The 576716-nt window shown below is 48.3% G+C and overlaps 2 protein-coding genes, 1 long non-coding RNA gene and 2 pseudogenes across 8 annotated transcripts; 2 read left to right on the top strand and 3 right to left on the bottom strand.

Annotated features, from left to right (window-relative positions):
* Positions 1-34771: 34771 nt before the first annotated feature.
* Positions 34772-36284, bottom strand: LOC138249034 (zinc finger protein 41-like). The gene has a single exon (XM_069203092.1). The coding sequence runs from the start codon at positions 36102-36104 to the stop codon at positions 34857-34859; it is 1248 nt and encodes a 415-aa protein (XP_069059193.1). The 5' UTR covers positions 36105-36284; the 3' UTR covers positions 34772-34856.
* Positions 36285-159000: 122716 nt separating this feature from the next.
* Positions 159001-306478, bottom strand: LOC138249697 (uncharacterized). Its single transcript, XR_011194836.1, has 3 exons — positions 306194-306478; positions 305870-306073; positions 159001-159078 (listed from the first exon to the last, which is right to left on the bottom strand). It is a non-coding gene; the product is annotated as an uncharacterized lncRNA (long non-coding RNA).
* Positions 223311-530820, top strand: LOC138249696 (ankyrin repeat domain-containing protein 50-like). 6 transcript variants are annotated; one of them, XM_069203678.1, is made up of 6 exons: positions 223311-223449; positions 309890-309977; positions 449512-450103; positions 481909-482138; positions 508480-512014; positions 529852-530820. In XM_069203678.1, the coding sequence occupies exons 3-5, from the start codon at positions 449700-449702 to the stop codon at positions 512010-512012; spliced, it is 4167 nt and encodes a 1388-aa protein (XP_069059779.1). In that variant the 5' UTR covers positions 223311-223449; positions 309890-309977; positions 449512-449699; the 3' UTR covers positions 512013-512014; positions 529852-530820. The 6 variants fall into 6 exon arrangements, with proteins under 6 accessions (XP_069059779.1, XP_069059782.1, XP_069059781.1 ...); XM_069203681.1 differs by lacking the exon at positions 223311-223449 and adding an exon at positions 233616-233635; XM_069203680.1 differs by lacking the exon at positions 223311-223449 and adding an exon at positions 307522-307673.
* Positions 298913-304237, bottom strand: LOC138248980 (enoyl-CoA hydratase, mitochondrial pseudogene; annotated as a pseudogene).
* LOC138249385 (exportin-5 pseudogene) lies at positions 331289-335206 on the top strand (annotated as a pseudogene).
* Positions 530821-576716: the final 45896 nt, after the last annotated feature.

The raw sequence follows: 576716 nt of genomic DNA, 5'->3' as shown, positions 1-576716 counted from the left end.
CTTGTCTTAAAAGACCGCAAGAAGTGAGCTACCTGACTCCTGTTTCCGATATTGTGATGGGGAGAGACAAGGCAAACAAACAACCCCCACCCTCCCAGCAAAAGATTGACCAGTTCACGACGCCGGCGGGCCAGCGAGGAGAGGGAGACACAGCCAGCGGAGGCCCCGCACCAGACGGAGTGAGTGCCATCCTTCAAGCCATTCAATCATCACAGTCTGCGGTAGAGACTAAGATCGGGGAAGTGCGAGAAGACGTGGGTCTTGTTCGACAGGACCTCAGAAACGCAGTGAACCGGATCACTGAGGTTGAAACTAGAGTCTCCCAGACTGAAAACGACCTAGCCGACCTCAGAAGTAAAGTGGCCCAGCTGCAGACCCGAACCGGCGAGCTTCACCGCCGTGCGGAAGATGCAGAAAACCGGTCAAGACGCAATAACCTGCGTTTCATCGGATTCCCAGAGGGCATAGAAGATGGTGGTGCATCTGAGTTCCTAGAGAAGTGGATTAAAACCTGGATGCCAGAGCAGTCCCTTTCGCCCTGGTTCGCGATCGAAAGAGCACACAGGGCATTGGCTCCTCGTCCCCCTCCAGGCGGCCCAAAACGTCCAATGATTGCGCGCTTCTTCAACTTCAAAGATAGAGACAATATCCTTAAAGAGGCTAGGAGGTTGGAAGATCTTCAATGGGAGAACCATAAAATCCTAATTTTCCCAGACTATACCCGTGAGGTCCAGACCCGCCGCCGGTCGTACGAATACGTTAAGCAGAAACTTAGAGCGATGCAACTTTCATACATGCTCCTCTTCCCCGCGCGGCTCAAGGTCCTCCTGGCCGGGCGAGCGCATTTTTTTGAAACACCTGAAGAGGCTTGGGACTGGCTGACGGAGGAGGGCGTCGGAGCCCGAGGGGGGCCTTCGGGACACTCGGAGAGGGCCCCTCGGGTTGGTCCCCTCGCCCCGGGAGGTCCCTGGAGGAGCCGGAGGCGCACCAGATCCCGGATAGGGAGACCGAAAGACACAAACACCTTGGAAAATAATGAGGAAATCCGAGACTTTGGCTCACAAACAGAGAGGGAACCAGCGGAACCCTCGGGGCCTCAGACCCCAAGCCAAACAATAGATGACAACAACTTGAGCCAATCCCCGGCCCTCGGTTAATATGACGCATTTGACACCCACTGATGGGAGTCCAAAAGACTTGGGATGTCAGACTTACCTATGCAGACCTTACAAGGGTCACTACAGAAGGCGCCAAGCCTCTCTAATATATGACACCCGAGACTTGGCAGGCTATCACTAATTGTAATTGATCCGACTATATGGAGGGGTCCACCACTCCACCCCAAGGACAGTCCTGCTGGCTGTCTGGTTTTGGTTGGGTATTTGGGCGACAGATGCTTCCGGGGTGGGAGTATGGGGAGGGGGGTGGTTGGGGGGTGGGGTTTTTGAAGTTAGTTTAGATAGGAATAGGAATAAGTTGGTTAGGTCTCTTATTATTTCATTGTTATGTTTGGAATGGTCGCCCCTGGGTCCACAGCCTGACACTCAGCCCTATGTAACACCTACGCAACTCATGCCTGGCACTCATTAACCCAGGTCCTTTCCTGGAACGTAAATGGCCTGTTGGACAAGATTAAGAGGTCAGCAGTATTTAACACTCTCCGCAGGTACTCCCCCTCAGTGGTCCTCTTGCAGGAAACTCACCTCCTTGGGACTAGATGCCCCATGCTCATGCGGGGAGGATATGACAGAGTATACCACGCAGGCTTCTCCAGGGGCTCTAGAGGGGTAGCCATTTTACTTCATCGCTCTCTGCCTGTGGTGATCACAGCCACGCAGGTCGACCCACAGGGCAGATTTGTTGTGGCCACGGGGACTCTTCATGGAACACCGATAAACTTTATATCTGCGTATGCCCCCCCGACGAGACTTGATGCCTTCTTGCACTCGCTCCGCCGAGTGGTTGTGGGACTGCCCCAGGGGACCACCCTGTTGGGAGGGGACTTCAACGCGGTTCTCGATCCCGATTTGGATGTATCCGGCGAGATCACGGCCAGTAGATTAGCCAGGGCTTCGGCTCTGACTGGTTGGACCGAGAGCCTTGGCCTTTGCGAGGTATGGAGAACCTGGCACCCTAGGGATCGTCGGTACACCCACACGTCGGCTGCCCACCGGACGCAATCCAGAATAGATCTGGTATTCATGTCCGCTCTGGACCTCTCAAGCGTCACAGGGACAGAGATACTTCCCCGGGGAGTTTCGGACCACGCACCAGTGCGGGTCCGCCTAGGTGGAGCAGATCCCTCCAGACACCCGGTATGGCGCCTAAACGCATGGTACTTACAAGACAAAGACTACACCCAGGAGATCAGAAATCAACTAACCCAATATTTTGATCTGAATCTGGGGTCGGTCCGGTCCCCGGGAACATTATGGGCCGCCTGTAAGGCTACCCTTAGAGGGCATGCCAAGCACCTTCACCGCTCCCGCGAGCGAGACAGGAACTCCCAGATCTCTGACCTGGAGGCTAGGGCCCTGAGACTGGAACGCCAACAAACGACCTCTTCGTCTGCCACTGCCCTGAGGCAGCTGACTATGGTTAGAGAAGAAATTAAACACATAGTGCTAGACTCGGCTAGGTACATTTGGAGAGCTTCGGTAGCCCGTATATATGGCTGGGGGGATAAAAATGGGAAGCTCCTGCACTGGCTGGCGGCTCGCCCTCTGGCCGGCAGGGTTATACCTGAGATTTTAGAACCCTCGGGCTCCCTCTCCAGGACACCTGCTGAAATTGCACAAAGCTTTGCCTCGTACTATGCCCGCCTCTATGCAATGCACCCCCGCCCTGCCATTGAGAAAGAGACCCCCCTCTTGAATGACGTCACTCTCCCCAGGATTTCCCTGGAGGCAAGAGATAGACTGGATGAAGCTATTAGCCTCGCAGAGAACACCAGTGCAATTTCCGGCCTGGCATCGGGCAAGACTCCAGGCCCTGACGGACTCCCGGCAGAGCTATATAACAAATGCAGTGATATATTGGGTCCCCACTTACTCAATATGTATGGAGAAGCCGAGAAACTAGGCCGATTCCCCACCGAGATTGACCAAGCTACGATAGTTGTGATACCAAAAACCCAACCCCCATCGCGGCATTGTTCGGCATACCGACCCATCTCACTTCTGAATATTGAGATCAAAGTGCTTTCCTTGACCCTGGCCTCTAGATTGAAAGAGATAATGCCCACACTAGTGCACCCTGATCAATGTGGCTTTATGCCCACTCGTAGCACCAGGCACTGCATTAGGCGGCTGCATCTGGCTCTGGCACATCGCAGGACTCTGTCACACACACCCTTGGCATTACTCTTACTGGACTTTGAAAAAGCCTTTGACACAGTGGATTGGTCCTACCTTGAATTGGTCCTGCAGAAAAATGGACTCGGCCCCAAATTCCGAGGCCTAGTGAGACTCCTATATTCCAAACCGACAGCTCGAGTCCGGGTGAATGGAGTGGTCTCCGACCTGTTCCCTATTGGCCGCGGAACCCGGCAGGGTTGCCCGCTATCCCCATTGCTCTTCGCATTAATGATTGAGCCTCTTGCGATACTGCTGCGAGGAGATCCCCTGATCGAAGGCTGGTCATGGCCCGCTTGCGCAGAGGACCGTGTGGCGCTATACGCAGATGATGTCCTCCTATATATCTCCAAACCGGCTAAAAGTGGCCCCTGCGTGCTAGAGATCCTGAGCCTTTTCGCAGAAGCCTCGGGGTTGATCCTGAATCCCGCCAAGTCCCTGTTGGTCCCCCTACACCGCTCCGGAGACTGTGTGGACTGGCAGCGGAATATTCCAGTACGAAGAAACAGCTTTAAATACCTGGGAATATTTATTTCACTTCTCCCTGAGTTGACATGGGAACTTAATGTTACACCGTTAACCAGGAGGATTAGAAGCGATCTCCTACACTGGAGGACACTCTCTCTTAACCTGCTTGGTAGAATAGCGCTCTACAAGATGATGATTCTCCCTAGGCTCCTCTATCTCCAGCAAAATTTTCCCCATCCCATTCCTAGGAAATGGTTTGGGGAAATGGACTCATTGGCACGCCAATTTATATGGAGCGGAGCCCGCTCACGGTTAGTACTCAAAACCTGCCAGAGAGATGTGTATGATGGAGGTTTGGGCATGTCTAATATCCATTACTACCACCTCGCGTCACAAATACTTGTAATTAATGACTGGATGGGGGGTGGGTGGACAGATCCGGCATACCGACTGGAGCTCCAAACGATGGGGTACCCACGGATTTGGGACACCCTCTATGGAGGTCCGATCTCTCGAGACATCCCGAACGTGACCAAGGTGGTTCTGCAGGGATGGAGGACGGCTCAAAAATCGACAGGGTGGTGGGGCCGTCTTACCCAACAGACCCCATTGTGGCAGGGGAGGCAATTGGTGGAGGTGGCGGGCCTGGAGGGGTTTCAGAATTGGGATAACATTGGCATCTCCACACTAGGCGATGTCTGGAATGGGTCACACATACAATCCTTCGAAGATCTCCAGAAAAACTTTTCATTAAATAAGACACAGTTCCACAGATACCTCCAGCTCCGACATGCCTTATCAGTACATATCCGAGTGGGAGAAACCATACCCGAGTGCAGCCCCATGGAGGCCAAGGCATTGATGGGGAGCTTGGGCAAGGGAGGTGTTTCCCAGATATATCGCACCCTGGTCTCCGGCACCTCGGGTTCCCTGGGGGTGCTTCGCCAGAGATGGGAGGGGTGGGTGGGCCCCATGGAAGAGGTGGAATGGGGTGAGGCGCTAATGGCCCCGCGTGCCCTGGCGATTGCTACCCGTTTTAGACTGATACAAACTTATTTTTTGCACACAGCATACCTCACACCCGACAAACTACACAGAGCGGGCCTCCGCCCCACTGCGGAGTGCCCCCGCTGCAGAAATCCCACAGCCGACTTCTTTCACATGGTATGGACCTGCCCGGCCATGGTAGCCTATTGGGGAGCTGTCTTGGGGGAGGTTTCTGAGGTGTTGCAGGAGAATATAGAAAGAGAGCCTTTGCCCCTCCTTCTTGGGATCATGGGTGACACCGAACTAAGGAGACCGGATCGAATCTTCCTCGGGGTGGCGTGCTTAGAGGGATATAGTGGCAAACTGGAAGGCCAAGAGTGCCCCATCACTGGCTAAATGGAGACGAGGAGTGGATTGGTGCGCACAGAGTGAAAAACTTGTATATGAGGCTAGAGGATGTCCGGATAAATACAATAGGATATGGGGGAAATGGGAGACCGCAATAGGCACCTGAACAACATGTCATCTCTAATATTAGTGCTGTCTGGGATCACAGGTTCGACCAATGTTGGGTGCCCGTTGGCATCGTGTTTTGATGTTTGTATCATGGTTTTCTTTCTTTTGCAAAAATCAATAAAAGTTCTTTATAAAAAATATAAAAAAAAGAATGACACAACGGAGAGAAATATTTTATTTCTCCTTGTTTTTTCCTCTTTCTATGTGTGCTGCGTTCTGCAGCACACATAGAAAGGGGAAAACACATCTTGTGATTGTTTTTGTTTAGGAAGGTGTCCCTTCCCGCACAAAAACAATCATCCCCACAATGCAGGCACCCTTGCACCATGGTGTAAGGCTGCCTGCAATGGTGCTGGGGAGCAATTTGTGCACCAGCATAAGGGAAGGGGACAGAAATGCACCATATCTTGTAGATTTGGTGCATTTCTGGCCTTTCACGGTGGCGTAGGGTGGTGCAGCAAGGCACTTGTTGTACCACCCTGCACCACGGGCTGGTAAATGACGCCCCTAGTGTTTACAATTCTTACTTCAAAGACTCAGGGCATATTTATCAAACTTCCAGGCAGTGAAGCACAGCAAGACAATTTGCTGTGCTGCGCTGCTTGAAAGAGAAAGGGCAGGAATGCGCAATATATACCATTATAGTGCGCATTCCTGTCCTTTCCGTGCACTGGTGCCCTTTTGGCTGCCTAGCGCCAATGCTGGCTCCTTTGCGCTATATTGCAAGGGTGCCTGCTTTGCGGACAGGATTGTTTTTGTGCAGGAAGATGCACCTTACTGCACAAAAACAATCCACAGAGGCATTTTCTCTTTTTATGTGTAGAGAAAGAAACCAGGAGAAATAAAGATATTACGCATTTTGACACATTGTCAGGTCTAGCAGTAATGGTAAATCTGGGAATGCGCCAAAATCCATGGCTGGATGCATAGGAACACCCATGCTCCACCCATGGAATGTCTCTCTGGGCAAAGTAGTGGAATTCAGCAATTTGCGTGGCGTTGCATTACTCTAGATCTATCAAGCCATTCAGGGCCGCACAAGGTGGCTTTGCGTGGCTTGGTAAATCTGACTTAGTAGTTGTGTCGCTGTGGCATTTCTCCCGTTCTGAGAAGACAGACACACATCTCTGAAATACTTGTGGTGAAATCTGTTTGGAAAGCAGCTCCATCAAGAGAAGTTGAAACAGAACAGTGGCTGCAAGAGCAGTGAGTCCAGCTTTAGCAGAAACAATGCCTGTGTCATCAGTAGTAGTCGATTCAGAAGAAGAACATGTCATACAGCTGTCTACGGGCGCCACACCAGGTACTCATCTCCCCGGAAGAAGATAGAAAGATTATGTGGAAATATTGTCCGAAATAAGAGAAGACAGCCCTTGTCAAGTGCCCGAGTCTGAAGCAAATGATAGGGGTAAATCAAGTAGAAAACCCAAACCCAGAAGCAAGAAGGTGCCTGGGGATGTCTGAGAGGTTTTCTTTACTTTTTGAGTAAAGTGGGCATAGACTCCAGGCATTCTTGAATAAAAGCAGGAGTGGGGAAAGGAGAAAAGAGTCTCAAGAGGTTGCAGTTCCATCATTCCCCCTCCCCTGGCCTTTCTTCACCTGCCACTGATCTGACTTCACTAGTTCAAACTAGTACTGGATTCCCACATAAATCTTTGCAGAGTCCAACAGATGAGCCCACTAGCAATAATATCAAAGTCCAGCGTTCATTTAGTTTTTGCAGTCCAACATAAAAAGTCTTGGACAATGTAGGTTAACGTGGTTTTAATCTGTCATACCATGAGGTGCTGAGAATTGTTAAGGTCCACCAAGAGATGTGGTCCTCTAAGAGAAACTTCTCACCGAGGCCAACAATATTGAAACCTCCTGAAGTCTACAGTGATGGAAAATCAGTGTATGTGTCATGGGACTCAGACTATTCACTTACAACCGCAATCTGCCTCCAAAGGAGAAGGGAAGTTTATGTAAAAAGCATTAAGTACTCATTGCACCAAGGGTGTAGTGGACCATACTGATCTTCAGAGATTGTTGTAAATTTGCCTTCCCTGAAGTCTGGTATCTAGCCACAATCTAGTTCCTCACCGTTAAAGTTCCAGCCCAGGCACCAACACTGGAATTGTAAGAAAGAAGTGCGTCTTGACAAAATCTTAACCAGGAGGACCCGTAAATTATGATAGAGGGCAAGAGGAGTATCGTCACCACGATCCCATGCAAAGCTACGAGGTCGGAGCTATAGTAAGCATTCAGAAACAAAACCTTTGTTTGACATAGACATGAAGGCGGTTCTAGTCACTGGCAAGAACATGGGCCTTGTGTATTTACAGAAACCTAGGCAGAGCGTCTATCCTGCAATATTCACTTGTAGCAGGTGGTCAGGGGTTACATGTGTCTATCAGTGGGTCCATGAGTGGGTTCATGAGTGTCTGAGTGGGTGTGTTAGTGGATGCATGAGTGTCTGAGTGAATCTGTGAGTGTGTGTGTGTGTCAGTGGTTCTGTCAGTGGGTGCATGAGTGTGAGTCTCGGTGGGTCTGTGAGTGGGTAAATGAGTGCTTGAGTGGGTGCGGTAGTGGGTCTGTAAGTGTGTGCATGAGTGTGTGAGTGGGTCTGTCAGTGGGTGCGTGGTAAAAAAAAGTAGGGGGCACACCGAAGCAGGTCCTCATGCCAGCTCCTCCTCTGATGGTTCTCCTGTCCAGCTTGCCTTCAGTCGCTACCCTCTGCTGCCTTAAGTTTTGTGCCTCCTCTGCTCTTTTTCTGCTCATTTTTCTGCCTTGTCTCTGCTCCCTCCTGCTCTCTATGTTGCCTCTTTCTGCTCATTATGCCTGGTATTTTGCCTCTTTCTGCTTGCTCCAGACCTTTATTCTTCCTCTTGCTGCTAATTTCTGACCTTTATTTTGCCTCTTTCTGTTCATTCTGCCCATTATTTTGCCTCTTTCTGCTTTCTCCAGACCTGCTTTCTGCTCGTGTCTCACCCATATCATGCCTCTTGCTGCTCATTTCTCACCTTTATTTTGCCTTTTGCTGCTCGTTTCTCAACCTTTGTTCTGCTTCTTACTACTCATTTCTTACCTCTATTTTCTCTCTTTCTGCTCGTATCTCACCTTTATTTTATCTCTTTCTGCTTGTTGATGACCTTTATTTTGCCTCTTTCTGTTTGTTTCTCACCTTTATTTTGCCTCTTGCTGCTGATTCCTGCCCTCTATTCTGCTTCTTTTTTCTTATTTCTCACCTTGATTTTGCCTCTTTCTGCTTGTTTCTGACCTTTATTCTGCCTCTTTCTGCTAGTTGCTGACCTTTATTCTGCCTCCTTCTGCTTGTTGCTGACCTTTATTCTGATTCTTTCCTCTCGTTTCTCACTGTTATCATGGCTCTTTCTGCTAGTTTCTCAACCTTATCTTGACTCTTTTTGCTTGTTTCTCACCTTTATCTGACCTCTTTCTGCTTGTTTCTGACCTTAATTCTGTTTCTTTCTGTTCCCTTTGGGACTACAGGGGGAGCCTCAAGTCCCCCTCGGTCCCAGCCGGCTACCCGCTTCTTGCTAAACATGCAGTTCCCTGCATGCAAGCGCAATAGTTTCATCTCTTTCCCTGCCCGCGTGTTTGCGGGCAGCGAAAGAGATTATACTTCCGCTTCCACTGGGCGAGAATATTTTGACAACTCCTGCCTGCTGGAACCGGAGTGTTTGCTCTGACTTGGCGGGAGCTGTCAAAGCTCCTGCTAAGTCAGAGGAAACACCTATGTCCTGGGGTGGGCCTCACTGGACATAGCAGGAACCAGCCCTAGGGGTGGTGGTGCACAGGGCCATTATTTGCTCAAGGAGGGAGACTGCGCTGCCCCCTTCCAACTTTTAAATTAGCACCAGGGAGGTGGTAGTCCCCAGGGCTAGGGGTCCACAACAGACACCCTTCATCATGTTATATCAGCCTGGGGCATGTGGCAGTCATTGGGGCTGTAGGGGGACCATACAGCCCCCCTTAATTGCAATCAGTTTCCCCAGGGAGGTGGTGGTCCCTGGGGCTGCAGGGGAGCCATGCACGCCCCCCACCCCATAAATGTCATATTCAGCCCCCGGAAAGTGGCGGCCATTGGGGCTGTGGGGGGAGGCTGTATGGGTCTCCCCCATTACAAACAAACATTTTGCCCAGGGAGGTGGTGATCCCCAGAGTATGGGGGGGGCGAGTCCCCCCACACAAAATTTCACACCATCACCATGGGAGGCTAATATAAACCATAGAAGGGGGCCCTGTGCGCCCCCTCCTTTTTTATTTCCCCTATGCCCCGGGCCTAGTTCACCCAGAGAAAGAAAAATAAAATAAAAGGGGGGGAGACCACCTTTTAAAAAAACAAATCTCTGATTTTTCTGAGACTCAAAAAAATGCTTTTTTTGCCCTGGCTGGGTCCGTGAGGGATCCCTAGACCAAGGATAGAGGCTCAGGGTGACCCTACCCTGGCTCCTTTTCTATTTTTTTTAACTTTCTCTGTGGGACTCTACTGAAGTCGAGCCCCAAGATGGCTGCAAACATTTTCCTGTTGAAGAGTTGTCAGCCAATCAGACATCATCACAGAGAGATTTAGATTTGTGGACCTGACCTCTTAGCTCTGGTGCTGGGGTCCCCCGAGGTGGCCCTCCCCTCCAGAGCAAAAAAGCATTTTGTCTTTCTTTTACGGCAGGAGACACATTGGATCTGCAGATCTGCCGAAAATTTTAAAAAAACAAGCGCAGGCTCCCACTCTTGTTTCAGTGAAGCTCCCGGGTGGGCTAGGTCCCGGAATCATTGACATTTTGAATGCAGGGGCTGCCCGGTCCTCCCCCCCCCACCAAAGCCCCTGAGACCACCACCTCCCTGGGACTAATAACAAATTAAATGTGGGGGGGGAGCGCCTGTCCCCTTGCAGCCCCAGGGACCATCACTTCCCTGGGGTTAACTGAATCATTGAAGGAGGAACCATAGATGGCCCTGGGGACTGCCATCCCGCAAAGCTGGCTCCTGCTATGTCCTGGGTTGCCCATCCCCGGGACATAGCTGTTTGCTCAGGCTTGGGAGGAGCTTTGACAGCTCCCACCAAGTCAGAGCAAACTCTTCACTTTCTGCAAGTGAGAGCTGAAAAACAGCTCTTGCTTGCAGAAAGCAGAGTTTTCATCTGTTTCCCTCATGCAAATGTGCTTGCAGGGAAAAAGTTAAATCCACTGCTTCCGTAAGCAGGGAGCTGCTATTTAAAGCAGCTCCCTTCTTGTGGGAACAATGCCAGCTCCCGCAGGACACAGGAGCTGGCTAGGACCCTGTGGTCCTGTCACTCTCTCTCTCCCATAATGGGATGGAAGAGAGAGAGAAAGAGAGACTGTCATTGCAATGGTCTCTCCATGCAATGACTTTAAGGAGCCAGAGTAGCAAGATGTTTGGTACAAATGTTGTAAGTACGTTTGAATGCAGAGCAGAACTGTCACTTCTGGCCTAATGTTCAAGGTCTTGTGCTAGTCCTAGTGAGGGAACATTTATGTCTGTTTCCCATCAAAATCTTTGGATTGAATGTCATAGAGATGTCGGGAAGCTACCCCGGGGCTTTGTTAAAAACAAGCGCGGGAGACCGCGCATGTTTTTTTTTAATTAATTTTTGCTGCAGTTCGTGAATCTGCTGTGATTTCAAAGTAAATATGTAAAAAAAAAATGTTTTGCCTGGGCAGGGTCCAGGGGGACCCCAGCACCAAGACTAAAGGATTAGGTTATTCCTACCCAGCACCCTTTTCTTTTGTTTCTCAAGGCTGTGATTGACTGCTTCATGAGGTTTTGGGAGCCTGCGGCCAACCCCTGCTGGCTGTGTGTGGTACAGGCAGGGTGCTTATAGGGATCCCGTGGCCAACACCCGGCGCCAACGGGGTTGGGTGCTTATAGGGAGATGGCTGCATGGCCAGGCCCAGCGCCCAACCCCCTATGCACAAGGCCAAAGGCTGTCCGTGGTGCGGAGTTGAGTACATGTAGGAGGTAGGACGCAGGTCCTGCGTCCAACCCCCGTCATGCACGCCCAAAGACCTTGCGTGGCAAGGCTTATAGGGGGTAAGCGGAAGGCCATGCACAGAGTTAGTTGTACTAAAGTAATATAATTTAAATTACTTTATGGTACAAAAAAGGATGAAAATTCGCTGAAAAAACAAAAGTTACAAAGGATGCTATAGTTAGGAAATAGAATTTAAAAAAACATAGAAATTCACTTAAGAAACCAAAGCTTACAGGGATGTTATAGTTAGGTTCTGAATTTACACACACAAAACCATGGAAATTCAGCAGTTGTAGTTATGGTTATCTACAGTAACTATAACTTGTGCACTAGTTACCTTATGACACGAGTTATACTTATTTAAAATAACTCTAACAGGTGAGTTTCTAAAGTTTTGTACATTTAAAATGTGAGCCTAACTGTAACCTTTGGTTTTTTAAGTGGTTTTCTGTGTTTTTTTAATTCTATTTCCTAACTAAAAGGTCCCTGTAATCTTAATTTTTTTCACTGAATTAATATTTTTTTTTACGTAAAGTAATTTAAATCAATATATGTTAATCCAGCCACCGAAGTGCACGGCCTTTGGCCGAATGCAGCGAAGGTTGGCTGCAAGCCCTGCAGTCAGCCCACAATAACCACACAACCCTGAGCCATGCATGGCTATAGACCATGCACTGCAGAGGTTGGCCGCAGGGTCTGGCCGCATGTAGATTCGTCAAACGGGGCCTAAGCCATAGCCAAGTCAAAAAACACTTCTTCAATGGAAACTAGGTCCAAACTATAACTACCTACTGGCAAACTATATATATATATAATATACATGTATATATATATATATATATATATATATATATATATATATATATATATATATATATATATATATAGGTATATAGGAACTGGAAGATGCAGGATCACAAGAAAACAACAGCCAGCCAGGGCAAAAATCTGGATCCCAAAGGATACAATGAGCCACAAGAAAATGTAATATCCAAGAAAGAAGTGACTCAAGCAGATGATCTCACTAAAGAACAAAAATATATTTCTACTACAACGTTTCAGCTTCCGTCTTCCTCAGGTAGTACAAGATTGTACAGCCTGTAGCCAACCATTTTAACCTTGTGGACCATTTACTATCAGATTTGAAGATTTTCCCTGTGGAACATGTTTTAAAGGAAGAACTACTGGACATCAGAGAAAACTTCAGGATGTACCGTTTAAAATCACTGCATCCAGATGGACTGAACATCACTGACAATGCCACTTGATTTCTGCATATCTGAAGAGTTCTCAGGACTGCATTGATTCCACATTCCAATTGGAATCTTCACTCATGATGCTTTTTGAAAATCCACCAGTGTCAGCTGTGCAGCCCCTGAGCAAACCATCTTATACTACCCGAGGAAGGCGGAAGCTGAAACCTTGTAGTAGAAATGTATTTTTGTTCTTTAGTGAGATCATCTGTTTGAGTCACTTCTTTCTTGGATATATATATATATTTATACACACACACCTATAGGGTTAAGGTAACATTAGAATTAGGTTTTGAATGATAAAAAACTAATCTTGAAAAAAAAAAAACACCACTGAAATTCACCAGTTGTATTTTACTGAGCTGACTATAACTTGCACCCCGCCTGCCATGCACTGCTTATGACTTCAGGTATTATATTAGGCATGATATGATAAATGGCATGATTGATGACATCACTGATAACATCTCAAAAGACTTTTGCTTTTTTCCAGCAACTTTCTTTTTTTTTTTTTTAACCATATTTACCCAACTCCCTCACTAAGCACAGCTGTAGGCTGTGAGTGGCGTATGGTTCATAACAGAGCCTAAGCTAGGGTGACCCAGTCACCCACAGGCAGCCAACCTCCGGCTGCGTGCATGGCATAGTGTCAGTCCTAGGACCTATTTATTGCGATACTGTGGTACTCTTATGTACCGCAGCTCAAGTGTAACCCTGCGGCACCGCAAGACTGCACAAGCTTCACTCAGAAAAGCTTGAGTACTCTTGTGGTACTAGTCTCCTGCTGGAGTCACTTGGTACCTATTAAGGGAACATGGTGGGTCACGCTCCTGTGACAACAGATTTTTTTTTTTTTACTTTTGGGCCACCTGGAGCCCCTCACGTTCCCCCATGAGTGCCAGGTTGTCCTTACCTTGCCCCACTTTTTAAAAAACATTTTCTGGACTCTGCAACACGTTTCTTCATGTTACGGCTTGCCCATCAGATTGTTCTGTCCCGCAGTAACAAAAAGACTTCCTTGGAAGCAAAGACCTCTTGGTCAATCAGATGGCATACACCAAGCCATCATCGATTCATGGTCTGCTGTAGTCAGATCCGGCCCTTGCTCAGATAACGCCCTGGGTGGAAAGCCGTTTGACACCCTCTCTGCAGCTGGTGAATAAGATAAGGTAGCAGGGGGTCCATTTTGTGTTTGCAGGTCATTCACACATCAAGGTAGTGACTTACCTCTGAGCACCAACTTCTCAGCAGTCTCCCCCTCAGTCTGCTCAGGAGAGGCCATGTGATCAAGTTTGTTCAAAAACCTCTGGATTCAGGAACTCTTACTAACTTGATTCCCAGTGATCTAGTAAAAAGGAAGGCTTTGTGGTCCAGCATTCTAGCCCTCTTGAAAAAAAGAGCAATTCCTGAAGTTCTGTCACTGGAAACGGGCAAGGGAGTTTATTCTATTCTGTTTCTGGTGCAGAAGACAAATGGAGAGTACAAGCCAGATCCAGACTTAAGAGGAGTGAACCAATGGGTAAAGACCTCCCATTTAAAAAATGCTGTCCTTGCAGCAAGTTATTCCTTTGGTGTCTAAAGATGACTTTCTGGCCACCATCAATCTTCAGGATGCCTGCCTTCACGTCCCCATTTACAGACATCACCAGAGATTTCTGTGGTTCACAGTAGGTCCATTGCACTTTCAGTTTAGGGTGATGCCCTTCAGTCTAAAATCTGCACCAAGGGTCTTTACCAAAGTCCTGGCTCCACTGGTGGGGTTACTGCATCAAGAGGGCATCATATTCCTTCCTTTTCTCGACGACTGTCTGGTGTTCTCATCCTCCCTGGTAACCACAGTGGCTCATGTCACAAGAGTGCTTTCAGTGGTGAAACATCATGGATTTTTGGTAAATCAGAAGAAGACTGATCTTGCCAATATTTAGGACCAGACTTTCATTAGCATCAGGTTTCTAACCAGCGTACGATTGGTTGGGCTGACAGAGAAAAGGATCGACAAGATTCACTTAAATTTGTCAGAGCTGATGATGCCGGACAATCCAACTGCAGCCGCCTGCATGAAGGCGCAGGGTGATCTTGTGGTGACTATTTTTCTGGTGCCTTGGGCTGGGTTCCATCAGATTAGGGTGGTAAGACCCATGCTGAATAATTATTCCCCGGTATTTCAGGATTTAATCATAAGGATTTCGTGGACAACTGTCATGAGATAGGAGCATTCTTGGTGGATGGAGTCTTCACACATCAGGAAACGGATCAGTCTAATGCCTCCGACACCGATCATCTTGACAACTAGTGCCTGCTGGGTAGGATGGGGAGTTTAGATTGGTACACGGAGGGGCCTTTGGTCAAGGGTGCAGCAGTTGAGGTCCTCCAACTGGAGGGAGCTAGAGTAAAACTATCAGGCACTGCTCACTTTTGCTCCCTTGTTGAGGGTCAAGAGCGCCCTGGTACCTACGGACCACGTCCAAGTCCTACCTCAACAAACAAGGGGTTATAATATCTCTAGCATTGTTAAAGATTACAGTGGGCACAGGACAACATAGAGCAGCAGAGAGCAATCTTCATTCAGACTTTTCACATGGTTTGTGTAGGAGGCTGGCCTGGCTTATAGTGGGTACCTGATGGTACGTACACCTTGTGCCAGGTCCAGTTATCCCTTATTAGAAGATTAGTAGCTTTCTTGCAGTTTAGGCTGATAGAGTTAAAAATAGCAGAGCAGCTTAGGCTGAACTAGGAGACATGTATATCTCCTACTATACCCCTTATATCATATAGCACTGTATCATAAGAATCACAATACTCAGAGTTAATAAAAAATAAAGGTACTTTATTTTAGTGACAATGTGCCATAAATATCTCAGAGGATATACTCCCTTAGGAGGTAAGTAAAATACAAAAAATATACACACAAACCAAAACCAGGTAAGTAAACAGTTAGAAAAGTAGTGCAAACACTGTAGAATACATTAGGATTCAATAGGCCTAGGGGCAACACAAACCATATACTCTGAAAGTGGAATGCAAACCACTTCAATGTAGGGAGATAAGGCCAGATACAGGAGTTACATCTTCTACCTCCTTTTTATATACAAATTGTCGCTCTTTGCCTGCACATAAGTTGGATATTAACTTACTACTAACTGAGTCGACCCCTGCAGCCTTGTTCCTCACGGAAACGTGGCTACATGAAGGATCGGGCCCAGACATTCATCTGGCACTACCTACTGGTTACCTAATTGCCAGGGTGGATAGACGGTCCTCTAAAGGTGGAGGAAATTATCTACAGGGACTCTCTTAACCTTACCTACCAATCTCTGCAATTACTTGAAGGTGAAGGCATGTCCTTCTCACTGGCACTCAATCCCCACGATACATTTTCAGGGATTTTACTTTACCGCCCTCCTGGCGCATCAGAGAAATTCTTGGATTCCCTCTCCGATCACACAGCCAATCTTATTTGCTCTAAACCTTATTTTACTATCTTAGGGGATTTTAATATTCATGGTGAAACTCTTGACTAGTCGGACTCAAGACGTCTGATAGGGAATATGGAGGCGTTGCGTCTGGCTGAACTTGTCAGAGGTCCCACACATGAAAAGGGACACACAATTGATTTAGTTTTTAGTAACACATCGGCCTTAACTTGCAAACCCCCCACCCCACTTGCATGATCAAACCATTTTTAATCCTGTTTGAACTAGCTCGGGATTCTGTGGTAAAGGGATCTAGGCCAACGAGGCAGGTCAGGAGACAGTGGAGTAAGCTGGATAGCAAGCAATTCATAGCTACCTTAGAACTCCACAAACTCCGGGCTATGGACAGGACTGACATTGGAGTAAAGGCTTTCATTGATTGGATCATTGATAGCCTAGACACTGTTCTTCCCCGTAGGAAACTAAATGGTCCGCGTAGGAAAACCAGTGCCCCGTGGTTCACTCCCCAGCTGCATCTCCTTAAAAAAGAGTTTAAAAAGCTAGAGAGGAGCTGGAGGAAAACATATGATGGGTCAGACAGGGACACGTATAGAAAAGCTATCAGTAAGTATCATATGGAGATTAAAAGAGCACAAAGCTCCTTTTATCAGCAGAGAATAGAAGCCGCTGCTGGTTCCTCAAAAGAAGTGTTCAAGGTCCTCAAGGAAATTCTCCAAGTACCGGTGGAAGAGAATTCTACGGAAGCCTTGATAGATCACAGTAATGTGTTAGCTAATTTCTTCCAACAGAAAATATTGGACATTTACTCTAACTTTGATAATAATAGTCCCAGAGTAGAAGAGGGGGAGAGATATATTGAAAACAGACTAGTTTCTATATCTCGTTTTTCCCCCCTCTCCCAGGCACAGGTTCTTGATTTGCTTACTTCTCTTAAGTCAGGATCTCCGTTAGATCCCGCACCCCCCCACATTCTAGTGCCAGGGGCGGAAGCTATAGTTCCAGTGCTCACAGAACTGTTGAACTCATCTATAATTGGAGGATCAGTTCACAGCCTGTGGAAACATGCGATAATTAAGCCTCTGCTTAAAAAACCCACTCTGGATCCTGGAGTTCTTAAGAACTACAGGCCTGTTTCCCTACTACCTACCCTCGCTAAGATACTAGATAAACATATTAATCTTCAACTTTCTTCATTTCTTGAAGATAATAGTCTCCTACATCCTACTCAAACATGCTTTAGACCAGGGCATAGTACCGAAACAGCACTCATTGCTGTTATGGAAGAAGCCAGGAAGTGCGTTGATCAGGGACGTACCACAGTGATCATCATGCTGGACCTAAGTGCAGCATTTGACACTGTAGATCATAGAGTTTTGATCCGGAGGATGAGAGAAATTGGTATTAGGGATCTAGCTCTTGCGTGGCTCTCATCCTTCCTGGAAGACAGGTCCTGGAGCGCTCCTATTTTTCAGACACCCTACAGTGTCAGTGTGGCGTCCCACAAGGCTCATCTCCGAGTCTGACACTTTTTAATATATACATGGCTCTCTTAGCATCTTTGGTGGAATCTTTTGGATTAACGCTGGTGTCTTATGCAGATGACACTCAATTGGTCGTCTCCTTCTCCTCTAATGTAGCCCTAGAAGGGGTCACTTTATCCTCCTGCCTACAAGCGGTTTCAGGTTGGATGGCTGACAGCAAATTACAGCTAAACGAGGAGAAAGCAGAAATAATGATCCTAGGTCCGGAACCCAGATCAGGAACCCTGGATCCCACGGGTGCTGGAGGAATTTCCCCCTCCTAAGAAGGAGATAAAGAGTTTAGGCATCTGGCTTGACCCCCTCTTGACGCTGGACACTCATGCGAAGCACATCTCATCGACGTGCTTCTGCTTACTTAGACTTCTAAGGAAGGTATTTTCTATTCTACCTGCATTAGCAAGAAGGCTCATTGTGCAGGCTATCATTCTATCCAGAATAGACTATGGTAATGGACTTTTCCTTGGCTCTCCTTCTTATGTAAAGAAGAAACTGCAAAGGGTGCAAAATGCGGCGGCACGTTTGCTGCAAGAAATCCCGAGATGGTCTTCAGTAAGGTCTGCTCTAGTTACTTTACATTGGTTACCCATTGAACAGCGGATACAATTCAAGGCCCTATGTTATATACATAGGTCCCTTTACGATAAAGGGTCCCCACTTCTTAAAAATCGCGCCACCTTTTATAAACCTAATAGAGTACTTAGATCGGCCACTACCTCTCTGGCCATCCTCCCCAATATAAAGAAGGTCAGATGGGGAGGCTCCACATTAGCTTTTCTGGGTGCTAAGTTGTGGAATTCCCTACCTCTTAGCTTATGAATGCTGAATCAAGAATACACCTTCCGTAGGGCACTGAAAACCTATAAATAGCGCTGGGAAACCCGTGGGTAGCCATGCGCTCTATAAATAGCATAACATAACATAACTTAGGGACCCCAGGTCTAGTGTAGTGTGTAGAGGGTCACTGGGAGTGTAAGAAAACACTAAGGGTGACCAAGATACCCCACCCCAAGACCCTGAAAAGTAGGAGTAAAGTGACCCTACTCCCCAGAAACACACTAAAGTCGTGATAGGAGATTCTGCAAAGACCACAACAGTCTGCAAAGCACTGAAGAGGGATTCCTGGACCTGAGGACCTGTAAAGGAAGGGGACAAAGTCCAAGAGTCACAAAAGTGTCCAGGGGGGGCAGGAGCCCACTAAACCCCGGATGAAGGTGCAAAAAGGCTGCCTCCAGGTAGAAGAAGCTGAAAGTTCTGCAACAAACGAAGGTGCCAGGAACTTCTCCTTTGCACTGAAGATGTCCCACAGTGTGCTGGAGGATGCAGAGTTGTTTCTTTGGAGAAAGACCGCAAACAAGCCTTATTAGCTGCAAAGGTCACGGTTGAAGAAAATGGGTGCTGCCCGGGCCCAGGAAGGACCAGGAGATCGCCACTTGGAAGAGGAGACAGAGGGGGCCCTCAGCAATACAGAGAGACCATGCAGAAGAAGACAGCACCCGCAGGAGTACTTGAACACGGGTTCAAGAAAACTGAGCACGGCGGTCGTCTCAACACTACAAAAGAGGGTCCTACGAAGCCGGTGGTCAACTCAGCGAGTTGAGCAATGCAGGACGGAGTGCTGGGGACCTGGGCTGTGCTGTGCACGAAGGATTCCTTGAAAAAGTGCACAGAAGCCCTAGCAGCTGCCGTTCACGCAGTACACAGGATTACTGTCTGGCGAGGGTAGGCAAGGACTTACCTCCTCCAACTATGGACAGGTGGACCACTGGACTGTCGGGGTCACTTGGATCCAGCACCTGTGTTCCAGGGACCACGCTCGTCACGATGAGAGGGGACCCAGAGGACCGGTGAAGCTGAAGTTTGGTGCCTGCGTTAGCAGGGGGAAGATTCCGTTGACCCACAGGAGATTTCTTCTTGGCTTCCAGTGCAGGGTGAAGGCAGACAGCCCCCAGAGCATGCACCACCAGGAAACAGTCGAGAAAGCCGGCAGGATTAGGCGCTACAATGTCGCTGGTAGTATTCTTGCTACTTTGCTGCAGTTTTGCAGGCGTTCTGGAGCAGTCAGCGGTCGATCCTTGGCAGAAGTCAAAGAGGGAGATGCAGAGGAACTCTGGTGCGCTCTTGCAAATCGTTATCTGAGGAAAAGCCCACAGGAGAGACTCTAAATAGCCCTCAGAGGAGGATTGGCCACCTAGCGAGGTAAGCACCTAATAGGAGGGGTCTCTGACGTCACCTGCTGGCACTGGCTACTCCGAGGCCTCCATTGTGCCCTCACATCTCTGGATTCACGATGGCAGAGGTCTGGGACACAGTGGAGGAGCTCTGGGCACCACCCCTGGGGTGGTGCTGGACAGGGGAGTGGTCACTCCGCTTTCCTTTGTCTAGTTTCGCGCCAGAGCAGGGCTGGGGGTTCCCTGAACCGGTGTAGACTGGTTTATGCAAGGAGGGCACCATCTGTGCCCTTGAAAGCATTTCCAGAGGCCTGGAGAGGCTACTCCTCTTAGGCCCTTAACACCTATTTCCAAAGGGAGAGGGTGTAACAACCTCTCTCAGAGGAAATCCTTTGTTCTGCCTTCCTGGGATTGGGCTGCCTAGACCCCAGGAGGGCAGAAGCCTGTCTGTGGGTTGGCAGCAGCGGTAGCTGCAGAGAAAACCCCAGAGAGCTGGTTTGGCAGTACCCGGGTTCCATGCTGGAGCCCTGGGGATGCATGGGATTGGCACCCCAATACCAGATTTGGCATGGGGGGACAATTCCATGATCTTAGACATGTTACATGGCCATATTCGGGGTTACCATTGTGAAGCTACATATAGGTATTGACCTATATGTAGTGCATGCGTGTAATGGTGTCCCGCACTCACAAAGTCCGGGGAAATTGCCCTGAATTATGTGGGGGCATCTTGGCTAGTGCCAGGGTGCCCTTACACTTAGTAACTTTTCACCTAACCTTCACCAAGTGAGGGTTAGACATATAGGTGGCTTATAAGTTACTTAAGTGCAGTGAAAAATGGCTGTGAAATAACGTGGACGTTATTTCACTCAGGCTGCAGTGGCAGTCCTGTGTAAGAATTGTCTGAGCTCCCTATGGGTGGCAAAAGAAATGCTGCAGCCCATAGGGATGTCCTGGAACCCCAATACCCTGGGTACCTAGGTACCATTTATACTAGGGAATTATAAGGGTGTTCCAGTGTGCCAATTAGAATTGGTGAAAATGGTCACTAGCCTATAGTGACAATTTTAAAGACAGAGAGAGCATAAGCACTGAGGTTCTGATTAGCAGAGCCTCAGTGACACAGTTAGTCACTACACAGGGACACACATGCAGGCCACAAACTATGAGCACTGGGGTCCTGGCTAGCAGGATCCCAGTGAGACAGGCAAAAACAAACTGACATATAAGTAAAAAAATGGGGGTAACATGCCAGGCAAGATGGTACTTTCATACAATTTGCTGGGAGTGGGGGAGTTCAGTAGCGGATTTGTTTGCATCAGCTCAGAAAGACCGTCTTCTCCTCTGTTGTGTTTGAGGGTGAGGGAGGAGAGGGCTTGGGCAGTGGATGCACTTTCTTGCCCTTGCCCAACGGAATCCTTTACGCCTTCCTGCCTCTCCCTCTTCTAGGGTTTTTGATAAGGTTGAAGTGAGAGAATTCTACGGTGGTACCCAGCAGAGTGGGGCCATGCTGGAGCTACAGTGTCATCTGATAATGATCTTGGGGATCAGTGAGGGGTGCCTACGGCCAGTAGTCCCATCTCCTCTTAGCGTTGCCCTGTCTTCAGGTCAAAGCACTGAGAACCCTCAGTGTGACAGCTAGGCAGTTGAAAGGGCAGGGTCAAAGTTAAAGGGGGTTTCGAGAAAGTAGCTTCCTCCATTTGGGAGTCCAGGAGAGGGGGACACTTTTCAGGAATGGCATACAACTAAGTATTTAGTCCCGCAGTCAGCTGAGCTGATGAAGTTGCTGGATGTCCTGCAGGATGGTTTCGCTCTGGAATTAAAGTTTTCAACTCTCAAGATTTCACTGGGCAGCCATTAGGGTTTTTAGGACGTCCTGGGGTAATTTGCAAGACACGGATGGGCTCATCCAAAGGCTTTTTAAGGGGTTTCTGAATGTTAGTCCTCCAGCTAGACCAGTTAACTCCTCTTGGGAACTTTCTTTACTCCTGGATGTGTTGTAGAGGTCTCCTTTTGTGCCTCTTGAGAGGATGGATTTGAGATTATTTATTATTATTATAAAAATATTTTTATTATTAAAAAAATCTTGCAAAGCTCGTAGCTACCCAAATCGAGTTTCCCAGCGCTGTTGGCAACAGGCAGGACAGTACAGTCAAATGGCAGATTACAACAACCCGGTTTTCAGGTTGTTGCGGAAGATGGTCAGGGAGGTGCAACTTCTCAGGGGCTCAGGGAGGGTGTTTCATAGCTAGTACCCAAACAGGAAAAGGAATGACCACCGATCCGAGCATCTGGGGACTGTGATGAGAGATTTATTGCTCAAGGGAGGCTTGGTAAGGACCCATCAATTCTTGCAGGAACCATGGATCACGACAGGATCTGGCTTTGTGCGTAAAGCAAAGGGCCTGGAAATGGATCAGCTGAAAACGTTCTTCCTGGTTGCAATTACATCAGGTAGGAGGTTGGGGGAATTGGTATCTTTATCAGCAAGGTATCCGTTTTAAGGCGATTCGAGAACAGGGTTATTTTATGTTGCGGGCCTTCTTTCATCCCCCAGGTGAATTCGGTATTTCACAGCGAGCAAGAGGTCATTTTTCCCTGTTTTATCCCAACCCAGCTTCCCCAGAAGAGGTGGAAATACTTTTCTTGGATGTTGAGCAGACTATTGTACATTATTTGGATAGGGTTTCTGATTTCAGAATAACTCTCCCTTTGTTTGTTAATTTTGGGACTGATAGGAAGGGATCTAAAGCTTCCAACCAGACTCTGAGTGGGTGGATCAGATCCCGATGGCATTGGCAGATAGGGACGGAGGAGCTCCGTGTCCAGCAGGGGTGGAAGGTAGATCCACGAGCGCCATGCCGGCCTCCCTTGTGGAGGCTCCGGGAGCATCTTTGGTACAAATCTGTAGGGTGGCAGCATGGGCTACACCCTCTACTTCTGTGCGACTTTACAGAGTGATGCAGAACATTGACTTGGAGGAGGTTTGGGGTTCAAAAGTGCTGTCTCCCATGAAGTAATAAAAATAAACTGCGTGATGCATGAACAGTCAGTTGTCCCGGTCAACGTTATTGCTTGCTATGTCTCACTGTATAATTAATTAGGGAGAAAACGTAATAGGAAGGCAATGCTTCAATTACTTACCGGTAATTGCATTACTATGAGTACATTTCCACTCTCATTAATTAATCCGCTCCCTCTCGCCCTGATATGACCAGGTCCACTGTATTATGTAGGGGCTCATGTCAACTAAAACAGGAGGGGCTTTCCTACATTGGGAAGGAATTGTACAAAGAGTAGTGTAATTAACCGTTAAGTAATTGAAGCATTCATGCACACACAGGAAAGCTGCCTCCACTGTAGAATGCTGCCAATTGCATATTACACGAGGCTAAGTACCTTTATATTATTGCATATTGAAGAGAACTGCGATAGCACGTTTTGCTTTTCTTTCTTTGGTTTTTAATGCAAAATGTTGATTTTCTTCTTTGTTGAACTTTGGGAGCCTTCACAGTTGACAAGGCACTGCTCTGGAAAGCACTAGGAATGGGCTGTCCATTTTGATATATCAAGGGACAATTGTATGCAGTGGGCACATGGCCTCTCTTATTACAGTGCAACATTGCTTTTTTTATTCTGTACTTCAGTATGAACACACTGCACACTATCATGGGAACAGGCTCTCTTTTCAAAATATGGATTTATTTAACCTTGGCGAGGCTTTATGAACATTTTCATTTCATTCTTCCAGAGGTATATTTCTTTTTTTTCTCATCTGTAACAACATGCAGTATCGTCGGCGCAGCTCTGGAGTGAGTGCATAATCAGAGGTACAGACTTTGGAACCTGTGAATAGGGTTCGAGTCTCGGCGTCGGCTCAACATCATATGATTCTGGCTAAATCACTTAGGGGCTGATGGAGATCCTGGAGGAGGGGAATATTCTGATACAGCGGCCGCCGCAAATCTCAAGGGGTGGGACGGGGCGGGGGGGAATAACAAAATAATTTAAAAAACATACATGTTCCTGTCGCCACTGCCTGCCGCGTTGCTCCTCTGCTTATATTCTGGTGTCCCAGCATTCACTGGGACACCAGGCTCCCCAGCAATCCTGGTGCTGCGCTCATACTAAACCTAGCATGAAAGCAGCGCCAGGATTGGTCTGAACGGCTTGTTGTGCCTCTCAGGCACTACTTGGGTGTCTGTGGATTTTCTCCAGGCTGGCTGTGTAGCACAGCTGGGTTGGACAAACCTAAATGAGCATGTGTGTTTGGCCAGGCAAACTGACATGCACACTTAGTGCGCTCCACTATCCCCCCCCTTCTGGTGGCCTAGCCCCGCCCCTTCCTGCACCTGCTGAATGATGAACCAGCAGCTGACAGATAAAACGATAATAAAATATAATTTTATCTTTCAGCCCCTGGCTTAGCTGGGGGGGGTGATCCTCCTTCCCAACTGTGAAGGGCCCGCCTCCTGTTCGCTGTATTATGATTACGATATGTATGGGGATCATAATACAGTTGACGGGATATCCGTCCGGAGTAACCCCTCTGCCCAGAACTAAATCTGGCCCTTGGTCTCCCCATGCCTAAAAAACAGGGCCTTGACCTTGTTTAATACACCTAGTGCTCAGGTGAAGCGCTCCGGTACCTTCGGTTCGAGGTTGCACTATATAAGATTGCAAAAAGAGGAAAGGGGGGGGAGTCCAGTCTTTCACACCGTGAGCAAACTTCCTGTAGGCTAGCATGTACACGTAACGAATGGCTTGTGACGCTTGGGACGGTGTACTTTATTATTACAATGTATTTATACTCTACCCTCATAAGGCACTGAAGCACTTTAAGACTGCGTTGCTTGAGCACGTTGCTTGAGCGCGTTGCTTGAGTGTTGCAAAGCATGTTTCACGCACAGGGCACTGTGTAGGGCTGAATGATGACTGTGCAGACGGATGCCCGGTCTCAGACTGTATCACTTACTAGGGGTACTCGATGCAGCTGATGTATCATCACAGAAACGAGGCCGAAGAAGCCCCCCCCTGCAATCCAACACAGTCTGAAATGTCTCCATCTCTTGAAATGGATTTTTACACTAGCTGCAGACGTGTTTCATTTTATGAACAAATTGTGTATTCTGAATTGTGTTTTAGGAACATTTGTTTTAGACATCAGAGGTTCACCGTGAATTCTTCTTCTGATGTGCATCCAGTCACTGCTAGGTTATAATTTTTTATTTATCAAGACTAGGTGGAGTCTTTCTTCTTTTAATGCAATGTGTTATCACAAGTAGAAAACCAGCCCCCCCAACAAGGGTCTGATTTCAAGTTGAATGCTTTATTCTGTGGTGTTCAGTGGATCAATTAATAAAGATTAAGGAGGGTGTTCCAATAATTACATTACAGAAATCGCAAGCATTGGCAAAGTCAAAAGCTAGGCAGCCACAGCCAGACTGATTGGCTTTGCTAATGCTTGTTTAAATTTGCAGTAACCCGTGAGCCCTGCATGCTAACCATCCACTATAATTTACATTTTTCAAAAACATATTTACAACAAATACTAAAAAGCGCGTCTTCTGTGTAAAGCTCTAACTTTCTGCCACATTTGGTGTAATCCTGTTCAGCCTTTTTTTCTGTATCACTTCCCAAAGATTCCTAAGGGTATTAACATGGTTTTTAGACCCCTCCCCCCTTTTACTCAGCCCCCACTTGATGGCTCAGACTTTCCCTAAGGTGAATTAACTTTTTTGGAAAGTTTCATGCAGATTCATCAAATGGCGCCAAATTATTTGCAAAACTGTGGAAAACCGTGACCTAACGTATACATATATATATTCCTCAACATTGTGTAGAAGTTATTAGATTTCCAGCATGTGTGTACATTGCTTGAGAGTAGGGAACAGCAGGATGTTAATAGTGTTACTCATATTTCAGGTCTACAGAAACAAGTAGGAATATGTTCATCTTCCACAAAGGAGTGTACACCGCTGCTACAAAAGTACAGTGTGGTATCACCGTTCAACTACAGAGACCTCCACTATAATCAGTGAACCTATAAATGGGGTTGGTGGTATAGCTTTCAAGCATTGTGTAGTGGAGAGCCCCAAGGCTCCCCCTCAATATTTATTTTTCAACATCCATGTAGAGCCTTGCTGCATCTTCTTAAGCAGAAACAGATTAACTACCAGATGTGTGACAAAGACACCCAAATCGACTTCCAGTCGAAAAACTAGCCATGGAACAAGGGTATTATCATCTGATGTCTGAACCACGTATGCCACTGAATGACAGAGAGCTTCAAAAGGTTAATCAGAGGAAAGTTTAAGATCTTACTCCAGGGAGAAGAGCACAAAACGCTGCCTTTCAATTACCCACCTAGTAACAACTCCATCAACCTGGCTCAATGTAGAGCACTCGGGATCAATGTTCAACTTCGAGCTGTCATTCTCCCCTAACCCCCAGTACACAGGTCAAGGTGGTCAGCTCACTAGGCTGCAAAGTTTAAAAAACTGATATAGTTTTGCGGAGAGAGCACTCTGTTGTAACACTGAGGAAATACCCTATCCACCAAACTCAAGGTCCATGTACCCGATTTAGAGGCTGGCGAGCCATACGTATGTTGATGACAGAGCCTACACTCATACATGCCAACATTTCAGAAGAGGAAAGTGGGAGGTTTAATAAAATGTATTTCTCCTGTTGACTTCCATTGTAGGTGAGGCAATTTCAGGCACGAGACAACCAAAAGAAAGCAATTTTGACTTAAATAATTGGGAGACTTCTGCCTTAATTGGATCCATTGGCATGTATGTACAGTGGCGACGTTGCCGACATACTCCTCTGACAGTTTGATTTAGAGAACGCCTTCAGAGGTTAGCTATCAGACCAACCACCCAATTAAAAGTAGGTGACTGGAGCTTTTTGTGCTCTCTGTAAGACCTGGTGGTGAGGGATGGTAAAGAAAAATGACCCCCACACCATAGGAGAAAACTCTCATTGTGTGAGGGTCATTTGTTTTTTATTTTTCAAAAGGAAAAGTGTGATGGGCAGCTGTCATAATCGATAGAGGTGGCCATAAAACTTTACCAGCATTGACAGGAACTCCCATCACATCAGTTCCTGATAATGTTGAGAGTTGTCCATAGGAACCTGGCAGATAACTGAAGGGTGATGTCCTCTGCCATTCCCACAGAATGCAGTCCACCACCAAAGTCTAAATAAGCCCATTGTGGTCAGAATCTGGTTGGATCTTTGTCAATCCTCTTACATTTTAAACCAATCCTAAAAGCACTTCATTGACTGTTGAGAGGTGAAAATTCCAAGTTCTAGTTTCTTTGTACGATGCATAAAACATGTTGGTGACATATGGCTTGGACACTTGCAGAAACCTGCACCCGCCTACTCACCATTGAGGAACTTGTAATAAACAGCTGTGAACCTGGTCAACCAGTGAGCCTTAAAACAGATAAAACACACTATGAGGACCTGGGAGCCCTGAGCTCCGAACTGTGGACTACTTGAACCTCTGCCTCAAAGTGATGATTTTCAAACTTGCCTTTAACTCAGTTCCTTACTATCAGAGATCATGAATGAAGAATTCTGGAAGGCCTCTAACTTAGACTAGACTTTCACATTCCTTTTCCCTGCACTAACACATTAAGGGGATCATTATGACCCTTGTGGTCACTAGACTGCCAGGGTCACGGTTGCAGTTTGGACGCCGCCAAAGTGGAGGTCCAGCCGCAACATTATGACCGTGGCGGAGCCGTCATGGTCAAACTGCCAACACCGCCAGGCTGCCGTCAGTCTGCAGCCTGGCGGTCCCGGGGGTTGTAATCCGCCAGGGCAGCGCTGCCCTGGGGATTACGAGTCCCCATCTGTCAGCTTTTCCATGGCGGTAAACACTGGCATGGAAAGGCTGGCGGAATGGGGGTCTCTGGAGGGCCCTGGGGGCCCCTGCACTGCCCATGCACTTGGCATGGGCAGTGCAGGTGTCCCCATGCACAGACCCATCGCGCATTCCACTGCACGAATTACTGGCAGTGGATTGCGCGACGGGTGCTGCTGCACCCGCCGCGCTGCCACATTGCCACCAGCTCCATTAGGAGCCGGCTGCAATGTTAAGGTCCTATTCCCTGCCCGCCCAGCGGGGAAGCCATAATAGGGCTGGCGAGGTTCAGGGCGCACAGGCGGCCTGATGGTAGGGTGGCATTGGCGGGCGGCCTCCGCCATCCGCCAACGTCCTAATGAGGGCCTAAGTCTGCAAGCAGTCATAGCACTGAAGTAATTGGAAATTAATATACAGCCCTTTATAAAAGCCCTCAATAAACACAAATATACCATATACATTTACTTTCTTTAACCAATGATAGAATTAGATAGAATGGGCATAGGTAATATACATCTGGAGGGCACTGGGCAAAAAAACAAAACAATCTGATCCATTTCTAATGTGAATAGGTTTTGGATGACTTCTCCAAGTAGGGTCATGGGCTGCCAGAAGGTTACATTTCTACAGAGAGGGGAGTCAAAATGTTTACTGAAACTGTTATCAGCCAGGCAAATTCAATATCCTTGTCCATATCTTGTTAGAAGACTCTTTCTTGAGCAAACAGCTACACAGCAAACTAAGGTCTATGAACAAGTCTTCTTTCAGTTTCCAATAACCCTAAAGCTTTAATTCACCCTCACCCTCCCAGCAATCACAATTTGGCTTAGTTACCAATGCATCCATTTCTTGTTGATTCATATTGATTTGTTATGCACAACATAAACCATGATTTATCTCAAAGTTCAAGTGTACACTCGGCCTCAGAAGACAGATTGTTTATAAAGATAGTTTTCGAGGTGGTTTTCAAGTTTCTGAGCATTCTTGCAATAATGGGGGTAGAGGGAGATTGTTCAATAGTTCATTTCACAAGCCACTTCCACACATACCTCCAGGCATCTATTCTCTTCAAGCTTTTTTAGCATCTTGCACATCAAATTTTGAGAATCCTCTCATGTACAGCAGACTATGGGAAACAGACCAGGCAGAACTGATACTTGCAAGTGAGTGCCTGATGCCAAACACGTTAACTGAGTTTATGTTCTCGAAGCTTTTTCTCAGGACAAAACTTCCACAAAGATTTGCAATGAGGTATTAATACAAAAGCACTTCTGGTATAAATATTTTGCAACGCTTACATAGGGGTGCCTATGCCACTGGGAGCACATACTTTTTCAGCGACAAAAGAAAAACATTCCAAGGTCCAAGGAAGAAGCATGGGAGATAATGAAAAGGCCCAGGATACCAACAATGATTGACACATGGGGCCTCATTAGGAGTTCAGTGGACAGGAAGACCCATCCGCCGAACTTCCAAAGGGGAGAATGCCGCCACATTGTCTACCTCCCTGCCAGACCTATTAAGACTTTCCCACTAGGCTGATGGGCTGAAACCGAGGTTTCTGCTGGTCGGCCTTGCGGGAAAGCGGTAGCAGGATTGTGACCGGCTCTTAATTGAGGCAGCTGCAATGCTGTCGCCTGCAGGGTGCACCTGCACCCTCGCAAAGTTCACTGTCTGCACAGCAGACAGTGAACATTGCGAGGGTGCTGGTTAGGGGGACCCCAGCACTGCCCATGCCAAGTGCGTGGACAGAGCAGGGGCCCCCTGTGGCCCCATGCATCTGATGTCCACCAGCCTTTTGATGGCGGTGATACTGCCATAAAAAGGCTGGTGGAGAACCAGGTCATAATCAGCTGGGCGGCACTGCATGCAGCAACGCCCTGGCTGATTCCGATCTGCACCTGCAGTCAACCTGCCGGGATCACCGATCCCGGTGGAGACGGCGGAATCCTGGCGGTCTGACCACCAAGGTCTTAATGTGGGGGTCAGACTGTCATAGCAATGGCGGTCCTGACTGCCACTGTGAGGCTTGCGGCCTCAAGACCACCAGCCTCTTAATGAGCCTCCCAGACATCACTGTCAATTTTAAATTTTTTGACACAATCAGGAAGTCACACATGGATTGTGGAGGTTATGTTTGGTTACATTTATAGCTTGGTTAAGTGTGAAGACACATAAGCCTGTGCGGGAAGTGGGGGTGTTTGGATTAGATAATGAGCTTTGGGTCACCTCCAACCAGTGCTTAATTTGTAAATAAAAACGTACCGGTGCCCAAAGCCCTCATCTTATATACGCGGCTGCTGCATTAAATGTGTGAACACGGAATACTGAAGCAGTGTGATCCTGAAGTCATCTCTAGCCTCTTCAATCTATTTACAGCCGCCCCCTGCCCCCTTAGCTCACTCTTGCAGCTTTCTGCTTTATCCCGCCATTTCATTTTTCTCTTTCTCCGTCTTCCCCATAATTGTATTTTGCTCGCAATAAATGCTTGAGGCAGAAAAATAAGGGCCGGCCCTCAAAATTAAATGCAGGTGCTCAGCACCGAAAACATCAAGCACAAATTAAGCACTGCCTTCAACGCTTCACACAGCAAGTGGGTTGGCAGTGGAGCATCAGCCCTTTCTCCATCGAGCAGCCTGGGCGGGGTAGGTTCATGGGGCAAACTTAATTTCAAGGACCTACCTCAGGCACATGTTAAAGTTTCAAAAGGGGCTATTGTCCCAGAAATCCATGTAAATACAAGCATGAGTGTTCAAAATGCGGAGGAAAACATGTAGTATGCAATGTTTTGGGGAGCCGGACAACTATGGTTTCAGTGGGCAAGGCAGAAGGTGAGGGGGACAATCATTATCTGGTACCAAAGGCTTCTATGCTAAATAAACTGGAGGCATTGATTTCGTGTTTAGCTTTTTAAGTGTGAAGAGAAGAGGCTTTGACACTGGAATGTATTTAGGAAGAGTTTTACATTTGGTTACCGACAGCCACAACTACAAAGGTTTGCTAACAATTTGAAGTTTGCCACAGAACAGTCACAAGTGGTACAGGACAAACTGAATAAGGAGACTGCAGAAGGGTGGATTGTGTTCATTTGATTATTGGCCACTGCATGACTTAATGGCATCCCCACTGGGGGGTGGTGCTCAAGAAAATGCCTTGGGAATTTCAATGGATACATCATTTGTCATTGAGCAAATGATTTAATTGCAAAGGAGACATGGCTGTGCGATCCGCATCAGTTGACGTGATTATGTCATTACTAAGACAATGTGGTGCAGGGTCAGAATTGAACAAATGTGGCATCAAATTAGCCTTCCAGCTACTCACATATCCTTGATTTGTCTCCATTAGGCTTGCAGTTTGATGGCTGGCTTTATGTTAACAAGGTGTTGCCCATGGGGTTTGCATTGTCCTGCAGGTTGTTTAAGGCTTTCAGCAAGGTATGCAGTGGTGCTTTATAGTCAAGTCATGAATTTGTTGCATGTTACTTGGATGATTTTCTATTTCTAGCGGTTGGAGGCACAGGAGACTATAGTTTTGTGTTGCAGGGTCTTCAGAAGTTGGTTTCAGATTTAGGAGTGCCGCTGGCACCTAAAAAAGCAGAAGGGCTTATTTACAAGGTCCTTGAGCCGTCGCTGTATCATTTTTTTTTTACAGCGGCAGCGCAAGAATAACTCCATATTTACAAAGTGACGCTAGAGGCCTCTAGCGTCACTTTCCACCCAGGAGCGCCAGTTACCAGCAATGATATGCAAGATAGGCATTCCCAGGCAAAATTCCATGCAGAAATGACGCACTGAAATTTACAACATTTCACTGCATCATTCTGCGACTCCAATGTGTCTAAATTTTAATGCCTGCTCAGAGCAGGCATTAAACTCACACAGGGCTTTTGTCTATGGGAGCCTTCTTTGCATTGTTGGAGTAGTGTATTTTTTTGATGCTAGTCCAGCAATGCGTCAGTTTAGTGCCACAGATGCATCAGAATTTCTGATGCATCTGTAAAAATGTGTGCCATGGAGCTCTCTATTGTAAATACAGAGCATCCATGGCATTGTTAGGGGATCGTTGGGCAGCACAAGAAATCTGACGCATCAGAGCCGATGTGCCAGTTTCTTGTAAATGAGGCCCAAAATTCCTAATCACTAGTGTGGTTTTCTTAGGTATTGACCTAGACACAGTACGTATAAAATCTAGGTTGCCTGAGAGCAAAGTAAGACATTATAATTGTTGCCATTGTTGAACGAGGACATTGAGGTCCCTAAACTGCAGCTTTGACTGGTGCAGAGACTATTATGTCTCCTCAACTTTGCATGTCAGGTGGTCAAAGCTATCAGGTCTTTTTGTTTGCGGCTTGGTTTCATCACAGGTGCAAAACTTCCTCACCCTAGCACTAGAGTTTCAACAGCAAAAACTGTGTATCTGGAGGTTTGATGAAAGGTTTTGAGAGACATCACTTGTATAAATATGTGTTCAATGGATGATGATTTTCACCTGCAGATTAACATTTTTTTTTATACGGCTGGTGCAGATGGATTTGACCTATTTTAAGAAGGCAGGTGGTGCTCTGACCAGTGGACGGTGACTTGGAAAGAGGAAGGAAGGAGCATTGCATTCTTCAACTTCTTTCTGTTCTTGTTAGCACCTACTTTGTGTAAGGATCTGGCCAATAAAACAGCGACCTTCCGTGTTGATAACAGCACACCAGTGGTGTTGGTGAAAGATCTGAAGGAAAAGATCAAGAGATTGATGAAAGTGTTGCAGCGACTCATGCTCTGGTGTTAAAGTTTAGCATTGTGTTTAGAGACAAATATGTGCCAGGGGTGAACAATAACATAACAGATACCTTGTCTCATTTACAGTGGGATTCCATGGTTTGGCACCCTGAGCAGATCTGCAGAAGACCAAGGTACCAAAAGAAATCTGGGAATTGGGATGATGAGGATCCTGGAATTGATAGAGAACTCCATTGGTCATAGTACCGGAACAGCTTACAGAGAGACTTAGGAGGAAATTTGGGAAGTGGGGCGAGTAGGAAAGTGTGGGTACAAATGATATGGTTCCGAGAAGGGAGGATATGGTATGATGTATCATAAGTCACGTTGACAGAGGTGTCTAAGGCACAACAATGGCGAGGAATTTGGCCAGGATAGGTTTTTATGGAAAAGTCTTTTCGGGAAATGAACCTACTGCAAGGGGAAAGGGGTGGTGGCTGCTACAAGGGTGGGTGAAAGAGAAGAAGAGAGAGTACAGTCAACAGGAACCTGTGACAATGCTCAGGTTTGTCTGTTTGGTATGAGGTCTAAAAGAGGGGTGTTGGACATCTTTCAAAACAAAGTTCTTTACATTGTGCATGTTAGGGTTATTTTTTGGAGCCTTTCAAATTTCAGAGCTTGTTGGGTAGGGACTCATAAGGGGGGTTGAGGGTGGAAGATGTTGATCTAAGGAAAGATCAGTTGTATCTTTATTTGAGGAAATCCAAAACAGATAAATTTGGAAAAGGGACAAGAATTACCCTACATAGAAAACAAAACAGTGTGTGCCTGTTTAGGGCGTGGCAGAAGATTAAAGAGGCAGGAGGAGCTAGGTCGAACTTGTTTTTTTCGTTACAAAGATGGGAGAAGGTTATTAGCGTCTCAAGTGCTAACAGTCATGACAAAAGTATTTTCATGGGAGAGAGGCAAAGGAGTTTGGTACCCATTCATTTATGACTGCTGCGGCATCAGAAGTTAAGAGATTAGGATATTCAATGGAAGATGTTATAAGCGTTGGGTAGATAGTACTCTGCATGCTGTTTGCATTATATCAGGAACATTGAAGAGTTGAACTGAGTTCAATTTGTAACATGTTCCCTTTTTGATTCCAGGTTGTGTATCGGGACCCAGTATGGTACTTTTTTTACATATGGATTATCGGCCATTCATTTGTTAAATGGGTAGCAAACCAAGCAGAAGCTTGTCCTTTAGGGAAGAATTTAGGTTTCAGATTGACAATTAGATGGTAGGGCAAGAGGGGTATGAAGTGTGGACAATTGTTGCCATTGCATCTGGGGGGGGAATGATTTGGTGCAGTTATCTGGTTTGGGGCTGTTGAAAGAAATGTAAAAAGATTTGGATACAATTGGAAGAATATGGTCAGGGACTCAGGGACTTATATGTTTTGGAAGCCTTGGTGGAAAGGAGAGTTTGGTATAGGGCAGTGAAATACAGCACAGTTGAAAGAGCCAGGCTAACAGTTAACAGAGAAATGTGATGTTTTTGCCAGGAGGAGTTAATGTTTGATCAACAAGATGGGGTGCATTTGTGCTTCGTGAGCCTGAGTCATATTTGCTGGAATTAGGGGATTTCTTGGCAAAGAAGTTCTCAGTGTCTAGGTGGTAATATTGTGCTTAAGGCTGTTGTGGAGACAGCCTCTTCCATGAGCAGTGATGGAGGCTGTTAGGGCAACAGCCCTGACATGCAAATGATTCCTGTGGGCGGACAGCAGGAAAAACTCCTATTCAGGGTTTTTTCCTGGTTGGTGGAGAAGCATGTAGATCACACAATGGGCCTGAAATGTTGGGGCCTGGCAGGGCAGACCTTGGCAGAAGGAGTATAGGTGAGAGGTGGTTGAGGCACATGTGAAAGGACAGTGACGGAAAAGATACTGCGATAGTGAGAAAGGTTTGGATGGTCTGTTGGGGGTTTGTTAATTTTTTGGGGAGGGGGGCTTAAAGGTTGGGAGGGTTAGCTTGAATAATATGTTAGTGGGTTGGATAATTCGACAACTTTAATGTATACAGGTTTTTGCTGCATACCTGTCCTAATAAAGCAGCCTTTTGCTCTTTATATTAGCCTGGTCATTTGCGCCATCTTGCCCGATGGAGCACACATTCACAGAATCCCATTCTCAAAAGTTTTAATTTCCATCAACTTTCCATGCCCATATTCCATACAAACAGCTAGGCTCAGAGCCTTGCACAATAGGATAACATAGCTACAAAAAGCCTTTCATACTTTCACTTGCTTCAGTTCAGCCCTGTCAAGTCAAGACACTTCACTGGTGATAACTCGAGCTTGGTTCACTAGGGGGGTCATTACATCCAATGACAGGGAGGGTCTGAGCTTTAGAAGTGAATACTTTCTATCACAGAGAATTTGTTATTCAAGTTTTATTTTTTCTATGAACACAAATATCTATTTTTTGTTATTTTTTAAAGTTTCTCATCATCATGTTGTTTTAGAGAACTTGTTGTTTGAGAGCTGTTTTTTAAACTGAAGACTTGGTGCTCACCGCATGTCTTCCATGACATGAAACCTTCTTTGGTGTGTTTTCAGAACATGACTTTGACGGAAGCTTTTCCCACATTCCACGCAGTTGTAGGGACGTTCTCCAGAATGTATTCTCTGGTGCACATTGAGACAGGAGAGACGGGTGAAGCTCTTCCCGCACTCGAGGCAGGGGTACGGACGCTCCCCAGAGTGGATCCTGTAGTGTACGCTCAGGTGGAAGCGGCGAGTGAATCTCTTGCCACAGTCAGGGCAGGGGTATGGGCGATCTCCAGAGTGGATCTTCTGGTGTACGTTGAGAGTAGAGAGTTGGGTGAACGTCTTGCTACATTGAAGACATGGGAAATGGCGTTCTCCAGAATGTATCCTTTGGTGAACCCTGAGTGAGGAGCGCCAAAAGAAACTCTTACCACACTCCAGACAATGGTGTGGCCGTTGGCCAGAGTGGATTCTCTGGTGTACACTAAGGTGGGAGCTCTTGCTGAAACTCTTACCACAATCCTTGCAAACATATGGCCGCTCCCCAGAGTGGATTCTCTCGTGCACATTAAGTGTGTTACGCTGGCCAAATCTCTTCCCACACACCATGCAGGGGTACGGGCGCTCCCCAGAGTGGATCCTCTGGTGCACTCTTAGGTTGGGGAGCCGCCTGAAGTTCTTCCCACACTCCAGGCACAGATAAGGACCCTCCTTTGGATGGCTCTTCCGATGAACTCTGAAACAAGAGAGGCGATTGAAGCTCTTACTGCACTCCAGACAGGAGTAGAGGTGCTCCCCAGAACTGGATTTTTGGTGTTCCTTCAGCGATGAGCAGGAGGAGAAGCACTTCCCACACTCTTCACAGATGTATGGACATTCTCTTGAATGCATTTTCTGGTGTAGACTTAGATTTGCAATTCGTCTGAACTTCTTCCCACACTGAGTGCAAGAGAATGGTTTCTCTTTTGCGTGTGTGGTCAAGTGACGCATCAAAAACTTTTCATACTTGTATAGCTTTCCACATTTGAGGCATCTGTATGGCTTCCATGAATTATCATTTGAGTGGATTTCTGTGTGCCTTTTTAGAAGCTTTTTGTGCTTGAAGTTGCTTCCATCATGAAGGTGCATAAAGAGACATGGTCCACTAAGTAGTCCAGGCTCGTTCCCTTGTGAACCTACCAGCCACTGATCTGACTTTCCATTTCTTTCCATGCTGTTTTCTCCTTCAGCACTCTGGTAGATACCGAGCATGGATTCCCCTGAGAACATGGCTCCTTTCTCCAGTTGAAAGGGGTAATTCTCTAGCTGCGTCTCAGGCCTCTATCTGCAAGTAAGAAGAAGATACAATGAAATCAATATGTGGCAGGATTCTAGTTATAATAAACCTAGAAGTTTCAAATGTGGTTCTCTTTAGACTCACACAGATTACTCTAGCTCAAGACAATATTAGTTTAGTAGTGGACTGACAGGTTCAAATGTCATGTGATTTTTTGTTTTCATACTTGGTGTAGTAATTTTTATTATCTCTAATCCAACCATGTTTAGCCTTTTTTACAGCTTCAAAATTGATGTTGGAGACATCATTGCATACAACACCACATAGGGTGGGTTTTAATCAGTCCCTTTCTTAAGATTAGCTTTCTTTTATAAATCAATTTCCTGCACTTTACTGGATGGCGTTCCTCTCTGTTATTCCGGTTGTCTCGCTCCAGATAATTTCTTCTTTATCCTTGCTTTTGATTGGCTTAGTTGTACCCTTAGAGTTCTGATGTCATTAAACTATTTTTTTAATCTTGAAAGTAAAGAAAATAATGCTCTCACACTACCAAGATGGACACAACATTGTTTCATATCACATTGTTTCACATCATCTTGTTGCGTCATGCAGTGCAGCTACCATTTTTAAAGCATGAAATGCTATTTTCTGCACTTTCATGGCTTCTGAGTTGCATCAAGCCACTTTGGGGGTTATTCCAACTTTGGAGGAAGTGGTAAACCGTCCCAAAAGTGACGGTAAAGTGACGGATATACCACCAGCCGTATTACGAGTCCATTATATCCTATGGAACTCGTAATACGGCTGGTGGTAAATCCGTCACATTTGGGACGGATTACCACCTCCTCCAAAGTTGGAATAACCCCCTTTGTGTCATGCAGCGTGGCAGCCATGTTGAAACTATAACATGTAGACTTTCAAGATGGCTGGCACTGCTATTGGCTTTCCTTACTGTTAATGCCAACGATTTAAATATTCAGCTTTTAGCTTCACTAGTCAGATAAATATACAGAGACCAACTCTGAGTCATACCAACTCACATTAGAAAGTTGGACAAGGTCAGAATGTGGGACAAATACTATTTTTCATCAAAATGTAAAAAACACAGTTGATTTGAAATTAGGAACAATGCATAATTTATGACAATTCTCGTTCAGGGCCTGAAGAAATGTGGTCCTGTCATCCTTGTGGAAATCAATTGGCTCCCCTTGGCAGCCTGCATCATCTTCAAAACCATCTACATAATGTACAAAACCATCATGATCAACACCGTGACTTCACTTGCAGGCAAGCTCAACATCTTGGGTGGTTCGCATCCCAGCTGCTGCCAAGATACCTCCAGACTGCAGATTAAGAAGTGTAAAAAGGATTTAAAAAAACAAGGCAGCAGGCCTTTTCCAGTGATGCACCCAGGCCTTTTCCATTGATGCACCTAGGATCTGGAGCAACATTCCTGCATCCATCAGTACTGCCCCAATGCTGCTCCAATTCAGTAAACAGTTGAAGAAGCATCTCTTTAAAGATCACTACGTCACAATGCATTAACCATCCACAAACCAGCTGTTTGTTCTATCAGAAGTTGACTTTATTCTTGTCTTTGATCCTGTACAGCCCTTTGCTGCCATTTGGCTCAGTTCTTGCTCCAGAAATATCATATACATACATACAGTTCTAGGTGACGCAGGGCATGCTTAATCCTGCTTGTAGAGGTTCTCCAAACTTTATTTTAAAAAAGAAAGTAAAATCAGGTACAAAAATAAATATTGTGTTCTTCTATGAGGTGAAGCTGAGAGCAAGCCATATGAAGCTTCGGAATAACCAATTACACACTAAAATCAACACTACTCAGTAATAATGTATGAACATCTCAACTTTCCCTCTTTCACCATTACCCAGATGCTGATCATTTTGTCAACAAAACTATGAGTCTAGCCATTGAACCGGTCTTACCAGGGAAGATTACAAGAAAGCATACTCCTCATGCTACAGGGCACACTCAGCAACTAGAAGAACTGAAACTGGAAGGACGACAATGAAACCCAAATGGTAAAAACTCACACCACCTATCAGTAAAGGCCCAAACTATGTATAAACATGTATCATCAACTCATGAGAAAACTGAGATCAAGCAACACATCAAAACTGCTGGATCACTCCTCAACCAGGATGCCTTTCAACCTGGTCAATTCTTCTTACTCCAGCAAATAGATAAATCAGGGAAACACTGCGCAATCACTGGATGTCAGCAAATCTATGTGTTTAGCCATTGAGCCTCCCGCTTTCCAAGAATGAATCTGTAAAAGGAAACCTCTACTGCACCAGGGTAGACTCAAGACCTGTAGGAACTGAAACTCAAATACATCCAGTGAAAACAAAATGATAAAAACACATAACACCCAATGCTAAAAACTCATACAACCTGCATGTAGCCAGGCACTGCCAAACTATGGAACAAGTGGAGTCTAGCTACCTGTACATCAACATTAACAGCAGTAGAAGACTACTCAGATCAACACTTGCAAATTATGAGTCGAAATATCAAATCCCAGGCTACCTAAATCGCCCAGAGGTGACCAGGATTGGCTACTGCTCCATAGTTTGCAACCCCAGCATTGCTCTTGCTGCAGTGATCACAAAGGCACATGAAGGAGCAGAATGCAATCATGGCTTTATGATTTACATTCACTGCCTCTGCCCAGAGTCAGACTGGGACCCACAATTGCCAGGGCAACCTACAAAAAGTGTCCCACATTTGAGGAATGCAGCCTTTTATAGAACATTGCTTGGTTAATATCAGACATCTAATTTAAGGAGAAAAGTGGGGTAAATTAAGCATTTTTAAAGCCTGTAGGGTCAGGACTGGAAATACTGCAGATGTAAAAACTGAGGGCCTGATTTAGAGTTAGGTGAACCGGGTTACTCTGTCACAAACGTCACAGATACCCCCTCCGCTGTATTATGATTCCATTATATCCTATGGAACTCGTAATATGGTGGATGGGATATCCGTCATGTTTGTGACAGGGTAACCCATACGCCAAACTCTAAATCAGGCCCTGAATACTTAAAGCAGACTCTGCACCTTGTACAACATAGTGAAATACCCACTGCCAAACAACTGTTCCTTTAACCCAGATTATCGTATGTATCACAAATTGAATACAAAGCCATGGGGGAAAGGGGCTAGGTCAGGATTTCTGGGAAAGGAACCTACAGTGACAAAAAAGCAACTTTGAAATTCCTCCTCTTGACGATTCACTACAGAGGAGTTTCAGAGAATGCACGCTCTCATTCTCAGTGGCAGCTCTGCCTTGTTTCTGCCCCCTTTCTAGGTCTCACCTGAGACAGTGCATGCGCTGTCACTTGCAAGGCATTTTGTTAACTTACAGTGGACTCAGAGCCTGCCCATCGCTTGCCTTTCGTTGGCCTCATCGTCATTTCTATTTGCTTGCTTCTCTTTGTTCATCCTGTGCTGGCTTCCCTTACTTTTTGAGTGTTTGTCCCTCTCCAGAAGCATGACCAAGTACTAGTGTCCATCTACTGCTTGGCTTTTGGAGCTATTTTTTACTTTTTATTGAACCACCCTTTAGGAAGCGCGTGTCTTTGAAGGCTGTCTCCCTCCTGTGCTTCTCTCCACCCTTCCTCACCTGTGTGCTTTTGCCCCTTGCTGTTGTTGCTTGCTGCCACCTGCAGTCTGTGTTGTTGCTTGCCCCCTTCAATCCTCCAGGTTGTTCCTTGCCTTCAGTTGCTGTCTGTGCTGTTGCTTGCCCCCTCTCTTCCTTGTCCCCTCTCTTCATTTGGATTGTTGCTTGCCCCCTCTCTTCCTTTGGATTGTTGCTTGCCCCCTCTTTTCCTTTGGGTTGTTGCTTGCCCCCACTCTTCCTTCACATTGTTGCTTGCCTCCTCTCTTCCTTCGGATTGTTGCTTGCCTCCTCTCTTCCTTCAGATTGTGGCTTACCCCCTCTCTTCCTTCACATTGTTGCTTGCCCCTGTAGTGCTATCTGTATTTAAGCACCGATTCCATCTTGACCACTGACTCCTTTTTGTGCTTAGCTTAGCTTGAAATGCCATCACTTCGGTGGCGCAGGTATTTTTCCACGCACAGCTTGTTAACACGTTTTCACTGTTCTCACCAGGGAAGGAAACACAAAATGGGGGATGCAACGTTGATAAGAGTGTACAAGGATGAGAATGTTGATGGCATAGAAGGGTACAGCTCGGTCTTGGAAATACACCTTGGGATCTGGCCAATCTCTTTGTGTGTTTTTCAACACTGACCCAGTACAGCCAGCACTTGAATTTCACAACTCACTCGAAGGGAGGTGGGTTACCAGAACCTTCCTCTTAAGTTTTGTTTAAAGTATATAAGGTGGGGAAGCTTGGTGCTGAGGCAGAAGAAACTCATTCCTGAGGGTGGACGCATTGCTCAGGAAAATCAGTGACCCTTTGTGGAAATTCCTCCTGTCTCAGTTGTTCCGGGTTCCACAGCTTGACGTTGGCAGACAAGGATGATGTTGGATTCGATCCCAATGGTAATGCATTTTAATGCTTAATTATCTAGCTTTACTGTGTGTCTGCATGTATATATATGTATATATATATATGTATAAATAATAGTTCCACAAATATACTGGCTACTTCCACCAATCGAGGTTGGTGCAGACAACGGTCGTGGCTACCGTTTATATAAATAAATTAATTATTTCTGCTAATACTTTAAAAGCAGAAAAAACGTCGCACCCAACGTGTCAGCTTCTTAAAGCAAAAAAGCTTTATTGCAAAACGTGTCTTCTTCCCAGCCAAATTGAAAAAACAGTGCCCATTTCCTCTTGGCCTTTTAAACTACCCCTGCATGAACATAGAAAAAATACTCTCATCCCTTTGTACCCATTTTAGAATCAACAATATACTTATTAATATCCTACTCACAAATTCCAAATTATCTCAATCAATGTTATATCTCATAATAATACATTTTTCAAAGAAAAGAGAAAAAAGAGGAGAGAACAAAAGGAAAAAGGAAAAAACAATTGATACATGTAAATCCTCTAGTAGAGATTCAATTACACATCCTTATGTTTCTACATTAATCCTACATTAACATAAAGCTCCTCATCCTTGTTCAATCCCCCCGGTGTTTTGGTCCCTAAAAGTATAATGTAGTAACAGGACCCATGTTGATTTAGAAATTCACTGGAATCATAAAAATGTTCAAAGGGTCCGGGCATAAGTCAACACCGGAGCGGAGGTCTCTTTAATTTATGGAAATCTAAAAAAGTTTACTAGTCAGCACTATACCATCCCAAGGTTGGGTGGAAAACAAACCCTGCCGTGCAGACTGCTGTTCAAATGAAAATAGGGAGAACACCAAAAAGAGAATATAATGGTTTGATTGTGACCATCCTAGAGTATAAACTGGGAATGGACATTCTGAAGGGGATGACTTTATACTTAGATGATGGTTGTTAACAATTTGGATTAAAGAGATACATTTCAATGGCAGCAGTGAGTGTGGACCATCCGGAGATACCTCCAGAGAAGGTGCCCACAACAACCAAGATAGTTTGTGTGAAACAATAATGAATTCCAGGAGGGCATGAGGAAATAAGCGTGACTCTACAGGTGTGGTGGCTACAGTCACCACTGAATGGAATAATCCTCTTTGGCCTGTGCACTGACCTGATGGGTGCTATAGAATGACTATTGATTACCACAAATTGAATAAATATACATCCCCCATGACTGCTGCGGTCCCCGACACCATCACTTTGATTGAGACAATGCAAACACATAAAGGGACCTGGTATGCAACCATTGATATTGCCAATTCTTTATTTTCTATACCATTGGCCCCTGAGAGTCAGAAGCAATTTCGTTTCTCCCACAGCAACAGACAATTCAGGTTGTGGAACTCTTGCAGAGCAAAGGGTGGATGATTAATCCAGATAAGACACGAGGACCCTTTCAAAAAGTGAAGTTTCTAGGAATGCAGTGGAATCAGGGACATAGAGGTGTTGCTGCAGACAAAAACAAAAGATATTAGAATTTGCCACTCCCCGGAATAAGCAGGAGACTCAGCAATTCATTGAATTGTTTGGTTTTTGGAAACAGCATATCCCTCACTTGAGTCAAATTTTGGCCCCTTTGTACAAAGTGACAAAAAAAAAAACATGAGTTTGAATGGGCAGAGCAGCAGCAATGTGTGTTTCACTTGGCAAATGAGGTGATTCAACAGACTTTAGACTTATGGCCAATACAGGAAGGTGACATTGAGTTATATGTAACCGTTCAGGGGCAATATGCAAATTGGACAATGTGGCAAAAACAGGGAAGAATGAGGGTGCCGCTGGGTTTCTGGACAAAAAAGCTACCTGATGCTACAGAGCGATATATTCCCTTTGAGAAACAGTCACTTGCTTTTTACTGGGCTTTAGTGGATACTGGGCAAATGACCCTAGGTCATAATGTGATTCTGAGACCTGAGATTCCAGTAATGCAGTGGGTGATGAGTTCACCTAAAACTCACTGCATAGGACATGCCCTAGAGGCCAGTGTCATTTGCTGGAAATGGTACATACAGGACATGGCCTGAGTGGGACCAGCCGGGACAGCAGCCCTGCATGAACAGGTGGCACAAGCCCCTGTTCAGGATGATGAAAGGGTGCAGGAGGTACCACAGATAAAAGAATCACCAGTGAGATGGGGTGAGCCATTTGAATCCTTGTCCCCTGAGGACAATAAGCATGTATGGTTTACCAATGTTTCAGCCAAGTCTGTTGGAGCTAAAAGACATTGGAAGGCAGTGTCATATAAGCTAGTCACTAAGACGTTGTTATCCAGTACAGGAGAAGGGAAGAACAGTCAATATGCAGAATTGAACGCTGTATATCAGGCACTGAAAGAAAAATTTCCTGGGATTTGTCACATTTATACTGATTCTTGGTCTACCGCCAATGAATTAGCTACCTGGGTTCCCACATGGCATGCACATAATTGGCAAATACATTCTAAGGAGGTGTGGGGCAAAGAGTTGTGGCAAGAAATTTGGGAAATGGTAGAACAAAGTACTGTTACTGTGTATTCTGTAGATGCCCACTATCCCACCGACCCACTAGAACAATGGTTTAATTCCCTTGCAGACGACAAAGCCAAAATCTCAGAGGCAGAAGTGGTGACACAGGATTCTGACTTGGTGGGGATTGCTAATTGAGTGCACCAAAAAAGTGGACATCTGGGAGAGAAGGCCACTAACAGGTGGGCAGAGATTAGAGGAATGCACATTCCCCTCGATTTGATAACAACCGTGATCATGCAGTGACCTATTTGTCAACACACACAACAATCCCGAAGACAGTCAAAGATAAGTTGCGGAGAGGGAAGTTGCCGGGGCAGATATGGCAAATTGATTAAATTTGGCCACTACCGACTAGTTGTGGGTGTCAATACACGTGCACAGTAGTGGACACTTATTCTGGTTACCTGATTGCTGCCCCTTGCAAACGTCCCACTCAGTATAATACTTTCAAAACTCTGGACTTGTTAATGTTGTATTACGGAATCCCACTCCAAGTCCAGAGTGACAATGGGTCACATTTCAAAGGAAAATTGGTACAAGATTATTGCTCACAACACAATATTGAGTGGATTTTTCACATTCAAGATTATCCACAAGCTGCAGGACTGATTGAGAGAATGAATGGCTTGCTGAAAGCCCAATTACGAAAACTATCAGATGGAACTTTAAGAAACTGGAGAGAGCATTTAAATGGACCCCTCCAAATTTTGAATAACAGACCATTGACAAATGCAGAGACCCATTTAATGCAAATGTTAACCCCAGCATTACAGATACAACCCCATGTAGCGACCAACTCCATTGTGTATTGGGAAATAAAACCAAGAGCCTTAGCTCCTTACAGAGCCACACCAGAATCAGCAGGTCTTGATCTACATGCTTTAAAAAAATACATATTGAAACTAAGAGACATGGCCCTTCTTGAAACAGGTGTTGGAATGCAGATTCCCCTGGAGCATTTCGGATTGATTGCTCCCAGATCTGGGTTGGCACTGAAAGGTATTCAGGTCGTGAGGGGAGTGATTAATGCAGATTACCAAGGAGAAATAAAAACTATACTCCTGAATAGTGGAGACACTGACTTGCTAATAAGACCTGGAGATAGAATTACACAATTAGTGATTATCCCAGTGTATGGAGGAATAGTGAAAAAGGGGACTGCCCTAGCCCTTCTTACAGTGTTTGGGGAGGGCGGTTTTGGCTCAGCTGACAAAAACCTTGGTGCTAAAGTGTGGGTAGAATCCCCAAATCATTCTCCTGAACCAGCAGAAATCATAGCAAAGGGCAAAGACAATGTCCTGCCCTATGCTTGTGTGCAACATATATAATGAGCAGCAGAGATTTTAAGGACGTGGGTCCCGTGCTTGCTATGCCACCAGATTCAAGCTAGCCTGGCTGATGAAGGGTGATACCCTGAAACCGGTCCCAGGATGCTTGTTTCTGGTCCAGGGAAGACCTGGCTTGGCAGTTCGGGCTGGACTGTTCCCATGGGGAACAGGGTCAAGTCTGATTTGCATATGGCTGGATCTGAGCTGGAATGGCATGGCAAGCAAAAAAACTGATGGATTAAACCCAGATCTGTGATTGGGGGTGAATGTTTGATTTGTTCTGCATTCCGTCCATCTTCTGTTGTTTTTGCGGTGCCTAAATTCAGACATTATTGTTAGAGCAGCACATTGGGGTTTTAATCACAGGTGAACAAAGCAAGTTTCCAGGGCTTGAGGAATTGCCTTCTATCCATGAGTTGTATTTGGTGCTGAAGCAAAACCTTGTTTTTTAAGGAATATCGAAACAATAGGTTTTAATAAAATTAAATCTAAGGTACTAAAAGCTACACACAACAGCTGACAACTGCGTTTCCACTGTTGAAGTGCTGCACAAATCTGCGGCCCTCTCTGACTTCGGTAGAAACTGGTGCCTAATGAAACATAAACAAAGAACAGATAAGTACATCCTATTCCTAACTGGGTTCCTGACTATCCCTTTATTTATTAGAAATTTTCTTCTAAAAGTACCTCTTGGATCCTGGTCTCTAGTTTCCAGGTTTGGAATGTGTTACTGCTCTGGGATGTGCTTTCTATTACTCTAAAGCTTCTAAAACATTAAACAAATACCGTTATCAGAATTATCAATATCAAACATTCATCATAATATAACTAAAGCCTAAATTGCCAATAGCAGACTCACTTTTCCCATATTTCCAGAATCTTTTATAAAACAAATACTGTACTTTTACGTCAAAATACAGCATGTAATTTGTGCAATTACTGTTTGCCTTGCTGTTAATGGTTTCCACGGTTCGATTCTTAAAAGTTCCATAAAAAAAAATGTTTGCTTCACAAAGTTCCGCAAAGTATTGTTGTAACAAAGAGTTTGAATCACAATGTTCGTGGAAGGTATCTTGTTTCAAATTGTCTATACACGAATCCAGAAATTGTTGTCAAAGTTCTTTCAGGTAATAAAAGTTTTGCACTTACTTGTTGCTGGCAAGAGATACTGATCAGTCTAACCTTGTCTTCTTTCTCTTTTGCAGGTTGCTTGTAGGAGAGAGGCTGAGGCAAGGAGGAACCGGAAACCGGAAGAAGGAAGAGCCAGCAGCTGCGCCCATTGAAGTCAATGAAAGTCTGTAGAGAGCAGGAGTGCCAGCGCCGAGGGATCTGTCCTCAGGTAAGCGGGAGGTAGACGAGCACTGGGCGAGGCTCGAGGGCTGCCTTTTATAGACAGGGCTGGGTGTGGTCCTCACATGCTGCACATGTTCTTGAAAGGTGTGCAGAGTTTCAGTTATTATGCAAATGAGTTAAATTAACACATGGCCTAGAGAGGAGTGTTTTAAAGAAGCCTTGGTAAAAGCAAGGCCCAATGTGTAAACAAAACAGCACATTAAACAACATACACAGAAGCCTAGGGGGGGGGGGGAAGGTGAGATAACAAGAAAGGCTTTCAATAGTAATTTTAAAAGGGAGCTATTACAGAACCCACTAGTGCAGTGAGAGGGGACATGCTCTTTGCTGTGCACAAACCCTAACAGTTGCCCCCCTCAAAGGCCCTCCTACAGGACGGGGTTTTCCTGGATTTTTTAAATAAAACCGTCTAATCAGCTGTGGGGCATGTACATATGATGCTGGTTCCCATGAATTCTCAGATTCATCATATCCTTTCCATTCTACTAAATAAAACAGACGTCCCCTAATTCTTTTTGAGTCTTTTATGCTTTTCACTTCATATTCTAGATTTCCCTTAATTGGTATGGGTGGAGGTGGTGGTTCAGGTCGGGTTTTTGGATTGTACGGCTTAAGCAAGGACACATGGAATGTAGTATGTACTGGATATTCTTTTGGTAAATCTAATTTTACTGTTACCGGGTTTACTATGGCAGTTATACTAAAGGGTCCAATGAAACGTGGTTGCAGCTTTCGGGATCCCTCTATGTTTAGGTTCTTTGTGGAGAGCCATACCTTGTCACCGATTTTATACATTGGGGCCTCAGATCTGTGTTTGTCTGCTTGTCTTTTCATGCTTTCCTTGTACTTTAATAAATGTTTCCTGGCTTTGTCTTGTATGTCACCTAACCTTGTTAGTCTATCCGTTACTATAGGTAACAGAGAATCTTCTAACAAAATGGGTATAGCTCTTGGATGATACCCCTGCAAGAAATAGAATGGTGAGCAAAGTAGAGCTGAATGCTCAGTATTATTATAAACAAACTCCGCTACAGGGAGAGCTTCCAACCATTCACTAGAATAATCAGCCAATAAACAACGTAGCGTTTGAAGTAAGGTTTGGTTCAGTCGTTCAGTCTGTCCATCTGTCTCTGGGTGGAAAGCAGTGGATAATGCCACATCTATTTTCAGTTTTTTACATAATTTTTTCCAAAATTTAGAGTTGAACTGGCTCCCTCGGTCTGACACCACTTTGCTTGGCAAACCATGTAAACGCACAATTTCCCTTATAAAAATATCGGCAAATTCTGCCGCTGTGGGAAATTTCCGTAATGGTACAAAATGTGCCATTTTAGATCAAAAATCCACTATAACCAACACTGTTGTGAAAGATTTTACAGTTGGTAAACCTACAATAAAGTCCACGCTCACAGTGTGCCAAGGTTGCTTGGGTGTTGGCATTGGTATTAACAAACCGTCAGGGGCCTTATGAGAAGATTTATGTCTTGCACAAATTGGACAGGTAGTGACAAATTGCTTAATGTCCTTTCTTATAGTGTCCCACCAAAAGTGTTTTTGCACATTTTCCAGGGTTTTTACCCAACCAGGATGACCTGCCAACGGTGAGGCGTGATGCCAAATTATCACCTGTGTTTGTAATTCAGAGGTGGGCACTAACAGCATGTTGTCGTGATACAATAAACCTCGTTGTATTGTGTTATGGGAATCTTTTAACCAATCCTGAGGTGCTATTTGCATGTGTGCATTATATAGATCTGTGATGAAATCCTTCTGTTGTACTGGTGCCAAAAACTTTTGGGGAGGAATAATGGGTTCTCCTATTTTATCTTGTTTCATGTCTGAAGTATGTCCGTATCTAGATAACACATCAGATTGAATTTGTTGTGCACCTGGTCTATAGGTTATTACAAAGTCAAATGTGCTAAAAAAAATTAACCAGCGCATCTGACGTGGTGTTAGTGCTTTAAGTGATCCAAAAAACTGTAGGTTCCTATGGTCAGAAAAGATTGTAACTGGGTACTTGGCTCCCATTAAATGGTGCCTCCATTCTGAAAAGGCTACTTTGATAGCTAGTAGTTCCCTTTCAGCCACAGTGTAATTTTGTTCAGCTGGTAATAACTTTTTGGAATAGAAGGCTATAGGATGTAACTGGCCATCTACTGCATCTCGTTGAGAGAGAACTCCTCCTAAAGCTACTTGTGAAGCATCCGCTTCAACAAAAAAAGGCAAGTCAGGATCAGGATGTTTCAGAATTGGGGCTGAAGTGAACTTTTGTTTTAGGAGTTGAAAGGCGTGTGCCGCCTCATCAGTCCAAAGAAATCGTTGCCCTTTCCGCAACAAGGTAGTTATTGGGGCCGCAATGTCTGCGAAATGTGCAATAAACCTCCTATAAAAATTGGCGAAACCCAGAAATTTCTGAATATCTTTTACAGAGGATGGTTCTGGCCAATCAGCAATAGCACTGATTTTCTTTACATCCATAGTTATTCCTTGAGGTGACAGGCAGTATCCTAAAAAGTCCACCTTGTTGACATTAAAAGTACACTTTTCTAACTTAGCAAAAAGATGATTTTCTTTTAACTTTGATAATACTGCACAAACATGTTGGGTATGTTCTTCTGAGTTCTTAGAGTAAATGAGGATGTCGTCTATGTATACTATGACACAAACGTCCAGGAATTCGTGTAGGACCTCATTTATAAAGAACTGAAAGGCCGCAGGGGCATTACATAACCCAAAGGGCATTACTGTGTACTCAAATAAACCAAACTTTGTCTTGAAAGCTGTCTTCCACTCATCCCCCTCTTTTACTCGGACCAGGTGGTAAGCTCCCCGCAGATCTAGTTTAGTGTATACAGTAGAATGTCTTAACTGATCCAACAACACAGGTATTAGAGGAAGAGGATATTTATTCTTTATTGTAGCCTTATTGTAGGAAGTTGGCTCTGTATGTGCTATTTCAAAGTAAGGAATAGCATGCACAGAGTCCAAGGGTTCCCCTTAGAGGTAAAATAGTGGTAAAAATAGATAATACTAATGCTCTATTTTGTGGTAGTGTGGTCGAGCAGTAGGCTTATCCAAGGAGTAGTGTTAAGCATTTGTTGTACGTACACATAGACAATAAATGAGGTACACACACTCAGAGACAAATCCAGCCAATAGGTTTTTGTATAGAAAAATATCTTTTCTTAGTTTATTTTAAGAACCACAGGTTCAAATTCTACATGTAATATCTCATTCGAAAGGTATTGCAGGTAAGTACTTTAGGAACTTCAAATCATCAAAATTGCATGTATACTTTTCAAGTTGTTGACAAATAGCTGTTTTAAAAGTGGACACAGTGCAATTTTCACAGTTCCTAGGGGAGGTAAGTTTTGGTTAGTTTTACCAGGTAAGTAAGACACTTACAGGGTTCAGTTCTTGGTCCAAGGTAGCCCACCGTTGGGGGTTCAGAGCAACCCCAAAGTCACCACACCAGCAGCTCAGGGCCGGTCAGGTGCAGAGTTCAAAGTGGTGCCCAAAACCCATAGGCTAGAATGGAGAGAAGGGGGTGCCCCGGTTCCGGTCTGCTTGCAGGTAAGTACCCGCGTCTTCGGAGGGCAGACCAGGGGGGTTTTGTAGGGCACCGGGGGGGGGACACAAGTCCACACAGAAATTTCACCCTCAGCGGCGCGGGGGCGGCCGGGTGCAGTGTAGAAACAAGCGTCGGGTTCGCAATGTTAGTCTATGAGAGATCTCGGGATCTCTTCAGCGCTGCAGGCAGGCAAGGGGGGGATTCCTCGGGGAAACCTCCACTTGGGCAAGGGAGAGGGACTCCTGGGGGTCACTTCTCCAGTGAAAGTCCGGTCCTTCAGGTCCTGGGGGCTGCGGGTGCAGGGTCTCTCCCAGGCGTCGGGACTTTAGGTTCAAAGAGTCGCGGTCAGGGGAAGCCTCGGGATTCCCTCTGCAGGCGGCGCTGTGGGGGCTCAGGGGGGACAGGTTTTGGTACTCACAGTATCAGAGTAGTCCTGGGGTCCCTCCTGAGGTGTCGGATCTCCACCAGCCGAGTCGGGGTCGCCGGGTGCAGTGTTGCAAGTCTCACGCTTCTTGCGGGGAGCTTGCAGGGTTCTTTAAAGCTGCTGGAAACAAAGTTGCAGCTTTTCTTGGAGCAGGTCCGCTGTCCTCGGGAGTTTCTTGTCTTTTCGAAGCAGGGGCAGTCCTCAGAGGATGTCGAGGTCGCTGGTCCCTTTGGAAGGCGTCGCTGGAGCAGGATCTTTGGAAGGCAGGAGACAGGCCGGTGAGTTTCTGGAGCCAAGGCAGTTGTCGTCTTCTGGTCTTCCGCTGCAGGGGTTTTCAGCTAGGCAGTCCTTCTTCTTGTAGTTGCAGGAATCTAATTTTCTAGGGTTCAGGGTAGCCCTTAAATACTAAATTTAAGGGCGTGTTTAGGTCTGGGGGGTTAGTAGCCAATGGCTACTAGCCCTGAGGGTGGGTACACCCTCGTTGTGCCTCCTCCCAAGGGGAGGGGGTCACAATCCTAACCCTATTGGGGGAATCCTCCATCTGCAAGATGGAGGATTTCTAAAAGTTAGAGTCACCTCAGCTCAGGACACCTTAGGGGCTGTCCTGACTGGCCAGTGACTCCTCCTTGTTATTCTCATTATTTTCTCCGGCCTTGCCGCCAAAAGTGGGGCCTGGCCGGAGGGGGCGGGCAACTCCACTAGCTGGAGTGTCCTGCTGGGTTGGCACAAAGGAGGTGAGCCTTTGAGGCTCACCGCCAGGTGTGACAATTCCTGCCTGGGGGAGGTGTTAGCATCCCCACCCAGTGCAGGCTTTGTTACTGGCCTCAGAGTGACAAAGGCACTCTCCCCATGGGGCCAGCAACATGTCTCGGTTTGTGGCAGGCTGCTAAAACTAGTCAGCCTACACAGATAGTCGGTTAAGTTTCAGGGGGCACCTCTAAGGTGCCCTCTGGGGTGTATTTTACAATAAAATGTACACTGGCATCAGTGTGCATTTATTGTGCTGAGAAGTTTGATACCAAACTTCCCAGTTTTCAGTGTAGCCATTATGGTGCTGTGGAGTTCGTGTTTGACAAACTCCCAGACCATATACTCTTATGGCTACCCTGCACTTACAATGTCTAAGGTTTTGTTTAGACACTGTAGGGGTACCAGGCTCATGCACTGGTACCCTCACCTATGGTATAGTGCACCCTGCCTTAGGGCTGTAAGGCCTGCTAGAGGGGTGTCTTACCTATACTGCATAGGCAGTGAGAGGCTGGCATGGCACCCTGAGGGGAGTGCCATGTCGACTTACTCGTTTTGTCCTCACTAGCACACACAAGCTGGCAAGCAGGGTGTCTGTGCTGAGTGAGAGGTCTCCAGGGTGGCATAAGACATGCTGCAGCCCTTAGAGACCTTCCTTGGCATCAGGGCCCTTGGTACTAGAAGTACCAGTTACAAGGGACTTATCTGGATGCCAGGGTCTGCCAATTGTGGATACAAAAGTACAGGTTAGGGAAAGAACACTGGTGCTGGGGCCTGGTTAGCAGGCCTCAGCACACTTTCAATCGTAAACATAGCATCAGCAAAGGCAAAAAGTCAGGGGGCAACCATGCCAAGGAGGCATTTCCTTACACAACCCCCCCCCAAACGAAAGAGGATGAGACTAACCTTTCCCAAGAGAGTCTTCATTTTCTAAGTGGAAGAACCTGGAAAGGCCATCTGCATTGGCATGGGCAGTCCCAGGTCTGTGTTCCACTATAAAGTCCATTCCCTGTAGGGAGATGGACCACCTCAACAGTTTAGGATTTTCACCTTTCATTTGCATCAGCCATTTGAGAGGTCTGTGGTCAGTTTGAACTAGGAAGTGAGTCCCAAAGAGGTATGGTCTCAGCTTCTTCAGGGACCAAACCACAGCAAAGGCCTCCCTCTCAATGGCACTCCAACGCTGCTCCCTGGGGAGTAACCTCCTGCTAATGAAAGCAACAGGCTGGTCAAGGCCATCATCATTTGTTTGGGACAAAACTGCCCCTATCCCATGTTCAGAGGCATCAGTCTGCACAATGAACTGCTTAGAATAATCTGGAGCTTTGAGAACTGGTGCTGAGCACATTGCTTGTTTCAGGGTGTCAAAAGCCTGTTGGCATTCCACAGTCCAGTTCACTTTCTTGGGCATTTTCTTGGAGGTGAGTTCAGTGAGGGCTGTCACAATGGATCCATATCCCTTCACAAACCTCCTGTAATACCCAGTCAAGCCAAGGAATGCCCTGACTTGAGTCTGGGTTTTTGGAGCTACCCAGTCCAGAATAGTCTGGATCTTGGGTTGGAGTGGCTGAACTTGGCCTCCACCTACAAGGTGTCCCAAGTAAACCACAGTTCCCTGCCCTATCTGGCATTTGGATGCCTTGATAGAGAGGCCTGCAGATTGCAGAGCCTTCAAAACCTTCCTCAGGTGGACCAGGTGATCCTGCCAGGTGGAGCTAAAGACAGCAATATCATCAAGATAAGCTGTGCTAAAGGACTCCAAGCCAGCAAGGACTTGATTCACCAACCTTTGGAAGGTGGCAGGGGCATTCTTTAAACCAAAGGGCATAACAGTAAACTGATAATGCCCATCAGGTGTGGAGAATGCTGTCTTTTCTTTTGCTCCAGGTGCCATTTTTATTTGCCAGTACCCTGCTGTCAAGTCAAAGGTACTTAGAAATTTGGCAGCACCTAATTTATCAATGAGCTCATCAGCTCTTGGAATTGGATGGGCATCTGTCTTGGTGACAGAATTGAGCCCTCTGTAGTCCACACAAAACCTCATCTCTTTCTTTCCATCTTTGGTGTGAGGTTTGGGGACTAAGACCACTGGGCTAGCCCAGGGGCTGTCAGAGCGCTCAATTACTCCCAACTCCAGCATCTTGTGGACTTCCACCTTGATGCTTTCCTTAACATGGTCAGATTGTCTAAAGATTTTGTTCTTGACAGGCATGCTGTCTCCTGTGTCCACATCATGGGTACACAGGTGTGTCTGACCAGGGGTTAAGGAGAAGAGTTCAGGAAACTGTTGTAGGACTCTCCTACAATCAGCTTGCTGTTGGCCAGAGAGGGTGTCTGAGTAGATGACTCCATCTACTGTGCCATCTTTTGGGTCTGATGACAGAAGATCAGGGAGAGGTTCACTCTCTGCCTCCTGATCCTCATCTGTTACCATCAACAGATTGACATCAGCCCTGTCGTGGAAGAGCTTAAGGCGGTTTACATGGATCACCCTCTTGGGGCTCCTGCTTGTGCCCAGGTCCACCAGGTAGGTGACCTGACTCTTCCTTTCTAGTACTGGGTAAGGGCCACTCCATTTGTCCTGGAGTGCCCTGGGAGCCACAGGCTCCAGAACCCAGACTTTCTGCCCTCGTTGGAACTCAACCAGTGCAGCCTTTTGGTCATACCAAAACTTCTGGAGCTGTTGGCTGGCCTCAAGGTTTTTGGTTGCCTTTTCCATGTACTCTGCCATTCTAGAGCGAAGGCCAAGTACATAGTCCACTATGTCTTGTTTTGGCTCATGGAGAGGTCTCTCCCAGCCTTCTTTAACAAGAGCAAGTGGTCCCCTTACAGGATGACCAAACAGAAGTTCAAAGGGTGAGAATCCTACTCCCTTCTGTGGCACCTCTCTGTAAGCGAAAAGCAGACATGGCAAGAGGACATCCCATCTCCTTTTGAGCTTTTCTGGGAGCCCCATGATCATGCCCTTTAATGTCTTGTTGAATCTCTCAACTAAGCCATTAGTTTGTGGATGGTATGGTGTAGTGAATTTATAAGTCACCCCACACTCATTCCACATGTGCTTTAGGTATGCTGACATGAAGTTGGTACCTCTGTCAGACACCACCTCCTTAGGGAAACCCACTCTGGTAAAGATACCAATGAGGGCCTTGGCTACTGCAGGGGCAGTAGTCGACCTAAGGGGAATAGCTTCAGGATACCTGGTAGCATGATCCACTACTACCAGGATATACATATTTCCTGAGGCTGTGGGAGGTTCTAGTGGACCAACTATGTCCACACCCACTCTTTCAAAGGGAACCCCCACCACTGGAAGTGGAATGAGGGGGGCCTTTGGATGCCCACCTGTCTTACCACTGGCTTGACAGGTGGGGCAGGAGAGGCAAAACTCCTTAACCATGTTGGACATATTGGGCCAGTAGAAGTGGTTGACTAACCTCTCCCACGTCTTGGTTTGTCCCAAATGTCCAGCAAGGGGAATGTCATGGGCCAATGTTAGGATGAACTTCCTGAACAGCTGAGGCACTACCACTCTCCTAGTGGCACCAGGTTTGGGGTCTCTGGCCTCAGTGTACAGGAGTCCATCTTCCCAATAGACCCTATGCGTTCCATTTTTCTTGCCTTTGGACTCTTCAGCAGCTTGCTGCCTAAGGCCTTCAAGAGAGGGACAGGTTTCTTGTCCCTTACACAGCTCCTCCCTTGAGGGTCCCCCTGGGCCTAAGAGCTCAACCTGATATGGTTCAAGCTCCAAAGGCTCAGTTCCCTCAGAGGGCAGAACTTCTTCCTGAGAAGAGAGGTTCCCTTTCTTTTGCTGTGTTGCAGTTGGTTTCCCAACTGACTTTCCTGTTCTCTTGGTAGGCTGGGCCATTCTTCCAGACTCCAGCTCTACTTGTTCACCCTGTGCCTTGCATTGTGCTCTTGTTTTCACACACACCAGTTCAGGGATACCCAGCATTGCTGCATGGGTTTTTAGCTCTACCTCAGCCCATGCTGAGGACTCCAGGTCATTTCCAAGCAGACAGTCCACTGGGATATTTGAGGAGACCACCACCTGTTTCAGGCCATTGACCCCTCCCCATTCTAAAGTAACCATTGCCATGGGATGTACTTTTCTCTGATTGTCAGCGTTGGTGACTGTGTAAGTTTTTCCAGTCAGGTATTGGCCAGGGGAAACCAGTTTCTCTGTCACCATGGTGACACTGGCACCTGTATCCCTCAGGCCCTCTATTCTAGTCCCATTAATTAAGAGTTGCTGTCTGTATTTTTGCATGTTAGGCGGCCAGACAGCTAGTGTGGCTAAATCCACCCCACCCTCAGAAACTAGAGTAGCTTCAGTGTGGACCCTGATTTGCTCTGGGCACACTGTTGATCCCACTTGGAGACTAGCCATACCAGTGTTACCTGGATGGGAGTTTGGAGTGGAACCTTTCTTGGGACAGGCCTTGTCTCCAGTTTGGTGTCCATGCTGTTTACAGCTATGACACCAGGCCTTTTTGGGATCAAAGTTTTTACCCTTGTACCCATTGTTTTGTGAAGAGGCTCTGGGCCCACCCTCCTGTGCAGGTTTTTGGGGGCCTGTAGAAGACTCTTTACTATTTTTAGTTTTGGTTGTCTCATCACCCTTCCCCTGGGGAGTCTTTGTGACCCCTTTCTTTTGGTCACCCCCTGTTGAAGTCTTGGACACCCTTGTCTTGACCCAATGGTCCGCCTTCTTTCCCAATTCTTGGGGAGAAATTGGTCCTAGGTCTACCAGATGCTGATGCAGTTTATCATTGAAACAATTACTTAACAGGTGTTCTTTCACAAATAAATTGTACAGCCCATCATAATTACTTACACCACTGCCTTGAATCCAACCATCTAGTGTTTTCACTGAGTAGTCAACAAAGTCAACCCAGGTCTGGCTCGAGGATTTTTGAGCCCCCCTGAACCTAATCCTGTACTCCTCAGTGGAGAATCCAAAGCCCTCAATCAGGGTACCCTTCATGAGGTCATAAGATTCTGCATCTTGTCCAGAGAGTGTGAGGAGTCTATCCCTACACTTTCCTGTGAACATTTCCCAAAGGAGAGCACCCCAGTGAGATCTGTTCACTTTTCTGGTTACACAAGCCCTCTCAAAAGCTGTGAACCATTTGGTGATGTCATCACCATCTTCATATTTAGTTACAATCCCTTTAGGGATTTTCAACATGTCAGGAGAATCTCTGACCCTATTTATGTTGCTGCCACCATTGATGGGTCCTAGGCCCATCTCTTGTCTTTCCCTCTCTATGGCTAGGATCTGTCTTTCCAAAGCCAATCTTTTGGCCATCCTGGCTAACTGGATGTCCTCTTCACTGGGGCTATCCTCAGTGATTTCAGAGGTGTTGGTCTCTCCTGTGAGGGAACCAGCATCTCTGACTATTATTTTTGGAGTCAGGGTTTGAGAGACCCTGTTCTCCCTAGATAGGACTGGTAGGGGGGAATTGTCCTCCAAGTCACTATCCTCTTCCTCTGAGTTGCCACCCTCAGAGGGGTTGGCCTTTTCAAACTCTGCCAAAAGCTCCTGGAGCTGTATTTTGGTAGGTTTGGGGCCCATTGTTATTTTCTTTATTTTACAGAGTGACCTTAGCTCCCTCATCTTAAGATGGAGGTAAGGTGTGGTGTCGAGTTCCACCACAGTCACATCTGTGCTAGACATTTTGCTTCTAAAAGTTGGAATACTTTTTAAGAATCTACAACTGGTTCTAGAATCTAATTCAAACTTTTACAAACTTTTAAACTCTAAAAGAAATGCTAAACAGGATCTAACACAAGGCCCTAGCAGGTCTTTTAAGAATTTAGAAAACTTTTCAAATTGCAAAAATCAATTTCTAATGACAATTTTGGAATTTGTCGTGTGATCAGGTATTGGCTGAGTAGTCCAGCAAATGCAAAGTCTTGTACCCCACCGCTGATCCACCAATGTAGGAAGTTGGCTCTGTATGTGCTATTTCAAAGTAAGGAATAGCATGCACAGAGTCCAAGGGTTCCCCTTAGAGGTAAAATAGTGGTAAAAATAGATAATACTAATGCTCTATTTTGTGGTAGTGTGGTCGAGCAGTAGGCTTATCCAAGGAGTAGTGTTAAGCATTTGTTGTACGTACACATAGACAATAAATGAGGTACACACACTCAGAGACAAATCCAGCCAATAGGTTTTTGTATAGAAAAATATCTTTTCTTAGTTTATTTTAAGAACCACAGGTTCAAATTCTACATGTAATATCTCATTCGAAAGGTATTGCAGGTAAGTACTTTAGGAACTTCAAATCATCAAAATTGCATGTATACTTTTCAAGTTGTTGACAAATAGCTGTTTTAAAAGTGGACACAGTGCAATTTTCACAGTTCCTAGGGGAGGTAAGTTTTGGTTAGTTTTACCAGGTAAGTAAGACACTTACAGGGTTCAGTTCTTGGTCCAAGGTAGCCCACCGTTGGGGGTTCAGAGCAACCCCAAAGTCACCACACCAGCAGCTCAGGGCCGGTCAGGTGCAGAGTTCAAAGTGGTGCCCAAAACCCATAGGCTAGAATGGAGAGAAGGGGGTGCCCCGGTTCCGGTCTGCTTGCAGGTAAGTACCCGCGTCTTCGGAGGGCAGACCAGGGGGGTTTTGTAGGGCACCGGGGGGGGGACACAAGTCCACACAGAAATTTCACCCTCAGCGGCGCGGGGGCGGCCGGGTGCAGTGTAGAAACAAGCGTCGGGTTCGCAATGTTAGTCTATGAGAGATCTCGGGATCTCTTCAGCGCTGCAGGCAGGCAAGGGGGGGATTCCTCGGGGAAACCTCCACTTGGGCAAGGGAGAGGGACTCCTGGGGGTCACTTCTCCAGTGAAAGTCCGGTCCTTCAGGTCCTGGGGGCTGCGGGTGCAGGGTCTCTCCCAGGCGTCGGGACTTTAGGTTCAAAGAGTCGCGGTCAGGGGAAGCCTCGGGATTCCCTCTGCAGGCGGCGCTGTGGGGGCTCAGGGGGGACAGGTTTTGGTACTCACAGTATCAGAGTAGTCCTGGGGTCCCTCCTGAGGTGTCGGATCTCCACCAGCCGAGTCGGGGTCGCCGGGTGCAGTGTTGCAAGTCTCACGCTTCTTGCGGGGAGCTTGCAGGGTTCTTTAAAGCTGCTGGAAACAAAGTTGCAGCTTTTCTTGGAGCAGGTCCGCTGTCCTCGGGAGTTTCTTGTCTTTTCGAAGCAGGGGCAGTCCTCAGAGGATGTCGAGGTCGCTGGTCCCTTTGGAAGGCGTCGCTGGAGCAGGATCTTTGGAAGGCAGGAGACAGGCCGGTGAGTTTCTGGAGCCAAGGCAGTTGTCGTCTTCTGGTCTTCCGCTGCAGGGGTTTTCAGCTAGGCAGTCCTTCTTCTTGTAGTTGCAGGAATCTAATTTTCTAGGGTTCAGGGTAGCCCTTAAATACTAAATTTAAGGGCGTGTTTAGGTCTGGGGGGTTAGTAGCCAATGGCTACTAGCCCTGAGGGTGGGTACACCCTCGTTGTGCCTCCTCCCAAGGGGAGGGGGTCACAATCCTAACCCTATTGGGGGAATCCTCCATCTGCAAGATGGAGGATTTCTAAAAGTTAGAGTCACCTCAGCTCAGGACACCTTAGGGGCTGTCCTGACTGGCCAGTGACTCCTCCTTGTTATTCTCATTATTTTCTCCGGCCTTGCCGCCAAAAGTGGGGCCTGGCCGGAGGGGGCGGGCAACTCCACTAGCTGGAGTGTCCTGCTGGGTTGGCACAAAGGAGGTGAGCCTTTGAGGCTCACCGCCAGGTGTGACAATTCCTGCCTGGGGGAGGTGTTAGCATCCCCACCCAGTGCAGGCTTTGTTACTGGCCTCAGAGTGACAAAGGCACTCTCCCCATGGGGCCAGCAACATGTCTCGGTTTGTGGCAGGCTGCTAAAACTAGTCAGCCTACACAGATAGTCGGTTAAGTTTCAGGGGGCACCTCTAAGGTGCCCTCTGGGGTGTATTTTACAATAAAATGTACACTGGCATCAGTGTGCATTTATTGTGCTGAGAAGTTTGATACCAAACTTCCCAGTTTTCAGTGTAGCCATTATGGTGCTGTGGAGTTCGTGTTTGACAAACTCCCAGACCATATACTCTTATGGCTACCCTGCACTTACAATGTCTAAGGTTTTGTTTAGACACTGTAGGGGTACCAGGCTCATGCACTGGTACCCTCACCTATGGTATAGTGCACCCTGCCTTAGGGCTGTAAGGCCTGCTAGAGGGGTGTCTTACCTATACTGCATAGGCAGTGAGAGGCTGGCATGGCACCCTGAGGGGAGTGCCATGTCGACTTACTCGTTTTGTCCTCACTAGCACACACAAGCTGGCAAGCCGGGTGTCTGTGCTGAGTGAGAGGTCTCCAGGGTGGCATAAGACATGCTGCAGCCCTTAGAGACCTTCCTTGGCATCAGGGCCCTTGGTACTAGAAGTACCAGTTACAAGGGACTTATCTGGATGCCAGGGTCTGCCAATTGTGGATACAAAAGTACAGGTTAGGGAAAGAACACTGGTGCTGGGGCCTGGTTAGCAGGCCTCAGCACACTTTCAATCGTAAACATAGCATCAGCAAAGGCAAAAAGTCAGGGGGCAACCATGCCAAGGAGGCATTTCCTTACACTTATTTAGTCCTCTATAATCGATACACGCGCGCAGGGATTTATCCGGCTTCGGGATAAAAAAGAGTGGCGATGACACCGGAGATGTGGAATGACGGATGAACCCAGACTGTAGTAGGTCATCTAGGTAGGTTCTTAAGTATTTGGTTTCTTCGTCAGTCAAAGCATATACTCTGTTATTAGGTAAAGGGGCCCCTGGGATAAGATCTATACGACAGTCATAAGACCTATGTGGGGGCAGCACACTAGCCTTTACTGGATCAAAGACGTCTTTAAAGTCAGAATATTCAGGAGGGAGACTTGGTTCATCTTGTATAACACTAGCACAGTGTAATACTGTGCTCTGTTCTGTACCTGCTTCTTGATAGCAATTGGTTCTACAGAAAGAGGAATCCAAAGTAACATTTCTATTCACCCAATCAATTTTTCGGTTATGAGTTGTTAACCAGGGTACCCCGAGAATCAAACCAAAATTAGGAGTATCTATCAGATCAAAGCTAATCACCTCTGTGTGCCCGTTCTGACAGACCATAACAAGTGGACTTGTTTGTTTTGTGATTAATCCAGAGGTCAATTCTGACCCATCCACTGCACATACTGCTCCTGGACAAGGCTTTAGGCACATAGGAAGTCCTAAGTTTTCAGCTAACTTATTATCCACAAAATTTCCTATCGTGCCTGAGTCCAGTAGGACAGGGAGAGAATGCCTCACTTGGGTAGTAACAATTAAAACGACCTGAATTATGAAATGTCTAGGTATGTGCGGTACCATGAAGGCTGCAGCATTAGAGGTTTGATTAAGATGTTTTCTCGAACAAGTAACCTCTCCCCTTGTCGAGCTTAATCGTTTCCCGATTCAGTTAAGGAGGTGGAGGAAACAGCACCCTTTCGTGGATTTTTAGGCTTTACTGGACATTCTCTGGCAAAGTGACCTGCCCTTCCACAATATAAACATAATTGAAGTTGTTTCCTTCTTTCTTTTTCCTCTGATGTGACTGAACCTCTGAGTGTCCCTATTTGCATAGGCTCAGGTTCAGGGAGTTTATTATCTGGGTCTTTCTTCTCGTGTCTAATACAAGTTAACCGTGATTCCAGTTTGTATTTATCTCCCTTTCTTTCTCCTAGTCTATGTTCTAATTTCACAACTAAATCTACAAAGTCCGAATAGTCTTCTGGCAAATCAACGATATGAGCCAGCGCGTCTTTTAACTTGTCTCTCAAACCTTTATAGAAAAGGGAGACACGCTTTTCTTCTGGCCAGTGTGTCTCGGTGAGTAAACGATTAAAACTAGTGAGATAGGTCAATAAATCCTTGTTACCTTGTTTAAGATTTAAAAGCTCATTATCACTTGCCTGCATGAAAGTGTGTTTTGCAAAAAGGCTGGTCATGGTACGTTTAAATTGATTCCAATTATGGAGGATGGGATCATCTCTCTCCACAAAAGGAATTGACCAATTGGCTGCTGTGCCACCCAAATAAGACAAGACGAATGCCACTTTCGTAGCATCAGTAGGGAACTGTTGTGGCTTACAAACAAAGTGTAATTGACATTGATTGATAAAAACATGGAATGTGTTACTATCTCCATGAAAACGTTCAGGTGCTGCTAAGGGCACAGCATTAGGAACATTAACAGTGACCTCAACTGGGGGAGGCAAAGTTGTATGTTTTGATGGCGCCCCTGTCTCTAAGGAGGTTTTAAACAAAGGCGTAAAAGCTGTGTTCCACTGACATACCCTAAATTTATACCTGCTTAAATCCTGTTTTAAAGAGGTATTCTCCATCTTTAATCTCTCTATTTCCTCTTGCATATGTTGCAAGATGCCAGACACTGATTCATTATGAGCCAAGTCCTCATTTAGGGCCTGCGCCATATCCGTGACGTCAATGCCCTCTATTTCTTCCCCGATATTCATCGTCCACCAGAACTGAATTTTTTTTTTTTATTAAAGGCTTGTGCTTCTGTCAAAGCCCAGCTCACCTGAGTCCTTGTTCAGTTCTGATGGAGGTTGAAAACAATCCGACCCCACCCTGAAACTGCTTGTTCCAGCACACTAGTTTTTAAAACAGTGCACTAAGAACAGAAGCTCAAGGGAAGGGGGGAAGTGGATAAAATAAAATAAAGAGACAACTGCGTTTCCACTGTTGAAGTGCTGCACAAATCTGCGGCCCTCTCTGACTTCGGTAGAAACTGGTGCCTAATGAAACATAAACAAAGAACAGATAAGTACATCCTATTCCTAACTGGGTTCCTGACTATCCCTTTATTTATTAGAAATTTTCTTCTAAAAGTACCTCTTGGATCCTGGTCTCTAGTTTCCAGGTTTGGAATGTGTTACTGCTCTGGGATGTGCTTTCTATTACTCTAAAGCTTCTAAAACATTAAACAAATACCGTTATCAGAATTATCAATATCAAACATTCATCTTAATATAACTAAAGCCTAAATTGCCAATAGCAGACTCACTTTTCCCATATTTCCAGAATCTTTTATAAAACAAATACTGTACTTTTACGTCAAAATACAGCATGTAATTTGTGCAAGTCCTTGATTTACTGTTTGCCTTGCTGTTAATGGTTTCCACGGTTCGATTCTTAAAAGTTCCATAAAAAAAAATGTTTGCTTCACAAAGTTCCGCAAAGTATTGTTGTAACAAAGAGTTTGAATCACAATGTTCGTGGAAGGTATCTTGTTTCAAATTGTCTATACACAAATCCAGAAATTGTTGTCAAAGTTCTTTCAGGTAATAAAAGTTTTGCACTTACTTGTTGCTGGCAAGAGATACTGATCAGTCTAACCTTGTCTTCTTTCTCTTTTGCAGGTTGCTTGTAGGAGAGAGGCTGAGGCAAGGAGGAACCAGAAACCGGAAGAAGGAAGAGCCAGCAGCTGCGCCCATTGAAGCCAATGAAAGTCTGTAGCGAGCAGGAGTTCCAGCGCCGAGGGATCTGTCCTCAGGTAAGCGGGAGGTAGACGAGCACAAGCACTGGGCGAGGCTCGAGGGCTGCCTTTTATAGACAGGGCTGGGTGTGGTCCTCACATGCTGCACATGTTCTTGAAAGGTGTGCAGAGCTGGGTGTGGTTTGAAGAGCTGGGTGTGGTCCTCACATGCTGCACATGTTCTTGAAAGGTGTGCAGAGTTTCAGTTATTATGCAAATGAGTTAAATTAACACATGGCCTAGAGAGGAGTCTTTTAAAGAAGCCTTGGTAAAAGCAAGGCCCAATGTGTAAACAAAACAGCACATTAAACAACATACACAGAAGCCTAGGGGGGGGGAAGGTGAGATAACAAGAAAGGCTTTCAATAGTAATTTTAAAAGGGAGCTATTACAGAACCCACTAGTGCAGTGAGAGGGGACATGCTCTTTGCTGTGCACAAACCCTAACACAGGTAGAGGAGAAGCTGAAAATGGGGCGGGATAATTATTACACCCCTTTCTGGCATTCACCAATGATCCGAATTGTATTCCACGATAAAAACTGTCTTATTTGGGAAAAAGCAGAAGTGGAGAACCTGGGGGATCTTTTTCAGTCACGATCAAATGCTCTCATTTGCCGGTTAGATTGGGACCACCATTTTCTGATAGCTTTCTCGGGTTGCAGGCTAGTTGTTGGGGATATGAAAATAGCAGGGCTGGCGTGACCGTGCAGCTGATGCGCCAAAGGCAAGCCCGTCTGTGCCCGTCTGCGCTCCAGATACGCTCAGCGCCAGCCACGCTGCCCGACTCTCCCCAGACAAAATGATTATCCATACGAAAGATCAATTGGTAAGTTTGAGGAGAGTTATGGATGATTACCCTATCTTATTTTATATTATTGATAAGGTGTGTGAATCTTGGCCATGGAAGTGTGGGTTATATCTCAGCAGTCCTTGTCTTATGATATGATTGAGACAACTTTACAGGCACCAGGGAAGTTGATGGAAGTATGGGACGGAAAGAGTAGTCAACTAAACCCTTTAGGTCAGGAAAGTCTTGTTGAATCTAGCAAGATGGTTAAATCAGTGTCTCTGAAAGAGGAAGCAGCTAAGGTCCTGGGCCACCAGGTGAAAGATAGTGTACAATTTTATCTTAAGTGCGGGTTAATCTTCGAGAGATCCTTAGCAAAACACTTCATGGAAATCTGTTTATTGCTTGAATTGGAAAAATTAGATGCCTTGTTTATTACTGAAACTTGGACCTCTATGGAATCGACATTGGATTTAGATAATGCGTGTCCAGCAGACAACAAAGCTTTACACAAACCACGCATCACGAAAAGAGGAGGGGGAGTAGGTGTCCATTTCCAAGACAAATGGGATTTTCAGGTGTTTTCAGTGGATAATACCGAAAGCATTGGTGTCATGGGCTTTTCTTTGAGATCGAAGAGAGGCAGTGTTCTTGCCGGGGCGCTGTGTTATAGGCCTCCGGATTCACCCTCCTCGCACATTTTTACTCTTCTTGAAGTCATCTCTAACTTAGCTTTGGTGCAAGGCAACCTTGTGATATTGGGCAATTTTAATTTCAAAGCTGATGAAGTCTTGCCCGTGGTAGAGAGGGAGCCGTAGACACATGCAAAGCTATTGGTCTTAAGCAACTTGCACATGGGCCCACCCATCAATGTGGGCACCCCTAAGACCTCATATTTGCTACTGAGAATTTAATTCCCGTTAATAAAATCCTACCATTGTCATGGATGGACCATGCATTAATTGTATTCAAAATGCTTATGCATGAACTTGGGCATCGGCCTAATGTGCCCAATTAAGTCAAGCTCAATTGAGCGTGGCACAAGTTGACAAAGTCCCAACAGGGAACTGTGTTTGACTTTTAAAATATCATTGACAATGATAGCTCTATAGAATCGAACTGCATTAAATTAAATGACAGAATTACTGATATATTGGATGACCGCATACCTCTCACTCACCAGAGACAAATGATGCAACCCTCTGCTTTAAGGAATAGCTTAGGGCCTCTTAACTGGTTTGTACATAATTGGAAAGAAAATGGCAGAGCGGCAATTTTGAGGTAGATAGGCTGGCATTGAAAACAGCACTTTACAAATATAAGAAGGAGATTAGAGAGGCAAAAGCTGAATGTTATACGAATGCCATCTTGCTGGCATCTAACAGCAAGAAAAAGATGTTTGAAACTCTTCAGGAATTATCTAATCCCCAATGCCTGAATAAAACGATTATTCCTTCACACAAATTGTGTGATGATTTGGCAATCTTCTTTGAGAGTAAGATCTCTAAGATCTTAGTGGAGATTGATTTGAAATAAGGAAATTTCTCTCTCACTCGATGGTGCCACCCGGCCTTCTAATGCCTGTGCAAATGACTTGGGATGGCATTTTGGGAATGAGACTATAGTAAACTCTGACTGTCGACTGGAGAATTTTGAACCCATCATAGAAGAGAACTTTTGTCCATTGCAGTGGCTACCATGTCAGGATCCCTTTTAGACCCATTACCAGCCAAGCAAAGGAAGAAGTGGGCACTTTACCTTTTCCCGCCGCTAAGATAACTATGTAATGTATCACTGAGTACGGGAGTGTGTAGGAGGCTGGCCTGGTTTGTAGTGGGTACCTTGGGTACTTACACCTTACACCAGGTCCAGTTATCCCTTATTAGTGAAATGTAGTACTGTTCTAGCAGCTTAGCTATAGCAGAGCAGCTTAGGCTGTACTAGGAGACATGAAAAGCTCCTGCAATACCACGTATAGTTACACAGTACTTATACACAAGTAAAGACAATACTCAATGTTACCAAAAATAAAGATAGATTATTTGGGTCACACAGGGCCAAAAATATCTTAGAGGCAATACTCCTTCTGGAGGAAAGTATTATACACAATATATACACTAGACACCAAAATGAGGTAATTAATTAGACATAGGATATTGCAAACAATAGGAAATGCTATAGAACGCAATGGGAGAAAATAGGTCTAAGGGCAACACAAACCATATACTAAGAAAGTGGAATGCGCATCACAAATTCCCCCCTAGACAAGTGTACTGTGTTGAGAATCACTGGGACAGTAAGAATACAGCAAAGGTAAGTAAAATACCCCACCCCAGAGCCCAGGAAAGTAGGAGTAAAGTACTGCAAGTTTCCTTAGGACACACTACAAGTCGTGATTAGAGTTATTGCAAGAAGCAAACAAGTCTGCAAACAACAAATGGTGGATTCCTGGACCTGAAGACCTGCAGAAGAAGGAGACCAAGTCCAGAAGTCGGAAGAAGTTCCAGGAAGGACAGGAACCCCTGCCTACCCAGAAGAAGGTGCAAAAGAAGAGTCCCCGGTTGGACGAAGACTGCAGAAATGCACCCAAGGAAGATGTCAGCGCGTTCCTGCATGATGCAATGGATGTCCCACTAAGAGATATTGGATGCAGGTGAGTTTTGGTGCTGGATTCGTCCAACAAGCCTTGGTTCCGGCAAAGTCACGTTTTGTGTCAAAGTGGCGCTGTCTGGACCCAGGAGGGACCTGGGGGCCACAATTCCACGTGAGAAGGAAGAGGGGGCTCTCAGCGCTTCAGAGAGCCCTCAGTCTACCAGACAGCGCCCAGGGGTCCCAGGACACAGGGACAAAGGAGGTGCAAAATGCAGTTGGTGCAGCACTACAAAGGAAGGTCCCACGCCGCCGGAGGTCAACTCAGCGAGTTGAGCGTCCAGGATAGAGTGCTGGGGACCTGGGCCAGGCTGTGCACATTGGAATTTTGCAAATAGTGCACAGAGGTCTCAGGAGGTGAAGAAGACTCAGTGCACAGGGGTACTGTCGACCTCGGGGAAGGCAAGCTCTTACCTCCCCCAATTTGGGACAGCAGGACCTCAGGACAGTCTTGTCGAAAGGGTCCACCACCTGTTTTCCAAGGAGCATGCTCGTTGCGAGGAGAGGAGTCCAAGAGAATCAGTCGTAGACTTAGAAGATGCCTGCGTGAGCAGGGAAGTGACTCCGTCACTTCATAGGAGATTTCTTCGGTCCTTCTGGTGCAGGGTGAAGACAGGGAGTCCCCAGAGCGTGCACACCATGGAAACTGTAACAGTTTCTGGCTGGAGCCGAAGTTGCAGAGGAAAAGTAGCCCTTCTGGATACTTTGTTGCTGTTACAGTGGTTCCTAGAGCAGTCTGCATTTGATCCGAGGTCAGAGGATGGAGTAGTAGTTGCAGAGGATTCCTGCTGGAAACTTGCAAGTAGAATGTGAAGAGGAACCCACAGGAGAGACCCTAAATAGTCCTGAGAGGGGAATTGGCTACCTTATCAGGTATGGACCTATCAGGAGGGGTCTCTGACGTCACCTGCTGGCACTGGCCACTCAGAGGCCTCCAGAGTGCCCCCAAACCTTGGAAAACAAGATGGCTGAGGTCTGGGACACACTGGAGGAGCTCTGGGCACCACCCCTGGGGTGGTGATGGACAGGGGAGTGGTTAATCCCCTCTCCTTTGTCCAGTTTTGTGCCAGAGCAGAGACTAGGGGTCCCTGAACCAGTGTAGACTGGCTTATGCAAGGAGGGCACCATCTGTGCCCTTCAAAGCATTTCCAGAGGCTGGGGGCGCTACCCCTCCCCAGCCTGTAACACTTATTTCCAGAGGGAGAGGGTGTAACACCCTGCCCCCATAGGAAATGCTTTGTTCTGCCTTCCTGGGACTGAGCTGCTCAGACCCCAGGAGGGCAGAACCCTGTCTGTGAGGTGGCAGCAGCTGTAGCTCGGGGTTACCATTGTAAAGCTACATATAGGTATTTACCTATATGTAGTGCATGCGTGTACAAGGGTGCCCTCACACTTAGTAACTTTGCACCTAACCTTCAGTAAATGAAGGTTAGACATATAGGTGACTTATAAGTTACTTAAGTGCAGTAAAAATGGCTGTGAAATAATGTGTGTACTATTTCACGCAGGGTGCAGTGGCAGTCCTGTGAAAGGGTTTGTCTGAGCTCCTTATGGGTGGCAAAAGAAATGCTGCATCCCATATGGATCTCCTGGAACCCCAATGCCCTGGGTACCTACGGACCATATACTAGGGACTTATATGGGGGTCCAGTGTGCCAATTGGAATTGGTAACTGAACTCACTAGCTTATAGTGACACATTTAAAAGCAGAGAGAGCATAAGCACTGAGCATAAGCACTGAGGTACTGGTTAGCAGAGCCTCAGTGATACAGTTAAGCACTACTGACAACACACACATTAGGCCACAAACTATGAGCACTGGGGTCCTGGCCAGCAGGACCCCAGTGAGACAGGCAAAAACATACTGGCATACAGGTGAAAATGAGGCTAACATGCCAAGAAAGATGGTACTTTCCTACAGAGTTGTACCCAGGATATGGAAGAGAGCTTTGGTAACTCCTTTACTGAAGAAAGCATCCACGGATCCAACTATTCTGAGTAACTTCAGGCCTATCTCTCTCCTTTCCTAGTCTGTCAAAATACTGGAGAGGTATGTGAGCAAGCTTTTATCCAGCTACCTGGAGGAGCGCTCTTTACTTGAGGTTGAACAATTCTGTTTGAGACCAGGTCACAAAACTGAGACAGCCCTTGTCTGTGCATTGGAGGAGCTACTCATGAGAGTGGTCAAAGGCCAGGGGGTCTTTCTGGTGCTGCTTGACTTATCGGCAGCATTTGACACGGTCAACCACAAAACCCACCTAAGAAGGTTAAAATGCTGTGGATTAGTTGGGCCTATTCTAAAAAGGATATGCCTCTATTTGCGGGATAGATGTCAGGCAGAGGCCTTGCCTCCAGTGGTGGCTGCCACTGAACAGGGGTGATGGGGAGTGACAGGGCACGAAGGGACGGGGGGGGCATTTAAAATAAATAAATAAATAAAAAACAAAAAACACTTACCTTTGAGGGGAGACACGTTTGTCTCCCCTCCTTCCTCTTCCCGGCTGCACAGGCTCCCAGCCAAACACGACGCTGCTGGCAGCAGTGTTATGATTGGTCTGAGCGGCCTGCTTTGCCGCTCAGACTGGGAGTGGGAGCCTGGGCATGTTCTCTACCCGGCTGTGCTGTACAACCGGGTAGAGAACATGCAAAGTGCACATGTCTTTTTGGCTGGCTCAATACGGCTAGCCAAACAGACATGCGCACTTTGTGTGCACATAGCCCTCCCTCCCTCCAGCCCTGCCCCATAGTACAAGGAAAAATAAAATGATAATAACGTACTGTATGTTATTATCATTTATTTTTTTCCTTTTTGGGAAATACACCGGGCGACGCTCCTCTGCCTTAGCGGAGGAGCTGCCCCTGCTTGCCTCTTTACAGCTTAGAATTCAGAGAACTAAGACAAGGAGTTCCTCAGGGATTGGCCTTGAGCCCAGTCCTATTCAATGCCTATATGAAACCATTAATCGCTCTCATTAAAAGTCATAATATCTCAGTTATTAATTATGTGGATGATACACAATTAATCGTATCTCTTAATCAAGAGGACAAGACCTCCTCTTTTCAAACTTGCATGTGTAATGTTGCAGACTGGATGGATGTCAAGTCCTTACAATTGAATGGGGATAAAATGGAGTTTCTTTGTTGTGCCCCAAATAATGGCCTTTTACTGTTACCCCCGAATTTCTGGCAACTGCCTACAGACACTGTGATGAAGGTTTCTGATCGGAATTTAGTTTTTATGTTTGACGCCTATCTCTTATTGAAAAAGCATGTGTCCAAGGTGGCTACAAAGCCTCAGAAAGATAGTCTCGGTTCTGCCAACATCTGCTAGAGCCACAATCACCAGGATCGTTATATCAGGATGGTTGGATTATTGTAATGCCATCCTTCTGGGGGCACCTGAATATTGGATCAAGAGACTCCAAAGAGTCCAATCAGCTGCTGCTAAGCTGGCACTGAGTTTACCCCGTTCATCCTCTGTCACAAATGCGCTCAACGGCTCCCAATAGATAGGATACTTTTCAAAGCAATTTGTATGGTGTTCAAGGCGCTTCATGGAAAAATTCCGGTAATTTTGCAAAATAAATTTCAGAGATATGTGCCAAGCAGATCTTTGTGCTTTCTCTGAGGACGAGCTCTCTCTTTCTAAGCTTCTCAGCTGTGGATTGCATTGCCAAGCTCACTGTGAGCGCAACCGGAAATGTTAAAGTTCAGAAAAGCTTTAAAGACATTTTTGTTTCCTAAGTAGAATAAATAAATAATAGGGATGTACAGAGGAATGGAGGCACGGATGGGGGAGGTGAGGGGTGGGAGAAGGAGAGGTGTGGGGAGGAGATATCAGACCACTCCCTAGCTGTAAATTGTATTCCAATTCGGTCTCCCATTACGTTTGGGCTGGAGACTTGCTGTTGTCTGTAGGTTGGTACTAAAAAGTTTGGATATCACAGAGCCGGTGTCTGTTGGTGGTTTAAGTGAATGACCATTTTTCAAAATCAGTAAGTCATCTGCTCGGGGGAGATCAGATGGATGGATGTGAGACCCAGTGCTTAACCACTGCAAAGTGCCAGAACTCGCTGCCAGGGAGTCTGCCTTGGTGCTGCAGAAAGTCTAATGCCCCCGTATGGTCATACAAGTCGCCAATGAGCTTGCAGTTGGCTCTTGGCCACACATGATAGTCTGTCCCCGTGAATGCGGGCGGGAATGCCGAGTGGCCTATAACAGGACTGGGCGGGAAAACAGGGGATGACAGTCCCTTCATCCTCATCACCCTGTCCCGTGCCAGCATGGTTGATCTAGTGATGGGGGAGATATTTACCCCTGCTGAGTGATGTTTTTTTAGGGAGCCAAGGGACCTTCCAAATATGAATTCCGTCAATGGTTTAGTTGGTAAAGCACCAATGTTTTTCAGTCCGGGGTCTGTTCCATTCGAGCATGTATGTAATTTGGGCTGCTAAGTAGTAGTGTATGAGTTCTGGCCATGCAGGTTTCCTACTGTCCCAGATATATGCCTCCATTGTGTGCTGGAGCTTTGTTAGCACATGTGGTGGTGGGCTCAGGGGGGAGTGTCTGCATGACATATAAGGGCTTAGATAGCAGTGTGATTCTTACTGCAGCAAGTCTGCCCATCCAGGATAGGCCGCCTGCCCTACAGCACCGCAGGTCTTTGCGGGCTGTGCCCAGGAGGAAACAATAGTTGCATTTTGTCATCTTCCGAAGAGAGGAACACAAAGTAAACCCCACATAGGGCACCCCGTTACGGGCCCATTGAAGGGGAAAACACTGTTCCAGGCTAGTTTGGTCAGGCCGTGGGATGGTTAAGTTAAGAACTTGAGTTTGTGGCCTTCAATCCCCCCGCCAGGGATGTGAAAAGTCAGAGTGATCGGGGAGTGGTCGGACAATGCCACCACTACAATGCGCAGGGAGACTTGGAAATAGTCAATTTAGGTGTAGGTCTGGTGTGCGGTTGGGAAGAATGTGTACCCCCTGGAGGTGGGATGCATAGTGTGCCAGACATCCGCTAGGCCCACATCCGCAAACCACCATAGCCCAGTGTCTGTGAAGGCTCCTGTCTGGCCTGCTTTCTATACTAATCTGTTGAGGGCAGAGTTATGGACTAAAATAAAGTCACCTCAGAACCAATACATCAGGAGTAACTGTTACTATTCTTGGTTACTATTCCTGGTGGTCGACGGGAGCGAATAGTAAAGCAAGGGTGAAAGCGTAAGAGTTCACTGTGAGACAAAAGGAGAGAAGCCTCCCGGGAATATCCGCTTCGGTGTGGATGACTTGATCAGGGAAGCGGGTAGCGAGGAGTATTGCAACCCCCGTCTTCTTACAGGGGCCAGAGGAAAAGAGTTGTCTATCAAACCAGCGGGAACTGAGTCCCCCCCAAGTCACCTCCAGTCCTTTTTAAGAAGGTATCTCTTGCTGAAGGGCAATGTCACATTGGGAGTCTTTAAAGAAGTCCAGGAGAGCCAGTTGTTAGCTGGGGAGTTGAGGCCCCTGACATTGTAGCTTAGTATCTTGACCATAAGCAGAAGGAAGGGGGTGGGTGTCCCTTGTGTGGCATGACAAAGCCATAACCTTTTCAAGTCAGTAAAGGCAACCATGCAAAGCATCTCCTGGTCAGGGAAGGTGACAAACCTGGGTATAAGAACGAAACAAACAACCACTCCCTCCATGGGAGTACCTATGGTCTAAAGCACGGAACCGCTGGTTAAGTGCTCTGTGTTCTCCGCGGCTTTCGTCCTGTGTGGGTTTGGGTCTCCATGTGCAACGCCACTGCCTAGTTTTGTGGTGAGTTATTGCACCGAAGACAGTCGCAGGTCCCCCGGAGGAAGGCGTCTCAGAGATGTCTGCAGGCCTAAGATCTAATTGGCTCCCTCCACCATGCAGGCCTATGATCTAATTGGCTACCTCCACTATGCAGACTATATGTATCTCACTTTTCTAGACTAAGATCAGACTGAAGGGCTGACCCCATTTTTATTTGTTTGCATGGTCCTGGAAGAAAGCAGTGATCAGCTGGCATATGCAACACCGCTGCAGAGTAATAGGGGACAAATCCTGATAGAGACACGTTTTGGTGGATTCGAACATCACAGGACTCTAGTCTCTGGCTACTGCCATTATAGCTTCTCTCACCTTGTAGCTATGAACGCAGGTTAAAATGTCCTGAGGTTGCCCTGGTGCTGAAGCGGGGCAGCCCGCTCTGTGGACGCGGTCAAGTACAATCTCTTTCTCAACCAGCTCGCAGTGTACATGGCAGAATAAGCATAGAACGGAGCCCTCCACATCCCCGTGTCTGCTTGTAAAGGGGCCCGCTTAATGCAAATATTGGATCAGTGTGATCTATTTTTCAGTTCCTCCACATTGAGCTGCATGTCCAAATTCTGACCACGAAGGTCTATCAATTCCGGTCTGTGGTTCTGCAGTTCCTTCTCCCGGGCATTGCCTCCCATCTCCAGCATTGCCACTTAACTTCCTAGGTGCGACACATCTTTTTAACTTCCTTGATGTCTGCCACCACATCATCCCTAAGTGCCACTGTGTCCTCAAGGAGCCTGGTGAAGAGGGTGTCCATGAACGGCTTGGTGACTGGGGCTAGGGTGTCAACTCCGCCAGTCCCCGCCTCCTGCGCCAATGGGTGAACCATCATGGGTTCCACTGCATGGGGGTCAGTCTTCTCTGCAGTCCCCTTTGAGAGCATGTCCTTCAGTGTGGAACCCTTCTTTACTCTGTGGGCCACTGTAGTGCTGCAGGGGAGGACAATCTAAGCCGGGATTGATTGCCCTCGACTGGGCGGCAGGCACACCAATGCAGAGGGCACATGCAGTAAGAGTTCGCTTCAGGCGGGCTCAGAGCAAAGGGCCTCTGTGATTGTACTCCACGCCTAGCCCGTGTGTGAGAGTGGCACATGCAGTCCTTTGCAGTCCTGTGTCACAACTCGGGCACAGCGCCCAGTACCGCACACAGGGCAGTCCAGAGCATGGTCTTTCCTCCAAGCGCAGGTCATGAAAATGGTGGCTGCCCTCCACTGCTCCCCATGAACATCAAGGGGCCTGGCAGCCTGTATACCTTCTCTCATTCTTGAAGGCTGCAACCCGCACAAACCAATTTTTCCTGCACAACTGGAAAAAATATAGCCCAATTGTGTGTGATCTAGATCAATCATTCCAATATGGCCGTCACTTTGAATGGTATTTGTTAAAAACAAAATGTACTCAGAGATGGCACCACAAATGCACATGCATCCATGGTGTCCCTCTTTGAATGTGGTTTGATGAAACACTACAATATGTATTCAAAGATGGCTGCCATGAACGGGCACTCATCAGCAGTGGCCATTCTTTAATCCTTTTTTTAAAGTATTTTATATACAATAAAAATAAAGTATTGGCAAAGCCAATAAGTTTCACTTCTGTTCGCTTTGTGCTAGGACAGTAATTCATTTTTCTTTTATGCAGTTATCATGATTTGAAGGTGACACTCTTGTGTTGCCTTGTAAAGCTCACCATCCACAATGATGCTGCCATACTACAGAGTGAGAATTAAGAAAAAGCATGTCCTAGCACAAGGCCACAAAATTTGGAAACTGTAATAGAGGAAGATGGTGCCTTATGCATAGGATGGTGGCCTAGCCTTCATGCAGTAGGTGACAATTCCTCAACCTGCAATCTTTATGTCTGAGCCAATTTGAGCTACCCTGAACAAAAGAACACCAGTCGTACTGGATCATCACCTTGCAACCCTACGCTTTGTTAAGGTGTTCGCCTTCTATTTAGTTTGTCCCTTCATATTTGTTTTGTTTATACATCCTTGGTCCTTCTCTGCTAGTTAGGCAGGATTTATGTGCCTTCGGTTGTGGGTCCTTCCTGTTCAGGTTCTGGTTCCTGCATTACATCCTTGTTGTTGGGAATGTCTCCTGGTCTTCCTCAATGCTTATCACAGCCCCAGTGGCAGTTAAAAAGCTATTCAATGAGGAAACATTACACAAATATATTAAATAGCTGACTATCTTATTAATGTATGGCTTTAATCTGGGTTTTAAAAGGTTGGTTGCCACCAGCAATAAGTAGAGATCCTTTGTCATTCCCGTCCACCTGTACCTTCTGAACACCAATTACCCAGAGGGAGGCCTCAGAGTAATAACTTTGGTTGAAAAACAATCACAGCTCTCTCTCTCTCCCCCATTCTCCCCTAGATGTCCGCAGCGAATGGACATTTAATCGGTGGCAGTTACGAAGGCATAAGAGGGGTCAGGTTCACATCAGGTTAGTAGCCATCAGGTCCTGAACATACCTTTTGTGACAGTCATTTCAATGAAGAGTGTAAATATGTTTCCAGATTAGTAATGTGATGGGTTATTCTGGTTTTAAAGGTTTGTTTGGGCCTCTATGATCTGTGTAACTAAATAATTAGTTGTTTCGTCAGAACTTTCAACCAGTAAGATTTTTGTACCAGAGAATGTATTAGAGAATGTATTTGATATAATACACTGATTGTGTAAGATACATGCATCCTAAGGGACAGCTTTTCAGTCAAAACCCTAAGCAGGTGTCATCTGAGTAGCATAAGGGATAGCTTGACAGCCTCACCCCTGAACCTAAACAATCCTGTTACCTCTGATACAGCTCTAAGGATTTACCAAGGGCATTGCTTCACCAGCTTGTAACCTATGTCTATCCAGAGAGGTAGCACTTATACATGAGGTCTGAGCCTGTTCTGTGTGAATCCAAACTAGAGCATTCAGTTATTTTCTAAAATTTATAAAGCTAACTTAAAATGTTCCAGAAAAAGCTGAAATATTAAGATCAGATTTCTGCTCTATGTATGTGGTCTGTAATTCCAGTTTATCTTCTGTGTATGCAAATCTACCCTATCTCTGTCAAAAGACTCTTACAAACCAGTCCTTCACCCTAAACCAGAATCTGCATGGGGGAAGACGTGTGTATGTATGTGTATGTCACATCTTGTTCACACATATCTATGAATAAAAAGGGCACTGTATATAGTATGGGGTATGGAATGATTCAAGACTGTGCAGAAAGGACAGAGGAGTCCTCAAATCTTCTAATAGTTTATTGCTTGTTTTTGTTTAGGTCAAGCATAGGCGTATGGCCTCTTGTATGCTTTTAGTATACTTTACTTCTGTGGGCTTAAAGCCATTTCATTTGTTAGTTTCAGTGTCAATTAAAAATCCTTGCTTGCTAGTGGTCTGTCATGCCTCTTTGTCCCTCCTTTTTCTCTTTGGGAGCAGGGACTAACTACTGTGTAATTATGCTTTATCATGTTTATCTGTTCTTTGGGGGACTTTTTTTCCCTTGGTTTCCTGCTCGTGTTTGGCAAAACCTCCCTTTTTATTTGCAGAGCATTCTTACTCTCAGCTAACGTAACCATGTTGTTCCTGCTTGCATTTCACGTGATTTACTTAATCTAGCAAACTCTATGAGTGTTTGTTTTTTCCAGGATGTTGCTACCTATTTTTTTCAGCCAGTTTATTACTCTTGTCTCCCCTCCCTCATAATCTGAATGCACAGCGTAAAACTTTTCATAAAAACGAGTGCTGCACTTCATTTTTCAGCACAGCACCTGAAAGTCATTTGGGATGTGTGGAAATCTAGAATGCAAGGTGCAATACCATATGTGGCCAAAAGAGGTCCCAACGGACACCTCGAGACAGCCTGTGGTACTGCACCCTTTCCCTGCCTTGTGCACATTAGAACGGTAAATGTTGCAGGTTCTTTTCAGCCAGCATATTATAAGTGTAAATGTGTCAACCTAACCATGTTCTTCCTGATTACATTTCACATGCTTTACTCAACCTTGTTCTTTTTTTTGGTCCATACAATCCAAAGCGTTCCCACTGAAATTAACAGATGTCTCAAATGTGGCGTAGCACCAAAGCTGCTCCTTTTGTAACTGGGGAACAAGTTTCGAGTTTCAGCACTGGTTCACCATCCCGTGATTGTGGGCAGTTCAGTAATCCACTTAATCTTCCCCTGCTTCCCAAAAAATGAATCCGCACTTGTGTAATGTAATTGGTGCTCCTGTAAAGCACTTTTATGCCTGTTGGTCCCGTTCGCGCTATATAAAACTGCAAAATAGCTGCAGTGACTTTGGAGAAGATTTCAAGCCATAAATCGTCCAGCACCATGAACTCACATAGATGCCGAGCTTGAAGTTGCTTTAAAAGGTATACCCTGTCATCCTTTGTGGCATGGAGAGTTTCTTTCAGTTGGGTATTGTGGGCAGTTCAGTAATCTACTTAATCTTCCCCTGCTTCCCAAAAAATGAATCCGCACTTGTGTAATGTAATTGGTGCTCCTGTAAAGCACTTTTATGCCTGTTGGTCCCGTTCGCGCTATATAAAACTGCAAAATAGCTGCAGTGACTTTGGAGAAGATTTCAAGCCATAAATCGTCCAGCACCATGAACTCACATAGATGCCGAGCTTGAAGTTGCTTTAAAAGGTATACCCTGTCATCCTTTGTGGCATGGAGAGTTTCTTTCAGTTGGGTATGGTGCGGTGTCTGTCGGATTTCACAAGGAATTTTTACACACAGGCAAAAATGTGTCCACAATCTTTCCCTCTCTCTGTTTGGAAAGACTTAAAAAATGTTGGTAATTTCACAAAGTAATGTGCTTTATCCCACTAACTACACCTACAAATCCTCATTCCGCTCTGTTTCTGCTGCCGCTTAAGCCCCTCTTGTGCACCCTGCTTACCATAAAATAGTATGTTTCAGCCATTGAAAGCAGGGAATAAAAAAGTGTGTTTACACAGACTAGTGCTTGTCACGTTGATTAAAAGCCATCCCTCCAGTTCCAACTTCTTCTTAGTAACATCAGTGAGGAGATGTCAGCCAGCACGACTCAATTTTGCCCCATGTAAAGCTCCACGTCTGTCATAAAGACTTTAGCGAACACTTTCCAGGAGAATAACCATCTCCCAGCTACTGACAACTGCAGCCTAATCCACTTCCCTACTTGTGCAACCACATTTATCATACTTTTGCCCTAGTTCTCCCCTGTGGCATCTTAAGGATTTTGGGGGCCCTGGGACAAAGGTATTTTGGGGGGCCCTGTTCGTAACAGATTTGAATTTATGATTGAGTTCCAGTATTAGCTCACCGTCTTTGGTCACTGGCAATGCACAGGCACACCCAATCCAAATTCTTAATGGGTTTACATCTAATATTATGGGATAATGTGTATGTTTTCAATACTTGAAGCACAGCAGCAGGTCACTAATATTACTGCAAATAACCTCTGTGACACCCTACCATTTCTCATATGTGAGGTCCTGTTTTGGGCTTAAAGAACCTTTTGTATGGATGCTGCATGAAACAAACACAACATTTCTCTGAAAATGTCAGTAACAGTCCCTCGCATATCACCCACATTAAAAATAAATTACAAGAAAACGCTACTAAAAACAATCTAAGAAATGTTCAAGGTCATCAGAGCAAGACTCTCTGAAGTAAATGGATGTTCTTTAGTTGTATGCAGGGTCACTGGAATTATGTGGCAGAAAGGACCAAATTATGGGGCAAGGTTGACCAATTTATGTGGCAAGAAAAGTCCAACTATGCATTTACAACGCCAATCCCTCTAACTCAAGCAAACGGGAGACCTACTGCATTGCAAATGCTTGTGTTACTTGCAGACCGCTCATTTGCTCTTAGTGGATTTGTGTGTGCGCAGTGGTGAACACCACACGCCGCTGATTTCAGAGAACGTAACTTCACAAGGTGTGAGTGTTGTTGTTAGCCTTCATGATAAGGCTAACTGAGTGCAATGGGGAGGTCAGTTCTTTTCTTGAGTCACTGGTGCTCACAAATATGATGGGTTCTTGTATGAGAATTTGATGGAGTAGTGCTGTGAGCTTTTGGATTTCCACTGAGAATGATGTTGTTAGTGAGCAGGGGATGAAAACTGTTACGGCAGCAGTGTCTGACCAATATGGTGGTCCCGGACTGGATTGGGAGGGATAAGTTTTGGTGAAGACCAGGTGTGTAGGTTTGCCAGTTGGTTTGGTTCAGTCACATGTTGTTTGAGTTCTATAATGTAAGGAAGTGGGGCTTTTCAAAATATGGGTGGAAAAAGTGCCTTGAAAGCAGGCGCAGCTCTTCTGCTTGGGTGGTTGAGCGTCGTCATCCCCTCCTCCATCCCCCCCTGCCAGCAGCAGCAAACCTTTTACCAAAAAACGATAATGAACTATGTTTATTATCGTTTTTTGGTAAAAGGGAGGGGGGCACAGGCTGTGATGAGCACTCCCCCTCACACAGCACTCCCCCTCACTGTGCATGTATGTTTCGCTGGATGTCTCCAGCCGGCCAAAAACACATGCGCAGTAGGCTCTCTCCAGCCTGGCACTGTGTTGCTGGGGTGGAGAGAGCATGCCCAGGTTCCCAGACTGCCTGGGAGCGCCCTGGCTGGGCGCTCCCAACCAATCCTAACGCTGCTCTGAGCAGCGTCAGGATTGGCTGCAGGACGGTATGGGAGCCTGCGCCTGCAGCCTGTCTGTAGCCTAGGAGAGGAGCAGCAGGGTGGTGACAGCGGCACAGGTACTTTTTTTTCCTCCCGACCCACACGCATGCCACCCCACCCCTATTTACCATTGCGAGCAGCTCCTGCTTGGAAGTTGAATCCAAGGCATAGCTTTTATTGGTTTACTGGGTGGATGAGGTGCTGTGTTGGTGTCAGAACATCAGGTGGTCTTGGGGTCCCATGACTGCATGGCCATAAAGAATTTTATATGACTAGAAGGCTTTTGAAACATGTGACTTCTACTGATTATATCTAAATGTTAGAAACAATGAGTACCTAAATATGTATGACAGGGGTCCCCAAAATCTTTAAAACAGTCCTGAATTCCATGTGTGTATTAGCACGCTCCAGAGGAATCTTTGTTTATTTTTTCACATTGACTTATGCAGCCGAACATACCACATGAGTAGCAGTTGTGCGCATGAAAGTGTTGCTACTCCTGTTATAAACCCCTGAAGCCTGAAATGCTAAACTGTTTTTGTTAGAAATCGACTCTGGATCTGCAAGTTCAACACAGGCCTTGGCTGTAGATGCGGGACTCGTGGAGCCACATTTGCATGAGAGCCGCACTTGTGGTACATAGTGTGCTCCACTGAGCCGTACTACTTACATGGATAAATAGAAAGACCCATCTTGAAGAGTAGACATAGGGCAGATTCCTGTGACTGGTGAAGAGGCCAGAAGGGAATCACTGTAAAGGTCCATGTAATACTTAGTTACCCGGTTAGATGTAAAATACCCAGGCTCCCGCTTTTACCAAAGACCATTGTAGGAAAGTACCATCTTGCCTGGCATGTAACCCCCATATTTCACTGTATATATGTTGTTTTAGTCTACGTGTCACTGGGACCCTGCCAGGCAGGGCCCCAGGGCTCATAAGTGTGCCTGACTGTGTTACCTGTGTAGTGACTAACTGTCTCACTGAGGCTCTGCTATCCAGAACCTCAGTGGTTATGCTCTCTCATTTCTTTCCAAATTGTCACTAACAGGCTAGTGACCAATTTCACCAATTCACATTGGCATACTGGAACACCCTTATAATTCCCTATTATATGCTACTGAGGTACCCAGGGTATTGGGGTTCCAGGAGATCCCTATGGGCTGCAGCATTTCTTTTGCCACCCATAGGGAGCTCTGACAATTCTTACACAGGCCTGCCATTGCAGCCTGAGTGAAATAACGTCCACGTTATTTCACAGCCATTTACCACTGCACTTAAGTAACTTATAAGTCACCTAAATGTCTAACCTTTACCTGGTAAAGGTTGGGTGCTAAGTTACTTAGTGTGTGGGCACCCTGGCACTAGCCAAGGTGCCCCCACATTGTTCAGGGCCAATTCCCCTGACTTTGTGAGTGCGGGGACACCATTACACGCGTGCACTACATATAGGTCACTACCTATGTGTAGCTTCACAATGGTAACTCCGAATGAACGAGTTACTTACCTTCGGTAACGACTTTTCTGGTGGATACATTAGCTACCTGTGGATTCCTCACCTCATGAATACTCCCATGGCGCCAGCATTCGACGGAAATCTTCTTACTAGTCTCTGCACGTCGACGAGGACGTCACTGTCGCCCACGCGACGCCGTCTGACGTCATACAGGCAATAAGAGGTCCTCGACGACGTGCGGACGTCAGTACCAATCATTTTTTACGTGCATGAGAACAACCAGGCAATGCAATGAAAGAGCAAGGCAACATCCATTATATTGTAAAAATACACCACATTGTATGAATAACTGTAAATCTTTTTATGTACATATATATATATATATAAAACTCTCTCTTTTAAAATATATACACACACCAAGTATATACATAAAGATATATACATATATACATATATATATATAAATATATTATATATACATCTATTGCACCCTCAAAGACCAAGAGGAGCGCACTCAAGGATTACTTGGCAAGACCAGAAAGGCAACGGGGAGGCGGGTGGGACCGTGAGGAATCCACAGGTAGCTAATGTATCCACCAGAAAAGTCGTTACCGAAGGTAAGTAACTCGTTCTTCTGATGGATACAACTACCTGTGGATTCCTCACCTCATGAATAGAGTCCCAAAGCAGTACCACGCCCGGCGGTGGGTGCCTAAATGGTCAAACCAAGAAATCCTGCAGCACTGACCGTGCAAAATGGCCGTCCCTTCTAACCTCAGAATCTAAACAGTAATGTTTTGCAAAAGTGTGAAGGGACGACCAAGTTGCGGCCTTGCAGATGTCGACCACAGGAACACCTCTGGCTAAGGCCGAAGTGGCCGACTTAGCTCTGGTGGAATGAGCTCTAATGCCCTCAGGAGGATCCTTCTTTGCCAAAGAGTAACATATTTTAATGCAAAGAACAACCCACCTGGATAGTGTTCTCTTGTGGACTTGCCTTTCCTCTCCTCTTGCCCACGTATCCAATAAACAGCTGATCCTCCAGCCTGAAATCCCTTGTTCTATCGATAAAGAAGCTCAACGCTCTCTTTGGGTCCAGACGGTGCAGTCTTTCTTCCTCTTTGGAAGGATGAGGCGGAGGATAGAACGTGGACAAAGTAATTGCCTGAGCCAAATGGAAGGGTGAAACAACCTTCGGGAGGAAAGCAGCCTTGGTCCTCAACACCACCTTATCCCCATAAAAAGTTGTATAAGGGGGTTTTACTGATAAGGCCTGCAACTCACTCACTCTCCTTGCTGATGTTATAGCTATCAGGAAGACTGTTTTTAAAACCAAATACCTCAAGGGGCAAGAATGCATAGGTTCAAAAGGGGACCCCATAAGGAAAGTCAGGACTAAGGACAAATCCCATTGCGGCATAACGAATGGCTTTGGAGGATATTGATTTAGAAGACCTTTCAAGAATCTGATAACAATAGGGGATTTAAATAAAGATGGTTGGTCTGGAAGACATATGAAGGCTGACAAGGCCGATAAATAACCTTTAATGGTAGCCACTGCACAACCTTTCTGCGCCAGAGATAGAGCAAAAGACAAAACGTCCGATAGATGAGCATGTAAAGGATCAATCTGCCTCTCTCCACACCACGCAACAAATTTAGACCACCTATTAGCGTAGATAGATTTAGTGGAGTGTCGCCTGGCCGCTAATATAACATCCACTACCTCAGGCGGGAGAGAGAAGGAACTCAGGTTGCCCCGTTCAATCTCCAGGCATGTAGGTGCAGACTCTGGAGGTTGGGGTGTAGAACCTGCCCCTGCGACTGTGAGAGGAGGTCTGCCCTGAAAGGGAGACGGAGCGGCGGGCACATTGAGAGTTGGAGAAGGTCGGAGTACCACACCCTCCTTGGCCAATCCGGAGCTATTAAGATTACTAGAGCCCGGTCTTGGCGAATCTTCCTCAATACTCGAGGAATCAAGGGTATGGGAGGAAACGCGTAAAGCAACTGGCCGCACCAGGTCATTTGAAACGCGTCCCCCAACGCTTCCTGCATCGGATACTGAAGGCTGCAGAACAACGGACAATGCGCGTTCTCTCGAGTGGCGAACAGATCTACCCGAGGAAACCCCCACTTCTGGAAGATTAAACGGACTTGATCTGGATGGAGACGCCACTCGTGGTCTGCCGAGAAGTGGCGACTGAGACTGTCCGCACGCACGTTCAAAACTCCGGCCAGATGGTTTGCTATCAAGCAAATCCGATGGTCCTTTGCCTAGGACCATAGTCGAAGAGCTTCTCTGCAGAGAAGGTACGACCCCACTCCTCCCTGCTTGTTTATGTACCACATCATGGTAGTATTGTCCGTTAGGACCTGTACCGACTGACCACGAAGGGAAGGGAGGAAGGCCTTGAGAGCCAGACGTACAGCCCGTAACTCTAACAGATTGATGTGAAAAATCTGTTCCTCTGGAGACCAAAGACCTTTGATCTCCAGATCCCCCAGATGAGCTCCCCACCCTAGAGTGGAAGCATCCGTTATGACTGTGGCCACTGGTGGCGACTGCTGGAACGGCTTTCCTTGTGAAAGATTGTTGCTTGCAATCCACCACTTCAAATCCACAGCAGCATCTCTGGAGATCTTGACAGTACCCTCTAGATCCCCTCTGTGTTGAGACCACTGCCTTCGGAGGCACCACTGAAGAGCCCTCATGTGCCAGCGAGCATGCGTGACCAACAGAATGCAGGAGGCAAAAAGACTGAGCAGACGAAGGACCTTGAGGACTGGAACTACCGCTCCATTTCGAAACATTGGAACCAAATCCTGAATATCTTGAATCCGCTGAGGCGGAGGAAAGGCCCGACCCAATGTTGTATCCAGTACTGCCCCTATGAACAGGAGGCGCTGAGAGGGCTCTAGGTGAGATTTGGGCTCTTTCACCGAAAAGCCCAGGTCGAACAACAACTGGGTTGTTGACTGCAGATGACGCAACACAAGCTCCGGGGACTTGGCTTTGATCAACCAATCGTCCAAGTAAGGGAATACTGCTATCCCCTTCCTTCTGAGCTCTGCCGCAACCACCGACATCACCTTCGTGAAGACTCGAGGTGCTGAAGTAAGACCAAACGGAAGGACCGCAAACTGGTAGTGTTGCGATCCCACCACAAACCGGAGATACTTCCTGTGTGACTTGAGTATCGGGATATGAAAGTAAGCATCCTGCAAGTCGACAGACACCATCCAGTCTTCCATGTTCAACGCCAAAAGCACCTGTGCTAGGGTCAGCATCTTGAACTTTTCCTGCTTGAGGAACCAATTCAAGATCCTCAGGTCCAGAATTGGTCTCAAACGACCATCCTTCTTGGGAATCAGGAAATACCTTGAGTAAACTCCTTGACCCCTTTCCTGCTCCGGGACCAACTCCACCGCGCCCTTTAAAAGGAGGACTTCTACCTCCTGTTCTAGCAACAGGAGGTGTTCTTGTGAACAATACGAAGGGCGGGGCGGGATGAGGGGCGGAAACTCCCGAAAGGGAAGGGTGTAGCCTTTTCCCACAACACTGAGAACCCAAGTGTCCGATGTAACAGTCTCCCATTTGGTGAGAAAATGCTGTAATCTTCCCCCTACAGGAGAGGAGTGAGTGGGAAATGGTGGAAGCCTAAGGCTGCTTCCCCTGCTGCACCCCGCCAGAGGATGAGGAAGAGGCAGAGTGCTGCTGAGAGGCTCCCCTGGTGCGGACCCTACCCCTCCCCCTAAAAGATCTATAGGGATGGGAAGAGGCAGGTTGCTGATATCTTCCCCGAAAGGAAGAGGAGGAAGAGCCACGCCCAAATCCACGAAACCTCCTGAAGAATCTGGAAGAGGCCGTGGAAGAAGGAGCTTGGAGTCCCAACGACTTAGCCGTGGCCTTGCTCTCCTTAAAACGTTCCAAGGCCGAATCAGCCTTAGCCCCAAACAGTTTGTCCCCATCAAACGGGAGATCCAACAATGTGGACTGTACATCTGCCGAAAAGCCCGAGTTACGGAGCCAGGCCTGTCTCCTTTCCACCACAGTTGTGCCCATTGCTCTGGCTACCGAGTCGGTGGTATCCAGTCCCGTCTGGATAATTTGGGTCGCAGCAGCCTGGGCATCAGAGACAAGATCCAAAAGACCCTGGGGAAGCTCTGTAAACGAAGAGGAGATGTCATCCATCAGAGCATGAATATACCTCCCCAGGATACAGGTTGCATTGGTGGCTTTTAACGCCAGACTGCAAGACGAAAAAATCTTCTTCGACTGCGCCTCTAGCTTTTTTGAATCTCTGTCCCCAGGCACCATCGGAAAAGAACCAGGCGCTGACTTGGACGAACAGGAGGCCTGCACTACCAAGCTCTCCGGCGTAGGGTGCCTAGATAGGAAACCAGGATCAGTTGGAGCCGTCCGATACCTCCTGGCCACGGCTCTGTGAACTGCTGGGGAAGATGCCGGCCTCTTCCACACCTCTAAAACCGGATCCAGCAGAGCGTCATTAAAAGGTAACAGAGGCTCCGCCGCGGCTGAGGCTGGATGCAACACCTCTGTCAAAAGGTTTTGTTTCGCCTCCACCACCGGCAAAGGCAGGTCCAAAAAACTAGCTGCCTTCCGTACCACTGTATGAAAGGAAGCAGCTTCCTCAGTATATTCCCCCGGGGACGAAAGGTCCCACTCAGGGGAAGTGTCCAGCCCACTGGCCGACTCCAGTCCACGCAGCCCATCACCCGAGTCCTCTAGCTCTCCTTCCTCTAGGGCTCGTTGGTACTCCTGCTCTTCTAGTACCCGGAGAGCACGCCTCCTTGAATGCAGTCGTTGCTCAATCCGCGGAGTCGACAATGCCTCCGCCGAAGTCGGAGATCGGCGCCGATCTTCCGAAGCCACCGACGCCGCATCCGGCGCCACAGGTAACTTCGGCGCCGACTGAAGAGCAGTTGAAACGGATGGACCCACCGGAGTCACAGGCCGAAATCTCGACGTCGACGGGATGGAAATCCCTGGGGCCAATCCCTCCGAAGCCACCGGAGCGGCCACCGGCGCCGACACTGGCGCCGAGCCCACGTTCCCAAACGGGAGAAAGGGCATAAAGGGTGCCGGCCGAAGAGGCGCAGGATCACCCAAAGAAAAGGCCAAAGGCCCAGCCGGAGCACCCCCTGGAGCCATCTGTTGGAAGATGGCATACATCGCATTCAAGAATGCGGAACTATCGGCTCCAGGGGTGGGAAAAGCCGGATACTGGGGTGCCTGTCTCGGAGGCGACCCCGACGCCGGCCTCGGCGTCTGCGCCGGAGAAAACACTTGAGGCTCCAATACCTCAATCACCGACGCCTGTCCAGGCGAAGTTGGAGACGCCGGAGAGGGCAACGGCGTCGAAGGATGCGGCGTCACCGTGGGGCTGACCTCCCATGTCCTTCGGCGCCGATCCGGAGACCTGGAACGAGCCTCCCTTGAATGACGCCGAGATTCTCTACGGCGCCGGGAGTCTCGATGACGCCGATGTCTTGGAGAAGACTTCTTGTGATGCTTCTCCTTTGACTTGGCCATAAACAGCTTCGCCTCACGTTCTTTAAGGGCATTCGGATTCATGTGCTGACATGAATCACAAGTCGAGACGTCGTGGTCGGAGCTCAAACACCAAAGGCAATCGGAATGAGGATCCGTCACCGACATCTTGCCTCCACACTCACGACAAGGCTTAAATCCAGACTTTCTCTGCGACATTATTTCCACAGAGAAAGAGTACGCAGCAAGATATACACTGTAACCGCAAGAGTAACAGTTGCTCCCTCGAAGATAACCGTTTCGAATGCACGGAAAAAAGGGAACTGACGTCCGCACGTCGTCGAGGACCTCTTATTGCCTGTATGACGTCAGACGGCGTCGCGTGGGCAACAGTGACGTCCTCGTCGACGTGCAGAGACTAGTAAGAAGATTTCCGTCGAATGCTGGCGCCATGGGAGTATTCATGAGGTGAGGAATCCACAGGTAGTTGTATCCATCAGAAATGGCCATGTAACATGTCTATGATCATGCAATTGCCCCCTCTATGCCATCCTGGCATTGTTGGCACAATCCCATGATCCCACGGGTCCCTAGCACAGACCCGGGTACTGCCAAACTGCCTTTCCCGGGGTTTCACTGCAGCTGCTGCTGCTGCCAACCCCTCAGACAGGTTTCTGCCCTCCTGGGGTCCAGCCAGGCTTGGTCCAGGAAGGCAGAACAAAGGACTTCCTCAGAGAGAGGGTGTTACACCCTCTCCCTTTGGAATAAGGTGTCAGGGCTGGGGAGGAGTAGCCTCCCCCAGCCTCTGGAAATGCTTTGATGGGCACAGATGGTGCCCATCTCTGCATAAGCCAGTCTACACCGGTTCAGGGATCCCTCAGCCCTGCTCTGGCGCGAAACTGGACAAAGGAAAGGGGAGTGACCACTTCCCTGACCTGCACCTCCCCTGGGAGGTGCCCAGAGCTCCTCCAGTGTGCTCCAGACCTCTGCCATCTTGGAAACAGAGGTGCTGCTGGCACACTGGACTGCTCTGAGTGGCCAGGGCCAGCAGGTGACGTCAGAGACTCCTTCTGATAGGCTCCTTCAGGTGTTGCTAGCCTATCCTCTCTCCTAAGTAGCCAAACCCTCTTTTCTGGCTATTTAGGGTCTCTGCTTTGGGGAATTCCTTAGATAACGAATGCAAGAGCTCATCAGAGTTACTCTGCATCTCTCTCTTCACCTTCTGCCAAGGAATCGACTGCTGACCGCGCTGGAAGCCTGCAAAACTGCAACAAAGTAGCAACGATGACTACTGTGACCCTGTAACGCTGATCCAGCTGCCTTCTCGACTGTTTTCCTGGTGGTGCATGCTGTGGGGGTAGTCTGCCTCCTCTCTGCACTAGAAGCTCTGAAGAAATCTCCAGTGGGTCGGTGGAATCTTCCCCCTGCAACCGCAGGCACCAAAGAACTGCATCACCGGTCCCCTGGGTCTCCTCTCAGCACGACGAGCGAGGTCCCTTGAACTCAGCAACTCTGTCCAAGTGACTCCCACAGTCCAGTGACTCTTCAGTCCAAGTTTGATGGAGGTAAGTCCTTGCCTCCCCACGCCAGACTGCATTGCTGGGAACCGCGTGTTTTGCAGCTACTCCGGCTCCTGTGCACTCCACGAAGATTTCCTTTGTGCACAGCCAAGCCTGGGTCCACGGCACTCTAACCTGCATTGCACGACCTCCTGAGTTGTCCTCCGGCGGCGTGGGACTCTCTTGTGCAACTTCGGGTGAGCACCGTTTCACTCCACTTCGTAGTGCCTGTTCTGGCACTTCTGCGGGTGCTGCCTGCTTCTGAGAGGGCTCCTTGTCTTGCTGGGCGCCCTCTCTGTCCCCTGACGCAATTGGCGACATCCTGGTCCCTCCTAGGCCACAGCAGCACCCAAAAACCCTAACCGCGAGCTTTGCAGCTAGCAAGGCTTGTTTGCAGGAAAACACTTCTGCACGACTCTTCACGACATGGGACATCTATCCTCCAAAGGGGAAGTTTCTAGCCCTTGTCGTTCTTGCAGAATCCTCAGCTTCTACTGTCCAGTAGCAGCTTCTTTGCACCCACAGCTGGCATTTCCTGGGCATCTGCCCACTCTCGACTTGATTGTGACTTTTGGACTTGGTCCCCTTGTTCCACAGGTACCCTCGTCTGGAAATCCATCATTGTTGCATTGCTGGTTTTGGTCTTTCCTGCAGAATTCCCCTATCACGACTTCTGTGCTCTTTGGGGAACTTTAATGCACTTTGCACTCACTTTTCAGGGTCTTGGGGTGGGCTATTTTTCGAACCCTCACTGTTTTCTTACAGTCCCAGCGACCCTCTACAAGGTCACATAGGTTTGGGGTCCATTCGAGGTTTGCATTCCACTTTTGGAGTATATGGTTTGTGTTGCCCCTATCCCTATGTGTCCCCATTACATCCTATTGTAACTATACATTGTTTGCACTGTTTTCTATTACTATACTGCATATTTTTGGTATTGTGTACATATATCTTGTGTATATTTGCTATCCTCATACTGAGGGTACTCACTGAGATACTTTTGGCATATTGTCATAAAAATAAAGTACCTTTATTTTTAGTATATCTGTGTATTGTGTTTTCTTATGATATTGTGCATATGACACTAAGTGGTACTGTAGGAGCTTCACTCGTCTCCTAGTTCAGCCTAAGCTGCTCTGCTAAGCTACCATTATCTATCAGCCTAAGCTGCTAGACACCCTATACACTAATAAGGGATACCTGGGCCTGGTGCAAGGTGTAAGTACCCCTTGGTACTCACTACAAGCCAGTCCAGCCTCCTACAACCATGCACTAAGATTCATATGAAGCTGCCTCTGGACATTTTCACTCTTGCGTTTCTGGTATTTACTTTACAAATCTTTTTGAGTTAATATCTGTCACTATTTTCCAGGCAAAATCATGGGACAATCATGTCACTTTCCTCTTTTACTTAATTCCTTGCTTTGGCATTGTCTGAATGTTGATTGCAGAGCAGAGTACCACTGCGGACTGGGAAATGGCGATAACAGTGTCTCAAGGCAATGCATATGTTTCCTTCTTCCCTTTTTCTCCCTGCAAAAAACATTTTCCCCATAGAGAAACCCTTTCCCATCACGTATGAGATTGTTCTGTTCCCCTTTCGAAGAGTAAATCTCTCACCATGCACAGGTTGGGAAAGGGTCAGAGAAAAGTTTGTCAGTGACCACAGACTCATGTAGGCGCTGACAAACTCTCAAAACTAACCCCACTTACAAAGGCCCAGTCCCCCCCTTTGCATGGGACCATGGGATAATATAATACTGGAAAGAAAGGGTTTACAACCGCAAGGTGAGCTTCTCTGAATTCATTGCAAGTGTAAATGAGGCATTTGCTCTTTTAAAGTAGATTTATTTAACTCATAACTCTGTACTCCCACACAACTCATATGAAAACATTAGCCTCATAGTACAAGAAAGTATGCATTTTTTATGGAAAAGTTATTCTTTTTTGCTAATCTGCATAGATATTGGCCTAGCAGTGTGGATTAACAGGGTGCACAGCTCCTTAGAGGAGACCAACTCTCTGTATTGTTTTTTTTTTTTTATATATATTCAGACAGGAAAACAAGTTGATTGCTGCCTGAATTTATGTGTAAACATCAGTAAACACAGAAAAGTGAGAGCATTCATTAGAAATTCTTTGCATTCCATATATGAGCATTTTTAAAGGGCCCTTGGCTAACCGGAAACTGTCAATAAGCACCTTAACTGCTAGGACCTGCACACCTGCGTGTTGAGTAAAACGCTTCAGCAGGTGGACTCTTAGCTTGAGGGATGAATTACATATGCGAGGAACCCAACCAGGCTTACATTTAGGTACTCAATGGTTACACATCATACAGACTTCTATTCCAGGTAACAGGGTGCAGAGACACCTGTGTGCAGCGTGTTAGATAAATGTTAGTATTGTAGAAAGGGCATGTTGGGGCCTGCCTGGAAACTCCATTTAAATGCATGTTTTTAACTTAGCATTTCATTTCGCCTTTAATCTCTTACATGGCTTTTCGTTTATGTGATAACGTACCAAGAAAGAATTGTACATGTTGCTTGGTCCTAGAAAGTGATTTAATCTGCACACTCTGTCCAAGGCTGAGCACACAGAACACAATGCCTGAACATTTTGATTGTCCACGGAGACTGCTCCATGTTTGTAGACATAGCATAGTATTGACCCTGCACATCCGACATAATGTGACACAAATGGAGCTTGCATTATAAAAACTGGCTCTGCGCCATATGTGGCAGAAGAGTACTCCCGCTAGGCTTGCCGTGGAACTTGGCACGGATGTGGTGCCCAAGATGCAGCCATGCTGACTCTGCTGCCAACCCTGAATCTGACCTCTACCCTTCACAGGACTCGTAGCCTGCACCACTTCTGACCAGTTTCTTGGTGTCCTGGTACATCTTACCCATGTATGGGGGCTCGGACTTTCAAACAGATCTGGTAGAGGGTGCGCCCACCATGCTCTCAGCAGTGTAGGTAGTTACAGACAGGAGTATACCAACACAGTCACAAAACCATAGTTGAACTGTTTATCTTTGGTTGAGAACATGCCAGATTTCTAAGATACTCACATCAGATGCATTTTTATACCATGAAACTAAAAGGAACTCACTTGGACAGCTCCTGGACCCGAGTATCCCTGGAGTCCATTTCAGGAGGGGTCAGATTAGTGTTAGTGGTGGAGAGACCCAGGAGATCGAGACAGAAGAAAGTGTGTGGGCCCGCTCCTGGTGGCACAGTATATCTAGTCTGTCTTGTAGTGTTACAGTAAGCTGTTGGTAACTCTCTCAACATGGCACTGACTTTCCAGCCATATATTCCGGTACATACCTCACCTAGGGGGTCATTACGACCCCGACGGTCGGTGGTATAGTGGAGGTATTACCGCCAACAGGCTGGCAGTACCTACCTCCACTATTATGACATTGGCAGTTTGGCCAAAGCCAAACTGCCAATGTTCCACCACAACCGCCACAGCGGTAACGACAGCCGGGCTGGAGACTGCAGTCTCCAGCCCGGCGGGCGTCACTAGGCCGCCCATGGCATTTTGACCCTGCCAACCGCCATGGTTTCAGTGGTCTCTGTACTGCCACTGAAACCATGGCGGTAGGCACTATCGCTGCTAGGGAATTCCTTCCCTGGCACTGATAGGGGTCTCCCCCGCCCCACTCCCCCTCCACAGAGTCCTCCCCCACCCACCCCCTCCCTCTCCCGACCCCCCACACATTTCCAAACATACACGCACATACATTCACACCCATACACACACGCATACACACATTCACCCACGCATTCATACATTCATACACACTCACAGCAACACTCACAAACACACCCCCACACATGCACACAACACCACACACCCCCCCTCTCGTGTCAGAGAACCCGACTTACCTGCTTGCAGGGTGTCCTCCGGCAGGAGACGGGATGCGGCGCTGCTGCCAGCAGCAGCGTCCGTGAGCAAAACACCGCCAGGCCGTATCATGGAACATGAGACGGTAGGTGGTGTTATGGTGGCGTGCCTTGCTGCTGTCCGCTGCCATGACCGTAGATTGAATTCTGCCAGCCTTCTGGCGGAATTCCGTCTACGGTCATAATGGCATGGAAGGTCGGTACCACGGCGACGGTGTGTTGGCGGCCGTCGCCATGGCGGTAGGCGGCATTTGCCGCCAAGGTCCTAATGAGTGCCCAAGTCCTGCTAAGGATTCCATGTTCAGTTGTGCCCCAGAGACAGGTTGGTCGGAATAGAGACTTAAGTGTGGTCCGTGGTAACTAGGAAAGTAAGAGTTACAAGAACGCGTATCGTGAGCTGAGGGGCGACATTACCTCCATCTATAGCAATCTGTTTTTCCCATACTTGGTGTGACGGAAGGCGCACTAAGACTTTCACTCCTCTAGGGATAAGTACGAATGTCATTGGGTAATAACTACCGTGCCAGCCTCAAGCGCTTAAACCCCTACACCAATGCACGAAGCACTTCAGAATAAAAGACAATTACCCTAGAGTGCATGGAAACAACTGTAGAACCCTTGTTTACGTGCCACAGAGAATCATCCAGGTTCACCGCCCAGTTATGATTAACTGGACTTTGTTGAATAAATATTCCAGTTTAGCCCCACAATAATGAACAGGCCTTCCCACTCTGGCAACTGTAAACCTTTCCTTCCTGCACCCTAAAATGTTGGTTGCATAGTCAGGGTTCCGTAGGGCTGGCTAAGGGAACTTTACAGAACTCCCAGATTCGTAGCTCCCTGCCTCAGGTGTGTTAAGCCCCTCTGTGCCTCCCTGGACACAGGTAGGGTTACCACCCGCCAGTATTTCACCGTCGAAGCCAGTGTAACAATTAAGAAAATCAGCAAAAGCCAAGTACGGGTTTCCCCGGAAGATACCAATTTAACCAGCAAATCACAAAGAAATCACTTCAAAAATATTCCAAAGCGATGTAAACTATCCATCGATAAATATAAAAGTAAACAGAAGGACAACAGGTAAGTTAAAAAATATAAAGCTGTTATTACAAAAAATTCTCACGTGGGCACCTGCTGCTGGTACTTTCAGAATCTCAAAATGTGAACAAACGGCCGGTATTTTTCTTTGAGGGCGGTGATGAGTGGCCCACCGGGCCCTGTCATCCCAGAAAGCCTGCTCGCCAGAGGGCAGGCAGGGCGCGTGAGTGGCACGCAGGTCGCCAGGCCCAGACCCGCCGAGGACCATGGAGTGCCGAGCCTTACCTCAGACTGCAGCCCCGCTTGCCAGGCCGCCTCCCTGGGCAAGGCTGGAAGTGTCCCATCCGAAGATTCCGGTTGCATGGCGACCTTCCATCCTGTGTTTATTCTGTCCCTCGGTTTCCATGGAGACCACACAATCCTGGGATGCACGGGCTGAGGGTGGCACCTGGTCCAATTGTGGTGGGAGAACAAACCATGCATTATAAAGCAGGTGGCATTCCACGATTATAAACTATATCATAGGAGGAGCTATAACACACTGTGTACTTTTTTCGGTGCCAAAAGGTCTCATAGAACAGTTTTTTTTATCCTTGAAACCCTGGATCCTTTTCACTAGTCCCAAAAGATAGTTTCCTATCAATAATGGTGCAATTCCTCTCAACGTTGGAAGTAAATATAGAGGGATTTGAGGGTCATCTCATCACTCAAAGCGATGACAGGTTTTTAGGAAGGTGCAGCCCTACCAAGTTTCCCAGGTCAATGCGTGACGTGCTGCTCCATTCCAGGATTTTTCTTTGAATTCTGGAACTAGAAGTCTTGTATTTTCCAAACATGACTACAACTCCCAGAGTGGAAAATAAAAACCTGTAGTGGAGCAGCACATGGCGCATGGACCTGGGAAACTTGGCAGCTATGAGTGTGACGAAGGTCCGCACGCAGGTGTGGTCATTTTAGGCTCTTGGATGTATTCTACTGTATTGCGCAATTTATGTAGCACGTATCAGCGCTAAATATGGTGCTGAAGACTTGCATACATTATGCAACAAAGTGTAGGGTGTGTGGTTGGAAGAGTGTTGTCTTTGTTTTGATCCTATGTGAGGAGTGTTTCCGGGGATGCAGTATTTTGGGTATGATCGCTGTTAAGTTTTGAGCAAACTTCTTCAAGGATGAGAAATGTGTCACCTGCAGTTACCTACCTGCAACGTGATGGCCATCTTGGAAGTATAAAAGATAACAGAGTGTGGGGGCAGTGAACTGCTGAAGTCTTACACCCCAAAAGGCTCCTCAACCATAATCCCAGGTGGAAGGGTAGAACTAAATTTGATGAGGTAATATGTCCCCAAAATAAGGCACCACACAGCATATCAAATACAATCAATTATGTAAGGGCAGATTAGTGAATTTTATGGTAGAAATAGACCCTTAAAAAAGATTTATTACAATAATTCAACAGGTATAATGCATAAGTTGTAAATGCAGGTGCATAAAGTCATGGCCATGAAAGATCTCAGTAATAGGACAATACAGAATTATGGGTTTATATTTTAAGTCCCAGTGATCAGCAAAATCGAGAAGAAATCGGACAGCATCCCTAGTAGCATCGGAAAGTAATCAAGAGAGATCTGTCTCACTGCCAAAAATGGGGGTTTATATAGGAAATCTCACAGAAAATATCTAAAACTACGAAATGATCATGGTGTGACCAAAAGAAAAAGTATTTTGACAAATCAGACCACAGAATAATTAAACCTCATACTGCCTTACCATCTAAGCACCATCCCTCTACAACACTATCAGTCTAGCTCACTCTATGCTGATATCAACTACAGAAGGCAGAACAAATTAGTTGCAAAACAACACTGAACTATTGGGAATGAATCCAGGACAGTGAGCAGGTGGAGGAGATCTTGAGCTGTTGCAACGTTACTGAGCCCATGTTGGAAACGTTTTCTTCGAGAACAATGACAACAGCATCAAAGGAAATAAACAAACATGATGTCACTTGACTGTGTGCAGCAGAAACAATAAACAGTGAAAGTGAAGGGGGAAACATCCATTTAACAAGATGGTGTTGAGGCCTAACAGCCCTAGTTAGCATAAACCAGGAAAGGGCAGTTTAACACGTCATAGCAAAATTGTTCAAGAAGCAATAACATCAGAAGTGTACACATGTACATTTGAGTGTGAGTCACAGTGTTCACGTTGTTAATAATTAACAATATCATAAATGCACAAAAACTCCCAGAAAGCCAAGACAGCTGGTAACTGTATTTTGGGTTTGTCAGTCCTGGAATTGTTTCACTGGCACTGGCAGGGACAGGAGGGGGGGAGACAGAGGGAGCCCAAGCTGCAGCTGAACTTGGTGTTGGCAGTGGTGGGATGTTTCAGGAAAACTGAGAGAGTAAGTGATGGGGAGAGGAAGGGCCAGAGGGTGGGAGAGGGAAAGGGCACACGGAGCGTGCAGGGAAAAGAGAGAGAAGGAGAAGGACTTGCACTCCAACTTCACGAAAAATCAGACCTGCCGGACAAAAAATTGATATACAAACAGTTCCAAGGTGTCCACAGTGGAAGGATACACGCAACCAATCAAAACCCTGAATGGTTCAGGAGTGAGACAAACACAAGAATAGGGAGAAAAGCAATAGAATAATGAGTGAGTGGCAGACCCAAAGCCCCCCCTTAAATATTTATTAAAGAAGCTGTATGCACCGCCACTGCAAACACAGGGTTTCTATGGTTTCTGTAGACTCCATATTTCAGATGCTTTTGTCATAACTCGCTCCCCACTCACCAACTGATTCCAGATGTAAAATAGTCCCTCGTGCATTGCAATGTAGATTGAGAACACTTCCAAACAACCAATAGAAAGACAATGAGACTAAGATAACCCTGTGGGGTGACTGTCACAGTTGTGCTAAGCTTATGTTTGGCATAGAATTACTAAGTAGAGTTCTGTATTCCATTACAAGGGGGTGTGAGAAGGTAGCCTCTTTCTAGCCTTGTTACCCCCACTTTTGGCCTGTTTGTGAGTGTATGTCAGGATGTTTGTCACTGTTTTCACTGTCTCACTGGGATCCTGATGGCTAGGCCTCAGTGCTCATAGTGAAAACACTATGTTTTCAGTATGGTTGTTATGTGTCACTGGGATCCTGCTAGTCAGGACCCCAGTGCTCATAGGTTTGTGGCCTATATGTATGTGTCACTGGGACCCTGTCACACAGGGCCCCAGTGCTCATAGGTGTGCATGTATATGTTCCCTGTGTGGTGCCTAACTGTCTCACTGAGGCTCTGCTAACCAGAACCTCAGTGGTTATGCTCTCTCATTACTTTCAAATTGTCACTAACAGGCTAGTGACCATTTTTACCAATTTACATTGGCTTACTGGAACACCCTTATAATTCCCTAGTATATGGTACTGAGGTACCCAGGGTATTGGGGTTCCAGGAGATCCCTATGGGCTGCAGCATTTCTTTTGCCACCCATAGGGAGCTCTGACAAATCTTACACAGGCCTGCCACTGCAGCCTGAGTGAAATAACGTCCACGTTATTTCACAGCCATTTTACACTGCACTTAAGTAACTTATAAGTCACCTATATGTCTAACCTTTACCTGGTAAAGGTTAGGTGCAAAGTTACTTAGTGTAAGGACACCCTGGCACTAGCCAAGGTGCCCCCACATTGTTCAGAGCCAATTCACTGAACTTTGTGAGTGCGGGGACACCATTACACGCGTGCACTACATATAGGTCACTACCTATATGTAGCTTCACCATGGTAACTCCGAATATGGCCATGTAACATGTCTATGATCATGGAATTGCCCCCTCTATGCCATCCTGGCATTGTTGGTACAATTCCATGATCCCAGTGGTCTGTAGCACAGACCCTGGTACTGCCAGACTGCCCTTCCTGGGGTTTCACTGCAGCTGCTGCTGCTGCCAACCCCTCAGACAGGCAGCTGCCCTCCTGGGGTCCAGCCAGGCCTGGCCCAGGATGGCAGAACAAAGAACTTCCTCTGAGAGAGGGTGTGACACCCTCTCCCTTTGGAAAATGGTGTGAAGGCAGGGGAGGAGTAGCCTCCCCCAGCCTCTGGAAATGCTTTGTTGGGCACAGAGGTGCCCAATTCTGCATAAGCCAGTCTACACCGGTTCAGGGACCCCTTAGCCCCTGCTCTGGCGCGAAACTGGACAAAGGAAAGGGGAGTGACCACTCCCCTGACCTGCACCTCCCCTGGGAGGTGTCCAGAGCTCCTCCAGTGTGCTCCAGACCTCTGCCATCTTGGAAACAGAGGTGCTGCTGGCACACTGGACTGCTCTGAGTGGCCAGTGCCACCAGGTGACGTCAGAGACTCCTGCTGATAGGCTCCTTCAGATGTTAGTAGCCTATCCTCTCTCCTAGGTAGCCAAACCCTCTTTTCTGGCTATTTAGGGTCTCTGTCTCTGGGGAAACTCTAGATAACGAATGCACGAGCTCAGCTGAGTTCCTCTGCATCTCCCTCTTCACCTTCTGATAAGGAATCGACCGCTGACCGCGCTGGAAGCCTGCAAACCTGCAACATAGTAGCAAAGACGACTACTGCAACTCTGTAACGCTGATCCTGCCGCCTTCTCGACTGTTTTCCTGCTTGTGCATGCTGTGGGGGTAGCCTGCCTCCTCTCTGCACCAGAAGCTCCGAAGAAATCTCCCGTGGGTCGACGGAATCTTCCCTCTGCAACCGCAGGCACCAAAAAGCTGCATTACCGGTCCCTTGGGTCTCCTCTCAGCACGACGAGCGAGGTCCCTCGAATCCAGCGACGCTGTCCAAGTGACCCCCACAGTCCAGTGACTCTTCAGCCCAAGTTTGGTGGAGGTAAGTCCTTGCCTCACCTCGCTGGGCTGCATTGCTGGGAACCGCGACTTTGCAAGCTACTCCGGCCCCTGTGCACTTCCGGCGGAAATCCTTCGTGCACAGCCAAGCCTGGGTCCACGGCACTCTAACCTGCATTGCACGACTTTCTAAGTTGGTCTCCGGCGACGTGGGACTCCTTTGTGCAACTTCGGCGAGCACCGTTTCACGCATCCTCGTAGTGCCTGTTTCTGGCACTTCTCCGGGTGCTACCTGCTTCAGTGAGGGCTCTTTGTCTTGCTCGACGTCCCCTCTCTCTGCAGGTCCAATTTGCGACCTCCTGGTCCCTCCTGGGCCCCAGCAGCGTCCAAAAACGCCAAACGCACGATTTGCATGTAGCAAGGCTTGTTGGCGTCCATCCGGCGGGAAAACACTTCTGCACGACTCTCCTAGGCGTGGGGGATCCATCCTCCAAAGGGGAACTCTCTAGCCCTTGTCGTTCCTGCAGTATTCACAGTTCTTCAGCCTAGTAAGAGCTTCTTTGCACCAACCGCTGGCATTTCTTGGGCATCTGCCCATCTCCGAGCTGCTTGTGACTTTTGGACTTGGTCCCCTTGTTCCACAGGTACCCTCAGTCAGGAATCCATCGTTGTTGCATTGCTGATTTGTGTTTTCCTTGCATTTTCCCTCTAACACGACTATTTTGTCCTTAGGGGAACTTTGGTGCACTTTGCACTCACTTTTCAGGGTCTTGGGGAGGGTTATTTTTCTAACTCTCACTATTTTCTGATAGTCCCAGCGACCCTCTACAAGGTCACATAGGTTTGGGGTCCATTCGTGGTTCACATTCCACTTTTGGAGTATATGGTTTGTGTTGCCCCTATCCCTATGTTTCCCCATTGCATCCTATTGTAACTATACATTGTTTGCACTGTTTTCTAAGACTATACTGCATATTTTTGCTATTGTGTATATATATCTTGTGTATATTTCCTATCCTCTCACTGAGGGTACACTCTAAGATACTTTGGCATATTGTCATAAAAATAAAGTACCTTTATTTTTAGTATAACTGTGTATTGTGTTTTCTTATGATATTGTGCATATGACACTAAGTGGTACTGTAGTAGCTTCACACGTCTCCTAGTTCAGCCTAAGCTGCTCTGCTAAGCTACCATTATCTATCAGCCTGAGCTGCTAGACACCCTATACACTAATAAGGGATAACTGGGCCTGGTGCAAGGTGCAAGTACCCCTTGGTACTCACTACAAGCCAGTCCAGCCTCCTACATTGGTTGTGCAGTGGTGGGATAAGTGCTTGAGACTACTTACCACTCTTGTCATTGTACTTTTCATAAGAGAAAAATATACAAAACAAGGTCAGTGTATATACACATAGCCAAAAAGTTTTGCATTTCCTCTTTTCACTCTTTTCTAAGTGCTGAAAAGTACTTCTAAACTTTCAAAAAGTTCTTAAAAGTTTAAAAAGTTTTTTTCTGTCTTTCCAAAAAGTTCTGAAAACTTTTTTCTCTTTTTCTATCACTTTAACTCTCTCTAAAAAATGTCTGGCACAGGAAAAAATGTTGAACTGTCCAAACTTGCATATGATCACCTTAGCTGGAAAGGAGCAAGGAGTCTCTGCATAGAGAGAGGTTTGAGTGTAGGGAAGAATCCTTCCTTAGAACTGTTAATTAATATGCTTAGAGTACAGGATAAGGCCATAAGTGCCCAATCTGTAGAAAAAGTAGCTAATGGTTCTCAATCTGATCCAGGGACTCCCCCAGGAAAAGGTTCAGGAAAGAAACTTCTCAGCCTGCCCATTACTAGACAGTCTAGCATAGTTGGTACAGAGGTTGAATCACACCATACTGATGATGTGATCTCACATTATGCTGGTAGCCAAGCTGTTAGGGTGCCCTCTGTAAGGGACAGGTCTCCTTCTGTTCATTCCCATCATACCTCTGTATCTAGAAATGTCCCTCCCACCCACCCTGATGACAGATTGTTAGAAAGGGAGCTCAATAGATTGAGAGTGGAACAAACCAGACTGAAGCTCAAGAAGCAACAGCTGGATTTGGATAGACAGTCTTTAGAAATAGAGAGGGAAAGACAGAAGTTGGGTTTAGATACCCATGGTGGCAGCAGCAGTATTCCCCATAGTCATCCTGCAAAAGAGCATGATTCCAGGAATCTACACAAGATAGTTCCCCCTTATAAGGAGGGGGATGACATTAACAAGTGGTTTGCTGCACTTGAGAGGGCCTGTGCTGTACAGGATGTCCCTCAAAAGCAGTGGGCTGCTATCCTATGGCTATCATTTAGTGGAAAAGGTAGGGATAGGCTCCTTACAGTGAAAGAAAATGATGCCAATAATTTTACAGTTCTTAAGAATGCACTCCTGGATGGTTATGGCTTAACCACTGAACAGTACAGGATAAAGTTCAGAGAGACCAAAAAGGAGTCTTCACAAGACTGGGTTGATTTCATTGACCATTCAGTGAAGGCCTTGGAGGGGTGGTTACATGGCAGTAAAGTTACTGATTATGAAAGCCTGTATAACACAATCCTGAGAGAGCATATACTTAATAATTGTGTGTCTGATTTGTTGCACCAGTACCTGGTAGACTCTGATCTGACCTCTCCCCAAGAATTGGGAAAGAAGGCAGACAAATGGGTCAGAACAAGGGTGAACAGAAAAGTTCATACAGGGGGTGACAAAGATGGCAATAAGAAGAAAGATGGTGAAAAATCTCAAGATAAGCATGGGGATAAGGGTAAAACCAAAGATCCCACTTCAAATCTTAAACACTCTTCAGAGGGTGGGGATAAAACAAATTCTTCCTCTTCTTCCCAACCTGCACACATTAAAAAGCCTTGGTGCTTTGTGTGTAAAAACAGAGGCCATAGGCCAGGGGATAAGTCCTGTCCAGGTAAACCCCCTGAGCCTACCACCACTAATACATCAAGCTCTAGTGCCCCTAGCAGTAGTGGTACTAGTGGTGGGACTGCTGGCAACAGTCAAGCAAAGGGTGTAGTTGGGTTCACTTATGGGTCCATAGTGGAAACTGATGTCATCAGTCCCAAGACAGTTTCTGTCACACCTAGTGGCACTGGCCTTGCCACACTGGCTGCTTGTCCCCTTACAATGGATAAGTACAGGCAGACAGTTTCAATAAATGGTGTTGAGGCCTTGGCCTACAGGGACACAGGTGCCAGTTTCACTTTGGTGACTGAAAACCTAGTGCCTCCTGAACAACACATCATTGGACAACAATATAAGATTATTGATGTCCATAACTCCACTAAGTTTCTTCCCTTAGCTATAATTCAGTTTAGTTGGGGTGGAGTTACTGGCCCTAAGCAGGTGGTGGTATCACCTAGCTTACCTGTAGACTGTCTCTTAGGTAATGACCTAGAGGCCTCAGGTTGGGCTGATGTAGAGTTTTATGCCCATGCAGCCATGCTGGGCATCCCTGAGGAATTGTTCCCTCTCATTTCAAGTGAAATGAAAAAGCAAAGGAGAGAAGGCCTGAAAACTCAGGATCCCTCTCCATCAACAGGTAAAAAGGGTATCACAGTATCCCCTAACCACCCTACCATTCAGGATACTATTCCTGTGGTGGGAGAATCCTCTCCTGGGGTGGCACCTGTTCCAAGGGACTCATCAGCTGGCAAAGCTGGACTCCCTGAGGTGGAAGTACCTCTCTGTGGGATAACTAACATTGGTGAGAAAAAGAGCACCATTTTAGTTAACATGGAGCATCCCTCCAACCCTCCCAGAGAAACTTTAGTGCAGAAACTCTGCACTGCCTCACAACACTTAGGACAGCATCCCTGCCCTAGTGTGGAGCTGATAGGACAGCATCCCTGCCCTGCTCCAACCCAAGAGAAACAGCATCCCTGTTCTCTCTTCCAGCCATATGGACAAAGTTTTTGCCCAGCTATGGCTTTTCTGAGACAGCATCCCTGTCTGGCATTTCCATCACTACAAATAGGTTCAGTGGACAATTCCCACTGCTCTAAACTAAAACTTACTGATAGAAACTCTGAAAATACATCTTCACATTGTTGCTTAGCTAAAAAACTTCAAACAGGGTGGTTTACATCCCCACAGGGAAGTAACCATATAGTGGATGATAAAGGGAGTAACCAGTCTATTGCAGAGCTACTCTCTACTTATCACCACTTAGACAATAAAGTCTCAACTGGCCAAGGTTAGCCTTATTGTCCTTCGTTTGGGGGGGGGGTTGTGTGAGAAGGTAGCCTCTTTCTAGCCTTGTTACCCCCACTTTTGGCCTGTTTGTGAGTGTATGTCAGGATGTTTGTCACTGTTTTCACTGTCTCACTGGGATCCTGATGGCTAGGCCTCAGTGCTCATAGTGAAAACACTATGTTTTCAGTATGGTTGTTATGTGTCACTGGGATCCTGCTAGTCAGGACCCCAGTGCTCATAGGTTTGTGGCCTATATGTATGTGTCACTGGGACCCTGTCACACAGGGCCCCAGTGCTCATAGGTGTGCATGTATATGTTCCCTGTGTGGTGCCTAACTGTCTCACTGAGGCTCTGCTAACCAGAACCTCAGTGGTTATGCTCTCTCATTACTTTCAAATTGTCACTAACAGGCTAGTGACCATTTTTACCAATTTACATTGGCTTACTGGAACACCCTTATAATTCCCTAGTATATGGTACTGAGGTACCCAGGGTATTGGGGTTCCAGGAGATCCCTATGGGCTGCAGCATTTCTTTTGCCACCCATAGGGAGCTCTGACAAATCTTACACAGGCCTGCCACTGCAGCCTGAGTGAAATAACGTCCACGTTATTTCACAGCCATTTTACACTGCACTTAAGTAACTTATAAGTCACCTATATGTCTAACCTTTACCTGGTAAAGGTTAGGTGCAAAGTTACTTAGTGTAAGGACACCCTGGCACTAGCCAAGGTGCCCCCACATTGTTCAGAGCCAATTCACTGAACTTTGTGAGTGCGGGGACACCATTACACGCGTGCACTACATATAGGTCACTACCTATATGTAGCTTCACCATGGTAACTCCGAATATGGCCATGTAACATGTCTATGATCATGGAATTGCCCCCTCTATGCCATCCTGGCATTGTTGGTACAATTCCATGATCCCAGTGGTCTGTAGCACAGACCCTGGTACTGCCAGACTGCCCTTCCTGGGGTTTCACTGCAGCTGCTGCTGCTGCCAACCCCTCAGACAGGCAGCTGCCCTCCTGGGGTCCAGCCAGGCCTGGCCCAGGATGGCAGAACAAAGAACTTCCTCTGAGAGAGGGTGTGACACCCTCTCCCTTTGGAAAATGGTGTGAAGGCAGGGGAGGAGTAGCCTCCCCCAGCCTCTGGAAATGCTTTGTTGGGCACAGAGGTGCCCAATTCTGCATAAGCCAGTCTACACCGGTTCAGGGACCCGTAAGCCCCTGCTCTGGCACGAAACTGGACAAAGGAAAGGGGAGTGACCACTCCCCTGACCTGCACCTCCCCTGGGAGGTGTCCAGAGCTCCTCCAGTGTGCTCCAGACCTCTGCCATCTTGGAAACAGAGGTGCTGCTGGCACACTGGACTGCTCTGAGTGGCCAGTGCCACCAGGTGACGTCAGAGACTCCTGCTGATAGGCTCCTTCAGGTGTTAGTAGCCTATCCTCTCTCCTAGGTAGCCAAACCCTCTTTTCTGGCTATTTAGGGTCTCTGTCTCTGGGGAAACTCTAGATAACGAATGCACGAGCTCAGCTGAGTTCCTCTGCATCTCCCTCTTCACCTTCTGATAAGGAATCGACCGCTGACCGCGCTGGAAGCCTGCAAACCTGCAACATAGTAGCAAAGACGACTACTGCAACTCTGTAACGCTGATCCTGCCGCCTTCTCGACTGTTTTCCTGCTTGTGCATGCTGTGGGGGTAGCCTGCCTCCTCTCTGCACCAGAAGCTCCGAAGAAATCTCCCGTGGGTCGACGGAATCTTCCCTCTGCAACCGCAGGCACCAAAAAGCTGCATTACCGGTCCCTTGGGTCTCCTCTCAGCACGACGAGCGAGGTCCCTCGAATCCAGCGACGCTGTCCAAGTGACCCCCACAGTCCAGTGACTCTTCAGCCCAAGTTTGGTGGAGGTAAGTCCTTGCCTCACCTCGCTGGGCTGCATTGCTGGGAACCGCGACTTTGCAAGCTACTCCGGCCCCTGTGCACTTCCAGCAGAAATCCTTCGTGCACAGCCAAGCCTGGGTCCACGGCACTCTAACCTGCATTGCACGACTTTCTAAGTTGGTCTCCGGCGACGTGGGACTCCTTTGTGCAACTTCGGCGAGCACCGTTTCACGCATCCTCGTAGTGCCTGTTTCTGGCACTTCTCCGGGTGCTACCTGCTTCAGTGAGGGCTCTTTGTCTTGCTCGACGTCCCCTCTCTCTGCAGGTCCAATTTGCGACCTCCTGGTCCCTCCTGGGCCCCAGCAGCGTCCAAAAACGCCAAACGCACGATTTGCGTGTAGCAAGGCTTGTTGGCGTCCATCCGGCGGGAAAACACTTCTGCACGACTCTCCAAGGCGTGGGGGATCCATCCTCCAAAGGGGAACTCTCTAGCCCTTGTCGTTCCTGCAGTATTCACAGTTCTTCAGCCTAGTAAGAGCTTCTTTGCACCAACCGCTGGCATTTCTTGGGCATCTGCCCATCTCCGAGCTGCTTGTGACTTTTGGACTTGGTCCCCTTGTTCCACAGGTACCCTCAGTCAGGAATCCATCGTTGTTGCATTGCTGATTTGTGTTTTCCTTGCATTTTCCCTCTAACACGACTATTTTGTCCTTAGGGGAACTTTGGTGCACTTTGCACTCACTTTTCAGGGTCTTGGGGAGGGTTATTTTTCTAACTCTCACTATTTTCTGATAGTCCCAGCGACCCTCTACAAGGTCACATAGGTTTGGGGTCCATTCGTGGTTCACATTCCACTTTTGGAGTATATGGTTTGTGTTGCCCCTATCCCTATGTTTCCCCATTGCATCCTATTGTAACTATACATTGTTTGCACTGTTTTCTAAGACTATACTGCATATTTTTGCTATTGTGTATATATATCTTGTGTATATTTCCTATCCTCTCACTGAGGGTACACTCTAAGATACTTTGGCATATTGTCATAAAAATAAAGTACCTTTATTTTTAGTATAACTGTGTATTGTGTTTTCTTATGATATTGTGCATATGACACTAAGTGGTACTGTAGTAGCTTCACACGTCTCCTAGTTCAGCCTAAGCTGCTCTGCTAAGCTACCATTATCTATCAGCCTGAGCTGCTAGACACCCTATACACTAATAAGGGATAACTGGGCCTGGTGCAAGGTGCAAGTACCCCTTGGTACTCACTACAAGCCAGTCCAGCCTCCTACAGGGGGGCAGAGAGAACCTTGGGGATCACAGTTAACACTGAGAGAAGGAGCGGCGAGCCGTGGGGACTCTGGCTGTATAAGGATGCTGCTGTAATAAAATAACCATACTTCAAACTGCTATATTTGGTGGTGACTGCTACAGAAATTGGCAACCAGCTCTGCAGCCTCCTGGACATCTGCCTACAACTTCAGTCGAACTCTGAGGCTTTGTTGTGGCGTTTATTGCTTTTTAAGGGCACACGTATGTGCACGCCAAAGTGCTGTGAGATCCTAAAGCGAAGCTTCCATGAACAAAATGGTGGCAGGGAATGTGTCATATGTATCATGTTTTTTGTTAGTATAGAATTGTTAAGTAGAGTTCTAAATTCCATTACAAAGGGGGTACCGAGAACCTTGGGAAAAACAGTAGGAACAAGGAGAAGGAGATGCGAGTTGTGGGAACTCTCGCTCGTGAGTTATTATTTCAAACCTCGGGGTGTTACATGGGCATGGGGGTTGGCCGTGAGCCCACTTAAATACTAATTTTAACTCAAGTGTATCTGTTTCCTGCCACAGAGAATTATCAGCCTCACTCATAGGGAGTTATTATCAACCTTTACTTGCTTTGGGGTTATTTATTCAGACCTCCTGTGTTTTTATTTACACTAATTATTTCCCCTTTACGGGACGCTTTAATGGTGTCTATTGGGATGTCAAAAATATGGCAGAGATCTCGCACCCTCTCCTCTTCACTTATATCTGACTGCGTGACCACTGGTGGGGACGCCTGCCATTTCTCTATAACCTGACCTTTATGATTGTAAAACACAGTACTATTTTCGTTCTCTTTTTAACTCATTACTCATGAAACGCATTCACTGGTCCCTATTGCGCTTTGCAGGTTTGCAACCAGGGGTCTGGCTGTACTCAGACTCCCACTAATATCTCAGCCCTGGTCGCCTCCCCTCAAAGACGCCTTCCAGAGGTTAGTAAATCTGGGAATCTGGTGAACCGGGCGCGTGACTCAATCAGAGCAAAATGTGCACACTTGTTACTGGGTCCACCTCACTATTTCCTACTCTAACCCCCCTGTTCTAACCGGAATATCTGGTAGGCATTCCCAAATGAATGTCTCTTCCAGGGGCTGCCCCCTAGGTAATGCACTACTGTCGTCCAGGGGCTGCCCCCTGGGTAATGCACTGTTGTCTTCCAGGGGCTGCCCCCTGGGTAATACACTGCTGTCGTCCTGTCGTCCAGGGGCTGCCCCCTGGGTAATACACTGCTGTCGTCCTGTCGTCCAGGGGCTGCCCCCTGGGTAATACACTGCTGCCGTCCAGGGGCTGCCCCCTGGGTAATGCACTACTGTCATCCAGGGGCTGCCCCCTGGATAATACACTGCTGTCGTCCAGGGGCTGCCCCCTGGGTAATACACTGCTGCCGTCCAGGGGCTGCCCCCTGGGTAATACACTGCTGTCGTCCAGGGGCTGCCCCTGTAGTGAATCCTAGTTTGTTTTAACGGGATAACAGGAGTTAGCTTAGCCGTAGGCTTGTAAACTCGTGCCCCCGTCACCCAGTGACTTTTAACCTATTTAGCTTGCTCTGTCTTAGCCCATTTAATTATTTATTTCCTTTAAAATGGCGGCCTTGTTTATAGTTAGGCCACTTGTTATGGGTTCTATTATCGGTGTCACTGCGCCAAGGCGTCAAGATCAAGCACGAAAGACAAACATACAGTATGCATTCACACTTAGGGATTTTCCCTCTCTATACTTTCGAGGGATTGTTGATATTAATTGCCGTCCCAAGCATGCCTGTTATCTATTGTTATGAATAACACTTATGTCAGGGGACCTTGTAGATCTGTATAAATACAACACACTTTTAGACAGATAATCAGAGGGATTCCGACCAGAGGGCATCGCCACCATCGCTGATACCGATGCTGCAGTCATCTTGACGCTGACCCAGTCTTCGTGTCCCTGCGGAGTCTGAGATAGAGACCTCATTCCAAGGTAACGAGGGTTGGGGGCTCCTCTCATGGACACGGTTTTGGCAGATTAGGTTTAACGAACCCAGCTCTCCTTTTTTAGGTAGGAGGTTAGACCTACTCTCCTTAAGGTATTAGGGCTTATTCCATTTTTTACATATACATATATTTCTTTCATATATTGCATAATGGTGGGGGTCTTTATAACAATGACTCTCCTCTTCACAATACTGTTGCTTGGTATATTCATTATCTTAATCATTGCAGTTCATGCAACTTATCACAAATTGCAGTTATGTTGAATAAAAACTATTATAACTTCACTGCATCTGTGTTATTGCCTTTGTTTGTATGAGACATAATAAATCTGTGAGAAAAGGGTAATTTCCGTTTAACCACGACAACCCTGAGATATCTTATTTTGAGTCCATGCGTAAGCGACTGCTACAAATCACCTTTTACTATTGTGTTTCTGGTGAGGTACTGCTAAGTAAGCCGGTAAGTTTGGACAACAGTTACAACTAGTTGTAGGAAGAAACTTAGTCACCTACAAACGAAAGTACTGTCATCCTGAGACCCGCAGTCTTGCTCAGAGCAAGAGTCCAAACTACGACATGGCGCCACCAACGATGGTGTTTAGGCACTAATTTACGGATACCCTGACTATCACTGTCTCACAGACAACAGGTACCCTCAGTACCATTATACGGAGACGTCCGTGGTCTTTGGGAGAATCCTCCTCAGCCAAACAGGTAACACCTAGTTAGGCTGTAGGTTGTTCGAGCTCGAACTCACAAAAGGAAAATCTTCCCTTATTTTGGTGTTCCGTTTCTCTAAGACAAATATGGCTAATACCATAGACATTCCTGCAAATGCTAGACATGCACTTACACAACATTTATTAGCGCCTGGCCTTACGGAAGAGGGCGGGGATGTTACTCTGATTATAGAAGCGAGTGAAGCCTACCAAACAGAAACATTTTACTGTTGGGTTGCCTTTCCTGAGGCTGACCAACGGACGCACACATTTCACACATATGACATTGCGGACGTACCCGTGAGATACGAAGCATACAATTATCATGAAATATCGCTCACATATCAAGAGCATCAAAACTGGTTTGAAGGCGCCCTACCACATGTACTACGACGGGTGAGGTTAGGTCCTTTAAGTAATGAAGGGCCTACATGGCCCATGTTTGCCACATATACACCTCACCCAGGCATACAGACTATGCCGATTGTAGATTTAAGAATATTATATAATGAATTAGTGGCATAATATAGACGATTGGTCCAGTTCGTAATGCGAACATTGAACACTACACCAGCGCGTCCAGCACCGCCAGTAGCTGGTGGATATCAATTGGCTACTGGGATTAATCCACAAACAGTGCATACCATTATGGGTAAAGTGCCCTCGGATCGAGAAAAAATACCGTTCTGGATTGCCCAGAAAACAAATCAGCTGGAAGCTGTGTTCCCCCATACGGGGCCACAGGAAAAACATAGATTGCTCACTATGTGCTTGCCGTTTGGGATGGTTCCCTCAGTGGATGAATGTGCCACATGGGGTACAGTCTTCGCTGCCGTTTATACTACCACACATGGTACCCCTACACTTGCCAATTTACCGGAAGTGTTAAAACAAATACAAAATGAACATGGGGCCGCACCGGCCCTGGATCTGGGGATGAAATTAATGCGTAACTTTGACGCCGTCTCCTCGATAATATTAAGTAATATTAAAGGGGAAGCAGTGGCACTGGCGATACGCCAGCGTCTCCGGGAAACTCCACATGTGGAACAGGAGAGACAGCTACCAAAAATAATATCTGATACCTATACTAGTATAGGACGGGATGGACTGGGTGCCAAACCTAAAAAATTGGACATACGGAGTACCACCCACAAGGAAGGTACAAAGCAAGCACAAGAGGGCTCTAAAAAGCGCTGGGACAAACAAAAAGATTTCAAAGATAGGAGAAATAAAAGAGCTGATTCTCCACATCCGGAGTACTCCGAAAGGAGGTATAATCTCAGGAATAGGGATAACATTAGAACTCCAGACAGATATACTGATTCACGTCCTTCTCGTTCCTTTCAGGATGCACCGGATAAACGTAACGAGAGAGGAGGCCGTCAAGATCGACGTCCGGAATACGTGAAAGAAAAGAAAGACTCGCCGCAGTCTACCATTAAAAAAGAAGAAAAGACTCCTCAGCAAAAGCCACAATTTAAAAAGAAGAAAGTGGCAGCACTGACTGTTAAAAATGCCAGTAGTATTGAGAACACTGTTGAGGAACAAGAGGTGGGCAGTGACTCTGTTGGACAGCGCGGCAGAGGTCACGATATGTCGCCAGAGTCTGAAAGATAATCTGGATGCGACAGCAACTAGCGATTACTTCGCAGTTGAGACGGCGGATGGCCGCGTTCTCCCACCCGATCGGGTTTATGATTTAACACTTCAGATAGAGGGAGACGTGGAACGCATTATTAGTGTAATATTCTTGGATGAACTTACTAGTGATATCCTGTTGGCCGAGAGAGACTGGCCACCTGAACATGTCTGCAAGCTCCCACATGGCGAAGATGTCATTTTGCCTTCTTTCTCCGATCTTGTTCCAGAGGCAGACAAACAAGCCTATGCTGCTGAATGGGCTTTAGCGCAGGCACCTGCATTATACCGTAATCATGTAGGTTGGGACAAGGACTCTCCTTGTCATGTTATTCCCGTTCGGTCTACACCACACCCGCAGCCACAATACCCTGTTAAACATGAAGCAAAAGCTCCAGTGACGGAGATACTGTCACAGCTTGAATACCAGGGAGTAATTGAGCACTGTACATCGGCAATGAATAATCCACTATTTCCCGTTGCGAAACCTGATCATTCCTATAGAATAGTGGTTGATTATAGGCACTTGAACTGTCATACACGTACTTATGCTAAACAAAATTCACACAGCACAGCGCTGATTAATAATATAGTGCGTAAAAAATACAAAACTACATTGGATATATCTAATGGTTTTTTCTGCCAGAATTTAGCACATGAAAGTAGAGACCTAAGTGCATTTTCCTTTGGTTCCCAGAAACGCTTTTGTCGTTTACCCCAAGGTTATAAAAACAGCCCAGGACTGTTTTCGGCCTGTGTCACATCAATCCTGCACGAGCTTGATTCCGAGGCATTATCCTATGTGGATGATATCTATCTCACTGATGACACCCTTGACATTCATCTTGCAAGGGTCGATCGGATAATTCTGGGATTTGCTGCCTACGGATATAAATTTAATTTTAAGAAAAGCAAGATTGCCTTTCTTAGTGTATTGTTCCTAGGATATGAGCTCTCAAACGAGGGGAAGAGCCTGGCCCCGCACTTCCTAGAGAAGTGTGCTCAGCTTCAGCCTCCGAACACGCTTAAGAAATTACAGTCATTACTGGGTTTCTTTAATTTTGGCAGAACATACATTCCAGATTATGCTGAACGCGTCAAGCCACTATATGACTTAATTCAGCCCAATTATTCTAGCAAGCGATGGACAATTGAACACACACACATCCTTAGGGACATACAACGAGACATGCTGGAAGCTAGACACTTATACACACGGGACAATACAACGAATTTGGTCATCAGAATAATAGCTGGTGCCTGAGGATTTACCTATGTCACTTTTAATGAGGGTGACACGGTGCCGATAGCATACAAATCACATTTGTACTCCAATGCAGAGAAACGATTTGCTCCTACTGAAAAAATTCTGACAGCAGTTCAGATGGCTGTCATAAAGGAGAGACCACTTGCCCAGGGGAAACGCATTATTGTTGTCTCCCCGGTTCCGGCCTTAGAGGCTGTCAATAAAGCGAGCGTTCCAAACGCTAAGGCGTTACATCCACGCTGGATTCAATGGGCAACGTCTCTGACCGCCACTGATGTTGATTATGTGTTTGACCCAAGACTTCAGACACAAGAATTTCTCCAGTATGAACAGGAGTACCCCGCTCCCTTACACATATTGCCAATAGACAGTTATGATACAATCATTTATACTGACGGATCGGCACAACCGGCTGTGGGTACTAAACATCAATACTCGGCAGCTTGCGCAGCCGTATGCGGGGTAATGGAAGACGGAGTTTTCCATCCTCATAATACCTACACTCAGACCTTAGGGGACTGCACAGCCCAGTTGGCCAAGCTTAAGGCTCTTCTTCTAGCACTCGCACATTCAGAGCCAGGAACACAGACTTTGATTGTCTGTGATTCGTATTACTGCGTCCAGTCATACAATGAATACCTCAATCATTGGAAACTGAACGAGTTTAGAGATTCTAAAGGGAACACCATTAAACACAAAATGTTGTGGGGAAGGGTGGCTGATCTTAAGGATAAGCTGCCATGTGTCCATGAAGTTCATACATTAGGGCACCAACGTGTAGGAATACATGTTGCCGGTAATACATTGGCTGACGAAGCAGCCAAAGCATCAGTAGCTACGGCTTCTGTGGCTGCAGTGACTCGTTCTCGAACGAGGTTGGATAATGAAATACTGATTGCCGTTAAAGCCTCGGCTGCAGGCAGGACACTTCCGAAAGGATACCCTACGAACTATACCTATCATATCAGTGCACAGAATGTTGCGTTTGCAACAATTCCTGATGTTGGTGATCGAGTGATCCCAAATGAAGACCAAAGATTGGGGCTGATTACAGCTCCACATGAGGGTGTCGCTTCTGCACATGCTGGTATACAGGCCACTATCACCATTCTACAACAACGGTACTGGTGGCCTGGTCTATGCAGACGGACTAAACAGTATGTCCTTTGCTGTGACATTTGTCAGCAGATTAAGGGCTCCAATATCAGACGCCCTCCGCAGACATCTCTCTTAGTGTCAGACAAGCCACTCCATTGTGTGTACCTGGACCATTGTGGTCCTTTGCAACCTGATGGTGCATACAAATACATTTTAGTGGCTGTAGATTCCTGTTCTAGATTCCTGTGGGTATGGCCACAGCGGTCGGCTGACGCCCGGACTGTTATAAAAGATTTGCTGATCTTTATCGGTACATATGCGGTTGCAGCATTCCATTCAGACCAGGGCCCTGCATTTGCCTCTAAGGCTTTCAGGGACACCATGAGGACGATGGGTGTTGAACTCCATTACTCCTCACCATACCATCCCGAGGGAAATTCGGTCGTGGAGAGGCGGAATCGTGATCTAAAGCAGTCCTTAACAGCTCGAGTATTAGGTTCAGGCCGCAGTTGGTTACATCACCTATATGGGGCCCAGAGAGCACTGAATAATCTGCCAAGACGGTCCTTGGGGGGAAAGTCTCCATATGAGGTTCTCTTTGGGACAACTATGTATGTCACCGATCTTGATGCCCCTGGTATGGTGGCAGCAGAAACACCGTTTGACATAAAAGAACGTCTCGCTGTTTTACAGGAGCTTCAACAATTCCGTTATGATAAATCATCTGCAAGTGCTGCCACCTTGGGAATAAGGGATTTGGCGAAAACTTCGACTGGCTCGATTCCTAACGTTGGGGATCTGGTTCGTGAGAAGATCGCTGTGAAAAAAGAATTTGGTCCAGCATACAGAGCACCTGTACCGGTCTTGGGGATAAAAGGCACCAGGACTGTCATCCTTCCACCGTTGTCTGGTTCCAAATCAAACAGATTCATCTCCATTGATGACATCAAATTACACCATGTGGCCGATTCTTCACAGTAGACCAGGAGGTCCCTTGGGTAGTTCCCGATCCCCTCTCACTACCCAACAGGACATCCCTCTACATAGTAGGATGACCATCGCTACTACTGACTATGCAACTATGTCAGCTGCTGTTCCAGACACTTCCTCAACCATGGGGAGGGCGGAAAATGAACTTTTTTTGGCTCCAGTAACAACTTCGGAGAACACCCCGCTACAGGATTTGGCTGTATTTTACACGAACACTTCCACGACTGGTAACGTCGTCTATCAAGAACTTCCACGAGCAGTGGATGTGAATTCGATGGGTTCTGTGTTTGCGGAAAATTCCTCTGGCTATTTTGTAGACATTGATGATTTTTCTTCAGATTCATCCTCAACTGTGACTGACAAACTTTCCAGAGGTAGCAAATTGTATCGATGGCTTAAGAAGAACTATTTGATATATCCATGGAACTATCTCTGGTTCTGTTTGACATTTATTGCATTATTTTTATGGATTGGTTTTGTGACTGTTTTCTTTTTACTAATTAATGGTCACTATATTGCTGATCGCTCCTCAGTGGAGCCTGTTGATGTAATTTTAACACCACATCATTCATCACATAAGGTCCGACGTGATTTGTCCCCTGTCAATATTACAGCTATTCCAATTCCTGATGGGATTGTTTGGGACAAAGTTCCGTTCGATATATACGGGCCTACAGAGATAATTCAAATACCATACGTGTTCAAGATTTCAATGTCTGATGTTATTACACCTAATGTTGTCTCTGATGATTGGGATGTCCAAACAGTTGATTCCATGCTAACTGAAATGAAGGACTACTCCGCTTTTGGAAGTGATGATGTATATGATTTTACAATGAATTATGGTGAAATGTTCTGCTATAATAATTGGGGACATCACTACCTGCACTGTGCAACTAGATATAGGCCTCTCTTTAACTACACACAATGGGAACACTGTTCAACACCATGGGTGGGGAGTCCAAAGTATTACAGTGACAAATTCACATACTTTTCTGGGCATGATATGAAGGAAGCTGAATCATATGATTTTAAATTACCTACAACACAATTTAGAAAACTCTTGCTGACAGATACAAAACTGATTTATTCAGATCCCTTTGTTTCCAGACTCTCGATTGAAGGTTATGAATATTGGAAGAACACTATCGATTTGAAGAGTGTATGGGGAACACAAGATTGGCAAATACAGGGTAGGGAGGCTTTGTTTCGAGCTTGCTTAATTCCTGTGCAAATGATTTTTTTGAATGACACTGTTGAGCAGACATCATGTCTGGGGTTAGCAAAGATTAAAGATCTAAACACGCCCAATATTCCTACACCGACAACATTTTGAGATTGGCAAAACTTTCTTAATCTTTCAGAGGACAGGCTTGATGCATTGGTTAAGGCTGGTGCTTATAATTCTTCACTTTCTCGTCCCGGGGGATGGTTGGTATGGCCCAACGACACTGATGAATGTCAGAGGCGTTTTTTGAACTCTTCAAGGGGTTTTTCCATTCATAGGCCAGACCCTCGCTTTCTATCAGGTCAAGACACTGGTATAATTACAACATACAGTGTGGGTAAGCTGTGCCAGCAATGGGTACAGACGAACACTTTAACAGCGGTAAAACAACACCTGAATACTCTTTCTGACAGTATAGAGTTACAAGATTTCCTATTAGGTCCTAGAAAACAACGCTCGAAACGTTTTTTATATGCTATGTATAATGAAATTTGGAAACTTTCTCAAATTGAGGCTGCTGCACGTTTACGGCAACTTGATAAGGAAAATTTGGAAAAAACATTGGCTGTTGTCGACAATGGCATGAACACGCTATCCAACAGGATTTATTCACTGTCGAATATAGTGTCATCTGCTATTGATATCACTCAGACTGATTTGTCCCGGTTATATCATGGGCAAACACAGCTGCGTTCCATCATGCAGCTGAGTTGGGCATTGCAGACGCTGAGAAGTGGCCACATTCCATGGAAATACATTAATGGGAGTGAACTATTCGCTGCTTTTAATTTTTCCAGGGAACAAGAGACAATGGCTAAAAGGGAGGCTCGTTTCACCTTGCTTCAAGTTGAAAAATTAGATAAGTTGCCCTTCACGGTAGCAGAGAGTCCTTCAACTATCTGGCTCTTACACGGCATTATTAATTTACCGTTTTCAACGTTTCGTTTCTCAAGCTGCCTGAAACATCTTGCAGTGGGACGATATGAACGGCTAGGAGATAGCTTTATTAAGGAAGAGTGGGATTTGCCCTTTGAGTATCGATGCCTGAACGGCGAACAGGAGGTCTTTCTTAGCGGAAGTGAATGTGAGACTACCGTTCGTCATTCCATGATATGCAAACAGGTGTCTCTTCACGGCCTTTGCAATGCGGGGGTCGCAAATTTGGCCTGTTTTCTGAAGGGTACTCCCGTCCCCTTGATTCGTTCAGTGTTTCATGTACTTTCTAATGGGAGTTATGTTCCTCTAAGCGATGACAGCTGTTGCGGCTTGCGACCTGGATTTGCCTACGCAATCTCAGTCACGAAGGTCGTTACGTGTTGTGGCCATGTTTTGTTTCCCCCCACGCGAGAGATACAGGTATCTGAAATGTGGCCCCACATTGATACTATTAATGTGAACTATGACAAGGTGAGTAGACTGAAGGCGCTATTGTTTCAAAAACAGGTCGCCTTGACATCCGCAAAAGAGACGTATGCTCTCCAGATTGCGAGATCATCAGCCGAGATACAATCCCTTTTAAATACGGATTTCCCCAAACACTTTGGAGAGTTGGTATCCAGAATATTCAATGCTTCAAGCACAACTGGGATTGTTCATTTCTTTAAGGCTGTCGGGTCTGGTTTCGTGTCCATCTTCCAGACTGTCTTCGGAGTCATCCCATCAGCCATCTATTCTCTCTTTTCCAGTGTGTTTGGTGGCTTTCCGATTATTTTGGCTTTAATTGGCGGACTACTACTGCTATTTTTTCTGATTCGCGGTGGTTGTTTTTTTCCAGCGACACAGAGCAATGGAGCCGCTCCCGTCAACAACGCTGTGCCGTGAACGCATGGTTCGGATCTTCGGTACACCTTTGCTGGTGGAACTGGAATTTGACTGGTCATTGTCATTCCGGCCTCTACTGTGGTGCGTACAACCAGTGTTCCGCTGCATATGGTGTCTCTTTGAACATCTGCCTATGGTCTGTCTTGCTGTTGCGCCGACATCTCCTGTGGACCACGAACTGCTGATGTCCCCAATGAGGGTTCATACACGGTCATGCCCCTTGAGACTGCGGTTGCTCCGCGAGGCCACCTATGAGCCTTCTGTTATACGATCTAACATGGATGAGGACACTGCAGCGAGTGTCGATACACCGATGACCATAGCTCACTTCTGCTCTGTGGATCCGTTTGTCCGTCCAGCTCTCAATTTCACTTCAAAGGATGTTGATTCATTTTTGAGATCCTTGAATGGTAACTTCGATGACATTCTTCAAGATCCTGCATATAGCACATAATTTGATGAATTTGCTTGCCAGTTCCCGGTTCTAAGAAGTAGCGATTATACTAAAAGTTTGCTATACTTGTCATGGTTGATATTAACATCTCTGAATGTTTTTTAACCGAATTTTAAACACACAGCATTTATTTTTTGTCATTAAGTTTTTTTTTTGGCTTTTAGTTCAGTAGCAACTTTTTAGCGATTGGGTTTCTTTACCTTCATCATACCTGTTACGGCAATGGGGAGGGTGTAGTGAATCCTAGTTTGTTTTAACGGGATAACAGGAGTTAGCTTAGCCGTAGGCTTGTAAACTCGTGCCCCCGTCACCCAGTGACTTTTAACCTACTTAACTTGCTCTGTCTTAGCCCATTTAATTATTTATTTCCTTTAAAATGGCGGCCTTATTTATAGTTAGGCCACTTGTTATGGGTTCTATTATCGGTGTCACTGCGCCAAGGCGTCAAGATCAAGCACGAAAGACAAACATACAGTATGCATTCACACTTAGGGATTTTCCCTCTCTATACTTTCGAGGGATTGTTGATATTAATTGCTGTCCCAAGCATGCCTGTTATATATTGTTATGAATAACACTTATGTCAGGGGACCTTGTAGATCTGTATAAATACAACACACTTTAGATAGATAATCAGAGGGATTCCGACCAGAGGGCATCGCCACCATCGCTGATACCGATGCTGCAGTCATCTTGACGCTGACCCAGTCTTCGTGTCCCTGCGGAGTCTGAGATAGAGACCTCATTCCAAGGAAACGAGGGTTGGGGGCTCCTCTCATGGACACCGCTTTGGCAGATTAGGTTTAACGAACCCAGCTCTCCTTTTTTAGGTAGGAGGTTAGACCTACTCTCCTTAAGGTATTAGGGCTTATTCCATTTTTTACATATACATATATTTCTTTCATATATTGCATAATTGTGGGGGTCTTTATAACAATGACTCTCCTCTTCACAATACTGTTGCTTGGTATATTCATTATCCTAATCATTGCAGTTCATGCAACTTATCACAAATTGCAGTTATGTTGAATAAAAACTATTATAACTTCTCTGCATCTGTGTTATTGCCTTTGTTTGTATGAGACATAATAAATCTGTGAGAAAAGGGTAATTTCCGTTTAACCACGACAACCCTGAGATATCTTATTTTGAGTCCATGTGTAAGCGACTGCTACAAATCACCTTTTACTATTGTGTTTCTGGTGAGGTACTGCTAAGTAAGCCGGTAAGGTTTGGACAACAGTTACAACTAGTTGTAGGAAGTTTCTTAGTCACCTACAAACGAAAGTACTTTCATCCTGAGACCCGCAGTCTTGCTCAGAGCAAGAGTCCAAACTACGACACCCCCTGGGTAATACACTGTTGTCATCCAGGGGCTGCCCCCTGGGTAATACACTGCTGTCGTCCTGTCATCCAGGGGCTGCCCCCTGGGTAATATACTGCTGCCGTCCAGGGGCTGCCCCCTGGGTAATGCACTACTGTCGTCCAGGGGCTGCCCCCTGGATAATACACTGCTGTCGTCCAGGGGCTGCCCCCTGGGTAATACACTGCTGCCGTCCAGGGGCTGCCCCCTGGGTAATACACTGCTGTCGTCCAGGGGCTGCCCCCTGGGTAATACACTGCTGCCGTTCAGGGGCTGCCCCCTGGGTAATGCACTACTGTCGTCCAGGGGCTGCCCCCTGGGTAATACACTGCTGTCATCCAGGGGCTGCCCCCTGGGTAATACACTGCTGTCGTCCTGTCATCCAGGGGCTGCCCCCTGGGTAATACACTGCTGTCGTCCTGTCGTCCAGGGGCTGCCCCCTGGGTAATACACTGCTGTTGTCCTGTCGTCCAGGGGCTGCCCCCTGGGTAATACACTGCTGTCATCCAGGGGCTGCCCCCTGGGTAATACACTGCTGTCGTCCAGGGGCTGCCTCCTGGGTAATACACTGCTGTCGTCCAGGGGCTGCCCCCTGGGTAATACACTGCTGTTGTCCTGTCGTCCAGGGGCTGCCCCCTGGGTAATACACTGCTGTCGTCCTGTCGTCCAGGGGCTGCCCCCTAGGTAATACACTGCTGTTGTCCAGGGGCTGCCCCCTGGGTAATACACTGTTGTCGTCCAGGGGCTGGCACCTGGGTAATACACTGCTGTCTATTACACCAGCTAGTCTTTCGGTCTGACCAGGGAACCACAGTGTAGTAATACCATACCATCAAAACATTGCTTTAACCCCCTGACTAGTCTTCCGGTCTAACCGGGGAATTACTATTTATTTTTCAGCATAACAACATAACATTGCATTTAAACCCCACATAAATCATGCATGCATTTTGCCATATTATAGTTGCCACAAAGAATCATGCAATTAAAAATAATAAGGTACAAGCCCAACCTCTCTCCACCCTTTAGGACAGCAACATCTGGAATCCCCTACTGCCTGGTTGAATAGGCAGGTGTAATCTCACCTGTTTATGTTGCGCGCAGTGTTCTATTCAAGCAGTACAGATGGCTCTTCCTTCAGCTGTGTCCGGAGAAGAGAAGGAGGGATCCTGGCTTGGCTCACCAGATGTTGGCAGGTCACGAATAAAGAACGACAGTACTCAGTTTGGCAATTAATATGAGCATTTATGAATAACGTCCGGGAGGGCAGCACAGCTCTATGTCTGAAACTGCTCTCAAATTCTCAACTCAAGCAGCCCTTTTTATATGTTTTTGCCACCTTGAATGCGTCATATCACTTGTCATGCATTTTTGATTTAAGCGCTTGTTTGGTACATTGTATCTCTACTTACGTCAGCATAAAGCAACATTTCTCATGAGAAAGCATCTAATTACACGTTTGCAGGAAGGCGAAGGTTACATATCTGTCATGCGCACATTTATTAATAAACAGCATTATCTTTTATCTCATGTTCTAAAGGCTGTCTGTATTTCCTCCTTTTCTAACTCCAGACTTCGAACCCCCCGTCTGTCTGGCCTCCCTCACACAGCTGCTGGCCTTCAAGCATCAATGCTTATTGCGTTCCTGTCCTGAAACTCCCTTCCCTTATGAACGTGGATTTGAATGCGTGCCTTCCCTGTGATTATATTATCGAGTTATGATTCAAGCTTCTAGGCCCTTCTACGTGCAGCTGCATTGTGAATAACTATGCCTTTGTCTCACTTCTCTGCCTCCTGCACTGACCCTTTTACTTGGATGCCATGAGCACTCGGGCCGGTATTCCTCTCTGAGCATATACGACTCTGCACGTTTCCCTCCTAACTCATGCATTAGCAAAAATGGGCCTTCTCTTTCTATATTTTCAGTAACACTCGGTAAGGTTGCTGTGAATTAAGGACCATACTTCAGACTGCTATGTTTGCAGCTGATTACTGCAATAGTCCAAAATGTGTTCGGCGATGTCTTAAGCCAATGTATGAAGGTTCCAGAGGAACGGAAGCCCATGGCTTAATTAGACTGGCCCAGAGCCCCTGGGGCCTATTCACAAAGGCAAATGTCCATGCAGAGTTTTCCACAAATGATGATTTCTGCCTAATTCTTGGGAGAGATCTCCACATGGATGGTATTCACCAGTTCTAGGTGGATCAGTTCACCTATTCTCCTCCCTCATACATTAGGGGAAGTTAACTTTATGGTTTTATCTTCTAGAAGCCATTTTGGAGAGAACTTCACCACTAGGACAGGTCATCTCCCAATGGAAGGAGTAAGGAAACACCTTACATCTGATCCAAATCACACACGCTTGATGCTTTTTAACACTTCAAACACATAAATTGAGCCCACACCCTAGGCTGTGCCCTCTTCCCCTTGGACTACGTGGCCCTGCAGGCAACAAGAACCAGATCCAGCCTTCAGGTTGCAGACTATCATACTCAAGAGGAAGAAGAACTTCACTGAGGAGTAGACAGACCTTGTAGTTAACTTTGTTGCTGATCATTACAGGCAGCTAATTTCTGTCCCCACCTACCCTCAGTGTAGCAGAAAAAGAGGAGTGGAGTTGTGGCAGGAACTGACATGCTCTGTCATTGCACTGAGGCTGGAGGTACTCAGCTTGGGGATCTCACGAAACAATGGCAGGGCAAAAGATTGGACGGGATTTTGGATTGGAAAGTGATTGGATTGGATGCATTTGTAAAGCGAGTGGCTACCCTAAGGCTTTCCATCACTGAAGGTGAGCAGATGAAAGCGGAGCATTGGGGAGCAGCTGCAGGCAAGATTAATGGGGGCAAAGCCAGGTCTTGAGCTGTTTTCTAAAATGAGGCTGATTGTCTAGACATCTTAGTTTGGTGAGGAGCGAGTGCCAGAGTTTAGGTACTAGATATGCAAATGATCCTCCACCACATCTGGATCAGTGTATTCTAGGCCCCCCTCAGTAGACGGCCTGTGGCAGACCGTAAAGGCCTAGCAGGAATGTAGGGAGATAAAATTGTCCAGAGGGCCTTTAGAATTAAGCCCTTTGTGTGCGGCGTAATGATTAAAATTTTATTCTCGATTTAATGGGAAGCCAGTGAAGTGAGGCCATGGCCTCTTTTACTGAAGTGGATCTTGGGATCTTGTGAAGGGTCCTAGCGGCAGCATTTTGAACAACCTGAAACTTTTAGTAACATATTTTGGGGAACCTAGATCTCTCCTCAAGGATGCAACTGCCTAGATTATTTTGGTACAAGAAACACATCTGATAAAGGAAAAAATCAGAACATATGCAAGGAAAAATAAATATGGCTGGAACCAGGAAGCAATTTTTTATGTGATACTGCATTTCATTGTGTAACTGCAATATTATCCATTGGCCTTGAAAGTTAGTGATTATTAAAATTTGATACAGATAAAAAAGGAAACTGGGTTGGGGGGGCGTGGCAGGCGCCAGCAAGCAAGGCTGCTTGTGAGAGAAGCTTTTGCCCATCCCTTAGCACGCTCTTGTGGCATCTACGGGGTCACTCAGCAGTCTAACGCACAGGTACTAATGTAGCTCAGTAACGCCGTCGCGAGGAGGAAGGTCCAGTGTACCGCGGATGGTAGCTGATGCCTGGTTGGAACTGAGCAGGAGGCCACGATGTGGAAGCTACTGGACTGCTGACCAGGCTGAGAGGCTGCCCATGCTCGTACTGCTGTGTTGGTGCTGCAGACACCTGGTGCTGCAGGCCATTGCTTAGCAAGCTTGGCAGGGGACGGGGTTTGCATGATTGGTCGAGCATGGTGCTGCAGCTTCAGGAAGGGTAATGATTGTGGTCCAGGTAGGCGGGCGGTGTATTGGACCTAAGCTGCAGGCATAGGATGGCACCCATCTCCTAATGTCTGAGGTGAGCCTAGACCCTACAGAAAATACAGTAGCCTTGCTGATAATTAATTGCATGACACCCATCTACTGTGACATGGAGGATCTGGTGATGTGATCTGGGACCTGTTTGACCACTTATATGGAGCACCGAGTAGGACAACTCTTGGGGAGAGGTGTACTTAGGCGCTGCACCTGCACTATACCCTAGCAAGTATAATTACTTGTGGTATAGGGGGACCCGGAGAACTCGAGAGGCGCACTGTTGTGGTCGAGTATGACACTGTGCAACAATTAAGTCTAGCCAACTTCCTAAGTGAATTTATATACATTGTGTGCTGGGTAGTGAGTAGTGTGACTGCTGATTGATTAGCAGAACACAATCAGGCTAAGCTACATTTCAACAAAAAAGAAGGCAACTGAAGCTAGGCAGGATGACTTGGTGATGGGCACTCTGCATCAATATCATCTTAAGCTGAGGCCATTGAGGGAGCCCTGAAACAGATGTTACTCAAAATGAATAGCAGATTGGTTGCCACTGACAGCAAGATCAACATGCTGTCCATCAGGATGGATCATTGGAAAGAGAGGGTTGACAAACAGACCAAAAGAATGGATATGGCAGAGTACAGGGTGTCAGATCTTGAAGATGTGTGATCCAGGCATGACAAGAAAGTGTCCCATCTTGAGAAGCTACTTGAGACCGTGGTGACCAGAAATGATGACTTAAAAGCTAGTTCTTCTCGGAATAACATAGGGATAATTGTTGTATCAGAGACAATAGTGATAAACTAATTTGAACTCTTTATGGGAACACTGCTGATAGATCTTTTCTGCAAAGAGTCCTTCTCTGATTTTCTGGTGGTTGAGAGCGAGCACACTGAGAACCCAGGCCTACACCACCACCAGGAGCAAGACCCTCCACCCAATGTTGTGCGTCTGCCGTACTGTAGAGATAGAGGTGTGTCACGTCGCAAAGCCAGAGAAATAGGAAATCTTGAATTTCAGGGCATGAAGCTAGCCATGTACCCAGATTATACGTAAAGTCTTCAAGTGGTGAGATGTGCATTCCTGCTTGTCCAAATGTAGCCGAGGGAAAATCAGGATCAATACGCTGTGCTCTACCCAGCTAAACTGAAGGTCACCCATGAATGGGACATCAAAAAGGTACACAGATTTGACAAAGACACTACAATATATTTAAGGATATTATCTCTCCATGTGCAAGAAAAAGGAAAATTCGACAGATGATGGAAGTCACTGACCACTATAACCTGGGCCCCTGAGTGACAGGGCATTGCAAATTTATTTGCGTGCAGTGGGTGATCAGGAGCACCCATAGGAAAGGTGCCTACTCACTGCGATCAGGAGCACCCATAAAAAATGTGCCTACCCAATGCTACCCACTGCGATCAGGAGCACCCATAAGAGGAGGTACCTACCCACTGCGACCAAGAGCACCCATAGGAAAGGTGCTTACCCACTTCAATCACAGGCACCCTTAAGAAGAGGTGCCTACCCACTGCGATCAGAAGAACCCATCAGAAAGGTTCCTACACAATGCTACCCCCATGATAAGGAGCACCCTTAAGAAGAGGTGCCTACCTACTACCATCAGGAGCACCCATAAGAAGAGGTGCGTACCCACTGCGATCAGGAGCACCCATGAGAAAGGTGCCTACCCACTGAGATCAGGAGAACCCTTAAGAAGAGGTGCCTACCCACTACATTCAGGAGCACCCTTAAGAAGAGGTGCCTACCCATAAGAAGAGGTGCCTTCCCAAAGCAATCAAGAGCACCCTTAAGAAGAGGTACCTACCCATAAGAAGAGGTGCGGACCACTTTGAGTAAGTCTTAGGCGTTGCTCCTCTCTTGGCGCCTTACCTCCTTTACGACTTTGACCTTGGCTTGGGTATTTGTTTTTTACTACGCATCTATATTGTTAACTGTTTTGAGTTTTCTTTTAAGTGGTTACAAAAGTTTCCTCGTCTGCCCTATTCAAATTTTAATCCCGAACGCCTCCCCCCCACTCCCCACCTAGCCCATGTTCAGAGGCTTTGGGGATGGATCATTTTTATCTCAGTCTTCCCTTCTTTCACCCTTTTTTATAATTTATTGGCTGCTTTGGTTACAGCAGCAGCCATTTTCTGCTCTTTTCTTAGGCACATTGCGAGGTCAGCAGTCCAGTTGCCACGCTGCTACCTCTCGACTCCATTTAAAGGTCGCGATGCAGAGGATACGCAGCGGACCACTTTGAGTAAGTCTTAGGTGTTGCTGCTCTCTTGGAGCCTTACCTCCTTTACGACTTTGACCTTGCCTTGGGTATTTGTTTTTACTAAGTTTTGTTTTAAGTGGTTACAAAAGTTTCCTCATTGGCCCTATTCAATTTTTAATCCCTCCCCATCCACCCCCCACCTGGCCCATGTTCATCATGGGCTAGACCCCACTAGCAGCATATGCCCCTGCATGACATGTGGTTGGTCTCCCTGGCTTGAGCCGGTGGTTAGACCAATAATTCAGGAGGTTCCAATTAGTGCCTTTCTTTTAGCTAACTGTCGCTCTTTGGCAGCCCATAATTTGGATATACATGTACTTCTGATTGATATTGCACCTATAGCCTTCTTTCTCACCGAGACTTGGCTCGATGAGGGGTCATCCCGGGATGTGGATTTGGCACTACCCCATGGTTATTTAATAAGCAGGTTTGATAGAGAGACCTCCAGAGGTGGGGGGTATTGCTATTATTTATAGAGACACAGTAAAACTTTCCTCATTTTCTTTGTGTTTATCCGGCTGTGAATGTACTTTTCTATGACTTTAAACCCTCAGTACACTTTTTCAGGAGCCTTGGTTTACCATCCCCCCGGCTCCCCAGAAACCTTTCTACACTCGCTTTCAGAACATATTTCTGGTTTAATATGTACAAAACCCAACTTCACTGTTTTAGGTGATTTTAATATTCATGCAGAGGACTCAGAAAATCCCGCTGCCAAATCTCTTCTTTCTGACATGGCCGCTTTAGAGTTATTTCAACTAGTTAAAGGCCCCACTCATGTGAAGGGTCACACTGTTGATTTAGGGCCAGATGTAGCAAAGGTTTTTACCCATTCTGTGTCAATGGGAAAAAGTGTTCGTACATATGGCCCTTAGTCTTTACAAATATTAATTGTCTGACCTCGATGTTCCCCTTGCCTCTGGCCTGGTCCGACCAATTTTTAATAAAGCTTAACCTAGCTATTCCCACCACTGGGAGATCTTCCCAGACTGTAATTCAATCCTTTCGACGTTGGCATAAACTTAAGGCAAACGAATGGATTATTAACTTGGAGAGGTTGAAACTTTCCCTCAGGGATAATAAGACAGGCCCTCTGGATACATTTAATAGCTGCATTACTAATAGCTTAGATTTGCTTCTTCCTTATTCAACTAAAACTGGAGGTGGTCGCACAAAAGGTGCTCCTTGGTCTTCTTCCCATCTCCATCACCTTAAAAGAGAATGCATGCGGCTGAAATGGAGATGGCGAAAAACCTATGATGACTCTTTAAAACAGGAATATAGGAAAGCCATTAGATTCTTCCATTTGGAAATTAAATAAGCCCAAACCATTTATTATGCCACTAGAATTGAACAAATGCAAAAAAAAAAAAAAAAAAAAAAAAAAAGAGAGAAAATGCAAAAGTGCCACTGGATTCAAGATAGTCTGGCTGATGAAGGGTGAAACCCTGAAACCGATCCCAGGATGCTTGTTTCCGGTCCAGGGAGGACCTGGCTTGGCAGTTCGGGCTGGACTGTTCCAATGAGGAACAGGGTCAAGACTGATTTGCATATGCCTGGGTCCAAACTGGGGTGGCATGGTGAGCAAAAGAACGATGGATTAAACCCTGATCTGTGACTGGGGGTGAGTGTTTGCATTGTTCAGCACTCCGTCCATCATCCTTTTGTGTTGCTAAAGTTGCCGTAAGTGGGAAGGGTATGCCCAGACGTGGGTCCCTTGCTCACTGTGCCACTGGATTCAAGATAGTCTGGCTGATGAAGGGTGAAACCCTGAAACCGGTCCCAGGATGCTTGTTTCCGGTCCAGGGAGGACCTGGCTTGGCAGTTCGGGCTGGACTGTTCCAATGAGGAACAGGGTCAAGACTGATTTGCATATGGTTGGGTCCAAACTGGGGTGGCATGGTGAGCAAAAGAACATGGATTAAACCCAGATCTGTGATTGGGGGTGAGTGTTTGCATTGTTCAGCACTCCGTCCATCATCCTTTTGTGTTACTAGAATTGAACAGGCATCTAACTCCCCTAAAAAGATCTTTCATGTACTTAAAGAAATTGTACAGCCACATTCTCATATGGATTCTATGGAGGCTTCCCAAGTACACAGCAACAATCTCACATTATTTTTTCAACAAAAAATAATAAATATCTATTCGACCTTTCAGGTAACCACCCCTCAGGCTTCTGAGTTGATAGGTCAGCAGACATAACACCCCATTTCCTTTTTTCAATTCCCCCCTCTCCGAGGACATGGTATTGAATTCACTTGCTACGCTTAAGTCAGGCTCTCCCCTTGACCCAGCTCCTCCTCATGTTCTGTCTCTAGGTGCTCCTGTTATCGCACCTATTATTACTAATCTGCTGAACTCCTCACCCTCTAGGAGCTCTGTTCCTGACCAGTGGAAACATGCCATTGTCAGACCCCTGTTGAAAAATCCTAATCTAGACGCCACCTTGCTTAGCAATTATAAGCCCATTTCTCTGCTGCCTGCTCTATCTAAAATATTGAAAAGCATGTTAATGTCCAACTTTCATGCTTTCTGGAAGATAATAACATCCTGCATCCCACCCAGATGGGGTTCAGACCCCTTCACAGCACAGAATCAGCTCTGGTTGCAGTCACGGAAGAGGCTACAAGGCGTCTTGATCAGGGCACGGTGACGGCTATTATCCTGCTGGACCTCAGTGCCACCTTTGACACCGTTGATTATGACATATTATTTCTAAGAATGAGAGAGGTCGGAATTTCGGGCGGTGGCCTGAGATGGCTCTCCTCCTTCTTGGAGTGGAGATTGTTTCAGGTCCTCGACAGATCTTTTTTCTATAGTTCTTACAAGAGCATCTGTGGAGTGCCACAGGGCTCCTCACTCAGCCCTACGTTATTTAACATCTATATGTTTCCTTTAGCAGAGCTTGTCAAGCCTTATGGTCTCTCGCTGGTGTCATATGCAGACAACACTCAGTTGGTAGTCTCACTATCTACAAACACAAGCACAAACTCTTCATCACTTACTTCTTGCCTTCAAGCGGTGGCCGGATGGATGTCTCAATGTAGGCTGAAGCTCAACGATGATAAGACTGAGGTAATGATACTAGGACACCATTCCTGTCTGGGCTATAATCCTTCTATTCTGGAACCCTTGGGAAATCTCCCTCCATCTAAAGATTTTATTAAGAGCTTGGGAGTATGGTTGGACCCTCAGCTTACTATGGTTCATCATGCCAATAAGGTTTCTGCCACATCTTTTGGTCTGCTCAGGGGTCTGAGGAAGGTTTAAATCTTTGTGTTATGTGCATAGGTCTCTGCATAATAGAGATCCTCCTTTGCTAAGGACACTAGCTTCCTTTCATATACCCATTAGACATCCCTAGAGTAAAGAAATCGAGATGGGGTGGAGGCTCCCTGGCTTACCTCGGAGCCAAGTTATGGAGATCCCTACCTCTTAGCCTTCGCCTCACTAGTCCTGAACTCTCTTTTCGGCGAGCATTAAAAACCTGCCTATTTACAGTATAACCCCTCAGACTTTCCCTCAGAGTCTGTTCTCAGCGCTGGGAGGCCTTTGGGTAGCCATGCACTTTACAAAAGACTTAACATAACATACAAACCTCTGCGATCAGGAGCACCCATAAGAATAGGTGCCTACCCATAAGAGGAGGTGGGTACCCAGTACGTTCAGGAGCACCCTTAATAAGAGGTGCCTACTCACTGCGATCAGGAGTACCCATAAGAAGAGGTGCCTACCCATAAGAGGAGGTGGGTACCCAGTACGATCAGGAGCACCCTTAATAAGAGGTACCTACTCACTGCGATCAGGAGTACCCATAAGAAGAGGTGCCTACCCTCTGCGATCAGGACCGCCCATAAAAAGAGGTGACTACCCATAAGAAGAGGTGCCTACTCACTGCGATCAGGAGCTCCCATAAGAAGAGGTGCCCATCCACTGCAACCTGGAGCACCCTTAAGAAGAGGTGCCAACCCACTACGATGAGGAGTACCCATATGAAGAGGTGCCTGCCCACTACGATGAGGAGTACCCATAAGAATAGGTGCCTACTCTGCGATCAGGACCACCAGAAGAGGTGCCTACACTGCGATCAGGACCACCCTTAAGAAGAGGTGCCCACCACTGCAATCAGGAGCACCCATAAAAACAGGTGCCTACCCATAAGAAGTGGTGCCTACCCATTGTGATCAGGAGCACCCATAAGAAGAAGTGCCTACCCATAAGAAGAAGTGCCTACCCATAAGAAGAGGCGTCTACTCATAAGAAGAGGTGTCTACCCATAAGAAGAGGTGGGTACCCAGTACGATCAGGAGCACCCATAAGAAGAGGTGCCTACTCATAAGAAGAGGTGTCTACCCATAAGAAGAGGTGGGTACCCAGTACGATCAGGAGCACCCATAAGAAGAGGTGTCTACTCATAAGAAGAGGTGTCTACCCATAAGAAGAGGTGGGTACCCAGTATGATCAGGAGCACCCATAAGAAGAGGTGCTTACCCATAAGAAGAGGTGCCTACCCACTGCTACCCACTGCAATCAAGAGCACCCATAAGAAAGGTGCCTACTCACTGCGACCAAGAGCACTCTTACGAAGAGGTGCCTACCCACTACGATCATAAGAAGAGGTGCCTGCTACTGCGATCAGAAGCACCCATAAGAAGAGGTGCCTATCCATAAGAAGAGGTGGGTACCCACTATGATCAGGAGCACCCTTTAGAAGAGGTGCCTACCCACTGCTACCCACTGTGCAATCAGGAGCACCCCTTAGAAGAGGTGCCTACCTACTGCGATCAGCGGCACCCATAAGAAGAGGTGCCTACCCACTGCGATCAGGAGCGCCCATAAGAAGAGGGGCCTACCCACTGCTACCCACTGCGATCAGTAGCACCCATAGGAAGAGATGCTAACGCTGAGTAGCAGGAGGCTCCTGGTCTGTTAAGTGGCAAAAACTCCAAGCTGAAAAGACACCTAAGCTGCAAGGGGGCGTGGAAGAACTGCTTCTAGTTACCAAAGGCACTTCAGGAAGGTCTCACTTCTATATGCAAGAATCATTTTAAGATGGGGTACAATTCTTACAATATTTCTTAACCTGCTTTGCTTATTTTGCTTGTATTTTTCTCTGATAAGACCATAGTAGGATCTTGAAGAGTATGTAAATCTATTTGGGAAATATCTGCTTAACTTAAAGTGAAACCTTTTCTTCTTTAACATAAAAGTGTGTCTGCTTGCCCCCTTCGAAATGTTTACTTTACATAAATGATTAATATTTTAGCCACAGACACTCTATGTGCACATTTATGCACAACATGCTTAAGAATGAAAGTGCAAAGCAAGTGAAGGCACCCAGTGACATGCAGCCTGGACAGTGAAGATCTTGGGGATGTTTCTGGTGTAAATGCATCCGTTTCCAAATGTCCTGGGCGTTAATCTGAATGTTTATTCTATTTCTGTGCTTAAACAGGTGAGACTACAGATGAAGGAAAAGGAGTGACAGCACAAACATTCACTGGAAATGTGTGTCTGAACCAAGGGTGTTGCTTTTTTGAGTCAGTGGCCTCATGCTTCACCTGCTGTAGATCACACAGTTGCTGTTATGCTGTTGTGTGGTGTTCGCTTTAGCAAAGCACAGCCACATCCCTTGTACACGCCTCCTTACACTCCTGTAGCTTTCCTTCTTATCCCATAGCAGGGAAGGCTCTGCCGTTGCTCATTCAGGGCTCTGCACGTTTTCACAATCACCTGCCAATGCGGCTTCTTGGCTTTTTATTTCATCCATGCGCACATGGATCACAAATCAGTTAACATGCTGATTCTTAGCTGGTTGCACAGGTGGGCATATTTACTAAATGTTGGTGCAGGGCAGTGCTGCAAGCCTTGCTGCACTGCCCTGCATCGCCCTGCATCAAAAGAAAAAGGGCAGGAATGTGCTGTATTTACAAGTTATGGTGCATTTCTGTCCTTTTCCCCTGCGCTGGCGCACAATGGGGTGTCTGCGTTGAAGGGATGATTGTTTTTGTTCTCTATTGGATATTTTCCTGTACAAAAACAATCACGAAAGAATGCAGCACAAATAGAAAAATAAAAAAACAAATAGAAATGAGGGTATTTCTCATTGTTGAGCCTCCCTTCCTCCTCTCCTGCGGAGTCGCAGGCTTTTGACACATTCCCAGGATTACAAATCCTTGTAAATCTGAGAATGCTTCAAAATCCATGGGTGTTGCGTGGGAACAGCCACCGCAACGCCCATGGAATGCCTCCTTGATGCAGAGTAAGGCAACGCAGCGACTTGTACTGCATTGTCTTGCTCCAGATCTACAAGGCCATGAAAAGGTGTGCAAAGTGGCTTTTTGTGGCCTTGTAGATTTGGGCCTGCAGCCTGCGCCGTTGGTGTGTTAAAAAAAAGTGACAATACAATACAGCCCATTCTAGAAATGCCAGGATGTGTCCCTAAAATGGGGATTGCAATCTCCAGTATTTAAAAGTGCAGATGCTGGCAAAGCCAAGAGGTCTGTCCAGCCTTGGCAAAGTGGTGCAATGGCTATATTTTTCCTTTTTCATTTTTATTGGAAGCATATGCCACAAAACTAAAAAGAAGAGCTAAAAGCACATATACTGCCACGTAACCTTGAGGGCCATCTGCTTGAAATAAAATTGTAAAATAAAAAAATAATTGTCTCATATACTTTTGATAGAGTAATATAGATGCTTCGCATCGTGCAGGTAGGTGTACTATTGGCTTTCAGGTACTGTGGCCTGAAGACATAGTTTAAACACACAAGGATGACTAAAACATAAAAGATACAGGCTAGAAAGAAAATAGCATTGCAACGTGAAGTGTCTTGCACTTCTTTTAAAGGCAATGTGGCCATGTGATCCTGCAAAATACCGCCACTCACAGTGCAAGAAATCCGGTAGCTGAAGCGGGCTGACTAGCTGTCCCATGCTCAGTGACGTGGGGGGCAGAAACAAAGTGTTGATGGAGTTGAACAGACCAATGTATGGAGAGTGATGACCCGAAGCTTCGCTATATAACTGAATACGTATGTAATATTTATTTCTGATATTTTTTTCATTTCACAAGGCTTGTAAGACCACTACTGCTTGCTTAGAGCAGACCTATAAATCGACCTCTCGCTTGCTTACTTTAATAATAATTTAAGAAGAGTCCCTTCTTCTACCCCTTACTGCACATGAACAGTTGCTGCTGAAATATGTACGACATGCTGGAGGGCTAAGTAGCCTCTCATCTCTACAAGGTCGACCCCCTCTTCTAATGGCGCTCTAACAATACGTTACCCCAGTAAAGGTAAATTGGTAAATTGTCTGTTTATAGGTTGAGTTTTCCAGACGGAGCACACACCCGATGCTTGTGTCCCACACCCATTCACAGAGGAATGTTCTGGCCCCTACATAAGTCAAGCTCCCCAGGCAGTCTAGAAATTGGTGTGAGTTGTTGTGTTTTGTTACGCAAGCCCCCCAGGGCCAGTTTCCATTGGTGGATATGACAGCAGACAGAGCATACAGAATGACATGCCAGTAACCCCAAAACAGCCAGACACCAACCCTACAATCTCAGTGGCCCATTTTACACTCTACTTGCCAAACCCACGCATGACATTGAAGGAAGGAACATTTACCATGCGTGATCTTTTGGGGACGTTGCCAGACAGTCCAATGAATGACGGTCATCATTAAGGTGAAATCACGCCCTCAAAACGTCCTTTAAAACCTATTGCCTTTTTAGCCTATTATTTAGAAAAATATTTTAAAATATAATTTTAACCCATTTTAAAAATAAAAGATAGCTGCTGTTTCTTGATCAACCTTAGAATAGTTAGCACACAGGGCATTTCCCACCATGCATCTGGACCAATTTGCCAGACGGTGTTCTCCCTCCCGCCTTTTTCGATTGCCTCCTTTGAGTTATTGGGCTGACAATCTCATTAGATGCCCTTGCACTCTGGGGGTGCAGGAACCTGAGAAAACTATGATCAGCATTGCCAGCGCCCACAGCTTTATAGTGTTACGCTCTACTGAAGAAGGACAAATATCCTGAAACACAAGTCTGGAGATGCGCAGACAGCACTGGCTGCGGCAACAATGGTGAAAACTAAAGACTTTCAACTAAAATCAGTGCTCTCACGGACTGCATTTACCACAATCCAGCGGGGCAAATAATGTGCTGGCTTGCAGGTAAGTGTGCCCCTGCTAACGCGTCCTTCTATGTTAATTTATACACATCAGGACTCCTTTTAGGCCGATGAATCTTTGGACCCAGTGGTGAGACACCGTAAGACGAGGTAACTGATCAATATATCAAGCAATATATCAATAATATTGTCAACATATATCACCACAATATATTTCACTTTAGACATTTAGTTAAACCTTCGGCGCAACCATGACCTTTCAGTCATGAATAACCACACCTTATTGAAGTTTTGTGAATTTTATTCCCTATTGATTACAATCTAATAGCAATTGTATTAATCTCAAAACCAAGAAGCAAAAGAGCATAGTCACAATGTGGTAATAATGCAAAGATCACAAACATAAGATAGTAATATGAAGATAAACAAATCTAAACGCGTAAAACCTCATATATGTTTAGTTCAGCATAGCACCACGTCAGTCACGTCAATTACGTCAGTCAAGATGAAATGCCTCATCTAACCACAATTAGCATCAGCATGTTGGACTTCATGCAAAACAATTTAGAACATCAATTTGGAAAACATCTGACTAAGGTCTCTAATCAAAAATACACAGCAGTTGGTACCTAGAAAGAAAAGGCAAATAAATGAATTTCAATAGCAACAGCATAATTACCCTCCTCGGAATAGGTCAGCATACAGGATCAGTCTTCGTCTTCAGGACATCAGTTAGATCGCCGTCAGTCTATCTAGTCTAAGGGCAGGGGACACCTCCCTCTTAAGGAGGAAAATGCAATTGGGCGACTAAGGGTGAGGATGGTTTTATTAAGTCTCAAGTCACCAAATAGAGTGACAGAGTTTCTGGATGCAATCGATATCATTCCCTACCTAGTGCTCTCGAGTCTCTTGTGTCATGGGTTTTTATCCCTTTTCCATAATATATTCCCCCAAAATTCTATTGGATAGTCACTACACCCCACTATCGGTAACCTATCAAATTATACATTAAGTAATGCATTTGTCATTTTATGATAAATTATAACATTTTGATTGGTCTTCATAATTGACGTTTTTCGTAGGTGGCACATCCGGGGTTACTTCATTTTCTGGCACGTTCTTCGGGTCAAGAGTTCTCTTTTCCGTGGTCCAGTGTCCTTGAAAGTGTCCATATTTTTGTTGCAAAGCGTACAACTTTATACTAAAGCAACTAGCATGCGGATGAGAATATAACGGTCAATGATACAATAAGCGGAGAAAAGAACAAATGCTGGGTCATGGCCTTTTGCAAGTCAGCACACTGGAGAAACAGAAAAATATGCTTTAATATGAGAGCTACACAGATAGTTTTTGACTCACGCTAACTTAAGGCTTATGGGTTCTAATAAATGCAATCATCGTACGTGTTAACATATTTAATTAATCATAATATGAGCAATTATTTCTTACAATTGACATTAGTTTATGCATGTGATAATTCTCCACGTTTAAAATACGTTTCAACGAATAATATTATTAATGCAGCGTTGTTAATATAAGCATTTCACATCTAAAAATAGGTAATGTTTAAACTACGCTCTCTCAGTCCCTCCTCTGATGACGCTCGTCATCACACACAATCTTTCTCTTTGATCTTAATTTTTCACCTTGCGCATAATACGCATTTCAGCATCTTGCCCTTTATGTGAGCTTTCCCATATTTCATTGAACATTTTCTCTCTTTCACTTTCTTCATTTCTTCTGGTTCTTTTAGTCCAATTTCTTTTTACTTTGTCATTGATTTTACATGCCCCCCATAATCCTAATAGACAAATCAAAACAATTAATAGACCCATCATAATTTTTGCAAGTACCCCATTCCAAATGTTGGTAAACCAGCTTCCCACTCGGGCAATTCCTTTCCCAAATTTCTCCCAAACACCAGGTTCTTTCAGATCCTTCAAGTCTGTACTATCTCTGGTAAGCATGCTTCTAATTTTCTTACTGTTATCTGGTATGAATGAGCAACAATGACGCTCATTAAGCATTTTGCAGACACCTCCACTCTTTGCTAAAACAATGTCTAAAGCAAGCCGATTTTGAAGAGTCATAGCTCTTTCTGCAGCAAGTTCAGTATCCATCAGGAGTATGGCTCCTGTAAAATTTGTCAGCATGTTATCCACAATAGTAGACAACTTTTGAATTTTCATGGAATTTAAGATAACCCCTACTGATGGGATTATAGCTCCAAATATATCACCAATGACAGCCGCCACTGATTCTCGTTTTTGTCTAGGATGTTGTAATTCAGACGTTTTAGGCATTTGTTTTAAGTCATCAATCTGGTATATCTTTGGGAATACTATCCCCAAATAACATGTCCCATACCATCCCTTAGGGAGACGGTAATATGCATTTAGTCCACAAATATAATAGATTCCAGGGATCGCTGGATCTTGTCCATTTAACATAAAGGTCCATTTACTCTGAAACAAAAACACATGCCTACATTCACTCGTACCCACAAACAAATTGTCTTGATCAGATTTTGGTCTATATATACAGAGCCTACCTATGTGTAATGCATCTATAGCTAGTTTGCCTTGTGTTTTGATTGCAGTGTAAGCATAATCATTTGCATAAGTACGTTTTTCTAGTCCTTTTTCTAACCTTTCTTTCAGTGCTTTGCGTCTATCATCTGTGTGATCTAAAAAGCTTTTCTCTACAGGAGACAATAAGCAAGTCAAATTGTTGCGATGTGCATAAGCAGTTCCAAATGTAAGTGTTGGCTCAAAGAATCCTCTAACTATTTTTATATCATGCTCTTTAGCTAATTTATTTAGGAATTCAATCACAGGCACAAAAGAAAACACAACATCCAAATTTGAATAAAAGTATTGCACATGCTCTTGATTATAGAATCTTGTTAATAGCAAGCTGCAACTAATTCCATAAGTAAGAGGGAGGCTATGATAAGTAACTCCCTCCTGCACAGATGAAGGAATTTTAGTACATACATAACAATCTTTCGCATCCATAGTTTCCACATACTCATTTATTAAGCGATAGAAGACATTAGTAGAAAGTTCCCCTTTTGCATTAGTTCCCTCATGCATATGTCTTGCATCTTGCTCAAATCTCTCCCACGGTGATAGTTTAGTAGTGGTAGTTTCAGGTTTCGAAGTTGCATTAATAGTTTCTTTCTCTCTCCATGGCATTCCCACAATCACTCCCACAATCATTACTGCACATACAACACCTATTATAAGACCTAACCAACCACACACCTTACTTCCTTTGCTACTGTAAGCCATGTTTGTATAGAATCAGAATAGCAGATCAACTTGAGGAAGAAAAAAAAACTACTTGCGTATATTACAGCGTCTTCACTCACTCCAGGACCCTTTTCGTCAATTCAGGTTAGCAGCTTGTCGTAATCAGGTTTCTTTAAAGTCAAATCCGGTTTTAGTGTCACTTCCAGTAGTTTCTAAAGTCTCTTTCTCTTTTCAGCTTTCACAAATTCAATTTTAGTCGAGTTTTCCTTTTGAATATCTTCAGGTACCGTAATATTGGCCTGGTACTTCTCGATCAAAACAGAATGCTAAGAATTCTTGTTGCCATTCAGAGGTTGTAGCATATGCCCATTCAGGACCTGTATATCTTCTGTTTGCTATTCTTTTTCTTTTTAGCCTTCGTTCACCTTGTTGTTCTCCTTCACTCAGATCATCTGCTTGTGAAGTATCACTTTCTTCTATTATTGTCTCATTCGATACCTCTCTTATTTTAGGATGTGACTTGTCTGGCCAATTATCGTCTCTATGTGTCTTGGTTCGATGTTTTCCTTCAGGACGTTGGACAGCACCCTCCTCTTGTGATATGGTGTTTTCTCTTGACGGACCTGCAACTGGTTCAGGAGACTCTGACACGTTTCGATTTGTATCTACAGTTTCTCCTTCTCTTTCGTCTTCTGGTTCTATGTTGAGTTCGAACTCTAACCCGTACTCGTCTACTTCTGGGAGAACCTCTCCTTGGCTTAGTTCTCCTGCTGCTTCGACTGAGATAGGCACTCTGTCACCTCTCTCGAACTCATTGACAGTTTGAGGGACAAGGCTGTTCTCAGTGGGCTGTTCAGTAGTCTCAGTTCCTTCTTGACTGATCTCTGACTCTGAGACTTCTCTTCCTGAAGTTGCTGTACCGGAAACTTCAAGTTCCTCTTCAGCAGGACACGTTACCCTTTTGGTGTGACTGGCATGTATCCAGTTGGGAACCCCGGCACACTTCACAGCAGTGGTGGTCGTCAATATTACTTGATACGGCCCCTTCCAACGCGGCTCAAGACACGATTTTCTCACGTGCTTCTTGACAACCACCCAATCTCCAGCTTGCAGAGAGTGACCTGGTTCGCCAATTGGTGGCAACGTGTTAGCTTCCACCTGGTGAGAGAAAGAGCGAATCACGTCAGCCAAGCCTTTGCAGTAATCCAACACCATATCATCTGTAATATTCACTAGTGCATTTGCAGGTACCGCTGGTAATCTCATTGCTCTGCCCATGAGGATTTCATGGGGGGACAGTCCTGTTTTCTTATCTGGGGTGTTTCTCATAGACATCAGTACTAGAGGTAAGGCATCTGGCCATTTCATGTTTGTTGCTGCACACATTTTTGCTATTCTTGATTTTAAGGTACCATTCATCTGTTCAACTAGTCCTGATGCTTCAGGGCGATAGCTACAATGCAGCTTTTGTTCAATGTTGAGTGCGGCACACAAAAGTTTAATCACCTCATTGTCGAAGTGTCTCCCCCTATCTGATTCTATAGAAACCGGAAACCCGAATCTTGGTATCAGCTCCCTGAGTAGTAGTTTTGCAACTGTAAGACTGTCATTCCTACGTGTGGGATATGCCTCAATCCAATGACTGAAAACACACACAATCACCAACACGTACTTCAATCCTCCACAAACAGGCATTTCGATAAAATCCATTTGCATTTTGTTGAATGGACCTCCAGCTCTCCCAATGTGGCTCAAAGTTACCACAGTTCCTTTTCCAGCATTCATCTGTTGACAGATGACGCATCTGTGGCAAGTGATTTCTGCGGCATGTCTGAATTTTGGATTGAACCAATCAATCTTAAAGGACCTGATCATGGCATCTCCTCCCAGATGTGCCTGCCCATGGTATAACCGGGAAAACTGTGACAAAAGACTATTTGGCAGAACCAATTTTCCCTCTTCTGAAACCCATAGATCATCTGCCCTTTGTACACACTCCATTCTCTGCCAGGAACGTTTTTCTTCTTTGCTAGCACGACTTTGTAATGTTTTCAGTTCGTCTAAGGTATCAACCACTCGTAATGCTAGACTCGTGTCGTTTTCAGGTTGTGGTAACAATTCCCACTGCTCTTTAAACGATATACAGTTTAATGCACAAAATCGTGCGACTTAATCTGCATAGCTGTTTCCCATAGACACAAAATCTTGTGATCTGGTGTGAGCACTGCACTTCCCCACGGCAATTTCGAGAGGTAACTGAATCGCATGTAACAAATCTCTTATTTGTTCACTGTTTTTCACAGGAGAACCAGAGGAGGTCATGAAACCCTTCTGTGACCAGAGTTGGCCAAAATCATGTACAATTCCAAATCCATATCTGCTGTCAGTATAGATAGTGACTTTCAAATTTACAGCTGCGTGGCATGCCTTTGTAAGAGCTATTAATTCTGCCACTTGTGCAGAAAACACTTTCTCGAGCCAGGAGGCTTCGACAATGCCAGTTATGGTACATACTGCGTAACCGGCTCTCAATGTTCCTGCTGAGTCTCTTAGACAGGACCCATCAACAAACATAATGCAATCGTTTTCTTTTAACTGGGTATCCTGTATGTCTGGGTGAGGTTTGGTACAAAGTTCAGTCACCTCAAGACAATCATGCTCAAATTCTTCCCCATCTTTGATTTCAGTATTTTCATTGGGAAGTAAGGTTGCCAGGTTCAGCACAGTGCATCTTTTTAGTGTGACATTTGGTGACCCCAGTATAATCGTCTCATATCTAGTGAGTCGTGCATTTGTCATGTGTTGTGTCTTAGTTCGTGTCAACAGAATTTCAACTGAATGTGGAACCATTACTGTTAGAGGGTATCCCATGACTATGCCTTCACATTGTGAAAGGCTTTGACCAACTGCTGCAACTGCCCGCAAACAACCCGGTAAGGCTGCTGCGACAGGGTTCAAGGTAGCTGAAAAATATGCTACAGGGCGATTTGCATCTCCGTGGACCTGTGTTAAAACAGACAAAGAACAAGCATCACGTTCATGACAGAACAACAGAAAAGGTTTCTCATAGTCAGGCATTCCTAATGCTGGTGCCCTGCACATGCATTCTTTTAATTCTACAAATGATTCAAGCTCCTCTTTTGTCAAAGTCATTGTGTATGGCTCATCCTTGACTTCTTTTCCTGTCAATTTTATTAAAGGCTTTGAGATGATCGAGAAGTTGGGTATCCACTGGCGACAGTAGCCCACCATTCCCAAAAACATCCTGACGTCTCTCTTTGTTGTTGGGGGATTCATCTGCAAAACAGTTGTTATTCTTTCCTTTGATATTCTTCGAGACCCTTTCTCAATCAAATGTCCCAAGTATTTCACTTCTTTTTGACAGTATTGTAACTTTCTGGGTGACACCTTGTGTCCATTCTTTCACAGATGATTCAATAATGCAATGGTATCATATTTACAACTGTCTCTGGTTTTGGATGCAATCAGCAAATCATCAATGTACTGCACAAGAGTCGAATTAAAAGGCAGCACAAGAGGTTCCAAGTCCTTCTTCAATATCTGATTGAAGATGGATGGTGACTCAGAAAACCCCTGAGGAATTCTGCACCAACTGTATACCTTGTCCAAAAATTAGAAACTGAACAAAAATTGGCTGTCTTCATGAAGAGGTATCGAAAAGAATGCTTGTGATAGGTCTACCACAGTAAACCATTCAGCATCACAAGGAAACTGGAACATTATTACTGCTGGGTTAGGTACCACAGGGCAGCATTTTATCAAAATTTTGTTTATTTTCCTCAAATCCTGCACAATTCGAACTTTCCCACAGGGCTTCTTTAAACCCATTATGGGAGAGTTACACGGACTGCTCAAAACTTCTTTCAGGACTCCCTGTCTGAGAAAATCTGCAATTATTTGTGACACCTCAATGAGGACATCCTGGGTCATGTGGTATTGTGGCACTTGTGGGAACACTGCATTCGGCTTTATCTGAACCTTGACTGGTTGTACTCCTTTTATCAACCCTACTTCTTTCCCAGTCAAATCCCACACTTTCTCTGTCACGGTCCCTTGTAGATCGACAGGTAGGTCGATCAAAGTATGCATTGGGAATAAAGTAATCAAAGGGTAGTCTTCTTTTGTTTCTGCTTCTTCCTCTACAAATTGACTCTCGTCTCCCTCATCGTCACTGTTTGTCTGTACTTCTATTCCATCGTTGGAACAGGTAATCGAACATTTTGTCTTACACAGTAAGTCCCTTCCTAGTAAGGATACTGGGCTTGAATCGCATACAACAAATCTATGCAGGCCTTGGAAATTGCCAATTTCAACCTGCACCGGATCAGTAATCGGATTAGTCAGGTACTGGTTTGCCACACCAACCACTCGTATAGTACGCCCTGAGAGAGGTAATCTCGGGACTTCTGCACTTCGAACTGTAGAGCGTGTAGCTCCTGTGTTGACCAAAAATGAAACCTTATAGCCCATTACTTTTCCCTCTACATATGGGCCTCTCTGATCCACCTCTAAAGATGCTGCAAGCCTGCACTCTTCACTGTCTGAACTGTCATCTGACCAATCCTCATTCATGCCACTTTCACCTCGTAATGGGAATTGTTGCACAGTGTTATTTTGATTGGTTACCTGGCCTGTGACCTGCTGAGGAAGCATCACCTGTTGCTGTCCCATCTGAGCCATTGGTAATTGCATTTGCTGTCTAGGCACCATAGGAATCTGCTGCTGTACTGGTTGCATCTGTACTGACTGAAAACGTGGCATTTGCATCTGCTGCATGGGCTGTACCCCTTGCATTTGTACCAAATTATTCTGAAAATTCGGGTTTTGATGTCTCACTTTTGGACCTCGTGGATTTTGTAATGTACCAACATTAATGCTCTGCTGAACTGCACCATCCTGCACCATATTCGGACAATCCCGTTTCCAAAGCCCCACGCCCCCGCACGCGTGACATGGTGACATCTTTTTCACTCCTTGACCGTCATTTTGAATAACAACATTATTCATGTCCGAACCACGGTTCACAAACCCTCGACCTCTGCCTCTCGGCTGTGCCTGAAACACACCATTTATTTGCGGTTGTTGCTGTATCATTTGCTGAACTCCATTTCCCTGTATTCCAGCTTGTGCAGCCCTTATCTGCATCACCATCACTTTTTCTTTCAACTTTTTCTGCTTCAACTCAATCTCATCACTACAGTATTTCGCATACTGCACCACCTCATCAATCGGTTTAGCTTGCCAAAAAATCAAATGATTCTTAATCATCTAGCTAACCTCTGGTCTCAGCCCTTCAACGAATCTAAACACAAGGTGATTCATGTCCTTCGGTTCGATAGTCTCAGTACCACTGTAATGCTTGAACGCTTTCAATAATCTCTCGTAATAAGCATGTATTGACTCCTTAACCTCTTGAGAGGTCCGGTCGATTTTCTGCCAATCGGTCACCTTCGGCGACACTTTTTGTTTCAAGAACTCAATTACTTTATGATAATATTTCATCACCTCTTCTGAAGGTGCAGTCACCTTATCTCTTGCCGGCTCCTTCATGGGCCAATCTACCCCTCTCTTGCACTCGAGCCACAAATCAGGCGGAACAATGATTTCAAACAAAGTATTCAAGTCTTCCCAGAGACACTTTGCAAGCTTCACGAACCTGTCCGTTTGTTGATACCACTCGATCGGCTTCTCTCTTAGCCTAGGATAATCATTCGTAAAGGATAAAATGTCTCCTCTAGTCCATGGCACATGCACTAAAACATCACCAGCTGTCTCTCTCATAGGTAAGATTTTTACTGAATCCAGATTAGATGAGGTCCTAACTTCATTGGACCCTGGACTATCTCCCTTTCCCTTATCTCTTTTCTTCGCCCACCGGCCTTCCCATTTCTCCAATGCACCCCAAATTTGTGCACTTTGCAACAGTTCTCTCAGATGTGCCTTCATGCCTGCAGATCTCATGTGTTCAAAATCTTTGGAGTCAAAATCTAATCTGTAACTTATTTTCAAATGTTTAGTATTTCCGATATCGATATTGTATTTGTCTGCCAAATTCGCTAATCTCTGATGTACTTTGCCTACCTCTTTGGTAATCTTGGGACATAAGTACCTCAATTCTGCCTCAGTGTATGATTCCAATCTATTTACTCCCATTGTTCCTTCCACTAACTCTGCAGCTTCTGCCCCTAGTCGTACAAAATTCAAGTATTCGTCTTGTTTTTCTTTCTCAGGTTCAACTGTGGTCACTGTAGTCTTTTGTGAGGTACAAGTTTTCTCTAACCACTCATTTAACTGTTGTACTGTAAAACCCTGCAGTGAAATGTTCCCTGCATGTATCATTGGAGAGTCTGAAGTATTTGTACTCATGGTTTGGGGAGTTAAAACTCCCAACCCTGCTTGACGCATCGCTTCGAGAGGTGCCCCTACTGGACTAAGGTCCATCAAGGGTCTCGCTGGCTCATTTACTTGCTCTCCCGGGGCCATTATCTGTGGAGTTCTCATAGGCCCTCCTCTTATCGCTTCCTGAGTCATAACTCCCTGATCACACATCCCTGTTTTATCTTGTGCATACAATGGCACTGGGGGACCAACAGTAATAGGTAACGATATAGCGGCAGGTGTCTGACCTGAACCCAGACTTCTTGGAGCCGCAACACCATAGGTCTGCTCCAGTGTACCCGGTACAGGTACTAACGGTGGTCCCGCTACATGGTTATACCCTGGTATCAACTGTGGCGGTTGAGACATTAGTTTCGGGGTCGATTCAATCTGTATTAACTTTGGCTTTGTGTATATCGGGTCTGGCGGCACTATCAAGTTCGTAGTAGTCTCAAGCACTGGAACATCAGGGTAAATTCTCTTTATCTGCGGTGGAGGCTGCAACTGTATCGGCAAGTCTGGTGCAGTGGGTACACTGACACCATTCTGTATCAAATCTGTATCGCTAGTCTGTCCAGTATCAGTAACTCCCTTCTCCTGCGTCTGGTTCCCAGGATCCAAGCTAGTGCTTGGAGTGCTGTCGCTCACCGCATACGGTGGCGGACGATCATGTAACAATCTATCCATAAATTCCTCATCATCTGAATCATCTTCCTCTTCCCAGGACCTTTTATTTTCTTTAGTTTTGCCTGAATCTTTGTCGGTTTTACAGGAGGCTTTCTTTCCCTGTGTCTCTTCTCCCTGGGTTATTGCTGGGAATAACTTCAACCCATCTACGATTCCCCTTCTCCACATTTTGCTCTTGTTGTCCCACCTAGCTTCTGCATAGGATTTTTCTGCCCTTCTCAGCCTTCTCTGAAACCTTTCTTGTCTGTGTCTAAGAGCCATTAAGTCCCAAATCGCTAAAGCCTCGTATTGTGCCGGTCTCGGAGGTGGCTTCTGTGTACTTAATATCCACCTCAGATTTTCTAGTACCTTTGGATTAAACGTCCCATGCTCTGGAAACGCTAAACACCCTTCTTTTATTTCGTATTTAATCAGAAATGGCTTAGTTCCCAGGACACTCTTCACCTGCCCTTTCTCAATCTATTGCCTCTCACGGACGGAAGCCAATCCGTGCGTGACCCCTCTCGACATCCAACCTATCTCAGCGCGGCACCACTGACGTCACACTCACACACACACAGCAGCTGACAAAGTCTTGCGGCTTGTCCACTCTTCATTGATCCCTACAACTCACACAAACTAATGCAAAATTATTGCGAGCACCTTAAAATGACAACACAAATCTGTCGGTTTACTACAGGAAAGGTAACACATTCGCTTCAGAACTTTACAGAGATTTCACTTGAAGCCTCGGCCGCTACTCTCTCCTTCTCAGTTCCCGCATACGCAAGCAGAATTCGACCCGCAAATTCTACTCTCGACTTGTCAATGACTCCTTCTAGTGCACTTTAGAATTTGTCAAATCTCCATCGAAGGTTTCATACACACGCTATGACTCAAACTCGACTTGTCAACCACGCCCGATTGACCTATTAAACCGCACAGATTACAACATAAACTACATTTATCATCATACTCCGGAGTCTTAGACCTCAACAGGTCTGTACACGACAACCAACCACGTGGATAATTTTGAGCAACAAGCGCTACATTCACATGAAGTACGCCAACTTCCCTACTTTCATACTGTGGAGTACGCCTACTCCTGCTAAACAACACTTAATTTGGCCTAAATACACACAAACTTTTCACAACCACCTGCAAAATGCATAAGCTTAGGTAAGCACAAAGACCCTAACCACGCACACTATGGCGCCGAGAACATTCCCAACTCATTTAGGCAGGCTCCGAGAATGTAAATCTGAGAATGCTTCAAAATCCATGGGTGTTGCGTGGGAACAGCCACCGCAACGCCCATGGAATGCCTCCTTGATGCAGAGTAAGGCAACGCAGCGACTTGTACTGCATTGTCTTGCTCCAGATCTACAAGGCCATGAAAAGGTGTGCAAAGTGGCTTTTTGTGGCCTTGTAGATTTGGGCCTGCAGCCTGCGCCGTTGGTGTGTTAAAAAAAAGTGACAATACAATACAGCCCATTCTAGAAATGCCAGGATGTGTCCCTAAAATGGGGAATGCAATTTCCAGTATTTAAAAGTGCAGATGCTGGCAAAGCCAAGAGGTCTGTCCAGCCTTGGCAAAGTGGTGCAATGGCTATATTTTTCTGTTTCATTTTTATTGGAAGCATATGCCACAAAACTAAAAAGAAGAGCTAAAAGCACATATACTGCCACGTAACCTTGAGGGCCATCTGCTTGAAATAAAATTGTAAAATAAAAAAATAATTGTCTCATATACTTTTGATAGAGTAATATAGATGCTTCGCATCGTGCAGGTAGGTGTACTATTGGCTTTCAGGTACTGTGGCCTGAAGACATAGTTTAAACACACAAGGATGACTAAAACATAAAAGATACAGGCTAGAAAGAAAATAGCATTGCAACGTGAAGTGTCTTGCACTTCTTTTAAAGGCAATGTGGCCATGTGATCCTGCAAAATACCGCCACTCACAGTGCAAGAAATCCGGTAGCTGAAGCGGGCTGACTAGCTGTCCCATGCTCAGTGACGTGGGGGGCAGAAACAAAGTGTTGATGGAGTTGAACAGACCAATGTATGGAGAGTGATGACCCGAAGCTTCGCTATATAACTGAATACGTATGTAATATTTATTTCTTTTTTTTTTCATTTCACAAGGCTTGTAAGACCACTACTGCTTGCTTAGAGCAGACCTATAAATCGACCTCTCGCTTGCTTACTTTAATAATAATTTAAGAAGAGTCCCTTCTTCTACCCCTTACTGCACATGAACAGTTGCTGCTGAAATATGTACGACATGCTGGAGGGCTAAGTAGCCTCTCATCTCTACAAGGTCGACCCCCTCTTCTAATGGCGCTCTAACAATACGTTACCCCAGTAAAGGTAAATTGGTAAATTGTCTGTTTATAGGTTGAGTTTTCCAGACGGAGCACACACCCGATGCTTGTGTCCCACACCCATTCACAGAGGAATGTTCTGGCCCCTACATAAGTCAAGCTCCCCAGGCAGTCTAGAAATTGGTGTGAGTTGTTGTGTTTTGTTACGCAAGCCCCCCAGGGCCAGTTTCCATTGGTGGATATGACAGCAGACAGAGCATACAGAATGACATGCCAGTAACCCCAAAACAGCCAGACACCAACCCTACAATCTCAGTGGCCCATTTTACACTCTACTTGCCAAACCCACGCATGACATTGAAGGAAGGAACATTTACCATGCGTGATCTTTTGGGGACGTTGCCAGACAGTCCAATGAATGACGGTCATCATTAAGGTGAAATCACGCCCTCAAAACGTCCTTTAAAACCTATTGCCTTTTTAGCCTATTATTTAGAAAAATATTTTAAAATATAATTTTAACCCATTTTAAAAATAAAAGATAGCTGCTGTTTCTTGATCAACCTTAGAATAGTTAGCACACAGGGCATTTCCCACCATGCATCTGGACCAATTTGCCAGACGGTGTTCTCCCTCCCGCCTTTTTCGATTGCCTCCTTTGAGTTATTGGGCTGACAATCTCATTAGATGCCCTTGCACTCTGGGGGTGCAGGAACCTGAGAAAACTATGATCAGCATTGCCAGCGCCCACAGCTTTATAGTGTTACGCTCTACTGAAGAAGGACAAATATCCTGAAACACAAGTCTGGAGATGCGCAGACAGCACTGGCTGCGGCAACAATGGTGAAAACTAAAGACTTTCAACTAAAATCAGTGCTCTCACAGACTGCATTTACCACAATCCAGCTGGGCAAATAATGTGCTGGCTTGCAGGTAAGTGTGCCCCTGCTAACGCGTCCTTCTATGTTAATTTATACACATCAGGACTCCTTTTAGGCCGATGAATCTTTGGACCCAGTGGTGAGACACCGTAAGACGAGGTAACTGATCAATATATCAAGCAATATATCAATAATATTGTCAACATATATCACCACAATATATTTCACTTTAGACATTTAGTTAAACCTTCGGCGCAACCATGACCTTTCAGTCATGAATAACCACACCTTATGGAAGTTTTGTGAATTTTATTCCCTATTGATTACAATCTAATAGCAATTGTATTAATCTCAAAACCAAGAAGCAAAAGAGCATAGTCACAATGTGGTAATAATGCAAAGATCACAAACATAAGATAGTAATATGAAGATAAACAAATCTAAACGCGTAAAACCTCATATATGTTTAGTTCAGCATAGCACCACGTCAGTCACGTCAATTACGTCAGTCAAGATGAAATGCCTCATCTAACCACAATTAGCATCAGCATGTTGGACTTCATGCAAAACAATTTAGAACATCAATTTGGAAAACATCTGACTAAGGTCTCTAATCAAAAATACACAGCAGTTGGTACCTAGAAAGAAAAGGCAAATAAATGAATTTCAATAGCAACAGCATAATTACCCTCCTCGGAATAGGTCAGCATACAGGATCAGTCTTCGTCTTCAGGACATCAGTTAGATCGCCGTCAGTCTATCTAGTCTAAGGGCAGGGGACACCTCCCTCTTAAGGAGGAAAATGCAATTGGGCGACTAAGGGTGAGGATGGTTTTATTAAGTCTCAAGTCACCAAATAGAGTGACAGAGTTTCTGGATGCAATCGATATCATTCCCTACCTAGTGCTCTCGAGTCTCTTGTGTCATGGGTTTTTATCCCTTTTCCATAATATATTCCCCCAAAATTCTATTGGATAGTCACTACACCCCACTATCGGTAACCTATCAAATTATACATTAAGTAATGCATTTGTCATTTTATGATAAATTATAACATTTTGATTGGTCTTCATAATTGACGTTTTTCGTAGGTGGCACATCCGGGGTTACTTCATTTTCTGGCACGTTCTTCGGGTCAAGAGTTCTCTTTTCCGTGGTCCAGTGTCCTTGAAAGTGTCCATATTTTTGTTGCAAAGCGTACAACTTTATACTAAAGCAACTAGCATGCGGATGAGAATATAACGGTCAATGATACAATAAGCGGAGAAAAGAACAAATGCTGGGTCATGGCCTTTTGCAAGTCAGCACACTGGAGAAACAGAAAAATATGCTTTAATATGAGAGCTACACAGATAGTTTTTGACTCACGCTAACTTAAGGCTTATGGGTTCTAATAAATGCAATCATCGTACGTGTTAACATATTTAATTAATCATAATATGAGCAATTATTTCTTACAATTGACATTAGTTTATGCATGTGATAATTCTCCACGTTTAAAATACGTTTCAACGAATAATATTATTAATGCAGCGTTGTTAATATAAGCATTTCACATCTAAAAATAGGTAATGTTTAAACTACGCTCTCTCAGTCCCTCCTCTGATGACGCTCGTCATCACACACAATCTTTCTCTTTGATCTTAATTTTTCACCTTGCGCATAATACGCATTTCAGCATCTTGCCCTTTATGTGAGCTTTCCCATATTTCATTGAACATTTTCTCTCTTTCACTTTCTTCATTTCTTCTGGTTCTTTTAGTCCAATTTCTTTTTACTTTGTCATTGATTTTACATGCCCCCCATAATCCTAATAGACAAATCAAAACAATTAATAGACCCATCATAATTTTTGCAAGTACCCCATTCCAAATGTTGGTAAACCAGCTTCCCACTCGGGCAATTCCTTTCCCAAATTTCTCCCAAACACCAGGTTCTTTCAGATCCTTCAAGTCTGTACTATCTCTGGTAAGCATGCTTCTAATTTTCTTACTGTTATCTGGTATGAATGAGCAACAATGACGCTCATTAAGCATTTTGCAGACACCTCCACTCTTTGCTAAAACAATGTCTAAAGCAAGCCGATTTTGAAGAGTCATAGCTCTTTCTGCAGCAAGTTCAGTATCCATCAGGAGTATGGCTCCTGTAAAATTTGTCAGCATGTTATCCACAATAGTAGACAACTTTTGAATTTTCATGGAATTTAAGATAACCCCTACTGATGGGATTATAGCTCCAAATATATCACCAATGACAGCCGCCACTGATTCTCGTTTTTGTCTAGGATGTTGTAATTCAGACGTTTTAGGCATTTGTTTTAAGTCATCAATCTGGTATATCTTTGGGAATAGTATCCCCAAATAACATGTCCCATACCATCCCTTAGGGAGACGGTAATATGCATTTAGTCCACAAATATAATAGATTCCAGGGATCGCTGGATCTTGTCCATTTAACATAAAGGTCCATTTACTCTGAAACAAAAACACATGCCTACATTCACTCGTACCCACAAACAAATTGTCTTGATCAGATTTTGGTCTATATATACAGAGCCTACCTATGTGTAATGCATCTATAGCTAGTTTGCCTTGTGTTTTGATTGCAGTGTAAGCATAATCATTTGCATAAGTACGTTTTTCTAGTCCTTTTTCTAACCTTTCTTTCAGTGCTTTGCGTCTATCATCTGTGTGATCTAAAAAGCTTTTCTCTACAGGAGACAATAAGCAAGTCAAATTGTTGCGATGTGCATAAGCAGTTCCAAATGTAAGTGTTGGCTCAAAGAATCCTCTAACTATTTTTATATCATGCTCTTTAGCTAATTTATTTAGGAATTCAATCACAGGCACAAAAGAAAACACAACATCCAAATTTGAATAAAAGTATTGCACATGCTCTTGATTATAGAATCTTGTTAATAGCAAGCTGCAACTAATTCCATAAGTAAGAGGGAGGCTATGATAAGTAACTCCCTCCTGCACAGATGAAGGAATTTTAGTACATACATAACAATCTTTCGCATCCATAGTTTCCACATACTCATTTATTAAGCGATAGAAGACATTAGTAGAAAGTTCCCCTTTTGCATTAGTTCCCTCATGCATATGTCTTGCATCTTGCTCAAATCTCTCCCACGGTGATAGTTTAGTAGTGGTAGTTTCAGGTTTCGAAGTTGCATTAATAGTTTCTTTCTCTCTCCATGGCATTCCCACAATCACTCCCACAATCATTACTGCACATACAACACCTATTATAAGACCTAACCAACCACACACCTTACTTCCTTTGCTACTGTAAGCCATGTTTGTATAGAATCAGAATAGCAGATCAACTTGAGGAAGAAAAAAAAACTACTTGCGTATATTACAGCGTCTTCACTCACTCCAGGACCCTTTTCGTCAATTCAGGTTAGCAGCTTGTCGTAATCAGGTTTCTTTAAAGTCAAATCCGGTTTTAGTGTCACTTCCAGTAGTTTCTAAAGTCTCTTTCTCTTTTCAGCTTTCACAAATTCAATTTTAGTCGAGTTTTCCTTTTGAATATCTTCAGGTACCGTAATATTGGCCTGGTACTTCTCGATCAAAACAGAATGCTAAGAATTCTTGTTGCCATTCAGAGGTTGTAGCATATGCCCATTCAGGACCTGTATATCTTCTGTTTGCTATTCTTTTTCTTTTTAGCCTTCGTTCACCTTGTTGTTCTCCTTCACTCAGATCATCTGCTTGTGAAGTATCACTTTCTTCTATTATTGTCTCATTCGATACCTCTCTTATTTTAGGATGTGACTTGTCTGGCCAATTATCGTCTCTATGTGTCTTGGTTCGATGTTTTCCTTCAGGACGTTGGACAGCACCCTCCTCTTGTGATATGGTGTTTTCTCTTGACGGACCTGCAACTGGTTCAGGAGACTCTGACACGTTTCGATTTGTATCTACAGTTTCTCCTTCTCTTTCGTCTTCTGGTTCTATGTTGAGTTCGAACTCTAACCCGTACTCGTCTACTTCTGGGAGAACCTCTCCTTGGCTTAGTTCTCCTGCTGCTTCGACTGAGATAGGCACTCTGTCACCTCTCTCGAACTCATTGACAGTTTGAGGGACAAGGCTGTTCTCAGTGGGCTGTTCAGTAGTCTCAGTTCCTTCTTGACTGATCTCTGACTCTGAGACTTCTCTTCCTGAAGTTGCTGTACCGGAAACTTCAAGTTCCTCTTCAGCAGGACACGTTACCCTTTTGGTGTGACTGGCATGTATCCAGTTGGGAACCCCGGCACACTTCACAGCAGTGGTGGTCGTCAATATTACTTGATACGGCCCCTTCCAACGCGGCTCAAGACACGATTTTCTCACGTGCTTCTTGACAACCACCCAATCTCCAGCTTGCAGAGAGTGACCTGGTTCGCCAATTGGTGGCAACGTGTTAGCTTCCACCTGGTGAGAGAAAGAGCGAATCACGTCAGCCAAGCCTTTGCAGTAATCCAACACCATATCATCTGTAATATTCACTAGTGCATTTGCAGGTACCGCTGGTAATCTCATTGCTCTGCCCATGAGGATTTCATGGGGGGACAGTCCTGTTTTCTTATCTGGGGTGTTTCTCATAGACATCAGTACTAGAGGTAAGGCATCTGGCCATTTCATGTTTGTTGCTGCACACATTTTTGCTATTCTTGATTTTAAGGTACCATTCATCTGTTCAACTAGTCCTGATGCTTCAGGGCGATAGCTACAATGCAGCTTTTGTTCAATGTTGAGTGCGGCACACAAAAGTTTAATCACCTCATTGTCGAAGTGTCTCCCCCTATCTGATTCTATAGAAACCGGAAACCCGAATCTTGGTATCAGCTCCCTGAGTAGTAGTTTTGCAACTGTAAGACTGTCATTCCTACGTGTGGGATATGCCTCAATCCAATGACTGAAAACACACACAATCACCAACACGTACTTCAATCCTCCACAAACAGGCATTTCGATAAAATCCATTTGCATTTTGTTGAATGGACCTCCAGCTCTCCCAATTTGGCTCAAAGTTACCACAGTTCCTTTTCCAGCATTCATCTGTTGACAGATGACGCATCTGTGGCAAGTGATTTCTGCGGCATGTCTGAATTTTGGATTGAACCAATCAATCTTAAAGGACCTGATCATGGCATCTCCTCCCAGATGTGCCTGCCCATGGTATAACCGGGAAAACTGTGACAAAAGACTATTTGGCAGAACCAATTTTCCCTCTTCTGAAACCCATAGATCATCTGCCCTTTGTACACACTCCATTCTCTGCCAGGAACGTTTTTCTTCTTTGCTAGCACGACTTTGTAATGTTTTCAGTTCGTCTAAGGTATCAACCACTCGTAATGCTAGACTCGTGTCGTTTTCAGGTTGTGGTAACAATTCCCACTGCTCTTTAAACGATATACAGTTTAATGCACAAAATCGTGCGACTTAATCTGCATAGCTGTTTCCCATAGACACAAAATCTTGTGATCTGGTGTGAGCACTGCACTTCCCCACGGCAATTTCGAGAGGTAACTGAATCGCATGTAACAAATCTCTTATTTGTTCACTGTTTTTCACAGGAGAACCAGAGGAGGTCATGAAACCCCTCTGTGACCAGAGTTGGCCAAAATCATGTACAATTCCAAATCCATATCTGCTGTCAGTATAGATAGTGACTTTCAAATTTACAGCTGCGTGGCATGCCTTTGTAAGAGCTATTAATTCTGCCACTTGTGCAGAAAACACTTTCTCGAGCCAGGAGGCTTCGACAATGCCAGTTATGGTACATACTGCGTAACCGGCTCTCAATGTTCCTGCTGAGTCTCTTAGACAGGACCCATCAACAAACATAATGCAATCGTTTTCTTTTAACTGGGTATCCTGTATGTCTGGGCGAGGTTTGGTACAAAGTTCAGTCACCTCAAGACAATCATGCTCAAATTCTTCCCCATCTTTGATTTCAGTATTTTCATTGGGAAGTAAGGTTGCCAGGTTCAGCACAGTGCATCTTTTTTGTGTGACATTTGGTGACCCCAGTATAATCGTCTCATATCTAGTGAGTCGTGCATTTGTCATGTGTTGTGTCTTAGTTCGTGTCAACAGAATTTCAACTGAATGTGGAACCATTACTGTTAGAGGGTATCCCATGACTATGCCTTCACATTGTGAAAGGCTTTGACCAACTGCTGCAACTGCCCGCAAACAACCCGGTAAGGCTGCTGCGACAGGGTTCAAGGTAGCTGAAAAATATGCTACAGGGCGATTTGCATCTCCGTGGACCTGTGTTAAAACAGACAAAGAACAAGCATCACGTTCATGACAGAACAACAGAAAAGGTTTCTCATAGTCAGGCATTCCTAATGCTGGTGCCCTGCACATGCATTCTTTTAATTCTACAAATGATTCAAGCTCCTCTTTTGTCAAAGTCATTGTGTATGGCTCATCCTTGACTTCTTTTCCTGTCAATTTTATTAAAGGCTTTGAGATGATCGAGAAGTTGGGTATCCACTGGCGACAGTAGCCCACCATTCCCAAAAACATCCTGACGTCTCTCTTTGTTGTTGGGGGATTCATCTGCAAAACAGTTGTTATTCTTTCCTTTGATATTCTTCGAGACCCTTTCTCAATCAAATGTCCCAAGTATTTCACTTCTTTTTGACAGTATTGTAACTTTCTGGGTGACACCTTGTGTCCATTCTTTCACAGATGATTCAATAATGCAATGGTATCATATTTACAACTGTCTCTGGTTTTGGATGCAATCAGCAAATCATCAATGTACTGCACAAGAGTCGAATTAAAAGGCAGCACAAGAGGTTCCAAGTCCTTCTTCAATATCTGATTGAAGATGGATGGTGACTCAGAAAACCCCTGAGGAATTCTGCACCAACTGTATACCTTGTCCAAAAATTAGAAACTGAACAAAAATTGGCTGTCTTCATGAAGAGGTATCGAAAAGAATGCTTGTGATAGGTCTACCACAGTAAACCATTCAGCATCACAAGGAAACTGGAACATTATTACTGCTGGGTTAGGTACCACAGGGCAGCATTTTATCACAATTTTGTTTATTTTCCTCAAATCCTGCACAATTCGAACTTTCCCACAGGGCTTCTTTAAACCCATTATGGGAGAGTTACACGGACTGCTCAAAACTTCTTTCAGGACTCCCTGTCTGAGAAAATCTGCAATTATTTGTGACACCTCAATGAGGACATCCTGGGTCATGTGGTATTGTGGCACTTGTGGGAACACTGCATTCGGCTTTATCTGAACCTTGACTGGTTGTACTCCTTTTATCAACCCTACTTCTTTCCCAGTCAAATCCCACACTTTCTCTGTCACGGTCCCTTGTAGATCGACAGGTAGGTCGATCAAAGTATGCATTGGGAATAAAGTAATCAAAGGGTAGTCTTCTTTTGTTTCTGCTTCTTCCTCTACAAATTGACTCTCGTCTCCCTCATCGTCACTGTTTGTCTGTACTTCTATTCCATCGTTGGAACAGGTAATCGAACATTTTGTCTTACACAGTAAGTCCCTTCCTAGTAAGGATACTGGGCTTGAATCGCATACAACAAATCTATGCAGGCCTTGGAAATTGCCAATTTCAACCTGCACCGGATCAGTAATCGGATTAGTCAGGTACTGGTTTGCCACACCAACCACTCGTATAGTACGCCCTGAGAGAGGTAATCTCGGGACTTCTGCACTTCGAACTGTAGAGCGTGTAGCTCCTGTGTCGACCAAAAATGAAACCTTATAGCCCATTACTTTTCCCTCTACATATGGGCCTCTCTGATCCACCTCTAAAGATGCTGCAAGCCTGCACTCTTCACTGTCTGAACTGTCATCTGACCAATCCTCATTCATGCCACTTTCCCCTCGTAATGGGAATTGTTGCACAGTGTTATTTTGATTGGTTACCTGGCCTGTGACCTGCTGAGGAAGCATCACCTGTTGCTGTCCCATCTGAGCCATTGGTAATTGCATTTGCTGTCTAGGCACCATAGGAATCTGCTGCTGTACTGGTTGCATCTGTACTGACTGAAAACGTGGCATTTGCATCTGCTGCATGGGCTGTACCCCTTGCATTTGTACCAAATTATTCGGAAAATTCGGGTTTTGATGTCTCACTTTTGGACCTCGTGGATTTTGTAATGTACCAACATTAATGCTCTGCTGAACTGCACCATATTCGGACAATCCCGTTTCCAAAGCCCCACGCCCCCGCACGCGTGACATGGTGACATCTTTTTCACTCCTTGACCGTCATTTTGAATAACAACATTATTCATGTCCGAACCACGGTTCACAAACCCTCGACCTCTGCCTCTCGGCTGTGCCTGAAACACACCATTTATTTGCGGTTGTTGCTGTATCATTTGCTGAACTCCATTTCCCTGTATTCCAGCTTGTGCAGCCCTTATCTGCATCACCATCACTTTTTCTTTCAACTTTTTCTGCTTCAACTCAATCTCATCACTACAGTATTTCGCATACTGCACCACCTCATCAATCGGTTTAGCTTGCCAAAAAATCAAATGATTCTTAATCATCTAGCTAACCTCTGGTCTCAGCCCTTCAACGAATCTAAACACAAGGTGATTCATGTCCTTCGGTTCGATAGTCTCAGTACCACTGTAATGCTTGAACGCTTTCAATAATCTCTCGTAATAAGCATGTATTGACTCCTTAACCTCTTGAGAGGTCCGGTCGATTTTCTGCCAATCGGTCACCTTCGGCGACACTTTTTGTTTCAAGAACTCAATTACTTTATGATAATATTTCATCACCTCTTCTGAAGGTGCAGTCACCTTATCTCTTGCCGGCTCCTTCATGGGCCAATCTACCCCTCTCTTGCACTTGAGCCACAAATCAGGCGGAACAATGATTTCAAACAAAGTATTCAAGTCTTCCCAGAGACACTTTGCAAGCTTCACGAACCTGTCCGTTTGTTGATACCACTCGATCGGCTTCTCTCTTAGCCTAGGATAATCATTCGTAAAGGATAAAATGTCTCCTCTAGTCCATGGCACATGCACTAAAACATCACCAGCTGTCTCTCTCATAGGTAAGATTTTTACTGAATCCAGATTAGATGAGGTCCTAACTTCATTGGACCCTGGACTATCTCCCTTTCCCTTATCTCTTTTCTTCGCCCACCGGCCTTCCCATTTCTCCAATGCACCCCAAATTTGTGCACTTTGCAACAGTTCTCTCAGATGTGCCTTCATGCCTGCAGATCTCATGTGTTCAAAATCTTTGGAGTCAAAATCTAATCTGTAACTTATTTTCAAATGTTTAGTATTTCCGATATCGATATTGTATTTGTCTGCCAAATTCGCTAATCTCTGATGTACTTTGCCTACCTCTTTGGTAATCTTGGGACATAAGTACCTCAATTCTGCCTCAGTGTATGATTCCAATCTATTTACTCCCATTGTTCCTTCCACTAACTCTGCAGCTTCTGCCCCTAGTTGTACAAAATTCAAGTATTCGTCTTGTTTTTCTTTCTCAGGTTCAACTGTGGTCACTGTAGTCTTTTGTGAGGTACAAGTTTTCTCTAACCACTCATTTAACTGTTGTACTGTAAAACCCTGCAGTGAAATGTTCCCTGCATGTATCATTGGAGAGTCTGAAGTATTTGTACTCATGGTTTGGGGAGTTAAAACTCCCAACCCTGCTTGACGCATCGCTTCGAGAGGTGCCCCTACTGGACTAAGGTCCATCAAGGGTCTCGGTGGCTCATTTACTTGCTCTCCCGGGGCCATTATCTGTGGAGTTCTCATAGGCCCTCCTCTTATCGCTTCCTGAGTCATAACTCCCTGATCACACATCCCTGTTTTATCTTGTGCATACAATGGCACTGGGGGACCAACAGTAATAGGTAACGATATAGCGGCAGGTGTCTGACCTGAACCCAGACTTCTTGGAGCCGCAACACCATAGGTCTGCTCCAGTGTACCCGGTACAGGTACTAACGGTGGTCCCGCTACATGGTTATACCCTGGTATCAACTGTGGCGGTTGAGACATTAGTTTCGGGGTCGATTCAATCTGTATTAACTTTGGCTTTGTGTATATCGGGTCTGGCGGCACTATCAAGTTCGTAGTAGTCTCAAGCACTGGAACATCAGGGTAAATTCTCTTTATCTGCGGTGGAGGCTGCAACTGTATCGGCAAGTCTGGTGCAGTGGGTACACTGACACCATTCTGTATCAAATCTGTATCGCTAGTCTGTCCAGTATCAGTAACTCCCTTCTCCTGCGTCTGGTTCCCAGGATCCAAGCTAGTGCTTGGAGTGCTGTCGCTCACCGCATACGGTGGCGGACGATCATGTAACAATCTATCCATAAATTCCTCATCATCTGAATCATCTTCCTCTTCCCAGGACCTTTTATTTTCTTTAGTTTTGCCTGAATCTTTGTCGGTTTTACAGGAGGCTTTCTTTCCCTGTGTCTCTTCTCCCTGGGTTATTGCTGGGAATAACTTCAACCCATCTACGATTCCCCTTCTCCACATTTTGCTCTTGTTGTCCCACCTAGCTTCTGCATAGGATTTTTCTGCCCTTCTCAGCCTTCTCTGAAACCTTTCTTGTCTGTGTCTAAGAGCCATTAAGTCCCAAATCGCTAAAGCCTCGTATTGTGCCGGTCTCGGAGGTGGCTTCTGTGTACTTAACATCCACCTCAGATTTTCTAGTACCTTTGGATTAAACGTCCCATGCTCTGGAAACGCTAAACACCCTTCTTTTATTTCGTATTTAATCAGAAATGGCTTAGTTCCCAGGACACTCTTCACCTGCCCTTTCTCAATCTATTGCCTCTCACGGACGGAAGCCAATCCGTGCGTGACCCCTCTCGACATCCAACCTATCTCAGCGCGGCACCACTGACGTCACACTCACACACACACAGCAGCTGACAAAGTCTTGCGGCTTGTCCACTCTTCATTGATCCCTACAACTCACACAAACTAATGCAAAATTATTGCGAGCACCTTAAAATGACAACACAAATCTGTCGGTTTACTACAGGAAAGGTAACACATTAGCTTCAGAACTTTACAGAGATTTCACTTGAAGCCTCGGCCGCTACTCTCTCCTTCTCAGTTCCCGCATACGCAAGCAGAATTCGACCCGCAAATTCTACTCTCAACTTGTCAATGACTCCTTCTAGTGCACTTTAGAATTTGTCAAATCTCCATCGAAGGTTTCATACACACGCTATGACTCAAACTCGACTTGTCAACCACGCCCGATTGACCTATTAAACCGCACAGATTACAACATAAACTACATTTATCATCATACTCCGGAGTCTTAGACCTCAACAGGTCTGTACACGACAACCAACCACGTGGATAATTTTGAGCAACAAGCGCTACATTCACATGAAGTACGCCAACTTCCCTACTTTCATACTGTGGAGTACGCCTACTCCTGCTAAACAACACTTAATTTGGCCTAAATACACACAAACTTTTCACAACCACCTGCAAAATGCATAAGCTTAGGTAAGCACAAAGACCCTAACCACGCACACTATGGCGCCGAGAACATTCCCAACTCATTTAGGCAGGCTCCGAGAATGTAAATCTGAGAATGCTTCAAAATCCATGGGTGTTGCGTGGGAACAGCCACCGCAACGCCCATGGAATGCCTCCTTGATGCAGAGTAAGGCAACGCAGCGACTTGTACTGCATTGTCTTGCTCCAGATCTACAAGGCCATGAAAAGGTGTGCAAAGTGGCTTTTTGTGGCCTTGTAGATTTGGGCCTGCAGCCTGCGCCGTTGGTGTGTTAAAAAAAAGTGACAATACAATACAGCCCATTCTAGAAATGCCAGGATGTGTCCCTAAAATGGGGAATGCAATTTCCAGTATTTAAAAGTGCAGATGCTGGCAAAGCCAAGAGGTCTGTCCAGCCTTGGCAAAGTGGTGCAATGGCTATATTTTTCTGTTTCATTTTTATTGGAAGCATATGCCACAAAACTAAAAAGAAGAGCTAAAAGCACATATACTGCCACGTAACCTTGAGGGCCATCTGCTTGAAATAAAATTGTAAAATAAAAAAATAATTGTCTCATATACTTTTGATAGAGTAATATAGATGCTTCGCATCGTGCAGGTAGGTGTACTATTGGCTTTCAGGTACTGTGGCCTGAAGACATAGTTTAAACACACAAGGATGACTAAAACATAAAAGATACAGGCTAGAAAGAAAATAGCATTGCAACGTGAAGTGTCTTGCACTTCTTTTAAAGGCAATGTGGCCATGTGATCCTGCAAAATACCGCCACTCACAGTGCAAGAAATCCGGTAGCTGAAGCGGGCTGACTAGCTGTCCCATGCTCAGTGACGTGGGGGGCAGAAACAAAGTGTTGATGGAGTTGAACAGACCAATGTATGGAGAGTGATGACCCGAAGCTTCGCTATATAACTGAATACGTATGTAATATTTATTTCTTTTTTTTTTCATTTCACAAGGCTTGTAAGACCACTACTGCTTGCTTAGAGCAGACCTATAAATCGACCTTTCGCTTGCTTACTTTAATAATAATTTAAGAAGAGTCCCTTCTTCTACCCCTTACTGCACATGAACAGTTGCTGCTGAAATATGTACGACATGCTGGAGGGCTAAGTAGCCTCTCATCTCTACAAGGTCGACCCCCTCTTCTAATGGCGCTCTAACAATACGTTACCCCAGTAAAGGTAAATTGGTAAATTGTCTGTTTATAGGTTGAGTTTTCCAGACGGAGCACACACCCGATGCTTGTGTCCCACACCCATTCACAGAGGAATGTTCTGGCCCCTACATAAGTCAAGCTCCCCAGGCAGTCTAGAAATTGGTGTGAGTTGTTGTGTTTTGTTACGCAAGCCCCCCAGGGCCAGTTTCCATTGGTGGATATGACAGCAGACAGAGCATACAGAATGACATGCCAGTAACCCCAAAACAGCCAGACACCAACCCTACAATCTCAGTGGCCCATTTTACACTCTACTTGCCAAACCCACGCATGACATTGAAGGAAGGAACATTTACCATGCGTGATCTTTTGGGGACGTTGCCAGACAGTCCAATGAATGACGGTCATCATTAAGGTGAAATCATGCCCTCGAAACGTCCTTTAAAACCAATTGCCTTTTTAGCCTATTATTTAGAAAAATATTTTAAAATATAATTTTAACCCATTTATTTTAAAAATAAAAGATAGCTGCTGTTTCTTGATCAACCTTAGAATAGTTAGCACACAGGGCATTTCCCACCATGCATCTGGACCAATTTGCCAGACGGTGTTCTCCCTCCCGCCTTTTTCGATTGCCTCCTTTGAGTTATTGGGCTGACAATCTCATTAGATGCCCTTGCACTCTGGGGGTGCAGAGACCTGAGAAGACTATGATCAGCATTGCCAGCGCCCACAACTTTATAGTGTTACGCTCTACTGAAGAAGGACAAATATCCTGAAACACAAGTCTGGAGATGCGCAGACAGCACTGGCTGCGGCAACAATGGTGAAAACTAAAGACTTTCAACTAAAATCAGTGCTCTCACGGACTGCATTTACCACAATCCATCTGGGCAAATAATGTGCTGGCTTGCAGGTAAGTGTGCCCCTGCTAACGCGTCCTTCTATGTTAATTTATACACATCAGGACTCCTTTTAGGCCGATGAATCTTTGGACCCAGTGGTGAGACACCGTAAGATGAGGTAACTGATCAATATATCAAGCAATATATCAATAATATTGTCAACATATATCACCACAATATATTTCACTTTAGACATTTAGTTAAACCTTCGGCGCAACCATGACCTTTCAGTCATGAATAACCACACCTTATTGAAGTTTTGTGAATTTTATTCCCTATTGATTACAATCTAATAGCAATTGTATTAATCTCAAAACCAAGAAGCAAAAGAGCATAGTCACAATGTGGTAATAATGCAAAGATCACAAACATAAGATAGTAATATGAAGATAAACAAATCTAAACACGTAAAACCTCATATATGTTTAGTTCAGCATAGCACCACGTCAGTCACGTCAATTACGTCAGTCAAGATGAAATGCCTCATCTAACCACAATTAGCATCAGCATGTTGGACTTCATGCAAAACAATTTAGAACATCAATTTGGAAAACATCTGACTAAGGTCTCTAATCAAAAATACACAGCAGTTGGTACCTAGAAAGAAAAGTCAAATAAATGAATTTCAATAGCAACAGCATAATTACCCTCCTCGGAATAGGTCAGCATACAGGATCAGTCTTCGTCTTCAGGACATCAGTTAGATCGCCGTCAGTCTATCTAGTCTAAGGGCAGGGGACACCTCCCTCTTAAGGAGGAAAATGCAATGGGGCGACTAAGGTGAGGATGGTTTTATTAAGTCTCAAGTCACCAAATAGAGTGACAGAGTTTCTGGATGCAATCGATATCATTCCCTACCTAGTGCTCTCGAGTCTCTTGTGTCATGGGTTTTATCCCTTTTCCATAATACATTCCCCCAAAATTCTATTGGATAGTCACTACACCCCACTATCTGTAACCTATCAAATTATACATTAAGTAATGCATTTGTCATTTTATGATAAATTATAACATTTTGATTGGTCTTCATAATTGACGTTTTTCGTAGGTGGCACATCTGGGGTTACTTCATTTTCTGGCACGTTCTTCGGGTCAAGAGTTCTCTTTTCCGTGGTCCAGTGACCTTGAAAGTGTCCATATTTTTGTTGCAAAGCGTACAACTTTATACTAAAGCAACTAGCATGCGGATGAGAATATAACGGTCAATGATACAATAAGCGGATAAAAGAACAAATGCTGGGTCATGGCCTTTTGCAAGTCAGCACACTGGAGAAACAGAAAAATATGCTTTAATATGAGAGCTACACAGCTAGTTTTTGACTCACTCTAACTTAAGGCTTATGGATTCTAATAAATGCAATCATCGTACGTGTTAACATATTTAATTAATCATAATATGAGCAATTATTTCTTACAATCGACATTAGTTTATGCATGTGATAATTCTCCACGTTTAAAATACGTTTCAACAAATAATATTATTAATGCAGCGTTGTTAATATAAGTATTTCACATCTAAAAATAGGTAATGTTTAAACTACGCTCTCTCACCCCACCCCCTCTTTCTAATTGGCTGCTTTGAGTTGCTGGGCTGACAACCTCATTGGGATGCATGTGCGTTCTGGGAGTGGTACAGAAACTGGAGAAGACTTTGAGCAGCACAGCCACATCCCCAAATTCATTGTTACGCTCTACCGAAGAAGGACAGATATCCTGAAAGGTGACTAGAGATAAACAGCACTGACTGCACCAAGAATGCTGAATACTGAAGACTTACAACTAATGTGAGTGTTATCATGCACTGCATTTACCACAATGCATCTGGGCAAATAATGTGCTGTTTTGCCTGGGTGTTTGACCATCCCCTCTTTTTTAATTGACTCTTTTGGATTAATAAGCATATTCTATCCTGTTATGTCTCAGTTGCACACACAGGCCAGAACAACCTGCACACGGACAGTGCAATACCACCCTTGAGGAAAAGTCCTTAGAGGGAACAGTGGTGGTGGTATGTGTGATAGGCAGGATGCAGGCTCCAGTGATGTCAACTAGACTGTGCTTTGGGCAGCCTGGTGGGATGCTGCATGTGGCACACTATTAGGGAGAAGCAGGACAGTTGGGGTAACAATAACCTAATGTACCTATGCTGTGTAGGATGCTGGACTGTGGGATAACATATGTGGTTTGTACCCCTCAGGAATTTTTCTACCCTTTGTGTTGAGATGTGACAAGATGGCCGTGCTGGGGTGGCAGCAAGAGGTAGTTGGCAACAAGCACCCCTAATGCATAATACACAGAATAAAAAGGAGGGGGGTTCTTTCTTCTGCTGGGTTCATTTTACAAAGGAACATACTGCTCAGTTTGAGGGGCAGGGTGGGTGGGGGTGGGGATGTGGAAGGCATGAGGACAGTCTGTACATCAATACTCATTTACAGCCCAGCACAATGTATGGATTTTAGGAAGTTCCATGGTGAACCTACTGCAGTGTCCTGGGTCAAACTGTGAAACACTACAGAGGTTGTGAAATGACTACTAAGGAAGGCCTGAAGCTAAGTACACTCTTGTAGCATTTAAGGAGGTGAATAACACCGAGACAACCAGAAACACCATGGCACGTCTCCAAAGGCACTCTGGTCCAGCGACACGAACACTGGGAATACCGATTTCCTAATTGCGATTCTCTCTGAATCACAACTAGGAAATCAGTCTTCCTAATTTATGAAACTTTTTTGAGTTCCATCAGTGATTTCTAGTCGGTCGTAAACAGACCCATCTCAAGCATATTAATGACGTAGATCGCAGTTTCTGACCCATTGGGAACAAAATTCCAATAGGTTTCCAGCCGGAAACACACGACCTCTGAAAGGGAGGTGGGGCTGCTAGAAGCTGTGCAATGTCTGTGTTTTCATCCTATAGGTACAAAGCCATAGGATTAACTATTTTGATCATAAGAGTGTCCCGGTTCAGTACGCAGCCATGATTAATGGTGATCAGGGGAGATTTCTCTTACTTCAAGGGAGACTGGGCACAGGCACGTCTCGTTTGTTAATAAGAATGGTCCAACTATGGATGACCCCGGCTTCTTCATACAGATGTTGGCAATATGCAGTAAATTCTACTACAGTGCTTTGGTGGGGAGATTTCAATGCAGTGTAGTCCCACACATGCACTGTCGCAAATCCTTGGCCTGCACGTGTGTCTGCTACCAGAACACAAACCTAATGCAACAACATGGTCCTGCGGATATTGGATGGCCAGGAGTCCTGAGGTGTTTGACTTCACTGTTTATTCATCAGCGCGTGGCGCTTCGTCAAGGCTTCACTACTGGCTACTGTCCAATGATGCATGTACCTGGCTGGTAACCGCTAAGTTATTGGCACATACACTGTCACGCCGTTCACCCATATTGGTCAAATGCATGGTCCCTGGCCAAGCGACCAGAGTTAGGCAGTGGTGATTCCCGTCCGAAGCACTCCTGAAGTCTGCCTTGTGGTCAGAAATGGGACAGGCTATAGTTGAATATTTCAGCATTATTGTGTAATCCGTGGACGGCCCCGGCACGGTATGGGAGGCGTTTAAGGTTCACATTAGAGTGATGAGTATTTCTAAACAGGCTGGAGTGTTGAAAGCTCTTACATGGAGGGGAGCCGGAATACCAGGACATTCAGCGGCAGGGCAACTCTCTGTAAAATAAAGACTTAAATTGACCTATATAACAAGGTTGCTTCATTGAAGGGCAAGCTGCTGGCGAGTATGCCATAGCTCATCTATATGGGAATGGCGGGCGGCCAGGTGGAGCAATAGAAAGGATTGCTAGGCTGATGTGGGTGATGCAGAATTTTGGCTTGATGGCAGATTTTTACAGTGCAAATGTTTACATATTGACACTGCATATGCTTAAAATGTATGAAGAAGCTAGGCAAAAGGGCATATTGCCCCCTGTTCTACGTGAGACACACAAAACCACCCTACTAATGCCAGGTAAGTCACCAACATAATATGCCTTCTATAGACCCCTTTCCTTTATCAATATAGACAATACAATTCTATATCATATCATGGTCCATGAAGCCTTTGACTTCTTGACTCGCGCTGCCATTGAGAGTCAATTATCGAAGGGGTATGTGGCCCAGTTGCTCTAGACCTGTAGTAGATCAGGCCCCGGGGCATCAGGGGTAAAAGGTTGCAACCCCCACGGTTGGACCCAGTAGCCCCTGCTTACCCTGGGGCCCTCTGAAAGGGGTTCTGACATTGTGCGTTTGAAGAGTAGTTAGAATATGAGATTCAATTTATTACTTTTACCAAACAAATGTTAATTTGGACTTTATATATGAGATAAAGTACCCCCTGCATACACGACAAGGATATTACAGGTCACTAAGTTGTTTCATGAACATATAGAAAAATGAGTCTGAAGGATGTGCTTCTTTATAATGTCATGAAATTCCGAGTTGACGTGCAATATTCTAATAATGTCTGGAAGAGGGGACTTTATTCCTTATATTACAAGGACATACCAGCACGCTTCCCCAGACTGCTTAAATCCTTAGGCCCATATTTATGGGTTTTTACGTGCAGGGCAGCGCAGAGAGTCCCCTTGCTGCACTGCCCTGCCTCACAGGGAAAGCACACGAATGCACTTTATTTATCCAATACAGCACATTCCTGTACTTTCCCCCTGCCTGGTGCCCTTTTGTCAGCCTAGTTCCAACGCAGACATCCCTGCACCATAGTACCAGGGTGCCTGCATTGCATGCAGGTTGTTTTTGTGCAGAAAGGGACACCTTCCTGCACAAAAACAATCACAAGAGACTTTTTACTTTTTTTATGTGTGCTGCAAAATGCAGCACACAGAGAAAGAGTAAAAAACTAGGAGAAATAAAAATATTTCTCCTCTTTACGTCTCTCCTTTGGAGGTGCATCTTTTTGGCACATTCCAGGTTTACCAGGTTGGGTAAATCTGGAAATGTGTCAAAAACCATGAAAGTTGCGTGGGAACATCCATGCAAAACCTATGGAACGCCTCCCTTGAGCAGTGAAACAACCGAGCGATTTACGCTGCCTTGCTTTAATCATATTTTAAGCCATTCAAAGTCACTTAAAGTGGCTTTAAAATATGACTGAGTGGTTTGCGTCATGCATGTACTACACTGCGTGGTGCAAGCATGTTGCAAACCACTCATACATATATTACCCTTAATGTCTTGCTCCTTCATGTTTATTGCAGACAAGAAGAATAAACGTAGAATCTGTACTGAAAAATTGAAAACACAAAAAAACAGTTAGTGATTTTTACAAAAAAGGTATTGGAATCAATTTGATATAAATTAGGTTAAGCTGCTGTGACCAGATTGCATAGGAGCATGTAGAGGTTCTTTCTTCCCTGCAATGACCTACAGCATAGACACAAATTAAGCAAGTTGCCATAAATATCTCCTTTCTGCTGATCACTTTTCTTTTCAGAAAAATACATCAGAAGAAGGAAAAGCCAATTCCTCGTTTCCTTGTTTAAACTGCAGCAGTAAGTATGCTCCATGACCTGCCTTTCATCCTGGCTGCTGGTTCTCGCAGTGGGCATTGTGATGTCAGAACTCAACTGTAATGGTCTTATTACAATTAAACTGCATTCAGGGATTGCAAGCCCCCATGTATTAGAATTATATTATAATAAAGTTTACCTTCAGAAAATAATTGTCTTTTAGAAATTAAAAATGTGTTCCTTTTATTTTTCTATTTTTCCCCGTGTGTTCTTAGTGTAATTCCTTGCCTCCACTGATTTCTATGAGAGTATGTTGCAGTACCAGGGACTGGACATATATCATGAAAGACTTACTCCAAGGCTTGGTGGGAGTAATGTGAGTCTGCTTTGTCAGCAGTAATCTTGTAGCAGACTTAGGTGTAATTATTTTTAATAGCAATTCACATATTCTTTATTTCATGAGTGTGTTTTTTTATTATCTGCATGCCTGATCCTAAATCACTGTTTAAATTCCCTTAACCCCTTAGCTGCTATGACTTTTTTCTGCCCCAGTACAGAATCCCTTTTTAATGTTTGGGTCATTTTGTGCTTAAGCCTTCATAACTTTTTTTTCCACAAAGGCATCAAAGACAAATGTAAGTCTCTTTTTCCCCACACATTGGGGATTATAAGGATACCCTAGGTTTGTGGATTTACCTGAAGAGAACAAGGCAAATAGCCAAATATGGCAACATTTCTTTTTGTAAAATGGGGAAAAGTGCTGTGCAAGAAAGTGTTTTTCTCAACAAAGATTTTGCTGTGTTAAGTTGTTAAGTTCACCAAATGCCCAGCTTTCACCAGCAAGCAGAGTTGTAGGTTTTTAAGTAGTACGTGTTTTGTTCCTATATTGTTTTTTCTAATACCCACTTGCAGTTTGTGGTAGAAATAGGTGTGAAACTAATGGTTGAAACCAGAATGCTTTACATTTGTGAAATGTATAAATAATTCTGAATTCAGCAAAGGGCCAGCTGTGTAGATAGCAATTGTTTTTCCTAAAGATACCATTTGTTGAAATTAAAAAATGAAAATAAGTAGAAGTAGATGAAAACATTTTACTCTGTAATTTTTTGCCTAAAGGCAAATTTGCCAAAGTGGTATACCACTACGTTTAGGGCATTCTGGTCACAGGTATATACACAAACATGCAATATAAAGAGCCAATAACTGAGCTTCAACTTAAAAATAATATTTCATTACGACAAGAAAGTTCCCTAAACACAACATGGAGACTTAACATTTTTGCCATGGAAATTGGCCCATTTTGATAATGTGGATAGCAGCAGTACTTGGGTTAGGGCTTCGATATCCACCAAGGAAAGCTACTAACCCCAGGCATTTCTGAAATTTGCTAGCCAGGTCAGTGTGTCTTGCATTGATCACACTGTGTCTCCTTAATCACAAGGCTCTGCAAACCTCAAACTTTGGCTAAAATCAACCATTTGCCTCACATTTAGCAAGTATAAATTCTGCAATCTGTGGGAATCCTGTAAAATTCTACCAACAAGCATTCTTACAATTCTCCTCTTAAAACAGCACTCCACTTGTGTGGGTGGGCCCATTGCCCCTGACAGGAAACACACCAAAGCTCAACTTTAAGACATCAAGGCCCGTATTTATACTTTTTTTAGCGCCGCATTTGCGTCGTTTTTTGACGCAAAAACGGCGCAAACTTGCAAAATACCATTGTATTTTGTAGGTTTGCGCCGTTAGGCGTCAAAAAGCGGCGCAAATGCGGCGCTAAAAAAAGTATAAATACGGGCCCAATTGTTTGCAAAAAAATTGATCCATTTTAGTGTTGTGGGTTGCAGGGACATTTAGTCAGACATATAGCCGCCACCCACAGAAACAAACTAAACCTGTACATTTCTGAAAACTAGATTTACAGTGTGGTGTAGGTTGTGTGGTCCCACCACAACTACATTTTCTCATCTGAATGCCCTGCAAACTTTAAACTTTTGCTAAAATCCTGCCTTTTCCTTACGTTTCTTTGAGGGAAAGTTCTGAAATTGGCAAGCATCCACAAAATTCCTACCAGCCAGCATTCCCACACTTTTGCCAATTAAAAAGGTACCCCACTGTTGAGTAGTGGCTATCAGAAAGTTGGAGGCGAAAGCACCTTATTCAACACCAAAGTAAGCAGGCTAGAACATTTCTAGAACACATTGGCTAAGGCCTTCCATCTTTGTCCTCAACAAGATTAGACAGAGAGGACAAAAGGGCAAATATTTTGTTAACGTAGACAAAATTGCATGCAGACATGCACAACAAGGACACACACACACTCACTGTTCTACTTGATCTCCCAGTAGGTACATTCAGATTAATATAAACAAGAAAAGGATAAGGCAGAATATCACAAGTGAGAAAATCTCACTCCTGCTCTCACACAGGAATATTGCCAAAGTCAGTATCTCCCAAGAAGCTCTTTGAGCATATTTATTCCATCTGACAATTCAAGCTCATATATTTTGATCAGGAAGAAATGAAAAAAAATGACTAGAAAATAAACTGACACATAACATTGTAAGGGGCCTCTCAAACATCCTTGTATGGGAATATTTTAGAAGTGCCAATCACTTCTCCCACACATCTTTACCATAGAGGCAGAATGTCATGATGGTGTTTCCCAATCCAGTCTGACAAGTTGTTCTGCAAGCAATGGATAATCAAGTGTTATCTAGCAGCTATGACCTTATTGGGGACTAGCGTGTGTTGGCCGTATCTCTGTTGTTCAATTCCCCACACACACACGCTCACACCCAATTAGCTACTGATACACACTTGGGGCCTCATTTACAAGAGGCCTGCGCTGCCGGAGCATCATTATTCATGACGCTTCAGTGACGCACGCCTCTCAATCACATCTATGATGCGCCGCAAAGCCACCCTGCGTGGCTCTGCATGGCCTCATAGATATGGAGTAAGGCAAGGCAGCCCAAAGCACTGTTTTGTCTTACTTAGCGTGAAGGAGGCGCTCAATAGGCGTTGCAGTGTGTTTTCCTACACAACACCCTTGGGTTTTGACACATTCCCAGATTTACGAGAATCCGTATACCTGAGAGGCGTAACAAGGAGAAATAACTTTATTTCTCCTCGATGTTTCCTCTTTCTATGTGTGCTGCATCCTGCAGCGCACGTAGAAAGAGAATAACACCTCCATTGAGTGTTTTTGTGCAGGAAGGTGTACCCGTACTGCACAAAAACAATCATGTCAACAACGCAGACACCCCTGCACCACGGTGCAAGGGGGCCTGTGTTAGCGCTCATCAGTAATGTATGTGCTGGCGCCTGCTGAAAGGACAGGAATGCACCGCATCACGTAAATACAGTGCATTTGTGCACTTTCTAGTTGGCGTCGGACAGCACAACTAAAAGTCTTGCGACGCTGCGGTACCTTAATGTTTGTAAATGAGGCCCTAGGTGACTACTAGGATTAGAAAACTGCACGGGGCTTAGAGTTGCCACCTACCTCAGAAAAATATACCTAATGTGTGTTCACGTTTTAAGATAATGCAGAGGCAGAAACATGATCATTAACTTGATCTATTTAACATGATATTTAACTTGATCTAATTGAACTTCATATGAAATCATTGGTATTAATTTGTAACATGGCCTTTCTGTCTTTGTTTACCTTAATTATTGATCAGGAATCTTAAAGCATTTTCCTCTTATATTTACTGTTCTAATTATGTACTAATGCAGGAAAAATACCAGCTTTAGGTGATGTTTTTTAATTTTGTATTTAATGGAACATTAAAATACTGGTCATGTCCTAAGGAAGCGGGCAGGTGGCATCGCTGCAGTGGGGTCACATAAGTGGCAATCAAGCTATAAACAGCCACTAAGTGCCAATAATGGCCCTTCCAGCGAGGCCTTTAAGTTACTGATGCATACATGCAAACCCGCCCGATTTAGGCAAATTTCAGGGCCAGTCTCCCACCTCCTGATTCCTGCATGCAGAAACCCCATTGGCGTTTTGTAAAACTGTCAAAAATAAAATGTTAATGCATTTCACACTGGCTCCAATCTCCCGCTCCAAGAATTACCTCTGACATCAAAGGTTAATTCTTGGAGGGGAGGATTACAGCATGAGACACTCCTCAGCATTGTATTTTTGGCAGTTTTATATAGCTAAAGAAAGTTTAGAACTGTGTCTTTGTTTGTGCTATGTTATTAAACTGACAAAAAAGAAATGCTGATACATGCCAATAGACATTGCCTCTGCACCAGTGTAGAAAGTACATTCACCTGACTATTTTTTTAACTCTCCCACTTGGCTTCTCTAAAATGATGACGTGTACTGATGTGCGGTTTCTGCTGAGGTACCCGGAAACGCTGGAAGATGAAGGCCGCAGGTCCCTTTGATGGACACCGTCCCTGTGAGGGAGCACTTTAGTCTGTAATGGCGGCCTCTGACCTTCCCCCGTGACTGACAGGCTGGGCAGGGAGTGAATGAGGCTGAGAGCCGGCAGCTCTCTCCTGAGGGCCCCCGCAGCCTCCCTGCAGCATCAGAGACAAGATGTCTGACTTGTTTATGAAGTCAGGCTCCGGGGGGAGATGGCAGAGCGGAACTGTAGGGGCTTGAAGGGCAAACATGGGACGTGGCAAAAACTACTAATCACCGCACACCACACTATCCGGAGACACAAAGACACAGTCTGCAAGCACACACACAAATACAAGCACACGTATGCCCACAGCACATGTAACTAGGGCACAGTTGATAAACATGCTTATAGGGCACACATACATTCAGCACACGAACACAGCATGCAGAGGCCACGATACAGGACAATAATTGCACAAAAGACACACAAAACACTCAAATGTACAGCACACACAAGGGCCTCATTATGAATTGCACAGTGCAAGGGTGCCGAAATTAGTGGGTGTCCACTGAACGACTGCAGACAGTAATTGCACCCTCTTGTTATGCGTTGTTCCGCCCGCAATGGGGAATAACAGAAGGGCCTGGTTTAACTCTGAGAGCACGTGGGTACCTGCTCTGATTAGCTCTTTCTGTTCCCACCGAGCACCTGTTCTAACCTGGTGGCAAATGTTTGTCAGAATCAGATGTACTAGTGGAAAACACACATATAAAACCATTACAAATGAAACAAACACACAACACTCACAGAGATCAAACCCAATACAAATGAAACACACACACACAAACACAGACATAGACCAAACCCAATACAAATGAAACACACACACACATAGATCAAACACAATACAAATGAAACAAACACACACACACACTCCCAGACAGAGATCAAACCCAATACAAATGAAACACACACAAACACACACACATAGATCAAACACAATACAAATGAAACAAACACACACACACACTCCCAGACAGAGATCAAACCCAATACAAATGAAACACACACACACACTCACAGACACAGACCAAACCCAATACAAATGAAACACACACACACAGATCAAACACAATACAAACGAAACACACACATAGATCAAACCCAATACAAATGAAACACACACACACACTCACAGACACAGACCAAACACAATACAAACGAAACACACACATAGATCAAACCCAATACAGATGAAACACTCACAGACACACACTCTCATACACCTAGATCAAACCCAATACAAATGAAACACCCACACATAGATCAAACTCTATAAAAATGAAACACACACAGCACACACCGACATCCACACACACACAATAAGAACTAGGACTACCATAAATAGTGCCAAGCTGGACTGCCACCAAGAGCCACCCATGCGTAGGTCCTGCTCCACGCCACACAACGAGAGGGTCCCTGGAGGCATGGGGTCAGGAGAGAAATTCTCAGGAGCCCATGGACAGCCTAGAGCAAAAAAACTGGGAGGTGCAGCAGCCCCGGACACCTGTGGATCGAGGAGGCGTAGCACCTGTGTTGTCCGTCCCCGCCACGGTCCACCTGGGTCTTGGACTTGATGACAAAAGCATCACATCAGCACATGCACTGGACTGGTGTGGCTAAGCTTGACTCGATGGATCACCCACACATCCCTCTGAACCGGGCCAGCAGCAGGTCTTCAGCCCTTGCCTGGTCTTGAGAGCAGGTGCAAAGCAGAAGCACACAGCTGACACCGTGCTGCCTGACTGTCTTCCTTAGGAGTGATCAGGTACTCTCTATGAGGGTGGTGGGAGTGGACAGCCCCCTGAAAAGGAGAAGAGAACCCTTGCCTTGCCTCCCTTATCAGGGGGGTGTCTTGTTCCAGACTACCTGTTTCCTCCTGAACCTAATGCAATCAAAGAAAGTTTCTGCACATAGCTTTGGAGCCCAGCTTACATTGGAATCATACACGCTGCTGCCAGTCAAGCTTGAAACACCATCAAACACATAGGCCCTCATTCCGACCCTGGCGGTTTGAAACCGCCAGGGTGGAGGGCAGAGGAAGCACCGCCAACAGGCTGGCGGTGCTTCCTGGGCCATTCTGACCGCGGCGGTAAAGCCGCGGTCAGAAAAGGGGAACCGGCGGTTTCCCGCCAGTTTACCCCTGGCCCAGGTAATCCTCCATGGCGGCGATGCAAGCAGCGCCGCCATGGGGATTCCGACCCCCTTCCCGCAGGCCACAGGTGTCGTGGGGCCCCTGGGGACCCCTGCACTGCCCATGCCTCTGGCATGGGCAGTGCAGGGGCCCCCTAACAGGGCCCCACAAAGATTTTCAGTGTCTGCGTTGCAGACACTGAAAATCGCGACGGGTGCCACTGCACCCGTCGCACCCCTGGAAATCCGCCGGCTCCATTCGGAGCCGGCTTCCTCTTTGCAGGGGCTTTCCCGCTGGGCCGGCGGGTGATCTTTTGGAGATCGCCCGCCGGCCCAGCGGGAAAGTTAGAATGACCGCCGCGGTCATTTGACTGCAGTGCGGTCCTTTGGCGGTTTCCGCCCGGCGGGCGGCGCCCGCCGCCCGCCGGGGTCGGAATGACCCCCATAGTCATCAGAGGACACTTCCTGAAACACACAAAGGGTAGAATCAAGCTCCGCTAGACGTCCAGCAAATAAATCCCTTCAACCAAGCCTAGGAAGTGGGAAGATGGCCTGAGTCCATCACCCCAGCAGACTGGAACAGCAGACTTCCCAAAGTGCTCTTAAAACAACCCCATCTAATAGACTTTATAAATTAACTCAAGATTTGACTGTCACACCGCCATGCAAGAGCCAGAAGTTCACAATGTTAAGTGTCCCAGTGAGGTTTAAGTTTTGTACAGCTACACACATAATACAGTAACATAACATATGTACTTTTATGTTTCTTTTGCCTTTTGTTAGACCTGGCATCCTTGGCATAGTTTCCCCTGACTTTCTGCCGTCTGACCTCCTGTTTTGCTGACTTCATTTTTTCCAACTGTGATTCCTACCCTGCCCAGTGGTGCCAATCCAGTCCTGGGCCCTTGGAGGTGGGTTCTGCAGCTCTGTTGTTTGGGAATCCACACATCGCCGTCACTGCACTGATCAGAACCGCCACATCCCTTGACACCGATGCATTGCCTCTGAGAACGAAGGCTTCACATGGCTGACTGTGTGGCTCCAGATCGGCGCATCACCATCAGCCATGGCGTATCACCTTCCCAGCGCGGTTGCGTGGCTCGACGAAGATGCATCACTTTCATTGTAAATGGTTCGATGCTTCTCGCCGAGAACATCACATCAAGGACTCAGTGGCTCGACAACGACGCATCCCCGACTGTGCAGATTGGAACCAACACATCGCCTTCGCATTGGCCCTCCTGCTTCTTTCATTAGATATCCGATGTCGACTCAACCCTCCATACAAGGTACTCCTTCAGTGGGACAAGGTTGGTTCCAGTTGCCAGCCCTCCCTCCTGTGCAGTCGACCTGAACATTTGGATTTACCCCGGTCTAGCGCAACCAGATAGCCCCAGTTGCCGCTTTAAGTTTCTAAGCATTACATTTGCAGATATTCTTTAAAAATTAATATCTTGACTTCTACTTATTGGATTTTTGTTGTTTTGGTCTTGTGTTGGTCATTGAATAAACAAGTGTTTTTCTAACCTGGTGTGAATTATTTTTGGGCGGTATTTTCACTGTTTTACTTTATTAAATGCTGCACAAATACTTTACACATTGCCTCTGGTACCAAGCTACCAGAGGGTGAGCACAAGTTCATTTAAGGTGCGTATCTGACTCACCCTGACTAGGACTGTGGTTCCTGCTTGGACAGGGTGAATACCTCTGCCAACCAGAAACCCAATTTCGAACACCCTTCATCTGCAAAGTCTGTAATAAAGGACCATCTTTACATCTGCTGTCTACATAGACGAACACACTCTTTTAGCAACCTTGCCTCAGCCCAAAATGATGCATTGGGACTACAATGCCCCAAGTCCTTGATGAAATCCCCAAAACACAGATACAGGGGATCCTTGTCTTATCCTCCCAGACCACTTGGTGGCCTTCTAGACTCTTGAGCATAGAATCCTACTTAACATTCCCTCCATTCGCATCAGTATCTCTGGCACAGTCCTCCAACAATTTACGTCTTTCTTCTCCAGCACCAACAATATGTGCACCTTGAGTCCTCCAATTCACCTTTGCCTATGTTGTTGTATGGTATCACATGGAGCCCCGTTTCAGCTGTCATGATTTTCAACCTTTCGCGAAACCCTTTTTGGTACACTCCTGGCCATGAGTCTTGATATCTTCTTCCCTATTTTTATGGCACACAAATTTATTTTCTCCAATTGTCTCTACAACTGACATTCAAGCAGGTTCCAGGCCCAGCTCTCCCTGTGCACTACACCACTCTTGCTACTGTATATTTCTTGCTTTTCCCCGTTATTTGAGTGCCTTCTCCTTGCTATTCCCCTCGTTCTCACTGCTATCTCCTTGCTTTTCCCCCTGTTTTTGTGTGCCCTCCACTTGCTTTTTCTTCTTTTTCGCTGCTTTCTCTTGCTTTTTCCTCTGTTTTTTGTGTGTGCCTTCTCCTTGCTTTTCCCTCGTTTTCATTGCTTTCACCTTGCTTCCCCACTTTTTAGTGTGCCTTCTCCTCATTTTTCTCTCATTTTCACTGCTTTCACCTTGCTTCTACCCCCTGTTTTTGAGTGCCTTCTCGCTTTTCCCTTGTTCTCACTGCTTTCTCCTTGCTTGTTACCCTGCTTTTTGCATGCTTTCTCCTTGCTTTTCCCTTGTTTTACCTTCTTTCTCTGGGACCTGCAAGCGCATGGATTCCCTGTTGGGTGATTACCGCACCTTACAAATCCTGATTGACTGATTGATTAAACATCTAAAATCGTGTGCAAATTATTCTGTCAGGATGCTCACTCTGTCTAATATTAAACCAGACAAACACTGAAGACATTCTAAGGAATGGTGGAAAAATGTATCAATAGATTAAATCCTGGCTAACCCCATTGTATCTTGGAAGCTTCTCCCTTTGATTCTCCTCAAATGTTAAATCTCTTTGATTTCACGTTGATCCTCTTCTCTTCCTCAGGGAGCCTGTCAACAAAAAAGCCCAAACAACTGAGTTCTAAATCAGCCTCCCTTGCAACATTAAACTATTCATCCTCCTACTGTTTTCAAAACTACATGTACAAGTCCTTGTCCCACATAGATGGAGGTATCACCAACTCTCCAACCCCACCTTCCTTCCTTTCAAGACTGCCTTCAACTCGGAGGCTCATCTTATCCCTGTAAGCAAGACTTTTATCACATCATGCCACCCACTTGTACCTTTGCTGGCCACCCCTTCCCACCTGCATCCACCCTAAACCCCCAATGCACCATTCACAAAGCCATACACACACACCTGCTTACAGAACTGGAAAAACTCCCTAGTCAGCTGTGTCCATGCAACTGCAACAAAAAGATCCTCAAAATACTGTAATAAAATCAGAAAACAAAAATGTAACCTTCCTCTGTTGCACCCATCATGTCTAACACCTTCCCCTGCTATCTGGGGGGAGGGGGAAGAAACACCCTTTTGATAACCACCACTCCCTTCCAAATAACCAGGAAGTGTTAGGGTTGTTTTATATAAACACTCAAAAATGTATGAACACATACCTGTTGTAGGAGGCTGGCCTGGTGTGTGGTGGGTACCTATGGTACTTACACCTGATACTAGGTCCAGTTATCCCTTATTAGTGTAGTGTAGTCAGTGTCTAGAAGCCAGGATCTCTAGAGGTAGCTGTGGATGAGCAGCCAAGGCTTATCTAGGAGCCATGCAAAGCTCAGCAATACCACTGTAGTCACACTTATTACTCACACACATGAAAGAATACACTCAGTGTTACAAAAATAAAGGCACTTTATTTTGGTGACACAAATACCAAAAATACCATAGAGACTATACTCCCTTAGGAGGTAAGTAATACACAAATTATATACACTGGTATGCAAAAACAGTTAGAAAACAGTGCAATTAGTGAAAATCGCAATAGATAAAAATGGGCCTGGGGGAGCACAAACATATACTAAAATAGGTGAATGCGAATGTCGGTCTCCCATCTAGTTAAGTGTAGTGTGTAGAGGTGCGCTGGGAGTACTAGAAAAGCCCAAAGGTAAGTATCAGAACCCACCCCAGTGAACAGGAAAGCAGGAGTAAAAAACAGTAACTTTCCCAGAACACACACAGAAACAAAACGAAGAATTATGCAAAACCCAGAACAGACTGCAAGACACCAACAGTGGATTCCTGGACAAGAAGATCTATGGAAGAAGAGGACCAAGTCCAAGAAGCACAGAAGAGTCCAGGAAGACCAGGAGCCCCCGGATGAAGGTGCAAAAGGAGAATTACCGGTGACGAAGAAAAGTCAGCACTGCACCTAAGAAGATGAAGTCAGGTTACTGGAGGGTGCACGTGATGTCACATGCTAAATGGAGGATTGCAGTTGGGCTTGCGCCATTAGAGTCCACCAACAAGCCTTGGCACACGCAAAGCTCTAGGTTAGCGGTGAATGGCGCTGCCCGGGACCAGGTGGACTCTACCCAGGAGAAGGAGTTAGAGAGAGCTCTCAGCAACTCAGAGAGCCCACAGAAGATCAAGCAACGCACACAGGAGTCCCAGAGCACAGGGACAAGGAAGTTGCAAAAGAGGCCCATGCAGCACTACGACAAGGGCTCCCATGTCACCGGAAAACCACTCAGGGAGCAGTGCGTCACAGGAGAGAGTGCTGGGGGCCAGAGCTACAAGATGTACAAAGGAGTTGTAGGAAGGTTGCCAACAAGCCTTGGCAGCTGCAAATGAAGCGGTGCACAGGGATACTGTCTTGTGTGGGAAGCCAAGGTCTTACCTCCATCAAACTGGGACAGCTGGAAGAGAGGACAGCCAGGACCACTTCAGTCCACGACCCGTGATACAGGATCCATGCAGCTCTGCAGGAGAGGGGATGCATGCAGCCGGTCGTCGTCGCAGTTGGTGCCTGCAGAAGCAGGGGAGTGACTCCTTCACCCCAAGGAAGATTCCTTCGCTCTTCTGATGCAGGCTGAAAACGGGCTGTCCTCAGAGGATGCACGACCGGGAAACAGTTGCTGTTGCTCACAAGAGCCGGAGATACAATGTTGCAGAAGGTGTCTTGCTTCTTTGTTGCAGCTTGTAGAGTTCCTGGAGGGTCCAGAAGCAGTTTCTTCAGTGAGAAGTTGAAGTGGACGATGCAGAGGATTCCTGCTGGGGTCTTTCAATCTGAATCTGAGGAACTACCCAAAGGAGAGACCCTGAATAGCCCTGAAAGGGGGATTGGTCAGCTACACAGGTATGCACCTATCAGGGGAGGGCTCTGACGTCACCTGCTGGCACTGGACACTCATATGCTCCCAGAGTACCCTGCCAACCTTGAATCTAAGATGGCAAAACCCAGGGACCCTCTGGAGGAGCTCCGAGCACAACCCCTCTGTGGTGATGGACAGGGGAGTGGTCACTCCCCTTTCCTTTGTCCAGTTTTGTGCCAGAGCAGGGACTTACGGTCCCTCAACCAAGGGACTCTGGTTTATGCAAGGAGGGCACCAAATGAGCCCTTCAAAGCCTTTCCAGTGGCTTGGGGGGCTACCCCTCCCCATGTAATACCTATTTCCAAAGGGAGAGGGTGTAACACCCCTTTCCCAAAGGAAATGCTTTGTTCTGCCTTCCTGGGCTCAAGCTGCTCAAGCAACAAGAAGGCAGAAACCTGTCTGTGAGGTGGCAGCAGCTGGGGCTGCCTGGAAAACCTCAGAAGGCTGAAATGGCAATACTGGGGGTCCTCTAAGGAGCACCCAGAGTGCGTGGAATCATACAACCAATGCTTGCAAAAGCCTTTGGGTATGATTCCAACATCTGTGATACCAAACAAGCCTATATTCGGAGTCACCATTATATAGCTGGACATAGGTGGTGGCCTATGTCCAGTACACATGTAAAATGGCGTACCCACACTCGCGAAGTGTGGGAAATGGTCCTGGAGGTCGTGGGGGCACCTCTGCTAGTGCAGGGGTGCCCTCAAACACAGGTACTTTGCACCCTGCCCTCAGGGCTGGAGAGCCTGCTATAGAGGTGACCTATAAGTAACCTGGTGTAGTGAAAATGGCAGTGAAAGGGTGCTTGCACCTTTTCACGCAGGCTACAATGACAGTCCTGCAGAAGCCATTGCATGGGCTCCCTACGGGTGGCAAAATATATGCTGCAGCCCATAGGGATCCCCTGAAACCCTAATGCCCTGGGTACCTAGGTACCATATACAAGGGACTTATAAGAGAACACCAGTATGCCAATTGTGGGTGAAATACTGTGATAACAGTAGCCAACAACCAAATTTAAGTGAGAGAGCATAACTACTGGGGTCCTGGTTAGCAGGTTCCCAGTAGACACAGTCAGACACACTGACAAACAGGCCAAAAGTGTGGGTAACCAAGATAGAAAGAGGCTACTTTCCTACACCTGTGTAACTCACTGTACCCAATATAATCACATGTCCTAGAGCCTGTCCATTTAAGGGGGTTTCCTACCATACAATTTTTCAAAGTATATAGTTGGTGCGTTACAATATATTTTTCACATATACTAGATTAGTAGTTCTTAAATTTTGACTTCTGTATACCCCCACGTCATCAGTAGTGGAACCTAGGGACCCCTGCCTAAACAGTATCTATAACTGAACCTCAAACATTATACAAATATACAAAACTACAGCAACAATTATATAAATCTAAATGGCATATGGGGTTTAGATTTCGGTGGACAAGATATCCCTCACGGTTGTGGTAGAGTAACCTGTCTGCGGATTTGTAAATCAGGCCTGTAATTTTTAGCTTTCAGTTTCAAATTCCATAACATTTACAAAGCGTTTTAACATGTTCAAGTTTACATTTTGCTTTTTTGAATGTGTATATACTATATTAAATTGCTGACATTGTTCAATTTTCTAAGCAATCGCAAATCCCCGCGTAGGCCTTGTGGACCCCCTTAGGGTGCATAGATCACAAGTTAAGAACTGAATTGAATAGGTCTCAACTCACAAGCCAGCTAACAGTGGTAGAGGGTTAGACTAAAACATTATTGTATTTTATTTTTTAAGCTGGACAGTCATGACACATCGGAGGAGGCAGGAGCTTCTTACAGATTTGAGACTATAGGTTAAGGCCAGAGAATTACACATTGTGAAGCACAGCCAGAACGCAGTTTTCAGTAATACAGCAGGTATAGTGGCACCGAAGCCCATGGCTGTGAAGGGCCAACTGAACCCCAAGTACACCTTTATTGTATTGCCAAAGTGGGGCAAGAGGGACTTTTTTATTGCTTACACTGGGGCTCAGCATTGATACGGCACTCAAACACTGTAAGAGCCTTCTTGAGGAAATAAAAGTCCTTAAATAACAAAGGGCCTGATTTAGACCTTGACGGAGGGGGATACTCCATCAGAAGTGTGATGGATATCCCGTCTGCCATATTACGATCCCATGATATCCTATGGAGATCACAACAATGCGGATGGGACATCCGTCATGTTTGTGACTGAATATTCCCTCTGCCAAAATCTAAATCAAGCCCAAAATCAAAGTCTGACAAATGATTGATGCTAATAACTGTTTTAGGAAATAGTAGAGAAAACGATACTAGAGTTTACTCGGATAGAACAAGAGAAAAAACCCAACAAGGTGAAAAATGATACACAAAATTATAACATTGAAAGGGCATATCCTTGCTTTGTAGAGGACAACTATACTAACCCTACCTATCAGAGTACAAGGCACGGCTGCCTGTGGGGAGATTTAATTGCAAAAAAAAATTGGAACCTTCTCAGAGACGTTGAAGGACTCTGGGGACAGCTCTGACCCAGGGGAAGGCACAAGTGGATCCCTGAACCAGAAGAATCAGGAACTTTTCCTGGGTGAAGGTCAATCACAGCTACCAAGAAGGGGGAAAAGGAGAGGAAGAGGCTAGAAATGGCACAGCAGCATTCTGGGGCACAGACAGGCTGGAGACGTTACTGATGGGTCCGTCCCCCGGTGCGAGTGGGTCACCAACAGTCCCCATTTTCAGTCTCTCCACCCACACTCTCTCATCAGATACAGTCTCCCTGTTAAGTAAAGGACTCTCGTTTCTCCCAGCAGAAAGGGTCAGCTACCTTGATTTACAGACAGACGTCATGATTTGTTTCAGAAAATTGAGACATAGGGCTTCTTTGGTGATAACAAAACCTTAAGTGCGCAGACACAACAAGTCTCTGTCCACCCTCCACATTCCCAGCTCCTATGAGCTGTATCCCAGCAGAGATCATAACTTTTGAAAAACTGGTTTTGAAGAACATTCAACCCTTACAACAAAACATTATATTTACTCCCTTCAGTAGTGCAAGAGAGGAACGGCTTGCCCTCCAGACTCTCAAAGGAGACACATCCCTTAAAATCAATTCAGCCAAGGTGGCATAGTCCTACAGGTCAAGGAGGCTTACAAGTCAGGAATATTTTGCCAACTTAGTATTGCAGAGCACTACACTAAACTTGATAGAGATCCCACACCAGAAATTCAGAATGAGATTATGAGATCAACGACTCTAGCCAAGGAAGAGGGGTTACTAAACAGAAATAAATTCCTTTTTCTAAATGTAAGAAATCCACACACCCTAGCTGGGTATACCCTTCCTAACATACACAAAAACATGACTAACCTTCCAGGGAGACCCAGTGTTTGCGGGTGTGGGTCAATACTTGAACCAATTGGCCAATAAGTAAACTATTTTATCAAACCATTTACTCCATTGACCTCCTTTGACCTCATATTACATCTGCAACACTGTGAAATTCATTATTGCGATTGAGGGCATTCCATCTTGATCCACTGACTGCCTTTTTGTCGACCTTAGGTGTTGAGGGCCAGATTTATTAAAGGTTTTGTGTTGCTCTTGTGCCACACAAGGTGACGCAAAATCTAGAATGAGATTTACCAGGCCACGGAAGGCCACCTTGAGTGGCCCTGTGTGGCTTGGTAAATCTGAAGTAACACAAGATAGATAGTGTAAGTTGCTGCCTTGCATTGCTCCGCCCCAAGGAAGTGTTCCATGGGTGGAGAGTGGGTGATACGGACTCCTTTATATTTGCTGGGAGAAGTTACTTGCATCAGGTTTTTCAATTACCACTCGCTTGCTCACCGAAATGTGTACACAAGATAGTTTGACTAGTTATCCACTTATTTTCCTTAGACTTAGGGGGTCATTAAGAGCCCGGCGGTGAGTGGTAATGTGGGGGCAGTACAGCCAACAGGCTGGCGGTACATACCGTCACATTATGAGAATGCCAGGTTGGCTGCAGCCAACCCACCACTTCTCCACTCAGACTGCCATGGTGGTAGCAGCTGCCTGGTCACAGATGTCAATCTCCAGCCTGGCGGCCACTATAGTACCAGCTGTGGCATTTTGGTTGTTGTGGCGTTAGCAACGCCACAAAAACCATGGCAGTAGGCCCCATCGGTGACAGGGAATTCCTTCCATGTCACTGGTAGGCGGCTCACTAACTCCCCCAACACTCACCAGACACCACCCACTCCATCCACACACCCTCACTTCTGATCCCGTCACTCCCCATACACGCACAGACATGCACCCCACATACACCCACTTACTCACACTGGCATACACACATTCATACATGCTTACATCCAGTCATGCTCACACACATTCGTACACCGTTCACAGTGACATGCAGACAAGCACTCACATTACCATTTTTACACGCATTCACACTACACACAGACGCATTCATGCACACATTCACACGTTCATGCACACAACGACACACACACACACACACACAAAACACCCCTCACCCCCACCTCCCCTGTCAGAAGCCCAACATACCTTCTTCCAGTTGGTCTTCCGTCAGGGAACAGGAAGGGGCTCTGCTATCGCCAGCAGTGCCCGCCAGCAGAACACCGCCAGGCCGTATCACTGGTCATGATACGGATGGCTGTGGTCTCCTGGTGTGGCAGTGCTGGTTGTAGCAGCGCCACCTTACCAACATCCTCCACTATGATCACTGCCGGATTTCCGCCCTTCTTGTGGAGAAAGTCCGGCAGTGGTCATAGTATGGTGGACGGATGGTAGCCGCGGTGACGGTCTTTTGGCGGCCGTCACCGCAGCAGTAGGTGGTTTTTACTGCCAATGACATAATTAGGGGCTTAATGTCCATTGATATTCACCAATACGTCATACAGATTGGCAGTATCCCCTGACACAGAGGTGTGCTGATTTCATTTCCCCCACCCAATAATGATAACACCACTTATGTGACTCATAATATATCCATATTATTGTGCCTCCCCCGTTCTGCTATTAACGTTGCAATTTTGTAAGTATCACCCTTGTACATACATATTTTTTTATTTTTACTTTGTTCTTATTTTCTTTTCTTCTCCCTTCTTTTTTTCTTCTTTCTTTTCCAGCACTATTTCGGGCTCAGTTATTTTCCTAGAGTCCTAATGATGATCCCATTATTAGCTTTGTTATTGAAATTTTGACTTTGAACCTGGATCCTTTCCACATTGATTATAAATAGACGAATGTCCCGTAGTACTCCTTTTTTTAGACACGCACTTTGGCCACCATTGTCATGTGTGTATCACGTTTGAGAGAGCACCAAGCATGTTTTTCACCTACATCCACTGCCCCATCATTTTTGTTCAAGGTATATAAGAGTTTTTATTTCTGTACAAATCCATTCATCATTTGGTTACATTACACATGTTTAAGGGCCACTGTTTTACGATACACTGGAGCAATGGCACCCTTGCTGTGCCACTTTAACACAGGAGAGAAGGGCTGGAAATATACCGTCACAAATGATACATGTCTGATTCTTAGGCCTTCACACAACACAACACCCAGGTTTTTGCACTGCTTTGCATGAGAGGGAGAGAGCGGGAAAGTGGCATATGTACAAAGATAGGCACTATCCTGCTCCCTCCCTGGCACTGGGCACAATCAGGCTGCCGAGCGCTACACACACCATTTTGAGCTAAAGTGCAAAGGTGTGCGTGAGAGTCTAGCATAGGTTTTTTTCCGAAGGGTACCTTTCCAGTACAAAATACTATGCCTAGACAAACTGTAAAACGTTTCCTACTTTGTACTTGTGCTGTACAGTGGAGCATACATGCAAAGTCGAAAACTAAAGAAGAAATAAAAGCATTTCTAATTTTTAATGCCTGCTTTCAAGTGGTGTTATGTTCTGCCACAAAACTCTGCCTACTATTGTTAATAGTCAAAATAGTCAAAAATGCGTCAAAAACGATGGGTGTTTGCAAGGGAACGCCCATGTACTACCCATGGAATGTCCCCTAGATGCAGAGTAACGCGTAACTTTGAGGTAACGTTTCAGCACAAAACAAGTGTCGCCCTAGAAAGTAAACTTAAAACAAAACTGCACTGATTTGCGACAGTTTTGTGACACAAACCAATGCAAAATGTTTGCAGCTATAAGCCCAATGTGATACCAGACAGGCAAATCATGGAGGCTACACAGATCCACCCCAAATCAGAATTAAGAGGTAGCTGGTGGCTACAAGTACAATTAATGCAAGTTAGATTTGTTAACATGTTATCTGGCAAACAAGTCATGTATGTTTCATGGATTCTATGAAATTAGAAGATAGATGGTATTTAAGAAATGGTTGTTTAGGCTTGTCTTGAATACATTAGTGTGGCTACAAGGTGTTTACATGCTGGGAAAGAGTTCCAAGGTTTTGGGGCCTTGCCCAAGAAGGATCTCTTTGAGGTTAAGCTCATCTTCTGCTTCAGGACCTCAGGTTGTAGCGATGACTGGTTAGTTGGAGCTTCACTTCCTCCTCAGATTGGTAGTTTGTGTGTCTTGTATTCCTAAGTGCCTGGATGTAGATCCTTCCATTTGGTGCAAGCGGGCATGTATATGCTGCGTGCCTCATATATGCACAAATAGTTGGAGCACACAAACTAGCAATAAAGTCCAACAGTAATGATCACACAGTGTTCATGGTGAATGAAGAAGGTACAAAATGTAGAAGGTTTATTTGTTGAGCTGAACAAACTTCAAATTGTTGCACACGGTACAGTTGAAGAGCCAGGACATAGCACGTAACCAACACCAACACGTGTTTCGCCCTCAGTGGACTTCATCAAGGAAAAGAAGGTTGAAAGGACATTATTGAAAGTGCTTCTAAGGCAAGCTAAAGGTTTGATGTTTTGAATATGGTTAGCTTCTTTACCAGATCAATAGAGTAAGCGATGATCCTAGGAAATAGTCTGGAAAGGGGTCAGTGAAGGTGGTGTGGTGTTCGCCAAGAAAACTGGCTGAAAACAGATAATTAGGCAAGAGTAAGCCATGGAGTAACTTCTGGTGTGAGCCAATGTGGTGATCGGGTCTGTCCCAACAGTGACTTTAAATTGGCGACCAGAGGCGGGAAACATTTGTGAATCATGTCCTAAATGGTGGTAGGTGGCAGCTATGACGAACTAACAAGAATCGTGCAAAGACTAGAACCAATGTGCAAACAGGGAAACTACGCGCTACTTGCACCCTGGAGTTGTCCATCCCACTTCGGTACAAAATTAATAATACCATTGATCTCAATTTTTATGACTTTAAAGTATTTTAGAGAATGGTTGCGTGTTGGCAACAGTAACGACTTAACGGAAATGTGAACCTTTCAAGGAGGGGCTATATACTACCCCTCACAAACTGTAGCCCTCAAGTGAATTATAGTCTATAGATCAGGAAAACACTACAGAATTTGATTTTTCATCTTCATCCCATATTAGAATCACAGAAACAAGACATTTGGGGCCAGATGTATCAAAGGATTTGCGCCTCGCAAACGGCGAAAATCGCCGTTTGCGAGGCGCAAATGCCTCTTTGCTATGCAGAAATGCATTTTGCGAGTCGGAACCGACTCGCAAAATGCATTTCCGACTCGCAAATAGGAAGGGGTATTCCCTTCCTATTTGCGAGTCTGAGTGGTATGCAATACCATTTGCGACCGCGTACGCGGTCGCAAATCGTATCGCAGTTACCATCCACTTCAAGTGGATGGTAACCCACTCGCAAATTAGAAGGGGTCCCCATGGGACCCCTTCCACTTTGTGAATGGACCCAAAAATACTTTTTCAGGCCAGGGAGTGGTCCAAGGGACCACTCCCTGCCCTGAAAAAAAACCGAAACTAAAGGTTTCGGTTTTTTTTTAAGTGCAGCTCGTTTTCCTTTAAGGAAAACGGGCTACACTTAAAAAAAAAAAAACTGCTTTATTGAAAGCAGTCACGAACATGGAGGTCTGCTGACGACAGCAGGCCTCCATGTTTGCGAGTGCCTATACTCGCTATGGGGCAGCAATTTGCGACCCACCTCATGAATATTGATGAGGTGGGTCATTGCGACCCCATAGCGAGTCGCAGTCGGTGTCTGAGACACCGTACTGCATACCAATTTGCAAGTTGCAAATTGTGAGTCGCATGGACTCGCACTTTGCAACTCGCAAATATTTTATTTGCTACATCTGGTCCTTGGCCACTGAAATGAAGAGGCAGACCTGACCATCCAGTCTTCAAAAACAGACTTGCTTGGGACATTGGGGAAATGAAAAGAACATGTTGGCTCTGTATGCCCCTGAATCTGAAAACTGCCACCACCAAAGCTTCCTGACGCCATCCTCTGCAGGATGCCTTACTACCCCCAACACCACCAAAAATGTACAGTGTTGGGGTAAAAACACACGAGAAAGACGAGGTTGTGTACCCAACATGCATGGTCTAGTCCACAGCAACACACATCTGCAGCCACTAACGTCAGAAAACCCCAAGAGCTGGAGAACTGTGTCATGCAGGCCTCCTCAGACCTGCTCATACCTTCTACCGTGGCTTATAATGCACCCCACACGGTGCAAAAAGTTCAACTATCCCCCCAGGACCAGTTGTTTTACAAACTCATGAGAAGACAGCAAAGTCTCATTTCTTTCCATGAACATCTGCCCTAGACAATGACGCTGTCTTAACACTGGGCATTGGTCAAAACTATGGGCTAAATGTATCATTTTATCCAGTAGCGATTACCTAATTGTGATTTTTTGCAAATCGCAATTAATTAATCGCTATTGGAATGTATGGAACTCCAGGAGTTTCATACTGCGATTCGCAAGGGCTCGCAAATGGACCTACCTCATTAATATTCATGAGGTAGGTCAAAATTTGTGAGCCATTGCGAATGGCTACAATCACAGGGATGGTGGCCTGCTGGGCTCAGCAGACCACAATGTCTGTGACTGCTTTTCAATAAAGCAATCTTTTTTTTTTTTTAAATGCAGCCAGCTTTCCTTAAAAAAGGAAAATGGGATACGTTTAAAAATGAAAAATGAAACGTTTTCTTTTCATTTTTTAAGAGTAGGCAGTCTCCGTGGGACCACTGCCTGCTCTTAAAAAACGTTTTCGCATTCATTCACAAAGGGGAAGGGGTCCCTATGCGAATCGGTTACCACCTACTTCAAGTAGGTGGTAACTGCCATTGTTTTGCGACCGCATTCACGGTCACAAAACAATCATACATACCTCTGCGATTCGGTATTAGGAAGGGATGCCCTTGACACGCCCCTTCCTAATACCGAATCGGTATGTAGTCGTAAATCCAATTTGTGATTCGGTAACAAGTTACCGAATCGCAAATTGGACTTGTTACATACCAAAACGAAGATCGCAAAAATATTTGATACATCTGGCCCAATGTCTCATGTAACTATGTATATATTCTGTATTTCCAGCATACAAACCTCGTTCTCTGTTCATTCAATGAAATGTTTGATGAAGAAAAAAGTACTAAAAGGTCGATGCAGGTGAAAAAGATGCCCAGGTGTGCTCCTGTCCCCTTGATGGTGTTATCAGTATAGGCTAAGAACCTTGGGAACAGTCAGCTGTGGCTGTGTGGTACACACAACCCCATAATGCCCATGGCAGCTTACGTCACATCTTGACTGAAAGGGACACCAATGGCAGGGTCAGTAGGCTACCTCACTTCCTGTGCGGCCACGAGCTCTGACGTCATCTCCTATGCATTGCATGTTGAGGCGGGGGTGATTGGGCGGTGCAGACTGACCCCTTGGCTGATGCAGGCTATGTTACTCCTTGTGCACTCACTTCCTCTGGCCTCACTCCTGGAAAATTGCGTGGTAAGGTGTGGGTGAAATATGGGGGTGTACTTTGACCCCAGGATGACCTGGATATTTGGGTCAGAAGCCTCACGATGTGGGCAGTGACGTCTTCCGAAACCTCTGCATGTCATGCAACACCGGGGCAGAACTTCGGGGTTCAAGCTGGACCTCACTCTCAGAAAAGGGGCGCGGTCACCTGTCACGTTTTGCAATTTTCATCGACTTTTTAGTCTAATAAAAAGTTACTGCACTCTGACTCACATCTGTCATTTCCCAATTTCAGTACATGTCCAGCCCTCGGCCCGTCGGAAGGCGCCTGGGACGAGAGACCTCAGAGGGCTCATATTTCCCGGGCCCCGTGGCTTCTAAGGCCCCCCGCTCGCCCTGCAACATTTATTCATAGATTTTGGAGCATGAGTGTTCTTAGTATTGGTGGCCAGGCAGACTTGCTTTAATTGCCTAATACCACTAAATCGTGCCAATTTATATTTAAGCTTTGACAGAGATCTAGGACCCCGCTTGAGCTCGTCGCCCCAGGCCCCGCACTAGCTTATGACTCTCTCTCTCTCTCTCTCTCTCTCCCCCCCCACACACACACTCCCTCCCCCGCCCTTCTTTGTCTCGTCTTCTCCGTGGTTAGATGAACACACATCCTTGAGTTGTTTATTGTGTTGATTGTAAACAGTGCTTGAAATGGATAAACAGAAGTACATGTACTCGGTACCAGAGTACCTGCTTTTTTCTCAGACGTGCTGGTGCCCGCCAAAGAAAAGTATTAAGTTTTTCCCGAGAAGTGCAGGTACTCTTCCTCTCAAAATAAAAAACTGCCGGTACTCAGTACCGGACAGCACCGGCCCATTTAAAGCACTGATTGTAAATAGACACACAGCCCTGTGCTGTTTGCACGGACATGCACAACCATGCACCACGTGTGAATACCTGCAAAACAACCTTAAGTATGTCAATTCACACATCGATGGACCAATACTTAACAACCTCTCCAAATGATGTTGCTGTGCATACAGCGCTGCAATATTGCCATACAAATGTTACACAATGTAAACAGTTAAGAAAAAGATGTATTTTTCACCTCTAGTGAACAAGGTTCCATTTGTGGGAGGTGGGTCTGCCTGGTGGCCCCCCCTGCCCTGACCACTCATTTCCTTTACCTCTCGTGCACTCCGCTCCCTGAAAACTGCTTCCTGGAGCCAGGCGCCTTCTCTTCCTGTAGGATGTTCCCTTCCCCTGGAGACCACTTCCGCAGTGTGCCGAGGTATTGTTGTGTGCGCGCTCTCCGGCCTGCCCACACCTGGACCACAAACACCAACATCTGGGCTGGCCATCCCTTCATTGGCCTCTGGACGCTGGAGAGTCCGCCAAGGCACTAAGGGGGATACTGCGTCGCTGGTGCGTCATTTTTTCTATGCACCACCAGCTCCATATTTACAAGGTGACACATTTGGACCAATGCTTCAATTTTCTGAGGCCTGCGTCAGGAAAAACTCAGGGATCCGGCTGCGTCACACACATTAAAATGTATGCAGAGTGGGCGTTCTGTCTGAAAACGTCACTTACAGCTGACACAGTCATATCTACAAGTTTTCTATTGTGTAAAGCTTCGTCAAGATGTGTCACGCAAACCCAAAGGCTGAGATGTGTCAGAATACCTGCGCCTCAATAACCCATGCGCAGCAACTGACGCAGTGGCTTTGAAACAGGAATCGGACCATCTGAAGTCACTTTACACACTGGAATATGTCTGTATTTCACATCCCTACTACTAGTAGTAGGGCTACAAGTCACAATCATGTTGTAGGACCCCTTTGAACAATCTGGGACCATGGCACCTATGATAGCATCATCCACGGTAGCAAGGCAATGTAATGCTATGTTATCCTTGCAACGGACAGGCAGGATTATCACTTCTGCCTGGAGGAAGGGGTACCGATGTCCACATCTCTGTACTCAACGGGCAACAGGTGACCACACACATAAGGTAGGTATTACATGTACAGGGAGTGCAGAATTATTAGGCAAGTTGTATTTTTGAGGATTAATTTTATTATTGAACAACAACCATGTTCTCAATGAACCCAAAAAACTAATTAATATCAAAACTGAATATTTTTGGAAGTAGTTTTTAGTTTGTTTTTAGTTTTAGCTATGTTAGGGGGATATCTGTGTGTGCAGGTGACTATCACTGTGCATAATTATTAGGCAACTTAACAAAAAAAAATATATACCCATTTCAATTATTTATCATTACCAGTGAAACCAATATAACATCTCAACATTCACAAATATACATTTCTGACATTCAAAAACAAAACAAAAACAAATCAGTGACCAATATAGCCACCTTTCTTTGCAAGGACACTCAAAAGCCTGCCATCCATGGATTCTGTCAGTGTTTTGATCTGTTCACCATCAACATTGCGTGCAGCAGCAACCACAGCCTCCCAGACACTGTTCAGAGAGGTGTACTGTTTTCCCTCCTTGTAAATCTCACATTTGATGATGGACCACAGGTTCTCAATGGGGTTCAGATCAGGTGAACAAGGAGGCCATGTCATTAGATTTCCTTCTTTTATACCCTTTCTTGCCAGCCACGCTGTGGAGTACTTGGACGCGTGTGATGGAGCATTGTCCTGCATGAAAACCATGTTTTTCTTGAAGGATGCAGACTTCTTCCTGTACCACTGCTTGAAGAAGGTGTCTTCCAGGAACTGGCAGTAGGACTGGGAGTTGAGCTTGACTCCATCCTCAACCCGAAAAGGCCCCACAAGCTCATCTTTGATGATACCAGCCCAAACCAGTACTCCACCTCCACCTTGCTGGCGTCTGAGTCGGACTGGAGCTCTCTGCCCTTTACCAATCCAGCCACGGGCCCATCCATCTGGCCCATCAAGACTCACTCTCATTTCATCAGTCCATAAAACCTTAGAAAAGCTACATGCTGACATGAAATGCTAGATGGCATGTGCACTATGCAACTTTTTAATGTTTTCCATGAGGGAAAACACATTTTCCAATGGAGACCCGTTCCCCTGGACCCCCATCAGTTCTAAGGGGGCTCCCTTTCTACTTTCAGCAGTAGCCCTTAGAATTCTATGGCAGGACCAAAGACTTCGGATTATGCTTTCTCTTTCTTTTACTGACAACACTGCAGCCAATGAAAACAGTAAAAACTTTAAACTACATATCCCATGAACACTAAGCCAACCAATCATGGCCCTTCTCTGTCGATATAAATAGCTTTAACACAAGAGTCTGTCCTGTTTCTTTGCTGCTGCAGCAGCCAGATAACTGATTTTTGTGCATGATCTGATTGTTTCTATTTTATGGTGTAATTTGAGTATTTCAAGCGTGCACTCTCCTTTTGCTGTTATCGCGCTGTTGAGGTCTTTATCTTTCACAGGAAGCCCTGATCACTCTTCCATGCCGGTGTGGAGCGGGAGTGAGGCCGACGGAGCTTTCTCCGTGTGTTATTTCTTTAGAGGACGCAGTCCTCTTTCTGTTGCGCTTGACGCGCATGCGCGTTGCCCCAAATCAGACTATTTTCATTTTCCATTCAGATCAACACTTGTATTCCACCTTAGTGCACTTGGCCTCTTCATATCGCCCGACAGGGCTGTAATAAATGTTACTAGGGCTTGGCCCAGGGGGAAATTAATCCTTTGATGTGAATATTAACAGGTGGCTCCCTCCACAGTATACTGACTCGCTAAGCAGCTATATTGTTGCTCTTTTCTTGATATTCCACTTCACCTGCTCAAGGGTTCTTCCCCGCCCCCCTTGAACTTCTCCATGCCTTCCAGCAGTACTATCGTGGCGTACTACACCGATGAGGAGGAGCAGTATCAGGAGCTGCAGAAAGTACTAGTTGAGCACCAGATGGAGGTCAGATTGGTGGAGGCACTTGGACACCATGTGCAACACTCCATGAATTGAGCTCTAATCATGGCCTTAAAGCCATTCACTCAACCCTCGACCAACTTTGACAGGAGAGAGCTCTTGGGAGAAGGCAGTTTTCAAGCTTGTTCGCAAATTTATGAGCCTTTGGCGGTTTCTGACCTCCATTTACAGCGCTCTGGGGGATCTTCCTCAGCTGAAATACTGGTGCAGATGGCAGCTTCAGTGCTGCGTGATCACGAATATGGGGGTTTGTTCCCACAAGAATCAGCAAGTCCTTGCTCTAAGCCTTCTCAATCTCAAGTTGACTTGCAAGATCAATCTTCTTCTTCTAAGTCCAAGTCAGACGACTTGCATACAGACTCTGCCTGCTCAAAAAGAAACGGAAATCTTGTCATGTCACCCCTGACGTACCGGCCGAGTGGTCGGAATCGCCTCTTCTCTCCTGAGGATATAATTCGTCCACGATCCACGAAGTGGGTCCCTAGTGCTGAGGTGGCCCATTATGTGCAGGATGGGCTGCGCAAAAGTTTTTAAAAAGAAGTGTGCAACACTCTCCTGTCAGAATGCCTCCGACCTTCATTGGTCAGCAAAGAAGCGGACACCCCAGAGTTAAATCCCAGTATGGCGACGTTCCTGAAAAAAATGGCCAAAGATCCCAAAAAGGGACTTGACCGCTCTTGGTGTGGTTGTCAAGATAAGCTATTAGATTTGGCATGGTCTTTGACAAAAATCTTGGATTTGGCTATCCAATCCAAACAAACAAGTACTCCGCTGGACACTGAGGTCGTGTTGGAATGGGTGCTATCTGTCTTCTGGGCAACGCTAACTGTGCCATGTCAACCGAACGAAGGCGCTCTTTCCTAATACGCTTGGACCCCAAACTGACAGACTTGGCAATTAACGAACCTGGATCGTTAGCTAACTGCATGCTTTTTGACGACAAATTCGTCAAGAATTTGGGAAATTATTTTGCAACTTTTACGGCGCTGGACAAAGCTCAATCTAATATTTAAAAGGATTTCAATAACGCTCTTTTTGCCTAGGCCGGGCGCTTCAGGAGCAGAGCACCAGGCTGTAGATTCCAGGCTTCAAGAATTGCCCCCCAAAGGGGCAGGGGAGGTGCATACGACTCTGTGACCTTCTACCCTAGTCGTTACCGAGGACGTGGCCGTTCCTCCAGAGGGTACCATGGAGGAGGTTCCTTTTAAGACACCAATCCCTCAGGTAAGGATTATTCTCTTCTCCAAAGTTGTTTTGGTGGGCAGAATTCAACAGTTCCTCCTTGTTTGACAGAGGATCACACACGATCCGTGGGTGTTACAAACTGTCCAAGGGTTCCGATAGAGTTCCCCCTCCTCCTCTTTGTTTTTCCCTTGAAGATCGCGCATTTATCGAGGAAGAGATTTTTGCACTCATACCGAAAGGGGCTGTAGTAGAGACTGTACCTTATTCTCACAGGTTCGTAAGCATAATTTTCTTAGTAAAAAAGAAAGGAGGCAGTTCTTGTCTGGTGTTGAATCTCAAACACTTTAATTCATGGATTGTATACCGCCATTTCAAAATGAAGAGCATACATCTTCTCTGAGATATGTTAAGAAACGGCGATTGGATGGTACGCTTGGATCTCAAAGATGCGTACCTTTCAGTGAAGGTTTTCGGACCCCACAGACATTTTCTTCAATTCCAATGGGGGTCCCATTGGTTCGAGTTCACCGCTCTCCAGTTTGGGCTGTCCTCACCTCCTTGGTGTTTCACCAAGCTTCTTCAACCGGTGGTACAATTTCTGAGGGAACGAGGAGTGAGACACATTATCTACCTCAACAACATCCTAATTATGGCTCAGGACAAAGACACAATCCTTTGTCATCTCAATTGGGCAGTCCAATTATGACAAGATCTCAGGTTCATCACGAATTCCGAGAAATCCAACATGGTGCCAGCACAGAATATCGAGTTCTTAGGTTTTCAGATAGACTCAGTCAAAGCCCTGTTACTTCTCCATCTGGGCAAACGGGCTTCCATCAAGAAAGAGCTGAGAAGAGCCCTTGCCTCTCCGACTATATAATTGAAGACGTTGGCATGACTTGTCAGCCTTCTTGCATCTTCAATTCAAGCAATTTTTCTGGGGCCTCTGATTTACAGGGCTCTTCAGTGACTAAAGATTTTACATCTTCAGAAAGGTCTACAGTATTCGGAGTTGGTTCTGCTCACAGAGGAAGCCAAGACAGAGATATCTTGGTGGCTCTCCCACATGAATGCCTGGAATGGCTGAGCAATTTTTACCTGCAGCCCAGATGTAATAATAGAGTCTGATGTCAGCCGGTGGGACTGGGGAGCTCGTTGCGGCTCAGTGGAGACGGGGGGTCGTTGGTCCACAGGGGAGTTGAACTACCACATAAATTGTCTGGAACTCTTAGCGGGGGCGTTTGCAATCGCTTTCCCCTTGCAAAGTCCAATGTTGCATCCTCCTCCAGATGGACAATGTGTCCGCGGTCAGATATATCAATAGCCTAGGAGGGACCAGATCTCGCCTTTTAGCAGAGATCGCAAAGGATTTTTTGGCATTATTGTCTGCAACACCAAATATCGGTGATAGCATAATACATTCCGGGTCGTTTCAATAAGACAGCAGATTGGAACTCGCGCTTCCTGCAGGATGGCATCGACTGGAAGCTCAAACCGCAGATTTTCCATGCCCTTCAACTGTGGTGGGTAACTTGTCGAATAGACTTGTTTGCTTCCCGGTTGAACAACCAGGTTCTGTGTTATTTCAGCTGGAGGCCGGATCCTCAGTCAACGGAGACAGATGCATTCCTTCAACCTTGGCTAGGGGATATGCTGTATGCACTTCCCCCCTTCTCCATGATTCCGCGTGTCCTGGCCCAAGTACTTCGACATCAAGCGGAAGTTACCTTGGTGACTCTGTATTGGAGAGCACAGCCGTGGTTCCCATCTGCAATGGCCCTGTCGTGCGACTTTCAGGTGGTGCTGCCAGTGTGCGAGGATCTTCTCAAGGATCCGTTGGGCGACTCACATCCTCTGATTCTACAGGGACTCTTGTCCCTGATGGCTTGGAGACTTTCAGGAGACGATGGCAAGTATCTGGAGTTTCGGAATCTGCGCTGTTTTTCTTATCCCAGTCTTGGGTCCCCTCCACTCATAAAAGATACGAGCAAGCCTGGAGAAGTGGTTATGTTGATGTGGTGAAAGAAGTCTGGATCCAATGGAGTCAGAGATTCATGTGATAGCCAATTTTCTGTCTGATTTAGCATCGCAGGGTTTGGCTTGCAGGACAATTAATAATTGTCATTCAGCTCTTTTGGCTGGTTATCCCCATATTCAGGGTAGGCCGGTGGGGGAACATCCTTTAATTTGTAATTTTCTCAGGGGCATTCGTATGGTAAAACCCCCTCAACCGAAATATTCATCTTCATGAGATGTTAATATTGTTCTTCAATTTCTTAGAGGTTGGCCTTCTAACGAGGACCTGTCCCGTAAACAATTGTCAGCAAAATGTACGACGCTACTGTGCTAACTGTCCTGTAGAAGAGTTTCAGATGTCAAGGCTTTGGATTTATCAGGTAGAGTATTTAATCCGGAAGGAGTATCCTTTTCCATTACCAGGCGTACCAAAACTTCATCAGGATGTATTTCATATCAGTCTTTTCCACATAATAGAAAGCTAAGTTTTGTTCAATGTATAAAGGCTTATGAGGATTGTACTCATGAATTCAGACTGGATGTTTCTGGTCAATTATTAATTTCTTTGCAGAAGCCTTTTCGACCAGTCACTGCAGCAACTTTGGCTCATTGGGTCAAATGGTTATTGGCAGAAACAGGTATAGATGTAAACATCTTCGGAGCTCATTCTGTCAGAGGAGCGATGGCTTCTAAAGCATTTTCAACAGGAGCTAGATTGGAGGATATTATGGCAGCAGCAGACTGTTCAAATGATTCTACTTTCAAAGTATTTTATCACAAACTTATTGTTGATGTAGTATCTGAAGTTGTAAATAGACTTTAAACTAGCATAATCCGAAGCCTCCGGTCCTGCTAGCTATTGCATCAAGAAATTCAGATTCTATTAAGGACAAAGAGTTGAGGATTATCCCACCCTTCATAAGTTTCCGCTATGCATGCTTTGTATGATATAACTGTTGTTTATCAGATAAATGTTAACAGTTGATAAAAGTACCCAACCCTATACATATATGTGTAGATGTTAGTTTTTGCTTGTCTCCTTTTGCAAGGGACGAATAATACTGCTTCCTAAATTCCTCCTTTTCAGATGTTGGATCAGTTTGTCTGTTCTACGGCTGAGGTCGCCAAACGAAGTGGTTTTTGAACGGATGGCACGTTCCAGGAGTACGGTGGATGGACCAGTGTTCTGCATCTTCTGTATTGACTCTTAATATTGTTGCTTATGGCAAAGAAAGAGGACAGACTCTTGTGTTAAAGCTATTTATATTGATTGAGTAGGGCCATGATTGGTTGGATTAGTGTTCATGGGATATGTAGTTTAAAGTTTTTACTGTTTTCATTGGCTGCTGTGTTGTCAGTAAAAGAAAGAGAAAGCATAATCCTTGCCTCCTTGTCCTTAATAGAATCTAAAATTCTTGACGCGATAATGAGAAATCTTTTAATTCCCCTTGTAACAGGGTTGATTCAGGTACTAGACCAGGAAGTGTTCAGGAAGTGATTCTCTGACCCTGCCTGTGGCGCACTCTGCTCAGTACCACTAGGCCCATCTCTTACAAAGACTTCCCATCATGGCAGCACTGTGCTGCTGTAAGAGTGCCCAACATGGGTATCTGTTGAAGACCCTCGATCACATAGTGCTGCAGGTGTACACTGAGGCCCTCAACTCATGCCTAGAGCATGAGGTACCACTAGGTACTGGGGCTGGACATGACACCTGTCAAAGACCCGGAATCCATGCCTGCAGCATACCGTGCTAATCCAGTACTGGGGCTGCACTGGTATCTCTTTCAAAGACCCAAAACCCTAGCCCTCAGCACACCTGGTTATTGCAGTACTGGAGTCAGCTACGATTATGGCACAGACCCTCAATCCTAGCTCATTTATTTGTAAAAAGAACAGACAATGGATGGAATACTGAAAAATCAAATATTCATCCCCAGTCAAAGATCTGGGTTTAGTCCATAATTTATTTTGGTCGCCATGCCGCCCCAGGTTGGAACCAGCCATATGCAAATCAGTCTTGACCCTGCTCCCTATGGGAACAGTCCAGCCCGAATTTCCAAAGTCAAGACTGATTTGCATATGGCTAGGTCCAAATTGGAGTGGCATGGCAACCAAAAAAATGATGGATTAAACCCTGATCTTTGACTGGGGGTGAATGTTTGATTTGTTCAACATTCCGTCCATCATCTGTTCTTTTTATCTTTTTCATTTATTTGTAAAGCAATTCATGTAGAAATTCTCTGCTTAGTAATAAGGCAGAACACTAGACATTGTGATTAGGAGGACAGTCATCTAAATCAGTGGTGGGGGTGATTGGTGATAAATGTGACAGTACAATAGCAGTTCACTACTTGTAATTTAGGTTACACATATTGACACTTTTTAAATACTACATAACACGATGTAATGCACAGTGAGAAGAAGTGATTGCTGCACGTAGCCCCCTCCAACCCCTGTTGGCCTGAAACTTGTCCAGTTTTTCCAATATAGGCCCCCACATGCGTCTACATCTACTGCTTCTAAACCTGTCCCACAGCACACTCAGTAAGTCCCATACACCCCCCAACATGCATCTCTGCCACAACACCTCAATCATGCCCAGCGGAACAGCTATCCATTGCCCAAAGGACCACCTCTTGCGTGTCCACCACACCTCTACTCTCATGTTCTAGCATGGCCCTCTACTGTTTCACTGGGATCTTAGTTGTGATGAGCTCAATCAGTGCTGACTTACAATACTCATTGAAGTCTAGATTTTAGGCTCCTGAAGCTGAAAGAAAACAATTTTAGAAAACTAGATCTAGGTCCCCGCCCTCTGACTCAATCGCAGGTCAAGAACTAAATGGCAGTGCCCTCCCTCTTAGCTAATACCTTTAACTAACCCCTAACGTTTCCACAATTCTTGAAATACCTGCAAGAGGCATAATGTACATTTTTACATCATTGCTGGAAAACCAGGCCATCAGTAAGCCAGACCCATTAGCTCTAATACTTGTCCTAATCCTGCAGGTGTCCAAGTACGGGCTCAAGAACAACAAAATGTTGATGTTGATATTAGCACTGTGATCAAATAAAGATTTTTCTTTAACAGACAATGGTGGTCATTACAACCTCGGCGGTCTTTTAAGAAGACCGCCGAGGGACCGCCGTGCGGAAGACCGCCAGTAGTGGCGGTTTGCCACGCGGTGTATTATGACCGTTGGCTGCCCTCCGTCGTTTTTCCAACAGAGAGCCGCCAACAGCCATACTTGCGGGCGGCGGGGAAGTGGAGGTTGCTCCACCTCCACCGCCACGCCAACAGAACACCGCCGAGCTAATCACGTCCTGTGATTCTGCTCGGCGGTGTTCTGTTGGCGGTGTGGTGTTGGCGGAGCTGCCCCCATGGCTCCCGTCCCCTCCCGGAGGATCGACGGAACAGGTAAGTCGATCGTCTGTTAGGGAAGGGGAGTGGGGGGTGTTGTGTGTTGTGTGGGTGCATGGGGGTGTGCGTCTGTGTATGTAGGGGGGGTGTGTGTGTGTGCATGTATGCTTGCGGGGGTGATGCGTGTTTCGGAAATGTGTGCGTGTATGTCTGTATGTATGTCTGTGTGGGTGAATGTGTGAATGTGGGTGTATGTGTCTGAGTGTGTGTGTGGATGTTGGCATGTATGTCGGTGTGTGTGCGTGTATGTGTGTTGGTGGTGCCTGCGTGCGTGTCGGGTGTGTTTCAGTAATGTTATGTTGGGGATCGGGTGGGGAGGGGGGCCCTGCCACCTTTGGCAGGGGCGATGGGGGGGTGTAGGGGAGGGAGTCGGGGTGGGGCTGGGGGAGACCCCTATCAGTGCCAGGGAAGGAATTCCCTGGCACTGATAGTGCTTACCGCCATGGATTTCATGGCGGTTCCTACCGCTGGAAAACCACGGCGGTAAGCCGGGTCACAATACCGGCGGCGGTATTGTCACGGCCGCCGGGCTGGAGACCCAGGTCTCCAGCCCAGCGGGCAGAACGGGGAAGCGGCGGATGACCATGGCGATAACCGCCATGGTCATGATACTAAAAAAAAGACCGCCAGCCTGTTGGCGGTCTTACCGCCGCTTTAACACCGTCCGCCAGGGTTGTAATGACCCCCAATGTCCTTTAGTGATAAGAAACTTCACAGGATGATTGTTGGAGCAGTGAATAACTATAAACTGGACTACGTCTAGGTGAGAGAGGCATAGGACGAGAATGAGAACCTGACATCTGGTTGCAGCAGCGCTTGGTGACAGAACACAACATGACAACTCGGGTGGTGAATTCAAAGAGAAGGCTTGGTTGGGAAGCAAGAAAGAGTGGACGGATAAGAAGGATTCATGAATGTCAGCTGAAAAAAAACAAAAATAGTTCCATGACATCAGCAGTGGAAGGATACAACTCTTCCAATCAAAAGCTGCAGTAAAGAGGAAATTCTCCTTGGGCAGACAAACTCAAGAATAGTGAGGGTAGCTATCCAGTCAAGAGTAGAAAACTAAGATAGGCGAGAACGCATCCAACCATAAGTAAGGGACTGACCCAAATCACATTCTACGTAGTATCGTATGCAATGATGTCTTCAGCAGACAAGTAAAGATGTTCATACAAAGCCTTTAAACAGTGGGCCTCCCAGATCTTTCTTAAGGTAGTCTTGACTTTTTGTGCCTACAGTAGGGTGTGTGTAGTTTGGGGCCTCTCTCACAGGAAGAGTTTCACAGCGGCAACCTCTTTCCACAGTGCAATTGTCTAGGATATACTGAAAGCTCTGTAGGATTTCACTACTGAGCTCTAAGCAATTGTACTTTCACAGTTTATGAGACGGGCCCGGGCATGTTCTGAGTGCTCTTGGCAGTCAACCTCCTCTCCTTAAGTAACAGCAGGCTTCTTCTGCAATCCTACTAAATCCTACACCTGGCTATCGGAGGAGGACAGAACCATAAAGTTCTACCCTGGGTCTATTTCAGTCCACTACGCAGGTGTACAGAAAAGTGAGAAAGGTGCAGGTGTACAGAGCTTTTTTAGGATTCAAAAGATAAGCTGATTTTTTGGGTCCCAAGACCCAGCTTATATCCAAGAGTTGTGGCCGTTGGTGCCAAGATTTTAGAGGGGACAACCAAATTCAATCACATCTTCATTTGCATACAATTTATTCCCAACGTGACAATTCAAACTATAATATTTGTAGTGTCTCAGAAATTGAGGCAATGGCAGCATGCTGTGCTCTTCTAGTCCTGGGACGCAGTATACCTTCCTCAGCTCAACAAAGAGCACATCCTTAGCCTCAGGTGGGACCACTTGGCCATGCCAGAGGGATCTTCTTTTGTTTAAATGTTGCTTCTTTTTTTAAACATTTTTTTCATAGGTTGGACTTCTGCATTCAAATGAGACGCACAATAACCTGGGCTATCCTGGTCTGCACAGTTATGCGAGAGAGACCTTGAGCAGTGTATGTACATCTAATTCCCATTGGGGGCCAGTAGGCAGCCCTCCCAGTAGGGTTGAAGGAAATAGACCTGTAACTCACATCACAATCAGCCGCCGCCAATCATCTTGCAGCGGGTGGACATGTTGTTACCCGTGTTGAAAGAAGGTATGCATGATGTGAATGTCCATCTGCTTGGCAGGGACATACAGGAATCAACGTGACAAACCGGTCCGAGAACTTACAACATGAGTCTCTTAAGGAGGAAAACATACCAAGTGTGAGAGAAATGAAGAAATGAGGAACAAGGCAGCACAGGGATACTCTACTAAGGTTTTTTGGCCATAGAACTCCATAGAACTGTCTTCCATTCATTTCCCTTCCTACTGTGAGTTAGGTTTCATGCTCCACCTAGGTCAGGTTGGAGTGAATCATGGCAGACAGCATGAGTTGGAAGGTCTCAGATGAGTAGATTGGGGTAACAGATCTTGAAAGTTTTGTTATTGAGAGCTCAGTGTTGGATGTAGAGCAGCAACTCTCCATTTGTTTTTTGTAAAAATGTTGGCCAAGTAGTTGGGAAGCAGGATGATCTGTTGAAGCTGTTGTGTGTGTGTGTTAAGGTACTTGTGTGTGATGGGGTGCTTGTCTTAAGCTCACATTAAGGTGTGGATTTATCTGCAGGCAGTGATGATATCTGGAGGATGTTCTACTCAAACATCCATTGGTATTTGTGAAGGAAGCATCTCAGCCTTCTTCTTCTTCATGTTCAAGACATCTGAGTATGCTAGGTCTAGCTCAGGGATAATCATCTGGGCTCTTCAGTAGCTGATACTGAATACGGTTGGGTTATGCTTCAGTATGGTACAAGGACATCTCAAGGATTTTGGGCATCTTGAACCAAACGTATTTTTGGCTCCCTGTTCAAAACGGCCTTGAATTTATGATCCAGTTCCAGCTTTTTCATGCCCTGTATTCTCCAGGTCACTGACAGTGCAAAGGCATACTGGTCCAAATTCTAAATGTGTTTACAGCTAATATTCAGGGATAGTGGCATGTTTTCAATACTGTAGCACAGCAGCCGGTCACTAATATTACTGAAAATAATCTCTGTGAAATCCTCCCATTTTCCATATGTGAGGTCCTGTTTTGATCTAATAGAAACTTTTTATGAATGTTGCATGAAACAAACGCAACATTTCTCTGCAAAATGTCTGTAATAGACTCTCACACATCACCCACATAAAAAAATTAATTAGAGGAAAACAGTATTTACAACAATCTGTTTAAGAATTATTGAAGGTCATCAGTGGTCATCAGTCTCTCAGCAAAACTAAGCTGGCCCTATCAGGGGTCCCCTGAAAGGCTGGGGCCCTGGGCAGAACCCACTTTGCCTCATGCCCTAAACCGTCTCTGGAATGGTACAATCGTAAAAGCTAAAGCCTGGAAACAAGAGTCGTGCTAGCTCCCCAGTTGATAAGTAGGACTGAGCAGGGAAAATTAAAAAACATCCTACATTTCGAAGTATGAAGCAAGTCGAAGGAAAGGGCCTAATTTAGATCTTGGCAGACGGGGTTACTCTGTCACAAACGTGATGGATATCCCCTTCACCGTATTACCCTGTGGAAATCGTAATACGGAGGGCAGAATAACCTTCATATTTGGACAGAGTAACCCATTCGCCAAGGTCTAAATCAGGCCCAAAGTGTTCAACGTGTTGTTGATATCTACACACTCACACAAATTCTGCAACTGTGTGGATAATAGAAGGTCGAATCAGTAGTATCTGTCCCTTGCTAAAACTTTTTTTGTGTGTTTCTTCAATAAGATTGGGGAACAGATACTCTTGGCATCTGAACTTCCATCAACTGGCTAAAGGGTCCTGTGGCAATCACAAGAGCTACTGAAACCTTCCTTTCCATCAGCTGCAAGGCTATTGCCATAAGGGTAATGAATGTTTACAGTGGTTTGCCGAGGTCAGTATCTCCCTTCAATGCCTGGGTTGTGAGTTAATTCAACTGCACAGATTTTGGCTCAGTAGGATCTCCTTCACAAAGTATCTGGTCTTCTCTCAACAAAGACTAAAAATGGCCTTCTGGCACCTTTCATTCTCCTCTTTAAGAAGAAGTTGACCCTTGCCACTTCGTTTTGCACAGTAGTGTCCACTAGTGATGCACCCCACCCTGACCGATCCATTTTGGAAGAGTAGGGAATCTCAAGTCTGAACTTTTTCTCTCAAATTTCTTTTCCATCAAGCGGAGGCCAAAATGCAGAGCGTGGCTTATAAACTCAATAGATGTTTGACATTGGGGCTCTGTTTGCAGAATCCCATTTTAATTTCTTCTGGTCAGGCTACTTGACCACCTGTGGTCTGAGATAGGTGCTTAATCTTCCTAGGTTTGTTTTCAAAGGACTGTAGAATTGGCCACCGCTAATATATGGGACTGCGGGCCACATGTACAAAGGTAATCGTTTGCAATTACCAAATAGCACATTGTTGTGATTCGTTATTTGATAATTGCAAACACCAATGTACAGATGTGTCTTTGACACTTATTATGATTCCCAATGGGTTGCAGTAGACCTACCTTGTGAATATTAATGAGTTAAGTCTCGGTTTGCGATGCACAGGAAATCGCTAAAATCAAGGGGATGGGGATTTGCTGTTGTCAGCAGACCACCATGTCTGTGCTTGCTTTAAAATAAAGCGATCTCTTTTTTTTAAAAATGCAGCCCATGTTCTTTAATGGACAACAGGATGCGTCAAAAACTAAATAAAATGTTTCTTTTCATTTTTTAAGACTAGGCAGTAGTCCATGGGTCTGTTCACTGCCTGTTCTTAAGAAATGTTTTCACAAACATTTACAATGGGAAGGGGCCCTTGGGGACACCTTCCCATTTGCGAATGGGTTACCACCTACTCGAAGTAGGTGGTAAAATGCTAATGTTTTGTGACTGCTATTCGGTCGGAAAACATTCACACATACAACTGCGATTCGGTATTGGAATTAACGCCTTCAACACTCCCCTTCCTAATACTGAATCGCGAACCCAATTTGGTATTCGGTAATGGGTTACTGAATCACAAATAGGGCATTGTACATGTGAAAAAGCCTTTTTGCATTCGCAATCAGGTCGATTCTTCAATTGGCCCATTTGTGACAACAAAAAGCCTTTGTACGTGTGGCCCTGAGTCCCCTAAATAGGCTGCCCAACAACACTGGTCAGATCAATAGCTTGCACTAAGGAGACTTCCCAAAAGGAAGCATTTCCGGACACATAGGAAAGGAGGAAAGCCACCTCAGTCTGTGAGTCGGGGGTAGACTGGAGCCCACACACGAAGCTCAATTGTATTTGAGATGCAAAATGCAACAGTACCAGAAGTAAAACACATATGACCGTAAGAACTGCAGTCAATAGTTGGGTTATGAATATCATAAGACCATGCAGTTGACATGTAGCTTCTTGTTCTTGAAAGGCAGGAGCATAGGTGCCGGAAGCATGGGTTTTAAGGGGTGGTGCAGCACCCCCAAAATAACTATGCTGGGGTTCAGAAGGTGAAGATGACTTTTAAATTTGTGGTGTTTTCATAGACAAAGGTCAAATGTCAAGCTATGTCCTCTGTCAAATTGCTGCTTATTCTTTTAACATGGAGATTGGTGTTTACTTTTGTTTCTCTAACTGCAAAGTTCCAGCTTTTTTTAATGTGAACACTATTTTGCAGACTAAAGAGAGTGTGAAAGAAAAGGATTTAGGTTGTCAGTTCTTTTTTAACACACCACAAAACTGAAATATCTGTAAATGAATTGCAAAGAATATTTCAAAATATATCAGCACTTAGGAAAGCACAAATGAAGCACATTTTTTGTAATTCTGATGTGTGATGACAACAAAGATTTAAATATGATTAAATCACTTTCCTTGGTGGTGTGCAAACAATAAATATTTGCTGAAACCTAATGTTAAAGTACAAATTTCTCTTTAGTTCTCTTTGTACTTCTGCAGATTTGGCAGCTTGCGAGGCAGAAGCTTCAGAACTAGAGGCTACAAACTCAGATTGTAATTGATCCAGATTCTTGGCAACTGATGCAAACAGAGTCTGAGCTGGATCCACACTGTTTACTTGTTAAGATTCTTCCAGGAGTAGCCAGTCTGTCCAGAAGGAAAGCATGCAACTCGCCAAAGTTTTTCTGATCAATCGCCAACATTGTCCAACACATACAGAGGCCCTGATTACAAGTTGGTCGGCTTGTTCCAACGCACGTGTAAATCCCTTCTCACGCACGGGTTGGGCTTACACGTTGGTAGATATTTAACACATCCAATAGCTATCAGATGTATTAAATGCCTTAACCTTTGTTACATTTTGGCAGGTCAAACCTGCTGACATTTAACAGGGAAAAGCATATGGCAGTTACCATACCATGTGGACTTTTGTGCATTAAACACCAAAATCTGCATGTTATTCACCACCAACTTGTAATAGGTATTTATCACACCTGATAAATAACATACCCTATTGTTATTTATCAGGTGCAATAAATTGTACCTGGACTCATACCCAAGCCAGAGAGTGATGTACTGCTAATGACCTCACATATTACATCACAGATGACATCTGATATCTATGGAGGTGCAAGTTATACCTACGCCAGGTGCGTGTAACTGGGGAACTTTATTTGGTTTTAAAAGGGTAGTGCCTGTCAGTGAATTTCTATTTTTTGAACATAAGTAAAAAGTTATTACTTTCCACATGTACAACTCGACTTCAAACTTCATCTTTTTCATATTCCCTCACATCCTGCGCCCCCTTTGGCAAGCTTAACTGAAAACAACAACAACCACTGATTGGTAGGAGTTGGTCTGAGTCTTATGCAGATATACAGTGGATATTATGGGGTCTAATGCAAAGAAAACCAGAATGACTGTCCACCTCTTGGTGTACCCGCTTACATGGAGCTAAACACCGTCAATAAGATGCACTTGATACCAATAGGACAGGGGGGGCTCCTCCACTAGGGCGGAGGAGTGTTGCTCCTCCTCCATCAGCGGCAGCTGCAAAACCTTTAAAAGAAAAGAATAATAAAATTGTTTATTATCCTTTTCTTTTAAATGGGTGGGGCCACGGGGGTGAAGAGCAGCTAGGGAGAGTGCTCAGCACGCCCCCTCAGAGCGCATGTATGTTTGGTCGGCCCTCTCAGGCCGGCCAAACATACATGTGCAGTAGGCTCTCTCAAGCCTAGCAACACAGTTTCCGGGCTGGAGAGAGCCTGCACAGGCTCCCAGTCTGCCTGGGACCGCCCAGCCAGGGCGCTCCCAGCCAATCCTGACACTGCTTTGAGTAGCGCCAGGAATGGCCGCAGGGCAGACTAGGAGCCTGTGCCTGCCTGCCTGGTCTGGAGCGACAAGGGACAGAGTAGCGGCGCGTGGCAGAGAAGGTAAGTGTTTTTATTTTTTGTAATTTAATTTTTATTTAACCCCCTCCTTGCGAGCGCACCTCCCTGCCCCTTCTTCTTCAGGAGCCACGACTGCAACTGGATCCCCTCAAACTTATAGGTGCAACTTTGAATTTAAGAGGCCCATTGGAGTGGGCCCAACCACCAATGTTTCTGAATATACGCTGGTCTAATGATCTAGTTGGTCAAGTTAACCTTTCAACTAAAAAAAGTTCTGTTCACTATGTGAGAGTAAAGGGCTCGTACAGGACTAAGAAGTGTGGCTGTCTGCCCAACAACTAGGAAGCCTGCTTCAGGACTGAGGAAGAAAAACCTCCTGCTACTGACATATAAGGCAATTGAGGTAGGCTGCCTTGTGAGCTGACGAGCAGCATCCTTTTACTTAAGAACCACTTGGTTCAAGTGCCTTGAACTACTACAGTGAGGAGTGCTGTCCGACTGAGGAGGAACAGGGCAAGAGCGGAGTGCCGCTGCCTAAACCCACCAGAAAGAATGCATAGTAGCACAAATGTGTGGGTCAATCTCTCTGCATCAACCACTGCTTGAGAGAGATGCCTTCTACGAATGGCACTTGATAGTGAGCGTTCAAGGAGACTTGGGGAGACCCCTGCCTCCTCTTCCCCCGTCCCTCTCCCATCCACTGTTCTCTGCACTCTGCGATTCTCTCTTTTCTTTGTCTTTTTAGTTGGACATGGTATATTTCAGTGGGGCTATCAGCTCAATTGCCCCTCTGGGGGAGACCTTACTGTCTATCTTAGTATGTCATGTCGTTTACTCCGCACCCCCATACACTTGTATTCATACGCCTCTGGTTTATAGCCTTTCCAGTTAGTACAAGGGCTATGCGCCGCACGACTAATGCAACTAATGTTATCCTTACCTGACTTGTACTGTGTAAACCTTTATTATGTTTAAAATCTCAATATAAATGGCTGAAAACAAAAAAAAGAAGCCTTGTGGCGTCTTCACCTGATCGCAAGATTGACAAGGTGGTCTTCTATCCTTGCCCATGCTCTTGAACTCCTTTTTTTGTACAATATCTTTTAGATTTTTATAAACCAAGTTTTATTGAATTGTAGAGGAAGTGCAGACCTTAGTGTGTAGCAGAGATTGTACATTATAATACACAGCTTTTGACCTGACAAGGTAGTATACTTATAACAAATAAAAATAGATCGACCACTTACTCAAGGTCTTTCTCTATTTATGAGGGCATCCCCTGGCTGTACAGATGTTCTTCTCAATCTTCGCCCGGAGGTCATTGGCTCTCAGCCATCCCCAAAGGGCATGGCCTCATTAGAATGCCATAGTGTGTCAATGTCCTACTTCGCTAGCACAATGCCGGTACCCACCAAAGTGCGATCCCACTGGTTTCCACCAAAGCCTTCCTCTTTGTGCAATATCTTGTTGAGTTGTAGGTCTTGCTATGCTTGTACTGACTTGACCAATGCATCAAGAAACAACTGTTTCCCTTTGCTGTGGTGTTGCCAATGCCACTGGAAGTGAATTGAGGTCATTTATGTTCCCCAACGACAAAACCCTTGCTCAGTGTGCCACCTCATCTTGTGCACATGTACAAAGATGATAAGGAACCAAAAACATAGAAAGGACTTGGTTAGGGCTGACAAGTCTTCCCCGGCCACTTCTGTACTCAAAAGACTTACCACTTTGGTGTACTTGGTCACCTACAATACACGTAAATGTACACACTGCAGCGGAATACGCTGACATTTCTAGCCAGACACAGTGCGCCTAGCTCACACAGAAAATCCCTTTCTGAAAGGTCCCCATTGCTTGGCCTTTCCTGACCACTATGTTAGGAAGTGGTTGAATGATAGAAAATTCATCATCCCCCACACAGGGTGGAACTATTCTTACTTGTTTGGTACTTCACACCTACTAAACAACTGAAAGTCTATTCTTTTTAGTAAAGTAACAGAACAGACCAGGCCATCTCATTTATTTTGTACTATTTGGTATTTACGGCATCTTAGTTTCCACTTACAAAATGCATATAAAATCAGGCAATGCGTTTGCCAATGTCTCCTTTTGTTTTTAGGTTGAGATCATCAAGAAGTCCTGTGGACCAGATGGGAAGTTCTAATATCTCCTGGTTCTGGGGGAGCAGCTGCTGAAAAGTACTTGAAGCTGGTGCAGGACCACTGTGGGGGACCACTTTGAAAAGCACTGCACAGGCAGTCTTCAAGTTGAGTCCAGTCAGTACCCTTGGAGTGTAGCAGTCACAAGGGGTGGGGGACCCTTAGAGCACCGCTGGTTCTCCAGTGCAGGGTCCAGGGAGGCCGGGTGCAGAGCAGATTGGTGAGCCAAGAGCTGTGCGCAAAGGTGCCCTAGGAACCAGGAGGCAGGTCACTTTGAAGGTAGATCGCAGGTCAGCAGGGCCACTCTGGGGGGTGGTTCTAATGGGTCCTGGAGTCCCTTGCCTGGAGCTTGCTTCTGGTCCTTGGAGAGTCCGAGGTGGTCTTGTACTGGATCCTATTTAGTTTTAATGGGAACCAGGAGTTTAGCTCAGCCTTTGGCTTGCAGGTCTGTGCTCCCTTCACCAAGGGACTTTTAACCTACTTAGCTTGCTCTGTTTTAGCATATTTATTTAATTATTTCTTCCAAGATGGCTGCCATGTTTATAGTTAAGAAGATCTTTTAGTTTCACATTATCAGTGCCACTCTGTAAAGGCGTCACTATCAGCATCAAAGATAAATGAGATACATAGGTATTCACATCATGTATTTTCCCACTTTCGTGCAACAGTAACATAAGGTACCTTTTCAAAGGGAATTGTTTATATAATTGCCGCACTAAGCATGCCTTCTTATCTAATGTTTGGGAACATACCTGCATCAGGAGTCCTACAAGATCTGTATAAATACATCTCACACAGAGGGATTCCTATCAGATGCCATCGACGCTATCTATGCTACACGTTGCCTTGATGCTGACCCAGTCTTCGTGTCCCTTTGGAGTCTGATCTAGAGACCTCATTCCAATGTAACAAGGGTTGGGGAGCTCTTCTCATGGACATGGTACTGGCAGATTAGGTTTAACACACCTAGCTCTCTTTAGGTTAGAGATTAGGTTCATCATGTTAGGGTATTAGGGTCCATTTCACCCCTGCTTTACATCTTATGTTATTGCAAGATGGTGGGGGTCTTTGTATTCATGACTCTCGTTTTTACCATTCTGTTTCTTGCATTCTACATTTGTTTTGGTTTACTGCAGACTAAGAAGAAATACACAAATACTGAAAGGAATTTCTGGTATGCAACCTTCTCAGTCCAAGAAATACATTTATCAAGGCACTTTGCAAGATTTGATTAAGAAGGTCAATTATGTACAACACGAGTGCACATTTGAAGAAAGTTACTGCAGTGAAATAAATGTGTTCTGCTGTTACTTTAAACTGAGAAAAAACATGAATAAAAGGAATTCTACCAATGCAGAGCTCTTAGGCCCTCATTACAACCCTGGCGGTCGGTGTTAAAGCGGCGTTAATACTGCCAACAGGACGGCGGTATAAAAAATGGGATTTTGTCCCTGGCGGTAACCTCCATCAAAGACTGCCACTTTAACACACCGACCACCAGGGTGGTAATGGCCGCTGGGCTGGATACTTGGGTCTCCAGCCCGGCGGGCGTCACAATCCCACCCTTGGGATTACGACCCGGCCTACCGCCATGGTTTTCGTGCCAAAGTTACCGCCACAAAAACCATGGCGGTATTCACTATCAGTGCCAGAAAAATCCTTCCCTAGCACTGATAGGGGTCTCCCCCGCCCCCTCCCAGAGTGCTCCCCCACCTTCCCCCTCCCTCTCCCGACCCCCCCGCACATATACACACCCGCATGCGCACCCACATGCACATAAGCATACCCACCACCACCCACGCATGCAAACATACATACCCACACACCGCAACACACACCACTCACAATCACTCATTCACGCGTGCATTCAACGCGACTCACACCCGCATGCACGCATTCCAAAACATACACCCCCCTCCCCCACATACACACAACACCCCCTACCCCCCTCTCCAGTCGGAGAACCTGATTACCTGCTTGCAGGGGGTCCTCTGGCTGGAGAGGGTACGCGGTGCTGCTATCAGCAGCAGCGTCTGCCAGCAAAAGACCGCCAGGCCATATCATTGCTCAAGATACGGTCGGTGGTGTTTTGCTGGTGTGGTGGTGCTTTTGTCAGCAGCGCCGCCGCCCGCCGCCATGACCGTCGGCGGTGTTCTGGCAGAATTCTGCCGTTATACCGTTGGTCATGATACACGTAGACGGCTGATAGCCACGGCGGCGGTATGTTGGCGGCCGTCGCGGTAGGTGGTAGTTACCGCAATGTTGTAATGAGGGCCTTAATCTGAGTAATACATTTATTAAAGCATCTTGTCAGGTTTGATTGAGGACCATGAAGAGAGAACTACCCTCAAGAGAGTGGCAGGGGGCAAGTCGTCCCTTTCCCCCCTGAGTTCAATATTTTCACAGTCGTCTAGTTTTGTCATTTTATATACTTTAAACAAGCCGGAGAGGAGATTTCTAGAAATCCCCCCCTCCCAGCCAGTGAGTTGTTCAAACGCTGGCCAAAGCAGATTGGTTTTGAGAAGGGCACATTGAAGATTGGCCACGTCCCAACTAGCTTGATTAGTGCTGATCAGTTTTATGAACAGAAGGCAATCCACATGTGCCCTACTGGTACTGCTTGAAGAGTTATTAAAGGATGGGAATGGTCTTAAATAGAAGTGGTGTTCTGCAGCTGTGAACTATGTCCAAACACAATCCAAGCCTCCATACTGGATGCCAGTCAATAGACCGTACCCATACCCAAGGTGGCTGCCAAGCCTCACAGATTTTTTTAATGACCTTTAGTCTTAACGATATGAAGCAGTAACAAAAGATGCGTGAATTTTCCTAGTAGGCTTAGTGCATGTACAGCACAGGTCAGCACATATCTGCTCTCCACAGATGAAAACAAGACCAAAAGGAATGTCTCTTATTATAAGACCTAACAAATGAGGACAATTGAGGACAATTGAGATAGTGACATCTCAATACTGTGGTAGGATCTGATGTTAACCGTGCAAACCTACCAAAACCTCTGACACAAATCAATGATTCTGCAGTACAATTTTCACGTATGTTAGATGTGAAATAGGCACTGCATAGTTTCTCTTTCTGAAAATCTTAAAGAAATACAAAGATCTTTCGGGTACTTCTCTTTTGGCGTTTGACAGCCAGGCCACGTTTACAGATTTATATCAGTTTTACAAAATTGTTGTAATGCTTGCTGCTTCCCAAGCATCAAGTAAAGCTTAATATTCATGTGTCACTCGAGTACACACTCCTTTTCTACAAACTGTGAATAATAGGTGAGGAATTCTGACTACTTTTGACTACAGAACAAATAGCTAGATAGATTTTGGAAAAATCCTTCAAGATCTTAAGAAATTGTCTAGGTGGCTAGCCTGTAATAGATTTTTAACACTTGAATAAATTAATTTATCTGCCCTGGTAACATGCTTTTTTTCAACCACTCATAAATCAAATTCCAGCTTACTATTGTCTAAGGAAACTCGGTTTCATGTTTCAATTTGGGGCCTGATTTAGAGTTTGGCGGGGGGGCTTACTTTGTCACAAACGTGACGGATATCCTCCCTGCCCTATTACGATCCCATTATATCCTATGGGAATCGTAATACAGCGGATGGGGTATCTGTTTGTGACAGAGTAACCCCTTGCCAAACTCTAAATCAGGCCCTCAGTGTGTAAAATATTAATTGAAAAAATTATTTGTCTGTGATTCAAAGAAACTGCCAACAAGAGAATTCCACATACATTACCAACTTAGTTACGCTTCAAAAGAAAAGACAAGACCCAAATATCTGTGCTACATAAATGTAGGAAAGTACCCTCTTTTTGCTATGGTTACCCCCATTTTCTGCCTGATGTCAGTGTGCTTGACTGTGTTCACTGGGATCCTGCTAACCAAGACCCAAGTGATTATGCTCTCTCTCCTCTACATTTTGGCACTACATACTGGTAACCCAGTATTTCATCCAAAATTGGCATACTGGTGCCCCCTTACACGTCCCTAGTATATGGTACCTAAATATCCAGGGCATGGGGGTTCCAGGGGATCCCTATGAGCTGCAGCATTTCTTTTGCCACCCATAGGGAGCCCATGAAAAGACTTCTGCAGGACTGTCATTGCAGCCTGCGTGAAAGGTGAATGCACCCTTTCACTGCCATTTACACTACACCAGGTCACTTATAAGTCACCCCTATTGTAGGCCCTCTAGCCCTGAGGGCAGGGTGCAGAGTACCTGTGTGTGAGGGCACCCCTGCACTAGCAGAGGTGCCCCCACAATCTCCAGGACCATTTTCCTGGACTTCGTGAGTGCGAGGACGCCATTTTACGCGTAAACTGGACATAGGTCACTACCTATGTACAGCTGCATAATGGTAATTCCAAACATTGTCATGTTTGATATCAAACATGTTGTCATCATACCCCAATGCTTTTGCAAGCATTAGTTGTATGATTCCATGCACTCTGAGGGCTCCTTAGAGGACCCGCAGTATTGCCATTCCAGCCTTCTGAGGTTTTCCAGGCGCAATTCTTAGTATTGATCACAGGACAACATTCTCAGTAAGAGAACAAGCAGGTGTCTAGCTGAGCTCATAAGAATTTGTAAATGCCATTCACGAGTAACAAACATGTAAATGGTTTCCGCTAAATAAGCTAGTTAGGAATTTTTTTATAACTTTATTTGTCAAGTTATCTAATAAAACACAATCTCACTACAACAGTGATGCCAGAGAAATTAAAACACAAAAGGACAAAACTGCTAAAAACACAGCATTCAATCGACTGATGCTCAAAGAGCAAGAAGTGGAAGCAGGATACCCCCTGAGTGATAAGTCGCGCTCTATAAATTGTTTTGGATTTGAATTTGGAAGGCAAGTGGAGAACCTATTAAACGATAAGGCACCATAGACAAAGCATGTCACCTATGGCGAGGAGGCACAGACTCATAACATGCCACAAATGCAGCAATAGCACAGGGGAACCCTGCTGGAGACCACACATTCGTGCAAACTTTACACGAAAGATCTTGTAGCAACTGGTTGGCTAAAAACACATCTTTTTGATTGGTGAAGCGCTCTCAGTCGGACTGGAAGGTCCTCAGAAGCAAGAAGTCCTCTTGCCACCAGATTAAACTGGATTTATAATAAAGCTTTCTTCCTGGCCAATGCTTCAGAGTACAAGTTGCAGGAGCAGCTTGCAGTGCTAAATAAGGGCTTGCGCGCCGGTGGGGGGGAATTCATCATTTGAAATAAAAATGTACCTGTATCGTCGCCGTCACCACCGCGCTGCTCCTCTCCTGCAGACAGGCTGCAGACACAGGCTCCTAACCTGCCCTGCGGCCAATCCTGATGCTGCTCAGAGCAGCGTTAGGATTGGCTGACAGCGCCCAGCCAGGGTGCTCCCAGGCAGACTGGGAGCCTATACCTGCTCTCTCCAGCCCAACAACATAGTGCTGGGCTGGAGAGAGCCTACTGTGCATGTGTGTTTGCCCGTCCCGAGACGGCCGGCCAAACATACATGCGCAGTCCTTGGTGCACGTCACAGCCTGTGGCCCGCCCCTTTTACGAACAAATGCTAATAAACATAGTTTATTATAATTTTTGGGTAAAATGTTTGCAGCTGCTGCTGCCGGGGGTGGGGGGGGACAACCCTCCTCCGCCCTAGTGGAGGAGCGGTGTCTGGCAAGTTGAGAAGCAGAAGCAAATGACTGTCTTTCCACTTGACTTGCCTTTTACTCTACACTGCTTGCAGTGTAGTGTCCTGTAAGTAAGCATAATTCAGGACACTCATAAAGGTCCCTTCACTTGCTGCACCCTTCTTGCCTCCCCGTGGTCAGTGTGTAAGACTTCAGAACCACCAGTTGTACCTTCTTGTCAACCAAGCAAAGTAAATGACACTAAATTGCCTCTTTTGCAGCTGGGAGAGACTCAGAGCCAGGACACTTACATGTGCACCATGTGGCAGGCTCGCAAGCATTGAACTTGGGAGTCCAGTTTCAGTACACAGGTACCGATGCAGTATTTGAATGGAGCAAAATTGCCAGGGGAGTTTGTAGCATCTTAAACATCGCTCTCCAAAGTCTGGATCGAGGTGCCCCCAGACGTCACCTACTGTTCGATTTGAACAAGAAGCTTCACTCAAGAAGCCGTCAACGTTACATTCCACGGATTCCACTGCAGCACCATTGGTAGCCGATGTGTGAACCAGGCCTTCAGTCGGAGCATTCTTGGAACTCAAATGTATTGTTTCCCCTTTTCTCAGTTTGCCCTAGGCGAATCAGGGAAGGGGGGTGACACTCAGATTCCTTCTAGCTCATCTTTGAACCAGAGACTTAACAAATCGTCCTCCTTTTTTAGGGTTGAGCCTGCGAGTGCATGTGCTGCGAGACATTGTTGTGCCTCGAAGCACATTCTTTGAGCTCGCATGTCGTTCACCATTTGTTGGTTTGCATGGCACTCTTCTTTACGGACTCGTAATTCGTCAAGGAATGCCTGGCATCATTTCCTTCCTCTGTGTAGAGCAGGGATCAAGCACTAATTGATTTCAACTTAATTAGTGCCCATCCACTGCTCCCGACATGATCGAAGTACTATTTTGTTCTAACTTCCAGTGCCCCGCAAACAGAAGGCTTGTGACTGGCAAAAACGTGCCCAGCAGGACAAACACTATTGCAAAGTTGTCTTTTTTAAAGCTAACTTAATTTTATTAAGTCATCTTTTCTCAATTTCTTGAGAAATATTTCTTTTTTTGTTTTTGCTCATTGGTGCTGTTGTCAAAAGATGACAATTAACTTGTTCAAAATATGCGACACCCATTACATTGCAAATGCTTGTTCCTCCATTTTTGGGGAACGCATGAGAGCCAGAGGGCCAGGAGCGATATCACCTAAGGTGGACATGGTTCATCCTCAATAGTGACGAGACACACCACAAGCCCCACAAGGCCCTGGAGTCATCACTTCCTCACTCTTGCTCCTCGATACTCCAGCAAGGAAACCTGAGCAGTCGCTGACAAACTGGCGGTGGCTTGTTAAAGCCCCGCATTACCGAATGTCTTCCAGCACTCTCTCGTCCCCACCAAACTCTGATGCCATCCAGCCACTCGGTCACTGGAAACTTTGAGTACAAGGATTAAGGATCACCGGCTCCTCTGGTACATGCATCTCCGGACACACACTCTCATCTGGAAAAGGGCTGAAGAACCTCAGTCACACAGGCCACAGGGACCAATTTCCTCATTTCTGGGACATGCATTTCACTTGCCACAGGTTCTGTTAGAACAGCTCGCCTGAACCCACCAGGCCATGAAGCCATGAAGACACAGCAATGAGGACTGGCATGGGACCATAAGATCTTTGTGGCTAACCTTTGACCATGAAACACTTGTTTCCAAATTTTCATATTGCAACACATGTAAGGTTGAGAGGTAAATACACCTGGGAGAATAGGTTAGCATAAGGAAGATAAAATGCATGTAAGCCTTTTAATAATCACTCCTCTTCAGCTATTTTTATTGCATAACTAGTAGATTATCAAGAAGTTCAATATTCATCAGTCGAAATATTTCTTGCCCTTCATCATCTTCTCTGCTTCCCAAGGGACCATCATCAAACTTATCATCGATATTAAAATCACTGTAATAATTTAAAACTATTAAGTGGCAGGTTGGAGAAGTACTCTTGCCTCCAGTGAGATTTGCTCTGAAGGCAATCGAGACTCTATCTAGAATCAAAATTAGCAGAACAACAATGATCAAAACAACTTTAAGTATTTTCATTCGCTATACTCCAGAGGTGCTTTGCACCAGGAGCAAAGATCCCAACACTCAAATCCATCCTGGGTAATGTTTAAGACCTTAACACTTTTAAGTATATTTTCAATTTCATTGATCCTGACAAATAGGTCAGGTATAACTACAACACTCAACAACAATTATATCACAAACGTCATCCTATGCAGCCAAAAAAGTCTAGAGCCATCCTAATTTGTAAAATTACAGTTCTCTGTGCCACTAATTTGGTAGTTATTGCCTAGAGAGAATTAGCAGTCAAATTAGCCACTTTCTCCAATGTCTTAGTAACTCATCATATCTCATGGCTAGAACAGCTTATTCCATAGAACAATATCAAGAGGGCAAAGAACTGAACAGTCTCTGAAACATCTCTTTTCTTTCCACCAGGAGGAAAGGGATGGTGAAATGTTTGATAGTGAGTACAACATATGCACAATAACAGGACATGGACAAGCCTTTTGGAGCCTTCTGGGGCCTCATTTACGAGTTTTTGCCGGAGGGTGGCACAGCAAGTCACTTTGCTGTACCACCCTGAGGCAAAAGGAAAGGGAAGGAATTCACCACATTGATGAAATATGGCGCATTCTAGTCCCTTCTGCCTATGCCGATGCACAAATTGGTGCCTAGCCCCAACGCAGACATCCTTGCACCATGGTGCAAGGGTGTCTGTGTTGTTTGCATGATTGTTTTTGTGCAGGAAGGAGCACCTTCCTGCACAAACACAATCAATGGAGGCATTTTCCTCTTTGTGTGCTGCAGAACGCAGCACAGATAGAGGAAAAAAACTGTGAGAAATAAGCTTATTTTTCCTGGTTAAGCCTCTCTTGGGGAGGCACAGTTTGACGCATTTCCAGGTTTACAGATCCTTGTAAATCTGGGACTGTGTCAAAAACCCATGGATGTTGTGTTCCTTGACATAGAGTAATGCAATGCAGTGCATCGTGCTGCATTGCCTTACTCCATGTCTATGAGGCCAAGCAAAGCCATGTAGGGTGGCTTTGCATCGCCTCATAGATATGACTGAGAGGCCTGCACCATTGAGGTGTAATAAAAAGTGGCGCATGGGTGGCGCAGGCCATTTGTAAATGAGGCCCACACTCTCTATTGCCACAAACATAGTAAGCTCTTACTTTGTCAACTTGAGCAAAGAATTACAAAGGAACTGGGGCAGTTAGTTTAGATAACACTAAGTACATTCATCCTATGAAAATCGATCATTTTCTTCTTCACAAACCAGTCAATGGGGAGCTAATGCTAAATTGAGGCAAAAGGGTAATGCAAGTGGTACAAATATTGCATTCAAGGATAAAGGGTCCATGCAGGTGTTGCTCAATGCATTCTCCCTCTTATTTGGAATGTATCTGAATCATTAGAGTCAGTGAGCACTGACAGCACAACCAGCATGATGAAAGATTTACACCCAGATTGTGTAGATCTAGGACCTGCAGAAAGGTATTTGCAGATGGATCACTTGTTTCTGGAGTGGGCAGATATTAGTGGATTTTTCTGGTAACTGACTCAACCCCCGCATGATGACCCGCAACCAAAAACAAGCTTGTAGCAAAGAGGTCCTGTAAGATCCACTGAGGAATAATGTAGCTGAGAGGTTTCCCGCTATAGCAGTTGCAGGCCATAGCTATTGGCAAGAGGAAGGGCTACCTCTTTTTTTATTCTTTTTGCAGTTTTCTATAGTGCAAACATGACCCAAAGGTACTGGAGCGCTTTACATAAGCACCAGTTACATTACGCAAGCAGACATTTATTTGTATTTTGGTAGGCATGGGTAGATTACGTGATTTGCTCAGAATCACAGGGTGACTCGAACCTAGTTCCCAGCTCCTTAGTTGGCAGCTCTGGCAGTCACGCCATCTCCTTGCTTCGCTTCTCTGGTGTGCCTCTGGGGGCAGGTGCTCGTCTGTTGTGTCCGACGTGTTCTGGTTCTGGATTGCACTTGCAGTGTGAAGCTTGGATCCAGGAGGGTAGTCCTTGGCACTTGACGTCAATGTTAGTGATGAGCAGAATCTAGTATGGACCTCACCACTAGTGGTTAAAGTGACAACTTTCCCTGATAATTCTTCTTGTGAATCTAGTCACGCCGCTGTAGATCGTGTGAAACTTCAGTCAGTTTGGTGGGCAGCTCAGCTTGAACCTGGGAATAGAACTTGTTGAGATAGCGAATGACCCGTCTGCAGTATTCTAAAGAGACATCTCCAGACAAGAGTCAGTTTGGTGGGCAGCTCAGCTTGAACCTGGGAACAGAACTTGTTGAGATAGCGAATTACCTGTCTGCAGTATTCTAAAGAGACATCTCCAGACAAGAGTGAATCTTGTAAAGCTGGAGACACTGGAAGGGTGGAGTGAAGAATTATTGATCTTTTCATGATAATCTCACACAAGCTCAACTTTCTCTTTTGGTTAGGAGGGGCTCTCACCAACATTGGAACTAATGGAAAAGCATGAGGCCATTTAGGATCTGTTACTTGATATATACTTTGGAGATTTTATTTTAATGCCCCACAAAACTGTTCTACTTTCCCCGAGGACTCAGAGTGCTGAGCGCAATGGAGATGCTGGATCCCTAAATCTTTACACAGTTGCTGAGCTACAGAGGACACAAAAAGTTCCCTTGCTACTTCTAATCTTGAATGGAATTCACAACTTGAGTACCAAGTCTTATACCAGTCTGTTGGCCACAGTGATAGCATCAGCTCAGGCACAGGGATCCACCCATCCAGAAAACATTTAAACCAGCATTAAGATGTATGCATCAGGGCATTTGGATGAAAAGTGGTGGATGTGCACAAATGGTCCCCAAGGGGGCAAATGGATTGGTTTTGGTCTCTTTTTGATGTTGAAGGCTTGACAAACACCACTGATGTGACAATATTACTAAGCAATGAAGGGAACACAGGGTGTAAACAATGAAGGGGAAACAAGATGCCAAACATGTGGTGCCTGCAGCACGGATCATACCATCTCGACTGACATTGGCAATCCTGTGACACAATCGTGTCAAAACAATATTCTAGGAGCAACCTTTTTACCACTCCAGCTATACTACAATCAATCTGGGTGTCTATGACACTGAAAGCAGCATTTTATATTTACAGTCAGCAAAAGTATTATCATTTGACACGTAATCTTCAGCAGATGGGTGGGTAGCACACTTAAGAGTTGATACTTTGGTTGGCAGTCGGAGAGTATCAGGCAACCCCTTTAAAAAGGATGCAATTCTAATGGGGTACAGCTGAAGTACAGAAGCCTTGCAACATCCGCAGAAGTCTAAAAAATGTGGACAACTCCAAAGAGATACTTTGAGTCAGTGAAGATATTTACACTTTTCTGAATGATCAAAATATAAACGTGGGTAGGAGCGATCCAGCAACCTGGGCAGAACGCACTTTTAGAGTACACGTCAACTCTCAACAGTTTCTTGTATGGTACAGACACAATGTATGTCTGCAGTATTTCTACAGTGCAAACCTAGAGGAAAGGCAACTGAGTGCTGGAAAGGGTCAAAGGCCGCCACAGTCAATGTGCGATAGGAGAGGTAGCTGGTTTGTACACTGTTTCGGCATCATAAGTTATTATTTTTTTAAAAGGTGAGTTACCTTGGAAGAGGGTATGAGCAGTCTTGATGGATACAGATGTAGAAGCTGAATTAAATAAACACACGCAAACGTCATAGGCAGCTTTATACATGAACTCATCAGGCCATGAATTAACAGACAACATGTCCAATAAGAGAAACATTTGCCAGAACTTTTATGCATGAAAACCACCAAGGCGTGAAAATACATCATCCAATCATGATAGAGAAAAGGGTGATTTCTTAATTTCTATGGGCAAATACATGGCGTGATGCTGATCAGAAGATGAATGGAGTTACACAAATATTAAGCATCTAACCAATCATAGTAAAATACATTTTGTGACGGCAGCGTGAAACAAGGTCACCACAAGTATGACCTTCACATTACTCAAATGGTTGGGACTTTCCAAGACAACAACAAAACAATTTCTCCACAACCCTTGTCCACACCTAAGTGGACATCACAATGTCTGTCTGTTGATGGGCGAATGAAGCAATGAATGTCACATGATGTGTCTCTTTTGAGCAAGCCCTGCGCTACAAGCCACTCATCTGGGTACATTCATTTATCTGCGGTCATCTCAATTCTGAACACACTTTGCAGGCCTTTGTCATCATTCAATATTATAAAATGTGAAGAAGACAAGTTGGATTCCACATGAAATAAAACATGCTTCTACACAGAGATGTCATGGCAGATCCTATCTGCATAGATGGAGAAGACCTGCTTTGTTTTACCATTTTTTGCAGGCTGACAAGGGGATGGTGCTTAATGAGTTGTCCTGCAGTGTGCAAGATGCCCATGACGCAACCTCAGTTTGGGTCCAGCCAAAACGCAAATCAATCTTGACCCGGCTTCTCATGAGAACAGTCCAACCCAAACTGCCAAGCCAGGCCCTTGCTGAACTGGAACACAAGCAGCCCAGGACCGGTCTTGCCTAAGTTATGGCTCTTCAGCCAGATATAGCTTTGTTCCAGTGACTCAGTGAGCCTGGGACCCATGTATGGGCATACCCGGCGTACTTAGGACCCCCCTTTTGTACCCCAACAAACTGCCCCTGGGCTGGTCTGCACCACTCCTGGGCTCAACAAAAAGGGCACCTGCAGCACCTCCCGCCAGAGCCAGAAAACTCTGAATATCTAACAGGTCCTCTGCTCCCCCTTCAGTCTCCTCCTGGATGTAATTACTGATCTGGGCACAAGGGTAAATATAAAGCAGTGCAGTGAGGGCACCAGCAGGCATTCCCTCATGTGACTAATATAGTATTTCAGTTTTACCTGGGTGTCTTTAAAAACCCTCATCTAAGATTCTTCACAGTTGTGTTGCTTCCTCATGCATATTCAGGAAAGACAACTACTGATCTGGACTCTTTTATTTTCAGTGTCCGTTAGCCTTCTTTTGAGATCATTTAGTCCTTCAGTATCAGATGTGCCATTGTCTGGAACAGATCTGGTTTATCACCATGCGGGCACTGCACTCAGTTCTCAACAAACCCGCCTGTGCTTCTGCCATTCTTGCGGTGTGTTGTATGGAGGGTTTCCAGTTTTCGGTTTAACCTAATTAAACCTGACTGAAACCCACTGGAGGTTAAATCCTAAGTAGAAACCTAAAAACACTGATTTTTACTCCGCTTCTAACACTTTGGCACTTTTTGCTGCCACAGGAGTATAAGTGCTTTACTTACAGTTGTGGCTGCCTTGTGCCCACTGGAGCCAGTGTACAAAGACACTGTAAGCTTTACTGATGGTACATTCAGTGCAGATGTTTCTTACTAAGGGGAATACAAGAATGACATTTTACTGTGATGGATGGCCTGGTAATTGGGTCACACAGTAATTAAAGTTGTGTCTCAGGAATCTGGTACAGCCCGGCTGAAACAAAAGTGGAACACTTGCATTGATACTAAAAAATATTCAGTATTTTGGATTTCTAGAATAAACGAGAACCCAGTGAGGTGTTGATGCTAATTCTTGAAAGCAGCTAGTCTATTCTTTCACAGCTCAATAAATGCCACTAAATGCGAAGATGTCCCTGCGTGGTCCGAATGCAAAATAACAAACAGTAATTCATTTAGTACCAGTGGGCCCAGTGGTCTTCCAGAGAATCCTTGATCGTGGCTGGGCTGTGCGGTGGTGCCTTGGACAGGCCAGTGTTTGTTTGTTACAAGAAAACCCGAGAAAGGTGCTGCAGCACAGATGACCTCCTAAATCCAGCTTTAGAAAACATATTTTTTAGGATTCACCTGCACGCATGCTTGCGAAATCTTTTGTTGGTTAAAAAAAACAAAACAAAAAAAAACAACAACTTAATAGGGGCTTGGATCCACCCCTTTTTTAATCTGAATTTACCATTGGCTTACTCCAGCGTCACTCTGATTTACCTGTTTCGGATTGGCCAGCACATCGTCTTCTTGTCACTTCCTGTTGTCGTCTTCTCTGCCGAACTTGATGTTGAGTTGCCTGTGGACCTAGTACTCCTTCCAGTCACTTCCTATTGGACACCGGCCAGTGTCCTTCCTCTGGCTGCGACACTGAAGGCACTTCTTTTTTCTTTCTGTATGCCGTCTTCTTTGTTCACTGACGCCTTCCTTCTTTGCTGCCGTCTCCTTTGTCTTCTTTGCTGTCTTCTTACTTCACTGACGTCTTCTTTCTTTGAAGTCTTCTTCTCCGTCTTCTTTGTTCGTTGCCGTCCATCTTGCTTTTTCTTTCTGCATGCCGTCTTCTGTCTTCTCAGTTCTGCACTCTTCTCACGTCTGTGTTCTCCCTTCCAGTGTTCTGCGGTCTTTTCTCTTCCCCTGTCTTCTGCCATCTTCTTTCGTCTTTCCTGCATGCCAGTACGTTTTGCCTTTGTCTTTTTTTCTATGTAACTGGCTTAAAAATATTAAAAAAACGTTATAATAATGTTTGTTTTTAATTTAATAAAACAAACATTATTATAACATTTTTCAAATATTTGTAAGCTAGTTACATAGGGGGGAAAAAGGTAAAGGCGAAACCTATTGGCTTTGCCAATGCTTGTTCTTAAGTAATACTAAAAGTAATACTGGCTACATAAAACAATTTACTGTTTTTTTGGACTACAATAAAAAAGACATCAATGCTCAATTTGTTTTTTTATTTTTGAAGAGTCGATACATCTCAACATGATATATTTAGTGCAACAAAAACGATTTCGGTTATTTTGTTAATGTTTTGATGCAGGAAATTATTTTGGTAGGTTAACTTGTGGTTTGTTAGTAGCATTTCAGCCCTCTGGCTGACCTCTCCCTGCGAAATGTGCGTCTTGCGCACCACCAACAAACACAAAAAGAGAGAAACAAACCTGGCAGGTCACAAATCAAGCAGCCTATTGGCCAATGCCCAGCACAGTATGCTAACAATGAGCACTTTGTGGTTGAGAATTAGCAGTGCAGGGGAGAGTTAGACCTTACTTGCCATGGTCCACCCAGGAGAGAGAATAGCGCCCAGAGTCAGGCGCTAGGGCTACCCAGGAGCGGCAAAGCAGCAGGTCACAGGCCTGCAGTGGCCACAGGCAGAATAAATATACCACACAGGGTGTGCACTGGTTACAGGAAGTGACGATAGCTGCCTCGGACATCTAACAGGGTGTGCAGGGGACCAGGCCGCAGGGTGCCTGGACTGCAGGCACCGGAAGTACATAAATGCCCACTAGGGTCAATCTAAGAGTTTCCAATAAGAGTGGGAGCATCAAGAGAATCTGAACTGCAGTTCGGTACAGAAGGACGAGCCATACAAAACAGGGGTGTCACCGTGTGTGTACCCCACCTACCTTCAGCATTAGAAAGCTGAAAAGAGGCAACGGGAGAGGGGGTTAGACTGAAAGGGGCAACTAATGCTCTGAAGAGAGGCGGCTGGGGTGGGCCTGGCCCCCCGAAACTAAAGAGACGCTCCAGGGGCAAGGGGTCTGCTGTGAGTGCTAGCGCACCGTACCCCACCCGCTGGGCCCCCAAGATCCTGAAGAGGGGCTCTCCACACCCTGACCCCTCCCAACTCTGGCAGAGGCCCCAATCCGGGGTTATCAGACAACAGACGAGGGGCAATACCCAACCTGGGCCCTCCCATCCCCTGGCACAGGACCCCACCCCTAGCTCCCAAGTTCCCCAGGTCTACGCGTGATGTGCTGCTCCAGTTCAGAATTTTCCTTTGAATTCTGGGACTTGTAGTCCTGCTTTATACTGAAATAAAAATAAACAGAACTACAAGTGCTAGAGTAGAAAGAAAAAACCCTGGACTGGAGGAGAAGAACTCGCATGAATCTGGGAAACTCGGCAGGGCTGCGTAGCGGGGGCCCTCAGACCCTGGAAGAGGGACCCTCAGACCCTAGGACAGGGGCCCTCAGACCGCCAGGGTCCTGAGACCCTGGGAGAGGGGCCCTACCCGTGCCAGGGCCCTGAAACCCTGCTAGAGGGGCCCTCAGGCTCTAGCAGAGGGACCCTCACACGCTGAGAGAGGAACTCTCAGACCCTAGAAGAGGGTCCCTCCTCGTGCTGGGGCCCTGAGACCCTAGGAGAGGGCCCTGAGACCCTGGGAGTGGGACCCTGAGACCCTGGAAGAGGGCACTCAGACCCTAGCGGAGGGACCCTCAGGCCTTGGAAGAGGGGCCCTCCCCGTGCCGGGGCCCTGAGACCCTGGAAGCGGGACCCTCAGACCCTAGGAGAGGGGCCCTCCGACCGCCAGGGTCCTGAGACCCTAGGAGAGGGCCCTGAGACCCGGGAAGAGGGCTCTCCGACCCTAGGAGAGGGACCCTCAGGCCCTAGGAGAGGGACCCTCCCAGTGCCGGGGCCCTGAGACCCTGCTAGAAGGGCCCTCCGACCGCCAGGGCCCTGAGACCATGGGAGAGGGGCCCTACCCGTGCCGGGGCCCTTAAACCCTGCTAGACGGGCCCTCAGACTGTGGAAGAGGGGCCTTCCCAGTGCTGGGGCCCTCAGGTTCTAGAAGAGGGACCCTCACACGCTGAGATTGGGACTTTCAGACCCTAGAAGAGGGTCTCTCCGCGTGCTGGGGCCCTGAGACCCTAGGAGAGGGCCCTGAGACCCTGGGAGTGGGACCCTCAGGCCTTGGAAGAGGGGCCCTCCCCGTGCCGGGGCCCTGAGACCCTGGAAGAGGGACCCTCAGACCCTATGAGAGGGGCCCTCCGACCGCCAGGGTCCTGAGACCCTAGGAGAGGGCCCTGGGACCGGGGCTCTGAGACCCTGGAAGAGGGCACTCAGACCCTAGGAGAGGGACCCTCAAGCCTTGGAAGAGAGACCCTCCCCGTACTGGGGCCCTAAGACCCTGGGAGAGGGACTCTCAGACTTTGGCCCAGGCTGTGCCCCCCCCCCCCCCCGAACCTGGAAGATGGTCCCTCACCGTGCCGGGGCCCTCAGAGCTGCTAGTGGGGCGCTCCCCGTGCCGGGGCCCTAAGATCCTGCTAATGGGGCCCTTAAACTCTGGAGGAGGAACCCTCAAACCTTGGAAGAGAAGCCCTTCCCGTGCTGGGCCCCCAGGCCCTGGGAGAGGGACCCTCAGACTCTGGGAGAGGGACCCACACACACACTGGGAGAGGGACCCTCAGACTCTGGAAGAGAGGCCGACAGACCCTGGGAGAGGGACCCCCAGACTCTGGGAGAGGGACCCACACACACACTGGGAGAGGGACCCTCAGACTCTGGAAGAGAGGCCGACAGACCCTGGGAGAGGGACCCCCAGACTCTGGGAGAGGGACCCACACACACACTGGGAGAGGGACCCCCAGACTCTGGAAGAGAGGCCGACAGACTCTGGGAGAGGGACCCCCAGACTCTGGGAGAGGGACCCACACACACACTGGGAGAGGGACCCCCAGACTCTGGAAGAGAGACCCACACACACACTGTGAGAGGGACCCTCAGACTCTGGAAGAGAGGCCGACAGACTCTGGGAGAGGGACCCCCAGACTCTGGGAGAGGGACCCACACACACACTGGGAAAGGGACCCCCAGACTCTGGAAGAGAGACCCACACACACTGGGAGAGGGACCCCCAGACTCTGGAAGAGAGACCCCCACACACACTGGGAGAGGGACCCTCAGACTCTGGGAGAGGGACCCACACACACACTGGGAAAGGGACCCCCAGACTCTGGAAGAGAGACCCACACACACACTGGGAGAGGGACCCCCAGACTCTGGAAGAGAGACCCACACACACACTGGGAGAGGGACCCCCAGACTCTGGAAGAGAGACCCCCACACACACTGGGAGAGGGACCCCCAGACTCTGGAAGAGAGACCCACACACACACTGGGAGAGGGACCCTCAGACTCTGGGAGAGGGACCCACACACACACTGGGAAAGGGACCCCCAGACTCTGGAAGAGAGACACACACACACACTGGGAGAGGGACCCTCAGACTCTGGAAGAGAGACCCACACACACACTGTGAGAGGGACCCTCAGACTCTGGGAGAGGGACCCCCAGACTCTGGGAGAGGGACCCTCAGACTCTGGGAGAGGGACCCACACACACACTGGGAAAGGGACCCCCAGACTCTGGAAGAGAGACACACACACACACTGGGAGAGGGACCCTCAGACTCTGGAAGAGAGACCCACACACACACTGTGAGAGGGACCCTCAGACTCTGGGAGAGGGACCCCCAGACTCTGGGAGAGGGACCCACACACACACTGGGAAAGGGACCCCCAGACTCTGGAAGAGAGACCCACACACACACTGGGAGAGGGACCCCCAGACTCTGCCCCAGGCTGAGGTCCTCGGACCTCGGCAGACCCAGTGGTGCAGCCCCCGGCCCCACCCCCGGCCCGAGGGGCTGGCTCTCCCGGGCCTGGCTCGGCCCCCTCCTCCCGGGCGGAGCTCGGGCACAGCGCCCCCTGGCGGCCCCGGCGCGGCTTCCTGTCCCCGGGAGCGGGCGGAAGTGTGGCTGCTGCCGGCCCCTGGTGCTGCCCCCGGTCCCGATGCTGCCCCCTGCACCCACCGAGAGCGGCCGAGACAAAGCACCGACGGCGGAGGCGCAGGTGAGGCTGCCTGCACACACCTGTGTGTGTCTGTGTTACATACGTGTGTGTAGTGTTTGTATCTGTGTGCTGGAGCCGTGTAGAGTCCTCCCACCTTCCGCAGCGCCGCTTCCACAAAACCCCTGCACGGCACCTCCACAGACCCCTGCACCTCCACTCCCTGCACAGCACCTCCACACACTGCGTCCACAGCCCCTGCACCTCCACTCCCTGTCTGCACCTCCACTCCCTGTCTGCACCTCCACTCCCTGCCTGCCCAGCACCTCCACAAGCCGCTTCCACAGCCCCTGAACCTCCACACCCTGCCTGCACAGCACCTCCACACCCTGCCTGCACAGCACCTCCACACCCTGCCTGCACAGCACCTCCACACCCTGCCGGCACAGCACCTCCACTCCCTGCCTGCACAGCACCTCCACACCCTGCCTGCACAGCACCTCCACACACTGCCTGCACCTCCACTCCCTGCCTGCACAGCACCTCCACTCCCTGCCTGCACAGCACCTCCACACACTGCGTCCACAGCACCTCCACACCCTGCATGCACAGCACCTCCACACCCTGCCTGCACAGCACCTCCATACCCTGCCTGCACAGCACCTCCACAGACCCCTGCACCTCCACTCCCTGCCTGCACAGCACCTCCACAGACCCCTGCACCTCCACTCCCTGCCTGCACAGCACCTCCACACACTGCGTCCACAGCCCCTGCACCTCCACACCCTGTCTGCACCTCCACTCCCTGTCTGCACCTCCACTCCCTGCCTGCCCAGCACCTCCACAAGCCGCTTCCACAGCCCCTGAACCTCCACACCCTGCCTGCACAGCACCTCCACACCCTGCCTGCACAGCACCTCCACACCCTGCCTGCACAGCACCTCCACACCCTGCCGGCACAGCACCTCCACTCCCTGCCTGCACAGCACCTCCACTCCCTGCCTGCACAGCACCTCCACACACTGCCTGCACCTCCACTCCCTGTCTGCACAGCACCTCCACTCCCTGCACAGCACCTCCACACACTGCGTCCACAGCCCCTGCACCTCCACACCGTCTGCACCTCCACTCCCTGCCTGCACAGCACCTCCATACCCTGCCTGCACAGCACCTCCACAGACCCCTGCACCTCCACTCCCTGCCTGCACAGCACCTCCACAGACCCCTGCACCTCCACTCCCTGCCTGCACAGCACCTCCACACACTGCGTCCACAGCCCCTGCACCTCCACTCCCTGTCTGCACCTCCACTCCCTGTCTGCACCTCCACTCCCTGCCTGCCCAGCACCTCCACAAGCCGCTTCCACAGCCCCTGAACCTCCACACCCTGCCTGCACAGCACCTCCACACCCTGCCTGCACAGCACCTCCACACCCTGCCTGCACAGCACCTCCACACCCTGCCGGCACAGCACCTCCACTCCCTGCCTGCACAGCACCTCCACACACTGCCTGCACCTCCACTCCCTGCCTGCACAGCACCTCCACTCCCTGCCTGCACAGCACCTCCACACACTGCGTCCACAGCCCCTGCACCTCCACACCCTGTCTGCACCTCCACTCCCTGCCTGCACAGCACCTCCATACCCTGCCTGCACAGCACCTCCACAGACCCCTGCACCTCCACTCCCTGCCTGCACAGCACCTCCACACACTGCGTCCACAGCCCCTGCACCTCCACTCCCTGTCTGCACCTCCACTCCCTGTCTGCACCTCCACTCCCTGTCTGCACCTCCACTCCCTGCCTGCCCAGCACCTCCACAAGCCGCTTCCACAGCCCCTGAACCTCCACACCCTGCCTGCACAGCACCTCCACACCCTGCCTGCACAGCACCTCCACACCCTGCCTGCACAGCACCTCCACACCCTGCCTGCACAGCACCTCCACACCCTGCCGGCACAGCACCTCCACACCCTGCCTGCACCTCCACACCCTGCCTGCCTCTCCACACCCTGCCTCTCCACACCCTGCCTGCACAGCCCCTCCACACGCCGCTTCCACAGATCCCTGCACCTCCATACCCTGCCTGCACAGCACCTCCACACACCGCTTCCATAGCCCCTGCACCTCCACACACCGCTTCCACAGATCCCTGCACCTCCATACCCTGCCTGCACAGCACCTCCACACCCTGCCTGCACAGCACCTCCACACCCTGCCGGCACAGCACCTCCACACCCTGCCTGCACCTCCACACCCTGCCTGCCTCTCCACACCCTGCCTGCCTCTCCACACCCTGCCTGCCTCTCCACACCCTGCCTGCCTCTCCACACCCTGCCTCTCCACACCCTGCCTGCACAGCCCCTCCACACGCCGCTTCCACAGATCCCTGCACCTCCACTCCCTGCACAGCACCTCCACACACTGCGTCCACAGCCCCTGCACCTCCACACCCTGTCTGCACCTCCACTCCCTGTCTGCACCTCCACTCCCTGCCTGCCCAGCACCTCCACAAGCCGCTTCCACAGCCCCTGAACCTCCACACCCTGCCTGCACAGCACCTCCACACCCTGCATGCACAGCACCTCCACACCCTGCCTGCACAGCACCTCCACACCCTGCCGGCACAGCACCTCCACTCCCTGCCTGCACAGCACCTCCACTCCCTGCCTGCACAGCACCTCCACTCCCTGCCTGCACAGCACCTCCACACCCTGCCTGCACAGCACCTCCACACCCTGCCTGCACAGCACCTCCACACCCTGCCGGCACAGCACCTCCACTCCCTGCCTGCACAGCACCTCCACTCCCTGCACAGCACCTCCACACACTGCGTCCACAGCCCCTGCACCTCCACACCCTGTCTGCACCTCCACTCCCTGTCTGCACCTCCACTCCCTGCCTGCCCAGCACCTCCACAAGCCGCTTCCACAGCCCCTGAACCTCCACACCCTGCCTGCACAGCACCTCCACACCCTGCATGCACAGCACCTCCACACCCTGCCTGCACAGCACCTCCACACCCTGCCGGCACAGCACCTCCACTCCCTGCCTGCACAGCACCTCCACTCCCTGCCTGCACAGCACCTCCACACCCTGCCGGCACAGCACCTCCACTCCCTGCCTGCACAGCACCTCCACTCCCTGCCTGCACAGCACCTCCACTCCCTGCCTGCACAGCACCTCCACACACTGCCTGCACCTCCACTCCCTGCCTGCACAGCACCTCCACTCCCTGCCTGCACAGCACCTCCACACACTGCGTCCACAGCCCCTGCACCTCCACACCCTGTCTGCACCTCCACTCCCTGCCTGCACAGCACCTCCATACCCTGCCTGCACAGCACCTCCACAGACCCCTGCACCTCCACTCCCTGCCTGCACAGCACCTCCACAGACCCCTGCACCTCCACTCCCTGCCTGCACAGCACCTCCACACACTGCGTCCACAGCCCCTGCACCTCCACTCCCTGTCTGCACCTCCACTCCCTGTCTGCACCTCCACTCCCTGTCTGCACCTCCACTCCCTGCCTGCCCAGCACCTCCACAAGCCGCTTCCACAGCCCCTGAACCTCCACACCCTGCCTGCACAGCACCTCCACACCCTGCCTGCACAGCACCTCCACACCCTGCCTGCACAGCACCTCCACACCCTGCCGGCACAGCACCTCCACACCCTGCCGGCACAGCACCTCCACACCCTGCCGGCACAGCACCTCCACACCCTGCCTGCACCTCCACACCCTGCCTGCCTCTCCACACCCTGCCTCTCCACACCCTGCCTGCACAGCCCCTCCACACGCCGCTTCCACAGATCCCTGCACCTCCATACCCTGCCTGCACAGCACCTCCACACACCGCTTCCATAGCCCCTGCACCTCCACACACCGCTTCCACAGATCCCTGCACCTCCATACCCTGCCTGCACAGCACCTCCACACCCTGCCTGCACAGCACCTCCACACCCTGCCGGCACAGCACCTCCACACCCTGCCTGCACCTCCACACCCTGCCTGCACCTCCACACCCTGCCTGCACCTCCACACCCTGCCTGCCTCTCCACACCCTGCCTGCCTCTCCACACCCTGCCTGCCTCTCCACACCCTGCCTCTCCACACCCTGCCTCTCCACACCCTGCCTGCACAGCCCCTCCACACGCCGCTTCCACAGATCCCTGCACCTCCATACCCTGCCTGCACAGCACCTCCACACACCGCTTCCATAGCCCCTGCACCTCCACACACCGCTTCCACAGATCCCTGCACCTCCATACCCTGCCTGCACAGCACCTCCACACACCGCTTCCACAGATCCCTACACCTCCATACCCTGCCTGCACAGCACCTCCACACACCGCTTCCGCAGCCCCTGCTCCTCCACACACCGCTTCCACAGATCCCTGCACCTCCATACCCTGCCTGCACAGCACCTCCACACACCGCTTCCACAGCCCCTGCACCTCCACACACCGCTTCCACAGATCCCTGCACCTCCATACCCTGCCTGCACAGCACCTCCACACACTGCTTCCACAGCCCCTGCACACAACGCTTCCGCAGCCCTACACCTCCACACCCTGCCTGCACAGCACCTCCACACACTGCTTCCGCAGCCCTACACCTCCACACCCTGCCTGCACAGCACCTCCACACACTGCTTCCACAGCCCCTGCACCTCCACACCCTGACTGCACAGCACCTCCACACACCGCTTCCACAGCCCCTGCACCTCCACACACCGCTTCCACAGCCCCTGCACCTCCACACACCGCTTCCACAGCCCCTGCACCTCCACACACCGCTTCCACAGCCCCTGCACCTCCACACACCGCTTCCACAGCCCCTGCACCTCCACACACCGCTTCCACAGATACCTGCACCTCCACACACCGCTTCCACAGATACCTGCACCTCCACACACCGCTTCCCCAGCCCCTGCAACCTCCACACGCGGCTTCCCCAGCCCCTGCAACCTCCACACGCCGCTTCCGCAGCCCCTGCAACCTCCACACGCCGCTTCCGCAGCCCCTGCAACCTCCACACGCCGCTTCCGCAGCCCCTGCAACCTCCACACGCCGCTTCCGCAGCCCCTGCAACCTCCACACGCCGCTTCCGCAGCCCCTGCAACCTCCACACGCCGCTTCCGCAGCCCCTGCAACCTCCACACGCCGCTTCCGCAGCCCCTGCAACCTCCACACGCCGCTTCCGCAGCCCCTGCAACCTCCACACGCCGCTTCCGCAGCCCCTGCAACCTCCACACGCCGCTTCCGCAGCCCCTGCAACCTCCACACGCCGCTTCCGCAGCCCCTGCAACCTCCACACGCCGCTTCCGCAGCCCCTGCAACCTCCACACGCCGCTTCCGCAGCCCCTGCACCCTCCACACGCCGCTTCCACAGATCCCTGCACCTCCATACCCTGCCTGCCAAGCACCTCCACATGGCACTTCCACAGACCCTGCACACACCGCTTCCACAGATACCTGCACCTCCATACACCGCTTCCACAGCCCCTGCACCTCCACACACCGCTTCCACAGCCCCTGCACCTCCACACACCGCTTCCACAGCCCCTGCACCTCCACACACCGCTTCCACAGCCCCTGCACCGCCACACACCGCTTCCCACAGCCCCTGCACCTCCACACGCGGCTTCCCCAGCCGCTGCAACCTCCACACGCGGCTTCCCCAGCCGCTGCAACCTCCACACGCGGCTTCCCCAGCCCCTGCAACCTCCACACGCGGCTTCCCCAGCCCCTGCAACCTCCACACGCGGCTTCCCCAGCCCCTGCAACCTCCACACGCGGCTTCCCCAGCCCCTGCAACCTCCACACGCGGCTTCCCCAGCCCCTGCAACCTCCACACGCGGCTTCCCCAGCCCCTGCAACCTCCAGCCCCTGCAACCTCCACACGCGGCTTCCCCAGCCCCTGCAACCTCCACACGCGGCTTCCCCAGCCCCTGCAACCTCCACACGCGGCTTCCCCAGCCCCTGCAACCTCCACACGCGGCTTCCCCAGCCCCTGCAACCTCCACACGCGGCTTCCCCAGCCCCTGCACCCTCCACACGCGGCTTCCCCAGCCCCTGCACCCTCCACACGCGGCTTCCCCAGCCCCTGCACCCTCCACACGCGGCTTCCCCAGCCCCTGCACCCTCCACACGCGGCTTCCCCAGCCCCTGCACCCTCCACACGCGGCTTCCCCAGCCCCTGCACCCTCCACACGCGGCTTCCCCAGCCCCTGCACCCTCCACACGCGGCTTCCCCAGCCCCTGCACCCTCCACACGCGGCTTCCACAACCCCTGCACCCTCCACACGCCGCTTCCACAGCCACTGCACCCTCCACACGCCGCTTCCACAGCCACTGCACCCTCCACACGCCGCTTCCCACAGCCCCTGCACCTCCACACGCCGCTTCCCACAGCCCCTGCACCTCCACACGCCGCTTCCCACAGCCCCTGCACCTCCACACGCCGCTTCGCACAGCCCCTACACCTCCACACGCGGCTTCCCCAGCCGCTGCAACCTCCACACGCGGCTTCCCCAGCCGCTGCAACCTCCACACGCGGCTTCCCCAGCCCCTGCAACCTCCACACGCGGCTTCCCCAGCCCCTGCAACCTCCAGCCCCTGCAACCTCCACACGCGGCTTCCCCAGCCCCTGCAACCTCCACACGCGGCTTCCCCAGCCCCTGCACCCTCCACACGCGGCTTCCCCAGCCCCTGCACCCTCCACACGCGGCTTCCCCAGCCCCTGCACCCTCCACACGCGGCTTCCCCAGCCCCTGCACCCTCCACACGCGGCTTCCCCAGCCCCTGCACCCTCCACACGCGGCTTCCCCAGCCCCTGCACCCTCCACACGCGGCTTCCCCAGCCCCTGCACCCTCCACACGCGGCTTCCCCAGCCCCTGCACCCTCCACACGCCGCTTCCACAGCCACTGCACCCTCCACACGCCGCTTCCACAGCCACTGCACCCTCCACACGCCGCTTCCACAGCCCCTGCACACGCCGCTTCCACAGCCCCTGCACCCTCCACACGCCGCTTCCACAACCCCTGCACCCTCCACACGCCGCTTCCACAGCCACTGCACCCTCCACACGCCGCTTCCACAGATCCCTGCACCTCCATACCCTGCCTGCCAAGCACCTCCACACGGCACTTCCACAGCCCCTGCACACACCGCTTCCACAGATACCTGCACCTCCATACCCTGCCTGCACAGAACCTCCACACACCGCTTCCACAGCTTCTGCACCGCCACACACCGCTTCCCACAGCCCCTGCACCTCCACACACCGCTTCCCACAGCCCCTACACCTCCACACGCGGCTTCCCACAGCCCCCTGCACCTCCATACCCTGTCTACACAGCCCCCTGCACCTCCATACCCTGTCTACACAGCCCCCTGCACCTCCATACCCTGTGTGCACAGACCCTGCACCTCCATCCAGTCAGCACAGCCCCTTCCACAGCTCCCAGCACCTTCCATAGCCTCCCAACCCCTCTCCATGCCCTGCCTCCACATCCCCTGCCTCCACATCCCCTCCGTACCCTGTCTGGACAGCCTAGTGCCCCTCCATAGACTGTCTGCACAGCCCAGTGCACCTCCGTACCCTCTCTGCTGAGTCCTGCTAACCTACCCCCATGCACAGCCTTGGGCACCTTGCATTACTGGTGAGCACAACCACGTACGTGTGCCCTCCATGCCCCTTCGCTGAGCCCTGGCAGTGATTCTGGCCCCTCTCTGCCCCCGTACCTCCATGCACAGCTGTGTACCTTCTGTACTCTGTGGCCACAGCCCCGTGCGACCCCCAGAGCCCGGTGCACCCTCAGTACCCTGCCTGCGCAGCCCCCGTGCACAGACTGCGCCTCTGTGCACACTCCTGGAGGGGGCGCACTGCCGACGCAAGACATTGTCTGCAACTCTGCCCCCACCCTTCCCATGTCAGCCCCCAGCTCCTTCTTCCATCATGCGCACATCCAGTCAGTATTTCACCCTTTTTTGCCCTCTCCCTCCAGACACTGCTTCCCTATCCATGCACACATCCAGACACTGTGTCCCCCTTCTCTATTACACACCATCTCCCTCGGGGCACACCTCCCCATCCATTCACACACCCATACACCCTGCCCCCCCCATCTCTCTTACATCCCTCTCCCTCGGGGCACCCCTCACTCTCGGCACACCACCCGATCCCCCACTCTCGGAATACATCCCTAACCATGCACACCCCCAGACACTCTGTCCCCCTTCTCTCGTACACGCACTCTCCCTCGGGGCACACCACCCTACCTCCCCCCTCCCCCTCCTCTCGGCACTCCTCCCTATCCCCCCTCGGCACTCTTCCCTATCCATGCACACACCCAGACACTCTGACCCCTCCCCCGTCTCTCTTACACCCCTCGGGCACACCTCCCTATCCCCCACTCTCGGCACACCACCCTGTCCCCCCTCGGCACTCTTTCCTATCCATGCACACACCCAGACACTCTGACCCCCCCCCCCCCGTCTCTCTTACACCCTCGGGCACACCTCCCTATATCCCACTCTCGGCACACCACCCGATCCCCCACTCTCGGCACACCACCCTGCCCCCCCCTCGGCACGCCTCCCTATCCATGCACACATCCAGACACGGTGTCGCTCCTCCTCCCATGCACACCTCTCCCCGGGACTGCTTTCCTTTCACCAACACTTCCTGCCTCAGTGCCCTCTCTCCAGCTCACACACTTCGAGCTACATAAAAGCAGTGCCATCCGCGAGAGGGGGCCGGGGGTGGGCGTGCGAGGGGGTACACATGCACATGATAGAAAAGAAACCGGGAAAGGGGTGGTAGATCTTCAGGAACCAATGAGAGCAGTTGTGCAGGCAATGCATGCTACCACGAAGAGGCAGCCCTGCATGGGAGGTGAGGTGCTGGTGCACCAGCCAATGCATGCCGTTGTGCAGCACAACCAATCTGTTGTTTTAAGAGGCAGCCCTGCATGGGAGGTGACGTGCTGGTGCAGGAGCCAATGCATGTCGTTGTGCAGTGCAACCAGTGTGCGGTTTTAAGAGGCAGCCCTGCGTGGGAGGTGACGTGCTGGTGCAGCAGCCAATGCATGCCGTTGTGCAGCACAACCAATCTGTTGTTTTAAGAGACAGACCTGCATGGGAGGTGAGGTGCTGGTGCAGGAGCCAATGCATGCAGTTGTGCAGCCAGTCTGCTGTTTTAAGTGGCAGCCCTGCATGGGAGGTGAGGTGCAGGAGCCAATGCATGCAGTTGTGCAGTGCAGCTAGTCTGCTGTTTTAAGAGGCAGCCCTGCATGGGAGGTGAGGTGCTGGTGCAGGAGCCAATGCATGTTGTTGTGCGGTGCAACCAGTGTGCATTTTTAAGAGGCAGCCCTGCGTGGGTGGTGAGGTGCTGGTGCAGCAGCCAATGCATGCAGTTGTGCAGTGCAACCAATCTGCTGTTTAAGAGGCAGCCATGCATGGGAGGTGGGGTGCTGGTGCAGGACCAATGCATGCAGTTGTGCAGTGCATCCAGTCTGCAGTTTTAAGAGACAGCCCTGCATGTGAGGTGGGGTGCTGGTGCAGGAGCATGAAGTTGTGCAGTGCAGCCAGTCTGCTGTTTTAAGAGGCAGCCCTGCATGTGAGGTGGGGTGCTGGTGCAGGACCAATGCATGCAGTTATGCAGTGTAACCAATCTGCTGTTATAAGAGGCAGCCATGCATGTGAGGTGGGGTGCTGGTGCAGGACCAATGCATGCAGTTGTGCTGTGCATCCAGTCTGCAGTTTTAAAAGGCAGCCCTGCATGGGAGGTGGGGTGCTGGTGCAGCAGCCAGTGCATGCAGTTGTGCAGTGCATCCAGTCTGCAGTTTTAAAAGGCAGCCCTGCATGGGAGGTGGGGTGCTGATGCAGCAGCCAGTGCATGCAGTTGTGCAGCGCAACCAATCTGCTGTTTTAAGAGGCAGCCCTGCATGGGAGGTGACGTGCTGGTGCAGCAGCCAATGCATGCAGTTGTGCAGTGCAACCACTCTGCTGTTATAAGAGGCAGCCATGCATGGGAGGTGAGGTGCACCTGTGGTGGAAGAGGCCCCGTAGACCCAAGACAGGAGTGCATCCCATGATATCAGACTGCTTCACACACGGGAGCTGCACACGACATGGGCTGGACTGCTGTAAAAAGACTTGGGCATGCAGCAAAGAACTGCAGCCCTCTCCGCGAGAACATCCCAAGAGAGGAAGTTAGTGACTCCCTGTCCCTATTGCATGTAAGTAACATGAAGCAGGGAGTCACGTGGGACATCTGACCAAGAGACATGCACTGGTGAGGTGTCTGCCCCTGTTGCATGAAAGAAAAATGTAACCGAGAATTGTAAGCAACCATCAGCGACAGAAGTGTGCTCTGGAGGGTGGGCTGGGGAGTTACTGAGTGTCTGTCTGTTGTACTTAAAGCCATGCAGAAGGAAAATACATGCAGCCACCAAGAGGGCAAGGCAGGCGGAGGCAGGCACTGGGGTCTGCCCCTCTTACGTGTGAGAAACAAGCTAGGACATACAAGCAGCCATCGCAGAGCGCCTAGATACCCTCACGTGTGACAAGCAGCGCTCTACAGATCCACATTAAATTACAAGGCACACAGAGGCATGCTCTGGGGTCTGCCCCTCTTGCATGTGAGAAACAAGCTAGGACATACAAGCAGCCATCACAGAGCGCCTAGATACCCTTACGGGTGACAAGCAGCGCTCTACAGATCCACTTACATTACAAGGCAGTCAGATGCAGCACTGGGGTTCCCAGAGAGCCTGCAGAAGGATGCCACTACCTGTGAGCAAGGCTGGACTGGCTGTACCAGGCATCCGGTGTTTCCCCGTGAGGCTGGCAGTGAGGGGCCGCTTTTGATACTAGGGGACCAGTTTTGAACCAGTGCAGCAGTTTTAATAGCACTGCAGAGTTCCTTGTATATCCAACATTTTTCTGAGAGTAAAATTGCCAAGATAACTCTTGTGATTTAATGTACCTCCCGAATAGCATGGAGGTTTGTGTAGTGGCAGTTTTGATTCATCTGAGGTAGCAGTGGGGCTTAATATGTCTGCTGCAAAGAATGTGTACTATAAAGGTCACATAACTCTATTTTATGTGCAGTGCTCAGTGGGATACTGCCTTTGTCACAGAGGTTCTTTTGTTATTGTGCACTTCATAAGTTAAAATCATGATCTAGCACAGTGAGCTATGAACTGGCTTCAAAGAGCTGCATGCAAACTGCATGGTACAGGTTAGAAAGTTCAGATTTTTGTCCAGTCTTTAATTATCCTACTTTTGCTTAAAAAAACAGTTTGATTGGGTAGAAATAAATTGTTAGTAAAGTCAACCCTAACCACTGTTACAATGTGAATCCTGAGTTTAGGATTCCCCAGACCAAGCACTATAAAATGCCTACCAGTATGGATGACATGTGAATCCCAAACCTTGTAGTTCCCTTTGTCTTATGTAATATTACCTATACATTGATTTACACACCTATCATTCAGTGTCTCTGTATGTGTGTGATATAAGGTGCTCCAACACCATATGCTGGTAGGAGAGGTGCTATGGAGAGATGAGAGGCACTGTGAGAGGGTGATGGTGGGGGATTCATTGGAGACCCTCAGTAAAGATTGCTGTGTCCTGGTGCTCTGTAAGGTCATCATTTACTGTGCTTTAAAAACGAATGCAAGTGAATATATAATGATAAATAAGTTGTAGAATGCACTATTTTGCCATTTTTCCCAAAACCCCATTGTGGTCAGGCTTGCACGCTATGCACCCTATGGAGGTTGCTCTGACAGAGTTTGCCGGGGCTGCTTTGCATTCCCAGTCTGGCCCTGCCTGTGAGTGACAGTCCCCTGTGCGCGTCCTGGTCTGTGGCTGTCTCGCTGGTTGGTACCTCAAGGCTAGGGTGACCAGATCTTGAGAACCAAAAACGGGGACATTTTGCAAAAATAGAAGGGCTACAATTTTACATCAAGGGAGGGGCTCGGAATGACAGCTCTTATCAATACAGGAAGGCAGAAAAGGCACTAAGAAAATAAATAAAATACAATTTCTGAACCCAGCATCAAACCTGTTAGTTAAATGGCTTACTTGTAACATCTGCTAGCTAACACAGCTTAAGCACACCTAAAAAAGTGTCTCTCGCTGTTATCAGTCAGACCCCTCTAAAAACCGGGACATGAGCCAAATTTGCATAAGTCTGCCGGGACAGCTGGTGAAAAACCGGGACTGTCCCTGCAAATCCGGGACACCTAGTCACCCTATTCAAGGCTGCATTGCCTGCCTGTCTCTTTCTGGTCTCCTGTTTGATTTGGTGTTTGGCATTTGCAGGGCGGTCACTCTGCTGTTGGTGTGACAGTGAAGTCCTTGCCGCAGTCCAAGGTCGGCTTCTAGGGTATTTCTTGGTTTCCACCACAAACGGGTGTTTTGTGTGGAGCTGAAGGCCACACATTAAAGGCATATACATCTGGACAGAGATGGCCACAGTTCATAGCATATAAAGAACCCTGGGATGGACATATCTTAATTCTGCAGTGGAAGCCCTTTATGGCCAAGACTTGTGTGGAAAATGTTGAAGGCCGGTTTTAAAAGAGTTATGAACAAAACATGTTAGTATCTTAATATTGCAAAATGAGAAACAGGCATTTAGGAGCATAAGGCAGCGCTTGGGATATTATCAACAGTTATAAACACCTCCGTCCCCCAAAAATATGTAAGTGACCCTAGCCAGCATCTTACACATTAAATCTAATGCAGTGGCGATTTGGGCAAATCCCAACTTTTGGACTTAGTATTGCATCAGTAGTCACAGCCGAGCTCTAATGAATGGAGGCTTTGTAAACAAGCATTTGCAATGCAATGGGTCTCGCATTTGCTGAAGTTAGAGCTATTGGCATTGTAAACCCCTAACCAGACTTTTCTTGCCACATAAGTTGAAAATGAAAAGTAAAACAGTTGACATAAGCGAGCGGATTCATGGATCAATGCTCAACCGATCTCTTTTGATGCCCTTGGCTACTAATTAAAGAAATCCACTACAACCAATTCAACTGGAGGTCAGCTTCTTTATGAACATAGTTTTGAGTGCTGCAGCTTCTGTGCTAAATATACATCAGGGAGTTTTGCATGCGGGGATGCAGTGCTTTAGGGAGGGGCACCTCTGTTGGATGCTGTCATACAAAGGTGTGGCCTATTGCTGTAGTTCGTCCCGGCATCCATTAGCCAAGGGACACTGATGTGCACAGCTTGCAAGAACCCCCCCCTCCGTGCATATATGAGCATTGTCTTTACACAGTACTGCAAAGTTTTGATTTAAACAGAATTCTTATCGTTCGTGTTCTACGCCCCCCCTCCCCCCCCAGCACCTTTTAAAATGATCATCCAGACAGTAGACTGAGTCCGGGTTTGATCATTTTTAGCTGTATTTGATTATAGATGACACTTTGTTGAAATACAGATATATATTCAATCAATCAATCAGGAATTTGTAAAGCGCACTACTCACTCGTAAGGGTCTCAAGGCGCTGAGGAGGGTGAGAGGGGGAGGGGGTGCTGCTACTGCTCAAACAGCCAGGTCTTGAGAAGTTTTCTGGAGGTAAGGAGGTCTTTGGTCTGGCGCAGGTGGGTGGGAAGAGTGTTCCACGTTTTGGCGTCGAGGTGCGAGAATGATCTGTCGCCGGTTGTAGTTCTGCGGACGCGTAGGACGGTTGCAAGGGCGAGATCGGCGGGGCAGAGATGACGGGCCGGGTGTAGAACGAGAGCCGTCTGTTGAGGTATTCTGGTCCGGTGTTGCGCAGTGCTTTGTGAGCGTGGGTAAGGAGTTTGAAGGTGATTCTCTTGTTGACTGGGAGCCAGTGCAGGTTTTTCAGGTGGTCTGTGATGTGGCAGTGGCGGGGGCCGGACTTAGCTTGGTGGATCTGGGCACTGTGCGGAGCTGACACGTGTGTCGCCCTGGTCCTGTTGGCCATTGGCTTTTTTTCAGGGCAAAGAGAAAAAATGTTGTCAGGTTCCTGGGCATCTGTTGCTACAACTCACTTTCGGCAGTATCTTAGTCAAAGAATGGAAAGCCCGCAGTTCAGTGGGGCCCTGTCTTTGTAATAAAGCACCTGCATAGCGCGCAATCTGAATTGTGGCATGGCAGCGCTTTCAGTAGTCCCTGGATCACTCTGAATCGTTGCCAAGTTGTATGTTTTTTAGACAGAAGTTTCATTCGATTTGTTGAGATGTTATCAGTTGTGTGAGTGAGTCAGTGAGACACCAGAGGGATGCAGGTCAGGGCACATGCTCATTACCTGGCGGGGGGGTGTGTGTGTGTTTGTCGTTGGTAACATAATAACAAGTTAGTGGCATGTTCGGGCTGTGTTTGTGTGTTCAAACTTGTAAATACCAGGACAATGCACATGCTGCGTCGCGCCTGGTGGAAGGCTTCTGCCTATGTATAGTGCCTGGTTTTCACTGGTGCAGCCTCGCGGCGCTCTTGTCCTTTCTGATAGATTAGTTTGCATGCCTGGGGGGTGGGTGGGTTAATGCTTGGAAGAACCTCTTTTAGCTTCTAGTTAGAGCTCATTTGCGGCCCAGAACCAGAAATTCATCCCAAGAGGAAGGGGCGGGGCCTGTTTAGACCTCCCCCCCCCTTTTATAACTGTTTTCATCTGTGTTGGTCACCGAGCACCTCCTGCTGCTGCCTCTGGTCCCAGTGACCGCAGTGTCCACTAGGATCCGTTCACCAGGACTTGTTTATAGCGGTTATTGTAACGCTGGGGTAAGCTTGGCGCGCGATGTAGCGCACTGATGCTGTTGGCCTCCAGGGACGCGCCTCTCATCCGGTTGATTATTCTTGGGTTTGACTGGAATTTCCCTTCGGAAGCAGAGATAGCGCAGTTTGCAGCTGCCCCGGACATTACTCGGGGTTAAAGCACGGGAGGGGCAGCAGCGAGGGGTGCACGGTGTGCAGCCGAGAAGGACGGAGGTCCTGGGGGCTCGGAGGGGATGGGAACCGAGTCTTACCTGTCCTCGTGACGTGTGCACACAGGTGAGTGTGGCTGGAGGGTGGAGTGGACTCTAAGGAGATGGGTGCTGAGTCTTAGCTGTCCTCGTGACGTACACACAGGTGAGTGTGGCAGTTAGGTTGGGGTGGACTCACAGGAGATGGCCCCTGAGTCTTACCTGTCCTCGTGACGTGTCCCACAGGTGAGTGAGAGTGGAGGGTGGAGTTTACTTACAGGAGATGGGCCCTGAGCCTTACCTGTCCTCCGTGACGTGTACACACAGGTGAGTGTGGCTGGAAGGTTGGAGTGAACTCACAGGTGATGGGCCCTGAGCCTTACCTGTCCTCGTGACGTGCACACACAGGTGAGTGTGGCTGGAGGGTGGAGTGGACTCACAGGAGATGGCCCCTGAGTCTTACCTGTCCTCGTGACGTGTCCCACAGGTGAGTGAGAGTGGAGGGTGGAGTTTACTTACAGGAGATGGGCCCTGAGCCTTACCTGTCCTCCGTGACGTGTACACACAGGTGAGTGTGGCTGGAAGGTTGGAGTGAACTCACAGGTGATGGGCCCTGAGCCTTACCTGTCCTCGTGACGTGCACACACAGGTGAGTGTGGCTGGACGGTGGAGTGGACTCACAGGAGATGGCCCCTGAGTCTTACCTGTCCTCGTGACGTGCACACACAGGTGAGTGTGGCTGTTAGGCTGGGGTGGACTCACAGGAGTTGGGCCCTGAGCCTTACCTGTCCTCGTGACGTGTACACACAGGTGAGTGTGGCTGGAAGGTTGGAGTGAACTCACAGGAGATGGGCCCTGAGTCTTACCTGTCCTCGTGACGTACACACAGGTGAGTGTGGCTGGAGGGAAGAGTGGACTCACAGGAGATGGGCCCTGAGCCTTACCTGTCCTCGTGACGTACACACAGGTGAGTGGGAGTGGAGGGTGGAGTGGACTTACAGGAGATGGGCACCGAGTCTTACCTGTCCTCGTGAGGAGTACACACAGGTGAGTAAAGCTTGAAGGTGGGGGTTGAGGCAAGGACCGCCCGAGCACTAGTGGTAACAGATCCCGCCTCAGGATGGGTCGGACCTCTGCCTCCGAGTCTTGGAAGGGTCTCCTGAGGGAAGTGTGTGATCTGGATTCGTGCCCGTGGACCAGGTTCTCTTTCAAGTGGACCACTGTTTCCATTCTGATGTTTAATCCTCGGCAGACCCCTGCCGTGGGAAGCGCTGCAGCGCCTAACGTATGGGTAGTAAGCACTATATAAATGCTAAGATACAATAGAATACTCAGGAAACACATCTTACGACTTCAGTTCCCACACCCTAGTGTCATTCGTTCCCAACAGCTCCAGCATCCTTCAGTACACCGCCTTCAGCATTAGGTTCTTCCACTTCCTTGGGCCCCTCGCCTCCCGCATCCTTGGGCCCCTCGCCTCCCGCATCCTGGGACCCCAGCATCCTTGGGCCTCTCATCTCCAGCATCCTTGGGCCCCTCACCTCGCCCTGTATCATCCTTTGCCCCCTCGTCTGTATCATCCTTTGCCCCCTCGTCTGTATCATCCTTTGCCCCCTCGCCTGCAGCATCCTTTGCCCCCTCGCCTGCAGCATCCTTTGCCCCCTCGCCTGCAGCATCCTTTGCCCCCTCGCCTGCAGCATCCTTTGCCCCCTCGCCTGCAGCATCCTTGGACCCCAGCATCCTTGGACCCCTCGCCTCCAGCATCCTTGGGCCCCTCGCCTCCAGCATCCTTGGGCCCCTCGCCTCCAGCATCCTTGGGCCCCTCGCCTCCAGCATCCTGGCACCTCTAACTCCAGAGCCTGGCCCCGTCCACCGTCACGTGAACCGTCCCTCGCAGTGCTCCCTTGTTCCTCTGTGGTGCAGTTGTCCAGCTCCGTGGTGTTTCTTCTTCTGAGACTTGTCTCTCCTTCCTGTTGTGTAACTGTGTGCAGCCGCGCACATGTCAAGGCCCTGCTAGCTCCCGGGGCCCGGCCTCAGCGAGGGTCTGCGCGTGATGGATAGCGCGCACAGGCCCCCTCGAGGCGCTCTCGGCCCGTCGTGAGCACGGTGTGGTTGTGGGTGTGTGCCAGGCTCCAGGGGTGCTCTAAAGTAGTACCGAAGCCTCAGGACTGGCACAGGGCAGCGAGGGCGCCCCCACTGTACCGGCTGCACCAGCCTCTGCGGGGGTAGATGTTCAGGGCTGCTTCTTGGAGGGCATTGTCCCAAATCTAGAACTAAATGACGGTCTGGTGGGTGCTCTCTCTTACAAAAAAAAAAATATATATTTTCCATTGAAATGGACGCTTGAAATGAGCTTGCATGAGACGTGCAGTTTTGTTGACTAAGATCATGGCGCTCAAACAAATGTGCACATTGGGTTTCAGTGCATATTTATCATTTGCGTAAAGTGTCTTTGGTTTGTTTTTATGCTATTGAAATCTTTGATTCACACTTGAGAATTACAAAAACCATCACAGCTCACTTGTGCTTTGCTTGCTACTGATATATTTGGAAATATCTGTACAGTTCATTCAGAACTATGTCAATCTTGTGTGTTATAAAATATTTGATATAATTTCCCATGATGCTCCAGCAAGGTTGCCACCTGGTTAACATGACACATCTCACTCACGGTGCAGTTAGGGAAAGGGATTGCAAACACCAATGTCTGTTAAAAGAATAAGCAGTAATTTGTCAGACATTGTCCTACATCTGGCATCTCTTTTTGACAGCACAGAAAATGTAACAAGTGAAAAACACAATTTAAAGGTTTTTTCTTTTGCTCCTTCTCCTCCTGACTTCCAGCAAGGTTACTTTGTGGGTGCTACAGTAGCCCCGGTATGTCTTCTTCCAGTACCCCTGCTTTGCAGTATGCACAGACAACCGGTGTCACACATAAGTAACCCAGGCTGCAGCTCACGTTGCTGGTTGTCTCTTTCTTTCCTTCGATGTGTGTCCCTCCCCTTCCTGTGATGTGTCCCTCCCCTTCCTGTGATGTGTCCCTCCCCTTCCTGTGATGTGTCCCTCCCCTTCCTGTGATGTGTCCCTCCCCTTCCTGTGATGTGTCCCTCCCCTTCCTGTGATGTGTCCCTCCCCTTCCTGTGATGTGTCCCTCCCCTTCCTGTGATGTGACCCTCCCCTTCCTGTGATGTGAGTCCCTCCCCTTCCTGTGATGTGTGTCCCTCCCCTTCCTGTGATGTGTGTCCCTCCCCTTCCTGTGATGTGTGTCCCTCCCCTTCCTGTGATGTGTGTCCCTCCCCTTCCTGTGATGTGTGTCCCTCCCCTTCCTGTGATGTGTGTCCCTCCCCTTCCTGTGATGTGTCCCTCCTCTTCCTGTGATGTGTCCCTCCTCTTCCTGTGATGTGTGACCCTCCCCTTCCTGTGATGTGTGACCCTCCCCTTCCTGTGATGTGTGACCCTCCCCTTCCTGTGATGTGTGACCCTCCCCTTCCTGTGATGTGTGACCCTCCCCTTCCTGTGATGTGTCCCTCCCCTTCCTGTGATGTGTGACCCTTCCCTGTCCAATCGCGTCCCTGATATCCACCTCACTCTTCCCTGTGGGTTTATATGTACTCTGTTTTCTTCATCTCTGTGCACCAAGTCAACAGTTGGGTGCAGAGCTGGCCTTTTCACAGGTAGAGCCCTAGACAAAGCCAAGGAGTTTGAAGAGTGCTGTTGGCACCAGTGAAACTCTTTGCGGTGCGGGGTGATTTAAGTGCAGGGTGGGAGGCTGAGCCTGGCCACTGAGATATGGATGGCCTGGGGTCTTCTGGTCAGTTCAGCATCGATTCGGCATAATGTGCGATGCCGTAGTCCAGCTTGCTGATGATGAGGGGTGGAGTGATGGTTCTGCAGGTGTTGTTGAGGGGGGGGGGGGGCATTAGAAGATCCTCTTGAGCATCATGAGTGCGTTGAAGCGGGAGACGCAGACTGTGCTCACTTGACCAGTCATGCTGAGTTGATTGGCAGTTAGCGTTCTGTTGCTTGGGCTGCCGGGAGGCTTGTGGGTCAGAGTTTGCCAGGTCACTGGGTGGAGTCCCAGAATATGGTCTCTTTGCTGAAGATTACTAATTACATCTTTTCTGTGTTGAGCTTGAGGCAGCTGTTTGTTCATTCATCTTTGGGACTTCCGCTATGTAGATGAACAAATTAGTCAGGGTGTTTGGCGTCTTGTTGGAAAGGAGAGTTTGAGCGAGGTGTTATCAGAGTAGGATATGATGTTGAGTCCGAGGGCACAGATGCTGCTGGCAAGTGTGGATCATGTAGGCATTGAACAGGGTGTGGTTGAGTAAGAATACTTGTGGAACTCCGTATATTAGGTTGAGCACATTCAGAATGAAGGGGGTCATGCTGCCCATCTCGGTGCGGCTATCGGGAAGGAGCAAATCCAGCTGATGTTAGGTCTTTGGATACCGGCTTCATGCAGTTGTTGGATAAAGATGAGATGGGAGATAGTGTCAAAGGCTGCAGAAATGTCATCTCTGTCCATGATTACCTTCATGTTTTCCTTGGCGGCGGTGAGGGCTGTCTATGCACTGTCGTTGGGCCTGAATCCCTATCGAGTGGAGTTGAGGAGGCGGTTGTTTTGTTAAGAAGGGTGGCTAAGCATTTGTGTTTCATCTTTCCCATGATTTTTGCTGGGTAGGGTAGCCAAGATTAGTAGGTGGTTGGCTAGCATCTTTGGGTCTACTGAGGGTTTCTTGCGAGGGGGGAGTACTGTTGTTTATTTCCAGTTGTTCAGGTAGTTGGTTGTGATGATTTAGTCATTCAGGATGGGGGTGAGGAGTGCACTGATGGAGTCCAGTCCTTTGATGAAAACGTGGTGAGGGGTAGGGGTCGAGGGTGCTTGGGAGCGTATGGACTGCATGGTTGTTGCTGTTTCTTGAGTGGTGATGGAGGGCCAGGCGATCAGGGTGGTTCTTTGGGTGTGGGTTGAGCTGGGCCACTAGGGTTGCGAGTGCGGAAGGGTCCGGTTGAGGATTACAGTTGTCGTAGATGCTGGTGATCTTGTTGATGACATGTAGGGAACAGCTGGGTGCAGTGGTCCTGAGTGGGTCTTATTGTAGTGCAGCTTGCTACTGGAGAGGTGAAGTCTTCCACAGTGGCAAAGATTTCCTTGGCACTGTTGGTGCTGCATTCAAAGTGATTGGTGATCTTGGAATGTTTTTTTTTTTTTTTGGCTGATACTAGCCTCTGAGAGCATATTTGTAGCTGTTCTCGTCTGTGTCAGCCTGACTTTGTCTCCATTTGTGCTCAGGTTGGTTGTAGTAGCATGTGGTGAACCCGAGCTCTCCTGTGAACCAGATTGGATTGCTTGCGGTCCATGTGGCCTTTTTTTTTTTTTTTGAGGAGCCAGGGTAACTGCGTAGATGGTGACCAGTTTGATTCAGGGAGGTGGTTGTGTGGAGGCCAGTGGTGTAGGAGTTTGGATTCATGGAGGTGGTTATGTGGAGGCCGGTGGTGTAGGAGTTTGGATTCAGGGAGGTGGTTGTGTCGAGGCCGGTGGTGTAGGAGGTTCGATTCAGGGAGGTGGTTGTGTCGAGGCTGGTGGTGTAGGAGTTTGGATTGAGGGACGTGGCTGTGTCGAGGCCGGTGGTGTAGGAGTTTGGATTCAGGGAGGTGGTTGTGTTGAGGCCGGTGGTGTAGGAGTTTGGATTCAGGGAGGTGGGTGTGTCGAGGCCGGTGGTGTAGGAGTTTGGATTCAGGGAGTGGTTGTGTCGAGGCCGGTGGTGTAGGAGTTTGGATTCAGGGAGGTGGCTGTATTGAGGCCGTGGTGTAGGAGTTTGGATTCAGGGAGTGGTTGTGTCGAGGCCAGTGGTGTAGGAGTTTGGATTCAGGGAGGTGGTTGTGTCGAGGCCAGTGGTGTAGGAGTTTGGATTCAGGGAGTGGTTGTGTCGAGGCCAGTGGTGTAGGAGTTTGGATTCAGGGAGGTGGTTGTGTCGAGGCCAGTGGTGTAGGAATTTGGATTCAGGGAGGTGGTTGTGTCGAGGCCGGTGGTGTAGGAGGTTGGATTCAGGGAGGTGGTTGTGTCGAGGCCGGTGGTGAAGGAGTTTGGATTCAGGGAGGTGGTTGTGTCGAGGCTGGTGGTGTAGGAGTTTGGATTCAGGGAGGTGGTTGTGTTGAGGCCGGTGGTGTAGGAGTTTGGATTCAGGGAGGTGGGTGTGTCGAGGCCGGTGGTGTAGGAGTTTGGATTCAGGGAGGTGGCTGTGTCGAGGCCGGTGGTGTAGGAGTTTGGATTCAGGGAGGTGGGTGTGTCGAGGCCGGTGGTGTAGGAGTTTGGATTCAGGGAGTGGTTGTGTCGAGGCCGGTGGTGTAGGAGTTTGGATTCAGGGAGGTGGCTGTATTGAGGCCGTGGTGTAGGAGTTTGGATTCAGCGAGTGGTTGTGTCGAGGCCAGTGGTGTAGGAGTTTGGATTCAGGGAGGTGGTTGTGTCGAGGCCAGTGGTGTAGGAGTTTGGATTCAGGGAGTGGTTGTGTCGAGGCCAGTGGTGTAGGAGTTTGGATTCAGGGAGGTGGTTGTGTCGAGGCCAGTGGTGTAGGAATTTGGATTCAGGGAGGTGGTTGTGTCGAGGCCGGTGGTGTAGGAGGTTGGATTCAGGGAGGTGGTTGTGTCGAGGCCGGTGGTGAAGGAGTTTGGATTCAGGGAGGTGGTTGTGTCGAGGCTGGTGGTGTAGGAGTTTGGATTCAGGGAGGTGGTTGTGTTGAGGCCGGTGGTGTAGGAGTTTGGATTCAGGGAGTGGTTGTGTCGAGGCCGGTGGTGTAGGAGTTTGGATTCAGGGAGGTGGCTGTATTGAGGCCGGTGGTGTAGGAGTTTGGATTCAGGGAGTGGTTGTGTCGAGGCCAGTGGTGTAGGAATTTGGATTCAGGGAGGTGGTTGTGTCGAGGCCGGTGGTGTAGGAGGTTGGATTCAGGGAGGTGGTTGTGTCGAGGCCGGTGGTGAAGGAGTTTGGATTCAGGGAGGTGGTTGTGTCGAGGCCGGTGGTGTAGGAGTTTGGATTCAGGGAGGTGGTTGTGTTGAGGCCAGTGGTGTAGGAATTTGGATTCAGGGAGGTGGTTGTGTCGAGGCCGGTGGTGTAGGAAGTTGGATTCAGGGAGGTGGTTGTGTCGAAGCCGGTGGTGAAGGAGTTTGGATTCAGGGAGGTGGTTGTGTCGAGGCTGGTGGTGTAGGAGTTTGGATTCAGGGAGGTGGTTGTGTTGAGGCCGGTGGTGTAGGAGTTTGGATTCAGGGAGGTGGGTGTGTCGAGGCCGGTGGTGTAGGAGTTTGGATTCAGGGAGTGGTTGTGTCGAGGCCGGTGGTGTAGGAGTTTGGATTCAGGGAGGTGGCTGTATTGAGGCCGGTGGTGTAGGAGTTTGGATTCAGGGAGTGGTTGTGTCGAGGCCGGTGGTGTAGGAATTTGGATTCAGGGAGGTGGTTGTGTCGAGGCCGGTGGTGTAGGAGGTTGGATTCAGAGAGGTGGTTGTGTCGAGGCCGGTGGTGAAGGAGTTTGGATTCAGGGAGGTGGTTGTGTTGAGGCCGGTGGTGTAGGAGTTTGGATTGAGGGACGTGGCTGTGTTGAGGCCGGTGGTGTAGGAGTTTGGATTCAGGGAGGTGGTTGTGTCGAGGCCAGTGGTGTAGGAGTTTGGATTCAGGGAGGTGGCTGTGTCGAGGCCGGTGGTGTAGGAGGTTGGATTCAGGGAGGTGGTTGTGTCGAGGCCAGTGGTGAAGGAGTTTGGATTCAGGGAGGTGGTTGTGTGGAGGCCGGTGGTGGAGGAGTTTGGATTCAGGGAGGTGGTTGTGTGGAGGCCAGTGGTGTAGGAGTTTGGATTCATGGAGGTGGTTGTGTCGAGGCCGGTGGTGAAGGAGTTTGGATTCAGGGAGGTGGTTGTGTCGAGGCCGGTGGTGAAGGAGTTTGGATTCAGGGAGGTGGTTGTGTTGAGGCCAGTGGTGTAGGAATTTGGATTCAGGGAGGTGGTTGTGTTGAGGCCGGTGGTGTAGGAGTTTGGATTCAGGGAGGTGGCTGTGTCAAGGCCGGTGGTGTAGGAGGTTGGATTCAGGGAGGTGGTTGTGTCGAGGCCGGTGGTGAAGGAGTTTGGATTCAGGGAGGTGGTTGTGTCGAGGCAGGTGGTGTAGGAGTTTGGATTCAGGGAGTGGTTGTGTCGAGGCCGGTGGTGTAGGAGTTTGGATTCAGGGAGGTGGCTGTATTGAGGCCGGTGGTGTAGGAGTTTGGATTCAGGGAGTGGTTGTGTCGAGGCCAGTGGTGTATGAATTTGGATTCAGGGAGGTGGTTGTGTTGAGGCCGGTGGTGTAGGAGGTTGGATTCAGGGAGGTGGTTGTGTCGAGGCCGGTGGTGAAGGAGTTTGGATTCAGGGAGGTGGTTGTGTTGAGGCCGGTGGTGTAGGAGTTTGGATTGAGGGACGTGGCTGTGTTGAGGCCGGTGGTGTAGGAGTTTGGATTCAGGGAGGTGGTTGTGTCGAGGCCAGTGGTGTAGGAGTTTGGATTCAGGGAGGTGGCTGTGTCGAGGCCGGTGGTGTAGGAGGTTGGATTCAGGGAGGTGGTTGTGTCGAGGCCAGTGGTGAAGGAGTTTGGATTCAGGGAGGTGGTTGTGTCGAGGCCGGTGGTGGAGGAGTTTGGATTCAGGGAGGTGGTTGTGTGGAGGCCAGTGGTGTAGGAATTTGGATTCAGGGAGGTGGTTGTGTTGAGGCCGGTGGTGTAGGAGTTTGGATTCAGGGAGGTGGCTGTGTCAAGGCCGGTGGTGTAGGAGGTTGGATTCAGGGAGGTGGTTGTGTCGAGGCCGGTGGTGAAGGAGTTTGGATTCAGGGAGGTGGTTGTGTCGAGGCAGGTGGTGGAGGAGTTTGGATTCAGGGAGGTGGTTGTGTGGAGGCCAGTGGTGTAGGAGTTTGGATTCATGGAGGTGGTTGTGTCGAGGCCGGTGGTGAAGGAGTTTGGATTCAGGGAGGTGGTTGTGTCGAGGCCGGTGGTGAAGGAGTTTGGATTCAGGGAGGTGGTTGTGTCGAGGCCGGTGGTGTAGGAGTTTGGATTCAGGGAGGTGGCTGTGTCAAGGCCGGTGGTGTAGGAGTTTGGTTTCAGGGAGGTGGTTGTGTGGAGGCCGGTGGTGTAGGAGTTCGTGAGACCAGGATGCGTCTGAGATCTTGTTCCCATCCCGTTGTGAAGATTTGGTGATGGGGTTTCCGGTGTGGGATAGGTGTGCTGAAGTTGACGCGGACGGTCCAGATGATCAGCGTGGGGTTGTGTACTGTGATGTGGCTGAAGATGGGGTGCAGTAGTTGCAGACATTGATGCCAGCAGCCTTCGAACAGTGTTTAAACGCACTTTTGTTTGGACCCAGGTTGACTCTGCCGCAGGGAACTCTTGTGCCCCTCTGGAGGTCGGTGCCCTGGGCCTATGTCCAGCTTGCACGTGCCAAAGGCCGCAATCTTGTTTTTATTACGAGGTGATTTCAAATACCGCTCTTACAATTTTTGAAGATCAGTTTCCTCCGATTCCTGCCAAGTTTTGGAATTACGCAGACAAAGCTGCGTCGCAGTGATAATACTGTGCACAGAAACCACCGGGGGTGGGGAGGGGAGTTGCAGGTTTTTGCGGATTCTGCCCAGCAAAAGTAGCAACACCGGCGCAAAAACTGAATCTTCAACAACAACCGCAACAACTTTTCTTGCCATGCGTTGTACCAGAAATAGCTGCAGCGCCTGGAGTGAAGCTTGGGGAGCACCCTTCGAGCGGGCTTCTATGCGCTCTTTAGCAGTAGCGCCCCCTGCTGCAGGTGTGAGCGTGGGCTGCACCCCCTCGCCAGTGAGCCGGGGGCACTGGGGCTGGATGACTTCTACATTTGTTTGTTTCCAAAGAGCGTTGGGACGTTTCTAACTAACCCCTTCCACCCGGCCTCAGAAAGGCGCACTGACAGTGGGTGGGGGAACCTCTGAGGAACTTCGTCATGTGACTGGCACGATCGGTTGACGGGCAACTAGGGGAAGATCGCCCCTGGTACCATTTCATCGTAATATTTCTTCTTCGTGCTGTTCCCCAGGGATCCTCGCGTCTTCTTAACGCACAAGGGAAAGGATTTAGCGCCAGCGGAGTGATCTATATTGCACCAGTGCGCGGATTAGTGTAGTTTCCAGCCATAGTACTCTTTACAACCTTCAGCAGAACAAAAAGAGTGCCCATGCCAGAGCATCCTGCACAGTGCCACCGTGTGCCCATGCCAGAGCATCCTGCACAGTGCCACCGTGTGCCCATGCCAGAGCATCCTGCACAGTGCCATCGTGTGCCCATGCCAGAGCATCCTGCACAGTGCCACCGTGTGCCCATGCCAGAGCATCCTGCACAGTGCCACCGTGTGCCCATGGCAAAGCATCCTGCACAGTGCCACCGTGTGCCCATGCCAGAGCATCCTCCACAGTGCCACCGTGTGCCCATGGCAAAGCATCCTGCACAGTGCCACCGTGTGCCCATGCCAGAGCATCCTGCACACTGCCACCGTGTGCCCATGGCAGAGCATCCTGCACAGTGCCACCGTGTGCCCATGCCAGAGCATCCTGCACAGTGCCACCGTGTGCCCATGCCAGAGCATCCTGCACAGTGCCACAGTGTGCCCATGGCAAAGCATCCTGCACAGTGCCACCGTGTGCCCATGCCAGAGCATCCTGCACAGTGCCACAGTGTGCCCATGGCAAAGCATCCTGCACAGTGCCATCGTGTGCCCATGCCAGAGCATCCTGCACAGTGCCACCGTGTGCCCATGCCAAAGCATCCTGCACAGTGCCACCGTGTGCCCATGCCAGAGCATTCTGCACAGTGCCACCGTGTGCCCATGCCAAAGCATCCTGCACAGTGCCACCGTGTGCCCATGGCAAAGCATCCTGCACAGTGCCACCGTGTGCCCATGCCAGAGCATCCTCCACAGTGCCACCGTGTGCCCATGCCAGAGCATCCTGCACAGTGCCACCGTGTGCCCATGCCAGAGCATCCTGCACAGTGCCACCGTGTGCCCATGCCAGAGCATCCTGCACAGTGCCACCGTGTGCCCATGCCAGAGCATCCTGCACAGTGCCATCGTGTGCCCATGCCAGAGCATCCTGCACAGTGCCACAGTGTGCCCATGGCAAAGCATCCTGCACAGTGCCACCGTGTGCCCATGGCAAAGCATCCTGCACAGTGCCACCGTGTGCCCATGCCAGAGCATCCTCCACAGTGCCACCGTGTGCCCATGGCAAAGCATCCTGCACAGTGCCACCGTGTGCCCATGCCAGAGCATCCTGCACACTGCCACCGTGTGCCCATGGCAGAGCATCCTGCACAGTGCCACCGTGTGCCCATGCCAAAGCATCCTGCACAGTGCCACCGTGTGCCCATGCCAGAGCATCCTGCACAGTGCCACAGTGTGCCCATGGCAAAGCATCCTGCACAGTGCCACCGTGTGCCCATGCCAGAGCATCCTGCACAGTGCCACCGTGTGCCCATGCCAGAGCATCCTGCAGTGCCACCGTGTGCCCATGCCAGAGCATCCTGCACAGTGCCACCGTGTGCCCATGCCAGAGCATCCTGCACAGTGCCACCGTGTGCCCATGGCAAAGCATCCTGCACAGTGCCACCGTGTGCCCATGCCAGAGCATCCTGCACAGTGCCACCGTGTGCCCATGCCAGAGCATCCTGCACAGTGCCACCGTGTGCCCATGGCAAAGCATCCTGCACAGTGCCACCGTGTGCCCATGCCAGAGCATCCTGCACAGTGCCATCGTGTGCCCATGCCAGAGCATCCTGCACACTGCCACCGTGTGCCCATGGCAGAGCATCCTGCACAGTGCCACCGTGTGCCCATGCCAGAGCATCCTGCACAGTGCCACCGTGTGCCCATGCCAGAGCATCCTGCACAGTGCCACAGTGTGCCCATGGCAAAGCATCCTGCACAGTGCCACCGTGTGCCCATGCCAGAGCATCCTGCACAGTGCCGTGTGCCCATGCCAAAGCATCCTGCACAGTGCCATCGTGTGCCCATGCCAGAGCATCCTGCACAGTGCCACCGTGTGCCCATGCCAGAGCATCCTGCACACTGCCACCGTGTGCCCATGCCAGAGCATCCTGCACAGTGCCACCGTGTGCCCATGCCAGAGCATCCTGCACAGTGCCACCGTGTGCCCATGCCAGAGCATCCTGCACAGTGCCACAGTGTGCCCATGGCAAAGCATCCTGCACAGTGCCACCGTGTGCCCATGCCAGAGCATCCTGCACAGTGCCACCGTGTGCCCATGCCAGAGCATCCTGCACAGTGCCACCGTGTGCCCATGGCAAAGCATCCTGTACAGTGCCACCGTGTGCCCATGCCAGAGCATCCTGCACAGTGCCATCGTGTGCCCATGCCAGAGCATCCTGCACAGTGCCACCGTGTGCCCATGCCAGAGCATCCTGCACAGTGGCACAGTGTGCCCATGGCAAAGCATCCTGCACAGTGCCACCGTGTGCCCATGCCAGAGCATCCTGCACAGTGCCACCGTGTGCCCATGGCAAAGCATCCTGTACAGTGCCACCGTGTGCCCATGGCAAAGCATCCTGCACAGTGCCACCGTGTGCCCATGCCAGAGCATCCTGCACAGTGCCACAGTGTGCCCATGGCAAAGCATCCTGCACAGTGCCACCGTGTGCCCATGCCAGAGCATCCTGCACAGTGCCACCGTGTGCCCATGCCAGAGCATCCTGCACAGTGCCATCGTGTGCCCATGCCAGAGCATCCTGCACAGTGCCACCGTGTGCCCATGCCAGAGCATCCTGCACACTGCCACCGTGTGCCCATGGCAGAGCATTCTGCACAGTGCCACCGTGTGCCCATGCCAAAGCATCCTGCACAGTGCCACCGTGTGCCCATGGCAAAGCATCCTGCACAGTGCCACCGTGTGCCCATGCCAGAGCATCCTCCACAGTGCCACCGTGTGCCCATGCCAGAGCATCCTGCACAGTGCCACCGTGTGCCCATGCCAGAGCATCCTGCACAGTGCCACCGTGTGCCCATGCCAGAGCATCCTGCACAGTGCCACCGTGTGCCCATGCCAGAGCATCCTGCACAGTGCCACCGTGTGCCCATGCCAGAGCATCCTGCACAGTGCCACCGTGTGCCCATGGCAAAGCATCCTGCACAGTGCCACCGTGTGCCCATGGCAAAGCATCCTGCACAGTGCCACCGTGTGCCCATGCCAGAGCATCCTCCACAGTGCCACCGTGTGCCCATGGCAAAGCATCCTGCACAGTGCCACCGTGTGCCCATGCCAGAGCATCCTCCACAGTGCCACCGTGTGCCCATGGCAAAGCATCCTGCACAGTGCCACCGTGTGCCCATGCCAGAGCATCCTGCACAGTGCCACCGTGTGCCCATGGCAGAGCATCCTGCACAGTGCCACCGTGTGCCCATGCCAGAGCATCCTGCACAGTGCCACCGTGTGCCCATGCCAGAGCATCCTGCACAGTGCCACAGTGTGCCCATGGCAAAGCATCCTGCACAGTGCCACCGTGTGCCCATGGCAAAGCATCCTGCACAGTGCCATCGTGTGCCCATGGCAAAGCATCCTGCACAGTGCCACCGTGTGCCCATGCCAGAGCATTCTGCACAGTGCCACCGTGTGCCCATGCCAAAGCATCCTGCACAGTGCCACCGTGTGCCCATGGCAAAGCATCCTGCACAGTGCCACCGTGTGCCCATGCCAGAGCATCCTCCACAGTGCCACCGTGTGCCCATGCCAGAGCATCCTGCACAGTGCCACCGTGTGCCCATGCCAGAGCATCCTGCACAGTGCCACCGTGTGCCCATGCCAGAGCATCCTGCACAGTGCCACCGTGTGCCCATGCCAGAGCATCCTGCACAGTGCCACCGTGTGCCCATGCCAGAGCATCCTGCACAGTGCCACAGTGTGCCCATGGCAAAGCATCCTGCACAGTGCCACCGTGTGCCCATGCCAGAGCATTCTGTACAGTGCCACCGTGTGCCCATGCCAGAGCATCCTGCACAGTGCCACCGTGTGCCCATGCCAGAGCATCCTGCACAGTGCCACCGTGTGCCCATGCCAGAGCATCCTGCACAGTGCCAGTGTGCCCATGCCAGAGCATCCTGCAGTGCCACAGTGTGCCCATGCCAGAGCATCCTGCACAGTGCCACCGTGTGCCCATGCCAGAGCATCCTGCACAGTGCCACCGTGTGCCCATGCCAGAGCATCCTGCAGTGCCACCGTGTGCCCATGCCAGAGCATCCTGCACAGTGCCACCGTGTGCCCATGCCAGAGCATCCTGCACAGTGCCACCGTGTGCCCATGGCAAAGCATCCTGCACAGTGCCACCGTGTGCCCATGCCAGAGCATCCTGCACAGTGCCACCGTGTGCCCATGCCAGAGCATCCTGCACAGTGCCACCGTGTGCCCATGGCAAAGCATCCTGCACAGTGCCACCGTGTGCCCATGCCAGAGCATCCTGCACAGTGCCATCGTGTGCCCATGCCAGAGCATCCTGCACAGTGCCACAGTGTGCCCATGGCAAAGCATCCTGCACAGTGCCACCGTGTGCCCATGCCAGAGCATTCTGCACAGTGCCACCGTGTGCCCATGCCAAAGCATCCTGCACAGTGCCACCGTGTGCCCATGGCAAAGCATCCTGCACAGTGCCACCGTGTGCCCATGCCAGAGCATCCTCCACAGTGCCACCGTGTGCCCATGGCAAAGCATCCTGCACAGTGCCACCGTGTGCCCATGCCAGAGCATCCTGCACAGTGCCACCGTGTGCCCATGCCAGAGCATCCTGCACACTGCCACCGTGTGCCCATGCCAGAGCATCCTGCACAGTGCCACCGTGTGCCCATGCCAGAGCATCCTGCACAGTGCCACCGTGTGCCCATGCCAGAGCATCCTGCACAGTGCCACAGTGTGCCCATGCCAAAGCATCCTGCACAGTGCCACCGTGTGCCCATGCCAGAGCATCCTGCACAGTGCCACCGTGTGCCCATGCCAAAGCATCCTGCACAGTGCCACCGTGTGCCCATGGCAAAGCATCCTGCACAGTGCCACCGTGTGCCCATGCCAGAGCATCCTGCACAGTGCCATCGTGTGCCCATGCCAGAGCATCCTGCACAGTGCCACCGTGTGCCCATGCCAGAGCATCCTGCACAGTGGCACAGTGTGCCCATGGCAAAGCATCCTGCACAGTGCCACCGTGTGCCCATGCCAGAGCATCCTGCACAGTGCCACCGTGTGCCCATGGCAAAGCATCCTGTACAGTGCCACCGTGTGCCCATGGCAAAGCATCCTGCACAGTGCCACCGTGTGCCCATGCCAGAGCATCCTGCACAGTGCCACCGTGTGCCCATGCCAGAGCATCCTGCACAGTGCCACCGTGTGCCCATGCCAGAGCATCCTGCACAGTGCCACAGTGTGCCCATGGCAAAGCATCCTGCACAGTGCCACCGTGTGCCCATGCCAGAGCATTCTGTACAGTGCCACCGTGTGCCCATGCCAAAGCATCCTGTACAGTGCCACCGTGTGCCCATGGCAAAGCATCCTGTACAGTGCCACCGTGTGCCCATGGCAGAGCATCCTGCACAGTGCCACCGTGTGCCCATGGCAGAGCATCCTGCACAGTGCCACCGTGTGCCCATGCCAGAGCATCCTGCACAGTGCCACCGTGTGCCCATGCCAGAGCATTCTGAACAGTGCCACCGTGTGCCCATGCCAGAGCATCCTGCACAGTTTGCCCATGCCAGAGCATCCTGCACAGTGCCACCGTGTGCCCATGCCAGAGCATCCTGCACAGTGCCACCGTGTGCCCATGGCAAAGCATCCTGCACAGTGCCACCGTGTGCCCATGGCAAAGCATCCTGCACAGTGCCACCGTGTGCCCATGCCAGAGCATCCTGCACAGTGCCACCGTGTGCCCATGCCAGAGCATTCTGCACAGTGCCACCGTGTGCCCATGCCAGAGCATCCTGCACAGTTTGCCCATGCCAGAGCATCCTGCACAGTGCCACTGTGTGCCCATGCCAGAGCATCCTGCACAGTGCCACCGTGTGCCCATGCCAGAGCATCCTGCACAGGGTTCCAGGGTTCTCATGCCAGAGCATCCTGTACAGTGCTCCATAGTGCCCACGACAGAGCATAGTGCACAGTGCCACCGTGTGCCCATAGCAAAGTATCCTGCACAGTGCCACCGGGTGCCCATGGCAAGGCATCCTGCACAGTGCCACCGTGTGCCCATGCCAGAGCATCCTGCACAGTGCCATTGTGTGCCCATGCCAGAGCATCCTGCACAGTGCCACTGTGTGCCCATGCCAGAGCATCCTGCACAGTGCCACCGTGTGCCCATGCCAGAGCATTCTGCACAGTGCCACCGTGTGCCCATGCCAGAGCATCCTGCACAGTGCCACCGTGTGCCCATGCCAGAGCATCCTGCACAGTGCCATCGTGTGCCCATGCCAGAGCATCCTGCACAGTGCCACCGTGTGCCCATGCCAGAGCATCCTGTACAGTGTTCCAGGGTTCTCATGCCAGAGCATCCTGTACAGTGCTCCATAGTGCCCACGACAGAGCATAGTGCACAGTGCCACCGTGTGCCCATAGCAAAGTATCCTGCACAGTGCCACTGGGTGCCCATGGCAAGGCATCCTGCACAGTGCCACTGGGTGCCCATGGCAAGGCATCCTGCACAGTGCCACTGGGTGCCCATGGCAAGGCATCATATACAGTGCCCCAGGGTGCCCATGGCAAAGCATCCTGTACAGTGCCCATGTCAGAGCATCCTGTACAGTGCCTCATAGTGCCCATGCCAGAGCAAAGCATCATGCACAGTGCCACTGGGTGCCCAGAGCAAAGTCTCCTGCACAGTGCCATCGGATGCTCACGGCAAAGCATTCTGCACAGTGCCAGAGGGTGCCTATAGCAAAACCTCCTGCCCAGTGCCTCATAGTGCCCGTTGCGAAACTTCCTGCACAGTGCCCTGGGGTGCCCATATCAACGCATCCTGCACACTGCCACGGGGTGCCTATGGCAAGGCATACTTCACAGTGCCACCGGGTGCCCATGGCAAGGCATCCTGCACTGTGCCACTGGGTGCCCATACTGAAGCATCCTGCACAATGCTCCTTGCAAAGCTCTCTAAACATTGTCCACAGTGAAGCATCCAGGGTGTTGAATGGGCGCTGATCTCTTGCAGGCACGCGCCCCAGGCACTGTCTCCCTCAGGGGCGCAGACAACCAGCTATGAACAGACCAGAGATTAGTGAATGGAAGGAGAGGGACTCCTGTCGTATCCATGATCGGGGTAGAGGTTCCAGCTGGACATTGTCTCTCCACCCTGGTGACCCACCAGAGCAGCAGCATCAACGGGGCTCCTAAAGCGACCTACTGTCTCCAGCTCTCCATCAGACCTACTGTCTCCAGCTCTCCATCAGACCTACTGTCTCCAGCTCTCCATCAGAGAGGCCTTTTCCAGAAATTAAGAAAGCAAGTGTTGAGATGGGCTTCTCACTTGCTTAGGGGCTCTGGGAGTCACAGGCCTCTTCTTAAAAGGTTTCTGAGTTTTCTCTGTATCGGGTTTTGCCGTCACCATTTTTTATCCGAAGCAGACACCTCCCCTACGTAACTCCTCAGGAATCTGTCACCAGACAACTATGTGAGCATCACTAGAGAGGGTCTTCGGCTCATACTACACTTTGGGAGCCAGAAGTACATGTTTTGATTGGGCAGAAGTTGTGTGCTTCCACAAAATAAGTGGTTGCCCTCCACACAGCTGTGATCATTTAACTAATGTATCCAGCTGCCTGTGCTTGAACTTTCAGGGATACACACATGACATTGTAATACTATTAAAGTGCCTTAGATAACTAAGTGATTTGTGGTGTTTTCCTCTGGCAGCAGCACAGATGGGAGGAGGCAGCCATTAAGGTGCACAGATTTTGACCATTTAACCTGCACCAATATTATTCTACAGTTCTTTGCGTCCACACAAATACGCATCAGTTCCCATGCAATCTACTTGCAGAGCTTCACATTATCCTACACAATCCTTTAAAGCCAGACCTATTGGCATTGCTGATGCTTGTTAAATGTATATTCTGCTGCTGGCACTCTTTATCCAGCTATTGTACTTTTGGCTATTTATGAATACCAGTGGTAAGTAAATTATTTTCAAGATCCCCAGTGGTCCAAATCAGAATGCAAATGTTATCTGCAATTGTTTACAAACAGAGTTGTGGGCACTGGCTGAAATATATTGGGGGGGCAAAGAGAGTTTCTTCTTACTTCAGATCCTTACCTCTTTGGGGTGTCCCATCCTGGCCCCCTCTGTGAGAAGCCTGTCAAATGAAGTGTTACAAATTTGGGGTGACAATTAACTCACAGCCAGCATCACGCCATCTTTCTGCTGCTGCAAGTTCTTGCCTCTTAGCTTCATGCGCTGAAGTGGATCAGTCCTCACTTTACATTTACTCATAAAATTCTGGCCTGAAATGCATATATTTCAGATGCTTAAATGATTGTAACCCTGTTTCCCTGGATCTACCTGTGAAGACATTACTTAAGTTTCAGTTAGTTCAAATTCAGTCCTACGCCTTATTCCGACAGTGTCGCTCAACAAGCCATCGAAGTGTTTGTTCTACACATGCCTTCGGGTGTCTGTCCCTAAGTTTCGTTGACCTCACTTGGAGACAAGACACTCTCTGTAGTAGTGACCACACACTGGGATGCCCTCCCATTACTCTCTAGATCTCAGGCGCTTATTCAGTTAAGGGAGGTGCTAAAAACGTGGCTGTTTGCCTGTGTTTCATTGCAAGATGTGCTTCGTTCATTTCTTGTTTATGGTCTTCCGACTTGTCCATTGCTGCGCGCAGTCATAGGAAGCTTCAACACAAAGAAAAGAGTAGTGTTTAAAAATGAGCAGTAGAAAGACACAAGTAATGAATGCTTCCTTGTTCCAAGGGAGGGACAAACACACAAACAGGAAGGAAGAGTATGCAGCTGACCAATAGGAAGCAAGCAAATGAATGACAGTGGAGCCAACCAAGGGTAGGCAATGGGCGGTCTCTAAGCCCACTGTTGGAAAACAAAAGGGTTAGCAAGAGACGCCGCATACGCCGTCTTAGGCAAGAGCTAAAAAGTGCGTTGCATACTTTCTTCCACACTGGGGTGAAAAATTCCCGCTTGATATATATCCTTGTCTGTGTAGGTCAGCGTACGTTATCGGCAAGACCGGCGGGTATGGTAGGGAGACGCGAGAGAGGGTAAAACCTGAGACCTTGGAGCAGGTGGAGAATGGGTGAAGAAAATTGATGCGATGCCATCATGGAGGAGCTATAAAGTAGGGAGTGGAAAAGCAAAACCGATACCGCGCAGTCTGTGAAAAAAAATCTGTCGAGATCTGATGCTGTGTTTGCGCTGTCACCGTGTAGACATGTTTTAATTTACATTCATCTTAGCTGTTTAGGTGAATTCATGGAAGAGTTCAAGTTGTTGCTAAAGATTGCAAATGTTGTGTTTTTGGCATTTGCACATGGCAAGTTTGCCATTTCTTTGGCCTCCTAGCAGTGTGGGCTGTAGGTGGGTGCCTCCCTCTTGGTTCCCATCACAGTCTGAAGCGTGATTCCTTCTGGTTGGGTGGTGGTGTCCTGCTCACTGAACTGTGCATGTGTGATTTTGGTGGTCCCTTTTCCAGTTGCTTCTGGATCATGTATGTACCAGCCAATTAGCCAAAACCTTGGCCTGGTGTTATTGTCTGTGTGGCTGTTTCTGCTTGATATGTTTCATTAGTAAGTGCGGCTGGCAGCAACAGTATCTTTTTTCACGCCTGGCATTAGCCAAGACCTTTTGATTTTCACTAAAATTTTATATATGATATGCTTTCTTACAGAAACATTAAGCCGGTGCTTTTCTTTTCATTAGTCGACTGTTGTGTCATTCACATTTTTATTCCACTCTCTAAAGCCTGGAGCTACGGGTCAACCCTCTTTAAACATTGGCTAACTTCATTGTGATTGAAGACTTTCTGCCCTTTCAAAGAATCACATTTGCACACAACGTATTTCCCATGGCAGTGTGCACTTAATGAGACCAAAATATTGTTGCTTTTAGCCACCGATTTTTTTTATATTGGTGATATCTCAGTAGCTCTCTCAACAATAAAGTTTTACAGTAACCATAACGAACAAAATAAGCGTTGACAAAGTCAAACATCTGGCAGCCAACTCCAGTCCTATTGGCTTTGCCAATGCTTGTTACACCATAACTTTCAGAGCTGTATATTAGACAGAGCTCTGCACACGCTTCCATAGTACAGTTAGCCAGACAATAGGCTATGTATGACCTTTGTACGCATGTCACATCAAGTGCCAGATGTAGCGGCCAATAGCATACAATCATGCATGAACTGGGCTGTCAGGCCACCCAGCAGCACTGGCTACCAGCAGCTGCCCGGTACACACGGCAGTGGGCAGCTGTACTGACCCCGGAGGATCCCCACAGATCTGGGACAGCGTGGCGTTTGGTTGGTTCTGGAGCAGAGGCTATTGTCTCTTGCACGGAGTGTGGTTGGTTCTAGAGTAGAGGCTGTTGTCTCTTGCACGGAGTGTGGTTGGTTCTGGAGCGGAGGCTGTTGTCTCTTGCACGGAGTGTGGTTGGTTCTAGAGTAGAGGCTGTTGTCTCTTGCACGGAGTGTGGGTGGTTCTGGAGCGGAGGCTGTTGTCTCTTGTACGGAGTGTGGTTGGTTCTGGAGCGGAGGCTGTTGTCTCTTGCACGGAGTGTGGTTGATTCTGGAGCGGAGGCTAATGTATCCAGCATGGAGTTTTGTTGGTTCTGCAGCATATGCTGTTGTCTCCAGCATGGAGTTTGTTGGGTTCTGGCGCAGAGGCTGTTGTGTCCAGCATGGAGTTTGGTTGGTTGGTTCTGGAGCAGAGGCGGTTGTGTCCAGCATGAAGTTTGGTTGGTTGGTTCTAGAGCAGAGGCGGTTGTGTCCAGCATGGAGTTTGGTTGGTTCTGCAGCAGGAGATATTGTCTCTTGCATGGAGTGTGGTTGGTTCTGGAGCAGAGGCTGTTGTCTCCAGTATGGAGTGTGGTTGGTTCTAGAGCAGAGGTTGTGGTCTCCTGCATGGAGCTTGGTGGTTCTGGATCGGAGGATTTTGTCTCTTGCATGGAGTGTGGTTGGGTGTAGAGTAGAGGCTGCTGTCTCCAGTATGGAGTGTGGTTGGTTCTGGGGCAGAGGCTGTTGTCTCCAGTATGGAGTGTGGATGGATGTAGAGTAGAGGCTGTTGTGTCCAGCATGGAGTTTGCTTGGTTCTTGAGTAGTCTGTTGTCTCCAGCATGGAGTGTGGTTGGTTCTGGTGTAGAGGCGGTTGTGTCCAGCATGGAGTTTGCTTCGTTCTGGAGCAGAGTCTGTTGTCACCAGTATGGAGTGTGGTTGGTTCTGCAGCAGAGGTTGTGGTCTCCTGCATGGACCTTGGTGGTTCTGGAGCAGGGGATGTTGTCTCTTGCATTGAGTGTGGTTTGATGTAGAGTAGAGGCTGTTGTCTCCAGTATGGAGTGTGGTTGGGTGTAGAGTAGAGGCTGCTGTCTCCAGTATGGAGTGTGGTTGGTTCTGGAGCGGAGGCTGTTGTCTCCAGTATGGAGTGTTGTTGGTTCTGCAGCAGAGGTTGTGGTCTTCTGCATGGAGTGTAGTTGGATGTAGAGTAGAGGCTGTTGTCTCCAGTATGGAGTGTGGTTGGTTCTAGAGCAGAGGTTGTGGTCTCCTGCATGGAGCTTGTTGGTTCTGGAGCAGGGGATGTTGTCTCTTGCACAGAGTGTGGTTGGATGTAGAGTAGAGGCTGTTGTCTCCAGCATGGAGTGTGGTTGGTTCTAGAGTAGAGGCTGTTGTCTCTAGGATGGAGTGTGGTTGGTTCTAGAGTAGAGGCTGTTGCCTCTAGCATGGAGTGTGGTTGGATCTGGTGTAGAGGTGGTTGTCTCCAGTATGTAGTGTGGTTGGTTCTAGAGCAGAGGCTGCTGTCTCCAGCATGGAGTGTGGTTGGTTCTAGAGTAGAGGCTGTTGTCTCTAGCATGGAGTGTTTTTGGTTCTAGAGTAGAGGCTGTTGTCTCTAGCATGGAGTGTGGTTGGTTCTACAGTAGAGGCTGTTGTCTCTAGCATGGAGTGTGGTTGGTTCTGGTGTAGAGGCTGTTGTGTCTAGCTTGGAGTGTGGTTTGTTCTAGAGTAGAGGCTGTTGTCTCTAGCATGGAGTGTGGTTGGTTCTAGAGTAGAGGCTGTTGTCTCTAGCATGGAGTGTGGTTGGTTCTGGTGTAGAGGCGGTTGTCTCCAGTATGGAGTGTGGTTGGTTCTGGTGTAGAGGTGGTTGTCTCGAGTGTGGTTGGTTCTAGAGCAGAGGCTGCTGTCTCCAGCATGGAATGTAGTTGGTTCTAGAGCAGAGGTTGTGGTCTCCTGCATGGAGCTTGTTGGTTCTGGAGCAGGGGATATTGTCTCTTGCACGGAGTGTGGTTGGATGTAGAGTAGAGGCTGTTGTCTCCAGCATGGAGTGTGGTTTGTTCTAGAGTAGAGGCTGTTGTCTCTAGCATGGAGTGTGGTTGGTTCTAGAGTAGAGGCTGTTTTCTCTAGCATGGAGTGTGGTTGGTTCTGGTGTAGAGGCGGTTGTCTCCAGTATGTATTGTGGTTGGTTCTAGAGCAGAGGCTGCTGTCTCCAGCATGGAGTGTGGTTGGTTCTAGAGCAGAGGTTGTGGTCTCCTGCATGGAGCTTGTTGGTTCTGGAGCAGGGGATATTGTCTCTTGCACGGAGTGTGGTTGGTTCTAGAGTAGAGGCTGTTGTCTCCAGCATGGAGTATGGTTGGTTCTGGTGTAGAGGCTGTTGTCTCCAGCATGCAGTGTGGTTGGTTCCAGAGCAGAGGCTGCTGTTTCCAGCATGGAGTGTGGTTGGTTCTGGTGTAGAGGCGGTTGTCTCCAGCATGGAGTGTGGTTGTTTCTAGAGTAGAGGCTGTTGTCTCCAGCATGGAGTGTGGTTGGTTCTAGAGCAGAGGCTGCTGTCTCCAGCATGGAGTGTGGTTGGTTCTGGTGTAGAGGCGGTTGTCTCCAGCATGGAGTGTGGTTGGTTCTAGAGCAGAGGCTGTTGTCTCAGCTTGGAATGTGGTTGGTTCTAGAGCAGAGGCTGTTGTCTCCAGCATGGAGTGTGGTTGGTTCCAGAGCAGAGGCTGCTGTTTCCAGCATGGAGTGTGGTTGGTTCTGGTGTAGAGGCGGTTGTCTCCAGCATGGAGTGTGGTTGTTTCTAGAGTAGAGGCTGTTGTCTCCAGCATGGAGTGTGGTTGGTTCTAGAGCAGAGGCTGCTGTCTCCAGCATGGAGTGTGGTTGGTTCTGGTGTAGAGGCGGTTGTCTCCAGCATGGAGTGTGGTTGGTTCTAGAGCAGAGGCTGTTGTCCCAGCTTGGAATGTGGTTGGTTCTAGAGCAGAGGCTGTTGTCCCAGCTTGGAATGTGGTTGGTTCTAGATCAGAGGCTGTTGTCTCCAGCATGGAATGTGGTTGGTTCTAGAGCAGAGGCTGTTGTCTCCAGCATGGAATGTGGTTGGTTCTAGAGCAGAGGTTGTTTGTGCTCTGTCCAGACCAGCGCCCGAGTGTCTGCCGCATCCTGTTCTCTTCAGTGTCTCCTCCTTGGGTTCCCTTGGTAGGGTTCATCTCTTATCTTCTTTGCTTATCTTGCCCCCCCCCTTACAATAAATGACTACCCCGCCCCCTTCCTCCCCCCCAAAGTCGTTTCACCGCTGATCATCCTTAGAGCATTATTTGTGCCAATGGGAGGTGTCTAAGGTTGAGGCTGTCCTCATCCAGCGCCTCGAAGCCGTGCTCCCGAGGACTAGGCGCTGGCCCTCTTCCCCTCCTCCAGCCCTGCCTCGGTGCCCCCGGGCTCATGCATATTTAAGCCGGTGCTGGCGCCGCTTTGGTCTGGTGGGTGGGGGCTCTCTCGGGTTGCAGGGTGTGAGCTGTGCAAAGACACTGCAGAGGGCCGGGCCGCCATAGCGCCTCTAGCTCCTCACAAAGTGATGCTGCTGGGAGTGAGGGGCTGGCAGTGCTGCTGGGGTGAGAGGTTGGCTGTGCTGTGGGTTAGTGAGGGGCTGCTAGTGCTGCTGCTGGGAGTGAGGGGCTGGCAGTGCTGCTGGGGTGAGAGGTTGGCTGTGCTGTGGGTTAGTGAGAGGCTGCTAGTGCTGCTGCTGGGAGTGAGGGGCTGCTGGTAGCGCTGCTGCTGACGTGGCCTTGCAGAGTTAAGTGTGCGAAGGAGCCTCTTGGGTATTCAGCTGCCGTGCACTGCCGCCTGGCACACCAGGGTACCCCCAGTGGTAAACAGCAGTGCCTGCTCAGTGCCACAGCGCCCGGTGATTCTTACCATCACAGCGATGTTAGTGCCTCCTGCTTCTAGCGCCTGGTGGTCCCCTGGCAGACGCGGGTTCCTGTCCTGTGGCCACATCAGAAGCTAGTCTTGTGGCGTGACATGGAGTGTCCTGTGCTTGGCCCACTTCTTACAGCGATTGCTTCCTCCGGAAGGCCCTGGTTGTGGCGCTGCACCCTTCTGGCGTCACACAGTCTCCCGGGCTTTGTGTGGGTGCAGTAAGCGTGAGTGCTGTCACCGGGTGCATCTCTGAAGGCAGGAGACTGGGAAGTGCTCTCGGGCTGTGCCAGAGGTTGGGTGTAACTGCGCTGTAAGTGCGCATGGAGCAGTGCGCAGAGGAAGGCTGGCCCGGTGAGGACCCTTGGAGGCAGTGCGCATTGTGTCTGTCTGCGCTGTAAGTGCACATGGAGCAGTGCGCAGAGTAAGGGTGGCCCAGTGACGACCCCTCTCACGGAGGCTGTGCGCATTGTCTGTCTGCGCTGTAAGTGCACATGGAGCAGTGCGCAGAGGAAGGCTGGCCCAGTGAGGATCCTTGGAGGCTGTGCACATTGAGTCTGACTGCGCTGTAAGTGCACGTGGAGCAGTGCGCAGAGGAAGGCTGGCCCGGTGAGGACCCCTCTCAAGGAGGCTGTGCGCATTGAGTATGTCTGCGCTGTAAGTGCACATGGAGCAGTGCGCAGAGGAAGGCTGGCCCGGTGAGGACCCTTGGAGGCTGTGTACATTGTGTTTGCGCTGTAAGTGCACATGGAGCAGTGCGCAGAGGAAAGCTGCACCAGTAAGGACCCCTCTCACGGAGGTTATGCGCATTGAGTCTGTCTGCGCTGTAAGTGCACATGGAGCAGTGCGCAGAGTAAGAGTGGCCCAGTGACGACCCCTCTCACGGAGGCTGTGCGCATTGTCTGTCTGCGCTGTAAGTGCACATGGAGCAGTGCGCAGAGGAAGGCTGGCCCAGTGAGGATCCTTGGAGGCTGTGCACATTCTGTCTGACTGCGCTGTAAGTGCACGTGGAGCAGTGCGCAGAGCGTCCTTGGCTGAGTGATGGACCCCTCCCTTGGATTGTAGAAGTGGCTGTGTGCATTGTGCTTGGCTGCCCTGTAAGTGCACATGGAGCAGGGCGGGGAGGGTCCTTGGCTGAATGATGGACCCCTCCCCTCACATAAGTGCGCAGAGGAAGGCTGGCCCGGTGAGGACCCTTGGAGGCTGTGTACATTGTGTTTGCGCTGTAAGTGCACATGGAGCAGTGCGCAGAGGAAAGCTGCACCAGTAAGGACCCCTCTCACGGAGGCTGTGCGCATTGAGTATGTCTGCGCTGTAAGTGCACATGGAGCAGTGCGCAAAGGAAGGCTGGCCCAGTGAGGACCCTTGGGCGCTGTGTACATTGTGTCTGACTGCGCGATAAGCGCACATGGAGCAGTGCGCAGAGCGTCCTTGGCTGAGTGATGGACCCCTCCCTTGGATTGTAGAAGTGGCTGTGTGCATTGTGCTTGGCTGCCCTGTAAGTGCACATGGAGCAGGGCGGGGAGGGTCCTTGGCTGAATGATGGACCCCTCCCTTGGATTGTAGAAGTGGCTGTGCGCATTGTGCTTGGCTGCCCTGCACGTGGAGCAGTGCGCAGAGGGTCCTTGGCTGAGTGATGGACCCCTCCCTTGGATTGTAGAAGTGGCTGTGTGCATTGTGCTTGGCTGTCCTGTAAGTGCACATAGAGCAGTGCGCAGAGCGTCCTTGGCTGAGTGATGGACCCCTCCCTTGGATTGTAGAAGTGGCTGTGTGCATTGTGCTTGGCTGTCCTGTAAGTGCACGTGGAGCAGTGCGCAGAGCGTCCTTGGCTGAGTGATGGACCCCTCCCTTGGATTGTAGAAGTGGCTGTGTGCATTGTGCTTGGCTGTCCTGTAAGTGCACGTGGAGCAGTGCGCAGAGGGTCCTTGGCTGAATGATGGACCCCTCCCTTGCATTGTAGAAGTGGCTGTGTGCATTGTGCTTGGCTGTCCTGTAAGTGCACGTGGAGCAGTGCGCAGAGGGTCCTTGGCTGAATGATGGACCCCTCCCTTGGATTATAGAAGTGGCTGTGTGCATTGTGCTTGGCTGCCCTGTAAGTGCACATGGAGCAGTGCGCAGAGGGTCCTTGGCTGAGGGATGGACCCCTCCCTTGGATTGTAGAAGTGGCTGTGTGCATTGTGCTTGGCTGCCCTGTAAGTGCACATGGAGCAGTGCGCAGAGGGTCCTTGGCTGAGGGATGGACCCCTCCCTTCGATTGTAGATGTGGCTGTGCGCGTTGTGTACATCAATTAGGGGGGTGATTAATGAGTAATAGGCGCTCCTACTCTAAATCTGTAAAGTGCAAAGGACTGGGGTTACACCCTCTATATCCCCCAAAACGACAACAAAACGTTATCTAAATTGCGAATTTCACATTTGCATACGTGAATAGTATAAAGCATATCAAATTTCTTAGAGTATTTGAAATATATTATATTTATACAGAGTATTAACAAACATAAATTTCAATAGTGTCGTTCACTCCCAAATTAATATCCTCCTAAAGTATAGGTTCCAAAGTATTTAGTCCATTATTCAACAAAATTAAAGTTCATTATATATTCTCCTCCAAAGTCCGAAAATAATATCCACAAGTCCAATATGCATATCCTACGTGATTGATCCCAAAGTTATCAATTCAGTCCAGCGTCTTCGTCAACACGCGTTTCATCCGGGGAGTACCCCTGGATTTCATCAGGACCTCCTTCAAAATATACTTGATTGATAAATACGCTCATTAGTGTTGCCTATGATTTCCTAGTCTGTAATATGTCCAGCCAATATGTCTGTATCTTCAATTAACCTCCAAATGTTTATTGATATTCTCTATAACCTGGCTAGTCTGATTCACCCGAGCGAGTGCGCTTCTGATCATTAAAAAATATTTAATGGACTCGGGTGGTCCTGATGAAATCCAGGGGTACTCCCCGATGAAACGCGTGTTGACGAAGACGCTGGACTGAATTGATAACTTTGGGATCAATCACTTAGGATATGCATATTGGACTTGTGGATATTATTTTCGGACTTTGGAGGAGAATATATAATGAACTTTAATTTTGTTGAATAATGGACTAAATACTTTGGAACCTATACTTTAGGAGGATATTAATTTGGGAGTGAACTACACTATTGAAAATGTATGTTTGTTAATACTCTGTATAAATATAATGTATTTCAAATACTCTAAGAAATTTGATATGCTTTATACTATTCATGTGCGCGTTGTGCTTGGCTGACCTGCACATGGAGTAGTGCGCAGAGGGTCCTTGGCTGAGTGATGGACCCCTCCCTTGGATTGTAGAAGTGGCTGTGCGCGTTGTGCTTGGCTGCCCTGTAAGTACACCTGCGGAGAGGATACTTGCCCGAGTCGGATGCCCTCTGCAGCCCAGGGACCTGCCGTCTCAGTGATCGATGGCTCCCTGTGGGGTCTGGAGGGGGCACTCTGGAGCTGAGAAGGGGATGTGCGCCTTGTGTATGACTCGGCTGTAAATAGCACCTCTGCGCGAATGACTCTTGACCCCCCTCCCCCCCCTCCCGGGTAGACCTGCTGTCTGAGCGATCGGTGGCCTCCTTGCTGGGCTCTAAAGGGGCACTCCCATAAACCTGTCTGTAGTTTGGAAGCAGCTAGGCGCCTTGTGTGTAGCAGCGCTGTAAGTACACGAGGAGCTGTGCGCGGATGCCAGTCTGAGGAACCTGTCCTCGGGTAGCCCAGGAGCCTGCCGTCTGAGTGAGAGATGGCTCCCTGCGGGGTTCTGGAGTACACACCCTGGAGCTGAAAGAGGATGTGCGCCTTGTGTGTGGCTGCTTTGTAAGCGCACAAAGCGCAGAGGATGCTTGCCTGAGACGCCTGTCCCCGGGAGCCCTGGAACCTGCCGTCTGAGTGAGCGGTGGCTCCCAGGGGAGTTCTGGAAGGGACACTGATAAACCTCTCTATGCGCTTAGAAGTGGCTGTGCGCCTCGAGTGTGGAAGCGCTGTAAGTACACTAGAAGGGGATGCTTGGCTGAGACTCTTGTCATCGGGAGCCCCGGGACCTGCCGTCTGAGTGAGCGGAGGCTCCGAAGGCGACACTGATAAATCTCTCTATGCGCTTAGAAAAGGCTGTGTGTGTGTGTGTGTGTGTCTTGAGTGTGGAAGCGCTATAACTACACTAGCAGAGGATGCTTGCCTGAGACGCCTGTCCCCGGGAGCCCCGGGACCTGACGTCTGAGTGAGCAGTGGCTTCCAAGGGGTCTCTTGGGGGCGAGGGGGGCACTCTGATAAACCTCTCTATGCTTAGAAGTGGCTGTGCGCCTCGAGTGTGGAAGCGCTGCAAGTACACTAGAAGAGGATGCTTGGCTGAGACTCTTGTCACCGGGAGCCTCGGGACCTGCCGTCTGAGTGAGCGGTGGCTCCCAGGGGAGTTCTGGAAGGGACACTGATACACCTCCCTATGCGCTTAGAAGTGGCTGTGCGCCTCGAGTGTGGAAGCGCTGTAAGTACACTAGAAGAGGATGCTTGGCTGAGACTCTTGTCACCGGGAGCCTCGGGACCTGCCGTCTGAGTGAGCGGTGGCTCCCAGGGGAGTTCTGGAAGGGACACTGATAAACCTCTCTATGCGCTTAGTAGTGGCTGTGCGCCTCGAGTGTGGAAGCGCTGTAAGTACACTAGAAGAGGATGCTTGGCTGAGACTCTTGTCACCGGGAGCCTCGGGACCTGCCGTCTGAGTGAGCGGTGGCTCCCAGGGGAGTTCTGGAAGGGACACTGATACACCTCCCTATGCGCTTAGAAGTGGCTGTGCGCCTCGAGTGTGGAAGCGCTGTAAGTACACTAGAAGAGGATGCTTGGCTGAGACACTCGTCCCCGGGAGCCCCGGGGGCCTGCCGTCTGAGTGAGCGGTGGCCCCCTGCGGGGCTGTAGATGTTGGAAATTCATTTATAGCGTTTATTTCTTCCACTGAATGCTCAAGCTCGCTTTGGTGCTCTTGGGGGCTGAATACTACTAGGAACACGTGTTCGCTTATTATAGTCCGTTTCCCACCTTTGATTATTTATAATTCTGAGTCACCCTCGCTCCTAGCGGTTCGAGGTGCTATCCCCCGCCTCGTTATAGCTCCCAGCTCTGGAGCCGAGCGCGCTAGGTGTTAGGAGCAGATGGCGGCGTCTGCGGCTGTGACGCGCATCGAGGGCGCCAGGGCACTGAATTGGAGTCTGCCCAGGGAGAGCTGGCACCTTGGCGAGGGTGGCAGCTTCTGTGGGCAGCCTTCTGGCGTCAAGAGGTGTCGGTTTGAGGGGGCGCTGCCTTGGCACCAGCGAATCGTTAAATGTGAAGCGAGCACACCCCAGCTGAGGATTAGACAGGCTGCAGTTTCGGAAGTGATGCGTTGCGGCTACTCCTCTGCTTCTAGGCGCACGGATAGGAGCCAGCCACCAACACAAATGGTGTCTTCGACCAGTCCTGTGGTCGGAATCCAGCTCGCCTGGAACGAGAGCCCCCCCAAGTCTCGATGCTCCCCCTCTACCCTCTTCAGTCTCTCATTTTTGACCTTTCTGTGTGACCCCCAGCAACTCGGGTCTCCTCGACCACTTGTTTGCTGACGATACCCAAATCTATTGGAAGGTCACATCCCCAGACAACATCACCCTGCCGTCCAACACCCTTAGAAGTATTCAGTAATGGAGGTCAAATCACCTCTTCACGCTAAACGTTTGGAAAGCAGAGGTCTGTCTTGTTATGTCTCCTGAAGAGACCCAACCAACCTGTACAAGGAGTCTGCTCCGGCCCCGAAGGGCTGTCCCATTGTTCGGAATGCCAAGTCTCCCGGCTTCACCCCGCACAGCCCGTCCAACCCCCAGAGTCACATCACAGCCTTGGGCACGAGTGCCCAGTCCCAGCCAAGGCTGCTCGGGGGTCCGGCAGCCCACCCCAGAACAGGACCTCAAATCAGTAGTCCAGGTGTTGGTTCTTCCTAGACTTGACTACGGCCTCCGACGCTTTTCAGGCTTCCGCAGTGACCTAGGCCTGCTCAAAGCAGTTCTACATGTTGCACCCACTTTGCTACCAGTCAGAATAAATGTGACCACATCAGTACATCCTGGCATCACCCCAGTGGCTGCCTGTAGCGCCGAGAGTTAAGTTTAAAACTGCCTGCACCAGATACAAGGCGCTGCACTGCTCTTCACGCGCATTCCTAAATGAGAATTTTAAGGCACAAAACGGACAGAAACACACATTATCTTCTCCTGGCCCCCCCTGGAGAAAGTGAGAGTGAGTCCTGAAGCACTAATTCTCTGGGAGCCACACAAGAATTTGGTATTACCTCCCTCCGGGACTCCGTATGACCACCGAAACTATCCCAAATCCCTTCTTTTTGAAACATACTCGAGTTGTACTCTTTTTTTTTTTTTTCCACCTCCCGATTGTCTGTTGTAACTCGAATGTACTCCAGCGTTTCTCCGAGAACTTTACTCCTGTGCAGGTTTCTCCCCCCCCCCCCCCCCCCACTTACTCTGGATTAACGACCTTTAATTCTTCTTAAGTTGCATCTCTGTTGTACGTCTGCTGTGATTGTTTGGCAACTCCACTCTAACAAAGTGCTCTGATGCCCCCTGGCCATGTCTGTGCTACATACAATCACATAAGTATAAACACATACATGAGTAAAATTTACTCCTACCTACACACCCTTCACCACAGAGCACCTCACCATCACACGTTGCACTAGTCATCTGGGGGCCGAGCAGCACGTGCACTTACACATGGGCACAGAAGCTGGGCTCCAAGACTACCCCCCATGTCGGTGGACATGGGGGGGCACCGCGAGCATGACAAGACAATGTGCACGGAGAGCGCAGCACACATGCAGGGGTGGAGGGACGTGCAAGTCCTGGAGGGAGAGCAGTGGGCGAAGGAAGTTTCGGGGCAAGGTACAGGAGGGCCTGGGAGGAGAGAGCTCAGCTACCTGAAGTCTGGGCAGGTACTCCGGTGATCTTTGGGTGAAGGGGTGTGGGTAGCTGTGGACATCTGTAACATGCAAAATCTGCCTTTCTTTACATTTTTCAGTGGCGCAAAACCGGGTGGCAAAAACTACCCAGACACACCGAGAAAGGTGGATTTCCCAGGTGGTGTACTTTGTGTGATCTTTGCTGCAAAAGTTAGGTACTGTAAGAATTGCACAGCTGCCCAAATAGCTCATGAACCAATTGATCAATCAATCAATATTTGTAAAGCACGGCTACTCACCTGTGAGGGTCTCAAGGCGCTGGGGGGAGGGTAGGGGCCTCATCCGAAGAGCCACTATCAGTTAATCCACCGTGCAGTTCGGGGGTGGTCGTGGTTCGCAGGGGAGTGCCATATGAACTGCCCGAACCGCAGAGTTCTCGCTTTGTGGACCTTTGTTTCCAGGGAAGGCAGAAGCAAATTTAGCTGAACTTCATCAGAAGTAACTGCTGCATAGAGTCAAATAAAAAATAATACATTCTGTGGGTCACACCAGAGAAGTTTATTTCACCAGAGCCGGCAAGTGAAGGAAATGGGACAGATAGGCAAAGTCTTGTCGTGTTGAGTAGTAACACAAAGCTGCTGTGGTTTTGGGGTGCAAGGGGCTTCAACAGAGTGACTTTTGCGTGTGTTATTCCTCATTCCCAGTGGAACACAATGGGAGAGCTGGAGGTACGCCAACGAACACCCTCCGTAGCCATCAAAATAAACATGCTGGAAGGGAATTGGCCAGCTGTAAAAAGCCATTTTTGGCCCTTACCAAAATCTATTTGGAAAACGATCCTCACTGAAAACCCTGTTATGGACTACAAGGAGCTAGTGTGCCAATTATATTGGATGAGGAAGGCTCACCCACTGGTTGTGGCATGCTTCATCATCGGCGGCCTCATCCCACCCTGATAAGATGGTATGACCCGGGTGGACTCAAGCTCAAAAAGAGGAAGTTCTTAATCAAAGATAACTGGACAAGACAGGAGCCAGATTTTCCAAAAATACATCCAGGTAGACCCCGGATGATACCTTTAATAGTGGGTACCCTAGGTGCAATTAAAACCAACAAATGGGATGGTATATATGCTCTATGTTACACCCATCTATCTTTCAGCCAACAGGTTTCTGCCCACAATATTGCCAATACTGGTCAGAGGCATTCTTCAGGGCCGAAGGGGATCCCTATCTCTACTCCTAATAAGTGAGTGTACTGTGTAGAGTCGTCAAACTGTGAGTCCTATCTTGACAATCAGGGAAAACAGGGTTCCCCGACTCTAAGGAACTAGAGCTTCACGGTCTGGGAAAAGGTACGCATCCGCTGTAGTCGCACGTCATCAACCCGCAGAGGACCTAACTAGTCCTCTTCACCCAGTCCCTCGATGTTAGTAGTGCCATCTGCGCTCTGTGTGCTGTCTCACGTCTTCCATCCTAGCCGCTCACATGTTGCACCTGCGTCTTTGTTGCCCTGTCAGGAGAGGGGTCTGTGACACATGTGCTTCTTTCTTGCCTGAGGCATGCTGGATTGACTGTACTGCAGCTAGGATCACACTCTCATGAGAGACAGGGTAAGGAAAAGCAGTGGGTACTTCAATATCAGAATAACTCCTGGTAGTAAGCCAGGGATCACCTGGGTTCACTGGGTTACACTCCCCGGGTCCTCTGTCGCGGTATCACCACACGCTTTGGTTGGGCATGAGAGTGGCCGCTTTGGTAGCGGGCGCAGTTACTAGCAGTATGTCCTGGTCCTCCGGTCCAGAGTGTGGCAGACTTGGAATCTTTCTTCTGGATTGCAAGTTATAGTTCAAGAACTACAAGCAAAACCAGACTGAGGGTTCATATTTGGCAGTTCCATCCGTGGATTGCTTAAAGTGAGTTCTTGGTATGCCTCATGACCAGAGGACCGGTTCTGACTTCCCAGCATACACCACCAGCTGCCCGAATCACTCTTGTGGTCTCCATCACCCAAGCATTGCAGTGGCCAAAGATTGCTGGATTGCAAACAAGTACAGTAGCTCCAATGATAGGCAGACTGACTGTTTCCCTTTTTGTGCATACAAGTCAGGGCCCAATTTGGGGCATCACAGAAATACTGTTGGGATACGTGGGAAGACCATTCTTTTGGAAGAGCAGCGGGTGGGAGTAGGCGCTCGTGTATGTTGATCCACGCGATGATCCTATTAGATGATTGTGTGACTATAGAGGACATTGGCCCTCATTCTGACCCTGGCGGTCGGCGGAGAGACGGCGGTCGGACCGCGAACAGACCGGCGGTATTAAAAATGGCATTATGACCGCGGCGGTCCCCGCCGCGACCGACCGCTACTTCTCCACTCCGACCGCCACGGCGGTCATGACCGCGGGGCTTGAGTTTGCGCACTCCGGGCCGGCCGTCGTCCCAAGACCGCCAAGGGTATTATGACCCTGCCTACCGCCGCGGTTTCTTGCGGGCGGGAACCGCCGTGCGAACCATGGCGGTAAGCACTATCGGGGCCAGGGAATTCCTTCCCTGGCACTGATAGGGGTCTCCCCCATCCCCCACTACCCACCCGAGTCCTCCCCCCACACCCTCCACCCCCCTGCCACCCCCCAGAGGTGGTACGAACCCCCTCCCCACCCCCACCCCGACATGCACATACATGTACCCCGACATGCACACACCCCCAACATGCACATATACACACCCCCTACACACACATACACAACGGGGACACATACCCGCACACATACATGCCGACATGCGCACCTGCCGAACAGCACACATTACCCATAGACACAGCAGCACCCCCCGCCCGCATACACGCACTCACACACCCCCTCTACACACTCACACGCACACCCCCATGCACGCCCACATCACACAACACCCCCCCACCCCCTCCCCTCACGGACGATCAACTTACCTTGTGCGTTGGTCCTCCGGGAGGCGACGGGAGCCATAGGGACGTGACCGCCAACAGAAGACCGCCAACAGAAGACCGCCACACAGAAATGTGGGTCGTAATTCTGTGGGCGGTGTTCTGCTGGCGTGGCGGTGGAGGTTGACCAGTCTCCACTTTCCCGCCGACCGCCAGTGTGGCTGCTGGCGGTTTTCCGGCGGAACGCTCCCAGCGGTCAGAATGCGCACAGCGGCACACCGCCGCGGTCGGCGGTCTTCACCGCGGCGGTAACTCAGCGGTCTTGCGAAAAGACCGCCAAGGTCAGAATGAGGGCCATTGTCTCCTCCCAGACAGAAAGCCGGTATAACCCTAACATTAGGGTAAATATATATATATATTCCGATGGGATTCACCTGGGTATCCTGATTTTATATATTGTGTATTTTTGGCGACTAGCCTGCACAAAATTAGGGATCCTTAGCCCTGAAGAATGCCCCAGACCTGTAAAGACTAAACATTAGGGCAGAAACATGTTGGCTTAGGGAGACCGTTTGAGACATTGTCCTCCAATACCATCTAACATTTATTTTTAGACCTACCAGAGGACCCTATTATTAAAAGTGATATCCAGGGGAACCATAAGGTAATTTTTGTTTATCTGGATCCCAACGTTGTCCAGTAGATTTTTATCTAAAAGCTCCCTCCTTCGTCTGAGTCTATCAGGAGGTTGAGTCCGCCCTGGTGGCATTGTCCTACTAGGGTGGGGAGCTGTTGCCGATGATGAAACAGGACACTCATTCTGTGTGAGCCTTCTTCTCCCACAAAAAAGGTCCTCCCACATATCTCAACAGTATTCCTGTGACGTCCCGAATTGGGCCCAGACTTGTGTTCCCTAATAGGGAACCGTCAGTCTTCCTACTGTTGGAGCTATCGTACTCATTTGTGATTCAGTATTTTGACTAGGGAGGATGCACGGTGGTCTTAACTCCCCCAACCATTAACGTGTTAAAAGTGGCCAAAGATTGTCCAAGTATGGGGTTGAGGTGCCATCTTCCCCATCACTCCAGGACATTGCTGGTTACTGCTTCCTGACCTACACCAATGTTGGAGTGCCATCGAGTCCCTGCGCCTCCAGTCCCCACCAGCAGTAAGTGGACCAGGGTGATCCCCTGGCAAGTCAAAACAGACCATGCACTCAACTAGGGTCCTACGAGATCCTCTTTTTCTGCCCTTTGACAGCCGATGGGGAAAATAAACCTTCGCCGCCTGCTTGTCACAAGCTGGAGTGCAGTGGAGTGTCTCTGGAGGTCCAGTGTGGGCAGCCTGAGGGTGAAGGGGGACCATCATGTACCCCTGTTCTTTGGTCTGTGGTACCGTCTCATGGCAGGCGATTAACCAAGGCGTGCCCTCGGTACACTTAACTCTCCAAGGAAGCCCCAGCAGTCAAGAAGCTGCTCATTTTTAAATTTACCACGTCAACTCTTTTGTCCAAGGAAAATGGTGCTACATAAACTGTCAAATACCTTCTGACTTTGGTTTTTCTGGGTTGAGTAAGACACTCTGTGAGTTTGTCAAGCACATCATTCTTATTCTCATGTGTTGGGCCGCACCCTCGCGGTAGTTTCTTCGATATTTTTCTAAGACTCACTTCAAGAACCACCTCCAACATAGCCCTGCAGCAGTGGGGGTCTCTGTTTGCTGTAGAAAGACTCTCCCTATTGTTTTTTTGTTTGTTTATATATTGTTTAAGTGTGCCATGTGTAAACATTAGCAGAGAACTGCAGCCCTCTCACAAAGGAAACCGGAAGCACCTCCATCACGTGTGTTTAGACAGGAAGTGAGGTCCATGTTTGGGGGTGTCTGCCTGGGTTCGTGCAGATTGCAGGGTGGGCGTAACATACGAGCACAAGCGCGTTGGATACAGTAGCCCCTGCCTCGTGTAACGTGTACCTAGTGTTGCACAACCTCCATTGCTCGGTTGCACCATTGCGGTCCACACCAGGGATCTCCAAACTTTTCAGTACGAGGGCCACAATATATATTTTACAAATAGGTGTGGGCCAAAAAAAATCAGTTTGATCAATGAAAGACTAAACTTTAAATGAATGAATAAGGTTTACTTGGATATTTTTTTGTAATTAACGTGATATCATTCGGAAAAAAGGGAAATGTGCTTAAACTGAGAAATTATATACAATGATTAAAGTGTCAAACATTAGGAGAATCTCTGATAAAATAATCAATTACTTAACTGTAGATAACAACAGAGGGCGGATAAACTCTAGCGGCGGGCCGGACGTGGCCCACGGGCCGTGGTTCGGAGACCCCTGGTCTGCTCTTCCAGGTGCTAAGATGGCGCGCACTGTCCTTAAGCGCCTGAGCACTGGGGTCACCATTGCTTCTGTACAAGAACTCAGTCTCTCCCGGACTCCGCCGGGCAGGGGCGTCTTCTCTGCCCTGGAGCTCTGCCGCACGGATGTATTTAGGAGCAGTGGCTTGCCTACATGGATGAGTGGGTTTTCCGCGGAGCTGGAAGGTTGACAGCAGGGAGGGGATGGGGTCAGATAAATAACACGAAGGCGCTACCCTACTATGGTACATGTATATAACAGATGGTATGTTGCGTAGTTAGACGGGGGCGGCCGCCGGGTGGGGTTTGGGAGGCTGGTAAAGTTAGATAGAAGAGTTTATTTCTTTATTTATACGTTTTTATATAGCGCGGACGTTACGCAGAGGTGTCAGGGCGCTTTACAATAGAATGAAAGAACGTTACATGAGAAACAGTTTGAGAAACATACTCGAATGTGGCAGTATAAACAGCTATGCAAGTGCTCATGGTGAGAGTTACGTATTTACAAATTACATAATCCACACAAATGGGGTTAGAGTGAATGTACAGGGTTCCGCATTCACAGAGTTGGAGCTGAAGGTCATTAAAGCTCCCAGGGTGTCATGCTACAGACACGGCCAGGCTGTATAATGGGAGGGCATGTGCCTGGGGTGGTGGCATCTTGAAGTTGGCGGGGGTGCCTCGGAGGATGCTCTGAAACCATTCAGTGTGTGGGTGGCTGTCAGTGCCAGGGGAGGATGCTATGATTGGCTGGGAGTGGCTGCTTGCACCAAGGGTGGATTTGAGGTACTCTCGCGTGACTTTGAGTCAGGAGACATTGTCCAGTGTCACACCCCACTACCCCCTCACTTAAGACACACTGACCCGCCCAGTGTGGGCACCTCACTGCTTCTGTCCGGTTTTATCTTCACCGACCCCCTCCTACGTCGGTGGCCTCTTCCACAGAGCTCTCCGCCGTGGTTTGTATTTTGGTGCTGGGGTGGATTCTGGTACGGTCCGGTCAGCGGTGAGTTATTCACGTGCCCCGACTGTCTGCGATGTACTGCAAAGAGGAGTGCACTGTCGCCTGTACCCAGTGCACTGCCTTCTGTACCCGGAGCCCCTCAGAGACGAGTGTACTGCCTTCTGTACCCAGTGCACTGCTTTCTGTACCCAGTGCCCCTCAGAGACGAGTGTACTGCCTTCTGTACCCAGTGCACTGCCTTCTGTACCCAGTGCCACTCAGAGATGAGTGTACTGCCTTCTGTACCCAGTGCTCCCCAGAGACAAGTGTACTGCCTTCTGTACCCAGTGCACTGCCTTCTGTACCCAGTGCTCCCCAGAGACAAGTGTACTGCCTTCTGTACCCAGTGCTCCTCAGAGACAAGTGTACTGCCTTCTGTACCCAGTGGCCCTTAGATACGAGTGTACTGCCTTCTGTACCCAGTGCACTGCTTTCTGTACCCAGTGTCCCTTAGAGACAAGTGTACTGCCTTCTGTACCCAGTGCCCCTCAGAGACGAGTGTACTGCCTTCTGTACCCAGTGCACTGCTTTCTGTACCCAGTGCCCCTCAGAGACGAGTGTACTGCCTTCTGTACTCTTTGCACTGCCTTCTGTACCCCGTGCCCCTCAAAGACGAGTGTACTGCCTTCTGTACCCAGTGCACTGCCTTCTGTACCCAGTGCCACTCAGAGATGAGTGTACTGCCTTCTGTACCCAGTGCTCCCCAGAGACAAGTGTACTGCCTTCTGTACCCAGTGCACTGCCTTCTGTACCCAGTGCTCCCCAGAGACAAGTGTACTGCCTTCTGTACCCAGTGCTCCTCAGAGACAAGTGTACTGCCTTCTGTACCCAGTGGCCCTTAGATACGAGTGTACTGCCTTCTGTACCCAGTGCACTGCTTTCTGTACCCAGTGTCCCTTAGAGACAAGTGTACTGCCTTCTGTACCCAGTGCCCCTCAGAGACGAGTGTACTGCCTTCTGTACCCAATGCTCCCCAGAGACAAGTGTACTGCCTTCTGTACCCAGTGCACTGCCTTCTGTACCCGGAGCCCCTCAGAGACGAGTGTACTGCTTTCTGTACCCAGTGCACTGCCTTCTGTACCCAATGCTCCCCAGAGACAAGTGTACTGCCTTCTGTACCCAGTGCACTGCCTTCTGTACCCGGAGCCCCTCAGAGACGAGTGTACTGCCTTCTGTACCGAGTGCACTGCCTTCTGTACCCGGAGCCCCTCAGAGACGAGTGTACTGCTTTCTGTACCCAGTGCTCCTCAGAGACAAGTGTAGTGCCTTCTGTACCCAGTGCACTGCCTTCTGTACCCAGTGCACTGCCTTCTGTACCCAGTGCTCCCCAGAGACAAGTGTACTGCCTTCTGTACCCAGTGCACTGCCTTCTGTACCCAGTGCTCCCCAGAGACAAGTGTACTGCCTTCTGTACCCAGTGCTCCTCAGAGACAAGTGTACTGCCTTCTGTACCCAGTGGCCCTTAGATACGAGTGTACTGCCTTCTGTACCCAGTGCACTGCTTTCTGTACACAGTGTCCCTTAGAGACAAGTGTACTGCCTTCTGTACCCAGTGCCCCTCAGAGACGAGTGTACTGCCTTCTGTACCCAATGCTCCCCAGAGACAAGTGTACTGCCTTCTGTACCCAGTGCACTGCCTTCTGTACCCGGAGCCCCTCAGAGACGAGTGTACTGCTTTCTGTACCCAGTGCACTGCCTTCTGTACCCAATGCTCCCCAGAGACAAGTGTACTGCCTTCTGTACCCAGTGCACTGCCTTCTGTACCCGGAGCCCCTCAGAGACGAGTGTACTGCCTTCTGTACCGAGTGCACTGCCTTCTGTACCCGGAGCCCCTCAGAGACGAGTGTACTGCTTTCTGTACCCAGTGCACTGCCTATTGTACCCAGTGCCACTCAGAGATGAGTGTACTGCCTTCTGTACCCAGTGCACTGCCTTCTGTACCCAGTGCCCCTCAGAGACGAGGGTACTGCCTTCTTTACCCAGTGCACTGCTTTCTGTACCCAGTGTCCCTTAGAGATGAGTGTACTGCCTTCTGTACCCAGTGCGCCTCAGAGACAAGTGTACTGCCTTCTGTAACCAGTGCGCCTCAGAGACAAGTGTACTGCCTTCTGTACCCAATACCCTTCAAAGACGAGTGTACTGCCTTCTGTACTCTTTGCACTGCCTTCTGTACCCCGTGCCCCTCAAAGACCAGTGTACTGCCTTCTGAACCCAGTGTACTGCCTTCTGTACTCAGTGCTCCTCAGAGACAAGTGTAGTGCCTTCTGTACCCAGTGCACTGCCTTCTGTACCCAGTGCTCCTCAGAGACAAGTGTACTGCCTTCTGTACCCAGTGCACTGCTTTCTGTACCCAGTGTCCCATAGAGATGAGTGTACTGCCTTCTGTACCCAGTGCTCCTCAGAGACAAGTGTACTGCCTTCTGTACCCAGTGCACTGCCTTCTGTACCCAATACCCTTCAAAGACGAGTGTACTGCCTTCTGTACTCTTTGCACTTCAGAGAGAAGGCTACTGCCCTTGTTACCCAGCGCACTTCAGAAGGTTTGCTGCCTTCTGTACCCAGTGCACTGCCTTTTGTACCGAGTGTACTGCCTTCTGTACTATTTTCACTTCAGAGAGAAGGCTACTGCCCTTGTTACCCAGCGCACTTCAGAAGGTTTGCTGCCTTCTGTACCCAGTGTACTGCCTTTTGTACCGAGTGTACTGCCTTCTGTACTCTTTGCACTTCAGAGAGAAGGCTACTGCCCTTGTTACCCAGCGCACTTCAGAAGGTTTGCTGCCTTCTGTACCCAGTGCACTGCCTTTTGTACCGAGTGTACTGCCTTTTGTACCGAGTGTACTGCCTTTTGTACCGAGTGTACTGCCTTTTGTACCGAGTGTACTGCCTTTTGTACCGAGTGTACTGCCTTTTGTACCGAGTGTACTGCCTTTTGTACCGAGTGTACTGCCTTTTGTACCGAGTGTACTGCCTTTTGTACCGAGTGTACTGCCTTTTGTACCGAGTGTACTGCCTTTTGTACCGAGTGTACTGCCTTCTGTACCGAGTGCACTGCCTTCTGTACCCAGTGTCCCTTAGAGACGAGTGCACTGCCTTCTGTACCCAATGCTCCCCAGAGACAAGTGTACTGCCTTCTGTACCCAGTGCACTGCCTTCTGTACCCAGTGCTCCTCAGAGACAAGTGTACTGCCTTCTGTACCCAGTGTCCCTCAGAGACTAGTGTACTGCCTTCTGTACCCAGTGCACTGCCTTCTGTACCCAGTGCCACTCAGAGATGAGTGTACTGCCTTCTGTACCCAGTGCGCCTCAGAGACAAGTGTACTGCCTTCTGTACCCAGTGCACTGCCTTCTGTACCCAATACCCTTCAAAGACGAGTGTACTGCCTTCTGTACTCTTTGCACTGCCTTCTGTACCCCGTGCCCCTCAAAGACGAGTGTACTGCCTTCTGTACCTAGTGTACTGCCTTCTGTACCTAGTGTACTGCCTTCTGTACCTAGTGTACTGCCTTCTGTACCCAGTGTACTGCCTTCTGTACCCAGTGTACTGCCTTCTGTACCCAGTGCACTGCCTTCTGTACCCGGTGTCCCATAGAGACAGGTGTACTGCCTTCTGTACTCAGTGCTCCTCAGAGACAAGTGTAGTGCCTTCTGTACCCAGTGCACTGCCTTCTGTACCCAGTGCTCCTCAGAGACAAGTGTAGTGCCTTCTGTACCCAGTGCACTGCCTTCTGTACCCAGTGCACTGCCTTCTGTACCCAGTGCTCCTCAGAGACAAGTGTACTGCCTTCTGTACCCAGTGCACTGCCTTCTGTACCAAGTGTCCCATAGAGACGAGTGTACTGCCTTCTGTACCCAGTGCTCCTCAGAGACAAGTGTACTGCCTTCTGTACCCAGTGCACTGCCTTCTGTACCCAATACCCTTCAAAGACGAGTGTACTGCCTTCTGTACTCTTTGCACTTCAGAGAGAAGGCTACTGCCCTTGTTACCCAGCGCCCTTCAGAAGGTTTGCTGCCTTCTGTACCCAGTGCCCCTCAAAGACGAGTGTACTGCCTTTTGTACCCAGTGCACTGCCTTCTGTACCCAGTGCACTGCCTTCTGTACCCAGTGCCCCTGAAAGACTAGTGTACTGCCTTCTGTACCCAGTGCACTTCAGAAGGTTTACTGCCTACTTAAGGTTTACTGCCTTCCGTCCCAGTGCACTTCAGCCAGTGCCGTCTCTACCCAGTGCACTGCCTTCTGTACTCAGCGCACTTAAGAAAGACGTTTACTGCCCTTTCTATCAGTACCCTTCAGAGAAAAGTGCACTACCTTCTGTACACTTCACACTTCAGAAAGAAGTGTACATCCATTTGCTTCCTGCATCCAGTACAGAAGAATATACTGCCCTTTTCTCCCGAGGGGCAGTACTGAGGAGTGTACTGCCCTTTGTATCCAGTAGAGAGGATAGCACAGCCTTGCTTTCCAGTGCCCAGCAGAGAGGCCTGTACTGCCCTTTGGTCGCAGGGGCCACCACTGAGGAATGTTCTGCCGTTGTATACTCTGTATTGAGCAGTGTACTGCCCTGTGCCCACAGGGGCCACCCATGCCCTTCTTAGAGCAGTGTTCTGATCTTTGCTCCCAGGTGGCCAGCAGAGTGGAGTTTACTGCCCCTGGCTCTCCGTGCCCAGCATAGAGGCCTGTACTGCCCTTAAAGCCCACTGCCCAGTGGAAAGGCCAATGCCCGGGCATGTTTTGACGGTGCCCCAGTCACGGGCCCGAGCTGTGCAGTGCAGGAAGTTTAGCGAGCGGTCTGCATTGCTGGTCCATGAGCTAATGTTGACTTGGCAGTCGGTAGAGATTAGGAGAGCAGGCTGGGCCAGCATCGCACTTCCGGGAGCAGCGGTTGGAGTATCGTAGAGCGGAGGGGCATAGAGTGGCTTAGCATAGAGTAGAGTAAAATGTCAGAGTGGCATGGCGCGTAGTGGAGCGTCGTATCATAGAGTGCAGTAAAGTGTCATAGAGTGGAGTGGCATAGCATGGAGTAAAGTGGCGTTGAGTGTCATAGATTGTCGTAGAGTGGGGTGTCCTAGAGTGGAGTGTTGTAGAGTATATTGTCTTTGAGGGTCGTAGGGTAAAATGCTGTAGCGCGAAGTGGCATAAAGTGGAGTGGCTCACAGTGTAGTAGAGTGGAATGGAGTAGAGTATTGTGGAGTGAAGTGGCATGGAGTGGAGTGGCATAGAGTGGAAGGGCATAGAGTGTGATGAAATGGCGTAAAGTTGCTTAAAGTGGGTTGGAGTGGTGTAGAGAAGAGTACCGTGGAGCGTTGTAGAGTGGTTGGGATTGATTGGAGTAAACTGTCATAGAGTGGAGTGTTATAGAGTGGAGTGGCGTAGTGTAGAGTGCAGTAAAGTGTCATAGAGTGGAGTGTTATAGAGTGGAGTGGCGTAGTGTAGAGTGCAGTAAAGTGTCATAGAGTGGAGTGTTATAGAGTGGAGTGGCGTAGTGTAGAGTGCAGTAAAGTGTCATAGAGTGGAGTGTTATAGAGTGGAGTGGCGTAGTGTAGAGTGCAGTAAAGTGTCATAGAGTGGAGTGTTATAGAGTGGAGTGGCGTAGTGTAGAGTGCAGTAAAGTGTCATAGAGTGTGATGAAATGGCGTAAAGTTGCTTAAAGTGGGTTGGAGTGGTGTAGAGAAGAGTACCGTGGAGCGTTGTAGAGTGGTTGGGATTGATTGGAGTAAACTGTCATAGAGTGGAGTGTTATAGAGTGGAGTGGCGTAGTGTAGAGTGCAGTAAAGTGTCATAGAGTGGAGTGTCATAGAGTGGAGTGGCGTAGTGTAGAGTGCAGTAAAGTGTCATAGAGTGGTGTGTTGTATAGTGGAGTAAAGTGGTGAGAGGAGTGATGTAGAGTGGTGCAGTGGCAGAGAGTCTCAGAGTTGAGTGTCACAGCGTGGAGTAGAGTGTCGTGGAGGGGAGGGGTGTAAAGTTGCTTAGCATAAAGTAGAGCAGAGTGGCATCCCCTGGAGTGACGTATAGTGGAGTAAAGGGGCACACAGTCATAGATTGGACTTGCATAGACTATCGTAGAGTGGACTGTTGTGGAGTAGATTGTTGTGGAGTATTATAGAGTGGAGGTTCATGAAGAGGCTTAGAGTGTCATTGAGTAGAGTAATGTGCTGTAAGGTGGAGTAGAGGGTTGTGAAATGGAGTGGAGTGTCTTAGAGTGGAGTAAAGTGGCATATAGTGATGTGGAGAGTTGCATAGAGTTTTTTATAGAGTGGAGTACTGTGGAGTGAAGTGGTGTAGAGTGGAGTACCGTGGAGTGTTAGAGTGGAGTACTGTAGAATAGATTGGAGGGGTGTAGCATAGGGTGAAGTAAAGTGGCGTAGAGTGGAGTGATGTAGCATGGCATGGAGAGTCAGTAGAGTGGAGTGCTACAGAGTGGAGGTTTGTGAAGAGGCTTCAAGTGCCATTGAGTAGAGTAATGTGCTGTAAGGTGGAGTAGAGTGTTGTGAAATGGAGTGGAGTGTCTTAGAGTGGAGTAAGGTGGCATATAGTGAAGTGAAGTAGAGTAGAGAGGCATAGAATGCCATAGAGTGGAGAGGCCTAGAGTTTTGTGGTGTGTTGTGGAGTATCCTGAAACTACATAGAGTTGCATAGAGTGGGGTAGAGTTGAGTACTGTGGAGTAGAGTGGAAGGGAGTAGCATAAAGTGAAGTGGTGTAGAGTGGAGTACCTTGGAGTGTTAGAGTAGAGTACTGTAGAATAGATTGGGGGGTGTAGCATAAGGTGAAGTAAAGTGGTGTAGAGTGGAGTGATGTAGAATGGCATGGAGAGTAAGTAGAGAGGAGTGAGTGTAGACTAGTGTCATGGAATGGAGTGGTGTCGGGTGGCATTTCTACATTATTTTTTTTCAAGCGCACCTCCTCGGATACTGCCCATCCAGCCACACCTGTCTCTCGTCACGGCACACTAGGTCTTATCTGACCCATCCAGGCAATCGCAACTCGTCGCTTTGCTAGGAGCAACAAGTGTAAAAACGTAGTCCCTCATTAGGACCTTGGCGGCAAATGCCGCCTACCGCCACGGCGATGTCCGCCAACATACCGTCGCCATGGCTACCGACTGTCCATGGCATTATGACCGTAGACGGAATTCTGCCAGAAGGCTGGCGGAATTCCAGTTACGGTCATGGTGGCGGACGACGGTAAGGTGGCGCTGCTACCAGCAGCAGCGCCACACCAGCAAAACACCTGCTACCTGTTTTGCTGGTGGACACTGCTGCTGGCAGCAGCGCCGCGTCCCGTCTCCTGCCGGAGTACCCCCTGCAAGCAGGTAAGTCGGGTTCTCCAACAGGAAAAGGGGGTGGGGGGTACTGTGTGTGGTGGTGTGTGTGAGTGTGTTTGAATGCGTGTGTAATGCGTGTGGGCGTGAGTGTACGTGCATGATGTGTCATGAGATTGTGTGTGCGCGCCTGGATGTATGTTAGTGAGTGTTGGTGTGAGTGTGTATGAATGTATGAATGCGTGGGTCAATGTGTGTATGTATGTGTGTGTGTATGGGTGTGTATGTATGTGTGTGTAAATGTGCGGGAGGAGGGTTTGGGAGTTGGAGTGGGAGGGGGATGGTAGGGGGAGGACTCTGTGGAGGGGGAGTGGGGCGGGGGAGACCCCTATCAGTGCCAGGGAAGAAATTCCCTGGCACTGATAGTGCCTACTGCCATGGTTTCAGTCACGGTACAGAAACCACTGAAACCATGGTGGTGGGCGAGGTCAAAATGCCATGGGAGGCCTAGTGACGGCCGCCGGGCTGGAGACAACAGTCCGTTACTGCCGTGGCAGTCGGTGTGTAACCTTGGCGGTTTGGCTTTGGCCAAACCGCCAGTGTCATAATAGTGGAGGTAGGTACCGCCAGCCTGTTGGCGGTCATACCTCCACTATTCCACTGACCGCCAGGGTCGTAATGACCCCCTTAGTGTCCATTTTACAGAACTTTCGCCATCCAATATCGCCCAGCAGGCAAACAACCAGGTCCGTGTTAATCTGCACTCTCACCGGGTAAACAATTGTGCTATAACCGTCATACAAAACGCATGCACCACAGGGCAGTTCCATGCTAAATGTAAGAACAACAGGAGCCTCGCACATGGGACAGCTATCGGACTTACTGGGGTCATTTTGTGTAGAAGTACCGGTGTCATTTACGCGCAATGCCGGTAATTAGAATGGGGGAGTTTAAAACGAGCATCACAGGAGATGGATTGCATCAGCACAACACCGCCACCCCATTGTGCGTCCCACGTCACCGTCCCCAGCTGCCCAGCCAAGGTGAGGGAGACGCATATGGTCAGGTGTCCGGCTCTGTAAAAATGTAAGACCAGGGGGCGGCTCCTAGCCAACCCCAGCAGAGCCCGGAAAGTGCCCAGACCCCACTCCATAACAGTTTTGTGCCATCTCAAATGGAAGAAACTCTTTGTTGGGGTGCACGTTTCCCAGGGTCTCACAACCACCCCCCTCCAAGCAGTCACATTCATCGTGTTGGCAAGAGCTTGGAATGCTGGTAGGTTCCAGAAATTAAATGTCCTGGAGAAAGGGGCCCTTCTCCTCAGCACCACCCTGACAGTTCTCTCCCACAAGCAGTCCGTGTGTCGGACAAGGTATGTGTGCCACTGGGGCCACGTCCTGACCCCCTCCCCTGACACCAGCAGCAGTGGGAGGGGCGAAACGCAGTCCTCGTCCTGTATAAGCAAATTCTCCCAAATACCCCTTCCGTGAGCCAGTGCGCAGCATGCGGAATCTGAGAGGCCAAATAGTATAACTCTAGATGAAGAACTGCTAGCCCCCCTCCACCCAGGAAGTCCCATGCTACTCGGCAGCGGCCTCCAGCCCATATCAATGTAGTGAGGAAGGAGAGTACCCTCCTGAAGACCGCGTGGGGGAGGGTGTCAAATGAGTGCTGCATTGTATATAGGCAACGTGGTAAAAACACCATCTTGTCAATCACCACCCGGCCTATAAGGGATAAGGTAAGAGTGTTCCAAAAGTGAAAGCATGATCGTAGGGCCATCAGTAATCCTCCCAATGTTATACTGCATGTGTTGTTGCGGTGTGTGTAAACCCATGACCCCCAGATAGCAGAACTGCTCGTTCTATGTTGAAAGAAGTCTGTCCATTTGATACTCTGTGTATGAAGGATGCTTGCTCACCTGCCGCTGCTCAGTGAGTGTGAAGGAAGCCTGTCTGACTGCTAACTGTGTGTGTGAAGGAAGCTCGTCCCACCACTGCTTGTTTTGTGTGTTAAGGAAGCTTACCCAATGGCAGCTGCTCATTCTGTGGGTAAAGGAAGCTTGCGCACCTGCTACTGCTCAGTGAGTGTGTGAAGGAAGCTTGTCTGACTGCTAACTCTGTGTGTGAAGGAAGCTCGTCCCACCACTGCTTGTTTTGTGTGTTAAGGAAGCTTACCCAATGGCAGCTGCTCATTCTGTGCGTAAAGGAAGCTTGCTCACCTGCTACTGCTCATTGTGTGTGAAGGAGTCTTGTGTTGCTGCCACTCATTCTATACTATATAGTTTAGTTATTCTGCTGCTCATTCTCTGTGTGAGTGAAGCTTGTCATGCTCATACTCTGTGTGAAGGAAGCTTGTTATACTACTCATTCCCTGTGCGAAGGAAGCCGTTTCTACTGCTCCCTCCCTGTGTGAAGGAAGCTTGTTCTACTGCTCAGCTCATTCTCTGTGGGAAGGGAGTGTGTTCACCTGCTTCTGCTCATTGTGTGTCCGGGAGTCTTGTATTACTTCTGTTCATTCTTTACTGTATAGTTTGGTTATTCTGCTGCTTATTTTCTGTGTGAATGAAGCTTGTGCTAATTCTCTGTGTGAAGAAAGCTTGTTCTGCTGCTCATTCTCTATGCATGAAAGAAGCTTGTTTGACTGCTCATTCCATGTGTGACGGAAGCTAGTACTACCACAGTTGTTTCATCAGGAAAGCAAACTTACCCACCTGCAGCTGTCAAGCCATGTGTGAAGGAAGCTTGTTGTGCTCATGCTCTGTGTGAAGGAAGCTTATGCTACTGCTCGTTCTCTATGCATAAAATAAGCTTGTTCTATTGCTCGTTCCATGTGTGAAGGAAGCTTGTTCTGCTGCTCATTCCATGTATGTAGGAAGCTTGTACTACTACTTGTTTCATCTGGGAAGTAAGCTTACCCACTTGCAGCTGTCATGCCATGTGTGGAGGAAGCTTGTTGTGCCCATGCTTTGTGAAAAAAGCTTGTTCTACTGCTCATCCTTGTGTGAAAGACACTTTTTATTCTGTTCATTATCTGTGCGTGAAGGAAGCTTGCTTATCTGGCACTGCTCATTACACATGCGTAGTCTTGTATTACTGCCGCTCATTCTGTACTATATAGTTTAGTTATCCTGCTACTCATTTTCCATGTGAATTAAGCTTGTTGTGCTCATTCTCTGTGTGAAGGAAGCTTGTGCTCATTTTCTGTGTGAAGGACGCCTCTACTTAATTTCTGTGTGAATGAAGCTTATACTCATTCTGCATGTGAGGGAAGCTTGTTCATTCTGTGTGAAGGAAGCTTGTTTTGCTCACCTTCTTGTGCTCATTATGTGTGTGAATGAGTCCTGCATTATTGTTGCTCATTTTATTCTGTATAGTTTAGTGATTCTGCTGCTCACTGTCTGTGTGAAGGAAGCATACTGTCTTGCTGCTGCTTCTAAGCGAAGGAAGCTTGCAGTCCTACTACTTGTGTCTAGGCTTGCCATATGCTGGTTATTGTTTTTCTTAATAGAGCTTGTTAGACTTGTCCTGCTTCTCATTCTGTGTCTGGGGAAGCTTGTGCTGCCGGTTCTGTTTCAGTGCTTCTGCTCTCATTCTGAGATGAAAGAATTCTGCCGTTTTGAGATTTATTCTGTCCCTGTGTGTGAAGATTGGTTTCTCCAGTGATGGCGATGCTGTGGGACGAAAGCTTGCCCTGCTGGTGTTCATGCAGTGTGGATGGAGCTTTCAGTGCCGCTGATCGTGCATATGTAGAAGGTTTTCTCCACAGATAACTGAAGCCCTATCTCCATACTTCTGGGTATACTTTGAGTGAAGGAAGCTTGGCCACTGCTTTTCAGTGTGCTGCTTGGAGGAAGCTTCCCCTTTCTGCTGTTTGTGCTGCTTGGCGGTGGAAGCTTCCCTTTCTGCTGTTTGTGCTGCTTATGGAAGATCCTTTCCTTTCTGCTGTTTGTGCTGCTTGAAAGAAGCTTCCCTTTCTGCTGTTTGTGCTGCTTGGTGGAGGGTTCCCTTTCTGCTGTTTGTGCTGCTTAGTGGAGGCTTCCCTTTCTGTTGGTTGTGCTGGTTGGTGAAGGAAGCTTCCTTTTCTGCTATTTGTGCTGCTTGGAGGAGGCTTCCCTTTCTGATGTTTGTGCTGCTTATAGATGAAGCTTCCTTTTCTGCTGTTTGTGCTGCTTATGGAGTAAGCATCCCTTTCTGCTGCTTGGAGGAGGCTTCCCTTTCTGCGGTTTGTACTGCTCGGAGAAAGCTTCCCTTTCTGCCATTTGTGGTGCTTATGGAGGAAGCTTCCCTTTCTGCTGTTTGTGCTGCTTAGAGGAAGCTTCTCTTTCTGCTGTTTGTGCTGCTTATGGAGGAAGCTTCCCTTTTTGCTGTTGGTGCTGCTTGGAGGAAGCTTCCCTTGCTGTTGTTTGTGCTGCTTATGGAGGAAGCTTCCCTTTTTGCTGTTGGTGCTGCTTGGAGGAAGCTTCCCTTGCTGTTTGTGCTGCTTGGAGGAAGCTTCCCTTGCTGTTGTTTGTGCTGCTTGGAGGAAGCTTCCCTTTCTGCCATTTGTGGTGCTTGGAAGGGGCTTCCCTTTCTGTGGTTTGCGCTGCTCGGAGGAAGCTTCTTTTTCTGCTGTTTGTTCTTCTTGGTGGAGGCTTCCCTTCCTGCTGTTTGTGCTGCTTGGAGGAAGCTTCCATTTCTGCTGTTTGTGCTGCATGAAGGAAGCTTCCATTTATGCTGTTTGTGCTGCTTGGAGGAAGCTTCCCTTTCTGCCATTTGTGGTGCTTGGAAGGGGCTTCCCTTTCTGTGGTTTGCGCTGCTCGGAGGAAGCTTCTTTTTCTGCTGTTTGTTCTTCTTGGTGGAGGCTTCCCTTCCTGCTGTTTGTGCTGCTTGGAGGAAGCTTCCATTTCTGCTGTTTGTGCTGCATGAAGGAAGCTTCCATTTATGCTGTTTGTGCTGCTTGGAGGAAGCTTCCCTTTCTGCCATTTGTGGTGCTTATGGAGTAAGCATCCCTTTCTGCTGCTTGTGCTGCTTGGAGGAAGCTTCCCTTTCTGCCATTTGTGGTGCTTATGGAGTAAGCATCCCTTTCTGCTGCTTGTGCTACTTGGAAGGGGCTTCCCTTTCTGCGGTTTGCGCTGCTTGGAGGAAGCTTCCCTTTCTCCATTTGTGGTGCTTATGGAGGAAGCTTCCCTTTCTGCTGTTTGTGCTGCTTGGGGGAAGCTTCTCTTTCTGCTGTTTGTGCTGTTTATGGAGGAAGCTTCCCTTGCTGCTGTTTGTGCTGCTCAAAGGAAGCTTCCTTTTCTGCTGTTTGTTCTGCTTGGTGGAGGCTTTCCTTTCTGCTGTTTTGTTCTTCTTGGTGGAGGCTTCCCTTTCTGCTGTTTGTGCTGCTTGGAGGAATCTTCCTTTTCTGATGTTTGTTCTTCTTGGTGGAGGCTTCCCTTTCTGCTGTTGGTGCTGCTTGGAGGAAGCTTCCCTTTCTGCTGTTTGTGCTGCTTGGAGGAAGCTTCCTTTCGGCTGTTTGTGCTGCTTGGAGGAAGCTTCCCTTTCTGCTGTTTGCGCTGCTTGGAGGAAGCTTCCTTTCTGCTGTTTGTGCTGTTTGTGCTGCTTAGGGGAAGCATTCCTTTCTGCTGTTTGTGCTGCTTGGAGGAAGCTTCCTTTCTGCTGTTTGTGCTGTTTGTGCTGCTTGGAGGAAGCTTCCCTTGCTGCTGTTTGTGCTGCTTGGAGGAAGCTTCCTTTCTGCTGTTTGTGCTGTTTGTGCTGCTTTGGGGAAGCATTCCTTTCTGCTGTTTGTGCTGCTTGGAGGAAGCTTCCCTTGCTGCTGTTTGTGCTGCTTGGAGGAAGCTTCCTTTCTGCTGTTTGTGCTGTTTGTGCTGTTTGTGCTGCTTTGGGGAAGCATTCCTTTCTGCTGTTTGTGCTGCTTGGAGGAAGCTTCCTTTCTGCTGTTTGTGCTGCTTAAGGGAAGCATTCCTTTCTGCTGTTTGTGCTGCTTGGAGGAAGCTTCCTACTGCTTCCCATTCTTGAGGGAGGTGCTTGCCTGCAGCTGCTCATCCTGTGTGATCAAGGACTTTGGCTCTTCGACTCTTGAGTGTGCAGCTCAGGTTCTCCTGCGTTTGTGCTCTTGGGCAGATTTCCCCACCTCCCCGTGTGTCTGTCCCTTGCAACACACAGTGCTTATTAAAGCATTGCTGCACCTGAACCCGACCAAGAACAATCAATACGGTACAACCTGCCAATTAACGACCTGCGGAAATGCAGCCGTCTCGAAAAACATCATATTTCGATCCCTCTCGCTTTGTAAGTTAATAATCATATGTTTGTGTCGCACGAGAGCACCCTCTACCCTCGTTTTCCTCATCTTACTTGGGTTTCGATAGAGCGCCACTTCCGGGCCTCGACCACTTCAGTGCGCTAGCTGCATAGAGTTAAAGTGAGTCTGGCGGGGTGGGGGTAGAATCAGCGATTACTGACTTGTAGCAGCGGAGGGTTGTGGGGCGGCTGGTTGTTACTGGGAGGTATTAGCATTGGTTACCGGGCACTGTCCGTGATGGGTCTTTGGGTAGTTTGTTGTTACTCAGCAGTATTAGTGATAGTTACTGGGCAGTAGGTGGCCAGGATCAGTGATTGGTCTTTGGGCAGACGTTGGTTAGTGAGAGGTATCAGTGATGGGTTCTAGGGAAGTTCCTTTTTACTAATCAGTATCAGTGGGCCCTGGGCAGTTAGCGGTAACTAGGCAGTACCGGTGTGCCCTAGGGTAGTTAGTGGTAACTAGATAGTATAGGAGGTTGGTCCTGGGGCAGTCAGCAGTAACTAGGCAGTATTGGTGCGCCCTAGGATACTCAGTGGTAACTAGGCAGTATCAGTGCCATCCTAGGACATTGATTGGTAACTAGGCAGTGTCAGTAGGTCCTAGGACAGCCAGTGGCAACTAGGCAGTATTGTGGTGGGTCCTGTGGCTGTTAGTGGTAACTAGGCAGGAAAGGTGGGTCTTGGGGCAGTCTGTGGTAACTAGGTAGTAGTGGTGCACACTAGGGCAGTTTGTGGTAATGAGGCAGTATTGGTGGTGGGTCCTGGTGCAGTCAGTGGTAAATAGACCGTATCAGTGAATCCTGGTGCAGTCAGTGGTGATTAGGCATTATCAGTGGTGGGTCCTGGGGCAGTCAGTGGTTACTAGTCAGTATCAGTGGCGGGTCCTGGGGCAGTCAGTGGTAACTAGGCAGTATCACTGCTAGGTCCTGGGGGAGTCAGTGGTAACTAAGGCAGTCATTGGTAACTAGGCAGTATCAGTGCCAGGTCCTGGGGGAGTCAGTGGTAACTAGGCAGTATCAGTGCTGGGTCCTGGGGCAGTCAGTGGTAACTAGGCAGTATCAGTGCTGGGTCCTGGGGGAGTCAGTGGTAACTAGACAGTATCAGTGCTAGGCCCCGTGGCAGTCAGTGGTAACTAGGCAGCATCAGTGCTAGGTCCTGAGGCAGTCAGTGGTAACTAGGCAGTATCAGTGCTAGGTCCTGGGTCAGTCAGTGGTAACTAGGCAGTATCAGTGCTAGGTCCTGGGGCAGTCCATTGTAACTAGGCAGTATCAGTGCTGGGTCCTGGGGGAGTCAGTGGTAACTAAGGCAGTCATTGGTAACTAGGCAGTATCAGTGCCAGGTCCTGGGGCAGTCAGTGGTAACTAGGCAGTATCAGTGCTAGGTCCTGGGGGAGTCAGTGGTAACTAGACAATATCAGTGCTAGGCCCCGTAGCAGTCAGTGGCAACTAGGCAGCATCAGTGCTAGGTCCTGAGGCAGTCAGTGGTAACTAGGCAGTATCAGTGCTGGGTCCTGGGGCAGTCAGTGGTAACTAGGCAGTATCAGTGCTAGGTCCTGGGGGAGTCAGTGGTAACTAGACAATATCAGTGCTAGGCCCCGTGGCAGTCAGTGGCAACTAGGCAGCAGCAGTGCTAGGTCCTGAGGCAGTCAGTGGTAACTAGGCAGTATCAGTGCTATGTCCTGGGGGAGTCAGTGGTAACTAGGGCAGTCATTGGTAACTAAGCAGTATCAGTGCCAGGTCCTGGGGCAGTCAGTGGTAACTAGGCAGTATCAGTGCTGTGTCCTGGGGCAATCAGTGGTAACTAGGCAGTATCAGTGCTAGGTCCTGTGGCTGTCACTGGTAACTAGACAGTATCAGTCTCTCGTGGCAGCAGTGATGTCCTTCCTCCCTCGCCCCCGGGGCCGGACCTGCACTAAACCTCTTGTAACCTGCGCTGTAACCTCCAGCCAGCCCCTGGGACCAAACGCATTCACTGAAGTGGATGAAAGCCAAGCGCATCTCACGCCTGTCATCGAGTCCTGTTGACACGCAGGCCCCCGGATGCGCCCATCCAGTGCTTAAATTGTGCTTGTTGTTCCCGGTGCTGAGCACCAGCACTTATTTTTGAGGGCCGGCGCTTATTCTTCTGCCTCAAGCATTTGCTGCGAGCAAAAGGCACATATGGGAAAGACCGATGAGCAGAAAAACGAAAAAGCGTCACAAAGGGAGAAAGTAGAAAGCTGCTAGGGTGAGCTGAAGTGGCAGAAAGCGGCTGTAAATGGATTGACGAGGCCCGAGATGGCTTCAGGATTACGCCGCCTCAGTATTCCGTGTTCACATTTAATTGCAGCATGTTGGGTTTAACAGGAGGGCTTTGAGCACCGGCACCTCTTTATTTACAAATTAAGCACTGCGCCCACCACTGCAGACTGAACCCCGTCTCCTGACTCACCGGGGCACCCCAGCTTCTTGAAGCAAGCAGCTTACCTGTACCCCAGTTTCAGCAGCCTGCACCCCTTGATACTTGACAGTTTAGCCCTCTGGTGACCTGCTCCGTCAGTCGCTGTCTTTAAATTAAACCTCTTAGTGTCTGGATACCCTCCTATAGATTAGCGCGCTCTATAAATCTTGATTGATTGATTTCTTCTTTCCTCTGAGTGCAAGGTAGCCCCAGTTTGTGCAGTGGCTGTCCCTTAAACCTGCCACCCTTTACTACTCCCATTCTCACCTCGTTTCTGACAACCTGGGGACTGTTGCCTGCCTCCCTAGCACCTGTCCAAGGCTCCTCCCACGTGTCTGCTTCCTCATGGAGGTGGTGGCTTCTAAGCACATCTGAGCAGTGTAGAGGAGCTGCCCTCCACCGCTGCCTCCCCACACTCCACCGGTGTCTCCCCACACTCCACCGCTGCCTCCCCGGACTCCACCGGTGAATCCCCACATTCTACCACTGCCTCCCCGGACTCCACCGCTGTCTCCCCACACTCCACCGCTGCCTCCCCGGACTCCACCGCTGTCTCCCCACACTCCACCGCTGTCTCCCCACACTCCACCGCTGCCTCCCCGGACTCCACCGGTGTCTCCCCACACTCTACCACTGCCTCCCCGGACTCCACCGGTGTCTCCCCACACTCCATGGGTGTCTCTCCACACTCCACTGCTGCCTCCCGGAACTCCACTGGTGCCTCAACCCGCTCCACTCGAGTCTCACTCCACTCCACCGGTGCCTACCCACACTCCACCGGTGCCTCACTCCACCGGCCCCTCACTCCACTCCACCGGCCCCTCACTCCACCCCACCAGCCCCTCACTCCACTCCACTGGTGCCTCTCACTCCACTGCACCGGCCCCTCACTCCGCTCCACCGGTGCCTCACCACACTCCACACAGTGCCATTCCACTCCACCGGTGCCTCACCACACTCCACCGGTGCCTCACCACACTCCACACAGTGCCATTCCACTCCACCGGTGCCTCACCACACTCCACACAGTGCCATTCCACTCCACCGGTGCCTCACCACACTCCACACAGTGCCATTCCACTCCACCGGCACCTCTTTATTTACAAATTAAGCACTGCGCCCACCACTGCAGACTGAACCCCGTCTCCTGACTCACCGGGGCACCCCAGCTTCTTGAAGCAAGCAGCTTACCTGTACCCCAGTTTCAGCAGCCTGCACCCCTTGATACTTGACAGTTTAGCCCTCTGGTGACCTGCTCCGTCAGTCGCTGTCTTTAAATTAAACCTCTTAGTGTCTGGATACCCTCCTATAGATTAGCGCGCTCTATAAATCTTGATTGATTGATTTCTTCTTTCCTCTGAGTGCAAGGTAGCCCCAGTTTGTGCAGTGGCTGTCCCTTAAACCTGCCACCCTTTACTACTCCCATTCTCACCTCGTTTCTGACAACCTGGGGACTGTTGCCTGCCTCCCTAGCACCTGTCCAAGGCTCCTCCCACGTGTCTGCTTCCTCATGGAGGTGGTGGCTTCTAAGCACATCTGAGCAGTGTAGAGGAGCTGCCCTCCACCGCTGCCTCCCCACACTCCACCGGTGTCTCCCCACACTCCACCGCTGCCTCCCCGGACTCCACCGGTGAATCCCCACATTCTACCACTGCCTCCCCGGACTCCACCGCTGTCTCCCCACACTCCACCGCTGTCTCCCCACACTCCACCGCTGTCTCCCCACACTCCACCGCTGTCTCCCCACACTCCACCGCTGTCTCCCCACACTCCACCGCTGCCTCCCCGGACTCCACCGGTGTCTCCCCACACTCTACCACTGCCTCCCCGGACTCCACCGGTGTCTCCCCACACTCCATGGGTGTCTCTCCACACTCCACTGCTGCCTCCCGGAACTCCACTGGTGCCTCAACCCGCTCCACTCGAGTCTCACTCCACTCCACCGGTGCCTACCCACACTCCACCGGTGCCTCACTCCACCGGCCCCTCACTCCACTCCACCGGCCCCTCACTCCACCCCACCGGCCCCTCACTCCACCCCACCAGCCCCTCACTCCACTCCACTGGTGCCTCTCACTCCACTGCACCGGCCCCTCACTCCACTCCACCGGTGCCTCACCACACTCCACCGGTGCCTCACCACACTCCACACAGTGCCATTCCACTCCACCGGTGCCTCACCACACTCCACACAGTGCCATTCCACTCCACCGGTGCCTCACCACACTCCACACAGTGCCATTCCACTCCACCGGTGCCTCACCACACTCCACCGGTGCCTCACCACACTCCACACAGTGCCATTCCACTCCACCGGTGCCTCCCCACACTCCACACAGTGCCATTCCACTCCACCGGTGCCTCCCCACACTCCACCGGTGCCTCACCACACTCCACACAGTGCCATTCCACTCCACCGGTGCCTCCCCACACTCCACCGGTGCCTCACCACACTCCACACAGTGCCATTCCACTCCACCGGTGCCTCCCCACACTCCACTGGTGCCTCCCCACACTCCACTGCTGCCTCCCCAGACTCCACCTGTGTCTCGCCTCACCTGCTAACATCTTCTAAATGCTGACATGCAGTTCTCATCAATGGCGGCCAGGTACTTCTCGTTCAACCCTTACTTGCACCTCATCTCCCTGTGTCATGGTATAAACTGTCCACAGAATCAAAGTTTGAGCCTGTGCCTTTGTGGCTAGACGCCTATCGGAACACTGTAGTGTAGTGATGTCTCCATATCAGAACCCAGTGATGTAGTGATCCCTAAACAATAAAACCCGGTGGTGCAGTGATCTCTATACATCGGAATCCAGTGGTGTAGTGATCTCTATTCATTAAAACACAGTTGTGTAGTGATCCCTATACAATAAAGCCCAGTGATGTAGTGATCTCTATACACAAGTACCCATTGGTGTAGTGATCCCTTTACATCAGAATCTAGTGATATAGTGATCTCTAAACATTGGAACCCAATGATCTTTGTATATCTTAACCCAGTTTCGAAGTGATCAATTGTGTAATGAGCTCTACGCGTCGAAAGCCGATGGTGTTGTATCGGAACCCAACAGTGCCTTCATCTCTATGTATCAGCACCAAATGGTATAGTATCGGAACCCAGTGGTGCAGTGATCTCTGTTTTGGAACCTTGTTTGTATAGGGACCTCTACACTGGAACACCTTGGTGCAGTATCTCAATACATTAGAACCCACTGGTGTAGTGATCTCTCTATTGGAACCTAAAGGTGTAGTGATCTCTGTATGACAGAAGCCAGTGGTGTAATGATAGCTGCATGTCTGAAGCCAGTGGAGTAGTGATCTCTATACATTGGAACCCACTGGTGTAGTAATCTCGCCATATCAGAAGCTCCAGGTACAGTGATCTCTGTATATCAAAAGCCAGTTGTGTAGTAATCTCCATACATTGGAACCCAGTGGTGTAGTAATCTCTACATTGCAATCCAGTGGTGTAGAGATGTCTAATCATTGGCCCCTTATGGTGTAGAGATCTCTTTTCATGTGAGTGATCACTGTACATCGTAACACAATGGTATAGTGATCTTTGTGTATCAGAAGCCCGTGGTGTAGTGATATTTCTATATCGCAACCCATTGGTGTAGTGATCACGGTAAATTGGAACTCAGAGGTGTAGTGATCCCTATGTATTGGAACACAATGGTATAGTGACATACAACCTTTTATCTTTCTTTTTCTTCCCTTTTTGATCTCACCTACACAGTGCATGCGCTGTGCTGCGAGACGTATTGTTTACAATTCAGTTGGCTTCCAACCCGCCCACAGCATCTCATTAGTTGTTTTCGTTGTCACTCTCATTTTCAATCTTTTGTTTGCTTCCCTTCCTTTCTTGTGTTAGCTCTTCCCTGGAGCATGGACCAAGTACATGCGTTCTTCCTTGTCTTTTTGCAACACATTACTTTTATGAGCCTTAGGATATTATTCCTGGATGTGCAATGTGCTTTCCTACCGTTAACACAGACATATGGCTTACTTATGTTGCCTTTACCCTATCTCCTATCTCCATTGACACTTTAGTTACTTACATCCACAACTGTACTACTCTAAGCTACTCCACTCTATTGTATTCTGTTCGGTGCCGCTCTATGCCACTCCTGTCTACTCCATGCCACTCTATACCACTCCATTCCACACAGTAGCCCTCTACATCACTCTACTCTGTATCACTCCACTACATGCAACTCCTTTCTGAGCCACTCTATGCTACACCGCTCTGCTCTACTCCACTATGTAATTCTACTCTACATCTCTCTTCTACCCCCCTCCACACAGTGGCCCTCTTCCCCACCCGCCTCTCTGCCACTCTACTTTCGCACGCCACTCTACTCAACTCCACACAATGCCACTCTACACCACTCTTCTTTACACCACTCTGCTTTATGCCACTCCACGGTATACCACTCTTTGCCATGCTGCTCTACTCCATTCCAATCTGCACCATTCTATTCCATGCCACTCCAATCCACACAATGGCACTCTGTCATTCCACTGTATGCCCCTCTACTCTGAGCCACTCTCCTCTGTGTTACTCTACTCTAGTCTCCACTCTACTCCACTTTATGCCATTCTACTCTACGCCAGTCCACACAATGCCTTTTTACACCACTCCACTGCACTCTATGCCATGCCACTCTACTCAACTCCACACAGTGCCATTCCACTCTGTCATTGTAATCTATGCAACTCTACTGTATGCCACCGTACGCCACTCCATTTAATGCCACTCTTCTGTACTCCACCCCACTCTATGCCGCTGTACTCCATTTGCACCGGTCCACTCTCTGCACCGATCCACTCTATACCTATCTACTCTATGCCTCTCCAGTCTATGCCCCAACTTTATCCCTCTCCACACACTGCCTCTCTGGGGCACTCCACTCTACACCACTTAAGTGTATGCCACTCCTGTCTATGCTACTCTGTGCCTTTCTACTCCACTCTCCTCTACACCACTCTACTCTCTGCCACACTGCTAACTTTTATTTATGCTGAACATCAGCCACGCTACTCTACAACACGGCTAAAAGACATTGGCAAAGCTAATTGTTCTGATATTGCCAAAAGCTATTGACTTTGCCAGTGCTTGTTGGTTTTAGTACCCAGAACCCCAGTGTCTACCCTCACTGTGTCTGTTCACATTCCTACACCTATTTCTGTGTCTCCTAGGTCTATGAAGAGCAAACGCTCTGTGTTGTGGTCACTGCTTGGGTCCTTGACAATGAGTGATGTGTCCTTTTCTTCCTGAACTTCCTGTTGCCTGACCAGTGTGTCACTCTTGCGGGAATGATATATAAATATCTGCCATTCAGACAGTGAATGCTGTCAAGTTATGAGTCCGATACCATCAAATAAAGGGGCATTCTGGAACACCTATTGTTGGAGATGCAGGTGTGGGTGAAGGTAACTGCTTGTTTCTTTCTCTACACTGCATGGCCCCTTTAAGGGAAGAGACAGAAATCACCACTTTCTGCTACACCGGTACAAAAGGCTAATTTTCAGTAGCTCACAATATTTCATGAAGTCGGGAACAGTAGAAGATCATGGTATGTTCCTTTCAAAAGAGCGAACGCCCCATACTTGGTACCGTTTCAGAAGCCGCAGCTGTGTCGGGCGGAATTCCTGTGTTAGCTTTGGCTGTATTTGTGTGTCTTCCTCTCTTATTATCAATTCTGGCACAGCTGTTGTTTTGTTCTGTCAAGTCTGTGATAGCAGCTAAACGTGCTTTGCATTTTTCTATTGTTATATTTGGGGTCTTTTTAGGTTTATTTAGTTGTATTCTTAGTACGTCTAATGGAGAACAGTGCATATCAATCTTCAAAATGTTTTCAGCCAATGCACTAGACTTTCTGGGTAACTAAAAACAGGGATCCTGGGTTTTTCGGTGGTCTTTGCTTTCTGTAGATCCACAGTTCCGGGATGTGTAATTTAATGAAATATCTACTTGTCCATGGGACAGGTTGCTTCATAAATCTACTTGTACTTTAAAAAAATCAATTTCTCCCTTTGGCGCCATGTAGTGCAGTGACACATTATGGCCGCAATCTCACTATATAGGAGTTCTGGTAAGTCTCTCTGATTATGCCAGGGCTCATGCTATTACAGGGTTTGAATCTTATTTTGCCACCTTTCCGGAGATCTACATACTGGGTCTGAAAGTGGTGGTAAACAATAGTTCCAGGGTTGGAATGCCCTTTCGAGTCTGTGCAAACCTACTAACTTGCATGTTTTAGGTGATTTTTACCATCTCTTTTTTAATCTTCTTCCATACTGAGAAAGGTTGGAAATTTGCTCCTCACAAGAGCAGAAGTAAATCTTCTTCTAGGGTGGGGAAATAAGAGGTTGGGGAGAGAAAGTGAACTTGTAAACACTTAACAAATGTTCACATCAGCAAATCTACGCAAGCATACTTACTTGTGCTATCTTGCAGTTCACAATTATTTTCTAGGAGTACAATTTCCTGGCATACTTCCGTAAATTCATGAAAGCAGTAAATCTGCATGAATGCAAGAACGTATACCTGGGTGCACTTTTGTGACTTTCTTTAATAATTGGGTCCTTAATTACACTTGGTGTTACCCAAGACGTTTTGTTTGTATTCAAATTTCTCTTGCTCTATCTTTCTCTCTATGGCTCACATCTGGCTTTCACTAAGTGTGAGAGTATTCTGCTCTTCCACAAGGAGCATATTGGCACACAAAGTAGTTTAGTTTAGTGGTAGGAACTACTGTGGCAATGCACACTTCTTGAGACCAAAAAATATTTGTGCTTTTTGACAACATTTTGTTATAATGGTGAGGGCCAGGGGCTCCCACAACAATAACGTTTTACAAAAACCATGTCAAAACAATACACGCATCAACAAAACTCAAAGGCAGACCACCATTGTCCGACCTATTGGCTTTGCCAATGCTTTTTTATTTTTATGTTTGACATAATCTTGTTGACACTGATTACACTGATTTTCCATTATGAATATTTTTGGGAAATACTAGCATGCATCAACACATTTTACTATTTTAAAATAAATGGTACCTAAGATTTCACAGTAATTTAGCGATACATTTTTCCTAGTTGCGTTTATTTGTGTACATTTCATTTTGATAACAAATAATCATCAATCAGGCTCTCAAGCTTCTGCAGATATTTGCACCTAATCAGAGAGCGTTCTAAGAGCATTATACGTAGCATCATATTGTTAAACTTTGCAAACGTGTACACATATTTATACTGGAACAATTGTCAGTTGTGCAGTCTGACCATACAACATTTCATTAGAGAGCTCATCCTAATAAAAAAGGTTCTACATTAATGAATCATGAATACAAGTTCGAACAGCACGAACATATGGACACAAATATTTTCTTAACTGCAGACAGTGCCCTTCCCATATCCATAATGTGGTGCTGTAAATTGGCAGCCAAAGGGTTTGCGTTGCTGTGGGTTGGGCCTACTTGTCCTAAGGGCAAAAACATAAAAGCTTGTTGTCCTTCACCCCAAACAATGTCCTGGGCGTTGGGCTGTAGGAATTCCACACCCCTGGCAGTTATATATTTTTATTAATGATGGGTATTTCTAAAAGCAAATCCCTCACCTTACAATACTCCCCAGGCTCCAAACTGGATTGGGAATCTTTCTCAGCAATGCTTCCATGTGTGCTCCACAGCTCAGTGCTGGCTCTGTACCTCCCCAGAAGTGATGGAGTGGAGCTGCGTATAAGAGCCAACCCGGCGTTCTCACATCAGTTCCTTTGTTTCTGTGTAGTCTGAGGCAGCTCTGGAGCTCAACTCCTACATGCGTCAAACTTATGATGACTCTGACAACCAGTGTGCAAGAGAACAACATCCCTTCCTGAAACAACAGGCTTCGAACCATGCTGTGATTGCAGAAAACAGATGTCAACCGTTCTTGGAAGCAGTCTAACTCTTGGTCAAACTCCTTCATTCAGTCCAAATCGAAGTATAGGCATAAACATATAATAATGGAGCTGTACTTGACCCCATCTCACCGCTCCATGTTCAAGGTGAGGTGTGAGGTTGTCACAACGTTAGACTGGCTCTTCTGGGATCTCCAAGCATGGACCTGGTTCCCCAGTTGATCCTGGTGCACCCTTAGTTTTCGAGGCCATCAGCGACGCTGCAGTAAATCGAGACCGTTAAAGAGGTCATGCTGCACATTTTCAGTGTTTTTTAGGCTCCCTCTGGCACGCATTCTGGCTCTCAGGTTTTGCATGGGCTTTCAGTCTGGTTACTGCTGGCAGGTACTTCTTCAGCACTGGTCGAGCAACCCCATCCCCCGCTGGTCCGCCACTCATTGACGCTGGTGCCAAGGGCACCCGGAGATTAGATTCTGATGTCTGACCCCAAATCAACTTTAGCCCTATCTCAACCGATGGTGTGCTACAAAACATCCTCCTTGAGAGAACCTGGTGGTTCAGGCTTCATCCAGCAAGATGAATCCTAGTTCTTTTCTGACGACTCCTCCGGATATGAAATTCAAGAGGATTGAGACATTTGCAAAATGTATGTTCTCCTCTGCCAGCGTGGCACAACACTGCGTTTGTCACCAAACTCATGCCATCTTGTACATGGCCAGTATGATCTTGCAAGCGGTCCCAGAAGAACTCGGGCCCTATCTGGCTCAAACATTTCATGATGGACAGGACTCAGCCAAGTTTGTGATTCATGGTGGCCTAGAGACTGCTGACTGGTGGGGGTTGGCACCAGCTTTGTGGTCGCCACCATGCATGGATGTTTTCCAAGGGGTTTTCTAGAGATTCACAAGCCTCTCATGGATATGCCCTTCGATTGCTCACAACGTTTTGGTGAAAAAGCTGATTCTGCCCTTGAAGCATTTAAAGGACGGTAGTACCATGGTGCCCTGCTTGAAATAGTTGACTTCTGCCAAGCAGTTCCTGCATCACTTAAGGAAATTCAGTGGCTAAATGAAGGGAATACCCGGATTATGAATTAAATATGTAGGTTTTTAACCATTTCCAAAAGGCAGTCTCATCTGGGATAGATCTGAGTTGAGAACGGAGCTTACTCCAAATCCTGGAGACCCTTCCAAAATTATTCTAAACTTTCTGTCTCTGCCCCTTCCCGCCACCCTTGCCCCGCAGGGAAGACACTGCTCCCATTTACCAGGTGCTCAGAACTGGTGGTAAACCTCTTGAATACCATGCAAAATTCTACCTGGTAATTCACTGTCCACACAGTTATTCCCCATTCCAAGGGGTCAAACTGGTATTAGGTGGAATTCCATGCAAACATTCCCAGCAGCAAGAATTATTGTTACCCACTGTATCTCCAGGTGGAATTCTACCTATCTGGTAAACACAGCCTTGGGGCCTGATTTAGAACTCAGCGGACAGGTTACTCATTCATAACGGTGACAGATATCCCGTCCAGCGAAAACGAAATCCAATTATTCCCTCTGTGATTTATATTTTGGCAGACTGGATATCTGTCACCTTTGTGATGGCGGAACCCGTCCACCAATACCTAAATCAGGCCTTAAATGTGCAGAAGGATGATTTTTCCTGCACTTGTCAGTGAGGGACATCTCGCCACCCTCTGCGTCCAAAGGGTGGATGGATGGATGGATGGATACCTGTAACCGAGCTGGATATCCTCACACGTGCACCGGACAGCATCTGGGATATTGCTCCTACACCTTCTGAAAGCTGGAGCACTTTCTGATCTTAAATGCACATCTACTTCCAGGCTTTTTCAGAGCTGCTTTTATGTGTGTATATAGGATTGTGAAATGCTGTGGAGATGTTTGTGAGTACCCACAAATTTCTGAGTGAATGTTCTGGATACGACCGGTAGCCTCACAGGTCCCTCCTACCACTTTTCCACCCCATCACCACAAGCACAGTAACAGAAAGCCACCTGCCCGAAGGAATTTGTACCATAATAAGGGGATGTTCATATTCCACAACTACTGATTCTGCAACACATGATCTGGTAATTCTGCTCCTAATTTCACCTCATTCCCACTGTAGAATTACATTTGCTTTCTGAAAAGGCTCAAAGAAAGAAGCAATTAGCTTAAAAAAATGTCTTAACATACCATTGCAATGGTGATCTTTGAGAGCCTTTACATGGCATTATTACCCTGTTCAGATGGTTGTAACAGGTTTTAAAGGCCGAAGGATCTATAACAAAAGAGACAGGGCCTTTAATGACTTTTATAGCCCGAAGAAGACGGAATGTAGAGCTATTATAGCTCTATACCATGCTGCCGAGAGCTATACTGGGTGTAAAGGTCCTGAACCTGAGTTATAAGCCTGAGCCCCAGGCGAGGCCCTGTAACGAAGGAGAGGGCCTTATCCAACTGGTGTAGCCCGTGGCAGAAGGGCTATAAGGCTATTAGAACATTCCATCCACGAAGGGTAGATTGTTTTAAATTAAAAAGGGAGAAACATGAAGACAAACATTGGAATGTTGGAACTCTGCATAAATGCTAAGCATTATAGGCCCGGAGCTGGTCCAAAGGAGCTCTCAACATTACAGTGTTCTGGTAGAACATAGAGTGAACCTTCCACGGTCCTCTGATGTGCTTCAGTTACATTTAACATTATTATTCTACGTGGATAGAGTCAGTTCATGATCATTTATCAGTAAACCTGGGTTTCCTTTTCTCCACAAAGGCAGTCATTACTTCTTTGCAGTCATCAGTAGCAAATGTGGCATGAAACAGTCACTAATCCAGCCAAGTTCCTTCTGCCAATTTCATCTCAAATGACGCATTTACAGACTCCTTGGCCATTGCCACCACCAGTTTGGAGTGACTGGCAATCTTCTCCCCAAAACTCCTGCCACCAGCTTCTCAACCGGAAATACTTTCCTAACAAGATGGGGGTGCCCAGGTTTTGAAAACCGAAACTGGGACATTAAGCAAACATAAAAGAAGGACTACACTTTTACATCAGCCAAGAGGCACAAAATGACTTAAATGACAGCGTGCATCAACATAAAAACCCAGACAAAGATTCACTAAGGAACCCAATTGAAAGCAACTTTTAAACCCAGCTTCACGGGTTTAAAGTAAATTGTGTTCTGATAATAGCTGCTAACTCTTCTGCCGTTGAGCACATCAAAACCTGGCTCCCCCTGATTCGAGAAGATCCTTCTTAAAAACCAGGACATGAGCTAAATTTGTCAGTTTCTACTGGGGCATGAGGTGAAAACCTGGGACTGTCCGGGCAAATCCGGGATGCCTGGTCACCCTATAAAAAGAGCCACCTGGCCTGAGATTTGATGACCAGTGAACACCACCTTCGTCGCAAGAGACTTCCCCATGGCTCTGGTTAGCTGCTGAGTCCCACCAGCCCCTGGGATGGCTCCTAGGCTGTCCAAACTGTGCCTTTTGACCAGCGTAGATGTTGTCACACATCTTGGCTAATTCACACTCCCTGCCCAGAGCATGGCCATGGACATCAGCAGTGGCAGGTGTCTTCACAGTGCAGGTCGGTGCCAGTGGCCAGGGACATTTCTAATGTACCACTATTGGAAGGTGATGTCCACCATCTCTTTATGTTCTCTCCTGCTGCAAACGCCACCTCTCACCCGTGATGACAATGGCTCCAACCTAGGAGTCCTCAAGAGTCCAGTGCCTGGTCACCTCAGACATGAGATCATCTCAGACAGTACTGAAAGCCTTTGGTCGATTCAGCTGGACCAGGCTGATATTCTGCCGCCCTCCCTTCTTTCCCACGATGATGCTCTGATAGGACAAATCTTGTGCTCCAGTTGTCTGGCCAATTCTGGACCCGCACTCCCAGCGCCCAGATACCCCTAGGGGTGACAGTGCTGCAATCTACAAATAATTGATTGATGCCGGTGGAGCCCTGAGGAGGGCTCTATGCACTGCCACCATTACAAGAGCAGAAGGGCAGCGACAGAGAGGAGGGACCGTGCTGCGGTCAGGACACAAGCTCAGAGGATGCAAAGCCACACCCACCCACCCACCAAGGGCTGCACCTATAAGCACTGCTCAGCTGGTACAAATGCACACTATGGCATCTAGGCCCAACAAACGCCACATCCCAAGCTTTTCTTAGTGTTTCAGACTTGGCACACACACTTTATCATGGATACTCGCAAACATTTCCCCAGAGGCTGCAAAGTACTGTCTGTGGCATGCCCGAGCGCTGCACCGATGCCAGTATGGTGAGGGTCGAGGAGATGAAAGGCAGACCTGCCAAGCTTGACCTGCCAAGCTTCCCAGGTCCATGCACGATGTGCTGCTCCAGTCCAGGTTTTTCCTTTGAATTCTGGGACTTGTTGTCTTATTTATTCTATTATAAAGCAGGACTACAAATCCCACAATTCAAAGGCAAACCATGGACTCTTACAGCTCATCACACATGGACCTGGGAAACTTGACAGCTATAGAAAGGTGGGGAATAGAGGGACTCGTAGGAGATGCATGGTATGGACAACGAACCGAGCCCTCATGTGACTTCTGTCTGTCCCGGACGCTCTATTCTTATGCACCAAGAATTAAAGTCCAAGCACTAACTTTCAATGTAAAATGTGAGAGGGAACGAGATACTCACCTGGTGGCTGAATTTCAAAATGTGAAACCAGAAAACCTGGTAACAGTCCTGGCTTCCCTACTTGACCAAATTGTGTGATCTTAGGCAACTGGTTAAGTTCACTTTGCCTTTTTTTTTCATTAACACATACTAGAGCCCCTTGAAATGCACGAGTTCAGGATGTGTGCTGTACAAAACCTTCTCTTTTGTTTTATTTAATAAACGATGATGTTGTTCCAACTATATAACAACCAAGGCTACACAGAAGGTGCACCTCGGCTTATTAATGGCCTTGTTCTCAGAATGGGGGTGACATGAATGTTTCCAAGATCATGTTTGAAAACTATCTCTGTAAACGCCTCTCACTGATATACCCTGCTCTACCAAGGTAAAAAGGACCTGCATTGTTAAAAAAAAACACTTTTTTTAAGTTTGCGGAGTTTATAATGTTTTTACGTGTGTAATGCGAGAAGTCTTTAAAAGGAAAGGTGTCCCCTAAGAGAAGCTGGACAGGACAGCATCTTTGCTATTACTTTAGTTAATGTGTGAATAAAAGATGACGTCTCACAGCTTTCTGAATGTTCCTGCTCTGTCAGGTGAACATCAGCCCAGTGCTGCCCTTCCCCAGGGGCCGCATGTGCCCCTGGTCAGGCGTACTTTCAGTATCCCTGCTCTATATAGTGCCTGCTGCCAAGGGTAGCTCCGCTTAGAGACAAATACCTGAGATGGAACACAGTGGTGCACTCAAAAAACAATCCACAAAGTCCAATGATATTGTCAAAAGTTCTTATATCTCCTTTACTTCTCCCCAAGTCGTCTTGCTGTTCTCATGCAGAAGCAAAGATAGCCTCAGCCAACGCGTTGTGTTGAATAATAAACTTCATGGGGGCTGCAAAGAGAACTTAAAGAATATGCATCTGTAAAACCCACATATACACGTGTGGCATATCCTACAAAACTTTACACCCGCATCCCATCGTCATCATTATATAAACAAGGTATTATACATTTTAACAGCCGAGTGAGTTTTCTAAGGAAAAAAAAAAATATTGCTTTACCTTCAAATTTCAGAAAGAAAAGAAAAGAGAAATATTTAAATCGCAATTCCGTCATAACTAATAGAATATTAATGCTTAGCTAGTGGGAGGGTGTTCATGTGCGTACCCCCCTCTCCTGCACGTGAGTGGAGGCGGGGTCACACGTTCCACCTATTCAAGGTAGATTTTAAATTAACAAAGCAGAAAGGCAGGCCTACTGGCTTTAAAAAAAAAAGTTTGTTTTCTCGAGCTCTGTGCAGACCTCCAGCATGCCAGGCAGGCCCCACCTACCCGGGACACGAGAGAACTCAGTTCATCGCATTTCATCAGCTCGGTGTCCACGCCCTGGCTTCGCCCTAGCGCCTGGAGGCTGTCCCGTCTGCAGGGAGCGCTGTCGCAGAGGGACGGCGCCGACTGTCGCGCTCGCCTGAAGTTCACCCCAATAACCTCGTCTTCACAGTAACTCCTGAAGGTTGCAACTGGTGGCTTCAGCGTCTGCAATGCATACAATTTACAGCATTAAAATGTAGCAGACGATTAAAATAGAATTTAAAAAAACAAAAACATTTAGTATCGCCGGCCTCCGAGCCCAAGGGCTCTCAGCAAACACCGCACCCCTTGGTGGGTTTCCCCGGACGATGTTCCTCAGATCACGCCTGGCACCAACGAGCAGGGAGCACGCAGAGCACGTGCTGCTTGTGCACCTCTAAGCGCCTCGACGCCCACTCCAGGTGCTCGAAGAGGTATCCTTCACACTTGTGCATCCACAAATATCCGAACCCGGTATGTCCAGTATGCTTGTAGGATGTATCTAGTGAACCAACACTTTAAGGCAGTGCTGGTTGTATGCACACTGGCTGTGCGCAGGGGCCACTAGGCGCTAGAATGGCACTGCTTCCTCGCATTCCCTCGCTTGCAGTAAACCCTTCCAGTGGGGAGAGGGGCGTTCTGACCCTCCCCCAGCGGAGGGTGACCTGGGCCTGGGGCGTGTTTCCTCCTCCTCACCCCCCTCCCCTCTGACCCCTCCCAACACAGGCCAGGGAGAGAGGAGGTGCCACATTTCACCCCCGGGGCTAAAGGTGTTGGGGGGGGGGGGGGCATTGCTGCACCCTCCCTCCCCTCTGACCCCTCCCAGCACAGGCTAGGGACACAGGAGATGCCACATTGTAGAGCCCGGGGCTGGAGGTGTGTGTGTGGGGGGGAGGGGGAGGGGGGGGTCATTACTGCATCCCACCCTCCCCTCTGACCACTCCCAGCATAGGCTAGGGACACAGGAGATGCCACATTGTAGAGCCCGGGGCTGGAGGTGTGTGTGTGTGTGGGGGGGGGGGGGCATTACTGCATCCCACCCTCCCCTCTGACCACTCCCAGCATAGGCTAGGGACACAGGAGATGCCACATTGTAGAGCCCGGGGCTGGAGGTGTGTGTGTGTGTGTGGGGGGGGGGGGGCATTACTGCATCCCACCCTCCCCTCTGACCCCTCCCAGCACAGGCTAGGGACACAGGAGATGCCACATTGTAGAGCCCGGGGCTGGAGGTGTGTGTGTGTGTGTGGGGGGGGGGGCATTGCTGCACCCTCCCTCCCCTCTGACCACTCCCAGCACAGGCTAGGGACACAGGAGATGCCACATTGTCCAGCCCGGGGCTGGAGGTGTGTGTGTGTGTGTGGGGGGGGGGGGGGCATTACTGCATCCCACCCTCCCCTCTGACCACTCCCAGCACAGGCTAGGGACACAGGAGATGCCACATTGTCCAGCCCGGGGCTACAGGTGTGAAGAAAGGGGGGGGGGGGGGGGGAGGGGCATTTCTGCACCCCACCCTCGTATAAAGGGCCTCGCAGCCAGGGCCTCTCAGCACAGCCCAGAGGGAGCTCCTGCATCCCTCCCCGGGCCAGCACTGCCGCTCTCAGGGCTAGTGCGCCGAGAGCGCAGTAAATCTGGGACCTGAACTGCACAGCACGCGGGAGCCCCAGCAGGGCCACTCCGCGTTTTATCATTTAAGGTCGAGAAGAGTCATTGAGCTGGGACCGGTGACCCGTGTTTTCTTCGTCCATGCGGGGAGGGCCCACCTTTGGAACTGGACACATCCCTTCGGGTGAGACCCGTCACACCCGGGGAAACGTGAGTCCAGCTGTCAGCTCGCAGACTTCGTCATATCATACATGGCACCCCCGATTCACGCCGGAGACTCCCCAGTTTTGAAGCCAACAATGCCTTCACTTTGGCTGTCTCCCGTCGGAAACTGACTCGTCTTCATTATGTCAATGGAGGAAATGCATTATCTCTACTGTTATTTTTTAATCTCACACTTTACTTTTTTAAAATGTTGCCATGGGTCCCACCCATACTTCTAGCGTACATCGATGCCAGCTTCAGTGCTTAGACACGGCCCTGGGACGTCCTTAGTCTGTACACTGAGGCCAGCTTCAACGCCTAGACTCAGCCCCGACTGCCCCTAGCTTGTAACACTGAGGCCAGTTTCAGCGCCTAGACACAGCCCCTAGCTTGTAACACTGAGGACAGTTTCAGCGCCTAGACACAGCCCCGACTGCACCTAGCATGTAACACTGAGGACAGTTTCAGCGCCCAAACACAGCCCTGGACTGCCACATGTCTGTAACACTAAGGCCAGTTTCAGCGCCTAGACACAGCCCTGGACTGCTCCAGTCTGTCATCGAGTCCAAATTCAGCGCCGAGACACAGTCCCGTACTGGTCCAATGCATCCTTGACCCCTCTAGAGATGTGACCTTCAGAACTTTCCGATGAGGCCTTCCTTGCTCATCCTTGCACCAGGCGGCTATAGCGCCTTGCATGCCATGCTCTGCCCAAGACCAACCTGGGGTCCATCCCCAGTTGGGTGACCTTGAGGAGCATGGCATGCTGGCATTCCTCCAAGGAGTGAGGCACTTCTTCTCCGACCTCACCTGGAGTGACTTTAGCTCCGGTATTTGTTCTGAACCTATTCAGGCGACAGTGAAGTTACATATTAGTACTGTGTGAACAGGGCTTTAAATAGGATGAAAAAAGTAGGGGTTGCTAAAAGGGGCGTCGTTTATGTAATTAAGGGTGTGGCTTAAACAGGTAAACTATATTTGTGTGATTCCCGTAGTATGCCGCCTGACGGCTGTTTTGGTTTTTCTGAGCTTTCTGTTCTTGCCCCTGTATACGTAACACATTGACTGATAAAAGCCTAAATTCAACCAGGACTATTGGCTTTGTCAGTGGTTGTTAGCTGTTTAGGATAAATGGGTAACAACAATGATTTTGCAGTAAATAATCAGTATTGAAAATGTTTCAATTCTGGGATTGAGAGACTGAATTTCACATTGAGGCCTGTGTGCTCTGCAAAGAGGTCAAGAATTGGATGATCATCTGTGTTCTGAACCACTTTATGACTCGCTGATGAGTATTGGGGAGAAACTCGCACTGTGTTCAGCCTCCCCTCCGGAGCTCTCAATTGTGGCCCATTAGAAACACCTGGCAGCATTGTGCACATCTGAATTCAATGTCACTGCACTCAATGCCACTGCACTCTATGCCACTATAGTCTGCAACACCCTACGCCAGTCTACTCCACTCCCTGCCACTCCGGTGTGTGTCATTCTACCCAATTCAACACTCTGCCCCTTCAATACACAACACTTTCTGCCACTCCACTCCAAAACACTCTTCACCATTACACTTTGACACTCCATGCCACTCTCCTTGATGCCACTAACGTTTAGCCGTGCTGAACAGCAGCCACGCTGGTGAACAACATGGCTAAAACACACTGGCAAAGCCGTTAGCGCTTGCACAGGCGAGAGCTATTGGCTTTGGCAGTGCTTGTTTAAATGTTGTGTGCTAGAAAAAAACTCTTTCCTACCTCCAGTACCCAGCAAGATTGTCACATGAATCCTCTCACTTTGAAGTCAGTGTGAGAAAAGTAAACAAGTGCCCTCGTAAGACAGCGCCTCGCATTTGACCCTGGTCTCTAAATGCACAGCAAATGTGACTGTGACGAGCTAAGTCAGAAAGGGAGCACTTGGAAGGATACTGTTAATAAGGTTTGGGGAAGGCAAGGGATGGTACAAACTCAAGATAGCCTAAATCAAAGAAAGCCAGCAAATTGATAGCAGGAAAATATGAGTTACAAACCAATGTGGGCAGTGGACAGAATGCATTCCTAGGTCAGCTTTCTGAATGACCCCAAGATGACTTTATCAAAACAGACAACTGCTCAGTTTGGGAGGCGGCACTCTTACAGAAATGGCTGCTTGCTTCTGTGCAATACCTGGTTCCCCCTAACACACATTTCTCTTTTGTCGCAGGTCTGGCTGCTGTCGTCTGATTGGATCCGTGTGCCTGAGCCCTGGGGTCATGCTACAGACTGCCATGCTGTGAGCTCTTCGTCGTGTGGTGAGCGCCTCTCATGTACTTCTGTTCACAGCCATGTCAGCTGCATGCGTCCTTTACTGCGCTAGTGAGCCTTTCCATGTGACTTACCTCTGTACAAGGGGCGCTGTGAGCCTTTCCATGTGACTTACCTCTGTACAAGGGGCACTCTGAGCCTTTTCATGTGACTTACCTCTGTACAAGGGGCGCTGTGAGCCCTTTCCATGTGACGTACCTCTGTACAAGGGGCACTGTGAGCCTTTTCATGTGACTTACCTCTGCACAAGGGGCGCTGTGAGCCCTTTCCTGTGACTTACCTCTGTACAAGGGGCGCTGTGAGCCTTTCCATGTGACTTACCTCTGTACAAGGGGCGCTGTGAGCCCTTTCCTGTGACTTACCTCTGCACAAGGGGCGCTGTGAGCCTTTCCATGTGACTTACCTCTGTACAAGGGGCGCTGTGAGCCCTTTCCTGTGACTTACCTCTGCACAAGGGGCGCTGTGAGCCTTTCCATGTGACTTACCACTGCACAAGGGGCGCTGTGAGCCTTTCCATGTGACTTACCACTGCACAAGGGGCGCTGTGAGCCTTTTCATGTGACTTACCTCTGTACAAGGGGCACTGTGAGCCCTTTCCTGTGACTTACCTCTGCACAAGGGGCGCTGTGAGCCCTTTCCTGTGACTTACCTCTGCACAAGGGGCGCTGTGAGCCTTTCCATGTGACTTACCTCTGCACAAGGGGCGCTGTGAGCCTTTTCATGTGACTTACCTCTGCACAAGGGGCGCTGTGAGCCCTTTCCTGTGACTTACCTCTGTACAAGGGGCGCTGTGAGCCTTTCCATGTGACTTACCACTGCACAAGGGGCGCTGTGAGCCTTTCCATGTGACTTACCTCTGCACAAGGGGCGCTGTGAGCCCTTTCCTGTGACTTACCTCTGCACAAGGGGCGCTGTGAGCCTTTCCATGTGACTTACCTCTGCACAAGGGGCGCTGTGAGCCTTTTCATGTGACTTACCTCTGCACAAGGGGCGCTGTGAGCCCTTTCCTGTGACTTACCTCTGTACAAGGGGCGCTGTGAGCCTTTTCATGTGACTTACCTCTGTACAAGGGGCGCTGTGAGCCCTTTCCTGTGACTTACCTCTGTACAAGGGGCGCTGTGAGCCTTTTCATGTGACTTACCTCTGTACAAGGGGCGCTGTGAGCCCTTTCCTGTGACTTACCTCTGTACAAGGGGCGCTGTGAGCCTTTTCATGTGACTTACCTCTGTACAAGGGGCGCTGTGAGCCCTTTCCTGTGACTTACCTCTGCACAAGGGGCGCTGTGAGCCTTTTCATGTGACTTACCTCTGTACAAGGGGCGCTGTGAGCCCTTTCCTGTGACTTACCTCTGCACAAGGGGCGCTGTGAGCCCTTTCCTATGACTTACCTCTGCACAAGGGGCGCTGTGAGCCTTTTCATGTGACTTACCACTGCACAAGGGGCGCTGTGAGCCCTTTCCTGTGACTTACCTCTGCACAAGGGGCGCTGTGAGCCTTTTCATGTGACTTACCACTGCACAAGGGGCGCTGTGAGCCCTTTCGTGTGACTTACCTCTGCACAAGGGGCGCTGTGAGCCCTTTCCTGTGACTTACCTCTGCACAAGGGGTGCTGTGAGCCCTGATCTGTTTTCTACCTTTGTAGAAGGTGAGAGACTGTTAGGGAAGCATGGGGCAGCTCAGCCAGTGCTTCGCCAAAGGTTCACTCTTTTTAATGGAAGTTTAAAGTAGAGCTATTTTTGTAGCGAATAAACAATTTTATTTTCATTTCTTGTGGGAGTGTTTTAAGTCAAGTAAAATAGTTTAATTTTAAAACATGGAAGTTTTTTTTATTTCACTTCTGTCTTGTATTCAGTGTAAATGGAGGGTGTATATCTTCAACAGGTATTAACAGCAGTAGAGCGCCTCCTCGTGGTGTGGATTTGCAGATACCGTGTCTGGACATTTTAGCAGAGTAGTGCCACATATTAAGGCAAGGGGGCGCACTCCTCTGACTCCTTATCCCCTGTGTATATCTTGGCAGTATTAGCTTGGTTTTAGAGAGTTAGAGGGGTTGGCCTGCTGTCTGGCCCAGACTCCGTGGCTATGCACAAGGGTCAGAGATCTGGGGGTCATGAATTTATGCTTCAGGCTGGACTTGTGGTGTTGATGAGCCCAGCCTGCTACTGTTCGGGGCAGTGCTTTTCAAGCTTTTTAGAACCAAGACCTAAATTTCAGAACGGCAAACTTTTTGTGACCCACCTACCTTTAATAGACGTGCAGAAGGGGCAATTTTTTAATGTAACTAAAGCATTGTGTGGTAGCGCACTGTTATTTACAGACACCACATTTTCTATTGAAATGGACACTAAATTTCCAGGGACATATGGCATTACTGATAAAACTACATTGCACGCAAATTACAATGGGGGTTATTCTAACTTTGGAGGAGGTGTTAATCCGTCCCAAAAGTGACGGAAAAGTGACGGATTTACCACCAGCCGTATTACGAGTCCATTATATCCTATGGAACTCGTAATACGGCTGGTGGTATATCCGTCACTTTACAGTCACTTTTGGGACGGATTAACACTCCTCCAAAGTTAGAATAACCCCCAATGTGTGTTATCGGGTTTAAGTGAATATTTATCATGTGTGCGCCACCAAGTAAAGTGTCTTGATTTGTTTTGATCCTTTTAAAAGCTTTATTTCCATCACATTTCAGAATTACACAAACACATGCTTAATTTTTGCTTTCCTAACTGCTGAATCCGTACAGTTCACTTACACGTATTTACATTTTGTTGTGTCATAATAAAATGACATGCTACTGCTTTTCCTGTCACACTCCCACCAAAAAATGGCTCGCGCCCCACGGTGTAGGAAACACTGGTCTGATGATGTTTTTAGGTGACTTGTGTGAGCTATGCTAGTCCCTGAGTGGCCTTGTACCCACACTCTCATAATAGTTGGCAATAGTTTGTGCCTTTCCTAGGCCTGGTATAGAGTGAAGGGTTAAATGAGCATCATTTGCATTACCCGTGTGGGATCTCAGAATGCTGGTGTGCAGTGTGAGGGCCATAGTGCAAATTATCCTTCCCTCCGACTGCATGCTGTAGTACGGAGAACAAGAGGGTGTGTGCTGAACAGAGGTAGGCTCATTCTGTAATGTATAGTGAATGAGGGGTTGTAAGCAATAAAGCATTACTGGAAGCCTGACCCTCCTCCAGCTACAGCCCAGGTTGTCCCGTTGTTCTACCAGTGCCCTGTTTCACCACAGTTGTGTGTATTGTTTTACAGAGTGTTGTATTTCTTGTGCATTCTGCTGATGGTATCAAACCAGAGGGCAACCTCATTGACATTACCAAAAGTGGATCATCACCTGTTGAAAAGGTTCTTGAAGGATATTTTTGAGCCATAGTGAACATTACGCCAGATTTGTACAAGTGTTCACCATTTCAATCGAACCCCTAAGATGTCCTGTATGCACAAAAGAGTATTTTATATGGTTTAAAAACAGGGTGATGCCTTTCAGAAAGTTAAGAACACGATTATGTTGACACCTGCCTTACAACCTTTAACTGGGGTAGGGAAGTCTTCTGTAACTTTTATTGCAAGCTCTTCGGGTTTAGAGGCTGTGTTAACACAATGGCACCAAAGGCAAGGAATAAATACACCATTTCTTTCATTTCACGCACACCTAAAGGTTCCAAAAAACAGTACAGCACTATTGAACGGAGGCTCTTGCATGTGCATGGTCCATGGAAAAGTTTTAAAAAAATACCTTTGGGGCAATGGTTTTGCTCTCGTTACTGATCACAAACCTCTGTTGTACTTAACAAGTCTTGATGGCACTTAGCCTCCTCAAGGCTCATGAGAGTATTGTCTAGTTTGCAGGAATGCCACTTTGATATTAAAAATATTTCGGGCACTATAAATGGCAGGGCAGACTGCCTCTCACATTTGCCATTAGTACATCTTCCAGATGAGAATGATGATTCAGATATGGAGTGTGTAAGGTCTGCTGTAGATGTCTCTCTTCTCACCGTAGGATGCACTTGTGGAGATAAGTGTTTGAGGGCTTATGAGCATGATACTGTCTTAAGGGAACTTACAACATTTTGGGGGAATGTGTGGCCACCAGTTAGAAACATGATCCAATCAATTGCCCCTTTCAAACAAATATCTTCAGAGTAATCCATGTAAAATTGAATTGTGACCAGACAAGAATTATTTAATCCACCCGAGAGCTTGAAGAATAAGTGAATTCATATTGCTCATAGTCACCATTCAGGAATGTTAGACACACAAACTCTTGAGGGAACATTACTGGTCGCCTAGCATGGATGCTTGTGGGAGAGTTTATTGGTGAGTGCCAACAGTATGTGTTGTCTGACCAGCACTGGAAGGTCAACATACAAAATACTTGTTATGATCCTTTACCTACACAGGATGGCGAACATTTGCAAGTGATTCTGTTGGACCACTTAACATTTCACCACATAATGTTATTTTAATTGTGCTTAGTGACTATTAAAAACTGTGGTGATGTGGCTTTGTAGCTATGCCTAGTACCACAAATGTAACTGAACGTTTAGAAGAGCAGAACTTTTATTAGTTTCTAATAATGGTACTCATTTCACAAAAAGACAAATATCAGAAATCTTGCGAAACTTTGGTATAAACGATGGAAAGATGGCCTCCTATTTCCCTGTGGTAACTGTTTCGTTCAGCGATCTGATACCTTTTGAAGGAAGGCATATAAACAGCTGTATCCTCTAGAGCAGATGCCATCAAATATCTGAAAGAAAAAAAAGAAGTTATTTAATCACTGCACGCACAATCACTTTTTTCGCCGTTTTTTTTTCTTAGAAGAGAGGTCGGTACACATCAGCGGTCAGAAAAAAATGGAGAACTGCTATATAGACAAATAATGGAAGACATTATTAGTGTGAATGAGGCTGCGTGAGAAGTAAGTGTTTTTGAGAACAAAATACTTGATCAGCATTTGGGCTGTATGAATATGTGCAAAACAAGAGAACTCCATGTTAGTGATTGGGGTTTAATTAAAACACTTACAGAGTTCCAAAGGGTGCTTCCGGTTTTTCAGAGCCTGTGTTATTGATGCCTGTTCCTCACTGTGCTGTGTTGTTTGAAAGATCTGGGGTCGCATCACAGGGGAGCATGCCAGTCTACCAGTCAAATGAAAAGATTATTTAATGCATTGATTTTGTTTTCTGTCCTCATAGTTTAGTTCCAATTTTTTATGCTTTTGATATTTTTGTGGAAAGAGGTGTTGTTTTGTGTGTGTGTGTGCTTTTTTTTTGTTTTTTTTTGCAACATTTATTGATTGAAGGTTTAGCAATAACTAGCCACTTTGATACAGAATACGTCCCCTTAGGCCCTGGAAGACAGGTGATACAAATAATTACTGACGCGTGCAGGGTACGGTATGTCCGGGTAACCTGGAAAAGTCAGAGCAGTAGAACATCCCAGGACCACAGGTCAGTGTCCAAGCTGCCACGGTCTGTTATGCCCAGACTCTTTGTACATGGGGGGGGGGTCTGTACTCTGTATATTGCACCACCCTGGTAAACCAGAAGGACAATGCGGGAAGAGGTGGGGTGGCACTGTGGGAAGAGGTGAGGTAGCGGGGGGACACAGGGAGGTTGTGTGCATTATGTTACAGTGTGTTCTATTTGTCATGCATTCTCTTGTGGTCCCACTGTTATCTTGCAGTCTTGCTTTGACTTCTATCTGGACAGCAGTCTTACTCCTGGCTGAAGCCTGCCTTCATGGGCCTTAAGTTTAGATTACAACTTTCTTTGCAATAAAGTGTTTCTTTCTAAATGAAGAGTCTCTCCTTCCCTACATTATAACACCCATCAAGCCCCTCACTTTGGAACATTGTTCTAGATAGGGGTTGGGGGTGCTCTTGTGTCTTGTGTTCAGGTTACGAGTCTGTATCTGGTATTCTGAAGGTCACTGCTGGGGGTTTGGTTCAGCTTGGCAGTATTGGGGTTTTACGCTTGGGAGAAACTCACTGGACCACCTTTCTCACATGTGAACCCCATGTAGGGTTCAAAGCCTGAGTACATCTTAGCCACTTCTGCATCTCACATCTTGGTAGACATTTGGGGTACCTTACATCTCACAATGATCCCCATTAGATGACTGCCATCTGGTTGTGGCAGAAAGGGCCAGCGTGTGTGAATGCGCCATCTTAGCATGAATCTGTGCTCCCAGGTGACATCAGCTGTGATGGAAGCAGCAGACGCGGGGTGGCGGAACGAGAACTTCTCCATGGTCTCCTTTCGTGGTAGCCATCTTCAGATTATAACGCATTTCGTACCTTCACACAAACAAAACGAACAGATCAAACCATCTTGCATTCATCTAGAACAACACACAAATGCTTTCCGGCCGGCTGCCTCGCGTCACTCTCACCACCACCAGCAAAGCTGTCCCACAGCTTTCACACAGCCAGTCACACCATAACTAGGTCTAGCTGTTTCCAGTTAACGTGAGAAATTAGTAAACAAATGATAAGGCTGTCTAGCCACGCCCATCCAACAAAATAAAAACAACTCACAGATGAATGAACCTTCTCATCTACCATTGGTACTCAGTGTAACCATACAACTGAAGCTAGGGGTCAAACTTCACACCACAATTTGGACACAGCATCTTTGTAAGGTGCATAATTATAGTTGTATTGCCTTTGCCACATAAACCATAATCGGCCACATAATCTGCAGATTTTAACCAAAACAAATTCTAGCTCAAACGGTCCAAAAGTTACTAGTGGCTTATGTAAAGCTGGACTGGTCACAATTCTGTTCCTTATAACAATATTTGGCAGTTAAACCGGTACTAATGAGGTGGTACCAATGCCAGACAGTATTACCAAGTTCAAACAAGCATTTGCAATGCAATAGTTCTCGCATTTTCTTGAGTTAGAGCTATTGGCATTGTAAATTCAGAACTGGACATTTCTTGCCACATAAATTGGTCAAACCTGCATCATAATTTTGTCTTTTCCTGCAAGGTTTTGGTGGTCACTGGCGGCTACTGACATCAGAAATCACAAGCCCTTCAGGGTACTTGAGAAGATGACTGTACTACTTCGAGTTGTGTAAGCGTCTGAACAGAAAGTGGAAAAAAAGGCTGGAAAAGTATTTTCTTTTTATGTTAACGGAATGAAGTCTTTCAAGCGTTCTTGCCTTGCATTCAACAAAGCTCTATTGAAGTTAACAATAGCAGAGAGAGAGCGAACGCCCCAGCTAAACATTTAGACACTGGGAGTTTCTTTTGTAAAATAAGCCTATTTTAATGTTACATAAAGACGCACAAAAATAAGATTACTTCAGGATTAAATCAACCCGCGTGCGCTGGGTTGTACTGAAAGAACATTAATCAACAGACACTGGGCAGTGGTAAAATAACATTAAAAAAGCAAAGCGTAGGAGCTACCTTTTATTAAAGATTTAATGGTGGAGCAAATGTTCCAGGAGCCAGAGGTAAACAAGGATAGCACTGGAAGAAAGCCAAAACAAATGTTAGCGACATGGGAGGAGGTGGAAGGAATGGAATGCTGCAATAAAACGCAAGCAGCTGCCAGCCTAAAACACACAGAGTGAAAAGGCAGCAACAAAGAAATGACAAAAGTAGTCCGTCACAGCAACAGATAAAGAAACCAAAGTGGAATAATACAGTAGTTAGTCACTGCTCTGAAACAGAAAAAGGAGGGAGAAAAAGGCAGAACTGACCACTGGTGAGCAAGAATTTTTAAAGGACACTGCAACCAACAAATGAAATCGCTTTAAGCCATAAGAAGTATACTGAAAGTTTACATGAGGTCGAACGCTTACGCTCGACCTAATAAGCCATAAGAAGTATACTAAAACTATGCATGACGTCGAATGCTTACGCTCAACCAAAAAATGCTGAAGTAATACTATTACAAAATGTGCCGCGCTAAGCAGCATAATTTGCCTTTCCTTGATGCATAAATCACTCAACCCTGCCACATAATTTGTCCCACTCTAGCCGCATACTTCCAGTTGCCGTGCCAATTGTCAAGCCCTGCTGCACTTGCTGAGATAGATTTACAAGTTGGAGATACTTTGTGCTGCATCCTTGAGAGGGAGCATATTCTGCCTTTTATTGGCTCTCCGAGGTGGCTTCTGTCCTCGACAGGAACTGAGGGCATCAGTCCTCACCCGCCCCGAAGCAGTTGTTTTCTGTATGGGCCGTACATTGTTCAGTTCAGCTGTTATGCATGTCTAAAGGATGATTTGCAGACCTTGTTCAGTGGCAACACAGTACTTTTGGAGCCAATATAGGCAGCTGCCTTACTGCGTCTTCACATGAACCGACAGAATTTCCCCAGACTGCGACATGTGTCCTAAATTAGGCCTGGTTGTTGTGTGAGTGGGCTCAAATGGCAAAATTTCATTTTGCTTGGGAGCTACAAACATCCTTGCAGTAGAAATGTTTTTCAGAGTTACCTCTGGCAGGAAGTACCTATATCCCTCCTGTTCTTCCTGGCATAAGAAGGCCTCTAATTCACCAGAAGGGTGCCACACCTCTGTGCATGATTTCAGAGCAGCCCATCTTTTCTGTCCCTGTGCCCTCTTGTGTTAATACAACAAACGCCTGCTGTCCCTCTGCGTATCATCCTGCAGAACTCCTCTGTCCTTCATCCTACTCGCATTACTCCAGTATATGTTCCCAGTCCCTGTGTCCCTCATGTATTATCCTAGCAGAAGGCACCTTCTTGTGTACTCCAGCTATTACCCTAGCAGAAGTCTGATGTCACTAGGCCCCTGCTGTGATAATACGTAGGGACACGGGGACAGTGTACTTCTGCTGGAGTAGAGTGAACGTCTCGTAGAGTAATATGTGCAGAGACAGATTCATTTCCTGGGGTAACACCAGTGGGCAAAAAGACAACAGACCTTTATTTATGTAATACATGAGGACACAGAGACAGCACACATCTGCTGGACTAACACAAATAGGCACAAGAACAGAGGGCACCGGGTTTCACCCTAGCAGAAGTCTGCTGTCCCTTTGTCCCCCAGGTATAAACCTAGCAGAAGTTTGCTGTCCCTGTGTCCCCCAGATATTACCTAGCAGAAGTATGCTGTCCCAGTGTCAGCCAGATGTTAACCTAGCAGACGTCTGCTGTCCCTGTGTCCCCTGCGTATTACCATAGCAGAAGTCTGCTGTCCTTATGTCCCACAGGTATTACCCAAGCACAAGTCTGCTATCCGTGTGTCCCCAGGTATTAACTTAGCAGAAGTCTGCTGTTCCTGTCTCCCATGGATATTACCATAGTAGAAGTATGCGGTACCTGTGTCCCCTGCATATTACCATAGCAGAAGTCTGCTGTCCCTGTGTCCCATGGGTACTACCCAAGCAGAAGCCTGCTATCCGTGTGCCCCCAGGTACTAACTTAGCAGAAGTATGCTGTACCTGTGTCCCCTCCGTATTACCATAGCAGAAGTCTGCTGTACCTGTGTCCCCTATGTAGTACCCTAGCAGAAGTATGCTGTCACTGTGTCCCTGAGGTATTAGTGCAGAAGACGTCTGCTGTCCCCGTCTCCCCTGGTTATTACCTTAGCAGATGTATGCTGCCCCTATGTCTCTCAGGTATTAGTGCAGCATACGCCTGCTGTCCCTGAGCCATGCAGGTGATACCCTAACAGAATTAAGCTGTCCCTGTGTCACTCTGGTATTAGTGCAGCAGAAATCTACTGTCCCCGTGTCCCTGGGTATTACCCTAGCAGAAATACGCTGTCCCTGTGTCCCTGGTTGTTAACCTAGCAGAAGTCTGCTGTCCCTGTGTTGCCCAGATATTACCTTAGCAGAAGTATCCTGTCCCATGTTTCCCATAAGTATTAGGGAAGAAGTCTGCTGTCCCTGTGTCCTCCAGGTATTACCACAGCAGAAATATGTTTTCCCTTGTCTCTCGGGTATTACCCCAGCAGACGTCCACTGTCCCTAAGGTATTACCCAAGCAGAAGTATGTTGTCCCTGTGTCTCTCAGGTATTAGTGCAGCAGAAGTCTGCTGTTGCTGTGTCCCCCAGGTATTACCCTAGCAGAAGTCTGCTGTCCCTGTGTGTCCCTGGTAATACCCTAGCAGAAGTCTGCTGTTCCCATGTCCCCCAGGTATTACTTTAGCAGATGTCTGCTATCCCTGTGTCCCACAGGTATTACCCTAGCAGAAGTCTGCTGTCTCAGTGTCCCCTGGGTATTACCCTAGCAGAAGTCTCCTGTGTCTGTGTCTCCCGGGTATTACCCCAGCAGAAATCTGCTGTCCCTGTGTCCCCCAGGTATTACTCTAGCAGACGTATGCTATCCCTGTGTCCCTCGAGTATTAGTCCAACAGAAGTCTACTGTCACTGTGCCCCCTCAGGTATTAGTGCAGCAAATGCCTGCTATCCTTGTGATTCCTGGGTATTAGTGCAGCAGAGGTCTGCTGTCTTTGTGTCCCCAGGTATTACCCTAGCATATGTCTGCTGTCCCTGTGACCCCTGGGTATTACCCTAGCAGAAGTATGCGGTTCCTGTGTCCCTTGGGTATTAGTGTAGCAGAATTCTGCTGTCCCTGTGTCTCCCTGGTTGTTACCCTAGCAGAAGTATGTTGTCCTTAAGGTATTCCTGCAGCAGACGTCTGCTGTCCCTGTATCCCTCTGGTGTTACCTTAGCAGAAGTCTGCTGTCCCTGTATCGCCTGGTTATTACCCCAGCAGACATATGCTGTCCTTGTGTCCCTCAGGTATTAGTGCAGCAGAAGTCTGCTCTCCCTGTGTCCCCCACGTATTACCCTAGCACAGTGCTTAATTTGTGCTTGTTGTTTCTGGTGCGAGGCACTGGCACTTATTTTTTAGGGTGGGCACTTATTTTATTGCCTCAAACATTTGCTGCGAGCAAAAGACACATATGGGAAAGACGGAGGAAGAGAAGAACAAAAATATGTCACAATGGGAGAAAGCAGAAAGCTGCAAGAGTGAGCTGAAGGACAGGGGGTGGCTTTAAATGGATTGAATAGGCTTGAGATGACTTCAGGATTATGTTGCCTCAGTATTCCGTGTTCGAACATTTAATTGCAGCAGCCATGTGTTTAATAGGAGGGCTTTGGGCACAGGCACGTTTTTATTTACAAATTAAGCACTGCCCTAGCAGACATCTGCTGTCCCTTTGTCCCCCTGGTACTACCCTAGTAGGCATCTGCTGTCTCTGTGTTCCCCAGGTATTACCCTAGCTGACATCTGCTCTCCCTGTGTCGCCTGGGTATTACCCTAAAATAAGTATGCTGTCCCTGTTGTCCCCCAGGAATTACCCCAGCAGCGGTATGCTATTCCTGTGTGTCTCGGGTATTAGTGCAGCAGAAGTCTGCTGTCCTTGTTCCGTCCAGGTATTACCCTAACAGACGTCTGCTGTACCTGTGTCCCCTGGGTGTTACCGTAGCAGAAGTCTGCTGTTCTGTGTCCCCGTGTATTACCCTAGCAGAAGTAAGCTGTCCCTCTGGTATTACCCCAGCAGATGTGTGCTGTCCCTGTGTTTCTCGGTATTATTAGTGCAACAGAAGTCTGCTGTTCCTGTGCCCCTTAGTATTACCCCAGCAGATGTCTGCTATCCCTGTGTCCCCTGGGTATTACCATAGCAGAAGAATGCTGCCCCTGTGTCCCTCGGGTATTAGTGCAACAGAAGTCTGCTGTCCCTTTGTCCCCAGGCATTACCCTTGCAGACGTCGGCTGTCCCTGTGTCCCCCAGTGTTTACCCTAGCAGGCATCTGCTGTCCCTGTGTCTTTTGGGTATTACAGTAGCATATGTCTGCTGTCACTGTTTCCCCTAGGGGTTACCCTAGCAGAAGCCTGCTGTCCCTGTGTCACATGTGTATTACCCTAGCAGAAGTCTACTGTGTCTGTGTCCCCCGGGTATTACCCCTGCAGAAATCTGCTTTCCCTATATGCCCCAAGTGTTACCCTAGCAGGCATATGCTGTCACTGTGTCCTTCGGGGATTAGTGCAGCAGTTGTCTGCTGTCCCTGTGTCCCTCAGGTATTAGTGCAGCAGAGGTCTGCTGTCCCTGTGTCTCTCAGGTATTAGTGCAGCAGAAATCTGTTTTCCCTGTGTCCCCCAGGCATTACCATAGCATACGCTGCTGTCCCTGTGTCCCCTGGGTAATACCCTAGCAGAAGTATGCTTATCCTTGGGTATTAGTACAGCAGAAGTCTGCTATGCCTGTGTTTCTGAGTATGCGGTCACTGTGTCCCTCAGGTGTTAGTGCATCAGAAATCTGCTGTCCCTGTGCCCAGTGGATATTACTCTGGCAAACGTATGCTGTCCATGTGTCTCAAAGGTATACCTGCAGCAGGCATCTGCTGTCCCTGTGTTCCCCAAGTATTACCCTAGCAGATGTCTGCTGTCCCTGTGTCACCTGGGTATTAACCCTAGCAGAGGTAAGCTATCCTTGTGTTCCCCACGTATTACCCCAGCAGAGGTATGCTGTCCCTGTGTATCTCAGATATTAGTGCAGCAGAAGTCTGCTGTCCTTGTGTCCTCCAGGTATTACCCCAGCAGAAGTCTGCTGTCCTTGTGCCCCCTGTGTATTACAGTAGCAGAGGTCTACTGTCCGTGTCCCCCGGTTATCACCCCAGTGGAAGTATGCTGTCTCTGAGGAATTAGTGCAGCAGATGTCTGCTGTCCCTGTGTCCCCTAAGTATTACCCTAGCAGAACTATGCTGTCCCTGTGTCCCTCGGGTATTCGTGCAGTAGAGGTCTTCCATCCCCAGGTCCCCTAAGTTTTACTGTAGCAGAAGAATGCTGTCCTTGTGTCCCTAAGGTATTCCCGCAGCAGATGTCTGCTGTCCCTGTGTCCTCCAGTTATTACCCTTGCACAAGTCTGGTGTCCCTGAGTCCCCAGGTATTACACCAGCAGAAGTCTACTGCCCCTGTGTCTCCCAGATATTACCCTAGCAGACTTCTATGCTCCCTGTGTCCCCCGGGTATTTCCCTCGTTGAATTCAGCTGTCTCTGTGTCCCTGCGTATTTACCTGGCAGAAGTCTGCTGTCCCTATGTCCCCCCTGTATTACCCTAGCAGAAATCTGCTGTCCCTTTGTCCCCCTTGTATTACCCTAGCAGAAATCTGCTGTCCCTTGGTCCCCCAGGTATCACCCTCGCAGACGTCTGCTGTCCTTGTGTCCCCATGGGTACTACCCTAGCAGAAATTTGATGACCCTGTGTTCCTAGGGTATTAGTGCAGCAGAAGTCTCTTGTCCCTGTGTCCCCCGGATATTACCCTAGCAGAAGTCTGCTGGCCCTGTGTCCCCTGGTACTAACCTAGTAGAAGTCTGCTGTCTGTGTCTTCCCCCACCCCTGATATAACCCTAGCAGAGGTCTGCAGTCCTTGTGTCCCCCAGATATTACCCTAGCAGACGTCTGTGTCCTTCCAGGTAGAATACTAGCAGATGTATGCTGTCCCTGTGTCTCTCAGATATTAGTGCAGCAGAAGTCTGCTGTCCCTGTGTCCCCTGGTATTCCCCTAGCAGAAGTCTGCTGTCCTTGGGTCCTCAGGTATTAGCCTAGCAGAAGTCTGCTGCACCCGTATTGCCCCCAGGTATTATCCCAGCAGAAGTCTGCTGTCCCTGTGTCCCCCTGTGTTACCCTATCAGAAGTCTGCTGACCATGTGTCCCCCAGTTACTAACCTAGCAGAAGGCTGCTGTCCGTGTCCCCCCGCCCACCACCCCATATTATTACCCTAGCAGAAGTCTGCTGTCCCTCTGTCCCCCAGGTATTACCCTAGCAGATGTATGCTGTTCCTGTGTCTCTCAGATATTAGTGCATCAGAAGTCTGCTGTCCCTGTCTCCGCCGGGTATTACTGTAGCAGAAGTCTGCTGCCCCTGTATCCCCCCTTTCCAGGTATTATCCTAGCAGACGTCTGCTGTCCCTGTGTCCTCCGGGTACTACCCTTGCAGAAGTATGCTGTCCCTGTGTGCCTCAGGTATTAGTGGAGCAGTAGACTGCTGTCCTGGTGTCACCTGGGTATAACCCTGGCAGAATTTGCTGCTCCTTACTCATTCGGGTATTAGTGCAGGTGAGTCTGCTGTGCTGTGTTACCGGGTACTACCCTTGCAGAAGTATGCAATCCCTGTGTTCCTCTGGTATCAGTGCAGCAGATGTCTGCTGTCTCCATGTCCTCTGGATATTGCCCTAGCAGAAGTCTCCTATCCCTGTGGCCCTGGGCATTACGCTAGCAGAAGTGTCTCTCTGTCCCGTATATTAAGTAAGTGTTGCTGGCTCTAGTGGATCAATCCAGCGTAAATGTACCCTCCTTCTGTTACTCCAGGTGACCGACCACCCTTCAGTCTCATGCATTACTGTAGCAGGAGTGGGTCCAGCTCAGAGTCCCTCTGCATTAGCCCTGCAAGAGTCTTTAACTGTGTGCCAAGGTGTTACTGGACTAGAGGCCTGCTCTGGCTGTGCGCATGTGTATTACACCAGCAAAGGTGCTCTCCCCTTTTATTACTCATGTTGAGGCCACCTGTCCCTCAGCCCTCTAGCATTTCCCCAACTGAAGTCCCCTGCTCCTCTGTTCCATGTATTACTCCAGCTGAGGCCCACTGTCCCCTGTCCCTTGCGTTACTCTAGCAAGGCCCCTGTCCCTTTTGTATTACTCTGGGTCGGACCACCTGCCCCTCAGCCCTCTTGTATTACTCCAGCTGAGACCCACTGCCCCCATACTTTGGATTCTCCAGATGAAACCTGTTTTTTCAGGATCCATATCTTTGAGGCAGAAGAAGCCTCTTTCCTGTTGCTGACGTCAGCACTGCGTCTCCTCTTCCCCTCTCACCCCACCATTGATGACTTTTAAAGTCCAAGAATGCACAATTGCACTGTGTCTTAGAGGTTAGTTTGGAGAAGAGAAGGTGTTAATTGGTTGTGGTATGTATAGAGCTATGAAGCACTGTGCTGGTAGTTATGAAACCCAGTAGGGAAGTAGGAAAGCTTCACACTACTGTAGATTGGTAATGGCTGTTCTGCTCCAGCGCTTGGATGCCCTTTGGGACCTTGAGCGCTATGCAAAAAGAGCTGATGTAGGACAGTTTCTTCCTAGATGGATGCCATCTTGTATTACTCCAGCTGAAGCCCTCTGTCCCTCTCCCTCTTGTATTACTCCAGCTGAAGCCCTCTGTCCCTCTCCCTCTTGTATTATTCCTGCTGAAGCCTTCCACTGTAGCATTACTCGCTCTCTCTGGATCAGACATACTTTACATTTCAAAGGCTTTTTTTTATTTGCCTATAACTTTTGACACCATGGACGGATTTCTCTGAAATCACTAGGTTAGCTAGTGAGCAGGAGATAAGAATGGCCATGCTTTTCCTCACCACCATGCATTCAGACGCACACTGAGGGCTTTGAACATACTCTACATCACTGAATCAGTGACACACCAGTGAGGTGAAAGGCACAGTGTTGTAGTCAGACAGGGACATGTGTTCACCCCTTCACTTGCTCAGACACATACTGAGAGACCTGAGCCTGCTCTCTGTCATCGATTCACTAATGGAGTGAAAGGCACCATGACGTAATCAGATTCACACACAGGCATGTGTGTTTGACCCCTTCACTCATTCAAATGCACACTGAGGTGTAGACTGGGGATCAGGAACTTCCTTGCTGTCACTGATTTAGGGACAAACCAATGGAATAAAAGACTTAGTCACTCATAGGGATGCATGTTCATCCACCACCACTCACTCAGACATACTCCTAACCTTTTGATGCACATATCATTGTTGCTGACAGCCGGGTGTGAACTCTGGTCACTCCCATGGCATGTGTTGTGGGACTATCAGCTTTGGAGTCTCTCCTGCTGTGACAGACAGCCTCAAGAGGAAGAAGAGTGTACACTTCAAAAGAAGCAGAACCCCAACATAAAGCTTCAAAAACCCAGACCATAAGTCAGATTTGGTGTCTGGAAATAGACTATGAGAAGGGGAGGTTGAGACCCCAAAGATTTTTCCTCTGCCAAGTAGTCAGACTGGCTGTGAGAAGGAGGAAGCTCTGCACAGCTTCTGCCTGTGACCAGGACTGGTGTCAAAGGCCTGCCAGTCTCCCTGCTGGGTGAGAGGACATCACCGAAGGAAACCAAGACCACTTGCTCTGGAGCACCCGCGCCTGCTGCTTGCCAAGACCAGTGTGCCCACTAAGGACGAGGAGAGCATTGGAGGGAGCGAGGTCCAGTGGGGAGCCCAGCCAAGCGGACTCCCGGTGAGGTACCAGGAGGATGCCGCTGCACTCATCGGGTTGTTGTCTGTGTGCAGGTTCAAGTTGGTGACCCCTGTATGCTAGGAGGAGGCTGTCGTTAAGACAGCCATGAGCACAGTACCGTGTGGGACAAAGTGAAGCCATGTGGCACCTGAATGCCAGGAAGGGCCACCTTAGTATCTACTACTGTGTGATGATGGATGCCGTCTTGGCCAGTCTAGTTATGGCAACCTCATATGCCAGGAGAGGCAGTCAATACCTAAGTGGTTGTGAGGATCGGGCCGTTGGGTGAGTAATCTGAGCCATGACCAATGGGTTACCACGCAGCAATGAGAATTGAGCCAGAACTCTCCCTGGGAAACTGAGGAAGAGGCTGTGTGTGCATCGCTGCACCACTGGTATCCCAGCCTGGAGCACAGAAATCCAGTCAACCTCCAAACCCCCCTTGTGTGGGAAGATCAAGATTGACATTGCAGGAGGAGCACAGGAGCAACTCTGATTACTGCTTTAACTGGCTGCGTATGCTCAGGAGACAGCCAAGTGCATCCAACTCACCACGCAGTAGTGGGAATGCCACAGTCTGGGCAATCACTGGGGCATTGCAAGCCTCCTAGCTGCTGGAGCGGGTAAGACTGGTTACTGGCCTATCGGGCCCTGGGCGATCTTGCTGCTTAAGGTGCTGCAGCACTATAGACATTTTTTTACTATTACCTAGGAGTTAAAGGGGGACTGTTGACTAAGGCCTCCTAGTGAGCATTCCCTGGTTTCAGCCACCAGTAAATGGGGAATAACCCCGACCACTTTACAAGGAAGAGGGAGGGACAGGAATTTGCATAACATTAGAGACCCGACCTCAAGTGGATTGTGTTACTGCTTACGAATGTTATTCATTCTTTGACTGTGCAGAGCTAGAAATAAAATATTTTTCATACAAAAACAAGTATTTCACTGAACACTGATTTATTGACATTGCTGGTTGCATTTTGGGTTATGAGCCGCGTTCAGGGACCTGTATCTACACTACTCCCACCCACCCCGATGGAGCCTTTGACGGCTTGTACACAGCTACCACTGAGCGTCAAGGGCAGTGGTACTTGGTCCAGTTGCACAGGATCCTTGGTAGGCCGGGCCCCGGGACATCAAGAATAAATGGCCTCAACCACCATGGTTTGCTTCAGTAGCACCTGCATGCCCCATTGCCCTAGGATAGTGGTTCTCACAATAACCATGCCTCTAACAACATCCAAGTGTGAAAAGGTAAGAACTGAAGCACTGAGGGGCGGGCATAGTACAAGTACTTGCATCTGCCTGTTCCTGTTTCTGTATCTCTGCGCCTTATTGTGACTTGTTGTGTCACCAGACTAATGCTAGCCTCTGCAAGTTTATGCATTGGTGAACTCTTTACAAGGAGAAGGGCCCTACAAGTATCTTATAACCTATTTCTGTACATGTCTCAATAAAGAAAAACAAAGTAGCAATACTACTTATCAAATGAATAGTAATGCAATCTTGATAGACTGATGAGAACATAGATTTAAACTTTAAAACAGATGAAGAAGATAATGTAAAAGAAATCCATTACTAAACAAGACCAAATAAAATACATCACAGAATTAAGAGAAAAGAAAATAAGCAACTGATGTTACTTAGTGCGCTTTCATTTCCGAATAGTGAACTTCTGTACATACTTACACGTACATTGTTCTTTGAGTCACTATTTAATCAAAAATCTTATTCTTTTTGTCCACAAAATGTCTAATAACAACATATAACTCCAACTTCAGTCAACAATTGACTAAACCACAGTTCTCGCTCTAGCCAGGGCCAGATCTATAAAATACATTTCAGCACCCTCAAGAAGCCGTCCAGAATTCAAAACTAAAATGTAATCAAATTCACAAACCTTTTAACTAAACACATTGCATCAAGCTGTGATGTCATTAGTGATAATATTGATGATGTCACATGATGCTATTAGTGATGACATGGGCAGTCCCAGTAGGTAGCCCAAGTTATGACTTGCGTTGCAATCTGTAACAGGCAAATTTCAGTGGTTTTAACGAGTGTAGCCAAAACCATAACTCCACTTCCAAATATGTTTTTATTTCCAGAGAAAATATTCTCTGTCGCCCTATCTCCTCCACAGTCCCTGCCTCCCAGCTAAAGGTTAGTTATGGTTCAGCAAACAGAAAACTGAAATGCATAATGCACACTGTAACTCACATGTCACCATGTTATGCTCTTTGAAGAGAGACTTTTTGTAAGGTCTCATCTGAGAGAGCGCATGCACTGTTGCTTTTGAGATATTTTGCTAGCTTAAAGGAGACTTTGAGCCTGCTTACCTTTGGCTGGCTTCATCATCACTTGTAATTCTGTGTTTATGTTTGGTTAGCATGTGCTGGTTTTATTTCCTCTTTGTGTGTTTGGCCCAACCATGGTGCATGGCCAAGGTACTGTTTTCGTTCCCACTGAGTGTCCTTTCATTGTTCGCACTGTGACGCTGTCCTGTATTTTTCTTTTGGGGTAAGCACTCCATAATATTGCATCTGTGAGGAAGCACTTCATAGTAGAGCATCTCTTTGCAGGACATCTGTTTCCAGCCCGCTCCCTCTCCTGCTTCACTGTGACAGTGAAAGTTTATTTTCAGACTGTGAATAGTTATTATATTTTTCTGAATTGTGTTGTTTTTGTTGTTTGACAGCCATGTTCTTCCATGTTGCTTTGCACCTTTTTTCCCATTATCCTTCCCTTTGTCCGTGTTGCCTTTGAACAGTCTGTCCCTGTGGCTTTTGACTCCTCCCACCATATCGCCATTTTTGGTTTTGCTTCAGATGTTCTATAGTTGAGAATGTTTATTTTTAAAGAGTATGTGTATGTTGCTTACAGTTTTTTGACTTCTGTTGTTTTAGTTGTATTGTCGACAAGATATTCCTTTGTGTTGACCTCATTTTCATCCATCAGACTGTCTTGCCTTTAGTCACACCTTCCTTCCTACCTTCGGTCCTTGTGCCTTACCACCCCCTGTCCCATCCGCTTTCTCGTCATCTGTGTTGCCGTTGCAACCCTGTGTCCCTGTAGCTTCTGCCCCTTTGTGCCGTGTCTCTGTCTTTGTTACTGCTTTAAACATGTTAAACCGTAATTGAAAACATTGTTTTCGGAGTGCGTGTGTCGCTTCCAATTTTTTTTACTTTTGTTGTTTTAGTTGTATTGCAGATATGATATACCATACAAAGAAAGGCTGTACCATAGCATACCACACTATACAATGACAGGCCATACCATATTATACAATTACATACCTTACCACATTAGACAAAAACAGCCTTACCACATTATACGACAGACCATATCATTCTATGCAATGACAGACCATACTATACCATACCACACCCATGGGCCACTAAAATTATGCTGCAGGATAGGACTGAATTATGCAGCATAGTTGGCTAAATTATGTTGTCAGAAAAAGCAAACGTGACACGTTTTATGATGGTATTGCTTCATTATATTGTCATTTTACCCATTTTAAACTGCAGTGACAGGGCAAACTTTGTGAATGGTCTTCCACTGAGTGGCAGGTACTGTTTTTTTTTTTCAAGTAAATTTTGATCCATTTGCGCTAGAAAGATTTTTTGGGGCGGTATCTACAAACTGAGCAGCAGATGATGAATTATATGACAAATGAGGCAAATCCATGCCAATGCGGAAACTGCTGCAGAACTGCATAATTCCAGTGGCCCTGACCATACCATACTATATGACAGGCAGTATCATGACCTACTGTATGACAGGCAGTACCATACTATAAAATGTGCAAAAGTGCGTTGCAAAAAATAGGTAAGGCCTATTCGTTTTGCCGATGCTTTTTCCCCATTTATCTCACTTACCACCTCTCCCCTTTGTTTTTTCCCCCTCTCTCTTCTCATTAGTTGCGACCCACCATTCAGGCCCAGCATCCTCTTTTTAATTTTGCACAGCCTCATGGGCATTGGAAGTGCTCATTAGGCAGGGCGTAGCTGGAGCTTTACAAGGCATACGTTGACTAACATTCTTCACTATACCCTGCCTACACCCAGAAAAGTACTACAACACCATAAAATCCCAGATGACACGCCAGAGTATGTTTTAAAGCTAGTGGTTCTCAACCTGTGCTCTAGGGACCCTTGCGGTGTGCGCGGCTGCTTAGAAAATTAACTAATATTAACATATTAATAAAGTGGCTAAATTTACATTTGAAAATGTTTAAAAGTACTGTAAATGTCAAGGAATTTGATAATAGAGGCTAAAAATGACATAAATCTCCTCAGATTGGTTCATGGGGCAGCGCAGCTGCATCAAACAGAATATAGCATTGACAAAGTGTGGCTTAAGTTTTAGAAAAGCTCCACCTTTCTTATTAAAATTATGCTTTTTATTTTACATGTTTGGAAGATAAATAAAATGTGTTCTCATTTGTATATGTGTTTGATGTAACGCTTGTTTCTGTATTTTTTGTGTATTGTTTCGCTGTTCGAATCATCTACAACTTTTAGTCCTGGTTGCAGTAAAGACTAAGTGGTGGGGGGCGGGGGGGGGGGGTCCTGATTGCAATAATTATTCAGTGGGGGTCCCCTGGTTACATTAATGATAAAGTGGGGGTGCACAGAAGTCAAAAGTTTAGGAACCACTCTTGTAAAGCAATCGAGCACGTCCACATCTAATATTGTAAATATAGAAGACGGACAGAGCCAAACTTCGAAAGTATGGTCTTAAGGGTACCCCCGGGGAACCGGCGATGCAACTCCCGTAACCATTCCCTGTATATCGGTTACAAAGATCAATCATTGTGTTGTTCGCTCCTCGGGGACTCCCGCACAGTGCCCCCGGGGTAACGCGCAGAGAATACCCGCCTCCGTGCCGCGACGGCGGCCATCTTGGACCGGGAGCTCCTTGCATCCGGGGTGAAGCCGGGTGACCCGGAAGCGGAAGGCGCCTCCGGTGTAAACATTACCGCTCCCGGTCCCCTCCATGTAGGCCGCGCACCCCGGGAAGATGTCGGCCATGGAAGTCAAGTTCATCTGCGACGTGCTGTCCGAGGCGGTGACCCTGATCCTGGAGCCGGCCACCAGCCCCGAGCGGCGCGCCGAGGCCCAGCAGTTCTGCCAGGAGTTCCTGGAGATGGGCGAGCTGCGGGTGCCGTGCAGCCTGCGCCTGACCGAGGAGACGCAGAGCACCCCGGTGCGCCTCTACGCGCTGCGGGTGCTGGAGCACCACGCCCGGGAGGGCCGGCCCGACGTCTCCGGCGGCGAGGGGCTGCTCTTCAAGCGCAGCCTGATGGGCCTGATGCTGAACGGCACCCGCCACATCCTGGAGGAGGAGGCCTGCATCAAGGAGGCGCTGGTGCGGGCGCTGCTGCGGCTCATCCAGTGCAACTGGCCGCGCCGCTGGCCGGGGCTGCTGGACGAGCTGCGGGAGCTGTGCCACAAGGGGGCCTCGCGCTGCGAGCTGGCCATGCTGACCCTGCTGCGGCTGTCCGAGGAGCGGGAGCCCGGCCTGGCGCGGGCCCTGCGGCTGCACGTCCCCGGGGTGCTGGGGCTGGTGCACGGGCTGCTGCAGGACAGCGTCCAGGGCCACCTCTTCCTCAAGACGCGCGACACGCCGCCCCTGCAGATCCAGGTGCACTGCCGCATGATCGCCGCCGCCATCGCCACCCTGGCCCGCTACGTCAAGCTGGCGCCCGCCGAGCTGCTGGCCGCCAACCACTTCCAGCTGCTGGAGCCGCTCTGGTTCCTGCTGGCCGACGGCGACCTGCGGCTGGAGGCGGCCGAGTGCCTGCTGGCCGCGCTCAAGCGAGCGGCCAAGATCCCCCACTGCAAGCCGCTGCTGGGGCTGCTGGAGGACGTGGCCGCGCAGTACGTCCTGCGGGTCCCGTCCAGGGTGGCCGCGGAAGGGCTGACGGAGAGGAGCTATTCCTTCCTGAGGAAGCAGTGCCAGCTCCTCTGCGTCTTCGGCGAGCAGCTCTGCCGTGCAATGGATGCTCACGGCGCGGAGGACATGCCCTCTACGTTTGGGAAATATCTGGACTCCTTGCTGGCGTTCACAGCGCACAGCAGCCACTACTTAAGTCACTTAACCCAGAGCACGTGGAAGAAGCTGTTTAGCCACAAGCACTTATCCCAGAACCGCCTGCTGCTGACTGTTCTCCCAAGATACCTACTAGCCACAAAAACAAACTTGATGACGGTGTGCTTCCCATCCAAAAATTGCAGCCGCAGTTGTGCATATTCTCACTTTGATTTTCTCACTGATGAAGATTTTCACGTTTTCTTGAAATCTTTTCGAAAAGAGCAACGGCAGGTGCTTCGGCTGGCATGCCGTCTTTACCCAAATACTTGTTTCAGGAAGGCCAGCGAGTTCCTTAAACACCAGCTGTTGTCTTCAGTTGATTCCGTACCCATACATTCCTTGACACTGGATGGCTTTCACTGCACCCCCACAAGCACCTACCATCAGTGGGAAGCTGTCACATTCTTCATTAACATAATCGTTGAAACCTTTTCCAAAAATCTGCAGAAACAGAACCTCTCAGTGAACGTCGGAATAGAGCTGCTTCAACGTCTCCTGAGTTTTAAAACCAAGGACCCTCTCATCTTAGCTTGTGTTCCAAAGAATATATGCACCCTGCTGCCTTTCCTTAACTTAAAAAATGAGTGGTTGCCTCAAGTTCTCAATAAATTGCTTGAAATTATTGAAGAGCTCAAGGCTCCAAAGCCACAAGCCCTGAAGAGTGGGAGAAGAGATGCCTGTTCTTGTGTTAATCGTATTTGTCGAGACCAAGCTCAGTTACTTCTACCTAACTTTGTGATACTGTTTAATCACATAAAACAATTGCTGTGCAATGAGCTGCTGCAGCTTACGCTGATGGAAAAGAGTACACTTACCGAAGCAATGGTTATACTTATCAACCACTTGAAGGATTATCATCGTCAGAAAGTTTTCTTGGAAGAGCTGATGGCCCCAGTCTCTTCTCTCTGGCTATCTAATGAGATGCAAAAGGTATTTGCAGAGCCTGATGCACTGGTCCATTATGTTTGCGCGGATCTCCGGACCACTAACACGGTTGTGGAAAGCGACATGGATTTAAATAGTTCAGAAATAATCCATTGTGTTGCTACCATTCTCGGAGTATTGAGATGGACTTGTCCTGCTGATGTGGAAACAGCTAAGACTGGAGGATTTGTTGATGAAGTTATGTCCAGCGGGAAACCACGCTACCGTAACCCATGCGCTGAGCAGATCCTGAAACTACTTGACAATGTATTGGTTCTTATAAATACTCAAAATATGCTTTATTTGCCAGAGATTATGTCCAAAATGGGTAAGAAATATGGAGAGGTCCTGGGTCTGCCAAGTGTGGCGAATTCTTCCAACCTAGACCTGCCTCAACCTTTGCTGGACATATATGACCCCCCAGAATACAAAACAGCACTGGAAAAAAATCAGGGTTTTTTCTGCACATTGTACGCTTCCTGTTTCAGTATTTTGGGATATGGTGCATCTTCCCTAAAGCGTGATTTCTACAGCATTAACAGCCTTGTTGCCCGCCTTCTTGGATCTGCCTTTATAAACCTGGAAAACATTCCAAACTATAGACTCCTTTCCATTGTGCATAACTTTATGAAGCCTCTGGTTGACTCCTGCCCTCCCGAATACTATGCGACTTTTTTGTCTCCTATTATGAGGACTTTCCTACCATTCCTTCACACAAGACTGACTCATGATTGGAATATCATTGAGCAGAAGAACTTAAGAAAAAAAAAGAAAACTTCATTTGGAAGGCCAAAGTTGCAGAAAGTTTTACGGAAGCAAGTCAAGCTTTTGACTGAAGAAACCGTGAAGTTAATCATTCAGTGCTGCGTGCCTTGTGAAGACGAGAAAATTGCCATTGTCGATGATTCTAGTGTGACTGACTGTCAGACCAATGTTCCCATAGCCACAGATACTTGTAGCATGGATGCAGAAACTCCTGTTGTCAGAATTGAAATTGATGACACTGTTTGCGTTGCTGAATCAGACGATGATGATGACTGTGTTGATGATGCACCCATCAGTGTCTTCTCTGCAGTAAATGAAGTTGCTTGCTGTGTGTCAAATGAAAAGACAGATGCCAGTGCTATTGTCATCCAATCCAATGTTGCTGAAAAATCTGCAGTCGCTTGCGCTTTGCCTAGTGTGAGTGGGGTGTCTCCAGCTGAATCCACTAGCATTGTTTGTGATGAGAATGCAGATATCGGTGTCAGGGCTTCGGAAGCTGACGAGGATGAGGGTGAGGTTGCAGTGGAGGTGCCTTCCTTGCATCCGACTTCCAGGACAAAACACACACAGCTGACAGCACTGGGGTTATGCTTGATGGAAGACGAGGACATTCGCTCTGCTATACTGGCCACATCCTTCTCCTCGCTTGTATGGAAACACCTAATCATCTACAAAGTAGTACTTCAACTTTGCTGGCCCTTGCTCAACCACGTTATTTTGGATCCTCCACACGCTGATACTGTAACATACTTTTTTACAATGGTCCTGAAAGGATTAGAAGTGCACAAAGTTGATAGATTTAAGGGCTACGCTTTTGATGAACTGGCATTCAAGATGTATAGATCTCTGCGTCCTGGTTATAGTGATTTGTATAAAGTGATGCGACAGGTCCCAAACATTAACTTGCATAACTTGGACAAGTTTGATAAGTGTATTCTTGATCCGACACTTCAAAAACCAGACCATGTACTCCTGCGTGATTTCAAAGTCTTAATAAAAGGCTATACTCTGAAGCCATTTGGTAGGCACAAACGAAATAAGGAGCAACCAAACATTCCTGTGCATCATTCCATGAAGTTAAAGAAACGCCTACTTGCCTACGCCAAGTCAAAGGATGGTAAACCACCTTTAAGTAAACAAAAGTATCTTCGGCCTCTGCCATGAAGAGGAGGAATTTTAAGTAGACCTTGAATATGCTGTTTACTCCCTCAGACGTTTGCAAATAAACCCAGTGGATCTATATTTAAGTTTTTGAATAGTAATTATTTTCTAAATTCCCTTTTCCACATATGGATATTACAATAAAACATGATGAATGTATATTTTATTCCATATGTTGAACTCAGCTGTTCTTTGCATTCTAGTTGTTGTTGTTAATCTGTGGAAGTAACGTAAGCTGTGTTTAGACTGAGGTAAAAGGCTCCCATGGTGCAGTTATTTTGGATTAACGTTCAATAAACAAGTTAATAGTTATGTTGCAGCATTCTTTTGAATTTCATCCGATCTTTTGATGAACGCAGACCGATTTGGATCCCTTCATCTTCTGAGAGAGAGAGCAGACGTGTGAACCAGGGTCTTACATTTAATAAAAAAGATGCATTGTGATAGTATGCAGGGGTCGACTCAGAATAAAATTGCCTCATCCGTTGGATTATAGGTTTCCTATGTAGTGCCACTCATTGCTATGTCGAGCATACCAGACAGCGCAAGCAGTCTGGTTACAAAATATATATGGTCAGGTTACCAATAGTTTACACTGGGCTAAATGCTCCCCACCCCCCAAAAAACAATTGCTTACCATAGGCTGGGTTTATTGTCACTCATTTCCTTGCTTCCTATTCAGTAGCTTGCCTTGTCCATTTTGTGTTTGTATCTTCAATGGAGCATATCCTCGTTGTGTCCTTCCACGTGTCACTTTTAGGGAACTAGTTTTTTCTTTTTGTTTAAGTACTCCCGGAGAGTGCATGTGTTTTCCAGCTGTGTTCCTCCTGTGCTTCTCTCCCAGCACTCTGTGTTGCTCTCACTCATTCGTGCTTCTGTCCACCTATGCTCCATTTTGTTCTCTTACCTTTGTGCTTCTCCCTTTGCCGCTGTGTTTTTTCCCTCATGTGTTTCTCCCCCGTCACCCTTTCTTCCTCATGTTTCACCTCCCCAGAGGGGTAGCAGGCCTGCTTCCCTGCTGTCCTTCTCTCCCCAGGCCACTCATTCCTGTTTTTTTTTTTTGTCTTTTAATTTGATCATGTTTGAAGGGTCAGGCAGCAAGTTGTTGCCAAGCCTTCCGCTTTATAATTAAAAGCGCTTAAATGCTGCTAGCCTCACACACGTGTACCTCGATGTATACGCACCCTACAAAATGAAGCGTCAATTTTTTTAAAAAAAGCTTTTTTGTTCAAATTCTAGAGTATCACATTTTTGGCAATGCTGTGCATCATAAAAAGAAAAAAAACATTGTCAAAGCCAATAATTCTTAAAGGCGAGGCCTATTGGCTTTGCTAATAGTTGTTTTGTATGCTTTGAATTTTGTGCGTTACTTGGTTCTTGTTTAGTGCTGTTGGCATAAGTGTTCTGCTACCTGCATGGCTATTATCAGTGATGTTAATGCGTCAACCTTGTCGTTTTTGGTTACTGCGTTAAGTGTTGAGCATAAGGTGATTTCTGTGTTGTAGGTTTGAGTTTCTGACTGTTGGAAACTGACACATTCAGTCAGTATGGATGGTATGTAAGTAGCCAGTGACAGTGTAATATTAGTGCATCTGAGGTACTTAGGTGTGTTCTTTCTGGCAGGTGCAGACTGATGGAAATGCACCATTGTGCAAGTTTGGTGTTGTGGTTAGAATTAGTGTAAATTTTACAGACGTGTACTAAAAGCAGAGCTTCACAATTCATTCTGAAACGGGCACAGTTATTTTGTGTTTTTACACAGAATTTTCAGAAGAGGTGATGTAATTTGTCTGCCAATCATTGCCACCTGATGGGAGGCATTGAGCAAAAGAAGGTATTGGGGTGGCTAAAATGACAAGAGCTTGTCAGAGGCAGACACAGGAACTTGAGCTCACCAGCAGTCTTAAACCCGGAGCAGCTCCACTGTAGCAGAGGTGACTTCCACCCTTCCACACTCCAGGTTTTGGGGTTGCCGGTGTGAGCTGGGGAAAAAATACTTTACCATCACATGTCCCTTGGAGTCGGGAAACGTGTTCTGCCTTAACATTTTTCATGTTCCTGTGCATGCATGGGTGTAAAAATGAGGTCAGAAGGAAGATGCTGTGCCCTCACATGTCCTTCTACTGCAGTGATGTTCTGGTGCGGTCAGATAGACGGTGTTGGGACTGGTATGTCCCCTGCTTTGGTGTACAGTCCGGTTCCCCTGCCCTGAGTGACTGATTGCATAGATCTAGTGTCCTGTTTTTTAAAAAATTTTTTGGCCCTGGTGTCATGCTAATCTAGTGTGCATGCAGATGCTGTGGCGTTTCCCTTGCCATGAGTAAGCTCCTGATGCCTGTCATGTGACTGGACAGGTACACTGTGGGTGCTCTTTTTGACAGAGAGTGGGCTACTGCTCCTGTCATGTCCATGACGCATCGAGCGGTTGAGGCAGTGGTCTGTGTTTTGTGAATCCCAATACTTGCGACCATGCCTTTTTATCTTTGTCACTTGAATGGAGGCTTACTGGCCCATTCTTATAAGGTTCCACTCGTACACACTCACCCAAATCCTAACAATAACATTCTAAATGTATGATGTGGGTGTGTATGTTACCCATGTGGTACAGGCCTGGTGTGTGTGAGTGAGCCAGAGTAATAGAGGCCTGTTGGACACATTTTAGACACCGGGTGGAATGTCCTTTTGAACAAGATTGAGATGAAAAATATTTCTGACATTCCTGATGATGGAAGGAGGGGACGTGGACACTGAAGTGATGAAAGTGGAGTCAAGGCCCCTTTAGAAATTCAATTGCACCTCTTCCCTTTTTTAGCAAGGAGCTGCTGATTATTATCCCTGTACACACATTTAGTGGATGTTTGGGGTAAAGAGCGGGACTGCAGACTGTGTTGTGCAAAGTGGAAGGGACCCCATGTTGTAAATAACGTTCCTATTCTCCTTTTATGTTGGATTATTATTTATTATGCATAAAAACAGCCCAACAGCATTCAGCTCCGGTTCCTCCCAACTAACGGACTCTCTCTACTCCGCCATTCTGAATCGAATGAGTGCGTGCACGCATTCCAATTCCCCGCGTGCACCATACTACATAAACATAACACATCCCCCCTTCATAGAACAACCAATACATTGCCTACTAGTAATATAACCATTACAATAAGCATTTTCCTACAAACATCTAAAGAACAATAATTCTAACATATTGTATACATCAAATATTGTGAAAACAAAATTACATATGAGTAGTACAATGCAATGTAGTGTGCAATCTACACATTACATTCATAATCCTTTAACTTTTTAGATCTAAATATCTTTCAACCATATTTACTGACAGTGTGAGTCCTCAACCCTCCATCATTATTACTAGAAGGTTGAACACCAACACCAGTTCTTTGTTTTTGCCATGTAGACTCCCCGACACTGTTCCTTTGCAGAAACATGATACCTTGCGTGTCACTCTCCTTATCCAACCTCTCTATCTCTTGCGCCTTACTACCAATCATTTCATTCCTCAACCATGTATTTTCCTGCACCGTATCTATTTTCCACCTTTTATATGGTGCAACCCTACTCACATGTCACACTCTTCCATCACTCAGTAGAACAGAATTGCACAAGATTTTGTTCTACCATTAGCGGTGGATAGAATCTTCCCTCTCTACTTTTAAAACCAGGAATCTTCACTCTAACTAAGTCTCCCACGCGAACAACTACCTGTTTGTATTTGTGTGTTGCATCATACATTTTCTTTGTATGCTTCTGTTTGTTACTTATATTTTTCTTGATTAAATCTGGAGGCCAATCACTTCTTCTCGAGTTAATCTTCCAACCTATATTATCCTTTCCTAACGGAATTCTACCTCTCATTATTTCAAAAGGACTGCGACCTGTAATTCTGTATGACCAAACTGTTTTCCATACCTCTTTTTTCCATGGTAAATTTGCGCTGTTAGCTAACTGTATGGCATTTTTTAGCACCCTGTTAAAGCGTTCTACCACACCATTCCCAGCTGGGTGATAAACTGATGTGGTACTGTGTCTCACCCCATTCCTTTTCAAAAACATTTTCAAATCTTCAGGCATATAAATTGGGGTCCATTATCAGTCAGTATAACCTTAGGTAACCCTTCTCCCACAAATATTTTATCTAAAAATTTCACAAGAGTTGATTCTTGTAGTGATTTTCATCTCTGGCCATTTTGAAAAATGGTCCATTAATACCACAATATATTTGGCAATTCCGTTCTCATAAATCGGACCCGTGATATCGGATCCTACTCTGTCCCAAGGCATATCAGGACATATTAACGGACACAGAGGTGGTTTAAAAGTTAATAAGTTCTTTTCTGATTCGTTACACAACACACAATCTCTCACTTTCCTTTCAATGGCTAGATCAATCTCCGGCCACCAATATAATTCTTTCACTCTATTTTTCATTTTGGAAATTCCCAAATGCCCTTCATGACAAATGTCTAACAATTTAATTTTAAGAGCTTCTGGAGGAACTAATTTGCCCCCACACAGTACCATATTATTCTCTAAGGATAGTTCATGTTTCAGTTCCCAAAATATATGTAAGTTCCCTTCCAATTCATTCTTACTAGGCCAACCTTCCACAATCAAAGAATGTACTTTCGATAAAACGTGGTCCTTCTTCATAGCTATTGACCATTCTTCTGAAATTCCTTGTACACCTTCCATTATTTCTGCCACACCCTCACCTTCAGTCTCAACTAAAGTAGAGCCCTGTGTCTTTAGTGGTAATCTGCTTAAAAAATCTGCAATACTGTTTTTCACCCAGGAACATACTGTATTTCATATTTATAGTCCACAAGTTTTATAGATAAACGTGCTATTCGTGGTGAAGCTTTGAACAAACCACTCACAGTGAGAATTTTCGTTAGTGGTTTATGATCACTGCGCAAAATTACTTTCATACCCCAAATGAACTGTCTGTAATGCTCCAAGCCCCAAACACACGCAAACGTTTCCCGTTCAATAACAGAATACCTTTCTTCAGGTTCGGTTAGTGAACGAGAGGCAAAAGCTATTACACACTCCTTTCCATATGAGTCTACTTGTGTGAGGACAGCTCCTATACCTTTCTTGCTTGCATCAGTCGTTACAATGCATTGCAAATTGGGATCAAACCCCTGAAGGGCTGGTGCTCTAATAACATCATTTTCAATCATTTGAAAAGCTTCTTGACACTCTTCCGTCCACTCAAATACCACTTTGCTTTTTAATAATTGCCTGATGGGATATGTTTTACTGGCAACATTTTGTACATACTTAGCATAAAATTCTGCTAAACCTAAAAATGCTCTTACATCATCCTTATTGGTGCCCCACTAATGGCTTCCACCAAATCTGCTTTAGGTTCAATTCCCTTTACACTTATCTCATGACCCAAATACGTAACTTTATTTCTTGCAGTTTTGCATTTGGAATATTCAGCAGTGAGACCTTTCTCATTGACGACCTCCAAAACCTTTTCCACCTTTTCATCATGTTCCATTTTTTTAACTACCCACAACAAGTATATCGTCTTGAAAAAACATGACATTTTGTATATCTTTAAATAAATTAAACATCAACCTTTAAAACATGGCCGCAGCAGACGCCAATCCAAACAGTACCCTTACAAATTGGTAGCAGCCAAATGGAGTAATAAATGCAGTGAGCCTGCGACTATCTGGATGTAACAACATTTGATGGTAAGCTAAGGTTAGGTCAATCGTGGTGAACCAATTCATACCTTTTGTGAGTGCCATCATCTCGTTAATCTTTGGTAATGGAAATTGGTCCACCAGTATATTCTTATTTAAATCTCTCAAATCTACACACAGTCTCAATTTACCATTGGCCTTTCTCACGACAACCAAGGGAGGCACCCAATCAGACGCCTTCATCTGTTCAATAATAGCTGCATGCAGTAATTTATCTAATTCCTTGCTTACTTCAGTTCTGATTCCCATAGGAATATTTCTAGCTTTATGTGCAACTGGTACAGCATCATCTTATAATACAATTCTATGTTGAAAATCAGTCAACCTTCCTATTTCACCTGAAAACACCGTAGAATACTTTAGTTTGATCTTTTCTTCGTCCAAGCTTCTTTCCTGTACCACAGAAATGTACCACAGAAACAGGCTCAGAACTATTAGGATTCAGAATAATTCTAAGCTTACCTTGGTCCCACCACCCTAAAACTGATGGTCCCAACTTTGAAATATATAGTTTACACTCTGCTTCGCTGGTTTTGAATACACAACACACTTTTTTATACCCTAATATGTCTATAGGTTCACCAGTAAAACTTTTTGGGGAAATGTCTGGAGGCTCCAACTTGTCGCCCAATTTTGGTTCAAATTTATCAAGCCACACTGTTTGGTTGGTGATAGTATAGGGTGCGCCGGAATCTGCAATAACAGTAGCTATGATTCCTTCTATCAACAGGTCACACCTAGGTTTTCTCCTTGGAGCATGAGAATGTTCCAACTGCAATTGTTCTCTAATGTTGAACACACACACATTCAAGTCATCCTCCTCTGACACTCGAGAGTCAGAATCTGAATCCTCTAGTACTCTTATAGACTTTTCTTTTTTGTTTGCAAACCTTCCCAAAATGGCCCATTATTCCATATCCTGAGCATTTTTGATTCCGTGCAGGACACTTCTTGTCATTCGCATAATGGCCTGAATGACAACATCTATAACATTTCACAGTGGATTTGTATATCTCCTTTTTCTTTAACTGTTGAGGGCCGTACTTATCTTGTAGAGACTTATGGTCTTGTAAACTTGTTATATTATTTTTTCCTCTTTTAATTTTGTTAATTTGTTCTTTGTCTTCGGACTCCTTTCTGTCATTAAGTAGTACTGCCTTCGCACACCTGCCAGTAAGTTCTTATTTTTTCACTACCTCCACAACCTCTGATAATGATGCTTCCCACTTGGCCCAAAGGCAATCTTGTGTAGAAGAGTTTGCAGCGTGCATTACAATTTGGTCTCCCGTCATTTCGTGATTTAAATTTCCAAAACGACAAGTCAGTGCTAAATTCTTTAATGGAGCCACGTAATCTTCAATTGATTCCTCCTTCAATTGTTTCCTATGATAGAATTTATATCTATTGATTCCGACGTATACCGTTTGTGCAAAGTATTTGTCCAAGTCTTCAATTGCATTTGCAAAAACATCTCCTTGGCCATCTAGTCTTGTTTTTTTTTCTATACGACTGTAAACCATGAGGGCCTCAACAATGCAAAAGAGTTTTATTTTCCTTGGCAGATGTGAATTCGTCTTCATCACACGCGGAAATATAATTTAGAAATTATTCTTTCCATTCTTGCCATTTAATAGAATTGTCTCCCGCAACAGATTGGAAGGGTTGGGGTGGAGGTAAGTTTAGAGAACCATTGGAAGCCATGCTCTGATTTATATCACAAAATATAACTATGCCCACCTCTCCCTTTTTTTTTTTTTTAATGTCTTTGCAGCAATTGCTTATATAAGTTCCTTGACTCTGCCATTCAGAAAGGTAAAATGGATTAACATTCACAAAAGGTCTTTAAAGCAGGCTTCTTTTTTTTTTTTTAAATGTTTATTTCTTGAACCTGCAATTCAGAAACTTAAAATCGTTGCAGAACGTGAAATTTGTATTGGCAAAAAAAAAAAACTTGAATCTGTACTTCTGAAAGTGAAAATGGTTGCACGCTGATGTTCCCGATGTGCAAAACGGATTATGAAATTAATTTGAAGGAATACCTAATATGAGCGTGAGAGGAGGAACAGTAGGGTAAATATAAATGTTATTATATTTCCTTCAGAAATACATAAACTCACGAAAAAGACTGAATATTCGTTATGATGCCTTCTTGGTCATGTAGAAGTTCTTCCGTCGCGATAAGGAGTATTGAAGTAGCTGAATTCCAATGTCAGGGCTGCTGCTTGTACAAATCGTCGCCAATTTTGTTGTAAATAACGTTACAATTCTCCTTTTATGTTGGATTATTATTTATTATGCATAAAAACAGCCCTGCCAGCATTCAGCTCCATCTCCTCCGTCTACTCCCAACTAACAAACTCTCTCTACCCCGGCATTCTGAATCTAATGCGTGCGGGCACGCATTCCAATTCCCTGCGTGCACCATACTACATAAACATAACACCCCACCTCCCTCCCCCTTAGGTGAAGCCCAGCCTTTTGTATTTCCCTGATAACATTTTCCTTTGGGTGATGAAAATTAGGTGATTAACCCTCACATCTCTGTGCCTCTGTTGTGGGTATTCCAGGATGGTGCTACATTGCTATGAGAAGCATCACTGTTGTCATGACCACCTGGAGCGCCTAAACATGCTCTGTCTTGAGTCTCCGCAATCCCTACATAATCATTTGGGATCTCCTGAAACATTGTAGTCATATACAACACAATGGGATAGTGTCACAGCCAGTAGAAGCAGTATACCATAGTGTCACATGTAGCTCAATGAACACACAGTCGTCATGCCTAACATCATAGCATTTATCAGTGGTTAAAGGGTCATCTGTTCGCAGAATTCACCACTAATCTGATTCAGCACACTTGCACTAGGTTATCTACCTCGAGAACATTCTGTAAACTGCTTGGTGACCTTTTTTTTTTAATCCAGAACCTAATTGAAATGTCTTGACCACCATTTTGAATCCAGAACCTTCTAGTCCCCCATTTTGAATCCAGAGGCTATAAAACGGACAACCACTTGCCATGCCCTGCTTGGCAGTCTGGATCTCTGCTGAAGGAAGCTCTTGTTCGCTGTTAAGACTTACTTGCGCAATCTTATCCAACGTTCCTAGACTGTCTTGATCTTGATTGTCTAGTCCAGTGGTTCCCAGCCTTTGGTCAGGGGACCCCTGGGAGTCATTGAAGCCCATTCAGGGGATCCGCTACTGCTTAGCAAAATAAATAATATTAACAGACTAATGAAGAGTATATTTAAAAAAATCTAAATGTGAACATTTTAAAATGTTTTATAAATGTGAAGGTATATAAAAATAGAGGCTTAAAATTAAGTTGGTGTCCATTTTGATTCGTGGAAACAGTGCAGTGCATCAAACAGAATGTAATATGAACAATTAGTGGCCTCAATTGACAAGGTCCAACCTTACCATTAAATTAAAAAAATATATATATATTTGTTAATTAAATGTGTGTTTTGTGTATTTGTTTGATAAATGCTTGTTTCTGTATTTTTGCGTGTATTGTTTTGCGGTTCAAATCATTGAGAACTCTTAGGATGGGGGTCTCCTGCATCAGGTAATGACTCAGTGTTGGGGGGGGGGGGGGGGGTCACTGGGTTCGAATAACGATTTATTGGGGGTCTCTGGGTTCCAGTAATGCTTAAGTGGGGATCCCCAGGAGTCAAAAGGTTGAGAACCACTGGTCTAGTCTATACAGCGGACGGCATCTGGCATCCCCGGTCTTCACTGATTCTGACAAGAGAAAAGACTAATGAGTACAATTTATCTTAAAGGTCCAGCATGCATGGTTAACATCCCACTTAACTAGAAATAGAAAAGACTCATCTTTGATTTAAGAAAACAATTGTGAGACATTGTTGAGGCTATGTGTGATTGATGAGGTCGCTGTGACAAGAAAAGGACCAAACAAACAGATAAAGCTAACAACTCGTTAGCATGATTGCGAGTGCAAGGTTCTAGGCACTAATACTAAGGCGCATCGGGGCAAACTCTCAAGCACCAAGTCCAAGATGGAGATCTACAGTCGAAAAAGCTTTGAGGTTGGACAGTCATGCTGGGCCTACCAGCTAATAAACACGAAGGAGAAAACATGGTCCGCTCAGGGTTTGTGCACACACTGGAGGCCACAAAGGGCACGCAGCATCCAATGGCAGGGAGCTGTTGTAAAGCTTGTCTTTTATCCTTGCAATGACACGCCCTGAGCTATGCATTTCCGGGAAGAGGCAGTTCAAGTCAGTGAAGGATATCCCCGAGAAGGAGCACAGCCACTTGCCGGCGCAGTTGCTTCATTTTCTCTTTCGTCCCAGTCCTACCCCCGCTCCACACCCCAACCCCCGCCCGGTGGCCTCCGACTAAGCGTATATGGGCATCGGGCATCATTTAGCGCTCCCGCCGGGCCCAGCAATCTTAGGTTAGTCAGTCTAACCAGCCTCTGACCACTGCGTCAGCAGAGCGGTCTGGAAAGGACCCTGGAAAGGAAAGCCACCACAAACCGGTTCTGGATTCCCAACACCTGCTTGCTTTTGACGTATAAAACCGGACCCCACAACTTATTTCACATTTAAGTCCTCTTTCTCCAAGAAATGGAGCGCTCAGCAGGTCTTGTCTGCCTGCCAGCCAGTCTCCCAGAGGTGAAGAAACATCACCCTAGTCTGACTCTGCTGGAGGAGGTGCACATCTGTCCGGAAGCACCTATAGGCCAGCTGACCCTCTGAAAGAGGGCGGAGCTTGCTAACACTGCAGTGGGAGCTACTGTCGAGGTGGAGCACGGTGCAGTGGTCGTGGTGCCGGGCTGTGGAATGCAGTGTTTCTGTCCTCTCGCCTGTGGGGTCTACATATCCAGTGAGAATCACGACGACTCATTCCGAGAGTGCCGAAGCCCTGTCTGGGCTGTGATCCGAGCTTCCATGGCCATATAGCTCAGGTGATAGGTCTGTATGTGGCCATATAGCTCAGGTGATAGGTCTGTATGTGGCCATATTGCTCAAGTGATAGGTCTGTATGTGGCCATATTGCTCAGGTGATAGGTCTGTATGTGGCCATATAGCTCAGGTGATAGGTCTGTATGTGGCCATATTGCTCAGGTGATAGGTCTGTATGTGGCCATATAGCTCAGGTGATAGGTCTGTATGTGGCCATATTGCTCAGGTGATAGGTCTGTATGTGGCCATATAGCTCAGGTGATAGGTCTGTATGTGGCCATATTGCTCAAGTGATAGGTCTGTATGTGGCCATATTGCTCTGGTGATAGGTCTGTATGTGGCCATATTGCTCAAGTGATAGGTCTGTATGTGGCCATATTGCTCAGGTGATAGGTCTGTATGTGGCCATATTGCTCAGGTGATAGGTCTGTATGTGGCCATATTGCTCAGGTGATAGGTCTGTATGTGGCCATATTGCTCAGGTGATAGGTCTGCATGTGGCCATATTGCCCAGAAGATGGGCCTGTTGGTGGCCGTGTTGCTCTGAAGCATGTCCTCTGCATGGCCATGTTGTTCGGCAGGAGACCGGCCTGTGCATGACCACACTGCCACATGAAGACCAGCCGCCGCGTGGCTGTACCTTAGGAAGTCCCTGAGACCCCACCCGCAGGTACCACCTGCTCCGTGCCGGACCAAGCCTTCTGGGAGGATCTCTGCCCCTGCCTGCATGACCGCCCTGGCAACCACCAGACGTGCAAGAGCAATGTTGCAGAAGGCGGGCCTGGTGGGTGCAGAGGAGACCACCAACGACCTGCCACTGAGCCACCTGCCTGAAAGCGCTTCTCCATTGCAGGTGTCAAGAACCGAGCAACGGAACTGTGTGGGAACTAAAACTACTCAACTGTGTAAAACTGAGTGCAAGCTTCAAATGGTGGCGGGGATGCGCACCTGAGCCATAATTCTGCTGTTGTCCTAATCCTAGTGGGAGCCCGCCTAGACCTGCGCAGTGTTCTGCCCCAGTGTGCGCTACAATACTTGTTTTTCCTAGAAAGGTAAACTCTGGGTCGGCCGTCTAGTTACTGTGCTGCTGTGTGTGCATTGAGTCCTGAGCTCAAGCACCCTCACACTACTTTCCTGGGAAGTCAGTGGCTGCTCGCACTCACTACGTCTGGAAGCCAAGTGCAGGACGGACATCAAAGGCTAACAACTACAACTCCCAAGATGCAGGCGCAGGAGCCCCTGCGTGTCCGTGAGCACCCGAACAGGCTCGGACAGAAGGTGCTATGCCATCATTCATCCCTTGGGCTGCAGGGGTGCACTAGTGATGTCACAGGGACGGTGTGCTGTCCTCACTTGTCCCTAGAGCTGCAGGGGTGCACTAGTGAGGCTCACCCGTCCCTAGAGCTGCAGGGGTGCACTAGTGATGTCACAGGGACGGTGTGCTGTCCTCACCCGTCCCTGGAGCTGCAGGGGTGCACTAGTGAGGCTCACCCGTCCCTAGAGCTGCAGGGGTGCACTAGTGAGGCTCACCCGTCCCTAGAGCTGCAGGGGTGCACTAGTGAGGCTCACCTGTCCCTAGAGCTGCAGGGGTGCAATAGTGAGGTCAGAGGGGCAGTGCGCTGTCCTCACCCGTCCCTAGAGCTGCAGGGGTGCACTAGTGAGGCTCACCTATCCCTAGAGCTGCAGGGGTGCACTAGTGAGCCCAGAGGGTTAGTGCGCTGTCCTCACCCATCCCTAGAGCTGCAGGGGTGCACTAGTGAGGTCAGAGGGGCAGTGCGCTGTCCTCACCCGTCCCTAGAGCTGCAGGGGTGCACTAGTGAGGCTCACCTGTCCCTAGAGCTGCAGGGGTGCACTAGTGAGGTCACAGGGATGGTGTGCTGCCCTCACCTGTCCCTAGAGCTGCAGGGGTGCACTAGTGAGGCCAGCGGGTTAGTGCGCTGTCCTCACCTGTCCCTAGAGCTGCAGGGGTGCACTAGTGAGGTCACAGGGACGGTGTGCTGTCCTCACCCATCCCTAGAGCTGCAGGGGTGCACTAGTGAGGTCAGAGGGGCAGTGCGCTGTCCTCACCTGTCCCTAGAGCTGCAGGGGTGCACTAGTGAGGTCCGAGGGGCAGTGCGCTGTCCTCACCTGTCCCTAGAGCTGCAGGGGTGCACTAGTGAGGTCAGAGGGTTAGTGCGCTGTCCTCACCTGTCCCTAGAGCTACAGGGGTGCACTAGTGAGGCTCACCTGTCCCTAGAGCTGCAGGGGTGCACTCGTGAGGTCAGAGGGGCAGTGCGCTGTCCTCACCCGTCCCTAGAGCTGCAGGGGTGCACTAGTGAGGTCACAGGGATGGTGTGCTGTCCTCACCTGTCTCTAGAGCTGCACGGGGTCACAGGGACGGTGTGCTGTCCTCACCTGTCTCTAGAGCTGCACGGGGTCACAGGGACGGTGTGCTGTCCTCACCTGTCCCTAGAGCTGCAGGGGTGCCTTAGTGAGGTCACATGGGGGTGTTCTACCCTCACTCTTCCATGGGCTGCAGTGGTGCACTAGTGAGGTCTGAGGGAAGGTGATCAACCCTCACTCTTCCATGGTGTGCAGTGGTGCACTAGTGAGGTCTGTGTGGAAAGTGCTGTACCCTCACTCTTCTAATGGGCTGCAGAAGTGCACTAGTGAGGTCAGAGGGACGGTGCGCTGCTCTCAGCCCTCAATTTTCATGAGCTGCAGGGGTGCACTAGTCAGGTCACATGGAAGCTGCTCAGCCCCCACTCTTACAGGGGCTACAGGGGTTTACTAGTGAGGTCAAATGGGAGGTGCTCAACCCTCACTCTTCCATGGGACTGCAGGGGTGCACTAGTGATGTCACATGGGAGGTTCTCTACCCTCACTCTTCCATTGGCCTCAGGAGTGCAATAGTGAGGTCTGTGGGAAGGTGCTCTAATCTCACTCTTCCGTGGGCTGCAGGAGTGCACTAGTGAGGTCTGTGGGAAGGTGCTGTACCCTTACTCTTCCATGGGCTGCAGGGGTGCACTAGTAAGGTCACCTGGGAGGCTCTCTACCCTCACTCTTCCATGGGTCCAAAGGCGTGCATTAGTGAGGTCACACTGAAGGTGCTCTATCCTCACTCTTCTATGGGCTGCAGGGGTGCCCTAGTGAGGTCCAAGGGAAGGTGCTGTACCCTCACTCTTCCATGGGCTGCAGGGGTGCACTAGTGAGGTCACATGGGGGGGTGTTCTACCCCCACTCTTCCATGGGACTGCAGGGGTGCACAAGTGAGGTCTGATGGAAGGTGATCAACCATTGCTCTTCCATCAGCTGGAGGGGTGCACTAGTGAGGTCACATGGGAGGTGATCAACCATTGCTCTTCCATCAGCTGGAGGGGTGCACTAGTGAGGTCACATGGGAGGTGCGCTACCCTCACTCTTCCATGGGACAACAGGGGTCCATTAGTGAGGTCACACTGAAGTTGCTCTACCCTCACTCTTCTATGGGCTGCAGGGGTGCCCTAGTGAGGTCACATGGGGGGTGTTCTACCCTCCCTCTTCCAAGGGACTGGAGGGGTGCACTAGTGAGGTCACATGGGAGGTTCCCTTCTCTCACTCTACCATGGGACTGCAGGGGTGCACTAGTGAGGTCACACTGAAGGTGCTCTACCCTCACTCTTCCATGTGTTGCAGGGGTGCATTAGTGAGGTCACACTGAAGGTGCTCTACCCTCACTCTTCTATGGGCTGCAGACGTGCCCTAGTGAGATCACATGGGTGGTACTCTACCCTCACTCTTCCATGGGACTGCAGGGGTGCACTAGTGAGGTCACATGGGAGGTACTCTACCCTCACTCTTCCATGGGACTGCAGGGGTGCACTAGTGAGGTCACATGGGAGGTTCTCTACCCTCACTCTTCCATGGACTGCAGGGGTGCACTAGTGAGATCACATGGGTGGTACTCTACCCTCACTCTTCCATGGGACTGCAGAGGTGCACTAGTGAGGTCACAAGGGAGGTACTCTACCCTCACTCTTCCATGGGACTGCAGGGCTGCACTAGTGAGGTCACATGGGAGGTTCTCTACCCTCACTCTTCCATGGGCTGCAGGGCTGCACTAGTGAGGTCACATGGGAGGTTCTCTACCCTCACTCTTCCATGGGTTTCAGGGGTGCACCAGTGAGGTCATGTGGAAGGTGCTCAACCCTCACTCTTCCATGGGACTGCAGGGATGCACTGGTGATGTCTTTGGGACTGTGCTCTACCCTCACTCTTCCATGTGTTGCAGGGGTGCACTAGTGAGGTCACACTGAAGGTGCTCTACCCTCACTCTTCTATGGGCTGCAGAGGTGCCCTAGTGAGGTCCAAGGGAAGGTGCTGTACCCTCTCTCTTCCATGGGACTGCAGGGGTGCACTAGTGAGGTCTGTGGGAAGGTGCTCTGCCCTCACTCTTCCATGTGCTGCACTGGTGAGGTCTTTGGGACGGTGCTCTACCCTCACTCTTCCATGTGCTGCAGGGGTGCACTGGTGAGGTCTTTGGGACGGTGCTCTACCCTCACTCTTCCATGTGCTGCAGGGGTGCACTAGTGAGGTCTGAGGGAAGGTGATCAACCACTGCTCTTCCACCGGCTGGAGGGGTGCACTAGTGAGGTCACATGGGAGGGGCTCTACCCTCACTCTTCCATGGGGCAACGGGGGTCCATTAGTGAGGTCACACTGAAGGTGCTCTACCCTCACTCTTCCATGGGCTGCAGGGGTGCCCTAGTGAGGTCACATGGGGGGTGTTCTACCCTCCCTCTTCCAAGGGCCTGCAGGGGTGCACTAATGAGGTCACATGGGAGGTACTCTACCCTCACTCTTCCGTGGGACTGGAAGGGTGCACTAGTGAGGTCACATGGGAGGTGCTCAACCCTCACTCTCACATGGGAAGTGCTCAACCCTCACTCTTCCATGGGACTGCAGGGGTGCACTAGTGAGGTCACATGGAAGGTGCTCTACCCTCACTCTTCCATGGGACTGCAGGGGTGCACTAGTGAGGTCACACCGAAGATGCTCTACCCTCACTCTTCTATGGGCTGCAGGGGTGCACTAGTGAGGTCACATGGAATGGTCTATACCCTCACTCTTCCATGGGCTGCAGGGGTGCACTAGTGAGGTCTGAGGGAAGGTGCTCTACCTTAACTCTTCCATGGGACTGCAGGGGTGCACTAGTGAGGTCATGTGGAAGGTGCTCAACCCTCACTGTTCCATGGAGCCGCAGGGGAGCTTTGGTGAGGTCTGAGGGAAGGTGCTCGATCTTCAGTCGTCCCTGCGGCTGCAAGGGTGGCCTGGTGCGGTGATAAAAAAAGGTGCTCTGCCCTCACGTGTCCCTGGAGGTCCAGTGGTGAGGTGGTAGGAAAGGTGGTCGTCTCTCACTCATCCTGGGGAGGAGGGCTGTGGTGGGATCAAAGGTGGTCGTCTCTCACTCATCCTGGGGAGGAGGGCTGTGGTGGGATCAAAGGTGGTCGTCTCTCACTCATCCTGGGGAGGAGGGCTGTGGTGGGATCAAAGGTGGTTCATTCTCACTCATCCTGGGGAGGAGGGCTGAGGTGGGATCAAAGGTGGTTCATTCTCGCTCATCCTGCGGAGGAAGGGTGTGGTGGGATCAAAGGTGGTCCATTCTCACTCATCCTGGGGAGGGGGGCTGAGGTGGGAGGAATGGTGGTCCATTCTCACTCATCCTGCGGAGGAGGGCTGTTGTGGGATCAAAGGTGGTCCATTCTCACTCATCCTGCGGAGGGGGCTGAGGTGGGATGAAAGGAGCCCTCCGCTGTTCTTTCTCCCTGCTTCTTATCTCGGCAGTCCTACGGATTTACAGCTGCTCTGCTATTTTTATGGCGTGGAGTAAGCGAAATTGAAAGCACGCTATTTAAAGGTGAGTCAGTGTCCCGGGGAGGAAAGGGCGGGGGAAGAACGAGGAAGAGATTGAGACGTGACGTCAAGATGCAAGTCTAGTCTCATTTTACGGACTCACCAGCATACCAGTCCATCCCAGCACCCCAAAACCCCCACCACTTTATCAACGTCTGCTGGCATCAAGGCGCTACTCCAAAATGTGACTAAAATGCAACAAAACAAGCTTGGGTCCATGTTGATTTTGAAGATATCCACACAAATCATGTGGATTGAATAAACGTAGTGATTACACCGAAAACCTGGCCTGGGCTATGCCATGCGGACTAAATTAGGACACTCTTCATTTAAGGATGAGGTGAGACGCTTACATGCTGTAAAACTCCTAAAACCGAGTGTCTGTGGAGCACACGTGGTAAACTCTGACTGCCCCACCGGTGGAGTTACCCACAAGGACCCCACTTCACTCGCCAACTCTGAGATCCAAGCTCTCCAAGGAGGCAGGGGGTGTGGTGTGAACTTTACAATTGGGAGACTAGTTTTTGTCCTACGCAGTGGAGTAGACCAGGTTGTGTGATTGCGGGACTGTCTCTTACATCCTACAGCTGTGAGTACAAGGGGTGCTTGGAAACAAACAGCCTGTTGGTATGTAGCCAACCATACAAAATGAAGGTCTGTTGTGGTCAGTAATGAATTAATTAGTTTGTGAAAAAATAAGTGGTGAGGCTCTAGTCTGGAGGCCACTGCGGCCTGCACCACCCATTGCCCCGCCGTGTGGCCAGTGCAGTACCTAGACAACTACTAACATCACACTCCTGCAGATGTGACAATTCCAGGCCCCCAAAGCTATAAGAATGGCTGTCATTTTTAATATATACTGAATTAATATACATCTTGCCGTTGTGTTAATTTCTAAAGTAGATCAACTGCGCCGCCATGTGGCAGACTGTCATAAATGCTGGTGTTTGACTATTAAGTGCCGCGCTGAGCATTGGAAAACACTAGCTCAAATTAAGCACTGGCTGTGGTCCACCATGGCCCTTCAGCAGCCTTGGGCACCGTTGGCGGCACACTACTGTTTAGCGGGATCTCATCATGGTGTGGAGTGGAGGAACGTTCCTCAGATGATTCAGCTGCCTGTCGCTCTGCTAGTATCTTTGGTTGAGTCCCTCAAGGGCTGGCTCCGTCGCTTTGCAACATCTTCAAGGGTACTGCCGGTTGCAGCGCTGTCGGCTTTGGTTACGGGTAAGGGTTCAGATGCAGAGTAACGCCACAGTTATTACACTTGAGTAAGATGATTTTTCCTTGAAGAGGAGTAGCCCTGGATACGTCTGTAGAAACATAAAATAGTTGAACTAGAGCACAACAGTGAAATGCCAAAGGGCCTGGCACTTATGGTTGTCTGCATAGGAGACCAAGCACCTCTCAATGGTATTCAGTGGGTGTGAGCCTACAGTTCTGGCCTATGGGGTCCACTTCTAAGCACTTTGGAAGTACTTGGATCTTGGGGTTCATACACCAGGGGCGTAGTCGCTGGACTGATAGCCTCAGTTGGCAGATAGATTTGCAAGTGTACTCTGGGAGAGTTCCGACTGAAATTTTGGCAGCAAAAGGCTGAGTCAAGTTCACCTTTGAACAAAAACTCTAGTGAGGATTCCTGTGTATATGGTCTTATCTCGCAATGCCCCAAATCTGCTGCGGATCCCGGTTCGCTCTTGAGGCTACCGGAAAGTGGCCAGTATCTTAAAATTGACCCAATACGGGTAACGTTGAGGGAGGGTAGGCCTGTCTTTTAAAAGAAGTCTGGCACAGTTGAAATGTTTCTGCCACTCCCAACCCAAAAAAACTACTGTCTGTAGGTGCCAGAATCCCACTTAGTTAAGGTTGGCGTTACTGAGAAACACGTACAGACCCCAAACCCCGAAGCCACAGTCGAAGCAATTGTCACCCCCTTTACTATATGACTGTGAAATGCTGAAGCCAACTTCTCCAGAAGGCATGGAATAGGTGAATGAAAGATTGGGACTAGACTTAGGGTTACTTGGTTTACGTGGTTCCACCTAGTTACCCCAGCACTTTCTCGGCCCTACTGGGAAGACTTGAGTGCCCCCTCGTAGATGGAAGAGGGTGAGCATCCCACCCCTTGCCATGCATTGTATTCTGGATCTGTGTAGCGCTTACTGTCCCTGATGAGGCGTTGTTGAGCTTTGCAGATGGGCGACACCCTACTCTGCGGAGACTGGTTTGGGTTGGAGAGTCCTAAGTGTTGCCATTAAATCTGTCGTAATCAACATTATTACAGATGGTATCCCGATTAGGTGCAATTTCTAGTCTGGAGGAAAGCTGTTAATTGTTGTTGTTATTGATGCAGACATTTTAATTATGTTTCGATTGGTATTCCTAATTGTGTGACTTTGATTAACAGTTACATAAGGTGGATGGTACTGTTCTTAGTGGGCTAGGACACTGTGTTATTGAACAGCGGCTGTGTTGTTCGATAACACAGTCCTGCATACGTGGATCACACGTGTATAGGCAGAGTTGGGGGGCCCAGGGGCACGAGCTCAGAAGGATTTAGGGCCTGACTTAGAGTTTGGTGGACGGGTTACTCCGTCACAGACGTGATGGATATTCAATATTACACATTCATATGACAATTTCCATAGGACATAATGGAATCATAATACGGTGGACGGGATATCAGTCACATTTGTGACGAGTAACACCGTCCAGATTCTAAATGAGGCCCTTAGTTTGGAAGGTGAAGCAGCATAGGTCAGAAGGAGACGTGATTCAGTCGGTAGGACTATGAAATAAGCCTGTTGCGCGAGTCATGCATAGTTTGGCGATGGCTCATATTCTGTGCCTTGCCGCCGATTACAGGAAGTGCCAGAAGAGTACAAGAAATTGAGTAGTATGGTTCAGGTTGTGTGGGTGGTGAAAGTTTCAGATGTGCGTGCTAGAAACTGCATTCAATTCTCGTTTCTAGATGTAACATGGTATTTCTTCTTCGTTGAAATGTTGGTGTTCTGGGTCAGGGTACTTTTTTAGGTCATGTTCAGCTTCTCAATGTTTAAAACCCACTTCGTATTGATAGTAAGGCCCTTTCTCCATATTGTAATCTGATGTACAAGTTGGAAATGATCACATTTTCAGCATCCTTCTAAACTCCAGATCAGTGGTCCCAACCTTTTGACTTCTGCGGACCCCGCTTTATCATTACTGGAACCTGGGGACCCCCACTAAATCATTATTGGAATCTGGGGACCCCTCCACTGAGTCATTACTGAAAGCTGGGGACCTAATCAGTTAATATTATTTAATTCTCTAACCAGTCGCGGACCCCCTGAGGAGGCTTCGCGGACCCTCTGGGGTCCTGGACCACAAGTTGGGAACCACTGCTCTAGATGATCTGTGTAGCCTGTATCACTGCTGGGAGAGAATTCCCTAGCTTGGCAGTTTGGTCGGAGAAGCATGTACCAGCCACAGTTTTCCTATAAAGTGATGGAACAGTTGGCTATGGGCCAGTCAGTATAGCAGGGGTCTTTTCTGATTTTCATCTATAAAAATATTGTCCATTTTCCATATGTTGCCTTGTGCCTTATGCATAGAAGTGTGAAAGTAGATCTTGCAGCAGCTGGCATCCAGGGTAGAGCCTTCGGAGCTGGTGAGAGATGGTTTCACATCTTGAGGTGCAGAAGTTGTCTTGCTGCTACATTTAGAGTTTGTTGGAGTAGTCTCGTAGCAGATATTGATACTCGGTGGTATAGTCCATTGGCATAGTCAGACATAAGACAAGTGAAGTGGTGGCCTGTCCTTCTGCTGGATCTGAGGTGATGCTTTGGTGTGTTCTCGTGGTATGGAGTGTAGATTTGGTCAATTCCTTACCTTCAGCGATCATGGAGAAGATTGAATCCATGGTTGTTCCTAAGTTCCGTACTTCACAGGAGGTTGTCAGTAGTATTCCTAGTTCTGTCTGCCATTTTCTCGGTTCTAGTTTGTCAGTTTGCTGAATACTAGGATTTCTGTTTTTTGAAGTGTTTAGTTTGAGGTCACTCTGGCTACTATCAGCCTGATTGTAGGGTGTAGTAAGGCTGAAAGAATCAATGAGTTCTGGGTGTGGTTGATGTCAATATTGATTTAAATCGGTGGGATAATTGATCCATGCAGCGGTGGTCTAAGGACTTCCCACCCAGGAAAGGAAGGAGGCGGCTCACAGGTCTTCCTATGAGGTGGGGTAGCGCTTAGGGCAGTGCTTAATTTGAGCCAGTAGTTCCTGGTGCTAGGCACCACACTTAACTGCTAGCCACATGGGTGCGCTGTTTGTCTAATTTTGAGATGAAGATAACAGTTGTTTAATAATTCTATATACATTAAAAGTGACTAATACCTGTAACTGTAAATGTATAAAGCACGGCTTATCACCCGCGAGGGTCTCAAAGCGCTGTCCGGGGGACAGGGAGTTTGTCATTAGCCCAGAATCACAGGACGTAGCTCCTGAGGTGGTCGCTCTGACCGCTGAGCTACATCCTCTCCTTAAAAGAATAGCTTGGGTGGGAGGTACTGCTGATTTGTAATGTATAGAAAGTCGTTGGCGGTGCTGACATTAGCCGTGCGTGGTGTGAACCGCGGTGGTCTCCTCACAAGGGCCCTGGCACTTATTTCATTACAAATTGAGTATTGGTCAAGGATCTCCCCTCGCTAAGTAGGGTGTGTTTGGACATTCCCTCTGAGTGAGGGGTCTAGGCCCTTTCCAGAGAAAGGGGAGTGCCAGGACCTTCTCAGGCAGTGAGATGAGCAGGGTCTCCCCAAGTAGTGGTGGGTGCCATGGCTTGCCACTGGGAGAACCGTCTCCTCCCAGATCCTTACTCACACTGATGTCCTAGTGCATTCTGGGGATTGTAGTCTTGTTTGGCTTCCATTTAACCAATTAAAATATTACATCTGGAATCATGGGTTTGTGTGTGAAGAGTTCAGGGAAGGAGGCTGTAATTACCTGGAGTCAGGTGATCCCAACACCCCCCCCTCCTCCTTCCAGCTCAGTAAGGGTGTCGGGGTTCTAGGCCATTCCTTGAAAAGGGGGACGCTGTGTCTTTTCAACGCAGAGGGAGTAATAAATAGGTCGTATTCATACTGGGGTGGGGGAGCTGGCAGGGGTGCCAAGTGTTCAGTGCACATCCAGGGGTTCCCACACTGTGAAGATAGGGGGGGGGGGCAAGGCCCTTTTCTCATGTAGGTGTGGGATGCCCAAGGTGGCCAGGCTTTGCCCAAGCAGGTCCCAGATTTTTCATCATCTGCCCCCGCAGATTTTAGGCATATTCCGGTTTTTGGGGAGGGTCGACTGAATCCAAGGGGGGGGGGGGGGGGCGCAGACTGTTATTTGTGCCGTTGCAGGACTAATTGCCAGCCTTTTCAGAAATTATTTTGATTAGCACATATACTATTTTGTGTAAAAGTTGCATTTAGTTTGTTTCCTTCAGTGTCTCGCTGTGTGTGTTTTTGTGTTGGTGAGCGGTGTGTGTCTTTCGGACGATGTGAAATGTCCCTGGTTTTGGTTTTGTGCCAGTGCTCTAGAAGGACTGCCAGGAAGCGGTGCCATCTGAGGCTCCCCGCGCCCCGGCCGCCCCTGCGAGGGTTAACTCGCCCCACCTGATCCCAGGAGCCCAGGGTGCCGGCTCTCTGTGGGCTGGAAGGTGTGGAGATATGAATCAGTGCATTCCTGCAGCAGGAGGGCGTGTGCTGCCACCGCCCGGGACTGGCCTGCTGGCTGCCCGGGGGTCAGGGGTGGGCAGTGGGTGGAGGGAGCGCTGGTGCTCCCCCACCCTGCACCACTCCAGGCTGCGCAGAGCAGAGGGTTGCCAAGGTGATGCCGCACGGTGTGGTACCCACACAGGTGAGCCGGGGGTGGTGGGCAGAGGGTGGCACTCTGTGGCTGCTGGGGGGCGAGGGGTGCTCTGCCTCCCTTCACTGCTCCCCCAGCAGATGTACACGTGAGAGGCGGTGGGTGTCCCCGGGCACACCTTGCTTCCGGGGGTGCAGCCGGGCAGAACATCCTGACACCGGTGGGAGGAGGGCGGCCAGTCTGGTGGCAAGGAGGGGGCACTGAGGAGGAGGGTCCTGGGCACTGCCTGAGCTGTGTGGACACGGGCACGCGCCGCACTCATCACCCTCCCCCCCCCCCCCCCCCCCCCCGCGCACCCCCCCGATCCCCTGCACACACCCCCGAACCCCCCACACCCACCCGCTCATACCCTCAAATGCGCGCGCACCCCCCCCCCACACACACACACCTGCGCGCGTAATGCACGTTTCTACCCAGAAACACACACCGCACTTACACAGAAAATACACACCTGAGGTAGAACCATAACAAACCACCGTGTGCACCTTTATAGTGTAAAATATCCCTGCTGGATACAGGACACCCACGCACATACACACGACAACGCAACACACCTACACACAACGTACCCCGAGTCAAAACACACCTAACCCCTTCACGGTCAACACAGACTCAACTCCTGCAAATCACCAAGCTACATAACACACACCAACACAGAAAATACACACCTGAGGTAGAGCCATAACAAACCCCCCGTGTGCACCTTTACACACATTGTAAAATATCCCTGCCGGATACATGACACCCACGCCCAGAAGGCATCTCACATACACACAACGTACCCCGAGTCAAAACCCACCTACCCACCTAACACCTTCACGTGCAACACAGACTCAACTCCTGCACACATCACCAAGATACATAACACACACCACACCTACACAGAAAATACACACCAAAGCTAGAAACAGCTAATACACAACACACCATCACACGTAATAAACTTCACACTTACCACCGCATAGACCTGCAGTCCCCAGCCACACCACACACAACCTCCTGCCTCTCCCACTCCCCTGGCAGCCAAGTGCCCCCTCCTCGCCCACTTCCCGGGGGGAGGGCTTGCCTTGCCCGGGGGTCGCCCAGGCCCAGCAGGTTGTAAAAAGCCACTTGTGCTGTAAAACCCTTGTGCATTCCGCCGCTAACCTGTTTGTGTTACTTTCCATGTCCTGGCCTTGTAAGTTCACATAATGTGTGGCTCGCCACCGGTGTCGGCACCACCTGCACAACTAGACGACCCCCTGCCCACGAGGCGCCCCAGGGGGTCTAGTGTGGGTCTCCCTGAGCTGGCACTGCCCCTTTCATCAGGTTACCACCGGCACTGTGCCCTCAGGGCGCCGAGCACTGAGGGGTGCATGGTGACTGGCCCGTGCCCCCTACTTAGCCACGCGGACCCCGCACAGCCTGGTTCACCCCGTGCGCTCTGCGCCTCCATGTGCGGGGGGTTCTGTCGGGGCATGTCCTGGGGTGCGTGTGGCTGCCGACTGCTGGCGTCATCTGGTGTAAGGTAGCAGCTCTTGTGTTCTTGTTGTGGCACCGTGCACCGGGATCTCTCGGGGTGTTCCTTGTTGTGGCACCGTGCACCGGGATCTCTCGGGGTGTTTGTTCTTTGTTGTGGCACCGTGCACCGGGATCTCTCGGGGTGTTCTTTGTTGTGACACCGTGCACCGGGATCTCTCGGGGTGTTTGTTCTTTGTTGTGGCACCGTGCACCGGGATCTCTCGGGGTGTTCTTTGTTGTGACACCGTGCACCGGGATCTCTCGGGGTGTTCCTTGTTGTGGCACCGTGCAGCAGGGTCTCTCGGGGTGTTCCTTGTTGTGACACCGTGCAGCGGGGTCTCTCGGGGTGTTCCTTGTTGTGACACCGTGCACCGGGATCTCTCGGGGTGTTCCTTGTTGTGGCACCGTGCAGCAGGGTCTCTCGGGGTGTTCTTTGTTGTGACACCGTGCAGCAGGATCTCTCGGGGTGTTCTTTGTTGTGACACCGTGCACTGGGATCTCTCGGGGTGTTCCTTGTTGTGGCACCGTGCAGCAGGGTCTCTCGGGGTGTTCCTTGTTGTGGCACCGGGATCTCTCGGGGTGTTTGTTCTTTGTTGTGACACCGTGCACCGGGATCTCTCGGGGTGTTTGTTCTTTGTTGTGGCACCGTGCACCGGGATCTCTCGGGGTGTTTGTTCTTTGTTGTGACACCGTGCACCGGGATTTCTCGGGGTGTTCCTTGTTGTGGCACCGGGATCTCTCGGGGTGTTATTTGTTGTGACACCGTGCAGCAGGGTCTCTCGGGGTGTTCCTTGTTGTGGCACCGGGATCTCTCGGGGTGTTTGTTCTTTGTTGTGACACCGTGCACCGGGATCTCTCGGGGTGTTCCTTGTTGTGGCATCGGGATCTCTCGGGGTGTTCCTTGTTGTGGCACCGTGCACCGGGATCTCTCGGGGTGTTCCTTGTTGTGGCACCGTGCACCGGGATCTCTCGGGGTGTTCCACCGTGCAGCGGGGTCTCTCAGGGTGTTCCTTGTTGTGACACCGTGCAGCGGGGTCTCTCAGGGTGTTCTTTGTTGTGACACCGTGCAGCGGGGTCTCTCAGGGTGTTCCTTGTTGTGACACCGTGCAGCGGGGTCTCTCAGGGTGTTCTTTGTTGTGACACCGTGCAGCGGGGTCTCTCAGGGTGTTCTTTGTTGTGACACCATGCAGCGGGGTCTCTCAGGGGGTTCTTTGTTGTGACACCGTGCAGCAGGGTCTCTCAGGGTGTTCTTTTTGTGACACCGTGCATCAGGATCTCTCGGGGTGTTCTTTGTTGTGGCACCGTGCACCGGGATCTCTCAAGGTGTTCCACCGTGCAGCAGGGTCTCTCGGGGTGTTCTTTGTTGTGACACCGTGCAGCGGGGTCTCTCAGGGTGTTCTTTGTTGTGACACCGTGCAGCAGGGTCTCTCGGGGTGTTCCTTGTTGTGACACCGTGCAGCGGGGGTCTCTCAGGGTGTTCTTTGTTGTGACACCGTGCAGCGGGGTCTCTCAGGGTGTTCTTTGTTGTGACACCGTGCAGCGGGGTCTCTCGGGGTGTTCTTTGTTGTGACACCGTGCAGCAGGGTCTCTCAGGGTGTTCCTTGTTGTGACACCGTGCAGCGGGGTCTCTCAGGGTGTTCCTTGTTGTGACACTGTGCAGCGGGGTCTCTCAGGGTGTTCTTTGTTGTGACACCGTGCAGCGGGGTCTCTCAGGGTGTTCTTTGTTGTGACACCGTGCAGCGGGATCTCTCGGGGTGTTCTTTGTTGTGACACCGTGCAGCGGGGTCTCTCGGGGTGTTCTTTGTTGTGACACCGTGCAGCAGGGTCTCTCAGGGTGTTCTTTGTTGTGGCACCGTGCAGCGGGGTCTCTCGGGGTGTTCTTTGTTGTTACACTGTGCAGCGGGGTCTCTCGGGGTGTTATTTGTTGTTACACTGTGCAGCGGGGTCTCTCGGGGTGTTATTTGTTGTGGCACTGTGCAGCAGGGACTCTCAGGGTGTTCTTTGTTGTGACACCGTGCAGCAGGGTCTCTCAAGGTGTTCTTTGTTGTGGCACCGTGCAGCAGGGTCTCTCGGGGTGTTCCTTGTTGTGACACCGTGCAGCAGGGTCTCTCAGGGTGTTCCTTGCTGTGACACGGGTCTCTCAGGGTGTTCCTTGTTGTGACACCGTGCAGCAGGGTCTCTCAGGGTTTTCCTTGTTGTGACACTGTGCAGCGGGGTCTCTCAGGGTGTTCCTGGTTGTGACACCGTGCAGCAGGGTCTCTCAGGGTGTTCTTTGTTGTGGCACCGTGCAGCGGGGTCTCTCAGGGTGTTCTTTGTTGTGACACCGTGCAGCGGGGTCTCTCAGGGTGTTCCTGGTTGTGACACCGTGCAGCAGGGTCTCTCAGGGTGTTCTTTGTTGTGGCACCGTGCAGCGGGGTCTCTCAGGGTGTTCTTTGTTGTGACACCATGCAGCGGGGTCTCTCAGGGTGTTCTTTGTTGTGACACCGTGCAGCAGGACCTCTCAGGGTGTTCCACCATGCAGCGGGGTCTCTCAGGGTGTTCTTTGTTGTGACACCGTGCAGCAGGACCTCTCAGGGTGTTCCACCGTGCAGCAGGGTCTCTCGGGGTGTTCTTTGTTGTGACACCGTGCAGCAGGGTCTCTCAGGGTGTTCTTTGTTGTGACACCGTGCAGCGGGGTCTCTCGGGGTGTTCTTTGTTGTGACACCGTGCAGCGGGATCTCTCGGGGTGTTCTTTGTTGTGACACCGTGCAGCGGGGTCTCTCGGGGTGTTCTTTGTTGTGACACCGTGCAGCAGGGTCTCTCAGGGTGTTCTTTGTTGTGGCACCATGCAGCGGGGTCTCTCGGGGTGTTCTTTGTTGTGACACCGTGCAGCGGGGTCTCTCGGGGTGTTCTTTGTTGTTACACCGTGCAGCGGGGTCTCTCGGGGTGTTATTTGTTGTGGCACTGTGCAGCAGGGACTCTCAGGGTGTTCTTTGTTGTGACACCGTGCAGCAGGGTCTCTCAAGGTGTTCTTTGTTGTGGCACCGTGCAGCAGGGTCTCTCGGGGTGTTCCTTGTTGTGACACCGTGCAGCAGGGTCTCTCAGGGTTTTCCTTGTTGTGACACTGTGCAGCGGGGTCTCTCAGGGTGTTCCTGGTTGTGACACCGTGCAGCAGGGTCTCTCAGGGTGTTCTTTGTTGTGGCACCGTGCAGCGGGGTCTCTCAGGGTGTTCTTTGTTGTGACACCATGCAGCGGGGTCTCTCAGGGTGTTCTTTGTTGTGACACCGTGCAGCGGGGTCTCTCAGGGTGTTCCTGGTTGTGACACCGTGCAGCAGGGTCTCTCAGGGTGTTCTTTGTTGTGGCACCGTGCAGCGGGGTCTCTCAGGGTGTTCTTTGTTGTGACACCATGCAGCGGGGTCTCTCAGGGTGTTCTTTGTTGTGACACCGTGCAGCAGGACCTCTCAGGGTGTTCCACCATGCAGCGGGGTCTCTCAGGGTGTTCCTTGTTGTGGCACCGGGATCTCTCGGGGTGTTTGTTCTTTGTTGTGACTCCGTGCACCGGGATCTCTCGGGGTGTTCCTTGTTGTGGCACCGGGATCTCTCGGGGTGTTCCTTGTTGTGGCACCGTGCACCGGGATCTCTCGGGGTGTTCCTTGTTGTGGCACCGTGCACCGGGATCTCTCGGGGTGTTCCACCGTGCAGCGGGGTCTCTCAGGGTGTTCCTTGTTGTGACACCGTGCAGCGGGGTCTCTCAGGGTGTTCTTTGTTGTGACACCGTGCAGCGGGGTCTCTCAGGGTGTTCCTTGTTGTGACACCGTGCAGCGGGGTCTCTCAGGGTGTTCTTTGTTGTGACACCGTGCAGCGGGGTCTCTCAGGGTGTTCTTTGTTGTGACACCGTGCATCAGGATCTCTCGGGGTGTTCTTTGTTGTGGCACCGTGCACCGGGATCTCTCAAGGTGTTCCACCGTGCAGCAGGGTCTCTCGGGGTGTTCTTTGTTGTGACACCGTGCAGCGGGGTCTCTCAGGGTGTTCTTTGTTGTGACACCGTGCAGCGGGGTCTCTCAGGGTGTTCTTTGTTGTGACACCGTGCAGCAGGGTCTCTCGGGGTGTTCCTTGTTGTGACACCGTGCAGCGGGGTCTCTCAGGGTGTTCTTTGTTGTGACACCGTGCAGCGGGGTCTCTCAGGGTGTTCTTTGTTGTGACACCGTGCAGCGGGGTCTCTCGGGGTGTTCTTTGTTGTGACACCGTGCAGCAGGGTCTCTCAGGGTGTTCCTTGTTGTGACACCGTGCAGCAGGGTCTCTCAGGGTGTTCCTTGTTGTGACACCGTGCAGCAGGGTCTCTCAGGGTGTTCTTTGTTGTGACACCGTGCAGCGGGGTCTCTCAGGGTGTTCTTTGTTGTGACACCGTGCAGCGGGATCTCTCGGGGTGTTCTTTGTTGTGACACCGTGCAGCGGGGTCTCTCGGGGTGTTCTTTGTTGTGACACCGTGCAGCAGGGTCTCTCAGGGTGTTCTTTGTTGTGGCACCGTGCAGCGGGGTCTCTCGGGGTGTTCTTTGTTGTGACACCGTGCAGCGGGGTCTCTCGGGGTGTTCTTTGTTGTTACACTGTGCAGCGGGGTCTCTCGGGGTGTTATTTGTTGTGGCACTGTGCAGCAGGGACTCTCAGGGTGTTCTTTGTTGTGACACCGTGCAGCAGGGTCTCTCAAGGTGTTCTTTGTTGTGGCACCGTGCAGCAGGGTCTCTCGGGGTGTTCCTTGTTGTGACACCGTGCAGCAGGGTCTCTCAGGGTGTTCCTTGCTGTGACACGGGTCTCTCAGGGTGTTCCTTGTTGTGACACCGTGCAGCAGGGTCTCTCAGGGTTTTCCTTGTTGTGACACTGTGCAGCGGGGTCTCTCAGGGTGTTCCTGGTTGTGACACCGTGCAGCAGGGTCTCTCAGGGTGTTCTTTGTTGTGGCACCGTGCAGCGGGGTCTCTCAGGGTGTTCTTTGTTGTGACACCATGCAGCGGGGTCTCTCAGGGTGTTCTTTGTTGTGACACCGTGCAGCGGGGTCTCTCAGGGTGTTCCTGGTTGTGACACCGTGCAGCAGGGTCTCTCAGGGTGTTCTTTGTTGTGGCACCGTGCAGCGGGGTCTCTCAGGGTGTTCTTTGTTGTGACACCATGCAGCGGGGTCTCTCAGGGTGTTCTTTGTTGTGACACCATGCAGCAGGACCTCTCAGGGTGTTCCACCATGCAGCGGGGTCTCTCAGGGTGTTCTTTGTTGTGACACCGTGCAGCAGGACCTCTCAGGGTGTTCCACCGTGCAGCAGGGTCTCTCAGGGTGTTCTTTGTTGTGACACCGTGCAGCAGGGTCTCTCAGGGTGTTCTTTGTTGTGACACCGTGCAGCGGGGTCTCTCGGGGTGTTCTTTGTTGTGACACCGTGCAGCGGGGTCTCTCAGGGTGTTCCTTGTTGTGACACCGTGCAGCAGGGTCTCTCAGGGTGTTCCTTGTTGTGACACCGTGCAGCAGGGTCTCTTGGGGTGTTCTTTGTTGTGACACCGTGCAGCGGGGTCTCTCGGGGTGTTCTTTGTTGTGACACCGTGCAGCGGGATCTCTCGGGGTGTTCTTTGTTGTGACACCGTGCAGCGGGGTCTCTCGGGGTGTTCTTTGTTGTGACACCGTGCAGCAGGGTCTCTCAGGGTGTTCTTTGTTGTGGCACCGTGCAGCGGGGTCTCTCGGGGTGTTCTTTGTTGTGACACCGTGCAGCGGGGTCTCTCGGGGTGTTCTTTGTTGTTACACCGTGCAGCGGGGTCTCTCGGGGTGTTATTTGTTGTGGCACTGTGCAGCAGGGACTCTCAGGGTGTTCTTTGTTGTGACACCGTGCAGCAGGGTCTCTCAAGGTGTTCTTTGTTGTGGCACCGTGCAGCAGGGTCTCTCGGGGTGTTCCTTGTTGTGACACCGTGCAGCAGGGTCTCTCAGGGTGTTCCTTGCTGTGACACGGGTCTCTCAGGGTGTTCCTTGTTGTGACACCGTGCAGCATGGTCTCTCAGGGTTTTCCTTGTGGTGACACTGTGCAGCGGGGTCTCTCAGCGTGTTCCTGGTTGTGACACCGTGCAGCAGGGTCTCTCAGGGTGTTCTTTGTTGTGGCACCGTGCAGCGGGGTCTCTCAGGGTGTTCTTTGTTGTGACACCATGCAGCGGGGTCTCTCAGGGTGTTCTTTGTTGTGACACCGTGCAGCGGGGTCTCTCAGGGTGTTCCTGGTTGTGACACCGTGCAGCAGGACCTCTCAGGGTGTTCCACCATGCAGCGGGGTCTCTCAGGGTGTTCTTTGTTGTGACACCGTGCAGCAGGACCTCTCAGGGTGTTCCACCGTGCAGCAGGGTCTCTCAGGGTGTTCTTTGTTGTGACACCGTGCAGCAGGATCTCTCCGGGTGTTCTTTGTTGTGACACCATGCAGCAGGATCTCTCCGGGTGTTCTTTGTTGTGACACCGTGCAGCGGGGTCTCTCAGGGTGTTCTTTGTTGTGACACCGTGCAGCGGGGTCTCTCAGGGTGTTCTTTGTTGTGACACCGTGCAGCAGGATCTCTTAGGGTGTTCTTTGTTGTGACACCGTGCAGCGGGGTCTCTCAGGGTGTTCTTTGTTGTGACACCGTGCAGCAGGATCTCTTAGGGTGTTCTTTGTTGTGACACCGTGCAGCAGGATCTCTCCGGGTGTTCTTTGTTGTGACACCGTGCAGCAGGACCTCTCAGGGTGTTCCACCGTGCAGCAGGGTCTCTCAGGGTGTTCTTTGTTGTGACACCGTGCAGCAGGATCTCTCCGGGTGTTCTTTGTTGTGACACCATGCAGCAGGATCTCTCCGGGTGTTCTTTGTTGTGACACCGTGCAGCGGGGTCTCTCAGGGTGTTCTTTGTTGTGACACCGTGCAGCGGGGTCTCTCAGGGTGTTCTTTGTTGTGACACCGTGCAGCAGGATCTCTTAGGGTGTTCTTTGTTGTGGCACCGTGCAGCGGGGTCTCTCAGGGTGTTCTTTGTTGTGACACCATGCAGCGGGGTCTCTCAGGGGGTTCTTTGTTGTGACACCGTGCAGCAGGGTCTCTCAGGGTGTTCTTGTTGTGACACCGTGCAGCAGGATCTCTTAGGGTGTTCTTTGTTGTGACACCGTGCAGCAGGATCTCTCCGGGTGTTCTTTGTTGTGACACCGTGCAGCCGGGTCTCTCAGGGTGTTCTTTGTTGTGACACGTGCAGCAGGATCTCTCCGGGTATTCTTTGTTGTGACACCATGCAGCAGGATCTCTCCGGGTGTTCTTTGTTGTGACACCGTGCAGCGGGGTCTCTCAGGGTGTTCTTTGTTGTGACACCGTGCAGCGGGGTCTCTCAGGGTGTTCTTTGTTGTGACACCGTGCAGCAGGATCTCTTAGGGTGTTCTTTGTTGTGGCACCGTGCAGCGGGGTCTCTCAGGGTGTTCTTTGTTGTGACACCATGCAGCGGGGTCTCTCAGGGGGTTCTTTGTTGTGACACCGTGCAGCAGGGTCTCTCAGGGTGTTCTTTTTGTGACACCGTGCAGCAGGATCTCTTAGGGTGTTCTTTGTTGTGACACCGTGCAGCAGGATCTCTCCGGGTGTTCTTTGTTGTGACACCATGCAGCAGGATCTCTCCGGGTGTTCTTTGTTGTGACACCGTGCAGCAGGATCTCTCATGGCCTTGAACCCAAATTTTCACCAAATGCCAAGTCAGTTGGATTCACCCTGGAATACCAACCTCGCCCTCAAAGAGCACATTGCCAAAAAGGAAAAATGGCCTGGTACCAGCCGCCTCTTCTAAAAAAAACAACAAAAAAACAAAGTCAAAACGTTTCTCCCAGATAGCGACTTCAGAAATGCTTTTCAAGCCCTTGTGTTCTTGCATCTGGATGGTGGTAAAGCTCTACTCCCTGGTTTTCTAAATGCCACATCAACACCCTTGTGGGGCATCAACCATGCCTCACCAAGTCTCATCCAGGGCTTTAAGGGATACAATCAAACCACACCCATCCCAACTGAAGCCCATTGGTTCCCCATGCTAGCCCACACTATCTTACCCAGCTGCATCCTTTGCAACCCATCACGACCACCACACACACCTCACCTGCTGTTTTCTCAAAGTGAGTGGGTGGATTTGATTCTGATATCTTTGTGTGTGGTGGTGGTGGGGGATGGTTACAGAGTTTGCAGCACCAGGTAGTGGGTAATCCTTAGGCATCATGGTTCAAGTTTTAGAGATTTATTGCTTCTGATTTTTCTTTGGGTGCCTGAGAGAGTAAAATGGTTGACTGCGTAGGAGGGTTTGTTGAGTGTTTTCTATAGGCGAGGTAGCACTATGTGAACGTGACTAGGACTGGTTAGGGTGAACAACACAGATCATGTAGCATCAGTGGTTGACATCTTGTGAATCTGTGAACCAAGCATGGACCCTTGAGGGACACCATGCAGCAGTGTAGGACCTCCAGAGACATAGCCCTCCCCCACCTTCATCACTTGGTAACTGTTGGTGGGAAAGGAGATGGATGCCACAGAAGCTTGTGCAATGTGTAAATAAGCCTTTCATGATCAACCTTCTTGAAGGCTGCCCATGAATCCATACGCATAGGTGGCCATCACGCAGTGTGTGATGAACATTGTCCGTGATTTTCAGAGTAGCAGCCTTAATGCCGCGTCCAGTCGTGCTCTCTAAGGAGCTGCTCCTTGGCATTGGTGGAGTTCAGCTGAGATGCAACACATCTCTCTTTTGTTTTCCCCAATCAAGTTGCTTTTGTTATTGGTCAGTAGTTGGTTAATAGTCGTTGACTAAGATTAGGGCAACTGAGAATCAGAGTGATTTGGCCAGCTTTGAATGTGTCTGGGAAATGTCCTTTGTAAGGAGATAATTTATTGAAGCACACCTAGTAGCCTGAAAGATGTTCAAATGCCTTTATTGTTATCAGCAGTTAAATGGCCATGATTGTAGTTCGTCGACTTTAGTTGTTTCATGATGGAAGATATGTTATTCCTGCTCTTGGCAGAAAACGAATCCCAGTGTTTTGTGATTTTCTAAGTACAGAGAGACTCCCAAAGTGGTATATCAGGCTTAATATTGTCTTTGAGTATCCCAATCTAGCCAGAAAAGCATTCAAAGCCATGGTTGACTAATTGTGTTTCTTGATACTTTTTTGTTGTTGTTTTGAAATGTGCAACCTCTTTGGTGGTCTTTTATGACACCATTGTAATTTCAACAAAAGTGTTAAAGTTATCCAAGAGTTTGAGTAATTTGAGATATTAGGGATAAGGCCTGGAGTTACTTAATTTGACAGTTTTTTTTTTTTTTTTGCAAAGGGATATATCTATTTTTTCGTGCAAGAGAGCTTGCTAAATTTCGACAACGAGGCAAGCAAGCATGTGGAAGAATATCAGGAAGTGGTCAGACCAATCAACCACAACACCGAGGAGGCTACTAACAGAAGTGTGATTCACAAAGATGATGCCCAGAACTCTGCCTTGTTGCTGTGTGGGATGGGCAGAGAGTTAAGAAAGTTTGTTTAGAAGTTAAGAGGGGCCTCTTTTTGCATTGTTACCCCACACTTTTTGCCTGTGAAATGATGTGGTTTCGAACTGTAAGTGCCCTGGGCCCCTGCTAAACAGGTTATCATGACCAGATCTCTTTCTCCAAAACTGTACTATGTTTTGCACTTCAGCCACCTTTGTAAGTCCCTAGTAAACAGTACCCCTGGTACCTAGGCCCTGGGTACTGAAGAGGGCCTTCCAGAGCAGCAGCACCAATTGTGCCACTCTGAGCGGCCCCACACCCGCCTCATGCAAACTGAAAATGAAAGTCCACAACCTGGTGCATTTAAAAGTTACAAACTTGACAGGGCTCTCACCAAGAGTGCCCTGTCCACTAACACTGCACTGCATGCACTATGGGTAAGTCACCCCTCTGGCAGGCCTTACAACCCTAAGGCAGGCTGCAGTATAATACATGTGAGGGCATATGTTTGCATGAGCAAATATGCCCCTAATGTGTCTTTACATAACCTTAATGCATAGTAAGTGTACAGGGGAGCCATAGCGAGCTCATGTACTGGACACTGGTCATTACATGTTACATGATGGCTACACTGAATCATGGGTTGTTTGGTGTCAAACAACTCAGAATAACAAATCCTCACTGGTTCCAGTGCTGAATTTATTATACCATGTACCCAGGGGCCACCTTAGAGGTACCCCTGCAAAACCTACACCACTCTGGCACAGTTGATGGCTAGTCCTAACCAGCCTACCACCACCAGACACGATTCTGGATCCCTGGGATGAGAACTCCTGCTCTTTGTGACCAGAAGGCAAAGCCTTTCCTGGGCGGAGGTGTCGTACTTCCTCCCCTAGTAATGTTCCCTGGCAGGAAGCTTCAAATCCCATGCCACCTTTGAAGCCCTGCTCCAGCCATTTGCTGCTAGCAGCAGATGGCCACCCCCTGTCCCAGACCTCACTTTTGGGGGGAGGAATGGTGGGGAAAAAAATGCACAAAGGTTAGGGGGGAGTGGCGACCCGCAGCCTGCACCACCCCTAATGTCTGGAAGACTAGGAGACCACTTCATTTCATTTTCCTCCTTCTTGGATGGCAGGAAAATAGCCAACCAGTGTTAGGGCTGTGACCTCTCCCAAGAGGAAGTGGTCACATAGTGGTTGTAGTCACCCTAAGGTAAGTGGCTCATTGGCCTCTACCAGGAACCCCCTCTAGCACCCACTAAATACAGTATTTAGTGGACATCCAGAGACCTGGAAATCAGATTTGTCAGACACAAGAAGCCAGTGGCAAAGAAGACCCAAAGCTCGAGAACAGAAGTCCTGCTGCAAGAAGGAAAAAGGTACCAAACCATGGCTGCTCCACCCAGGACTCGACAATCGCTGCTGAGGGGTCAACTGCATATCGGATGGACTCTTAAGAAACTCCAAAGGACCTCAAACCTTCTAAAAGTCCCCAAGAACCTCCTTCTGACTGAAGACATTGCTCCCTGTAGGCAAGAAACCAGTGAAGTCTAGTTCGCTGTCCGGTCACTGACCAACGAACCGGACACAGCAACCTGACAAAATTCCCTTTGATAGACCTGGAGGACTAACCCTGCACGTTTGCCAAGTTTGGTGGCACTGTGGCCTCTAGTGTCGGAGTCGTGCCATAGCCCATGGTACTGGATCCTCCACGTCGGACACCCAGTAGAAAAGTCCAAACCGGACCCTTCGAGGACCAGAAGCAGGCACCTGAGGAGGGACTTCAGGACATCCAAAAACCACCCCACGAGTGGCCTTCTGACCTGCAATCCACCTTCAAAAGTGACCTGCACCTGGTTCTAAAGGCTCCTTGAGGCATAACCCTTGGCTGACCTATCTGCTCTGCACCCGGCCTCCCTGGCCCCTGCATCGGAGGACCAGCTGTGCTCTAGGGGTCCATAACCCCTTGCAGCCTTGTCCCTTCAAGGGAATGCATAGGACTTTCCTCTAAGTCCTTGTGTGCAGAGTGTTTCCAAGTGGTCCCCTTCCCTATGGCGCTCCAGCTCCAGGACTTTTAGTCACTGCTCCTGCCAGAACGAGTAGCCACCCGAACTTCTTTGGCTGGCCCACAGGACATGTTGATGACCTTCACCTAGAAACAAAAGCTGACACTTGTGAGAGCATTGTCTGATTTTATATGCAATTTGAACTTTTTCTCCCATTGATTCCTATTGTGCGTAATTATGCACAAAAACAGAACATTTTCAAAACTTTGAAAAATCATAACTTGAAAAGTACTTATCCGATTTTGATAATCTTGGCATTAAAAATGTTAGAAAAATCAGAAGTATTTTTGTAAATTGGTCTCAAGTTATTTTTGATACTGTGAGTACAACAAATGCTTAGCTTGTATCCTGGGTTAGCCTAACTGCTCGACCAAGCTACCCAATACTAGAGCATTAGGTGGTCTATTTTTGGCTCTGGATACCAAGGTGTGGTTGCTCGGACTCTCTGCTCAGCGTACATCATTTTAGTACACTATATAGAGAGCCAGCCTTCTACAGAAGTGTTGAATCTTCAGTTGTGATGTAGGGTTGGCACCTCGTGGTTCTTTAGTGGAGTTTACATTCTCAGAGGAAGATGCTTTTAGTTGACACCGTTTGGCAAGTAACATCACCTTTAGATATCTGTTAAGCGAGGTCCTTGTTTGGAAGTGGTGAGTGGTGGGCGGTGTGCATGTAATTGGAGCTAGCATGATAGCAGTTTGTTGTATTTGAAAGTGATAGATACAGTGCTGGTTACTGATCTGCATTTCTGTGCTTCCTTGGAAATGATGGTGATGCTGCTGCCTGCCTAGACTTCACTTTTGGCCTTGATTTTGTTTTTTGTTACCATTTGGTAGTAGTTAGTCTAGGATGGCCTGGGATTGCGTGTTGAGCCTGGGTTCTGTGAAGCAAAGGAAGTCGAGGAGGCAATTTCAGAGTGATGAATGCGGTGAACATGGTATTGTGGAGCAAGGTTTTTAGATGAGGGATGGTGCTTGGGAAGATGGAGATTTTTGTGAGGATGCCGTTGATGAGGATGAGGTTGAGGATGCAAGGGTAGGACCAGTAGGCCCTTTTATAGAGAGCGAATCACGTGGCGAGAAGTGATGGCTTTTGGTACAGCTGTTCGTGTCTAGATCTCCTTTGTGATGAGCCATCATGAAGCAGGTTGGATCTGTACGGTATCCTTTGGTATGCAGTCGTGCAGCTGGTGATTTTGTGCTGCAGTGTCATGCTGCAACCTGTGTTTCGTGATCTCATTTGTTGCGCTGTGCTGTAGCCGGATGTGTGTAGGTGATGTGTTTGAGGAGTGAAGGGTGGATTATCCCTTTCGTTTGGGTTGGATCTCCTCCAAAGTCTGCCCTGAGCTACCTTCTGTACTCTCACGCGCTCTGTCTATGTGTGGGAAATGGGCGATGAGAGAGACTATTGCTCAAACGAAGGCGTGAACTACGTGCGGAGCCCAGATGTGTTCTCTGATCTGCTTGTATTGTTAGAGCGAGAGATGAAGGCTCCAATTTTGCTGATGAATGTATACATTTTTCTTTCGCCTTTGTCACTGGATGGTTCACCTCCATGCCTTCATTACCTCATTGCTTGGACTGTATTTGGACTGTGATGCCTGGCAGCAGTGTATCTCAGAGGGAACCACAGTCCTCCAGAGTGGCATGCTTGGCATGACTTGGTTGTCATTGCAAGAGTCACCAGGCTCTACAGCTTCCTGACGCATGCTCTTTAGTGTTTTTTGCCCATTTCTAGCTGGATAGACATGGTCCTGCGATAGTCTCCTCCGATGGGCATCACGGTGGTATGAAAACTGAGGTTACCCTATTACTGCCGAAGAGCGAGGTTTTTGTGGTGCTTCTACATTGGAAGTGGTTCTTCTCGTCCCTGATATCATCAGGGTGAGAGGTCCACAAATGAGAACAATGCATCAGAACCGCCTACGTGGTATCTTTTGGTCTAATGGGGAATGATCATCACAATTTGAGTAGAGAAACCAGGGTTCCCCCCCCCCCCCATGCATCTTGTGATGTCTCTGTCCCGTTGTTTATGTTTAGATCATAGTGACACATCCAAGAGTTGGCATTATTGAGCCATCCCCTGAAGATGCGATATTGTTGTGGTGCCAAGGTGCCTAATCGACTGGTGGTGATAGTCATATTGTATTGATACCCCTGATAGGTTGAGCGGTGTTGGTTGCGGTTTGACCTATATCAGACATGTTGGGTGACATCGACAAGATTCGAAGATGCGCCCTAAGGAAGGTGCCTTGTCCTCTGTGCATTCACATGATGTCTTGTAGATAGGTGTGAGGCTGGACACAGGCGCGCAGGCAGACCGCTCCCTTTTCTTTGCCTTGTGCTGTGTGCTCGGGCCAAGCCAGGAATCTACCACTCACAGGATTGTGAAATGACTGTAAATTATTCTTACTCCGAAGTGGAATGAGTGTTGTATCTTCACTGATGACCCAAGGTGGAGTCTCCACCTGTGCGAGACACCTCGTGAAGAAAAGGGTGGTGAGCAGTGGAGGCCACCCAGACCGACGTTCTCTAGTATCATTGTCGCCATGAAATGTGTCCCAGTGGAAGAGAGGTCCAGAGCCGTGAATGGCTCGAGGAGCTATGCACATTGGTTGGAAAGTGATATGTACAACCCCAGAGACCAGTGTGAAGGGGGTGTGGGCGGGGGGGGGGGATTACAGTTGAAATCCAAGCTCAGATTGTAAGGTTCAGTACCTTCCTCCTGGCAGCATTCAGGATTATTAATAGTTTCTGAGGTTCCTGGTGAGATGTTGAGATGTAGACAATGTTGGTAAAACCTGGACTGGCGAATACAAGATTGAAAACTGAACATGGCTTGTAGCCTTTGAGAACAACTTAAGAGGGTCAATTTGAGACAGCCATCTCCTTTACTCATGCTAAAGGATCTCTACGATGCGGGATAGATTCTACTTGACCAGGCTTCACTTTCAGGTGATTCATCAAATGGTTGCATTTCCTAAACCAGAGGCTTGGTCAGGACACCTACCTAAGTGCCCATGTGATGGAGAGGCCCAAGCTGTTTTGTACACTATATAAAGTGCTACTGCGGCCACTGTCCTATCACAGAGGCTGATCCACCATCAGGAGGCTTTTACATTTTATTTAAACTGGAAGATGTTCGTTCCAGCTGCGTAATTCTCACTTTCATTAAGTCTGTAATTAGAAGGCGGAAGGCACTTAGTCGTTTAGAAAGGTTGTGCTCTGAAACCGATTAGACCCGGATATAATAATGGACAAATTAATTTATTGGGTCTGCATGTTAGGACTGTGATCTCGCTCCAGTTATATAGAACCTTTAATTGCCTTTCAGATGAATTTAATAATTGATTTTAATTGTGTTTGTTGTTTTTTCTTAATGGTATTTGGATTGATGTGAAATATCTTACTTTTGAGCGTTTTTTGCACATTTGCTTTTATATTACGGCGTCACGCCATTAACATACTGGTAAATTGTACTCAATGTTCACATTGCACTCAATGTTCACATTTGCATTTTATGGTAACTTTATGCCATTATTTTGATCTGATGAATGATGTTGCGTGTCTGAATGCTTTTATACATTTTTTAATGATCTGAATAAAGATTAATTGGTTCATTGATTCACTCTAGATTCCTTACTTGATGTGATGGGCTGGGAGATAGACCTAACTCTTCCTGGTATATGGCCTGTGAGTGGGATGTGGTCCATTTAGCAGAGACAAGAATCTCAGCTTTTGATGTGTTTCTCTACAGGCCATTGGTTAACCTTCAGAGGTCACCACCTAGGAGTCGCCTTCAGGTGGGTCCTCAGGATTTAGGATAATTTGAGTTCCTTAGGTTTACCTGTAGGCAGCTGATATGAAAACAGATGAGCTGCAGTAGTGGGGTGAGGTAGACATGGAAGTGGAGGTGCGATATGGATTCCATCAAGGCCTCTAGCTGTGGAAGCAACCGGAGCAGAGCGCATAGAAGTAGGGGCCGGAGAGATCTGTTAGCGGGGAGGGGGCAGTCCGCTGAAGGACAGGGCTTCTGTTACAGTGATGGATGACACCACATATGCAAGGCAGCTGGAAGGTCCAATAGCAGAAAAGACTAGGGTCCTGATTTACAACTTGCGAAGGGGCTACTCCGCCACAAAGGTGAGGGATATCCTGTCTGCCAAAATACAAATTCTATTGGATATAATGGGATTTAGAACTCCTCCGACAGGATATCCGTTATGACGGAGTATCCCATCCGCCGAGTTCTGAATCGGGCCCGTAATTCCGTTTGAATCTGCGTGATCACTGGCGGCTCTCGGGGGCAGCACCTGTGGCAGGTGTTGCACCCGTTTAAGGCACAAAAGTGGTGCAGGCATGCTTCATCACAAGCACACTGACTGTTTAGGTCGAGCTTAGACTTTGAAAGAGGATCATAAGCGCATTGTGTTTTTTAACTCCTGCCTTTTCGGACACATTCTGTTGGTCCTGCTTTCTTTGTTTCTCACATATCATGTCTTTTTTAGCATGGCTTTCTATTTATTTACACATTATCAGTGGGATGCTCCCACCTGCGCTTAAAAGTCTATGTTCGCCCTCTAACCCTGCATGGCATACAAGGCCAAAGGCAGAACATCTCAAACTGAATTTTTGTTTTTTATTTTACAGGCTTGCCTGGTGGCTTTAGGAAATGTCCAATCTCTGGGATTTTTTGCAACAGCAGGTTTCATTTTGGGCCATGTAGTGTTTCTTTTAACACTTATAATGGGTTCAAAAGCCTGAGCAGGCAAAGTGATCTTGGCTAAAAAAAAACATAGATGGACTTGGTTGATGGTGTTACATATGAGGTAGTGCCCCTCGGCAAGTATGTTGTAAAAATTTACAAAGCATTTTAGTCTATTGGGAAAAACTGCTCGTTTCACGTGCAAAGCCAAAAGTAAACTCTGCTCACATAGTTTTTGATGATTCAATGTCATTTACGTCAGACTCATTAGAAACAAGTACCGACAATGCACATCCTTCCTTAACACAAAGAATGTGTACGGGACAGGTGACTGGCTAAAGTAGCAAGGCCGGCACCAGGGTGTGTCTCGCGCATGCAGGTTGGGGTGGAAGCCGAAAGCAAAGTAGAAGTGAGAAGTTCTACAACCTGTGCTGCCAATTGACCCCGCCTCCTCCCCGCATCCTATGGGGCACAAGCATTCCCATTCTTAGGGAACAGCAATTCATTTCCCAGACTAAGTTGGTGCACTTACCATTAGGCTCCAGTGGAAATTGTCCCACCTGGCACCATTGAGATTTGTCATATTAAGGTCCTGAAGAAAGCCGATGACCTATCCAGGCGAAAGTAGGCTGAAACATGTCGACCATTGATAGATGTGAAGGCTACATAACTCATCCGCAACACATCTCACTTTTTTAACCTTACCCCAATCCCAGTTTTAATACCTCTCTAGGATATGAGGTAATTTTATTTCACTGCACTTTTCACAGATCCCACCATGTCTCTACACCTAGAGATTCTTCCTCCTGATGCAGGCAAGACAAAATGATGACGCTACCGGCTAATAGTACATCAGTGGAGATAACATACCACTGATAGGAACTAACTGTCAAGGGTATCAATACAATTTTCACACGAGAATCTGGTCCAAAGAATGGTGTGGTTTCACTCTCCTTGATATATGAGGGTTTTCTCACACAGACCAGGTACACACCAGGTAGCTAACACACTTGAAAGGCAGTGAGAGGATTTAAAGTACTATTGCATTACCTCCCTAGACCGACGTAAATATACAAGAACACCAGCCCTTCTCCAAACACGTATGGAATTATCATACTGTCGTACTCCTAGGATGTTGAGCCGTCATCTACCGACATGAGACGCATCAGAGAGTGCGGCTGTCCTCTGGCTGCAGACTCACCTAAATTTTGGTTTAATCAACGAGAATGGGCCCCATAAGTCAAAATGTATGTTCCTCCTTTGTTAAACTGTCTGACCAGTCTAAATGTTTTCATGCTCCCTTGTTACCATAGGTTTATAAACAAGGGTGTCGAGCAACAGACCCTGGTTGCCATCGACTTGTTTCTGCACCTACATACTGCCCAGGTGCCTTCCTTTGAGCTATAGGCAGGGCCACTGGAACTATGTGATGTTGCAGCAATTTCCATACAATTATAGATTTGCTGCATTTGCCACATAATCCATCACCTGCATATTCTGCAGATTTGAACAAAAAATGTTTCTAGCTGAAAAGGTTGCAAAAGTTACTAAAAATGCAGGGACACGGTGGAAGGCCCTTGGCAAAGCTGGATTGGTCACCTTTCTGTTGCTTATTGTGATATTTGGGTGTTGTACTGGTACTAATGAGGTGCAATCAATACCTAGAAAGTACTTTCAAGTTTAAAAATGACAAACTAATTAAATAATACTGTTACAAAATGTGCCGCATAATTTGTCTTTCTTGACAACATGCCACATAAATTGGTCCTCTTGTACTGCATAATTCCAGTGGCCATAGCGGTAGGTTTCGGTATCTCACATTAAGTATTATGAACCTGCCACTGGTTCCTAGGGTACGTTACACAATGCGCTCCATATAGGTTACATCCTTTGCTTCTTCATTAGAAAACCCCAGGGCAGTGGAAACGCCCTTCTTCGTTGTACAGGTGCATCTTGGGAGCAGCCATGTGAGCTTCCCTTCCTCATACAAATAGGTGCAGCTCGGGCAGTCGTCTCCAACAGGACAGGTTTATGTTGGGCAGCAGTGCAGTTCTTGCTTCCACAAGAACAGGTACAGCATAGCGGTCCCCAAACAAGCACCCTTCACTTAAGGCAGCCACGGTGCAAGCTTCCCATCCCTGAAGAAGGTCTAGAGCCAGCCTTCATCCCTTACAGAACACCTAACATTAAAGCACAACTAGTTTCTAGGTTACAGACAGATCTCCAGAGTGGGTGCTTAATCCACGGAGGTGAGCCTGTGGGCAGATGAGTGAGTGAATATATGAATGCTATTCCATCTTAGTGATATTCCATGTCTGCTCTCTTTCGCACAGTTTTTACTTGTGATGTCAGTGGTGTTTCTGCTGCTGGCACTGCTAGTTGTCATTCAGCTTGCATGCTTACTGCTGTGACATCCTGCGGATTCTGCTACCACCATTTGCATACAGATTTCTCAGTGACTCTTGGGTGTCACAGGCTATACCCATACAGCAGCCATCCCTACTTCCCAGATGTGCTAGTGGCCTCGAAGGCACAGCCATTTAAACACAATTGAAACAAGCATTGGCAATGCTACTAGCTCTCATCTTTGGGACTCATTGCTTTCCCTATGGTTTCAGTAATATGGTACTGTATATACATTGCATATTTTATGTAAATAAAAACTTGAATGTGTTGATATTTGTAAACTACCTTTGCATTAGTGCAAGTTTATACTGTAATTGACGTTACCAAGTATTGACAACGTTTTTAAAGGTTGAGCTCATGGGTTTTAGTACATGTGATCTATATCACATATTAGTGTCTGGGTGAGTTTAGGTTGTGGGGCAGTGTTTATTATGTGGCCCAGTTGAGATCTCTGGAGCACAGGCTGAAGGGAGTGGTAGACAGTTGGCCGTAACTGTGTTCAGAGTATACGCTCATCCAATCCTTGGCCTCTCTCCATGATGCACACAGTGATGATCACATATTTACTATTTGTAATTACCAATTCCCACACGGAGACCGAGGTAAACTAATGGGGGGTGAGCAACGTGGAGTGTGGATTAGAGGAAAAGTAAATGGGTGAACGAGCAGCGACAGTGGGCAGGGAGAAGCACATGGGCTAGAAGAAGGGCAGCATGGAGTACAGAAGGGGGTCAGAGTAGCGCACTTTGGAGACAGCTTGAAAACACATGCACTCTTGTGGAGTGCTTAAACCAAATGAAACAAGCATTTGCAATGCAACGGGTCTCGCATTTGCTCATGTTAGAACTGATAGCGTTGTAAACTCCTAACCCGACTTTTTACCTATCTGCAAAAGTGCATTTATGTACATAACCCAAAAAAGTGCAATTAACTATGTAAAGCGCTCGACTTCTGCCAAACAAAATCGTGCTAGTAAATTAGAGAAAAAGTAGTCCACGAGCCGGACAGAAAACAGCGAGCCTCGCATGTTTTCTGTACTTGGTCGATGCGCTCGAGGAGGGCTAGCCACCGGAAAAGGCATGATGTATGCATGCCTTCGACTAATGAAAGCAAGCAGATTTTATTAGGCAAGCCCACGAACCAATGAAAAACACTGACGTGACGTCAACAGGGCTCCGAGCCCTTTTCTACACTCTAAAGCGTTTCGCTGCGATACGCAGACTCGACCCTAAAAAAGTAGCACCTAAAAAATGAGCAGCGGGAGGGCACATTAAACATGTCCATTCTCCAGGAGATGGAGAAACTGAGGAAGAGCAAGGAAAACCCACACACCTTAACAAGTAAGAAGCAAACAAATGAGTGACAATGAAGCTAACCAATGGTAAGCAATAGGCGGGGGCTAAGCCCTCTGTTGCTAACAATACGTCTCGTAACAACAGTACATGCAGTATTTGGAAAGACCTAAAATGCACCTCTGTGGAACTCTGTTGCCTCTTCTGACCTCTGTATTTCCCATCCACCCTGTTTCTGTCTCTACGCACACTGTTTTCCACCCCCTCTCCATTCTTTAGGTTCACTTCCTTAGCATTTATCTCTCTCTTTTGTTCCACTTTCATTTCTGTGATCGCCTCTTCCCTTACTGTTATCTCCCTCACATTTTCTTCAAACATGCCTCTCTGGCCTTCTTCTCCTCCAGCCTGCTCTGTTACCACCACCGCCTGCTCCTGGTCCTCCCCTTCCAAGCCCTGCTTTCCTTTGGAGAGCCTACTTATCTACAGTGTCCAGACACTTCCCTTACACTGCACGTCCTGCCTTTCTCACTTCCTGTTTCTTGCAGCCTCGCTTCCGGTCTCTTTCCCTGACATGCAAGGATGCCTGGGTTCTGACACTTCCTGTCACCAGTACAAATGTGGAAGGATCAGTCTTAGGCAGGTGAGACCACAGCTGAGCTCCACCAAAGGGAGGACCGCCCTAGAGGTGATGCAGTCTCAAGAGAAGATTGGGTGCAGAACTGGAGACTTAAATGTGTGCAGTGGTGCTTCCAAGAATGGGTGCCTAGTTGTGAAAATAAAAACGAGGGAAATGCAGGGCTGGGGTCATGTACAAACATCTGGGTGATTCTTTGCTGGAGTAGCTGTAAAGGAGTTATCTGAGGCGACCCGGCCACCTTCCAAGTGACTATGCCAAAGTCAGGCACACAGGTGTGTTGAATGTGTGTATGTTGGCATCGTGTAATCCCGCTCTTGGGTTAGGGGTACACCTTATGAAAATTTTTAGAGTATCTGCTGGTCCTGATGTTGGCCCAGGTCTCTGCCATTTGAGTTCCTCCCTTCACCCCGAGCCGACTGTGATTTGGTTGTGAGAGAAAAGATTGTTTTCATCTGTGAGTGCTGCTGATCTACAAAAGCAAAAAGAACAGATGATGGTTGGACTGCTGAATAAATCAAACATTCACCCCCTGTCACATATCTGGGTTTAACTGATCAATTATTTTGCTCACCAGCCACCCCAGTTTGGACCCAGCCATAGGCAAATCAGTCTTGACCATGGGAAGAGTCCAGCCCAAACTGTCAGGCAAGGTCCTCCCTGGACCGGAAACAAGCATCCTGGGACCGGTTTCAGGGTATCACCCCTCATCAGCCAGGCTAGCTTGAATCCAGTGGTGCAGTGAGCACCACTATATTCAAGGCCCCCCCATGTCTCTCTCTTTCACACTCACCATCCTTAGGTCCTCTTGCTGTCTGTTCCCTCCTCTGGGGGGTTGTGTGTGTGTGTCTGTCCTCTCCTCTAAGGGCCTCGGTCATCCTGACTACCAACCTCCCTGTTCCTAGAATTCTTGGGCAAGGCCTCTGGCTCTCCAGCTTGCCCTGCCCTCTCTTTCCCCCCAGGGCTGAACTTGGGCCCTCTCTGGGACACCTGCCCCAGGCTGGCCCAATGGCTAAGGAAGGGCCCTGTCGGTAACACATGCTCCAGGCTGGCCCAATGGCTGAGGAGGGGCCCTGGCTGTGACACCTGCTCCAGACTGGCCCTCTGGCTGAGGAAGGGTCCTGTCTGTGACACATAGCCCCAGACTGGCCCTCTGGCTGAGGAGGGACCCTGTCAGTGATAGGGGCCCTGTCAGTGACACCTGGTCCCAGGCTGCACTATGGATGAGGAGGGGCCCTGTCTCCCTAGGGGCCCTGTCTCTGACACCTGGCCCTGACACCTGGCCCCAGGCTGCACTATGGCTGAGGAGGGGCCCAGTCTGTGATAGGGGCCCTGTCTGTGACACCTGGCCCCAGGCTGCACTATGGCTGAGGAGGGGCCCTGTCTGTGACACCTGGCCCTAGGCTGAGGAGGGGCCCTCTCTGTGACACCTGGCTCCAGGCTGACACACTGGCTGAGGAGGGGCCCTGTCTGTCATAGGGGCCCTGTCTGTGACACCTGGCCCCAGACTGCACTCTGGCCGAGGAGGGGCTCTGTCTGTGACACCTGGCCCCAAGCTGCACTCTGGTTGAGGAGGGACCCTGTCTGTGACACCTTCCCCAGGCTGCACTCTGGCTGAGGAGGGGGCCTGTCTGTGACACCTGGCCCCAGGCTGACACTGGCTGAGGAGGGGCCCTGTCTGTGACTCCAGGCCCCATGTTGCCCTCTTACTGAGGAGGGGCTCTGTCTGTCATAGGGGCCCTGTTTGTGACACCTGGCCCCAGGCTGCACTATGGCTGAGGAGGGGCCCTGTCTGTGACACCTGGCCCCAGGCCGACACACTGGCTGAGGAGGGGCCCTCTCTGTGACACCTGTCTCCAGGCTGACACACTGGCTGAGGAGGGGCCCTGTCTGTCATAGGGGCCCTGTCTGTGACACCTGGCCCCAGGCTGCACTCTGGTTGAGGAGGGGCCCCGTCTGTGACACCTGGCCCCAGACTGACACTCTGGCTGAGGAGGGGCCCTGTCTGTGACACCTGGCCCCAGGGTGACACTCTGGCTGAGGAGGGGGCCTGTCTGTGACACCTGGCCCCAGGCTGACACTGGCTGAGGAGGGGCCCTGTCTGTGACTCCAGGCCCCATGTTGCCCTCTTACTGAGGAGGGGCTCTGTCTGTCATAGGGGCCCTGTTTGTGACACCTGGCCCCAGGCTGCACTATGGCTGAGGAGGGGCTCTCTCTATGACACCTGGCTCCAGGCTGACACACTGGCTGAGGAGGGGCCCTGTCTGTCATAGGGGCCCTGTCTGTGACACCTGGCCCCAGGCTGCACTCTGGCCGAGGAGGGGCTCTGTCTGTGACACCTGGCCCCAGGCTGCACTCTGGTTGAGGAGGGGCCCTGTCTGTGACACCTTCCCCAGGCTGCACTCTGGTTGAGGAGGGGCCCCGTCTGTGACACCTGGCCCCAGGCTGCACTCTGGCCGAGGAGGGGCCCTGTCTGTGACACCTGGCCCCAAGCTGACACTGGCTGAGGAGGGACCCTGTCTGTATTAGGGGCCCTGTCGGTGACACCTGGCCCTCCCTGGTTGAGGAGGAGGCCTGTCTGTGACACCTGGTCCCAGGCTGACACTGTGGCTGAGGAGAGGCCCTGTCTGTGACACCTGGCCCCAGGCTGACATTGGCTGAGGAGGAGCCCTGTCTGTATTAGGGGCCCTGTTGGTGACACCTGGCCCTCCCTGGCTGAGGAGGGGCCCTGTCTGTATTAGGGGCCCTGTTGGTGACACCTGGCCCTCCCTGGTTGAGGAGGGGGCCTGTCTGTGACACCTGGTCCCAGGGTGACACTCTGGCCGAGGAGAGGCCCTGTCTGTGACACCTGGCCCCAGGCTGACATTGGCTGAGGAGGAGCCCTGTCTGTATTAGGGGCCCTGTCGGTGACACCTGGCCCTCCCTGGCTGAGGAGGGGGCCTGTCTGTGACACCTGGTCCCAGGCTGACACTCTGGCCGAGGAGGGGCCCTGTCTGTGACACCTGGCCCCAGGCTGACACTGGCTGAGGAGGAGCCCTGTCTGTCCAAGGAGGGGCCCTGTCGGTGACACCTGCCCCACGCTTGGGATTAGCTGCTTGTGTGATGCATTAATGAACAATGCCTGGCTGTGCCTCGGGCACTTGTTACAGATGCAGCAGAGCTGAGGCTTATCAGGGTGTGCGCCCCAGCCTGTGTCTGTGGCCAGGGAGGGGCCTTCCTTGTGTACACAACAGCTCGGCACTGCTCACCTCTCACAGGAGCACCTGAGCCGCCCGGGCCTGTCCTCCCAGCCGGTGGGTGCACACTTCCGTCACGCCCAGATACCTCTATTACTGCCACACAAGGGCAGGCTTTACACACCAAGCACAGCTTCTGCGCGGGCTTTACAAACCAAGCACAGCTTCTGAGCAGGCTTTACACACCAAGCACGGCTGCTGCGCAGGCTTTACACACCAAGCACAGCTTCTGTGCACGCTTTACACACCAAGCACAGCAGCTGCGCGGGCTTTACACACCAAGCACAGCAGCTGCGCTGGCTTTACACACCAAGCACAGCAGCTGCGCGGGCTTTACACACCAAGCACAGCTGGGCAGGCTTTACACACCAAGCACAGCTGCTGCGCAGGCTTTACACAGGCTTTACACACCAAGCACAGCTTCTGAGCAGGCTTTACACACCAAGCACAGCGGCTGCGCAGGCTTTACACACCAAGCACAGCTTCTGTGCAGGCTTTACACACCAAGCACAGCTTCTGCGCAGGCTTTACACACCAAGCACAGCAGCTGCGCAGGCTTTATACACCAAGCACAGCAGCTGCGCGGGCTTTACACACCAAGCACAGCTGGGCAGGCTTTACACACCAAGCACAGCTGGGCAGGCTTTACACACCAAGCACAGCTTCTGAGCAGGCTTTACACACCAAGCACGGCTGCTGCGCGGGCTTTACACACCAAGCACAGCTGCTGCGCAGGCTTTACACACCAAGCACGGCTGCTGCGCGGGCTTTACACACCAAGCACAGCTTCTGCGCAGGCTTTACACACCAAGCACGGCTTCTGCGCAGGCTTTACACACCAAGCACGGCTTCTGCGCAGGCTTTAGACACCAAGCACGGCTTCTGCGCAGGCTTTACACACCAAGCACAGCAGCTGCGCGGGCTTTACACACCAAGCACAGCTGCTGCGCGGGCTTTACACTCCAAGCACAGCTGCGCAGGCTTTACACACCAAGCACGGCTGCTGCGCAGGCTTTACACACCAAGCACAGCTGCTGCCCTGGCTTTACGCACCAAGCACAGCTGCTGCGCAGGCTTTACACCAAGCACGGCTGCTGCGCAGGCTTTACACACCAAGCACGGCTGCTGCGCAGGCTTTACACACCAAGCACGGCTGCTGCCCAGGCTTTACACACCAAGCACGGCTGCTGCGCAGGCTTTACACACCAAGCACGGCTGCTGCGCAGGCTTTACACACCAAGCACGGCTGCTGCGCAGGCTTTACACACCAAGCACGGCTGCTGCCCAGGCTTTACACACCAAGCACGGCTGCTGCGCAGGCTTTACACACCAAGCACGGCTGCTGGGCAGGCTTTACACACCAAGCACGGCTGCTGCGCTGGCTTTACACACCAAGCACGGCTGCTGCGCTGGCTTTACACACCAAGCACGGCTGCTGGGCAGGCTTTACACACCAAGCACGGCAGCTGTGCAGGCTTTGCACACCAAGCACAGCAGCTGTGCAGGCTTTACACACCAAGCACAGCTGTGCAGGCTTTACACACCAAGCACAGCTGGGCAGGCTTTACACACCAAGCACAGCATCTGCGCAGGCTTTACACACCAAGCACAGCAGCTGCGCGGGCTTTACACACCAAGCACGGCTGCTGCGCGGGCTTTACACACCAAGCACAGCTGCTGGGCAGGCTTTACACACCAAGCACAGCAGCTGTGCAGGCTTTACACACCAAACACAGCTGCTGGGCAGGCTTTACACACCAAGCACAGCAGCTGCGCAGGCTTTACACACCAAGCACAGCTTCTGCGCGGGCTTTACACACCAAGCACGGCTGCTGCGCGGGCTTTACACACCAAGCACGGCTGCTGCGCGGGCTTTACACACCAAGCACGGCTGCTGCGCGGGCTTTACACACCAAGCACGGCTTCTGCGCAGGCTTTACACACCAAGCACGGCTGCTGCACGGGCTTTACACACCAAGCACGTCTTCTGCGTGGGCTTTACACACCAAGCACAGCAGCTGCGCGGGCTTTACACACCAAGCACGGCTGCTGCGCTGGCTTTACACACCAAGCACAGCTGCTGCGCTGGGTTTACACACCAAGCACAGCTTCTGCATGGGCTTTACACACCAAGCACAGCAGCTGTGCGGGCTTTACACACCAAGCACAGCTGCTGCGCAGGCTTTACACACCAAGCACGGCTGCTGCGCAGGCTTTACACACCAAGCACGGCTGCTGCGCAGGCTTTACACACCAAGCACAGCAGCTGTGCGGGCTTTACACACCAAGCACGGCTGCTGCGCAGGCTTTACACACCAAGCACAGCTGCTGCGCAGGCTTTACACACCAAGCACAGCTTCTGCGCGGGCTTTACACACCAAGCACAGCTGGGCAGGCTTTACACACCAAGCACAGCTTCTGAGCAGGCTTTACACACCAAGCACGGCTGCTGCGCAGGCTTTACACACCAAGCACGGCTGCTGCGCAGGCTTTACACACCAAGCACAGCGGCTGCGCAGGCTTTACACACCAAGCACGGCTGCTGCGCAGGCTTTACACACCAAGCACAGCAGCTGCGCAGGCTTTACACACCAAGCACAGCAGCTGCGCAGGCTTTACACACCAAGCACGGCTGCTGCGCAGGCTTTACACACCAAGGACGGCTGCTGCGCAGGCTTTACACACCAAGCACAGCTTCTGCGCGGGCTTTACACACCAAGCACAGCTTCTGCGCAGGCTTTACCCACCAAGCACGGCTGCTGCGCAGGCTTTACACACCAAGCACGGCTGCTGCGCAGGCTTTACACAGGCTTTACACACCAAGCACAGCTTCTGAGCAGGCTTTACACACCAAGCACAGCGGCTGCGCAGGCTTTACACACCAAGCACAGCTTCTGCGCAGGCTTTACACACCAAGCACAGCTTCTGCGCAGGCTTTACACACCAAGCACAGCAGCTGCGCAGGCTTTACACAGCAAGCACAGCGGCTGCGCAGGCTTTACACACCAAGCACAGCTTCTGCGCAGGCTTTACACACCAAGCACAGCTTCTGCGCAGGCTTTACACACCAAGCACGGCAGCTGCGCAGGCTTTATACACCAAGCACAGCAGCTGCGCGGGCTTTACACACCAAGCACAGCTGGGCAGGCTTTACACACCAGGCACAGCTGGGCAGGCTTTACACACCAAGCACAGCTTCTGCGCAGGCTTTACACACCAAGCACAGCAGCTGCGCAGGCTTTATACACCAAGCACAGCAGCTGCGCGGGCTTTACACACCAGGCACAGCTGGGCAGGCTTTACACACCAGGCACAGCTGGGCAGGCTTTACACACCAAGCACAGCTTCTGAGCAGGCTTTACACACCAAGCACAGCTTCTGAGCAGGCTTTACACACCAAGCACGGCTGCTGCGCAGGCTTTACACACCAAGCACAGCTTCTGTGCACGCTTTACACACCAAGCACAGCAGCTGCGCGGGCTTTACACACCAAGCACAGCAGCTGCGCGGGCTTTACACACCAAGCACAGCTGGGCAGGCTTTACACAGCAAGCACAGCTGGGCAGGCTTTACACACCAAGCACAGCTGCTGCGCAGGCTTTACACAGGCTTTACACACCAAGCACAGCTTCTGAGCAGGCTTTACACACCAAGCACAGCGGCTGCGCAGGCTTTACACACCAAGCACAGCTTCTGCGCAGGCTTTACACACCAAGCACAGCTGGGCAGGCTTTACACACCAAGCACAGCTTCTGAGCAGGCTTTACACACCAAGCACAGCTGCTGCCCTGGCTTTACACACCAAGCACAGCTGCTGCGCAGGCTTTACACCAAGCACGGCTGCTGCGCAGGCTTTACACACCAAGCACGGCTGCTGCGCAGGCTTTACACACCAAGCACGGCTGCTGCGCAGGCTTTACACACCAAGCACGGCTGCTGCGCAGGCTTTACACACCAAGCACGGCTGCTGCCCAGGCTTTACACACCAAGCACGGCTGCTGCGCAGGCTTTACACACCAAGCACGGCTGCTGGGCAGGCTTTACACACCAAGCACGGCTGCTGCGCTGGCTTTACACACCAAGCACGGCTGCTGGGCAGGCTTTACACACCAAGCACAGCAGCTGTGCAGGCTTTGCACACCAAGCACAGCAGCTGTGCAGGCTTTACACACCAAGCACAGCTGTGCAGGCTTTACACACCAAGCACAGCTGGGCAGGCTTTACACACCAAGCACAGCATCTGCGCAGGCTTTACACACCAAGCACAGCATCTGCGCAGGCTTTACACACTAAGCACAGCATCTGCGCAGGCTTTACACACCAAGCACGGCTGCTGCGCGGGCTTTACACACCAAGCACGGCTGCTGGGCAGGCTTTACACACCAAGCACAGCAGCTGGGCAGGCTTTACACACCAAGCACAGCAGCTGTGCAGGCTTTACACACCAAGCACAGCAGCTGCGCAGGCTTTACACACCAAGCACAGCAGCTGCGCAGGCTTTACACACCAAGCACAGCTTCTGCGTGGGCTTTACACACCAAGCACGGCTGCTGCGCGGGCTTTACACACCAAGCACGGCTTCTGCGCAGGCTTTACACACCAAGCACGGCTGCTGCACGGGCTTTACACACCAAGCACGGCTGCTGCGCAGGCTTTACACACCAAGCACGGCTGCTGCGCAGGCTTTACACACCAAGCACAGCAGCTGTGCGGGCTTTACACACCAAGCACAGCAGCTGTGCGGGCTTTACACACCAAGCACAGCTTCTGAGCAGGCTTTACACACCAAGCACGGCTGCTGCGCAGGCTTTACACACCAAGCACGGCGGCTGCGCAGGCTTTACACACCAAGCACGGCGGCTGCGCAGGCTTTACACACCAAGCACAGCAGCTGCGCAGGCTTTACACACCAAGCACAGCAGCTGCGCAGGCTTTACACACCACAGCTGCAGCGCAGGCTTTACACCTCAAGCACGGCTGCTGCGCAGGCTTTACACACCAAGCACGGCTGCTGCGCAGGCTTTACACACCAAGCACAGCTGCTGCGCAGGCTTTACACACCAAGCACGGCTTCTGCGCAGGCTTTACACACCAAGCACAGCAGCTGCGCGGGCTTTACACACCAAGCACAGCTTCTGCGCGGGCTTTACACACCAAGCACAGCTTCTGCGCGGGCTTTACACACCAAGCACAGCTTCTGCGCAGGCTTTACACACCAAGCACACCTGGGCAGGCTTTACACACCAAGCACAGCTGGGCAGGCTTTACACACCAAGCACAGCTTCTGCGCAGGCTTTACACACCAAGCACGGCTTCTGCGCAGGCTTTACACACCAAGCACGGCTTCTGCGCAGGCTTTACACACCAAGCACAGCAGCTGCGCGGGCTTTACACACCAAGCACAGCTTCTGCGCAGGCTTTACACCAAGCACGGCTGCTGCGCAGGCTTTACACACCAAGCACGGCTTCTGCGCAGGCTTTACACACCAAGCACGGCTGCTTCGCAGGCTTTACACACCAAGCACGGCTTCTGCGCAGGCTTTACACACCAAGCACGGCTGCTGCGCAGGCTTTACACACCAAGCACAGCTTCTGCGCAGGCTTTACACACCAAGCACAGCTGCTGCACAGGCTTTACACACCAAGCACAGCTGGGCAGGCTTTACACACCAAGCACGGCTGCTGCGCGGGCTTTACACACCAAGCACGGCTGCTGCGCGGGCTTTACACACCAAGCACGGCTGCTGCGCGGGCTTTACACACCAAGCACGGCTGCTGCCCAGGCTTTACACACCAAGCACGGCTGCTGCGCAGGCTTTACACACCAAGCACAGCTGCTGCGCAGGCTTTACACACCAAGCACAGCTGCTGGGCAGGCTTTACACACCAAGCACAGCTGCTGCGCAGGCTTTACACACCAAGCACAGCTTCTGTGCAGGCTTTACACACCAAGCACAGCTGCTGGGCAGGCTTTGCACACCAAGCACAGCAGCTGTGCAGGCTTTGCACACCAAGCACAGCAGCTGTGCAGGCTTTACACACCAAGCACAGCTGGGCAGGCTTTACACACCAAGCACAGCATCTGCGCAGGCTTTACACACCAAGCACAGCATCTGCGCAGGCTTTACACACCAAGCACGGCTGCTGCGCGGGCTTTACACACCAAGCACGGCTGCTGCGCGGGCTTTACACACCAAGCACGGCTGCTGCGCGGGCTTTACACACCAAGCACGGCTGCTGCGCGGGCTTTACACACCAAGCACGGCTGCTGCGCGGGCTTTACACACCAAGCACAGCTGGGCAGGCTTTACACACCAAGCACAGCTGGGCAGGCTTTACACACCAAGCACAGCTTCTGCGCAGGCTTTACACACCAAGCACAGCTTCTGCGCAGGCTTTACACCAAGCACGGCTGCTGCGCAGGCTTTACACACCAAGCACGGCTTCTGCGCAGGCTTTACACACCAAGCACGGCTGCTTCGCAGGCTTTACACACCAAGCACGGCTTCTGCGCAGGCTTTACACACCAAGCACGGCTGCTGCGCAGGCTTTACACACCAAGCACAGCTTCTGCGCAGGCTTTACACACCAAGCACAGCTGCTGCGCAGGCTTTACACACCAAGCACGGCTGCTGCGCGGGCTTTACACACCAAGCACGGCTGCTGCGCGGGCTTTACACACCAAGCACGGCTGCTGCGCAGGCTTTACACACCAAGCACGGCTGCTGCCCAGGCTTTACACACCAAGCACGGCTGCTGCGCAGGCTTTACACACCAAGCACGGCTGCTGCGCAGGCTTTACACACCAAGCACAGCTGCTGCGCAGGCTTTTCACACCAAGCACAGCTGCTGGGCAGGCTTTACACACCAAGCACAGCTGCTGGGCAGGCTTTACACACCAAGCACAGCTTCTGTGCAGGCTTTACACACCAAGCACAGCTGCTGGGCAGGCTTTGCACACCAAGCACACCAGCTGTGCAGGCTTTGCACACCAAGCACAGCAGCTGTGCAGGCTTTACACACCAAGCACAGCTGGGCAGGCTTTACACACCAAGCACAGCATCTGCGCAGGCTTTACACACCAAGCACAGCATCTGCGCAGGCTTTACACACCAAGCACGGCTGCTGCGCGGGCTTTACACACCAAGCACGGCTGCTGCGCGGGCTTTACACACCAAGCACGGCTGCTGCGCGGGCTTTACACACCAAGCACGGCTGCTGCGCGGGCTTTACACACCAAGCACGGCTGCTGCGCGGGCTTTACACACCAAGCACGGCTGCTGCGCGGGCTTTACACACCAAGCACAGCAGCTGCGCAGGCTTTACACACCAAGCACAGCAGCTGCGCAGGCTTTACACACCAAGCACGGCTGCTGCGCTGGCTTTACACACCAAGCACAGCTGCTGCGCTGGCTTTACACACCAAGCACAGCTGCTGCGCGGGCTTTACACACCAAGCACAGCAGCTGCTCGGGCTTTACACACCAAGCACGGCTGCTGCGCGGGCTTTACACACCAAGCACAGCTTCTGCGCGGGCTTTACACACCAAGCACAGCAGCTGTGCGGGCTTTACACACCAAGCACAGCAGCTGGGCAGGCTTTACACACCAAGCACAGCTGCTGCGCGGGCTTTACACACCAAGCACAGCTGCTGCGCAGGCTTTACACACCAAGCACAGCTGCTGCGCAGGTGCTTCTCCTCTCACCTCTGCCCCAAAGGAACCTAAAAGCCGCCGTGCAAGCTTCCGTCTATCACACATGTGTCCGCTGACACAGGGCAAACAGCAGTGCAAGCTTCCTTCTATCGCACACTGGTCCACACACGGAGTACAGCACAACAGCAGTGCAAGCTTCCATCACACAGGTGTCCACTCACACGCCTGATGTGTAAGTGCACACTGGTCTTGTGTGCAGTGAGTACAGCACAACAGCAGTGCAAGCATCAGTCTATCACACAGAAAGTACAGCGCAACAGCAGTGCAAGCTTCCGTCTATCGCACACATGTCCACTCACAATGGGAGTGCAGCACAACAGCAGTGCAAGTTTCCGTCTATCACACACGTGTCCACTCACACAGGGAGAACAGCACAACAGCAGTGCAAGCTTCCATCTATCACACACATGTCCACTCACACAGTGAGTACAGAACAACAGCAGTGCAAGCTTCCGTCTATCACCCACATGTCCACTCACACAGTGAGTACAGAACAACAGCAGTGCAAGCTTCCGTCTATCACACACATGTCCACTCACACAGTGAGTACAGAACAACAGCAGTGCAAGCTTCCGTCTATCACACACATGTCTGCTCACACAGGGAGTGCAGCACAACAGCAGTGCAAGTTTCCGTCTATCACACACATGTCTGCTCACAATGGGAGTGCAGCACAACAGCAGTGCAAGCGTCCGTCTATCACACACGTGTCCACTCACACAGGGAGAACAGCACAACAGCAGTGCAAGCTTCCGTCTATCACACAAGGAGTACAGCACAACAGCAGTGCAAGCTTCTATCACAAACGTGTCCACTCACACAGGGAGTACAGCACAACAGCAGTGCAAGCTTCTGTCTATCACACACGTGTCCGCTCACACACCTGATGTGGAAGTTCACACTGGTCTCATGTGATTTGAAGTACAGCGCAACAGCAGCGCAAGCTTCGTCTGTCACATGTGTGCACTCACACACCTGATGTGGAACTGCACACTGGTCTTGTGTGCAGTGAGTACAGCACAACAGGAGTGAAAGCTTACGTCTATCACACACGTGTCCACTCACACAGGGAGAACAGCACAACAGCAGTGCAAGCTTCCGCCTATCACACACGTCTGCTCACAAGGGGAGTACAGCACAAGAGCAGTGCAAGCTTCCGTCTATCACACACATGTCTGCTCACAATGGGAGTACAGCACAACAGCAGTGCAAGCTTCCGTCTATCACACACATGTCTGCTCACACACCTGGTGTGTAAGTGCACACTGGTCTCATGTGCAGTGAGTACAGCGCAACAGCAGTGCAAGCTTCGTCTGTCACACGTGTGCACTCACACACCTGATGTGGAAATGCACACTGGTCTTGTGTGCAGTGAGTACAGCACAACAGCAGTGCAAGCTTACGTCTGTCACACACGTGTCCACTCACACAGGGAGAACTGCACAACAGCAGTGCAAACTTCCGTCTATCACACACATGTCTGCTCACAATGGGAGTACAGCACAAGAGCAGTGCAAGCTTCCGTCTATCACACACATGTCTGCTCACACACCTGGTGTGTAAGTGCACACTGGTCTCATGTGCAGTGAGTACAGCGCAACAGCAGTGCAAGCTTCGTCTGTCACACGTGCGCACTCACACACCTGATGTGGAACTGCACACTGGTCTTGTGTGCAGTGAGTACAGCACAACAACAGTGCAAGCTTACGTCTATCACACGTGTCCACTCACACAGGGAGAACAGCACAACAGCAGTGCAAGCTTCTGTCTATCACACACATGTCTGCTCACAATGGGAGTACAGCACAACATCAGTGCAAGCTTCCGTCTATCACACACATGTCTGCTCACACACCTGGAGTGTAAGTGCACACTGGTCTCATGTGAAGTGAGTACAGGGCAACAGCAGCGCAAGCTTCGTCTGTCACATAGTGTGCACTCACACCTGATATGGAAGTGCACACTGGTCTTGTGTACAGTGAGTACAGCACTACAGCAGTGCAAGCTTACGTCTGTCACACACATGTCTGCTCACAATGGGAGTACAGCAGAACAGCAGTGCAAGCTTCCATCTATCACACACGTCTGCTCACACACCTGGTGTGTAAGTGCACACTGGTCTCATGTGCAGTGAGTACAGCGCAACAGCAGTGCAAGTTTTGTCTGTCACATACGTGTGCACTCACACACCTGATGTGGAAGTGCACACTGGTCTTGTGTGCAGTGAGTACAGCGCAACAGCAGTGCAAGCTTTGTCTGTCACATACGTGTGCACTCACACACCTGATGTGGAAGTGCACACTGGTCTTGTGTGCAGTGAGTACAGCACAACAGCAGTGCAAGCTTCCGTCTATCACACAGGTGTCCGCTCACACACCTGATGTGGAAGTTCACACTGGTCTCATGTGAAGTGAGTACAGCGCAACAGCAGCGCAAGCTTCGTCTGTCACACGTGTGCACTCACACCTGATATGGAAGTGCACACTGGTCTTGTGTCCAGTGAGTACAGCACAACAGCAGTGTAAGCTTCCATCTATCACACGTGTCTAATCACACACCTAGTTCGTAAGTGCACACTGGTCTTGTGTGCAGTGAGTACAGCACAACAGCAGTGCAACCTTCCGTCTATCACACGTGTCTAATCACACACCTACTGCGTAAGTGCACACTGGTCTTGTGTGCAGTGAGTACAGCACAGCAGCAGTGCAAGCTTCCGTCTATCACCCAGAAAGTACAGCGCAACAGCAGTGCAAGCTTCCGTCTATCACACACGTGCCCACTCACACCTGATATGGAAGTGCACACTGGTCTTATGTGCAGTGAGTACAGCACAACAGCAGTGCAAGCTTCCATCTATCACACGTGTCCAATCACACACCTAGTGTGTAAGTGTACACTGGTCTTGTGTGCAGTGCACAACAGCAGTGCAAGCTTCTTTGTATCACACACGGGTCCACACACAGGGAGTACAGCACAACAGCAGTGCAAGCTTCCATCTATCACACGTGTCCAATCACACACCTGATGCGTAAGTGCACACTGGTCTTGTGTGCAGTGAGTACAGCACAACAGCAGTGCAAGCTTCCGTCAATCACACACCTGATGCGTATGTGCACTCTGGTCTTGTGTGCAGTGAGTACAGCAGTGCAAGCTTCCCTCCCACACAGGATGCTTAAGTAAACATTTCTCTTTCAAAGTGAGTACAGCAGGCTTATTTGCATACACTAGACAGCACAAGCATGGTAGAGCAGCGCGGCTTCTCTTGTAAACCAGCAGTACATCAGTGGCAGCAGTGCAAGCTTCCCTCACACACAGGATACTTAAATGCACATTTCTCTTGCACAGTGAGTGCAACAGTCTTATTTGCACCCACACTAGACAGCACAAGCATGGTGCAGCAGCAGTGAGGTTCCCCTTGTAAACCAGCAGTACATCAGTGGCAGCAGTGCAAGCTTCCCTCACACACAGGATACTTAAATGCACATTTCTCTTGCACAGTGAGTGCAACAGTCTTATTTGCACACACACTAGACAGCACAAGCATGGTGCAGCAGCAGTGAGGTTCCCCTTGTAAACCAGCAGTACATCAGTGGCAGCAGTGCAAGCTTCCCTCACACACAGGATACTTAAATGCACATTTCTCTTGCACAGTGAGTGCAACAGTCTTATTTGCACACACACTAGACAGCACAAGCATGGTGCAGCAGCAGTGAGGTTCCCCTTGTAAACCAGAAGCACATCTGTGGCAGTAGCAGTGCAAGCTTCCCTCACACACAGTGAGTCGTTCCTCTGATGACCAGGCCTCTGTGTAGTGCACTCCCTGGGAGTGTGTGAACAAACACACCTGTGCATTACTACCCAGGGTCATCACTACACCATTGACCTTTGACCCCAGGCACTGGATTGAGATGATTTCATTGAGTCTTTCTGGCGATACATCTGGTGGTTTGCAGTCACTCAGAGGGCTCTCTTACACTTTAGAAGTTGGGGTGACCTATACAACTGAGACAACATTTGGGGACAAACAAGAAGGACCTTTAAAGACCGAGATCTGGACAGTATTATTTTCTCGTTGACGTGTGTTAAAGTGGGGGGATGTTTTTAGGGGAGAGAACTCAAAATAACCTTTTGGTGCTGAAAAAAGCAGGAGTGTTTGAGTGAGGTACATGGGGGTTCAAGGGATGCAGTTGTGTTCCTTATTGGCAAGTTGGTGAGTTAACCACTGGCAGCAGATGTCACGTGATCTATGGTGCTAGCAGCTCAGCGTCCATCCTTCCAAGGTCGGTAAATGAAGTATCATTAATTTAAGTACTGGTAGCACCTGTTACATATAGCTCATAGAAAGGACAGAAGTGTTGCATGAGAAAGAGTGAAAGTGCGTTATTAGGCGCTATATAAAACACGTTGCTCTTCTTCTGTGGACAGTTGGTAGGGGTAGGTGGTACAGGAGTGAACACAGCTGTACACGCTTTAAGACCAAGCGCCTAGAATCCAGCCCGGACGTGGCCTTGATCCAAGCGCTTGCGTCACGCAGTTTGGTTATGTCCATTCATTCACGTTTGTATAGCGCTGGGCTAGCAGTACTATGTCGTAGTACTGTCTAGTGCCTCGTTTCGCCGTTCTGTGACCTCGCAGCACAGTGGCTGTCCAGCGACCTCTTTCCAATGGATTTTGAGGTGTCATCCCAGAGCAGAGTCTGGGCTCTCTTGTGACTGCATCTGTCAGGTATTTTGTGTGGTCTGCCTCCAAGACTGGTAGTGTCACGTGTGTGGTCTGTGGTTGGCCGTGTGAATCAGACGAGAAAGGTCAGGTGATTGGGTGCAGTGTCCTACTCACTGAACGGTGGGATGCATGGCTTGGTGTGGTCGGGTGAGTGGTCCAGTTGTTCTTACACATCTGTCTGTGTGGCCTGCCTGAGGTTTGATGAGCTATCTGTGTGATCGTCTGACTAATGTGTTCTTTGTGATTGTCACGGGGCTCTCTTTCTACCGGGTCTAATAAAATCTGCTTTGTTGTGCATGTGACGTCTCATGTCGCCTTGTGTGGTCATATCACGATAGCCCACTGAATGACATGTGGGTACGTTGGCAGTATGTGAGGAGTTTTATCTGTGGGTGTGCTATTTGCTCAGTTGTGGTGTGTTCGTGTACAGAACTGTGCTTGAAAACAAAGAAGTAAACGATAGGATACAACTCTTGGATTGTGTTCTTGTGTTGTTTCATGTTTGTGGTGTATATTCATGGTAAGTAGTGTTGGGAGCCGGGTGGAAGCCAGATGTGTGCAGAATCTGTGTTGTGCTGAGTCTGTCTGGGTGGATGTGCTTGCTGCTGATGTGAGGGTTGCAGTGTTGATTGATCTCTGCTTTGTTGTGCTGAGTGTATATCAGGCCTGTCTGGGTGCATGTGATTGCTGCTGCTGTGAGGGATGCAGTGTTGATTGATCTCTGCTGTGCTGTGCTGAGGGTGTCTCAGGTCTGGCTGGGTGCATGTGATTGCTGCTGCTGTGAGGGATGCAGTGTTGATTGATCTCTGCTGTGCTGTGCTGAGGGTGTCTCAGGTCTGGCTGGGTGCATCTGATTGCAGCTGCTGTAAGGCGCTGCAGGGTTGATTGACCGCTGCTGTGTCATGCTGATTGTATCTCAGGTCTGTGTGTGTGGGTGCTTGTCAGCATGGCTAATCTCTTCTTATTGTACTGAGTGTATCCTAGGTCTGCCTGTGATTGCTGTCTATGTGGGGTGCATGTGATTACGGCTGCTGTGGTTGCAGCAGTGGTGATTGATCTCTGCGGTGTTGTGCTGTTTGTATCTCAGGTCTGTGTTGGTGCATTTGATTGCGGCTGCTGATGGGGGCAGCAGGACTGATTGATCAGGTTTGTCTGTGTGGGTCATGTGATTGCTGCAGCCATTGGGGCTGCAGGGCTGGCTGATCACTGCTGTGTTGTGCTGAGTGTATATCAGGCCTGTCTGGGTGCATGTGATTGCTGCTGCTTTGAGGTCCTGCAGTCCTGATTAACCTCTGCTGTGTAGTGCTGAGTATATCTCGGGTCTGTGTGGGTGCATGTGATTACGGCTGCTGTTGGGGCAACAGGGCTGATTGATCTCTGCTGTGTTGTACTCAGCGTATATCAGATCTGTCTTTGTGGGAGCATGTGATTGCTGTTGGTATTGGAGCAACAGGGTTGATTGATATCTGCTGTATTGTGCTGAGGGTATCTCAGGTCTGTCTTTGGGTGCATCAGATTACTGCTTGGGTGAGGGCTGCAGGGCTGATTGATCTCCGCTCAATTGTGCTCAGTGTATCTCAGCCGTGTCTGTGGGGTGCATGTGATTGCAGCTACTGTTGGGGTAGTAGGGCTGATTGATCTCTGCTTTGTAGTGCTGAGTATCTTGGGTCTGTCTGTGTGGGTGCATGCGTTTGTCGCTGATGTTGGGGAAGCAGGGCTGATTGATCTGTACTGAGTTGTACTGAATTTATCTCAGGTCTGCATGTGGGTGCATGTGATTATGGCTGTTGTGGGCACCTCCTGTGTGATATACCTGCTGTCTTGTGCGGAGTGCATCTCGGGGTTGTGATTGTGGATGCGGTTAGAGCAGTAGGGTTGATTGATCTCTGCTGTGTTGTACTGAGTGTGCCTCAGGTTTGTGATTGCTGCTGGTGTTGGGGCAGCAGGGTTGATGGATCTCTGCTGTGTAGTGCTGAGTGTATCTGAGGTCTGTATGTGGGTGCATGTGATTGAGGCCTAGGTTGGGGCAGCAAGGTTGTTTGATCTCTGCTGTGTTGAGTGTACCTCAGGTTTGTGATTGCTGCTGGTGTTGGGGTAGCAGGGTTGTTTGATCTCTGCTGTGTTGAGTGTACCTCAGGTTTGTGATTGCTGCTGGTGTTGGGGCAGCAGGGTTGTTTGATTCCTGCTGTGCTAAGTGTACCTCAGGTTTGTGATTGCTGCTGGTGTTGGGGTAGCAGGGTTGTCTGATCTCTGCTGTGTTGAGTGTACCTCAGGTTTGTGATTGCTGCTGGTGTTGGGGCAGCAGGGTTGTTTGATCTCTGCTGTGTTGTGCTGGGTGTACCTCAGGTTTGTGATTGCTGCTGGTGTTGGGGTAGCAGGGTTGTTTGATCTCTGCTGTGTTGAGTGTACCTCAGGTTTGTGATTGCTGCTGGTTTTGGGGCAGCAGAGTTGTTTGATCTCTGCTGTGTTGTGCTGAGTGCATTTCAGGTCTGTGATGATGCTGTGGGGCAGCAGGCTTGCCGCCCGTGTGATGTGTTGACTGTGTGAGGTCTTTCTTCTGAAGGATGTCACGAGCTCCGACTCCTTTATACGTTTGTAAGTCTCGAAACAAACCACACGGATGAAGAGAATTAAATGAGTTCGACAAACACGGACAGTGCTTAGATTACTTGGACATTTAGTTAACACGAGGGCCTGGTCACCCTAAATCTTGCTGTACCCCCGACAGAACACCCTCAATGAGAGGCCTGCACACTGCCTGTGTGCGGGAGGGTCACATGGCATCTGGCAGAGGGTGGAGTCTCCTCCGCCCCCCAAATATATACACATTCTGGAGCCATTCCTGGGGCGTGGGCAGCGGGAGTGCAGGCTTCCCTTGGCATAGTATGGGGCATCGGCAGTGCAAGCTTCCTTCAGACACAGCAATGACCTAGCAAGCCAAGGACCCCCGGGGACAGAGCCACGGATACTAGAGAGGGAAGATCCAGCCACACAGCACTGGCAGCAGCAGTCCAAGCATCCCTCGGGCACAGAGCCTGGGCACCAGGGAGGGACGATACAGGCACACAGCACTGGCAGCAGCGGTCCAAGCATCCCTCGGGCACAGAGCCTGGGCACCAGAGAGGGAAGATACAGGCACACAGCTAGCAGCAGTCCAAGCATCCCTCGGGCACAGAGCCTGGGCACCAGGGAGGGAAGATACAGGGACACAGCACTTACAGAAGCAGTCCAAGCATCCCTCGGGCACAGAGCCTGGGCACCAGAGAGGGAAGATACAGGGACACAGCACTTACAGAAGCAGTCCAAGCATCCCTCGGGCACAGAGCCTGGGCACCAGGGAGGGAAGACACAGGCACACAGCACTGGCAGCAGCGGTCCAAGCATCCCTCGGGCACAGAGCCTGGGCACCAGAGAGGGAAGATACAGGCACACAGCTAGCAGCAGTCCAAGCATCCCTCGGGCACAGAGCCTGGGCACCAGGGAGGGAAGATACAGGGACACAGCACTTACAGAAGCAGTCCAAGCATCCCTCGGGCACAGAGCCTGGGTACCAGAGAGGGAAGATACAGGGACACAGCACTTACAGAAGCAGTCCAAGCATCCCTCGGGCACAGAGCCTGGGCACCAGAGAGGGAAGATACAGGGACACAGCACTTACAGAAGCAGTCCAAGCATCCCTCGGGCACAGAGCCTGGGCACCAGGGAGGGAAGACACAGGCACACAGCACTGACAGCAGCAGTCCAAGCATCCCTCGGGCACAGAGCCTGGGCACCAAGGAGGGAACATGCAGGCACACAGCTAGCAGCAGTCCAAGCATCCCTAGGGCACAGAGCCTGGGCACCAGGGAGGGAAGACACAGGCACACAGCACTGACAGCAGCAGTCCAAGCATCCCTCGGGCACAGAGCCTGGGCACCAGGGAGGGAAGATACAGGCACACAGCACTGGCAGCAGTCCAAGCATCCCTCGGGCACAGAGCCTGGGAACCGGGGGGGAAGGTCCGGGCACACAGCACTGGCAGCAGCATTCCAAGCATCCGTAGGGTACTGACCCTGGGCACCAGGGAGGGAAGACACAGGCACACAGCACTGACAGCAGCAGTCCAAGCATCCCTCGGGCACAGAGCCTGGGCACCAGGGAGGGAAGATACAGGCACACAGCACTGGGTGCAGCAGTCCAAACATCCGTAGGGCACTGACCCTGGGCACCAGGGAGGGAAGATACAGGCACACAGCACTGACAGCAGCAGTCCAAGCATCCCTCGGGCACAGAGCCTGGGCACCAGGGAGGGGACATACAGGCACACAGCTAGCAGCAGTCCAAGCATCCCTCGGGCACAGAGCCTGGGCACCAGGGAGGGAAGACACAGGCACACAGCACTGACAGCAGCAGTCCAAGCATCCCTAGGGCACAGAGCCTGGGCACCAGGGAGGGAAGATATAGGCACACAGCACATACAGCAGCAGTCGAAGCATCCCTCGGGCACAGAGCCTGGGCACCAGGGAGGGAAGATACAGGGACACAGCATGATAGCAGGAGTCCAAGCAGCAGTCAAAGCAACCCTAGGGCGCAGAGCCTGGGCACCAGGGAGGCAAGACGCAGGCACACAGCCCAGTTAGTAGGAGTGCAAGCATCCCTTGGGCACTGAGCCTGGGCACCAGGGAGGCAAGATTCAGGCACAAAGCCCAGTTAAAAGGAGTTCAAGCTTGCCTCACACAGGCACAAAGCCTGTGCAGCTGCAGTACAACACATGCCTTCTCCCCCCTTTCCCCCTGATAGCATCTAAGCAGAACTTTAGGATTCCCTCATACAAAGCCTAGGTAGCAGCGGAACAAGCTTCACTCAGTGATCAGCAGCAGTGCATGCTTCCCTCACACCCATCCTGGGCATTAGCAGTGCAAGCTTCCCTCTCGCACACCCGAAGCAGCAGCAGTGCCTGCTCCCCTCACACCCATCCTGGGCATTAGCAGTGCAAGCTTCCCTCTCGCACACCCGAGGTAGCAGCAGTGCATGCTTCCCTCACCCATCCTGGGCATTAGCAGTGCCATCTTCCCTCTCGCACACCCGAAGCAGCAGCAGTGCATGCTTCCCTCACACCCACCCTGGGCATTAGCAGTGCAAGCTTCCCTGTCACACACCTGAGGCAGCAGCAATGCATGCTTCCCTCACACCCATCCTGGGCATTAGCAGTGCAAGCTTCCCTCTCGCACACCTGAGGCAGCAGCAATGCATGCTTCCCTCACACCCATCCTGGGCATTAGCAGTGCAAGCTTCCCTCTCGCACACCCGAGGTAGCAGCAGTGCCTGCTCCCCTCACACCCATCCTGGGCATTAGCAGTGCCATCTTCCCTGTCACACACCCGAGGTAGCAGCAATGCATGCTTCCCTCACACCCATCCTGGGCATTAGCAGTGCAAGCTTCCCTCTCGCACACCCGAGGTAGCAGCAGTGCATGCTTCCCTCACACCCATCCTGGGCATTAGCAGTGCCATCTTCCCTGTCACACACCTGAGGCAGCAGCAGTGCCTGCTCCCCTCACACCCATCCTGGGCATTAGCAGTGCAAGCTTCCCTGTCACACACCTGAGGCAGCAGCAATGCATGCTTCCCTCACACCCATCCTGGGCATTAGCAGTGCAAGCTTCCCTCACACCCATCCTGGGCATTAGCAGTGCAAGCTTCCCTGTCACACACCTGAAGCAGTGCGTGCACCCAGGGAGGGCATTAGCAGCTCAAGTGTCCCTCACACAGCACAGGTAGAAGAAACCTGGTCTGTGAGGAGGTCGCAGGCGGGGAGTGTGAGGCTCCCGATGGCACACTCATGAGTGGTCTGAAGTGCAGGATGTATTAGCAAATGGGATCCCGTGCAAGTTGCCATCCTGCCTGCTAACATTTTGGGTTCGGGTCTAGAACAATAAGTGACTCTTCAGGGCACTGGGTCGTCGGTGCACTGCTAGAGTACACCTGCAAGATGGAGGCTCGACTGTCTGTGTGAGACGAATGGAGGTGTCATATATGTGTTGTTGGTAATTACTCAGACCGCATCACAGTACTTTGTTATTTAGCACACCGTGCCACCTCAAATTAGACCCAGCTATATGCAAATTAGTCTCAACCCTTCTTCAATGGAACAGTCCAGCCTGAACTGCCAGGCCAGGTCCTCTCTGAACCAGAACACAAACAACTCCAGACTGGTTTCAGCCTATTTGGGCCTCTTGAATCGGGTGCAGTTTGGTAAAGGTGAGCGCAGGACCCATGTCTGGGCATACCTGCCATTCGTAGGGTGTCACACTGAAGTAAACAAAACAGATGAACCAATAAGACGTTCACAGCTACATCAATAGTCCAGAAGAGTTGTGCCCTGTGGCCCAGCTGTGAAAACCTCTGGGAACTCTAGGACCCTCCCCAGGGGTGATGACAGTCAAAACTGGAGATAGGAGGTCCCATGGGGGGATGGAGGGACTGAACCAGCAGTATCCCGGGGGGTCCTAGATCCTTTGTAACCAAGGATATCAGAGGAAGTAATGGGAAGCATGAATACAGTAGCCTCTGACGATGGTGACGTTGTACTGACAGCGTCCAGTCGGGGGCCAGAGCCTCATTCCTAAACATATTTGGGGGGTTTATAACTCCCCCCAAAATATCCCAGAACTGGAGTTGGAATACTAGCTAGGCCTCCTGGGATATTTTGGGGGACGTTGCTGTTTCACCACATATTCTAGGACTGGAGTTAGAATAGTGAATTTGACCTTCCAGTGTCCGCCACGCCCACTGCTGCCCTGGGGGCCAGATCAGGGCAAGACAGGACAAGCATCTTCCAGCCTTTCTTGAAATCCCTCTGCTCTCTGGGCTGGCTGAGGACTGTGAGCGAAGCCCCCTGTCAGTGACTGACTCTTAGGGACTGACCCCCCCCCCCCCCACGCCCCAGTCCCGCCACACACCCCGCTCCCACCCCACTCTAGCTTGGGTTGTGTGACTGGTGTCACAACATCTTACTTTCACCAAGTGTTGGCCAAGCCCGAAGGATTTAGAAAAGTAAAAATGTTACGTCAGTAAAGTAACCAAGTGATGGGATTTCGAGAGCTCCACCAACTTAAAGGCAAACAGTTGGGTGGCCCCACTCCTCCCACTCGGGCACCTGCTGGCAGGTCACCCCGACCCCCCTCCGTGGACCCATCCTCTGCCCCAGGCCCCCACCCACGGGCGTAGCTGTGTCAGTAAGACTGGTGAGGGGGGGGCTTCAGATTTCAGGCTGGGATATAATGTTTACATACATTATACAACAAGCAGGGTGCGTGGGAGGAGGGCCCCGGGGGCAGTGAGAAGGGAGGGGAGGGCGGTTTGGTAGGAGCACCAAGTGAGAGAAAACACAATATTGTCCAAAATAACCAACATGTGTTAGGACTTTAGGACGGTGGATGCGCATATTTTGTGTGTGTGTAAACATTCCTGCTGCAATCCGACCGACATCTCACCATACCCGACTTAAAGCACCTGTACCCAACTGTTTATAAGAAAATATATTTATTAGCAGGGTGTAACACCCCCCTGAAGCTTAGCCCCTCCCTCAACCACCCAAGCGCAGCCACAAATACCTCGTGTCCAACCAATCCATACACACCGACGCCACACACGCACCACCCACGCACGCTCCCTTTACACATCAGCCACGTTACATGTGCTGTCCTGAAGCACACAGGCATTTGCAGCAACCTCCACACACACACTGCACAACAGCCACACCAGTGTGTGGGGAGGTATTCAAGCAAGCAGTGATCAGGCCCAGTGCACACTGTGTGCAGGGCAAGCTGTGATCAGACCCCAGTGCACACTGTGTGCCTCTGCAGGGCAAGCAAGCAGTGATCAGACTCCAGTGCACACTGTGTGCCTCTGCAGGGCAAGCAAGCAGTGATCAGACTCCAGTGCACACTGTGTGCCTCTGCAGGGCAAGCAAGCTGTGATCAGACCCCAGTGCACACTGCGTGCCTGTGCAGGGCAAGCAAGCAGTGAACAAACCCGGCCTGTGCAGGGCAAGCAAGCAGTGATCAGACTCCAGTGCACACTGTGTGCCTGTGCAGGGCAAGCAAGCAGTGATCAGACTCCAGTGCACACTGTGTGCCTCTGCAGGGCAAGCAAGCAGTGATCAGACTCCAGTGCACACTGTGTGCCTGTGCAGGGCAAGCAAGCAGTGATCAGACTCCAGTGCACACTGTGTGCCTCTGCAGGGCAAGCAAGCAGTGATCAGACTCCAGTGCACACTGTGTGCCTGTGCATGGCAAGCAAGCTGTGATCAGACTCCAGTGTACACTGTGTGCCTGTGCATGGCAAGCAAGCAGTGATCAGACTCCAGTGCACACTGTGTGCATGGCAAGCAAGCTGTGATCAGACTCCAGTGTACACTGTGTGCATGGCAAGCAAGCTGTGGTCAGACTCCAGTGTACACTAGGCCCCCTAGGTCTATTTTGCTCCCGGGCCCCCGACTCTACACTCTTGGACCACTAGGAGCTTCCTCACTGGCATCTGCGGCACGTGCTCACTATTGCTCTCCTAACCCAGTGCACACTTAGTCCCCTAGGCCTTGGAGCTGTAACGCTTGGTCCCCTGGGCCTGCACCCCCTTCGAACCCTGGACCAGGACCTTCTTGGAGCTGTAACGCTGTGCACACGTGGCCCCCTGGTCCTGCACGCTCTTGGACCCCAGAGTTGTACCTCATTTGGACTGTAAAGCTGTGCACATTGGCATTGGTGCTCCTTGTTCACAGTTCCACACAGCTGTGTGCACAAGTGAATCCCTAGCGTTGTGGGAACTCTCATCTGTGCCACGTGCACACGGCTGTGTGCACGCGTGAATGCTTAGCTCTGTGGGCACGCTTACATCTGTGCCACGTGCACACGACTCCGCTCCCGGCTGTGTGCACTCCCATCTGTGCGCACTCCCATCTGTGCCACGTGCTCACACTTCCACCCGCATCTCTGCCCACACTTGCATGCCCACCCCATGCCCACTCACATACATTAGTTAACCCACCAGCAGTGATAACGCGCTGATGAAAGGCTGGTCCCGGGGCCCGCACTCTGGTGAAAGGCTGGTCCCAGAGCCCGCACTCTGGTGCGGATGAAAGGCTGGTCCCAGGGCCCGCACTCTGGTGCGGATGAAAGGCTGGTCCCAGGGCCCGCACTCTGGTGCTGATGAAAGGCTGGTCCCAGGTGCTGCACTCTGGTGCGGATGAAAGGCTGGTCCCAGGAGCCGCACTCTGGTGAAAGGCTGGTCCCAGAGCCCGCACTCTGGTGCGGATGAAAGGCTGGTCCCGGGGTCCGCACTCTGGTGCGGATGAAAGGCTGGTCCCAGGGCCCGCACTCTGGTGCCGATGAAAGGCTGGTCCCAGGAGCTGCACTCTGGTGCGGATGAAAGGCTGGTCCCAGGAGCCGCACTCTGGTGAAAGGCTGGTTCCAGAGCCCGCACTCTGGTGCGGATGAAAGGCTGGTCCCAGGGCCCGCACTCTGGTGCTGATGAAAGGCTGGTCCCAGGGCCCGCACTCTGGTGCTGATGAAAGGCTGGTCCCAGGGCCCGCACTCTGGTGCGGATGAAAGGCTGGTCCCGGGGTCCGCACTCTGGTGCGGATGAAAGGCTGGTCCCAGGGCCCGCACTCTGGTGCCGATGAAAGGCTGGTCCCAGGAGCTGCACTCTGGTGCGGATGAAAGGCTGGTCCCAGGAGCCGCACTCTGGTGAAAGGCTGGTTCCAGAGCCCGCACTCTGGTGCGGATGAAAGGCTGGTCCCAGGGCCCGCACTCTGGTGCTGATGAAAGGCTGGTCCCAGGGCCCGCACTCTGGTGCTGATGAAAGGCTGGTCCCAGGGCCCGCACTCTGGTGCTGATGAAAGGCTGGTCCCACGGCCCGCACTCTGGTGCTGATGAAAGGCTGGTCCCGGGTCCCGCACTCTGCTGCTGATGAAAGGCTGGTCCCGGGGCCCGCACTCTGGTGCTGCTGATGAAAGGCTGGTCGCAGCGCCCGCACTCTGGTGCTGATGAAAGGCTGATCCCAGGGGTTGCACTCTGGTGCTGCTGATGAAAGGCTGATCCCAGGGCCCGCACTCTGGTGCTGGTGAAAGGCTGGTCGCAGCGCCCGCACTCTGGTGTTGATGATGAAAGGCTGGTCCCAGGGGTTGCACTCTGGTGCTGGAGAAAGGCTGGTCCCGGGACCCGCACTCTGCTGCTGATGAAAGGCTGGTCCCGGGGCCCGCACTCTGGTGCTGATGAAAGGCTGAGCACGCAGCCCCCTTTCCTCAGGGACGGCACAGAGGGAGCTGCATTTCCTCCAGTTATTCAGATGATCGGTTCTGGCTCCCGGGACAGTGCTCTGGGTCCCACATCCCTCTGTATACAGGGTCTCGGCAGGAAGTGCGCCCCGCAGACTGCGAGCCAGCAACCCCGGGGGACCCCTCGCACCCCGTCCCACGGTCCCACGAGGGAGGTAACCCAAGGCCACGGCGAGGGCTTTCGGTACAACCAGGTACCACAGACCAGGCCTCGTGTACCGAGAGATACAGGGGCCACTCTTCACCCACAGTCAAGGGTACCACAGACCAGGCCTCTGATGGGGGGTAACAGGGGCAGCATACCCCACGGCAGCGACACCACACACAAGGCCTCATTTACAGAGAGATACAGGGGCCACTCTTCCCCCACTCTCAAGAGCACCACAGACCGTAACACAGGGGCCACTCTTTACCCACTCTCAGGGGTACCACAGACCGTAACACAGGGGCCACTCTTTACCCACTCTCAGGGGTACCACAGACCATAACACAGGGGCTACTCTTCACCCACTCTCAGGGGTACCACAGACGAGGCCTTAGGTACAGTGATACAAGGGTTCCCTAAACCACATGCAATAAAACCACTAACCAGGCCTCTGTACCGAGAGATACAGGGGTCCCTCTTCACCCACAGCCAGCGGTAACACAGACCAGCCCTTTGGTACAGTGATACAAGGGTCCCTCTTCACCCACAGCCAGCTATACCACAGACCAAGCCTTTGGTACAGTGATACAGGGGTTCCCTACACCACAGCCAGTAATACCACAGATCAGCCCTTGGTACAGTGATACACCACAGCCAGTAATACCACAGATCAGCCCTTTGGTACAGTGATACAAGGGTTCCCTACACCACAGCCAAAGGTACCACAAACCAGCCTTTTGGTACAGTGATTCAAGGGTTCCCTACACCACAGCCAGTGATACCGCAGACCTGCTCTTTGATACAGTGATTCAAGGGTTCCCTACACCACAGCCAGTGATACCACAGACCAGCCCTTTGATACAGTGATACAAGGGCTACCTACACTACAGCTAGTGATACCACAGTCCAGGTCTAACACCGATGCCACTGTACCGAAGGCCACAACCAGCGATACCACAGACCATAACACAGGGGCTTCTCCACACCCACAGTCGGCATTAAACCAGGCCTCCAACAGGGTGATAACAAGGACTGCCTGCTCCACAGGCAATAATTCCACAGACCAGGCATCTGGTGCGATGTTACAGGGGGTGCCCCCCGGCCAGTGATACCACAGACCATGCCTCAGACCAATGATACTACAGACCGTGCCTCAGACCAATGATACCACAGTCCATGCCTAATGCCAGATGGATGAGCCTCAGACCAATGATACCACAGACCATGCCTCGTGTAGCTGTGTGCATTGAGATGAGGTGAGGTGTGCTTTGGGTACCCAGGTCAGAAGTGAATTACCCGAGTCGAATCTGCATGACACCAAGGACTGGACTAGGGTCTTTGGGGTTTGCGCTGGGATGCACAGATGGATTGCCCACAAAAGGAAAAGCCAACAAGTTGATGGGTGGCATGCTTTAATTAAACTTAGCCACTGGCAATTGCTCGAGCCGCATTCCAGTCCATCGTTTTTTCCCCACCGTGCCACCTCAGTTTGGAGTCAGCCATATGCAAATCAGTGTTGGTGCTGCTTCCTCGTGGGAACAGATCAGCTTGAACTGCCAGGCCAGGTCCTCCCTGAAAGGGAACTCAAACTCAGGGCTAGTTTTGCCTTAGTTAGGGCTCTTCAGCCAGGTATAGCTTAGTTGCAGTGGCACAGTGAGCCCAGGACCCACGACTGGGCATACCTGGCACACATAGGGCATTAAATGCAACAGCAACAAAGTGATGGATGGAATGTTTGAATTAATCACACCCGCAAAAGTCACAATTGGGTCCGTGCTTTCTTGGAGAAGAAATTGGAGCTTTCATGGATACAGACCAATGATACCACAGACCATGCCTCGTGTAGCTGTGTGCATTGAGATGAGGTGAGGTGTGCTTTGGGTACCCAGGTCAGAAGTGAATTACCCGAGTCGAATCTGCATGACACCAAGGACTGGACTAGGGTCTTTGGGGTTTGCTCTGGGATGCACAGATGGATTGCCCACAAAAGGAAAAGCCAACAAGTTGATGGGTGGCATGCTTTAATTAAACTTAGCCACTGGCAATTGCTCGAGCCGCATTCCAGTCCATCGTTTTTTCCCCACCGTGCCACCTCAGTTTGGAGTCAGCTTTCATGGATACATTTACTTAGGCTTTGGGTAGGAGGTAGTCTGGGGGCCTGTGTGACTGGACAGACCAGTGATAACTGGGCACAAGTGTGCAACCTCCATGATCTATGCTCAGCATTCCCTCCATTTCTAAGCCCTCGTTGTATGAAATTATGGAAAAAGGTTCTTATAATAAGGTGAAAAGCGAGTGAAGAAATGTCCAAAAAAGGAAAATATTTTATAATATCGAAAGAAATAGATCTGTAAGATAATTAAAAATCATATTAAGGTAAGGTATGATTTCTGAGCATTTATTATTTGTACGGGTCAAAGTAACCTGAAGAGTTTAATTAGTATTTAGAATGAAATGCCGTGGTCTCTAGATTGGACTCCTTGCTGGAAGTTGGGGTGTTACTTTGCCAATATGGGGTACTTAACAAATATTCTAATTGCCACACGTGGAGGACGCGTGCGCCTCCTTGCGTTTTGTGCTGACGCTTTGTAAGACATCTAAATACAGCTTTTTGAAGATGCAGTCCTTTGATTCTGAAGAAGTTGTTGGGTCTGGAGAATTCTCCACAGTCGGTAGGAAGCCTTTTATGCAGTCGTCCTCCTCCCACTGGGAGCATCTGAATAATTTACAGAAGTAAAACTGCAGGTCTTGCAGAACCATACAGGAGAGATCATGACCACTCTAGAGCCGCGGGGAGGGGTTTATCGAGCTCTTTCCCTAGAATCCCCGGGCATGCGTGGAAATGTAATGATCCAGCCAGAGTGAGTTCCGGACTGAGTACCCTCAGTAGAGAAGGTCCAACCACCTGCTGCCCGTTGTATGATGGAGACCCCTGTGCTGGACAAGTATGGGCCCTATATCCATGCTGTGGTATAGGTAGCTGTCCTGTGCTGTGTCAAGGTCTAGCATGACTGGAACTGGGAAACTAATCAAGTCCCATGTCAGCTAGAGTTCCATAAGTTAGGACAGAGCTATCACCTAGGACGCATTACTGTGGGGGTATATCTGATCTATATATGATAACCTAATTGTGCATGTAAATAAACTATTCAGGTGTTGTCCTCGCCATACTGTCTCATTCTTGAAATGAGAAGGGCAGAGGAAGGTTTCAACCACGAGTTGTGGTGAGGCTGCAGCCGTGATTAGCTAGGAAGTATACAACAAGCATTTGCAATGCAATGGGTCTCGCATTTGCTTGAGTTCAAGCTATTAGCGTTGTAAATTCCTAACTGGACTTTTCTTGACACATACATTGAAAATGAAAAGTAAAACAGTTGACATGAGTGAACCGATTCAAAGCGCCACGGCTACCATGAGCGTGAGCGCAAAGGACAGACACAAAAGTAAAAAGAAGTTCGCTCGCAGTCAAACGTATCAGTAAACGTGCAATTATCCATGTAACAGGGTCGATAGCCAAGGTGGTAGCAAAACTACCCCAAGGAGGGACAAACGTAAATCATTTACCAATGATGATAAAGGATTTTTGAAAGGCAATCCCATGAACGAGTGATAGTGATGGCCGTGCAGTGAGTGTGGGAATGTGCCACAGACGAAAGAAGCAGTGAGTGTGGGAATGTGCCACAGACGAGAGAAGCAGTGAGTGTGGGGAATGTGCCGCAGAGACGAGAAGCAGTGAGTGTGGGAATGTGCCGTAGAGACGAGAAGCAGTGAGTGTGGGAATGTGCCGCAGAGATGAGAAGCAGTGAGTGTGGGAATGTGGCGCAGAGATGAGAAGCAGTGAGTGTGGGGATGTGCCACAGAGACGAGAAGCAGTGAGTGTGGGAATGTGCCGCAGAGACGAGAAGCAGTGAGTGTGGGAATGTGCTGCAGGGACGATGAGCAGTGAGTGTGGGAATGTGCCGCAGACGAGAGAAGCTGAGAGTGTGAGAATGTGCCGCAGAGACGATGAGCAGTGAGTGTGGGAATGTGCCGTAGAGACGAGAAGCAGTGAGTGTGGGAATGTGCCGCAGAGACGATGAGCAGTGAGTGTGGGAATGTGCCGCAGAGAGGAGAAGCAGTGAGTGTGGGAATGTGCCGCAGAGATGAGAAGCAGTGAGTGTGGGAATGTGCCGCAGAGACGAGAAGCAGTGAGTGTGGGAATGTGCCGTAGAGACGAGAGAAGCAGTGAGTGTGGGAATGTGCACAGGCGAGAGAAGCTGTGAGTGTGGGAATGTGCCGTAGAGACGAGAGAAGCAGTGAGTGTGGGAATGTGCCCAGACGAGAGAAGCTGTGAGTGTGGGAATGTGCCGCAGAGACGAGAAGCAGTGAGTGTGGGAATGTGCCAAGACGAGAGAAGCAGTGAGTGTGGGAATGTGCCCAGACGAGAGAAGCTGTGAGTGTGGGAATGTGCTGCAGAGACGAGAAGCAGTGAGTGTGGGAATGTGCCGCAGACGAGAGAAGCAGTGAGTGTGGGAATGTGCCATAGAGACGAGAGAAGCAGTGAGTGTGGGAATGTGCCCAGACGAGAGAAGCAGTGAGTGTGGGAATGTGCAGCAGAGACGAGAAGCAGTGAGTGTGGGAATGTGCCGCAGACGAGAGAAGCAGTGAGTGTGGGAATGTGCCGTAGAGACGAGAGAAGCAGTGAGTGTGGGAATGTGCCGCAGACGAGAGAAGCAGTGAGTGTGGGAATGTGCCGTAGAGGCGATGAGCAGTGAGTGTGGGAATGGGCCGCAGACGAGAAGCAGTGAGTGTGGGAATGTGCTGCAGAGACGAGAAGCAGTGAGTGTGGGAATGTTCCGCAGACGAGAGAAGCAGTGAGTGTGGGAATGTTCCGCAGACGAGAGAAGCAGTGAGTGTGGGAATGTGCCGTAGAGACGAGAGAAGCAGTGAGTGTGGGAATGTGCCGCAGACGAGAGAAGCAGTGAGTGTGGGAATGTGCCGCAGACGAGAGAAGCAGTGAGTGTGGGAATGTGCCGTAGAGACGAGAGAAGCAGTGATTGTGGGAATGTGCCGCAGAGACGAGAAGCAGTGAGTGTGGGAATGTGCCCAGACGAGAGAAGCTGCGAGTGTGGGAATGTGCCGCAGAGACGAGAAGCAGTGAGTGTGGGAATGTGCCCAGACGAGAGAAGCAGTGAGTGTGGGAATGTGCCCAGACGAGAGAAGCAGTGAGTGTGGGAATGTGCCCAGACGAGAGAAGCAGTGAGTGTGGGAATGTGCCGTAGAGACGATGAGCAGTGAGTGTGGGAATGTGCCCAGACGAGAGAAGCAGTGAGTGTGGGAATGTGCCCAGACGAGAGAAGCTGTGAGTGTGGGAATGTGCTGCAGAGACGAGAAGCAGTGAGTGTGGGAATGTGCCGCAGACGAGAAGCAGTGAGTGTGGGAATGTGCCGCAGACAAGAAGCAGTGAGTGTGGGAATGTGCCCAGACGAGAAGCAGTGAGTGTGGGAATGTGCCCAGACGAGAGAAGCAGTGAGTGTGGGAATGTGCCGCAGAGACGAGAAGCAGTGAGTGTGGGAATGTGCCCAGACGAGAGAAGCAGTGAGTGTGGGAATGTGCCGCAGAGACGAGAAGCAGTGAGTGTGGGAATGTGCCCAGACGAGAGAAGCAGTGAGTGTGGGAATGTGCCAGCATGGACAAGAAGCAGTGAGTGTGGGAATGTGCCGCAGACGAGAAGCAGTGAGTGTTGGAATGTGCCCAGACGAGAGAAGCAGTGAGTGGGAATGTGCCGCAGACGAGAAGCAGTGAGTGTTGGAATGTGCCCAGACGAGAGAAGCAGTGAGTGTGGGAATGTGGCGTAGAGACGAGAGAAGCAGTGAGTGTGGGAATGTGCCGCAGACGAGAGAAGCAGTGAGTGTGGGAATGTGCCGTAGAGACGAGAGAAGCAGTGAGTGTGGGAATGTGCCGTAGAGATGAGAGAAGCAGTGAGTGTGGGAATGCGCCGCAGAGACGATGAGCAGTGAGTGTGGGAATGGGCCTCAGAGACGAGAAGCTGTGAGTGTGGGAATGTGCCGCAGACGAGAAGCAGTGAGTGTGGGAATGTGCCCAGACGAGAGAAGCAGTGAGTGGGAATGTGTCGTAGAGACGAGAGAAGCAGTGAGTGTTGGAATGTGCCCAGACGAGAGAAGCAGTGAGTGTGGGAATGTGCCGTAGAGACGAGAGAAGCAGTGAGTGTGGGAATGTGCCGCAGACGAGAGAAGCAGTGAGTGTGGGAATGTGCCGTAGAGACGAGAGAAGCAGTGAGTGTGGGAATGTGCCGTAGAGACGAGAGAAGCAGTGAGTGTGGGAATGTGCCGTAGAGACGAGAGAAGCAGTGAGTGTGGGAATGTGCCGCAGAGACGAGAAGCAGTGAGTGTGGGAATGTGCCGCAGACGAGAAGCAGTGAGTGTGGGAATGTGCTGCAGACGAGAAGCAGTGAGTGTGGGAATGTGCCCAGACGAGAGAAGCAGTGAGTGTGGGAATGTGCCGTAGAGACGAGAGAAGCAGTGAGTGTGGGAATGTGCACAGGCGAGAGAAGCTGTGAGTGTGGGAATGTGCCGTAGAGACGAGAGAAGCAGTGAGTGTGGGAATGTGCCCAGACGAGAGAAGCTGTGAGTGTGGGAATGTGCCGCAGAGACGAGAAGCAGTGAGTGTGGGAATGTGCCAAGACGAGAGAAGCAGTGAGTGTGGGAATGTGCCCAGACGAGAGAAGCTGTGAGTGTGGGAATGTGCTGCAGAGACGAGAAGCAGTGAGTGTGGGAATGTGCCGCAGACGAGAGAAGCAGTGAGTGTGGGAATGTGCCGTAGAGACGAGAGAAGCAGTGAGTGTGGGAATGTGCCCAGACGAGAGAAGCAGTGAGTGTGGGAATGTGCAGCAGAGACGAGAAGCAGTGAGTGTGGGAATGTGCCGCAGACGAGAGAAGCAGTGAGTGTGGGAATGTGCCGCAGATGAGAGAAGCAGTGAGTGTGGGAATGTGCCGTAGAGACGAGAGAAGCAGTGAGTGTGGGAATGTGCCGCAGACGAGAGAAGCAGTGAGTGTGGGAATGTGCCGTAGAGGCGATGAGCAGTGAGTGTGGGAATGGGCCGCAGACGAGAAGCAGTGAGTGTGGGAATGTGCCGCAGAGACGAGAAGCAGTGAGTGTGGGAATGTGCCCAGACGAGAGAAGCAGTGAGTGTGGGAATGTTCCGCAGACGAGAGAAGCAGTGAGTGTGGGAATGTGCCGTAGAGACGAGAGAAGCAGTGAGTGTGGGAATGTGCCGTAGAGACGAGAGAAGCAGTGAGTGTGGGAATGTGCCGCAGAGACGAGAAGCAGTGAGTGTGGGAATGTGCCCAGACGAGAGAAGCAGTGAGTGTGGGAATGTGCCGCAGACGAGAGAAACAGTGAGTGTGGGAATGTGCCGTAGAGACGAGAGAAGCAGTGAGTGTGGGAATGTGCCCAGACGAGAGAAGCTGTGAGTGTGGGAATGTGCCGCAGAGACGAGAAGCAGTGAGTGTGGGAATGTGCCCAGACGAGAGAAGCAGTGAGTGTGGGAATGTGCCCAGACGAGAGAAGCAGTGAGTGTGGGAATGTGCCCAGAGGAGAGAAGCAGTGAGTGTGGGAATGTGCCGTAGAGACGATGAGCAGTGAGTGTGGGAATGTGCCCAGACGAGAGAAGCAGTGAGTGTGGGAATGTGCCCAGACGAGAGAAGCTGTGAGTGTAGGAATGTGCTGCAGAGACGAGAAGCAGTGAGTGTGGGAATGTGCCGCAGACGAGAAGCAGTGAGTGTGGGAATGTGCCCAGACGAGAAGCAGTGAGTGTGGGAATGTGCCCAGACGAGAGAAGCAGTGAGTGTGGGAATGTGCCGCAGAGACGAGAAGCAGTGAGTGTGGGAATGTGCCAAGACAAGAGAAGCAGTGAGTGTGGGAATGTGCCGCAGAGACGAGAAGCAGTGAGTGTGGGAATGTGCGCAGACGAGAGAAGCAGTGAGTGTGGGAATGTGCCAGCATGGACAAGAAGCAGTGAGTGTGGGAATGTGCCGCAGACGAGAGAAGCAGTGAGTGGGAATGTGCCGCAGATGAGAAGCAGTGAGTGTTGGAATGTGCCCAGACAAGAGAAGCAGTGAGTGGGAATGTGCCGCAGACGAGAAGCAGTGAGTGTTGGAATGTGCCCAGACGAGAGAAGCAGTGAGTGTGGGAATGTGCCGTAGAGACGAGAGAAGCAGTGAGTGTGGGAATGTGCCGCAGACGAGAGAAGCAGTGAGCGTGGGAATGTGCCGTAGAGACGAGAGAAGCAGTGAGTGTGGGAATGTGCCGTAGAGACGAGAGAAGCAGTGAGTGTGGGAATGTGCCGTAGAGACGAGAGAAGCAGTGAGTGTGGGAATGCGCCGCAGAGACGATGAGCAGTGAGTGTGGGAATGGGCCTCAGAGACGAGAAGCCGTGAGTGTGGGAATGTGCCGCAGACGAGAAGCAGTGAGTGTGGGAATGTGCCCAGACGAGAGAAGCAGTGAGTGTGGGAATGTGTCGTAGAGACGAGAGAAGCAGTGAGTGTTGGAATGTGCCCAGACGAGAGAAGCAGTGAGTGTGGGAATGTGCCGTAGAGACGAGAGAAGCAGTGAGTGTGGGAATGTGCCGCAGACGAGAGAAGCAGTGAGTGTGGGAATGTGCCGTAGAGACGAGAGAAGCAGTGAGTGTGGGAATGTGCCGTAGAGACGAGAGAAGCAGTGAGTGTGGGAATGTGCCGCAGAGACGAGAAGCAGTGAGTGTGGGAATGTGCCGCAGACGAGAAGCAGTGAGTGTGGGAATGTGCTGCAGACGAGAAGCAGTGAGTGTGGGAATGTGCCCAGACGAGAGAAGCAGTGAGTGTGGGAATGTGCCGTAGAGACGAGAGAAGCAGTGAGTGTGGGAATGTGCCGTAGAGACGAGAGAAGCAGTGAGTGTTGGAATGTGCCCAGACGAGAGAAGCAGTGAGTGTGGGAATGTGCCGCAGACGAGAAGCAGTGAGTGTGAATGTTAAAAATAAGTTTGGTGGGGAGTAGGGAGTGTTTCAGGTGATTACAGCCAACTCTGACAACTTCTAAAAAATAAGCTTTTTTTTTAATGCAGGCCCATTTCCTTTAAGGCAAATGGGCCTGCATTTAAAAATAAACACATAAAAAGCTACCTTTTTTTAAAAGCAGTCAGAGCCATCATGATCTGCTGACCCTAGCAGGCCACCAGTCAGGGTAAATCTCAGTGTGCCACCCACTTCATTAATATTTATAAGGTAGGTTAGATTACGACACACTCCGGATTGGAATTTTACGAACTGACATATTTCTACATAGCTTGAATCGGACATACTACTCATAAAAATATTGGTTGCAATTTGCGACCAGTAATTGGTTTATCTTGCCTTTAGGTTCTACACAGTTCGTGCCCTGCCTTACACTGGTCCAGCAGTCGCCTCCCTCATAGGGTGCTTGTGGCATGTTTCCAAGCTGTGCATTTGACGTCATTTCTATGTGCATCTTGCCTCTGGTGGCTATTCATTCACGTGGGGCGAACAGTTGGGATTTTGGGGGTCGCACTTCGTTGCAGCACTGTTCATTTGCCCCGTGGGGTGCGTCCTTGCTGCAGTGGTGCCTGTTGGCGGGTGTTCTGTGGTTGTGCCAAGGTGCCTGTGCCAGTAGGCTCCTTGTTTTTGGGGCACTAGTCAGAATAGAAGCAGGACCACAGAGTGCGTGCGTTCCAAGCCTCGTTCCTGTTTCATTGCAAGGCTGTCTCCATCCATCCATCCATCCATCCATCCATCCATCCATGTGTCTTATTCTGGCAGATTTACCGCAGAGACTGGACAGGGCCTCCGAGCTGCCCGTGCTCCAGGGTACACCGGGCCAAGGCAGTCTCCTGGGAGCCAGAGCGAGGGCTGGGGGTCTCAGGACATTTGTAGAGCAGTGTTGGGTAAAACCAGTGCTTAATCTATGCTTGTTGTTTCTGATGCGGAGCACCGGCACTTATTTTTCTGCCTCAAGCATTCACTGCGAGCAAAAGACACATATGGAAAGAGGGGAGACGATCAAAACAAAAAAGTGTCACAAAGGGAGAAAGCTGCAAGAGTGAGCTGAAGGGGGTAGGGAGTGGTTGTAAATGGATTAAAGAGACACAAAACGGCTTCAGGATTACACCGCCTCAGTATTCCGTGTTCGCACATTTAATTGCAGCAGCCTCGAGTTTCAGAGTAGGGCTTTGAGCACCGGCACCTTTTTATTTACAAATTAGGCACTGGGTAAAACCAGTGCTTTAAATGGGGCGGTGCTTACCGGGACTGAGTACTAGCACTTCTTGGTGTTCTCCCTTTGAGTACCGGTACTCCCAGTGGTGCGCAAGTGCTGCAGAAAACGAGGCGTTCAGATGGAGCGTGCCTATAGTCGTGTTCCTTGCCTTCTGACTGGCAGTGCAGCAGGAATGTGGAGCTGTGTGTCTGCTGACACTGGGACTGTGGGAGGTCTAAGCCCCCCAGCGCTGGAATACCATACTACTGACTGTCAGAGGGTCTAACGCCCTTAAGGCACGTTTGACTCCTAAGTGCTGGGCGTAACTGGTACTTTTTTGCAGTTTTATATAGCGCAAATTTAACCCGAGGGTATTAAAGCGCTTTACTTGATAAGCACAAGTTCTACATGAAAGGATACTTTTTTTTGTTTTTGTGGCATGGGGAGGTCAGATCCCCAGCATCAGCTCGACATCCTGTGATTCTGGGTAACTCACTTAATCTCCCTGTTCCCTAAAAACAAAAAAGTATGCTTTCATGTAAAACTTTTGCTTCTTGTGGGCCAGGTTAGCCTATATAAAGCTGCAACAAAAAAACATACCGACTACACCCCGCATATACGAGCTGAACTGAGCCGAAGGGCACCAGGGCGCTTTACATGGAACAAGAAAATGCTGATATTGTTAAATGCCTTCCTCCCAGCCACGCCCTCAAGTCCCACCCCCGTCAACTGGGTGAGTACCGCACACCTCTTTTTCCATTTAAAGCACTGGGTAAAACGACGCACTGCATTTACATTTGTAAAATGTCCAGCCTGTAGATTGAAGTGTTTTTTTTAAAAACGCGTTGAAAGTGGGCAGGGCCGCAGATCACGACCATTTGTTCCATATGTAATTTTAGGAGCGCGGGTGTCCAGGACACCAGATACTCACTTTAAGTGAAGTGCATTCTGGATCTATTGGCTGCCGCTCTGATGTGTATTTCTGTTAACATGAATGAAGTTCATTCATTCATGGTTACTGTTCTGATGTGCATTTATATTAACATGAATGAAATTCATTCATTCATCCATTCATTCGCTCATGGCTACCGCTCTGATGTGCATTCATATTAACATGAATGAAATCCATTCATCCACCCATTCATTCATGGCTGCCGCTCTGGTGTGTATTTCTATTAACATGAATGAAATTCATCCATCCATTCGTTCGCTCATGGCTGCCGCTCTGATGTGTATTTGGGATAACATATATGAAATGTATAGTTTTCCACCGAGAATGCACAGGTTGAGCATCTGCCTGTTCATGCTGAGGTGTCCCTGTGCTTTGGAAGTGCGGAGGCCCAGAGCTCTGCTGGATGCCAGGTCACCTCGTGTGTGTGGGAGGAGCAGCAGCTGTTGGCACTGGTTTCTGTTAGCAGAAGCTGTTTGCACTGGTAGCTGTTGGCACTAGTAGCTGTTGGCACTGGTATCAGTTTGCAGCAGCTGTTGGCACTGGTTTCAGTTTGCAGCAGCTGTTGGCACTGGTATCAGTTTGCAGCAGCTGTTGGCACTGGTATCAGTTTGCAGCAGCTGTTGGCACTGGTTTCAGTTTGCAGCAGCTGTTGGCACTGGTTTCAGTTTGCAGCAGCTGTTGGCACTGGTTTCTGTTAGCAGAAGCTGTTGGCACTGGTAGCTGTTGGCACTGGTATCAGTTTGCAGCAGCTGTTGGCACTGGTTTCAGTTTGCAGCAGCTGTTGGCACTGGTTTCAGTTTGCAGCAGCTGTTGGCACTGGTTTCAGTTTGCAGGAGCTGTTGTCACTGGTTTATGTTAGCAGAAGCTGTTGGCACTGGTAGCTGTTGGCACTGGTATCAGTTTGCAGCAGCTGTTGGCACTGGTTTCTGTTAGCAGAAGCTGTTGGCACTGGTAGCTGTTGGCACTGGTTTCAGTTTGCAGCAGCTGTTGGCACTGGTTTCTGTTAGCAGAAGCTGTTGGCACTGGTAGCTGTTGGCACTGGTATCAGTTTGCAGCAGCTGTTGGCACTGGTATCAGTTTGCAGCAGCTGTTGGCACTGGTTTCTGTTAGCAGAAGCTGTTGGCACTGGTAGCTGTTGGCACTGGTTTCAGTTTGCAGCAGCTGTTGGCACTGGTTTCTGTTAGCAGAAGCTGTTGGCACTGGTAGCTGTTGGCACTGGTATCAGTTTGCAGCAGCTGTTGGCACTGGTTTCAGTTTGCAGCAGCTGTTGGCACTGGTATCAGTTTGCAGCAGCTGTTGGCACTGGTTTCAGTTTGCAGGAGCTGTTGGCACTGGTTTCTGTTAGCAGAAGCTGTTGGCACTGGTAGCTGTTGGCACTGGTATCAGTTTGCAGCAGCTGTTGGCACTGGTTTCTGTTAGCAGAAGCTGTTGGCACTGTTAGCTGTTGGCACTGGTATCAGTTTGCAGCAGCTGTTGGCACTGGTTTCAGTTTGCAGCAGCTGTTGGCACTGGTAGCTGTTGGCACTGGTATCAGTTTGCAGCAGCTGTTGGCACTGGTTTCAGTTTGCAGCAGCTGTTGGCACTGGTTTCAGTTTGCAGGAGCTGTTGGCACTGGTATCCGTTTGCAGCAGCTGTTGGCACTGGTTTCAGTTTGCAGCAGCTGTTGGCACTGGTTTCAGTTTGCAGCAGCTGTTGGCACTGGTTTCTGTTAGCAGAAGCTGTTGGCACTGGTTTCAGTTTGCAGCAGCTGTTGGCACTGGTTTCTGTTAGCAGAAGCTGTTGGCACTGGTATCAGTTTGCAGCAGCTGTTGGCACTGGTTTCAGTTTGCAGGAGCTGTTGGCACTGGTATCAGTTTGCAGCAGCTGTTGGCACTGGTTTCAGTTTGCAGCAGCTGTTGGCACTGGTTTCTGTTAGCAGAAGCTGTTGGCACTGGTAGCTGTTGGCACTGGTATCAGTTTGCAGCAGCTGTTGGCACTGGTTTCAGTTTGCAGGAGCTGTTGGCACTGGTTTCAGTTTGCAGGAGCTGTTGGCACTGGTTTCAGTTTGCAGGAGCTGTTGGCACTGGTTTCAGTTTGCAGAGGCTGTTGGCACTGGTTTCAGTTTGTAGCAGCTGTTGGCACTGGTAGCTGTTGGCACTGGTTTCAGTTTGCAGTAGCTTTTGGCACTGGTGTCAGTTTGTAAGAGTGGGTGTTGGCACTGGATTCAGTTTGCAGAAGCTGTTGGCACTGGTAGCTATTGGCACTGGTATGAGTTTGCAGCAGCTGTTGGCACTGGTATCAGTTTGCAGCAGCTGTTGGCACTGGTTTAAGTTTGCAGCAGCTGTTGGCACTGGTTTCAGTTTGCAGCAGCTGTTGGCACTGGTTTCTGTTAGCAGAAGCTGTTGGCACTGGTAGCTGTTGGCACTGGTATCAGTTTGCAGCAGCTGTTGGCACTGGTTTCAGTTTGCAGCAGCTGTTGGCACTGGTTTCAGTTTGCAGCAGCTGTTGGCACTGGTTTCAGTTTGCAGGAGCTGTTGTCACTGGTTTATGTTAGCAGAAGCTGTTGGCACTGGTAGCTGTTGGCACTGGTATCAGTTTGCAGCAGCTGTTGGCACTGGTTTCTGTTAGCAGAAGCTGTTGGCACTGGTAGCTGTTGGCACTGGTTTCAGTTTGCAGCAGCTGTTGGCACTGGTTTCTGTTAGCAGAAGCTGTTGGCACTGGTAGCTGTTGGCACTGGTATCAGTTTGCAGCAGCTGTTGGCACTGGTATCAGTTTGCAGCAGCTGTTGGCACTGGTTTCTGTTAGCAGAAGCTGTTGGCACTGGTAGCTGTTGGCACTGGTTTCAGTTTGCAGCAGCTGTTGGCACTGGTTTCTGTTAGCAGAAGCTGTTGGCACTGGTAGCTGTTGGCACTGGTATCAGTTTGCAGCAGCTGTTGGCACTGGTTTCAGTTTGCAGCAGCTGTTGGCACTGGTATCAGTTTGCAGCAGCTGTTGGCACTGGTTTCAGTTTGCAGGAGCTGTTGGCACTGGTTTCTGTTAGCAGAAGCTGTTGGCACTGGTAGCTGTTGGCACTGGTATCAGTTTGCAGCAGCTGTTGGCACTGGTTTCTGTTAGCAGAAGCTGTTGGCACTGTTAGCTGTTGGCACTGGTATCAGTTTGCAGCAGCTGTTGGCACTGGTTTCAGTTTGCAGCAGCTGTTGGCACTGGTAGCTGTTGGCACTGGTAGCTGTTGGCACTGGTAGCTGTTGGCACTGGTATCAGTTTGCAGCAGCTGTTGGCACTGGTTTCAGTTTGCAGCAGCTGTTGGCACTGGTTTCAGTTTGCAGGAGCTGTTGGCACTGGTATCCGTTTGCAGCAGCTGTTGGCACTGGTTTCAGTTTGCAGCAGCTGTTGGCACTGGTTTCTGTTAGCAGAAGCTGTTGGCACTGGTTTCAGTTTGCAGCAGCTGTTGGCACTGGTTTCTGTTAGCAGAAGCTGTTGGCACTGGTAGCTGTTGGCACTGGTATCAGTTTGCAGCAGCTGTTGGCACTGGTTTCAGTTTGCAGCAGCTGTTGGCACTGGTTTCAGTTTGCAGGAGCTGTTGGCACTGGTTTCAGTTTGCAGAGGCTGTTGGCACTGGTTTCAGTTTGTAGCAGCTGTTGGCACTGGTAGCTGTTGGCACTGGTTTCAGTTTGCAGTAGCTTTTGGCACTGGTGTCAGTTTGTAAGAGCATTTGGCACTGGTGGGTGTTGGCACTGGAGGTTGTCGTCACTGGGCTCAGTTTGCAGAAGCTGTTGGCACTGGTGGGTGTTGGCACTGGTTTCCGTAACTACATTCTTTTGAGCCGATGCCATTAATGGGTGAATTGTGTGTCGATCGGAGCAGAGTTAATGCTGTAATATACACCTGGGACATAGTCAGCCCCGCTGTGCATTATAATTAGGGCTCCTGGTTTTATGGTAGGTATTTTTTAAATATTTCCATCTGTATTTAACCGTATTTATTTTTTAGCCATCTTATTTGTAGGTATCTGTCTTTATTTTGTGTTTTGAGAATAAATGGAGTTGTAAAATGGTCCATTTCCACATTTACTTAAGTGACCAGCATGAACTCCGACTGTGATTCCTGTCGCGTTTTAGCAAATTAAGCATCCAAATATAACAAAATATTACATTACAGATAAATATTTGCATTACATACGAATATATGCGAATATATGCCTGTATTTAGGGAAATCTCATCCTGTTTTGTATCTCCTTTTGCTTGCATCTGCTCAGCTGTTGGCCTCGGATTCATGATGAAAGCACAGAGAGTTACTCACAAGAATCACAATTTTCAGTATTTTTCCGTTTTTAAAAATAAATACAGACAGAAAACACATTGTGTTCGGTCTGTACTTATCCGTAAAAATGGAAAACTGGGAGCCTTAATGATAATGATGCTGCACACAACAGGAGTTCACCCATCCCGCTAAGGGCTATGGCTTAGCGCCTTCTGAAGCCTCCACACTCCCAGGGGACTTGTAGTATTAATCCGGGCATTACTAGGGGGCATTTATCCTTGTAATCCATTCCTCCGGCCATCTTCTGAAATCTTGGTTTATAGTCCTTTCTGGTGAGGGCAACTCTGGAGTTTCTGTTGTGAGCATAAACCTATCGACCTGCAGCTTGGAATTGGTGAAAAAACATATTTAAGCATAGTGTAAGTCTGTAGGAGAAGGAGCTAAAACACAGAATATGTGATAAGCCGCTGGTAGAGTGTCGTCGTCCGGCAGTGCAATCGATCCATCAGTCAATCAATCATCCATTTGTATAGCGCACAGCTGCCTCCAGAGAGGCATCTTGGCGCTCGAGCAGACCATTGACAGATGGTACATCCAATGCTAGGAATAGGAAGGGGCTGGCTTTTATGGAAGAGAGGCTTTCGGTTCTTAAAGATGGAGATGGACGCAGCTCCACCTGACGCAGTAGAAGATGGTTTGGTCTGAGTGCTCTGATAAGGCCGCAGTCTTTTTTGCAGATGTGCAGGGACCCTACACAGAGAAAACTAAAAAAGGGTTCCCAACCTTTTGACTTATGTGGACCCCCACTTTATCATTACTGGAACCCGGAGACCCCTACTGATTCCTTATTGGAATCTGGAGACCCCCCCCCCCTCCCCCAGTGATCCATTTCTGAAAGCTGGGGACCTAATCTGTTAATATTATTTAATTTTCTAGGCAGTCGCGGACCCCCTGAGGAGGCTTCGTGGACCCCCAGGGGTCCCCGGACCAGAGGTTGGGAACCGCTGCTCTAAGCCAGTGTTGGAGCTTTAAACTTGATGCCGGTTCTCGCAGGAGCCGGAGAGGATGCTTCGGAGGGGACAGGTGGCCTGGCCATGCGGGCTCCTTGGGTCAGCCTCGCTGCTTGCGTCCTGCAGTCCAGTCTTTGAATGAAGAAAGCCGGGATCCCAGATACAGGCCACTGGCCCAGTCCCACCGAGAGGTGGCCACTGTCTCGCGAGACTTCTCTGGGATCAAGTGGAACATCTTCCTTAAAGATCTGAGTTTGGCCGAACCAGCAGATGAGACCTGCCTGATGTGTGTGGAGAGGGGGAGCCCCGAGCCAACCATGACCCCCCGGACTTCTCTCGGGGACCGGTGGAGAGCCAAGTTCCTGGGCCAGGAGGGGAGCATACGCCGAAGAGAAGACCATCAGTTTGGCGCTAGAGAATGGCCATCCATCCATCCATCCTTCCGACAATCAAGGCCGAGGCTGTTTTCCTGGGAGGGCGGCAGGAGCTGTGCGTGGTCCCCAGGCCACCCCTCGCGCACCCCAAGCTTCAGTCATTGGAGCCAGGGGTCATAGGTAAAGCTTGAAGTGTGCAATAGCTAAACACGCTGCCAGAAATGGCTCCTTGCCTGCTTATAAATGTATTTTTCAGGGACAGATAGTTCCCAAAGAGTTGATAGTTTGAGGAGGAGCTGTGATACCCGCCTTTCACCCCAGCGGCTCTCGTGTCAGGCTGTGACCTGCACCTCACCCCTCACACCTTCTGAGAGTAATGGTGCCCTTTAATAATGCACGAGTCCTCCTGGCTTATCGCTCCGGGTTGACTCATTCCTCCTTTGCAGGGCAGGTGAGTCAACAGTCGCTTCCGGCGAGAGGCGGGGAGCTGATAGGTCAATCGATGGAAGGAAGAGGCCCAGGGAGGGTGTCATGGATGGGGCCCTGGCCCTTCAAGTACTGGAAGTCAGGGGGCCCCGATGGAGACAAGCTGGCATTAAACGACTCTGCGAAGACGGTTTTCAGGCCTTTTTCAAAGGTGTCCGCGGCTGTCGATATCAGACGGTCATAGTCTCTACTGGAATGTCTCTGTACGTTTACAGCATGTGTAATGGGACAGTACTGGCACTTCTCGCTAGGTGTGGAGTCAATATGAAGGGACAGTACTGGAATGTCTGTACAGGCCTATAGCATGTTTAATGGACAGTTCTGACACTTCTTGCCAGATGTAGAGTCTGTATAAAGGGACAGTACTGGAATGTCTGTGCAGGCCTGCAGCATGTTTAATGGACAGTACTGACACTTCTTGCCAGATGTAGAGTCTGTATAAAGGGACAGTACTGGAATGTCTGTGCAGGCTGCAGCATGTTTAATGGACAGTACTGACACTTCTTGCCAGATGTAGAGTCTGTATAAAGGGACAGTACTGGAATGTCTGTGCAGGCCTGCAGCATGTTTAATGGGACAGTAGTGACACTTCTTGCCAGATGTAGAGTCTGTATAAAGGGACAGTACTGGAATGTCTGTGCAGGCTGCAGCATGTTTAATGGGACAGTAGTGGAATGTCTCTGCAGGCTGAAGCATGTTTAATGGGACAGTACTGGCACTTGTCGCCAGGTGTGGAGTCAGTATAAAGCGACAGTACTGGAATGTCTGTGCAGGCCTACAGCATGTCTAAAGGGACAGTACCGGAATGTCTCTGCAGGCTGAAGCATGTTTAATGGGACAGTAGTGGCACTTGTCGCCAGGTGTGGAGTCAGTATGAAGGGACAGTACTGGAATGTCTGTGTACGTTTACAGCATGTTTAAAGGGACAGTACCGGAATGTCTGTGCAGGCCTGCAGCATGTCTAATGGGACAGTAGTGGCACTTGTCGCCAGGTGTGGAGCCCGTATAAAGGGGCAGTTTTGGAATGTCTGTGCAGGCCTGCAGCATGTCTAATGGGACAGTACTGGAATGTCTGTGCAGGCCTGCAGCATGTCTAATGGGACAGTACTGGAATGTCTGTGCAGGCCTGCAGCATGTGTAAGTTCCAGTATGTCCCATTGAACATGCTGTAGGCCTACAGGGACATCCAGGAACTGTCCCTTTCCACAGACTCCACACCTGGTGCGAAGGTGAACAGACTGACAGATTCCTCTCCAGGACCCTCTAGGATCAAGTAAGAACCACATCAGTAGACAGAAAAAAACCTTTATTCCCTTCAGGGAGAACTACATGCCTCTAGACGCCCACAGCTCCTCTCAAACTGCTCCATAATGGATTAATTCCCTGCAGATCTACCCATGTGATTCTTACTTGATCCCAGAGGGTCCTGGAGAGGCATCTGTCTGTCGGCGGAGAGGACAGAGCTAACATGTAGATTCTGTGTTGGGGATAAGCAGGTCTTTACCATCCTTCTGAACTCTGAAGTGATTCTCCCTGGCTCTGATCTTCGCGGATAGGGTCAATCATGCCGCCGATGGTTTCTTGCTATACCCAGGGATTAGTAGGCATGGTGCCAGTCTAGAACCTAGGGTCCTGGCTGGGAATATTTAGTCATTTTTTGGCTTGAGCACGTGTTGGCCCTTTGCTGTTTGTTGCTGTGTGAGATGCATAGTGTCTCGAAAGGGGATCTCCATGCAGTGGGAAGCTGGTGTAGAGCATTTAGCACTGGGGGAATGAGGCTTTAGATGTTGCATGTTTTTTTCTTTTTTAAATGTTTTTATTGGGTTTTGCAAAGCATGCAACAAATAGGACAGGGAACATCACCCTCAGGTGCTGTAACAGAAAGTACATTTTGTAGGCTTCATATATTTCATGTTTTTTTTTTTCTTTTTTAAATGTTTTTATTGGGTTTTGCAAGACATCATCCTCAGGTGCTGAAACAAAATGTAAGTTCTGTAGGCTTCATATATTTCATGTTAACCAGTAATGTTGCTGCTGAGTTTTAAATCCTCTAGGGCCTGCTGTAGTTGAGAGTGGTCTGCTGAGGTAAAATCCCATAGCAAGTTGGGCAGAGTGTGCTGTCGCCTGTGCCTTTTAACAAAATCCAAGCGGCCCAAAGATGCCTCCAAGACTTTCCATTGTGTAGAAAGTAGATTGAGAGAACACTTGTCCGTGTGAGTATTCATGGGAAGTGTGGAGTCCAGGAGGGTCTCACTTCTCACTCATTTCTCAAGTTGTTTTTGTTCACCGCAGGTCATCTTCAGTTCTTGAAGCATTCAGCTTCGGGTGATTCACGTCCTCCATGGCCCTCGGGCTCCAGGCGGGAGTTTAGCTTTGATGTTCCCAGATCTTTAGGGGTCTCCAGTTTGAGAATTCTCTGGGTGTCTTCTGATGGTTGTGGCAGGTAACTTTGAAGCTGTTGGTAAGACTCAGTAGTGAGTTAGTGTATCATCCATCACCTTGTTGTTTTTCCAGTTGCCGCCCTGAGTGCTCCAGGTATGGTCAGCATGGGGCCTGGGCTCACTGTGCCACTGGACCCAGGCTCACTGTGCCACTGGACCCGGGCTCACTGTGCCACTGGACCCGGGCTCACTGTGCCACTGGACCCAGGCGCACCCTGGCAGATGAAGAGCTCATAACAAGAACCTGAAAGTGCCAGCACTCGTCTCTGAGGAGCCTTCACTTCTCTGTAGGATGCAGTGCAGTGTCACCCCACATAGAAGCGGTGTGTCAGTGCACTGTGCCTTTAAGTGCCTGCATTTTACACTCTGCTGTGAATCTGAAAGTGCCAGCACTCGTCTCTGAGGAGCCTTCACTTCTCTGTTGGATGCAGTGCAGTGCTGCCTTAGATAGAAGCTATGTGTGAGCGCACTGTGCCTTTTAAGGGCATGCACCTCACACTGTTGTGAATCTGAAAGTGCCACCACTCTCCTTTGAGGGACCTTCACTTTCCTGTTGGATGCAGTGCAGTGCTGCCTCAGGTAGAAGCTGTGTCAGTGCACTGTTGGATGCAGTGCAGTGCTGCCTCATGTAGAAGCTGTGTGTCAGTGCACTGCTTGATGCAGTGCAGTGCCGCCTCATGTAGAAGCTGTGTGTCAGTGCACTGCTTGATGCAGTGCAGTGCCGCCTCATGTAGAAGCTGTGTCAGTGCACTGTTGGATGCAGTGCCGCCTCAGGTAGAAGCTGTGGGTCAGTGCACTGTTGGATGCAGTGCCGCCTCAGGTAGAAGCTGTGGGTCAGTGCACTGTTGGATGCAGTGCCGCCTCAGGTAGAAGCTGTGGGTCACTGCACTGTTGGATGCGGTGCCGCCTCAGGTAGAAGCTGGCAGTGCACTATTGGATGCAGTGCCGCCTCAGGCAGAATCTGTGAAAGTGCACTGTTGGATGCAATGCAGTGCCGCCTTAGGTAGAAGCTGGCAGTGCACTGTTGGATGCAGTGCAGTGCCGCCTCAGGCAGGAGCTGTATCAATGCACTGTTGGATGCAGTGCAGTGCCGCCTCAGGCAGAAGTTGTATCAGTGCACTGTTGGGTGCAGTGCCACCTCAGGCAGAAGCTGTGTCAGTGCACTGTTGGACGCAGTGCCTCCTCAAGCAGAAGCTGTATCAGTGCACTGTTGGATGCAGTGTAGTGCCCCCTGAGGTAGAAGGTGTATCAGTGCACTGTTGGGTGCAGTGCAGCCTCAGGCAGAAGGTGTATCAGTGCACTGTTGGGTGCAGTGCAGCCTCAGGCAGAAGGTGTGTCAGTGCACTGTTGGATGCAGTGCAGTGCTTCCTCACGCAGAAGCTGTGTCAGTGCACTGTTGGATGTAGTGCAGTGCCCCCTGAGGTAGAAGGTGTATCAGTGCACTGTTGGGTGCAGTGCAGCCTCAGGCAGAAGGTGTCAGTGCACTGTTGGATGCAGTGCAGTGCCGCCTCAGGCAGAAGCTGTGTCAGTGCACTGTTGGATGCAGTGCCGCCTCAGGCAGAAGCTGTGTCAGTGCACTGTTGGATGTAGTGCAGTGCCCCCTGAGGTAGAAGGTGTGTCAGTGCACTGTTGGATGCAGTGTAGTGCCGCCTCACGCAGAAGCTGAGTCAGTGCACTGTTGGATGTAGTGCAGTGCCCCCTGAGGTAGAAGGTGTATCAGTGCACTGTTGGATGCAGTGCAGTGCTGCCTCACGCAGAAGCTGTCAGTGCACTGTTGGATGTAGTGCAGTGCCCCCTGAGGTAGAAGGTGTGGCAGTGCACTGTTGGATGCAGTGTAGTGCCGCCTCAGGCAGAAGGTGTGGCAGTGCACTGTTGGATGCAGTGCCGCCTCAAGCAGAAGCTGTGTCAGTGCACTGTTGGATGTAGTGCAGTGCCCCCTGAGGTAGAAGCTGTGTCAGTGCACTGTTGGATGTAGTGCAGTGCCCCCTGAGGTAGAAGGTGTATCAGTGCACTGTTGGGTGCAGTGCTGCCTCAAGCAGAAGGTGTGGCAGTGCACTGTTGGATGCAGTGTAGTGCCGCCTCAGGCAGAAGGTGTGGCAGTGCACTGTTGGATGCAGTGCCGCCTCAGGCAGAAGGTGTGGCAGTGCACTGTTGGATGTAGTGCAGTGCCACCTGAGGTAGAAGGAGTGGCAGTGCACTGTTGGATGCAGTGTAGTGCCACCTCAGGCAGAAGCTGTGTCAGTGCGCTGCTCCTTTAAGTGCCTGCTCTAGCTGGGAGGGGCAGGGGCTGCTGGAAATGCAAATGCTGCTGCTGCCTCTGCTCGGCGGTGCCCTGGGGCACTTGCTCTCTCCTGCTGGGTCCTGCGCTCTCTGCTCTCACTAGTTCCTGGCGGTGCCGCTCCCTGGAAGGATCCCTGGGCGGCCAGGCTCTGGGCACTGGGCAGGGCTCCTGCCCTCCTCTCCTGGTACCGCTCCTGCGAAGGACACTGGGCAGAGCTGCCTGGCAGGAGGTGCCAGGACTCCTGGTCCCGCTGCCAGACCCTCGGCTCTCGGCACTGGGCAGGGCTCCTGTCCTCCTCTCCTGGTCCCGCTGCCTGGCAGGAGGTGCCAGGACTCCTGCTCTCGCTCCTGGTCCCGCTGCCAGGCTCTGGGCACTGGGCAGGGCTCCTGCCCTCCTCTCCTGGTACCGCTCCTGCGAAGGACACTGGCCAGAGCTGCCTGGCAGGAGGTGCCAGGACTTCTGCCCTCCTCTCCTCGCCCCGCTGCCTGGCAGGAGGTGCCAGGGCTCCTGGTCCCGCTGCCAGGCTCTCGGCTCTCGGCACTGTGCAGGGCTCCTGTCCTCCTCTCCTGGTCCCGCTGCCTGGCAGGAGGTGCCAGGACTCCTGCTCTCGCTCCTGGTCCCGCTGCCAGGCTCTGGGCACTGGGCAGGGCTCCTGCCCTCCTATCCTGGTCCCGCTGCCAGGCTCGATGCACTGGGTAGGACTCCTGCCCTCATCTCCTGGTTCCGCTCCTGCGAGGGCCCTGGCAGGAGTGCCACCCGCGTCCTCCGGGGAAGAGAGTGCCCCTTTATAGAAGATCTCTCTTGGAGCACCCGGCCCCGTGACTGCCCGTGCGCCAGCTCCAGAGCTGTGACAGCAGGTAAGGTGTGCTGGGCACCGGGACATTCAGTTCTTGGGTACAGGGAGGCTGTACCAGCCAGACCCTTCTTCAGGGGTTAGGGGCAATGCTTGCATCACAGGAGAGTACCAGTCAGTACTTGCATCACAAGTGAGTGCCAGTACTTGCATCACAAGTGAGCGCCAGTACTTGCATCACAAGTGAGTGCCAGTACTCGCATCACAGAAGAGTGCCAGTACTCGCATCACAGAAGAGTGCCAGGACTTGCATCACAAGTGAGTGTCAGTACTTGCATCACAGACGAGTACCAGTACTTGTATCAAAGGAGAGGGCCAGTACTTGTATCAAAGGAGAGGGCCAGTACTTGCATCACAGGAGAGTGCATTGGGAGAGTGGCGTTCAGCTTCCATAAGAGTACAGCAAAGGTACATTGGGAGAGTAGTGTTCTGCTTCCATACTAGAACAGCAGGGGTGCATTGGGAAAGTGGTGTTCTGCTTCCATACTAGAACAGCAGGGGTGCATTGGGAGAGTGGTGTTCTGCTTCCCTATGGGTGCAGTGGAGGTGCACTGGGAGAGGGGTGTTCAGTTTCCATAAGAGAACAGGGGAGGTACAGTGGGAGAGTGGTATTCTGCTTTCATAGTAGAACAGCAGAGGTGCATTGGGAGAGTGGTATTCTGCTTCCATACTGGTGCAGCAGAGGTGCATTGGGAGAGTGGTGTTCTGCTTTAATGAGGGTACAGCGAAGGTGCATTGAGACAGTGGTGTTCTACTTCCATGTGGGTACAGCAGAAGTGTATTGGGAGAGTGGTGTTCGGCTTCCATACGGGTGCAGCAGAGGTGCATTGGGAAAATGTTGTTCTAGTTCAGTGCAGAGACAGCAAAGGTGCATTGAGAGGGTGGTGTTCTACTTCCACTTGGTTACAGTTGAAGTGTATTGGGAGAGTGGTGTTCTACTTCCATACTGGTACAGCAGCGGTACATGGATAGAATGGCGTTCTTCTTCCCTATGGGTACAGCAGAGGTGCATTGGGAGAGTGGTGTTCTGCCTCCATGCAGGTACAGCAGAGGTGCATTGGGAGAGTGGTGCTCTGCCTCCATGCAGGTACAGCAGAGGTGCATTGGGAGAGTGGTGTTCTGCTTCCATACAGGTACAGCTGAGGTGCATCGGGGGAGCTCTGTGATGCTTTGGTACTAGAATAGCAGAGGTGCATTGAAGGGCCCTGTAACACTTCAGTGCCTTAACTGGAAAGGTAGATCAGGAGAGCGGTGTAATGCTTCAGTACTAGAACAGCAGTGGTGCATCGAGGGAGCTGTGTGATACTTAACTACTAAAAATGCTGAGGTACATTTAAAGAAAGGTGTGATGCTTCAGTACTAGAATAGCGGAGGGGCATTGAGGGAGCTGTGTGATACTTCAGTGCTGGAACAGCTAAGGGGGATTGAGAGATCACTGGGGCACCTCAGTGCAGGAGTAGTAGTGGTGCACTGCAAGAGCTCTGTCAAACTAAGTACTGGAACAGCAGAGGTGCATTGAGAGAGCAGTGTGATTCGTCAGAGGTGCATTGAGTGGTGTCATGCCTCAGAACTTAAACATCAAGTGCACTGAGAGAACTGTGTGGTGCCTCGATGGTGCATTGAGGAAGCGGAGTGATGTTTGAGTACATGATCAGCACAGGTGCCTGGAGAGAGTGATGTGCTGCATCAGTACTATTGCAGCTGAGGCTCATTAATGGAGGGGTGTGATGCATTGAGAAAGCGGTTTGATGCTTGGGTACATGAGCAGCAGAGAAGAGAGTGGGGTGATGCATCAGTACTGTTACAGCTGAGGTGCATTGAGAGAGACTGGTGTGATGTTTCAGTGGTGCATTGAGTGAGTGGTGTGACGCCTCAGTACTTGAACATCAAAGGTGCATTGAGAGGTTTGTGTGATGCCTCGGTGGTGCATTGAGTGAGTGGTGTGATGCCACAGTACTGTTACAGCTGAGGTGCATTGAGAGATTGGTGTGATGCCTCGGTGGTGCATTGAGAATGCATTTTGATGCTTACATACATGAACAGCAGCAGAGAGTGGTGTGAGGCATTCAGTACTGTTGCAGCTGAGGTGCATTGAGAGAGACTGGCGTGATGTTTCAGGGGTGCATTGAGTGAGTGGTGTGACGCCTTAATACTTGAACAACAGAGGTGCATTGAGAGACTTGTGTGAGGCCTCAGTGGTGCATTGAGTGAGTGGCGTGATGCCTCAGTACTGTTACAGCTGAGGTGCATTGAGAGATTGGTGTGATGCCTCGGTGGTGCATTGAGAAAGCATTGTGATGCTTACATACATGAACAGCAGCAGAGAGTGGTGTGAGGCATCAGTACTGCTGCAGCTGTGGTGCATTGAGAGACCAGTGCGAGTCCTCTGTGGTGCATTGAGAGACCAGTGCGAGTCCTCTGTGGTGCATTGAGTGAGTGGTGTGATGCCTCAGTACTGTTACAGCTGTGGTGCATTGAGAGACCAGTGCGAGTCCTCTGTGGTGCATTGAGAGACCGGTGCGAGTCCTCTGTGGTGCATTGAGAGACCAGTGCGAGTCCTCTGTGGTGCATTGAGTGAGTGGTGTGATGCCTCAGTACTGTTACAGCTGTGGTGCATTGAGAGACCAGTGCGAGTACTCTGTGGTGCATTGAGAGACCAGTGTGAGTCCTCTGTGGTGCATTGAGAGACCGGTGCGAGTCCTCTGTGGTGCATTGAGTGAGTGGTATGATATTTGAATATGTAAACAGCAGACGTTCATTGGGAGAGCAGTGTGATGTCTCGGTACTTGAACAGTAGAGGTGCATTGAGAGAGCAGTGTGGTGCACCAATGGTGCATAGAGAGTGGTGTGATGCATCAGTGGTGCATTGAGAGACTTGTGTGAGGCCTCGGTGGTGCATTGAGTGAGTGGTGTGATGCCACAGTACTGTTACAGCTGAGGTGCATTGAGAGACCAGTGCGAGTACTCTGTGGTGCATTGAGAGACCAGTGTGAGTCCTCTGTGGTGCATTGAGAGACCGGTGCGAGTCCTCTGTGGTGCATTGAGTGAGTGGTGTGATGCCTCAGTACTGTTACAGCTGTGGTGCATTGAGAGACCAGTGCAAGTCCTCTGTGGTGCATTGAGTGAGTGGTATGATATTTGAATATGTAAACAGCAGACGTTCATTGGGAGAGCAGTGTGATGTCTCGGTACTTGAACAGTAGAGGTGCATTGAGAGAGCAGTGTGGTGCACCAATGGTGCATAGAGACTGGTGTGATGCGTCAGTGGTGCATTGAGAGTGGTGTGATGCATCAGTGGTGCAACAAGAGAAGTGTGATGCATCTGGTGCATTGAGAGAGCAGTTTGATGCTATAGTACCGTTACAGCAGAGGTGAACTGAGTGAGCGGTGTGAAACGTCGATGCCGTATTGAGAGAGCAGTGTGATGCCTGCGCATAGGATAAGCAGAGGTGCACAAAGAGAGTGCAGTGATGCCTCAGTGTTGGATGAGCACATATGTATTGAGAGAGGTGTGATGCATCCAGTGCATTGAGGCAGTGTGATGTTTTGGTACTTGCATAGCAGGGTGAGTTGAGAGAGTGAGGGAATGCAGCTGGTGTTTCCAGAGAGCAGTGTGATGTGTCAGGAGTGCTTTGGGAGAGCAGCGCGATCTGCTGGTGCTTTGGATGAATGGTGTAATGTGTCTGGTGTATTGAGAGAACAGTGTGATGTCACTAGTGCAGTCCGTTCTTTTGGTGTATTGGCAGTGCAGTGTGATGTCTTTATACTTGCATAGGAGGGGTGCATTGAGAAAGCGGTGCAATGCATCTGGTGCATTGAGAGAGTGGTGTGATGCATCAGTGATACATTGAGAGAGCGGTGTGACACATCAGTGGTGCATTGAGAAAGTGGTGATTCATGTGGTGCATTGAGAGAGCAGTGTTATGCATCAGTGGTTTGCATCAGTTGTGCATTCAGAGAGCAGTATGGTGCATAGAGAGGTGTTTGATGCATCAGTGGTGCATTGAGAGAGGTGTGATGCATCAGGGTGCATTGAGGGAGAGGTTAATGCATCAGTGGTGCACTGAGAGCGTTGTGATGCATCTAGTGCATTGAGAGAGCAGTGTGATGCATCTGGTGCATTGACAGAGCAGTGTGATGCATCAGTGGTGCATTGAGAGTGTGGTGTGATGCATCATTGGTGCATTGAAAGGGAGGTGCAATGCATCAGTGGTGCATTAAGAGACTGGTGTGATGCATCAGTGGTGCATTGAGAGCGGTGTGATGCATCAGTGGTGCATTGAAAGGGAGGTGCAATGCATCAGTGGTGCATTGAGAGACTGGTGTGATGCATCAGTGGTGCATTGAGAGCGGTGTGATGCATCAGTGGTGCATTGAGAGGACAGTGTGATGCATCTGTTGCAGTCAGAGAGCAGTGTGATGCATCCTGGTGCATTGGGTGAGTGGCGTGATGCATCTGGTACATTGAGAGAGCAGTGTGATGCATTGTGTGATCTGTTGGTGCTTTGAGAGTGTGGTGCGATGTGTCTGGTGTATTGAGAGAGCAGTGAGATGTGTCACTATTGCAGTGTTCTCAGTTGGTGCATTGGAAGAGTGTTGTGATGTCTTTAGTCTTCCATAGCAGGGGTGTGTTGAGAGAGTGGTGTAATTTCTGGTGTATTGAGAGAGCAGTGTGATGTCACCAGTGCATTGGGAGAGCATTGTGATGTGTTGGTGCTTTGAGTGAGTGGTGTAATGTGTCTGCACTAGTGACATCACACTGTTCTCACAATACACCAGTGTGTTTTGTTGGTGTATTGGGAGTGCGGTGTGATGTCTTTATTCTTGCATAGATGGGGTGAATTGAGAAAGCAGAGCAGTGCATCTGGTGCATTGAGAGAGTGGTGTGATGCATCAGTGATACATTGAGAGAGCAGTGTGACCCATCAGTGGTGCATTGAGAGAGCAATGTGATGTCAATTGTGCATTGAAAAAGTGGTGTGATTCATGTGCTGCATTGAGAGAGTGGTATGACACATCAGTGGTGCATTGAGAGAGCAGTGTTATGCATCAGTGGTGTGATGCATCAGTTGTGCATTGAGAGAGCGGTGTGATGCGTCAGTGGTGCATTGAAAGCAGTGTGTAGCATCAATGGTGTATTGAAAGAGTGGTTTGATTTGTCTGGTGCATTGAGAGAGCAGTGTGGTGCACCAATGGTGCATTGAGAGTGGTGTGATGCATCAGTGGTGCATTGAGAGTGGTTTGATGCATCAGTGGTGCATTGAGAGTGGTGTGATGCATCAGTGGTGCAACGAGAGAAGTGTGATGCATCTGGTGCATTGAGAGAGCAGTGTGATGCATCAGTGGTACATTGAGAGAGGTGTGATGCATCAGTGGTGCATTGAAAGGTGTAATGCATCAGTGGTGCATTGAGGGACTGGTATGATGCATCGGGGGTGCATTGAGAGCGGTGTGATGCATCAGTGGTGCATTGAGAGCAGTGTGATGCATCTGGTTCAATGAGAGAGCAATGTGATGCATCCTGGTGCATTGGGTGAGTGGTGTGATGCATCTGGTACATTGAGAGACTGGTGTGATGCATCAGTGGTGCATTGAGAGACTGGTGTGATGCGTCAGTGGTGCATTGATAGCGGTGTGATGCATCAGTGGTGCATTGAGAGAGCAGTGTGATGCATCAGGTGCATTGAGAGTGGTGTGATGTATCAGTGGTACATTGAGAGCGGTGTGATGCGTCAGTGGTGCATTGATAGCGGTGTGATGCATCAGTGGTGCATTGAGAGAGCAGTGTGATGCACCTGGTGCATTGAGAGAGCCGTGTGATGCATCCTGGTGCATTGAGTGAGCAGTGTGATGCATCTGGTGCATCGCAAAACTGGTGTGATGCATCAGTGGTGCATCGAGAGTCTGGTGTGATGCGTCACTGGTGCATTGAGAGCAGTGTGATACATCAGTGGTGCATTGGGAGAGCAGTGTGACGCGTCAGCGGTGCATTGGGAGAGTTGTGATGCTTAGGTACTGGAGTAGAGATATATTGAGAGAGGCGAGTTCCATCCTCTCAGTTGCCATGAACACCCTGCACCAAACGAGGATTCCTGCTTGAAAGGTACTCAAAAGCGCTGTGATTGGCTCACAGAGTGCTGGGGGTCATCTGTTTAAAGTGCGCCTGAAAATGACAGACATCTTGTGCTGGAGAGGCGGGGGACGGGAAGGGCACAAGGAAGGAAGTTTAAAGATTGTCGCCCCCTGGTGGACTTAATTATTGTTTCCACCGTGGGTGGATGAGCCTCGAAGGTGCTAGCCATTAGCCTGCAGTGTGAATCTCTTCTAGATTTACATGCTGCGCATTAGTCCACCATTTAGGGACCCATACCAGGGAGAAAAAAGCCACAGAGACCGATACCAGGGAGGGATGGCGCAGCCTTACAAAGCCACAGAGACACCTACCGGGGAGGGGTGGTGCAGCCTTACAAAGCCACGGAGACACCTACCAGGGAGGGGTGGTGCAGCCTTACAAAGCCACGGAGACACCTACCAGGGAGGGGTGGTGCAGCCTTACAAAGCCACGGAGACACCTACCAGGGAGGGATGGTGCAGCCTTACAAAGCCACGGAGACCCATACGAGGGAGGGATGGTGCAGGTTTACAAAGCCATGGAGACCCATACCAGAGAGGCGATGGCACAGCCTTACAAAGCCACGGAGACCGATACCAGGGAGGGATGGCGCAGCCTTACAAAGCCACAGAGACACCTACCGGGGACGGGTGGCACAGCCTTACAAAGCCACGGAGACCCTACCGGGGAGGGATAGCGCAGCCTTACAAAGCCACGGAGACACCTACCAGGGAGGGATTGTGCAGTCTTATAAAGCCACGGAGACCCTACCGGGGAGGGATAGCGCAGCCTTACAAAGCCACGGAGACCCTACCGGGGAGGGATTGTGCAGTCTTATAAAGCCACGGAGACCCATACCAGAGAGGCGATGGCACAGCCTTACAAAGCCACGGAGACCCCTACCGGGGAGGGATGGCACATCCTTACAAAGCAACAGAGACACCTACGAGGGAGGGGTGGTGCAGCCTTACAAAGCCACGGACACCCCTACCACGGAGGGATGGCACGTCCTTACAAAGCAACAGAGACACCTACGAGGGAGGGGTGGTGCAGCCTTACAAAGCCACGGACACCCCTACCAGGGAGGGATGGCACGTCCTTACAAAGCAACAGAGACACCTACGAGGGAGGGGTGGTGCAGCCTTACCAAGCCACGGACACCCCTACTAGGGAGGGATAGCACGGCCTTACAAAGCCACCGAGACACTTACCAGGGAGGGATAGCGCGGCCTTACAAAGCCACAGAGACACCTACCGGGGAGGGGTGGTGCAGCCTTACAAAGCCACGGAGACACCTACCAGGGAGGGATGGTGCAGCCTTACAAAGCCACGGAGACACCTACCAGGGAGGGATGGTGCAGCCTTACAAAGCCACGGAGACCCTACCGGGGAGGGATAGCGCAGCCTTACAAAGCCACGGAGACCCTACCGGGGAGGGGTGGTGCAGCCTTACAAAGCCACGGAGACCCATACGAGGGAGGGATGGTGCAGGTTTACAAAGCCATGGAGACCCATACCAGAGAGGCGATGGCACAGCCTTACAAAGCCACGGAGACCCTACCGGGGAGGGATAGCGCAGCTTTACAAAGCCACGGAGACACCTACCAGGGAGGGGTGGTGCAGCCTTACAAAGCCACAGAGACACCTACCGGGGAGGGGTGGTGCAGCCTTACAAAGCCACGGAGACACCTACCAGGGAGGGATGGTGCAGCCTTACAAAGCCACGGAGACCCATACGAGGGAGGGATGGTGCAGGTTTACAAAGCCACGGAGACCCTACCGGGGAGGGATAGCGCAGCCTTACAAAGCCACGGAGACACCTACCAGGGAGGGATTGTGCAGTCTTATAAAGCCACGGAGACCCATACCAGAGAGGCGATGGCACAGCCTTACAAAGCCACGGAGACCCTACCGGGGAAGGATAGCGCAGCCTTACAAAGCCACGGAGACACCTACCAGGGAGGGATTGTGCAGTCTTATAAAGCCACGGAGACCCATACCAGAGAGGCGATGGCACAGCCTTACAAAGCCACGGAGACCCCTACCGGGGAGGGATGGCACGTCCTTACAAAGCAACAGAGACGCCTTCGAGGGAGGGGTGGTGCAGCCTTACAAAGCCACGGACACCCCTACCAGGGAGGGATGGCACGTCCTTACAAAGCAACAGAGACACCTACGAGGGAGGGGTGGTGCAGCCTTACCAAGCCACGGACACCCCTACTAGGGAGGGATAGCACGGCCTTACAAAGCCACCGAGACACTTACCAGGGAGGGATAGCGCGGCCTTACAAAGCCACGGAGACCCCTACCAGGGAGGGATAGCGCAGCCTTACAAAGCCACGGAGACCCTACCGGGGAGGGATAGCGCAGCCTTACAAAGCCACGGAGACACCTATCAGGGAGGGGTGGTGCAGCCTTACAAAGCCACAGAGACACCTACCGGGGAGGGGTGGTGCAGCCTTACAAAGCCACGGAGACACCTACCAGGGAGGGATGGTGCAGCCTTACAAAGCCACGGAGACCCATACGAGGGAGGGATGGTGCAGGTTTACAAAGCCACGGAGACCCTACCGGGGAGGGATAGCGCAGCCTTACAAAGCCACGGAGACACCTACCAGGGAGGGATTGTGCAGTCTTATAAAGCCACGGAGACCCATACCAGAGAGGCGATGGCACAGCCTTACAAAGCCACGGAGACCCCTACCGGGGAGGGATGGCACGTCCTTACAAAGCAACAGAGACACCTACGAGGGAGGGGTGGTGCAGCCTTACAAAGCCACGGACACCCCTACCAGGGAGGGATGGCACGTCCTTACAAAGCAACAGAGACACCTACGAGGGAGGGGTGGTGCAGCCTTACCAAGCCACGGACACCCCTACTAGGGAGGGATAGCACGGCCTTACAAAGCCACCAAGACATTTACCAGGGAGGGATAGCGCGGCCTTACAAAGCCACGGAGACCCCTACCAGGGAGGGATAGCGCAGCCTTACAAAGCCACGGAGACACCTACCAGGGAGGGATTGTGCAGTCTTATAAAGCCACGGAGACCCATACCAGAGAGGCGATGGCACAGCCTTACAAAGCCACGGAGACCCCTACCGGGGAGGGATGGCACGTCCTTACAAAGCAACAGAGACACCTACGAGGGAGGGGTGGTGCAGCCTTACAAAGCCACGGACACCCCTACCACGGAGGGATGGCACGTCCTTACAAAGCAACAGAGACACCTACGAGGGAGGGGTGGTGCAGCCTTACCAAGCCACGGACACCCTTACCAGGGAGGGATAGCACGGCCTTACAAAGCCACCGAGACACTTACCAGGGAGGGATAGCGCGGCCTTACAAAGCCACGGAGAACCCTACCAGGGAGGGATAGCGCAGCCTTACAAAGCCACGGAGACCCCTACCAGGGAGGGATGGAGCGTCCTTACAAAGCCACAGAGACACCTACGAGGGAGGGGTGGTGCAGCCTTACAAAGCCACGGAGACCCCTACCAGGGAGGGATAGCGCGGTCTTACAAAGCCACGGAGACCCCTACCAGGGAGGGATAGCGCGGTCTTACAAAGCCACAGAGACCCCTACCAGGGAGGGATAGCGCGGCCTTACAAAGCCACGGAGACCCCTACCAGGGAGGGGATGGCACAGCCTTACAAAGCCACGGAGACCCCTACCAGGGAGGGATGGAGCATCCTTACAAAGCCACAGAGACACTTACGAGGGAGGGGTGGTGCAGCCTTACAAAGCCACGGAGACCCCTACCAGGGAGGGATAGCGCGGTCTTACAAAGCCACGGAGACCCCTACCAGGGAGGGATAGCAAGGCCTTACAAAGCCACGGAGACACCTACCAGGGAGGGATGGTGCAGTCTTATAAAGCCACAGAGACACCTACCAGGGAGGGATGGTGCAGTCTTACAAAGCCACGGAGACACCTACCAGGGAGGGATGGTGCGGTCTTACAAAGCCAAGGAGACCCCTACCAGGGAGGGATGGTGCAGTCTTATAAAGCCACAGAGACACCTACCAGGGAGGGATGGTGCAGTCTTACAAAGCCACGGAGACACCTACCAGGGAGGGATGGTGCGGTCTTACAAAGCCAAGGAGAGGACCTCTGTCCAGCACCATTGTCCGCATCTGAAGGGTGGTAGGGTTCGGTCATCTGTGGGTGATGCTAAGAATGCTCCTCATACGACAGTGAATTGTTAAGGTGCTGACCTCATGAAAGGAAGGACATCTTTGATGCCTTTATGCCATGTCAAATTGGTTGTGTGACCTTTCTGACCTGAGAAGAAAATGTGTTTTTCATTGTCAGACTGAATTTGTTGTATCCTACCAGCTTAATAGGTTTATTCTTCATAATGTATTGCAGTAATTTTGTTTTTTTCCTCATTATTGATCTTATGTCTAAACTCTCCCTGCCCTTTTGTTATATTCTCCTGTGTTGCCCTCTAAAATCATTTTAGTCAAACTGGTGGTGCCTGAATAAGGCTGTTTCAGAGGGGATTAAAGTCAGTGAAAATTTTTTTTGGGGGGGAGGGTGAAGCAGATTTGTTAAAAATTGTTAACTAATGGAAGTCTCTGGAGGCGTGTTGTGTTTTTTTTTAGAAGGATGTCTATTATGGTAATGAAGGGGACATCCCTCAGTATGGTAATGTCTTCTCTCCCTGGCATGTATGGCCATATATGTGATGTTTCCAGGTTTGGTAGTAGAGGTAGCTGGTTATTTGATGAGTAACATACATGTGATACAGTGTTCTTTAAAGAGGTGCGTCTTCAACTCTTTCCTAAATTGGAGCAGCATTGGGGCAGTTCTGATGGATACGGGATGTTGTTCCACATCCTGGATGCATAGATGGAAGAGGTCCGCTGTCTTGTGTTTTTACTCTTCTTATCCTGAAGGATGATGGTGCCCTGGATGCAGGCGAGCCACGACCAACGGATAGGAAGAGCTTCTCCTAGCATGTCCCCTCATTCCCTTCAGCATCTTGTTTGTTCTTCCCCTCTACATCCTTCACTCTACGTTTGTCTTTCCTCTTTACCTTTCTTGTCTCACTTCGTATCCTGCTTTTTCCCATCCTGCCCTATCCTTCCACTCTTTCAGTCTTCCTGCGTGGTTCTCACTAGGCAGGCTACCACAAACTGATATCTTATTTTTAAAGTCCCTAAACCAGTTCCTAACCTGTGGTCCAGGGACCCCTGGGGGTCTGCCAAGTCTCCTCAGGGGGTCTGCGACTGCTCAGAAAATTAAATAATATTAACAGATTAATAAAGTGTATATAAATAAAGTGGCTAAATGCACAATTGAAAATTTTAAAACGTACTGTAAATGTCAAGGAATTTGAAATTGGAAACTAAAATTTAAATTAATATCCTCAGATTGATTTGTGGGAGCAGTGCAGGTGTACCAAATAGAATACAGTATGAATGATATGTGGCATCAATTGAATTTAGAAAAGCTCCACCCTTCCCATTAAAATGTCTATTTTATTTTGTTTATATTCATATTTGTTTGCAAATTAAGTAAAATGCACTATAATGTGTGTGTTTGTTTGAATGCTTGTTTCTGTATTTTGTTGCCCTATTGTTTTGCAGCACAAATGAGTATCTGGGCTTTGGTAATCATAGAAGGCTTTGATACCAGCTAAGTGGGGGCCAACGGTTAATAACCTTGATAAACTAGTCCTTCTTAGGTGTCGCGGCCAGACAGCTTTAGTGGACTACTGTCAAAGGACCAGTTGTGTACAATATAGGGTAGGCCTTGGGTTAGAGCACTGGTCAAGATTGGTTGGCTTTCCTGTCTCTCACACATATTTCCTTCTTATTCAGTGGCTTTTCTTCCACTTCTTGTCTTTGTCCTTCGCGTGGAGAATAGATGTTTTAAAGTGTTTTTGAGTTGTATCTTTCCACTGCTGGCTGGGAGTCCATGGATATCAGAGGCAGTCTTCCCCTGGCATCCCTGTCCTGCTCAGCGCTATTTTCAGTTTTATTTATTTTTTCATAATTTTGTACCTGCTTCCCCTCCAGCTCCTAAGTTGCTCCCCCTAGTGTTGTGTTGCTTGACACCCTACATAGACTTGCTTGCCCCATGACTTTTAACCTCACTTTTCCTTTCCTTCCTGCATCTCCACATTCCCATGTATAGGTTGAGTGTAAGCGTACGACCTCTTGTATACTTTTAAGTATACTTCTTTTGTGGGCTTCCAGCTATTTCATTTGTTAGTTTCAGTGTCATTTAACAGTCCTTGCTTGCTAGTGGCCATTCATGCCTGTTTGTCTCTCCTTCTGTGTGGGAGAAGAGACCAACTACTGTATAATTATGCTTTGTCCTCTTTATCTGGTCTGTAGGGGACCATTTTTACTTTCTTTCCTGCTCCTGTCCAGGGAAGCTTCCCTTTTCATTTGCAGAACATTCTTGCTCTGAACTTAGCTGTAAACAAGGCTATTAATCAGGCTGTTATCTTGGTCACATTTGGTCTTTTTGGGCAGTCTGCAGCCTCTCTCAGCTGCTTGGTTCACACCCATCCTTGGCTTGGATTTTCTTTACTGTGTGCCTGCCTGGGGGATCACATGCAATTGCTTATAGCCTAGGCACCCAGCTCTACCAGAGCTCTGCAATCCTTAGAGACAGTGCCCACGTCTGCTCGATACTTGGATCCCACTTGCAGCACCATCAGTGCACATCATTTCACAAACTCCAAGCCCTCAACTGTGCCAATGCCAGAACCCCAATCAAGCTGTCTGCCAGAGCACCTCATTTCTTGCAGTCGGTACACTCTGCTGTTCCAGTACTGGGACCTCAGGCGCAGCGCCATCAGTGCACTTCCATTCGCACGCTCCAAGCCCTCAGCCATGGCAGTGCCAGGAACCCCAGGCACGCTGTCTACCAGAGCACCTCAGTTCTTGCAGTCGGTACACTATGCTATTCCAGTACTGGGATCTTGGGCGCAGCTCTATCAGTGCACCTCAGTTCTACCCCGGTGAGGTCACTTCCTTTCCTATACTGGGACCCCACTCGCATACAGTTCCAATAAAGCAGTTCAATTCTAATATTCAGTCCCACTGCCAAGCCAATACTGAACCTAAAAGAGCAAAAAACAGCTCAACCAGTGCACCTCAAGTCTAACATCCAACGCCACTATTGATGGGGACCATCACAGCTCCGCCAGAATCCATCAATTCTAACATTCAGTGACATTTCTTCTCAGTACTGAGGCTCATGCACGCCCTTCAGGACTCCTCCCTTCTGTGGTTCATAGGCAATGCCACTCTCACACTTGGCCCCACTTGCAGCTTCACCAGGCCACCTCCAGGCTAACACTCGGCAACACTGGCACGCCAATACTAGCTTCCACTCATAGCTCCATTAACATACCTCACTACTGACCTTGTGTGCCCATTACTATTCGAGTACTGCTGCCCACATACAACTCTGTCAGTGCACCTCAACCCTAACCTGCAGCGCCCCATTGTTCCAATACCAGGAATTACAAGGCGCTCTGGTTCTCATTCCTCACCCTCACCTGCTGCCTTCTGTTATTTCAGCACTGGTCCGGGACACAGCTCTGTCTATACCCCCAATCCTTATAAGAAGTGTCCCAATATTGCTGTATTTGGGTTCACATACAACTCTGCTAATGCACCTCCTGCTGTTCTGCAGTGCCCCTTGCTGTTCCACACTTTGACTTTTGTTTGAGGACTTGGAGGAGCCAATTAACACCCTCGCTGCCAGGCCTTTTCCTCCTCAGGTGCCAGACCTCTTTTTGGCTATTTGGGGCAGTTCGCGCTTAGGCCCTCATAACTTTTTGTCCACATAAGCTACCCACGCCAAATTTGTGTCCTTTTTTTCCAACATCCTAGGGACTCCAGAGATATCCAGAGTTTGTGGGTTCCCCTGAAGGAGACCAAGAAAGTAGTCAAAATACAGCAAAAATTTTGTTTAAAAAAAAAAAAATGGGGAAAAAAGGGCTGCAGAAGAAGGCTTGTGATTTTTTCCCTGAAAATAGCATCAACAAAGGGTTTGCAGTGCTTAAGTCACCAGCTTCCCAGCTTTCAGGAACAGGCAGACATGAATCAGAAAACCAAATTTTTCAACACAATTTTGGCATTTTACTGGGACATACCCCATTTTTACTATTTGTTGTGCTTTTCGCCTCCTTCCAGTCAGTGACAGAAATGGGTGTGAAACCTATGTTGGATCCCGGAAAGCTTAACATTTCTGAAAAGCAGACAACATTCTGAATTCACCAAGGGGTCATTTGTGTAGATGCTACAAGGTTTTCCTACAGAAAATAACAGTTGGAAAAAAATATTGAAACTCAGGTGAAAAAACTGCCATTTTTCTTCACATTTTACTCTGTAACTTTTTACTGCGATGTCAGATTTTTTTAAAGCAATATACTGTTACGTCTGCTGGACTCTTCTGGTTGTGGGGATATATATGGCTTGTAGGTTCATCAAGAACCCTGGGTACCCAGAGCCAATAAATGAGCTGCACCTTGCAATGGGGTTTCATTCTATACCAGGTATACAGCAATTAATTTGGTCAAATATAAAGAGTGGAAAATAGGTATCAAGAAAACCTTTGTATTTCCAAAATGGGCACAAGATACAGTGTTGAGAAGCAGTGGTTATTTGCACATCTCTGAATTCCAGGGTCCCAATACTACCATGTGAATTACAGGGCATTTCTCAAATAGACGTCTTTTTTACACACTGTCTTATATTTGGAAGGAAAAAATGTAGAGAAACACAAGGGCCAATAACACTTGTTTTGCTATTCTGTCTTCCCCCAAGTCTTCCCATACAAATGGTGCCTCACTTGTGTGGGTAGGCCTAATGCTCACGACAGGAAACGCAACATGGACATATCACATTTTCCCAAAGAAAACAGAGCTGTTTTTTGCAAAGTACCAAGCTGTGGATTTTGGCCTCTCGCTCAGCTGGCACCTAGGGAAACCTACCAAACTTGTGCATTTTTTAAAACTAGACACCTAGGGGAATCCAGGATGGAGTGACTTGTAGGGCTCTCACCAGGTTCAGTTGCCCAGAATTCTTTGCAAACCTCAAAATTTGGGCAAAAAAACACTTTTTCTCACATTTCGGTGACAGAAAGTTCTGAAATCTGAGAGGAGCCACAAATTTCCTTCCACCCAGCATTCCCCCAAGTCTCCCGATAAAAATGGTACCTCACTTGCGTGGGTAGGCCTAGTGCCCGCGAAAGGAAATGCCCCAAAACAGTATGTGGACACATCAAAATTATCAAATACTAAACGACCTGTTTTTGGGGGGGTGGGGACCTGCGTTTTTGGTCCTGGGCTTAGCAGCCATATAGGGAAACCTACCTAACCGAAACATTCCTGAAAACTAGACACCCGAGGGAGTCCAGGGAGGTGCGACTTGCGTGGTTCCCCCAATGTTTTCTTACCCAGAATCCTCAGCAAACCTCAAATCTAGCAAAAAAAATCTAATTTTTCCCACATTTCTGTGTGGGATTCTTACCACCCAACGTTCCCCCAAGTCTCCTGGTAAAAATTATACCTCCCTTGTGTAGGTGGGCTAAGTGCCTGTGACAGGGAAGAGCAAAAAAATGTCAAAATTGAGAGGGAACCAAAGCGGGTCCAAAAGGGCAGTTTGAAAAAAAAAATTTTTAGGCTGACAAGTGCAGCAGAATATTTATCGGTATAGATGAGACAATGCTTGGTGGTAGGAATTTTGTGGATTCCTGCAGATTCCGGAAGGTTCCATCACAAAAATGTGAGGAAAATGTGTGATTTTCAGCAAAGTTGGAGGTTTGCAGGGCATTGTGGGTAAGAAAATGGTGCGGGGTGCATGTGAAGCACACCACCCTGGACTCACCCAGATGTTTAGTTTTCAGATGAGTCTAGGTCGTGTGGATTTTTCTACATGGCAGCGTTCCAAAGTCCAAAAAGTGCAGCCCTCACCATTTGAATCGCGCGCTGACATCATCAGACGCCACGAGGGAAGGTCGAAGGGGGGGGTGTGGGGGAGGAAGGGGAAGCGATTCCGCTTCCATTCCTGCCCAGGGGAGGGGGATGTGAGGCTCCTGGGGGGAGCGCAAGTGCTTCCCCGGAGGGCCCCTATCTTGACATAACGGTTACGTCCTGGGCACCTGAGTGGTGCTGCCCAGGATGTAACCGTTACGTCCAGGGCACCCAACGGGTTAAATCTATTCTTAGCTGCCATCTTTATTTGGCAGGGTCTGTTTCACCTATCTCACTCCGTTCTTTCCTTTACACTGTTTACTCTCAATGTTTTCTTTCTCCCCCACTTTTCTCTTTCCAGCTCTTAAAATCCACGCGTTAACATTTTTGCTCTCTTTCAACTATGTATTTCTACTCCTACTTCATTTTTCTAAATTCTTTTCTCTTCCCTTCATTCTTTCTTTGTCTTTTTAAGGTCGAGTGTGCAAGCGCTCTGGCCTGTTGTATTCTCTCTGTAGGCTTTTAACCACGCCCACTCTTGCTATTCGTCCTTTGTTGTGCTTGTTTTAAATGCTTCATTTCTATTGGTGCATTTTGTGAAATGTCCCTCCTTTGTGTGCTGAGTTCCCTCCCAGGTGATTTCACTAAGTGAACATTTTTGTAGGCCATCACACTAGGTCATGCTTATTCCTGTTAACAACGTGCGATGACCCCTCCTTTCGGTTTGACTTTGATCCCAGCCACGATCCTTTCTAGACATTCACACAGGGAGCCAATAACTCTCACGCTCATTGCGGCTTTAAATTGGCTTACTTCTGTCAACTAACTGTTTTACTTCTCATTTTCAATTTATGTGGCAAGGAAAGTCCAATTAGGAATTTACAATGCTAATAGCATTAACTTGAGCAAACTCAAGACCCATTGCATTGCAAATGCTTGTTATTTTTTATTTCGTTCGGCGGGTGCAGTAACTGCAATTTGCTGCCAGGCTTTGACAATTCTTGTTTGTTCTTGCAAAAGTCGCAGCAATATGTGGTTGTAATGCTCATGCCTTTATTGTTTTGTAGATGTGCGTTGAATAAATTACACCTGGCACAGCTACGTTTTATGTTATCTTAGACCTACTTCTATTGCACTATTTTTGCTACTTGTATGGATTCGAATTCCACACTAAGCAACCCGTATCCGTATGTCAACCCTTATTTTATAGGCTCTGACTGCAAAATCTGCAGAACTATGGATTCCATAATTTGAGAATGTAAACATCCCTGAATAACCAGTTTAAAGCTCATTGTTCACAAGACGAAATATGTTGGGTGTGCCCTTGGATCGCTTTACAAACCATTAGTTTCATGTATGAACATTCCATTCTCAAAAAGTGGTTGCACATTGCGTATCATTAAGCGAATGTAATCTGATTTTCAGAACCGACTTATGCACTAATAGATCTGTTCATAAAATAACGATCACAGGAATCGCAGAATTAACTGCCTAATTCGTATTTATGAGGCAAGTCGCAATTTGTGACGCCTTCGATTGGCGGCAAACACCTGGACGGTGGCCTACAAGGGAGAGCAGACCATCATCTCTGTGATTTTATTCCAAAACACAAAGGTTTTATTTATTTATTTTTATGAAGTTCCTTATAAAATGTTTCCTTTTGGAAGACTTCAGGGAGAGCCAGCAGGATTCCCTGGAACTCCTACCTGCTCCTCCGGCGGCTGGCAATCAGATTCCCAAAAGAACCCCTTTCCCAAAATGGATCCGTTACTGTGTCTCTTGAGGAGTTAGTAACTGGTCAGTGGGTTTCTGGTGGAGTTCAGGTTACAAACCAGTGATAGTACAATTTGGAAGGAGCAACACTTTCAGGTCCCTTCCAACTGAATACGCTATGGGTCGCAGAACTCGTTTTACAAGTGGGAAATATTTTTTTCGACCCGCAAAATTAGATTTTTTTTTTACATATGGCCTCATACCTGAAGCCATCTGTACTGCGGTGACCTGGCAGGTCTGCCGGAATCGTGGAATATTCGAGGGTTTAAAGTCACCTTTGTTTTTCACTTGGCTGATCTTTCTCAGCACTAGATGTGACGAGGGACTGCAGGTTAGGACTGAGATGAAGAGACTGACTTTAAGACTAAGGGCCTGATTTAGAGTTTGGCAGACATGACAGATATTTCGTCTGCTGTATTATGATCCCCATAGGTTACAACGGAATTGTAATACGGCAGATGGGATTTCCATCACGCTTGTGACAGAGTAAACCCACCTGCCAAACTCTAAATTAGGGCCTGAGTTAGGGTTAGCTGGAGGACGACTGAAAGCCACACGAGGAGCCTCGATCTGCGGTGCCAGCCGTGGATGCTGTGGGTCATGCTGGACATCCAGGGCCAGTGCGTAAAAGGTTTGATGTGTGTCGAGTGTGTGTGCACAAGTCTCGGTTCTGTAACATCCACTGTTACTTGTGCTTAGATTTCATGCATGCTAGCAGTGCGGTGTGGGCAGTGTGCATATTTGTGTGTGTGTGTGTGTGTTTTTTCAGCTGTGCAATAACCCTTTATTGTGCTAGTGAAGTTTGGGGTGTGTTTGGGTGTATGCATGCATTTGTTTCTTAGTTCTGTGACAGCATGTGGTCCTTGTGGCCAGGTCTGATGAATGGTTACTGTGTGGTGTCTATCTTCACTCCGTTGTAGACCTGCACAGTTTGTGACAGTTTTGAGGTGGGGAGAAGTTATTTCTTGAGTTTGTGGCTCATTGCTGTAATCTCTGGCAGCTACTGGTTGGATTTCGATGTGCTGGCAGCACATGGGGTGGGGTTTGGGGGGTGGTGGCAGTGGAGGCTTTGTACATATATAAATATCTCCACTTTCTGTAATATCCCTGAGTGTTGCTGCTGAGGTGGGACCGCACTGGGAGCTGCTGGTTGGGTTTGACATGTTCTGGCCCTCCATGGGGTGGAATGAGGTGGGTGGTGGGGCCCCTGTACAGATATAAATACCTTCAAGTTCTGTAAGATCCCTCAGTCCTACTGCTGAGGTGGGATAGCACCGTGAGCTGCTGGTTGGGTGTCACATGTTCTGGCCTTGCATGGAGCGGTGTGCGGTGGGTGGTCACGGTGGAAACGTCGTTTAAATATATCAATATCTCTAAGTACTGTAATATTCCTGAGTGTTGCTGAGGTGGGACAGCACTGGGAGCTGCTGGTTGGGTTTCACATGCTCTGGCCTGGCATGGGGTGGCGTAGAGTGGATTGGTGAGGGCTACATATATATATATATCTATCAATATTGCTAAGTATTGTAATATCCCTGAGAGCTGCTGCTGAGGTGAGATAGCACTAGGATCTTCTGGTTGGGTTTTACATGTTCTGGCCTTGCATGGGATGGGTGGTCGCGGTGGAGGTTTCGTACATATATAAATATCTCTAAGTACTGTAATATCCATGAGAGCTGCTGCTGAGGTGGGATTGCGCTGGGTGCTGCTGGTTGGGTGTGACATGTTCTGGCCTTGCATGGGATGGGTGGTCGCGGTGGAGGTTTCGTACATATATAAATATCTCTAAGTACTGTAATATCCATGAGAGCTGCTGCTGAGGTGGGATTGCGCTGGGTGCTGCTGGTTGGGTGTGACATGTTCTGGCCTTGCCTTGCATGGGATGGTGTAGGGTGGGTGGTCGCGGTAGAGGTTTCGTACATATATAAATATCTCTAAGTACTGTAATATCCATGAGAGCTGCTGCTGAGGTGGGATTGCGCTGGGTGCTGCTGGTTGGGTTTGACATGTTCTGGCCTTGCATGGGATGGGTGGTCGCGGTGGAGGTTTCGTACATATATAAATATCTCTAAGTTCTGTAATATCCCTGAGGGCTGCTGCTCAGGTGGGATTGCACTGGGTGCTGCTGGTTGGGTTGAAGATGTGCTAACAGTGACAAGTGTGTAGGACCCCAGTCATATAACAATCCTGTATGAATCTAACCAGATTTGGATTGCGATGAGGGCTCCACGTGAATATGTCTGCCCATTGTACTTAATAAAATCAAGCGAATTCTCCCAAAATAAAAGATGAAAGCAACCCATGGACAGTAGCCTGCCCCCGCTGCCTTTCAATGGCACTGCTCCTGTAAAGTTATCAGATCTGAGGCGTCTCTGCTTCTTGCTGTTGTAAACGCCTGATCTGATTTAAAGTAAAAATGCATCTATTCATATACATGAAGAAGAAATCCCTATCAGAGTTTGTATTACACCAAAACTACACGTCTTTCAATTAGAATATGCTTGTAATAATCACAGAATAATTCTTTAGGGAAGGTAAATTATGTTTTTCACCTGAGAAGCACTTTACTTCTAACATCTATGATGTATAACACTCCCACTGCAGTCTCTTATCTGGGAGCCTGGGTGCTGCTGGTCTGGCTTGAGGTGGGTAGGCAGTGAGGTGTGTGGACCCACTCTTGCTATGGCCCTGGTGAGTGCTGTTCACATGTGAGGTATGCTGGTTGTGCTGTATGAGGTTCCCAGCTCTGTTTCAACCTGTGGAGTCTCAGCTCAGGCTTGTTGTACATTGGCTGTGCTGTTTGTGTGATTTGGTGCTGTGTCTGTTAAGCTAGGCCATGTTTCTCTGAAGTCCTTCCATTTTTGGTCCCTTCTTCCTGCTTGTCACTGTGGAGCATCATCTAGAAGGTGTGTTGACCTGAAGGAGTTAAGTCGCTGTGGGTCCTGTGGTTGCTCACACCTCTTCTGTCTTTCCTTCTCTTTAGGTCATTTCATGTCCTGACATGTTGCTGATCCACAGCCGAAGCATCCTCGCCCACAGAGAGCGAACACTTTCCAGGCCGGAGGAGAACCTAGGCCCCCGGCGCCCACCTCACCTGTACCTTTAGTGCTGCAGCATGCCCACTGGGCGCCGTGGCCAGGTGTTGGCACCAACAGTGGTGGCATTGGGGAAATGAGCGCGAGCCTGCTGCAGGGTAAGCCGTTCTTCTGCCGGGAATGGGCCCTACAGAGGCTGCAGCACTGCCTGGAGGGGCGCGGCAGTGGTGGCCGCAACTGTGGTGTCCTTGTCACCGGTGGCCCGGGCAGCGGAAAGACGGCGCTGTGCACAGAGGCGCTGTGGCCTACCTCGGTGCAAGGCCAGAAGGTGAGGCTGGGGTCTCGTACTTTGGCCTACCACTTCTGCCAGGCCCACAGCCTTCAGACACTCTCCGTGCGCGAGTTCATCCGCAGCCTGGCAGAGCAGATCCAGGCATGTCCGCTGATCCATGGATACAAGGAGAAGCTCAAAGACCCCTCGCTGCAGGGCGTGCTGGACGCCAACCAATGCGAGAGGGACCCAGATGAAGCCTTCAAAAGGTAATGAACGCAATTTTTTTTTTTTTTAACATTGACAAAAATTGATTCTTCACTGTTGTTCCTATGAACTTTCTGTGACCATAGATAATTTAGTACCTTTGTTTCCTTTCTTCCTTACTTCTCCTTTCTGACATCCCGCCAAGACCTTTCTCAATCCCGCCTTCTACTTCCCCTCCCACATGGGACCCCATGGCCTTTTCTCCTTCCCTCTTGTTGGATCAAGTCCCTTCTGCTTGCCCACATGAGCTTTCTTTCCCAAACCCTCATTTGGCCCTCCGGCCAGAGCGGTCTTTCTGACTCCCATCTACTCCCATTTCCTAGCACCTCCCAAAGAAGGTCTCTTTGTAGGAGGCCTTCTGTTTACACCACTCATCCTGCAGGGGGTCATGGGATTGGTGGAATTGTCTAGGTTCATGTTCTTTTGCGGACGCACTTGGGAAAGCCTGTACTTGCTGGTGGCTGTATCTCGCTTTGGTCGGGTGCGTTCTGTGGGTCAAAGCTCCAAGTCCCAGCTGCCGGATGAATCACTTCCTACAGATAAGCAGGCAGTCATTAAACCATGACAGACCTTTCAGACAGTGCTGAGCCACTGTGTACTGAGCGCAGGAAGGTTCGAAAGAAAGGATGCTCTGCTGACTCCAGAGTGAGCTGTATTCCTCTGAGTACACATCTGTAAAAACCTGATCCTTTTGTGATAGGACAAGGATTAATGCCGGACCTCATTGTGATAAATTCTCTGACCTTTGACACCAGGATTATAGCTTAGAACGTGAGCTCTGTCCGTCTTTCCTAAAATATAATGTGGAAATGCACCACCGTTGAGTTGGAAGCCAGGTTCCAGTGCCCATGTTCTGGAGTTCAAGCCTGTCCTTGCCGCACAGGACAGAGTTTGAGATCAATCGGTCTGTCAGGGTCTCACATCTAGTTCAGTCATCCATGTGGTCTGAAGATAAACCTCTTGGGTGAAAGCGTTAACAGTATATCAGTTGTGTCAAGTGTGTGCAGAACTTGAAGGCCTGTTGACAATACTGCATCCTCTGGGTGAAGACTGGGTTAACCTTCTGTATTACTGACTGAGGACCAAGCAGGGTCTATTTTATACAAGGTTTGTGCTGAGTTTTCTCTCTTGTATGAAGGACTACATTTTAGGGTAGGAAGCCGGATTACTTGTTGGCACAAATTATTCCAACACTGTTTCTCTAAGACAGCCTTATCTACCTCTTAGTAGTTTGGGACCTACACAGACAACTTCATCAAAGATGATGCTTTAGGGGACCACCAGTACCAAAATAACACAAGTCAAGAAATCACTCAGTGAAACCAATTTAGGACAAAAATGGACCTGTTCCATCAAAGATATATAGGGCATGATGTAGATCTTGGCGGCCGAGTCACTCATCACAACGGTGACAAATTTCCCTTCCGCCGAAATATAAATCCCATAGGCTATAATAGGATTTATATTTTAGCGGATGGGTAATCTGTCACCATTGCGAATGAGTAACTCGTCCGCCAAGATCTAAATCGGGCCCATAGTCTGAAAGTAACAGTTCCACGCCGCACTTCTCTCTTCTGCCTTGTCAGTCAGGCAGTGAAAGTTCCTCGGTATTGCTCACATTCGACAACTGGGGGTTTCCTTGGCTCCAGGAGCACAGCATGACTCTCCGCTCTGGGCTGCCTCTTGTCTTCAGATAGGCTAGATGAGATTCAGTCACCTTGTGTAGATGAACCCAGTTCATGGCTTCTAGACTTGAGGTTGTTGTTGTAGGGTGCCTCAGCCTGTGTCTCCACAATAGACAGGGTTGCTCTGGTCGTCCTGAGTCTGCCAGAGGCAGTACAAGAAGCTCTCACCTTCTCAGGTGCACGTTCAATCTTTGATGCTAACGCCATAGTCCTTTCCTTCCATTATCAGATCACAGTAAGTGGTTGTTGGCTTTGTCACTCACTTCCACGTTCCAACGAAGAACCTTCACAAACACCAGTTACAGCTGGTCAGCAGGTCTGCTCCCCAAGAAGTGTCCTTTCTGGGGCCCTTTTTGTGCCCCTCGAGGCCACCAGCAGAGCGGCTCACTCTGATCCTGTTTTGGCAGCAGACAGAGCCTGGAGACATGAGCAGCTGGTGGACTGTTCACCCAGAGTTGATGTATCCACCATTGGACTACACAGTGCTCCATGTCCCACACACTCCTGTGGACTGACAACACTCCACGACCGGTGAAGATTCCCTGTGACTTTTGATTTTTTTGAGGATGCACCCAACTCTTTGCTCTGGTGGCCACACGCAAACATCAACCGCTCCCCTCTGATCAGGGTCTGTGTCCAGTTCTTGTCCTATATTCGTACAGGAGGACATTCTTCATGGCCGGTAAGGATTGTCGGAATACTCTGAACGTTTAATCTCAGACTCCGTCAGATATAGGACCCTACAGCACTGGTGAGGGGGAATGTCCTTACAGTCCCTTCAGTTACCGCCTCTTCTACTGCAGGTTACTCGCTTCTGACTACAAAAGGGAGTGGTCATTTGGAAGATTTTCAAACTATCACAGCTCTTAACAGAGAAAATGAGAAGCCCCTAGAAAAGGTTGTTTACGTTTGTTCTTTCTCATATTAAACCAATTCGGCACTCACCTTAGACTGGTTACACGAGTCGTGAACCCGGACGGGTCTGAACTATACACCTTGTCTCCTCCACCATCCTATGTAAGACGCATTGAAACTATGCTGCAGGCGCTGGGTCTGGGTTTACCTGCTCCATACTCTCTGTAGCGCTCAGCGATGCTACCGCAATACAAAATATACATAGGCTTTGCATGGGAATACCACCAGTCGTATGATGCGCCTTTCAATCTCTCTTCACGTCTTAAGCAAAGCACATGCAATGAGAACCCCTTTGATGAGTTTTGTATTGCAGAGTCACAGTACCAGCAGAATCTAGCATGGAAAAGTTGGGGAAATCTTTTAGATTTAGGCAGACGGATTTTCCTGTTGTCAAACGTTGGACCTGATGTAAATATTGGCAGACGAGTTACTTCTTCACAACGTGGATGGATATTCCGTGCCGAAATCTAAATCTCATAGGATATAGTGGGATTTCGGTGGAGTATCCATCACTGTTGTGATGGAGTAACCTACCCGCCAATATCTAAATCAGGCCCCAAGCCTTGCACAAGAGGCTGAAGGCTATACTGTGTCCCATATGTAAACTGTGGAATGCCAGACTTTGGGGGTCATTCTGACCCTGGCGGTCATGGACCGCCAGGGCCGGGGACGGAGGAAGCACCGCCAACAGGCTGGCGGTGCTTCAGGGGCAATTCTGACCGTGGCGGTAAAGCCGCGGTCAGAAAAGGGGAACCGGCGGTTTCCCGCCGGTTTTCCCCTGCCCCAGAGAATCCTCCACGGCGGCGCTGCAAGCAGCGCCGCCATGGGGATTCCGACCCCCTTCCCGCCATCCTGGTCCTGGCGGTAAAAACCGCCAGAACAGGATGGCGGGAACGGGTGTCGTGGGGCCCCCTAACAGGGCCCCATAATGATTTTCAAAATCGCGACGGGTGCCACTGCACCCGTCGCACCCCTTCAACTCCGCCGGCTCCATTCGGAGCCGGCTTCATTGTTGAAGGGGCTTTCCCGCTGGGCCAGCGGGCGGCCTTCTGGCGGTCGCCCGCCGGCCCAGCGGGAAAGTCAGAATGACCGCTGCGGTCATTTGACAGCGGTACGGTCTTCTGGCGGCTTCCGCCGCCCGCCGGGGTCCGAATGAGGCCCTTTGTCTCTTGTAGGAAGGAGAGAAAGCCAGACCTGTGTGTACTCTCACTGTAGGGTGAATGGGACATTTGCCAGTTTTATGGCGGATGTCCTGCATCCACCATACTCTGAATAATCCACTAAATCTATTGAATGATGCACTAAAAGACCGACCTTTGGGTTTATTTAGAGTGTGGCTAACAGTAATCTGTTCCCTGTGCTTTAGAAATCATGGCGGTGGGCAGGTGGCGATCCTTATGCCTACTGCAGAGCGGCCTTCGCGTAGAGGTGGCCGAGCGAGCCGACTCCAGGCCAAACAGGGGTCTGGCTCGGCTTGGATAGACCAAATGGGAGCCAACAACATCTTTGACATGTAAATCGTGCAACAAACTGCATTCAAAAATAAGATTAAAAGTTTTCAAAGTTCAAAAAAAGTCTTTAGCTTTATAGCCTAAGATTGTATGGCTGTATTGAGTGGCATTTATTAGAAGTGACAGTTTTAAAAAATGAACTTAAAATCAATCATGCAGTCCCACCACCGATATGTCAATGCCATTAGAAAGCCAAGAGGCAAGTCAGTTCTCAGGTGTACTCTTACCTTGTTGTAATAGATGAAGTAATATTAAAGTCTGTTAAAGTATCTATAGCAGAGATTGTTGTACAGTGCACATCCTGAACTGATGCATTTCAAGTAACTCAACTGTGAGGCTAAAGGAAATAAGGGGCCCAGTGAACTAAGGTAATTGCCTAGGATCACACAAATTGATCAAGCACTGAAACAGACATTGGTTCTAAGATTCCTGGGTGCAGAATTCTGCCCCTAGCTGTGTGTCTTTTTCTCTTCCTTTTTAAATAAAATGTTAAAAGTTTGTCCTGAAGGAATTACATCGTTACGCTCTGTTAAGTAAATACCCTTATTATGTGTTAAATTAAGTTGAAACAAGACTTTCTAGAAAAAGGCAATTGAGCGAAAGGGTGAGGAGCAGAAACCACATAAAAGCTCGGCTCATTTTGGGCTTGAGGTTTCAAGAGTACCTCGAGATGAGCCAGACCCAGGCACTTGGGTCATGCCTTCAGTGTTTTGCCCACCTCTACCTTTGCAGCGGATCTGTTGAGTGCACTGAAAGATTGTTGAGAGGTCACCATGTTTTCGACAAAGTTTTTGATTTTCAAAACACAAACTCACAAAATGTGAAAGTCTGACTTTTTAGGATTTTTCTTCCAGCATGTGTGTGTCATTTCTTTCCTTTCCGTATCTGGACCACCTGATATTCCCTGGCGGTCCTGAGCAGAAATAAAGTGCGTCCTAGATGCTTCCTGACTATCTGAGGTACTTTAATCAATGGCCCAATATCCGATCGCTATCTATGAAAGATTTCCATCCATGGAGCCAACGTAGGCAATGCTGGCAGAAATATGGTGGTGCCCCTGACTCGAATCAGAGCAGGAGAACCAGTAGTATGGTGGGTGGGATGGTCATCACAATTTTGTCGGTGTGTTTCATCCACCAAGCTATACATGAAGATCTATATCTCTTACATGGAAGACTGAAGTGCAGACCTTCTTTTATGAATATTTCGGTCAGACTTTGTCAGATGGAAAACAGAGAGCTTGTGGGTCTTAACTCTATAGTTCATCCTCTGATTGTCTGCCTGTGGTTATAGTACAGCGGAGTACGCTGGGCATGCGGAATCCTGTGCACACCTCACCTCTAACAGTCAAGGATTTCTGGGACAACAAAAGTGAGCAAGAACAAGCTGCTCTTCTCCCATCCCACTTCAGTGTCCCTACCTTTCATCCTCTTCAGTTCCACTGGGCTGTGTCCTGGTCAAGATGCACCTGCAATGATGAGAGAAGAAAGTTTTACCCATGATAGAGAGATCCAGTGACTACTTTTGATAGAATAGGAGGGATTGAGAAAAGGAATGTTACCATGTAAGAAGGATGAATTTCTAAAGAAGGAAAAGGTCACTTAAAGTACAGCCCAGGTAGATAGGCATGGTCTCAGATAAAGACTTGGCATTGATTTGAGACAGCTGTACGCAGTATGTTAAGATTTGTGTTTAAGGTTGTGTTATAATAGCCCTGGCTGAAGTATCTCAAGGATGGTTAAGTTAGAATTTGGTCCATGAGGATTCATTACTATGCCAAAGGATTTAAATTGAATACAGTAGCAAGAATAATTGTGTCTGCAAAGGATGCCCAAAGGGGATAGAGTGTAGAATTGATTCAACCCTCGGCGCAGTCTTGTGTGCAAAGGACTCAAGGCTTAGGCGCAGTCCTTTCATATATAGTTGAGGGTTAGGTTCTGCCCCTTGTTCTAAAAAGTTGAAGGCGCAAGATTGAAGAGCAGTGTAAGAGATTAAAGTCTAGGTGACATCCTGTGTGTGAGAGATTGGAGTCTGGGTTGTATTTTATGTGTTAGAGATTGAAGTTTGGGTTATAGCCTATGTGTGAGAGATTGAAGTCTGGATTAATTGCTGTGTGTTTAGAGATTGAAGTCTGGGTTAATTGCTGTGTGTTTAGAGATTGAAGTCTGGGTTAATTGCTGTGTGTTTAGAGATTGAAGTCTGGGTTAATTGCTGTGTGTTTAGAGATTGAAGTCTGGGTTAATTGCTGTGTGTTTAGAGATTGAAGTCTGGGTTAATTGCTGTGTGTTTAGAGATTGAAGTCTGGGTTATATCCCATGTGTTTAGAGATTGAAGTCTGTGATATATCCTATGTGTGTGAGATTGAATTCCGGGCTTTATCCTATATGTGAGGGATTGAAGTCCAAGTTATATTATATGTGTGAGAGATTGAAGTCCAGGTGGTATCCTATGTGTGAGATATGAAAGTTCATGTGATATCCTATGTGTGAGAGATTGAAGCAGGATATATCCTATGTGTGAGAGATTGAAGTCTAGCTGGTTTCCGATGTGTGAGATATGAAAGTCCACGTGATATCCTATGTGTGAGAGATTGAAGCGGAATATATCCTATGTATTAGAGGTTGAACTCTGGGTTCTATCCCATGTGTTAGAGATTGAAGTCTGGGTTATATCCTATGTGTGAGGGATTGAAGTCCAAGTTATATTATATGTGTGAGAATTAAATCCTATGTCTGGGAGATGGAAGGCTGGTCTCCATCACTTGCCTGAAAGGCTGAAAGTTGGACACTGTTAGAAAGGTTAAAGGCTGCACTCTGCTCCGTTCCTTGTAAACGGTTAAAGGCTGGCTTAGTCCTTTGTGTAAGAGATTGAAGGCTTGCTTCTGTCCCTTGTGAAAGAGGTTGAAGCCGGACTCTGTCCTTTGTATTGAAGGTTGAAGCCTGGACTCTCCCTTGTGGAAAAGGTTGAAGCTTGGACTCTGACCCTTGTGTAAGAAGTTGAAGGATTGCTTCAGTCCCTTGTGTAAGAGGTTGAAGCGAGACTCTGTCCCTTGTGTAAGTGGTTGAAGGCTTGGACTCTGTCCCTTGTGTAAGCGGTTGAAGCTGGACTCTGTCCCATGTGTAAGTGGTTGAAGGCTTGCTTCTGTCCCTTGTGTAAGTGGTTGAAGGCTTGCTTCTGTCCCTTGTGTAAGTGGTTGAAGGCTTGCTTCTGTCCCTTGTGTAAGTGGTTGAAGGTTTGCTTCTGTCCCTTGTGTAAGAGGTTGGATACTTGCTTCTGTCCCTTGTGTAAGAGGTTGAAGGCTTTCTTCTGTCCCTTGTGTAAGGGGTTCAAGGCTTGCTTCTGTCCCTTGTGTAATAGGTTGAAGGATGCTTCTGTCCTTTGTGTAAGAGGTTGAAGCTGGACTCTGTACCTTTATAAAACAGGTTGAAGACTATACTATGCTGCCTATGTAGGAGGTTGAATACTGGTCCTGGCTCATGTGTAAGCGGTTGAAGCTTGGACCCTGTCTCTTCTGTAAGAGGTTGAAGCTGGACTCTGTCTCTTGTGTAAGAGGTTGAAGGCTTGGACACTGTCCCTTGTGTAAGAGGTTGAAGGCTTGTACTCTGTCCCTTGTGTAAGATGTTGAAGCCGGGCTCTGTCCCTTGTGTAAAAGGTTGCATGCTTGCTTCTGGTTGAAGCCGGACTCTGTCCCTTGTGTAAGAGGTTGAAGGTTTGCTTCTGTCCTTTGTGTAAGAGGTTGAAGCCGGACTCTGTCCTTTGTATTAAAGGTTGAAGCCTGGACTCTCCCTTGTGTAAAAGGTTGAAGGATAGCTTCAGTCCTTTAAGCCGCGCTCTGTCCCTTGTGTAAAAGGTTGAATGCTTGCTTCTGGTTGAAGCCGGACTCTGTCCCTTGTGTAAGAGGTTGAAGGTTTGCTTCTGTCCCTTGTGTAAGAGGTTGAAGGTTTGCTTCTGTCCCTTGTGTAAGAGGTTGAAGGCTTGCTTCTGTCCCTTGTGTCAAAGGTTGCATGCTTGCTTCTGGTTGAAGCCGGACTCTGTCCCTTGTGTAAGAGGTTGAAGGTTTGCTTGTGTCCTTTGTGTAAGAGGTTGAAGCCGGACTCTGTCATTTGTATTAAAGGTTGAAGCCTGGACTCTCCCTTGTGTAAAAGGTTGAATGATAGCTTCAGTCCTTTATATTAAAGGTTGAAGCCGCGCTCTGTCCCTTGTGTAAAAGGTTGAATGCTTGCTTCTGGTTGAAGCCGGACTCTGCCCCTTGTGTATGAGGTTGAAGCCGGACTTTGTGCCTTGTGTAAGAGGTTGAAGGCTTGCTTCTGTCCCTTGTGTAAGAGGTTGAAGGCTTGCTTCTTTCCCTTGTGTAAAAGGTTGCATGCTTGCTTCTGGTTGAAGCCGGACTCTGTCCCTTGTGTAAGAGGTTGAAGGCTTGGACTCTGTCCCTTGTGTAAGTGGTTGAAGGTTTGCTTCTGTCCCTTGTGTAAGAGGTTGAAGCCGGACTCTGTCCCTTGTGTAAAAGGTTGAATGCTTGCTTCTGGTTGAAGCCGGACTCTGTCCCTTATGTAACAGGTTGAAGGCTTGCTTCTGTCCCTTGTGTAAGAGGTTGAAGCTGGTCTCTGTCCCTTGTGTAAGAGGTTGAAGGCTTGCTTCTGTCCTTTGTGTAAGAGGTTGAAGGCTTGGACTCTGTTCCTTGTGTAAGAGGTTGAAGGTTTGCTTCTGTCTTTTGTGTAAGAGGTTAAAGGCTTGCTTCTGTCCCTTGTGTAAGAGGTTGAAGCTGGACTCTGTCCCTTGTGTAAGAGGTTGAAGGCTTGCTTCTGTCCTTTGTGTAAGAGGTTGAAGGCTTGGACTCTGTTCCTTGTGTAAGAGGTTGAAGGCTTGCTTCTGTCCTTTGAGTAAGAGGTTGAAGCTGGACTCTGTCCCTTGTGTAAGAGGTTGAAGCCGGACTCTGTCCCTGTGTAAGAGGTTGAAGGCTTGGACTCTGTCCCTTGTGTAAGAGGTTGAAGGCTTGGACTCTGTCCCTTGTGTAAGTGGTTGAAGGTTTGCTTCTGTCCCTTGTGTAAGAGGTTGAAAGCTTGCTTCTGTCCCTTGTGTAAGAGGTTGAAGGCTTGGACTCTGTCCCTTGTGTACGAGGTTGAAGGCTTGCTTCTATCATTTGTGTAAGAGGTTGAAGCGGGACTCTGTCCCTTCTGTAAGAGGTTGAAGCCGGATTCTGTCCCTTGTGTAAGTGGTTGAAGGTTTGCTTCTATCCCTTGTATAAGAGGTTGAAGGCTTGGACTCTGTCCCTTGTGTAAGTGGTTGAAGGCTTGCTTCTGTCCCTTGTATAAGAGGTTGAAGGCTTGGACTCTGTCCCTTGTGTAAGTGGTTGAAGGCTTGCTTCTGTCCTTTGTGTAAGAGGTTGAAGGCTTGGACTCTGTCCCTTGTGTAAGCGGTTGAAGCTTGGACTCTGTCCCTTGTGTAAGAGGTTGAAGCCGGATTCTGTCCCTTGTGTAAGTGGTTGAAGGCTTGCTTCTGTCCCTTGTATAAGAGGTTGAAGGCTTGGACTTTGTCCCTTGTGTAAGTGGTTGAAGGTTTGCTTCTGTCCTTTGTGTAAGAGGTTGAAAGCTTGCTTCTGTCCCTTGTGTTAGAGGTTGAAGGCTTGGACTCTGTCCCTTGTGTAAGTGGTTGAAGCTTGGACTCTGTCCCTAGTGTAAGAGGTTGACGCTGGACTCTGTCCCTAGTGTAAGAGGTTGAAGCCGGACTCTGTCCCTTGTGTAAGTGGTTGAAGGTTTGCTTCTGTCCCTTGTGTAAGTGGTTGAAGGTTTGCTTCTGTCCCTTGTGTAAGTGGTTGAAGGTTTGCTTCTGTCCCTTGTGTAAGAGGTTGAAGACTTGCTTCTGTCCCTTGTGTAAGAGGTTGAAGGCTTTCTTCTGTCCCTTGTGTAAGAGGTTCAAGGCTTGCTTCTGTCCCTTGTGTAAGAGGTTGAAGGATGCTTCTGTCCTTTGTGTAAGAGGTTGAAGCTGGACTCTGTACCTTGTGTAACAGGTTGAAGACTATACTATGCTGCCTATGTAGGAGGTTGAATACTGATCCTGGCTCATGTGTAAGCGGTTGAAGCTTGGACCCTGTCTCTTCTGTAAGAGGTTGAAGCTGGACTCTGTCCCTTGTGTAAGAGGTTGAAGGCTTGGACACTGTCCCTTGTGTAAGAGGTTGAAGGCTTGTACTCTGTCCCTTGTGTAAGATGTTGAAGCCGGGCTCTGTCCCTTGTGTAAAAGGTTGCATGCTTGCTTCTGGTTGAAGCCGGACTCTGTCCCTTGTGTAAGAGGTTGAAGGTTTGCTTCTGTCCTTTGTGTAAGAGGTTGATGCTGGACTCTGTCCTTTGTACTAAAGGTTGAAGCCTGGACTCTCCCTTGTGTAAAAGGTTGAAGGATAGCTTCAGTCCTTTAAGCCGCGCTCTGTCCCTTGTGTAAAAGGTTGAATGCTTGCTTCTGGTTGAAGCCGGACTCTGGTTGAAGCCGGACTCTGTCCCTTGTGTAAGAGGTTGAAGGCTTGCTTCTGTCCCTTGTGTAAGAGGTTGAAGGCTTGCTTCAGTCCCTTGTGTAAAAGGTTGCATGCTTGCTTCTGGTTGAAGCCGGACTCTGTCCCTTGTGTAAGAGGTTGAAGGTTTGCTTGTGTCCTTTATGTAAGAGGTTGAAGCCGGACTCTGTCATTTGTATTAAAGGTTGAAGCCTGGACTCTCCCTTGTGTAAAAGGTTGAAGGATAGCTTCAGTCCTTTATATTAAAGGTTGAAGCCGCGCTCTGTCCCTTGTGTAAAAGGTTGAATGCTTGCTTCTGGTTCAAGCCGGACTCTGCCCCTTGTGTATGAGGTTGAAGCCGGACTTTGTGCCTTGTGTAAGAGGTTGAAGGCTTGCTTCTGTCCCTTGTGTAAGAGGTTGCATGCTTGCTTCTGGTTGAAGCCGGACTCTGTCCCTTGTGTAAGAGGTTGAAGGCTTGGACTGTGTCCCTTGTGTAAGAGGTTGAAGGCTTGCTTCTGTCCCTTGTGTGAGAGGTTGAAGCCGGACTCTTTCCCTTGTGTAAGAGGCTGAAGCCGGACTCTGTCCCTTGTGTAAAAGGTTGCATGCTTGCTTCTGGTTGAAGCCGGACTCTGTCCCTTGTGTAAGAGGTTGAAGGCTTGGACTCTGTTCCTTGTGTAAGAGGTTGAAGGCTTGCTTCTGTCTTTTGTGTAAGAAGTTAAAGGCTTGCTTCTGTCCCTTGTGTAAGAGGTTGAAGCTGGACTCTGTCCCTTGTGTAAGAGGTTGAAGGCTTGGACTCTGTTCCTTGTGTAAGAGGTTGAAGGCTTGCTTCTGTCCTTTGTGTAAGAGGTTAAAGGCTTGCTTCTGTCCCTTGTGTAAGAGGTTGAAGCTGGTCTCTGGCCCTTGTGTAACAGGTTGAAGGTTTGCTTCTGTCCTTTGTGTAAGAGGTTGAAGGCTTGGAATCTGTCCCTTGTGTAAGAGGTTGAAGCTGGACTCTGTCCCTTGTGTAAGAGGTTGAAGCCGGACTCTGTCCCTTGTGTAAGTGGTTGAAGGCTTGGACTCTGTCCCTTGTGTAAGAGGTTGAAGGCTTGGACTCTGTCCCTTGTGTAAGAGGCTGAAGGCTTGGACTCTGTCCCTAATGTAAGAGGTTGAAGCCGGACTCTGTCCCTTGTGTAAGTGGTTGAAGGTTTGCTTCTGTCCCTTGTGTAAGAGGTTGAAAGCTTGCTTCTGTCCCTTGTGTAAGAGGTTGAAGGCTTGGACTCTGTCCCTTGTGTACGAGGTTGAAGACTTACTTCTATCATTTGTGTAAGCGGTTGAAGCGGGACTCTGTCCCTTCTGTAAGAGGTTGAAAGCTTGCTTCTATCCCTTGTGTAAGAGGTTGAAGGCTTGGCCTCTGTCCCTTGTGTAAGTGGTTGAAGCTTGGACTCTGTCCCTTGTGTAAGTGGTTGAAGCTTGGACTCTGTCCCTTGTGTAAGAGGTTGAAGCCGGATTCTGTCCCTTGTGTAAGTGGTTGAAGGCTTGCTTCTGTCTCTTGTGTAAGAGGTAGAAGCTGGACTCTGTCCCTAGTGTAAGAGGTTGAAGCTGGGCTCTGTCCCTAGTGTAAGAGGTTGAAGCTGGGCTCTGTCCCTAGTGTAAGAGGTTGAAGCTGGACTCTGTCCCTAGTGTAAGAGGTTGAAGCTGGACTCTGTCCCTAGTGTAAGAGGTTGAAGCTGGACTCTGTCCCTAGTGTAAGAGGTTGAAGCCGGACTCTGTCCCTTGTGTAAGTGGTTGAAGGTTTGCTTCTGTCCCTTGTATAAGAGGTTGAAGGCTTGGACTCTGTCCCTTGTGTAAGAGGTTGAAAGCTTGCTTCTGTCCCTTGTGTAAGATGTTGAAGGCTTGGTCTCTGTCCCTTGTGTACGAGGTTGAAGGCTTGCTTCTATCATTTGTGTAAGAGGTTGAAGCGGGACTCTGTCCCTTGTGTAAGAGGTTGAAGCCGGATTCTGTCCCTTGTGTAAGTGGTTGAAGGCTTGCTTCTGTCCCTTGTGTAAGAGGTTGAAGGTTTGCTTATGTCTCTTGTGTAAGAGGTTGAAGGCTTAGACTCTGTCCCTTGTGTAAGCGGTTGAAGCTGGACTCTGTCCCATGTGTAAGAGGTTGAAGGCTTGGACTCTGTCCCTTGTGTACGAGGTTGAAGGCATGCTTCTATCATTTGTGTAAGAGGTTGAAGCGGGACTCTGTCCCTTGTGTAAGAGGTTGAAGCCGGATTCTGTCCCATGTGTAAGAGGTTGAAGGCTTGCTTCTGTCCCTTGTGTAAGAGGTTAAAGGTTTGGACCCTGTCCCTTGTGTAAGATGTTTAAGGCTTGGCCAAAAGTTCAAGATGGCTCATTTTTTGTAGAGGCCCCAAAGATCTCTGCAACCCAATCAGTGATATCTCCTCACTCATATAAGGTTTCCCTACTGTGTGGCTTGCAGCATCCTAGCTCTGTTCTCTTTTCAGTCCACTAACCTTGCTGCGTGTCAGTCGCACAGCGTGTCAATCCTCTTAATTAGAGGTCACTCTTTCATCGAAAGTAGGAGTTGTGGCCACTAATGCTTCTCAGCGTTGAGTCGGCAGTAAGATTGGACTCCGACAGCGACGCATGCCCTCTCCTTCAAGGGGCCATCGATTCCTGCAGCACATGATCCAGGTCTCCTCAAAGATCCAAGATCCCCACACACTTGTTGGTTCATGCATCTCTTACCTGTAACCTGAGTTTATCCAGCTACCTGAGGAACACGAGCACATCACCGACGTATGAGAGCATAAGATGTCCACCCCTTCATCCAAAGGTGTAAAACAGTCCCAAGAATCTAGAAACAGACTTATTTGTTGAAGCTGAGCTTGCTTGCATTACATCTCTTGTCTTCTCTGTTTTGGTTTGTCATCATGCGGAGGTGTCTGAAAGTTTCTGGCTTTCTTTGCTTGATCCCAGTTCCTGCTGCCTGAAGGTTCTCCAGACGCCTCTGTGGGTGGGTTGTGCTGGGCCATTCTTCATCAAATGGCCAGAGCCTCTGGGAATCTCTGCTTGTGCATGGTTCTCGCCGACCCTGCATGCTAAACTAAACTGCAGTATCTTTTCAAGCTGGCCTCCATGGCCTTTTTGTGCTTTCCAAGGTTTGGCTGAAAGTTGGGATGTGTGGGATAATATTCATAGCAGTCACACTGTATTTTTGTGACTTTTTTCTCGGAATTAGTCACAGCGGGCGTCCACTGGCTTTGCGCGCGCAGTCTGTAATTTCCACGGATTACCGTGTGCTAATTCTGTGTTTACAGATCAGCATTAGCCGAGGCTGCGGCGCAGAAACAGAAGCTCTGTTGTTTGATATAAATAACTCCTGCCAGGAATACCTGTTCAGCAGAGATCACCGGAGAAGACCAAATTACAGATTTCTATTTATATCCGATTGGCTCAGTTTAGTGTTGGTTTGACGCTGAAGAGGGGTTTTGGATTTCCTCCGGCTGAATAGCGCCGGCTCGTCTGCCTTCTGGTGGATCAGAGGGTTGGATCTGCCCTTGCAAGCATCCATGAGCAGGAGATTCATCGGGTGTCATCTCTCACGTCCCATTGAGTAAGCCAATATCTGAGATGATTCGTCACCTGACCCCGACGTGCCACGAATTTCCTAGGCTACTGTTGATTCTGCATTAGATTGCAGCCTCCAAGGAGGCCATGCTGCTCATTTTCCGTGCGTTTCCAGGTCTCAGTGGTGCGCCTTCGAGCCCCATGGAGCAGCATGAGCCTACTGTCGGCGTAGCACTTGCGAGCCCTCCCCTGGTGCCGCCGTTTCTTTAGAGAACCACTACTGGGCCCATAAAGATGCCAGTACAGACTTCTTTGGCCTAGCCAGCCATGCCGCAATCGGCTACCCCAAGTCTGGTGCCGACAGCAGCTGAAGTTGGTCAGACACCACCAGTGTCAGACACCGAACCGACTTTGGCATGCGCCAGACTGATGCTGCACTAGAAAATTAAAGCACAGCCAGGTGTTATCTTTTTGGTTGTGACTCGGATTCTGTACCTGAATGGGGACACCAGGGTGTTGACGATGATGAGCCTGATGGGAATATCTTTTCCCAGCCTCATAGTGGTGATGCCTTATACATTGAGTTAGAGGATGCCAGTCACCTTGACAACTCTCCTGAGACAGAGCGTGGCTCCCTGCTTGGCCACCAGTGGAAGAGGCCGCCTCATTCGCAGCGGTGATCAGGGGAACGCCGAGGCCCTAGAATTGCTCCTGCCCTCCACTGGGATCAAAACAAATGTTCTCAGAGAGATTTTACACCTGGGCCAGCAACGTGTGAGCTTTTAGTTCCTTTTAATGATGCCCTCACTAAGGCTTTGATGGCCATTTGATGGAAGCCCTGTTCTTGCCCTTCTGTGGATTGGCAGGTGGCCGGACGCCCCAGACTGGTGCCCGGTGACCTGGATTTTCTCACCTGTGTCCAGCAGTTGCGTATTTTAAGTATCACTCTTTATTGTGGATAATCCATGTAATCACAGATTCCTGAACGTTCTCACACATCCCAGCTCTGTGGAGTGGCCTCTTTTTAACTTTTAAATAGATCCCAAGTTATTACTGAGCACCCTGCTTTTTTAAAACCATTTTTATTAACATTTTAGCCAATATCATCACAGTTAACACACCAATCTATTCTCGGGATTATCTGTCATATCCGTGACGTCAAATGTGACATAAGAGCATTGACGGTGGGAGTTTTGGATGAATCAATGCAGTTGGGAGTGTAACAAGCAATAGAAGAAAAAACAAAAACAGCAATACCACCCCCTCCCCCCCCCCAAACTATTGCTAGCAGTTAAAACGCTGCAGTGATATTCGATTGTCGATTCCAAGTATTAGTTGATGTACGCCTTTGCCACAGCATGTCACTGTGGGTCCAGGAGGGCTCTGCAGGGGGTCCACTCGAGCTGCATCAGGGCGCACCAACCTGGCGTAGTGGCATGCAGGGGTAACACCCCCACCCCCACCTCATATAAGAGAGACCAGAAAGCATGTACTAATGGTGATCCGACCATGGGGTCGGCATAAGGTCAGAGCTCAGCATGTATGAGAGCGTGATTCCAACCTGGAAGGGTCGATATAACCAGTGCTTAATTTGTAAATAAAAACGTGCTGGTGCCCAAAGCTCTCCTCATAAACACGCGGCCGCTGCAATTAAATGTGCGAGCACTGAATACAGCGGCAGCGTAATCCTGAAGCCATCGCAATCTTCTTCAATCCATTTACAGCCACTCCCTGCCCCTTCAGCTGACTCTTGCAGCTTTCTGCTTTCTCCCTTTGTGACTCTTTTTCGTTTTTCTCTTCCTCCGTCTTTCCCATACGTGTCTTCTGCTGGCACCAAATGCTTGAGGTAGAAGAATAAGCCCCAGCCCTCAAAAATAAGTCCTGGTGCTCAGCACCGGGAACAAGCAGCACAAATTAAGCCCTGGATATAACGCATGACTGCTAGTAAGTGCCGTGACACTAGGTAGGCTCATTTTCGCTCTATACCTGTAGATGGGCTAACCATACTTGCCGGTCGGCTGCACCCGGTGTTTGCGCAGGCCTCTCTTGCGCTGTTACCTCCGCTCCTTGCACCCTGCACCAGCCCGGGCAGAGTCTCTGCCGTCCAGTGCATTGCAAGAAGTCGACGGGTATCAATAATGCCAGATTTATGAACTGGGCGCCCGATTTTCCCTCTTTGGTGTCGTTTGTTTAATCCCTGAAGCGCACCCTTCAAAGTCCCCAAGTCTGAGGGTCCCATCACAACCCTCAATGCCCCCAAAACCTCCCCCCAATAAGGAGCCATCATTGGGCAGGTCCGGGGCATGTGCAGGAAGTCCGCACCCTGCGGTGGACATCCGGGACACTGAGGAGGAACCAAACATCCGGGCAAAGGGCAGGAGCGAGGTGGGCCTTGTGCAGTACACTGTGCTGAATGTACTGGAGCTTTGCGTTCCGTGTACCTTCCTGGGGTGATGCAACGCCCCCTCCCAGCCCCTGCCCGCATCTGCCTCCCATGCCCTGGGTGCTGCCATTGGCCCTGGGTGGTGCAGGCCAGGCGCCTGACGAGCTCACAGCCACAATCACCGGTACTGAGTACCGGCACTTTTTTATTTTGAGAGGGAGAGTACCGGCATATCTCAAGATAAACGTAATACTTTTAATTGGAGAGTACCGGCACTTCTCGGAAACAAGCAGGTACTCTATCACAGAGTACCTGCATTTCTATTTTTCCATTTAAAGCACTGAGCCACACCCCATAACGCAGTGTGTGTATTGGTGGATGAGGTGAGGGTTCGAGGTCGGTGATCCCCCAGTATTGATGGATGCTGTGAGGGTTCGGTGTCTGTGACCCCCAGTATTGATGGATGCGGCGAGGGTTCGAGGTCTGTGATCCCCCAATATTGATGGATGCTGCGAGGGTTCGAGGTCGGTGATCCCCCAGTATTGATGGATGCTGCGAGGGTTCGAGGTCGGTGATCCCCCAGTATTGATGGATGCTGTGAGGGTTCGAGGTCTGTGATCCCCCAGTATTGATGGATGTTGTGAGGATTTCGGTGTCTGTGACCCCCCAGTCCCACCTAGCATCACCTGGAGACTGCCAGATGGTACAAAGTGTCTTCGGAAGCTCGTTCCTCTCTCGGAGGTGCTCGTGTGCCTGAAGAGCGCCCCCAGTGACCAGGTCCCCTAAAGTGCTATTCCTGCTGCCTCCCAGGCTTCCATTCCCACCCTTACTAACATTCGTGCCAAGGCTTCCAGGATGCGTAACAGAATTTCAGGGGAGTACCTGGGGATATGTGGCATGAGTCTTACACTGCACTGAAAGTGAAGCAAAGAAGTTTGAAGGAGGTTGTTTGCTCTGTGAGGGAACCAGCCCTTTGGCAAGAAGGGACTATGAACCAGCTGTAAGCTTGTGTCACCAGGAACACCCAGCGAGTTGGCCACTGCAATTATGAAGCCAGATAGTGCCACTCAGAATTAGGGGCTCCCACCCCCCTCAGTGGACACTTGCATTGTATGTAGAGCCACTCGCCTCCTTCCTTTCTTCCAGATAAAGCTGCCAAGGTCAGCATGGAGCATCCCCAAGGTGGGTTTGAGAATATGGACTATGGAAGAAACACAAAAGCCTTGGTGCCGTCACCATTTTTGCCAATGCAGTTCAGCTTTCCACGGTGAGGGGTAGCTGCTCCAGAAAGCTGTTTGAGGCCCCAGGGAGGCTATTGATCAAGTTGAGATCACAAACTCAAGAATCATTCTGGAGTGACTAGAGAAGCTAGCAAATTCATGCTGAAGAGATATTTTAAGGCAGTCAGGCCACCTTGGTGTCTTATACTAGTGCAGAGACTTTTCATTTTCACATCCTTTATGACGAGCCATAAGTTATCACTCCAAGGTATGTCTTTTACTTTTTTTAACAGGTCTTTCGCATCCCGAATATAGGATGCCACATTTAAAACCAATGGCACTAGAAATAGGTCAATATATTCTGACATCCTCTCCGTGGCGGACCCTATTCCTGAGAAAATTGGTCGACATGGAATGCCCCTAGCTTTCCTCTTGTGAATCGTTGGCAAAAAGTAAATAATTGGCGTTCTTGGACTCTTCACATCCAAATATATAAATTCTTCCTGGTCCAATAGACCTTTGTCCAACCATTTCTTAAGCATTTTGGTGCCTCCACCCGAACCACATTGTATTTGAATCCCCTGCTGATTTCTGAGTCACTTTTGCACAATAATTGTTTCTTTGCTTCCATACCATAGTCCTCAAACATAAGAACCACGTCATTTCCGCCCTTGTGGGCCCGCCTGATTCTAATAGGTAATTCTTCAGGAAATACAATGCTTGTAGCACTTGACCAGAAAGAATCTTGTGGAATTGTAGAATGTACAATGGAAGAAAAGCTTGGAAATCTTTGTTTAAGATGATAACGTGTTTGCTGCTAATATTTTCATCTTTGTGGACTTTTATAGTACATATGGAGTTGAATTGAAAAATATACAAGTATATATGCTCCCTACGAAATTTGTGTTTATTTCGTATGTATCAACTGGGCGGGCATCAGTTTAGTAGGGTTGCTTGCGCAGAGCTATTGCTTTCTTCACTGATATATTTTTTTTTTACCAACATGGGTATGGGCGGTATGAGGCGAGCTCCAGCTGGTCTCTTCCCGGCTTCAAGGAGACCAACAGTGATTCCCACATCATGGGAGGCGTTCCTCTTCCCGGGCAACCTGAAACACCTCTAGTAATTTGGGAGCGAGGTTGGCCTCAGATGCCTTATAAAATTCTGTGGGAAAGCCACCAAGGCCTGGCGTTATACACGTCGCTGCCCCTCTAATGGCTTCCCACACCTCTTGTAAGGTAAGCAGACCATTCATTTAGTTTGTCTCTAGGGGGTCAATCTTGGCAGGAAATGGTCAGTGGCCTCTCTTCTATTAACTTAAGATAAGTCATACAGTGTTTGATAATGTATGGTGAACGCATCATGTATTACACTCCTGCCATCTGGAATTCTAATCATTGTAATTGGTGTGATGGGGGCGGCTCTACGTAGTAGCCATGCCAAAGCGCGACCAGACTTATTCCCTTTGGAGTTCATTTTCACCTGATATTAGTGAAAATCTACACACCATAATTGCTCAGTGAGTTGGGTATGTAGTACCAAGGCTTTGGTAAGCACCTGCACATTCGCTCGATCATTCAGATCCGCGGTCTCTAAACCACTCGGAGATTCCTCAGCTTGTAATAGGTCTTTCTGTATAGTTGCCCGCACTCCCACCACCGCACGTATCCAGTGACCACGCATTACCACCTTCACTGCTTCCCAGTGTATCAGCTTTGAGGAAGAAGTTCCCCAGTTAACTCTCAGACATTGGGTTACTTCCACAGCAGTCGTGCCACTGAACACTGGGTCCTCTAGCATAGAGGGCTGTAGTCGCCATGGCGGGAGTAGGGGTGTCGGCGCGCCCCACTCCAGTTGCAGCTGCACGGGGTGATGATCAGAAAAGGTCTTTCCTATACACTCTGCTCTCGTCGCCGGGAGTCTGGTGTCAGGATCACAGAGGATGCAATCCAGCCGAACAGGTACATCCTGTGGAGCTGAGTAGTAAGAGCACTCCCTGGTGTCGGGTACAGGGACCTCCAGCAATCTAACCAGGACCGCTGCTGAAGCCAGTGTGAGAAATGCGTCACAGTCATGACTGTCGGGGAGGTTGGTAGCGGTGTGAGCGGTCTGTGGGTTAAGAACACAATTGAAATCCCCTCCCAGGAGCCATGGCATATGCGCCCATTTGGTTAGGGTTGTTGACAGCTTAGCTAAGAGAGCCTGTTGCCCGTATTGGGCCATATATGCTTCCCAGTAATACAGCTCTGCCGTTTAAGAGTTCTTCCGCCAGTACGTATTGTCCCTTTGGATCTATTTCATACCCCGTACATCGGAAGGGGACCCCAGTCGGATCCATATGAGTGCACCTCGTGCAGAGCCACGTGCTGCAGAAGCATTGGCCCTGCCAATGCCGCAGCAACTTGACCTGCTTCCCCTAGGTGTATGTGTCTCCTGTAGTAGAGCTATTTGTGCACCCCTCCTCCTAAGCTGTTGTTGAACTGTATGTCCCTTACGCACTGTGTCCATACCCAGATCGGTTCAAGTGATTAGTCATCTTAGAAATATCTCTCAAGCACTATGTCTCGGTGTAATGATCATGCGCGCAAAGTCCGACGCGTTTGATAGGTGTGCGTGTGTGCTATGTGAAGGATGCACGACAACACCCCACACTGTGTAATAAACTGCATTAACAGAACCCTGCAACTCCTCACCGGGGGTGACCCGTAACCACAAGGTCACCCAAACAGTCAACATAAATCCCATGAATGTGGTACACCTACATGTGCACGCTCGCACATGTGTAATACCCAGGAGTAAGGCAAGGGGGTGAGCCAGTGTAGCCACAATGACATAGTTGAAGGACTGATCTGTGGAGCTAAGAAGCATCAGCTCCTTCTCACAGGAAGATCTGTCTAGTTATTCATCATCTCGTCACCAAAGTTGACAATTGTTGTGTTACAGTAGAGCTGCAGGGTGTATGTACCTCGTCCCATAACCCCATACATTCACGCCAGTTTTTTGCCGTCTGGGGTATAACAACGGAAGATCATTGAGTCCATCCTGCAGGTAGAGTTGGGAGAGCCCAGTTTAGACGTTCCGTCTCCCAAAGCAGCAATTGAGGGTGATCTCTGCTCCGCCCATAGGTTCACCGTGTCTGTTAGGGCCTGAGCTTGTTCTTCTCTGTCCTGCTCCAGTGTGGGGCCCCTGCAAGTCGGCACATTTCTTGCGGTGTGTAAATTTGGCTTTTTCTGGCACAGAGTATTGATTGACCAACTGTGGGTCATGGGCAAGTGTGGAGTAGAGGTCTCGTATCTTCTTTGTTCCACCCACTCCCAAGCATCACCGGGCTTAGTGAAGAAATAACTCTGTCACCCCACCATTATTTTTAGTTTAGCTGGGAAGAGGAGTGAGTATCGGAATCCAGCCTGACGCAGCTTGCATTTTACCCCAAGGAAGGAGGCCCCGTGGCGTTGTACCAATAGGGTGTAATCAGGAAAAATTGATATTTTTGCATTGTCATGTTGCAGTGGTGAGCGGTCCCAGGTTGCTTGAAGGATCGCTTCCTTATCTCTGTAGTTCAGAATCCTGGCCTCTATGGGTCTCTGCGATGCCCCTACTGGGGGCATTGTGCCGGGACCCTATGAGCACATTCAATCAGGAAGTTTGCAGAAAGGTGGCCTGGTGCCACTTCTTGTGAGAGCCAGCGTTCCAAAAAATGGAACAGTTTCGGAGCCCTCCACTCCCTCTGGAAACCCTACTATGCGGAGACTATTGCGTCGGGAACAGCCCTCTGAATCCTCAGCCTGGGCCTCTAATTCTTGAACCTTCGTGGTAAGGTTTCTTATTAGCTCCTGCTCCGTGTGGGTGACACGCTCAGTTAATTTCTGTTGGTCTTCTTGAACTAGTCCCACTTCTATCGCCACTGTGTCCATTGTATTTTGCAGATCTTGGCGAGTGTCTGCTATGATCCAGACCCTGGGGCGGCACGAGCAGTACCGACTGGATGGTAGGAACAGCCGTGAAGCAGCACAGTGTGGATCCCCCCTCAATCTGCACCCCTCTGGAACCAGGGCCAAGAATTGTGTGTACAGCCTGTGGGGAATACGCACCAGGACACGCCTCACCCCCAGTCTCCTCCTTGGGGGACGGGGTGGTGACACAAGTAGTCCCGGGCATCGGTCCCTTATGTTGCCTTGCAACCACTCCGTAACAAGTGGTTTAGTTGGCGCATTGCGCTTCTCCGCTGCAGGCACCCTGTCTGCTCTCCACAACCGGAGGATGTTATTCTGCATAGACTAAATTAGCTGTGTCCCCCGGCATCAAACACACACCAGACCAAGTGGTTCAGTAGGCCTTGAGCCTCTACGGCCTCTGGGAGGTCCTGCACCCCCTCCCTCCGATAGTTTCAGGATGTGATGGGGGGTGCTGGGAGTGTGCGATGGGCCAATATGATTAAGGCAGGAGAGACAGGAGCAGTGATGTCCGTTTGCCTGTAGCACCCCCTGTATAAAGCAGTATGAGAGGGCCCCGGTGGTGGTGTAGCTGGCTTCAGGCCCCTTGTCCGGGCCTCTGTAGAATTAGGCAAGGAGGGGGGGTGGGGCAAAGAGGAAGGGCTGTGTGTTTGGACGTCATGCATCTATTGCGCCCCCCACAGGCACACCGTACCTTGCAGCAGCATCTATGGCCGCGTGTGAATGTCCCCCAAATGCCGCTTCAGTATAGGCCTCCAGGTCTAGCTGGCTCCGTCGGCTTCCCCGGGTGGGAGGAAAGGTCGGTTGCACTTGCTCCGGCGAGCGTCCAGTGGGCATCCAATGGGCATGTTGGGCAGCCCCCATCCCCGCAATAAAGGCCTCGCTGCTCCTTCTCTGGTCTAGGCAGTAGGCTCCCCGTCACCGGCCTGCAGCACATCTGAGGGCTGTGCTCGATTCGCACGGTGCAGTCGCCTCTCACCGCTTGTATATGGCCTCAATCTGTTCCGCTGCCCTCTTTACACCCATGAAATTGGGCGCCGTATGCTGCAGATGGCAGCATGCGTTGTCAGATGGCGGGTCTCCCCGTCGGCGCCTCTCTAGAGCCTGACCCCCATCTTGTGGCACCTGTCCACACCCCCTCTACTCAGCACCCTCTTACCAACCATTGTTCACACTCTGCAGCTGAGTGCGCGGAAAGGGTAAAAGATAAAACAACCTGTCATCAGTGTGCTATGGTGGTATTTATATGTGGCTCCTCTCTGTCTTTTCCGGGCAGTGTAGAGTGGTCATGGAGGTGCAGCACAGCACCTAACGGCGCATTGGAGCACTGCAATGGAAAACTTCTCTACATTCAGTCTGGTACCTTAGTAGTATTCTAAGGTGAAGAACCAGCGGTTGGATAGAGTATCCACCAGAGAGAGCGTTACTGAAGATACACAATCTTCAATGTGCCAATGTGAACCTGTGCCTCCTCTGTGCGCTGCTGGGGTCTGAGTACCAGATACCTGTGGTAACTCATTTTCACCCTTCTTTTCCAACGTAAAGTGTAAATTGTCTTAAACTGTAGATGCTTAAAAGCATTTAAAACTGGTTTAAACATAAAGTTTAAAACATTTCACATTTTTCAACAGTTTTTAAACAATAGCGCACATTGCAGGACTGTTTAAAAACCAACCTGTACTTTGTTGTAGGTTTAATTGGATAACTGTACAACTGTGTATATATTATATACACGGAAAATCATAGGTGTGCTTAAATGCATAATGTTAATGCCTGAAAATACCCTGTCCCCACTTGTAGGGGTTGGTTCGGACACCCTGAGCGAGATGATCATCGTCTATGCCGCTGACTTGAAAGCAGGTCCAAGAGTGCAGGATCCGGACAGATTTTCTAGATGTTCCTGCGTGATACATTCACACACAATTACTCTGAATTCAACTTCTTTACACCATTAATGGATATTGTGAAAATCTGAAACAGGCCTTGCCCTCCCAGATCTTTATGGGAAACTCCTTGGCCTGTGTGTAGCTTTGTTACTTGAAGAGCATCAGTCATGGTGGTGTTTCCAATGAGTACCTACATATTTGGTGGCTAAGATGGTGCCTTCTTGAGTAACACTTACGAGTGAAATGTGCTGCGTACATGCCAAATCCAACATTGAAGCTCTCATCCCTTTGGTTTTTGCAAGAACTGCTGCTCCATCTTGGTTTTGTATGCATTGGGATCCCCTTTTTAGGTCTCGCCTTCGAGTCAGTGCAGGTGCTGTTTGTTGCAAGACATATTGTGGGCTTACCAAGAACGTTCAGGGACCTGGAGTCTGCCCATTGCTTACCATTGGTTGCCTTTTCTGTCACTCATTTGCCTGCTCTTTATTTGTGTCCCAGCTTGTAAATCTTCTGTTTGTCCCTCCCATGGAGCATAGCTTCTTTACCATTGCTTTTGATTGGCTGGCTTCTATGCTTTCACTGCTTGCTTTTCAAGCTCTATTTTTTCTTTAGGATTAGGGACTCCATGAAAGTGCATGTGTTTTTCAGCTGTCTCCCACTTGTACTTTTCTCACTTGCACTCTGTGTTGCCTGTGTGCTTTTCCCCGCTACCCCCATTTTGTGGTTACGCTGATGTACTTCTCCGTCCTCACCCTGTTGCTTTCCCCTGCTTGCTCCACATTGCTGTCTCGGCCATTTCTTCTCCTCCCCACCCTCTCCCCCTGTTTTCCTTCCTCCCAACCAAGCCCTCCTTGCTTGCCTGTTGTTTTACCCAACTCCCACCTTTATTATGCTATCTCCCACCCACCCCTTCCTTCTCTCTCGCTCGTTGCTTTGCCTCCCCAAAACTGCCCTCTGTGTTGCTTCCCCTGCGCAGTGCTTCTCCCATCCTCGCCTCCCGTATTGGTTTGCCACACCCTGTGGCCAGCAGTGTTGCTCCCCTAGCCGCGCCCTCTTTGTTGCCCACCCCACCCGCCCTTCGGTAAAAAAAAATGCTTTTGCACCACTTATCTTTTTTCACTATTGATTCAACTTGTTAAAAACAATCACTTGCATCATTTTGTATCGTAGCACCTTTTTTTAAGTTTATTTTTCTTAGATTAGCCATGCTGCACAGCATCGAAAATAGGCCCCAAAAGTGAGACCTATTGGCTTTGTCAAGGCTTGTCATTTCTGTTTGCCTACATGAAATCAGAATAAGAAGTGCGCCAGCTGTAAGGATGCGGGCAGGCTTGTGGTTGGAGGAGTGGTCTAGGTACTCCAACATTGCGCAGTAGCATGTTTGGTCCATGCGGGATCCCATACCATGCCACAAACCGCTGCGGTTGCAGCAGACCCCACACCATAGGAGGTCGCTGTCACGGTCAACGTTGAAGCCACTCGTAGCCAGAAATGGGCCTTGTGTGAGTAGGCAGAGCCTTCAGCCGCTTCCAGGCGCTAAGGCCCACATGCATGTGCATGCTGTCACTATCCTGCGGTGGGATGGAGTCTCTTTAAGTGTTGGGAGAGCCATGTCCACAGACCTGGAGATCTGCTTGACACAAGATGGTGCCCTGCATCTGGGGAGTCTGCTTGGGCCCATCTAATGCTCCGCTCTAGTGTTTACAGGCCGCAGTCTGTTTCTTTTGGAGTAATGGAGACTGAAGGGTCTGCTGTTGCTCTGGAAGTAAAGAAAACTTTTGGAAGTGCCTGGAGTATTTTTTTTTTCAGACTCCGTTGTTCACAGCTCTTCAGTACTTTGTTGCAGTGATTGTTACTGCCGGGCCCCATTTAAGTTTTTGAAGTAGGGTTATTTAACTCTCTACTTTTGGAAGTCAGGACTAAATCTGTTTTTTGCGAATAAAAAAAAATCTTATGTGATCATTTTTGAACAACAATTTTTTTTGTCAAATCTAATTTTCATTTTAACCAGGGATCTTTAATTTGTAGCTGAAGTTCGGGTTAATGCAAAGATGCTTCTGGATAAGCCCCTCTTCACATCAGACACCAAGATCAGGAAAGCGGCTTCTTGTGCGCTACAAATGCACAAGCTCCATGATCCTCACCTGTTTCCAGAGTGGTGCGGCTGGAAGCTTGGACAGCTTGCCTCTGTAGCCACTACTCTGTGCTGCTGTGCATGTGTATCCATTGACGGCAAATATATGATTAAGGATGTGGAGTCTCTGTGTGTTTCTTGACCTTGGCCTTTTAGAGGCTCCCAGGTCCACTTTGTCAATCACTGGTATCTGTGATCTTAAAATGTTCAACCACATACACAGCGGAATCTTGGCATTGCGCTAGGTTGGCAGCAGGATGAAAGGTTCAGAAGAAGGAAGGTGGTTGAGTACCAGACACTATCTGCTGTTGTACTTACTCATCTGTCACTGCATCATAGCGCTATGACCTATCTGGCTTATATGCTCATTGGTTTGAGCCTTCCTTGCAGAGCCATTTTCGCGCGGTAGTATGATGTGTTTCGGGTCGTGTGTTCAGTTCTGTCCTGAGAATGCCCTGTGTTGCACGTGTGAGACAAAGGCTATGCGTCAGATTCGAATGCAGAAGTACTGTGACGCATGTTGTTAGATGGTTGGGTGGGTAACACATCTTGTTAGGTGGAATAACATATCTTGTTAGATGGTTGGGTGGGTAACACATCTTGTTAGGTGGTTGTATGGATAACAGATCTTGTTAGATGATTTAGGGAATAACAGATTTTGTTAGATGATTTAGGGAATAACAGATCTTGTTAGATGGTGAGGTGGAAACACACATCTTGTTAGGTGGTTGGGTGGATAACAGATCTTATTAGGTGGCCAGGGGGTAACATCTTGATAGGTGGTTGGGTGAATAACACGTCTTGTTAGATGGTTGGGTGGGTATAAACATCTTTTTAGATGATTGGGTGGGTAGCGCATCTTGTCAGTTTGAGTGGATGTATACATTTTGATAGGTGGTTGGGTGGGTAACACATCTTGTTAGATTTTGGGTAGATAAGACATCTTGATAGATGGTTGGGCGGATATATACTTCTTGTTAGGTGGTTGGGAGTATAAGACATCTTGTTAGATGGTTGGGTGGATAACACTGCTTGTCAGGTGGTTGGATGGATAACAGATCTTGTTAGATGGCTAGGTGGATACATACATCTTGTTAGATTGATGGATAACTGATCTTGTTAGATGGTTGGATGGATAACACATCTTGTTAGGTGGTTGGGTGGATAACACATCATATTGGATGGATAACAGATCTTGTTGGATGGATGGATTGATGGATGGATAAGACATCTTGGTAGATGTTTAGGTGGAAAACATTGCTTGTCAGGTGGTTTTGTGTATAACAGATCATGTTAGATGGTTAGGTGGATATACACATCTTGTTAGATGGATAACAGATCTTGTCAGATGGTTGGATGAATAACACCTCTTGTTAGAAGATGGATGGATAACAAATCTTGTTGGATGGATAAGACATCTTGTTAGGTGGTTGGGTGGATAACACATCTTGTTATGTGGTTAGGTAGATAACATGTTAGGTGAATGTATGGATAACAGATGTTGTTTGTTGGATGGATAAGACATCTTAGGATTCTGTGTTGATAAGACATCATGTTAGCTGGCTGGCTGGCAGTGTCTAATCTGCTAATGTATTGATTGACTAAAGTGTGAGAGGTGAAGTTTAGTATTTGCTTACGGAGATTGGTGAAATATCTGTTACCCAACAGTTAGTCTATGCTAGTGCTTCTTGCTATGTGCTGTTTTGTGAGTTGTCGTACATTTATGATGCTGTAACTGCCATTTCGGTTCTGTGCTGTATGTGTGGGCAGAGATCGGTCGAATGTGGTGTTTTACATTTTTTGAGGTGTACCTTGGTATGGTGTATGCTTGTGATTGCTTTTTTATTGTGATTGCGGTCTAATTTTTGAGACCCTTTGGTTTAGACCACACTTGGCATTCCTCTTATCTTGCTTACAATCTGGGAACAATAGGGAGGCTCCAAACTTTGTTTTGGTGGCGTGAGAGGTAAATGCTTGATGTCTCTGCACTTGGAGCATGTACAACACCCAAGTACCAGCTTCATTACCTCTCAGAGCAATCACAACCCTTGCTGCAAGCTGTCCTATAGAGAGGATACAGGGAGCCGAGGTGGTCAGTGATTGAAAAGCTCACATGACCTCTGTTGCTGCCTCTTTTCTAGGAGGACTTCACACCACACTGGTGATCCAGCAGTATGTTGCTGTAGACAGACGTTGATGGGTGGTCAATGAGTTAACACGATTTACAAATATATGAGTAAACCTCCAACATGCCTACTTTCCTATTCTCATTGAACTGAACATTGGCAAAACCTCACAGTTTGCCCTGGCATTGGTGGGACCAGACGGTCTGCCTTAAGAGGTGAGTACGATTCCTCCAGATACCATCTAGTTTGGCCTCAACTCGGCTCCACGAGTGTTGACAAAAGTGCTCTCTTCTGCGCATGGCCCTTTCCCTCTACTTCAACAACAAGCTAATAAGGCATAGCCTCTGGTGGACATGACCGAAAATCATACAGCATCTGTGCAACCCGCTTGTGTAATCATCCGAGAGTCTCATCTAACTCCTTGCCACAGCGCTTATGGTACTGGGGGCTCAGCTCCACCTTTCACTCTCATTGAGAGGGGAGATCCATTGAAGGACACAGTTGACTGCTTCACGCCTAGACCTTGACATAAGCATGGGAACTTTTTTGGCCTTTAGGCCTCCATACCTTATGCATCTTCAGGCAAGAAACCTCTGCACAACCTCAATGTTTCTTCAGGACTCTGGCACCTAAGTCAACCCAGTGGCCAGCATTACCTGGTGGGCAGTCCTGTGGACATCCAAAGCCCATTACAGGAGAGTACTTGGTCACCATTTGAGGTTTCATGCTGTCGTAGGACTGCTACCCTGGGGTTAAGACTGCTTAGTTTAGGTCAGCAGCACCACCAAGTGTGGGTGACTGAGTCAGTCTTACGCCGACGGGAAGCTTTGGCCTGACATCGTCGGCTTGCTATCAGCACCTCATGCAAACCTAGAAAGTAAAGGTGATTATGGCATCCTAGAGACATGACACTCTGACTCCTCAGGGAAGTCGTGGTGGACAGATCATACCCTTTTCTCTCAGTTATGCAACGTCTCACACATGCTAAGGCAGACAAGAAGATGCAAGACAGGTTTCAATGCATTCATTATAAAAGGCACGTTCTGTGATTATTAGGCAGATGAAAGATAATATAGTGATGATTATGACCATAAGGGTAAAAAATATAAACAGTCCCATCATCCTCATCTTATCATGAATCTGGTAATTCCTACCTACACTCTAATGTCTAAACCTGAGAGCACAGTGGTGTTAGCCTTTCTGCCTATTGCAGTCTATGGGAAGAGCCCGGACCCCATACCTGGAAGATGACAAGGGTCTGCCTGTTGTCTGCTGGCAATCCTCCTGGTTGTGTGGAAAAACAAGTCCAGGATCAGCGAAGCTGTCAATGAAATTCTGTACACCCTCAGATGGCCATGGCTGGAATGCCCTCTACCCCCCCCTTAGACCTATGTGGTGGTTACATAACAAAATATACTGTATTCTAAGAATAGGTCTGATGTGATAATATGTCTAGGGTTGAGGGTTGACTCCGTAATTCTTGGAGCGAAAATACTAGTTAAACGATTATGTGCAAAACATGACAGCCTTGAGCAGGGCATAGAGTGAAATGCGTGCAACCTACTGATAAATGTAAAACACGAACAACTACGCCTACTCAGAAAGGCAGCTGATAAAATATAAAGCAACATGCTGAGAAGCAAGCTATGCTAAAATAATATAACATTGATAACATGTTTATGCATGTTAAAGACACAGGCTATGGGCCTTAAGCTAAAATAAGGGTGCCCAATCTAGACGCTGAAGCGGAACCCACGACAATGCTCAGTCCTCTGGAGCGAGGAGCATTGGTGTACATGGGTCGCATAGCCAGAGACTGTTGTCAACAAGGAGTTTGTGAAATCTGGTTATTTACTGCAATTGCACCACAACAGTAAAAAAGGAAAGCTTCTTTCAACTGCTGTAAAGCAACAGTGTTCACCTGCTCAGCTCCATACAGCAAAGGGAAAAAAGAAAAACAAAACTAAAGTACTTTCTTAAAGTGACTAAAAAGAGTAACACTCCTCTCAGACACCCTGTACATAGTTCTGAATAAGCACACCTCTCTTTTTTTCAGAAGCATTGTACTATTGTATTTGTATGTTTCAAAATATTACACAAACAAGACAGCCATACATTTACAAAGTTCCTGAAGCCTGTTGGTGACAGTGTGCAGTAAAGGAGCCCATGTACATCATGAAAGTATGGGTGGGAATCTGTAAGTAAAGGAGATATTTTTCACCTCCGACTTCTCAGTAACATCCAATACAGTGAGAACTTTGCCCTCGTCTATCACATGCCACTCGTACTTATAAACTTTATTGTGTAGTGAATTAAAACGGTAAGAACCATACAAAACGTGCAATAGAATACATGTTCGTCTATCACGTGTCATTCAGAATCGCCGTTATTCAGTCACACATCTATGACCATAAGTTGACTTTCCTAAGGCAGCTGCCCGTTGCAGAGATCTGTAGGACAGCCACTTGGGCTTCTATACATGTCTTTTCTAAGCTTTAATTACAGGATGCAACCTTTGTCCAGTAAATTATTCTTGTGGCATGTGGTATGACATGATATCTCTCTCTCCAGGACTATGGGGCTGTTGAATTAGGTGCCCAACAAGTTGAGGTGATGAGAAAGCAGAAAGGCCAGAATATTAAGAAGGGTTTCTAATGCTGTGGGTCTTGCGTTTGCTCGAGTTAGAGCTGTTAGCGTTGTAAATTACTAACTGGACTTTTCTTGCCACACAAATTGAAAATAAAAATTTTAACAGTTGACATAAGCGAGCCAATTCAAAGCGTCCCCGTGAGCGTGAAGGAGACACAAAAAAGGAAAAAGAACTTCGCTCGCAGTCAAAGTTATCGGCAAACATGAAATTATCCATGTAACAGGGTCGGTCACCAAGGCAGTAACAAAATGGTCATAAGGAGGGACAACGTAAAGCAGTTACCAACGAAAAGAAAAGATTTTTGAAAGGCAAGCCCACGAACGACTGACAGTGATTGGCGTGCGGTGGACATTGTTAAAAGCCCAGATACATACCAACACGTCGGAAAAGCAGCGCTTGCGCCCTGCTATGCCCAACCTAAAAATGGGATCTTAATGGAGATTCCGGCTCTTTCAGTGCTTGTCTACGTTTCTCCACAGCGCCCACCCAGCTATCCCCTTGTTAAGCACGTCATGTGACGCCATATGTGGCGAACCCATGTGGGAGCTTGGCTTTGGATTGTTTGTGATGCCTGGAAAGGGGGTGGCCCTGCGCTTGAGGAGGAGCGTGCTTGTTTGAGTCCCCCTTGTGAACATTTTTAAGTGACAACATCATTTGCAGACAATTTCTCAGCCCCACCCACTAGGTAAGGATGGATAGGAAGAACCATGCAAACTGGAACCTGCATGAAGATGTTTCTTCCATTCCTCAGAATTTGTGAATGTGAATTAATCCCCTTGTTCAGCATTTCTGAAGTTTCTTGCATCTTTGGAATTATTTCTTCATGATGCATCTAGTTGAGATATTACTGCTCAAGTCTTCCAAGCTACTGTCTTGAGTGTCTGGGATGTTTTTTTCTTTTCTTCTATGTATTCCAGATTTTCTGAGTTTTGTGATGCTCTGAAAACACATGAATGTTTATAAGATCTTTTTTCAGTGTGTTGATTGTTTTTATAAGTGTCCTAAACAGTAATTGTGTTCATCTGTTCTTTGTTAAGCTGTTTGAAATTATACTTTAGGTTATGTTTTATGCGTTTATATTGCTCACTGTTTGCATTTCGTTTTTTTGTATTTGTTAAGTCTATTGTGTACAGTGCTTCAGTACCTGCATGATAGGCTGGTGCTCTTGGAAAATTAAAAATTAAAGGCAGAGCAGTTGTCTGCAATTAGCAAAAAGTTTAACGAGGTTAAAAACCTGCCTTCTATTAAAAACAAATGTGAGAGGTTTTGGTCATATTTGCTGATGCGGTGATGAAGTGTTTTCCTGATCTATCTCCCACTTACCTTCCAGAGTTATTCTTCTACCTCTGCTGGACCTCCAGCCCCCTTCCCAAAACCTGCTGCTGCTGGTGGACTCCGTGGACGAATGTAGCTGCTTCAAAGATGGCGACTGGAAGCCGTCTGGCAAGAGCGGGACCATCGCCGAACTGCTGTCCACTCACCATGAGCTCTTCCCATCCTGGTTGCTCCTGGTGTGTTCGGCACGTCGGCAGAACAAGGCCGTCACCAAGATGTTCACAGGTGAGAGAGTTTGGCACAACGTTCTAGAGCACATGCTTATCTCAAAGGGCTTCTTGAGACTGAAGGCCTTATTTAGAATTTGGTGGATGCGTTACTCCTATGGGATTTATATTCCGGCGGATGGGAAATCTGTCACTGTTGTGATGGAGTTACTTGTCTGCCAAGTTCAAAATTAGGCCATAATGATAATGAATAATCAGCAAGCTCAAATAGGAGACATTTCATATATTTTTTTTTTCACATTTTTTTCTGAGGGCATGTCGGCTGCCATTTCATTTAGGTCCATTCTTGGGTGCTAAAAGTGCTTTATGTTTTTTTATTTACCGATCCAAGTGACGTCCACTACCCTAGATTGCAAAAAATATCACCCTCATCATTCCCTAGGCACATGCGTTTGGTGACGCATGTGAGTACACGTCATCACGCAAGCGCATGCCTAAGCAATGACATGGCTGCTGCCAGCTGCCAGGTCAGCTTACCTTTTTTTGGGGGTTGATTCTACACAACATTGGCAACACTAAAAGGGCAATAAGGTGATACCTACTGACTTTACCGGTGTTAGTAGTTATGTGCATTTTAAAAACAAAATGTCACTTAAAAATGTGCATTATTTATACCTAAGATTGCCTTCATTATTATCTAAAAGTGCATTCTTCAGTTCTTTCCTTTGTTTATATCCGTCATTGTGCAATTTCTTTATTATAGTTCCGTTATGTTCACATCAGGGCATCATAAACCTATATTTTATCCTAAAATTAATTCCTCTCATGTGGTAAACTTGGTGCTTAAACAATGATCATGGTTCAGTTGCTATGACGACTGTCGATGGGGCTGGAGCATTGAGCCTTATTTCGGTCCCTTCTGGGAATCCATTGAGAAGGAAATTGCAGAGTTGCTTTGCTTGGATTGTTCTAAAAAATGTTGAACCAGCTGCAAATATTTGGCGCCATTACCCATTTTTCTCCTCAGAGCTCTGACACGCCCCCTTCCCTCCCCTGCCAGAGAACAGACCGCCCTTTTCATATTTTAAAATAGAAGCGTCTCTTCAGTTCAATCTTTTTTCAGTTAAATGTATCTTGGCGCAATTAGATCAAAATTATCTCTGTCAGGGGAACAGCAAATTAATGTAGTCTGTTTGATCAGCAAGTTGAGCGGCTCTTCCCTGATCTGTTGGCTGATACTTTGCAAAAACAAGTCATCTAAATTTAAAAGGATGCAGGATGGGGGAGAGACAGTCTTCATGGGAACTGTTCGTTTGTAGTGTGGCCTAAAAACAGCTTTATGTTTTCCAAACAAATCATACAAAAATACATACATATATAGGGACTTCCAACAAACACTCTTTCACCGTTGGTCATTTGACATGTCACTTGAATTGTACTCCCTCCCACCCCAGCAGAAGGCTTAGATCAACAAACCAGCCATTGGATGGTTTTTAGTTTGAGTGACTGCATGTTGCCTTTGGACATGTTCACCTGCACCTAAAAAATAGTTCCCCAACAAGAGAAAGTGTTAGACACTTGCACTTGACTGATAATCCCTACGTGTAATACAGTTTCATCAACATCTTCCATAACTCAAAAACTTATTGTAAATTACGACTTAGATTCCTCACTATTATTTATCCCACAGAAAATGATCACAAGTCATTGGAGTAGCTAGAGTATATATGCAGATTTCTAAGTTGAAGACACACCCCCCTCAGGTATGTGATTGACATTTCAACCACGTGTATCTGACTTGAGAGAGACCTGTAGTAACTACTCGTGGAATTGCAGCTTTTCAAAATAATTTTTATCCCAAATTGGAGTTTTGGTGGTGAATCAGCTCGAGACAGAATAAAAAAACACAGATTCCCAACATCACTGCCAGGGTGCCCAAAGTATTCAGGGAAAACACTTCTCTTAACTTGCACTGCAGATGCAGAAGGAAAACAGTTCCCCCCAACCCCCAGTAACTCGGCTACTGACGGTAGAGTGGTTTGCTAGTTTACGCATACAATCAATTGTATATACTAAAGCCACTTCCCCTCCACTTGGTTCAGGTCTTTTGAAGCAGTTCCATGTGACTTGGACAGGACCTCTGTTAACAACAAGTAGAACTGTGGCTTCATGTAAGGAGATCAGTGGTTGTACACTTGACTTGCGAGGGACACCTAGTAATGGCTATTGGAGCTGCGACTTCATGTAAGAAGATCAGTGCTTGTACACTTGACTTGCGAGGGACACCTAGTAATGGCTATTGGAGCTGCGGCTTCATGTAAGAAGATCAATGCTTGTACACTTGACTTGCGAGGGACACCTAGTAATGGCTATTGGAGCTGCGGCTTCATGTAAGAAGATCAGTGCTTGTACACTTGACTTGCGAGTGACACCTAGTAATGGCTATTGGAGCTGCGGCTTCATGTAAGAAGATCAATGCTTGTACACTTGACTTGCGAGGGACACCTAGTAATGGCTATTGGAGCTGCGGCTTCATGTAAGAAGATCAATGCTTGTACACTTGACTTGCGAGGGACACCTAGTAATGGCTATTGGAGCTGCGGCTTCATGTAAGAAGATCAATGCTTGTACACTTGACTTGCGAGGGACACCTAGTAATGGCTATTGGAGCTGCGGCTTCATGTAAGAAGATCAGTGCTTGTACACTTGACTTGCGAGGGACACCTAGTAATGGCTATTGGAGCTGCGGCTTCATGTAAGAAGATCAGTGCTTGTACACTTGACTTGCGAGGGACACCTAGTAATGGCTATTGGAGCTGCGGCTTCATGTAAGAAGATCAGTGCTTGTACACTTGACTTGCGAGGGGCACCTAGTAATGGCTATTGGAGCTGCGGCTTCATGTAAGAAGATCAGTGCTTGTACACTTGACTTGCGAGGGACACCTAGTAATGGCTATTGGAGCTGCGGCTTCATGTAAGAAGATCAATGCTTGTACACTTGACTTGCGAGGGACACCTAGTAATGGCTATTGGAGCTGCGGCTTCATGTAAGGTTTTCATTGCTCTTGCATTTGACAGAAGATTTGTGTAAGAATGTCCATGCTTTTGCATGTGACTTGTGAGATGCACCTAGTAATAAGTAACCCTGCAGCTTTGCGTAAGAATTTTATTGCTTATGACTTGAGAGTAAGATCTAATAACTCCTTGAGTTACTGCAGTCCGGGAAAGATATTTGGTGACTTAGCATATGACTGGAAAGGGACCTCCAATAACGACATGAGCACACACACACCCCCCCACCCACCCACCTTTATCTATTGACTTGGGTTTTGTTTCTTCCCATCATAGCATAAGGCAGTGGGCATTTACTGCAATGTAAAATTATTCGAGTACCTAAAGTGGTATACATTTTTATGTTAAAGCTATACCTCTTCAACCTTGTGAAGAGTTTTGAAGCAGTTACATCTTACTCGGGAAGGATATTTAGGGCCTGATTTCGATTTTGGCGGTTGGGATATCGGTCATCCTTGTGACAGAGTAACATGTCTTCTGAAATCTAAATCAAGCCCTTAGTAAAAATGTGAATTATTGCAGGTTTGTGACAGACATGTTAAGTAGTTCCTTCCGACTTGAGAGGGACATCTAGTACATTTTTGGAGGGCTGCAATCTTTTTGAGGACTTCACACTGTTTCCTTTAACTCGAGAAGGACATCTCCTTGAGGTGCTGCAGCTACGTGAAAGGCCAGACTGATTGACTTTGCCAATGCTGGTTTCACTTATCTGCATGATCATGAGGCGATAGCTTGTGGGGTTTTCGAATTTTGTTATGTTTCATTGATTACAAAAGGGCAATGGGTGTTCATTCATGATGGACATCTTGAAAGTCCCATTCTAGTATGTGTCACTTTTTCCCTGGAACAAAAGCGGATGAACCTGAGGCAGTGATGTTATCATTCATCCTCCTTTGGTTTGTTAGTACTTTAAGATATTGAAAGATGCATTAAATTCTTTACCTTTTGAGTTTGTTGGTAAACACTGCACTCCAGGCACCATACAAACATTGCTCACCGGATCTTCTACCCACACTGGGTTCTCCAGACTTCTGTCATGGTAGCACATCTGCCGCGCGCTGATACTCTCATCCCGGGCCAGAGATTGGAGTGTGCACTGCCACCCATACAGCTGTAATACAGAGTGTCATCTATAACCTGCAGACTCTTAGAAGATACAGAGTGCATCATCTCTGGACAGGGACAGCCAAGGCAGCCTGCCTGAAGGTTTGGCCAGGTTTGATTCACAAGCCTGTTCTACCACAAGGCTTCAGGCTTTAGTCTCTGGTGCCTGGGCATTGTCAGTAGTATCAATATAAGAGGAATGAGAGGGGTTTTTGGGCGGTCCAGATGCGTCCTCCCAAATTAGAAACAATAACAATAATTGATGCTGTCCCTTGAGCCCTGCGTAATCAAACTTTGGTAAATCACATAACCAGTTCACTAGGAATCCTTCTTTCTGGATGCAGGAGCCCTCACCACCTAGGTGGCCGGCTTCGTCATTGGGCTCAGCTCCTCGCTGGGTGGCGCTGCAGTGCTCAGCGGGGGACAGAGCTCTTTTTATCATAATGTCTGCTATTTCTCACACCAAATTCTTTAATCCCTTCTCTAATGTTCACATGAGGGCATGTGGTAGACTGGGACAATGAGTGGATTAAAATTCAATATGTACCACTACAACAATGTTTTATTCTTTGTGGATGCCCATGTTTAAGTTGGAAACATCCAAGTGATACCTCATGGGAACATAATGGTCCCAGGATCCTACAGTGGGTAGACCTGCTTCTCGCCTCTGGTGCCCAGAAGGGGCCAATGGCAATTTATCAGGACCATTTCTGGTGCCCTAATCTACAAGGTGGATACTAATTGTGGTGACCAGTGCCAAAATGTACCCGTAGCAATAGTGCGAAATAGAAGGTATTTGCTCAGTATATTTACTGCAACCTTTAGGGGCTTAGCAGTATCTTAAGAGCGTGACCTGTATAACACAAATGGACAAAACAGACAACATTTGAATGTAAACAGGCTATATACACTAACAGGCCACCTCCAAATGGAAACGACCACTAAATTGCACCCCGCACAGTATGTGAAGACGTGATTCCTTTTGGTTTATCAATGGAGACCATGGATGATAAGTCCGGGAGCGGTCTACATTATATCCATTAACCCTCCCTTTGGTCCTCCAGTGAGGTATTATGGGAGTGTGTGAGTGCAAAATGAACTAGGTGATGGATGGAAAGCTAAAATACATCTCAGCCACCTGTGGTGTGTGGGTGAGACCTGTGGTCCATGAGCTGCTGGACTAAAGTTCCAGAACAGCTCCAGCAAAGCAGGTTCAAGGAGCAATAGTGTATCCCTCTGACCTGTCTACTCGCCCTATGCATGGATACTGATGGCTGAGATGCTAAATTTGGCCGGATCACTCCAGGGCACAGTGAAAGCCCAGGACTTCATAGGACATTTGAAGGGAAGTCAATGGGTAACTGAAAATTAACCCAAGGAGTACACACGCGCTCCTCCTCAAATGGAATAGTTTGTGGGATTCACTGACTGTACTGCAATGAAGAAGGTATGTGCATGACCCACTTGCTCTGTCTTGAATCTGTAACTTTATATATTAGGAGTTGAACTACTCCTGGGGTACCTAAATTGGAAATCCGCTGTATTTATTTTTGGGGGATGCGGTTACTAAACGTATTGAGTGAGAGTGCATTTTAGGGTGTAGTATTGTACCTGTTTTCTGTTTTCCTTCTGAAAGTGGTGTCTAGTTCCCATTACCTGTGGCCTCCCTGCATCAGCTTGCCCTTCCCTCTTGCTCTCTGTCCACCAGGGCTGATCTCCCTCCCTCGCCTGCGCGTGACATCTTGAGCTGGCCGCTCCTCCTCTGTCTGGATCATGGTTAATCCTTCTGCCTATGGCATGGAGACCAGGCATTCGGGTAATCAGTAGGGCTAGTAAAGGGATCTTCCAGTGGCGTGCTGCCAGTTTTGGACTTTTAGGGCCAGGAAAGGGCTTACGGACAGAAACCGTGCCCCATTCGTCCACCTATAGCTTTCCCAGAAGCTTCGTCCTTCTGTTGCGCCTATATCGTGAGATGTTTATGGTTTGTGCTCCACAGTTTCTGGGTGTGCACCACATAACATCCGCTGTTTTCAGCTGACGCAAATGCAGAAGTATTTGGGGATTCCTAAGGGGGTCCTTCCACATGCCAGTACTGTGCCTGAAGTCCACTGGTTTTCATCTTTTTATTTCTACTTTGGCTCTTAACTTGCGTATCCCCATTTTGGAAATCTCTTCTGCCTAGGTTAGCCAGTGATTGGTACCCCCTGGTGTTTAAGAGCTCATTCTACACACTACAACTTCTCTTCTTACACCTGCTGGCACCGTCAGGGGTTTTATGCTGTAAATCTTAAACCACCTGATGTCTCTCTCCTGATTTCTAGTCATGTCACCGAACCTGCTTCCATGCACTACACTGTGAGTGAGCTGTGGTAGCCCCGAGCCATCGGTACCAGCTTCACCACACATGCAACACTGGAGAAGATCCAAGGAAGGGCCCCTTGTTGTGGTTGCTGAAAAAACTAGCATTCCTTTCTAGGCTGTCTGCGTCCCAGTTACTGCCTTCCTGCCTAAAACTGACTTCCTGCGATTTCCAGGACAAGCCAATAGCCATTCCATCCTAGCCGGTCACCGCCTTTTATTCTTCGGGACCTCACCCGCCTCCTATTTATGCCGCCACCTTTCCGAGGTTGTAATTCGCTATATTGGTGTTTTTTTAAAGTCTACAAAGTTGCTGTATGCAGATAAAAACCTTAAAACTGTTTCTGCAACTGTGCACTGCACTGGGCCGCAGTCTGTTTTACTGCGTAAGGCAGGCACTTGTCGCGTGTTTTTTCTGTTACCTGCACCTAAGGCATATGGAGAGGCATAGGCGCCATATTCCATCCCCCTTGGGTCCTCTGCTGTAAGGTCCTCTTAAGGGGGGGAGGGGGCTTCATAGGGTTGTTCACCAATGCATGCTTGTTTGAGGTTTCCACCCAGAGAGGTGTAGATGACATTTCAATTCTAAAGAGTCCTACCGCAGGAACTCTGAAACCTGTGAGCTATGACTTGCTGTCTTGAGAAGGCCACGATGAGGCCAAGAAGGCAGCCTCCACCTTGGTTCTTGTTAAGGCAGCAGTGAGAGTGAGAAGGCAGCGAGAATAATGACAAGGCAGCCATGAGACTGAGAAGGCGGCCATGAGGTTGAGAAGGCGGCCATGAGGCTGAGGAGACAGCCATGAGCATGAGAAGGCGGTGAAGTAGTTGATAAGGTGGTGATGAGATGGCGGTGGCGAGGACGGGAAGGTGCTGATGAGGTCAAGAAGGGAGTGATGAGGTTGAGAAGGTGGTGATGAGGACTAGATGGCGGTGGCAAGGACGGGAAGGCGCTGATGAGGTCGAGAAGGCAGTGATGAGGCTGAGAAGGCGGTGAAGTAGTTGATAAGGTGGTGACTAGATGGTGACGAGGACGGGAAGGCGCTGATGAGGTCGAGAAGGCAGTGATGAGGATCAGAAGGCACCTGAAGGAGTAACTTAGTAATGTTGAATGAGGAGGCGACTCGAATGTGCAACATTACTGTGAAACCTAAGTTTCTAAATTAATGTCCACTCAAGTTCTTACTCTTACTGGAGCTTGTGAACGTCATCGGAATTTGCTGTGTACATATACATTGGTGTTCATAAAGCACAAACCGAGCTGGAAAGCAGTGAAGTGCTGAACAGGGGGCTCGAGCCCTAAGATATGCTTCAGGATTGTTTCCCAGAGGCAGATACATCTATGTTCTGATGGTGTGGCGAGGGCAGTACTCTAACAGGAGGATCTTTGGCTCTTCTCTGAGCTGCAGGGGGATGGAACCTGTTGTGATGCTGATGGGATGTTGGTCTCTTCCTTCCAGCATCTCTTCATGTCTTTGCTCCTGGTGTGCAGCTTCCTGCCTTGAGTGTGTACTTTCATGACCAGGGTTGCCATGTCTGATGACCAGGTAGGTGATGCCAGTGGTCGTGAATGTGATGCGGGTGTCGATGGGAGCCGGGGTGCTTGGAGTACTGGGGATGTGGTTGAACCTGCTGCTCTAAGCTTGCCTTTTAAGGCTGACAGTTTCATCAGAGAGGCTGTTGGAGCTTTTTTCTCCGCCCAGGTGAAAGAGGCCTAAAGCTTGCACTGCCATCTTGAAGTCACTTTCCTGTAGTGAGCGTCTCACATTTTTCAGCGGAAGAGCTCGAACAAAGGCTGTCTTCGCGTTCTCGGCTTCATTTTCTTGGAAGGAGACGTCCATTTTGAGAGTGAATCCAAGTAATTTTTATTGGCTGCCTGTTGCGAGATGAAGCCACCTAAGTTCATCTCTGGAGCTAAGCTGGAAACTGCTTTGACTGATGGTGGTGGTGCGGACATCATAGAGTAACCCTTCGTGATCCAGTTCTCCAAACCCGGCCTGAATGGATTCACTTTGAGGAACATAGGTGTCACTATTCTCGCTTGGGGCCATGACTTGTGGCAATATGATGTCTGGTGTTGTCATTGGTGGGCCATCCCCCTTGCTCCTCAAAGGCGTGGACCTACTCTGAGGCAGATGTCGCCCCGCCGTCCACTCTTTAGGGGTGGAAGCCATAAGGCGGATGGGGGTGCTTTGGAGGCCAACGGGCATTAGCACTGGGGCCTCCATAGATCTGTGGCCCTCTCTGGCCTGGGTCTAACGCACCCTTCGTGTCACTGAAGGCACCAAAAGGCAAAGGCTGGTCAGCACAACTTCCGCCTGGTAGTGCCCCATGGCCGACTGCGCAACATGGAAGGAAGAGGCCGGGCTTGGACCCCGCGTCACTGCTACCCCATAGGGCTGGTCTCTGAGAGGGTCCTCCGGCAGTAAAATGAATGAAGGTGAAGCTGAGAGAGGGACATGACAGGGAAGAAAGACTAGAGTGTAAGGGGGGGGGAAACCTGCTGGTGAATATTACTGCTTCTGGGAGCTATTCCAGTGCCACCTGCAGCCATAGGCGGCTTCATGGCACTCAGAGAAGACATATAGATTCATATTCAGAAGGTGCAGGATTTCAGGTTAGATAAGGGAAAAGCGCTGGAAACCTAATTAAAGTAAAAGCGATCATCAATCGAAGTTTTCTTTTTTTTTTACAAAGGGGGGGTATGTGGACACTTTACAAATGGCCCTGGATTCCACTGGTGCCTTAAGGGATCAATTCCTTCCTAGCAGCTGCTTCCAGACATACCTTTCTACTCTTAAACCAGTTCATATTACCCCTGCAACAGAACACTTTCCGGACTGATCCTTTTCAAGAGATAGTGCTTTCTGTGTGTGACTGTGCAGAGTGCACTGAGGTGCTACACTGTGGACTCATCGACCAGACCCTACAGTTGTGTGGCTGGGTGCTGGTCTTGAGGCCTGGAGACATTGGGCATTATCAGATTTTTGTATCACTCTGCAAACCGAGTAAGGATGCCTAAGCCCAGATGTTACTCCAAATCGACTGTTGTCAGAGGGATGTCCATCAGTGGGACCTGTTGGCTCAGTGGTCTCTTGTAACCACTGTAGAAATCTGTGTTTTGCTTCATGGGCAAAGTTTTGAATCCCTCAGTTCCATTCAACCTTTCACCCTTCCAAGTTTGATAAAATGTGTACCACTGAGTTGGGTAACAATAAACATCTATGTTTTTTAACCCCACGTTTCTGCCTTGGGGCAAACATCTAATTTATAAGCACACTTGTTATGTTGTATTTATAGTCAGTTGTGACATCCTGCCTCCATTATATGCATTCTGGTATCACCTACCAGGTGGCTCAAGCTGTCTGGTTGCAAAGACCTGTTGTCAGCTTACCAGTATTTAACAGTCGTCTTGAAGCCTGTCGTTGCTTACCATTGGTTGGCTTTCTTGTCACTCATATTTGCTTGCTTCTTAATCAGTGGCTTGCCTTTCCATCTAACTTTTTTACTTGTGTCCTTCCACTGCTTACTTTTAGGAAACTACTTTTTTTCTTTTTTACTGAAGCAGTTGGAGATTGCATGTGTTTTCCAGCTGTCTCCCACGTTCTTCTCCCTCAACACCCTAAATACTACTTGCTTTTTTCTGTGTGCTTCTTTGTGTCCATGCTCTGTGTTGCTCTCTCTTGTCTTGGTGCTTCTCTCCCCCAGCTCCGTGTAGCCGTTGTGTCCTTTGCGTGCTTCTCTCCCAGTGCTTAAGTTGTAAATAAAAACTTGCCGGTGCCCAAGCCCTTCTTTGAAACACGAGTCTGCTGCATTTAAATGTACAAGCACAGAAAACTGAGACAGCGTAATCCTAAAGCCATCTCACGCCTCTTTAATTTATTTACAGCAAATCCCGGCCCGTTCAGCTAATTTTTGCAGCTTTCTCCCTTTGTGACACTTTTTCGTTTTTCTCTTCCTCTGTCTTTTCGATTAGTGTCTTTTGCTCTCAGTAAATGCCTTATACAGGAAACTAAGTGCCGGTCCTCAAAAATAGATGCTGGTCCCTCCTCCCCACCCCCCACCAGAAACCACCGGCTCAAATTAAGCACTGTCTCCCCGCCAACTCAGTGACAGTCTCCCTCGTGTGCTTTGCTCCCGAGCAATACCATTGCTTTCCCCAACCCTATCCTGAGTAAATCATCCACCTCACCTCTACTGTTCTTCTCTGAATGTTTTTTTGGAAGGCCTGGTAGCACAAAAGGGCTTTTGTGTGCAACCTATTTCTGTTTTTTGATTGACCGTGCAAAGTGGTACCTGCCATCTTAGATCCATCAATTAAAAACAAAGAAAAAGCCGCTGGATTCATTTGTTAATCATGTGTGATGACGCATGGACGCGCCTACAGAAGGACGCGACTGCCCAGAGTAGTTGTGTCATTGCGCTCCCCCTCAATTCTAAACACCACGAGCAAAAAAAACCTTACTTTTAACTGATGGATGCTGTTCAGCATCACCAAAGCATTTGCAAAGCCAGTAGGACCCAAAGTAAGACCTGTTGGCTTTTCTAATGCTTGTTCTTTTTCGCTGCCCAGTGGCTTCAAAACTCGAGGATCACAGGAACTGTACACAATGATTGCGTTACTCCCCATCAGACCTCTAGGCTCTGCTGACTAGGCTCACCTGAAGTTCCCCCTATGTGGAGGGTGTCCCCTGTCCTGGTAGCAGGCTGTGGGGAGACCTGACGGCTGGTGACAGGTCTCTGACAGTCGGGGGCGGGCGCTTTACCAGCGCCCCTTGTGGCAGAGGCGTCCACTGATCCAGTCTCCACATACTTTTGAGGGGTGTGTGGGTGCCCCTCGCCCCCTTCAAGGAAAGTTTGGAAAATGTGGTGAGAAATGGTGCTTTTCCATCACAGTCCAATGACACTGCCGGCCACACCTTGGTAGGATTAAAAGGCCACTTTGCGTTAACTTGGGGCTCCCCCTCATGAGAAGGTTAGGCAATGGAATGGCAACATGTTCTGTGTGCGCCTTTTAGGCCACTGCCTTTTGTTAAAACTTGCAGGGGTTTCACTCGGGGCTTTCCGGTGCCCATTCTCCATGGGAATATTTTAACATCACTTCAGATGGGAATAAACTGTAAAGATCTTTGAGCGTTTCCTCAACAACGATTTCCAAAATGGTTATTTTAATAGGTTTAAAAAAAAAATTCAGACAAATAGTTGAACAGATGCCTCCGAAAGACAGCATTTGTAAACATTCCTTAGCGCCTTCCAAGACTTCATAGCGTCCCACAGAATTCAGCCACTACAGATGATCCCATTGCTCAAGTCCGTGGTATTTAATGTATCGATCTCAGAAGGATGAAGACCGAGCCTGTGACTCTTAGACTGCTCGCAGATCTCCGCAGCAGCTGCTTAACACGCTGAGCTATCATGGCGTCTCATAAGGCTACTTACCTGTACTGTCGCGGGTTACGCGGCGCCCCTTATGCCAGTTAGCGTGCCACTTTCACCATTTCCAGCCGTGCCACTGAGGCTTGCACAGTTTATAACACCCTCATTCAGTTTGTCTGCATTAATGTTCCAAGCCATTCAGATTGGACCCAGTCAGAGGTGAGTTTGTATCTGGAAGCCAAGTGAAGCGTGGGCTTTTGTTCTTCCACCGGCAAGTTGGCAAAGTGGTGCTATAACTGGCATAAGAGGGCATCACAGGACCCCTGTAAACTGCATATCAGTAACCATCCAAATAGATCTAGGAGCTCACCGCGGTTGAAATTGAGAATCTGGGGAAGTCCAATGGGGCCGCCCTGTTGCCTGGCATGTCTTGTGTCCAGTGTGGCTGCTTTTGTGAGTTGAGAAGCGCCTCTTGTGTTTAGGCGCTAGCTTGTAGTAGTAGGATCTTCACGAAGGCCCCTAAATCTTGGGCACTTCTACAGGACACATTCAGGAAGGAAGAAGGGCCAAGGCGATTGGAGCCACACCTTTCCACACTAGGAGGTATGTGAATTTCAAGTTTCATCCCTGTGCATGGTGCACGAGTCTTGAAGACCAGCCCTCCTAGTCCTCAAAACCCCAGGACAAAGTCCTGGAAATCCATTATTTTCATAAGACTCAGCACTCCTGTATGGTTCTTATTAATGTAAATGATTCGACAAAGTCTATTTCCACAGTAGTAAATGGCACACATTTCCAACACTTCTTTCTTATTGAAACTAATCTTTATTCAAGGAAAGTTATTCATGATGATCCTTTTCTTCTATGGTTCATAATGTCCATAAAAATATATATATCCCAATTCACAGTGACCATAGTAGCCAACGCGTTTCATCCATAAGGACTTCTTCAGGGCTTACGTCTGTTCTGGTGCCAGAGGCGTCTGAGAGTTCTCTTGTTTCTCTTTTGCAGGACAGGGTACGCTGGTGGTGTTCCGCCTCACTCTCCTCTCTATTCTAGGCAGCATCTTGGAGACCTCGAGTGCCCCTGCTCAGGAGTGTGCCAGCTCCTTCCTTCAAGGCAGCTTCTCTTGGCATGCTGTCATATTTTCCCAGATTCTTGGCCCAAACTAAGTGTGGGTGGAACTCGCAGAGTTACATAAAAACCTCGAGATTCTGCAGAGTTCCGCGAGCAGGCAGAATTTGGGCAGGTCGCGCTGATTTTTATCACCAGGAGCTTGTTCTGCGCTGTAAAATGAGCACAAACACTACCACACGACATACCAGAGGGCGCTGTTTCGCTTGGCTGCTCGAGTGGATTTTCTGTTGGAGCGACCGTTGTTTTGACGCGACCAGTCTGCTGCAATTCCCACAATACGAAATGTTGCTAGGAGTCGTTCTAGGGCCTGAAAATCGCACTGGGGACATAAATTCCCACTCACACTCACCAACTTATCGCTAGCGAGCTGCCTGTGAGAAAAAACTCTGCCATGCGGGGGTTGGCAGAATTTTGCCAGAACTCCACACTCCAAGCGAAACCCAGAGTGTGCAAAACTCTGCAAAGTTCGCTGGTGGAGCAGAATTTTTTGCCCACCCCTAGTCCAAACCTGACAAACGGAGGAGATGTCCTGCAACACTAAAGCACAGAGGAGTTCCTGGTTCGCCAGTGGTGTGGGATCCTGAATTCTGGTAGAGAAATCTTTGGAGCCTGACGGGAAATTTCTACACCATCGTTATACTAAAGGTGCAGACAGAAGCTGTTGATTCCAAAAGTCAACTCTGAGACTGGTTCTGTGATTCTGTCCCTTTTGCATGTTCCACTGAGACTGATCCAGCCAAGCTGCATGTTTCAAGGTGTAAGCAGGAAGGTGGGTGGAGTTTGGGAATATTCTATTAGGAGAGCTCCATAAAAAGGGTACTTGAGGACGGGAGGCTGTTCCAGTTAGCCACCTGTTCACCTGTGGGTGGTGGTCCTTCCAGTGTATAATGGGGCCAAAAAAACGCGAGGGGAAACTTTCTAAGTTTTCGAAGGGACCCTATGCCCCCTTTCATCCACACCCAGACGTCTGACCTACGGCAAATGATTCCCGAAATGTCCTAGAAGAGACCTGCAGTTCATCCCTGTCAGGGCTCTTTCTAACCCTTCATCTTGGGTATCATTTGGATGTAACAAATACAAAATGGATTCCACTCTGGTGATGGACCCATCGGCACGTGACTGGCAGGCCATTTAAAATATGCAGGGGAGGTTCTTAGGGTTCTTCCCCTGACAGAGTTGGGTAAAAAGGCCTGCCTTGCTTCTGTAATTGTCTTCACCTCCTCCACTGTCAGTCGTCTACAGCTCAGTGAGCCGATGGCACATGGAGTGCCCCTCCAGACCACAGAGTTCCACCCTGGATCTCAGTCCTCAGCACAAAGCTCCTCCCAGCACACATGCATGATCGTCGCATGTGTGACGTGGGGGCTTGCTATGGTGACCTCTAGGAAGGGCGCATGCAGAGGCACTTTCTCCCTCCCAAAACCCAACATGTGCTACCCGTCCAGGACTAGTTCTCTGTTCCCGTCCTTGAAGTTGTGGAAGGCTGCACTTCGGGGCTGATATAGCGCAAGCAGGGGCGGAGCTTCGAGGGGAGTGCTTGGGGTGTTACCCCTTTAACCCCCAATAAATGTACTGTATGATAGATCGCTGGGCACAGATACTTTAAGCCAGGTATTGTGAGATGTCAGTTGGATTTCAGCAGGAATGTTTACATACACACGGCCAAAAATGCACCCTCACTCTCTGGAAGTCCTCAAAAATATTAGTTATTTTACAAAATATTGTGCTTTCTCTCTTAGTACTCCTACCAGTCCACATTCCTCTCCATTTCAGCTGCCCCTCAGGCCTCTGTCATGCTTGTTGTATGATGCATTATATGTCCACCTGATTGTTGGAAAATCTGAAGCTCCTCCTGCCCCCTCCTCCAAACTTGCTGACCAAGATACGCCCCTGAGAGCAAGACCTCTCAGTGGTATTTTGTTGCACAGGTAGTTGTGCTAATAGGATTTAGAGTCTGTGCCAACAATCATCCTCTTTTGTGTGATCAGTCTTTCTCCACTGTGAGTCTGAGCCAGTGGTGATAGCCATTCCTCCTCTCTTGTGTGATCATTCCTTCCCCACTGTGAGTCTGAGCCATTGGTGAGAGTCAGTCCTTCTCCGCTGTGAGTGTCAGCCATTGGTGATAGCCATTCCTCCTCTCTTGTGTGATCATTCCTTCCCCACTGCGAGTCTGAGCCAGTGGTAAGAGTCAGTCCTTCTCCGCAGTGAGTGTCAGCCATTGGTGATAGCCATTCTTCCTCTCTTGTGTGATCAGTCCTTCTCCACTGTGAGTGTGAGCTATTGGTGAGAATCAGTCCTTCTCTTCTGTCAGCCATTGGTGATAGCCATTCTCCCTCTCTTGTGTGGTCAGTCCTTCTCCACCTTGAGTCTGAGCCAGTGGTGAGAGTCAGATCTTCTCTGCTGAGTGTCAGCCATTGGTGATAGGCATTCTCCCTCTCTTGTGTGATCAGTCCTTCTCCACTGTGAGTGTGAGCCATTGGTGATGGTCATTCCTTCTCTCTTGTGTGATCAGTCCTTCTCCACTGTGATTCTGAGCCAGTGATGAGTCAGTCAGTTCTTCTCTTCTGTAAGTCACTGGTGATAGTCATTCCTCCTTTCTTGTGTGATCAGTCCTTCTCCACTGTGAGTCTTAGCCAGTGTGAGTGTCAGTACTACTCTGCTGTGAGTTTGAGACACTGGTGATGGTTATATTCAGGAGCTGCCAACACACTTTTAAGCAGAAGTCTGAGAACCAAAGGGTGCTATGTCCCCTCATCCCTGAGAAAATTTGATTTGGGTTTCCTTAGTTCTTTTTAACTTCAAATCATCATGCGTGATCCCTTAATGAGGGTTAACTAGATATTTCTTCTAAACCTGTAGAAGTGATTATGGTGCTCACCAGCTACCCTTAATCTCTCTTAGATAATTTCTAATTAACAGGAGACTAGAGTTTTGTCACAAGGTCCTGAAGAAACACCATTGACCCACCTGGGCATTGAGGTGTGAAACATGTCGACCACCAACTGAACTAATGTTCCAAGGGCCCATCATGGTTTTTACTCTTGCCACAAATAAGGCCTGAGAATAGAATTCCTCTTTGAGGTTATCTATGGGCAACTTTATTTTCACCCCACCTAAAAAAAAAAAAGCTCCAGATCTTCATATATATACCCATTCCATAGGCGTGAGGGCAAGAAAATAAAGAACCCCTTTGATGGGCCCGTTTGGTATCGCACCTCCCACCCAACGTGGAGCACAGTGCTTAATTTGTAAATTAAAACGTGCTAAACCCCAAAGCTCTCCTCTGAAACAAGCGGCTGCTGCAGTTAAATGTGCGAGCAGGGAATATTGAGGCAGGGTAATCCTGAAGCCATCTCCGGCCTCTTTAATCCATTCACAGCCACTCCCTGCCCCTTCAGCTCACTCTTTCAGCTTTCTGCTTTCTCCCTTTGTGATGCTTTTTCATTTTATTCTTCCTCAGTCTTTCCCATATAGGTCTTTTGCTCGCAGTAAGTGCTTGAGGCAGAAAAATAAGTGCAGGCCCTCAAAAATAAGTGCCGGTGCCTCGCACCAAAAAACACCAGCTCAAATTAAACACTGGTGGATCACAACCTGATGATGGAGCATGCCATCTTAGTGGGTGAGGGTCAGTGCATCCTGATCAGAACACTCCTAGGGACTTGGGCATGAAAGACAGTATAAAACGGGCTTTTCCGACAAGTAGATCGTGAGCTGCTGGTAGCTATCCTGCTCCCTGTAAGTAGCTCTCCTGTGAACAGTCCAGCCTCCTAAATTAGAAGCTTTTGCTTAACTAAATTAATATATGAATACCAAAATGGAAAGTGTGTATTAAAGATAAAAATGTTTATTTTCACAACTGATAAGCTGATATTTGAATTTCCAAAATATAATTAAAGCTGATAGTTGAATGATAAATCATGTGGCGTTAATAATATTACCTTGTTCCCCGGGGCTTTGAAGGTAACGCTGTTATGTATTAACCACATGAAGGCTTTCCAAATTGACAACGTTTTTTCTTTACATTACCCATAGCAATCCTGCTTGATGCACTGAGGTGGTCCCTGCATGTAATTTTACATAGGGAGGCCACTAATGTAATCTTGTCTAATATGGTCACTATTAAAACACTAATTATATTAGTAGCTCAGGGTGGTCTTTGTTTATTATAAGTAGCTCTTATTACAGAAAAGGTTGGAAACCCCTGGTATAAAACAAGATTTTATTGTCTTTCACATCAGCGTGAGTGGAAACCTATACGGATTGTCACATTATTTGCATTTGAAGGCCATTCCTCTTCTCTTCTGCGATCAGTCATTCTCCACTGTGAGCCAGTGGTGACACTTAGTTTTTCTCTATAGTGAGTGTGAGCCATTAGTGATAGTCAGTTCTTCTCTGTGGTGAGTGTGAGCCATTGGTGCTAGTTTTTCTCTGTGGTGAGTGTGAGCCATTGGTGTTAGGCATTCCTCCTCTCTTGTGTGATAGTCCTTTTCCACTGAGTCTGAGCCAGTGGTGACAATCAGTTCTTCTCTGTGGTGAGCCATTGGTGATAGTCATGCCTCCTCTTTTCCGTGATCAGTTCTTTTCCACTGTGAGTCTTAGCCAGTGGTGATAGTCAGTTCTTCTCTGTGGAGAGCATGAGCTATTGGTGGTAGTCATTCCTCCTGTCTTGTATGATCAGCCCTTCTCCACTGTGAGTTTAAGCATGTAGTGACAGTCTGTTCTTCTCTGCGGTGTCAGCCATTAATCATAGTCATTCCTCCTCTTTTCTGTGATCAGTCTTCCTCCACTGTGAGTCTCAGCCAGTGGTGACAGTCAGTTTTTCTCTGTGGTGAGTATGAGCCAGTGGTGATAGTAATTCCTCCTGTTTTCTGTGGTCATTTGTTTTGCAACAGTGGTGATGGCCAGATTTGTCTGCCATGAAACTGAAACAGTGGTGAAGATCAGTCCTTCTTAGTGACTTTGAGCCACTGATGACGATCAGTCCTTCTCCTCTGTCATTCTGAACCAGTGGAGATGATCAGTTTTTCTCTGCGGTGAGTTAGAGTCAGTGATGGCACTCAGTCTTTCTCGGATATGATTTTGAGCCAGTGGTGATACTCAGTCTTACTCGGATAGGGTTTTGAGCCAGTGGTGGTACTCAGTCTTTCTTCACTGTGAGTTTGAGGCTGAGGTGACTGCTAGCTTTGTCTGTCTACATATCCTATCAGTGTTGACCCTCAGTCCTCTTCCACAGTGAGTTTGAGCCTTGGGAAGACGATCAGTCTTTCCTTGGTATGCTTTCCATAGTTACCGCCAGTCAGTCCCTGCTCTGATAGACGTGATCAATCGCCCTTTCTCATCATTTCCTAGTGGTCTGATGTGAGAGTGAGCTAGTGGCTATGTCACAGTATGGAATGAGGACACATCTTCCAAGAGGCAGTCACAACAGAAAAGCACAAGGGCACTTGCACAAAGCTGCGAGTCACTCGAAAATCCAGCGCATCTCACCTTGCGAATGCAAAGCGCTGTCTTGCGACACCAAAAGTGTGCGAGTCTCAGTTGCCGGTGCAGATAGCAATGTACACATTGGAATCTTTTTTGAGGGAGGAAGGGCCCTGTGCAATCCCTTCTGCCTCAGAGTCACAAGGGGAGGCGTTGGCCAAGGGATGCCCCCTGTTCTTCTGACCGCCAGGGTGCGCACGTGTTGTTTGCAGCTGCTCGTGTGGTTGCGCAGCACAGAATGAGCACCGCCTGGCAAGGGCGGGTGATAATCATTTGCAGAGTATGCACCCTGTTCCGCCCTGCACTGTCCTGCACAGAATGCATGGCCCAGTGCATGCTCCCCTGATGCCCGGCGGAGTGTGCCAAGCTTTGCCCCAGTGCCGACACCTCTTCAATTGTAATTGCATGTATATAGTGCTTACTACCTCTGACGAGGTGCTGAAGCGCTTTTTGGCGAGTAGCACACTACTCTGGAACCCGAGAAGTATTATTGGTGAATTAGTATACGGAAATATGACATTAATTTGAACGGTGGATATGTGAGTCTGTTAGTTGACTTGAAAAAAGGATAGTGGAGGGACAGAAGAGAGAAGAGTTTGCATTTATACAGCGCTTGCTACCCCTGACGACGCGTCAAAGCGTTTTTCGGCAAGTAGTATGCTACTCCAGAACTCAGAAAGGATTAGTGGTGAACTAGTATACAGAAATATGAAATTAATCTGAGCGGTGGACATGTGAGTCTGTTACTTGGATTGAAAAGGATAGTGGAGGGAGATGAGTGGGAAGGGTTCAGAAAGTGTTTAATTGGAGATCGTAGCAGTTGGAGGAGGTTTGTGATTAGTCAAGGAGAGGTGGAGGGGGAGGAGTCGGAGGGAAGGGTTTAGAAAGTCTTTTGGGGGATCTGAATAGTAAAAGAGGTTTAAGATGATGCAAAGAGCAGTAGAGGAAGGAATAGTCTAGAAAGTGTTATTTTGGGGATCATGGCAGTAGAAAGGGGATGAGTTGGAGAGTGGAGGTAGAAGATTTATTGAAAGAGGTATAGGGTGAGATATAGGATAGTGCATTGGAGATGCTGAATTAGGAGTGAAGAAATAAATACAGAGATACATACGTACATGGAAGGAATATATGTATAAGCAAGGTAATATATCTAGATTTAAGTTGTATTTAATAAACTCAGACTTTCAAGTGTTACTGTACTTTAAGCTAATTTATAATTTATTTGTTGTTTTAAAAAAATATTTTTTGTTTAGTTCAATCAAGTATTTGTATATAGTTATATTAAAAATCTACTTATCTATGCAGTCACCTATATACATGTTAATCCTAGAATAGTATAACCATAAGAAATATGTACATTTGTTAAGCAAAACTAATTAATATATCTATATTTATAAACATTATTATACACTGTTATACAAAGAAATACACATATATAGATACACATATATAATCCAAATAAATGCTTATACACACACGGACATGCTGTACATTGCTGTTTGAGTATGGTGGTTAAGCAGGGAAGAGCCAACTCTTGAGTAGTCTTCTAGGGATAAGATAGTTATCCCTGGATCTTATTTTTGGAGCTAAAGAGTTCCATAGTTTGGCTACTTGAACAGAGAAGGATGTGCCACCTATGTTTTTTTTCTTGTTTAGTAGGATTTTGAGGCGAGGTGCCAATCTAGAGCTAAGGTTTCTTTCTTGAATATATTTGGTGATTTTATTCCTGATGAAGAGTGGTCCTGTTCCATGTATTGCTTTTGTGGGTGATACAAAGCAGCTTGAAGGTGGATCTTCTGGCAATGGGTAACCAGTGTAGTGCTCTCAAGGCAGGGGAGATGTGGGCTTGTGGCTTTACATGTAGTAGTAGTCTGGCAGCTGGGTTCTGAATGTGTTGTAGTTTTTCCATAGTAGATACAGATGATCCGTGGTAGAAGCCATTGGTGTAATACAGTTTAGATAGTAAAAGAGAGATAGTAGCCTGGAACTTGTGGGGGAAGATTGCCCACAGAATTTTCATGGTGATGAAGCTTGATCTTGCTAATTTGTCCACTTGTGCATTCATTGATAACTTGGAGTGCATGGTAATTCCAATGATTCTTACTTCCTTAGATAGTTTGAGAGCTGGTCCCAGATCGTCAGGCCAGGTGGCGAGCAGGTCATAATTTGAGTATTTCTGTTTTGGATGCATTCAGTTTGAGATGACTCCATTTCATTGACTGATCAAAGGCTCTGAGGCAACTGAAGATTTGTGAGTTTCCAATGTCTTTGTGGCATTCCATTTTAAAGAGTATTTGTGTGTCATCTGCATATTTGTGGCATGTGAGTTGCTATTCATTGATCATTGTCGGTAATGACATCAGGTAGATGTTAAATAGTATGGGTGAGATGTTAGAGCCTCGAGGGACCCTTGCTTTTATAAAGTACAGTTTGAATGAGAAGGGGGGTATGGATACATTTGTTCTGTTTTGAAGGTGGGATGTGATCCAGTCGAGCGTAGTCCCCTCTATGCCGGCTTTGTAGGGTCTTTGTATTAGAGTGTCATGGTCAACCGTATCAAAGGCAGCTGAGCTGTCCAAGAGCAGTAGTGCAGCAAATTCATTCTTCAGATCATCCCAGGTGCCAATGAGGGCAGATTCCGTGCCCCTTCCTGGAAGGAATCCTGTTTGGAAGTCTGAAAATATGGAGTTTATCTTAAATGAATTGTAACCTCTGGGCGAATGCTGCTCTTTTAATCATTAAGGGGAGGAGGCTGGCACATTTTTAATTCTGATGCGGGGGCTGAGATGTACGGTCCCTTTCAGGCCTCCGTCCAGCCTTCACTATCATCCACCAAGTTGTACTTACGGGTCCCCCTCTCCGGTTAATATCAATGTAGATTGTGTGGCGCAAAACCCTCTGCGCTGCAGAGTTAACGAATCCTGCTCTTCGCAAAGGCGGGGAGGGCTTCTAGCAGCGCACGAAGTGCTCTGTGTTGCCTCACCTTGAAACCGGTCCAGGATCCTCTCTTTCTGTGAGGGGGTGATGCTCCTCTCTTGACAGATGCCTGTACTTTATATATTAATATTATTTACAGCTCTCTGAAACGGCAAGAAGTACTTATGAAGCACTGTATAGAAACCTGTTACTAGCAGTGGGATCTAAAAGAGAATGTTATCTGTCTGTAATGTAAGTGCTGCCATCTTGTGGCTGGCCTGTGTATTGATTTTTAAAAATATTTAGCTGCTTCAGTTTTCGTTTTGATACCTTCTCCTTGGACTATCTGAGAAAAAGATGCAGTGTTATCACAACGAATAAGAGTCGCACAGCTCCCTTCAGATGGCGAGCTGAGGGGCTCTGGAGCAGGGGCCAGGGTGGGCCCAGGAGGTCTACACTGATGGAACACTTACACGTAGCCACTGACATTTTACATTGGTCCGATGTGGCTATTCTCAAAAGAAAGCATGGGTCCGGCCCTCTCGCACCCACCTTGGACCCCCCTGCCCGCAGGGCTTTGACAGCTTTGAAGGCTATGATGCCATATCCCCACTTAATTTCTCCCTGATTGTAATCGGAGCGTAATCTTATTTGGCTCAGTTGCTGTGAACCTGGACTACAACTCTTATAATCCAGTGGACCGAAGGAAAGTGCAGGGTAGAACAGGGTGCCCCTAATGACGTGGACGCACCTGCTAACTTTGCACACAACCCTGAACTGTACCAGTATTTCATCTTTGACCTTCATTAGTCCAAAACAGGCTTGTAGTGTGTGGATTTTTAAATCAGACTGAACATGACATTTGACTTTTCATTTCACCACTGAAGGCATTTGTTTCTAAAAGGAGGTCCTGCAAGGCCACAGTATAACATGTTCCCTAGTTCTGGGCATGTGGAAGTAGTTTTTTTTAAGCGCTACATGTCATCACAGTCTTCTTTAAAGCGCTTACCTTAAAGAAAGCAATGTGAAGGAGCAGAAACAGCTAGCAGTACAGAGGAGAGTTTAGCACAGTTAAAATACCAGTACTGGCAGAAATAAAAATGTTTGATTTCCCAAAACAACCCTGGTGCAGGGAGAGGTGTTTGCAGGGCTGGCTTCGGTGGGTGGTCCCTGGTACACCACTACTTGCTGCCACCTTCTTTCAGTGGCATCAGTGCCTACTGCCATCTATCATGTTACAACCGCCTTCCATTCTCATGTGACAATAGTGTATGCTCCTTTCACATGACACAAAAATTTCCTCTTTAGGTCGAGCGTAAGCGTACAACCTCTTGTATACTTTTGATATACTTCTGTGGGTTTAAAGCCATTTCATTTGTTCATTTCAGTGTCATTTAAAAATCCTTGTTTGCTACTGGTCAGTCATGCCTCTTTGTCCCTCCTTTTCCTCTTTGGGAGCAGGGACTAAATACTGTATAATTACACTTTCTCAAGTTTATCTGTTCTTTCGGGAACTTTGTTTTTCTTGGTTTCATGCTCCTGTTCAGCAAATCTTGCCTTTTCATTTGCAGAGCATTCTTGTTCTCAGCTTAGCTTCGCTGCAACGCTGTTTCCGTACACAGGGCTGTAAATCATCTTGATCACATTTGCGGACAGCCTGTGGTACTGCACCCTTTCCCTGCTTCGTACACATTACAACAGTAAATGTTGCAGGTTTTGTTTAGCCAGAATGTAAAAGCGTTAACGTAACCATGTTGTTCTTGCTTATATTTCACATAATTTATTTCATCTTATTTTTTTTCTCTTCGCCGGCTCTTTGTACCCTCTCTCGCTGCTCTCTCGCAGTTGCCAGGCTCCCGCCCTTCCTTTGCTTGGATTCTCTTTACCGAGTATGCCTGCGTGCAGTCCCCGGTACTGCGAGCGAGGTCGGAGGCCTGCTTGATAACTCGCAGCAGTGACTGATAATGGATGATAGTAAAGTGAGGAATGCCCTGGACTGGCTGTGCTTTGTGGTGGTTTATATTAGCGTGGTGGGTGAGGTCTGAGTCGCAGACATGGCCCGGCTCTGCACACGCAGCTTCAGGCAGTGTCTGAGAAGTCTGAGCTGTCTATGCTTCGGTGGGACTGCCGGGGGAGTCAACCACCCAGGTGGGGACCTCGCGCCACAGTCATCAATCCGTGGTGCCTCCTTTCACACATTCACTCTGTTCTCGCCAGAAAAATGCCAGTACTCTCCAATTAAAATATTGCAGCAGTGTTCTGCATTTCAAATTAAACAAGCATTTGCAATGTAATCGGTCTCGCATTGTGAAAGTTAAAGTTCTTGGCTTTGAAATTGGCATTTTTGTTTACTTGTTTTTTTTGTATCCGTTGGATTGATGATACTGCATAGCACTATTGGCATTCATATGACCTTGCGGTGGTGGTAAACAGTATTTTCTGGTTCTCCAGTGCCGAAGGTCACATAAATGACAATAGCGCTATGCAAATATCATCACTCCACTGCATACAAAAAAAACAAATGTAAACAAAAAAAATGCAATTTCCAATGCCAAGAGCTCTAACTTTCACAAATGCGAGACCGATTGCATTGAAAATGCTTGGCCTTCATGTTACACCGGTACCCCCGTCTGAATTTATTGTCCAGTATCTGCACCCACTACCTTTTTTCTGTGCTGAATCCGTGCCTTCTGCCCAGTTTTCGTGTTACTGCCACTGCTTGCTTCTTTCAGTTGCCAGATGACCCCTTTTTTTTTATAACATCATTGTCCGCTGACCTATTTGTCCATGTCAACGCAGTGCCCACTGAATGCTTCTTCCATCGGTATCTGCTGCCTTCTTTTTGGTTCTGGCTAGATACGTCTGTCACCGGACTTACACCATTAATATGCAGAGGGGGAAATAGGTTGGGTGCCCCCGCTATTGGAACTTTTAAGTTTCATTCACATGTTGAACCCACCCTTTCACCAGGCATTGGTTGGTTGTAACTGTCAATCACAATGTATGTTTTTTTTTCTTTTTATAAGCATCTAGCAGTTTCATTGCCATAGTAATGGGATGGCTCACCATGGAGAAAAGTTGGGGAAAAAGTCCCTGCATTGCTTGGTAAAGTCTTGCTTTCCTACCCTATGATGTTCTTCTGGACTCCTCTTCCCCCTCCCCACCTCGTGAGCCTAGCAGTCATGCAAGGTGGCTGAGGATGCTCTGTCAGTGGTTCTCAACCTTTAGTTCTGTGGACTCCCACTTTGTCAGTACTGGAGCTCGGGGACCCCCACTGAATCACTATTGGAATCTGGAGACCCCCCACTGAGTCAGTACTGGAGCTCAGGGACCCCCACTTCTCAAGACTTGGCTGTTAGAGCAGAAGCAGCCCCCCTCCCCACCTTGAGACCGTCACGGGTGAGTAGTGCGCTCTACAAATTCCCTGATTAATTAATTGATTGATTGATTGACTGAATCACTATTGGAATCCGGGGGCCCCCAACTGAGTCATTACTGGAAGCCGGGGTCCCCGGCTTAAACATTGACAATGATTTGAACTGCAAAACAATACACAAAAAATACAGAAGCAAACATTCATCAAACACAAATGATAACACATTTTATTTAATTTGCAAACAGATGTAGATAAAAAAATTAACATTTAAATTTGAATAGGAAGGTTGCAGCTTTTCTAAATTCAATTGAAGCCACACCTCATCCACACTATACATCTGTTTGATGCACCTGCACGGCTCCCACGAATCAATCTGAAGATACCAATTTCATTTTTGGCCTTTTAAAATTTTCAATTGTACATTTAGCCACTTTATTTATATACAATTCATTAATCTGTTCATGTTATTTAATTTTCTAAGTGGTCGAGGACCACCTACTGCTAGTATTATCTCGGCGCCTGGGCCATTCATACTATAGCTAATAAGTGTGATCTATGTAAAAAGCATCCCAATTGACAAGGCCTTTGTTACATTACAGCTGGCTGATCATGGCTAGTAATCTTCATTGAGTTGGCTACTAATGTAATCTCGTCTGATGCAGCCACTATTCACAAAACTATTAATATCATTAGTGTGGGATGATTTTAATTCATCATGAGTAGCTCTTATTACAGAAACGGTTGGAGACCCCTGTGCTAGAAGAATGGTTCTAGTCTAGAGGCGATGAGGAAACTCCCAGCAGCTCTCCCCAGTAAATGGGTTGTTCCATTGTTCCATCCCCTAGGTATCCCATGTTTAGTATGTAGAGGAAGCATGTGCACATAGATACTTCTGTGTATGATGCGTGCTTCACAAGTGGATTGGTGGAAAGAGGCGTTTAAAACAGGACATGCAGAATGTTTCACTCTTGGGGTTGAGCCTCTTAACAGCAATGTAAGGGGTTTACTTGAGGGGGTACATAAATGGGACCCTCACCATAGGGATTACTTGAGGGGGTACCAAGATGAAACCCTCCCGGGTGCTTGTGACTGTCCTGCCTGGTCCCTCGCCCACAACTGTATCTGCACATTCCATTCATCCTACCTTGTGTTGCAGAGGGCCTTTTAATACAGTTTTTGCTTGCTGTGGTGTGTTTGTGGCCACCAAATCTTCACAGCCATCTGCTGTTGTTTGATTTAGTGCTAAAGCCTGCCAGCGCAGAGTATGTTCTAAATCACAGTGGCTACCTGACCAAAAGTTTAAAAAATATGATTTCCTTTGCCTCTTTTTGTGTACCTCAGATTTTTGGCTTTTTTGTTTTTGAATTTCAACAAGAAGGTGTTTTTCTAATTTGACACATTAACCCAGCTGCACCCGTATGTTGTCACTTTGGATATTGATGTGCATGTTCAGGGTATTGTGAAGATCTTGAATCTGTGACGTTTTGCCTGTGTAGTTTTTGGTGCCCTGAAATGCCCTCACATGCTCTACTTGGGTAACATATTTTCTCATTAAACTCCTTGCTCTCTTTTCTCTCTCCAGGGTTTCGCAAGATCTGCTTGGATGACCTACGCAAGGCTCACATTGTGACAGACGTCCAGCAGTACATCCTGTGCCGGCTGGACCATGAGGAGGCTTTGCGCCAGCACCTGACACGAGAGACGGCGGAAATGCTCAACCAACTGCACATCAAGAGCAATGGGTGCCTTCTGTACCTGGAGCGTGTGCTGGATGGCGTCTCCGAGAGCTTCATTGTCCTGCGTGAGATCAGGGACATCCCTGGCACCCTCAATGGACTTTACCTCTGGCTGTGCCAGAGACTTTTCACCAGGAAGCAGTTTGCTCGCATACAACCTCTTCTGAATATCATGCTGGCTGCCCACCACCCACTCACCCCAGAGGAGCTCTATGCTGCCGTCTGGACCAAGCAGATGACCTTGTCTGGTTGGGATGAGTTCCAGCGCAAGTTGGATTCCCTCACAAAGTTGTTGGTGGAAGGTCCCAACCGCACAAAGATCCTCTTCCACCACAGCTTTGCGGAGTGGCTGCTAGATGTGAAATACTGCACTCAGAAGTACCTGTGTAACGCAGCGGAGGGCCATGGCATGCTGGCAATGGGATTCAGCTGCAGAGCTGGAGACCTGCAACCCAAGGAAGTCCAAGAGTATGCCTTCCATCTCCTCCATTCCAACCTGCAGCTGGAGCCCTGCCAGCTGGCGCTGTGGATGCTTTGGTGTGGGACGCCTGTCGCCGACTGCCTTTCGGGGGAACTCCCCGTGGAGCAGGAGGTCCTTCAGCTGCTGGTGAAAGCCGGAGCCTACGCAGCCCATCAAGATGCAGACTCTTCCAGTGTCATTCACCGAGCCTTGGAGCGAGAGGACTCGATCCGCATGCTGTTGGAGAACGGAGCTAGTGTCAATCAGAAAGATTCTAATGGCAGGACATTGCTGGCCAGTGCCGCACACAGTGGGAACCTTGAGGTGGTTAACCTGCTGATCTCTCGAGGTGCTGATGTGGATGTGCTAGATGGCAATGGCCAAACTCCACTTGCCCTGGCGGCAAGGCAGGGTCACACCAAAGTGCTGCATTGTCTGATTGCGCATGGGGCCAATGTTAATAATGCGGATCAGGAAGGATGGACTGCTCTGCGATCTGCAGCCTGGGGTGGACACTCTGAGGCAGTGGCTTCCTTGCTGCGTGCAGGTGCCGATGCAGACAGCACAGATACAGACAACAGGACAGCATTACGAGCAGCCGCTTGGGGTGGGCACGAAGACATAGTTCTTACCCTACTGCAGCACGGTGCTGAGGTCAACAAGATGGATACTGAAGGGCGAACAGCATTGATAGCAGCCGCATACATGGGCCACCGTGAAATTGTGGAGCTCCTTTTGGCACACGGCGCAGACATCAACCATGCAGATGTTGATGGAAGGACTGCCTTGTCAGTGGCTGCCCTTTGTGTCCCGGCTAGCCAAGGATATGCAGATGTGGTCAGCCTTCTTCTAGAACATTGTGCTGACGTGGGTCACAGAGACCACGATGGCATGACTCCTCTTTTAGTCGCTGCTTACGAAGGGCATGCTGATGTGGTGGACTTGCTACTGGAAGGTGGGGCAGATGTGGATGATGCAGACGCCACCGGCAGGACTCCCTTGTTGGCTGCTGCTTCCATGGGCCACACAGCAGTTGTAAATACACTTCTCTTCTGGGGGGCAGCAGTGGACACGATAGATAGTGAGGGTCGGACCGTGCTAAGCATTGCAGCAGCCCAAGGCAATGAAAATGTGGTAAAGACCCTTCTGGACCGTGGACTGGATGAGAACCATCGTGATGATATGGGGTGGACCCCTCTCCACATGGCTGCCTTCGAGGGTCATCTGACAGTCTGTGCAGCCCTGACAGACCAAGGCGCAAAGGTTACTGAGGTTGACAATGACGGCCGGATTCCCCTGATTCTGGCAGCTCAAGAGGGACATTATGATTGTCTCAAACTCCTCCTGGACAACAAGTCACCTATTGATCACAAAGGTTACGACGGAAGGACGGCTCTGTGTGTAGCGACCCTGGAAACTCATAGGAGCTTGGTGGAGCTGCTTCTGCGGAGAGGGGCAGACGTCAACTTGAAGGATGCAGATGGACGTCCCATGACTTATTTGTTGGTTTTGGAGAATCTGCTGGCCATGTTAGACCTCCTACTGGAGAATGGGGCCAACCTGGAGAACAAGGACCCTGAGGGAAGGACAGTGCTACATGTGTCCTGCTGGCAGGGCTACCTGGAGATGGTGAAGCTTCTTGTGCGTTATGGGGCAGATGTTAATGCTCTGGACAATGAACGTCGCTCTGCACTGCACTCAGCTGCCTGGCAGGGCCACGCAGTGGTGGTCCAGTTTCTTATTGAATGTGGTGCACATGTAGATCATGCGTGCAATCAAGGTGCTACAGGCCTCTGCATTGCTGCTCAGGAGGGTCATGTGGAAGTCGTGAGGACTCTATTGGAGAAGGGGGCCGACCCCCACCATGCTGACCAGTATGGACGCACACCAATGAGGGTCGCAGGGAAACGTGGCCACCTGAAGATTATGAAACTGCTGGAGCGGTATGGAGCCCCCCCTTACAATGGCCCTATGCCCCAAGCGAAAGAGAATACCTCGACCATGAAGACCCAGTCCTCCGGGTTGACCATTAACAGCTCAGGAAGCCCAAGCATTGTAGGGGGTGACTTGCCAAGTTCAGCCCAACAAAATCGCACTGAAACTGGCAGCAGTCCCTCCCTGTCCCCAGAGTCCACAGTCGGGCGGTGCAAGTCTCTGGTATCTGACAACTCACTCAAGAGCTCAAAGAATTCCTCTATTATGACTTCCTCTACGTACCATTCCCTGGCTACGGCCCAGACAATCCCTATCGACAGCCTTACTTTCACCCAGCAGATTCAGCAGCACTCCCTTCCACGAAGTCGCAGCCGCCACTCTATGATCTCCCCCAATTCCACCATGAGGAGTAGCAAGCCCAAGACTAGCCCCCAGAGCACCATTTCTGACTCCTTCAGCCCCAGGGCAATTCGCAATGCCCCCATGGCCAGTCCAGTGCTGAGTCGTGACATCAGCGAAAGCCCCAAATCTAGAAAAGGCCCAGGCACCCCCTCAAAAGCAGGACTGAGCAGTGTCCTGGAGAAGAACTTCAAGACCGCAAGTCCTGTTCATGTGCCGGCAGGGTCAGAGAGATGGAACTCCGTAATGACCTCTTTGGGAATTAATCAGGTGCACTATCCAGATCAAGAGAAACCTCAGCATGGCCTGAATCGAGATGTAATCACAGCATTCCCAAACTACGGATCCCCTGACAGGGAACTGAAAAGAAATGGTATTCTGACCAATCCGAAGTACAGCCTGCAGGGCAGCCCTTCCTACTCGCCGCAGAAGCTGAGCAGCAGTGGTGGGTCTGAGAAGAGCGCCCCAGAACCGATCATCTCCATCACCACTATGGATCCGCATCTGCACCTCAAGCAGGCCATCAAGTTACAGTTCGAGGGACCAACATGTGGCTTCAACTACAAAAAGGAGACCCCGTTGTGAAGGTAAGATGGAGACAAAGCAGTGTTGGCTTGTATTTAGCATCCTTGGCATCTTTCAATGCTCACATTATATCTAGGGCTTCTGGTTTTATCATATTCATTTTTTTAACATTTCCGTCTGTATTTATCCTTATTCATTTTCTGTCCGTCTTTTTGGTATTTATCCATATTTATTTTGTATTTTGAGAATAAATTTGAGTTTGAAATAGTAGGTTTCTACATGTATTTACCTAAAAAACATTCTCTCATACTTTGGTGCCCATTTGCAATTTAAGAAATTAAGCAGCCAAACAGAACAAAACACTAAATCCATAGGTAAATATTAGCATTATGTTTGATGGCATGTGTTCGCTCTGCATACTTCTGCATCTAGTGTAGGGTCTGGAAGGTTGCAAGTTGTTTTTCTTCATAAAGTCTTTTGAGTCACAAGATATAGTGGTGACTTCTCTTGCCGGTAATGCGCATGGGCATCAACTCCATTGTTAGATTTTTTTCTCTTGCCGTCTGGTCCAATCGTGTTTTCACAGAGCTCCAGTTCGAGACTGTCCTTTTAGGCTTCTATTCGGGAAACCTCCCATACCGTTGGTATTGTATTTTGAAAGTGTATTCCCCATCTTCTGTGTTCTGGGACCGCAGAAACTATCTGTCAGATCAACACGCTTTGATAGACGCCCTTTGGGCCGCCATTTTTCTCGATTCCATCTTCATGAGAAAGAAATCCTGATGAAGTGGGCTACCTTCCATTTCTGTCCTAAGTGCTATGCAGAGTTCCTGCGGACCGACCAGCACCAGGTCTGCATCCTCTGTTTGTCGCCAGAACATAGAGAGGAGGACTGCAAAGCCTGCCAGACTTTCCAATTGAAGAAGACCCTGCTAGATCGGAGTGCCCGTGGTCAAGAAATGCAGAGGCAGGAAATCGCTGACACTCCGGATATTTTCGGACTCCAGGACACCATGTTGGAGGAGGTGCTTCAAGAGCTCTCAGCTGCCGAGAAAGAGGCCTACTCCATTGAGGATTCGAACTTTGAGGCTGACACAACCCTCAGAATGCAACAACTATCTCCCACTCAACCAGCCACAGTAAAAGCCCCCCTGCTGAGACAAAAAAATCCTACACCACAGAAACAAAGGTTAGTGGGCCACCTCTGCCTTCAGGCCATGACAGACACTGAAAAACTCATTTGGATGTCGAGCTTGGCTCTGAGAATTAAGTCTAAGCCTTCCCCTTGGATACTGAGTCCAACACCGTCAGCCTTGGCACCAAAAGCTTCTGCATCGAAAGTCAAAAGTGCCTCGGCGCCGAAAAGACTCAAAATAATTACAACCTCGGAGCGGACAACTTCCCTCGAGCCTGTCCTCCACAAAATGAAGCAGCGGCTCCACGGCAGGCAATCTCAGCTTCATATTCAGCCCCAAACAGGGCGTGTCTTGTTCAAAGCTGTTGTCACCACCCCTCTAAACAACCGCTTACTTTTGGAGAGGCTTGTGACGCACCAACATCTCCTACCAAGCACAACAGAGTGGATAGAGAACAAGATGATATTGACCTACCTCTGCCTACATCTCCACCACCAACCACTCCTCCACTACCATCTACCCCTTCACTTCCTCCCTCTCAAGGCAACCCTCTTGACATTACACCACAGGGTTCACCTCACTCATTTCATGAGACTCAAGATACAGGGGACGATAATGTGCCTTTTCCCAGACCCTTGTTCCCAATCTGATGTTGATCCTTACGTAGACAGTGACCCTGATGTCTCTCCAGCTAGGCCATCCCCACCGGACGATACTACTTCCTTTCAGGAACCTATTGAGAGGGCAGCCACCTGCCATCTGGTGCCCCTACACAAAGAACCAGTTGAGGATGTTTTTTTTTTTTTTTTCAACCCTCACAACATTTCACAGAGCCACTCAATATCTTCCCATCCTTAAAGGCATGATGAGGCATGCGGAGGATATTTTTCAGGATCCTACTAGGGCACGCATAATCACTCCGTGAGTGGAAAAAAAGTATAAGGCTTCCCCCTCTGATCCAGCTTTTATTGAAGGTCAGCTACCTACAGATTCTCTGGTGGTCTCTAACACCACAAAAAGAGCCAATTCTCAAGCAGCTCATGATGCCTCACCTCACAAGGAGAGCAAGCACATTGACGCGTCTGACAAGCGTGTTACTGCTCGAGCAGCCAATCATTGGCTCATAGCCAATGCGCAAGGGCTTGCTTGCTAGATACAATCGTGCCAACTGGGATGAAATGGAGGAGCTTCTCCAAAACCTCTCATAGGAGCACAGAAAAAGAGGACAAGAGATTGTTAGTGAAGAACAGCAAATTCTAACAATTCTATTCACTGTGCCTTGGACTCTTTGGGCACAGTCACAAGTGACATAACACTAGTGTCCTTTTACCACGGCATGCATAGCTACGCATTTTCGGGTTTAAACAGGAGGTACAGCAAACAATTTTATAGATCTGTTTGCAACAAAAGAAAACACAAAATGCCCACACTTTGCCTCCAGGTTCCCACACCATAAATCAAAGGGCAATGCTCTATTAATTTATTGGTCAGGGATATTTGCCTTCGCTTTTCAACCTCTCCCCCTCCTTCCGAATCTGGTTCAGAAACTCAGCAAATGTCTCTTGCGTTGATACTATTGGTTCCCACATGGGCCAGGTAGCCGTGGATCGCCACCCTGCTAGAACTCGTGCGGAACCACTGATAGAAGCTCCCCCTCGACCCAGACCTTCTTACTCAGAACCATGGTCAAATCAGGCACCCAGATCCCAAGGAGTTGAATCTTGCAATTTGGCTCCTGAAGTCATAGACTTTGGATACCTATACGTACCTCAAGAATGTGTGGCTATTCTTAAGGAGGCACATAAACCTACCACTAGAGCATGCTATGCAGCAAAGCGGATATGCTTTGTCTACTATTGCATGTCCAAAAATTGAGACCCCTTCAAAGTATCTGTGCAAAATATCTTTTTATATCTTCTTCATTTGCCAAAAACAAACAGCATACACTTCTATAAGGTTACATTTGGAAGCCATAGCTGCTTACCTTCAAAACAGACAACACTCTTCCCTTTTTAAAATCCCAGTCACTGAAGCTTTTATGAAAGGGATTCAGAGTGATTCCGCCAAGGTTACCTCCAATACCTTCTTGGAATCTTAATGTGGTCCTCACTAGACCCATGAGCCCACCTTTTGAACCACTACGCTCACGTCCTTTACAATTTCTATCTTGGAAAGTGGCTTTTTTATTTGCAGTCACTTCCCTTAGACTTGTAAGTGAGCTCCAGGCATCCACCTTGCAAGAACCTTTTTTCCAAATACATAAGGATAAAATCGTTCTTCATACCAATCCAATTTTATTTACAAAAGTGGTATCTCAAGTTTCATCTCAAACTATTGAATAGCCAGTCTTTTTTCTGGAACCTGATTCTGTTGCTGAAAGAGCCCTCCATGCATTAGATGTGAAAAGAGTGCTTATGTTCCACATTGACAGAACTAAAGCATTTAGAAAAAACAAAACAACTTTTTGTTGCCTTTTCTCTCCCTCACACAAAGGGAACCCCATTGCTAAGTCCAGTATAGCAAGCTGGATTGTCAAATGTATCCAAACTTGTTATGCAAAGCCAAAAGACCATTACCTATTGGCCTGGAGCTCATTCAACTTGCAAAAAGCACATCTCTGGCCTTTTCAGGTAACATTCCCATAGCTGACATACGTAAGGCAGCTACATGGGCTACACCACACACTTTTACGAAACATTATTGTGTGGAGGTCTTAGCACACCAACAAGCTAAAGTAGGTCATGCAGTGCTATGTACCCTTTCCCAAAACACTGTAACACAGACAGGTTGGCCACCACTTTGGAGAGGCACTGCTTTACAATCTGTGCAGAGCATGTGTATCTACAGCCACATACGCAATAAAATGGAAAATGTTACTTACCCAGTAAGCATCTGTTTGTGGCATGTAGTGCTGTAGATTGACGTGCGCCAACCCGCTTCCCTGGACGCCTGTGGCCGTTATAGTCTTTGACAGAGATTCACACGCATGGACATTTCATTTCTATTACATTACACTCCATTCAAACCCGCCTGCAGGAAAATAGTCTAACAATGGAGTCAACGCCCATGTGCATTACCAACAAGCGGAGGAGTCACTATACCTTGTGACTCTAAAAACGTTAGAAGAAAAACTGCTTGCAACCTTCCAGACACAACAGTAGATGGCAGAAGTATGCAGAGCATGTAATCTACTGCACTACATGCCACAAACAAATGCTTACTGGAAAAGTACAAATATAGGTTAACAAATCCCTGTATTTAATGAAATCTCATCCTATTATTTTTTTAACTCCCCATGTTGTCTAGCTGCTCAGCTGTTTGCCTGGAATTCGTGCCGAACCGCACGGGAAGTTGCTCACAAGAAGCAAATTTTTCTGTATGTTTCTGCTTTTAAAAATAAATACATACAGGAAATACATTGTTTTCTGTATGTATTTATCTGTAAAAATCTGTAAAGATAGAAAACTGGGAGCCTAAATTATATCTTACCCTTCTTCGGTTCTTGTAGTGCTCCCTATAGATTCAACTAATGGTTTAATCGAACATCACCTTCTGAAAGCTGTAAAAGAAAAGTGCTATCCGTTTTTGTGGTTCTGCCATTGCGGGAGCAAACAGCGTCAACTCTAGAGCGACAGCCCCTGCAGTCCAGTGTCCCCTGAAAGTGCTGTTGTGCATATGTGGAATTTGTACGGCCAATGGTTAAATGTCATGGAGGTACCTGGTCCCGGAGTGGCACAAGCGCTGTATTCTTTTGCTGTTCCATGTAGTGCTTTTCGAACTCTGGGCTACTCGATCCACGTTTGTAACAATTATGTATAGGACTCCCAGTTTTCCATTTTACAGATTTTTACAAGTACGTACAGACCGAAAACAATGTGTTTTCTGTCTGTATTTATTTTTAAAAGCGGAAAAATACAGAAAATTGTGATTCTTGCGAGTAACTCGACGTGCTGTCCTTGGTGAATTCGAGGCCAACAGCTGAGCAGATGCAAGCATGAGGAGTTAAAAAAACAGGATTAGATTTCCTTGAATACAGGCATATATTAGCATATATTTGTATATAATGCAAATATTTATCTGTAGATGTAATATTTTGTTATATTTGGATGCTTAATTTGCTAAAACGCAACAGGAATCAAAGTCGGAGTTCAAGCTTGTCAGTTAAATGTGGAAAGATGCCATTTTAGGACTCCATTTATTCTCAAAACACTAAATATGGATAAATACCAATAAGATGGCAAAAAAAAAATATGGATAAATACAGGCGGAAATGTTTAAAAAATAATTACCATAAAACCGGGAGCCCTATTTATGTGCCAATAACGGGCTGTTTTGAGAGCAGTTGGGAATGTCCCCTCATTTAAGGAAAAAAAAATCATGTGAGGTCATCCTGCTTCACAAAAGCAAGTATGTGCTCGACGATTGCGACTCATGACGTCATCCGCTGGATTTGGAAAGTTTGTGATTTGTCCAGGTGCAGACTCTTGAGTGCAGTCTGGACTTCAGGTGCTTTTACAGGACTCTGCACTCTTCAGAATAGTTTGCAATGACTGACCCTAATATTTGACTGGGTGTCAGGCAAGTGTCAAATATCTCTTTTGACTGGGCATCAGATGGGCGTTTTTTACTTTGCCCCCATATTTCATTTGCCACATTAAACAGCTGGTGTAACTTCCTTTTAGCTGCCAGAACTCTTTGTGTTTGTCCATTAACATTGATCTGAACTCTGCATCGCATTCCAGTGATGAATATAAGGTGCACAGGATCAGGTGATGCCTCGACTAGAAGCGGGTTACCCACCTGTGCCCCGACAGCTGAGGCCTCTCCAGAGATGCCCATACGTCCTTCACCAGCAAAAGGAACTGCAGGTAGAAGGGCTCTGCCATCTTTGTATTTGCTTCCTGGGCAGGGGGGAGAGACCATCTACCTTCTCCCACACCACACAGCAGAAGATGTAGTTGAAGCTCATTGACTGAATCCAGAGATAATTCCAACAGAATGCCTCAGTCAGACTGTGTCAAACCAATGCAGATTCCATTTTGGCAGGGTGAAGTCAGAAGATGTGGAAAGATCTCGAGAACTTCACATTACCACCTTGTCCGAAAAATGACTATTATGGCAGATTGTAGATGGGTACCTTGCATCTTGTAAATACTGCCCTTGAACGGTGATCATACTGAAGCGCAGTGAAGGGAAGAGGGGCAGGGATGGTTCCAGTACCCCATCAAAGTTGGCTGTACCCCTCAACCATGCTTTTGATGGTTGATAGTAGTCTTGCTCCACTGATGTCAACTTCAGTGGTCATAGAATGGATGAAATAATGGACTCACAATACCAGATGCATCCTACCACACCCCCCTCCCATATCCACCCTGACTTTTATGGCTTTGCCACCAGACAGACTGGGCCATGGTGCCTTTCTAAGCAGCAATGTCCAACAGTGGTCCAGGAGGGCGGCAGGACAACCTTTGATTATGTAAACAATTTGTATTTCGATTCATCAAATGTAAACTTAATCCAGCTAATCTTACATGCACAGGCCCCCCTGCCCCTATTGTTAGCCCCTTTACTAGTAACATAACCAGTAGATCAGCAAGAGTATTTCTGAGTGCCACTAAAATAATTATGTTGAATCTCTGTGGCCTGTGACAAAGAACCACTCCTCACAAGTTGACTACCGAGTAGTGGACATCTTGCCATTCTGCGGAGGCACCACAAGACACACGGCTTAGTTTTTCATAATTTAGCAGGTGAATGGGAGTGTCACCCCTTTTGTGCAAACACACAGTAAAGGGGCTCATTCTGTGGGATTACCAATTTATCCGCTCACCTGGCAAGAGTCCACAGTACATAGGACTGCCTGACAGGTGAGACGCTCCCTTCATGGATGTAAACTGTAGATAATGATGGCCTCCTGTCTCCATTGCTGAGGAGGTAACTCACTTCCTACATGGATGTCAGCTCTACAGAATGATGGCCTCGTCTCCAATACTGAGGAGGTAACTCACTGCCTTTATGGATGTCAGCTCTACAGAATGATGGCCTCTTATTTCCATTGATGAGGAGGTAACTCACTCCCTTCATGGATGTCAGCTCCACAGACCTCTTGTTTCGATTGATGAGGAGGTAACTCACTCCCTTCTTTGATGTCAGCTCTACAGAATGATGGCCTCCTGTCTCCATTGATAAGGAGGTAACTTACTCTCTTCATGGATGCCAGCTCCACAGAATGATGACCTCTTGTTTCCATTAAGCAGAAGGTAACTCACTCCCTTCTTGGATGTCAGCTCTCCAGAACAGATGGTCTCTTTCCTCCGTTGCTGAGGAGGTATCTCACTCCTTACATGGAGGTCAGCTCTACAGAATGATAGCCTCTTGTTTCCATTGATGAGGAGGTAACTCACTCCCTTCATGCATGTCAGCTCCACAGAATGATGGCCTCTTGTTTCCATTGATGAGGAGGTAACTCCCTCCCTTCATGAAGGTCAGCTCTACAGAATGTTGGCCTCTTGTTTCCATTGATGAGGAGGTATCTCACTCCCTTCATGCATGTCAGCTCTACGAATGATAGTCTCTTGTCTCCATTGCCGAGGAGGTAACTCACTCTCTACATGGATGTCAGCTCTACATAATGATGGCCTCTTGTCTTCAATACTGAGGAGGTAACTCACTCCTTTCATAGAGATCAGCTCCACAGAATGATGACCTCTTGTTTCCATTAATGAGGAGGTAACTTACTCCCTTCATGGATGTCAGCTCTACGAATGATGGTCTCTTGTCTCCATTGATGAGGAGGTAACTCACTCCCTTCTTGGATGCCAGTTCTACAGAATGATAGCCTTTTATCTCCATTACTGAGGGGGTACCTCACTCCTGTCATGGAGGTCAGCTCTACAGAATGATGGCATCTTGTTTCCATAGATGAGGAGGTAACTCACTCCCTTCATGGAGTTCGCTCTACAGAATGATGGCCTCTTGTTTCCATTGATTAGGAGGTAACTCCCTTCATGAAGGTCAGCTCTACAGAATGATGGCCTCTTGCTTCCATTGATGAGGAGGTATCTCACTCCCTTCATGCATGTCAGCTCCACAGAATGATGACCTCTTGTTTCCATTGATGAGGAGGTAACTCACTCCCTTCTTGGATGTCAGCTCTACAGAATGATGGCCTCCTGTCTCCATTGATAAGGAGGTAACTTACTCTCTTCATGGATGTCAGCTCCACAGAATGATGACCTCTTGTTTCCATTAAGCAGAAGGTAACTCACTCCCTTCTTGGATGTCAGCTGTACAGAACAGATGGTCTCTTTCCTCCGTTGCTGAGGAGGTATCTCACTCCTTTCATGGAGGTCAGCTCTACAGAATGATGACCTCTGGTTTCCATTGATGAGGAGGTAACTCCCTCCCTTCTTGGATGTCAGCTCTACAGAATGATGGCCTCTTGTTTCCATTGATGAGGAGGTAACTCCCTCCCTTCATGAAGGTCAGCTCTACAGAATGATGGCCTCTTGTTTCCATTGATGAGGAGGTATCCCACTCCCTTCATGCATGTCAGCTCCACAGAATGATGACCTCTTGTTTCCATTGATGAGGCGGTAACTCACTCCCTTCTTGGATGTCCGCTCTACAGAATGATGGCCTCTTGTTTCCATTGATGAGGAGGTAACTCCCTCCCTTCATGAAGGTCAGCTCTACAGAATGATGGCCTCTTGTTTCCATTGATGAGGAGGTAACTCACTCCCTTCGTGGATGTCAGCTCCACAGACCTCTTGTTTCCATTGATAAGGAGGTAACTTACTCTCTTCATGGATGTCAGCTCCACAGAATGATGACCTCTTGTTTCCATTAAGCAGAAGGTAACTCACTCCCTTCTTGGATGTCAGCTCTACAGAACAGATGGTCTCTTTCCTCTGTTGCTGAGGAGGTATCTCACTCCTTTCATGGAGGTCAGCTCTACCGAATGATGACCTCTTGTTTCCATTGATGAGGTAACTCACTCCCTTCATGCATATCAGCTCCACAGAATGATGACCTCTTGTTTCCATTGATGAGGAGGTAACTCACTACCTTCTTGGATGTCAGCTCTACAGAATGATGGCCTCTTGTTTCCATTGATGAGGAGGTAACTCCCTCCCTTCATGAAGGTCAGCTCTACAGAATGATGGCTTCCTGTTTCCATTGATAAGGAGGTAACTTACTCCCTACATGGATGTCAGCTCTACAGAATGATAGCCTTTTGTTTCCATTACTGAGGGGTAACTTGCTCCTGTCATTGAGGTCAGCTCTACAGAATGATGGCATCTTGTTTCCATAGATGAGGAGGTAACTCACTCCCTTCATGGAGTTCGCTCTACAGAATGATGGCCTCTTGTTTCCATTGATTAGGAGGTAACTCCATCCCTTCTTGGATGTCAGCTCCACAGAATGATGACCTCTTGTTTCCATTGATGAGGAGGTAACTCCCTCCCTTCATGAAGGTCAGCTCTACAGAATGATGGCCTCTTGTTTCCATTGATGAGGAGGTATCTCACTCCCTTCATGCATGTCAGCTCCAAAGAATGATGACCTCTTGTCTCCATTGATGAGGAGGTAACTCACTCCCTTCTTGGATGTCAGCTCTACAGAATGATAGCCTTTTGTCTCCATTACTGAGGGGGTAACTCACTCCTGTCATGGAGGTCAGCTCTACGAAATGATGGCATCTTGTTTCCATAGATGAGGAGGTAACTCACTCCCTTCATGGAGTTCGCTCTGCAGAATGATGGCCTCTTGTTTCCATTGATGAGGAGGTAACTCCCTCCCTTCATGAAGGTCAGCTCTACAGAATGATGGCTTCCTGTTTCCATTGATAAGGAGGTAACTTACTCCCTACATGGATGTCAGCTCTACAGAATGATGGCCTCTGTTTCCATTTATAAGGAGGTAACTTACTCCCTACATGGATGTCAGCTGTACAGAATGATGGCCTCCTGTCTCCATTGCTGAGGAAGTAACTCACTCCCTACATGGATGTCAGTTCTACGAATGATAGTCTCTTGTCTCCATTGCCGAGGAGGTAACTCACTCTCTACATGGATGTCAGCTCTACATAATGATGGCCTCTTGTCTTCAATACTGAGGAGGTAACTCACTCCCTTCTTGGATGTCAGCTCTACAGAATGATAGCCTTTTGTTTCCATTACTGAGGGGTAACTCGCTCCTGTCATTGAGGTCAGCTCTACAGAATGATGGCATCTTGTTTCCATAGATGAGGAGGTAACTCACTCCCTTCATGGAGTTCGCTCTACAGAATGATGGCCTCTTGTTTCCATTGATTAGGAGGTAACTCCATCCCTTCTTGGATGTCAGCTCCACAGAATGATGACCTCTTGTTTCCATTGATGAGGAGGTAACTCCCTCCCTTCATGAAGGTCAGCTCTACAGAATGATGGCCTCTTGTTTCCATTGATGAGGAGGTATCTCACTCCCTTCATGCATGTCAGCTCCAAAGAATGATGACCTCTTGTCTCCATTGATGAGGAGGTAACTCACTCCCTTCTTGGATGTCAGCTCTACAGAATGATAGCCTTTTGTCTCCATTACTGAGGGGGTAACTCACTCCTGTCATGGAGGTCAGCTCTACGAAATGATGGCATCTTGTTTCCATAGATGAGGAGGTAACTCACTCCCTTCATGGAGTTCGCTCTGCAGAATGATGGCCTCTTGTTTCCATTGATTAGGAGGTAACTCACTCCCTTCTTGGATGTCAGCTCCACAGAATGATGACCTCTTGTTTCCATTACTGAGGAGGTAACTCACTCCTGTCATGGAGGTCAGCTCTACAGAATGATTGCCTCCTGTTTCCATTGATAATGAGGTAACTCACTCCCTAAATGGATGTCAGCTCCGCAGAATGATGCCATCTTGCTGCACTGCTGAGGGAGCGCCCCTCAGATGAACCTGTTTGCTTTGGCAACCGGTGTAAAGTGCCTTTTTTCCAACAGTTCTAGTTTCCCATGCCCTGCGGCCGCCAACAAGTGGTTGGGCTTGGCGGAGTCACCCATAAGCCCACAATACCCCACTATGTGATTACTCTCCGTCTTTTCTATTTTCTATGATCCATTTCTGAAGACTTGTCCTGAGTAGAATGAAAAATTGAGAGGTTCTGAAGCTACATGACCAAAGAGCCCCCAATGATGCATCCTTGCGGGAGCAGGGGTGACACCGATGGTCCCAGGGGTGCAGAAAATCACAGTTAAAACATCAGTAACTCGGCACGCATTTCATCCAGTAGCAAATGAGAAGTTATTTTTCCCTTTTAGGTCCTGAACAGAGTGTGTGCTGGGCCAGTCATAGTCGGTTCATTCAATGTCCTCTTTTCGAGCTGAAAACCTTGAAAACATATACATAAAAATATTGGACTTTCTCATCAAGGGTGTTGAGATCATGCTGACAACTCTCTCATTTCGACGAGGATCAGGACCAGGGGTCCGCAGGATCTGATCTGAGTGTTAGGAAGTGTCTCCAGGGGAACTCGCGAGTTGCAGCAGAAACACCTGAAATGTATCTCATTCTAAGACTGATGATGTGAAAAGTGAGAAAACACCTTCAGTACCTAAACAAGCTAAAAAGCAGTTTGGAGCTAAAAACCCAATAGTCTAGGTGTAGAATAAGCCAAAAAGCTCAAAGCTGAGATGACTGTGGAAAAGACAAAAGATCCGGGGTCAAAGTAGAAACAGGCACTAAAACATTTGCCTCCAAAAAAGTATCAAGGTTTACTGGTGGAACTACAGATGTTAGTGGAAAATGAAAAGTTTTGCAGCATGATTACTTTTCTGGATTCACATTCTTTGCATTATTCCGCCATCTAGTGGTTGGGTTTGGAATTGTTCTTCTACTGTTTTGTTTTAGATGTGTCTTTCGAGGGTCATTCAAACCTGGTGCATCCGCTCCCAGCAGAGAGGAGGGTGAGAATGATCTCCTGGGCATGAGCAGTCACAATAAGAAGGCAATGGAGGGAGAAAATATCAACGAGGAGTTCAGGACTGATTCTCCTGAAATGAACAGGACACAAATCCCACATGTTCATCTCCACAAGTCACTTCAACATACCACGATGTGTTAATTAGAGCTGCCAAACGTATAATGTGCAGATGAAAGGGGGAGGCAGGAACCTAGTTTCCTTTTGGAAACTTTAAATCTGCCAGTGGAATAGCCCATGTCTCCACATGCGACCTACTGTTCAAAATTCATGCAATAGGAAAATACAGCCCCAAGGATAAAAAGGAGAGATGGACAACCTTAAAGATACATAATTTTATCTAGATACATAGAAAATCCGTCCGGTGCATCCGCATTGTGGTCGTTGGCAAACATGATCAGAATAGAATTAAGCCAGCAACAAGAGCTTCAAGCTGTGTGTACCCATGTCTGGACGATTGTCTAGTAACAGGGAATTATTGTACTCCCAGAGGGTTATGCAACTGCTGTACTCTGTCAATCTTCAGAAATCAAATATTTACAGACAACATCACCGCAGCGTTTCACCTAAACAAACTTGGAGAGACAAAGTTGTATCTAATGTACCAGACAGACCGATGTCTGAGTGTGGCTCAGAGCACTACAGAATATGGAACAGCTAAAAAGTCTTTTATCCAGTGGCGGCGGGCAGCTTTGGGAGGGGGGCGGGCGGGGCGCGCACACACACACACACACGGACACGCACACACAGGCACGCACGCACGCTCATCCATTAACAACACTCATTCCATTCAAACATGCACGCACGCACCAAACATTCATTTTACAAGATCACACACATTAATTCTTTCACACACACACACGCACGCACTCACATCCATTAACAACACTCATAACACTCAAACATGCACGCGCGCACCAAACATTCAATGTAAAACATATCACACATACACACACACACACTTCAATGTAAAACATAACACACATACATACACACTTACCTTTAGCCTCCAGGTCCCAGGAGGGTTGGGACTGCTGCCTTCCCTCATTGGCTGACCTTAGGTCCCAGCCGCGTCACAGAGTGGGATGGGGTCAGTGAGACTGCTGACCCCACCCCACTCTGTGACGAAGTGTCACTGATTGACACTCGCCCTGGGCACTTCAGGGCTTAAACCTGAAGCGCCCAGGAAGAGTGTCAATGGGTGACGCTTTCCTCGTCACCCAGGGGAGGGCCTCGAGGCACCTTTGCTGGGCCGAGGAGGTCACGCCCATAGGAGCTGTGATCTCCTCAGCCCAGCAAAGTTCAGCTCAGGCAGCCAGGAGTCTGCGCAAATCGCCCATGGCTCACTCCTGGCTGCCTGACCTGAGCATGAAGAGTGTCTGTCAGGCTGACCTTTGTTCAGCCTGACAGACACTCTTCATGGGGTGGGGGGGCGTGGCCCCTCCGCCCTAAAGGACGAGCCGCCACTGCTTTTATCTGCCAGGAGAGGTGGGTGGCTCTGCTAAATCCCTCAGGACCACAATTACTCAGAAGTGGGAGATGCATCACCTTTTTGAAAACAATGTTTTTGACCAGTTTGGAAAACCCACCATAGGCTAATGCTTGACGAGCGAACATGCAGACTGGTAAAGCTTAGCATCCGGGTTACCAGGTCTTCGGTCAGGGGGCAGTACACTGTGAATCAGCTGGAAGGGCATTGTTTCATGTGCCTCCACTAAATTCTACTGACACCACCGGGGGTAATGACATGGAGGCCATCACACATGGCATGGATGCGCCTAACATCAGCATCAGCATGTCAGCCTCACTATTTACACTTTATATATGTCACAGGTCTAACATCAGGGTTTAGCCATACTTCCAATTTAGTAACATTGCACAGAGACAGGTGCATCACCAGCACTCGGGTTCTCTAAACACGGTGGCCCTGTTGTTGTGATCATAGAATTTGGACAGCTATAACCTTCAGAGATGCCTGGACCTCCTATGGAGGCACGGATAGGTCATTCGGCAAAGATGGAAATGATTTAGCACATGGTGCCTTTCAAAACAAACATCAGATTTCAATTTATCCCTGCTGTTCAGGTAAAGTTGCTGAATTTGCTGCATTTTCTTGATAACCCTTTTGGCCGGGGCTCGAGAGGTGTGCCTTCATAGAGAGCACACAGCAAAAGATCACTCCAGCATCCCATGCCATTGTGCTTCGATAAAATGTGCAAAGCAGATGCTTCCTCCACAGCACACACCTCCTCCACATTAAGTTAAAAAGGAAGCAATCGAAAGGCCTTGTTTGGCACAAAGTCTGAACCAACCATTATAGGCCCTGAGACACGTAATTGTCTTCAACGGAGCTCCCAACATTCCAATGTTTTGAGGAATTTTTACCCTCTGACTTGTGCATTCTTTTAATTTCCACCTCCCTAAGTTAGGAATCTGGGTGGCCTGCAGGTCCATTGCAGCTAAAATGTGAGCCTGTAGGACTTATGTGCAAGAATGATCTCAAGTTGATGATATGCTTTGTGGGAACCCCCTTTTCACTAGCTGTCTCTCTACCTGCTGTGTTGTGGCGCTTTGGGAACCTGTGGGCAGCCTCCTGGTCGATGACCTTTCTTTTACAGTCCATATCAGTGCAGTTTCTTTCATGCTCTCCACTGCATGAGTGAGACTCTCCCATTGATTCCTTAATTGGCTCCGTCAGAGCTACATTCAACTGCATGAGTGAGATTCTTCCATCAGCTCCCTCGGAGCTACACTCAACTGCATGAGTGAGATTCTGCCATTGGCTCCCTCAGAGCTACACTCAACTGCATGAGTGAGATTCTGCCATTGGCTCCCTCAGAGCTACACTCAACTGCATGAGTGAGTTTCTTCCATCAGCTCCCACAGAGCTCCACTCCACTGCATGAGTGAGATTCTTTCATCGGCTCCCTCAGAGTTACACTCCACTGCATGAGTGAGATTCTTCCATCAGCTCCCACAGAGCTTCACTCCACTGCATGAGTGAGATTCTTTCATCGGCTCCCTCAGAGTTACACTCCACTGCATGAGTGAGATTCTTCCATCAGCTCCCACAGAGCTTCACTCCACTGCATGAGCGAGATTCTTCAATCAGCTCCCACAGAGCTTCACTCCACTGCATGAGTGAGATTCTTTCATCGGCTCCCTCAGAGTTACACTCCACTGCATGAGTGAGATTCTTCCATCAGCTCCCACAGAGCTTCACTCCACTGCATGAGTGAGATTCTTTCATCAGCTCCCTCAGAGTTACACTCCACTGCATGAGTGAGATTCTTCCATCAGCTCCCACAGAGCTCCACTCCACTGCATGAGTGAGATTCTTTAATCTGCTCCCTCTGAGTTACACTCCACTGCATGAGTGAGATTCTTCCATCAACTCCCTCAGAGCTACACTCAACTGCAGGAGTGAGATTCAGCCATTGGCTCCCTCAGAGCTACACTCAACTGTAGCGACTGCTTGCGGTCTTTAAACCACAGTCTGTTGCATCGGTCTGTCCCTAACTCTACCAGACTTCCCTTTTCAAAAACTGCAGGAAGTTTAGAACTTACCAGTGCAGAAGGCTGGAAACCTAAACACATTTCAGATGCTTCCAGAGCTTTCCAGTGGCTGCCAGTGTTTTAAAACGCGGTGCCTCGTGTTCATGCCTTCCCATGCACGCACGCCTCCTGGATCATTGCACTAGAGGTCCCACAAATCCACTTCAGCAGCTGGAGCTCTATACTGCTTGAGTTGGGGAATGAACTTCACATCCAAATACCATTTTCTTCAGGGTCCTTTGTTGTTCAGGAAGCTACTTAGCACCATATTACCCTGCTCATCATCCTTGGTTCCTTTCAGCTGCATCCGTCCACCTTCTGTGAGGATGGACTTTTTGTTGGGTTGTTTCAAATACCAAGATGCCTTTCAGGATGGACGTTGCACTGTAGAAATACTACATCAGATCAGCAGCTGCAGTGAGTGACTTGTATTATTATGTGTCTGCCTCATATGAGGCAGACAACCCCAAGTGCATTAGGGTTTAAATATATTCTGAAGGCATTGGCATGGGCGTGCCCCTAGTGGCACTTGAACTGGCTGCCAATCTTCTCTGCCACCTAGAGATGCCACATATTCTGCCAAGAAGAGAAAAGGGCAGAAGGTACTAACTTTGATCAAGACAAACCTGGTTGGTGTATCCAACCTGCGCTCCATCATGGTCAGCCTAAAACCGCACCCAGGTCCCAGCCACACCTGAAGAGAACTTTCCATTGGTGCTTTACTTTTTTAAAGATTATAACACCAAATCACCTTGAGGCAGACCCTGAATGAGAAAAGATGAAACCATCTCCATGTACTCTGTGGTAAAATATACTGTTCACCAATAGCAAAGGAACAGATGCAACCTACCAGCTCAGTTGTCCACAATAACAAGTACAGTTGCATATGGATTCCAGAACAGCCTACAAACACAGAAACAGAAAACAGACCAGTAGACTAAAACAGTAAAGAATTGAGCTCCATCTCTGATATTGCAGTACCAGTTATTACACCAGAACTGGCATTAAACAAGTTATTTCCCAGTTGAAGGTACTAGTCCTCACTAGTCATTGATATTTGAGTTGAAACTAAAAAACAAGAGTGTTAGTTCTGTTCCAAAAATGTTTTGTGCGGATACTTGGTTCTTCATGAGTCTCAGTTGCTCCTCTGAGGTTTTGTTTTTGAAATTAAGGAGTTCAATGCATCTTCCAGCTGTGTGTGTTTTTGTGTAAAATACCCAGAGCTACACATTCTTGATTCTGGCAGTGCCTGAGCCATGTTTTAAGGTTAATGCATTTTTAGAGGAGTTGAATAATTCCATTAGAAGAATAACTTACTTAACATTTGTTATGATGGGTGTTTTTCTCTTCAGAATCCTTATCACCCGACTCACCTGAGAAAGCTCAGTATTGTCCCTGGTTGCACCTTTATTTGAAAAAATTGAAGAAGCTGATCATAACTAGTTGTCCTCGCCTAAACATCCTAGGGTGCTTGCTCTCCAGGATGGCTCTATGCATCATGTGTGCCACAACATGTGTGATGTGTATAGTCAGAAGGGACATGAATATTTCTGGAGCCCCACTTTAGCAGGTTGGAGTATTTTAAAATATAAAGAATTTTCAAAGGAAATCTGTATCTTTCTAAAGCAATAATATTAGAGGTAAGCAACTTTTATCTCAGGGAAGAAATGCTGTACCGAGAGCCTCAAATCCGACTCGCAACTCAAGTCAAGTTTCTAACTTAAGTCAGCGTCTTGATTGTAGCCAAGATTCCAGAGCAACACCAACACTACTACAATTACTTTCTTGCACCTCCATTCCTGGTTTTGTTTTAGATCCCTAAAGATGGTACCACTCTCTTCTAGACCCATTACCCTAAATCAATAATGGCTTCTTCTAAACATCATTGAAGTGCACGGGGATCCAAGCGATTAGTCAAAGTACAGGGCCAGGCCAATTGTTGAACCATCAAGAGAGTCCTTGGATAGTAAAGGTTCAGATTTCAGAGAATGATAAGAGAAGGGACACAGCCTACTGTGAACATGCCAAGCTTCAGACTAGTGAAGAGAGAGGTGCTTTACATTTTGGTTAAATAAAGATACACATCATGCTCCCTATGGTTTTATTTTAGATGACTGAAGATTGAATCCTGGCTCATTAATGCAGCCTTTCATCTTAGTTGCTTATAATCGTCTGAATATTGGTTACAGGTGCTATAAAAAAAAAAAAAATCCATCATGTTAACCATATTACTTATTTGTTTCTGCAGGGTTGTTGACTACAAGGCTGGAGAAGCAAGTCTGTGGAGTCTCAACTAGACGTCATCCAGTCCATTGCAGCACTTGGGATGACTGAATACCAAGGACCTGCGCGCCTTCCTGTTCTAACACTGCTGAGAAGGAGGCGAAGCACCAAAGACAATCATGAAAGTGTGCAGTGGTCCTCTCTTGGGCCCCAGTCCATGTCACAAGCCCCTGAGAGGACCCCTCTTGAACTGGAGAACAGACCAGAGGTAGAAGCATGTACCACCCTCTGGACCACAGCATCGTCTTCAGGGGGCTGCAAGTGGGACAGTATCCAGAAGCGGGTGTGTACCCGAGAGAGCACAGCGAGCGTGTGACAATCTACAGATTGCAGTGGGACGAAGAGGTTGTAGCAGCCTTTAAGCTTTGTTCCTCTTTCAGTGACTCACATTGAGTGCTTGCCTTGGGATGCCGTCCCTCTGCCTTTACATCAAGCCTACCCCTATGGAAAGACACTACGCACTTGCTGAAGTTACTTTTCGAAGAGAAGGGGGGCCAAGGTGCTTTTTTTTTTTTTTTTAATGATTTATTATTGAATTGACATGAAAATTGCCTTTATGTTACATTCCAGGCTTCCTTCTTGTTATATATCTGTACATATAGCCAAGGGTTGTGTATTTATACATTTGTTGTCCGCAAGCCTTATTAGAGGCTACATCAAGTTTTCGGTCAGTATGGCAGGAGTGGCAGTGTGGATCATGGCAGGGACTAACATCCGGGGTATGAATGGGGGTCTGAACCTGGCAGTTTTTGGCCTGCATGTGCTTTCCCATATCTTGAGATGTGCCTTAAATACCGCAAAGGATGACCTGTATCTCACCCCCACTGAGTCACTCTTTCTTTCTCTACACATTCCCAGGAATGGTGGGTGCCCAGTAACAGGGAACATGTTTGTCTGTGTGAAGATGCTGAATAAAGATGGTTTCCTCAATCGATTTTCAAGCAATTGTTTATTCAGTTAAATGTATTCATGTGTGTGTTTTCTTGAGTTTCTTGTCTTCAAGCCTTGAACTCCCAGAAAATTTTCTTTGGAAGGCTAAATTAAAATCTTACTATGCATTTTCATAAAAAATGTCTACCACATCCTAAAATATTCCCTGCACATAGCACATGTTTTCACTGAAAAATAATGTAAAACAAGTATATGGGATCTTCGTTAAAGGCTATCTTACCTAATTCACACACTGACATCTGGGGAAAAGTACAATAAAATGACAGAAGGCTTCATCCTAGGAAAAAAAAAGTTTTTTTCCAAAACTGCACTTTCCTACAGAATCCAAACGTGGCTTCCAGAAGTTAAAAATGCATTCATTTTCTGAAACAGCATAAAGCCTTCCTGCAGATCTCTGAACCCAGGGGTTCTGAAAGTCACTTTCAGTTGATGGAACAAGAAGAGCTTCACCTTGTATCTTTAGTTCCTGACAGATCTGCCTCTTGTCCTGCCTTTGAACGGCTATATGGTGTCTCAAATTCCCAGTGTGTGCATTACCATATGTTAGATTGAATTACCCCAAGCCCGTAGTTACTGCATGAATTGATTCCAGGCTAGAAACCTCATGAAACATTTGAACACACTTTAATAAAAAACTAAAAAACTTGTTTGAAGTATGTTTAATGATACGATCATTTCAGGCAGAGCTTGTTTCATGGAGGGAAAAGGAATCCATTGCTACCAACATAAACAAGCATTTGCAATGCAGTAGGTCTCGCATTTTCTTGAGTTTGAGCTATTGGCATTGTAAATTCATAACTGGACTTGTCTCATATTTTTTTTTTCCTGCCATGTTTTGGTGGTTACTGTCGGCTACTGACATCAGAAATCACAAGCCCTTGAGGAAAGAGGATGGAAAATAACACTGGAAAAGTATTTCTTTTTATTTTAAAAGAATTAAGTCTTGCAAGCATTCTTGCCTCGCATTTCAACAAAGCCATAATGAAGTTAACAATAGCACAGCAGACTTAGAAGATTTATGGCCCCAATAAAGGAGATAAGCAATGCCCTGTGTGTGATGTTCTGAGTGCTGGCAGGGAGGGGCCCAGGAGAGATAGACTCCAGATGTGTGGCTCTGCAAGTTTCACATCATTGCTTCTAGATTTAGCTACATTCTACCTGAAATGGCATGTTGTGGCTTTCGTGAGCAGTGCGCTAAAAGACCCGGTGTTTCTTTTGTAAAATAAGCTTATTTTAGGAGCCAGAGTTGAGGACAGCACTGGAATAAAGCCAAAACAAATGTCAGCGACATGGGAGGAGGTGGGAGAAACAGAATGCTGAAATAAAATGCAGGTAGCTACCAGCCTAAAACACCCACAGTGAAAAGGGAGCACCAAAGAAATGCCAGAGTAGTCTGTCACGGCAACAGATAAAGAAACCAAAGTGGAATAATACAGTAGTTGGTTACTTCTCTGAAACAGAAAAAGGAGGGAGAAAAAGGCAGACCTGACCACTAGCGAGGAAGAATTTTTAAAGACACTGCAACAAACAAATGAAATCGCTTTAAGCGATACTAAAAGTATACACAAGGTTGAACGCTTACACTTGATCTAAAAAATTAAGTTTTGATTGTGACAAAACAAAGCACACTGCTCTTATCTGCCAGCTTGCTTTGTGACCCTCCAAAACATAGAGACATTTCTAGTTTTTGAAAATTAAAAAAATGCATTTAATAAACCATCTATCATATATAGTGTGTATGCAGTTCATGTATCTGAGGTGCAGGCAGTGTTCCAGAATCAGAGCTGAGCACCCACAAAGAGGTCCTTTGCACCACTGCTCGACTGACTGGGGATCCTGGAGTGATTGATGGAATTTCACCTTCAGAGACTGCCACACTTGTCCTACTCGCCCGTTTCACCATCAGTCTGCTTCATCATGTACAAAAAGGTAATCTGGAACATAACACCATTTCTAGCAAACAACTTAAATGTCTTTCTTGGTCTACATGAATCTTATAGTACAATCAACTTCCTCATGCTCATGACAAAAAAAATGCAGGAAGACAATGGCAATAACAACCTTTTTCTTGCTTTGTTCTTAGGAACTGGTACACCCTTCCCACCTTTTCCAGGCCCAAAAAGCTTCCTCATTCCTGCTGTTTTGCAAGGAGCTGAAGAACCTCCCCATCAAGCCCCTCATCCCGGTCTAACACTCTGTATGATGGTTCCCAGTTGATAGTCTTCTGGGTCATGCCTCCATCCCCTTCCTCGCTCCACCTTTGTATAATGCACTGTTCTTCGAAGCTACGAAGCTACACCACATAAATTCCTACACACACAAACATGTATAGTTACAGCTGATGAATATGAACATTAAACACCATCCAGCGTCAGCTTAGTGTTCTGATTATAGGACAAAGCAGGCCTGCATTAGAAAGGACCACCTGGTCAGCAGGCGTCTGGCCACTGCAGGGGTTTTGCACTGCGAGTGTTGACCAATGGAGGGAGTCCTATTTGCACCCAATGGCACCAAGTGTGAGCCCACGATGCCCATGTACGGTGTCACCATCCTGAGTTTTATTTTTCCACCTTTGGGTTTGGATGTACAGTCGATGAGAGAAGTCCATTGACTCTAATCTTAGCTCTGGGGTGACTGTACCCTGCAGAAGCCAGCTCATGAATCACTCCCTCATTCACAACGCCATCAACGTGTCTGCCACGAATTCCCAGTCAATCCTGTCAAACGCTTTTTGAAGATGACTGAGATTGTTTAAACCTTGTGTTCCCTGTGTCCAGGAGATGTAAGGCCTTTTTGGTACTATCCCCTGCCTGTCAGTCTTGAATGAAGCCTGATTGGTTGCACTGACTTCCCCATTAAGGTCTGCACTCTGTGTTGCTACTTTCATATGATCCACAGTCACTCGGTTCCTTGCTCGTCTTGAGGATCAGAGAGATGGTTGTTCAGACAAAGTGGGGGTCACCTGGGCCCCTTGGATCATCTTGCGGTTGACCTCGTGAAGTAAAGGGAGGAGTGCCAGAGCAAAGCATCTATAGAAGGCAGCTGCAAAGCCACCTGGGCCTCATGGTCTGGAAGGGCACAATTGGGATTAAGCCATGACAATCGCCTATTTCATTACGGGCTTGTCAAGGCATTCCCCATCTTCCTGTTGAAGGTAAAGTGGCCTCCTTTAGGTAGGTGGCTCAAGTTAGCAAGCTTGTGGGCTCTTTCGTGTAGAGTTGTGAATAACATTCATGAAAGCATGTGGCCTTTGCTATATCATTGGTATGTTTTTGTCCATTTAATGATTTAATTTCAGCTATTGTGCTTTTAGCTTGTTGTGTCTTTAGCAGGTTGGCCAGTTTGCCATATTTATTGCCTAGTGCATGTTATTTTTCTAGTTAGGCCAACCAGTATGCTGCCCAATCAGTTTCAAGAGTTCTGATCTGGCTGCATAACCTGAGATGTTTCCTCCAGACTTTTTAGGAATGGATCTGTTTGTGGATGAGTTCTTGCTTCCCAAGCTCCTCCGTAAGCTTTATTCACAATGCCGTTTGTATTTTGCCCAGGAGGGCTGCCTCGCAATGAAAATTACCTTGGAGGACGGCTTTGAGGGCTTCCCAAAGAGTGTCAACTTTTATATTCCTGTGTCATTGTGTGAAATATAGTCTGAAATACTTGCCTTTATGTTGGAGATTATTAATGGGCCTTTCTATAGGGAATCCTGTAGTTGCCAGGTTCCTCGATTCCTGTGGACTTAATCCACATAAAATTCAGAGTGCAAGGAACCGGTCCATGGTCTCAGAGTTTGATGGAATATTGGATTGTCTCAACAAGGCCTGGAGCAAATTGTTTATCTAAATATTTATAATGCAGCCTGGCATATGTACAATGCACTCCCGCATAGTGTGAGTAATCTCGACCCAAGGGTTGCAAGGGTCTCTAGGCATGGACTAGTCCCAATTCTTCTAGAAGGACTTTGCCTACTGTTGATAGGGATGAAGAATCTCCCCTGCCTGCTTTATCTGAGTCCAACTCCTGATCAGAAACTAAGTTGAGGTCTCCCCATATTATGTTTGGCACTAAGGACCAGCTGTAAAGAGAGCTGACCGTCTTTGTTAGGAATTGTTTCTGCCATTGGTGAGGGCTACATATGAAGGCCAAGGCTATTGGTTCACCTCTCAGTGTTCCCCTTAATGCGATCCACTGACCAGTGTTATCTCTGAGAGAAAGTTTCTTCCACCATCAGAGAACATCGGCGATGAATAAAAATCACTACACTTGCAGTCTTGGCTGAGAAAATCCATTGATTTCAGACATGATTTTTCTCACTTTCACAGGTAGGTCTCCTGAATGAGCCTCACATCTGTGTCTTACATGGTTAGTTCACGATAGAGTGGCTTTTGCGTGGGTTGTTAAGGCCCCTTACATTCTGTATAGTTACAATAAGTGTGTCATTGGTTATTGGTACAAATTTCGAGTTGATGTTGTGTTCACTCATCTTTCCAAATCGGACAAATGCTATAGAAGGGCAATTTGGGGGCGGGTTCCCCTTCCCAAGTCTCCAGTAGACCCTACAAAAATTATACGCCAGAATGTGCAACAGTTTGACCCATATCTGGTAGAGTTATTGAACCCTTGTAATGGAATAAAGTATCACAGAATAGTTCTTTTTGTACCTTTTCCAATGGCAATTAGACAAAAGAAAAGGAAAACAGAGGGTTCTGTTTAAAGGATATAGGAGTAAAACCTCTGTCAGCGTCAGCATGTGGGCATCCACCAACTCCAGCCAGCTAGCGTTGCCTCACACCTGATATCAATGCCCCACTGGGCCTTGATGTGATACTCTGTTTCACAGATACGTCATCATTATAGCTAAGAGTCTTGGTCTCCCACATCCCCTAAAGCTGGATTAGGGTATAGTAATTCTGTTGGGCAGGAGCCCGGCACCCTGCTCACTTTCTGGACTTGTTCTAGTGCTGTCTTGTGTCCCATAAGTGTCTCTTCCTCTTTTGGGGTCTCCTGTCCACCTCCTGCCTCCAATCCGGCTCTTCGGTCTTGTCAGGGACAGGATCAGACACTGTGCCTGTCAAGGGGAGGCAAGTCCAGCATCTGACATGACTCTGTATAGGTTTGATGGTCCAACGTTTGTGCAACCACTCAGAAAGGAGCCAAAAGGGATGTCCTTATCTATATTTGATATTATTTTCTTTGAGGAAGGACGTGACCGAGCGAAAGGCTCGTCGCTTAATGAGTACGACTGCTGATTAGTCTTGGAAGATTTGTAGTTTGTATCTGTTATATCGAATGGGGCCCTATTGTGTCACTTCTTCCAGGATTGCGTCTTTGTTCCTTGAATTGATGAGCGCTAATGAGGATGTCAGGGTGTAGCTGTGAGTTTAGGTTATGGGGACCTGCTCTGTCAATGCCGAGTGGATCAGGACTGTGTTATTCAAGGACCATCTGCACCCCGGTACTCCTCTGATGCCAAGATTACAACTCCGTGATCTATTTTTAAGATCTTCTTGTTTTTCTGAGGGGTCATAAGCTGTTTGGTCTCAGTCACCATGCAGGAGAGATCATCCTTTATTTCCAGCAACTGTTAATTTTGTGTTGTTTCCAGGCAGTTAACCATATGGCCCAGGTCCTGTAATTTGTGTTTTATTTTGGACATACTTTATTTGAGATCCATTCGGACTGCCCCAATTTCATTTTTGAGGTCTGCAAGAGTTTGTAGTACGAACGTTTTGACGATAGTCTTGTTGTGTTATAAAGTAGAGGTGTGTTTCTGCTCCTGGTGGTTTTCTGAGTGTTTGACTTGGTGCTTATCTCTCCTTTCTTGTTGAGGGGGCCTGGAGAAGGTCTTTGATTGTTGTTTAGCGCATTGGTCTAGTAGCCACCATTGGTGAAGGGCAGATCTGTCTATGGGATGCTGTGTTTGCGGAAGCCTTTCCGTACTTTGGTGGGCAGTGTTTATAAGGATTAGGCAGGCACTCAAGGTTTTAGCACCACGTAGTGGGTGGGAAAGTAAACCATGTAGAACTACACCAAGTCGTAGTTTACACAATAGATCGTTTTATGGCCAACTCAGTTTTGAAATACTTTGTGCACCTGTTGGGCTCAAAACTCACGCAAGTCTGTACATGCACATCTGTCTGCCATAGTTGCATACACAAGGGAAACTTAAGGAAATAGTTTATTTTCAACTCCAGTAATGAAATACTCTTGGGGATGTGCAAAACATATTTGCCCACCAACGCCTACCAGCACCCATATGAACTCTTATCTACTTGTAGTACATCTCACAAAACATCTGTTTGGACCAGTGCACAAAGCAAAGCTGAAATATTTCACGCTGAAGACTACTTTTAAGAAGAATTGTTTAGTTACAGACTTTAACAATCCTAGAGCCCTACCTGGACAAACACCAGCCCACACAGTTGATCCCAAATGCTGTGTTGCGTTTGCATTTAGACTAGTTTACACAGATACTCATCTTCTTTGAAAAACTCAAGAGACAGGCAGAAAACACGCTCCCCGCACCCACCATTTTCCAGTCATCTAGAATTGCTCAAAATTGTTGTTATTGGTAAGTAACTTTACCTTTCTAGCAAGTCAGGTGGATTTCATATAGTGTTTAATGATGAGATTATGCTGGTGAATTCCAGCCTGGGGTGTATTTTCTGGCTAACTGGACTTACTGCACAAATTATTGTAACTTGTTTTCTTTTAGTTGGATGGTCTTATTTGGCTGTCTTGATGTTTTCTCCCATTCAACCCATCACCTCTGTCTTTGCTGGTGACTGGTCTCCTCAGGGTTGGGTGGTTCAGTCTCTTGTGCTGCTGAGTAACACCCATCCCTTTCCCCTGCTCTGTGCTCCCCCTCAGCAGACATCTATGTCTAGTGCTGCTGTGTGCATGCTGCTGATTAAGTCAGTGGGAAACCCAGAGTTGCACCTCATGAGACCCCACCTAGGAATGACCAGAAGACACTGCACCATCTGCCCACCCAGTCAACCTCTGACCTTCACCTGCCCTGGAAATGACTCACTAGGGTATGCGTGGCGATGTAGCGAAGATCAGTCTTAAAGCGAGTGTAGGCTACACATCGCTGGGAACACAGCGCCATTTTGTGGGGCTAATCCCTGTCCTTCATCTGATGTGGACAACTAATGTGAGACACATTGGTCAATGCCTGTTCGCTGCGGACTTGGATGTTCTGCCAGTTGCTGAGAGGTGGCTGTGGCACAGCTTCCGCAGTCCTTCCCCTAAGCACCACATCTCCTAAGCTGTACACTATAGTAGTGGCATTATATAGCGCTTCATACCCCGGACGAGGTCCTATGGCCCTTTTGCAGCGCTCTACTCTCTGAAAGTGGTTGGGTGGAAGGCTGTGACCCCGCCACCGGGCCCCAGTGGGTGGTGTCGATGTGGTGCTTAGGGACCAGAGTTTTGCTCTTGTCTTATCTTTGGTGCTACGCCTTGGAATGTAGTGAAGATAAAGGGGCGAGAGACCACATCCTTAAACAAACAGAGGCTAGAGTATGGATAGAGAGAGTCTGGGTCGTAATCCCTTTGGGGCCACGGGACGAGAAGGGGTGACAGGAGTCCTGGGAACAGCAGCTTGGCTTCTTTTTGGCAGGTGTCTCCTTGCAGGGATCAGGCGCCCTTTCCTAGGGTGACCAGGGGTCCTCAAACTTCACCAGCTGCCCTGACAGATTTTGGCAAATTTGGCTCATGTGCTGGCCTTTTAGAGAGAATCAGCTGAAAACAGTAAGAGGCACTTTTTTAGGTGTTCCAGAGCAGGGCTAGTTGGAAGCTGTTATAAGTAAGCAATTTAACTAGGAGGTATGGTTCTGGTTTTAAAAATGACATCTTATTTGCTTTCTTACTGCCTCTTCTGTGTTTCTGTGTTGATGAGGGCTGTCTTTTTGGCACTTCGTTGAGTGGAATTGTGGTCCTTCTTCTATTTTTGTGACACACTCCTGTTTTAGGCATCACAAGATGTGGTCACCCTAAGTCTTCCCCCTCGATGCGCAGGCCGGTAGCTCCACGGTCATAGGCACACCCACAGCGTCCAAACTGGGTTGGCTGGTGAGCAAAAGAAGGATGGATTAACCCAAGATCTGTGACTGGTGGTGAATGTTTGCATTGTTCAGCATTCCGTCCATCATCTGTTCTTTTTTTGCATTTGTTGCCCCAAGTGGGAAGGGTATGCCCAGACGTGGGTCCCGTGCTCAGTGTGCCATCAGATTCAAGCTAGCCTAGCTGATGAAGGGTGATACCCAGAGACCGGTCCCAGGCTGCTTATTTCTTGTCCAGGGAGGACCTGGCTTGGCAGTTCGGGCTGGGCTGTTCCCATGGAGAGCAGGGTCAAGGTTGATAATCAAATAGCTGAGTCCAAACTGGGGCGACGTGGTGAGCAAAATAACGATGGATTAAACCCAGATCTGTGACTGGTGGTGTGTGTTTGAAAAGTTTCAGCACTCCGTCCATCATCCTTTTCTGTTGCTAAAGTGACCCACAGTGCCTCACCACAGTCTTGCAGGCTTCAAGTTATGTTCCTCTCCACTGGGAGAGCGTGCTCCCAAGCCTCTCCACAAAGGATAGATTCTGGCAGGTCTACCTCCTTCAGCCTTTGGCTTTGAATGATCCTCCAGACAAAAACGTTTGTAGGTCACCAGGTGAGAGAGGTGCAGGGTGGGGGCACCGCCCACTTTGTATCTCAGGGTGGTTGGTAGCAATGACTGAAGTTTTTAAGGGAATGGATGTACATTCAGGCTGTTTAAAAAAAAAAAAAAAAAAAAGCTTTTCCAGTTGTACAGCGCTTCCTTCCCCGTACGACGTGCGCCGAAGCGCTTTCTTCCACGGACAGCAAGCAGTGCTGTGGAGTTGATGCTTCTTTCTAAAGTTTGCAGCTCACGTGCTCACCTGAAAGCTGTAGCGTGCACCGACTTCTTGTGCTTCTTCTTGCAGCCTCATTCAAAACCCCAAACAAACAATTATTGCTCGGCAAGACATGACCACAACCCTGGTGTGAGGAGGGAGCGTGCACCGGGACAGGCCCGGGCCTTCCCTGGTAACTACAGCTGGACACCATCGGGACAGGCCCGGGCCTGCCCTGGTGACTACAGTCCGGCAGGAGATGACCACAACCCTGGTGTGAGGAGGGAGCGTGCACCGGGACTGGTCCGGCCCTTCCCTGGTAACTACAGCTGGACACCATCGGGACAGGCCTGGGCCTGCCCTGGTGACTACAGTCCGGCAGGAGATGACCACAACCCTGGTGTGAGGAGGGAGCATGCACGGGGACAGACCCGGGCCTGCCCTGGTAAAAGAGCCAGGTACCATCAGGACAGGCCCGGATCTGCCCTGGTAACTACAGTCCGGCAGGAGATGAGCACAACCCTGGTGTGAGGAGGGAGCGTGCACCGGGACAGGCCCGGGGATGCAGGTATAATCAGGACAGGCCTGGAACTATCCTGGTAACTTTAGCCGGTTCAGGAGATGAGCACAACCCTGGTGTGAGGCGAGATCGTGCACCTGGACAGGCCTGGGCCTGCCCTGGTAACTACAGTTGGGCGCCATCGAGAGAGGCCCAAGCCTGCCCTGGTAACTACAGCCCTGCAGTGGATGAGCACAACTCTGGTGTGAGGAGGAAGCGTGCACCTGGACAGGCCCGGGGATGCAGGTATCATCGGGACAGGCTCTGGCCTGCCTTGGTAACTACAGCCAGATACCATCGGGACAGGCCTGGGCCTGCCCTGGTACCTACAACCCGGCAGGAGATGAGCACAACCCTGGTGTGAGGAGGGAGAGTGCATGGGGACAGACCCGGTCCTGCCCTGGTAACTCCAGCCCGGCAGGAGATGGGTACAACCCTGGTGTGAGGAGGGAGCGTGCACGGGGACAGACCCGGGGATGCCCTGGTAACTACAGCCAGATACCATCAGGACAGGCCTGGGCTTGCCCTGGTACCTACAGGCGGGCAGGAGATGAGCACAACCCTGGTGTGAGGATGGAGCGTGCATGGGGACAGACCCGGTCCTGCCCTGGTGAAAAAGCCAGGTACCATCGGGACAGGCCTGGCCCTGCCCTGCCCTGCCCTGCCCTGGTAGCTATAGCCAGGTAGGACAGGCACCATCGGGACAGGCCGGACGCCGTTTTACAAGATGCTTTGGGGAGCAGCTGTACAGAGTTATATTTTATGGTTCTCTGTGGCCTGGAACCGGTTCCTGAACGAGCCTGGCTGACAACGAGAGATCCTGGTCTATACTCAGCCACCAGCCCAAGATAGATTCATTACACTGCAAAGACCAAAACAATAGGTGACTCTGTTATAGTTGGTAACAAGCGCCTAGAAACGATGCCGCCTGGAGCCAGCTAGAAACCGCCCATTTCCCATCCATTTTTCCTTCCTTCATTCTAGCCACCTAGTCGCTCACCCACTTAAAAGTTACCCCCTTTGTCTCCATTTGCTCATAACTGCTATGTTTCCCAGGCTATGCGTGAGGTGCTGCTCCAGTCCAGGTTTTCTCTTTTGAATTCTGGTACTTGTAGTCTTCTTTTATATTGGAATAAATGAAACTACAAGTCCCAGAATTCAAAGGAGAAAACTGGACAGGAGCAGCACATCAAGCCTGGGCCTGGGAAGCTTGGCAGGGCTGTCTGCTGTGGTGTCTGATTCTCTCTGGACTGAGGCATCTCCGCCTCTAGGTGGATCCTTGACCCGCTGCTGTGGTGTCTGATTCTCTCTGGACTGAGGCATCTCCGCCTCTAGGTGGATCCTTGACCCGCTGCTGTGGTGTCTGATTCTATTTCAGGACCGGAGGCTTCGGATTATGCTTCTCTCTCTTTACTGCACAGAAAAAATGGCAGCCAATGAAAACGCATTAAAACACAAAACTACACATCCCAAGATCTCCAGTAGTCCATAACACTGCCCAATCATATCTAATCCTTGTATATATGTCTCATGCAACAAAGTCCTTCCTCTTTCTTTGCTGCTTCTAGCCCGAGATAAGGGTTTTCCTTTTCATTAGTATTTCTTATATTATCATATATTGTTATCTGTTGGCAACATGGAGCGGGAGCAGGACTCAAACTTGACGGCTCGCTGTGCCTCGCTCTCTAGGTTCGCGCGTGACCCGTTTCCTCATGCACAATAAACGTGAAGCACCCTAGCATTGGGGCATTAATTTTAAGATTTGGATCGGAGCTTCACTCCTCTTCAATTGCTCACCGAATTCGGTTGTGCGAGGCACTGTAGGAAAGTACCATCTTGCCTGGCATGTTACCCCCATATTTCACAGTATATATGTTGTTTTAGTCTATGTGTCACTGGGACCCTGCCAGGCAGGGCCCCAGTGCTCATAAGTATGTGCCCTGTATGTGTTCCCTGTGTGATGCCTAACTGTCTCACTGAGGTTCTGCTAACCAGAACCTCAGTGGTTATGCTCTCTCTGCTTTCCAAATTTGTCACTAACAGGCTAGTGACTAAATTTACCAATTCACATTGGCATACTGGTACACCCATATAATTCCCTAGTATATGGTACTGAGGTACCCAGGGTATTGGGGTTCCAGGAGATCCCTAGGTGCTGCAGCATTTCCCCCAGCCCTGCTCTGGCGCAAAACTGGACAAAGGAAAAGAGAGTGACCACTCCCCTGACCTGCACCTCCCAGGGGAGGTGCCCAGAGCTCCTCCAGTGTGTCCCAGACCTCTGCCATCTTGAAAACAGAGGTGTGTGTGGCACACTGGGCTGCTCTGAGTGGCCAGTGCCAGCAGGTGACGTCAGAGGCTCCTTCTGATAGGCTCTTACCTCTCTTGGTAGTCAATCCTCCTTCCTAGGTAGCCAAAGCTCCTTTTCTGTCTATTTAGGGTCTCTGCTTTGGGCATCTCACCAGATAACGAATGCAAGAGCTCTCCAGAGTTCCTCTGAATCTCCCTCTCCACCTTCTGCCAAAGGATCGACCGCTGACTGCTCAGGACACCTGCAAAACCGCAACAAAGTAGCAAGACAACTACTAGCAACCTTGTATCGCTTCATCCTGCCGGCTTTCTCAACTGTTTCCAGGTGGTGCATGCTCTGGGGGTAGTCTGCCTCCTCTCTGCACCAGGAGCTCTGAAGAAATCTCCCGTGGGTCGACGGAATCTTCCCCCTGCAACCGCAGGCAACGAAAGACTGCATCACCGGTCCTCTGGGTCCCCTCTCAGCATGACAAGCGTGTTCCCTGGAACTCAGCAACTCTGTCCAAGTGACTCCCACAGTCCAGTGACTCTTCAGTCCAAGTTTGGTGGAGGTAAGTCCTTGCCTCCCCACGCTAGACTGCATTGCTGGGTACCGAGTGATTTGCAGCTGCTCCGGCTCCTGTGCACTCTTCCAGGATTTCCTTTGTGCACAGCCAAGCCTGGGTCCCCGGCACTCTAACCTGCAGTGCACAACCTTCTGAGTTGTCCTCCGGCGTCGTGGGACTCCCTTTTGTGACTTCGGGTGGACTCCGGTTCACTTTTCTTCTAAGTGCCTGTTCAGGTACTTCTGCGGATGCTGCCTGCTTCTGTGAGGGCTCCATACATTGCTGGGTGCCCCCTCTGTCTCCTCATCCAAGTGGCGACATCCCGGTCCATCCTGGGCCACAGCAGCATCCAAAAACCCTAACCACGACCCTTGCAGCTAGCAAGGCTTGTTTGCGGTCTTTCTGCGTGGGAACACCTCTGCAAGCTTCTTCACGACGTGGGACATCCATCCTCCAAAGGGGAAGTTCCTAGTCCTCTTCGTTCTTGCAGAACACCAAGCTTCTTCCAACAGGTGGCAGCTTCCTTGCACCCTCAGCTGGCATTTCCTGGGCTCCTGCCCACTCTCGACATTGTCACAACTCTTGGACTTGGTCCCCTTGTCTTTCAGGTACTCAGGTCCGAAAATCCACTGTTGTTGCATTGCTGGTGTTGTTCCTCCTGCAGAATCCCCCTATCACGACTTCTGTGCTCTCTGGGTGTAGTAGGTGCACTTTACACCTACATTTCAGGGTCTTGGGGTAGGCTATTTTTCTAACCCTCACTGTTTTCTTACAGTCCCAGCGACCCTCTACAAGCTCACATAGGTTTGGGGTCCATTCGTGGTTCGCATTCCACTTTTGGAGTATATGGTTTGTGTTGCCCCTATACCTATGTGCTCCTATTGCAATCTACTGTAACTTTACAGTGCTTGCATTACTTCCTTTTGCTATTATCTGCATAATTTTGGTTTGTGTACATATATCTTTTGTATATTTCTTATCCTCATACTGAGGGTACTCACTGAGATACTTTTGGCATATTGTCATAAAAATAAAGGACCTTTATTTTTAGTACTTCTGTGTATTGTGTTTTCTTATGATATTGTGCATATGACACCAGTGGTATAGTAGGAGCTTTACATGTCTCCTAGTTCAGCCTAAGCTGCTTTGCCATAGCTACCTTCTATCAGCCTAAGCTGCTAGAAACACCTCTTCTACACTAATAAGCGATAACTGGACCTGGCACAAGGTACCCACTACAAGCCAGGCCAGCCTCCTACAGGCACTGTGCGCATTGGCCAGCCACTAGCGACCGCGAGAGGCAGAGGACATTGTCCTCTTTTCATTTCCGATGCCGCTGAGGCCATTATCCATCCCAGATAAACTGAGTGGGTACCTTGTAGTGAGGTGGCGCACTATGTGCAAGACAGGATCCATAAAGAATTTGATCGCGATGTCCGTAGTATTTTGCGCTCCGAATGCCCACGCCCCTCACTACTGGGCAAGGTTGCGGAAACACCCGAGCTAGATCTGAACCTAGTGACCTTTATAAAACAAAATCACGAAAGATCCCAAGAAAGGTCTGGATTGGGCCTGGCAGGGCTGTCAAGATAAACTGCTTGACATTTCCGGTCCCATCACAAAAATTCTAGAACTCGCAGTACAGGTGAAATAATCTAGTTCACCTTTAGACGCAAATGCAGTCTTGGAATGGGCTCAGACGGCCATATGGCACTGCTACAGGTGAGACTCATTCCATTTTCAGAAGTAATTCTGGGGTGAAGAATACAAACGTTTGTACACACTTCAGAGAGTATTTCGTAAGATGCTTGGATCTTGCAAAAAGTTTTTGGGGCCAGACTGGAATTTTACACTTCCCCCCCAACAATCCAAGGCTCCCCGGAATATTATTTTTTCCCAAACAGAGATCAATTTCATAGATCTAGAGGTCTCTGTGTTGCTTCTCAACAAGGCCATAGTTAAATCAAGCCCTCAACCTTCAGGCTTTGCCAGGTCAGTCTTCCTGGTCCAAAAGAAAGGCAAAGGCTCTCACCTAGTTCTGAATCTTCGGGATTTCTATTCCTGGATTGTCTACCATCACTTCAAGATGGAAGGCATCCATCTTCTGAGAGATATTTTACAAGAAAAAGATTATCTAGTATGATTAGATCTCAAAGGCGCTTACCTGTTCGTTCCCATCTTTGGGCCGCATCAAAGGTATCTTCAATTCCTCTAAAGAGACCAATGGTACAAGTTTACGGTCCCTCCTTCGGTCTTTCGTCTGCCCCTTGGTGTTTCAAGCTTTTAAGACTGGTGGTCCAATTCCTCAGGGAAAGTGGAGTACACCTCATCATTTACGTGGACAATATTCTGATTATTGCTCAGTCAAAGGAGTCTACTAATGCATTTGTCATTGTCGATGCAACTTCTTCAGGATCTGGGTTCTTCATCAATTCAGAGAAGTCAATCTTGACGCCATCCCAGAGCATAGAATTTTTAGGCTTCCGGGTAGATGCTATCAGAGCGCAACTATTATTACCCCTCACGAAGAGGACTTCTATCAAGAAAGAGTTAAAGAGAGCCCTTGTCTCTCCGACTATATCATTGAAGACCCTGGTTCGCCTTGTGGGTTTCCTAGCCTCATCCATTCAAGCGACCTTTCCAGGGCCCGTCCACTATCAGGCCCTGCAGCGCTTAAAGATTTTACATCTTCACAAGGTTCGTACTCAGAGCAGATTCTTTTGTCCAAAAAAGTCAGAGCAGAGATAACCTGGTGGTTAGATCATATGGATGCCTGGAACGGCAGGGCAATATTTGCAGCTACTCTGGAGGTAGTGATAAAATCGAATGCCAGTCTTTGGGGCTGGGAAGCTCGCTGCAGCTCGGTAGAAACAGGCGGTCGGTGGTCCTCTCAGGAGAAGAAGCTCCATATCAATTGCCTAGAACTTCTGACGGGCCTTTGTGATTCGATCTCTTCCCCTTCCTGGCTCACCCACCTCTGCTTGCTTTTGGCCTCATTGCATCGATGTCTGTTGTGTGCAGTGGGGGCATGTCTCTGGGGTCGGAGTTTGTGCTGTGTACTTGGTGCCCACGGGTGTGCCTGGATGTCTTTGTAGTGGGTATGCGTGTGCACAGGGTTTGGTGTATGTGGATGAGCGTAGGGGTTTCTCTGCAAGGGTATAGTGTTTTGTTTGCAGTTTCTTGTGCACTCTGTGTGTGGATCTGTATGTATGTGCACGTGTGGAATCCATGTACTGGGATTGTGCATTTGCCACACTCGGATCTGGGGTTTCTAACCCACTACCCTTGGTGACCACTTCTGAATCCCAAACCTTTCCTTCTGATCCTACCTGCTCCATCCTTTTCTCACCTACCTTACCACCCTTGTCTCCAGTCTCTTACCCCCTTCCTACCTCCCTAGCAACCCTCCCCACTATATGACTCTCTTTGTCTCAAGAGCATCACCTTTATCGCCTACTTTTGGGCACATGCTCCTAACTAAATCCCCCTCTCTCCTAGGAAAGCACCATAGGTGAAATACCCTGAGGTCCAGGCCGTCCTCTTCTCAGGTTGTCCTAGCTGGTCCTCGGAGCAAAGTCTATCAGTTCATGTTGCCCTTGAGGTTCTGTTTCCAATAAGGCCCAGAATTCTACTGCGCCTCTTATTACCAGGGGCAGAAATTCAGCAGTTTTATCAGAGGAATGGGGAAAAAGAGCATGGAAAAGCACTCACCATTACCAGGTCCATGCATTCATTCCCCATTCCAGGATGCAATGGTATAATTTCTCGCATTTGGCTGGGTGGGGGGAGTTACCAACCTTAATTGGAGATTTCCACCCGCTGGCATCTTCGTACTAAATGGTGACGCATTCTTAATGAGGACCTAAGACTGCAAACAAATTTTCATGGCAAGGTAGTGACTGTCATTGTACAAAGTGGGGGGTTGGCCATAATCTCATAATCTGTGTCCTACTACATCTGTCTTGTTTTGTCTCAGTCAATCAGGTTTTGTAGAGGTCACTAATCACTCGCGAGGGAATCCAGGTGCTGAGATCCAGGCTGCTCGGGGGTCTTCAGTTGTCTCATTTGTCTAGTCTTTGGTCGATTAAGAGATGGAGGCTTCTGTAGTCTGGATATGGTGCTGATCACCATCCAGTGTCTAATGGTTGATGCATCCTTCTTGCAGCCATTGCATGCCCACCGGTCCCTCTCAGAGAGATCCAAGGGAACAGGGTATGAATGATTTTCTACCAGGCTGCTTCTTTCTAATTGATGCACTTTTGCACAATTTGTACATTTTTTCCTTAATTTACCACTTCAAGATGGGAATCTGCCATCCTGGAACTGTAAAATAAAAATAAAAAACGAAAATGTATTTTTTCTTTTCGCTGATGTTGACCAAACAGCATCAGCCCAGCCAAGGCAAGACCTCTTGGCTTTGACAATCCTGGAATCCTAATCACACTTTACTACACTTTAGTGTTTCCCTTCCCTGAACTGTAAAATCCTCTTACTACCTCCTTGCGCACCATTTCTGAACCCTAAAAATACCTTACTACACCTTAATGTTACCCTTCTCTGAATCATAAAAATGCTACATTCCCTGTACCCTAAAAAGTCCTTATAACCTCTTATGGCTACCTTCCTCTGTACCCTAAAAACCTCTTACTACCCCTTAATGCTCCCCTTCCTTGATCCTGAAAAAACCCTTACTCCCACTTATTGCTACCTTTCCTAACCATAAAAACTCTTGTCTTAACACTACCCTTCACTTAACTTTAAAAACCCTTTAGTACACGTTTTACGCTACTCATCCCTGAACCCTAAAGCCCTCGTTAATGCTGCCCTTGCATGAACTCTAAAAGCCCCTAAGTACCCCTTAATGCTACCAATCTGTGAACCATATCAATCCCTATCACCCCTTAGCGTTACCCTTCCTTGAATTCAAAAACCCTTAGTGGTCCCCTGCCCCCTACCCCACCTCACTGTCAATGCTTTTCTCCACTTCAGCAGGAGGATGCCCTCTTGCCCTGATTCCAGTACACTTATGTTTGCCCTATAAGGCACGACAATCCATTTTTTCTAGTGAATGACATTTCTTTTATAAACTATTTTATGACATAGCTGGTGCTTGGGGACCATAAATGATCATTGGAATACACAGTACAAACTCCCATCACACTTCTGATGAAGTGCATCAAGGCGGTCCAACCCTCATCCATAGAGCTTGCCTTAGTGTCTTCACCACCTCCTGGGAGGTGACATTTTTCGCACAACTTCTTCGCAGTCGACTGGCGGCTGCAAGCTTCAGCCGGACACACCGCGGTTGCTTGGACCATTGCATGCTCACCAATGCCACTTCTGTGATGTGCTATTATTTAAGTCTCGCCTGTCGAGAGCGCATGCGCCGTTGTTGCGAGGGGTGTTGATTACTATAAAGGGCTTGAAGCCCGCCCATTGCTTTCCTTTCACTGGCTTAATTGCCTCTCATGTTTGCTGCCTTCTAATTGCCCAGCTCTTGTGATGTCACTTCCTCTTCTTTGATTTAGCGCAAGTGTCCTGCGGCTGCTCGTACTGTAATTCAGGTACTGTTTCTGTGGTCTACGCTGTTTTTGTCTCCCCACCCTTCCGCCCATTGTTCGTGTTTCTTCACTTCACTGCCGTACAACATGGAATAAAAGACATTGACAAGGCCCATAGCTCTCCCATAGGCGAAGCCTATTGGCTTTGCTTATGCTAGTTTTCTCTTCCTCCTATCATTTTGAGTTTCACAGCTGCGAAAGTGAATGCAGAGACTGTGGTCTGTTGTTTCTTGGAGGACCCCATCCCTGCCTTCACTGCCGGTCACAAGGATGCACAGAAAACTGCCTTGTGAATATTAATAAGACGGGATCTCAGCACTTGGATATCCTCATGGGTGACAAGCAGCACTCTACAAACCCACCTCACGTTACATCACAACAGGAAAACATCAGGCCGCAGCATTGATTTTGTCGTCTAGCCAAGCCATGCATTTCTTTCATCTTGGATGCAATCTTTGATTTTCTTATCTGTAGGTGGGGCACACCCTTTCGCCTTCAGGAGAGTTCCCATGTTTGTTCCCTGTTTTCAGTCTTGGTTTGGGCTCCCCACCCATTCTGGTCTCTGCTTCTCCTGCGGTGGATCTATGATGTGGCCTAGCAGCTAGAGTTGCCAACTTTGGCACTGGAGAACTAACTTTGAGTCCTAAAGCACAAAATCCTGTGATTCTGGGCAAATCACATAATCCCCATGTGCCTGAAAAACATGATAGTGACCTTGTGTAATGTAACTGGTGTTCACGTAAAGCGCTCCAATGCCCTTGAGCCGAGTTTGGACTATATAAAAAAATAAAAATAAAGCTAAGCTAAAAATAAAAAATAAACCTAGTGGCCAACCAAGAATTATATGAGTGGAAGGAGAGACTGTGCGAGACAGTTGTTTGCAGACTGCCTAGGGACTGTGCTAGAAACTAAGAGAGGGAAACGAGCCTCCGGCGATTGTGCCCTTGAATTAGAGTGCACTCCTGCTTCTTTATCTAGACATGGTTAGTTGTCAGCTGTTGTCAGGCAGTGAATAACTGGAGGGGTCTACGCGCACCGAAGGGCGGTATTCTTCAAACAAGACAATGCCTTTATAGGTTTTTCCACACCTAACGAGTCATGTAGCACACATGCGGATGTATATGGAAAACATACATGATGTCAGCAGCTCGTCGGACTGTATGCTTTTTGGTGGAATTCTCAGCTTTATTTTGAACCACTGGCTGTTTTTCCCTTACTGGAGTTTGATGAGTGACCATCTTTCTTCAGTGAACCTCCCTCAGTCCACATTGGCACCCTGGCAGTGGATTTACAGGCCCCTGGAAGGGCCCTCCATCGTTGTACTGCACACAAAACACATGGGCCCAGGCTCACTCTCTCACGCAAGGGAGCGCTGAATGAAAAACTGCAGCTCTGTGTTGCGTGAAGGGGAGAAAACAGCGCAGCTCTAGATTTAGTAACAATTGCTGCTGATCAATCAATCGATTAAACATGCATAGAGCATGGCACATCACCTGAGGGTCTTGAGGCTCTGTAGCTCTATGCTGCTGCACTGAGGCATGATCATTCAAACATCCAGGGCTTTAGCTCTCTCGTGAATCGCTGGAATGATGGTGTGGTCCTGAGGTGCCGGGGAGTTTGTTCCAAGTCTTGGCAGCCAGGCGGAAGAAGGACCACCCTCCGCTGTTCTCTCAACTGATCCATAGGGTGTCTGCGAGGGAGAGGGAAGCTGATCTGTCTTGTCTGGTAGGGTGGTGGAAGGTAAAGTGTTTGTGATGTATGGTGGTCCTTCGTTGTGTAGGGCTGTGTAGGCATTGGTCAGCATCTTGAACTGGCTTCTCTTCTGAATGGGGAGCCAAAGTAGTTTCTTGAGCTGGGATGTGATGTGTGTCCATTTGGGGAGGTTGAGTACGAGCCTTGCTGCTGAGTTCCGTATTGTCTGGAGTATCTTCAGGAGGGGTGCTATGATTCCTACGTAGAGCTTGTTTCCATAGTCCAGTCTGCTGGCGATGAGAGCCTACGTGATGGTCCTTCTAGTGTGTGCTGGGAGCCACCTGATGATCTTGTGGAGCATGCAAAGGGTGTGGAAGCAGGTGGATGGGGCTGCGTCGGCTTGTTTAATCATGGATAGCTTGGTATCCAGCATGATGCCCAGGTTGTGGGTGTGGTCTGTTGGGGCGTGGGGTGTGCCGAGCTCTGCCGTCCACCATGTGTCAGTCCATGGCGAGGTGTTGCTCCCAAAGAGGAGGACTTCCATTTTTTGGTGCTGAGTACGAGACAGTTGTCCTTCATCCAGTCTGCTATGTTCATCATGCATCTGTGGAAGCCAGCTTTTGTGGTGGAGGGGTCTTCAGAGTGAGAGGATGAGCTGTGTGTGCTGATGATGTCATTTTTGGCATCCGCCCTAAATCTTGCTGTTCTGTGTCAGGCAGAGCTTCGCGTTGCGGTGAGCCTGCACTGTCTAGCATTGGCCTTAAAATGAAGGTACACTCCCCGGTACAAATTCCTGCATGTAGACACCAGCACAGGAGTCAGACATATAAGTGGTGCTCGGAGTAACGGTTATGCTACAGCTCAATACATGTGGTGATAGACTTCTTGACCCCTGCGCACCTGCGTACTTTGGTGTTCGGTTTGGGAGCTAAGGCAGATCAATGTACTTTAGTAAACTTGGCTTGCACCAAAACTAAGCGGCATATTTATGAAAGAGTTGCATCGCCCTTGCACCACGTAGAGGGAGGCAAAAGCGACGCAACTCTTAAGTTAGATTTATCAAGCCACGCAAGGCCACCTTGCGTGGTCCGGCATGGCTTGATAAATCTAGAGTAACACAACACAGCTCATATGAGCAGGTGGCACCCACATCTCGAGGCGGGGTGCCCTGAGTTGCACCACAGGCAGGACTCCACCCTTGCACATGATGCACGCTGGAGTTCCGGGGGGCTTTGCAACGCTTGTGGGGGATCTCTTTGTCCCCTCCAGCACGTGCCATGCAGTTTGGCCAGCATCGATTGTCACTGACATCAAGGACATCGCAGACTCCCTTGCAGGTAACTTCTGAGTGTGCGGTGCTGTCTCGGGGATCGGACTTCAGCGTGTGGAGAGGGGTCACCTCTGTGGAGCAAAGTTGTGCATGCAGTTTTGTTGTTGTTGTGGTGGTGTAGTTTAAGTGTGAGTGGGGCACGTCTGGGGGCTGGTAGATACCACCAGCGTGCAGCATGCTGCTCTTTGTTATACCGTGTTCATTGTTAGGACGTGCCGCTCGGAGCGGGTGTGTCTACGGGGGGCCGCAGCATGGTGTGTGAAGTGTACCAGCGAGCACATGTGTCAAGTGCGCGGGACTTGATCTTGGGTATGATTTGTGTTGCTCGCCTGCCTCTAGGGCAGAGGTCTCCAAACTTTTTTATGCCTTGCCCCCCCAGTTGAAAAATAAAAATCATCAGACCCCCTCAGAATTTTTCACAATTATTTTATAAACATGGCAATGTTTAAATATGTCTAGACCTATTTAAACATTGCAGTTAAGTACTGTTACCTTTTTAAAACTGCAATAACATGCTTCTGCTTAAAACAAACGCCTGTTATCTGTATAATATTTATTTTGGCCAGAGTCTGGGGCCCCCCCTGGGATCACTTGAGGCCCCCCCTAGAGGGGCCCGCCCCCCAGTTTGAAGACCTCTGCTCTAGGGGTTTGGAAGTGTTCGGCTGAAGTCATCTCAGCAGTAGTCGCTTGATCGGCGTGATAATATTCTGTATTTTTGCTGACAGTGTCCTGTACCTGTGCCCTGCTTCCGTCAGTTTAGAGTGCATGGGCCACGTGTCCCCGTGAGGCCACCGACAGGAGCGGGTGAGGCTCCCGGGCATCTGCCACCTGGGAGAAGACATGGTTAATGATTTACGGCCTTCGTGGTCTGTGCGTGAGTGCACGGGGCACGCGCTGTGCTCAGTGCCCGAGGGACGAGGGGGCTAATGCGCCTGATTCCAGTACGGGTGCTTCTTCAGTGGCCAGCCTGCTTCGAGACTGGTGAACATCAGGTCGGAGGGTCGATCACCAGTATGGCCGAACCTAGAATTACCAGCACTGCCTCCTTCCAGGGCTGCAGCGCAGGGGCAAGGCCGTGTGTGCTTGTGTCAGAGGCCCTCGTTAGTGCAAGGGTTCAAATCCCACCACTGGTGGCAAAGTATTCCAGTGCACCGATGCTCAGAGGGCCGAGTGAAGGGTCCAGTGGTCTGTGAAGGTATGTCATCTGCAGCTCTTGCTGACCCTGACACTTTAAATATGTTGGAGGGAGTTTTCTCAGGGGCAATGGCCGCTCTTTGTTGATTGTTGGCTCTTTCTGCTGTCAATATTGATATGTTCTGTGCTTTTTTTGTTTCACGTAGTGTCCTCGTGGGCTGCAATTTAATATTGTGCTTCCCGCAGCAGTCTGACTTGGGATTTGCAGGTAAGCCTGTGGGACTCGTTATGGGACAATGGGGGCGCAATACTGCGGTCTGCCTTCGTGGGAGGGGCCCCATTTACTAACCAGGTATCACGGATGCGTGTTTCCACTGAGGTTCACCCCCCTCTTTTTCTACTTCCATGTACTTTCAAGGATTGGGGAGCCTTGATTATTTGATGGGGTTGGTATCTAATGCTTTGGGTATCCCTCTCACTTAGCATGGCTCCAAAGCATGGGTGCTCTTCCAAAGACACCTCTGCCACACAAGAGGGATTGCAGTCGCTCAGTGAGCCCTGGAAGGTGGCAAAGCTCCACGATATTGACTGGGCCCTCCAGACATTGGCAGAAGGACCAGAGAAGGATCAACAATTGCCTACTCTACCAAAGGTGCAGAAAAAGGTCCCAGCGCTAGAGATGCCCTTCCTGACCAAGGAGTGCTAAGACCAAGCAAGTGCAGTCCACGCCTGCCGGTGTGGGCGAGTCAGCAGGGCAGCCCCCTGTGCCCGCCCCAAAGGTCAGACCGCCATTGGTCCCAAATCCAGCATTAGTGTGGGAACGGCGGGTCAAAGCAACATGGTCATTCCCCCCACGTCCCAGAGCGATGGTCCCCCTTGGGCATGGTCGGCCCCTGTGCTGACACAATCAGTGGGGGGGGCGGCATCCCAGCAGACAGCACCTAAAGCCCCAAGCATAGCTGTGGTCCCACCCTTGGTACCTAAAGTGCAGGTAGGGGGGTGACTCAGACAACAGGCCAGGTACCGTGAGTGGGAGGGCGCCTTCCCTCCCGGTAGCCATCCCTGCATAGAACCTGCTTTCTTCGCTCCCATGTTTTTCAGTTCTACGTCACCTACCTTGGTCCCGCCTACTGCGATTGCATGGCACGTTCCGGCAGAGACAAAAGAGAAGATCCATAAAGGAAAATATGATGTGTTTAATTTAATTAATGTGGGTGTGGTCCTGGGGAAGACCAAGGTGGGGAAAGATGGCGAGCAGAAGCCAAGGAAGGTTTGGGTAGAATGGTCACTTACAAATTGGGTGACTGGGTTTTCCATTTGAGTGGTGATCTTGTTTGAGAAGTACCTGGCGCTGGCCCCCCAATTGTTCAGCTACATGTCACTAATTCATGGTGCAGCCTCTGAATTTCAAGGGTCTGCCTGGCTCCGATACGATATTAAGTTTAGGCAAAGGAGAGCGGTCAGGCCAGAGAAGGCATGGGATCAAAGGGAAATCAACATTGGCATTGGGCTACTTGTAAGTTCAAACACCTCTGCTCCTTTTGCAGACCCCAGGGCCATCCAGAGAGTAAGTGCTTTAAGAAGCATGGGAAACCAAATGAGCAGCTTGCTTCAAAAGGTCATTAGCCCCACTCAGCCTGCCAATATCCCCCCCTCATTCACCTGCATGTGCTCGCTCATCTCCTCAGCAAGCTTAAGAATAAACATGATGCTCATCTATTGTCCAGTGCTCTCCCAACCCCTGCCACCCCCAAGAATCAGCTGTCAGTGCTGCAACAACCTGAGATTGCTAGAGAAAAAATCATGAGGGAGGTTCGAGCAGGCAGGGTTGCTGGCCCTTTTGATACCCCTCCATCCAGGGCTCAGGTATGCTCCACACTTGGTCTGATCTCTAGAAGGAGCCAGGTAAAATCCACCTAATTCACAATCTATCCTTTCTTCCCGGGTCTTCTATTAAAGACGGGCTAGACCAGCGTCTGTGCATAGTGCGGTACACTACGTTAGATGAAGAAATCTTCAAACTGCAGAGGTTGGGGGAGGGGGCGGCATTGATGGCTAAGACTGACATGGAAGCCGCCTTCCATCTCCTGCCAGTACACCCAGATGGCTTTACTTTTGAGGGGGCAGCTCTTTGTCGAGCTCGGTATGCCCATGAGTTGCACCATTGCTTGCTCATTCGAGACCTTCAGTAGGTTTTTGGAATGGGCAGTTGGTGCGTCTGATGACGAGGTGCATTACTTGGATGATTTTATGTTCATGGGTCCTCCGGGCTCTTTGGCGTGTGGGATGGCCCTGCTGGGCTCCCAGAAGTTAATACAAACCCTTAGGGTGCTGTTAGCAGAGGATAAGTCTGAGGGCCCCTGTGACTTGTATCTCTTTTCTGGACATCGAGATAGATTTGTTAGCGGGGTGTGTAAGTTCCCCTGGGACAAGTGTTTGGCATTCAAGGCTGCCAAGAAGGCCATGTTGCATCAATTTCAGCCAAGAAGGCCACGTTGCATCCTGGTGGGTCAGCTAAGCTTTACCCTGAGGGTAATTCCCACGGGGATGGCCTTTTCAAGGATATCACTAGCGCTATGGCACGTCTACAGGCCAAACACATCACACCAGGTTTTCCTCTGAGCTCAGGGATGACCTACTCATACCGAATAGTTTTCTGGACAATTTTAATGGCATCCTCTTGTGGCACCATCCAGTACAATCCAATACTGACTCGGCCCTTCACACAGATGCAGCAGGCAGCGTGAGGTTTGGGGTGGTGTTTGGCTCTAGGTGGTGCATGCAGCATTGGCCTGAGTTGTGGGTGGCCTCCGGGCTCACACGCAATGTTACCTTTTTGGAATTATTTCCCATCATTGTGGCCTTGCAGATATCGAGTACCACCATAGCCAATAAGAAGAATTGTGTTTGTCTGACAGCATGGTAGCAGTGATGACAATCAATAACCCGAAATCTAAATGCCCTTTTGTGTTGCGCTTGCTTGAGGTCCTTCTCTGCAACCGCCTCAGGCTTAATGTGTATTTCTCAGTTGTTGGAAAATGGGTTATTGGTAGGGCAGGTAGGTACCTACACCTAGCAACAAGCCACAAACCTCCACATAAGTACAGTTAGGTCTCAGTAAATTAATCCCAGCTCTACCCTTGGTAGCTTGGCATCGAGCGTCAAGGCTTAACTTAGGAGACAAAGTGTAAAGCATTCAAATATCACAAAACAGTAATTAAATAAAACACAGGAAACAGTTTAAAAATCCAAAACCAATTTATAAAAATTGCTTATATTTTTATCTTTAAAATGACACAAAAACGATTAAAATCGGTTCAGGGGAACCGGAGATATGAATTTTTAAAGTATTATTATTTTCTAGCGCTTAGAAACAAAAAGCGCCAATCGGGTCATCTGGTTGCACCAGGACCGGGGCAAAGTCAAACTTTCAGGCCGACCGCGATGGAGCCCTGCTCGGCTACAAGTCGCGGGAGGCCTCGGTTAAAAAGTTACCTTCTGACTTAGTCTCTTTTTTGATGTTTTTCTTCCCCGGGACGAACCTGCCAGTTGGATCCGACCTCCTGGAGCCCTTGTCCGGATACGCGAAGTCGGTTTCCTCGGTGGTGATTTTTACCTTCGGACTTAGTCGTTTTTTCGAGATGAAAATCCTTCGACCGGGGTAAACCTGGATCTTGATCCGACGTCTGTGGAGCCCTTCTCGGATACGATGGCTGGAAGGTCCCGGTCAACTTTTTACGTTCGGACTTAGTCTCTTTTTTGGATGTTTTTCTTTACCGGGACGAACCACGAAGTCAGGCCGGGTCGCGGTTGAGGCAAGCCGGCTAGAATTTCCGCGTCGGGTCGGTCACTTTATGGAGCTTTTTTTCAAAAATTCTCCAATCTTTTCCAAACTTCTGGGGCTTCACCCAGATGTTCTTTTAAGGTTCTTTTGGGGTCCACAGCTCACCCCAAGGGTCCAGAAGTTCTGTGATGGTCCTTGGGAAGTGCGGACTTCAACTCCCAGAATACACCTGGCGCAAACTCCTTTTTGGCCACTGGACAGTGGTCAGCTGGTCACTTTTTCAGGAGTTGGTGCAGGGGACTCTGGATAGCAATTTTTCACCTGTAGCAAACAGGGAGTCCCTCCTTGAACCAGTGGAAGCCAGGCAAAGTCCTTCTTGTGGTGAAGCCCAAGTGTGCAGCTGGTGCAGTCTTTCTGAGTGCAGGGTCCAGGTGCAGGCCAGGGGTCCAGCAGGGCAGTCCTTCTTCTCCTTGTAGTTCCTTCTTCTTGAAATTTGGTGGGGATCTGAGGCGTGGGTGCAGGTCTGCCAGTTTTATCCTTGCTCCTGGGTGAAAAGCAGGGGGGCCCTGGTTCTCCAATCAGGGACAGGGTCGTCCCCCTGTGATGACCACTTCCTGGGAAGTGTGGCAAAAATCCATCCCAGAAGGCAACAGTCTCTAAAAATCCAAAATGGATGAATCTGATTTTTGGAGGAGAGATCTGGCTGAGCCCACCCACTGGTGTGGCTAAAAATCATAAACACACCCCTCTCCTGCCCTCTCCTAATCTAATCAAGGGGGCACCTAGCTGTCTGGGGTTGCAGGATGTGGGGGTGTTGCTGGGTGCTCCAGATGTCCTTCTCTGCCTTTGAAGACCAGTTTGGCAGCCCTCCCCCTTCCTGCCTCACCATCTGCTGAGGGGAGATTCTCTCCCCCAAGCACATTCCTTTGTGTGAAGTCAGGCCACTTCACACCTCATTAAAGTAGCCTGGCAGAAGCTGCTGCAGGCTGGCCAATCAGAGCACAGCAGCAAAAACAATGCAGAGCTGAAACTGGCAACTTTTTAGGTAAAGTCTAAACTTTTTACCTGCACTAGTTATATTAAATCCTACAACTGGAAGTTGTGGGATTTATTATAACAATCAATTTGATACCAAATTCTTGGTATGTAACATTTAAGGAGACTTTAAAATTTAAAATAAAGTCTGCCCATTCTAGCCTATGAAGGCCATTTACTTCCATGAGGGAAAAACGAATTTGGCTGTTTTTACCTCACCAGGGCTTATAAATCTATTTTTATAAAGTCCCTGCTTATAGTTACATGGCACCCAGCCCTAGGGGCACATAGGGCACACCTTAGGGGTGACTTATATGTAAAAATAAGGTAGTTTAAGACTTTGGAAGTACCTTTAATTCCAAAGTCGAATTTGCATATAACTTTAATTTAAAAGCAGCCAGCAAGGCAGGCTTGCTTTTAAAATGACACTGGGCACCTCAGCAATGCACCTAGGTGTGCACCACCTATGCTGTGGTCCCTAAACCTACATGCCCTACCATATACTTGGGACTTATAGGTAGGTTAACTAAGCCAATTATAATTAGCCTAATTTGCATATCCATTTTACACAGAGCACAGGCCCTGGGACAGGTTAGCAGTACCCAGGGCACCATCAGAGTCAGGAAAACACCAGCATAAAGTGGAAAATGGGGGCAAAAAGTTATGGGGCCTCTGCAATCAGCCCCAGTTTCTCACACAACCCCCCCCCAGCCCAAACGCCCAGGAGACTCAGCCCAACCCTGGGAGAGTCTTCCTGGCTTGTTAGGCGAGGAAGACAGTGAAGAAAACTGGCTGTCCCTTTGCAGGGCCTACTCTGCCTTATATCCTCCTGTCAGGGTCACTCCCTCTGGGTAGTGAAGCCATCCCAACAGTAAAAGGACCCAACTCAAACTGAAACTTCCCTCTAGGGGGGTCTTCCTCCTCTCTCTCTGCCAACTTGGGTAGTGAGGTGCCCACCTCCCCTACTCCTAACTTTGCTAGGGCAACACCTAGCTTACCCAAAGAGGTCACCCAACACTTGAGCAACCCCACCATGACCAACAGGGTCAGGGGGCCTACTTTGCTATTGGCCCTGGGGTCTGCCTCCCAGGCCAAGTACAGTGCTGCCTGGAAGGCTAGCACCCAGCAGAGGCTACTGACAGCTGTCAGTACCCAGAACCACACCCTAAGCTCTCCACTGACAGGTGGCTGAGCTGCTTTAGGGGCATCTTTGGGGTCCTGGCACCCCTCTTGCTGTCTAGAGTGGGGGGCTACCACCTCCTGTGGCAGACACCCTCCTTCCACTCTCCCTTCTGTCAGTGCAGGGGCAACATCTTGCATCTGGACAGCTGCCTGACTACTCAGGACTTCCTTGGGGTCAGGTGAGGCCTCACCAGTGCCAACTCTGGGCTCCCCCCCTACTGGGGCAGAAGGCCTTTGGCTCCCTGGAACTCTCTTTAAGAGTGGCCTACCCTTCCTTTTCTTCTTTCCTTTTCTTGGGGACCCCTGTCTCCTAACTGTAGGGACTGACTCCCCAGGACTTTGGGTTGGGGGGGCACCCTGGGCGACCACCCCATCTGTGACCAGACTCACCTCTGGGAGGTCATTTCCCAGGATACAATCTAGGGGAAGGTCAGCACTGACTACCACCCTAATCCAGTCAAGGATACCCTCCCTCTCTAGGGGCACTATGGCTACAGGTTTGGAGGTGACCTCCCCTGTGGCTATCCTGACTTTCTTTGTCTTTCCTGGGACATACATGTCTGGGGTCACTAACCGGTCACTCACTACAGTGTGACTGGCACAGGTGTCTCTCAGGCCAGTGGTAGGGATCCCATTCACTTGAATGTGGTGGAAGTGCCTACTCCCACCCTCAGGGATCACCAGCTTACCATCTGGTCCTGTCTCCCAGCACAATGCTAGGAGGACTTCATCATCTGAGGAATCCTCCTCTATGGCTACACTGGACAGCCCAGTGCTAACCACTTTCTTTGGACAGGCTGCATCTCCTCTGAAGTGACCTGTCTGCTGACAGTCAAAGCAAGCCCTACTGTCCAAGAGCTTTTTTAACCCTGGGTCTCCCTGTCTCTGCATGTCAGATTGGGAGTGGGATTTACTCTCCTCCTTCTTAGGGTTCTGGGGTATGAAGAACCAGAACCTTATGGGCCTGGCGGCGCAGGGTACGCCTGAAATCTCCTTGGATTCACCTGCCTCAACTAACAGAGACACGGGACACTCTGTCAGGCGTAAAAGATCAGATTTTATTAGCTGCAGCTAGTACAGTTGTCCAAGAAGTACACAAGGTATGTTCTCAGGAGACTGCCACTTTACTTTGTGGCGCACAATCTTATATACCGTATAAAAACATTTATTAACTACATACACTCCCAGAACACATAGAAAGGAGCCAGTAAGAATGATGTAAAGATAGAACAGAGTCAATAGAAATGTCGGAAAACAAGACAGAACAAAGTATCAAGTGACTTAAGGTTGCCTCCCCTCCAGCTGTGTTTGTCACCCCTCCCTTGAACTAATTCATTAACCGATCCACAACGAAGTTGCATGTGGTGCGATAAGTTTGTGTGCGTTTGGAGGACAGTTGTGAAATGAGAGAATACTAGCAAAGGACAGCGAAGGCCAGACGATAAGATAAGATCGGCGGAGAATAGTGTGAGCCTACAGATAGTTGAAACAAGGATTAGAAAACCAGACAGGGATTAGTGTACTCGGTCAGACCTTAATACCAGCCTTGTAAAGATAGAGGCAGAAGGCTGTTTTGAACACCATGTTGCAGAATAAGCAGAAAAGGCAGAATGGACTTCGTTCGCTGTGCTGCCTGAGTGAAGGCAACATAAAATGGCGGCGGGCCACAAAATGGCGGGTCGATACGATCGTATTAAAAATCGAATTTCCTCAGACCCTCCTTTTGCCAGAACTCAGGCAAGATACACAAACTCATGTTAATCTGAGTCGATGTCTATGGCCATGAGGTCATCAAGCTGTTGCTGTACCATCATTTTGATATTCTCTGCTCTTTGTGACTTGGGTTTGGGAATACGTGCAGTAGCACATAGGTTGCAGATGGCAGGACCGCAGTGCATACAAAGACAACAAGAGAATATAAAAGCTAAAATTACTCCAAAGAATGTCAATACCTTCCAACCCCATTTGGACAGTAATCCCCAAAACCACTCTGAAAAGGACCAATCTCCTTCGTCCTGATGAATCGACTCGGAGATTATGTGTAACTTAGAGATAGCTTGGTATACTGTCGGAGCGTCATTAGGTATGAAAATACAGCAACTTGATCCGATCAATTTGCATACTCCACCACGGTCCGCAAGAACAAAGTCTAAGGCAACACGGTTCTGCAAGGTCATAAGACGATCAGCCTGTAGTTCAGCTGTAATGTTACTTAAAGCTCCTACAGTGATGTCTATGGTGGTTTCTACGACACAAACCAATTGCCTTATATTTCTGCTGTTGGCCATTGGACCCCAGAAGGGAAGAAATCCTTTGAGGAAATCTCCTCCCTCTTGTCCTGCTGTGTCTTTCGAATCCACAATCCCTCTGCCATATCTATTTTTATGATGGTTCGCAGGAGCGGTGTATGTAGGGGGGAGAAGAAAGGCTATATAACAAGTACCAGAGAAATCAGCTGGCAACCATGTATAAGCCCTATCGTGGCAAACGAAGTATGTACCTTGAGATGGTACTAACGGCGGTGAATTCAGGGCTGAATAAACATATGTATGGGAACATAAACTTTCTCTTTGTCCGGTGTTTGGAGTTCTTCCATTTATTTGCAGACAGAAATTTCCTTGTTGGGGTATGACCCGTATCGGAGGAGATTTTCCTTGCTCAACCTTATCATTGAGGCTGGAAATGTAATTAGTTATGTTCCAATTGGTATATGCTTTTCTTTCATCTATGGAAGCTTCACTTTTTTCCATGATTTTAGCCATAGCTACCATTCCCTTTATCAATAAACTATGACTGAAATCTGAACCAACACTATGTGAACTGACAGGTTGTTTAATTTTGCTTTGATATGCATTATTGAAAATGACAAAATAAGCCCAAGCGGAACCTTCATAGGAGAATGGAAAAACTAAATATGGCATTCCTTTTTCTACCGTATGTGGTATGAGTCCACACACCCAACAGTCAGTTGTATTGATCACTAACTGATGTTGATGTAACAACTGGACGAAGGAATTGTTAAAGTATTCAGTTCTTCTGATGAGTTCATGCTGGGGAAGAGTGTGGAATAGGTGCGGAGAGATAGTAGAAGGAGATGTAGAGGTAGGAGAAGAGACAACTTTTTGCTGCAGAGTAATAATGATCCAGTTTACAGATGCCAAAAGAATACACGACAATATAATGACGCATAGAGCAATACTACAACGACTACATATTTCTTTACAATTATTCTTTACATTTTTACTTTCTCTTTTATCTAATGTAGCCTCCATCTTTCTAAGTGGATGCTCACGGCAATCTTCCTCAATCACTGTAGTCACGATTATCTACCGTCCTATGACACTGTGAGGTCCTGCAGGCCTATTGCCACTTACTCAGGTCGTAACTAAGACTCCTACCGTGACCCTGCAACCGGGATAGAGTACTACATAGGAGAGAAAGTTACAAGTTCTTTGGTCTTGGTCTCAAATTATAGCGTTCCTGTCCAGAGGCAGTCTGGTTTTGAAACAATGTTCCTGGATTTGTCGTGTTTAAGCGTCGATGCGATGGTATTGCTTCTTGAAGGATGTCGTCGTCCTCTTTCTCAGAAAGTGTTCCAATTAGACGCGCATCACTGAATGGTACAAATTGTGGAACTTTCTCACTTTCAGAGTCACTGATGCCTCTACGGACCCATTGATCGAAAGGTAAAGGCAAAGGCACTTTCTTGCAGTGCACGGCATGCACCCAGTTTTTCTTTCCTTCGACTTTAACTGCTGTTCTTGTGGTCAAAAGAACCAGGCGTGGCTCTCTCCATCGGGGCTCCAAATTTCTCTGTCGTTGGAAATTTTTCGTGCAGACCCAGTCACCTGGTCGGATGGAATGACCTGGGTCTGTGGAAGCCTCTGGTAGAGCACTCTGAACCTGTTGATGAAGAACACGCAATTTAGTTGTAAGGTCATGCAAGTAGTCAATCAACATCGGGTATGGCAAGTCTGAGTATTTCTTAGGGCGAGGAACTCCCCATACATTAGCTGGGCGACCAAATATCACTTCGTAAGGGCTAAGCCCCAAACGAGAGTGTACTGCTGTTCTGGTGGACAGAAGAGCCAATGGTAAAGCATCAGGCCAATTAAGTCCTGTGCTAGCTTGCACCTTAGCAATTTTAAGCTTCAAGGTTCCATTGTAGCATTCTACTAAACCAGCCGACTGTGGGTGATTCGCCGCGTGGAACTTCTGTTTTATGCCAAGACCTGCACAAACTTTTTGCATGACTTGACCCACAAATTCGCTCCCATTGTCACTCCAGACAATGCGCGGCAAACCAAACCTAGGGAAGAATTCTTTCAAAAGTATTTTGGCAGTTGATAAAGCAGTATTGTCCTTCAGAGGGTAGGCTTCTACCCATCTAGAAAAAGCACATACTACCACCAGAACATATTTGAGGTTGTTGCATCGTTCCATGTGAATATAATCGATCTGCAACACCTCAAATGGATATGTTGGAGGAGCAAAATGACCTGCTGGAGTTGGGGTTCCCTTTCCCGGATTGTACATCAAGCAAACAATACAATGTTTTACTACATTATTTGCACACTTTGGGATCCCCTCATTTTGCCACACTGGAGCCAGAAGTTTACATATTCCTTTTGCACTTAGGTGAGCTGGACCATGTGCCATAGTAACTACAGGTAGTACATAAGCATCTGGTAACAGCCAACGTTGATGTTCTGATAATTCAACCCAACATCCCATCTCATCTAACATTCCTGTACTTTCCTTCCACTTTCTCAACTCATTCTCCGTAGCCTCTCCTTGAATTGATTTCACACTCTCTACTGTATCTTCACACATTCCCTTTTCTCTTACGCAGTTTGCGGGACCTGCAACATACATTCGACTTGTGTTGTCTCTGGCTGTCTTTTTCGCTACCTCATCTGCAAATGCATTTCCTCGACCAACATCGTCCACAATCTTTTTGTGTGCACTACACTTCACAATCGCTATCTGAGTAGGCATTGTAAGTGACTCAAGAAGTTCAGTCACTAATTGACCATGTTGTATCTTAGTACCATGGGAAGTAAAGAATCCTCTTTCCTTCCATAAGCGCCCAAAGTTAAACGCTACACCAAAAGCGTATTGGCTATCAGTGTACACGTTTACTCTTTTTCCTTTGGATAACACACACGCTCTAGTTAAGGCTATCAATTCAGCTGCCTGAGCTGAATTATATCTAATGCGTGCTGTCTCCACAATCGTATGCAAAGTAGTAATAGCGTAGGCTGAAACTGTATCTCCATTCGGGAGCTTGAAACAAGAACCATCTACCCATAGTGTTCCATCTGGATTCACTAATGGCGTGTCTTTTAGGTCAATTCTACCCTTAGTCTCTTCTTCAGTACGGAGAAAACAATCATGCTGTTCAGAGACATCTCTCTCTTCTGGAAGAGGCAACAAAGTAGCTGGATTCAGGGTATTACATCGTTTGATGTGTATGTGACTAGCCAAAAGCGTCAGCTCATATCCGGACAACCGAGCACTCGTAAGATGCTGCGTTTTTGTCCTATTTAGTAAAATATCCACTGCATGTGGCACCATAACAATGAGAGTATTATCTAGCACTACTCCAGCAGACTGTCGGATAGAAATTGCTGCTGCCGCTGTCGCCTTAAGACAACTAGGCAATGCTTTAGCTACTGGATCTAACGTAGCTGAGAAATATGCGCATGGTCGCTGTTGATCTCCAAAACGCTGCGTTAAGACTGACAATGCACAACCCTCTCTTTCGTGGACATAGAGCGTAAAGGGCTTACTGTAATCAGGAGTACCCAATACAGGAGCAGAACACAAAGCAATACGCAAATCAGTAAAACTCTTCTGACATTCGTCAGTCCACGGAAGAGGCTGAGGCGTATCTTTTAAAGTTAGTGCCAACAGCGGTTTAGCCAATAAAGAGAAACTCGGAATCCACTGTCTACAATAAGAAGTAATGCCCAAAAAGGCACGTACCTCTCTTTGTGTGGATGGCACTGACATTTGTGCAATTGCCTGAATTCGTTCGGGGGTCAATCGTCGTCCCTCCTTTGACAAGAGATGACCCAAATAAGTCACCTCGCGACAGACATATTGTAATTTAGAAGGAGAAACCTTGTGATTTAGATCAAACAAATGACGCAACAGTGCAACGGTCACGTTTTTGCAAATCTCCTCTGAATCAGCGGCAACTAACAAGTCATCCATGTACTGAATGAGAGCGGCACCGGACGGTAAGGAAAAGGCATCAAGATGACATTTTAGAGCTTGACTGTAAACAGAGGGACTTTCACAATAACCTTGAGGTGCGCGTTTAAACCGGAAGCTTCGGCCTCCGAGGGAAAAACCAAAAATATCTCTACTCTCTTCGGCGATGGGAATACTAAAGAAAGCATTCTTTAAATCGATAACTGAAAACCAAGTCGCTGTAGAAGGTATCATCGTCAACAGAGCAGTGATATCTGGGACTACAGGAAACTGTGGTACGACAATCTTGTTTACCTCCCGAAGATCAATTACAAAACGATAAACAGGAGGCTGAGAAGGATCAGTGCGTTTAAGAACCGGAAGAACAGGACTGTTACATATATTTCCTCTCGTTTCCTCAACCACACCCTTCTGAATCAAATCATGGACAATTTCCAGAAGTGCTTTCTCACCTTCAGTAGAAATTCTGTATTGCGGAATACGTGGCATTTCAGCATTGGGCTTGAGAGTAACAACATAGGGTGGGATCTCAAGACAACCAACATCATTCGGACCCGTAGCCCAAAGCGTTTCGGGAAGAGAAAGCAATTCAGGTGGGAATTGATCTTTTGATAAGTACATTGGACTAGTCATTTTCTGTCCTAGAGTGAGGTATACACCAGAAGGTGAACAATATATCGTAGCATGCATTCTTTTTAATAGATCTAAACCCAACAGATTTTCACCACAACCATTCGTCAGAAGAAGCGAAGCTTCTAAATCATAAGGACCTATTGAAACAGGCAAAGGGCAAGAAACTGGATTGCGAACAGGGGCGCCAGAAAATCCTACAGATACATTCGTTAAGCCAGACAAAGGTGCGCCAGGGAGTTTAGAATGAATGATAGAGCTTCTCATGGCACCAGTATCTAAAAGAAATGGCTCTGAAACACCCATTGTAGTGACATTAACATAAGGTCCATTCTGATCCACTGGAATTGACGTAACCCCCTTACTTTGTCCATGGCTGTCCTATTCAAAATGAAGACTTTCATTCCCTCCTTCAATATACTGATCCTCACTGTAATACTGTGTAGACCTAACATTTTGCTGGTCAAAGTAATTTCCGGAATTTGGAGGAACAAAAGAACGCTGCCCTTGGGTTAACACACCTCGACCTCTACCTCTATTTGCTGACTGAAGACCACCACGACCTCGTGAAGCAGATGTTGCTCCATTACGCTGCAACAATGCCGGACAACTGTTCTTAAAATGACCTTCCTCCCTACAATAGGCACATTGATTGGGACCTAGCAAAGGTCTTGGAATGAATGGTTCAGGCTTTTGATACAACCTCTGAAACTGCGGAGGCTGTTGAAACTGAGGCTGAACATAACGAGGAGGATAAGCCTGTTGCAAGAGAACTTTAGTTTTTAATTCTTTCGTCTTTTTCTCTTGTTTTTCCCTTTCTTCTTTGTCTCTATTTTCATAATATTGTGCAGTAGCCAATATCTGGGCGGAAGAAGAAACTGCCCATGAACTCTCGGAGTCTTTTAGCTTGTGTGATAGTTCAGGAAGCAAGTTATATACGAACTTATCCACAAATAATCGCTGTCCCCCTTCTGTAGCCATATCTTGACCACTGTGATCAATGAATGTCTCCTCAAATCGGGTAAAGAAATCGGAAACACTTTCATCTTTCTTTTGTTTACATGCTGCTAGCTTATCCCAATTAACTCTCAAAGCAGGCATCATTGTTTTCATTAATGTAATAATCCTACCAGGGAGTTCTGAGATCAAAGCGTCGGGCTTTGCACCACCTACTTGACCTCTATCTGCGGCAATAATAGCGTTCCAATCGCCGCCTAATTCTTGAGCGTGATCCTCTCTACGAATTTTAGCCCATATTGTCTGTGGAACTACATTTCCCATCAACATGTCAATATCTGCTAGATTCATAGTACATGCATCAACTGTTTGCGACAACTCTTTATAGTAACCAGCAGGATTTTTGCGTGAATCTGGTAGTGACTGTTTAAGTGCTAAAACTTCAGACCTTTTCCAGGGGACATGTATCCATATGCGCTGAAAATGCGCAGGAATAGCTGGATTAGCACCTGCTGCTGCAACTTCTTCCTTCCATATTGGAGAAACCTCTCTCATGGGATAGTTTTTCAGTACTGTCTTAACTGAAGGATCAGAATCAGGAAAAGTCTGTGAGAACAATAGGGATCTGAAAGAAATAAGTGTTCTGACAGCGTTTTCAACCTTAGGACCCACAATAAGTCCTTTGTCAAAGTCAGCCTGAACATCTAACAGATCCTGTGGGACCAAACCCAAATTCATATCCTCCCATTCTTTAGCGAGAGTATCGCACATAACTTTAAAAACATATCTCTGCGTAGGTGCATTCCATTGCAGAAAGGTGGACATAATATCAGACGTACTATATTGGGGACCCTTCTTGATCCATCTACAAGCAAGTGAGTCCAATTTTTCTCGCTCTTCGGAGTCTGGGAATTGACTACGAGACTGTCTTCGAGAAAAAGCTGGAGACACATTTAAAGCTTCAAAGAAAGGTGATAAGAGACCAGAGACAGTATCGGTAAATCGCTTAGGCGTAGATGGAGAATTTGACATAAGGATAGGGGACAAGGTATTAGGTGAATTAACTAAAGGAGCATTAGGAATTGCCAAAGGAGCAGAAGGCAAAGGAGTTAAAGGCAAAGCTGGCATAGGCAATACTTGAGGAGGCAAATGTGGAAAAGCTGGAGCAGGCGGAAGCACAACTGGCGGCTGAACAGGCTGTAACATCGGGGGTGCATTAGCACCTTGTACATAGGGCGGAGGCAATTTCAATAAGTGGGACATTAAGGAATCTTCCTCAAAATCTTTTCTTTTATCAAGGGAAGAGATAGGCAACGTCGGATAGCATTTATCTATTGCCATTCGTCTGAAATTTCCATTGCATTATCTATTTCATCATCTTTGAATTGCTGAGCAGCCTGTATAATCGTCATTCCCTGTGTTTTCCTATCTCGTTTCGCTTGTTTAATTTCTCTCTGTTTGGCTTCCTTACGCCAAAGGCGAAAAGAGTCAAACATTGCCGGCCGGGCTTTTCTTTTAAATAACGTTGCTTCTAAATTATCTAGCACATCAGTTTCGAAACTACCATTTTCTGGCCATTTTAAAACACCATCTTTCTTTGTATATCGGGTCCATGTCTTATTAAAGGCAATAGGACCAACACCATGTTTAGAATAGAGCTCATATGTGGGAGTTCCAACCGAAGGAATCGGACAGGAGTCCTCAAGCTGGGAGTCCCTATTACAACCAAAGCAACAAAGTTTTCCAAACTTAGTCAGACCAGACATCTCACGATTTTTACTGGCTGTTCACAAACATCAAGGGGGTAAAACTTTCAGTTTACACAGCACAAATGCACTTACCCCTCGGCTTTGGCCACTGCAATGGCCAAATCTAAGGACCTAAGGACAAAATAAAGACCAAAATTTGTGGGCGCGACCCACCAAATACTTAACTAAGGATGTCTTCTTACACCAACAGAGGCCCGTCTATCGTCTCGCTTTACCATACATCATCAAAGAAAGGGCCAAGGCAGGGCGGCAGTCAGGGCAGCAGTCGTCAGTAGCCGTCAGGAAGGAGTAACCGCGCTGAAAAAGACCTTCGGACCACTTCGACATACAGGGGTCGCTTGACGTGGCTCGCGATTCCTCCAGAATTTTCTTGCGGGGTTCCTCACGACCTTCAGGCAGAACCGGTACCGCTGAAGCCGCCCCACGTTGGGCGCCAGTTGAAGAACCAGAACCTTATGGGCCTGGCGGCGCAGGGTACGCCTGAAATCTCCTTGGATTCACCTGCCTCAACTAACAGAGACACGGGACACTCTGTCAGGCGTAAAAGATCAGATTTTATTAGCTGCAGCTAGTACAGTTGTCCAAGAAGTACACAAGGTATGTTCTCAGGAGACTGCCACTTTACTTTGTGGCGCACAATCTTATATACCGTATAAAAACATTTATTAACTACATACACTCCCAGAACACATAGAAAGGAGCCAGTAAGAATGATGTAAAGATAGAACAGAGTCAATAGAAATGTCGGAAAACAAGACAGAACAAAGTATCAAGTGACTTAAGGTTGCCTCCCCTCCAGCTGTGTTTGTCACCCCTCCCTTGAACTAATTCATTAACCGATCCACAACGAAGTTGCATGTGGTGCGATAAGTTTGTGTGCGTTTGGAGGACAGTTGTGAAATGAGAGAATACTAGCAAAGGACAGCGAAGGCCAGACGATAAGATAAGATCGGCGGAGAATAGTGTGAGCCTACAGATAGTTGAAACAAGGATTAGAAAACCAGACAGGGATTAGTGTACTCGGTCAGACCTTAATACCAGCCTTGTAAAGATAGAGGCAGAAGGCTGTTTTGAACACCATGTTGCAGAATAAGCAGAAAAGGCAGAATGGACTTCGTTCGCTGTGCTGCCTGAGTGAAGGCAACATAAAATGGCGGCGGGCCACAAAATGGCGGGTCGATACGATCGTATTAAAAATCGAATTTCCTCAGGTACAGAGGGAGTCTCTGTGGTGGGCTTACCACCTCCCTCCTTAGGTTTTTGGGGACCTGTCCCCCCCTTCTTGGAGTCTCCCCCCTGGGACTTGACAACCACCCTGGTTCTCAACCACTCATCAGCTGCCTCCCCTAGCTCTCTAGGGTTGGTCTGCTTAGAGTCCACTAGATGCTGGCGTAACCTTTCTTGGATACAATTGGTCAAGATGTGCTCTCTCATGATCAGATTGTATAACCCCTCATAAGTATTAACTTTGTTGCCAATAATCCAGCCCTCCAGTGCTTTTAGTGAGGTGTCTACAAAGTCAACCCAAGACTGGGTACTGACCTTCTGGGTGTCCCTGAACTTCATTCTATATTGCTCTGGGGTCAGACCAAACTTCTTGGCTAAGCACCTTTTCATACTAGGGTATGAATCTGCCTCCTCCCCCCTTAAGGTCAGAAGCCTATCCCTCCCTGAGTTGGGGACCAACTCCCACAAAAGGGAACCCCAGTATTGAGGCCTAACCCTTCTCATTTGGAGTGCCCTCTCAAAGGCCTCCAGCCACTTATCTATGTCATCCCCCTCTACATAAGTAGGGACCACCCCCTTGGGTAATCTGGGGCAAACTCCCCCACCCATGGACACCTCAGCTTCTTTATCGCTGCTTCCATCTCTTTTTTCTTTGTATGCCCACTTTTTCTTTTCTAGGGCCAGCTTCTCTGCTTCCAAAGCTATGTAGGCTAGCTGGGCTTCCAGCTCTCTTTCCCTGATGGATGGGTTCTCTCCTCCTGAAAGGACCCTCTTCCTACCACTAGCTTTGGGTCTGCCCCTAGTGACTGTATCCATTGAGGACCGTTCCTCCTCTTCCTCACTTGGGGTCTGATGCCTTCCCTCCCCTGAGTGGTTAGAGTTAGCATCTTCCTCTTTTTCTTCCTCCTCTGGAGCTTCCTCTGTCTCTACCTCTTGGGCCTCAGCCCATGCTGTCAGGGATTTAATCAGGATTTGCTTCCTGAGATCAGGGGTTGCAGGCAACCCTCTCTCAATACACAACCCCCTAAGCTGGACTACTGTCAGTGTGGGTAGGCTAGCCAGATCAAGCTCCATGGTTCCCTAGTTTTGTGTCAACAAAAACTTTTTGCAAAAATTGGAAACAAGAATTTAGAAAAATTAAAAAAATTCAATAATTGAAATTAATCCAAATTAATTTTTTAAAAAAATTGAAAATTAAAAATTAAAAACAATTTTTGCACTAGGACAATTTAAAGGATTTTTAATTTGTTTTATCTAAAACTGTAACGTGATATTGAACACAAGTACAGGATCCCGTCGCTGCTTCCAATTATGTTGGAAAATGGGTTATTGGTAGGGCAGGTAGGTACCTACACCTAGCAACAAGCCACAAACCTCCACATAAGTACAGTTAGGTCTCAGTAAATTAATCCCAGCTCTACCCTTGGTAGCTTGGCATCGAGCGTCAAGGCTTAACTTAGGAGACAAAGTGTAAAGCATTCAAATATCACAAAACAGTAATTAAATAAAACACAGGAAACAGTTTAAAAATCCAAAACCAATTTATAAAAATTGCTTATATTTTTATCTTTAAAATGACACAAAAACGATTAAAATCGGTTCAGGGGAACCGGAGATATGAATTTTTAAAGTATTATTATTTTCTAGCGCTTAGAAACAAAAAGCGCCAATCGGGTCATCTGGTTGCACCAGGACCGGGGCAAAGTCAAACTTTCAGGCCGACCGCGATGGAGCCCTGCTCGGCTACAAGTCGCGGGAGGCCTCGGTTAAAAAGTTACCTTCTGACTTAGTCTCTTTTTTGATGTTTTTCTTCCCCGGGACGAACCTGCCAGTTGGATCCGACCTCCGGGAGCCCTTGTCCGGATACGCGAAGTCGGTTTCCTCGGTGGTGATTTTTACCTTCGGACTTAGTCTTTTTTTCGAGATGAAAATCCTTCGACCGGGGTAAACCTGGATCTTGATCCGACGTCCGTGGAGCCCTTCTCGGATACGATGGCTGGAAGGTCCCGGTCAACTTTTTACGTTCGGACTTAGTCTCTTTTTTGGATGTTTTTCTTTACCGGGACGAACCACGAATTCAGGCCGGGTCGCGGTTGAGGCAAGCCGGCTAGAATTTCCACGTCGGGTCGGTCACTTTATGGAGCTTTTTTTCAAAAATTCTCCAATCTTTTCCAAACTTCTGGGGCTTCACCCAGATGTTCTTTTAAGGTTCTTTTGGGGTCCACAGCTCACCCCAAGGGTCCAGAAGTTCTGTGATGGTCCTTGGGAAGTGCGGACTTCAACTCCCAGAATACACCTGGCGCAAACTCCTTTTTGGCCACTGGACAGTGGTCAGCTGGTCACTTTTTCAGGAGTTGGTGCAGGGGACTCTGGATAGCAATTTTTCACCTGTAGCAAACAGGGAGTCCCTCCTTGAACCAGTGGAAGCCAGGCAAAGTCCTTCTTGTGGTGAAGCCCAAGTGTGCAGCTGGTGCAGTCTTTCTGAGTGCAGGGTCCAGGTGCAGGCCAGGGGTCCAGCAGGGCAGTCCTTCTTCTCCTTGTAGTTCCTTCTTCTTGAAATTTGGTGGGGATCTGAGGCGTGGGTGCAGGTCTGCCAGTTTTATCCTTGCTCCTGGGTGAAAAGCAGGGGGGCCCTGGTTCTCCAATCAGGGACAGGGTCGTCCCCCTGTGATGACCACTTCCTGGGAAGTGTGGCAAAAATCCATCCCAGAAGGCAACAGTCTCTAAAAATCCAAAATGGAGGAATCTGATTTTTGGAGGAGAGATCTGGCTGAGCCCACCCACTGGTGTGGCTAAAAATCATAAACACACCCCTCTCCTGCCCTCTCCTAATCTAATCAAGGGGGCACCTAGCTGTCTGGGGTTGCAGGATGTGGGGGTGTTGCTGGGTGCTCCAGATGTCCTTCTCTGCCTTTGAAGACCAGTTTGGCAGCCCTCCCCCTTCCTGCCTCACCATCTGCTGAGGGGAGATTCTCTCCCCCAAGCACATTCCTTTGTGTGAAGTCAGGCCACTTCACACCTCATTAAAGTAGCCTGGCAGAAGCTGCTGCAGGCTGGCCAATCAGAGCACAGCAGCAAAAACAATGCAGAGCTGAAATTGGCAACTTTTTAGGTAAAGTCTAAACTTTTTACCTGCACTAGTTATATTAAATCCTACAACTGGAAGTTGTGGGATTTATTATAACAATCAATTTGATACCAAATTCTTGGTATGTAACATTTAAGGAGACTTTAAAATTTAAAATAAAGTCTGCCCATTCTAGCCTATGAAGGCCATTTACTTCCATGAGGGAAAAACGAATTTGGCTGTTTTTACCTCACCAGGGCTTATAAATCTATTTTTATAAAGTCCCTGCTTATAGTTACATGGCACCCAGCCCTAGGGGCACATAGGGCACACCTTAGGGGTGACTTATATGTAAAAATAAGGTAGTTTAAGACTTTGGAAGTACCTTTAATTCCAAAGTCGAATTTGCATATAACTTTAATTTAAAAGCAGCCAGCAAGGCAGGCTTGCTTTTAAAATGACACTGGGCACCTCAGCAATGCACCTAGGTGTGCACCACCTATGCTGTGGTCCCTAAACCTACATGCCCTACCATATACTTGGGACTTATAGGTAGGTTAACTAAGCCAATTATAATTAGCCTAATTTGCATATCCATTTTACACAGAGCACAGGCCCTGGGACTGGTTAGCAGTACCCAGGGCACCATCAGAGTCAGGAAAACACCAGCATAAAGTGGAAAATGGGGGCAAAAAGTTATGGGGCCTCTGCAATCAGCCCCAGTTTCTCACATCAGTCAAGCATGTTCCTGGGGTAGATAATGCGATAGCTGATGCGTTGTCTTGTACTAAGTTGGCAGAGTTCAGAGCTCTGTGGCCACAAGCGGACGAGAGGATGTCGGACTTCCCCGAGGAATTGCGGAGGCTTGGTGCCCCATTGCCCCAGAATTAATTGCAGCATCCCTTGCACCCAAGACAAAACATATGTACGAGTCTGCCTGGCAGGTGAACGATTCAGCCTCCAGCTCACCTGATGTGCCTGAGTAGTTTACCCCAGAGGATGTGTTGCATTTCCGGGTTAGGCAGAGGGATAGTACCAAGTCACTCTCCTTGGTTCGGAGACAGTTGTCAAGAATTGCCTTCTTTGCAGAGTTAAAGGGAACTAGAGACCTTGCAGTAGAGGATAACAGGAGACCTTTCGATGTAGCCAGGCTGTCGCACATTGTTGGGGTTTTACATCTGGTCTGCTGCTCCTACAACAAAGTGAGGATGTTGAGCCTCACCTACTCTCTCGCCTTCTTTCGGCCTTTAGGATTTACGAGTTGTTGGCTTCATCTAAGTCAGACCAGGGCACCAGGATTGACATGTCTGATATACTCTTGTCTGGAGGCTTCCTTCATGTAAAGGTCAAAGGTAGACGCACTAGGAGGGGAACATGGGGCAACCTACTTTCTTCTCCAGGTAGCCCATATAGCACAGCGGCCCTAGCTCAGGAGTTCCTGCTGGCTCGTCCCTGGAGTGATTGTTCCAATCTGTTGGTGCACACGGATGGGTCCTCTCTTACCCGCTTCCAGTTTACTCACATATGTAAGCGCTCCGTGGCCCTCCTGGGCGAGGGGACATCACAGTTCAGTGCTCATTCTTTTCGTATCGGCGCAGCCACCACCGCGGCCGCGCTGCGTTTATCAGCTGAGGCCATCAAATGGGTGGACTGATGGAAGTCAGCATGTTTAGACTGCTACGTGCGGCCCCACCTGGCCTAGGCTGGACAGAAGCATGGCAAAAAGCCCACTAGCTCTAGGTAACATCTGTCTCGTTTTCTTTCCACAGCCAGCGGACGTGGTACATTGCATGTGGCTAGTGTGGCCACTACTTTATTCGCAGAGCAGCTCAACACTTTCACGGCTCCAGACTCGAGAAAGCCCAACTGGATGCAGTTTTCAAGCATCACTCGGTGTGTGTGGGGAGACTTAGGATGAAGGACCTATTCAATCAACTTCCATGGGCACTTGAAGGTGGGGGGCGGGATTTGGCATGCTCCTCGTTGGGCACAGTGCAGCACAATTGACTCCAATGAACCAGGGTGGAGTTGTACCACAACAATCGTGTTCATTTCTCCTCCAAGGGGCTGGAGCTGTTCATCCAGACCATAGTAGTAGGAAGGGATACCTTTAATCATCATATTAAAAGTGACAGTTATCCCGCCCCCCGGAAATGACGTCATTTCCGGTGGCTGGGACTTCCGTTGTCCCTGAAAGTCCTCCCCGGAAGTGACGTGTGTGCATGGGGGTGTCAAGTGGGATGTGCCCTCATGGTGTCACGTGTTAGCCCCCCTTTTTTTTAAATGTTGCATATAAGGAGCTGGTTAGAACCGGCTGTCAAACCGTGAACCAGGGCTGAAACAGTTTGGCAAGGTGCCATGAAGAGATACAATCCGATTGCAAGAAAAGCCGCCTCCTCAGGGGCCCTGAACACTATTGGTAGATATTACCGGACCCTAGCCCCTCTTACGATGGATGAGAATGCACAACAGGGTGTCCCTGCCACCCAGGATACCGATGTTACCGGTTTTGAAGAGGAACTTTGCTATCGACTTGAAAAGCTCAACCTCAAGGATGTGTCGACCCAGATATCCCCTATTAAGGGGGCCGACAGCGACACCAATGCCTCGAAAGATTAATTAAGTGTTGCATCTAACTTCATAGACATTGAAGATGTTGAAGAATGTGTAGCACCACCGAATTCGCCCATCTATGAAGACGTGGGCGTCCAGGAGGACCCCGAGTCAGAGGCCGTTATTGTACAGCCATCAGGTGTAAGCTCCGGCGATGTTTCTACCCCAATGGACCTCTGCGACTCCCAGGATTTCAGAGGAGCCTCTGAGTGTGACGTGAATATGGAGGTTGGTAATGACAGTTTTTTTTTTATGACTGTATACTCTAATGTCATACTTTTAACTAATAATGTGTCTTGTGCTTTCTGTTTGAACCCTAGAACGTAGCTGAAGAAAGAGAGCCTCTAGAAGGGTCAACTCCAAAGGTTAACGCCGTAAATTTTTACTGCTTATGCTGTTCCAGACAGTCTGAAAGTATTACAAGCCAGAACAAAGAGCCTCGTAAGAAATGTGTCTGCACCTACACTAGCCGCGATTTTGAAAAGGAAGCTCCGGGCGTACCCTGGGCCACCATATGGCCAGTTAAAGGTTTTGCAGCGGCCGCTGTGAACGATTGTGTTAAACGTGATTATTATGATCTTTGTTACGGGCATAAAATTAATGAGCCTCAACAGGAGGCTCATGAATGTTTATACGATGCATACACAGCAAGAATAATTCGCCACATTTGTAGTCGGATAGACCCTTACAGGGTATATAAGTTGTTAAGGGTTGTGTATGGGCTGTCTGTTGTGAAGAAAGGTGTCCACAGTGATATGATTAAGGTCTTGGCTGCGGCTGTCAATGAGATCCGATACGCTGCTGAGCCCTGCTCAAAACTCGACCGCATGCATGGGATGTGTCCCCACTTTGACTTAAGTATGTTAGAACGGGTTATAGAAAGACGAATGTGTGACATTTATTATAAAAACAGAAGAATGATGTCTTTAGCCCCACGAAAGCTGTTTAAAAATAAATAAATAAAAAAATAAAAAAAAAAATAAATTAAAAAAAAAGTAGACCATAAATGTGTTACTTAACGCTCCATACTTACTCACTTTTAGGCGGGGAATCCGGGTATCGAGATGCAAGATGTCTATGAGTTACACCCGGGCTACATCTGTATCAGGAGATTGATTTTTGTGCTGGTTAAAGAAAGAATAGCTGAAATACATCCTGTGACTCTGCGGTATCTGAACATTTCGGAACCTTCGGCCTTGTTGCAATGTAGCAGTCATGTGTGTATCGCCAAGTGGTGTATCAATGGACGGCTAAACGCATCTGTTAAATGCCGGACCTCGGATAAAGATCACAATCGAGAGTTAAGACTTTCACCTGAGACGGGGATACACAAGGCTTTGGAGAACATGACTGAAGATTATCTCACAAATAAAGGTTCTGAATGGTCCTGGCTAGAACTGTAT

The sequence above is a fragment of the Pleurodeles waltl genome, chromosome 8 (assembly GCF_031143425.1).
Source record: "Pleurodeles waltl isolate 20211129_DDA chromosome 8, aPleWal1.hap1.20221129, whole genome shotgun sequence".
In the NCBI taxonomy this organism is placed as follows: Eukaryota; Metazoa; Chordata; class Amphibia; order Caudata; family Salamandridae; genus Pleurodeles; species Pleurodeles waltl.
The sequence above is the reverse complement of the archived record's forward strand: the minus strand, read 5'-3'. Positions and strand labels throughout refer to the sequence as shown.

Coding starts and splice junctions, on each gene's coding strand:
- LOC138249696 (XM_069203678.1), top strand. CDS start 449,700: ATGAGCGCGAGCCTGCTGCAGGGTAAGCCGTTCTTCTGCCGGGAATGG. Junction 450,104..481,908: donor CCAGATGAAGCCTTCAAAAG/GTAATGAACGCA, acceptor CTTACCTTCCAG/AGTTATTCTTCTACCTCTGC. Junction 482,139..508,479: donor CGTCACCAAGATGTTCACAG/GTGAGAGAGTTT, acceptor TTCTCTCTCCAG/GGTTTCGCAAGATCTGCTTG.
- LOC138249034 (XM_069203092.1), bottom strand. CDS start 36,104: ATGTTCTCAGGGGAATCCATGCTCGGTATCTACCAGAGTGCTGAAGGA.